Below are 576716 nucleotides of genomic sequence, written 5' to 3'. Positions count from 1 at the left end.
CAGCCTTAATAAATAGGTGGTTTTCAGGTGGCACAGGGTTTAGGATGAATGGATGTGGCCTCTGTGCTTTCTTTCATTTATTATTTTTCTGCATCTAGTCTTATAAAACTCTGTCACTGAGAGTTATTTGTTACGTTTGGACGGAGATTAGTTTACCTTATATACTATTTTTTGGTGTGAATTGTTGTTTGTTGGTACTTGTTAATCTGAAAACAAAATAGCAATGTTTATGTGTTAAAATGATCCTTATGCAAAACATTTCTACCAGGGAGGAAGAAGTCATCACTGAACCTTCTTTGGGAAGTCATTTCAATCTATTAGCAAAATGGGCTGTAATTTGTGATATTGTGATTATTTTTTATTTTTCTGTAGCACCAGGACTCCTGCTTGCAGAGCCCAGCTTAATTTTGCTAAATAATGTATAAATTCAGATCAAAAAAACCTGATCTTGTCCCAGAGCACTTACGATCTCTGTGTAGGGAGGAAGACCAGACAGGCAGAGAGACGGGAAGCAAGAAGAAATAATGAGGTATTATCGGTCATCTTGATAGTGGTGTCCTCAACCCATCAGCAGGCTAATATTAGATACCTCTTGTCAAGCTTTGGTAGGTGTTGTAGAAGAGGAGATTATTAAAATCTTTGAAGGGGGAGTAATAAGTTACACGGCAGATGCTTCTGAGGAGCCCTTTCCAAGTGTGTAGGGCAGGGTAGGAAGCAGCACAGAGAGGGGCTTTGAGAGTCTAGTGAGTGAGCGAGAGACGCAGGAGCTGGTCTCCTGGCAGGGGCTGAGCACGGAGCCTGGCTGGGAAGGGCAGTGAATGGGAGCTGAGCCATGGCCAAATGCCAGGAATGCCTGCAAAATGCTGGTGGGAGATCGGCGGTGTGATAGGCACTCCTGAGTCATACACCTTTCTCCTAAGGATCTGTGTCACATACTAAAGAAGGTTCATTCAAAATAATTTTTCAGTGCCTGGCTGTAAGAATTTCATCTTCCATTAAAGCATAATATTTGATTGAAATAAACCTAAAATCTACTATTCACTTTACATTAGTCTGAAGCTTATCTTTTCCTCTTACTGATTTTCATAAAACTCTATCTGGAAGCATCAGAAAGATTTTGTCTGACCTGAAAGTGCCTCCATCAAAACAGTGGAGGATTTTCAGAGGCACTCAGCTGTGTCATTCCTTTGACTTTTTGTGAATGTTACTGGGAACTGGTACTCACTTCTCCGAGCCCCACTGAAGGTTCCCACCCTAAAGGCTAGCTGGTGAGCATCTTGTTCAGTGAAGGAGAACACATTTGAGTGGGGAGAAGTGTGATACTCCTTGCCTCTTTGGAGGCAGGAGGTCCACAAAGGCAGAGTACCACTGATGATTAACAGGCAGAGTCTTATGTTTTTGGTCTAAAAAAGGCAGCGGTAGTATCATTGTTAAAAATCAGAAGATGGTCTTATGTCATACAAGCCCACTTTGTATATTGATCATATAACATACTACTATCCTTTTGATTCAAGTGGTTAGTCAAGATGCAGTGCTTTGCAGATTTTTTCCAGATAGGGGAAGATATTATGAAGGGAATGAATCAGGTATTATTGGTACAATTCAGTTCCTTTGCAAGGAAATACAAATTCGAGTGCTGACAGAGAGAAGCAATCAAAGGCAATTTTTCTTCTTACTCCACCAGGTCCTTTCAGGTAGGACTTCAATGTCTCATTCCTTCCTTGGTTTCAGGACATTTCTTTGTCCTACAGTACCAATGTTTGTTCAAGTTTTTCTTCTCTGTTGTTCTTTCTGTCCCTGCTTCTCCACTTGTGCTGTTTCTTGTTTATATGTATCCCCGCCAAAAGTAACAGTGAAGAAAGCCCTCCTGCCCAAGCAGTTCAGGTTTCTGAGTAGATTCAGAACTGTCTTTTGGGGGAGACAGAAGTGTATGCCAATGCTTTAGGTTTGCAAACTGCTAGTATTTCAGCTATCCACTACCTTAAAATAGTTTATTGGACTTTTCATGAAGTAGGGCAACCGTTACTGCACTGGCCTTGGCATGCTTTAATCTAAGCTATAACAGTGCAATACGTGTGTTAATAATGAGTAAGTATTCTACTGGTTATACCCTGTATGAATCATGATTTGAATGGTCTTTGTCAAAAGATGTTTTCAATAGCTGTGTCAATTCTTTGTATCAGTGCAGTGGAAAGTAAAGAGACATTCTTAGACTTATGTGATTTGCAAAGTTGATTTGAAGGGAACAAAATTGATGCACATCTTGATTAAGTCCAAAAGTTATAGGAAACCTTTCCTACTATCGGAGTTTGCATTTTGACTAGCTGCTTGGTGGATATGAGGATTTTTTTGGCAACATTATGATATACATTAAGCAGGTGTTTATGAAAACCTGTGTTAAGGTCAGCAAAAAATGAAGCACAACTTGAAAAATATGTTCTACATTTCACTTCACTTCCATTCATCTTGAAAGTTTTTCAGGGACAAGTGGAAGAGGTTCTCTTTCCTTTGCAAAGCAGAGGTTCTTTCTCCTTCATCACTCAGGTGTATAGGGAGAAAAAGTTAACAGTTAGATGACAAATGCGATTTTAAACCCTTTATCAAAGAAAACAATTTCTGAGGTGAAACCTGGTTTTGCCCAAAGTTACCGTGGTTACTGAAATGGGGGAAAAAAAAAAGGTAAGCCCTTGAGGCATTTAAAGGAGACATATGTATTCATCTTTGTTGTCAACATGCTTGTTGTATAAATTAAATAGTTAGTTCCACTTGGAATGAAATCCAGGCGGCCTTTTGCCCTTGAGACAGAGCTGCTCAGAACTGGGATTTTCCTCACCAAATATACTGTTTGGACCTGGCAGAGGCTTTCATACTCTTTGGCTAGATTCCCGCTAGGCGGGCTTTTCTGAGAGGAGTTTTAATACCTCAAGCTGCTTTAAGAAAAAGGTGAAATTAATAGAAGTTGGAAGAATTGCCATGAACAATAATCTCTTACCTCCCTCAATCATATTTTCTATGCACACTTAGTTTGCCATCTTTCTCTAATGTAAAGTTTATCACGGATGTGGAAGTACCAACCCAGGCATGCCAGGAGTCTGACAGATTGCATTTTGGTTGGCTGTGAGGTTTAAAGAAAGATGTATTTTAAAGACATTTCTATGCAGTCGTGTTTCCACAATTTAGAGAATGGCCATAATGGCTGTTCCTTCTCTTTGTGAAACGCAGAAGCTGCTACTTCATGGGAGCTAGGAGCACATATCAACCAAGCCTGGTAAGGGAAAACCTGGCCCGTTGCCTAAACTTTACACCATGCAAGAGAGAATTCCTGCGTGGAGAAGCAGGAATGTATTTCTGCCATATAATCTAGCCAGCCCCTTTAGGAGGGGAAGATTAGGTCTCACCCCTACCTATTAATAAGCCAGTTTAAGGGCAGTGAGTCCATTTTGGCCCACCTGCAAGCTGTTGAAAGCTTAGGAAGCAGCTCCACAGTTCCTGGCCTGACAAGCTGTCATTCCTGATAATGGGATTCCTAAGGTCTGTTGGCAAGGAGCGGACCCCAGAGAGAGGAGCTTGTGGCAAGTGGATGCAGATGCAGGCAGGTAAACGGAGTTGAAACCCAAGGAATAGGCTTACATCTGAAATGGGAAAATCGAAGGCAGAATACTGTTGCTGTCCTTACATCTGACTCCAGAAAGTGGAGCAGTTCTGCTGTATGGCATCAGGAGTGCTCCACCAACCTGGGCACTGTGTGGTCAAGCATGATTTTAAGGTATCTTTCTCTTTCATTACTCCCTTCACCTCTGCTGATTTTCCATAAAATAAAGGCATCATTCAAACTAGTAGACATCTCCCTTTTCACTGTGGGGGGTGAAAATAGCAACACAGAAAGTGAGGTTTTTCTAGAAAGTAACTTACAGTCCTTAAATGGAAATCTTGGCTTTGGAAAAAAAGTATCTCTTTCCATATTTTATAGAGGAAGACTAGTACCCTAATCTGAGTACCAACTATTGGTGATAGCAAATGTGGATAACAGACTGTTGCTCAGTAAATTCCTTTTTGCGTCAAAGAATACCAAAAACGGTGTTCCTTCCTTCAGTGACATCTTCCTATGTATATTCAGAAATCGTACTGATGGGTGAGCTTGTGAACACAAGAGGTGGATGGAGGAGGTTTCCACGTGGAATGGAACTGGACAGACAAAATATGAAAAAGTCTGTGCCTCACTTTGATAACATTTATTGTTTCTGTGTTAGAAGAATCAATCCTTTCTGTGATTCTTTTATAGTACATTTCACCCAGGGAAAGAGCAGTAAAACCTAGTTTTGTATTGTTTACCTTCGTCTGTTTTGATGAATTTTCCTGTAAACATTGCGTATCAAAAGAAAATTAGCTTGCTCAAATCACTTCAGGCTGGTGCTACTAGGTTTTGTACGTTCGTAAGTGACTTTACTTATACAGCGCCTTCTGCACTGTCATAGATGTATGATTTTATGCCCAGCAATCTATGTCTTTTAGGTCGGTTGACTTTTTTCTTGATTGAAGTCACTTAGTGGCATGAATGACCATAATTTGTAGACATCTAGTTGACTAGAAGCCTTATACACAATCATATGGGTCAATTAATTTGGTTGTTTCAATGTTGTTAACCTAATGAATGTACAGAAATCTTTAATATTGGTCACCTGCTAAGTATACTTTAAACATATTCTTACGTTGTTGAAATAGTATGACAGTACAGTGGCCGCATTTTAAAATCTCTTAAACACTGGAGGTTAGGCAATTTGAATGAAAATTACTGGATTTTTCTAGAATATAAAAACTTGCTGGTTTTAACACTTTGATTTCCTCAAAGTTTTTCTGAGCTATTGTATTTTCATTTCCTTTGCGTTTCAATTTAAGTTGTACTGCTGGTTGATATTTTGGGGCATTATGATAGTTCTAGTTAATCACTTCCACTTCATTTCTAAGACTTTCAGTAGTACTTTTTGAAATGTTCCCTTCTTCCCTGCCCTCTCCCCCACACCTCTCACCCCATTAAATTAATTTTTAAATCCATGAAGAAGAGGTTAATATAAATCAGGAAAGTCAAGATGAAAGAAACTGAAAATTACAAGGGTGTTTCTCAGACAATGCTGAGGAAGGAATTTAAATGCTGAATAGTTTGCTAAACCTGGGATCATGGTAACTCTTCTTAGATCTTATGCAAATTGCAGGCACTGTACTTCAAGCACTCAGCTGTAGGCCTTATTACAATTTTTTTTTTTCTTTAAAACTTCCTAAAGCTCTTCTCCTCCCAGCCTCTTCCTTTTGTGTTTGACTCCTCTCAGCATGTGTCCGAGAGCAGTGCTCAGTGGTGAAGGCGGGATGGTGACACTGCAGGAGACTCCGCTCTAGCACTGCTGTAACATCATGGGCTCATGATTTGGCTGAGCCTCTTGGCTCAGCTGCAAGGTTATTCTGCTTTCCATTATCCTAAAGGTCTGGGCTTTACCTCATTTCTGTGGCACAACATTGACTTAAATAGATAACCAGCTCAGCTGAGGAAAAGCCTAGCGTGAACTGTATTTTAATACTGAGAATACCATTAGATATATCTCTTGTCATTCACTGTCTCCCCCTTTTTTGCCTTTTCCTTTAGGAATCAAACCCATTTTGGGGAATATCTCTCTGGAGACATTTATCCAGTTTTTGTGCTTTTATGAGAGGTCTGTATCTCCATGCTCCAAGTCATTGTCTCTCTCTCTTTTTCCTCACTCTTTAGTGCCACCATTATTGCACTCCCTTAGGCTGCGATTCATGTTGCTAGCTTAAGTGAACTGATCACTATCCTTCTGATCTAGGCTGGTCATATGAATTTCTCCCATGGAGGAATGGAGAGAAGTGCTATCTATATTAGGATGGGCTGACTTGCCTACCAGATGTTCCTTTCTTTTTTAGTTGATTACAGAGGCAACCTAGACAGCTGGCTTAGAATGAGATACCTGTGTTTTGGCTGGCTCAGGTAAGGTGAAATGAATCTCTCCCTGAGTAGGAACACAGTCACTTCTTGTGTTCTGCTCTGAACCTTTAACAGAAAACCAGCTACTGGGAGAAACAGTAACAAGATGCTTGCAGAAAGTTCTAGATACTTGCATCTCTTCTCCAGATGGAAGTCTGCATCCTCTGCTTTCCAGTCTAAGAAACATTGGAGGCTCACCGTGTGGCACCCAGGTCTGGTTGAGCAGACCTGCATGCGACTGAGCAGGTTGCATAAAGCAACCAGACCTTCAAGGAATAGGACTAAGCAGCCTTTTGCACATTTGGCCTTATGCAAACCAAAGGAAAGTGGAATTGATATTTATTGATTTAAGGACTGGAGATGTTCAGCTGTACTTCTGCCAGGATGGATCTGTAAAGCTGGTCACAATGTGCAGACCCATTAGATTAGAGCCTCTGGCCCTCAGATGCCCAGATTCTTACTGCTCTGTAATGTGACCTGTGAATCGCTTCCAGCGAGGACTCCTTCCCAGAAGGGTAGCCAGTGTGGCTTGGGGTTTGGAAACATTTCATTAGTGGATCTGGATTCCTGATACCCAAATGTCATTTCATTTTCCAAATGTAAATACACTTTTTCTTCTATATTGCTGCTAAAGTGATTAGCAGTTAAAAGATCTTTCATTAGATAGTGAGATATGAAATGCCAGGTATGAAAAGCAATACTTTAATGTTCCCATTTTTCTTTATGAAAGAATCTTTCTATATAGTAAATGTAAAAACAAAGTTTGAAATCATTGACCTGTTTGATCTTAAAAAATCAGGATGTAGGTTAATAAATTTTTAAGGCCTGTGACCCTCAATACTTCTCTCGTAGCACTCAGAAGTGAGAAACAGAGTGGGGGCATGGGTGGATGGGTAGGTATATGTGTAATACACACTATACATACGATGTGTACATTTGAATCTAAAAACATATATATATATGTATAAACATATTCATCTCCCCCTCCCCACCAATACAGTGGGAATATATAGCAAAAAGCTATATATGGAGTTTCTGAGCAAGTTATATGAAAAAATTGAGAGGCTAACTAGCTATAGAGTTGCTTTTATTTATAAACTATCAGATTTTTTTTTTTTTTTTAAGAGCGAGAACTCAACATTCCCTGTAGATCCCAGTTGGTCTCATCCATATTAATTGCTGCTGGATTTTTCCACAGGTCTGCTCAATTTACTGAGGGGAGGCGCTTAGTTAGAAAAAGATGTGGTGTCAAAATGTGGTGTGTATTAAAATGCCAGGAAGAAAGCTGTACAAGAACCTTTACAGCAGCTCATACTCCATTACAGAAACATAGATGTGGGAAAACTTAAAAACTGTTGATCCTTTCTTCCCTGCCTCCTTTTCCCACAGAAATTATGACATATGTATTTCAAACTGTACAGTGTGAACTTAATTATCTTTGCTTTAATGTCTTGCCCCATTCTTTCCACCATTCTGTATTGCTCGAAGTTTATCCAAATACAAATCTTGATTTGTAATAGAAATCTGTTCTTGACTAGCTCGGCTGCAGCACCTGAGCCCCGATTCTGGAAGCAGTGTGACTAGAAAAGCTGCCCTCCCTTTCCCCCGCGCCCCCCCCCCCCCCCCCCCCCCCCCCCAAGAAAATACCTTAAACATTGCCTTTTTGTCAGCTATGAGGAGCAGTGCTAAGGTATGTGCTGGCATGAGATCTGACAGAGGCACTAGGGATACATATTGCCTGGCCACACAGAAGGAGAAGGCATGCACCCTGATTGATAACAGCGTGTGCAGATGTGATAAACATGAGGAGGCCCAGGCTGCTTTTGGGAAATGGAATAGCAAGCAGAGGAGGAAACGGGATTCCCCCAGGGCCTCATACTCCATGAGCAGTGGGAATCATGAATCTCCTCAGATGGGAGGGAGTTATTCATCATAAAGACTATTATGCCATGTGAGGCATTGCTGAAACAGAACACTACCAAGCTATTTCCTATCTTATCAGGGTGTATTAATAATGCAGCAGTAATAATAGAAGTACAAATTAAAAATAACTGGATGGGCAGATAAGCAGAGTTCTTGAGATTAAGGGGATTGGGAATTGCTTCAAACAGTTAATTGCAGAGCAGCACATAGGGGGAAATCTGCTTTTGCTGTTTTGCCTTTATTATTTTCTTACTCTTCATCTTATCTCTGTAAGCATTATTTCTAGCGCTTTTACATAGACACTAACAGGCACAATATTTCGTCAAGATTTCAGACTATTCTTTTTTATCTCCAAAGAAATGAAGTATCTTTTGCTGATCCATCTAATTCAATAGGGATTAATAATGCTGAATACAAAAAGTATTCTGATTATTAGCCGCCTTCTATATAAACCTCTTATCATTTTCTCCTCCCACTCCCAGCCCACAATACAAAGGCAGACAAGACATTATAAGTGTCAAATATTCGGTCTTCAGGACAAATTGATGCAGACTGTTCCCTGGAGGTTTGTAAGCTCCTTCTGGATTGCAGTGGCATGGAATCCCCAGTGTCCCCAGGTCTCTTGAGGTGTAATAGCCGGGCTGGTCAAAGAGAAACTTGAGTATCTGGTTCTCTGGCACTGGATGATTGTGCTCCCCCCAGTCCTCTCTCGCACAGCCTATGTCTGTCAGTCACTGACCTGACAGGGCTTTACCTGATTTGGGGCCTCTGCATGGTTCCTTTCAATAGAATTAAAATAATGACTCAGAACTATTCTTTGGTTCCCTGCTGGGTACCAAAACGTGCCTTACTTAGGGCATGAGACAGCTGTCACTTTGATTCAAGTCAGGACATTCAAATTCTTCTCTGAGTGAAATAAGTATTGGAGCTAGTGCAATGTGCAGCCATTTCACACAGCTCCATCCAAGCCAACACTGGCCCACTGAGAGATAAGGCTATCAAGGGAAGCCCATTTGATTGAACGCCCGATACACTGATGGAGCAGAAGCTTAGCAAAGAACTGCAGCACAACTATTACTCCACCTTTTTTTTGGAAAGCAACATTGTTTGTGAAACTAGCAATATGGGAGCTCGGTGTCAAAGACTGTAAATCATATGTCATCCTGATTTTAACATGGTTTTAGTGGTCCAAAAAGCTTCTGCATGTAATATTGTTATTACTGAAGAATTCAATCTACTGTACAGAATAGTTCATCACAGTTGGTTGTCACAGGAATATCCTCCATGATTTGTCAGATTAAAAGGGTGGACAAAGCTGTTTAAATATAGGTTTCTTCGGTAACAGAAGATAGAAGAAAGTAAGTCCTTTGGAGGGGAGGGGAGAGAGAGAGAACTTGGAGGGAGGTGTTCGGGGGCAAGGACAAAGGGATGTATTATTTGCGCACTGATCCTGAACTTTCTGTGCATGCCATTAGTATTGTAAGTGCTCAGCACAGTTTGATGGTTACCTTCTGAAATAGTACACTGTTGGCTGGTCATTCTTCATCATTCATGTTGTACTTCCACTAAGGTAAATTATGTAGATTAGAGCTGCAGGGATGAACATAGCAGTAAGTGAATTCACCAGCTTCGTGCTCAAGGTGAAGCAATGAATGTAGGTAAACTATACTGGCCAAATGAGAAGTGGGCAGACTCCATTTACCTGTGCTTACTCTTGACAAAAACAGAGTACATGAATTAATGGTTGGACTTGATGATCTTACAGGTCTTTTCCATCCTTAGTGATTTTGTGATTCTGTAATATGGATGGTGAAACTTTCAGGGGTCATAGGCATTTTTACAGAAACTGCCAACAAACTGAGTATCCATGATACTCATATCCATGATACTCATTACCCATGATAATAGCTGCTGTCATTCTATTAAGGCCTATCAATCCAAATCCAGATTCTCTTCCTTTTGTTTCCTCCCTGGAAATGATTCACAAATGTTTTCCACCCACCTATCCATGTCTCTGATGTGCATCTTATTGTCCCTAACTGCCACTGACGTCTCCTATTTATCTCAGTTTTGCTGTTGCACCTCCATTGGCTGGGATGCTCTTCTCACCATCACTGCACCCTCAGGTGGCCTCTCTCCTGAACCTGCAATCCTTCTACCTGTGCCTGTTCTGGTCTGAGCGCTGCATCTTAAATGTCAACATTTCTTCTCATTCAGGAAGGTGTTTTTTTTTCCCTGATGTGATTTACATATTCATCAGTAAATGGTTTGCTTTTTTGTTGCATCTAAAGGGAGGAAAAGGGGAAAAAGGAAAGACATGCAATCAGTTACCAAAAACTAGAGTTAAAGTATAAAAATTAAAACTGCTTTTCTCATATGTCTGGGTCTCCTTTCACTAAATTCTCGGGCAATATTCACAAAACAATGATTAATGAGACAATCCTTGTTTTCAGGCATTGTTGGCATCCACTGTCTCTCAAGACTAGACTGTGGAGGTTTGGTCAGGGGACTAAACAGATCTGCAAAGAGTACCACAGAGGCAAGCTATTATTTTCTTACAGATTTCTCAGTTACTGTCTAGACAGAAAATATACACTGTGGGTGCCTACCCTGCATTTATTTTTTTTCCTCCTCACTTTTTCAAGGAAGGTTTGTAAGAGCTGAAAACACCTTCTAGGCTCTAGGAGTTTTCATAGGAAGCCTTTGCATCTCAGTGGGTTTTTTGTGATTTTCTGGGGTTTTTTGTGTGTTACACAATGATTTATATCAATCTGTCTCCCCTACAGGATAGTTCTAGATCATATGGAAACACAGATAGAGAGGATATGTTCTAGCTAACAAGTGAGTTTAAAATACCACTGTGGACAAAGCTCAGCTTTCCTTTCCCTGCAAGTTACACTTATTTTTACCACTCTCAACCACTCTTCCACTTCTGTTTAACTTGCTCCCTCATGTTCCAATTCTTTTTTTCCTCTATTTTTAGGTTCTTTTACTACTGTGGCCCCCTTGGAAATCTTTTAAAAATACACTATTAAGTAAACATGTCCATTACTTAGTCCAGGATCAAATGACCTGACAAGACAGATAAAGCAAACCTGTGGTAACATGCTTTCTCCCTCCCTTGTTCCCGACAACTTAATCCTACAGCACTGCCGCCCACCCATACCCCTTGGTCATCTCCTTGGAGGAGTGTTAGCATCATCCTCCTAATTGGCAAAGACAAAATGCGCACAGTCTTACATTACAACGTGCTTACTTTTTTTGAGGTAAATTATTCAAGTCCAAATTTGTAATGGTTGTTCAAAGTCCAGCTGATAAGAAACTCAAACTGTGAATAGTTAAAGGCTGGTAATTGATTTTGATGCTTTCTGGAGACTGACCTTTCATACCTCATAACGAGCTATGTTTTAGCAAACTGTGGAAATACAACAAATAACTAAGATCTGAATCAGAAGCTGAACTGAGTATTTGTCATGTAAATGTTATCATCTGAAGTGAATTTCTTTAGGAGTTAATATCAAAACAGGCTTCTGAATGGAAGGCAAGAGGATGTAAGGCTGGGTAAGAATGACTGCTTTCTGAAACAATATGAATGAAATTCAGTTATGACTCTCAGAATCAAAAGGCAAATGCTGAGTTAAAATAGTTGTTTCACAAATACTGTGTGTTCCTGCTGCTGGGATTTTAAGAACAGAAAGATAAATTGCACCTTGCTTTTGCCTGGCTGTGCAAGCCTAGGAGAACGTTTGCAGATCTGCTGCCCTTGTACCCACTCAGGCCAACACACCAGTAACACAGCAACACATGCGGTAACTGGAGTTCAAGGATTATTTAGGACAGCAGTCACCCCACAGTGTGTGGGGGGCCCTCCGGCAACTGCCTTTTCCTGTGTGGGGATGTGCAGGAATTCGGTTGTTTGGGTCCCCAGAGAGATGTTATGCTGGAGAAATCAATTTTTCAAAGATACCATAGGGGCCTGTATCATTTTAATAGTTTGTATTATATCCCAAAATGGAAGTAGAATGGAAAGATACTCTCTTAAAAGGAGAGTTTTAGGACCTGATATTTTCAAAATCCAGACAGCTAGAGATTCAGAGCAGTGGAAGGAAGGCTGTTGGTGGTCTCTCAGTGAATAGACAAACAGATCAGGAAAACCAGTATGTGAATTAGCAGTCTTGACTGAGAGCCCAAGATTAAGCAGGCACAGACACTAAACAACCCTCTTGCCCCTTGCAATGGCCCTAGTCAAATAGAAGAGGTATGTTAATAGGTAAACTGATCTGGATACAGTTTATGCAGTACCTGGTCTGTTTAGAGAAAGATTTTGGCCTCCAAAATTGTCAGCATGGCATCTTCCGTAGTTTTTAATTCACTTCATTAAAAATAAAAAATAAAAAAAAATAATCTTGATTTATGCATGTTGGGCAGGCTGTCCTAGCAATCATGCCTTCAGTTCACATCCCAGCCTGTGCATGCAGAAGTCAAACAAAAACACCTCTGTCATGCAGTGGTGCCTTTTAATTGACACAAACCAAATAGCTGCCAGAGACTCCATCAAGTTCAAGAGTGCAGGGGAGGAGGAGGAAGGATGAGGAGGATTATAGACTGGCAAGAAGAGCTTCATATTAAGTGAGACATTAATTTGCATTTGCTGATATTTAGTTGAGCTTGAAAGTAAAGGCTGTTGCAACCCCATAGGATAAAATAGCTTTTGTTTGTGCTTTTTGCCTCCATTAAGAAGCCAATTTGTCTGTGTTTTACTGATCTTAGAGATAAGACAGATAGGGAAAGAAGTGAACTTTCCTTTCAATTCAGACTGAAAAAAACCCCAGTGTTACTTCTAGCTCCATCTAGACATGCCTTTGTCATCATGGTTCAGATCTGGTCCCTTTGAAGAATTTCTTTTGAGTAGATGTTAAAAATGTCACAAAAGAATGAAGGAAGGAAAGTAAAAATGAACTGAAAATTCTTAGACCTTGCCTGGCTCAGAACTTTGCCTCACAGAAAGTACACAAGGTGATACATAACTCATTATCACAGATTAAGCAATAATTTTTATGTTGTTGTGTAAATTGCTTTATTTTATCAGTTATGTTCATCAGATCCTTATATTTGTGGGTCTGTAAGGATGTCACCTGCAATTCATGAGTTTTCTTTCCTTTGAATTACCAGGGAGCATGAGCAGATGAGACGATACTAAAAAAACTTAACTGATAATAGAAGGTGGTGTAATTTAGTATAGATCAGATACAGAATACAGTTCAGAGATTAAAGCAGTATATTGTGATTATGAAGAGTTCCTTGGAAATAATTCTTCCTTTTCTTTTGACCGTGTGGTTTATTTTCCTCTTTGAAAATAATTGTAGTTAATACAGCTGATGAGGTGCAGAGGGAATACAGGCTAAGTGAAGGAGATTGACAGGAGCAGTACAAAAAGTGTAAATGGAGATGCACAAGGACTGGTGTGCAGTGTTCATCTTTTTTTGTCGTTGTTTTTAGTTATTCCATATTACAAATATCCAAATTTTTTTTTTTGTTTGGTCGTAGAGAAGTTACAAGGATGCTTCTGTTGTATGTGCATTGATTCTACTTTAAGCCACTGAATATTGTTCCCAGAGGATATTCACTGCTATGTGCTTCTGACAGACAAAGAAAAATAATTTCCAACTGAGAAATCAGGTGCTTCCGAGGACTAGCCTTTTAGAATAGTGGCTGCAGTCAGAAAGGCTACTCGTCCAAATGATAGACATGCATGGTTGACTTTCCTCTTTATGCAGCCTTGACTGAGACACGATGAGCATGCTGCTGGCCTTTGCAGTGGATAATTTTGTTAGAACAATGTCCTCTGGGAAAGGCTTTTATACAGCACGGATGACAAGTGTGGCAAATTGCTTACACACCCCAGTCCTAGAGGCTTCTCTTTCTGAATGCTGCCAGCCCACAGTACAGCAGTGCTACAAAGCTAGAATTCAATAGCTGTTTCTGCTGCTGTAAAAAGCATCACTTTTTTCTTAAACTCCTTGCTTATTTTCTCAGAAGGCTTGTTTTCACAGGACCAACAGGTTTGGGAGGCCCAGAGAACATGAAAACAGAACAGAACCAAATGTTCACAGCAAGGACTGCTTGTTGTTATACCAATAACAAGAGAAGCATTCACCTCCTGATGAAGCGAAATAGGGCACTATCTTCCTTCCATTTCTGGTACAGAAATTTTTGTCTGTGGCAACTGCAACCTCTTGCCCTCTAGTTTTCTTGCTTTTTATCTTTCCTATTTCTGTTGTTAACCGACAGCAGCTGCCAAAAATATTATATCCCATTGCATTTCTCACATACTTTATAATAGCTGCACCGCAAGTATATAGTTTGTGATGTGCTGGTCTTCTGATCTGTGCATCTTCTGATATATTTCATGGTGACAAGGGGCTCTCATTCTATTTGCTTACAGTCTCATAAGCAGAAATGGTCTCTGCAGTGAAATGAAGAGGCAGGGCATCATTACCACAATGGGTGACAGATTCGAAAGGATTTATAATCTAATTTGAGTTCATTAATGACTGTGATATTTAACTCTTCCAGCCTGCCCTTTTACTAGCTGTGTCTAGTTTTCTGGACTGCAATACCGCTATTACTCTGCAGAATGCAGCCCCTGACTACAGCTTGCCCCTCATTGCCTTATGTCTTTGCTTCCAGGTATATGGTCCTTCCACGTCGTCTTCCTTAGTGCCATTTTTTCACCCTCCCACGCTCGTCTCAGGGCTGCCTTCCGCGTTGTCTCCCTTTTTTGGAATCTGTCTTTTCCTCTTATACCAGTCTGTGTCTTTACTCCTATCCAGCTTCCCCCACCTGTCCTGCTGACCTTACTCTGTTATAAAAGGGGAGGCAGATGCCTGAGCTGCAGCAGAAGACAATGATTGAGCAGAGCTCTGTGAGAGCAGCTCCACTGATCGGTGCTTATTTACATCTGCTAAAGATCTGGTGCCTAAAATCTTAGGAACTTGTACCTAATTCATCATGTCTTATTTTCTTTATAGAGAGGAGAAGTAGACAAGTACTTGGTTTCACTCTGGTTATGTGAAAAGAGGCATACAAAGGAACTGTAATTGGTCCAGATGCCATTACTGCAATATCAAATGTCTGTATTAGCTGATGTTTGAGATATTGCTTGCTAGAAACAGCGTTTTAACAGACAGAGACAGAAGCTTCACATTCTCTTCCCTCCTGCTCAGCTAATACTGCTGCTCACTCTGTGTGGGCCAGAGTGAGGCTACCAGCTCCCCCTTTCCCTCCCATCCTGACCTCTCTCTGCTGCCTTCTAATGTGAGGATCTTCTACTATTTCTCCCATAATGCTTTTTATTTCTGCTGATGCAATGATCTTTATTGTACCTTTAGGAAGTGTTTATATGTTATGAAACATATTTTACTCCCACACTGGTTTCTCTTCTCATAAACAAGCTTTACAAAAATCTCTGCATTGAGCAGTTACATATAAATTTGATCCTTTTGTTTTGTTCATAGAGAGGATAAGGTAAATGATGGATTGCATTAATAATAAAAAAAGTGTATTGCTGTATGTAAACTGGTCCCTTATGGTATAATATACCTCTCTTCAGCCCTGTATCAACAGTGTGTTGAACAAGGCATTCCTTTAGAAAAGGGGAAAAAAATCACCTAGCCTGAAAGTTCAAGCCTAGAGTTAGTACAACATGAGGGTTAGTGAAGCGTACAGACGCTTCTTTGTCTAAACAGTGTGCCAAGGAGAAAAAGGCCAGAAACGACCCACCTGGAATGTGGAAACTTTGGGACCATAAATGAAGAACCCCATTTTCACTTTAACAAAGAGTGTCTTTAGAGGTATGCTTATTATTTATTAATATGTTAACTCAGAAAGCAACGCAAAAGCTGAATAGGCTGTTCTGGCTTATGCACGCAGTAGGACATGACAGAGTTCTCATGCTTTGCTTTTGACCATAACTATAGATGATGTGTCAGGATGCATGCTAGAAATTCTGGAGAATAATCCAGGCAAATCCTGGCCTCTCCCAGCCCACCCCTCCATCAAGAGAACTGTTGTCATGTGGAATTAAAGTACTCCTGAAATGACTTACCACGGCTGTTACATCATGTTCTGATTTGCAACTCTCTGGAGGTTATCAGCACAGTTAATTAATGTGTCATGGATATTGTTGAAGTTAACATCACAAATCATAGTATATTTATAATATTGGTTTAGAAGTCAGATAGTTAGAAATGTGTACATATTAAAAAAAGAAAACCCTCATCATTCAGCCAAAAAAATAACACTGGATTTTCTGTCATTAAATTGACAGGATGTTATAGCTGCTGTAAATAATAGTGACTGCTAAAATCTTTTGGCCTCCCCAGTGTACAAATCAACCAAACATGGATTAACTAGTTTCCTCTGATGTGGTTTTCACTAATCCAATATCCTCTGATAACAGAAGAAGGCCTTTAATTAGAACATTTTGATTTCTCTTCTGTGTATCCTATGGCTTCTCAGAAAACACTCTTTAGCTTTATGGAGTTCAAAGTCAAGTAAACTTTAAAAATCTATTACCTGTATGATGTCTGGGGACATCTGTACAGAGCTTTTGCTGGGACACTGGGTCTGGATGCATGTGCCTTATGGCTTGGGTGAGAAGTGGTTTGAACATTACCAGAAACAAGATGGACAGATTGCTCCTTCCCCTTCCTTAGACTGGAAAGTCTGCAGATGTGTGGTACTGTGCCACATTCTCAGTTCCCCATGTGCTTCACTTCATACAGGAATGATGTGAGGCATAACAGGGGCTCTAGGCAGCTCCTGACCTTCCTTGTGTGTTTGCATTAACTTTTGTTCTCAGTTGCAAGAGTTGAACAGCTGCAGGGCTGCTCTAGTGTGCTTTCAGTGGCTCTGCTGGCAGCCGTTGCTTTTGCCTGAGAGTTTTTGGAGTGGTGCACGCTCCTGCAGCATTTCCTTTGCTCATGGAATGTCCTTGACACAGTGATCTCACCTGGGGCTGTCCAGTGGGAATACAGATCTCCCAGATATGCTGCTGTACCTTGGGAGCCCCTTACACTGTGGGTATTGCATGAATATTGGATTCGGCAGCTCAGTGACTTTGTTGTGTTGCTGCAGAGAAATACAGAAACCAAATTGCTCTCCGAGGCTGACAGGCAGACAGACCAGCAGCAGCCATCTGAGTTGAATGGTTTCATTTTTTAACAAAAAATAAGATGAAAGGTATTAAAGGTGACAGTAGCAGAAGACAGGTTCTTTGGCAGTCTCTGCACTTTCACCCTTCTCTAGATGTCATTATGTTCTTCAACCAGTAACCACTTTACTTTCTGGTAATGTCACCTTTGCTCTCTTCTTCCCCTTTTGGTCATCAAACTCATAGCAAAATGATAAGGGGTTGGAGGGAAAGAGGTGGAGAGAGAGAGAAGGAGAGGCTGAACAGGAGAAGCAGTAGTAATTTGTGTTACTGGAGTACAGGCAGGCTGGTGGCTGAACAGCTTCACTGAAATTTTCTTATAACAAAGCAGAAAACTGCCCATCAACATGGATGCCTGAAATACCTCTAAGTTCTTGCTGAGGATGGGGATATTTTTAGTGTCTAATAGCTAATATATTCTCAAGAACCTCAGAAGATGACTCTTACGTAGCTTGTGTTTAGGTTTGTTAGGATTTTCAGCGTGCGTGATTACCCGAACCCTTCAAAGGTTGGTGTTCTTCCCAGAAAACCAGGCTTGCTGCTATTTAGCAATTCTACAGACTTTCCCCACTTTGAGGGAATCAACAGCTGGTCAGGGAGCACCTTAACATGGTTGCAGTGCCAGAGATGTGCCAAACAATTTTAATGGGGTTTAAGATTTAAGCAAGGTTGTCAAGTCTCATGTGACCCATACGAGACTGATTGCAGCTGAGCCTCATCTCAAGCTCCCCTATGGCCAGGACTACATCTCCTAGTTTTGAAGCCTGGTGAAGACTCCTTCCTGCTTTCTGACCTGCTGACTGATGTGCTAACTAGCTGTTCCTGGTGTTTTGGGCTAAGGAGGAGGAGGGGTGCGGCTGGAGCAGTACATGTTTCATGGACTAGCTCTGGGGCTCTAGCACCACAGGAGTCGATGTGCAGCTGTCCCATGTGCACAACATGCTGGTGTGTGACTCGGCACATGGAGTTTCATGCACTGGAACAGGAGAATGATGAATCTAACCAGACATTTGTTTTTGACTCCCTCAACAGACATTTTACACCCTCAAGAGGTACATTATACCCATGTGGGTTTTCTCTTGACCACCTAAGCATGTCCTTTACTGCATAAACCAGTCTTCCGTATCAGTTGTGAATTTGGCTCTGTTGCAGAACAGTAATGATTTGAGCAGCTGGGAATCAGAGAAAGGAGGAAGAGTGAGGAGAGGAAAGGAAGTTATAGCTCTGTCTTAATGAACACATATTTAAAGACTTAACTGGGGACCAAAATCTTTATTTGATAAACAGCAATTTTGCAGTGTAAATGGTCATCTCAGATGAACTCATGCTAAAAAATGACCTCTCCATTTCTTCCTTGTATTTTTTTTCTTCCTTTTTGAAATACATTTGCAACCTTTTGAGAAGGCTGTGTATAAACGTATTGAAATTCACAGCTTGGGGGAGAGAACATTGATTTTGTTATTTTGTGTAGACACATACATGCACAAACAGAAGCCAAGTCACTAAAACAGTCTGTAACAAATGGATCTGATCCAGAAAAGTCTATGTAATTAGATTAGCCTTTGTCCTGGAAAACACTTCATAAAGTTCCATTAATACAATGCGAGAGGAATTTATTGTGGGCTGAAATCGGAAAAAAACCCCTCTACTTTTTTGATTTCATAGCAATTAATTCACTGGATAAATATATTTATCATCTGGTCACAGTAACAGTGTTAAACTAGGAATACTCAACCAACACTCTCCATATTTTTTAGAGCAGTATTTTAAAAATCTTGAGAGCTCTCAGATGAGACAGATTTCCCTTCCATCATGTGCTGAAAAATTGATCTTTAGTGGCAGTTATTTTTTGTTGGTTTTATCTTTGCCATCAGTTTGTTCAGTGTTGTTTCAATGATCTTCTCTTCTAAATCAGACTGGAAAAACAGATGACATATAGTACCAGGTTATGGACCAGGTCCAAATGACCGGAGGAAAAGAGAGTCTGAGCTGTGGCATAACACATGGGTGAGAGAGCAGAAGCTTTGGCAGAGCACAGCAAGGGCCCACCTCTGCTCCTATTCCTCTAAAGGCAATAGGAATTTTATCAGTGGCTTCAGTGGCAGCCTAATTAGGTCTCTGAAGGTCTTTGAAAAATCCCCTTGACATCTGATGGCTATTCCCTGCGGTGTCAATGGAAAAGGATGCACCTTCTCTTAGTGCAAAAGGTGGCTCCAAATGGATCTTTTTTTTTTTACTACAAATTAATATTATAGCACTTCTTTCGTCACCATGTGGCTGAAGAGAAGTGCAGCCTTGTCCATGAAATACAGTGTGAGTTTGTTATGAACGCAGACAAATGGCACAGCAGGTTAATGCAATAGTCTATCTCTAGACATCTGGGTTCACACCCTTGCTCAGACCTCGTGTAAAAATGTGTTTGTAGTCCCAGAGGACTCTTTAGCACACCTCATTCACAGTACTCCTGCATGTTTTGGCAGGTTTCCGTCTCTGGCCAGAAGAGGCTTAGGACTGGAATAGCAGTAGAGCTTTTCCAGGTGAGAAATGAAGAGTGCTGATAGAGAACTGCAAGAAAATTGTTCAGACTGTGTCTATGGTGGATGAATAGAAATACCACCAATCCCATGCAGCATTTTTGGTGCTTGTTTGGACACTTCCACAGTGCCATTTGTTCCAGGCAGTTACAGTTCTGCACATTTATGCCTTCCCTGTGTGCCTGAATAATACTGTAAGGAAGGTGAGATCCTGCAAGTTCTGAACTACTTAATACTTACTCTGTCAGTAATTTAAGGAGTAACTTTGAAATTTAAGGCTATGTTGAGCAATGGCTTACTTGTAAAACATTCATTCCATAGAATTTATCAGGATAGAGTAGTATTTAGCCTGATTAAGTGTTGGATTCATTGATTGTCAGATGCAAAGGGATGATCTTTTCTCCTCAAGATACTAGAGTATCTTGCAAAGTAATTAATAGCATACACCTAATGAGTCACAATAGTAAGGCCCAGAGAATTGACTTTTATATGAATGTATGATGAAATGCGGGGAAGGAGGAGAAATCCTGCTCTTGAAGGCATTGAGCACAGGTGGAGATGCAAGGACATCAAATAGATCCATACAAACTCATGAACATGCTACATATATTGGCCAAAGATTAGGTCAGTGGCCTATACAGTCCAGTCTCCTGCTGCCTCTATCAAAGGCCTTTGCCTGGTGATTTAAAGGACATCTTAAACTAAGTTGCAAACTGTGCAGCAGCATTGGCTGGGGAAAAGGAGAGGAAGGATTCCTTCCTAACACCTGTGGACAATCAGGTGACATGGTGTGGTAGGAGGTTTGATTATTCCTAGCATCCCCTTGGGACCATAACTGCAGAACAACTCCTGTTAAGGTCACACCATCATCCAGACACTGAAAAAAAAAAATCCAGTTACAGTGTTTACCTTAATAGCCTTACGTAGTAGGGAGTACTGCATATTGAAGGGAAGTGCTTGGTGTTGTCATTCCTAGAGTTACTTTTCCTGCTTGAGAATTCAAAGTGAATTTTTTATTTAAGCATTTATCATGGGATGTTAGAACTAGAAAAGCCAGCTTCATCTTTCGATCATTTATAAACCTTTCCCTTACTATAGTCCCCAGTATTTAAACAGCAAAATTCCTAATGTACGGAGGGTAGCTGAAACTCAACATAGGGATGATGTCCCATTTTGGGGAATGATATTACTGGCCATACTGATGCAGAAAGTGTTTTAAGTGTTTGGCCATGCATAGGCTTTCTTCTTTCTCTTCACCAAAGGCATCAGCAGAGTTAAAGTAATTGGCTGTGTTCAAGCCCTGGGGAAGATATTCAGCCCTTGGGGCAATGGTGGTCTCCAGCCAGCCCTTCTCTTTCTCTTCTGAGGAAAAAAGTGGTGAATGAGGCAGGGGAGACCTGAAGGCTACGTCCAGCCCCTGATCCCCAGTCCCAGATATGCTCCTCTTTCCAAAGAGTTTGACTATTGTTCTTAATAGTTTCCTCTTTTTGGGGTTACTCTGACCATGATCTCCCTTTCTTACTTTTGTTCATTCCTTCTAGTGAAACCTTTTCCTTCCAGCCTGAAAAGATCCTGTTAATCTTCAAAAGTTGAATTGACTTAAACAAGTCAAGGTCCTATGGTTACCTAATCTGTTTGGAAGATAGTTTGTGGATAAAATAAGTGGGCCAGGACTTCATCTTGTATATTTTGGCTTGTCTGTGCACAAATATTGACAAATATTTAAAAAACATTTTAAATATCTACCCATCATTTTTCTTTAGAGCAGTTCTGTATACTCCTCCTCTACATTTTTATTCTTATGCGAGAACTATTTGCAAAGGGTTTATGATATAGATTTCTACAAGCTTTTCTAGGTTTATACGTGAAAAGCATTCCTGCTTTTCCTTTGCAGACTCTCTGGAAAATACAGATTCAGGATAGTATGCCATGTATGCCTACAGAAACTGCAAAGTTTTCTGCACAAAAAAGTGTTGGCTTTTAGGCTGGATTTTGGGGGTATCTTTTTTTTTAACTCATCTTGTTTCATATTAAGGTAATGAATCATTTTTATTAATGGGGAAATGTGGTGAATGTATGTAGACTTTGCTCTGAGTGTGTATCCCTAGCGAGAGAAACAAATTGTAGATCAGCTCTACAAAATACATGTTACACTACTTCAAAAAGATAATATAATTGTGTGATTAGAACTCTTTATAGATATAAATTTGGTCATTCTTATTTTCCTCAATTTTACAGAGTCTAATGTAAAGGTTTTAAAAAATAATTATTTTTTCTACTGGGATTTTCTTAACTCTTTCAGTACTCAAGTGTTTAATACATGCCCAGTTAGTAGGTCTAGTTCTACTAAAGCCAACAACTTAATTATCTAATGTAATTTTTTGTATTAGTAGCTACATTTCAGGATAGCCGTTCCCTGTCAGGTCATGCTAGTTCCCAATATTCATCTAAGTGGATTATTTTAAAACTAATGGAATTGATTGAAAGTTGAACTATCGCTTGAGGTAAAAATAGCTGAAAATTTTTCAATCAGTGTTTGTTCCGGTTTTTGCTTTTTTCGGTTTTTGCTTGTTCTGTTTTTTTGTTTGTTTGTGGGGTTTTTTCCCCAAAAAACAAATTTGGGTTGACAGTACTCTGTAAGTATGGAGTCTTTTCATTTCAAAATTACTTTTTATTTGTATAATGCATCATATAAACTACATTATCAAAGTATTTTTAAAGTTAATGAGAGGAAAACGCTTTGTTTTATCAACACAGGCTTTAAAAAATAATCCAAAATAATTTCAGCATCTCTCAGAAAATTTCAGTCTTGCAGGTTTTTATTTCTATTCAAAACAAAATTATGTTTTGAAATATCAAAGTTTCTGTCCTGACAAAATAGTAATTTTGAGTGTTGCATCTTTAAAGATGTAATTGAAAGTTGTCAAGTTAAAATGTATTTGTGATTTCTTGTGAGCAAAAGAGCTTCAACTGTATATGTTGCAACAAGATACAAATTTTCAGTTTAAATGTGTGTGAGAGACCTTCTCTTACCAAGGGAAAAAGAAGGCATTTTGCAAGGTATGCTGGGTGATCTAAGTTTGGAACTTGAACTTCAGAAAAATAAATGCTGCATTGCAAAGGTTTGGCAAGACAGGCTTTGAGTTAATCCCTGCCCTTTGGGGCATATCGTGAGTGTCAGTTGCTTGAACTGAGTGGCTTGATCCAGTTGCATCTGTACAGTCTATAGGGGCGGAGCTCCATAGGATCCAGAATGCCTTCTTTGCCTGCAGCGTCTAAGATTTCCTATCTATCTGATGAGCTGAGTTTTGCTACGGTCTTCAGAGGTAATTAAAGGTGATTAAAATATATCCAGATAAGAATTTTGGCATTCAAGTGTTTTTTTGAGGCTCACATTAATATAGCAGTCTAGATGTAATCTGCGAGGTATTAGAAATATCTCTCCTGTGTTAGAGTTATAGAAAATAATGGCATCCTGAAACAGCAAACAAACCACCTTTTTCTAATGAAAATCACTGGAGAGCCAAGGTAGATGATGCATAAAGTAGATTCCATGTAACATATTCAGGCATTAGAGTACCTTGTTAATGGTAGAAACTTTCCTGCCAGGTGAGCTAGTAGGAGGGATTCTGAGTTATTTTTATCCAGAAGTCATTATAGATTAATGACATTTTCTTCCTCGTGCCTTTGTCCATCGGGTCACTTGCAATATTTCAGAATACATTTTAGAGGATGTTGCAGCCTGTGGATGTTCATGCAGTAAGAGACATAGTAAATTAGACATACCGTGCATGTCAGTGAGCTATACAGAAAAGATCTGAACCATAGACCAGAATAGGTTGGAAAGAGTTATTATGATCTGTCAAGTCAATAATTCACATTTTCGAAAAGCCCTCAGTATAAATTTACAGTTTGGATTCATTTTACAACCTATCAGGCCATTAATCAGGGCTTTGTAAAGTCCCCTAATGCAGTTTTATATAATCTGTATTTTTATGTTTTGACATGATGGACTGTAACAGCTTAATTAAAATAGTATTAAGAGGTTTACTGAATCCCACACTATCCAAAGACATCCAGAGATAGTCACTCGATTGAAAATGTACCCTGTTCTGTCTTGTTATTATACAGTGAATGGGATATATACTGAAGCATCTTGACAGAGACCACATTTCTTGCAACATCTATGCAAATTGGTAGAAATTAATGACAGAATGCATTTCATTCACTTTGGCGAGTTCATATGCAATATTCACCTTACCAAAACCTGGATTGAATATTAGCTTCCACGCATTCACATGCAGTCAGGTAAGATGTGCAGCATTTAACAGAAATACAGTAAGAGCAGTGGTATAGACAAAGCTGTTTGTGAACCGTGGCATATTACCATTTCTTAGGCTTTATGTTATTAAATAATCTGAATCAAAAGCCAGATGTAAATATACCCAAAGCTGAGATGCACACTGTCCAAAGTAAGATCTATATCCCAGTTTTTTCTTTGTATAGCAAAAATACTGTGTAAGAATAAAAGATACTTGGCTATTAAAGTAAGCACAGAGCTGCATGGTTTGCAGCACTCACAGATGAGTGTTGCTGTGAGGATGGTTCTTAAAAAAATAAAGGGCTAATGCACAGCTATAGTACTGGACAACAAGTGATAAAAGCAGCTTTAGAAGTGCAATTAAAAACCTGCATTTTTAATTTTTTACCGTAATAGTTGTCATAATGCCGGTGACTGTACCTGAGGCTTCTCAGCCGAACAGATTTGTGGTCCATTCTATCTAAACATGGTACTGCCAATTCCAGGAACAATTTGGAAGGATTTTATGTACTGAAAGAAGTGAGGAAAAACCAAGTTGATCCAAGTTAGGGCTTTGGCTCCATCAGTGAAAATCTGAATATTGTTGTGGTTGGCATGACTCTCATTTGGATCCTGGCCCAACCCTGGCCACACTCTCTGTGCTTTTCACATTTCATACTGATGCATACGATCAGTCTGTACTCAGGCAGTCCCACTTACTTCAAGACATACCTTTTTCAGGTTTTGTGGTATAAAACCATCCTTCACCAGATGGATAGGCAGTAGAGCTGTCTCCTTCCCTAACACACAGTGCTGATTTAGGATCATGTTTAGATTTGAAGTTTGAATATTTCATCAAGCTTCATTCTGTGCTACATGTTAACAAATCACTCTGTGTTATTTGTTATGGTATCTTCTCCCTTTTATCTTTCTGATATATTTTACCTTGCTTATTTGTTCTGCCTATGCTCTAATCTATTGTGGGAAGATGCTTCTTAAAAAAAAAAACCTCCCCCCCCCCCCTTTTTTTCCTTCATTAATCGCTCTTTTTTGTGATGAGTGACAAAATGTTACAAGGCATCAAAGATCATTTCTTCCCTGATATTAAGCTACAGTAGTGACAAGCATGGAGGATGAATTATCTTAAAATGAAAGATCCTGATATTGCTCAAGAGAAGGCTAGTTGCTTCAATCATTTGTGAAACCTGTGCACTAACTGCTACTTTCATAGCCATTGTCTGGCATGCAGTGCCACCCATGGCAAATAGCAGTGTTACGATAGAAATTTTCGTAGTAGATGGAAAAGGATTGTTTAAAGAAATGGATTTCAAAACAAATTCATTGGTGTAATAGCTAGGATATCTCCAGTAGTATCAACAGAGATGCAGTGTCTCTGTAGGAATTGTTACCCACCAAAGGCACCAAGGCCTTTGCTGAGCCTTCTCAGTTTTGAGAATGCTGGATCTCATTGTTGACTCATGGTGACATCATTGTGACCAAACTGGAAATCATTTTAGAGGCGATGAAGCAGCCAGCTCTGTCTCTGAGAGAGAGGGGATAGAGCCATAGTAGAATTGTTGCCTTCCCAACCTCACCAAGATCATCCACTTTTTCTTCTCCACCACCAGATCACTCTGTCTGCATCAGAAAAGAGAGAATCAAATTGTCAGTGTAGTTCAGGCTAGCTAAAGGCGAAGTTGTCTTGAACAGCTCCTAAGTGATCAAGAGCTTGATCTTTAGAAAGTAAACTTACATGGCTGATGCAGTCCCCATCCTGGTGATAGGTGCAATGTAAAGAGCCTTGCTTGCATATGTAGTGTCCAGAATGAGATTATTCTTAGCTATTTAAATAACATGCCTAGAAAACTGATCACACAAGACTTAGGATTTGACAAGGAGGGATCACTTTGGCACTTAAATCAATGTTTTTTAAGCCATGCAGGACTAAAGCAAACTTCATTAAACCTATTTTCATTATCTTGCTCATATTTGTCAATGGTGATTGTAGCCCATAACTATTGCTACTCTCTATTTACTGCCAGATGCGAATTATTGGCAAAGGAGCTGGAGGTTCCCTGTGCTTCTCTGTTAGATCATTTATTACAAAATGTAAAAGCTTTCCAAAACAGTTAAAACTACTTGCTCCTTTGATACATGCTTCACCTAGATATCAGGAAGAGTTAAAGTGCTTACCATTGTCTTGGTTTGTAATGTTTGTCCAATTGCCTTGTTAATCTGAGATTTTGAAACTGAAATACAAATGCATTTTTTGCATTTGTATTAAGCAGCTCAGCCTGTCTAGAGTTACAATGAGGATTGTTTTAAAGATGCACCTGGAAACCAAGATAAAATAATCCTATATAACTAGCAGTTTAGGGACAAAGTACTGTTATGGCAAAGTTTTACTTTAAAAAAGCTCTGGTAATGACCATTGCACTCCTACTCAATAAGTCCTTATTTTGTATTTTGGTCATGGAAAAAACTAGTTATATACAATACAAAAAATATATTTGCAGGACTCAGCAAAGTTCGTTTTTATAGTTCTTGTGGACAGCAGCTGCAGGCTATCAGTCTGGACCCTTGATAAATGGTTTTGACATTTCCTGTAGATATACCCCTACTCATGAAAAAGGGGTATTTAGTCTCAGATGTTGAATTCTGCATTATTGATCAGGTGCCATTCATTAAAGGTTGCTACTTGCTAGAAAGAATTACGGAATCCCTAAGCTACACACAACGTAATGAATTAATCCATTGACGAACAGCAATTAAAGGAATGTTAAGGTTGCATGGTTTAAGCGCTCAAAAGTCAGGAAATGGCAGTTGAGGTTGAAGACAATGGGAATTTTGCATGAGTTAAGATTGCAGAATTACAGCTGAGGGCATGTACAAAGACTACTAACAAGCATTGGAGATTCATTCTAGGGCAAGTGGTTAGTTACCTGGTCTATTCACAAACACTGCCATTATTTATTACAGCATTTAACAAGGCAGCAAGCAGTGGATGAAATCAGTAGTAGGGGCCACTAGGCAGATGGGCACTTTGTTGGCTGTTTCTCATTGCTATAGAGTTGCATTCACCAAGGAAGAGGGTCAGTAGCAATGTTATGCTGTATACTACAGCTGAGGGTTAAAGAAGTTAGTGACTCCCTGTTACGCGAGACAAGTTTCATTTGTCAAAGTACTGTTTCCATTTAGTTCTCACCTGGGGGCTCCTGTTTAGTTTTCTCTCTTTTTTGCTTGTCTGCCTTTCTGATTTGGTATCATTTTGCTTCTGTTATTTAGCTAGTTATGTTCAGTACAAAAACCACAGGAAGGCATTACAGTCCTGATACAGTTCTGTGGTCAGACAGACCAGGATCAGTGCTAAGCATACCGTACCATCCTTCTTGCTTGCATAGCTGGATTTCTTCCCATGGGAGCACAGGATGCAGTAGAGATGAGCTGCACTGTACCTGGAGTCAGATGCATGCTCAGGAACCAATATCGCAGAGTACAACACAGAGATCATTTGCACCAGCAGTGTAGACTTCAATAATATGTCTTTGGATTTTTCTAACTAAGCAAGAGCATCCTTGTACCACCAGATGCTGTGTTTGCTGATCCACAGCTTTTAGGAACAAATTTGCCCAGACATATGACTTCTTTGGGTTTACTTTCCTTTGGGGTAAGAGTCAGGTTGTAGTGTCTTCTAGAGGCTACTAAAAATCCCAACACAATGTTCACTACTGGTCAGAAAGCAATCGAATGTTAGGACTGGGGAAGGCATTAAAAAAAAAAAAAATTAAAAAAAATTCTGAGGAAGGACAAGCAACCAGAACCTCAGCAACAGGTTCTAGAGGAGCTGGGAGAGGCAGCTTCATGTACTGTGTGTACCCAGGGGAGACCTTTCTGGGGCACTCCTCTCCCCACTCCCAAAAGGAGTGACAACATCCCACGAATGGCACTATGAATACGGCCAAGGCCAATAGTGTCCCCAACAGGCTATAGATTTGATTCACACTGCAAGATGGCTTATTGGAGCCTGTGTCTCTATTGATAGTATAAGTTCCTCCCAGTTTGTGTCTTGGTAGGATGCAAGTGGCACATTAACCATGCAGGTATTGGCAAAGCACAGCTTGGAGGGGACCAGTGGGACGTCAGTGCAGCCCACTGCAGTGGGAGGCTCACAAGGCAGACTGTTGGGTCGCTGTTGGAGATGGGATATTATGGAGTCATGTGAATCTTTAGATACATCTTGTATGGTCTTGTCTTCTATTCTCTTGTCCCAGGCACAATAAATAGTTCTGTTTGTTTCAGAGCTATGCAGAATCAAGCCCACCATAAAAATCTGTTCCACAGATTTCTGTTATCGCTCAACAAATGCATTTTTAGTCAGAGATAATATATAGCGTTACAAATGGATCTCATTAAGTCTAAGTGACTGGCTGCTTGGGCTCTGTAGTTATTGTGCCTCCCTGTACCACTGACAAAGATAGAAGCATGCAGGTAGTATTAAATAGGATACAACATAAAAGAAAAAATAAATTTAATATCAGATTTATTCCCTTGTAAACAATACAGCCTACAGTTATGGGATAAGAAAGGGAAGAAGTAGAGTTCAGGTAGTCTGTTAAGGTAAAGCAAACCTTTCCTGGGATCTTAGATGATTCATTTATTCTTATGCCTTACTTCTGCAGTTGAAAAAATGAGCATAATTGTAAATATATGTCTTAATCCTGTCAGAAGCCTTTGTGAAGCCCTGTAGGATCTTCAGGTGAAAGGTTCACTAACAATATAAATCATATCATTGCTTGGATCCAGGTTTTATTATTTCCTCTTTTTTCAAGTTTCCTTTTGTTGCTGGTTGTTCTTAACTAAGGTCAAATTCTCATCTCATATACTTGCAGGTAAATAAGGAATTATTGATGAATTCAATGACGTTATAATGTATTAAATTTCTCACTAAAGCATCTAGCTCTAATCCTTGAAGTCTCTGCTGATTGTTTCATGAAACATATGGCACCGGAGACTGCTTATACTCTCCTTCTGGATACTGGATTTCTCCTCTGAAAACCCAAGCATATATTGAGTATCTCACCTATATTGCCTAATATGATAATTGTATCTCCTTCCATTTATATAGACTCTCTTTAGCAATGTGGTCCCTTGCTTTCTTTGGAATTCTTTTCCTCCCCATGAATTCTCAAACCTTTTTCCTAGTCAGTACCATGAACCATCCCTTTTATTTACTGGCTGTTATTACCAACTGCCACTCCAAAGCTTTACACATCTTTTTCCACACTTATCTGCATTAAACTGCAATTTGTCACTTCTTCTGGCTTGGCTTAAATAATGTAAACCCTTCTTATCTGATTGCATTGCTACTCATTATTTATGGTGCTATGCCATACACTGTTATGTGCAGACTGGGGAATCTTCTTTTGTATGCAGTCATGGAGATCATCTTTATAAATAATGGAAAAGCTTACAATTGTGATTATACATCTTCTGTGCAATACCTGTATATCCTTTGTTTCTCTAGCACTGAAAAGACATCTCAAAGACATGCGTAAAGGAAACTTTTCTTTTATCTGCATTCTTTCCATAGAAATTCTTGTTTCCTTAGACAAAAAAACAGGGAGCCTTGTTCATCTGGGAGTTCCTGTTCTCCTGAGAACGTGTAATATGAAGCCCTCGGTGCCACCCTTTCTCTAATTAGGGGTGAGATCACCTGCCTGCTTAAACTTACCAAGCCACATCCTGTGCACCTTTTCACAGCTTCACAGAAAGGGAAACTGGGCGTTTTAGAAGTAATATAGCAGACATAATTATCAATGAGCGTGCTTGAAGGCTAAGAAGGTCAATGGCATCCTGGGGCGCATCAAGAAGAGTGTGGCTAGCAGGTCGAGGGAGGTTATCCTGCCCCTCTATTCTGCCCTGGTGAGGCCGCATCTGGAGTACTGTCTCCAGTTCTGGGCTTCCCGGTCCAAGAAGGACAGGGAGCTGCTGGAGAGGGTACAGCAAAGGGCTACGAAGATGATTAGGGGACTGGAACATCTTTCTTGTGAGGAAAGACTAAGGGACTTGTGTCTTTTTAGTCTGGAGAAGAGAAGACTGAGGGGACATCTTATTAATGCTTATAAATACTGAAGGGGTGGGTGCCAGGAGGATGGGGCCAGTCTTTTTTCCGTGGTGCCCAGTGACAGGATGAGAGGTAATGGGCACAAACTTGGTCATAGGAAATTCCATCTAAACATGAGGAGGAACTTCTTTACTTTGAAGGTGGTAGAGCACTGGAACAAGCTGCCCAGAGAGGCTGTGGAGTCTCCTTCTCCGGAGATACTCAAAACTCGCCTGGACGCATTCCTGTGCAATCTGCTCTCGGTGAACGTGCTCTGGTGCGGGAGTTGGACTAGATGGTCTCCAGAGGTCCCTTCCAACCCCTGTCATTCTGTGATTCTGTGATTGAGATACTGCTACTGTTGATATTGCTACTGCTTTCTATCAACCTCAGTCCTTGTGGCAGCTGAGGCATTATGGTCACGTTTTGCTGGAAGGGCAGGTTTCTGAGAGGAAACTTTGAATGAGTGAAGCAAAGTTCTCTTCAGTCTTTCTGCACTGCAGCAGGATATGAGCATGGCCTATGAGAAAGAGCCAAGTGACTCGCCACTGCCGGCTCTGTCCCCCTGGGGGCTGATGGCAACCCTATGTAGGCAGCAAGAACAACAGCAGCCTTGTCATCAATCATGAGAGCAGAGAAGTTCCTTTAGGGAGGCTTGCCTTGGTGGTGCCACAAATGTTTTTGCTGGGTTTTGTGGATCTGTCTGTAGGATCTGTAGATACCAAGCCAGGCTGGAATATGAACAGAGCAACATATGGCACACCACATGATTGGGAGACCACGACTGCACCACCTGAGTTTCTTGTATTTAACTTAAAGAATGGAAAATATGGCCAAGCTGTGCAGTACTCTGTGGCTGGGACTATGTAGTGGTTTAACCCTGGTAGGCAGCTCAGCCCCACACAACTGTTTGCTCACTCCCCCACAGTGGGATGTGGGAGAGAATTGGAAGAGTAGAAGTGAAAACCTGTGGGTTGAGATAAAGCCAGTTTAATAGGTAAAGCAAAAGCTGTGTGCAAAAGTAAAGCAAAATAAGGAATTCATTCATTACTTCCCATCAGCAGGCAGGTGTTCAGCCATCTTCAGGAAAGCAGGGCCCCATCACAGGTAATGATTATTTCGGAAGACAAGTGCCATAACTCCAAATGTCCCCCTTTCCTTCTTCTTCCCCCAGCTTTTATTGCTGAGCATGACATCATATGGCATGGGGTATCCCCTTGGCCCATTGGGGTCAGCTGTCCCAGCTGTGTCCCCTCCCGACTTCTTGTGCACCCCCAGCCTACTCACTGGTGGGGTGGTGTAAGAAGCAGAAAAGGCCTTGATGCTGTGTAAGCACTGCTCAGCAAAGACTAAAACATCCCTGTGTCATCAGCACTGTTTTCATCATAAATCCAAAACATAGCACCATAGAAGCTACTATGAAGGAAATTAACTCTCCCAGCTAAAACCAGTACAGACTATAAAGTAAACTAAACAGGAACAGGAGATGTTCCTGGGCACTGGCACTCAATCATCCATACTCCTGCATGGTTAACAAGATCCCTGGCATGGTTTTGGGCCACTAGACTGCCCTTGCAAACAATTCCAGGCATGGTTTTTAAATTAGCATGGGCAAAGGACCATCTTGGCAGACCACTGGATATTGCCACACCATAGCAGAGGATGAAAATTACAGGGAAGGATGCTGTCAATTTTGTGCCAGGGAAGCATTTTTTGCCTTGTTTAATTTACTAGTTAGACACTTTCTATCTAAAGACCCTTTTGAAAAAGTTGTATTAAGTAGAAAAAAGGAAGGGGGGGAAACCTCTACTCTAAAAGGTCGCTGAAGTGAAGCAAAATGCCTGTTTGATTTTGAAAGGTAAAGAGATCTGATGCCAAGGAAATGAGGAGATCCTGAAATTCGTGGCAGCCAACTGTTCTTGCTAGTCAGCACAGAAAAATAAATTCTTACCAGAGTGAGAGAAGCAGAGCAAATTTTTGTAGTAGTGTGTTAGAGGCTTAAGTAAGGCATCTGCTGACTATACCAGTAGGTGCATGCTTACATATCTGCAGATCCACTGCAGGGAAGGCAAGATTTGCCAGCTGATCCCATGTTGTTCATGCTGGGATTGTTGAAGGCTGTTTTGGTTTCTTCAGTTCTTACGAAAATGCCACTAACAGTGATATTTAAAGATATTCTCAAAAAAAAAAAAGCTGAAATTTCATCCCCACACATGAGCTGAGTTAGGCTTTGTTGGCCCCATCATAGATGCACGTACACTTCTGTGGATGCATGTGCAGTTATGTGGAGAGTGTCAGAAGCCGGAAAAAATCCTCCTTCTGCTTGAGGCAACACATAGACTGCCCCAGCTCTATGCAGATCTGAAATGCAGACTTCCCTCAAAGAGATCAGAAGGAAGCAAAAGGAAAACCAGGAACACACAGTCTGTTTGTTGCGTGTGGGGAAACTTAGGGAAAGATTGTTTCCATGAAGAATGAGCCTCATGTCTTTTTTATTTTTTATTTTTCTAAAGAACAGAAGCAAGCTGCCGTGCTCTATGTTAATCTAGTAAATGCTGAAGTAGCAATGCGACAGTTGAGGGATTCGGCTGATGTACGTGCTGGTTTCAGACAGCGTCAGTGCTCAGCACTGTCTTTCGACCGTACCAAATTACAGTGACAAAACTCAAAGCTACTGCTGACACAAACAAAACAAGAGATCACCAAGCCATGCCCTGTGACCTGAGCATATTTCACACCAGATTTTACTGAATTTACTAATAAAGTTACGTCATCCAATTGAAAAAGGGTACAATCCTGATAAGGGCAAGTTCTTCAAACAATATGATTGGTGTTTCCGTACAGTATACTTGCACTACTTCCCGTTATTGCTATAAATGCAAATTAGTTTAACTGCTGTACTGGGTGGAGCTGACGAGCTGGTAAAGTTTTAGCAATTACACAAGAAAGAAACAGAGGCATAGTCATAAAAAAGAGGAGACCTGCGAGCCCTAATGGTATTGCTTTTCCAATTGTTTTCACTGCTTTTCCAAAGCAGCAGTAGCAGTAACAGCCATTTCCACAAAGAACATGAGTGATCAGGCCTGAGCATTTTCTAATTTGTGCTAAAGTGAAGCACTGAAGCCTACAAGAGTTACCTTTGTGAAAACAGAAAGATGGGGAATGAGGCCTGTTTACACGTTTCCTGACCTGCTTACATGGGCATAATTTACCAGAGTTTTTTGTTGGGTTTCTTTTTTGTCAAATGTGACCAGGAGACTTCCATTAAAACAAGGTCCACTCATACAATTCTGTATGTCTCATTTGGGCACAGTCTGTTTATCTTGACCTCCTAGATTTCACTGTAGCATGATCAGTTAATTGTCTCATGAGCTGTAAGAAAGATCCTTTAAAATGCTTAACAGACTGTTTCCACATTCTCTGGGCACTATACAAAGGCTTCTAGCTTTACATCCATCATGCAAAAGCATGTATGTGCATGGGATGTCATAGATTTTCTTGTGCTGTACTATTTTGTGGTTGGCTACAGCAAAAATGCGTGCCTGCCACTATTATTTACAACTGTAACAGTGAGAAATTACAAAACCCACTCTTCATTAACCTCCAGTAAGGCTGTTCCTGCAGCCAGTGATTGCCATTACATTGATGGAGTGCTAATACAGCTCAATAGCCCCGGCCGGCCTGTCTCGCCCGTGAGTGCGTCACAGCTCCTGCCTCCCACCACTACCCAGCACACGTCCAGCAGAAGCTGCTCAAGTGATTGATGAGAAAAGCAGCTCATAAAGGCAAGCACAGTGCCCAAAGCAACAGCTGTCTATCCCTGTCCCTGCAGTAATTAGATAAATGAACCCCAAACGAAATCCTACAGGCAAGAGTAGAAGGAAGTGATAATATCCCCAGTGTCAGTCTCTGATTGCCTGTGTTGCCTCATTCCAGCCTCTGTTTGTAGTTATTCATGATTGATACAGATTTGACACAGCTTACCTCTCCCACCTTCCATGCTCTTTTCACTGCCAATCCTCCAGACAGACCCCTGCAGGCACAGGAGACATGCAAGTGTCAGTGGCTGGGGCTGGACTCTTGTTTTCTTTTTTTTCCTATAGCACCAGTTCTACTTTGCAGAGCGTGCTGAACCTTTGTCCTTCTCCACAGAGTAAGAACATAACAAAAGGTCCATGATAGGTCACAAACTGAGTTTAGCTGGGAAAAAATCCTGCAATTAGAAAAATTCCTTCTTCAAGAAATAGTTGATGTGTGTACATAGGGATGCACTAGATAAAAAAAGAGAAGGTGAAGGAACATGGTTCAGGCAGCTGAAATTGTAATAGAGCTGATTAAAAGGTCTGTGCTTATTTTTACAGTACAGAAGCACAGTGATATTACAGCAATTCCCCTATATCTCCCCTTGATGCTACTGAATGGTACCCATGAAGGCACTCTTCAGTGCCAATAATTACAATTTAGAGAGAAATTTATGAAAAATGTATATATGAAATTTTTATATATATTCAGAAATTGTATATGCATTTTTTAAAAAATAGTGTATATAATTTAAACACACACACATATATATGTCTAAAATAAATACATATACAAAAATACAAGGAAACCTTGTTGAGGAAATCTAAACAGTGCAGCTCTGATTGTCCTTTCATTTGTGGCATTGCACATCAGGAGTAATATTGTGAAATTCAATGACTGTACAAACTCATTCAAGAACAGAACAAATCTTTGTAGGCAGGAACTGAAATCCAGAGAAGTAAATGGGGGTCCTGTTGGACTGAATAGTTGTCAAATGCAATCTTGTGACCTGACAGGAGAAATCACATTAAAAAATGTTTCCAGCATGAGCAGAATCAAGAGGTGAAGTTATGTCCTAGAAGAGGCACAATAATGATGCAGAGCAAGTGACCTTTTCTTTTATTCTCTCTCTCCACTCTTAAGCTAGGGTAATTCTTGCTGAGTTCAGCCAGATTTGCATGAATATAAAATTAGATCAAAAATAGGCCCAGGTTGTTTGTTTTACCAACAGCGTATGTCTCAAGATATTGCTTTCATGTTTCCCTGTGGATCAGTCAGAGGTGCATCTAAGGCTGGGTGTTGCCAAGACCTGATCGCTGGGTTTCAAATAAGAATTTCTGGCAGACTCAGTGGTCACATTAATCACAAGTGGTATCTCTTAAACCCTTCAATTACAAGAGATTAGTGGGAAACTGTAGCATTGGACTAAAGGAGTAATGACACATAGGAAGTGAAGCTGGAAAACCTGCTTTCTTCTTTTTAAGAAGTTCAATTTACAGTTTATTTAAATATAAATTGCAAGCATAAAGTATTAGAGTTCTTAAACTTCACTGTTCAGTTAGTTTCAAATTAACTACTGTATTTCTGCCTTCCCCAGAGCAGCACCGTGATCTTCAGCCTGTCTGTTCCTTAAATTGAACCGAAGCCTTTTAAGTCCATTAAGTTCCTCTGCTATCCCCATAGCTGTCTGAGTTATATTTGCCTGTCCTCGCCCTGCCTCCCCCATGGCCAGCAGGGACTCTGAGCCTCCCCCTGCTACCCCCAGCTATAAATTGCATGAAGGACTGTGAAACAGCAGAGCAGGAGGCTGTGGTATCCCATCGTTTCTACTGCTGTAGCTTCGTTGATTTACTCTTGTCATAACCACTATTGAGAAATGCTTTGCATGAATCCTTGAGTTTAGGTTACATGCATAATAATGTTTAATAACAGAGCGCCTACCTAACGGCAACTGCCAGTCCTTTGAGCCCAGTAACAACTGAAGGTATCTGTATGCTTGCAGTGAAGTAAGCTGCGACTCAACCCATTTTACAGGTGGGGAGTGTGAAACAGAGATTGCATCACCAGTTCACAATCACACTGCATCTGAGGCACAGCCATTAGGGGGGCTCCTAGCTCCCCAGTCTCAGCCTGATTCCCAGATCACAAGCCTGCCTGTCTCCTCAGAAGGTACATCTAGCTTAGATGTTTTAAAATCTGTTTTGGTCTGCCTAGCTTATTGTGCCACAGTTATGTATGCAGTTCTGAATCCCGATATGTGTTTCTCAGGACTGAAGTTTGCCTGTATCTTGCCTGCTTGTTTGGTTTTTGCTATAGTCGCAGCTCCCATGACATATAGTAGACATGTATTTTGCACAGCCAGGATCTAATTGTCTTCTCAATTAATGTAATTTGAAAGAGCTACACTGGTGTGAAACTCGTCTGAGAGAATACACTAGGGTCTACAAATTACCAGATGAGTTCAAATAATCTATTGCTACTACTTGTGCCCAGTGTCCATCACACTCATGCGCCCATCTTTTTTTTGTTAGCATGTGATTTTTTCCTGAAGACTGTCACACAGATTGTGTGTGCTACTGAATTTGGATCAGGGGCTGTGCTGCCCAGGAAAAGCATTTTTATTATGCTTACAGCAAAAAGAGTAACTTTAGACAGCCTACAATGTAGGCACCTACATCTCAGGTAATCATTTAAGATGCTTGTTGTGGTATAGAGAAAGCACGAAGCACTTGTGGAGTGCAACTCATCTTATCTGGAAGGCAATTCTATAAAAGAGACCATGTGAATTAAGTGCTAGAAGTGCCTGTTTCTCTCTATTGTCTACAAAGGGGTCAGACAGCTGGCTCGGATGGAGGCAGCTCCTGTAAGCTGATCTAAATTGAGGTGAGAGGAATCACCTATGATAATTTGTGCCAAGGTGCACAGACATCTTCATGCCAGCTGCAAATAAACTAGCTTCAGAGTAAGAAGTGGTCCAGCTATCGGGATACCCACATGTGATCAATATGATACTCCTCTTCCCTAACAAACATGAACATGGTCTTTTCCAGCCTAAATGATTCTATGATTCTATGTAGATGTGGTGCTTAGGGACGTGGTTTAGTGGTGAACTTCGTAGTGTTAGGTTAACAGTTGGACTCGATGATCTTATGGGTCTTTTCCAACCTAAGTGATTCTATGATTCTATGATTCTATGAACCTTTAAGTCTCAAAACAAAAATCCCCAATGCACAGGAAATACAAAGGTTCATGGCAATAGCAGTACTTTTCTTGAGAAACGTCTATATTTGCCAGAGTTGAGGAGCCAAATGGTCAGAAAATGTATGCCATTAGACAAGTCCCGGGACTTCTGAGATGAGCTTTTTTTTTATAGTAGTTCGTTCAGTTTATCTGATGCTAGTAAATTTTTAGGATTTCAGTTAAATTGGTCTTTTGCTTCAAGGAAAGAGAAACCTGCTGCTTCTGCTTCTATCACCGTAACTGTTGGAAGTTAGGAGGATTTGCAGTATTACTTCAGTAAGAAGTGACAGGTATTAATCTGATTTTGTGTGAACAGGTTTAAATCAGGACCCAAAACAGTGATTTTATACTGTAATGAAAGTGGCGTCGCTGAAGTTAAAACTGAATGCCCATACAATTTGAGTCCAGAAAGGACTCTTAGACTGCCTGTATATGAAGGGTTGTTAAATTTCATGCACTATCCATTCTCCAAAACCCAAAAAAACTTACCTCCAAGATATTCAGTTATCTCTCCTTTGCACACAAGGATCAAGGATATGGAGAACATGGATTCATAGCAGCCAAAAATACACATAAACTTATAGGGGAATAGTTTTCTAAATCAGAGCAAGTATTTTATTTAAAGTAGTTGAAGAATAGCATTTATTTTGGTTTCTAGCAGATCAGTCTGGTGCTCTTGATATTGACATCTGTTAAAAAGCCAAAGGCATCCAAAGTTGAAAATAGGAAAACAGATCAAGACTGATACTGCTTTTTGTTTTCTTGCTCCTTTAGAATTCATTGTTGTAATCCCTCCCTTCCCTGCTAACTTAACTAGTGCCTCCCTTCTGAGCTGCCAGGAGTCCTAGGGCTGGAATAAACATTCAAACCTTGCCTAGTTCATGTGGACTGACCAAGGGTGTTGGCTGCCTTTGTCCTCAGTAGACATCAGGTCTGCTTAGGGTTGGATTTAGAAGAATGCCTTTGGCAAAATATTGGAAGTGGCTTTTTCCAGTTAGAGGTTAGGTTTCATAAACAGCTCAGCTGAGCAGTTGAGAAGAGAAGCCATTCACACCGAAGCTGTATTTTTCCCCTTTCCCTCAACTAATGGTGTAAAACTGAAATCATGTGCACAGATTTGTGACCATTTCACCATCTACTGACAACTTGTTTTCTCAGGTTAAAATATGTGCAGTCAAATTACCGCTTTGACTCACGGACACGTAGGGAAGACATCACAAGCATACTGAATAATCCCAATTTATCTCTGGTTTCATTCTGTTGTCTTCAAAGGAGTTGTGTCAAAAATGAATTTGCCCAGATTTTACCTCTCAAAGCAGCTGATTTACTTCCATGTGGGATGAGCTTAGGCCAGCATGAAATGACATCTACATACAAAGAGCACCAGTCTCAGTGAGGCCAACAGAAACTGCAGCCTTGTCTAACTTTGAGGGCTACAACCTCCTTTCAGGGTGCATCTGCTATTCCAACAGCAGATGTGCCCCCACCCTGTGCTAAGGTGACCCTTTGTGGCCACTTGCATACTAACCGTGCATGGGTTTGATACCCGGGACATACAGTTAAGGAGCATTAAGATAAAAGTTCTGTCTGGTTGGTGTGAAAGTCAGTCTGCTCTAGGACAAAGTGTGTCCAGGTGTGGCTAGAGGCAAGAGCTGGCAGAGAGGTGATGTTTGCCCTGTAAAGTTCAGCTGGGGAGAACCAAAGCCAGACGGATTGTCATCAGTTTTACTTACATCTAAATTGCTTACTAACTGGGCTAAGGATGCAGTATAACCTCATGAATCCCATGAAGATGTATTTTTGTCTTAGGAATAATGTCGTATTATGTAGCCATTTAATGAGTTGTGAGCTAACATGTTTTAACAAATCTTTTATCACTTATTACATTCCACTCCCTTGATGATAATTTCAAAATCTGGCCATTAAAACAGGGCTCTTTTCACAACTCTTTGATGATGACACAGAACTGAGCACTTCATCTTTTTGCATTTGGATTAGAATCGCAAAGGTGTAAATTACAGGTCTGACTTTTATGTGCTTTTACTGATCAGACTGCTTCGTAGAAACCGCACCAGTTCTGGTAGCTTAGCAGTCTAGATTACCTTTCAGCTTTCTTAATTGGGCCACTGGGGTACAGTTAATTTTCAATTTATATTGAAAGTAAGACAAGGTGATGTAATACCTCATCGTTGTACTTGACTAATATTGACACTAAAACACCATGATGTACCTTGTAATTCTAAATACACAAGTTGCTTGTTGAAGTAGATGGAGATGAGTACTGGCTTTAGTCACTGGGTATTTTAGGCCATATTCTGCCTGTAATAATTCCTGTGTTATCACTGACTTCCACTGAGACACTAGCTACAGCAAGCAAGTATGATTTGGTCAAGTGTATTTAGAAAGTTCATTCAACATACCAGTCTAGAGCATCCAACAGACTAATCAAATGCAGCCATCTTTTTGTGTGTTTGCTGACAGGTCAAAGTCATGGTGCGCATTGCTTCCACGCTTGCCAGAGACACGTCTGAGTCCAGCTCTTTCTTAAAAGTTGACCCCCGTAAGAAGCAAATCACGCTGTATGACCCGTTGGCCTGTGGAGGTCAGAATGCTTTCCAGAAAAGGGGCAACCAGGTTCCACCCAAGATGTTTGCTTTCGATGCAGTTTTCCCCCAAGATGCATCACAGGTAGGCAACGTATGATCAGAATAGTTATATAAACAATAGCATGCACCAGAGCCAAATTAGTTTCTGCTGCAACAGTAGTACTTTCAATAGAGTTAGACCAGGGCTGAATTTGGTCTGCCAATGTCAACAATAATGAAATCAGTTTATTAAATTGTATCTTGATAATTGTGTGCTTTCTTTATACTTTACTGTAAATAATCGCTCCTAAAATTACACATGCAATAAATGTGCTAAATGATTCCCAGTAGACAATCCTCAATATCAACAAGTTATTGTCTTTTATAAAATCTTATTATTTGGTGTATACAGAGATCTGATTGGAACTGCAGTTCTCTAATGCTGTCCTCTATTCATTAAGAAGTCAAGGATTATTTGTACAGTGTTCTATTGTACAGTTTACAATAGGAGGATAGGGATTTTAGTCCACAAATCTTTATTCATATGTATATATTCAGAGTTCTTATTTTTATTAGACTTCTTTGGTTTGATGAACTATGTTACCCCAATATCATGAGGAGGACAGAAGAAGAGTAAAGTAACATTGCAAAATATAATTAGAAGACAGTACTGTAAGGCTGCTTCTAAGAGAGCTAGGATGCAGGGCCAGCTAAAGCACTGTTGTATGGTCATATCATTAGGTCAATCCCTGACCTAGTCCTGGTCCAGGCAGCTAGCACCTCCCAGACTAATGCCTGGATGCATTTCATCTAGAAATACCCATGAACTAGGTGAATTTACATGATTTATTATCAAATGCGAAGTGCTTCACATAAAAGCCTAAACTACAAATTATGATTTAGTTTAGCAGTTGCTGCAGAAGCATTGTAGACCATTCAGCCTGCTTGAACCTTAAATCCGAGAATGCCCAGGGTAAATTTGTGTGTTGTACTTCTTAAAATACTGCTACAGGCTTCAGGATGGAACCTACTGCTGCTAAAAGCTAAGACGACTTATAATAACGTAGAGAAAAATTAAGAAATGTCACCTAGTTAATACCAAAGAGGCTGTTTGTTCCCCTTACATTCCTTACCCACCTGCTAGTGGAATCAAACTAAGTCCATAATTGAGCAAATAATAGAGCCTGTAAAAAATCCCGAGCATTTGATTGTTTTTAATCAAAAATGTGTTTTTAAAGTCTCCTAAATAGGCAGTTCTAACAAACCAACCACATCCCCTTACAGTATGTGTATTTTGTTTAACTCCACAAAAGATGTTGATGCTTCAGCAAATGAAACTTACTTGACACAGAGCAAAAGTCCTGCTTCGTGTGCTTACACAAGTAATGTCATTCCCATCAACAGCATAGGTCACATGAATGAGACAAGCAGGATTAGACTTTTTGATGCTTCAACATGCTATCTGGAGCACTGATGACATTATGATCATTTTCCAGTGAAAACACTCTATTGATTTTCCTTATTATTCTTAATGGTTTTCTTTTCTTTCTTTTTTTTCTTCTTTTTTCCTTTTTTTTTTAAAAATACCTGTGACAGGCTGAAGTATGTGCTGGGACTGTGGCTGAGGTGATCCAGTCTGTGGTCAATGGGGCAGATGGCTGCGTGTTCTGCTTTGGTCATGCCAAGCTTGGTTGGTATTGTTAAATTTCCCTACTCAAGCAGCAAAGTGAATATTTTTAACCCAAGATTGGTAGTACATTAGATTAGGGAAAACAAACTTTCATTGGTCTCTGCATAGTAATTGTATTTGAAAGTGGTACACTGTGTATGACCTTGTACTATACATTCACCTCTCGCTTACACATATATTCACTTTGTATATTGTCTAAATGTTGGACAGCATGCTCTTTGAGACAAAAGTTATCTTTCAGTTGTTGCTTCATTCTGTCCCCTGAGTACTATAGCAATTTTTAGCACTGTCTTCAGTTGTTAATGAATGATCCAACAGTGAATTGTTAATGAATGATCCAACAGTGATCTACAGTTTTACAAATGTGTTTGTTATTGGAGACTGTTTGCCAAAACACCACTTTTATCAAGCTGTGTAGAGGCTGTGAGTATCCACTCAAGTACTTGATGTTTGTGATGGCACTATTCAAGTGCTGTAACTGGGCACTCAAATAGTTTGATTTATATTCTATTCCCTGATTATACAATTCACTCATTACTAACCTCTTGCTATTCTGTCTCCAAAAACTCCTATTCTAGTGGTTAACTGAATGTTGCCAATGGATCAAAACTCGCTCTTTGCAAATACATCAACAGCATTTCAGGTATTCATGGAAAGACAATAAAAAGAAGAATCATCATCATTAACACACTATTCTTTTGAAATTTCAAGAGTAATCATATATTTTGTTTATGCTTATCTAATAGTATTTTGAAAACACTTTCTCTTTAATGAAGAGGGTTGTATTGTATGTGTGTAATGATCTCCATTCTTTACTGTCTCAAAGAAACACAGATATATTCAGACAACTTAAAAGGATAATTCAGTTTTTCAAGTGATAAAAAAGATCAAGCTGTATCAGGACATGATTATCCCAAATTATAGGCAACAAAAAGTGGAGCGTACTGAATGCTGCAATGCCACCAGCTCTGGTACAATGAATGGAGCAGGGCCACTGGTCCAGCTAACCACAAGGCCCCTCTGGGCCAGGCAGGAGTAACACTAGGATGAGCACTTTGATATTTAACCCCCTGTGACCTGTCAAATATGAAATGGCAAATGAGATGGAAAAGAAAGCCACTAGATAATGGTGTCTCACAAGTGCTACATATCCTTCATAGAGGTGGCCTAGCTAGGGCTTTCCTGAAGCATAAGTTGAGTCTCTGCAGTTCCTTTGTTAACGGCACCACCACCATTCCACCAATTGTGGACATACCCAGACCCTGCCACAGACACATGCATAGAAATATTTTCTTCGCTGATCTTTTTCCACATAGATTCAACATAAGAAATGAAACAAGGTAAAGAAACCACAAGTACTTGCCTGGAAGGATGTATAACTTACCATTTGGCTTATAAATTTAGGAGCTTTAGAAAGCTTGTCTAAGAGCATTACATGTAGTGACACCTAAAGCAGTATAAGATAGTATAGTGTCTGTTCTTAATCAACAAACTTTTACAGCAGAGACAAACCAGAGCTATAACCGCAGAGTCAAATAACAGCAAAGCAGGGGAAGGTTTTGACCCAGGTAAAATAATTCTTGCTGTGGACCCACTTATGCACCAAATGACCACAGGTACCTGTTTGGGTTTTTTTCTGTATGAGGTCACATCTTCATGATCCTGGGACCAGGTTTATGTCGATCCCAACCACAGTATATGAACCATAATATAGTGCTTTGAAGTAAAATGGTATTCAAAGAATACCACACTCACAGTATCTAAAGTAGGGATTTTGAGAGACCATGGCACTCCTGCAGTGCTCAATTCCCCCCACTATTCACCCACATTAGAGGCTGCAATGTTGTGTGGTAGGGACCTGCAGCACCCTGCCTGGGGAATGGGGGATGTCAGGGGAATGCATGAGGTAATGATATTTGAAAGCAGCTCAAGATTTCATCTGTTGGTTTTAAATGTTCTCCATTTTCCATGTACTATTTGTCTGCCTGCCTATCTTTCTCCCTTGCTGACTGTCCTTATTGTAGCAAAGAAGTTGTTTTCATGAGGCTGTGCAGGATAATCTCTCTTGGCAGAAGGCTGTAAAGGTTCTGGGAGTGATGTTGTTATCTTTTCTCCATCCCACCATTCCTGACAGGGAAGTCATACACCATGATTGGGAAGGATGATTCCATGCAAAACCTCGGCATAATCCCTTGTGCCATCTCTTGGCTCTTCAAGTTGATTAATGAACGCAAAGAGAAGACAGGAGCCCGCTTCTCAGTCCGCATTTCTGCAGTGGAAGTATGGGGGAAGGAGGAAAACCTGAGAGACTTGTTGTCGGAAGTGGCTACAGGCAGCCTGCAAGATGGCCAGTCCCCAGGTGTCTACCTTTGTGAAGACCCCATTTGTGGCATGCAGGTGAATCCAAGGTTCATTTTATACCGAAACAAGCAATCTGACTTTTTTTTTTTTTTAGCTATTGAGATGGTTCAAATTCAAGAACTACCCAGAGCATAAAGTTTATAGAGTCAAAAGTGTTTACTTTAACACATACAAGAACTTTATGACCTGCAGCTGCAGGGCCATCTGCTCTCCTGGCCTAAATATTTGTACCTCTGGTATAACTGATGTTGAGCAGGGGCTTGTGTTTGCAATAGAATGTGAAAACATTCAGTGCAAACAAAAGTTCACCTCATTCTTAAAAAAAAAATAAAAAGAAAGTGTGATTTCTCTTTTGTAAAACAACAAGCTAAAATATTTACAGTACTGCACAAATAGCTGGAGGCCATTAATATGGCTGTTTATCTCTTTATAAACGACGTTATTTATAGCCCTTGAATTACCAATGTTGTAGGAAGCATTAATCGCTACTTATTAATTGCTGCCAAGAAATAAATTCCTGAGCTGGGCAAGCCAAGAATAACTCAAACTCTTCTCAGGTTTGGAGGTTTAGCAGGAATGAGTATCTGGCTTATGTATTTCCTGGGTAACCACTAGAAAGTCGCAGCAGCCCTACCTTTTTTTCCTCTCTTGGTTTGAGGGGAAAAAAGGCCTATTCTTTCATTTTGCTGTCTGTGAGGGAGAAAATCTGATTTTTGTACGAGTAGATGAAGAGGGAGCAAACCAGCATGATGGAGCTTGAATACGTTCTTTCAACCTTAAAGGCAAAGGCTGCTTCCATCCAGAACCTGCAGAGCACTGCCTATCCAAGGATGGGGAAGGGAAGGAGCAGGGAACAGACTTACAGGGTCACGTACCCTATTTCCAACTCCAACCATCTAGAAATCGTAATTCACATCCACAAAAGTCATGAATCATGAGATTTTAAACAGCAAGTTACAAATTTTGTGTTTTATCTCTTTCTGGTTTAAGCATTTTGGACATACTTGGGTCATATTTTCCATTCTTTTCCATTCTACTCAAGGACTACAAAATTGCATCTTGATTTTAAATAACAGTTAGGGTTCTCATTCTCACTTGACTCCTAGATTTAGTGCTTTATGAAACACTTACAGTATCACAAGAGATGTCACCCTCTGGTATCCAGTAATGGGTGCAGTCTAGTGAATGTAAGATGGGAGACTTGAGTCTTCACAGTTCCCATTGGGATGATAGATGGACCAGTAAAGATCTGAATTACTATATGTATGTTACATATGTTACATAACTGTGTAAGAACTAGCCTCTCCTTAGAGCTTAATTCTTTATTAAGGTATTTAAGCACAATAGCAATAATAATAAATATCCCATTATTGTTGCTTATTTTCATATAGATACAGACAGTACAGCCATATACAAAATGAATTATTTTAGGTCAGTGGAGAAGAGGTAGCTCCATGAGACATCTGTGTATCTCTGCACTGTACAATGCTGAATTAAATTACAAGAAAAAAAGCCTTTTTATGTGTGTTTACAAGACATAGAGACATTCTGGAGTCATATGTCCTACACCTGAATTCCCAAAATCCTCAGATGAAGGGAGGATATTATACTATAGCCATACAGATATGCAAAATCAGCAGTGTGTATAGCAAATGAATAATCACCATATGTCATACTGTCTGTCATTGGGTCTTTCCAAGTATGCACATTTTCTTGTTGCTTACATTAGTGAGATCAGCCCACAGACTGGCCTGCCTTCTGCTTGCCTTGTTAACTCCTTCCTGTACCCCTCCCTCTTTCTAGAGAGAGCTTAGCCTTCAGCCGTGTGACCCCATCCCATGCAGAGCCTTGGCTTTATCCCTTCTCAGGCTGATTAATGGACATGAAGAGAAGACAGGAGCACTGTCTTCTTTAGGAGAACTTCTAGCTGTATTACATAGCAGGGGAACAAACCCTGAGAACGGGAGGTTGTTGCTGTTTTTACACCAGACAAAACAAGCCTATCCTGTGGGCTGTGGGCCAGCTCTGCATACTGCCAAAACAAATGCCATCAGATTGCAGTCACATGTCCCTTCCACAGACAAACTAATCTTAGGTGACATGAAACATGCATGCATTCCTAACGTTATGGGAGGTTAATAATATCTGCCCTCCTATGCTGTCTATCACTTTGGAGAGATAAGAACAGACTGGTGACTGCCATTGAGGTCCAGCAAATGGGAATGTATGTACATTACCTGCGTTGTTCCATTTAATTGCCCTGACTCATGAGCAGGTGCATAAGGTTGTGGTATGATGGGGCAAGAAAATGGCTTCTCTTCTGTGCTGCTCCCCACATGCTATGGGGCTGAACACAAGCTTCAGTCCTGTTATTTCCCAGATTTATCTGTTGACTGCTCCCTTCTAATGCTTTCTGAAAGGTAACACGTAGTCCTGTCCCTGCCAGTTTCCACCAACTGTTGAGTTTGGGATTGACGTGTCTTCTACAATTTTTTTTTTCATTTCTAACCATCAGAAGGGCACAGAGATTGCCAGGCCCAGCAATGCAGGGAAAAAGAAGGCAGTAAAAATAATAAAAATAATGAATCATTAATAGGCATAAATAGCTTAAAATTCTGGGAAAGTGAAGGAACAAATGGGTGCATCTGTCCAGCCCATAGGATGGTTTCCAGTTGCTGGGTTTTATGCATAACAACTGCCACCAGAGGTACCCCAAGTGAGAACCCTCAAAAGCCTGGATTCAATCGTGGGGCTCCTGGAGGGCATTGTATTGCCACTGCTGGTGTCAGAAGGGTCTCATTCCATTGGGCATCTCCTCCTTTTCAGTCCCATCAGAAGCCAGGGTATCCACAGTGTGTGTTGACTGCTGGAAGTTGTCTGGTAGCGTTGACTTGTGTGGGAGTTTCTAGGTAATTTCTCCCTTGTGTTAACTGCAGCTTCAGAATCAGAGCGAGCTCCGCGCCCCTACGGCGGAGAAGGCTGCCTTCTTCCTTGATGCTGCCATCGCCTCACGTCGCAGCAGCCAGCGGGACTGCGACGAGGAGGATCACCGCAACTCCCACATGCTCTTCACTCTGCACATCTACCAGTACCGCATGGAGAAGAGCGGCAAAGGCGGAAGTAAGCTGTCCCTTTGCTCCCTTCTGTCTCCTCCAAGCCTGCCTGGAAACTGGCTTTAAACAGGCCTTTAAACAATATTCTTTAGTGGTGAAAATTAGCAGAGTTCTCCATTCAGCATAGGGTGGGGCCATTCATACCAGCAGACTGTCCACCTGCCTGGTAAAGACCCACCGAAGGCCGTCAAAGGCCACTAGGGATTATTACCATCACTTGTCAATTCAGTTGCCATTGTGGAGATACTAACAGTTAGTCCTCAGCACTTTGTGGGCCTCTGTATCTAAAAAATCAAAAATGCTTTTCAGATTGGCTTTTAGTACTATCTTTACTGATAGTGTTGAGGACATGGATTAAAATATTGTGGCAAGGGGAATTCCCTGCTACCCTTAGGTTAGCTATTCCCCTTTGGCACCTAAATAGGGCATCGTGTGGGTAAGATGATGTTGCCAATGCATAAATTGTAGCTTTTCTTGGAGAGACACAATATTGTAGTTACTGGCCCAACTATATGTGCACAAAGCACTCTCATGGTTCTTTGTAAAGGCTCTGGGTTGTGGGTTTGCTCCCTGTCTTTTCCATAGATGCTTTCACTTGCTTGTGTCTTTACTTCCATCTCCCATTTGTATATGACGAAAAGATGCTTCCATTGTCTGCCACATCTGCTTATACGTTTCTGTAATTTTCAAAGGTTTCATTTGACTTGCACCATTCATATTTTTTTATTATATTTATCTTCTGTTTCAAGTCTCCCAAATTGTTTATAACTGGAGAAGTACAGAGAGGTTTTTTTTAGTAAGTTCCAGTGATAAAAGATTTGTATAATATAAGGAGCACCCCCACCTAAAAAGAACACGTTCACATTAAAATTCTTTTTTTTTTAAACAGCCATTTTTTACAGGAGAAAAATGTTTGTTTGAAAGACACCAGAGACGTCTGCTTCTTTAAATTTGTTGGCTTAAGCAATTCTGCAGAAATAGCATATGTTTCAGCTCCTGGCTCTGCATGGGTTATTTGTAATAAGGAATAGATTGCAAGATATGATGTGTAGTGCGTGAACACCACTGCAGTATTAATGTCTAATGTTTGAAGGCAGAAAATTTACACTGACAGAGAGAAAACCAGAAAGTTGCTCTAAATGGAAATGCAGTTTGCATGTGTTTAAGTAATAACCCCTGTGGAATTGGCAGGCAGAAATCTCAATTAACTAAAGGTTTATTAATTAACCACCCTGCGGTGGAAAGGAAGACTGTGAATGCTCAAATGGACTGGTTCATAGGAATAAAGATGGCAATTTTGAGGGAATTATTATTACAATTATTTAATGCTCCATGCTTTTTACTGCATGCAAGTACATGTACACACAGTCCTTTTCTACTATTTTCAAATGCAACTAATAAAAGGGAAAAAAAAAAAATTCCTGAGACTATAATGACTAATTTAAAAAAAGAAGACATGATCCTATTGGATTATAATATGGCATGCTTTGCCCACTGCCTTTGGTTATATCATTATCTTGTGGCTGTACCACCTCCTGTCTCCAAGTTTCCATATCTGAGTGGCCTCACAAGCCAGGCAGGGTCAGATCTCGCTGATAATTGAATGAGGGGGGAATTCCAGCTGCTCAGAAAAGGCGCCTAGTGATTATCACTGTCTCCTGTTGTAATGAAGGACTTTTCAGAAAACAACGTGAAGATAGTAGAGATATATAGATTCCAGTAACAGGATTTAAAAAGAATAAAAAGAAGAAGAAAAAAAAAAGAAACCCAGCTTCTAAAGGGTAAGAGATTAAAGGGCTGGCTAACATGATTTTGGTAAAAAATGACTGTTAGAATAATGCATTGGTACTGTACTTACCTTCTTGTTAGATTCATTACCAGGAATGTCATGAAGCAGGCTTAGCACCATTGAAATAAATGGCATTGTGGCAGAACTGGCACAGTCATTTTTCAGCTGTCAACTCTGCAAATCTCTATGTTCATAGACAAAAACAAGTGTTTAGGATGTTCCATTCTTTTCTCTGTAGTTGCCAGACACATTAGTGGAGAACTTACCTAAGAAGTAACTTCATTTTCAGATCAAGCAAGTGGATTTCCTCAGCCTGTGTAATAGGGATATGTGTGGAAACAAGATGACTGAGATTTTGAAGGGTAGTGATTACTTTAAATTTCTTTTGTTTCCCTGGTGATCTTAGCAACAGAAATATTTATTATATATAATTCAGTAAAGTCACTTGCAGTCATTTTCAGTAGCAACTAAACACATTTCTTTGTTTCCTAAGGAAATCATTGGGGGATACTCAGAAAAGGTAATTTCAGCCTTCTGAGGGTAGCAGTCTTAGACGACTCAGATGCTCTTAAGAGTTTTGATGACTCTTAGAGGAGAGGTAAAGGTCCTCCATGAGCAATTCAGAGGAGGTGAAGGTGCAGCTGCCTGTATGTTTTCCCAGGGAAGCCTGACTTACTGCAGTGAGTGCAGGAGCCCATAGTGTGTGTGGATACTTCCCCATGAGAAGTATCCCACCACTTCCCACCACTGAAAGCGCACTGGTGAAACTTCCATGGACGTGTTTAATGGGTTGTCGTATAATCTGAGGACTGTTACAGCATTTTGAATGTCTAGCCACCAACATTAGTTTTAATCAGACATTTATTCTTCACTTCTGTTTTGTGATACTCAGCATGATTTAACCAATATCACAGTATAATTTAATACATGGAAGTCCTGTGTTGCCTAATACCTGATGTAGCTGAAGAACTAACAGAGCTTATAAGAAGCAGAAGTTACTGTATTTTAACAATCATTGACAGAGATGCTGGCTACATTTTTTGAATATTATTCTCAAATCCCACAGATAAACCACTTTCACAGAAAAAGTCTTCTCTCTTCTTTCTTCTTCTCTCTTCTTTCTTCTTTCTTTTTTCTCTCTTCTTTCTTTTTTTCTCTCTGCTTTGCTTTTCCTTCATTTTCTTCTTTCTTCTTTCTCTTTATTCATGTTTCTTTTTTCTTTTATGATAATTATACTTATATATTTATTATATACTTGTAGTATATTTATTGTAGATACTAATTATATAATAATTATTATATACACTAATATACTTGTAGTTTTATTGTTCATTTTAATTAGCTATCACCTACAACTGAAACAGGATTATAGAATTATATGTAACACGTTCTACAGAAAGGCTTTATATTTTTACACAGAAGTTTTGTGTCATGAAAGACACCAGCTAGTAGCAATAAGCAGTGAGCCCTGTGTTTTGCAGTGCTTGAAAAATTAAATCTCTCTCTCCTTATTTTTTCAGTGTAGGTTAACATGTTTTAAGTTACAGCTAATAGTTATACATGCCTTTAGTATCTGTATGTTTTCTTTATTTATATAGATTTTGACAGTAGACTTTCTGTGAGCAAATCTGCAGAATGATATGATCATGTATCACCTTTTTGCCAATATGTAGAAGTTTTAAAGGTGTTGTCTTCACATATCTATGTGAACTTATTTCCTTTTACCTCTTATGGCACCTACATGCCTGTATACCATGGCATGGCTGCTGAATGCAGGGTCATTGACAAAACATGCTTGTAGTTGATAAGATATTTCCAAAGCTATTAAATGTATCTGGAAAATTCTTTTCTAAAGTTCCCATCATGTAGTTGCTCCCATCACCATCTTTTCTTGTGAACTGGTCTCTCCCCTCCCCGCCCCCTGCTAATAGTTTTTTTTGCCAGATGTGTAAGTTGAGATGCTCTGTCAAAATGGCTGTGAATTTATTTGCATAGAAGTAAACTCAGATGTGAAAGTATTTCCACTCCTGTTGAAGTTATATTTGTGTCCTTAAATAGTGCTCTTAACTTTTGAGTTAAGATCCTACAAATGAAACTGCCTTTTCCTACAGATTGCTTGTAAACTAACTCTTGAGAATAGGGAGCAGTGGTCAAAGATCAGGTGCAAAAAAACCCAGCTAGGAAATGGTCTTGAGATACTAAAGAATTAGAAGCACTTCTGTAAAGTCTAGATAGTCCCCATCCTGGGTTCACAAGGAACCACAGGTTTTTAAAGAGAGTAAATGTCTTTTAATCTTGGTGTTTCAATGGTAGCATCTTTTCACTTTAAAGGTTGATACAGAGTAAACAAGAAAAAAATATAGGGATCCACTGCCAGTTTTACAGAAACTATTTTCAGAACAGAGCAGCTTATCCACAATCCATTACCCATGGCATGGCAAACCTTTTCTTAGCCCAAATGATAATGTAAAAGTATACAGACTTAAAGCAAAGTTGAATGTCCCACAGATGCCACAGGTTCTTCTGAAGATCCAGTATCCAAGACAGGAAAGAGAAGAGAAACCACAGGATCACTGCTCACGAAGCAGCAATTCCCAGCCTGTAGTTTTCTGGACAGAGGATCTGTAATGACAGAGGCAGAAACAGAGCCAACTCAGGTACAGGCTAATAGAGCTATATTAAAAAAAAAAAAAAAACAGAAAAACCACAGTGGTGACTCCCACAAATTTAAACCTGTGGGAGCGGGTGAGTACTGAAAGCCTTGGCAATTTTTAAGCAAGTCCAGAGTGGACAGCAATGTACAGCAGTAAAGGCTGGCAGTGAGTTAACAGGACTCTTACAGTTTGTTGCTGCTAACATGAATTAGGAAAGGTTTCTGGATTGTTTCCTCTTCCCAAGTCACCGCGAGTCTTTTGCTTTCTGGGGAAGCTGCTTTTGGAGGTACATGCTAACTGTTTGCTTTCTTTGTTTATGGCAGTGTCTGGAGGTCGCAGCCGCTTGCACCTTATTGACCTGGGTAGCTGCGTGAAAGTGCTCAGCAAAAACCGGGAGGGAAGTCCTGGCCTTTGTCTCTCATTGTCAGCACTGGGCAATGTCATCCTCGCCCTTGTCAATGGCAGCAAACACATCCCGTACAAGTAAGTGGTATTCTATGTTGCACCTAATGAGAAGGTGCTTGCAAGCAATGTGCTTGTCTGGGCCTGAGGCAGACTTGGGGTAAGCAGGGAGACAGTCTGCTGGAGTCAGTGCAGCCTTCCTGAGGTACGGCAAAACCTGCCTAAAGTTCAGTGACACCTGATCTAACCTTATATCTGGTAGCCACACTGTATTTGACATTCAGGTTTCAAAGGAAGAAGCCTGCTGAAATAGGACCCAGGTATCTTAAGGATCTTAAGGCTCAAATTCAGCACATTACAGTTTTGTTTTCTAGGACTGTTCAAAGATTTCTTTAATGTTTCAAAATATCTGAGAGCCGGTTTCAGATTTGCTCCACAGAGACAAACGTTGTTGCCATAATGGAGCACTATAGGGAAAACTATTTTGCTGTCCACTGTGTGGAATTTAGTTTCTTGAAAACATGTCACAATGAGCATGCATGTTGGTCATGAGATTCTTTCTGTGATCCAAGGTTACTTTGCTTTTTATTTTTGTGTGATCTGAATCTCAGTGTCAGCCTTTCACTTGCAAAAAAGAAGTAGGCCCTATTTGTCACACTAGACAAGTGGCCTTTGCTACTGCAGGTAGCTTCTAGGAAATTAGAGGAATTGCTTACCTAGTGGGTATGTTTTGTACTCATTTCTTTTCATGGTTGTCTCATCCCATTTGTCATGTGTGCAGGTCTGAAAGCAAGTTTGGATCCATTACCCAACCCAGACAGTCATACAGCTTTCCTATTGAGAAGTTTCTGATTTTGTGGACAGTATTGCTTTTCTCTAGCCTAAAGCCTAGGGAGTAGCAACTAGCATCACAGGAATGGCTTCTTGTAATGGAACTGCTAATGAATGTCACCATTCGTGAAGGACATGTATGTGAGATCTGGAGTTAGGAACAACAGGATGGTGTGAAAAATGAACCAAGTCATTCAGAGAGCATATTTCAGTCCATACATTTTACCCTTTTTATCGTTTTAAAGGCTGCAAACATGATTATTTTCTCATGTTCATTCAAGATTGCAAGGTATTGACAAGTTTTACTTATTTGGTTTTGACTTAATTTTGGAAAATAAAGTTGAATTGAGTTTGTTTATAATATTATTTTTCTTTTAACATTAATTTTCCAAAATTATTTGGCAGTCTGGGCTTAAAACATGCTCTCTGGAAATACTCCTGTTCCTGGAGCTCAGTCAGACTGGAATTCCGTTAAGGGCCAACCAAATTTGTACTTATAAAAGTTCATGAAATGTTTTGTGGATCATGCACCTAGTCATAGTGTTAAAATAGTTTGAACTCTGCACTTCACAAAGTGTAGCTCAAATTACGCTTATCAAAAACCTGTCTTCCTTCCTGTTGGATTTTATGGATTGAAGGGAAGGCCAACTGTAGGAATAGAAAAAATGATGTTAATGATGATCCCTAGGCTAGAACTAAAACATACAAGGAATAGTTACCAAATATAACAGCTGTCTTTCCTGGCAATGCCTGACTGGGAGAAAAGCATTACCAAACATGTCTTCTCCTTACTGCACTACCAATCTTTTTCTGCTGTGATTCCCAGCTGTTGCACTTCTGAGCTTACACAGCCAGCGGTGCCACACTTGCTCATCAATGTTTCTGTACTGCTGAAAGAAGATAAAAGCTCTCTTCAGGCCAGCATCTCCTCTTGAATTTGCTCCTGTAAGAGCAGATAGTATGGAGTATAAGTATATAGAAGTGGTTTGTCATCTGTAAATCAGAGGCAATGTCTCTGTTTCTAAGGAGTTTTAAAATGTAATTTGAAAAACATATTGGCATATTTTGGAGCAAATTTTGTCCACTTCTTGCTGAGAAGAGTGCAGAAAGCATTTTTTCCCAAATGTGATCTATTCACAAGCAATGGAAATAAGAGTCTTGGTGTCTGGGTGAGCTCAAACACTATTTGCTCAGTGATCGGGCAGTACAGGTGTGTGCTGCTCCTCGATGGAGAAGACAGGAAGGAGGGTGTGTGTGTGTGTGCTGCATTGTAGAAGAGGCTGAGCATCCTATAGACTGATGTGATATGTGTTCAGTAGCACCTCTTGTTTAGAGCAACAGCTAGTCTATCCAGCTGAGATCATTTCCCTTTCTTTAGGGCTGTTCTCTTTCATTGTTAAGGATAAAATTAAAATTTTGTTAACTGCCTTTTTTGAGTGGAGCCAAAGGAAAACAAGAGAAGTGTTTTCTTATGTGACAGTACTGTGCAGTGTGTGTGTGGTCTCAGCAAATTTCCATAGAGTAGCAGACAAAATGGAGCATCTTTTCTTTATCTGAGCTATTAAACAGCCATGAAGTATTTTATGGCAGCCTGTCAGTAGGCACTGCATGGCTTTCTGGGAGCCTGAAAACTCAAAATTTCATAGACATCAGGTTTTCTCTTACTGCAGAAATTTAGTTCTCTAACCTCTGAGAGGCTGCAGGCTCTTAAACTCCCTTCAGTGCTGTATCCAGCTTTATCTCCGCAGGTAGTAGTTGTAGGGAAAAGCTTGTTCAGATTCATAGCTGGTATAAGCAGATGCTACTGCATTGCCTTCAGTGGGCTGTGTGTTTACGCCAGGGATGAATTTGCCTCTCTGCCTGCAGTCTCTATGAAAAACACATGCTGGTGTTCAGCACATTTTGCATTTTTTTTCTTACCTTGGAAGCCTTTAAGTTGGAATCTCTCTCTTGCGAACACCCTCACACCCCTCCACATTTTGGGAATAATAACACAGATTGGCGCTAGCTTTAGCAGGAACTTGTCTGCTAAGGTTCTAAGAAAGTGATGTAGAACTTCTCAGACATCAAACAACACAGGTTGATACGGTTTGGGATCTTGTCCTGCATTCAAGTTAAATTCCACGAGTCTGAAGAATGGGCAAGAATCCCTGTAATGGGCCACAGCATGCAGCTAATGAGGACCAGGCTGTGATTTCTGGGAGTTTGTATCTTTCATAGATGTACTTCTAATCTCTCTCTAGTATCTCAGTGGGTTATCTCTTTGTCACTATTAATGTCCAGACCTACTTTGAACATTACTAAGCACATAATTCTGTCATGATATGAACCAATGAGTTCTTCAAGCTCAGTATGTTATATAAAAACAGAATTTAATTTGACTTAAATACATTGCCATTGAATGTCACAAGTTTCTTTTGCTCTTGAGTTACAAGCAAATCCCTCAAAAGACTGGGCAAGGATTATTTTCTCTGCAGCAATGTCAAATATCTTCATAAAAATTGGAAAGGGGCACTTGCAAGCCCAAGGAAGAGCAAGGGAGTCAGCTCCTGCCCTGACCAAGTTTGACAGGGCTCAGATCAGCTACAGGAGGAGGGTTTTGCTAAGCTGCAGTAATTGTTAGTGCCATTTTATTTTTTTAAGAGCATTTCAGCTTTACATTAGTGCTGCATTATCTGCCTCTGATTTCCAAGATGAATGTGTTTTAAACCCTCAAATGAACACCCATTTGCACAAACTCCAGATACTGGTTTATATAGCTCACTATTCAAAAATTACTCCAGTTGCTAGGCAACAGGGGTGGTGATAATTCATGGTAATGCTGTTTTGGAAATAATCATTTTTATACATTTTAATGACTATGAGAATGTAAGAAAACTGTTTAGAAAACTGCAAGGTTGTATGAATTTCTCTTTCAGAAATTGTTGCTTGTTTTATTTAATAGGCTTCTCTCTTAATGTGCTATGCCAATGTGCTAGTGTTTCTGGAGGCATCCTGTATTTTGGACTATATGCTTATGCTTATCCAAGGAGGAAATCGTGTCCGTAAAGTAGATGAGCGTGAGTCAAAAGCACGAATTTTATTTTTGGCACTTCTGCTTCTCTGTCATATGATTGCAGTTCCTCACAGAACTTACATGCTGGTATTGTTTTTTTATCCTATCTGTAGAAAAAAAATAATATTAAGTGATTGGTTCAAGGTTGCACAAGAGGCTTAGTGGCAGAGCCACCATGTTTTAAGATCTAATCTGGTGCTTAAACCATGGGCTAATCCATTATTTCTTTCTGCATGACCTTTGGAAAATAATTTATTTCTGTATTTATTTATTTATTCCCATTTATAAAACTGAGCTAGAAAAGAAATTAAGTAGGACTTTGTAAAGGGCATTCAGACTTGGCAAAAAGCACTACTTAAATTTTAACTGTTGCTAGGACTCTCTTACCTTATTTATTCACTTTTTTTAGAGTTAAGGACTGACATAGATGGTCCTGATGGGGTGCAAAATCGTTCTTTTTTGGTCAAGAGTAGACTATTTTAAGTGAAGATGAGAAAAGAGAAAGTGTTGGATTATAGTATTGTGGTATAAAAGATGAGCCTAAAGAATATGCTGTATATCAGATATTTTCTTTAAATTGTTAGTTAATCATTGGAGTAAAAATGGGAATGAGGTTTGGGTGGATCCAGTAACTCAGATTCCTTACTTGGTTAAATGGGTGTATCTATCTGCAGTTGTTTCATCTGCATAAAAAAACTGCGTGTGCAGAGAACTGGGATCCCAGGTATTTTTTGTTTATACGTCGTGCCTCTGCATTTATAGCGTGAGTTAGATTATTTTTCTCAGAAGAAATGTCAGCAAAAACTTTTCAGGAAGAGATAAGGCAAGCTAAAAACCAGTTCACAATACAATTCTTGTACAATAACTAGTATTAGTACTGGAGATTTTATCCTTATTTACGGGCGCGTTTTAAGTCTTAGTTTTGTGGGTTTCACACAACCATGTCTCCTTACTAGACCTAAAAATTTAATGCCAAAATTGAACTATATGCCCAATGAGCAACCTGTTTACTGGTTACTTCATCAGTGCCTAAACCTAAAATAATTAATTTTTTTAACTGGGAGATTTCAATCACTTTTGCTTTTCACTGCTACATCTACTAGTCTTCTGTTCCTTGCTTTTGCTTCTCCTTAATGAGAACATGGTACAAAGACCACAGAAAGCCTCAGAAAAAATCTAGTGCTGCCTTTGGAATCTGTAATCTTTCTGTGTTAATTTAGTATTTAATGTATTAGAAGTGGGTGAAGCACTATTTTGCTTTTTTACTTGTGGAAATGTAAGAGCAGATGAAGGGGAAATAAGGAATGAAAATGAGGACATGAGTGACAGCTGAAACAGAATCACATGACTGAGAAATGGCCCAAAATGAATGGGAGAGCTCCAAGAGACATCGAGATAATGTTCAGAGGAGACAACAATCCACAGAGAAGAACCAGGAAGCAAAAGAGAAAAAGAAATGAGCCTATTCAAAAAGAGGAATAAGCCTAAGAAATACCCCTGAATGATCCAATTGTAGGAGAGCAGTCAATAGATTTTGTTGAACGTTAAATAGTTCCTAATTAGCTATCAAAAACATGAGCTGCTCAGGAACAAAAGAATTTTTCCATTATGTTGGCAGCGAGGTCATATGGACCAGAGCCTTGGCTAACAGACAGTGAAACCACTGGAGCAACGCCATATTACACCAGCTGAGGACCTGGACTTAGGTGCATGCTCTTTGACACTAGCCAGAGTGCTTTGGCAACATGGAAGAGCAATGTGGTTGCCAGCAAGAGATGAGCACTGAAACCCTGTCAGCACAGATATAATGAGGACTTGGAGCATCTGGCAATTACTTCCACCTTTGGGGTTTTTCTGTAGCTAACAGTTTTATTAGGTTGAATTCCACAAAATTGACAATTTTCTTCTTTATTCCAGAGAACTACATAAAATAGATGGAATCAGGGATGCACAGTGTGTGAATGTAGGAAAACTTCTTATATTTTATTAAAGTAATTTAATCTGCAACTCAAGAGCATGAGGATAACAGATTTTCCATGCTCCAGCAATCACTGTTGTAGTGTTCATCAACAATGCACTTTATTGTAGAACAGTTTGTACAGCTGATAGTGCAGATTTGAGCTTTATCTGCACATGTCTTACAGTACTGTGTTTCATCATCAAGTTAATGAGAGATAGTAGACAAAATCCTCAAGGAAAGCTTCAGTGGAACTGCCATTCCCCAGCTTTGGGTTTTCAACTTGGTCCTGCCAGATTGGCGACATGATAATTTTTGGAGCAGAGGTGTCTGTGTGCATGTGTAGCGGATGTGAATATGTTGCATTCGCTGAGCCTGATCCCCTGTTACACCAGTTTTACAACAGCCCTCAGGTGACATGGCTCTATTCTGCACAAGTGTTCAAGTGGGAAGAATCAGGCCTCCTGAGCTAGCTCTTTTAATGCTCTTTGAACCACTCAATGAATTACCGCTTTACAGATATTCTAACAAGCGAATAATGATGGACTGCAAAATGAAATGAGAAGGGAAGTGCTTGTAGTTTATAGTCAAATTTAATAGCAATTACTAATTGCATTTAAATAGCCATTCCTATCAGCAGCAGATAGCTGCATCATGGAAGGACACTACTTTGGTCCTGGGCCAGCACAGACATGACTGATAATGAACAAGCAATCCAGTAGCGTGCAGATATTGCTGAAATATAACTTGAGTGGGACCCAAAGAGGCTGTTGTTGTGATTTCTTATACAAATGAATCTGTACTTAATTCATTAAAATGCCCTTTTGAACCTTCAGTTAGGGTATCCAGCAGTTTATTCTCACCTGTTCCACCACTGGTTCAGGCTCAGTTGAACATTAATACATTTTCTCCCACAGAAATGTGATAATTCATTTCATGTATAATTGGACAATTTTTAAACAGTCATATTCTTGGAATAACTAGCTCTTGTGCAATGCAGCAAATTATCACAAAGCATGTAGTAGTACTTACTAGCCTTATTTCATGGTTTTTATTATCTCCAGTTTCTTGAACAGTTGCATATGGATATGATCTGTGAAATCAACTTTCATTTCCCTACTGATCCTTCTTTCCCTGCACAAAACCAGTGTGACTCAGGGCAAGAGAGCAGAGACATGCCACTTCAGACAACCAAAGAAAATATGCTTTTCTTTGTATAGTGCCAGTATGGAGCCCCTTGTTCAGAGTTGGGCATCTCATCGCTAAGAAAAGGTTACAGGCTGCAGAGAATTTAAAAGAGAAGCAAGAAGAATTATGAATGGTCTGAGATGAAAGGTTACTCACCTGGAAGAACACTGTGACAGAAATAAACCTTCATAGCTTGCAGGGAAAAGGAGACCTCAGAGAGGGGAGATGGCAACTACTCTGTAGTATTTCAAGGATGTGAATACACACAGGAGGAGAGAACTGTTTCTGGTGAGACAAAGTAGCAGAATGATTTCTTATCCTTAAGCAAGGAGACAGAGGAATATAAACTTGAAAGCATGCTAACAGCAATTCCTGTTCGTCAATGGAATAACTTTCCAAGAGCTGGGCATGGAGCTGTGTGGTGTTGGGTGGGTTGGTTTTTGGTGTGTTGTGGTTTGTTGTTGTTGTGTGGTGTGGTTTGTTTGGGTTTTTTTTTTTGTTTTTTTTTTTTTTTTTGTGGGTTTTTTTTTTTTTTTTGGTTGGACTTGATGATCTTACAGGTCTTTTCCAACCTTAGTGATTCTGTGATTCTGTGATTCTGTGATTCTGAGCTGAAGTGAACACTTCATTGGTAGAATGATTTAAAAGCAAAATAAACATGAAACTAACAAATATTAATTAACAATTATATAATAAACAGTTCCAGATTGGTTAGGGGCTAGGCTTATGCAATTTCAGTGCAGAGTTCTGGGACCAAATCTTTAACAATTTTCAATAGCTCTACTTCCATTTTGATAATTTATCTTCGTCCTTGTTTGGAAAGTGTTTGCACATGGCAGGCAGTTATACAAATAAACAATAAAACATGTGCTAGTGTGTCTACTACAATCTCCTCTGCTTTTAGGAGTCTGAAAACTAGCAGTCGGCTGCATTGGTACGCTTGCATGGCATCAAAGAAATCCGGAAAGACTCAGTGATGTCTTTCTCAAGACTGTACCCTAGCAGGGGTACAGGATGTCCAGTCCATTTCTGGGCCAGATGATTTAACTCAGTTAAGCACTTTTCCTCCTTTATCATTTAGTTACACTCTTTTTTTAAGGTCTCTTTTTGAATTGCAAAATCAAGTTCTCCCAGTGCTTCATCCAAAACTCAGTGTAATTCATTGGAAATATTTTTATTGGGTTTTGGCTTAAGCCCACAGATTAGAAAACATGCTTATATCTAATTAGATGAGATAATCCTCAAATCCTTGCTAAGGGATATTGTAGACCATAGTTCATGTTCAGTATTTGATGATTAACAGCTTATTTGTTGAAAGAGGCAGTATGTGGTTAAGTGTTACCTAGTGATGAGTTTGTTTGGGACGGCAAGGGATGTGATTGGTGAAATTGGTGAATGTGAAAACTGGAAATGTACAATCATCTATGGACTGGTTGCAAATGGGTCTGTGATGATGAATACAGAGCTCAAGAAGGTTATACAGGAACTTGCCACATAAATAGGGATTTTTGGCTACTGAAGTGGCAGAAGCAGGACTGTTTGGTTTTCTTCTTCAAGGTATATAAATATTATTTGTCACCTTAACTTAAAAATAAACAAAAACTTGGTTTACATTTTCTGGGTAAATAGTTGAACAATTTTTCTTCATACTCTTTCTTTTCTTGGACTCTGTTTAACACCACCCACTCAATGGAGTGACAGGCCCTAGAAGTTTTGAAGAGAATTGCGTGGTTGTAAATGGAGAATATTTCAGCCAGTTTGTCTTACTGCTTCAAGAGCCTTTGAATGGCATTGAAACTGCAAGATGTCTTTTTCCACACAAACTTCTATTGAAGTTCTTATTTTCATAACATGTTTGAGAGGAAAGCAATGAAGACAATCCTTTTGTGCTCTTCAGATACCAGCTAGCTTTTGCTGGATGATCAAAGTTTTCTGGCTGGTGGTTGCCTCCAGGCCTGTACACAATGAACAGATGTGAAGTGAATTTTTTTAAATATGCATTGACTTTTTAGAGTCAAGAAGGCTGGTTAGAACTATCTTCTGAAATATTAAAAGTAGCGCGCTCTCCTGCTACAGAATGAACTTGTTAGGTTATTCTAATTTTAAAAATTTTGTTTGTTTATAAATGCCAGCAGGAGACATGCTTTCTAGCAATATGCGATAAGACATAAAATTAAAAGTAAAATTAATTAATTAATTAATTAATTAATTTTTATCAGTAGAATTAATTTCAGACAGCAGGTTTAACAGTTTTAGCTGTATTTTGTCACATCTACTCCATCAGCAAAACTGTTGTACCTGCCATATTTAAAATTATTTTCTAATGGATTACTTTTGAGGGGTGGGGGGAGTTACTAAATTGTTTCCCTATTCCTTAGTTTGTGCTCTTGGGCAGAAATAAAGCTTCACTCATTTTGAAACTCAATGACAAAACGTATGCCCATACTGTCAGAAGTACCAGCCCTTCTGGCTCCTTTTGGTACAGCTGGTTCTGAAGAGCAGAGAGATGGGTAGCAGAATGTTGGTGGCGGCTGTTTTGGGTGCTGTTGCAAACCTGGGAGCTATGGAGATACAGTCTTCAGTCTCTATGAATAGAACAAAAGGAGAAAGTCGGGAGCTGTCATAGATGTGAAGGGATTTTTGGGCTTGGAAAAGGACACAGAACGTATTACACTCTTTGCAGGAGTGGGTGCTCTCACTGAAGTCTCTGTCCTGCTGCCCTCACTGTAGGCAGCTTGCACAACCTGCAGCTTTCCCAGGTGCCCTGCCTGCCTTCAGCGGGAGCTCCAGAGGGCAGGGCTCTCACATAGGTCCCGTGTCGTGCGTGCCAGTCCCTTTGGGCAGCTCAAACTGCACTAGGCGCCCGTGCTGCGTGACTCAGAGACAGCTGGAGAGCAAACGAAGGGAGACACTTACAAGGTGAGCTGTTAAAAGCACCTTATCATCTCTGTCCAAGTGGGACCTGAATCTCCTTGGAGCAGTCTTATAAGGATTGAACACAATTTTCATGTCTCCCTCCAGCTATAAACAGAGTAGCAGAATCTTTTGTGCTCCTGGACTGTGTTTCCTCTCTTTTGCAACCAACAGTTTTCACAGGCTCTGTGTGATGTGCTTCGAAGTTACACGCCTGTGCAAAAGGACAGGAATTAGATGCAGTATTCAGATCTGCTACCCAGTTGGCATGCAGTGCATAACAAAAAAAAGTTTCCAAAGGTATGGTGTTAGAGAAATAACTGCACTTTTTCAGAGAGGGAGAGAGAGTATTCTAGGAGCTCTGTGTACTCAGTCAGACCATGCTGACACGCACCTCCTGAATCCTGCTCATCTCTCTCATGTGTGGACATTGCTGGAGTGATGGAGGATACTTCTTCTCATGTCAAAGGGAATTGAGGGTAACTGCTGTGGTTACAACACTTTATACTGATGTGAAAGAGAGGCTGATGGAGGACCAAAGCTGAATAAGATTTGACTCTGAAAATACATGTCTATGAAAGAGAACTAGTTGGTACCCTACCGCATTGTGCTCCAGTGAGATTTGTGAAATGCTCCCATGTTTTTTTCAGCCAAGGGTTGAGGCTGCTTACTGTGGAGTGTGTTTTACAGAAAAACTGAGGGTGTGCTTTGGTAACCTTTAGGATCTTTGTATCATACAGAATATAAAATAAGCCTGTTAAGCTGGTAACAGATTTTCTTTTCTCTTGTTAGGTGACTACTGCCATTTTGGATGGCTGTGTGCTGTGTAATGGCATTATAATCAGTGGCTTTTGTTGGTTTTGAGCTACTCTTGATTGCAGTCCTCTGTGAGCTCCTTCACCTAGAATCATTGATGTGTGTGTCAGACATACGAACTTCAAGTAGGTTACACAACTGGCAAAGTCCTTTGCGTCTATTTGTAGGTGCTGTGTCAGCTCCCCTCATGCTCACCTCAGCGCAACGAGCCCCATGGCAATGAGGGTATTGTTTGGGGGAAGGCTCTGGCTGCTGTGAATCTGAATGTGATGCTTTGGGTCTCTCACACACTCCCAGGGGCTGTCACCTGTTTTCCCAGCAGGGTCAGGGCTTGTCCAGGCAGGGACATGATGCTTCTGCGGTGCGGTAGCAGAATTCCTCTGGTCTCTACTGGTATCACCAACACATCTGTTAGGTGTACTCTGAAAATTGAAATAGAATTTTTCATCCTCCCAAGAAAATTCACAGTTTTTCTTAAACTTTTCTACCAAACATCTTTTTTTCACAGAGAGATAAGACAATGAAAGCAAAGAATTACAAGCAAATCAGTATATATTTGACAGTAAACTGGTTATTGGAAACAGATACCACAATAAGGTTTTCTTTACAAATTGGCTTATTTGATTAGAGAATAATTTACATTAATACGTAAGATTTTGAATTTTCTCTGATTACGCTATTATATCACACCCATGAAAAAGATAGTATAACCCTTAACAATATATTTTTAATTCCATTGGCCAGGTTCCATCCATAAATGGTACTTCTCTTTGGAGCAATATCTGATTCTTTTAAGGAATCTCAGCTTCACACTAATAACTGTTCAGATGCCTAATCAGAGAGCAAACTCTGCTGTTGCTAAAGGTGTCCCTCCCACTGAAGATCAGAGATAGGTAACTGAAGAGAGTAACAACAAAACACCACATCTTTTCAACAGGGAACATTGAGTTGTGGGCTATGAATAAAGAATGTTGCAGGCTGTGTATGAAATTGCAGTAAGATAATATTAAACTCTAGCGGTAATAGTGTGGGTAATAATTTTGATAATAATAGTAATGTGTTAATAATTTTGACTAGCAATTACACATCTATTTTATGCATTAAACAGCTGCGTTATCTCTCTATTGAAATCAACCTTAAATTCAGAACACAAATAACTTTCTTAATAATTTTATGTTCATATCCTTATAGATATAAAACCAATAACTATGCTTCATAAGTATTATCAGTGTGTTGCTTCACCTTAATTTATCTCATCTCCCAGAAATATAAAAATCCAAATGTTTCCTACTAATATCTAATCTGTAATCCATATTAAACCTAATGAATTCTGTATTCTTCTTCATGTATTATCCTTTAATTGTGCCAGTAACTGGAGCTTTGTATATGTTCCTTTTTAAGACTGCACAATTTGGAAGTACAATTCTATTGTGCCAGAAGCCAACTAACAAAATTTACCAATGATTATTGCTGACATTATAAATTATATGCTGTCCATATGACCTTTCACTGTATTTTGCAATACCTGAATATGAGAGTAAATTCTCCTTGGTTAATCTCATAATATGCAATAGGAATATGTACGGTGCTTTTTCCTTCCAGCTTCTTTCTCATAGTAAATGAACATCTCACAGCCCTGTGGTCTGATTACGTTCATATTGAAACATTTCTGGCAGTTAAATCTGCAAGCCTTTGCATATTTAAGTAGAGAACATTCTTTTGGGAGATCTAGAAAGATGGGCAGAGAGCAGCAAGTCTTCATTGTTCTTGCTGTGCAGATTCCAAGAAGGGAAGTCCTGAGGGATTCTTGCTCCTTTCGCCCATAGTAGGAAGGAAACATTCTCTACCACCATATTTAGGAAAAAAGGTCCAGCTTCTTGCACTTCAAAGGCTATGCACTTATTGTCTTAAGGTCAGGGCTAGATGAGTGCTGAGAACTTGCTCAGGGTACTGTGCTCTACCATTATCCAAGTTTTGAATTGCACAAGTATGGACCAGCAATAGATGTGTTTGAGTGGTTGACTTAGAGACATAATTTGTTTTTCAAGGCATTAATGTGCATTTTGACCATCTCTATTTTTGACTCCTTCAGAGTAGGAACCAGTAAACGCAGGGCACAATATTGGTATTGTTGGGTGAATCTCGTAGTCTTCAGAAAAGAAAGTCCAGCGTGGTTAGGTTCCAGGAAATGAGATAGCCCCTAAATGTGATCTTGTGCTGCTTCTCAAATATTTCTGTCATTGCTCTCAATCTGTTTATATTAACTCTTAAATGTAGAACTTTTATATCCCATGATGCCCTTAATTTACACAAGCTTTACAGACTGTGGATCAGATATATTTTCCTACCTGTTCCTACCTACATTTTACCATCTTTAATCCTTTGCACTCATTAACAAGTGATAACATTAAGAAACATCCTGTTCTTTTCCTTCTTTATCTCCAGTATATTTCAGAAGTAATTTTTATTTATCGTATAGTTCTGGCAAATAACTGTGAAGCACTCATTGTCACTGCTGCAGTATCTTTAGTCTATAGTTATTTAGAATCTAAATTCTGGCTGCAGTTTCTCAAATACTTTCATAATCTCAAGCAGGTGGGGCAGAAGGAGGCAGACATAATTGGAAGCCACATTTCTGATTCTGGGGCATTCTGGGGGCCCAGCACCCCATGTTAAACCTTCTGGAGGCTTAACTGGCAGCAGGCACCCCAGGATGCCTGTTGGGCCACCCTGCTGCCTGACATCTCCACAGGACACAGTGCACAGTGCTATGTCCCTGACTGTGACGTGTCCCCTCTAGTAGCAGCAGTCACATCTGTGGCAATCCCCTATGGTAGACTTGTAGGAGACCCACAGGATATAGAGACTTGACTGCTGTCTCAGTGACTGTGCTAAACATTCCCTGATGCTCTATATGATGCTCTTTTACATGGTGGAGAAGGTCTAGAGATGTGCGAAGCTCTCGCCCTTTTCTATTTTCTTTTATATTTGCGAGGTCTGAAATGGAATGGTATGTTCTTCTGTGTTAATTGATTAAATGGCGTTTATCATAACATAAAGAGATCAAACAGAATTATTTTTTCTCCCACGTTACCGTTTAAAGCTCTCAATTCTGCTCAGATCATTAGTGTATAATTTTCAGATGAGCTAGCCAGAAGGTCCCTAAATAAAAATTAGTAGAAAGGATTAGCTAGGAAAGCTAGACTGGTAATGAGCTGTTGCACTATGGTAATGTGCTAGGTTTATAGTTCATATCTAGCCCTAATCAGTGATAAATGCAAGTTGTCAGCACTTGATAGCTAATTGGTGTTTCTCGGAATTACACTGCAACAAAAAAACTGAAATGAAAATAAAGCTTTTCTTTATATATGACAAGTTAAGAGTTAATTATAAATGCTTGGGTCAAATACACCCCTTAGCTACACTATATGCAAATGTGCTGTGCTTAGGGAAGATTCATGGGTTGTCAAAACTTCTTTGGTCCCTTTTGGGTCATTATTACTTTTTTTGAAACTGGTATAGTAGCGGCTTTGAAAACAGAACAGGACCTTTAAACCATTTGTTATGTATTTAATATGTCATACATCACAGAAAAAAAATAACTGAACCCAAACTACTGGAAAATATTAACAATGCAATAATGACTTGAACTCTCGTAACAGTCTGTTTGTTATTGATTATGTTTTCTCCATGTTCGTTTGAGAACTGCTGTCCTCCCACAGAATTAATTGGACATAAAATCGTAACAGGGATCTGAAAAATTGTAAAGCAAGAATAATCTAAGCCACAGGACATGAAAGACTTAAAATCCTGGCTAACTTGACATCTGTGAGCTGAGATTTTTATCATTGCACAGCTATAATTAGGTGGCTCTAATCACTCTCACAATGCTAATATGGGAAATGTCCTGCCTGTCCTCAGTAGCTGGTGGTGGGAATGACTGTTACACACAATGTTATGCTTCAAAACTGTGGAGCCTGACAAGCTCCGTGAGCAGGACTGGCTCTGACATGCATGCTCCAAGGGATATTTAGCCACCTCCTGAGAGGCCGAAGCATACATGATCACACCATCTCACTGCAAGTCATCCAAATACCTTTTTTAATTGGCCATTTAATTGACCATTTCCAGTCAGATTTAACACAGGGACAGGCCTTCAGATATCTGAGGCCTGTGCAAGACTCCTGGAACTGGGAGAGGAACGGGCAGAAGCAGGCTGAGCCGTGAAGGTGTGAAGCCAGCAGTTACCTGCTCCATTGCGTGCTGGGTCACCAACCAGCTGAGCCAGCCAGCACGCACAAGCCAACGGGGAGAGAGAAAGGACCTGCAGCTGGAGGAGATGAGTTACGTGGGAAGTATCAAGGTGAGGTCATAGGGACTATGCAGAAGAGGGGACAGCAGAAATGTAGGAAATGGAGGAACACAGGACACAAACCCACAAGAAACCAGTCTTCATTAATTCCTCTATTCGTAGAACAACTTGTTCATTTATTCAGATGCTCACCACTTGAAATGCAATTAGATGAATGTATTTTCCTGCTGAGTAAAATTCATAGTCAGCAGAGAAACCCCTCTTTAAATGATTTGCTCATCAGGATGTATGGAGGAGGAGGAGGGATGGAGAGAAGAGAGGAGCTTAAATGACTTCACTGCTAGATTGTCTGAATTAAGTGATCAATTTTTGTTACTGCAATAGCTGCAAAAGTTAACACTGAAATATTAAGAAAGTCCCGCTACAACAAAAAATCAGTATTAGCATTCAGATGTTAGAGGAACAAATCCTGAAGGCCTGAGTTAAAACTCACTTTAGAGTAAATTCAGACAACAGCTATTGCCTTCTCAGTGGGTGAGCCTTGAAATAACTTGACTGATCCCAAGACAGGGAAATCTGGAACAGCTGCCTGTGCATTTAAATTCAACACTCCTCCCAAAATGGGGATACATTTGGATACAACCCTCCAGATACAACCCTCATCCTCTGTTTTATGCAGACATAGTGCCTAATGTCTGAATTTCTATGTGAAAGAACAGTGGTAAATGTAATCCGTCTAGACCTGAGTAAATAACTGAATTGGTGTCCCCTAAGAAATTATTAGTTAAGCTGAAGAAGACAAGGAGCTGTAAGATGCATCAGATAGTGAGGACTGATGAGACAACAGTAGCACGTGTTTAAGTGGGAGTATCAGAGTAAGGGAAGGCTACCAGGGAAGTTCTTCAAGGACCAGTTTTGGGAGAGATTTTATTTAGGGTTATTATCAGCAGCCTTGACACACAAAGCAGGCGCATGCTAATCATAATGGCTGGTTACACAAAGCTGAGAGCCATCATCTGTACAAAGGAAGATCAGAACGTCAGATGGGAGCAGCTGTGAAACCTCAAGGGATAGAGTAATAGAAATGGCATTAATGCAAGGGCTTGCCCTGATGGACTGCTAACAATTTCTACCAAAATCTGGGAGCTTATCAGGTAGAAAGGGGGTAGGGTGTGTGTGCCGATTTAGGCATATTGGTTAATGATCACTGGTGTCCACAGGTGATCTAGCAGTGAGAAGGTAATGAAGTCTGAGGGGGCATTAGGAATTACAGTAGAAAAATAGTAATGCCCTTATGTAAGGGACTAGCAATTGCTCTCCTGGATGCAGCTCTGGTCACCCATCTAGATGAAGGATAAATTCAGACTGAAACAAGTACAACAAAGGCTGGCATAGCTTTTCATGTGAGAGAAGATTAAATGAATTTGGCTTGCATACCCAAATAGAGTTAGGGAATAGCGAGAGCATGAGAAGGAGTGTAAGTGTTGTCTGTACATGTGGCAGGAGCATTCCCTTCTCTGGCGAGTGAGAGCAATGGAAACAAAAGGGCCAGGGGCAAATAGGGGAGTCGATGGCTTCCAGCGTGCCACTCTGAAATGGAAGTGTCTGTGGCCAGTGCTAGGAAGCCCTAATGTTTTTAAGGATGGGTCTTCTAAATGCTTAAGGAGGATTATATGATTCTCTGTATTGGGTAGGGGCAGGAGCTGATAATTCAGTTTCTTCTTACCCCAAGCATCACTTTTGCACTGATGACATCCCACAGGGATCAGGCTCACATGACCAAACAATGCATTTCTCTTTCCTCCTTCTCCTTCTGTGGTTGTTGTCCACGTGCTCTCCTTAACAGAATGACTGTCTTTCCTCTTGGCCTCTCTTGTGCCTCCAGACACATCGACCAGGGCTGGGCTGATTGGATGCTGAGGAACACTTTTCCCCCATCCTTAGGAGATCACAGCAGGCATGCAGAGGGGATGGAGGAAGGAGGCTGCAGAACCTTGCTGTAAAACACTATAACTAAGAACGTTAAGCACAGCCATACTGATTCAGGCCAAATGTCCTTCTAGTATCCTGTCTCTGTCTAAATTCAACAACAGATGCCAAGGAGAGTATAAGACTAGAATGAGTACTTTGCCAAAATATTCTTGCAGCCTCAACTATTTTCAGCTGCAGGAAATCCTGAGCTTCAGCAGTGGTTTTGTAAACAGACGAGGGACCTTCCAGGCACAGTGTAAATGAGTCCAATTTAAGGCTTTTTGAAGGCGGTTGAAGGTTGAAAGGAGCTTTTTATGAAAGACTGGCTCAGCCTGTCTTTGAAATTTTGTTTTAGTGCTTCTGGGATTTTGAACAGCTAACTCTTTAATAGACATCTTTTTATCATTTCAAACTAAATACATACAAACATTAGTAGTTGTGTATTGCTTTCTGGCACTCACAACTCTGTTCTGACTACCAACCTTGTGGAGAGGCAGCTATTAACATGGAAATACTTGAATTTACAGTTGATTTTCTGGGCATAATAGATACCCGTTGAACTCTAAAGCATGCTCTGTTTACCTCAGGTAAAACTGCAAGCTATGTAACAATTACTAAACAGCAAGTGCAATAGAGTTCCTTCCCTTTGCTGTCACAGGCTAGTAAGAGATCTCTGAAGTGTCAGAGATAGAAGAGCCTATTGAGGAGCTTGTCTAATTAATGGTATTATGGTGGGCAAAATAAAGAGAAGAAGCCATTTAAAGGGGGAGCAAAACTTCAGATAACATGAAAAATGCATGTGCATCATTAATATTTTAAATTGTTGCATAGATGAAGATAAATGTATTTAATACAGCCTATCTCCAAATTGTTTAAATAGCAAATATATATACATTAAAAATCATTATATATTGATTTGTCCACTTTTACTTACAGTACATAGTACTTGCAAGGATGCTGGAGTCCCTCAGGTTTTATTTGGAGTCCTTTGTGAATAAAGTATGATGGAGTGTGAGAGGAGTAAAAGAACCAAACATTTAATTTTCTTGTGCCTGTGTTTATAGATGACAAAATTCCCACTGCCCTGCAGCAGCTGCTAGATTTGGCCCTTTGCTGCCAAAAATGTCATCATAAAACTGCCTGTGGTTCCACGGTTTAAGTTCATTGCCATGTATTTGACTTCAGAAGGGATTATTTTATTCATTATCTCATGTACCTAGTCACTAAATCTGTAAAAGCCCAATTCAGACCCTGCTCAAGCTTATGGGAGCTTTTCTGTAGGTTTCAGTGACAGCTGGGTTCTGACCACAATGCCACGGGTTTCAGTTCATAAAATCTCAGTTTTGGGGCTTGTTTTTGGACATCACCAAAACCGGGCATGGGTAGAGATTTTTTCAGCTATGATCTTTAATTGCCATTCAGGATAACATCATCACCATTGTCACTCAGTCTGTCTCATCACATCTCTAAATCAGCCCATTGTGCGAGTAGCTCAGCCCATCTGTGGATGAAAGTTGTTGCTGTCTGATGGCCATTCATTTTTATATGAAAGGAGTTTTTGGTCTCTCTCCAGTTCCCAACAAGCTCACCCTGCCCCTATTGATTCTTGGCAGTACAAATATAGAGGCCAAAGACTTACAAGCCAGAGAACTCGGTGTTCATCAGATTCTGCAAACATTGTTGCAGGTGTCTGAGAAACTTATTTTGACCCTGAAACTGTATATTGAATAATAAGGCAAACGGAGTCTGTGAAATGAAACCAGCTTTCTAGTCCATTTTGCTTTTCAAAGAAGATAGGTGTAAAGGAGAAGTTCAGCTTTCTTACTCTTCTCAAAAGAGAAAGTATGTATAAACTTAGACAGCTAAGTCCATACTTAGCCATCTTATTACTTACCAAGATTTTTGGAAGGAGATGGACATGCACATTGTACAGGTACGTATTATCTGTACATGCCAATACAGTATTCCTAAGTAACAGTCATTGTTTTTTAACTTGTAGATGGTTTGAAGCAGAGCAACTGAGGCCAATGATGGTTTGAAGCAGAGCAAATGAGGCCAACTGGTAAATGGGAGATAACACATAAAAAATTCCCCTGTTTTGGAACTTGCTTCACCTGCTTGATTCCCATCCTAGGTTAGCACATCACTTAACTGCTGCAAAGTCCATCTTCCTTGCCAATGGATAGGGATTGCTTCTTTTAGCAGCTTTTAGCAGTTTCATGCTTCTCTGTGAAGCAGAGTTTGGAGCTGTATGTGAAGAGGAACTTTAAAAGGTAATCAATTGGTTAACAAAGATGGAAGCATGACTTGAGGCTTCTGTTTATTTTGCTTTAATGCTGCTAGTTTAATACTTTCACTGCTTTACTTTGTGTTTTGACAGCTTATAGTCAGGACCCACTTTCATATGAGTGCATATTTTTTTGGTCTATTGATCTAAATGACCAGTTCTGAGAGCACGAGCACTGAGAAAATAATGTTTCTAACAGTTTGACTCTTAATTTTGATATCCAAAAGGGTATAAATACTGGCTGAAAGTTCCCCTGTGGCTGGGAATGTCTCTCATCTGTGTGCTTTCTCTGGTGTGTTCAAGAGTGTAGTTTAAGGAGTTTCAGTCTTGATTCCATGGGAGCACAAATAAGATTTCTCTCCATCCACCCAGCCATCAATTCTCACAGCATTTACAGAGACTTACTGTCTTTGAGGCTTTTGTATTATTTTCTCAATGTTTCATCAAACTGGCCAACAGGCTAGAAGTTTATTGCTGGAGGTGGTAAGGCAACCTTGCATGCAGGTGCATAGGCAGCATGAACTCTTCAGCCTAACTTTCTTTGGGAATATGTCTAGTGAGTGGCATAGATGAATTGTATAATTTTCATAATATTAATGACAGCCAAAGTCTGCCTTCTTTTTTCTTTTATTCCTTTCCGCACAGGAGCGTGTGCGCTTTCACTGCCCCCTGCTATAATGCTGTGGGCTGAAGGCTATAGGAGATTGGCATATAAAATCTTACTTATCAAAATGCGAAGTATTTTGCTGAATGACCTTCCCAGTTTCCTGGAGATGTCATCTATTTACGCTAGTAGCAGTGCCAAGTGGAGTGGTTTCTAAAACTGAACAGCAGTCAATTTATTTTCAGGTACCACTCCATTTGGGATTGCAATTAGGATAACTAGAGCTGCTCTCCACCACAGGAAACTGGGAAGGTCATGCTGCCAAATTGTTGGCATCTTGATGAAGGAGTGTAAACTACTGCTGTTGCTACTGCAGATCAAATGAGCCTAACCAGAATGAAGTAATTATGAAAACCTCCCAAAAGATCATGAATATTCATGGATCAATTACAAACATTTGAAGTTAATTTTCATTTGAGGAAATAACCCTAATATTCCACTCTCAGTACATATGAATCATAACACTCCTTGCAAGCAAAGGGCAAAGCACTGTTGCTTGCTGCTCGGGCTCACGGGTGCCACTGTGTGCGCAGGAGTGAGCTGCCTGCGGCCGGACAGCACGGGAATGCTCGGTGTGGCAGTGAGCAGCCTTTCTGTCCCCCCGTAAATCGCCATGCTGTATTCACCAGGGAGGCAGCCAAAATGGTCACCTAGCTGCCTAGGATGTGAGTAACACAAGAGTCATGCCAGTCTGGTAGGCAAGCGCTTGTTTATGCTGAAAGGGGAGTTGAGGTGGCCGCTGCCCTGCCCTCTCTGCAGGGGCTGTCACTGGTGGTGGTGGCTCTTCAGCATGTGTGACCCCAGCCAATGACACTGGCAGCAGCTGAGCTGCAGGGAGCTGAAGCCTTCTGAAAAACAACCCCTTTACTTAGCCTCTTAAATGCAGAGTGGAGAGCCTCGCTTTAATCAGCCATGCTCAAAAATAGCAGGGCGTCCCAAAGGGCTCAATCCTGCGAACTACTGCTTGACCCTGTGAAGGCAGTGGGAGCTGGGGGCAGCAGTGCTGCAAGCAGAGATGCTGAGCAACCGGAGCGGATCTGGCTCTTCATGCTGATGGAGGGGTGTTGGAAATGCCCTTGCTGGGTGTCTCTTTGCTGTGCTCGTGCCAATGTTAGCCACCAGAGGGGCTGGTGTGAAGGTGGTTTCTAGAATGTGTCCTTAGCAGATTGTCAGGGGATGTTTCCTCATGTTTCTGTCTTGCTATGTGTTTTCCCCTATCGCTGCCCTATAGGCACAGGCATTGGCTGGCCACTCTCCACCCCTTCCCTTCCCTGCCCTGCCCTGCCCTGCTCCTGCTGTGCTGCCCGGAGGAGAGGCCGGCAGGCTCCTAAGCTACTCCAGTTGCTATTCAGCAGCAGACACAACTATTGCCTTCTCATATACAGCAACCAAATGGCTTCACAGAGATAAGCTGAGCCAAACTTGTGGTTGCCCTGATGCGTCCAAGTAAGGGAGCCAAACAAGGAGGGGTATGGGGGGAGGGAAGGCTTTTTCCTTCCCTTTGTGAGTGTACCTTGGTAGAAGTTAGCACAGAGCTTGGCAACATGCAGAGTCCTTAAATTATTTAAAATCTGGATCATTATTGGTTTTAACTGTGGGCATTTTTTTTCTCCTGTAAATGACATTCTATTTATTGTGCAGGTTTTCTTAACCAGTGGCATTGCTGGTTTTGGAGAATCTGGCTTTAACTCCAACACATAGTTGCTGAGCCTAATTAGCTCCCTGAATTAATCGAGTTTCTGTTTTTCAGCTAGAATTTATTAGGAGCTGGCACTGTAATGAGACAGACCACTAGGATCCTTTTCCTTTTTGATTATCTTTGAGCTTTGTTTGTGTGTTTTTAATGGTTGCTTGTGAATGATGTTTGGCTCTGTGCTGCGAGTTGGAGTGCAGAGGATAGAGGGATCATTTTGTCCATTTTCAGTGCAGTCCTCTATCTGAAACTGTCAGTGGTCTCCAGCAGAGCTGCCCTCCCAACAACCTCCTCCCTCTCACCCCAACACTTGCTCTTGCTGTGACTTTAAAGTACATCTGGATCTCTGAGTTCTCATTTCTGAGTAACACATTGACCTGTAAATAAGGGTTTATATCTTCACTTTGATATTGCCAAAATGTGAAGTGCACCTGAACCAAACCATGTAAATTCATGTAGCTAGGGCAAAGACTGCAAGGAACCTTTTTTTCTCATTGGTTGAATTATTTAAATGAAGCCTGTGCTGCTTTAGCTCCACTGGTGGCACAAGGCAGAAATGAGAAGATGGAGGGGCCATATTTCTCTGTGCTTCCCCAGGGCCAGCATAGCAGTGTGCAGCTCAGACCTGGTCTGGCAACGTCAGAAACCAAGTGCTCTTTAATATGTGGAGCTGGGGTGTGATAGCGACTGCTTTATTGTGAGATAGTTCTACTATGGATAAGCTTGAACTGGTAAGATCAGTCAGCAGGACCTCGAAAGAGTGGGGCATTTTATGTCATTTTTGGATAACATATTCTTGGTTGTTTTGCAGGCTATTTAAGTTTCATCAGCTTTGGGAGCAACTTTTATACAAAAGCTACGGCTCTTGAATGAACCCCTTTTATGGTGTGCGGGATAGTCTGTTTCAAGGAGTCAGAGTAGCTGGAGCTATTGGGACTCTGTCCTTCTGCCATTAATTTTCTTTTCTCTTTGGTGAAAAGAAACAAAAGATGCTATTTTGTGCATCTGCCACATGCTCATGTATTGTCACAGGCACAAGGATTGTTCTGCAATATGAAATTTGCAAGGCTCTTAAAAGACAAGAATTATAGGGGGCAACCCCCTACATTTTATATACATTTTGTAATACTAGTATTTGTAATACTAGAATTAGTATTCTGAATACTAGAATTCAAGTATAAGTCCCTGTTATCCCATACTTGGCTGCAACACCACCTTTCTTCTGCTCTTGACTGCTGCAGTGTCACATCCCTTCCAGATGTGATTGTAATTTTCCCAGTACATGAACCTGAGCACAGTATCCCCTCAGTCTAGTCCCTTCAGCTGGCTCCCCCTTTCCCTGTGCAGTGAGCACAGGTTTCTGGGTTGTTCCCGTGCACCTCGTACAAGATAACTAACTGCAGTGGCAGTGGAGATTTCCACTTTGCTTAATTTTCCCTTTCAGCCTATTCAGCTTCCACCTGGAACAAGTTCATTATTTCCCCAATGCCTCATTTCACCAGGTGAAGGATTCCCCAGGTCAAAGGTTCAATACGTTACCCATCTTTCTTCAACTGCCTTGCTTTGTTCTGCTAACAAAGCCAGGCTTACATGGCTCAACCACTGAGGGCTTTATCACTCCACCTGGCCTCATTTTGCCTGTGCCTACACACATTACTTCCATTTCCTCTCTCCCTCTATCAAAGTTATTAACAGAAAGGAAAGACATAACTAAGCAAACTGTACTGGTTCATCATGAACTCAGCTGTTATACACCTGTAACATCTGCTATTGGGTTTGTGCCTTTTAAGCTATAAACTGTCCTCTGTAGAGATTACTTCCATGCAATAAGAGCCAAAACCAAATGGAGTATTTATGTGGTCCTGTTGTTATGCAAGCATTTATTACTATGAATAAAGCAGTGCATCAGCACAAAGGAGCAGAGTTAAGACTTCATGATCAAAAATAACTGCCATAGTTACTGACATTTTGCTTTTGACATACCTCTATAAATAATGAGATTACAAGACACCTCAGGGCATACATCATCTGGTCGTGTAACAATAGCACCTTGAGGGAGTTGTCAACTTTCTCCTTTTGGCCAAGTGCCTCGGAAGACACTAAGGTATATAATTAATAGAGAGCACAAACACACACCCTTACACGTCCTAAAGCTTAGTTATAATACTGTATTGTATCCCTCGTGGGGATACAATTATTTCTATTCCTGGTGGTGCTGCTGTTGTCACTGAATAGCCAAAATCCTCATAGCAGTAGGGTGAGAGGAAAGGGAAGACAAAGACAATATTTGTTATTAAGGTGGGGGGAAAAAAAAACCCAAACAAAGCATATAATATAATTGGTTAAATAATTCCACAGAAAAATAATTATTCCAAGACTTAAGCTGGAGCTTCCTGTCCAGTATTCCCTCCTTTTGTGGAACAGTCCTGTGCTTGCATCTCTCATACAGAGAATGACATGCTGGGTAATGAAAACTCCTGTGAATTTCCTGAGCCTAATATTTATTCTTATTGCTTCATTTTCTATTCATGAATTCTATTTTGCAGCCCTAAACAAAAGCAATTACCGTTTGCCTCTTTTTTGCGTAGCTCACTTCAAACACATTGCTCACACAGATTCTCATAAAGCTGAAGGACCTGACAGAGGAAGATCCGGGAAGGCACTGCCTCACTCTGGCCTGCTCCTCACCTATGCAGTGTGATGCAGTCAGCCACGCGAAATTACAGCGGGGTTCCTCTACCGGTTATCAGTGAGCAGTCAGGGGGACTTGAGTGGGGAGAGGGGCCTTGAGTAAGAAGGTCATATGAGGAAAGCCCAGGATAGACACTGATAGAAGAGAACAGGATTGTCTGGTGAGAGAAGACCATGGCAAAAAGGACGTGAACACACCAGAGCACAGCTCTTCTGCAGCACAGCAGTGCTCCTGAGTCTCACTGTTTCTCTACAGGCAGCTAATAGTAGCAAAACCTCATGGTAAATTGTGAGTCATGTCCTCCTTCTCTATTGCTTGTCCATACAAAAGGTGGCAGCTGGCTGCTGCTGCCAGCTGGTCGGCTCCTTCAGCAAATGAGGCTTTTTAATATATAGGAGGTTTCCAGGCTTACTGGTGTCTCATTGAAGTGTAAACACAAATCCACATGAAATTACATAAAAATATATAATAAGAGCATTCAGATTGTGAAATCAGTCACTACAGGGGCAGGAAATGCCAGAATTAAGGTTGTCCTGGCCAACTTACTCTGACCCCATGGGCTATATATGGTGTTGCCTCTGCAGGATTTCCCCCACACCCCTAAAATGATCTTTTTCAAGGCTGAGAAAGGATCTGCTTTGGAGATGAATCAGGACTGTACAGCAATGTGGTCATTGATAAATTCCTTCCCTAATTTGTAGCAGAAGTTGGAAGGCATGTGGAAAATGGGACTGAGGGCTGTGGAAGAGAAGGGAAGTATTCTGAAGGGAGCTGGTACCACATTCAGAAATGGCTCTGCCAATGCATTCCTAAAATTTTTAGATGGGCTATTAATTGTATGTTCCTGTTTTTCTGGGTACCCAGACTCAGAACCAGCTGCCCCATTTTTCCTGCAACAGAAGTCAAAGTTAGCAGTACTTTGAATATAAAAGACTATATAATGCTCAGTACTCTGAAAGATCAGTGCTTCACACCAAACACCTATACTTAGTGAAGTCTTCAGTGCTGCAGGTATTATCAGGGGATTATATAGCTCACCTCAGAGGCATTCATCAGATAGATAGATACTGCATTGATGAGCTCCACAGAAAAAAAGGCCCTTTGAAGAAATCAGTAAGTCTGGATTCTGAGCTGAGTTTGTATAGTCCTAACAGTAGATAAGGCACAAGTCTGCACATTAAAAGGCAAGGATTAAATGAAAGACTGAATAACTTCTCGTTCAGTGAGCACTGTTTATCCTGTGCAGTGATTGAGGCAGGGGTCTAGTGGAGAAATAGTATGCAGTCATGAAGTTAAAGACTTTAAATTAATGCACATAGGCAAGGGGGATTTAGGCAGTGTCCAAGGAAACATATCATGATCTTCATTCTTCTAATGAAAGATCCTGTATTGTTTGAATCTGAGTATAATTAATCATTCATGAAGAAGGAGGATACAGATATGTATAAGAGGAGCATAAAGATGTATGTTTTTCCTTCTTACTGAGCAAGTGAAAGGATTAATTTACACTGATCCCTGTTTGTATGGTGAAGTCTCAGAAGAGAAGAAATAGAGAATACTGTGCTCACTGCAGGACTGCCACATCTCTCGTTTGGGGAGTTTTAATACCTGCTAGAGTTCCTTAGTGGTAGCTATTGAGAGACTCAGCGAATAACTTTATGAGTCCTCCAGTAGCTGCTGTAATGTGAGATGGTGGAAATACAGAGGAGGTAAGGGAGCAGCATGGAGAAGAGATTGCTCCTCTCCACATGGAGGGCTGCTACTCCATGGAATGAACCAGAGCTTTCTGCCTAGCAATCTTCACAGTTCTTCCTTTCTGGATCCTCTGTACCTTACCTGCTGACATACTTCCTAGAGACATCTAAGTTTACTCTCCCGCCCCCAGGGCTTCTGCGTCTGGACTTTTCCAGAGACAGAGCTTTGCATACTTTATTTTGGCATTTTACCTGTGTGGGATGTATGAATAGTATTTAGTAGTATTTTGCTGTAGCCATGATGATTTAAGGAGTTAGGCAAGAAAAGGCTTACAAGTAAGAGTAATGTATTTTATTACACCAAGTGATCCCGTTAGAAAAATTAGGTACCTTTAAGTATTGAAAAGGCTGCAGAATGGACTTAATAATATAAAGGCTTTGGAGTGCATGTGCCATAAGAAGAGCTGGAGGGGGAAGATGACTGACCTGGCTGAACAGGGAGCTTTTGCTGGGACTCAGGAAAAAAAGGAGAGTTTATCACCTTTGGAAGAAGGGGCAGGCAAGTGAAGAAGAGTACAAGGATCTCGTTAGGTCATGCAGAGAGGGAATTAGAAAGGCAAAAGCCCAGATAGAGCTCAATCTGGCCATGGTTGTAAGGGATAACAAAAAATGTTTTTACAAATATATTAACAACAAAAAGAGAGACAAGGAGAATCTCCATCCTTTACTGGATGCTGGGGAGAACATTGTCACGAAGGATGAGGAAAAGGCAGAGGTACTTAATGCCTTCTTTGCCTCAGTCTTTAATAGCCAGACCAGGTATCCTCAGGGAATCCAGCTCCCTGAACTGGAAGACAAGGATGGAGAGCAAAATAAACTCCTCATGATCCAGGAGGAAGCAGTTAATGACCTGCTATGCCACCTGGACACTCACAAGTCTATGGGGCCTGATGGGATCCACCCAAGAGTACTGAGGGAGCTGGTGGAGGAGCTTGCCAAGCTACTCTCCATCATCTATCAACAGTCCTGGTTAACAGGAGAGGTCCCGGACGACTGGAGGCTTGCCAATGTGACGCCCATCTACAAGAAGGGCTGGAAGGAGGATCCGAGGAACTACAGGCCTGTCAGCCTGACCTCGGTGCCGGGGAAGATTATGGAGAGGTTCATCCTGAGGGCGCTCACAGGGCACGTGCAGGAAAACGAAGGGATCAGGCCCAGCCAGCACGGGTTCATGAGAGGCAGGTCCTGCTTGACCAACCTGATCTTCTTCTATGACCAGGTGACCCGCCTAGTGGGTGAGGGGAAGGCTGTGGATGTTGTCTACCTGGACTTCAGTAAAGCCTTTGACACTGTCCCCCACAGTATTCTCCTGGAGAAGCTGGCAGCTTGTGGCTCAGACAGGTGCACTCTTTGCTGGGTGAAAAACTGGCTGGATGGCCGAGCCCAGAGAGTGATAGTGAATGGAATAAAATCCAGTCGGCAGCCAGTCACAAGCGGAGTCCCCCAGGGCTCAGTTTTGGGGCCGGTCTTGTTTAATATCTTTATCAATGATATAGACCAGGGGATTGAGTGCTCCCTCAGCAAGTTTGCAGACGACACCAAGTTGGGAGGGAGTGTTGATCTGCTTGAGGGTAGGAAGGCTCTGCAGAGGGATCTGGACAGGCTGGATCGATGGGCCGAGGCCAATTGTATGAGGTTCAACAAGGCCAAGTGCCGGGTCCTGCACGTTGGCCACAACAACCCCATGCAATGCTACAGGCTGGGGGAAGAGTGGCTGGAAAGCTGCCCTGCAGAAAAGGACCTGGGGGTGTTGGTTGACAGCCAACTGAAGATGAGCCAGCAGTGTGCCCAGGTGGCCAAGAAGGCCAATGGCATCCTGGCCTGTATCAGAAACAGTATGGCCAGCAGGACCAGGGAAGTGATTGTGCCCCTCTACTCAGTGCTGGTGAGGCCACATCTCGAATACTGTGTTCAGTTTTGGGCCCCTCACTACAAGAAGGACATTGAGGTGCTGGAGTGTGTCCAGAGAAGGGCAATGAAGCTGGTGAGGGGTCTGGAGCACAAGTCTTATGAGGAGCGGCTGAGGGAGCTGGGGTTGTTCAGCCTGGAGAAGAGGAGGCTGAGGGGAGACCTCATCGTTCTCTACAACTACCTGAAAGGAGGTTGCAGAGAGGTGGGTGCTGGTCTCTTCTCCCAAGTGACAAGTGACAGGACAAGAGGACATGGCCTCAAGTTGCGCCAGGGGAGGTTCAGGCTGGATATTAGGAAAAATTTCTTTACTGAGGGAGTGGTGAAGCATTGGAACAGGCTGCCCAGGGAAGTGCTGGAGTCACCTTCACTGGAGGTGTTCAAGGAACGTGTGGACGTGACATTGCGGGACATGGTTTAGTGGGCATGGTGGTGTTGGGTTGATGATCTTACAGGTCTTTTCCAACCTTAATGATTCTGTGGTTCTGTGAGTCTGAAGTACGGTATCCTCCTGACCCCACCTTCATTGTTCTCTGTGTATTATATCCCCATATTTATGATGTGTTATGGTAAATTTTCTAAACTATAAAAACATTAGTGGATGGCATAGAAGTGCATTTAAAATGAAGACAGGTATATAAAATGGAGTCACTGTGCTGCTCTGGCATATCATCTTATTGCTCATGGAGCAGAATAGAAATGGACCATTAACATTCCTGAAGATCTCCCCTTTGCTATAAAGACATTGGTGCAATTCACTATGCTGCTGTGAGAAATCTGGGACCTTCTACAAACCAGCCTCTGCTTAATACAGGGAGCAACATGCACCCAGGAGCAGCAGCCCTTCTGTGAACTTCTTCAAAATTTCCTGTCTTAGTTTAGTTTGCACAGCCAGAAGATCAACAAAGGTCTTCCTTCTCAAAGCTCTTCCAGTGCAGAAGTGCAGATGTTCTTCTTGTAAAACTTCTGCTTTCACGGGAAATTTTCCTTTTGCAAATATCAGCTCATGAATGACCTAATGAAACAATTCAGAGCCTTTCTTTTTTTCAGGCAGAAATTCCATCTCAGCGTTCAGAAGAACAAAGCATCTACTTTGTGTCTCACACTGTCTGTCAAGCAAATTTCAGTGAGACATCTAAAATATTTTACCAATATTTTACTTGATGAGAATAGGGTGAGTTAAAAATTAAGCCACACATTTTTGTGTTGTTATGTTCTCTTTGATTTTCTTTCTTTCCTTTAGAAGTTAGTAGGTGCTATTGTGAGAGATCAGTGAAGCTTGAACAGGTGAACTTGTCTTATGGCAATGACGAGAATTGACAAAAATCTGTGTTTAGCAAATTTCTTCCTCTTTATTTTATTTTTCAGCCTACAATATTGACATGAGGCTAGTTATTTTGTCTGGGTGCAAAGTGAAGTTGATAGTCAAGATGCAGACTGTGCTGAATGAGCAAACTGAAATTAGAAATCAGTGTTGGCTGGGCTTTTTTGCTGGTAGGTTTCAGGCTTTAATCCTAAACAAACCTGCCTTTTAGTTCCTATCTGGTATATGTCAGAGGATCATTTGAATTACAGTATAAGTATTTTCCCTGTATCATCACTCTTCTTACAAGGGTGTATTTCAGTACAAGGCAGATGGCAGAGATTATTTTATATTCATAATGCATATACCTTTAGGAGAGCCACGCCGCAGTGTGCTGATGCTGGCTGCATGGGTTATGTATTCTCAGGAGACCGACATGTTCAGAATCTATTCTTTTGCCCTTTCCCCTGTCATCTCATGTTTTGCTATGATAGAAGTACTAGCAAATGAAAGTCTTGTTATTGATTTCTGTGCAGATGTTAATAATTTCCAAGTGGCAATAACTGATGTACAAAATTTGACATCTTAATTATTCCTTGATGGAAAGGAGGGCCACTAACCTGAGATACAGTAGTCTATTAACTCTGGATCTGTGGATTCAAAGCAGCCTTAGGTCACAAGTGAAATCAGTGAGGCTGTCTCGGTATAGTCTTTATGGATGTTTGTTTGCTTCTCAAAGACACCAGCTTGTCTTCAATGTGTCTGGAGCAGATGGAAGCAGAAGTCCTGAAACAAAAAATGTTTTACTTCCAGTATTGCTAGCCTCGCTGAAATCGCAAGTACTGGAAATCTCAGGAGAAGCACAATTTATGAGCTCCCCAGACTTATTGGTAGATGCATCAAAATATGCATCCCAAATGCTGTTGTTTCCTCAACCATAAAGAGAGGTTCAAGAATTTTGGTGTTCATCTGTCAGTCAGTTATGAAGCATCTTCTTTACATTCTTCTTACTTGCTTTTAACCCTTGTTTTTCAAGATGTCCTGTAACACCATGCAGTAGGCATAGCTTCAGTTCCCAGCAGTTGCAACTTCATGCAGAACTCCTGTGAGCCAGGAATGTTAAGTGGACGACCAAAGGCACACATGCACCATAGGCCATTAGCAGATATTGAGCAGTGAGCCCCAAAAATCTGATCCCCAGCCACTGAAGGTATTGCTATCATTACAACAGTGAAACTGCTATCATTACAATGGTGAAAGCAATTCTTTTAGCAATAGGTAAATATCAGGCTGTTGCTGCCTTTGCTTTCAGCCATATGTATCATCCACAACCTTTAGTGTAGGAGAGGCTCTCTTCAAGAGGATGCCATTTCCCAACTAACCATCCAGTTGACCTGTACACCTTGTAACTAACACTCTCTTTAAAAATTATATCATGTATTTCTGACTACACGATTAGATGACCACCACAGAAGTGTTATATATACATCATTATGCTGTTAAAATTCATATTCTTAGTCCAGTCACAGACAGCCCCACAATAAGGCATCAGCATTTCAAAAGCTATACTATGCTGAAGAATAGAGTAAATGGTAAGAACAGAAAATTTGATTTCCGCCTCAGTGGAAGAAAGATTTAATATGAAAGAACAATTGTGTGAAGTCTTAAAGCTTGATTGTTTTGTATTTCACTGGCATCATCCAAAATTATTTTAAGTGATTTAACTATTATAATTATTGAGTTGCCTAGTGCCCTAGAAGAAAAGAAAAAATTTGGGTCCTCTAATCTAATCCAATCCACTACCCTCTTGTCCTCCAGAGCTGGGCCAGAGTTTGCTTGCACACTGCGCACTGGAAAAGGGCAGCAGTTTGATGTTTCATGCAGTGGCTCCTTGACAGTTAGTCTCCAACGCTGGTCTGCATCTCTGTACTGGCAGTGGTAAGAGTGCAGAAGGATTGAGGCCAGGAGAAGACAGAAAAGGGGAATCTGGAAGAGGAAAGAAGTTTAAATTTTATTCCAGAGTCTTTCAGCGTGCTCAGCTGCAGACACAACATAGTGCAAACCTGAGGAAGGAAACTAATTAGGATTCCATTAAAAAGAGGAGAAAAAATCTTGCTGAGACCCAAGTCACATCACGATGGCCAAAGTGAAACCTTGCTCGCTAATGTAGCTTTAATTCATTTTATTTTGCAGAGACAGCAAGCTTACCATGTTGCTTCGGGAGTCCTTGGGGAATATGAACTGCCGCACCACAATGATAGCTCACATTTCAGCTGCTGCGGGGAACTACGCTGAGACACTGTCCACCATCCAGATTGCATCAAGGGTCCTAAGGATGAAGAAAAAGAAAACTAAGGTAAGACAATGTATAACTCCCTTCTTGTAATGGTGGAGGAGGGAGGAAGAAGGTCCCTAAAGGATCCTTGATGGGGTAGAGCAGCATATAACAAAACCAGTAATCAATTCCAAAGTGTATGGGTTGTACGTACCCTGTCCTAGGCGAGTGGCTTAGAGCACACAGCAAAGACTAGGGGGGGTAAACGCTTCAGCTTCAGATACAGAGGAGTGAGTTCAGATGTATCTGCTATAGCAGGTTTGTAAGCTGGCCTCATTTAATGATATAGCTGTCAGAGAGCATTTATTTTCAGTTATGCTTTTAGTGCTAATGACATAATAAGGAAAGAAACTGCTGTAGAGTTAAAGGAAATTGGGCTTAATGAAGAATTAGTCTCTATGCTTCTCAGAGAGAGCAGGAGCAAAATAAATGCAAAGCAGTGTATCCGTTGCCAGCGTTGATGCACCTTTTATTCCCACTGCTTCTAAATATGGGTGATATATTTTCCAAGTAGAGTGAGGATGGGTTGTATCCACTTCCATATTTTAGAGTCCTGGTTCGTTCTGTACAGTTTACAATGTGAATTGGGCACAACAAATGAATTTCATGCGTTTCATTTAAATTGATGGTCTATGGGCTGACAAAACCTTTTTTGTCAATGGACTGAAGGGATTCAGACCACACGCTATCACAGCAGTGTGTCCCCAGGGACCTCTGAGTGCACGTTATACAATTCCACACACTGGTAGTATGACCAAACAGGAATTGTCTTTACTTTTTGTGCCTTATTTGTGTAATGAGTTTTCTTACACACACACAGAGCAAAGCCTTTACCAAATACCTGATTTCTTTGGCCAGGCTCAATTAAGAGAGGGATCCTAATCCATTTGTTCAGTACTCTTTTTTTTGGAAGTCTCATGACTCTTAGAGTGGGACACAGAGTTGGGGCATTGGGTTGTCCATAGAACACTGTTGTGTGCTTGCTGTAAGACTGTGGATAAGAAGTTTCAGAGCTCTGTGCCTTAGTTTAGAGATCTCCGAGTTTAGATGTGACTGTGGCCTTTTGGTGTATGCTCTTCGTGCAAGGAGTTGTTTGCAATGCTGAAATGTTGTGGTCTCTGTCTCTCTCACATTGCAGTACACATCAAGTTCTTCTGGAGGAGAGAGCTCTTGTGAGGAGGGCAGGATGCGGAGACCAACCCAGCTGAGACCTTTCCATTCTAGAAACACCGTTGACCCAGACTTCCCTATTTTGCATTTATCAAGTGATCCTGATTATTCGTCCAGCAGTGAGCAGTCATGTGACACGGTGATTTACGTTGGGCCCAATGGCACTGCCCTTTCTGATAAGGAACTGACAGATAATGAGGGTCCCCCTGACTTTGTTCCCATAGTTCCTGCTCTGCAAAAGACCAAAAATGAGGGCAGGTTGGAGGAAGTTAGTGAATCAGGGCCCAGCACATCTGAAAGAGACTGCCTGAAGTGCAACACCTTTGCAGAGCTCCAGGAGAGGCTGGATTGCATAGATGGCAGCGAAGAGACCGACAAATTTCCCTTTGAAGAGATGCCTGCTCAATTTAGCTCAGACCAGATGTCTAAGTGCTCTGTCTCAAGCCAGCTGGCAGAGCTTAGCCACTTACCAGAGTCAGATAAGGAAGATACAATGCCAGAATGTCAGCATTCTGATCAAGAAGCCAAGGAAAATATAAATGCAACACCCAGCAAAACTAAGAGAAATCACTCCCCTGTTCCTTCTGGAGCTCTTACTAATGTTTCAACTCCTTCTTCTCCCAGGAGTGTAACAGGCAGCTCTAGTAGAGAGCTTAGCTCTTGCCAGTTAGCACACAGCACCAGCTTGCAGAGCAGCAGAGAAGGTCTCAACACCTGTGGATTTGTGGAAGGCAAACCTAGGCCAATGGGTTCACCCCGCCTTGGCATTGCGAGCCTCTCGAAGACATCCGAGTACAAGCCACCAACTTCTCCTTCCCAGAGGTGCAAGGTGTATACACAGAAAGGAGTCCTGCCCAGCTCTACTCCCCCACCAGCTCCCCTGAGTAAGCATACTGGGATGACATCTAGTGAATCTTTACTGCAGCCAGAAATCCGGACCCCACCTGTAGGCATGAGCCCTCAGATCATGAAGAAGTCGGTGTCCTCCAGCAATGGGGATTTTGAAGAGACCGTTCTCGATGAAGATCGGCAACAAAGCATTTCTCCAGAATCCAAGAAGGAGATTCTGAGCACCACCATGGTGACTGTGCAGCAGCCATTAGAGCTGAATGGAGAGGACGAGTTGGTGTTCACCCTTGTAGAAGAGCTAACCATTAGTGGGGTCCTTGACAATGGGCGCCCAACCAGTATCATCAGTTTTAACAGTGACTGCTCTGTGCAGGCTTTGGCCTCTGGGTCTAGGCCAGTCAGTATTATCAGCAGCATATCTGAAGATCTTGAATGTTACTCAAATGCAGCTCCTGTGTCTGAAGTCAGCATCACACAGTTCCTTCCACTTCCAAAGTTGGGCCTGGATGACAAATCCCAGGATGATGGCAGCAGGCGCTCATCCATCAGCTCGTGGTTGAGTGAAATGAGCACAGGGAGTGATGGTGAACAGTCATGCCACAGCTTCATAGCACAGGCATGCTATGGGCATGGGGAAGCAATGGCAGAACCCCCTGTCTCTGAGTTTGCGAGCACCATACAAAGTGCCAGCATGATTTGTGTAAGTGACAAACAGAAGCCAGTGACTGACAACGTGCTTATACTGTCAGAAATGGGGGAGGAAGCTTTCGGCAAAGTGCCACCCATCAAAGGCTGTAAAATATCAGCTCTAGGGAAAACTACTGTCACAATCAAAAACACCGCAAGCCTCAGCAGCTGTGAAGGCTACATCCCAATGAAGACAAACATTACTGTTTACCCATGTATTGCCGTTAATACCTTCAAAGCACAAGACACTGATGATGCTGTACCGGCAGTAACTGCAGACCCAAAGCTTGCTCATCCCCATGATGGGAAAGAATCCAATGCTAAGAAGGATATCAAATTTGAAGACCCTTGGCTCAAGAGAGAAGAAGATGTAAAAAAGGATAGCACTGGGAGCAGTGATGGGCCAAGGCCTGACACTGCCGCAGTTTCAGCCAAGCCTGAGCACAGCACAAAGCAGTCGTCAGCGGACAGGTTTAGCAGCAGCAGCAGCAGTGGGGATGCATCTGTCTCCCCAGGATCTGAGAGTCTAAAGAGGATTGTGGATGGGTGTGAGGTGGCAGTGTCCAGCTCTGCAACCCAAAGCCCTGTTCATTCCAGTGACAGCTTGAAAAGCAGCAGCCTCCCTCGAGGGCTCCCGAAGGCAAGCAAGCTGGAGGAGCCCGACAGTCACCTCCATCCTACTGCCACTGACAGCAGTGGAGTCGGCTCTCCTGCCCTCCCCCAGTTTTCTAAGGTTAGCCTTGACAAGAAAATGGCCTCTCCCAAACACTGCGTCCTCACTCGACCCAAAGGGACCCCTCCTCTGCCACCGGTGAGAAAGTCAAGCTTGGATCAGAAGAACAGAGCCAGCCCCCAGCACAGCGCAGCCAGCAGCACCACGAGCAGTCCCTCCAGCCAGCCTGGGTCCTTCCTGGCCAGCTTTCCTGAGGAGCTGAATGCCAAACAGAAGGGCCCTGGCATCGACAGCAGTGGCAACAACAGCAGCAGCAAACTCTTCAGTGCCAAACTGGAGCAGCTCGCCAGCAGGACCAACTCCCTCGGGAGGTCCACAGGAAGCCACTATGAGTGTTTGTCGCTGGAAAGAGCGGAAAGCCTGTCCTCTGTGAGCTCCAAAATGAGCCCTGGCAAAGACACCACCATGCCTAGGGCCGGAAGAAGCCTCAGCCGCAGTGTCATGTCCTCACCCACCAACTCGGGCCTCTCCCAGTCAGCAGGTGCCTCCCCGAAAGCCAGCCAGTCAAAGATCTCTGCAGTCAGCAAGCTCCTGCTGGCGAGTCCCAAGGCCCGCAGCCTGTCTGCCTCTGCCACCAAAACACTCAGCTTCTCGACCAAGTCTCTGCCTCAGTCCGTGGGGCAGAGCTCCAGCTTGCCTCCGAGTGGGAAGAACATGTCCTGGTCAACGCAGTCCCTCAGCAGAAACCGGGGCTCCAGCCTTGCTTCCAAATTGCCCCTTCGGGCCGTCAACGGGAGGATTTCGGAGCTGCTCCAAGGGAGTGCCAGTGCCAGAGGCTTACAGCTGCGGGGAAGCTCAGAGGCAGATGAGCGTGGGGGCCTTCCCGGAGATGAGAAGCCAGCTATTCACATGCTGCCTTCACCTTACAGCAAGATCACCCCTCCTCGGAAACCTCACCGCTGCAGCAGTGGTCACGGGAGCGACAACAGCAGTGTCCTGAGCGGGGAGCTGCCCCCCGCCATGGGAAAAACAGCCCTTTTCTACCACAGCGGGGGGAGCAGTGGCTATGAGAGCATGATGAGGGACAGTGAGGCAACGGGGAGCGCCTCTTCAGCACAAGACTCCATGAGCGAGAACAGCAGCTCTGCGAGTGGCAGGTGCCGAAGTCTCAAAAATCCAAAGAAACGATCAAATGCAGGTAAGCTTGCAGTGGTGTGAATGATGGACACAGACCAAAGCAGGTAACTAGTACATGGTGGAGAGGCTAGCCATAAAGGTGAGCTAATTCAGTACCAGCTATATCTCTTAACAGAGAAGCGAGACCAGGGTAAGTGTCCTAGGCTCCAAGTTTCTTCATTTTGCAACATGCACAAATCCTGTGTGGTTGCATTGTGTTTACAGTGGAGTCTTCCCTTCACCCATTTCACTTAGGTTTACTTCACATGAACAGAATAACATTATGCCTAAAACTGGTTAGTATTGCCAATGGCAGACACATTCAAGTATTTATTTATACAAATATTCTTCTGATTTGATTCCAGAAGGATGCCTTTGTGAGGTGGTGAAATGTAACTGTTGTTCTTATCCACTTTGGGCGCAGACTCCCCTCTTGGTATGCACATTTCACCAGCACAAGACCAGAGTCTTATTGAATAGCAGTATCTGTTATGAGTCCACTTCTGCTCGTATGCTCTGGTTGCCCAAAGGTACAAGATGCCCTGCAGCTGAAACCACCGCTGAGTTCCTTCTTCCCACCTAGAAGATGGAACAAAGTTGTGCCCATGCCCCTTGAAAGTTGTTATTCTGCCTCTGAGACTCTTGGTTTTTAACTTTTGAGTTATGAGTCCTTTTCCCATTAATTTATTGATAAAAATAATAAATTATATTAATAATAATATATGGGAACTACTGACTGAAGCACTTGCAGATCTGAAACCTTTTTAGTGATCATAGAAAGGATCAGAAAGACTTAATCTTTGTTCAGCTATAATCCCCAGTAGCTTTCACACTACATCAGGACGTTTTAATTAGATGGCAAGAGCCTCCTGGGTCATACCAAGAGTCTTTGCAGTTGCAACTGTTGCATCTTCCCACCAGAACGAGTTTCAGAAAATTGCAGGACAGGGATGAGGAGCAATGATCAGCTGGTCACCTTTTTCCTCGGTGCTGTTTTCCCAAGCTGAAGTCCTGCAAGTCCTGCTTAACCTACTTTTGAAAAAAATGCACATTGGCATTGGAAGTGGTGTGCACAGATGTGTGAAATATCAGTGGCTACTTATTCTACAGTAGCACTGGCTGTCCAAAATGTGTTATTCTCGTGGAGTTCCTAATACACCAGCCATTCCCACTTGCTGGGATTCTCACCTCTGGGATTCATTTGCAGTGAACTAACTGAGTAATGCATAACTCTCCCTTTCTTTATGCTCTTGACTGTGGTAGCAGGAAGAACATGTGCAGAACAGATGTGAATACCATAGATAACGTTATTAAAACTATATACATAAGTGCATGGGTGATTGTACCTGTTCAGAGGATGCATCTGAAAGTGATCACTCTACACAGTGCAAACACGGACCAAGTGATGAAATAATCTTTCTGAAGTTAACTTTGCATCCTATGAGAAAACCTCTTTCCTATCCCTTCAGTTTACATGGGAATAAATTGATTTTCCTCTTTCTGAGGAGCTGTTCCTTTAATAGCTCTTTTCAAACATAAACTTCTTAATGGTTACTTGCAAGAAAAAGAAGGATGATTTGTACGTTGTAGAAAAGGAAAACAAAGCTGTCCACAGAGATTGCGTATCTGGGTGTATACTGTCAACTGGATTGTATCTTGTGGAGAAGCTGCTCATATGATATGGACTTTTTCCACAGGACATTTAGATGAAAAAAATTATCAAGTTCTGTGAAAACAGGCAGCTGTGCAGATGAGGGGACAGACAGAAAATTGCAGTGTAGCTTTATCCTTATTAGACACTACAGAACACACACCCCATTCCCTGGGGGAGATACTTTAAAAAAAGACACTCTGAGAAGAGCTTCAGGCAGAGCCTGCAGATTCTTTAGACTCCACAGTTCATCCCAAACCTAAATCAGTAGGAGACCAGGATCGGTTTACTCTGATGCTCATAAAACTAGTTGTTTCATTTCACTTCTCTCTGCTTACATAGCACCTTGGAGGCTGGAGGAGGCTGGAGATATGAGCGAGGTAAACATTGCCTTTGTATTCTAATTACAGAAGAGTTTCAGATCTGTGTGTTGTACTTTATATCAGGGTTATATTTTGGCTTACAACACTGGCTTTCGATAACCCCTGTGTAGGACTGAACATTGTGTCAGTGGCTGTGAAAAGGGACTTAAGAAGAGAGGATTGTTTGAGACTCAGGTTTCAGGTTGCTCTTGTAGAAGTCTGGAAGACACACTTGGAGAGAAGAGGCTTTTCCATGGTCTAGCCAGACTTGGCCTACCTGGCAGAGCAGTGACTGGTGTGTTGTGCTGTGCAGATATGCAAAGGCAGTGAGTGAGGGGGTGAGCAGGAACCTTTCCTTCGTGGGAAACGTGGAGAATCTAAGCTTTGCTGCTTTTTTACTGCTGTCTAATATCTGACCTGTGTTTTTCACCAATACAGCTTTTTTGCTGGCTGACAGATTAATCTCTCTATTCTAATTGCTTGTGTGGTTTAGTTCTTCTCTCCCTGGTCAGCAACATTGCAGATATCTACCTGTTGCTGGACCTGAGTCTCTGGGGTAGAGGGTTTTCTGTGGAGGGCCTGTGTCCCTGGAAGTTGCCTGCCCCAGTGGGCTCAGCATAGACTGGCATGTTGACCTCCCTCAAAGTACTTTGCAAAGCTTCTCTCTGAATTCAGCATGTCATCTGACATGGAGAAATTCTAAGTGTGTTATTTCTGATACTTTTGATAGTGGTTTCCTATATTTGCAAGTAATTCCTTTATTGTTTTGAATGAGTTGTACTTGTATTTATGTATAAGTACAACGAGGGGTTTTATGCAGATTAAAAAAAAAATATAATCTTTACTACCTTCCATATCTCTAGCAGCAAACCACTGCCCAGAAATTAATAAGGCTTCACTTTCTTATAACCTAGCTCCTGTTCGCGTTTGGTCCTGCAGCAGAGAAATCATAATTCTGCTTTGATGTGTCTGATAATAGTATAATTTTTCACATGTCAGCAGATTTATGATGGCATAAAACCAGGATTATGACTTCATTGCAGGAGAACATGAAGGAGGAGCTGAGATATAAGGGAGAATAGAGCTGTTCACAAATACATTTTTATTGCATAATAAACAAAAGAATGCAAAGGTTTGCAATCTTTCATCCTCTGTAACATCTCCTTTCTATAGGTCTATTCTAGTGTGAATGTCCTCTCTTAAGGAACACTTTTTAATGAAAAAGACAGCAGACAAAGGTTCTGAGATCTTAAAAGATAGATATTATTTTAATACATAGAGTCAAGAGCATTGGACCTTTCCTGATTTGCGGTCACAGATCTGCTGTGCTGTAATGGATATGGCACTATAGATATGCTCATTTCAGGTCAGGCAACCTTGTCCACTTTATTTATGATTATTATTAACAGAAATGCTAGCTGTCAGACACGATCAACATGAATCAGCCCAAGGCCCCTGTAAGAGGAGCTATAAAGAGTCTTTAAGAGAATCACCAGCAGCCCTGTCAGATCTCACAATTACTTTTGAAGTTCTGACACATTGGAGAGACATAATTTTTTTCTTGAGATTAAGATCTTGTCTTTCAATGCTCTTAAGTGCATTATTTGTATGTGTAGGTGCTTCTGCCCTGGATGTCATACATGAAGCATCAGACCTACATTGACAGCTTTTGAAAGATAAAGCTAGTGTTAGCCTTAGGTTAAATTTTGGGCTCTGTCTGGGTACCTGTACTTTTCACAGACAGGCCAGTGTTGTGTGTACAAAATTAAAAGAAAATAAAAAATATTTGCCCCTTGCATTCTGGAACCTATTGAAAAATCATGTGTTTACATCATGAAGCTCATAAGCCTTTCCCCTGAAGCTAATCTATCCATTTAATAAACATTCCCATCTTTCTAGCATTTAACATTGGTCCTATAACATCATGTCAGCATATATTGCCCCAAAGTGACTGCTTATGGCAGAAACAGAGCTATTTAGCCCTGATCTATGGCTGTGCATTTCAAAGCTTTGTACAGCTGTTCTTTAATCCACCCTGTGGTGTAAGTATTATTCCAGGCCCCATTTTACAGGTGGAGAAATGAAGGCAAGGAACTTTACTGACTTGCCCAATGCCTATAACTAAGTGAGAGCCAGATCCAGGGTTAAATTGCAGGCACCCTTGACTCTCAACCTCAACTGACCTGGCCACACATCCCCCGCTGCCCTTGCTGAGTGGTGGAGAGGAGGGTTTCATTTGTTGCTTTCTTTTAGTGGCAGGCCCTTCCTCCTTCTCCACCCACAAGCATCTGTGCAGCTATGTTTTCTCTGATTTCTTTGCTCACTCCATTAGCCTTTCACCTGTAAGAAACAATTGGCATCTGGCTCTGGCTCTAGTCTCCTCTTTCTTGGGTAGGCAGTGTGGTCCTAAGCAGGGCACTGAAGTGTTAGGGCATCATTTGTACAGTCATCACTAGCATGAACTATATATTATTTTTTAATTCCTCAGAAATTTCAAGTGCAATGGCCCAGTGCTGCTCCCATGAAAGGCAATGATAAGGGTGCTTTTATAATATGTACTCCTGTATGTGATCAGGAAATGTATTCCGGCTGAACTCTGTTTTACCAAAGCCATATTTGTATCCTGGGAACACAACAGGTATGAGAGGGAGGCAGGCAGGGTGGCAGATTAGGACTTGCAAGATCTATGTTGTATTCTCTGGTGTGCTGCTGGTTTGCTGTATCACCTTAGGCAACTCGTGTAATTTCTGTGTTCCCTGGTTACCAGCTCATAAAACTAGATAATGGTGGTGTGAAAAAAGGAACAGCAGGGTCCTTAGATCAGAAGCATTACCTACCTGCTTTCTGCTCTTCTGCTTTGGTTGTTGGCATCTTTTCTCCAGTTTAGTTTGGGTGTACGTGGGCATTACTCTAAAACGATTCTCAATGCAAAATGTGACTGGATGATTTCAGAGATGCAGCTTTGGTGCTAGCTCCACGTCCTGCCCGCTGTGAGCTAACAGCAAGCAAGAGCCCAGGCTCTATTGAGGTTTACCCAGTACAGGCAGGCCCTGTTTGCATTCCCATGTAATATGCACGAATGCCTTGTTTCTGCCTTTTACCCCCCTCTCCTACAGATATTATTTACTGGTTCCTGCCCCTTAAAATATTTCAGAGCTGCCAGACATGTAAGGAGACCTTCCCTAGGGACAGCGGAACGGGAGGGACTCTGAGAAGAGGCTTTTGGTGGAGACCACAGAGACCTTCTTGAGGTTTTCTTTCCTGTGCCCTGTGGGAATAGGGTTGCATGCCTAAGAGAGTCTCCATGCCACATGACATCCAGGTAGACCTAAGGGCTGTGGTCTATCACTGCTTGCAGTGCCCTGTGGAGATGGGATGGACCTCTGCCAAGGAGTGTGTCTCCTTCGATTTCTCTAGTTGAAGTCTTTTGCAGCCGAGTCTGAGCCTGGAGCTTTACTGGTGCTGGGGCTGGTCCCACCAGGGTGAGACATTCAGGGCAGTGCTCTGTGGCCCACGCAGGCTTGGGGGAGCAGCAGGTGTGCAGCAGCCAGTGTAATGCACCAGTGGGGACAGCTGCCTGCTGGTTGGTGTGCACAGACCTGCTCACAGGGGCAAAGACACAAGGCTCGGGCATGGGAGGAAGGTGTGACCCCTGTGGGAAGGAAGACGACTGCTGAAGAGGTGAGGCTTAGGGGAGAAAGTCCTTACATGTAAAGTGCTTTCAAGTTGGGTCAGTCTGGGCCAGTTCAGCCTTCCTGAACGTTGAGCATCAGAAAACAAAAATCTAAGGGATGCTATTGGTAGTAAGCCAAGTCTGGACAAGACTGGAGGAAAATCAAAGTTCCCAAATGCTGACTTCCTGAAATTTAGACCTGTGGCCTGAGTTGCAGTTGTGTATCTCAGCATTTGCAGGACCCTGCTCTTGTCAGTATAGAATTGGCGTGCGTGTATGTGTGTGTGTGTTTGTGCACACGCTTTAATCTTCTTTGCATGAGGAACCTGTCTGACTATAGATAATTAAAGATTCCTGCTGCAGCATTTTATGGCTTTTGCAGTAAAGCTTCATGACTCCTTACGGCTCTTTCTCAGTACTAAGTTTCAACACCAAAGCAGAGCAAATTGCTACATGATTTTAAACAGTTTAATAAAAAGACAGACTGTGAAGACATGACAATAACTATCTACAATTAGAGTCCCTTTTTCTCTCTTACTTGTGTGCTCTGGGTTTCACTGGTGGGATGGTTTTAAAGATGGAGATTTAGAGGTTCCTGGAAAGCCCTGAAAACTGTGTATTTGAACACATTTACTCTCTGGAAGCACTTATCCCTGCCTATGAAAGCTGCAGAAAAAGCCAGAGGCTGAATCTGTGGGCTGTAAATTATGAAAGTCCATCTCCAACCAATATTGCAAAGCATCACATTTTGAAACATGGCCAAAATGATAATGATGAAACAAAGCAGGAACAAAAAGAGTTGGAGCTTTCCGTGTTGAATCCAAGTGAAAAGGAATTTGGTTCCTGTTTAGACTGCCTAAGGCACAGTGTGGGGAGCTGAAAATTGCCCTTTGTGTCACAAAGCCTTAGGGCATATCCAGTGTTTCTACTTTAACTTCCTTACAAGTGATGGTAGCTAATTAATATCCTGCATTATACCTTTACCATGACAAAGGATTTTTAGAATTATACAGCAAAAAGCTGTTTGCATGCAGGTGACCACTTTATGCATGTGACTGCTGGCTGGACAGCCCTGGGGGGAGCAGAGGGAGGGGAAGTGGGGGCTTCGGCTCCAATTTTTTTTTTGTTCATTAAAACAACAGCATTGATTTTCCCAGGTCAAAGCCAGGCCATTTCACGCAGCAAATCTGTGTTGAAAGGGATCAGAGTAATCATTTTTTACACGCTTGACTACTGCATGCCAGCACTGAGCTTTCAGCCACATGAACATAGGAATGATTTAATAGAGGAAATGGCAGCAGGCTATTGTGCATGGTGAAGGCTCCATGTAACATGCATGACTGAGTCGCACATCATTAGGCTGGGTGTAAATAAAACCTGCTCCTGACACTGCCACAGAATTAGCTCACTGGAATGCCTCCATACTGTCCTGTTGGGAGCTAACGCTCTGGCTGCAGAGCCCCTTCCCCCTCCAGCCTCTGCCTTTGCTGCCCAAGCGACTGGGACGGCTATTTAGTGCAGTACCCTAGTAACAATAACCAGCTCCTTAAATAATGCCACAATGCTGACAAATACGTGTTAAACCAAAAGCCAGCCCAAAGTGTGATAAATATTTAGTAGAGACCCTGCTTGTTTTTTGCTAGGGATTGTGGGTACTGAAAACTCGCTGCCTGTGAGGTGCATCTTCCCTGGAGCATCTCCCAGATTACTTGTCAACCTGCCACACTGCAGGAGGGCTGCTTCCTGATCTGGTTTCACGAGTCCTCATTCATCAGCTCTAAACTGCCCTGAAAAGCTTCTTTTAAAGTGAGACAGTAATTCAGGAAGCAAGGTTAAGAAATGAACTGGGTGGGTAGAAAAAAATTAGAAGTAGGCTGTACCTCAGCATGTTCCTTATACCAACACAGAAGCAACATATCTGCTATAGGTATGGACAGAAGATTATAAACAAGGATTGCTTTATTCCTATGTACAGCAAACAGTGATTTCTCACCTCAAGTATCCTTGTACTTTGATTCACAGTAGCAGGATGGAATATAACTTGACACAGAATACAGCCTGAATTATTTTACAGTAAGTTTGCAGATGACACCAAGTTGGGTGGGAGTGTTGGTCTGCTCGAGGGTAGGAAGGCTCTGCAGAGGGATCTGGACAGGCTGGATCGATGGGCCCAGGCCAATTGTATGAGGTTCAACAAGGCCAAGTGCCGGGTCCTGCACTTTGGCCACAACAACCCCATGCAATGCTACAGGCTGGGGGAAGAGTGGCTGGAAAGCTGCCCTGCAGAAAAGGACCTGGGGGTGTTGATTGACAGCCGGCTGAAGATAAGCCAGCAGTGTGCCCAGGTGGCCAAGAAGGCCAACGGCATCCTGGCCTGTATCAGAAACAGTGTGGCCAGCAGGACCAGGGAAGTGATGGTGCCCCTGTACTCGGCGCTGGTGAGGCCGCACCTCGAATACTGTGTTCAGTTTTGGGCCCCTCACTACAAGAAGGACATTGAGGTGCTGGAGCGTGTCCAGAGAAGGGCGACGAAGCTGGTGAGGGGTCTGGAGCACAAGTCTTATGAGGAGCGGCTGAGGGAACTGGGGTTGTTCAGTCTGGAGAAGAGGAGGCTGAGGGGAGACCTTATCGCTCTCTACAATTACCTGAAAGGGGGTTGCAGAGAGGTGGGTGTTGGTCTCGTCTCCCAAGTGACAAGTGACAGGACAAGAGGAAATGGCCTCAAGTTGCACCAGGGGAGGTTCAGGCTGGATATTAGGAAAAATTTCTTTACTGAGAGAGTGGTCAGGCATTGGAACGGGCTGCCCAGGGAGATGGTGGAGTCACCCTTACTGGAGGTGTTCAAGGAACGTGTGGACGTGACATTGCGGGACATGGTTTAGTGGGCATGGTGGTGTTGGGCTGATGGTTGGACTTGATGATCTTACAGGTCTTTTCCAACCTTAATGATTCTGTGATTCTGTGACACAGAAGATTTTCTTCTGAATGATGGATCCTGTCAGTGTTTCCTATTCCAGGTGTTCAGGTGCAACATGGTCCTTCATATCTAATCTGAGTTGCCAGGATGACTGAATGCTTTTTAGATTTTCCAGCAATAAATGCCTGGATTCTTTGGTGTTTGGAGTACTGACCTCAAGATGTGCGCCCGGAATACTTCTGGTGAATTCTCCACATCATCAGAGGGGCCTTCCACTTGAAAGCATTGGCAATGTCTTCAGTAATTGGGAGGAGAACTGTGCAAACCGTATGAAAATCCAAGGAGTGAATAGCTATGTGCTCTGCACTTGGGAAACTACTCTATAAAATAAAGTAGGAGAAAGGAGGTCAAAGGAATGGGGAGACATTGGTTCAGTCATGGACAATTGCCCATGAGGGCAGATCCCATTAGGAGATGGGAATGAAAGGAGAATTCTGCACTGTGTTTTCAACTCAAATAAAGCAGGAGCCCCATTGTCAGACAGTGAGAAGCAGCAGGAGGAACAGGACAGATAATCTTTGCCAGTAAGCAAAGAGTTTGATGCTACATTTGAGGTTGATGCTATTGGTACTGGAAGCACAATATTTCTTGGAAATGAAGCTACAGAAGGAACTGTGGGATCTTAGGGGTACTGCTCTGCTTAGCCAGGATTGCTTTTTGTAATCGTCTTGAGTTTGGATGAACTGTCTATTGAGAAAAAACAAAATGCTGAACAACAGGTTCTGTACAGAAAGGCAATTTTACCTCCCATAACATTAAGTGCTGTGGGAATAGCTTTTGCTCCACATCCTGCCTTTGAGCACACACTATAAACTTCCAAAATTATGATATATCAAGTTACCGTTTCATTTTCTGTTTGAAACACCTTGAAATTTCATGGACAGCAATTTTTTTGCATCCCATTCAGAAGTATCCTGCTTTGAAGAGATATGCATCGCACTTCTTTTCATGAAGATTTTGCATTTATAGTTTTTGCCTTTATTTTTTTCACAGAAAAGATGCTCAGTCTGGAATGTGTGCTCGGAAAGCAGTCTAAGGCGAACACTCCAAAATATACAGTACTTAAGCAAAACCAGACCTCTCAGGGTTTCTGCCCTGGTCAACTGTCGTGGTTTAAGCCCAGCCGGCAACCAAGCACCACACAGCCGCTCGCTCACTCCCCCCAGGTGGGATGGGGGAGAGAATTGGAAGAGTAAAAGTGAGAAAGCTCGTGGGTTGAGATAAAGACAGTTTAATAGGTAAAGCAAAAGCCGCACACGCAAGCAAAGCAAAACAAGGAATTCATTCACCACTTCCCATCGGCAGGCAGGTGTTCAGCCATCTCCAGGAAAGCAGGGCTCCATCACGCGTAACGGTTACTTGGGAAGACAAACGCCGTCACTCCGAATGTCCCCCCCTTCCTTCTTTCCCCAGCTTTATATGCTGAGCATGACGTCATATGGTATGGAATATCCCTTTGGTCAGTTGGGGTCAGCTGTCCCGGCTGTGTCCCCTCCCAACTTCCCGTGCACCCCCAGCCTACTCGCTGGTGGTGAGAAGCAGAAAAGGCCTTGACTCTGTGTAAGCACTGCTCAGCAGTAACTAAAACATCCCTGCTTTATCAACACTGTTTCCAGCACAAATCCAAAACACAGCCCCATACTAGCTTCTATGAAGAAAGTTAACTCTACCCCAGCCAAAACCAGCACATCAACACATACTTTTATGAGCACACATCCTTATGCAGTTGGGCAATTTTGCTGAGGTCAGTGAGTCTTCTTATCCTTAAAGTTACCCTTACATACCTAGCTGACTTGGTCTGTGTTTCTAATACCTTAGGGCTTCTGTGGGTTTATCTTTGCTGAAGTATGTTGTAGCTTCAGCGCTACTCTTCAGTCAGATCTATTTTCACACTGCACACCTTCACTGCTGTGTTACTCCCTTTATCTTAATTTTAATCTGGCCAAACCTTAACCTATAGCTCAAAGAAGAGCAACAGATCTGTCGCGAAAGCAAATCTTGTATTCTGTGCATTTGCAGGGTTATTTCATAGTCTGGTTATTCATACTCAAGCTAGGCTCAAGATGGGTTATTCTGAGTGTGGATTAAATTCAAACTGACTGAAAAACATATCTTCCAAGACATTTAGCAAATGGCATGTTGCTTGACATGCTGTATGGTCATAAATGAAAGTGTTGTTATTCCATCTTGGGTTCAGCTTGCAGGTTTTCTTTCAGATCAATTTTTGGTATAAATTTCTTTTTTTAATGGAGGAATGAATCCCATTTACACAGCGGGAGGGTCAACCGGTTTGCCAAGGTGCTGGGCACGGTGCACTTTCCCTCAGTCCCAGGAGGTGGGCCAGAGGCAGGAGGGACCTGTCGAGAGCTGCTCCTGCTGAGCTCCCGGGATGCCCGCTGCCTTCATAAGATGTGTGTAGGGAAGTAGAGGAGTGGTGTGCTGTAATTCCTACAAAGCATTTTATTTATTATACAATCAAAATTTATGAGATCCTAACTCCATCAAGTGCTACCAATAAATTCAGGACTTCAAAAGGGTATTTGCTATGTAAGTGGAAAACTGTATTCATTTTAACAATTTAATTATTGTGTCTGTGTGTTGATATGGATGAGCAAGCTGTCAGCTGCTTTGTGACACTCATCCTGAAGCTCTGCTTTGCCTGTATCTCCTTACTGATCCCAATTAAGGTGAAATCAGAAAAAACAGAGGCTCAATGGAGAGGTCAGTGGCAGGAGTCTCCAGTCAAAAGACACTGTTGTTGTCTGTACCTGGACTAATAAACAGCCTATTAATCAGTGCATGTTTAGAATGAACTAGATTCGGTTCTGCCTCAGTGCAAAGATGCAGGAGATCTTTCATTTCATTTCTCCCCAAAGTGCTCTAAACCTCAGATAAATCATCCTGAGTCAGCATTCAAGGCTCAGATAAAAAGACATCCCTCTGTCTCTTTCTTCTCTGCCTTGCACGCAGACATACCCACTGTGATGGGGCAAGGAGACCTGCGCAGGTGGCCCCTGCATCCCGAAGGAGCCCATAGGTGGATGGTGGCAAGTCTGCTCGCCTCAGGCAGCTCTGTCCTGCCGCGTTGCCCTGGTGTGCCGAGAGCCTTTGTTTTGATAACCCACGGACTATCCAAGCATGAGGTCTGTCTAGAAAAACGTGAAGAGCTCATGTTAGCATGTCTCCTGCTGCCTCTCCACCAAGGGGTAAGCACTATTAGTTGGAGCCTCAGGTTGGAGCCCTCCTTCTAGACCACAGGCTTCTGTTTCTCCTTGAGCCAAATGGATATGAATGGGAATGAAATGCAAAAACATTTACCATCATCCCTGTAATTCATACTCTGGTGACATCTGTTTTGCTTCGCTCCAAGTAAGAGCCTGACATTGTTCTTGTGGCAAGGTGAATCGGAGCCATCCAACTGCACTCCCAGAGTCTCAGACCTGGACTTTGGCTCTGGTCGGAGATGCAGTTTTTCCAGTGGGGATGGTTTAAAAGTGCCCCATTACACAAGGAGGTGGTGTTAACAGCCACAGTGAGGAAAAAAGAGAGAGGGAAGAATAAAGAAAGAAAATCAAACATCACAGAAAAAGGCACTGCCTTAGTCATAGTTCAGCCATGCATGGGAGAGCTGGACAGAAGGAATTTCCAGTCTGCTCAGCTGCTTCGTTGAAATGCTAGAGCTAGTCTGTAGGCATGGCATGAAAGAAGATGTGTGACCATCAATGCGGGGCACAAAGTAAAAAGAATTATCAGCACTTGGCTGTATTACACAAGAGGTCATATCTGATGCTTGTAAATGTTGCTGGCTGTAAAAGTTGATGAGCAGCAAAGATAGGAAAGAGATTGCTTTTACACTCAGACAAAATTTGAAAGACTGCTCCTGTGAGACACCGTGGCCAAAAGCCTAAAAAGTATTTTAAGAAGTATTTAATGCCTAAATCTTTTTGGTCCTGAGTGACACTATGGATGTACTCAGTGTCATTCACATCTAAGCAAGTGGAGGGCTCGTTTTCCAGGAGGGCCTGAACCCGTTGCAGGATCTCTCCCTGCATGTAACAAAATTTAATAGTCCACCACCCTGTCTCACCTCCCTTCAAGTACGCAGCTGCTCTCACCATTTGGTTGCCTTTCTCTAGCATCGCTGACAAGAGTCACCCTTAGCACTGCAGTTTGTTGGGGTCTTCCCAAACTGTGTCTCTCTCGTTGTTGTCACTTTTTAGCTGTGGTAGTGGGTCAGGTCTTGCTTTTCCTTCTATCTTCTGATTCTTCTCTTGATCGGCCATTTTAATCTAGAGCTTGACTGAAATGCATTCAAGGTAAGTGAATACTGACATTGACTTCCAGTTGCTGGTACAACAGGTCTAAAATAACTCCTACTCGCTGGTATTTGTAAGGCTTCAATTTTTCTAGCACGGGCTCCTTTGTTGGGCTGCAGTTTGAGTAGTAACACAAGTATGATAGGTGTCACAGGATGGGCAGTCCAGATCTCAGGCCATTACCAAATGGGGTAACCAGGGGGCCTTGTAGAGCTCCCTGTCTATCCACTTTGGCTGTGCTCTCCTTTTCTTGCATAGAGTTATCTCAGATGCATTCAGATAAAAGCTCTGTAGACTAGGCTTTCCAGCTAGACAGCAAGATAGACCATCCTCATCCATTTTAGAGCTAGCATTTACAGGTTAGCTACTGGTTACTAACTGCTGGTTTCTAGCATAGACTGCTGCACTCAGAAATCAATGGGATAAGATGTGATAGTTTGCAAAGTCAGCAGAGAAACAGACTCCCATGAATGACACTAGACAATGCTTTGTTACTTGCAAATCCAAAAACTAAGCAATCAATAGATATTTTGGGATTGTTTTTTTTTTTTTATCTTTCATTGAAGCGCCAAGCTGGCAGACATGTTGACGCTATTTACCTTCAAGTTTCAATAAATGTAGTGCTGGAGATTCCTCTAAATGATTTTATCTTGTTTTTAAATCTTGTTTTTAAAATAAAATCTGCATGATCATTCTGCATGCCTTCCCTGCTGGCATCAGTTTTGTTCTTGCAGCCAAGAGAGTCAGTTAATAGTTTCATTCAAACTTGCTGGCTCCAGCTTTTGTTTTACATTTCTCCCATCCCTTCTATTCCTGCAGTCTTCTAGGGGAGACCCTGCAGGATTTGTCAGCTACAAAGGTTTTTTTTTTTAAACCCAGCCATTGCTCTGATTGTACTAAACCAAGCAAGGAAATGTAACCAGTTGTTTTTCTTTTGTGTGTGTATATCTATCTGTTCTTTCTCATATGCTCAAATTCCTTACCGCTGCCATCAGACCAGTGACATACGTTTTCTCCCTTGCTTTACCTTAGGCTCTGACTTGGCAAGTCGCATGCCAGATGCTTTCCATATGGCATAGGCTTTATCAACCACGGTAAATTTTCAGCTATTGCAGTGCTCCCATCCACTGTGTTGGTATTATAAAGCAGAGCGGGTGTGCATGAGCACTGGTATTGAAGCAGACACAGTGACTAACCCTTCTGTCAGTCTGTCATTCTTGCTGCTTACTTGCCTGTCACCAGTGCTGCAGTAAGTGCATAAATGGGAAATGGTTTAGAAGAATATTCTACTGAACAGAGACAAGGCTGATGCAACTCTGGTGGCAACCACAAAGCTCCGGTGTACTTACTGCCTCTCTAGTGTTTTTACTGTTCTAGCCAGCCTACAGTGGTGTTAGGCAAAGGTCTAGGTTGTGGTATACTGGCACTCAACTCCAACATAGTAAAAGAACTTGGGTGTTGGTGCTCTTTGTGCTGTGATTAAAAAAAACCAAAACCACACCTTCCCTGGAGATGGTCTATGCAGAGGCTGGCTAATGCTTGTCCTTAGGCTGTAAGAGCCAGCACAGTGAAGAGATAAGAAAGCAAAGCTAGACCGATTCCAGCCTGCTGCTCTGGCCCTTCATTGGTATATCTGTACACACTGAGACCTGAGCAAAGGGAAGCAGACACAAGCTCTGGAAACTTTACGATACATATGCCCTTTGAGGATCAAATCCTGGAGTCAGGCACCAAAGAACATGTGAGGATCTGACTCATGGTGAGTGGGTCCAGCAGATCACAGCTACAGCTCATCCCAACTTCCATGGCCTCCCTGGGTTTTTGCTCCATTTCCTTCTGTGTGTAAGAAGGTTGAATATATGTAGTTTGTAAACATCTCTGCAGATGGAGCAGAAAGGAGATGCAATAACTGTGCTAACATGAAATGGCAATTTCTGCATTTGCAGGTTCACAGAGACGGAGGCTTATTCCAGCTTTATCACTTGATACCACTTCCCCAGCAAGGAAACCTGCCAACAGCCCCGGGGTCCGCTGGGTGGATGGGCCCCTGCGAAGTGGGCAGAGGGGGCTGGGTGAGCCCTTTGAAATCAAAGTCTACGAGATAGATGATGTGGAGAGGCTCCAACGGCGACGAGGTGGGGACAGCAAGGTGAGTACAATCCATGTAATCTGTCTCCTTCCTCCTAGCGGGTGTAAGAGGGGGAATTCAGATTATGCAGTCAGAAATGTGTAGTATTGTATATGGTTAATTCAACAGGCAGCAAAACCTATTATCTCATTTAAAAGCAGTTATGGCTCAAGTTATGCCTTCTTCTGTAGCAGCTAATGGACATTGGTACCTTGCATTTTTGTCCCTTGCTTATAGTCTTGGTGGTTCCTGTGCTCCAGCGTCTAGTCACATCTGTCTTTCAAGGCAGCAATGGTGCCTCAAGTGCTTTGATGGTATTGTTTTCAGGATAGCTAATGTCTTCTCTCTAACAAAGTTGTTCCTGCCAACCTCAGGCCTCCAAATTTACAAAAAGATCAGGGAATTCTAAAGGTCAGCTCTTGAGAGGTATGATTGGGAAGAATATCTGAAGTTGGTGGAATAGCACCAATTTTAGAGTGGATATAGACTTTCTTATTATTTTAAGGCATTTTTTCTTCCTAGCTCCTGTCACTTGGTTAGGCTGTTTGCGATGTTGTTCTCTGATACAATTTTGTATGGAGAAAAACATCACTTATTGGGGTGGGATTTGCACTGCACTTTACCTACAAAGCAGATTTGTCTACAGAGCAGAAGGCAGAATAGGGTTGGGACCTTCACACAGTGTTGGAGGAGGATAGTTCTTGTATTGCGAATGCTCCTATGCTAGTGAGGGTAGCACAGGCCTCACCATGGGCTCACTTACTGCACGTCTTCATGGCTGCCACCCCTCAGAAGTCATGCAAGGCCAGGATGAGTGTCTCCAGACAGCACTGAACCCTGTGCTCTTACTGTGCCTCATATCTTTACAGAAAATATATCTTCTTTATTAACGATTATGAATTGCTAGAGCTTTTCATAACATATTGCCTTTGTTAAAGATGTTTTAAATTTGATATTGCTACCAGTTCTCTTATTTTATAATATAACTACTGCATTTCTTATGCACCAAGCACAGAGATGTATTTAAAATTTTAATACAGCAAGCAATGGATTTTCTTCTCCCAAGAGCTTAGATTTTCTTAGCCAAACTTCTGGTGACAAAAACCAGAAATGTTTTGCTACAGTTAATCTGATCTCAAGATGCTGCCTGTTATTAATTATTATGGTTTATTATTAACTATCATTGCAAAGTCTCCAAAGCTCACTGATGGAAAACATCAAAACCAAACAAAAGCAATAAAACCAAAACAGATGATAGATGATTTCATGCAGTGGTTCATATGCTTCCAGAGTAAATGGCTCATTGTCAGTATTATTGATTGGAAGATCATTTGACTGAATGGATCTGGGTATTACTTCTCTTCGCCTATCTTCACCTATTCCTTCCCTGCTCCTTTTTCCTGGTTGGCAGGAAGTTATATGTTTCAATGCCAAGCTGAAAATCCTGGAGCATCGCCAGCAGAGAATTGCTGAGGTCAAGGCCAAGTACGAGTGGTTAATGAGAGAACTGGAGGTGACCAAACAGTACCTGATGCTGGATCCTAATAAATGGCTCAGTGAATGTAAGGATGTTTTTTTATTGCCTGGACTCATAGATGTCCTTTGGTTTATTTCATGGCGGGGGGACAGAGGGGAGCAGAAATGTTTGCTAAGAATAAGATGTGAGCTACTGTGTTTGTAAACTAAAATGAACTGACATATAACCTAAGGGCAAGTTTTAGATTGACTGTATTTCTAGAACTAGTCCCTATAATTCTTATTAAATGTTGCCAGTAGAACTGAACAATGCTTTTTGCCTGAGAGCTGAATGTTGAAATGGTACAACATTGTAGTGGTGAATATTGCCATTGGTAGATTAGCGTTTCAGTCCACAGCTCCTGAAAATGAGATTTTTTTTTGGGGGGGGGCCTCAAATCACTCAGACATATGAGCAATATTATAAATCTGCTCTTCTACCACAAAATAACACTGTAGAGCAAACTTGTCCCTTGGCACCAGTGGGCTTACATGAAAAATTAATTTGGCCCATTTTTTGTAACTATAGATGTGTAAAGTTCAGAGAGCTTAAAGGGCATTCACATTCAAGTGAAGAAGGACTTAACACCTCAAAGGAAAAAAGATAAAGAGTACTGCAGTAGTTGTACAACAATTTTTACTATTAGCAAGCAGACAAGTTCATGTCAAAAAGTTCTAGAAAAAAAATTAGTTTCAATTTATTTGGGATAATTGCAGGTGGCAAAAGGAGGTCGGCTGCTGTGTTCTCTAAAAGCATCCTAACTCTTCCTTTGACAGCTGCCATAAGTTAACACTAGATTCATACATCCTGCAAAACAATCACAGTATATATTTCAGGAACTCTATTAATGAAGAGAGGTAAAAAGGACAGATTTAAAGGGAGAATTTGCCATACATTGCTATCCACTTACTTTGTGATGCCTTTGCTTCTGATTCCAGTGTGATAAATACAGAAAGCCTCAAGGATTGCACAGACCTCAGGGACCAGATAAGATGGGAAGTGCTGGCTCAGACAACGTATCTCACACTTGGCTTCCATGGAAGCCACTGCCAGCTGGTCTCTGGCAGCATACGGGCATCTACAGTGCAGTGATTGATGTGTACGCCTTCCCTTGCCACTCCTGAGTGGCCTAGTGAGAATCACATGGAATAGGGAGAGGTGTGAGGAGCAAGGAGGTTGGAGGTTGGTTTCTAACTCCGAGTTCTGAGTTCAGCAAAGGACTTGTCCTCCCAGGGCAGAGCAGCTATTTAAGTCCCTTTCTGATCAGCAGAATGTGTGAGAGAGTCAGTACATCTCACATACATGCCCTGAATAGGGATGACTTTAAGTATGTGCTTAGCATTCAAAATTTGCTTAAGCACGGTGCTGAAGCAGACCCTGAATGCAAACAATCAAAATCCTTGTAAACAGATTTAATTTGGCCTGCATTACAACTTATTGCTGAATTTCCCCATCACGTTCAACCTGTGTGTTCCTTATGGGCGTGAAGGTTAACCTGAAGCTTACAGGTGTTTTGTGCTAGCCGGTTTCTTTGCAGTGAGCCATGTGGTTGCTGGAAGAATAGTTCTGGTGGCTTTTCTTGGGGAAAGATGTTGGAGTTTGACAAAAGGCATCTGCAGTTCTGGAGATGATGGCAGAGCATATCACTCAAGAAAGCATTCAATGCAATCTTAACAGTATTCTTCACTATCAGCAAGCTGCTGTGACATTTTAGTAGGCATTAAACAGAAAAGGCAACTTTTGATAACAATGGCAAGCCAGAGATAATGTTCTATACAATACTGATGGCTTTAAAGACTTGAATTAGCTCTGTCTCTCCCACCAACCAGCAGTGGGTTTTGTCTGCTTTGCCTATCTGTGTGTTTTCTTTCCCACAGTTGATCTGGAGCAGGTATTTGAGCTGGATTCTCTGGAATACCTGGAGGCCCTGGAATGTGTGACTGAGCGTTTGGAAAACCGTGTCAACTTCTGCAAGGCCCATCTCATGATGATCACCTGTTTTGACATCACCTCTAGACGCCGATAAAGAACGAACCTCAAGAGAATTTCAATGCGCATCTCTACCATCCTCCTTTTCCCTTCTGAGTAGCATCCCAAAGACAACAGAATGAGGATGAAGGTTGGAGTCAAGTCTCAACTGCGTGTATGAGAGATTTGCTTTATTATACAGAGGAGTAGTATTAAAAAAAACAGGACAAGCATGAAAAATGGAGATAGAAGGTTGTTGATTCTTTTAGCCTAAAAGAGCACTTTGAGGAACCTTTAAGGACATGTCTGTAAATAAGAACTGCTGGCAGAAGACACTTCTTTCCCTGTGTTAGCTGAGGGAGGGGGAAAGGTGGTTGACTTCCATTGAGAGGTTCATTAAAAGAAAACCTATCTAGAAAAACTGTTTAAGTGCCTTGCAAATCTTTATTATCCAAACATTTATGTTCATACTTTATTGTGTACAGATGGTGCTAGTCAAGAAATGAAAAAGGAAAAAAACAAACACATTTTTGAAATGTATTTACAGCTTGTTTTTCTCTTGGTGTTTTCTCCTATTTCAGACTTGCTGTTTCTAAGTAACTTGTGTTTGTAGAGATATTTCCTAATCAGTACAACATATGAATAAATGTTAATTGTCTTTTCTTGTTACCAGAGTAAGGCCACTCAAAGAGAAATTCAGCTTCCCCAGATGACACAAAAAATATTTCTAGCAGTGAGTGAGGTTTGCTTAGGTGTTCTTCTGTGCTATCTTATATGCTGGAGGACACAGTAATTGTCCCAGCCTGTAGGTTCTGCAATGTATGAGAGAGGAGAGGTGACATTACCATGAAGTAAATATCTTTTCCATTTGAACCAACCCCCATAACTTGTTTTCTTTTTTGTGTATTTTTAGCTTTGTACTGGTTAGAGTTATGGATGAGGAGGCATTTTTATCCTAACCCCTTTTTCTGGTGCTAATAACTTGCTGGAAAACTACTCTTTAGGCTGAGGGCTTCCATGCTTATCAGTCCAAAAATGAATGATTTATTCTGTCTTTCTTTCTTGAAACTATGACTGATAAAATTTAGCTTCGCCTCTTTTTGACTATACCACTGCAAAACATGTGTTGGCAGCTTTTGGTCCCTGGCCCAGTCTGTCCATAGTCACAGACGTGCCTGAGAAGTGCAGGCTCTGTTCAGCTCAGCTAGTCTGGAAATAAACAGGAGTCATGAGTGAGTGGATATAGCACTTCAGGCATGTTGGCTATGGCATTTTCCTTATCAACACTCCAATATTGAAGCGATGGCAAAATTCACATTGACATCAAAAAGACAAGGGTCTGCACCTCAAAGCACATCCAAATGTTCTACTTGTTTGCGTCTTTATTTACAAAACAGTATGTGGGAAGGAACATCCTTTGTGTTTCTTAGATAAATGTGCGAAATCTGCATTTTAATTACATATAAGCATAAAGAATTATTTTGCTGAATTAGGTTTCTTCTTCTTTTATACTGAAATAAGCCCATTCACAAAAATTCCTCTCTCACATACACTTCTGCTACTCCCCTGTTGCTTATGAGAAAATAAGAATGTCATTTAACATATACTCAATATGCATCAATTTACTATTGTGCTTAGATGCAACTCTTCTTTTACCTGCACCATCATATTAATGCCATCTTACAATATCCCAAGCAGCAAGTCCCAATGGAAAAATAACCCTACAAAAATACTGATAGGTTTTTCTAGTGTTTACCTGAAAAAAATTTTTAAAAAAATAAAATACAGAAATAACATTTATATAGTTTTATTTTCTTTTCATACTCTACAACTTGTAATAACAAATCTTATTCATTCTATTAGCCTTGTCACTGGATTTTGTAGAAGATCCTTCTTACATTCTATAGGATTATTTGGAGGGAAAAAAAGGTCCTATATGAAAGTAGGTTTTTAGTCTATTCCACAGCATTTTCCTATCATGAAACTCATATTCCAGGTAAGTATTAAAGACATAGGTCTGATCTCTCTCCCCTTCTCTCTCAAGGCAAAGAAAACCTCTGAAAAAACCCCCAAACAATGCAATTTCCTTAGCTTTGTTTCCCTTTGTAATTATTTCAGTAGCACTTGTTTTGTATGGGTTCTGTTGAGACCATCTCTTCTCCGCAGAGCCCCATGAATTCAATTCAGCTCCACAGAGCAATGGGAATTGTACCTGTGGTTTTGTGCTGGATGAAGACCTAGTGCCCTTGGGATATGGAGTGCATCTTTCTTCATGGGCGTAGTCCCATGGAGCCCCAGCTACACGCTGCCAGGTCACATATATGCAGGAGAGAGACTTTCACAGCTGGCTCCCATCTCTCACTCTTTTGCCTCCCCAGGTAGACCTGTACTGTGCTGTGCCTGTCTCCCAGGCCATGCCCCCATATTCAAGGTAGACCCTCCCTAGTCATGCACATGAGATTAAGTGTTGCCTTCTTTAAGCTTAAGCATTTCTGAAAATTTCTCTGTTTGCTGGAAGGTGGTCAATGGGTTAATTGGGACGCATTGTCTTTCTTCTGCTGAAGACAAGCAGCCCAAAATGGGCATTTTGGTCTCCCTGGGGACCTGTGGTGAGATGGTAAATGGCAAGCAGTACAGTAAAAGTAAACATACACTTAATAGAAACAAGTGAATTCCTAGCAAATGGTGCATGCACAGAATGCATTATTATCAAGAGATGCCCTCTCACATAGTCTGGGACTTATGCAGAAGTGGTGATATTTCTATAAATCAAATGGACACATTTCAAAGCTATTGTAAAATATCTATTTTGTAATACTCCTCAGCATCATTAACTCAATTATTCATTGTCACTAGATCTGGTACTTCTGTAGATCAGGAAGCATAGCAAAAAGCGTCTCTATCTAGCCTTTACCTTAAAAAGTAAGAGCATATGCTTGCCCTGTTTATCACGATGGACCAAAATTGATTCCTGAAACCACATGGATTATGCCAAGGATGAATTCGGCATACCGAAAATACAAACTGAGCAGAATCACAGTCCTTACAAATATTTTATTTCTGAGGACTTAATGAGAGTGGCCATTAACACTCCCATCATACACTAGTATTTATATCCTAAAATCCATACTCTTCTCTTTTTTGACTTTCTGTCTGTGTATTTCAGAATTTGCCACTGTATTTTTGGGAATTGTTGTCCTTAATGCATAAAAGGCAATGAAAATTTATGGAGATTTGACATCTGTGAGAAGTTTTCTCATTGAAAATAGCTTTTTACTTCAGAATTTATATTATTACACTTCAAATATCTGCAAAATGGATAATTTAAAGCATCAGGGCCTTATTATGAAATTGATCTCAGTCTACAATAGCCAGTGGTTTACAGAAAACCCATACACTTCTGCAAGTCATCCAGGAAATCTAATTCTTTAAGCAATTGCCAGTGTAATGCTTTTTTGATCCTGTTTTTTTCAAAAGCCATCAAGTTGTGCAAAATACACAAGAGCATCGTGAATGGACTCTTTAATTGTTTGCATATTCAGAAATCAATCTTATTTCCCTGGGACAGCTTTAGTAGGAAACAGCAATGTTAATGTAATTAGGCTTGAAGGTTAATTCTTTGTTCGCATGTGTATTCGGAGATCATAGTTCTACATTGTCAGGTCATGTAATGGCTGCACAATAGCAGCCACTGCTCTGCATGCCCACCAGTGCACTCAGGCATGGGCAGCTGGGGCAGTTTGGGCCTCATTCTGAGAACTGCTCATCTTGACGTATGCGAACCTTATTTATACGAGGGACAGAACTTGCTTTATAGCCACAAATTCAAGTGAAGCCTTAGACTGGAGAGTTTGGCTGTGATCTGGATTCAGACATCCCACTGGTCTGCATGAGCTCTTGCAGTGGGCATAAAACCATGGGTCACACACCTGCCAGCTCTGGGAGCTGGGTCACTTCGTACCCTAGAGAGTATCGAAGAGCCCTAATTTCTTGTGCGTTTGTCTTAATGACAAGCGTCTTTTCTCCTACCATGCATGCCTTGTATTTGCCTCAAAATGATTTCTTATCAATTCATTCAGATCTAAGCAATCAGAAGTATTATTTCACAGAAAGGCGAGGAAGCAAACCAATATCCAGGCTTCCCTTTCTTAGCTCTTTACTGGGCCTGTTCTCATCTCACTTGTGCGGGTGTAACTGAGGCACAATTGCTTTAAGGGTCAGGAGAGTTACAGCAGAATAAAGCCAGTTGCGAGGAAAAGGAAAATGAATCCACCTGCTGTTTCTTTGGGTATTTACTGTGCTGCTAGTTATATAGTTCAAGAATATGCTCCTCTTACCTATTTGTTACCTCCTCATTTTGCTAAGGGCTATCACTAAACATCTGCTGTCTTCAATCCAGTCTTGGAAGACTCCCACTGCCATACAAAGTAACTTCTGAGACTTTCAGCTACGTAAATTAATAACTGGTAAAGAGCAATGGCATGATCCTCTGACACGAAGCAAGCTAAGTGAGAGCTGTAGATAATGCACAGAAAAGGCTGAAAAGTACACACTGGTATTTTTTTCTTTCATCTCTGAACATGGCAATTATAGAGGCAGAAAGCTGAGAGTGATGCTAGGAATAATGCACATCAAGTCTCAAGCTTGCTCACAGGATAGACTCAGTCCCTCTTGAAGTGTTTTGGTTTTTTCATTTATCTCAATAATATGGTTTGTCTTCAAATAGCAACTATTATCTGTGTAGACTCTTCTACAAACATCGCCTTTTACAAATGTTTGTGATTTTGTTCCACCTTTTTTTCTGAGCTAAAAATAATCGTTAAAATAAAGTGTTGTATATACATACAGACAAAGGTATATGTACACAGCCTGAGAGAGACAGTCCCCCCACATTATTGTGGGGAGGTGCCATAGCTGTTCAGAAACAGCCACAACATCGCTCCCCTTCCTCCTCCAAGGAGTACCTATAAAACGTTTCTCCTAGCACGCACCAAGATGAAGCTGACATGACACATTGTAAGGCAAATTTATGCTTGAAACACTTTTGAAGGCTTCTTTTAAAGCTCCTTTCTTCCCCATGTTCTTCAGCCTACAAAGCCAAGTTGCTGCAGTTCCCATGTAAAGCCCGTCATTGAAACATTAAAGCCTGTAAAAGTAATCCAAATGAACTACTCTATATTTCAGGGTGTCATGAATTTAAGGCAAGATATTTTACAATCATGGCTGTTAAATGCAACAACTTCTGCATATGCATGAGGTATACAGCATAGTTACATGAATTGAAAACCTGGACTTTTAGCTTCCCATGAGATAAAACTTTCTGTCTAGTCCTTACAGTTTTAAAATTGTAACTTGAAGCTTCTGCATTGCAGAAGCAAATACTATTCTCATCAACCAGGGGTTGAGCGACCCTCTGAGGCCAGTTCTTATGGGAGGATGGCTGCACAGCATCAGGGATGCACCAGCTCACTGCAGATCAAAGCATTCGTATCACTAAGTACTGATAGGAGTGGATGATGACCATACAGAGGCGCTGTTTCTCAAATCCACTGATGGGTGACATACCTTGCTTAATCCTGATGTCCTCACGGTCTTTGTTTTGTTACTCCATAGGCTTTTGTGTTGGTGACACACAGCAGTTTTTGGAGACACAAGGCTGGCCATTGCTAGCTTTCACAAGATCTGAAACAGGTTTCCAAATAACTATGGCAAACAAAACTGTGAATGATTTGTCAGTGCAAAGTTAATAATCTCTATCTCTTGCATTTATTGTGCGCTCATCCCAGGGTTATCTGAGCTTCCATACCTGCTTTTGGAAATAATAAACCATTTTATTATTGTCTTTATCTTTTCTTCTTTCTCCTTCTCAAGCAAGCTTTCAAAAAAAAAAAAAAAAAGAAAAGAAAAATCAGTTTCCCTTGAAAATTTAGCACCCTTATCCTAACCCCATTGAAGTCAATATGGATTTTGCCACCAGCTTCACTGACAGCAGACTCGTGCTCACTTGTGCAACGTTTTGAAGCTCACAAAGGGCGTGATGATTCTGCAAAGAATGGTGGGGCTGAAAGTGAAATAGTAACATTCATCTAGAATATTTAAAACCACCTTCAAAACCCTCCTGGACAGGAAATAAAACACAACCATCTTACTTTGAGTGGTCCTACTTAAAAGTATTGAGCAAACTTTATAATAATGGTAATAAAATGGTGCTTGAGGCAGTTTCAGCTATATTACGTATTCTCTATATGCTATAGATATGGATGTATTCACCCTCTATATTGTATATGTATGTGTGTGAGTATTTACATATAGCACACATACATATATGTTTTATGTATGCATAGAGGCTAACTTTTCTAAGTTTTACTTCTTTCCCTCCCATAGCTGAAACTGCTGGTTACTAACATCCACATCATATTCTATGTATGAAGGATATAATTTATTTGTAAACTCAGGATGTTCTTGTTTTATAGAGTTGCTTGTATTTTATAATTTATTTACACATCATGGTTGGAAATGCTTATCTAAGTGCTATGCATTGAAGTGTATGTTTGCTAAATCCGTTTCACTCTGTCCGTGGCTATGTTCTTTCTCATTATAACAGTGGTATAAAATAGGGCTAAGGAGGAGACAAACTGATGGATATAGAACTTATGCTGGTTCCACCAGTGGGTAATTCCAGAAGAGGATGTATCAGTGCTAGATATATATATTTTGTCAACTAAATTTTATGGGAAAAAAAAAAGAAAAAGAAAGAACAGCATGAGGATAAGTTCAAAATGTGGAAAGTCACAGCCATTCCCAAGTTGGTCAACAAATGCATTGAGCCTTTTGCCATTAAAATTGTAAAGTTTATTGTTTGCTGGCTAAAAAATATCCCTTTTGTGGTATCTGAGGTGTGAAACATTGTCAAAAATATGATGTCTCGAAAAAAAAATCAAACTATAGTGGCATTAAATGTTTACTTTTATCTTACCAATATATCTGCCTCCCCCTCCTGACTATTTCACTTTGGATGAGAGCATTTATGAAATGACAGAGAAGAAGGAGCTTTTGACCCACAAGAGGATGTGCTATTCTAAGAGTGGAGTGAGCAAGATCAAACCTGAAAATAAAACAAACGGTTTCTACCAAGCAAGTATTGCTGAGAAGGAAATTCACCAGAAAATAATAATAAGGAACTGCAGGGTTTAATAGCAATGACGGGAGGAGGAACTTCTTTACTTTGAGGGTTGTAGAGCAGTGGAACAAGCTGCCCAGAGAGGCTGTGGCATCTCCTTCTCTAGAGATATTCAAAACTCGCCTGGACGCATTCCTGTGCAATCTGCTCTAGGTGAACCTGCTCTGGCAGGGGGGTCGGAGTAGATGATCTCCAAACGTCCCTTCCAACCCCCATCATTCTGTGATTCTGTGTTTCTGTGTGATGGAAACATTACAACCAAGCATAACACCATTAACTTCTCCCCTGCTGCTGTCCAGAAACAGAAAGAACACACAGTCACGGGGCCTGAATTGGTGAGGCTTTTACATAAGCTGGTTATGAATACATGCTCTCCGTATTAGCAGGGATTGCTCCGTCTGCATCTGTGAGCACAGGAAAAAAATCTGAGACCAAACAAATGATAAAAATATGTTCATAAGTATAATTTTTTTGTCATCTTTAGCAATTGCATCAGATTTCAGCCACCATGAAGGTAAGAATAATGAAAAGAGTTTGTGTCCATTACTCAAGACATGCTTCTCCCTCAGAGAGGCGATGGTGGCAGGTTCAGCTGACCCCTGAACTTCTGCTAAGGTGTGTGCAGTATCTGCTTGCCTTTTGCTCACATTTCTGGTGTGTCCTGTTGATAATTGAGAGAGCACCTCACTTGCAGGGCAAGATGTGAATTAGCTCTCTGGGCAAATCTCAAATGCTCATTGACACTCGGGTAAGCCCTGATAAGGACACTGTGCTCTTCCCATTGGAAGAAAACAACAAGTCTTATTTCTTGTGGGGAAGATAAAAAAGGAAATGATTTAAAATGTCCTTGAAGACTCATCATATGCTGGCAGATGACTCCCTCATATGCCCTACTTTAGGAGGGACATGTTAGTGTGATAGGCATCTAAATATTTGGTTGAAAGTTTGGCGAGCATTTAAAATAGTCCTTTCTTCTATCTTGTTATTATACCAGCTCGGTGGCAGAGCTAGCAGTCACAGTGGCAGGGGATGCAGTCATCTATGGTGATCAGCTCTTCTAAACGAAAAATATCAAGGTGGCTACAGAAGCAAAGGTTGATACATAATGAGACAGTGTGGCAGAGGGGAGGAGGGAGTTTCTCCTCCTTTCTCCTCTCCCAGCAGCAAACCCTATGACTCCAGTACAACCTTAGCTGTTGCCCCTGGGCCAGTGAATCTGCATGCTGGTGCCTCTCTACAGTAGCTGTAAATGAAGATAAACGGTCATTTCTTTCGTCTGTGGGCTGTTCAGAATAGGTCTGATTTGCTCTAAAGAGCTAAAAGGCTTATTGCCTGTTTTTGAGGTAATTTATCTTCATTGCTGTTATCATGCAGCCACATCAGCATTAAAGAGCCCAAAGTGTCTTACAGTGACAAAAACAGATAAAAGTGGATTAGCGCAGGTCCTAGACTTTGTCTAAGGCAAAATTGATGGTGAGGAGCTCTATATGAGCTGAAAACAAAATCAATTCACTCTTGGTCAGTTCTGAAGCCTTACAGATCTCCATGCTACACACCTCCGGTTTGGGGCAAGACTACCAGGAAAGGTTTTGGGCATGGAGTGAGAGCAGGGGTTCACACTTGGCAAAAGGCTGGTGTCCTTATGAGGCCTGCTTGAAATTTTTGGCACCTCTTGTAAACTAATGCCCCAGACATGACCAAGTCTTACCTTGTCTTTGATGCCACTAACTTGCCAGGCTACAAATCAAGAGAGGGTTTAGCATGAAAGCCTGACAGGCCCCATCTCCTTATGGGGTCCTGAACAAGCTCCCCAGCTACTGGAAAACCAGGAGAAGGAGAAGCAGTTGCTAAAGCTGGTTCCTCTCCCATGCCTGCCTGCAAAGCACTGGGGCTCCTGGGACCTCACCCTCATTTTGGTTGGCAGCACAAGCTGCCTGGAAGCCACTGAGGGACGGAGGGGAGGGAATAAAATTCAGCTCACAGTCTCTCAGATGAACACAAAATTAATGTTTAGTTCCTCTAGAAAAAGGCCATCTGTGAGTGGATTTTCTGTTTTATGACATCCGTTAGTATTCTTGACAGTTGCCAATCTGGCAGTTTTGGAGGCTGACATCTGCTATTTAACCTCTGAGCAACACTATGCTGGCTGTGACCACACGAATGCTCTACATTGCTCAAAGACCACTTTCATAATCTCCAAAAGCGAGTAGGTAGCTTGGAGGTCCTATCCACTCTCCCTTCAAGAACAACCCTGGCAAATGCTGGCCTGGGAAAAGCTATAAGATGACCAAAAGTGGTCCATTCCCAATGGACGCTTGTCTAGGGAAGAGACCTGCATTCATTTTCATATATGTTTACATGCGTCTCTTCTGTGGACACTTACCGCACAGGTTTGGCACCCATGCTTTGCGTCAGATTGCGGGTTTCATGCCAACCAACTGTCAGCTAAATGTATGCAGCTGTGTGCCTTTGGCACACATATGTATTTCCATTTCTATCTATCTCCTCCAGACCCACATGCAGCTGGAAGCGTGGGTGCGGTGTGCGGGACTCGGAGCTTGCTGCAGAGAGGAAGTCTCACACCTCCAGTGATGGAGGACCTTTCTCACTTGTTTTAGAAGGAGCAGGGGCTCTCCTTGTCCCTGTCTCATCCCTGCTCAGCTTCGTTCTCTGAATGACTAGAAACCAGGGAGATGGGGAAGAAAACTGACATTTTCCTATATTTAGTTTGTGAAAAGATGAACTGCTTATTGTAGTTACAATAAAGCGGGGTGGGGGAGCACACAAGCCAGCCTGCTCGCTGGGCTGTGCTCTGCAGATTCCTCCACACCGGTGCCATTGGAAGCTCTGTGCCACTCAGCACGGCCTCTTGCAAACTGCAACTCTTGCAAATTCTTGTAAAAAGCAAGAGTGCCCAGTGGCACTGAAGGAGTAGCAGTGCTTTTACCCACCTTGTCTTTCAGTGCCCGTCCATGCACAGTGGCCCAGCTCACTCCTGTCTCTGTGCTTTAGCTGGATGCCCAGGGACACAGCTATGAAGAGAGTCATGGCAGCTGTGGGAAGATTCACAGTCCTGTTTTTATTAAATATCAAGCTGCCTGCTCCTAAACCATAATTGATGGAAACCTCACAATATCCAGCAAGTGGCACCACGGGGATCCAAGCAAGACACTGTAAACATCATTTTCTCCTAATTGCCAAGGACAATGGAAGACATCACAATTATGCGAATAATGAGAAAGCCAGTGTGGCTCCTGGTCCTGCGGCTGGTGACTCCTCCTGCCCTGGGGGCTGGGGTAGCTGGCTTTCACGCCTGCCTTGAGTTTCCAGAGGCTCAACAAACATTTCTGAAGGTTATATGTAAAGCCATTAAGATGCTGTGAAATCCACAAAAAAGCTTCTGGACAGCCTCTAAGCGTTGCAGACTTTACATCCATTGGGCTCTATTCTTTCTGCAGGCAAGGTCAAAACAATGGGAGCACCAAGTCTAGTCTGCTTGACAATTAGCATTGCAGTGGCATGAAGTGGTCTGCAGAGTGGGTCAATCACAGGAACAAACACTAAGTGCATACTAAATAAAACCTAGCCTAGCAAGAGGGCTTCACACCTGAAGCCTTTGATGGAGATGCAGTTACTGTGAGACTACCCAGGCACTGAAATGCTTCCACAATGAAAAAATTGTTCTGGGACTGATTTCTCCACCCAGTAACATCACCTAGGCACTGGTGACTCATTCAGTGAAATGTTTATTTATTGCCCTGCTGAATAGTTCCTGGCTTGCGGTTATGTCCTGTTAACAGTTTGCTTTCCAATTTTTTCCATACGTTTGCAATATACACTGGTCCAAGAGGCAGGTTTCCCAGGTCTCTGTGGCAGGTTAATGTAGACATCAAAGTCAAAGCTTGTGAGCCTCCCTAGGAGGTCATTGCAAAGCTATGCTTAGTTTCTTCTTAAGGTGCTTTTAAGGCCAATATCTGAGCTGACCATTTTCACTGCTGTACACCACACTAGGTGTGGCACTAGGGCCGTGATGCTGCTGGCACACAGCCCCCACAGCTGCAGAAAGGGAGGACCAAGTCCAGGTCCATGGAGGCGGGTGGACATTCATAGACTTGTTAGCAATTTAAAAACAGAGTGATACCAGGTGAGTTGAAGAGAGGATGAATGTGATGGTGCCTTGCTTGCCCCTACAAAGGTGCAGGACACGCAGTGGTACCACCCAGCTGGAGGCCTGTGGCAGAGACACCATCTCATTTTGGGATTCATTTCATTTTCACACTGGAAGCAGAAAACCCACCAGGGCTAGGGGAAAAAACCCCAAATAACCCAAACGCCTATAATCTAATATAGCTGTCAAAGCTAGCTGTGAAGATTTGGGATGTTTTTTCCCTTCCTCAAACAGGAACTTTGAGTAAAATTGACCCTCATGCTAAGCCATTTTGACCTCTTCATAAGCTAGCACCGTAAAGCGTGGAGGCTGTTATACTGCCTTATCTTGCTGGGATTGTAAACCTTTGAGCTTTGAATTCCCCCTGTGGCCCTAGAAATTCTTCCCTGGCAAGACAGAGTAGGTCTGTCTTTTTTTTCGAGCACACTCTGAGGTAACTTACAGTTAAACCCAAAATAATCAAAGTGTTTCAGATGGGAAAGCTGCAAACCCATTTCTCTAAGAAATCATACACCTGACCACATCCTAGACACTTCGCGTGGCTGCAAGGTCTCTCCGGCTGGCCAGTAGCCGACCACTCGCCAGCCCACTTGCCGTTGGCCACTTCACGCCGTGAGTTTTTGCTGTGAGAAAATTCATACGGTGCCTGAGGTGTATGGCAGGGCTGGGTGAAGGCTGGCGCAGGGGTACTTGTGCCAAGCCTGGGCTTCTCTGCCTGGGACCATCTGCTGGCTTGAGGCAATTCAGGGTTTCCACCGTTCTCATCTGGCAGCCTGCATAAGATTTTTCATGGGAGTTGCAGATGGTAGAGGGACTTCAAGCCTAATGACAGCAAGGTTCGCTTTCCTCAGGCGCCGTTTGCAAATCCCCCCTCTGTGGGCATCCACAGGCTCCAGGCTGCAAAGCCCTGCTCCACAAGCAGCAGTGACAGCTGAGCCTGGCTCACCGCAACGTCCATTGCAGGGCTTTAGGGAAGGCAAACGGTGCCAGATCTGGCCTGGCTCAGCCGGCACCAGGCAGTGATGGGCACAAAAAAGCTGCCGTGGTCCAAAACCAGCGTAGTAGTTGAAGACTTGTCCTGCTTAACTGTTGTTCTATGACACTCGCCAAGAGTGGAGCAGCAAGCTAAACATTTCCGTGCCACTTCAGAAATTATTATTTTGGGGGTTTTTTAATAGAGCTTTTTCCTCTCTGTTGTGTCTCTCCTCCCCCCTGTCAACAGAAGCTGGACACTTGACATCTTTCAACAAGGGTAAAACCTCAACAGCTTCAAGGGCAATGGCCCCTGATGAGAGGCTGTGTCACTGGCAGAGCAGGACACGAAGAGGGCGGTGAGGAAGGCACCGGTTTCCCTGCGGTGCAGAGCGGGGAAGCGGGAAGTGGCCTGCAGCTCATGAAATGCTTATTGTGGCATGAGGTGGAGGGCCTCAAGAAGTGCCCCAAGGCACCTTTGTCCTGTGCTGTGAAAAATGCAGTATGGTCTAGAGTTGGCTTTGGCACATTGCTGCATTCTCCACACGTAAAGGAAAGGTGTTTGCTGAAGGCATCACATCAGGCAGGAGGAACAAAATCCCTGCCCTTGCCTCCCTCAGCTCCTCATTTGGCTCTGGTCTGAACTGCAATACCTGCCAGCTAAATGATTGTCTGACAGGGCTCAGTCAAGGGGAAAGAGGCCCAGGTTAAAGCCTGTCTGGGTCATGGGCTGGATTTGGGTGAGTCTGTGCCACTACAGAGCTCTAAACATACATCGTTTCTGCAGCTCTGCAAATGCCAACCAGGGGCTCGCCAGCAAGCTGGCCTTTTTCCAGCTCACAAGCAGGACAAGCTCCTCACTCAACAGCACCCAATAACCATCATTTCTTGTGACTTAGCAGCACATTTCAAAGGAGTGTTCCACAGCAGAGATGTTAGTCTCTTGATGAGATTTCCACCACCTTGGAAGGACACATTTTGCCAAGACTTTAGATTTGAAGGGTAAAACGAGCAGCTTTGGGGCTTGGGTGTATCACAGTCACATTACATGGATTGCACAAAGAACTTTGGGGCTCTGATGAAATGAACTTGGACAATGCCCATCTAAAGGATTTTTATCCATCTCCCCTCTACCAGCCATAAAGCAAGGAGTCATTCTTGCCCAGTGGCTGGCAGGCTACCCCATCCCAGACCTGGGATCAGTATTCCTCAGGTCTTTCTGGTTTTCAGAGGCCTTCCATTGGCAGTTTAATGCATCTTTGCCAATTCCCTTGTTTTCATGTTGGGTTGCAGTTTGACTTGAGTAAACTATAAACAAAAAAACCCCCTACAGTAATATACACAGACCTATTTGCAGAAAATACAAAATCAGATTTTTGTCTATTTTTCACAAATTATGTAGCAGTCCCCACAGAAAACATTTGGTAAGGGAAAAAAAAAATTCTTTCTATACCCTCATTACATTGACCTTTTAAAATACCGTTATTTACTGGTGTCTTCAGCCACAGATGTTCAGAAATTAACATTTCCAACTTGTGATAGAGAATTGCCCTCATCCAGCATTCCTGTTAGCATGATGGGGACATCATTCCCCAGTAATGGCATTTTGATCATGGTCCTATACAGGGTATAAGCTGGGTACAAGACATTCATGACATTAAAGAGAATGGAAAACAGACGCTGCCAGTACCTCACTGAGGAATTTCTCCCCAGAGCTTGATGTGACTTTGAAAAGGAGACTGAAGTACAACACAGGTCCTTGCATCCAAATGGGTGAAATGGGATTTCCCAGGAGAAGCAGAAGCAAACCCCCAGCAGTCAGTGACTGTTCCCTTTCACGCAGTCCCCATCATCTCTACTACTCCAGTTCCCAGACCTCTGGCTGTCCCTCAGCTGTGTGGCTACCGCTATAGGTACGGAGGACAGTTCCTCTCTGCAGCGGTGTGATGCTGCGACTCTCTCCCAAGACCACAACAGCTTTTTCATCCCTCACTGTGGGATCCTGCGGTGTGTTGCTGCTAGTGGGAGGGATGGCATCTCCGTGACTTCACAACACATCACTTGGGTGTCCCCAGCTCAGCAAGGGACAGCACAAGGAGGATCAGGCCAGACCTCTCTTCTACCTGTTCCATCATGGGATGCTCAGCACCACACCTGGCACCTACCACAACAGGAAGGCAACACTAAAAAGGCTTCATTAAGAGGAGCTTCATTAAAAGTAAACAGGCAAGTACAGCACAGAGCAGAGCACAGAGCCTGGGGGAGGGGAGGAGTGGAGCTCTGCTAATTTTCTCATCAGACGCCCTTCTCTTTTACCGTCTCCTGGCTCCTGCTCTGGAAGTCAAGTGGAATTGTCAAGAGGAATCACCTGTGATTTAAAGTGCAGCTTTCCTCTGAGAGGTATGTAAAATTGCCACCTTCCTATTTGGAGCCTCTGGGGACTGGGAATCAGAGCTGCTGAATTGGAGGGGCGGGAGAAGAAAACATTGCTCTTTCCTCCAGTCTCGTCAGCTCCAGTAGACCAGCCCTTAGCTGAAACAGAGGCAGAGGAGCGGACTCCATAGCTCCAGGTAAGAAGACCAGCAAGTGCTGCCTGCCTGAGCCCAGGAGATGGAGGGGAACTTTAAGCAAAGAAGAGGCTGCGTGATTATCCCCTTCCTCTTGTCATGGGTCAGTTGGAAGCAGAGATTGTGCTCCATCCTCATTAAGGCATCTTTGGAGTTAAAAAGGACTCAGGCAGGATGCATCAGCCCTGCCTGCTTGCTGTGAGCCCCATCAGAATTCGGTTAACAAGGAGCTGGAGCGTCTGAGACTACTGAAAACCTTGTGTGTATGTGCCTTTCTGTGCAAGCCTGTCTCTATAGCTATATAGAGATCTATTTAAAAGAAGGTTAATTGGTCCCCTGGGAACTATAAATAACTTGTTAGGTTCCTCTGTGTGAGCAGTGACTGTATGAAACCTAATTACTAAGCCCGAGTTATTCTTTTTTTTTGGGGGGGAAGGAATCTCTAAGGTCCTTATTAAAACCTACAAAAAGTCTAAAGAATGATGGAATTAGAATTGATTTGTCCATGTTGATCACAAGTGCAGAGCAAATAAAAATGTTGAACTTTCCCCATGAAATACTAATGGGGGTCATAAAGCCACAGCTTATACATCGCTTTTGGGGGGGGATAAACAGAAACCACCGAGCTGAATGGCAGGAATAGCAGACTGCGAACTTTCAGGTAAGGTGCACTCTTTATGCTTAGGGCAGGAAAAACACACACTTAGATGTTGTTGTGGGGAGCATTTTACAAAACAGCCATCTCAAATGTATTTTCAGGCTGATTAACTTTGCAAAATCAGAGATAGAAAAGAAAAGGACTTTTGTATAGGAAAATGTATATTGATAGGAAAGAGAAAATAGCCATTTAAAAAGAAGGAAAAAAAAAAAAAAAGAGAAGCTCTAATGTGGCTTTGGTCTGAAATGCCCAAAAACATTTGCTTGGGATTTTTTGACTGTGCTTTAGAGTTTGCTGAAGTACTGTGGGTGGAGACCAAAGCTTTCTCTACGCAGAGGAGGTACAGCTTAGGCAGGGGCAGCTCACAGCACTCTGTCTGTGTGTGGTAATAGTTTTGGAGGAACTCTCAGGCAATGCTGTAATCACAAGAAAATATGATGATGCCATTCCATCCTGTGCATCCCACAATGACAAAGCCCAACTATGGATGTCAGTCTGACCCTGGATGATTTGCCCAAGGTCAGACACAGTTTCTGGTGCAGCGGAGAAGCCAAGCCAGAAGTCTACATCCATAACTGTAAGACTTTCCTTCTTCTCCTTGTCTTATGGGAGATTTAATTCTGAATCAGGGAAGAAAAAAAAAAAAAAATCCTTGTAATTGGCACAACCTCTGTGAAAACCAGAACTCTGTTCATTAAGAGTCTTGCAGTGGCCAGGGACTATTTGGAATATGCTGTGCTGGGAAATAGCCACTGTATTTCATAAATATGCTGTGTTAAAAAATAAAAAGTCTAAGAAAAGCTAGCTTAAAAAACCTAGCCATCAGAGAACAGGGTTACAGTTAGAAGCAGAGAGAGGGCTGAGTAGGAGGAGAGCTTTGCTGGCATAAACCCATGCATGACTCTGCTAACATGTTGATAGACTCAAGGAGGTTACAGGTCTAAAAACTGGTTCACTGCCTTTTCTTAAGAGTGTCTTTACTTCCTGCTACCTCTGCTGTGCACTGCAAGTTCTGTTTGCCAAGGGCCCAGAGAATTTTTACTTCCAACATCAGGTCAGCACACCTTGAGGGTATGGATACAGAAATTACACCATGCTTAAAGAAACAGCACAGTTTAGGGAATGAATTTTTATTTTATTTTTCTTTAAGACAGATGTTTTGTTCAACTGCTATTAATTATTCTCAGCAAAACTATATAATCTCCCATTTTTTTTCCTGTGTGTTGGTACTGCTTTTCTTCCAAACGCATACAACAATGCAATGCTGGCTCTAAGTCCAATCTACCATTGTTGCCCCTGGACTAATTTAAGGGATAATGACAAAACAAAAGTAACTCAAAATGTATTTCTAAACTTTGTGGTGTACCCAAATTACCATTACTTTCCAAAATGTACTGGAAAAGTCTCTGACCTGCTGGAAGCAAGCAGCGAGCCTGCCAGCATTACAGATAATGTTGCAGTCTGCCTCTCTCTGACTTCAGCATCTTTATCTTAGCAAGCTGATACCACCTGAAAAATTTAACAGATATTATTACCGAAGGCCGAAACACAATGTCTGTGCAAAGACAACTTCAGCTACTTTGAGTCCGAGCTGAAAAAATAAGATTGCCTGATTTGAAATGAGTGCTTATCTAATGTTCCTTTCTCGCTGGCACGCTTGCTTGCTGCTGCACTTTCAAATGATGCATTTAGCTAAATCTCTCCGCAGCCACCGGCCAGCCTTCTTTGCAGAAAATAGGCTGGAGTGGGAACACTGGGAGGCAAAAATCTGCCCGCAACAACCTCCCCTGCAGCATCAGCAGCCCTGCTGGTGGGTTAGTACTTGTGAAACTCCAAGGGAAACCTCTCAGTAAATGACTGAAACCAACCAGAAAACTTGACTCTTTCCTTGACCAAGCTGAAAGAAATGCAAGTTTTGCATCAACAGTAATGAATATAAAGCATGAATTACGCCCCCGTACTAAGCAATCTCCGCAGCCCAGCCCATTGAAGAAGTCCAGGCAGGGCAGGCGACAACAGGCGGTGCCCTCAGGACACTGATCTGGAAACCTGAGCCACAGACCAACGTGGGGCCAATTTGGTTTCTTGCATTGCTCAGTGAGCTGTGGATCAATTTCCTACAGCCCTATGCACATGGCAGCACACTTGCTGTTGCGATGCTCTGCAGCCAACATAGCACATTCTTTCTCTCTTTCCCAACAGACGGTCGTTGTACTGTTTTGGTTGTACGTTTTCCCTAAGTATCTGCTATAGACCACTGCTGGAGAGAAAATATCAGTGTATGTAGATCCTTCAGCTTGATGTAAACTGGCCTTTCTCATCTGACATCAAGTAACTCTGTCCCTCCCCTAGTGCCCACCTTTCCCTGCTATTGTGCTTGGAGAATTGAGGTGTCCGTGTACCACAAGCCCCAGAAAACAGTGCTGCAGTTCATACATACAGATGTGTCTGCAGCCATGAGATCTGGCGGACCGTCTCCCAGAATATGCTGCATAAACTAATTCACTGTCTTACCTTTCATTCTGAAGTTCCTTCCATTCACAAATCTTAGTATTCGATACGTAATCATGAAATAACACAAGCAGCATCTTTATGCAAAAGCACATAATTTCTAATATGCATGTGCCCCTTTAACACCAGAAAATAGCTCTTGAAGACTGAGTACCCCTCACATTTTCTGATTGTCCATCAGTGATGCCATTACTTTGTCAGAAATCCCAATAAATGCAAAGGTCTGACCTTTTCCCCCAGATTATTTTCTTTTCATAATAGCAAGAAGACCCAACCAAGGATTGAAATTTTGCGAGGATTATTACATTTCTTGGGTGGCTGATATGACTTGGCCTCTGGCATCAAGCCATGCTACATACTCCAGAAATGCACTGCATTTCATAGGTTATTGCTTGCGTATTACCGCTGGGCAAGTGAATGCTCCATACGCTGGAACAAATTCAAACGCCTTGAAAGGAGATATCTTCCTCAGCGTTGGCATTCATGTGCTGTGGCTGTAAATTACGCCCAGAGTGTTAATTTTCCTTTTAAATGTGTTCTCATCTTGTAATAATTAACGGTGTCAAGTTACTGGTGTGAAAAAAGCCTGACTTTACAACACCGATGGATTAATGAAATAACAGTCATGGCTGGAGTAGCAGCAATAAATTGTTAGAGAGGAGTGACACACCTGAAGTGATACTTTCAAAGGCCTTAAATTATATTTAGGTTTCAATGTTCCTCATAAATATTTGGCTTTCGTTAACATTTGTTTCTGTGTTAAAAATGAAAGTCAGCAGCTCTGGCCATAACAACTGCCTCGCTGATGAGCATGGGGAAATGAAGCGCATGTGCTTTCCAAGACATCCTTCTCTCCTCCAGGGATGACCTCCTAGTTCAGTGGTCACCTGTAGGTCTCAGAGCTTCACCACAGAGTCGTGTCCTAGCACACCCCTGTCCTTGGTGGGAGGGAGGTGTGGAAAGAGGGAAAGGAATATAGTTGGCCTGACAGAAACATGAAAGTGAATTTGCTTAGAAATACCATTAACCGGTGTGTTGGACTGCTCACATGCAAAAGCCCCGCTCTCCACCCCATTGCCTGCCCTGACTAGTGAAGAGCTGACCATACCTGCCTGCAGTGACCAGGGTCAGTGTTTCTCTGGTTGGGAAGAAACTCCTAGTTGATGCTTAACTACAGGATCAAACCACTATGGCATCTCCTGCTGCTCCATACTCTGGAGTGTACTAAATACTATTTTGGGAAGTGAAATCCAAACCCCACAGGCTCAGAAAGGTCTAGAAACCACATCGCCGAGCTCATAGGTCCAAATCTCTCCCTTTTTAAAACTGGTATGAAGTAAGAAACTCTTGAAGCAGTCAAAATGGGGAGAAAAGAGAGTAAGCAGTTTCCACACAGATACACTTTTGATTAAAGTTTTTGTTCAATCCATTTTAATATTCAATATTATAACATATGAAATGCAAGAAGAATAGCCCTGCAGATATATTTGGAGGGAGGAAAATCTCATTTAGAACATTGGGAAACTTTTATTTGATTTCAAAGAGTACTGAATCAGGCTTTTGGAAACCACACCTAAGGGCAAGGCAAAGGGAAAAATACATTATAATGTGTCTGACACTAGATCCTCAATTGCTCCATAAACTGGTATAATAAATTGACTGCTGATATGAATGGAATTTTATTACTCTGCAACAGATTAAGACTCTGTATGCATTTCCCAGTACTTCTTATCAATTAAATTAGGTGTTGTAAATTGATAATTACGTATTGTCAATTAGATTGTTTTGTAGGAAAAAAAATCCTTCTGAAAATTGCATATATTCCTCCAAAAATTAACACAATTCAGATCATACAGAAAAACTAATACTAAGCATTATTGTAAAGCAAGTAGGACCTTATGAAAAGACACCAAAATCATTGAGAAGCTTCCCAATGCAATAAAAAGCATTTGATTTCCTTTCTCCTTGAATATTTTGTTTTCCAGACTGGGTGTTTTCTTCACTGTGTTCTCATGATGGCCTCACACTGTTCCTTTATCTCCATCAAGGCTTGCATCAGACTGTGATCTGTCCCATGGGTCACCTTCATAATATTATAGGCCTTGAGGAGAGAACAGAAAGGGTCATGTTAGTCGTTGTGCAGACCATATGAAGGGGTTGGTCGCTGCAGTGGGGCAGGGATGTAAATACTGGTCCTCAAGTGGTTGGCAGCTGGGGGCTTGAATGCATGGTATACTAGAAATAGGAGTGAAATATCCCAAAGCATTTAATGATTTGTCCTTGACCTTATTCTTAGGTGTTAAAGCCCACTAATATGTTGCACAGATGGATGTTTGGAATAGTAGAGGAAGATACTTTTGCACTGACTGAGGCATGAAGGCCATTTTAAGATTGGTCAACTACAGCACCTGAGGTTCTGATATATTATTTGGAAGACGACTGTGACATTCAGTATGTTAGTGGCCTCAAAGTCCTGTAAATAGAAACAATGTTTAAACAATGGAATAAAGGGCCTTAACTTTATCAGGAGAAACTACGCATAGCATCAAACAAATGCGTACATTAATAGTTTCACTCTAAGGCATGCAGGGGAATGGGCCTTTGCTGCTTTTGCCACGGATTATTTTCCCTGTGCGTTGGTCATCTTCTATTGCTAGGCCAATTTACGCTTGCTGATACTGCCTGTAGTATTGCTGATTCCCTGCCACAGATATGTCTGAAATGCTCTTTGCCCAGCTCATGTTTAGATCATCACTGTCCATATGACATGCCTGCTTCTTCCTTCTATTAAGTTCCTCCTGCAAGGAAAAAAGTACCAGATGGAAATGGATTCAGCACTTCTGAAGAAAGAACAAGGGAGCTAGAAGTGTACTGGTAGAAGAAAAGACATCAGAGATTTTTTTCCCTCATCCCACACGGAGGAATTGTCAAAAACTAAATGCAGCCTGTGTTTCAATGGGTTCCTGGTCCAGTCAGCTGACAAAATTCAGCTAAATCAGCTTTGCATTGCAGAAAAAGGATCTTTTTGGAAAAAAATGTTGAGGAAGTGGCTTCATTTAAATCAGAAAAATAAAAATAAATATATTTTTTGGTGGAATGAATGAAAGCCTATTTCCAAATTCTAGAGACTGGCAAGCATATGGAAATTCTAGCGCAGTTTATTTTTGCTTCAAATTAGCTAATTCTTAAAAGAAGAGGGAGGCAGCAAAAGACTGAAAGAACAAATTGAAATAGCAGTCAAAACAAATCAGAATGTGCAAGGAGCTCTAAAAAGAGTCAAATATGTTCTGAGCTACCACGATGCCCTACTACTAAATGATAAAATACTCAGTTGAACAGAAGAATGGAAATGCTTTCATCACCTTCAGAAATGCCTAAGAAATGTGAAATAAAATCAGAAATCCTCAAATTTTGCATATTTCTGTTTTAGCAGAAATAGAAAGCTGGTCCTGTTTTTGCAAAATGTTTGCAAGTAAGTCATAACTATACTCCCTGAAAAGACTACCTAAATTGTTCTTAGTGTTCTGCTTGTCCTAATTTAACATATTGGGGAAATGTAAAGAATAGACCATAGAAGTATTTCAACATAGTGGAGTGTGACGTATTAAGCTGTACAAAAGCTTTTTTTTTTTTAAATAAATAACTGAAAAAGTAGTGTAAAATGCAAGAATAAGAGCCAGTCCTTCCTTGGCAGAGACAGTGGGATGGAGAAAGATGAACGCTTGCATAGTGTAAGAATCCCTGGATAGTGTAGAGCAGGATAGTTGCAGGTGGGATCCCGTGCATGTTGCAGTGCAGCAACACATAGCTGTGCCCAGGCTAACTAGGAAGGGACAGGATCACCCTACAGTGAAGTGGCCAGGCGAATTGGCCATGGATGCAGACACACTTGGTGCACAGTGTTCGCATGCCCTGGCCAAGAAAACTGTTGGATTTATTGTGAATGACCTGTGCTAAGAGCTGTGCATTTGGATACATCTGAGTCGCAGTCCCGGAGCAGCTGACCTTGATCTTCAGCCCACCTACAGGACAGAGGTCAGGCTGGTAGTGATGGACTGGACACCCTGATGCACAGCCAGAGATGTTCATACAGATATGCCTCTGTTAAAAGGAAAAAATCCTTAATATCAAACCTAATCTTGAGATAATGCTACCATTGCTGACTTCTCTCTCACCTTCAACATCTCCTTTCCATTTCCTTTCTTTCCTCAGTATGGCAGAGAAATGCACCCAGTCTGTATCCTTTTGTTTCCTCAGGGAGAAAATCATTCTCATGCAATGTACTGTCTCACATGCTGCAGTACGAGTCAGAACCAGCTGCACTGAAGTCAGAATAGCAATGATTTCTGTAATCCCCAAATTAAACTGTCATTAAGTTATGTAGATGTTTTTGCAAAGGTCAGTGCAAAACTGGGGATAATTTCCCCTCCAAAGCAAGGAATTGTTTCACTGGGCAGAAGCAGGAACATGCAGGCTCTCTGAACAGTCCCCTGCTCTCCTAAATCACACAGCTAACCAGCAGAGTCAGGGCTGAGCTGAGTCTTGTGGTCTGCGTGGTCCTCCTCTCAGCTAAAAGAGCAAATCTAATTATGAAAAACTATAGTAATCGCAAGACAGCAACACAGGCCACAGTGTCATCAACCACATACTGCCTCCCTGAAGAATATAAAACCCATTAGATTAGTGGTATGGCTGTTGTTCCATGAATGCAAATGAAATGCAGCGCAGTCATTTGTGCCTGATTTGCATGGGGATGGGATGGGATGCCCATCACCACAGCTGTGTGGAACTGTGAGCAGATGCAGGACAGCACTGCTCCATCACAGGGAAAGCAGAAAGCAAATGGCTACACGCCAGAATGGCATGAAGTGAAGGCTAGAATTTCAGAGGGAGTGTCTGTGTTTTTCCATCGCTCTTCATTGAAGGGGACACTTACTAAAGCAGGCACAGGAAAACCACAAACTATCACCGTTACTATCAACCACACTGGTAAACAATTCAGAGTTGAAGCGAACACCTACAGAAAGGGGATTTCTTCAGTGTTGCTGTGAAACCTGGGAGGGATTTTACCCCAGTTCCTTCGCTTTTTGCCTCCACATCAGGGATTACAGTAACAAGGGAAATGATATTGTACGTATTGCAGGCCTTCATGAGACAACACAGCCATGCCCATCAGGTCATGGGAGGACAAAGGTGCTCCTGCGACCGTGCCAGCCAAGTGCAGGGTCTGCAGGGGAAACTGGCTGGTCAGTGTCGTACATGTGTGCATCCTCCTGCCTGCCTGCCCCCATCCCCACCAGCCATTGCTCAGCAGCTGGGCACCACTGCCCTGCTCAGGAAAGTGCATGGGTACAGGCAGCCACCACCACCGCCACCGCAGCCCAGAGTATGGAGCAGCAGCCAAGAATATGCGCTGCAGCACTCATCGGCTCGCTTCGAGGAGATGACGCTCAGAAATGAAGTCATCTCCTTGAATCCAAGCCTTCCCCTCTGCACCCTGCCTGTCCTCCCAAACCAAGTCCGGCTCTGCTCAGGTTATGGGCGACAAAACAGGTGAGCTTACGGTACTGTGAAGGTAACAAATGACACCTAACAAATATTTATGCTAATGAGTGCACCTCAGGACAAATCTATACACTTGCTAGGGGATCCTGTGAGCTCCAGAGATGCAGACCTGTCCTGAGCTCCTGTAGGAGTGCTGCTTCCTGGTCGAGAAGCTTTTCTCTTCTCACGACAGCTTGTTGCAACTTTTGTTATTGCCGCTTTTTACAGTCATTCCAGGCTCTTTAAATTAGGTTTGTCAGCCTGGGGTCCAGCTCTAGTCTTTTGCTGACAAAGGTTTTCGTGATCTATAATTCCTTTTGTCCTTCCACCATTACATCTTTCATATATATATGTGTATATAAATTTAAAAATAATATGTTGGTTGTACAATAAACCAAGGGCTACCGTCAGGTTTTATTCCAGAAGTGGAGTATTGCCTCTCTAAAACACTTCTATTTCCAAAACCTGGCAAATTAGATTCTGCAGGGCCTAATATACTTTTAGGGGTGATTTCATTTTAATGGGTAACATAACGCCCTCCAAATTATTTAAGCCTTCTTTGGGGGTGCAGGGCAGCGAGCTAAACCCAAAGGACACTAAGAGTAAGGTGGTTATGATAGTGATTCATTTTCGGGTGGCACAGAGATCAGCAGTAAGGGCTGGGCTGCAGAACTGTGTATGAAGATCTACTGGTCTTAACAGACTGCACATCTGATGCAGAGAGGCTGTCAATCCCCAGCAGCTCTGAGGCTGTGCCTGATTAAACAGGATTTATATGAGTGAGGTGAATTTCACTCAGATCTCAATTCCTCTGCACCTTCCACATCCTTCTCCTTAATGCCACACTGAAATTAGTCTGACGAGGGCTCCAACAGGGTGCTAGTCACTGTCAGAGTGTATTAAGAAGAGTAATGAAGCAGAGAAGGTAATCAAGTTTCTGCTCTGAGCATGTGGCATGCTCTGTTGACACATCTAATCACAAAGGGCCAAACTGTGTTCTCACATAACTCTAGGACATTATCTGAGTTATATTAGGAATCACATCCTTTACTTGCAACAAACTGGGAATTATATCTTGCTCTAATTTTTTCCAGTGTAGATAGTAATGAAGGGAATCAGTTTAAGGTCTCATTCAAAGAAGCGTTGTGTCCTATGCTTACAAGTTGCATGGAGAAACAGGATGACAAGAAGCTTTTTCTCCTCTCAGCTGTGCTCCCACAGAGTGGGAGTTCAGTCTTTCCCTGTCTCACATACGTGGGTGAAAAGGGGGGGGCTGAACAGGGAATAGGCAAAACCACAACAGGATTAGTTTGTAAATGGTTCTGCATCTCAGCTGTAAAGCTCTTACTGTGTCCTTGTGGACCTCTAATGGCTTGGAGACCACAGTCAGAGATGCACTGAGGTATGGCATAGAATGGTGAGTAGCTCCTTATTGTCCCTTTTCAGGGAAACAAGAGATCACAGCTTGAAAAAAGGTTTCTGTGTTAGGCATTGCTCAATATTCAAAGGATAATACATTAGCAATCTGGCTTGCAATGGGCAACTTCTTCACTAAAAACTTACAAAACCCCATCACAACTTCCACCTTCACTGATGAGCAGCATTCAGTTGTCTCTAGGGGAATTCACTCCAGTTTAATTTAATGCAGTATCATATTAGAAAAGCAATTAGAAGAATGCCTGTTGATGTATTGCGGCAGTATCAATGAAAATAGAAGCTCCTCTGACTGAGGTCTCACTCCACCTGCTAAAAAGGAAAGTCTGAATGTTTGGAAATGGTAAATATTATGGGGGAAATAACAGAGCAGATTACCTGGTACATGACCGACATATGACTTCTGAATAATGCATGGAAAATAGAATTGATTACTCTTCCATCTGCTTTTTAATTATCAGAATTGGCCATAACTAAAGTTAAATGTATATCAAGTGAAGATTTAAGTTACCAAGACTTAGTAAGATTGGCATTGTATTAAATACTAATTTAATATTTCAATATGTGGAAATGATCAGTTGTTCAGCTTGCATAATTCAACAGATGTTAAAACCAAATAGATATCGTGGTTGAAAAAAGTAAGTACAAAATTCTAAGTTATCCAGAGAGTCATGACTGATATTAACTTCATAGGGGAGCCAGGCAGGAATAAAAACCACTTGTCCCCCCACCCCCAGTGCAGACACCCATCCCCTTCTATTCCAAGCAGCTGCCCTAACTCTTTGCCACCAGACTAGCTCTTCCTATAGTACAGACGTTAAACAAAGGGGACATACAGCCAACTTCTGCACTTCTTTCCAACACTGCTGCCAGCACTGGGGCCCGCTCCAGCCCAGCAGCAACAGGCAAGTAGCTGGGCCAAGTGGCTTTCTGTAGCACCCAGCAAAGGCAATGAGGAGGCTGTGTCAGGCACTGGAGGTGGGCTGAGAGATGAGAGGAGGAACTGCACAGAGCATGTACTGTCTGCAGGCCAAGCTGACCACAGGATAATCAATAATACAAGGGAATAAGCGTAAGACCTCTTTGAGGGGAACTGGAGGCAGTACATCTTCCAGCGGGAGAAAAACACCCTAGCAGCAATTGAGGGCTTGAGATGGAAAGCGAGTGAGAGCCTACGTCCTGAGGACATGTTGCACATGGAAGGGGATTATTCAATATATTTAAGATTATTCTAACAGCAATATAACAGCAGGACAAATAAGAGCCTGGGGTAGGAAGAAATTAATATAAAAGTCAGCTTGGGTACAAGAGGGATGGCTTAAAGCTGAAATGTAACTAGCAAAGCACCAGCTAGAAAACCAGATCAAAGAAGAGAAAGATGATGAACAATATAGAAATAGGAGGGATCAAGAAGATGCCTGTTGATTTGAGTGTGGCTCACAATAAAATACAAGCATTAAAGGCAAGGTTCTCCAATCTGAAATCACAGATCCCTGACATGGAATAAGGAGGATAGAAACTGCAGCTCTGCTCCTGTTCTTGTACTTTCAGTGCTCCCAGATTCACTTTGCTATGGTAAAAAGGAGAGTATGAGGCACTGAGGTATTTTTATCTCTTCGGATCTAACAGTAATTTTTCATCCAGGCACCTCTGAGCTATTGAACTGTAATTAGCAGTGACTGGTACTGGAGGAAGTCAGTGCCTGAAACACTGAGCAACAGTGACCCATCACCACCACACACAGCTGCAGCCTGGGGAAACACCACTGAAGGAAAAAGTGGTGAGGAGTATCCAAAGGCATGAGGTACGGTCAGAGCAGGTTCGGGGGAAGTGAGGGAGGGGGACAGAGAAGGAACAGTTCACAATACTGGCCTGTTTCAAGGTCTCCAGTGCTTGAGGAAACATATCTTGACTGTACTGCAGTTTGCCCACTCGCATCAGCTGGACAGCCCTCAGTGGATGGAAACCAGGATAATACAGTCTGCAGAGAAAAAGGAGGAAAATGTGTCACTGTCAGCTCTCACCTTCACAGTCACTGCCTCTGCGGAGAGCTATTAGGGTGGGACTGCAAAGTCATTGTGAATGTTAATAAGGTACTCAGAGAAAATTAGCTGCACTACTGAGAAGCATGAAACACTAAGGGGAATTAGCAAATTATTACTCTCCATCTCAGAGGAATGTCTTTAATGTTATCCTGTTAGAAAGTGACGAGAGTGGGATTGTTTAATTTGCTACTGTTGGATAATACAATAGCATTTTCTGTACTTAGTGTTGCAAACAGAGGTCGTTCACAATCCCAGGTCTCTGGAGAGGTATAATTTTAAGACGTAGCTTCAGCAGAGTATCCAGTCCTGGATCCTCCAGGGTGAAGGAGGACTGCAAGTGAAAGCAGGTATGTAACATCGAGGCCACCATTTCCAAGGGTTTGCTTGCTCCTCCCTGTTGCAGAAAGAACTGGTGCTGAACGTTCAAGGAAACATCTCAGACTTGGCTTGTGCATCTAGACAAGGTATCTGCTAGTGTGAGGATACACTCCCATTCTTACTCAATTAATTTCACAGAAGCAGAGGTTTTTCCATCAATCTCACAGAACTATGGTCTCTTTTTCTAGGAAGTAGATGGAGAGCAATGTCATCATTAATTCCTCTGAAAATGCTCTTGAAATGTCCATGCTTTCATGGTGACCACTCCACATTTCCAAAGCCCGCTGGGCCTTGGCTCACAACACCTGGATCCCACCTCAGCCCTGTATCCTGGATGTGGAGGGCATGGCATCTCAGAAGAGCAACCTGGGGGCTGCAGAAAGCCATGGATATGACTTGCCTGGAACTGGCCAGCAGGAAACACGAGGTGAAGGGACACACCTGGAAGTTAAGTCACCCGCAAAAGATCTTAGATCTTTTTTGACTAACTACATAAATGAAAGAATAAAAGCCTTAAGCACGACTCACTGAAGACAGATGTCCTATTTGATCAAACAGCATTCTATTTCCTCAAGTACACCAGTGGTGTGCTTGAGGAGTGTCTAAAAAAATACAAAATTTGTTACAACTGCAGGAAGAAGAGCCAATAATCTTCCCAAAATCTACTCTTTGAAGAATTTTTTTTTGTGTGTTTACACCAAACCTATGAGCATCGGACTGCAGGAGAATTACTAATGATTGATACCACTGCAGTTAGAAAGACACTTAAATCTGAATGGGTATGATGAAATCCATGCTAAGACATTAAACAATGTAGATTTGTACAATGCATAGGAATCTTCTGATAAGTCTGCATGCAAATGAATGAGTTTTCTTTCTCTATTATTTTTCACTAATGAAAATGCAAACACAGTTAAATACAGGTAATTGTTTAAATGGCAGTGTATCTGGCTGTCCTTACAGATCTCAAATGAAGATGTGTAAACATAATGGAAAATGTTTTCACACCCAAAACCCCCTTTTCTGCTGATCCCATTCAGTTTCAGTGAAGACATACGGAAACACATGGGAAGCATGCCTGGTGGGATCTCAGGAGCAACAGCTCTTGATCTGCCAAAGCCTCTCACGAAGCAGCAGAAACCAACTCCTCAATGAGAATAAGCCACCGAAATGCCAGGATACCTGGGGCAAGGATCATGGCCACAGGACAAGGAGCCAGGGAGGCAAAGACTTTTGCACGAGGTGATAACTCATCTTTGCAGTCCCCACTAGACTGTCTCTGCTGTATCCTGACAGCTATGATTCTTTTCCCACTGCTCCTTCATGGCCTCTTCACATCTCCTTCATTCCACACCTTTACCTTTCATCCGTAAAACAATCTTCTTTAATGTCTCTCCTTTTCCTTTCCATCCTGAATAACCAGCCCTATCCGAAATACCAACACAAACAGGGAACTTGGGTCCTGCCTCGCCTGCAGCCACTACAGGGATGGCAGCTCACGTAGACAAATCCAGGCTATGCTTTAGTTCAGCAACATGGTGCCTGCTAAACTTCATGTGGGTCCATCAGAATTCAGAATCTGCCCCTCCATGCAAACAGGTTTCTTTCTATAGATCATACATTCACCTGCAGTCAATAAAGATTTAGGATTGTGGTATAGGCAACACCAGAGAAAACAGGCGGCAATTTAGCAATGTCAGATACTCAGCCCAGACTACCAGCCATAAACTAAAGCAAGTGAAAATTTAAGATGAGGACACAGAAGGAGTAAGCGTGAAACAAAGAGCCCTGTGCTCATAAATATTTACAAAGCTGTTTTACTGAGCTGATTTATGCTCTGATCTTATGCATGTACATAGTTACATTTTGCAACCCTTAAAATTGACATTTGAAGCAACTGTTTATTATCATATTCTGGAATAAATCTATTAAACTATTGGAACACCTTTTGTGGAAGCACATCCGTTGAGTGAGTTTACTAGAGAAATCCAGGCAGCTTGCAGCTCTTCTGGGAGACATGTAAGTCGGAAAAATGCTGCTGGCTTCTTCCAGGCATCCCTAGGATTCAGTATTACGAAAAACTGGCATGGTAGAAAGAACTAAGAAGCAGTGTCAGGTACATGTGAGCCAATTTATTATCCCCAAGCATTGCTCTGAACAAAACAAAGTGGATAAATTTAAGAATAAGGAAGACATTTACCAGCCAAGGAACTGGTACCTAAAGACTGTCAACAAGAGACTAAGACAACTATAGAGAAATGCTGTAAAACACGTTACAGCTTGGGAAGAGCAGGGTTTCAATCTGAAAAGGATTTTATGAGATTTACCATGGCCTGGGGGACAGGAAAGGGAACAGTAACATACTGAAAGCTGAAATAAAGATAGTTCTGTGGAGTGATGTTTCCTCGCCCTTGGCACTGGTCAATGCCAAGTAGTCCACTTGCAAAGAGAGATTAAACAGAATACAACAACTAACAAGTAAGGCTGTGCTGTAAATAAGAGAACTGGAGGATGCTGAGAAAGGTCTTTACATTTTGTATCACATCCTCCACTTATATAAGACAGCACATGTTCCCACCTGTGACCAACAGCATCCATGCTGGCCTGTCCCTCCAGCCTCCCTACCTGCCTACCGTCTGGTCCCCCCCTCAGTCTGGTGGCATCTGCAAACGCTGCAGAAGTACCTTCTGTTGCCTCTTCCAGGTCGTTGATAAAGATGTGAAACAGGACGAGTCCCAGGACCGAACCCTGTGGTACCCCACTGTTACTGTCATCCAAACAGGGTATGAACCAACAATTATTACCCTCTCACCCTGCCCCCCCAACCAATTTTTTACCTATCTATCTAGCTTTCTGCTCACCTGGACCATAATATCCTAACTCGGATGTTAACTCCCTGATCTTCTACACCTTGCAAAGATAATAGTGAGCATGGTGGCCAGCTCTCTCAATGCCTTTGCTGGAGGTAACCCTTGGGTCTGATGGGTTGGTAGGGGTCACACTCTCTCAGGTAATCCCTGGCTCATCCCTTATTCTGGGATGTGCCTGGGAGACTTCATAGGTGAAGAGTGAGGCAAAGAAGGCACTGTCTGTCTAGCTTACTATTCAAAACCTCAGATGAAAGCTATTTCCTAGTCTCCAGGTAGCTTGCATTTCATTCACAAAATACAAGGATACCAATTTTCACTAGGTAAAGATATGGCCCATACTTTATAAAGCAACAGCTGCTTCTAATACATCATGAGATCGATAGCTCCTATTTGTAATTCAGCCACAAGGTTTGCCTTGATTAACCCCAGAGCAGTCACTGATCATACATTTTATAAAGAAAAAAATATTTTTCTTCGTTCTATATATTAGCTCTGTATGTCTCCAAGCAATCCCTTGTGTTCTCATGTAAAGGACAATGTAAAAAAGACAAGCCTTGACATTTTAGCCAGTTCCTTATATTTCTTAATACTGTAGTTCCATTAATTCCCCTCAACTTATCTCCCCATACGGGGGAAATAATCAGAGATTTTGTGTTCTCTTGTGAATTAAAGCCTAGTATTAAAAAAGGGACTATGCAAAATCACTGTCTTTTCTGATGCCTCATATTTTAAAATAAATAGGCACCTACCATTCCCTGTGAATCAGTCTGGGGGGTTAACTTTTACACTGTTGTCTTCAGCCTGATGTAATTAGAAGCAGGCAGGATTTATAAAACATGAAATAAGGGTTTAAAGTGGAAATGTTACAAGGCTCTTTAATATGGTGACATGTAAAAAGTGATGCTGTACATACCTGTAAATTGGTTTGCAGTACCTTTTAGTGCAAGTAAATACAACAGCATAAGGGACATAAAGCAGTTTTAGGAGCCCCAGCAACAGAGGAGGAATTAAGAAGAGGCTGCTGGGCTTCAGGAAAGGTGGTGAGCAGAATGCAAAGGGGACAGTGTCAGCCTCATGACACAAATGTACTAGCTATGGCTAGTGGAAATGTTCACCACAAATATAGCACCCGGTAAGTTCAATCTTCTCTTCTCTCTCTGAGTCATTCTTGATTTCTGAACTGCTCAGTATTTGAGTACATTCATTAAAGCTGTTCACTGAACTGCAGCCTAGGAATTATTTTTATGTTGTCCAGTTTTTTTGTTTTTTCATTATTCAGTGATGTGAGACTGGTCATCTAATTCACATGATATAATTTCTACTCCTTGGCTGGGAAGATCAATGGATTCTAAACACAGGAATTATGAGAAACATTTTTAGGAGAAATTTAAGGACAAATTATTATTTGTGCTAAAAAGTATGAAATATTTGTTATCTATCAAAATTTCCAGGGAAGAACCAGTTATTTTATGAGCATAAGACAGGTAAACTAACTGTGCTCATTTAGGACCTCACAGATCTTAATGCCAAAGGTGCTGCAGCTGTTCACTCTGATCTCCTACACAGAATTTCTCCTAGCAGTTCCTGCTCCAAAACCATTTGGGGCTGAAATAGTGCTTAACAAGCAATACTCCATTTATAGAAAATAATCTTAAACAGCTTTATACATAATTTACTCAATATTAGTATTTTTTAATAAGCACGAGCCCTGTACAAGAGTTTTGCCTGGGATGGAACGAGGCTACAGGGTTATTTTTGGAGGAAGTGGGAATGTGTTATTGATGCTGGACTAATTGACTCTGTTTTGCATACTAAGCATTAGAAGTCTAGTTGGAACTGTAAAATTTCTAAGAGCAATATATCTCTATTAACCTGTGTATAATCTTTAGAGGTCCCTGTGAAAGCCTTCCAAAAGAACACTCCCTGGGTCTCATGTTAATAATGTGTTTTTTCTTGGAATAATAATGGTGTTAACCTGTTATTCTTTCTGGCTTCTCTTTCTCTTTCTCCATGCCCTTCTCTTCTTCTCTTAACAACTTCCTATTTATCATGGATGACCAGGTAAGTTTAAATCAGTTAAGTACCTTACAACTCCCCTTATACCTTCTGCAGCAGCCATGTCATTTTTGGAGTAGCAGACTAAATCCTTCATCTGTGGCAGATCTGATGCACTCCAGCTGCCCTGAAATCTTTATTGTCCATTTTATCTCCCCATCACAGTGTCTCACGGAGACGATCAAAGCATCAGTGAACAGTTTAATGCTGGCATCACTCTTTTCTGGTTTTGCCTAGATTTGACCTCTCTCACTTGGATTTTGGGATTGGCTTCTCAGCACTAGCAGGGAGGATTTTTCTGGAGGTAACCACTAGTACACATCCCTAAAGGATTATAATAAAGCTTTGCCAGTGACGAGAAGACATTATCATTAGTAGAAGCTTTGTGCTGGAAAAATCTCTTAGAAATTAAAGCAGGAAAAGTTACTTTCTGTTACTATTACATAAAACTATTAATTACCCCTAAGAGACTTACTCTTCTGGTTTCAAGAAATAACAGCAGAAAGTCAGCATCATTTTCTGAGCCAGCTGGGGTCTGATATCAGTAGAGATGTGTAAACCTAACATCTCTGATCAGAGGTCACTTGGAAGTCTCCATACTCTTATCATATATCATGGCTGTACATTTTTGCAGTCTAACTTACATGTGCTCTCTATCTGTATTATTGCTGTATTGGCAAAACTCTCAATATCCCCAATATTGAAATTTTCATCAATGAGCACAACTCATGTACAAGCCTCATCATACTAAGCACATGACAGCCTTTGCTGTGAACAGGTAGGACATGGAGGCCCAGGCAAATGAAGTGGTTTGTCAAATGTTAAAAGAGAAAATCTCTGGGAAAGCCAAGAGTTGAACCTAGATCTCATTGTGACTTTAGGATGTTTTTTGGTTCATACAGAGCCTGGTTCTTGTGTCTATGCTGTCTTGTCTATCTGTCTGGCTCTGCCAATCCAAATGAAAATAAATGGAGTTTTATAGGCTTAACAGGCTTGCTGTATTTTGCAAATGAAATGTAGAGACAGTAACCTTAGTTTAGAAACTTTTGTGTCAGACTGTCAATTTATTTTTCTGTTTTTTTTTATTCTGTCCTTACTCAAGAAATGTCCTGTTATTTCAGTAAAACAACTGCCTCTGGAAACAGTTCAGGATTTAGATCTGTGAAATTATGGCTCAAAATATTTTTCATCACATCTGCATCTCATACTGTTCCATTACTATTTGTTTCAGTAATTTAACTGATGTGATCAAATAAGCAATCACACTTCTTAATCGACTCAATTCTCAAGAAATGTTAGCTATCCATCTCAGAAATCATTTCTCTCTGGCTGCTGATCATTCTGCCGTATTCCTTATGGTGATAATTTATGTCACATTAAAATGGATATTGTTCCAGATGTTGGCTCTGCCAAGATTTGAATGATAACTTTAATAAAATGACGAAGTGGTATAAACCGCATTTTTTCAACTCGATCTGCCTCACTCATTCACTTAAAATGCTGACACTGTCTGTTTGAACTGTCCACTTCAAATGTTCCGTCTTCTTCTGGTGTTAAGAGATGTTAAGGAAAGAAAGAATGCTCAATCTGGAATGGAAGTAGGAAAAGATTTTATATAGATTGTCCCTGTGTCCTGGCTGACCTTCAAAACATCTTGTAGCTCTTGGTTTTTTTGTCATGAGTTCACCATCATTACAGATAAAGATGGTAGGATGGACTTTCACTGCAGGTAGATAGGAATATACCATCTTAGTCCTTGCATAACCAGAAGAGTAAGAGATTAAGGTCAGCAGTTTAGTTCAAAGGGTTTATCAAACAATTTTAAAAGTCATATAGAGTATGTTGGAAGAATGCCAGAAAACACAAGAAGTGTAGGAAAGACAGCAAAGGAAGAATGGGAAAGCTAGTTAAAGAGAACATGCATGGGAAGAGAGGTAAAATATGGAAGGAAAATGTGCACTAGAGACACTGTAATTTGTGACAAAGACCTTGGTGTCACCTTTGCCTCCAGCAGTGAACCTATGAGTAGCTGTTGATGTTAAGAAAAATGGCCCACCCTCAGTATCTTGTATAGCTGAGAATACGACTGCAAGACAGGCTGCAGATACAAGCAATGCAAGTTTTCTTAGAGCACATCACGAATCTACAGGTTTGCATGATCTCTCTTCTTCAGCCAAAGAACCAGAGAGTGACAGGAAAATGAAAAGCACTGCTGGATCCCTTATGTGAATTGCAGATAACTTTAATTGATTCCCTCTGCTATGATATGAGTCCCCCCAGTATCAAAGCCACACATCTAATTGCTAACAGTGCCAGTAAAATTCAGAGAGGTCATGCAAGTGTGTGTGTGTGTGTGTGCAAGCACAAACTGCACAAGGAAGGATGCAGCTGGTAGTACTGACATCTTCAGTGTTCAGTGCAAAATGTATTCTCTCCACTCACCAGTATCTCAGATCACCTCAGAAGTCCATTGTAATACAAAAGACTGATAACATGTGAGTTAGATCACTTGTTTAAGCAATAGTATCAAACTTGTTTCCTTTTCTATCACATCTCCAGATAATTCTCCAGAGAGATTGTCAGGTGCAGTGCAACGACTCTCTCTCTTTAGAAAGATGATTACAAATACAAATTTCAGATAGGATGGCTGAAATCTGGAGAGACACAGACATTTTTCTCATGACAGCTGTGGGTCAGGAAAGAATCAAAGCAGCATGTTCTTTGGCTGGATTTCTGTCACCTTCCACTTCTGGGGACTAGAAAGCTATCGTTATTTTTATTTGTACACATAGATCAGTGTTTTAGTAGGCATTTACATAAACAGTGATGGGTTCTGAAGTAACCTGTATAATTTGGGAAATAGATCTTGGAGTTATAATGGATATTTCTGTGAAAACATTAGCTCTGTGAATATCATGGTCAAAACAGCAAAACAAATATTAGGATATTTTTAGGGAAAGAAAAAAGAGAAGTGCATAAAAATACATCATGTCCCTACATCTTGGGTATTGCAGGCAATTCTGATTCTGTCTTCTCAGAAGAGTTCAGTGGAAAGGTATAGACAGGGGTGATGATGACAGTAAGAGGCAGTGCAGCGAAGGAATAAAAAAACATACCAGGACAAGCCTGCAAAAGAAATGATTGTGGAAGGACTTGACAATGGATCTATGAAATCACAGGCTGCATGGGAAAGGCAAATGAGGAATGATCACTGTCTCTCATAATACCCAGAAGATATCAGGTGAGACTAACAACTGGCAGGTTTAGAACAAATAAAAAGATGTTGTCTCACGCAGACACTAGTTGAATCACGAACCCAGTACCTCTAGATGCAGTTGGTTTTTTATCAAAAAGCAAACAGATAACCAAGTCCAGGTTCATATTTTCTTCTTCCATGACTACATCATTTGGCATGTTACAGTCATCCTGTGATCACCAAATCTTCTTCTCTGTCTGCTATGTCCAAACAATAAGCTTCTAGCTTAGAACAGGTGAAAGACTCTGAAAGGACTCATAGGAATCTCCCTCTTTTTTGGATATCTCCCCAATTCTGCCTCTCTCTTAGGTAGTTCCTTATCCACCTTACCATTTTTGTGCAAATGACCAACCAGAATGACAGCAACTCTGTAATACTCCATTACATTCTTCACTGAAGTTTTGCTCTGTGGTATTTTCCTTCATTTAGATTATATTGTCTCATAAAAATACAGTCTTGCATGATCCATTTTTAGCAAATCTACACTGTTTTTTTTACAGCATTTTCCATTCCTTTAATTTTTTTCTCTCTTCAGATTTTGACCTATATCTCTGAGGTGATGGCCCTCTAGTTCCCTCTTCTAAAGTACTATGGTTCTTATTCTTCAATTGTTTAGTGTCATCTGTGATGTAAGGATGGTCTTTGAGCACCACTTTTACTTTGGAAGTGCAGTGTACCATGTCCATAGCTAATAGTGAAGCTAAGCAAATACAAAAAGGGATTTACTCTGCATCCATTTAGGAAGATGGTCCTTTTTGTTTTGTGGTATCTTGTGCCATTGTTGTTCCCTAAGTAAACACCTTCTTGTTTGCAGTAGCTACCACTGTGGCATTGTGTTTACCAACAGGGTTTCATGTTAATAGCAATATGGGGGTTATGGAAAAAAGTCAGACCAAGGATCTCTCCTTTCCCCGCATTGTCTTCAAACCAGAGACATGCTGGTTCACTGTCAACCCAACAGCAGACATCTGATGCAGCTCAATGTGTACAGGCTTCTGATTTGGTTGGGTAGCTGTTGAATGTAGTAAAATCAATCTCAATGTCCTGCCAATGTCTGGATGGCTCACCCCCTCATTTTTGACCACTCAGCTGCCTTCCAGACTCACCTCTCCTACAACTTTTTACTTTCACCCACAGTGTTGTCACCTTTCAAAATTTTTCAGGTCTGCGCTTTACCAGCTGCCATTTCAGTTTTCCTTGCTTCTTGGATACTTACCATCAATAATAATAGCAACAATAACAGCTGAAGTAGCATTTACAAAATTTAGTGAGATTCTTATGCATAAGTTATTACCAGCGCGTCTGAACAGGAACTCCGTTGCCTAATGTCAGATATCTCATTTAGATATCTGACCTTACTCATGTCTCAGCTTTTCCATCTTGAGGATGAGAATAGTGATCTACTCAGTGGAGCCGATATGAGGCTGAATTCAGTCATGTTTGTGAAGAACTTTCAGAGTTCAATAGGAAGATTCTATAGAAGTTCAATATATTAGCACTAGTTCTGAAGAGAATTACAAATCCTTCGTAAGCTACACAGTTAAAATGTGGCAGTTAAACAAGACCATCTGTCTGAACTGGAGAACACTTAACTTCCATCCAGTTGCTCAGCTGGCTAGAAAATTTCTTGCATGACCCAAAAGGCATGTAAATTGCTCCACAGTTTCCTACAAAATAAAACAATCTGGAAGAAACGGGAGAGGGGAAATAGCATTCTTTACAGAAAAAAAGGAGACCTGCTATGAACTTTATGAACAGCAATCATAAGCAATAATCTCTCCCAGGCTCTAAAGTGCTCCCTGAAATGCTGGCTGAATATAAAGGAGAGATTTTTTCAGGTAACACCACTATGCCTCTTCATGGCATGGAAAGTGGTGTGCAATACTTCAAAAGACCAAGGCATGCTTGAACTCTCTGTAATTGAAAGTAGCATGTTCACTGAGCAAGCATTTTTCAAGCAATGCCATGTTTGCTGTACACCTTGATTAATGAGTACATTTGTACCTTGGCAGAACAGGTAGGGGGTAAAAAATTTTTAAGAGAAGATTGCTTGAGGAGGAAATACATCCATGAAATGAATATTTCAGTTCATATAAAGTAAAGGAATTCTCAAGATTTCATGCTTTACATGGTATCTCGTATCACTAGCTAGTTTAGACTGTGAGCTACTGTCTCCAATGGCTAAATCCAACATGTATGTTACAGATAACAACATCTCAAGGCACTTTCCACTGACGTGAACCAGTACAATGGCACCAATTTTAATGCTTGATGCATAGACTGCCATGGTTATATCAGCTTTTGCTAGCACATGGAACACTATGCTTCTACGAGCTATAAAACAATGTTAATGTTAGCATCACAGAATCAAAACCAAATTTCCAGAACATCTCTCAGAATACATAGTATTCTGGATTAAAAGATTTTTTTCTCAGTTTTTGTTCAAATGTTTCTTTCTTCCTACAGTGCTCTCTGGGACAGAGAGCAAAGTTTTATGCCTAGATTTTGGCTCAAGAATATTTGTGATCTCAATCTACCATTTTATAATCATATGTTGTTGTTCTAAAAGATTCTCAAGTTTTGCGAAGTTATACCTACCTATAGTTATGTGGCCCAGCCACTCGGAGCTTGTTTAGAGATGTGTGAGACAGGAGGATAAAAGACTCTCCAGTTGGTGTTTTGCATCAAATTTCTGCAGTATGAAGTTTTGGATTGCATTTGTAGATTAGGTCATTAGAGGTTTGTGTCTTGACATGACAAGGATATATTTCTATAGGCAAGATAAAGGATGAACAATTCGTTTAAGCTGAAGTGCAATGCATTCAGGGACCTACTGAATAAACCTGTTTAGTAAAAACAGAAACCAAGAGTCCCCAGGCTGAAAATACAGGGCATGGTAAACAGGAACCCAGTTCCCAAAGAATTAGCTGTTTTTTCTCCCACTTAGTGGCTACTACATAGAAATATATGATGGGTCTCTTGGAAGGATAACATTTTCTCCAACCATGGGAACTCCAGCCCTTGTGAGCAGAGTCATGGAACAGTGGCTACCTCTCCGGGCCAGACCACAAGTGCAGTGGCTGAATGTGACACTGAAGAATATGGCCATGAGCCCACCAGAAAAAAAAAGAAAAAAGAAAACAAACAAACAAACCAACCCCTGGAAGCTACACAGGAAATCCTGTGGAGTTACTTGACAGGGGCCTGATCAATCCGGACCTTACAATGGTACTTGCACAGGCACCACTGGAGGCACAGACATTTCATGTCCAACCTCCTTTGCTTTCAGGCTGTGGGTAGACATCCCCTCAGTGCAGCACACTTCTGACAGGAATCCTCCAAAATGATCTGATAAATGTTTACCTTGCACCCTGTTCACCGAGAGCAGCAGGCACAAAGGAAGAGCTACAACTCCACTATCATGCCTAAAGCACATGAATAAATGGCTTGTTACAGTCTAAAATTACGAAACAGTGAGCAACCACATTTCTCTCTCAGCCAATTGTGTGGAGGCAATTGGCACATTGATTTATGGATGAATGGAGGAGGGGAAATGAGCAAAAGAAACACATGTGGACTCTATCAAGTACTATTTTTTCTATCAAATGTTAGTTGTGCCCCACTAAGCTAAAGAAAGACTGTAATACTTGGCCCACAGTTCCCAGTAGACAATTTCTGCACAGTGAGACAAGGTTCACAATTCTAGCTCAGAAATAATAACTAGCACGTTGGGAAGAGCTCCAGCGAGCTGTTGTGCAAGTGTAGCAGAGCTGCCAGGGTAACTGATCTATGAGTCCTGGACTACTATATCATCCTGTGTCCCAGGTTATACCCCTTTGTCGGCTAAAACTCTTTGGCATAATATTTATTATTGGTTTCCCATTACACATACCAGCTGTGTCTGAGGCAGAACCTCCGGTCTATCTCACAAGTCATCACTTCTAACAGTAAGAAGAAATTCCCTTTTCTTGCTCTTCCCAGATACTTGTCTCCTATTTTCTTCTCTGTTTTCCTCTTCTCGTTTTTGTATCTTTCTTTCCTAGTTTCTCTATCCTTACCCCTGCATTTTCTTCTTTCACTATTCTCTATCCCACTAAGTTGCTTTTTTCCCTTTAACCTCCTTTCACCATCTTTCTATTCATCATTTTATATTTTTTCCACTCCTGGGTCCTGTCTACCTACACATAACCAAAGTGGTATGTCCTGTGGAGGCTGATTGCTCATTTGGATGGGCTACATGCAAGATACACACCTTTGAAGCAACTGTTAGACCACTAACAGCTGTTTCAAAGTAAACTCCCTATACACACTGAAAGTTAAATGTTAAGACATGCAATGGTGTACTGTGCATAAAGCCTCAGGTAAATACCTATTGATCTATGATACGTCCATTAATCTCTGCAGCCTAAAGGGCATCATTCTAAATTGGTACACGAGGCAGCCAAGAAAAGAAATCTTTCAATACTCCTTTGTGAGGCACAGGAAAAACCACGTACTGAGTCTTTGCTATTAAATATGAATCCATGGCATGAGGCAGGCATCAAAATCTAAAATGGCATTTACTTGCCTCAAGCAAAAACAAAATGTCATGGCTCCATATGATTTTGCAAAGTAGCACAATGGGAGTTCACCATTTGTTAATTTGTGATTTCTCTGAAATATGGCCTAGATATCTCTTGGTTTTCATGGCATCCATTCTGAGGATTTTTGTATCACTTCCAGTTTCTATTTTGTGCTGGACCAGATGTATCTCAATAGAGTGCAGAAAAAGGTCTCTGCTAGGTGACAGCTTCTCTCCCAGAAAAATGGAGGTCTTTCCTGGAGTCACCTTGCAGATGCATACCATGGCCCTGCAAGCTTTTGTAATAAAAAGGACTTCATGCTCTTCCTTGGAGTTGTATCTTCTTTCTTTCTCTGCTCATGGTGTAATGTTCTTGGCCCACTTCCTCCCCTTTTTAATAACACTCTGTCAAAGGATCAGCAACTTTGACTCACATGAAAGACCAGTTCTTAGAAAGGTCTCTGCTAATTGCTTACTGGCTTTCTGCAGACTTTTTTGGGCAAAAACTATGACATACCTTATCACAGTCATTGATGTTTAGGGCAGTTCTTCACATTGTCTCTTATCAGATGAACAGCTGATGAGAGCTGTACCTTCATGTAAGAAGGTATATCGCTCAGTTCTAGCCTTTACTTGGTTGGTGCTACCATCAACTGCCATCCTTAGCCTTGAATCATCAGATCTGCTCTCATCTAGATCTGCTATGGATAGGCAACAGGGTGGACATGTTGGTGGTTGAGCTCCTGTTTCGAGTTTTCCAAGCATCTTTGCCATGTGTGAATTTTACCTCTCCTAGTCATGTTCTAGATACCATCCTAAAGCTGAATGACCACTGCTTTGGTGTTTAGGCCATGGTTTTGAGATCTAACATCCCTCCCCCTCAGAAAGCACCTGTATTACTGTTGCATTTTTTTGGTATAAATTTGATTTTAAGTTAAAAGATAATAATTACATGAAAAGGAAACCCAAACATGCATTTCTAGATGCTATCAGTCTTTTTAACAGTGCACTTCCAGAATAGAGGTAAGAATTAAGTCCATTTCTGAACACAGAATTATTTAGCTACAACACATCAGAAGGCCTGGATAGTTGACCCATGTAAATGATGATTCTTATATGTTGCTGTAAAGTACAAATAATGCTAACCATGCAAGTAAGTTTTGCAAAATACGTATGTTTTTTCATTGCTGGTTTGAGACATGATACAGTAGATTAAACTGCAGAGTATTAACTTCTTCATGACATTTGTTTATGAATAGAGATGAGCCAAGAGGGAAATTTTGCTGTGCACGGAAGTACACTGACAGCATGAACACTACTGTGTAGTAAAAGTATTTTCACCATGACATAAGTAGATTTAAAATCAATGCGTGCAGATATGCAGATTGCCTTAACATTTAAAAATATGAGCCCAGACAGATTAAATATAACCATACTACAATATTTTGGATTCCTACTTGATAGAACATAGATCAAGCCATTTCATACAATATGTCATACAATATTATACAACACACAAGACATAACATTATAAGCCAGTTTCATGTGGAGAAATATTTATATCAGAAAACAACCATTGAAAAACGCTATCTTCCCCTCAACAGAGAAGCAATGAATGGAGAGATTACTGGGTTACAGAGTACAGGAATGCTCTGTTTTGTCTCCATTCCAGAGCACATACACTCATCTCTTTTTCTCTCTTTTCTTTTGGCAGTCTTGTCCTCTTGTTTTGGGAACAGCCAAACCTCTTCTGAACCCTCCACCACCAAGTCTCCTTTAGCTTTTAACATGGCTTGCCCATGCCCAAGGCTCCTTCACTGAACATCTTTCCTGTGTCATTGCCTGCAAAGGGCTCCTGACAAGATCGGTAACCTCCATAGTCATCAGACTTGTTAATTGCATCACAAGCCTCATGCACAGAGTAGGGTATCAAACCTGAGACATAAGCTAGGTACACTGTGCTGAACTACTGCCATCACATACTCTCATTGTCAGCGCTTTTGTACCATGACTCTACAAGCAAAACCTTTATTGCTAAAAGCAGCGAATGACCATTCACATGAAGAATAGATTCCATAAATCAGAGTAGTGAACAAACCGACGGCAATTTGGGCTTTTAATACCTGTAGAGCAGCTTACCCAGTGTGTCTTTGTCACCCAGTAACCATCCCACAACATTGCTATTGATTACCTCACTGTATGTGTATTACTGTATCACATTTAATTTTAACACTTTATTTAAAACTCCATAAATTCCAACAAATCTCTCTACCTTACAGATAAGGTGAACAACTCAAAATAAATTAAAGACAATTTACACATACTTTAAAGAAAGGGTGTTTGGTCAAATCTCAGTTCTACACTTGCCAGTGTACATGGGACTATCCCAATGAGCCCTGAGTTGACTTGATTAGAAATTATGAGTGCAATATAAAACACTTTTTGGATTACAATTTCAAATTTTCAGCATTTATAATATGTGGGCAAGCACACTGATTTTCAGGAGGACTTTGGAAATAACTGTAATTCTTGGGTAGACATAATTCTTCTGCATAACACCAGAGTTAGACAGCTTGTCTACCTATAGTCTTTCAAGGTTAATTTGAATTTGCGAATGGTGTGAATTTAAAGTAATCACTTCAGCCGTGTTGTAGATGCTGTCATTGAAAACTAACACAGAGTTATTTCATATTTAGTTTGATTCACTTCCAAAGTAAATTGGGCCATACTGCATTAAATTGAGAAGAACACAGGTATTTGAAAAGAGTAATTAAAGCACTGTAAAATCTAATAGGGTTATTTACCCTTGAGGCAAAGCATTGGTCAAACAAAATTATATGCTTAAAAAACCAAAAGCCCATGTTTCTTCAGAACATTGGACCAAAATGTATGTAAAGATAAAATCCTACAATGAAGATCGTGTAACTCTCCTCTCTTCAGAATAATATTTGATATTTTCTGTATGACTTGCTCTAAGTGGACAGGAGGTAGCTAGAAAATTGGCTAATGTGGAGAAAAAAAAAGATTTGTCCTTTCAGATACTAGACAAAATGGGGCATGGTGCAAACTAGATACAAGAATATATTTTGCATTATTAGGTTAATAAGTTGGTTCTGCTACATTTTGATCCAAAATTGATGGCACAATAAATATAAATGATGAAGTATTAATCAGAAATGGCATATTGTGCTCAATGTACTAGCAAATACTAAACTACCAACAAACACATAATCAGTTGCTATAGTAATTCTAGTCTCAACCTATGTCTTAAGAATTGTTAAGAGCTATGATGAATTTTGTCCTTTACAAAATGTGTGCTTTCCCATAATCGTGTTTAGTGGATTTTCTGCACAATCCCCATGTGCATACTGCACAGATCACACAGTATCTAATCAGATCCAAATATCTGATTTGAATTTTTATTGAATGCTGACCTTTCCAATACACATTTCATTTGTGTTTGTATTTAATATATATATCCTGATCTCAAATATTCCACTCTGCTTTGCTTAAACAGAAAGCAGCGTGAAAGCAGTTCACTAGGAAAAATGGAAGCAGATCAAAAAGAATAAAAGATTTTTAAAGCAAGGTACAATAGTTAATTATTGCAAGCCTAAAAACTGGGAGCAATTCTCCCCTGTGTATAAGGGCCAGTACAGGTCTTGTACATCAATTAGGCCCACTTAAAACACATTCTAAAGGCTTAGACAGGATTTATGTGGTACATAAGCCTGGGGCTGTCTGTCTGCATGTGAATTTCATCCTCCATGAATATACCTGTCAAGATAGCTGAAATCTGAACATTAAGGAGGTTGTTAGCAAATCAAAATCAAAATTCTCAGACATTGTCACTCTTCCCTTTCTCATAGCAAAACAAAGTGGTTACATGCACAAAGCAAGTGCAAGCAACTGCGGCTACAGCACTAAATTTTCTCATTTAAGCTGCCCTGAAGAGGAAAATGGATGATACCCTCTGAAGAAAAAGATTGTTTCTCTCTCTTGCTCTCTTTAAAGGAAGAGGTTTTAGTGGTACTGAATAAAATTCATTTCTGTCAGGAAACGCAGAGCAGGACAACTGTACTAAGCTCCCAAGACATACAAGCCTTCGATTATCTGTTTTGTTCAGATAAATATAGACGACTTTAAATGCATGATTAAATTGCATTATAAAAGGAGTTGGAATTTGATCCCTGATGAGCAATTATTTAGGATTCATGGATTCTTAGTAATTACAGGTTTCTCCATTCCTTTACATGTCTGCATTAGTCATCATTTCTAAGGAAGGTAGACTCCTGAAATCCATAACCTCTACTTATCCCCAGAATTCAACAGAAAACAATTTTTTTTATTTGAGACATGAAACATTTTGACAAGTATTCAATTACTTGGATCCATGCTAAATTATGAAATAAAGGAAAAACTACTGGAATAATTTTCCTCGTAATTCCTGGAGGAAAGCCATAGATACTTCAGGTGGGGAATTTGCACTGAAAGCACTACAGAATTCCGGCTTTGCATTCTACTGCACTTTCTCTTATCAGATCCTATTTGATCTATTAATGATATCAGATCTGAGGAAACTTTTTTCTTCGGTTTTATTTCTGGCCATTTTTCTCTGTATCTCCCTATGTTTCCTCTCATGCCAAATTGCCAAAATATCACCGTTGCCTCGTTTAAATCCCTCTTAGGAAATTACATATTCTGCAGTACCTGAAGAAAGCAGAATTTGAACCTTTTCCCACCCTAGGAATCCTCTAGTAACCCCTGCCACTGGATTTTTTTGGGAAACATTGTATTCTGTCCATCTATCTTTCAGTCTGTGCTCTGAGGTCATTTCACGTCTTTGTACTGTACACTGCACTGCACCTTCTAAGCATTTGAGCACTAATTCCATCTCTATTCAGGAAAGCATTTAAAGTAAGTCCTTAAGCATCTGTTTAGTTGACTTCTGTGGACCTTATGCACATGTCTAAATCCTTTCCAGAGCTACCTGCAGTTGGTTCTCAATAGTTAACAAATAATCAGTTCTGCTACTGTACTTGAACGTGACTTTAGCAAACTCTTACACGACAGTAAGAGTAGGATTTATCCCAACAGTATACTCACACTGTCAGCTCACAGGCATCTAACTTTAGATGCCTGGATGGGAAGCTTAATCTTCTCAGATTCCCACTATAGGCAGTGCAGAGTCTAGAGCTCCTTGAGAAGGAAATTCAGAATACCTAACTCACTTTGCTGAATATTCCCCAGCATTAATAATTCAAGATCACCTTATGAGCTCAGTTTTCTGTCATGTTGACTCAGACTCCTAACTGTGGGGAAATTTGTGCCACGCTTTGATTCTCCAAATTAAAATGGGGATACAGAATTATTGATTTTGCTTGTAATTTACTAATCTTTGACACATATGGGAAGCTTCAGGACAGTGCATTTCTTTAGGAACAACACACTTCCAAAAAGAGAAGCCACTTAACTGCAAACGTCCTCCTATAAGTATGTTGGATGTGCAAACTTCATCAATGATCACATTTAATAAATGCTGTAGCAGTATATGTCTAGAGACTAAAAGCACAATTCTCACAGGGCACCAGTTTCTAATTTCTTTGGAAAACAGACACAATCTACAGCATGAACAATTTAATTGCACTTAAATTACCAGTCAGCTGAATAGCATGAGGTATGTATGCCTTCATTTTTTAATAGCTTCTGCCACTTCCAGCAAATTCTGGAAAGAAATAATGGATGCCTTGAGTATTCTTTCTGTCTGCTTCTACCAAAATTAAAAAAAAAAAGTAAGAAATTAAAAATGAAGATTCAAGTACTTCTGGATCAGTCATAATCCAGGAGGAACACTAGTGATAATGAATATGGATACACAAACGCAGCTGCAGCGTTCATATCAGTGGCAAGGTAATGCAAAAATTTGACCCTTTGGTCGAGTTCTGCTACATTAAACTGATAAAAAGCTCTTTGCTGGCTGACTCAAGGTTGCTTCTTTGTTTTATAAGGTCAGAGCTTTAGCATTTCAAAAATATTTTCTATATGGCAATTTTTACCTCATTTCATGCTGACCTCAAGCACAGGAGAGCTTCCGAAAATATAAAAGTATGGCTGAATTATTTAATTCAATACATGCTATTGTATTCAATACATACCACCGGGCAATTAGCAAGAACAGGAAGCATGTGATAGGGAGAAATTATTTATCCATCCATGCTCATAGAAAGAGGATGGAAGGAAAATGTATGTGAGAAGCTTTGTGCTCCTTACCATAATAGATTTATTTGACCACAGGACACATGCATTAGCTACAAATGAACATTAGTTAGAAATGTAAATATCCCTCTGCGGATGAGGAAATTTTATCTTTGGGAAATCTGTATCAGGAACAGTAACGTGGACTGTTGTTGTTGTTGTTGTTATTATTATTACTATGTTTTTTAAGGGAGGAGTTAAATAGTGATATGAATTATTTGGAGAACCAGTGCTGCTCACTGTGATAAACCCTCACTGCTGCTTTGCTGAAAAGATACATCACACAAGAAAACATTTGGCCTCTAAAGATACAGTACTGTCAAAACTGAAATATCAAAAAATGCTCCCACTTTGTTATCACATCAGGAATCAATATTACACTGAAAGTGTAAATGAGGCAGAACCAGGTATTTTCATCAGCAAATTACAGAGGAGAGTAAAGATCTTGGAAGGAACACCATATTTTCTCCATATTCCTTATGCCATATTATCCTATGTAGCATTTTAAATGTCCTGTTGTGATGAAGAGTAATAATGAAAATCAGGAAAATACCCCAAATGCTTAACTATGAATAAAGCACCTATTAAAGCATAGTTATCCAACTTGACAATTCAGTAGATAAGGAACATTCACTGGAAGCAAGTAATTTTGAGCTGTATCTTGCATGTTTAGATATGTTTAAAGCACTCAAGTTTCTCCTGCAATTATTATCATGAAGAGAGAGTATAAAAAAAAAGAAATCTGCTATCATATCTTTTTTTTTCCTGACAGGTATGAACTGTGGGCTTCTTAATATCAGAATATTATTTTTTAAAATAAGAACCTGGAAAGCTTTGATGTTTCAGTGGCATTTTAAAAATCTGACTAAAGGTTACAGGAAGGTTAATATTAGTCATCACTGTCTTACTGTTGTGCTCCTTTATTCCCACAGGTTTTCCATAAAGAGCATGAATTTGCATAGGCAATACAGCATTGAAGGAAGATATTAGAACATGGATAGCTGAACTCTTACATGAACAGTCAGAAACATTAGCTGGTGTAGCACAAGTGTTTCTTAGAGGATTTGCATCAGAGAATAATATTCTTCCTGAGCACTTGCTCTATTTCCCCTGTCCAAGATGACTAATCACAAAAGCACTGGTATTAAATCAGTTAGCAGAGCTGAAACCCAGCAAAATGTGTCAAAAGTAGATGAATTTAACCTTGCAGTATTCAAGGAATGGAAACTATACCCTGGGGCACATTAGAGAAGTACACAGATAGTAATTATCTGAAAGGAGATAACCAACCTGGATTTAGAAAGCCAAGAACCTCCCTAACTAATCTACTTGACCTTTATCATGAGGCTAAAGACAAGGCTGATAATGGCCTCTGCAAATAAAAGAGTGTGTTTGTATTTTCAGGAGGTCGTGTAGGCATGCACAACAAATAGATGAAAGGGGTGAGAAGAAAATAAATTTATAAAAACCTCTGAAAACTCTTAAGAAAGCACATACTGCAAGGCAATGCATGTAACCCGCCATTGTCCACTGAAGCACATGCACACAGAATTGCTGCGACCCAATAGCAACACTGTGGGAGCATTTGTCACATCATCCATATGGTAAGTTTGCACGGTAATGTAAACAGTAACAAGGGACTGTAGCTCCATGGGAGCTGATGGTCCATTTAAATATAGGTAAAGGGGAAATTTATATATAATCTACAGGGACCTCATACAGGTCAAAATTTGATTTAATGGACTAAGCAGGTATAGTACATGAAATCCCTTTCTACACTCAGCTTTTCTTTTGTAGTTTCTTTTTTTTTTTAATTTTTGTCAAGACAACAGGTGAACCTGGGGAAGGCAATGCTGGAGAAGGGTAACAAAGATAAAGCTACTCTCCAATAAAATGTCTTTCTTGAAACTGCTCTTCTAGCTTATGACAGTCTGCAGATGCTTTGGGTGGGGAATGCTTGGGCCATAGTGGAAGTCTACCTTCTGATAACCACATCCAAACCCCACAGAAATTAATGAGGTTTGGATGATGTCTTTGCAGTTTCACTTCCCTCTAACCAGGTGCTCCATTTGGAATGGAGCAGCCAAGCTCTAGCGAGCTGATTATTTTCCTCATTCCTGCACTGCCTGAGCAGAGGAGGTGGCTGCCCTCACTGTTCTTGGAAGATGGAAAAGATCCTCTGCTACTTTGGTTGGAGAAATGACAGTTTATGAAAGGAGGACTTTGTGTGACAGGAACAACCTCTTCCTTGGAGAAAAGAGAAGTCAAGTTATAGGGTCTTCATCCTTTTTCCATAGGAGCTACTGGAAGGAGGACTGGCTTTGTCTCCTGTAGTAAAAGGAGAGGCCACCAGTGTTGATACACATTTGTACTCTCAACTTGCTGAGCTAATGGGGGATAAAGGAGAAGAAATTACAGAAATACACACACACTCTCACACACACCCCAACTCATTCTTCACCAAGGAACAGAGAGAAGAGTCAAAGAAATGAAGATAAAAAGGCTGGAGTCAAAGAAGCAGTAAGGAATGTAAGAAGAATTTGGGAGAGGAAGGAACCTGATCCAAAACACCTCCCTGAGGTTAGCTACTGAGAGAAAGAGAAAAAGAAGTACCTGAACCGAGGGATCCTACAAGATCCATAGTGCCTCTAACACCAAACATTCACAGATCTTTAAACCCCAGAATGAAAATGCATCATGCTCCTTCCTGGAACATTTTCTACATCTCCCTGCCTTCTTTACTGAGCAGACAAGTGGCCATCGTCAACTCTCCTCCACAGGGTCATGAATATCCTTGCGTGTTGCCAGTTCCCCCTTCCTAGGCAGATAGGTTAACAAAATATACCCAAGTCAGCAATCTTCCATGGTAGTGGGTGCAACTGGTGGATCAATACAACTTTCTCAGGTCTAATATCAGGTTTTGCAGCCTTGAGAGGAGGCTGTCCTGACCTCACCCACAAGTTAACTTAGAAATTTTGAACAGCTGGATTTTGACTTTAATCACTGTTGCTAGTGGTACTGCTGGATCCAGCATAAACATATCACATTACTATCTTGTTTTTGTTTCAGAATAAATTGCTTAGATGCAGTGTTTTAGGTAGCTCAGGGAAGTCAGGAACCACTTGGAAAGTGTGAAGTACCAGGGCTGGGAACACAGAAGAGAGGTAAACTAGATCTGTAAACTAGACCATATAGTAAGCTAGACCATACAGGTTAAAAAAAAAAAAAAAATCTTCTACAGATAGCATTCATTTTTTGTCACAAAAAAAAATCGTTTTGCAAACATTTGACGTATTTGACCATCTAAACAGCATCTGGAAATGTACACATTGCTTCTTTTTTGTCCTTATTTCAGAAGTGTGATAGAAGCAGCACAAAATATTCTGTTCTTTGCTATGAAGTGGAACATACTTGCCTGCATTTTAAATGAATTTATCAGGTCCCTGATTTTGTTTCACAGTCAATGACAACTTGAATTCTACTGAAATAAATATTCATAGCATACATATTCCAGTCATATGTCTGAATTTGTAAAGTTAAACTTGGTTCCCATAATTAAAGCCGTAAGTAAGGATTCCAAGATGGCTTCGTGCTTGTGCAGAAACTTGCAGAAGAATTATCTCCATTTTTTAATACCAGCACTTGGCTGGAAGTGCCTTAATGCTCAGCTAGTATGGAAGCAAGCATTTTTAACTGAGAGATAAAAACTGGGCTTTGCATTTTAAAGGTTTGCAATACAGTCACAAAGTAAAATATTCTAAAATATTCTAAACCAGATTCATTTAAAGAAGTCCACTAAAAAAAAATCTGAGAAAACTGCAAATATGCTCATGACTGTTCTGAAGACAAAGGAGAAATGAATTTTGGGAAACAAATTAATTGTTATTCATTGCTTTCTCAGCTCTAGTCATAATTTGCTCTCTTCAGGCCCAATACTAATATCAGTGACAGAGGCCTGAAACATCTAGCTGAGTTGAGTCATGTTGTGTGGGATTGGCACATGCTCAGCTGCTGAAAAATTGTTACTGGGAACTACAAAATGCAGGAGAGTGATATAGCCTAATTTAGCAATTCCCAGGATGTGGTTCCTGGAGCATTGCTTTTGGTTACGCAAGGGTCTCCCCTTAAATCAAATATCTCAATTTTCAATGTTGGGAAAGCATCCAAAGGTTAATATTGTCTGCAGCAGGGGCACCATCCGGGTAGTGGAAGTGGAGATAGTATTTGTGGGTAAACACCGAGGCAGGAAGGAAAATCCTGTGCTGCTGCTTGTCATTTGTAGCTTGTCTTCTAAGAGACAATGGTTGGCATTTGGAAAAGAAACTACATGTCTGTAGTTGAGTGGGCAGGGGCGGGAAGGTGTCCTGAGATGGGTAGGAATGTGGGAAAATACAAAGATAGTGTTTGGTGTTACATGAGATAGGGAAATGAGAGTCCAATGGCAGGTGGGAAAGAAAGTAACTCCTGGAGATTTGGCAGCTGCCAAAACTGTCTTTGCAAAAAGAAGTTGATGCTCCACTGCAATCAGTAACAAACTGAGATGTTCAATTGCCATTGCTTAGTTACACTAATAGGAGAAACATCCCTCCCAAAGTTTAAACTTTCCATTTTTCCCTGCTATACTTTCTCTTAAGCTGCCCTTCACACCTGGAAGAAGCTTCCTATAAGCATCCATAAAACTACTTCATTAGCTTTCAGCAAATGCCTCATTAAAACTCCTCCTTGTCACAGTTCCTGGATAATGTCTAGATTATGTGGGAACTGGTAACATGTCACTCATGCCCACCAGTAGTCAGACTGTCTAAGGCTGGAAAGGACTGATGCCCTGGTCATACTCTATCTTGTTATCCTGTCCTTCCCTGACCTGCTGGCTTTATCTTTTTCTGTGACAGCTCAGGAACAGAATCCCTTTTTTAGCCTGATAACAAGATTTATGGAGCCATCATCTGTCTGCCAGTTCTTCTCTAGTAACTTCTGAATCCATGGGCCAATTTTAGCTAAATCTGGCAGTCAAGTAGAAATCTCAAAGACGTTTAGTACTCTAAAAAAACAAGGTAACAGAAGATAAAGATACCAATACTACGTTCCCCAAGGTAAAGAACACAGTGTGAGCTTGCCTCTAGATATGTATGATGGAATGCATGCAGGAAAAATGTTATAAATTTTCCACTCGTGGGAAACTCTGGCTTGTGCACTATAAAACCCATAATATGCTGTTTCTGTAGTGAATTCTCTGATGTATAATGAGTAGTGCATGAACACTGCAGCATAGCTATCATTCAGTCAATCAGCATAAAAAGTCAGTCAATCAGAGACAAAAATCTAATGGAAAAATAGCTCCCTTAGTTCTGGAGACCAGTGAACAACTCGCTTGTTGGGCATTGCATGGTGGTATTTTTCCTTTAGAGCTGACATACCACGGCCTGGAGCTTCTTACAACCAGAAGTTGTCCTGGTGTTGCTCACAGCTATCATGAAGGACTTGTGCGTTAACAAGCAGTGAAAGGCTACAAAGAACATTTTGAGCTAGGCTCTGAAATCCTGTGATTTGAGGAGTCCACAGACTGCAAGTTTCCAATATGCTCATTGCACATGTCTGCAGCCAACTTTTCCATATGCTTGTACATTTATGGATAGCACTTCAGGGAAATCTGTGGCTTACAAAAGGCAAACATTTAAATGTAAAGAAGAAAAACAGATCTCCTGAGTGACTGTTGTTAGCAAGCTGTCTTCAGGAGGAGAATAAACCAGACAACATTCTATAAAGTATGTCTATTTAATAATTTTTTTTTCTGAAATAATGTGGTCTTTTATTAGACACAGAGGGCTGGATATATCTTACACAAATATCCCTTGACTCTGGTCACTGGTGTGATTTGTATCAGCGGAATGTTAAAGGTCAGTGATAGCTTGGTCAAAGGACATGCATAGGTTGGTGTCAGGGATAAAACAGGGCAACATGCAGTGACACAGAAGGCAGATCATGTACAAAATTGGAGAAATTTTCACACTGAAGAAGGAACAATGGTGGCAGCTTTTAAAAACAAGGCGGTACACAAATCAGGACTCGCTCCTTCAGACTGTGATGAGCCATCCCCAACACTTCCGCTACCGAATATATTGCCAGTGTCAGCCAGAGGCTGGATTTATCCTCACTAACTATTTAGACTTACACTTACACTACACACTGACTTAATTTTTCTATCACTTCAAGTTAGATAGTATCATTACCTCTGGTCCCTCTGATCCACCAGCCTCTCTTTGATTCCTTTTAAAAAATATTTTGAAATCAAAAGTCACCATACTGAAATCACTAAAACCCAAAAGCTGTGAAAGATTAAAAAGAGGGCAACAGTCATGCAAGTACCAATCATCACAAAATTGGATGCAAAATCTTATGATGTTTTTGGCCCCACATAATCTCCATGTAAAAATAGTTTCTGAGAAATGTTAAGTACATAAATATCAGTTTATTAAGGACTGTCATTCAAAAAAAGACCATAATTTATGACAAACTCCTACACTGCACAGTGTGCTCCCTTTTCATTTCCCTGAACTCTCACTCAGTAGTTTTCTTCACTGATGTTAAGTTAAAGAGTGATAATTAAAAAAAAGACTTGATACTGTTTTTTCTTTGCATTATCCAAAACTCTCTTGCTTAGCAGAAGAGGGTGCGTTATACAGTGAAGAGAATTCTATTGATGCCTCACGAAATCTTTGCTTTCTAAATCACTGCTTTGTCTGGATTACATGATAAAATAATTTTTAATCTCCATCAGACTGTGAAAACCAGGTATCTTCAACTATTGAGAATAAAGTAAAATTGCAAAACGTGGCTACGCTAAAATTAAAGAGCAGACAGTGCTTCATTGAACTCAGGGAGAATTAGAAACATCTGTCAACATAAGTAACAAAAACTCCTACAGTGAACAAAAGTCATGAGCGCAGCTCTCTTGCTTCCAGAGAAGTTTGCTAATTTAGAAGTTATGTACATGAAAGAGAATCAGGTCTTGAGTTTATGAAAGTGTCCTTACCCATAAAGAACTGAGGAAAAGAAACACGCTACAGGATCCGCGGACGCAAGATTCATGCATTGGATGACGAGTGTATGAGTGTGTGACTGTCTGCACTTCCAGGCATGTGAGAGGAGGACCTGTCACTGCAATGCTCCTGGATAATGAATCATCTAGCAATAAATTATTCCAGCTGACTTCTCCCATGGATCCTCTTTGTCAGATGTGACAGACACTGAAGATGGAGACAAGCAACACCCACAGCACTGGGGGTGGGGAGTACAAGGGAGAGGTCAGAAGAGCAAGTTTCCTACCCAGCGTGTGAGACTTGACAGCTCTGAAGATAGTGGGGACACTTCCATATGACTCATCCACAAGCCGTCTAGAGCTGACTGATCTACAACCAGCACAACAGATGAAACTCTAGCCCTAATGAAGGCAAGAGAATTTTGCCAATAACTACAACAGCACCAAGTATTCCACCTGATGGCTTTGAATTTTTTCCAAACACATTAACCAAAGATTATGTTTACTTTGATATAGAAAAGAATGCAGACTTGACAAACCCTCTCAACTTCATCCAGGCAGTGTAGTAAGAACTGCTGTGTATACAATGACTTCTTTTTCCACATAATGTTCAAGTAACATCTAAGTTGCAGCCAGGATTCAAGATTTTCCTTGTTTTTAAAATCTTCACCCCATTTTTACATGGTAATTTTTTTGCTCCATACATTAAAAATAAAACAAAATAATCAAAACAAACCAAACCAACAATTCTGTAGCACAAAAGGCTGTCAGGAAAGCAAATTATACTGTGCAAATTTTGTAGATCTAAAGCATTAATTGAGATGCAATATCATGGAGTGCTATGCCTGTAAAATGCAGATGTTGAGCTCTGATGACATCATTTCTAAGAGAAATATGGGCCTCGGAATAAACAAATATATTGGCTGCTATTTATGGCTCTTTCACCTTCTTTGCACCTTCTCCCTTTTCCCAATGGGAGTGACAAAGGGCTTAGCTTCTGCCCATTGCTGTGCCACTGAGGTGAGCAGCAGAATGACAGAGTTCAATTAGTTGTGGGAGCATCAAAATTTACCAAAATCCTTGTGGCTTGTGGTTGTTTTATGCTACCATACTAAGATAAGTGTGAAGCTTTTACCCCACCACAGGGACATTAAAAACTGCTTTTTGCTATGTGGACATTTTGGTGTCTATTAATACATTAGAACATGAAGTTAAACAACTTCTCTCTTTATAGGCACTCTATACACGGCCTTTTATTTTCTACAAACTTGTAGGAACATCATATGTTTGACATCTCTGACTTTATGCAAGTTGCTAGGTAGCACTAACAAGCAAAGGCACAGACAACACAATCATAAAACCTCATTAAAACCAAAATGTCTTTAATTTCTTAGTGGTTGCTGTAAGACCAAGCACTTACCAGGAAAATGTATGGCATTCTTTCAGCATGTCCCTGACCCTTGCCATTCTGCTCTCCTGTGCTCTGGGCAGAAAGAATATGCATGGTACACTATTGCTGGGAAAAAATGGAGGGGTTTGTTCTGGGTTTTTTTGCGGCTATACAGGTTTTGCCATAGTTTGCATAGTCAAGATTCACTTAGGTTTGAAGAGGTATGACCTTTATTGAGCCTTTCAAAAGCACGCTAAGGATGTGTCCTCCTACCAACAGCACATGCAAACAAGCTCAATAGAATATTATATACTATATCCTGAAGAACATATAAAAACGTAGTTTTAAAGTTAAGTGGGGACTGCAGCACGCGTAAGTCACAAGAGTAGAATTATATTTCCAGAGACACATTTTTAATATTATTTCTTATTCCGCAAATCCCAGGCAAATTTCTCACAATCAGCTGAAACAAGATCTCTGCCACAGGTACAGAAATTCTGCACTATACAGAAAGCAAGGTGTTAGAAATCTACACCCTCTTTTTTTATTTTGGGAGATATATTGATTTGATTGTTTTCAAAAAATGAAAAAAACCCAAGCTTCTGAAAATTTAACCTTTCTTTTGATTCAGTTATTAAGCTGATTTAGTTCAGTATAAAACAATAGGATAACGTCAATGTAGGCTGTCTGCAAATTCCATCCCAAGGTTCAACTTGGTGCAAATTTTGGAACGCAAAAACTAAATTGTTACCGCCACAATGGCACACAACTCAAAAATCCATAAAGTAGTGACTGTGGTGAAGATTTGCACAAATATAAGAGTCTTCCAGTTCTTGATATGGGGTTTATTATTTCTTCAGATTAGCAAGTGGTGGAGCTCAGAAAGTCACCATTAAGGATGCAAATGTAATGTCTCACTCACCTACATACTCTAGTGGAATTCAACTTGCAACTATATCCATTGTCTGTAGAGTTTTACAGTATGCTTCAACAGATCTGTAGGATGCTTAACATTTTTCTATTAAATGTTACAGATTTGTATGTCATTTCCATACAACTCTACCTCATTTTTATATATACATTTTATAGATGCTATTGATTTATACTAGAATTTTAAGACATGCCTGCTATGGACTTAATTTTCCATTGAATTGTAATGAGACTCCAGCATCTTATTGTTTATGTTGTTGTAGAATCCTTAACCTTTTTTCAGTTTCTTAGGATATATCCACAATGATACTGTACTTTTTACCCATCTCTTTATTTTAGTAGAGAAGCATGCCTTTCAAGTAAAAGTCCCTTCCTGATGAATTTCTGTGCACCTATTAATGTTGGGTTCCCCACCTGCAGCTACTGGCACCTTACTGAAAATTCAAGCATATGTGGCCTGTGTTTATTTAGGTTAAAACAAGGAAGCATCCAACAAATCTGATAGAAGCTGCACACTTTCATGAATCAGTCTATTTTACAGGTTCCATCTGCTCTTAAGTGCTTCCCAGAGAACAAACACTGTGTCACTATACCACATATTTCCATTGCACTATTGCAAACACACTTAAGCTGCTGACAGATTAATGCTTAGTTCACTTGTGGCATACATTCTTCAGTTCTTACACATGTTCTTATAAGGAAATGGAACTCACTAAGCACTTAATCACAAGTTGGGGTAGTGTTATTGTATTGAATACAACACGCTGACTTTGTTTCAGGAACAGGCTAAGGTATCTCTATATAAGCCATTGCTGTCACTAGCACTGCCAGAGACCCTGGAAATCGAATCACTTTTGTCAAATTCAGTTAAACAAAAGCAAGGAGAAATTTGCCAAAGGGTAGCCCTGGGGACTAGGGATGAGCCACCCGATGAGCGTGCAGAAATGGCCAAAGGGTTGCGCTGTTTACTGGAATGCAACTTGTATGGCTTAAGCATGCATATATTTGCTTGAAGCCATTACAAATAGCTCTTGATAAAATGACTGCAAAGACAGGGAATAATAGGCAGATATAAAAAACAGTAGCAACAAAACTGAAGTAAAATAAAACCCGACTTGCTAAAGACATCAGCAATCCAGTTAATTGTGAATTTACCCAGCTAGGAAGCAGTAACAGCAAGAGAAACTGGTATGAGTATATGCAAAACGTGAATATACACCATGAAAATCTGCATTTGTGCCTGGGAGGAAGGTAGAGTTTCATGAAGAATCCTTTACATCCTTACCTGGTGTAAAACAAGTTCGATTAGTTCAGAGCAGCCAAGAACCTCACCTTGTTTTATGTTTAAATATAGGGTACAAAAAGGAAGGGATAGCGTTCTAGGGTGAGTATCACAGAAATTGTAAGTAAATTTTCTTCCGCATTCAACCTGGTAAATATTTGTCTGGTTCTGACCTTTGAAATAGATTTTATAGAAGAAAACTTAGTGCTTGTTTCCCTAAGCAGACTGACCCCACCAGTTGTATACACCATACCATTATCACCAACAGCGAAGGCCTTTTGCCACTGAATTGTATGTTGCTGGGACCTTCAGTGAAATCAGGATCCACAAACCACCACTGATTTCTATGGAGCTGTGTCCTTTTCATTTATCAGCAAATTTGTTATCACTCTTCCCTTGATTAACTTAGCAGGGTCTGAGTACAATTCGCTGTGGGTTTTTATTAGTGTCACTGGATGCAGTAAATGCTGTATCCCTGGTGTTTTTCAGATGCAAAGATCAGGCACAGTGAAAGTCCTCGCCACTGCAAATGGGAGGGGAAAAGTCATGTCCCACTGCAATATCTGGAGTTGGTTGTTCATCGATGGACACAGTTTAACACATCAGAGGTGTATAACCACTGTACTTTCTTGTTCTTCTCAAGCTATCAGAAGACAGGAGTACTTCCCTGGGACAATGCTGCTCTCAGAGCAAAGCAGGGGGGTGAAAGAATGGAGTACTTAATAAAATTAACAATTTTAGTGAAAGTGAACATAGTTTTATTTGTGTCAGAGCTTAATGTTGATGCTGTGACATGAAAAAGACCTTTTTTTCCCCTCCGTCTCTTTCTTTCTACTGGCACAAGCAACCTTGCACAATTTGATAGCATCTCTTGATAAATATCCAGCATTGGTAGAGCTCACCTGCACTGCAAACATGCCAGCAAGACAATACACAGATGAACTAAATCCAGATGGGTAGCAATAGATAAAGCTTGAGTATGCATTCAGGATGTTATCTCACTGCAAGCATGTAAACCTGCTTTTCATCTCAAAATTCTGAGATGTTGAATTGGTAAAGGTAATATTACCCAACTTGGTTACACATTTTGAAATCCCTTGAAAAATAAAAGACCTTATGCTGGTGCAGTACTGAGACAAATATCTGAGATAACTTATCTCTAGCTATTGTCATGAGAGCAAGCAACTAACTAGTAGGACATTCCCCTGGTCATAAGTTGCTTTGTGTGATTTTTTGCAAGATTTGAGAAGTTACACTATGTTTTATAGGACACAATGTCTGTGATTCAGAACACCTCAAACAGTACAACACACAGCAATTTCCCATTCTTCCCAAGCAAGATCTCCAGCCGTTACAAAAATGCTACATAAACATTTTTAAAACATGTATTTTATGCCACTGTCTAAAGTGAAGTTCTCCACAAAATGCTGTAGTAAATCTTGCAAATTCCCTCTATGACAAGAAAACTAATCTCCTAATGTTTTTCCTTTTTATGACTGTATATACTGAGGCTTTTGTTTTGTAGCAATGTAGGTTCTAATTCAATTTTTCAAAGTCTGCCAAGGACACTATTGCAGGAAAAGATTTTCTTTTCTCTTTCTCTTTTCTATTTCATCAACAATGAATTGAGTAGAAAGACCTGGTTTAGGATGCTTCTACTTTTTGGCTCTCACTTTTGCCAGTTTTCAGAAGACTTCTGAAATGCTGGCCAGCCTTAAAAGTACATTAAATCTTTGGTGTGCATCATTCAACATACCTGAATTAGTATGGAAATATATTCATGATGTGACTATAATGAACACACTTTGATTCCAGAAGTTTATCTTCACTTCTGGCAGCCCATTAACCATATCTTCCAAGAGTGCACTGCACGGCTAGAGAAAGCTGATTTTCCTCTTAGGAAAGTGTTTGCAACTGTGGCAGTATCAGTTTTCTTTGCCCTCTCTCTTATCTTTTGTGATGATAGGGAGAAGGTAAAAGAAAGGCTTTTCCTCCCTAATTTTGATATTTCTGGGCTTCTTGTAATTGTTCTTTAGTTGCTTATACTCTTCCCTCTCCTTTACTGATTGATTACTAGACTTGCATCATTTTCTGAAGGTGAATTTCTTCTCTCCGATATATTTATCTTGCTCTCACTTTTGTCAGCTTTCATGGCTCTTTGGGCAGCCTACTTTCTGTTTCTCAGAGCCTTTTTCCTTAGCAGTGCTATAGCCTGTCTTTTCTTAGCCTTCCAACATTTGTAATCAGTTACCATCTTTGTTCAGCTCTCTACCCACAGTCATTTGCTTTTTGTTTCTTCCTTTTTACTTTCATCTTAAAAATTACACTACTAAAGGTGATTCAGGCTTCTGTGTCTTGCCTGCTGAACCTGAGAAAAGAGGTTCCAGCAAACTCAAGGGAAGAGAAGGGCATCTGGGAGAGGTAAGGGGGTGGGAAAGGAGAAGCACTGAATCACCTGCCTAACCATGGAACTGGATTATCTGGGGTTCGGCAGACATCTCAGGGTTAGATACCAGCAGACAGTGTTTGGGGTTCTGGCCTAAAGCAGATTGGTTTTCTGCTAGAAAACCAGAGCGGAAAGGAAGGAAGAAGCACTTTTGGAGGGAATACATGCAGGAGGGTTTTGCAGGTGAGCATAAGGTCACATCACACCGTCAATCCTTTCACTCTAAATTGCATAATCCAACATTTAGATGTTGTACAGAGGAGTAAGGAGAAGATTAGCCATTGACTAAATTTCTGAAGGCCAGGAAATGTTGTATTTATGAGGTAGTGCAAATAGTGTTTGTGTAGCAGTCAATATTCTCAGCATTTCCTTGAGTAGTCCCCTATGGCACAATTCTATTCCTAATTATATGAGGCAGAGTGCTGTCCTAATGTGACTGTGTCGTTTCTTATACCATGATTAGATAATTTAGAACTAGTTCTGATACGTCTAAATGTTCCCTGTATAGAAGGACTGGATTTTCTGGTTTTACAGGGTTAAAGAAAACTGACTAACAGACCTGAACCAGGTCAAGAGAAATATAGCTTACAGAGATTTGATATGGTGGTCAGGAGTATGCATGAACCTGTTAACGAAGGGAGCATTATGCACAAGCTTAGTAAACACAGGACCTGAAAATAAGGATATTTCTGGTTTTCAGGGACATCTGAGTAATACATTCCTAATAAGATCTTCCATTACATTTTAGCCCTTTTACTCAATAACTGGTAAATTTAAGAGCCGGTGAGCTTGTAGTCTACCATCATACCAGTAACTATGTGGTCTCTAGGATTTGCTCACTGCAGTAATGTACCTTTTCCTCTCACCTGCATGTTCAGTTTTTTCCTCTTCCTTTCCTGTCAACATCAATTTGGGAAACACCAGCTTTACGCAGCATCACCTATTTTGCTGCAGAAACTCTCTGACGTTCATTTTCTGGTTTCCCTGTTAGACGGATCATCTCACTAGGAATTTGGTCATTCATTGGCATGGTTCTTGTTTGACAATACTTCCTCCAATTTTCTAGTTCTGCATGCCCCTCTTCCAAGCACCATCTTTCCATCACTCACTCTCCCTGACCAATCTCATTGATTCACCCTTTAAACAGACTCTACATTCTTCAGTTTCTTTGCTCTCCTTATCTGCTGCTCCTTTCCTCTTCCCTCCCTCACAACTGTGTTTTTCCTTTTCAGTAACTTTTCCACTTCTTCCAACAGAAAAAATTATTGCTTTTTCATCTTTTTCAGCCTTTATCTCTAAGGTTGCTTAGACTGTTTTCTTGCTTAAATACCACAATTTTCCTTTTTCACCACTGTTCCTATCTCCACCACTAGGAACTCTTAATTGATTTCCTCCTTAGAAGTACTGCCAAGTCTCTACTCTCTGCCTCCTCAACTCAAATTGACAATTTATTCAAACAAAGAAATAGATATTTTCTGACTAAAATCAGACTCTTCCTAATTCTCCCCCCAGAGAATGCATTGTTCCTTACAACTTCTCTGCTGCTATTTTCCGCGTGTCCTCTCTCTTTTTTCTCTTTAATCAGAGATAGTATTGTAAGTTTATCTTTCTTTTTTAATGATTCTCCTCCCCTTTGTCTCCCTTTTCACCGTGACTTCTGCCTCTGAAATAGCTTTTTCAAAGCAATGTTCAGTTACTGTCAAACAAATCCAAAACTCCACATATGCTTCATACGTATCTATTTTTAACTGTTAATTGTTCCCTTGATATCACTTTACAATCCCATTTTAGCTCAGGTTCTAACCAAACCTTTGTTTAGAATCTGTATGCCATCAACTGCCCTTTTTTTCTCTTAGCAAAATTCACACAGACACTGTGAATTCCCAAAAATCATTCTCAAAATCGTTCCAGGTGAACAACTATGCTGCATTTTTCTTACAGCACACAGGTCTTTGTAATATCTACTCATGCATTTGTAGGTTAATATATGAGAGCTTTGTATTTCCTTAGTACATGATTAATACACACTTCTATTTTATTCATGTGTGTCCTTTAATTGGTGTGTAATAGCAAGCAGACTAATGAAAAGAGCTCAGGTAAGGGCTGCATAAGTCCTTTGTAAATTGTGAGTATACATGTACAAAAAAAAAGGATCCCCTGATTACAAGACAAAGAAACCAACTATTACTGCTTAAGCAAAAAAACCCAAAAACAAACTGAATCTTTCAGTTCTGTTAGGCAGGTAGACTAGGAGTGAAATCCTTTTTCTAGACAAAGCCTGAAGCCCTGAATGGTCTAACATCTTAATCTGAAAGAGATCCTACAGTGCAAAAAACCCAATCTCTACAGATAAAGTTATCACTGACAGAGAACACAGCTCTTTCAAGAAGTGTCTTAAAACACCTTGGAAATGCTATGTGAGAGATGGAGAAACCAACACCTGTGTCAGAGAAAAATGAAACTCTGGGAAACTTGGTGATTTAGTTCACTGACATCACTAGGAGATCACTATCTGTAAAATTCAGATTCAAATAGTTCTTGGCATAAGTGAAAGGTGAAACTAGAAGCTAAAACTGAAACTAGAAGCTAAAACTGAAACTAGAAGCTAAAACTGAAACTAGTAAGCACCAGCATACAAATATAGAGCTACTGGATGAACACTGTCAGAAGAATTTGCAGCAGTGAAGCTATTTGAGAAAGTCTTAGCTTACCTAAGAAATGTGGTATATACTGAATGAGGTACTGCAAATCAACACTGATGTTGCTGAACTTCTACTTATGTATGATAAAGTATATTGGACAACCTAGAGACGTCAAAATTATGCCTGAAAAACAGCTGGCGTGACTGGAGAGAACAGTAAGAAGTTTTACCCATATGCACAAAATGTAAAAATGAGGAAAGGTAGGTGGTGGAACACTTACGGGAATGTGAGCTTACAGAATTCATTGAGGATTACACAGCTCAGTATCACTTTTGGGGACAACATGTGGTTGTAATGGAAGGCTACAATAAAAACAGCTAGGAAAGAACCAAAGAATCGAAGGCACTGGTGTTATGCAGACGTATGTAGCAAGCAAGCAGCAAACCAGAAAATCCATTTCCTATGTGGGAAATGGATTGATCAGGACACAGATAACTTAGGCACCAGACTTCAGACATAAAACATTTCTTTTTCTTTTTTGGAAAAGGCTGTTGGGATTGGACAGGTAGGGAGGAATGGAAGATAGGAGTGGGCTGCTGAAGTGCTTTAAGTGATTCCTAAAGATATCAGGCCAGGGACAGGCATGCTCCCTGTTTATCTATGAAATAGGTACACCAAAGCCAGAAATTGTCCAAATATTGCTACAAACAGCTGTCTTTTGGAAGAATTACCTACAATTAACTAGAGACAATACACTCTCCAATTTATACTGGGTTTTCCTACCCAGAGGGCCAACAAAAAAGAACCAGTTTTCATGGTTTTGTGAGGTATATTTTTGTCCTTTCAGATCTGCACAAGAGATATCCAAACTTCTCCAGAACAAAAACCATCTTTAAGTTTCTGATTAAAATAACAAATATGCAACAAAAAATTTTACCGTGAGGCCTGTGTTATCTCACATAAAGGATATATGAGATAAAGTGGGATAAAGTAGGAACAAAGACAGTTATCGTACAAATAATACAAATGTTCATATATATCCTAATTTTTTGAAAAGCTGTATAGCATGACAATATACAGAGTACAGTGCATGAGAAGGTCTGACTTACGCTAGGACACATATGTTCAAGTGAAGAATTAGACTACAAATATAACATCAACAATCTCTCAAGAGGATTTCTAACTGCTTCGTAAGCTGTGGTGGTTTGTAAAGATGGTCTGGCCTCCACTGATTTATGCTAATAGTGCCAGCTAAATTCATATAACGCACTAAACACAAGCAGTGAAGAGTGATCTGCTCTCAATAACCTGGGAGGAAAGCAGAGAGGTGATATTGGTGCTGTCCACTGTTTCTACCTGCTTTAGCAGTTTGTCACTATCAAGCTCTCGTCCCTCTATTGATTTCCTTACATTGAAAGTGCACCAAGGCTGCTTAGTGCTCTTCACTCAGTTTATAGCAACAGCTCCCTGAGGTTCCAATGAGCTGTGATGGCCCCAGCCTTGCACATTTGCACAGACACAACCTATTCTTTTAGCAAATGTACCTCGTTCTTCCTTTCACAAACCTCTGATGTTTGCTTGGGACTACTATCTTACCATCTCTAGGTGACAAATCAATGGAACCATTCATGAATCAAAAATCAATTCCAAAATCTTAATTCACACCTTTTTGTTTAGATAATGGAAAGAAAGGATACCTCAGCTATTCAGATTTTCCCATGAGCTGTATTTTTTTTTTTTTGTCTTCTTCCCACATATTTTTCTCTAAACATTAGAGATAAATGCCCGTGGCCATTTTCTAAAATCCCATTTCTAAACCCCTACCTAAGCAAGGTAGATTTTATTCTTTCTGTTCTTTGTTTCATCCTTTCTTTGAATTGCTTTCTCCACCTTCACATTTTTGTCTCCCTCTCAGGTGATCCCAGAGGTAATATTTATGTTTACTACTGATGTTTTATGATTAAGACACTGAACTTTGGTCACGGAATTACTACTATCTGTAGGTTCAGAAATCTGCCAGCCACGCACCAGTCCCCAGGGGACCTCCCACAACCAGGGTGCCGATTGGCGCTGAATCCAGACTTTAACCCTTAAGCACTAGCATCCCCCAGTGGTCTTATTTATCACTGCAGTTCACTTTTTTTGAGTTTTCTAGGTACTCTGACTTTCAATGTAAATGTAAATTCAAGTCAAGTGCCTCAGAACTAGCCAGTACTCAGGAGTCTGCAGAACTCAGTAAACAACCATATATATTTGATCATAGGTAAAGATGAAAAAAATTTATTTCCAGTCATTGCATATATCATGTGTGTATTACAAAACACAAAAAAATCCTCCTCTTACAGGTAAAACACATTTGAAAATGGGGGCAAATCAGACCAAAAGAAAACCAGTCTCATTATTGGAGAGCCTTTTTGATGAGGAGAAAAGAGATTCAGAGTCTTTTCCAAGAATATTAGATTCTACAGCTATTTTTGGCTTTTTTACAAGATCATGACTCATTGAAAAGATACTATAGCAACCATCCATTTTTAATCTGCTTTTGATTGAAGCTCACATACTTAGAAACTACAGTCCATCATATCTATTGAATTAGAATTCTAAATCAAAAATTCCTGACTGACATTTCATTCACACAATGAAAATTCAATCATGTTCTCAGAAAATACTCAACAAGAAGCACATACCAGCCACTGCTCTTAAACCCAGCCCTTTGCAAAACAATCTGAAATTGTGTTGATTGGGATTGTTTTCCCTGTTTCCTAAGAGATCTGAGTCACTGAGGAAAGGTGAAGTAATGGGATACTGCAAAACATCACTGGAAGTGATAGAGAATAGGAGGAGTGAGAAAAGCAGACAAATGATGCACGTCTAGCACAAAGATGGGATGCTCACACCTACCCAGCTCCCTCCCACTCCAGAAGCAGAACAGTCACATCAGCACAAGCCCTGTATCAGTGCTGACTCAGCAGAGGGAGGACGGAGGGGGAAGGTTGTGCAAGGCTGCCAGGGGAAGAGACAGAACAGCACTTCTGCACAACACTTCTGTATGGGATGGAAAGAAGGAATCTCCTCTCGTTAATGTTGGAGCCCTCCAGTAACTCCTAATGCTGCAGCACTGGAGATGAAGGGTTGTTAATTAAAACAGCCCATCTGAAAAGCAGTGGGACTTACACATTAGCTTTAAGCAGTGCAGAACAGAAACAGACAAACATGTTTGTCCTCTCTGTATCAGAATCTCTCCAAACCTCTCACCCCATGTCACAGAAGCCCAAAGAGGCAACACGGTTTTACCCAGTCCCTTCTGCTTCCTAAATCCAGTAGGCCTACAGTATCACTTAGCTGCTACTTTTCCTCCTAGTACTCGTGTTGCAATAGCTGAGGACATCTAGCAGAGTTTTATAACAGACGCGTACTTCCACTCTGCAGTGTAAGCACTGAATACTTGAGACAAGGGGAAAAAAACCCACAACAAACCCAATCCCCAGAACTTATGTGCCTTCTCTGCAATTTAAGGGCTAAATGCTGGCATCCTTCCTCAGAGGTAACCTAAGGGAAGTCTGCCTTACTCAGTATCTCTGAATCCAATCCTTCAGGAGCAACAGTCAGCCCAGAGTGTGAATGTGCTAACTGAGACATGACAATCCCATGTAACACTCCTTACTGATATTCTGTTATCCTGTGGTTAAGGCTCATGAGGATTTTTGAAGGAAGTTTATTTTTGCAAGCTGCTGAGTGCTGATTATGATGTGGGACAGCTTTCACTTAGGCAAATGGCTTAACTTTTGTTAAGGTTCTTAGACAGACTATGACTGTGACATTTACAAGAAAAGCTGTGTAGATACATTTGCTTAGGCTATGCAGTGAAAGTACATGTTGTAAGTTTTAATAAATAATGGATAGTTATGGGTCAGCACTAGAAGAGAAGGCAGCTTTTCATCTTGACAGCTGCCATCTCTCCCTGTCTTTTGGAAGTTCTAAAAATATTTGAGAGGTCCTAAACAATGTTCCTCATAGGTTATCGTTACTATCTAAAACTTAGAGGTTGGTATTCAGTATGACAAATCAGTTTCATGTAGTTTAACCATCTGTCTCTGCCAGTTACATGAAGTGGATGATTCTGAAAAAGTCAGCAACCATCATAATGAAAACATACATTATGATACAATGTGTCACACAGCACTGAAAATTAATCCTGCTGCTAAAGAAATGGAAAATGCACAATAAACACATTACCTGAAATTAAAATTGTTTTTGACCAAATCTCCAGAGCCTTTAAAGTTGTAACAATGATTTCCTATTTATATGGACTGCTCAAATTCTCAGGTGATTCCCTGTGGAGAGCTGTATGAATACTTTTTCCAGAGCTGAGGAAAGGAAAATAGATAGCTATAATGGAACTGCAGGAGCAGCCAAGCAGTAGATTGATTCAACAGGAGAAATTCAATGCATCCCAAAAGATTTCCTAGGATTTTCTCTCCTGCTGCTTAGGGCACAATTTGTTGTAATGAGAAACTAAGGATTTTGTTTCAGGTGTGTCAAAGCTTGTAGTGATGACTTGAAGGTATAAAGAAAAAAACAACAACTGAAAATCTCTCTTAAATAATTCTTTGGGATGAGGAAAGAACAAGGACAAGCTCTTCAAGATGCAAAAAAGGTCAAATATCTCACGTAAATAGCATTCCTTAAGAGATACTAATTGAATGCACAGTCAAACCCTTTCCTTCATCTCCAAACTCCTGCATTAAACAACCTGAAAACTACAGTGCACTCCAGTAAGCAGAGAAAGCTTTATTAAATTATCTGGTAAAATTGCACTTGGTCTCACTGTAATCTCTGCTCTCGGAAATGTCTGTAGAACAATCCTCAGTTTTCAGTTGTGAAGAACTGAGTTAACAAGTTATAAAATAAAAAACAAGTGAGGGTTTTTTTTTTTATTTAATAAGGGAACATTTAAACAGGCACATGGTGTGTGCCACACGGTAGAAGGCTGGCAGGAAACATGTACTGCTGCAGTACTACATGAACCCTGTTTGAAAGGTTAAGTGGGACATACATGACGTGAATTTCATCCTGAAGAAATGTGAGAATTTGTAGGCACTCATACCCTCCTCTATAAGAAGTAATAGTCATTATGAACACCGAGCTTCTCTACAGGTCTGGTGTACCACAGCCTAAGCAGATTTCTTGCTAATTACTTTATAGTGAAAGCTCTGAAATGCTGTGCTGTTTCTCAAGTAAAGCCCAGAGTTTTATTCAGAAATAGGCTGCCAGATGAAATTTCCTCAGGTAAAATGCCGAATGCTGATGGCATCCTGATTTGATGAGGGAAGACATGTAAAACCTGAGATGTTCATATTCACAGCAGCACATACTGTTCAGCACTAGCATGCCCCTCACACTTCTCAAAAACACACTATGTACTGGGACATCACATGGTGTAGAAGAACCAACAGGGAAGAAATGGATGACCTTACCAAGAATCAACATTCATGCATGAATGACATTATACCTGGATATTCAGCACAGGTTTACATTTAGTTACAAAAAACGTAAATATCCAGAACCCAAAGATTTCAGTCTTAGAGCTTTTAGAACACAGACCAAAGCAGACAGCACTCGTCCTTTCTCCACTAGATGACCAAAGCTGCATTACAGCTCCAGGCTCCAATCAATTTCAAGACCTACCACATGAAGTAGGATCTCCTAGAGCATCCTTCCTTATTGATAAAAGGCCATCAGACTTAGAAACTCTCCCAGCACATAGCATAGGATCAAGTACTGATCAGGAGAGAAGAACAGCAGGTGCTTCACCAACTCGGCCCCTTCCCAAAATAAGGACCAGGGGCTTTTTAGTATCCAGTTGAAACAACATTTTGCAAGATATTTTTTTATTCTTTCTGTAAACTCTATGTATACAGTATACAGAGAATATACATTATTTCAGCCAGCTACCTGTGTCTCAAGCTTGACCTAGCTCAGCATAACACACTGATACCCTCATGGCAATGGAGTCTGAACCAGAAATTCAGCTTCTGATCAGGGATGGGGCAGCATCTGAACACATGAAACAGTGAGGAGCTAATAATCAGTTATTATTATAGTTCCTATTACCATTTTATTTGCTCTCAGTCCGACTGTGAAAGCAGAATGGGAGTTCTGCCTCATCCATTAACCTGGAGAGCAAGGCAAAATGTACAGCAAGAAAAAATCGTAAGAAGCATCTAGATGAAACACAATCTTTGCTTTTAATGAGGCAGCCCCCTCCCCCCACATCTTTGGAAACAGTTTGAACCAATTACATCTCTTACCTGTATGGTCCCAGAGTCCTGCTGCCATAATACAAAGCTTCTTCCCAGGATTCAAGATTAATACAGGCATCCATGGCACAGTCAAGCATTTTCAGCTGATAGATATTTGTGTCTGGAACACGACCCATATTGCTGCTCAAGAGATTCTGGCATCTTGCCAGAACCTGCTCCCACTCTGTTATTAGCCTTAGTTAAAGAAATATCTTTAATCAAACAAAAATACAAATACCAAATCTTGTTAGCAAGGAGTAAGAGCATTAAGATAAAAAAGCTGCCATCATTCCAGACTCTGCTTCAATTCTTGAAAACATACTTAAACTCAGAAGTGGTAGCTTAGGTAACTGTGCTTTGTTTACATTTAGCAAAACAATTTCTGAAGAAGGCAGTATTTCAGCAATAAAACATAAAAGAAAGATGACAAAATTAATGGATACTTTAATACATAACAAACTAAAATTCAAATAATTTTTGTTTAGCTTCTGAAACATTATTTTTTACTTAAGATACTCCTGCAAATCTTACACCCAAGGGCAAGAATCCATGGAAATGTGTCTTAATGAAATGTCTCAGCAGCTAAAAAAAAGAAATAAATGTTTTTATATACTAAAATAATGACACATATTTTTTAAGCTGCCCAAGATTTGGTTTCGAACTCTCATGAAATTAGAACCTTTTCTTGCAATTAATTAATTTTCTACTCCTTGAAACAGTATAAAGAGCATTGTTGTTTTTTTTTTTCAAGTACAGCTGCATGTTTCATGCATGAGAAAGAAACGCATCACAGTTCTGATGTCTGATTGTAGTTCAGGATTAAGGATCTTGGCAGTAAAGAAGATTTTTATGCCCAATGCTGCAAGAGGATTTTTTGTGTATTTGGAAGACAGGAAAAGTAAGCTGGGGCTTGCATTCACTTTAATTGTATATTCCTTACCACAAATCACTTATTTTCATTACTTTCTACATTGGTTTGACTTCTCTGTGGACTAGATTCTTCTCTCTCTGACCACATCTAAGCTGAATACCAATACACCCAGATTTTAAATGAGTACTGTCATCTGGGACTTCATGGGAGTCCCAGAATGCAAGCAGTCTAAACACCAAAAAGATACCATACATACCAGTAAGAACAAATAAAATTAAAAATAAATTAGACTTATAGTAAGAGAAGTAATAACATTGTTTGTATCACAGTCCTTTCCACACAATCAGCTCAAGGAAGTTCAGCAGTTATCTTCAGGACATTACTGACAATACTATTCACCCCAATCCAGCAATGGATTTACGTGTACAATGGTAACCCTGTGATGAGGTAATTAGTCCTTCCTGAACATGGGAATATTTACTTACTTAAATTTAAGAATGTGACCACTATGTGGCGGGGCCAGGATTTATAGCATGGTTGTTACAAGGCTAAACTAATTATTTGTGAATTGCTCTCATGCCCTTGGATTGAAAGAACCATATAAGGGAAGGAATGTGTTATTATAAAATTGCACCTTAACCTTTATATCTCTGGCAAACATCCATGTATTCTTTACAACTGATTAAGGACAGACAAACAGAAGAATGAGGGATATTATTTCCACTTGATACAATTTTTGTAGAAAGTACAAAGCACTGACATTCTTAAAAGCTTACCATTTTAGCTGATGCATAGTATTAGTCTGTCTGCTTTTACTTCTCATTATACTGCTTTGTTCAGTATAGATGATTGCAACTGCATGTTGCATATCTATAATTCAGGTTAAAACATGGGCCCTGAAGTATAACTGAATGCCTGAAGATCCATTTCAGTATTATGTCTCAATCCAGTGACTACAGAGGAACTTCAGACAGACTAGAAACTATATGAAAATTAAAATTAGATGAGATGAGTGTTTCCCTTTTGCTAACAAATGAATCTCTCTGGATTAGAAAGAAACAAACTCAGTTGTTTGGGTTTTTCTGTTACAATAAAAATCGTGATCACTTGTTTCCATCCTGGAAGATCACTATGCAAACATTTTTTTTAATGCCACTGAAAAGGGGTACTGGAAGATTTAATACTCTCTAGCTCCAGAGAAAGCCCATGTTTCCGAAATTGGTAAGGCATCTTGCTACAATAGGCCAAATTCACAGTTAATGAAATTCCACTGAATAGACTAAGATGAGAGAGGGATCAATACCCTCAGTCTTCTAGTAAAAATCTCCACCTCTCTCCTGCTCATCTTTTCTTGGTTATTACTGTTTGCTAATTTTTAATTGGATTTAATATTTACATGATGGCCATTAGGCTCCAGTTCTGTTTATTAGTGAAAGGTCATCTCATTCAATTTGCTTAATTATCAATTATTATTATATATTATTATTATAACTTATTATAAAAATTCTATAATGTTTGCAGTGAACCTGACTGTGATTATGTCCTTGTTATTGTCATTGCTGTGTAAAGAATAAGAACCTGCAAATGTTCACAATGGGAGTAATGGGACAAATAATTTAACAATGTTTCAGATTAAGCTTTATTTCCTTTGGAAGTGAATTTATATGAAGTGGTGGGCTGTCATGGCAAAAGTCTAAACCTAAGCCAAAATATCCCTTCACATCCTAGGTGCCTACTATCCCTGCCATGAAGCAATTCCAGTCCAAGTAATTATTATTAATACAATTAAGAGTATTACATGGTTTAAACATCAAATGAATTAAAAATACATTTTAAAAGAACACAAAAATGTAAACCTTTAGGAAATAAATCTCAAAACATGAACTGCCTACTAAGGGGCTCTCTGGATTTTTTTCACAACTGAATGACAGACTGTAGCCTGCCCCTGAAAGGATACCTTCCTTTGATTTTGGATATCTCACTTCATTTACGGCATCTTTGACTTCTTTCCAGGCATGCTCTTCACCGGCCAATTTCTCAGCATCCTGGTTAATGGAAACAAAAGCATTTGATGAGAAAAACAGTAAACTGAGAATATGCAGTGATGATGAAAAACAGGGTAAAAAGATTACACTGACAAAAGCTACTTGTGGGGATTGTATCACTATTTTTTTTAAATACACACAAAAAAAAATCATTTCACCTGGCATTCATACTCACCCTGTGTTTGTAAGTAAATGAGATGATATCAAGAAAAATGAATGCAAACTTGGAGACATTAAATACTCAAAACAGATATTAGGTTTGCAACAAGAACTATGATCAACCATAGAAGAGATATAATAGCATGTGATTTTCATTATCAAAATGCATTGAGCAGATCAAATTCTCTCAAAGACCTGCTACCTAATACTTCACAGATACTGAACCACACTGTAGAAAGGATTTAGCAAATAATTTTGATTAACCATGTGATTATAGAGACTTTACAAACAGTGAGAGGCTACCTTCATCCATTACTGTTATAAGCATGAGCTTACAGAAGTCTACTATTCAGAAAAAGCTGAACTTTGGTTTCCTTTTATAACTCATTGCTATTTCTTTCCTATTCCATTGGATTCTATAAACAGCTATATTTTCCCATTGCTTTGTCATAAAAAAGGAAAAAATGATTAATGGCTACAGCAGTAAGAGAAAGTTTCCCTTTTCAACACTCTAGCAGTGACTAACAGCACCTTAGGCAAACCACTTGGAACAAATTTATTAAAGCATCTACAGACACAGTTAAGCATCTTGAGGGATTTCCAAAAGCATCTAGATATTCAATTTCCATCGCTATAAGCACTTAAATACCTTTAAAAATCTGGCCTTTAAGACACTGCAGTTCATTATCTCTCTCTTCTTATAAAAGGCCCTGCTACTCACAAAGAGTTTTGTAAGTGCAAATTCTTGAAGCAATATTTTAAATACAGCTCTGAAAAGATCAGCCTTCAGCAGGGGTGGAGGCCTGGAAATGAACAGAGAAAGTGTCTGAAAATCTAACCAAGCACTTTGTAACCAAAAGATGCCCACTGGGCATCACAGGAGTGCCTCTATTAAAAAGCCCGTAATCTGTATCTGTCTAGAATCACATAATTTTCTTATTCCACTGCTCCTTATTTACTATAAATTCAGAACAGAAAATATTTACAGTGAGAATCAGCACTCACTTTAACATTTAATTTACAGTTTTGTCTTTTCATCTTCTCCATGAAACAGCAGACCTCTGTGTATTCCTGGAATGATTAAATCGAGATTAAATCAAGATTGGTCTCAGCTGCCCCACCGTTCTGTAGGGCCTTACAAAGAGGGCAGACTGACCCCACTGCATTTTGCACATGTACTTCCCCTACAATCAATTCTCTGATCAAAAAGATCACCTGGAAATAATTTTGTGCATAGCTGAATTTGCCACCAGAAGGCATATGGTGAATGTTAGTACAAACAAGCTCATACTGTAGAAATTTTATCAGCACAGTTAATGAACATAGCCAGGCCTCTTACAGCTTTGTGACAGACTTACACAATCTGTTAGCTTTCATGTAACCTCTACCAGTTTTTATGGTACTACATCAATTTCTGAACTCAGCCTGTTAACCTGTAACAATCTTTCTCTAAAACATCTTTATAGATCAAGCGCTGCTCACCGATTGATCTAAAAAATAAATCTGGCCTTTAAGATAGTAATAATGATGGCTGTGAAGTTTTAGGTTTAAGAAGGTACCGAAAAAGAAAAATTCTTTTAAGCTATCTACCTTTTCCCACTGGCCCAAGTATAATTCTCAGTATTTCTGTAACATGCTGTAAGCCTTATAACTAAAACCTCAGAAACATGGGAATTGGGACAGATTTGTAAGTGAAAGAAAAAGACCAACTATACACCAAGTTACAGGCCAATGACTGATGCATCATTAGGGCTCACTTCACACACACTGGGACTGAACGATGAAGGTTGAAGTATTCATTGACACAGGATTAAGCTTTCTCTTTCTTGTACTGTCTTTTGATTTGCTTTTCATTGTCTTCTAGCATTTCATTAATAACACAAAGCCGTGCAAGGTTGGGGTTTCCTCTAACCTTTACACTAGTGCATAGGGTTAAGTCAACACTGGCTTCATATCCAGGTAGAGAATAGGGAGTGTCTGTTGGACCAATAATCTCCAAGCCCTCTCTGGATTTATGGTCTTTATCCCTTTTGTAAGAGACTTTAGGATGGAGGGAACTGGGCACGATGCCCAGCTCTGGGAAGGATTTAAGCCATAGGTCTCAATGAGATGTTTTCTGTGCTTTCAAGAAGAGGCATTTTGGGGACTGGCTGACATAAGAACAAGCAAAGACCTGGCCAGCTGGCCCTTTTACACCTCTATTGTTCTTCATCAGATTTCCATACACCAAAGAAGTCCTGTCCTTTCCTAAACACTCTAGCTCAAGGCATGGAGGCTGCTTCCAAACAGGCAGCCAAGCAGGGGCTGCAAAACAACCAGGAGGGCTTATCACTGAGAACACTTCTGCCTTCTAGCCTAATAAGCTCTTTCCAAGTAAGTTGTTTCTCTTCCTTGGACAATGCCTTGAAAGTCATGGCCATGTGATACGACTAAGCCAGCTAAAAATATAAAGCTGCCTTGGAGTTGGAATTATGGAAATAATTGAAGTGATTAATAGTTACACTGAACTGTTTAATTTAATCTAAGAGCATGGCAGTAACAGCTATGGGAGATTTAGCTTTCCACAGAGTAACACCCATTCAATGCATTTCTTTTCAGAACATGTTCCCAGTCAAACCTCCAGGTGTGCAGAGCTGCCAACAATAAAGGAAGACAGGCTTTTTTCATCTGTGGAAAAGGAGAACCCTAGGCTGAAGAAAAGGAAGCGGCTTTTGAAAAAGAAGAAAGAGTTAGCAACTTGTGCCTCATTATTTTCCTTATTTCTAACATTGACACTAAACATAAGAGTTTGATCTTCAGAACAATAAAATATTTGTGTCTTGGTCTAAAAAATAATTAGACTAGATAATCTCGTCACAAAAATGTATGACAACCTTATCATGGCTGAAACTGACGTGCTTTACAATTCAGCTTTCGCACATAGAGACATGCTGGAGAAAACCGAGAGCGAAAGTGTTGAAAGCTCATGGGGAGAGCAGAAGAGACAGCTGCAATACACGCTTTTCAGTGGCAAGAACACAACCTCGCAATACTCTTAATAACACAGGTACAAACCATTGGAGGCAGAAGCGTCACTGGATGTACTAGCTGAACCCACAGTCTAGGATGCAAGGAAAGATAAAATTGATCTTGTGACTTATTTTGAGCAATTATTGCAGATGGAAGATGGTTCCAGCACCTGCTTTCCACTTACTCCAAGCATGTGAGGGGAAACTTGTTCATTAAAAGGTGAGTTAAGATGCAACAGCAACATTTTAATTCCATCTCTCCATTCTTCCAATACCATGGCAGGTGCTGCTACAGCTTTCTTGATAAAACACACCTGGGGATTTGTAATCTTAACACTGAAGCTTTCTAGAAATCTCCATGGACTACTTATCCTTTGGACTACCTATCCCTGACTGCTTAGACCTGTGCTTCTAATCCTTTAGATGGAACAATTTCCAGTTATATTCGATTCTTCTAGGAAAACAAGCTATAAATGCTTCACACCTGACACCTCTCAAAAGAAGGACACTGTGTACCTTCACATCTTCTTGAATTTAGGGTACATAAAACAAGAAGGCTCGCCTACATAAGTCAACCAGACAAAATTCTACCCCTGAAATCTATTTGGCTCATCAAAATGGGCAAAAGCAAAATATTCTGTAAAGCAAAATTTTCCTGCCATAATGAACCATCTTTCCTCCCCTAAATTTCACAATAATTTTGCTGTATAGAGGATTCAAGAACAAGATTTTTTTAAAAAAATTTGCTAAAACAGCATAATTTCTATAGATTGTAGATCAGAACAACATTAGTTATTGTTTTTCTTTCAGAATACTTCTAGATTTTATATCCAGTTATTCTCCAGACTTTTAAATTTGTAGCTACTCACTGCAATCTATGTTTCAGGAGCCTGAGAATGGACATGATCAGCTCTGCCCAGCACATCCTGTAAATGCTCAAAAAATAGTCTGTGGTACACAATACACCACTAAATATCAATATTTGCTTTAAATATTACACAGTTTTCCACAGTTTAGGTTCCATTAGTGACACTTGTAAAAATGAAGCTATAACCATTTATAACAAAGCTATAACAAAAGAGAAATAAGATGACCAGACGGTATCTGATGAGGATTATAATCTGTTTGAATAGTGATAAAATGTAAAATGTTCTGCAGTTCTGGCTTTAAGTGATAGGAAGATGTATTATAAAAGCACCTTCTCCTGAAACAATTACAGACATCACTCACCACAGAAATAAGCATTTTCAAAATGTTCACTTGTTCCATTCCCTCTTACCCCTTTGCTCCCACGCTGTTTCTAAAAATTAGTTCTCCCCCATCTCTTCTGCTATTCTAGTGTCCTGAACACATCCTATCCTTAACTGAAGTCTCCGTAGAAAGGAGTATAATCTTCAAAGTACAGATACATGTTTCTCTTTCCTTCCCATTGCTTTACAGCAGTCTTCTTTCCCTGACTACCCTTCTGTTTCTTATACTTCCTAAAAGTGCCCCCTACCTATTCATTTCAAGTGCTACTGCTTTTACACGCAATGTTAGCAGTTCTTTGCTATGCTATGCCAACATTTAAAATCCTGAATGTTAAAAGATTCCCACATGGACAGCATGTCCTCTGGGAGAAGGTATCCCTCTTACCAAAACACGCATATGCCAACCAGTCAGCGCCATTGCCTCCTCTGCCCAAATGCACTCCCACAGCCCCAGTGCTGCTCATCTGTAATGCACTGCACCTCCAAAAATCTCCTGAACATCGAAAAGGTTGATGAAGGGCTAGTCCTCCTTTCATAGTTAGGCTACAGGATAGAAACAGGACATGGATTTTCTGTCCTCTCTACAAAGTTCATCTTTCTCCTTCTCACAGATGGAGGTAGAGAAACAAGCCAGAGATTTGCCATGGAGAGGAACTGTGAAGCACTCCCCACCTCCCTCCACAGAAGAGAGAAGTGGGGACAGGAAACTCCAAACAATAAGTAACTCCTACACTTCTTTTTCTCCTTCCCAACCTCTGTCCTACAAGAAGTAGGCCCAAAGGCATTTCCAATGTTCAGGTATCCAGCCCCACAGAGGCAGAAACAAGCAAAGCTTTGTAGGGGATATTGGAGTGCCAGGCTACCCTGAGAGGAGTCAAAAACAAGGTCTAAAGTTTTCCATGACCAGTATCTTCTCTTCTAAATACACAAATGGAATACAAGAGTGTGATGTAAGCACCAGCAAATGTCAGTTTTACAGTAGTAAAAGACTATAAACCATAGTTCAAACAGAAATAAGGGGTTCCATATGAAATATTATTGGGCATTATATTTTTGCAAGACAGAAAAATCACACAAAATAATCATAATAGTTCCTTCTGGACACAAAACCTATGACTACATAATGATAATCCTGTAAGACAGCAGCATATAATTCTGTTCTTGTTCTCTTTTTGTGCAAGCTTTAAAAATTACTTTTAAAAAATATTTTTATGGACTGTAATATTTTAACACTTTAAAAGCTATGGATACCTCAAATATCTGAACATTTCATATAAATTGCTGACCATGGCTTAACTTTTTAGAAATGAAGCAAATTGTAAGTGGCAACTACAGATGTGCATCTGACAGAACAATTCTGACCAACTTGATGGGTTCCAATCAAAAGAGTTTTTCTTAGATTTTGTTTGAAGGTGTCAGAAGAGCTCAGACACATTTAAATTAGGGCATGACATTTTAAAACAGATCTCTGATACATTATGCTCTGAAAGCATAAATAATAATTTACTATTTCTGATTCTATTGAAAAGTGCAGCAACTACTGAACGTATGTTTCTAGTAAACTCAGTAACTCATTGTTTTATACTTGGTGGCAAAAGGAAAGCGTTAAACAAGTAGAAGATATTGCAGATCTTCTGAAGCTTCACTTTCAGTAAGATGAAGAAAAATGTCCGTGAGAAAATGTGATATGGAAGCTGTTATATTGCGGCTAAACTGAATTTGTGACTTGAATGCTTCAGAGCAAACAGGGTATGAGGGCCTGCTGGGCAATCACAGGTGCATGCAGCTACAGGCACAGCAAGACAAAGCACACTTGAGCTATTCCCCGAAATATCTGAGGTCATCTCTTCTAAAACATTTTCAGTCTTTCTCATTTCCATACAGAATTTGTGCTCAACTTTGAAGCCGCAGTTTTGTGATGGGACAGCAGTTTGTGATAGAGGACTGTATAGCTGAAGAAAAATATATACTTGCTGGGAAGCACAGGCTATTGTGAAACAAACTGCGGTGCTAGAGTTTGACCGGAACCTGGGCTGGATTTACGTTTGTATACTGGATGAAGTTTAAAGTCAGAATAGAAGACCCCTCATCTCTTATTATGAAGTCTACAGCTTCAGTTGAGGATTTCACTCATCTTCACTCTTGCGAACGTACTTTGTTAAGAACTACGAGTATGTGACATGATCAGTGCACAGAGGACTGTCATGATTCAAGATTTACATGTGATTTCTGAAGTTTCAAAAGCTCCCCTGCCCTGCCCCAAGAAAAATAATGCCAGGTCCATAAATGCTAGTTCAACTATCCTTTCCAACCCACATAAGGTTGTCCTCACCAGAAGTTGAGCTGTCAGAAGATAAGACCTTGTGTTTTCTGTCATATGGCTCTGAAGAGGGCAGATGGGACACATGGCAATTCCAAAGCTACTCTGCCTGCAGACAAAAAGAATGTTGTGTTTTCTGTGAGACGGTTGGGAGGGGGTGAACCTGACTTCTGAACAAACTGAATTTGTGCTTTTTATTTTTGAATTCTGAAAGTAAAATAAGACACACTACAGTTGGATGCCATATTGCAGCAGTGCAGTGCATTGCTCAGTATTGGGCAGGCTGCATTACCTCATATAATCGATATCAGCTCTTCATGGATTACTGACTCTGGTGTCTGGAAGTGCATAAGAACTGCACAGGTTAGTAATACTCTAAATTGTATAGGTATTGGAAAATTTAACAGTTGTTCACGCCATTCATGTTTAAGTGCTCTACATTCAAATCAAGATGAAGGTTTCCCCAGACCCTGTGTATAATTAGTGCAAAAAAACCAAGCACCTTCACATGGTAGTATGAATAACCTCCCCTTAACGTTATCCAACTTAGTTACAACATTACAATATTTACTCAGAAATTTAAAAAGAGGCATCAGAAAAACCTGTGGGAAATTTATTAAAATGAGATGCTTTTAATAAAGAGAAAATTAAGATCAGCAAGTCCATTTTAAGAAGTCAGTTTAATTTAATAATATTAAATAGGACCAAGATAAGTTTCTCCCAATTACATCTTAGATTTAATTAAGTCTTGAAGTATAAGGTAAGAAAGGAGCAAATAGAGCAACAGTTCTCAATCTCTCCAGTTGCAAGTCCACTATCTGCCAAGCTCACAATTCACCAACACCAGTAATTGCATTTCTGTCAAGAGTCATACTCCGCTCTTATCCACTGCAATCCCACTTCAGCTACTAATTTCTGTGAATTTTTTAGACACACACATTTTTAAACAATCTTTTCAAAGATTACTGCATCTGTATATTGTATGTTACAGAGGCAATCTCATAAATGTTTTAGAGTGAAGCAAACTGACATCCCTCTCCCTACTGACTCCCCTGCTTCTAGATTCCAGGGTCACATTAGCCTTCTTTGCCAGAGGAGAACACAATGTTTTCCATTTCTGTTCAGATACACATGCTGAGATTCATCTGACCAAATGTAGACATTTGGGCTACCCTTCTATCTGACAGAGAAAAAGAGGCACTCTCAGAGTGTAATTTGTATTATCCTAAAGCAGGCTTCTAAAATACGTCAGATGAATAACAGTCAAAGTGTGTCCATTTTTCTCCATTTTGTTCATAAAGGAAGTCTAGAGTAACTAGCTCAGACACTGACATTTACACTGTAGCTGTCTGAGATCTGGTGAAATAAATCATAGCTGTAGGTCCCCATTTCAGATGTGGAACACGTGTTCTACATTCGCAGTGATGGTGCATCTTATTTCAGTAGGTCTAATTTACTAAGCAATTCCAGTTCCTCTGTATTATTTACCTGTCCTCATAAATGTTTATTATTCTCTCAGTCTTTGTCATCCACGAATTTTACTGGCAATGATTTTGCAATTTCTTCCAATTAATTCATGAAAATGCTGGGTACTGTAGAAACACGGTTATTATGGACACACTCTGAAACTATTTGGTAAGCATTATACATAAACATTAAATCACCATAATCATTGGTTAAGTGTGTTGTCCGAACAATCTTTAGAGTGTATGTATATTGAGTGTATATGTATAAATTCCTCTAGTAAGAGAAAAGGCACCAAAAAAGCTCAAAGCTTTCATTAGTCTCGAACATCACAGCCCAACTGAACTATTTAAAGACCAATAATGCTCACAGATCAAGTGTTATTATTAAAGCTTTTCTGTTTTACACGCACTCTTTGTGATAAAAACCTAAAGCAAATAACATTACAGACAGTATTTCCCCTCTCAAAAAGCAGCATACAAGGATGCTAGGCTACTTAGCAAGAAAGCAAGAAAGTATCTGAAGAGATCTGTCAAATATAAGGAATACATAGGGCTAAGCAGCTAAACTTCACCATAGCATCTTACCTGGACCTGGATATTCCTCAAATAAAATGCACATGTATTTAACACATTCTGAAGTCATTTTAGTTAAGTGTTTGTCATTCTGGTTGCTAACCAAAACATTTCCCATTTTTAACTAGGTCCCTTAAATACTACTACTACTCCTTTTGGTGAAAAAGGAGTCATAATTACACAAGGGCTATCCTAGTACCTTTTATTGACCTTTCTCCATACTCTTTTACAAAATCCTTGTGCCGCACACAGCTTGGGCCCCTGGGGATGATCAGCACTTTGCAGGCCCAAGACCCCAGTGCCTACTCCCAGTCAAGATGATGGAACTTGCGGTTTATTCCATGAGCAACAGGACCAAGTTTTGTGTCTGTGACAGTACTGCCTTTATAAACCTCCTAATTTCAGCAGCTTAGAGCTGACTGCAAAATTCCCATCCAAGCTGCATAGGTTACAAGCTGAAATAAAAGTCGATTGGATCATGTGAAGAGCAATAAATAGAAGTTCACTATTTATCAACTCATAAAAGCCAGGGGATGCGAGGAAGGGAGGAAAAGCAAAGGAAAGTACTAACCGCTTAGCTTCAGAGAAATAGGTCCTTATGCCAGACCACCCAGAAATTCTTGGCACGTTTGTAATTCCATTGTAATTTCCCGCATCAGTCCAAAAAAACCCCTGTGGGTAATTCGGTTACCTGAGGAAGGATACTGTTCAGCCTAATCCCTAGCAACTGTGAAGCTGGTATTTCAGACTCTTTCAGGCATTACACATTTGTTAAGGCAATCTCTAGATCTATCTTACCAAACAAACTGACAGCTATAAGGCAAATCTGCTTTATTTCTTAATTCTGCAACCTGTGGAGACAAAGAGTGCTACTGAGGACATTTAATGGCTCAAAAGAGATATGTAGGTCCAAAATCCTCAGAATATTTAGGCATTCACAATGCATAATCCAATCCACATTCATCAGTGCATTGAAATATGTACTTAAGTTTAAATGCATGCATAAATCCCATTAAAGTTAATATTTATGCGAATGACTAAACACTTCACTAAGTAGAGGTGTAGTTATTTGTGTATCAAAGTTCAATTTACGCGTCAGTGATTTGAAGAATTTGTGCCCATTGAATTATTGGTTCTAACTGAAGATATACTGACATGAAGTTAGATATTTATTCTAAACACTAATATCAAAACAATTTTATATCTTAATGCATGATATATCACATGATAAAATGGTAGCTATAATAATTATGTTTTTTTAATGTATATTGCAATGTAAAATAACAATATTTAACACAGCATACATTTTCTGAATGAATGGGTATGAAATACAGGGAGTTTAGGGTTTAGAAAAGCACTTGCAACATGGTTAAGATCGTATACAGTTGGTCAATCTACTCTATACCTTAAAAATATTTGTCAGATCTCAAAAGTGAAAGTGGCAATTCCTCGAGCGCTGATAAAAATTGACTGCCTAATTCACTAGCATGTTGCTTAAATATTCAGTGTCAATGCTCAAATCCACACTGACCAGTCTCCAAGTTTTTTTAAAGTCATGAATAAAAAAAAGGTTGAATTAATTTTGTACAGCTGCAGCTCTTAAGAGAGCACAGTATCTGGACTTTCCTCCTCTAGAATTTTGCCAACAAATTTGATCATCCCCTAGATGAATATTAGTTTCATATAATCAAAGGAGAAGTATGCAAATACTTTTAAAAGATGTTTTACACTATTTTAGTAATTTCAAGAACTTCTACTTTGGAGAATTATTATTGACCATCATCTAACTAATACCTATTTAAACCAGCAGAGGTTCTTCCAGTCTTTAAGGGAAGCATCTAGAAACACTCCATAAGGCAAATGAGTGCTTGAAACAAACTGTTTCCAGTCCCTTTCTAGTACTCTATTATTCTGACTCAATAATACGGACATTTTAGTCATTGTCACAAAAAAATAGGAAAATGGCCACATCCCAGAGAGTGAAAAGGACATTCTCTAAAATGTCATAATGCCATGGAAACTATTATAAGACCCTTGAATATTTCTCAGGGCCTTTAATTACTGTTTGAATAGCTATCATGCAGCTGGTTCTTGTTGACTGCCATTGTTACAAGTTTTTACATGCCTCAGCAATCAATGGTGATTGGCCAAGGTGATTCAAAGCAAAGAGAGGTAGCCTAGATCACAAAACATGTACTGAAAGTTAGACATCTTGACCCACATGGAAGCAACTGTTTATGGGACCTGCTGGAACAACATAATCTGGTGATACATACTCAATATTGGATTTCCAATTTTCCAAAACAGTTCATGGTACTAGTAATCTGTTTCTCTGTGTCCTGATAAGTACTCTCCACTAAGTACTTCACTCATCGGTTAAAAACAGACATATTGTTCTCATAAATTTCTTTTCCCAGTCAGGTGGATGAGTGTTGCCCCTCTGAAAAGCATGCTATCTCAACCCCTCCTTTTTTAAATTTCTTTTGCAGGTGAGGGTTTGGGGTAGGGGAGAAGCAGCTCACTTTGCATGGATCCCTACCTCCATCAACCAAATACAATGTACTGGTAAACAACTTCACAGTATCTTTCTGCCCTATACCAAATGTCTATAGATTCAAACTACTGTATTATTAGGCAGTAGCTGGAATCACACCAAAAGCTTTCAAAGCTCAGAAGGACTTCTTTTACACATTGGAATAATGCAAATTTAATGTAAAGTTGTACACTAGAAATATTTTGAGAGTAAAAATTTAGTTGTCTAGGTATTGTCAAAGGAATTGCAGAAACTTTAGTTTATATTCAACACTTGTCAGCACTAAGACAAAGACTCATGCATTAACTTTTCTGAAGCAATATGATGCAGCAACATACTTTTCTTAATGATTGTGGTCAGATAAATCTTGGGCAGAGTTGTGATACACTGTTTTACCATGCTCCCCAATTCAATTCACTGTTTGCAGTGTAATCAATGGCTTTCATACAATTCATGGAGCAATCCTGTGGAAAATAACAGGACATCCTGCAATGGGTCAACAAATTACACAGTCCTCTGCTGTAACTCACATAGCTGGAGTAAATTCAGCCTTTTCAAGCCTGCTGCCTTTTACACAACAAAAAGTTCCTATTCATGTCTAAAAATAAAACTCACAAATGCAAAATTTATAACTACAACTTTAGTTACTGCATTGTTGTGATATTAATTAAATTACTGGCAAGAAATTGATATCACACATTACTTACCATAGCTATTTTTCAATCCAATGCATTCAGTCTGCAGTTTTACAGTCTCAAAAGTTATAGACTTCCTTGCTATTTAGATGAGCTCATTCTTACTTTAATAGACCTCAGAGGATATTAGTTAAGAACTGGAATTGATTTAGGCACTGAAGAGCCTGATTTTGCCTTTCTCAATCTATGGTGCTTCCTACAAATTCAGCCAAAGCCCCAAACTTTGAAGAATTACACTGTTAAAAAGAAATTAGAATGAAGTCATGACACCTGATGACCTTGCCACAGGAGCCTAAATCAATCAATCAATCAATCAATCAATCAGTCTTTGAAAAATAAAATGAAAAATAAAATTTGGCTTGCAAAGAGTGTTTGAAAGTTTAGAGGCAGCTGACAGGAAAGCCATTTTTCTTCATTTAAATAAGAAGACTAGAGTGAAAGATGCACTTCCACAATGCGGCATGGGAAATAACAACAATGTGAGTCTTTGTAGTACATTTCATACTGAGATATTCTAAGGAATAAATAATCTTTTTAATGTTACTTGTATAATGGGCATTTCTATGTCTATTTTATGGAGGGAGATATGAAACAGGGCTGTACATTACTTACCAAAGATCACAAAACAAATAGAAGCAAAAGACAACAACCACCACCATGTACTGCATGTATAATACATTGCTCACTAAAAAAGGCATAATATCTTTAAAATTGTCCCTGTGTGTTCCATGTACATACCTATGTACATACATATATGCATACAATATTGCTTTTCCCATTAAGACCTGTTTTTGTCCAGTGTAGATACGCTTCCACTTCACCACAAAAAGTAATTACAGTGAAATGGATCACAAAATATACTGTTCCTCCTAGCAAGTAGACAGGCTAAGGAGATTGTTTAGTTCATAGATTTAACAATGGGGCAGATTACCAGATTAAAATATGGACTACTAGATTAATTTTTTTTCCAGACTTCTTTTAACCCATTCTTGACCCTTATAAGGTAAAACCATGATCTTACTTCAGGCCCCACTGTACACAAGTCTGTTTTATAAAACCACTCATTATTCCTCTCCTCTGATTGGAATTATCAGAAAACTAGGACAATAGACATAGCAATGAAGCTAATCTTTTGTTTTACCAAGCATTTACACCTACTGTATACGTAGTACTTCATTCTAGTGATTTCCAGGCATTGTATGGACAGTAATTGATCTCAGAAAAAATATACTGCAAGAAAGGTAAGATTTATTAGCACAATTTTTCAGCTAAGGAAAATGAAAGAAAAAGATGACAAACCGCCAAACGTTATAAAGGAAGTATGTAGTATAAAATCAGGATGGCATTAGGAACCAGAAATTTGAAGTATGAAGAAAGTATATTCAGAATCTGAAGAGAAATACACAGGATGCACTGATATGAAGCAGCATCACAGGAACCACAGCTGAAAAAAGTTTTTTTTCCAGAATGAAAAAGGTTCCTCTGGACTAGTTTTGGGTGATGTCTTCAACAGGGAATGAGTTCAGAGATGACAAAAGCTTTTGTTGAAATTACTTGAAGATGGCCTATTGCAAAAAAATTCAGTGAACCAATAAAATTGTGTGCTATTTCGAGTTACAAATTTGCTGATAAAGAGTAAAGAGTCCTTTTCCATCTTGTTTTCTTCCTCCAAGTTGGTGTGACTCAGAATGTTTGTAGACTTTACTGTTGCTATTATTTATAAAACTGGCAGTATCAGAATCACAGCTACACTGTTTTGCAGGTTTTTAGACTGTACAGAGTAAAAAGAGTACTCACCCCAAAAAGCTGACAGTCTAGCAGGAGAGAAAACAGTGAAATGGAGGGAGCAAAATATACACTATGCCAGCAAAGGTTGAAGTTATAATCAGCCCATATACTATTGGGCCTTTAAAGGTAAATGGTAAAATTCATTCCTTGTCAGAAAGGGATTTAGCTTACATCCACAGAACTGAGGAGAAAAAGGTATTTCCACTCACTTTCTTTTCCTTTTTCTTTAAAATTCATAGCCCATTAGATACAATATACACTTGGGAAGACACAGATCCAAGCTCCTATTTCTGCTTGATTTGTAGCAGGAATCTAGAACAAAGATACAGTGAACTGTCTGTATCCTGGACTCACCTGAACTTCACCCATTGCCTGAAGCACTGACAGAATTGTGGGGTCCCCTTACACCATAGGGAGTGCTCTGACACCTAGGATAAAACGTCATTCTTGCTCTGATGCAGGTATTATTTTGTCCGAAGTGGAAGACCTTCAACAGGAGAGATTTTTGAACCCAGAAAATTGAATCCCAGTCAGTCCAGAAAACTCTGCAGTTTAAAAGTTGTGACACCTTTTTTTCTGACTGAAATGGGATTTGAATTAAAATCTGTCATATTTCAAGTAAATTACCTAATTCATGGAATTTAAAAAGACCGAACATCCTGCAGAGTAGAAGAAAGTGACTGATAAACAGATCAAGAAAAGGCATCCAAAATCAAGATTTTTCCTTTAGGTACAACTGATATTAGAAACCACGTTGACATGCTGAAACACAAAAGTCATTATAGCAACCTCAATGAAAAAGAATTCAGAGATCAAGATCAGATAAAGCAATGACTGGCTTCAATATATATTTAGAAAAAATTTGTGAACTAGTGTCCCCAAAATCACTGCAGGAAAAGGTGTTTGGAAAATTATTTGTCTGATCTAGTCTTATGTTTTACATTACTCCTGTTTCTCTCAGCATATTCTATCTTCTATATGTTTGGTTTAGATTGCTAACCCAGAATGTGACTTTTGTTATTTCTGTCTATCATTCAGCAGAGACCAAATAGTGACTGCTATACAAATGACACCATGTGAAAAAAAGAAATCATAACAGTAATAACTAGTTCTAACGACAGTCCCAAGGAAGCTGGACATCCAGAAAGGGGGAATGCTGCTCGCCAGGCACTTAAATGTAGCTGCTACAGCCTGAAACAGCAATGAGAGCAGACTCCCATCCCTGGGCAAAAAAGTTTTTCTGCTTAAAACATCTAAAAGAAGATTTACATTTCCTCTCAGATGGCTGGGTCTGAAAGGAATGAGATTCTGCTCCCCTCAGATGAGCAGAAAGCCAGACTCCCAGGAGAATGCCACACTTAAACTCCTACCTTGTCTCCAAATATGAACTTGTTGGACCAAATTGATACAGGTTTCCCTACTAAGGATCCCCTGAACAAGCAAGGAGTCTGCATACAGCTCTGTACTCATGTCTGTTTATAAGAAGAGCAGTATATTTTCTGTGACCTTTGACAACCCAAGTGAGCTCCAGCTGACTGCTGTCAAGTTGTGACCAGAGCACAGTGAGGCAGTCCTGAAGCAACTGGGAGAGGTAAGTCGTCATGGAAAAATGATCACAGTCCATTTGTCACTGTCTGTGGGATTGCCCTTTCATGGAAAAAAATTACAATGTTGAAAGACAAAAGAAGCCTCAGAAGTCATGTAAAGAAGTGCTAAGAAGCTGAAGAGATTATGCCTTTGTTAATGAACAAGAGAGCCCAGAAATTAGAAGCGGTTGCCTTGTTTTTTAGTGTCATTTTTGGCACTAGAAAAAAAAAAAAAGCCCTCTGTCCTTGGCTGTTTGGAAATACATCCCAAGAGGGTAAGATCCTCTGAAAGGGAACAGATTAGTGTTAGACTGACTGCTGGATTTCAGGAACTGATCCAGGGTTTATGTCACTACCAAATGTCTTGCCAGAAGGAAGGAACTGTTAATCAGCCAACCACCTATGGAAAAAATCAGCATTGTGTCCCTGTGGGCTGCTAATTACTGCCACTGATTTTTGTAGGCACTGGTTATACTAACGTTGGGCTGAAAGGGTAGGTGGGTGAAATATGACTGAGCTCTGCCTTAACTTTCTTCTGTAGTTTGCTTCAAAGGCAGTTCTAGTGGCAAAACAGTAAAAAGAAGATGAGGAATGAACAGATGATTTCTAAAATAAACTATTGCAAACTCTATCTTTCAATAGGAAATGGATTAAACCAGCATTTTATCGGAACAAAGTCCTGATTTATTTTTTTTAACACACCCTTAGTACCTTAGTACTTAGCAAGTACCTTAGACACATGACTAGAGATACTGATACTCCTACTTTATTCTTTGCTTTGATCAAAGGCTTTTATATTCAGTTAGCTGTATTAACAGACTTGTTTTCAACAATGCTGTTTAATCCTTACGTGCCAGGCTTCATCTTTTGAATTAATTTGGAGATCTCATCTTTCATATTGTACTTGGAAAACTTAGTGAAACTTTAAATGCCTGAAAATAAATAAATATTGGGGAAACTGGGACACAAACTTCTGGAACTTGACAATTCAGCAATTTAAAAAGGTGGTACTTAACATATAATTTTGTATTTCCTGTGTCCTAAATACATGCTCCCTGAGGGAGGGGTGATAACTTTGTACTAACACCCGTACAGTGATCTTAGATGAAGCCTTTACATGCTAATTCAGAACAGTCAATAATAATATTTTTTCATGTAACAATGCCTCTGTGATTTAAGCACATGTTCTTCAATGGTATTGCTGAATTTGCATGAAGAACAAAGATGAAAATGTTGTGTAAATTCTATCCTTGGCCATATTCAAGGATCTCTCAGAAACCTCAGTTAGGCAAATCAACCACAGACATATGCTCTAGCAATAAATTTGATCAACTTACGTAGAGGACCATTTACATTCGATGAAATTCCTAAACTACAGTTGTGTTGTTTCCTAGGATAGGAAATAAATGTCAAAACTTCTAGCTGGTTCAGGAACTTATTCAGTGTTTTTTTTTATAAAAGAGCTGGTGGATGTATGAAAGTGCAATACCAGCTAAAGAATTGCAGGTGACATTTTTATGTAGATGTAGATGGCTTGGCTGCTGTTCAGGTAACTTAATTTTGTGAGTCCTTGAGTTGGAAACTGGACTTGTGAGGTTCTCTACCAAAACTCAGGATGCAATATAAATAAGTACTAAGCAAAGCAATAAACTGATTAAAGGAATAATGTACTTACTAGCATTATGTTATTATTAGCTTTGGCAACTATCAAATACTGGCCAAATATAAAAATTATTCGGAGTCAAACCCATTGATTTTGACCTTGTAATAAATAAAAGCCTTCCAAAAAACAAGCTAGACTAAAATATCAAATCCTGGCTCCAAAGGACAAAGACGACTCATAACAAAGTGATTCTATAAGCACAAATCTCCCTGAAATCCTTGGCTGAAAATGTAGAACATGAACAATACTCTGGCACAGGACTGTGGAAAAAACTGTTCTCCATTTAAAATGTTTGTCATCAATGTAATCCCATCTTTAATTTTAATTAATGTAAGGGGCTTTTATGTGCTGGAATGATAATACATTGCCAAGAGTTCAGCTTTTAGGAAGGCACACATTCCAAATTATAGTGGAGATTGATCTTAAAATGGAGCAAATAATAATGTATAAAGCTGTCAGAGATACAATGAACTGAACACATTACAGTAGCAATAACTTAACGTACTGACAGTCACGAAATTTTCTATGAATGACTTTTAGAAAGACATGTTTTTTTCCCCTCTTTTAGTTACTGATTTATTTTTTTTTTCAACTTGGGCCAAAATCAATTAAAAGTATTGTTTAGATTTGTAGCTAGTGCCATTTAATTTGGCAGTAACTGTACTGCCAAAAGGTTCACCTTAATCTTGTCTTCACCAGTTTACACTGATGTGTTAGCACTTGCTACTCTTCCCTTGTCAAATCAGCAGCCAGGCTTCTTGACCAATTGCTAAAAGAGACTGGCCAGCATTATGGTATGACCTCTTAGAATCAAAATGCAGCTGACATTGAGACCCAGGCACCAAAAATTATTTAGGAACCACAGGTCCAGCTAGTTGCCACTGTTTGCCTCCATAGTTTTTCATCCTTGATGACAGCTATGCGCCTGGATTATTCCACGGCTGTGCTCACAGTTGGAGAGGCAGATAAAAACCTAGTACTGTAGAGCAAGCAGAGATTCACTTTGAAGTCCTTTCATCAGCAGTGACCAGTGAGGAACGTTTGCTCTCATGATATGCAATGCAATTGTGACTGCACAGCCATGGACCTCTCCATTTGATCTAGGGCTGTGTCTGCTCTCACTGAGTGTGTATCAGTTGAAGTTGATGCTCAACTTCAACAACTTCAACAGGGTCCCTGCGGTTGGCCTGCAGCCTGTTTCAGTATGCTTGAAAATGCAGCCTTTGCCATGTTACAGTCTCAGATCTAGACAACTGTGCAAGTGACCTGTGTATACTTAAGCAGTGGTTAGAGAAGATTCTTATGCTGTATGAAGTTGCCATATCTAGCTAAAAAGACCAAGTGACTGTGAATTTTAAAGTCATTGCTCATGTCAGAGTGAATTTTGCTGTTTTATATAGCTGTGACATGAAATATTACAGTAAATGAGAAATAAAGAATATGTCTTCATAGATAAGTTGCCTCTTAAATCATAGTTCATCAGAGACCTGAAATTTTAGAAAAAGCCCTCTCAGAATCATGTAACCTAGAATGGCAAAAGAGCACTCTGACACACTACTCCCGTTTGTATGCATAGCTAAACTGTGTGATTGTAGCATGATGTAACCACTCTCTGAGTTTAATCAATTTTAGCACAAATAACAGTGAAGAAGCAGTGACACTGGCTGTAAGATATATTTGTCTACAGCAGCAGCCAGAGACAAATGCTTGAAGTGATCTGCATAAACAAAGTTTACACACAATCTGGAAGTTGGTGTGCTGAAACCTACGTAGTTGCAACTGCACTCCGCTATCCATGTCAGCTAGCACAGAAACATAATCATGTGATTCTTGATTTTGTGTTTATATATACTTCATGGAGCAGCATAATTTATCTCACCCAACTTTATCTGTCTAAAGTGTGGGTATTTACTTGAAGGCATTCCTTTAACTTCTTATATCCATTCCAGTTTTCATAGATTTCTACAGCAAGACAGTATGAACAAGCTGCTTGTCTTTTCTTTGGGTATGGTGGGAGGTTAAAAACTGGCTTAGATTAGATGCCTAGCTAAAGTTAGGAGAAATTAGTAGCATTTTGTAGGCTAAATCTGTTATTTGCTCATGTAGATGTCTCACAGAGCATTCACAAAAATGGTCCCCAATTTAGACAGACTGATCTGGTTTCTGGTCAAAAATCTGTTCAGCTCCAATTGAAACAGTAGCTTCTCACTAACTATGAAAAATAAGGGCAGGGTCTTAGAAAACATGAAGGTTGCTTTTGAACAAAATGAATTATCCAAGGTCACTTACGAAGTCAGTAACTGACTTGAGAACAGAAACTTGATACCATGTTCCTTCTTCACTTGGGCATGTAAGACTAAATGAACAAGCCTTTAGAAAATATAGGAGTTATGAATTTCATTGATAAGAAACTTGCAAAGTATTTTTATAAATATGAATAAATAAGCATACATGTAACTAAGTACTAATACATACAAGGTTTGTATGCCCTTCATATAAACTTTAATGTATATTTCCCACAGGATTGCTTTTAAAACATTACAAAAGATGTAGAATAAAAGCTACAATGGAAATGACTTGACTTATAATTTTCCTTTAAATTGATGTGTGCATCTCAGGAGTGATTCCTCTGCTTTCACTGGTCCCTAGTTTGTGCTCAGCAGCTGGCATGCACACTCAGCAAGACTGGAATTTGGGAGTAACAAGAAGCTACAAACTCTATAAAGTGTTTGTTAGAAAAAGGATTCTACCTTTTTTGACAAGATGACTACAACTGAAAAAATCCCCAACACCCAAGAACTTACTTGAAGGTATAAAGCGTTTCTTAGCCAAACTGGAATTTGCATTTTTACCTATAACAAAGATTTATGAGATGGATTGCTGTTGAATAAACCATCATATTTGCAAAGCAATGCTGTAATATGGGAATTTACTGCTAGCTGATTATATTTATTGAATCACGTTAAATCTGCCACCCTTGATGACCGTTGCAGCCATTTCCTATTCTGTTCATAAAGACTTTGTGTTCAAAAAATTTTCCAAGATGTATTCGAAATTTGTCTCAGTATCAGGGATATTTCAGCAGGGATATTATTGAATAATTTTGCCAACTGATGACTTTTAAGCATCTAAATCCAGCCATTCTGCAATTTTAAACCCCCCAGAATTTCTGAAAATATTATCTCCCACTGTAGCTGCAGTGTTACATGCCTCTCAGCTTACCAAGAGTGACTGAGATCAATGGAAAAAAAACCCCTATGTTTACAAGTTAGTCATGTAAACAGTTATATTTATAAAATCTCTGTCACAGAGAAATGAAATGCAGTACTACGAGGACTGCTGCAGACTATATCTAATCATTCTAGACTGAAGCTGAGAATAAAGATGTCTTCTTCGTAGATATCAACAAAGTTGACATGAGGTTCCTAGCCCTTCACAGACCTCTTTACATGGTAACAATAAGGAAACTACAAAATTCCAGAATGCAGTCACAAAGAGCTTTCTGGACATTTTGCAATATCATCCCCACAGGGAATTTTGCCAATGGGCAAAAAAGATCTATAGAATAGGAACTCAAACCACAGTTAAAAATTTCAAAGAGAAAAAATCATTAATTGATTTTGACCTATGTATGAGATTATTGTTTTCATCAATATATGCCCATATAATTTCACTACAGTATTTTTTGATCTATGTTGACTCTTACAGTGAAGTGTACTGCAGCCTGTGGGTCTTGTTTCTTAAAATATTCCATATGCTGAATGGTCTTTACACCACTTGTCTATCCTTTCACAAACTCTTAAGTGATCCTTAAAGACTCTTTAGCCTGCTTATATTTCTTAATCATCACTGCAGATGTGGGGATGCCATTCCCCAAAACTAATCTAAGATTTCACGGCACTTGAGTGAGCATCTTTAAAAGAAAGACAAAAAAAGAGGTCTTCCCTTCACTGCCTCCAACTAGCATTGCAGCAATCTTTATCAGTCACAGAATGCCAACAACTTTTGCCCATGGACAGGAAGTAATTTAGCATTATGTCATAAGCCTGAAACTTTTCTGTATCCTCTTTTTTGAACTGCTTACTGATGAATCAAAGGATACATTATGTATTCAATGGGTGTACTTTGGCTTGAACACAACTACACACACAGACATCTGTCCTACTCAGCACAGAGTTTAAACTTAGCGGTTTTTATTTTCTTTTTTGTTGTACAGAAATTATTTCATGAATCATACCATGCTCCTTGGAATCACATTTTCATCAATACCTTTCTTACCATTTCTAATCTGCTGGGAACACATTTAGCTATGGCATGTGACTCACCCAAAACAGGCATTTATGAAAATAAGAACAAGTGTACATATGACTAGAGAGACAAAGTGCATAAACTGCAATGAAGCCAGCCTCATTTTGCATATTCCATTTGATCTCTCATCAGGCTTGGAGCCAAAATTATTCTGGCCAGGCTGTATAAATATGAAGCAATCCAGAATATAATTAAACCAGGCTAGGCTGAACCCTAGTAAAAGGTCATGCTGAATAAAATTTTATCTACTACAACTACTGAACTGCTACTCCAAGAACTCATGAAAGAGAGCATAAAAACTACAAATAGTCATCCAAGGAGGTTCACCGCTCTCTCTAACAAGTGCTGAATATATCTGGTAGTTCTTGAAAATTATTGATGCAGGTGCTTGTCAGAATTAATTTAACATTATTATGAGGATAAGCACAGCCTTCCTGTAGTATCAGACAAGTGGCTTCAGTTAAAGCTCCAAGATTATTCTTTTGAACAGAAAAAAAAAATCCTTTCCTTTTAACTTAAAGTCATGTTAACGCTCATGTTCAGAGGTCCTTGAATCTCAAAACTATCTGAACCACATCTTGGAACTGAAAGTGGTCCCTAGCTTTATGAACAATGCATGTTTTAGCAAGAAATTCTTCTTATTACGTTGTCAACATTTCCTGCTTTTCTTTCCTTCACGGTTGTCTTTCATAGCAGCATAAACAGCACTGACGGCAGAGGTAATTTTCTTCTCTATTCTGGCTATTCAATTAGTAGCAAAAGATAAGTATTACATAAAGAAAGGAAAGCTGCTGACAGGCCTTGGAAAATTGTTTCATTGGCAAGGAATTTCTTCACTCAACCTACCTTTTCTTGATTCTGGCAGAGAAGACAGTCACATTCAAAGCAATACTGGCGCATCAGTTGCTTTTGGCGTTCACTGGTGGGCATCAGTGATTCAATATAGCTGATGGTGAGCTGTGTGCAGCACATACAAAACCAGAGTTGGTATCTATAACAAAAATTCTGTATTTGGTGTATGTATAGCTAAGGTAACATTTTTTGGATACAACATTTTTCCAGCATAAAATAAAATTTTATCTTAACAGATGATTTCCTAGAAGAAATTGACTACTTTTACAGAGGGCAGAAAAAAAGGCCCAAAATAATTTCCATGGAGGAACACTTTTTCACATTTCCAGACCAATATGGTTTGAAAATATTAATCCCCCCCAAATTATCACTATTTCAACTTTTCATCCAAAGGAGAGAGAGAGAAAGGAAGGAGAGAGAGAGAGAGAAAGGAAGAAGGAGAGAGAGAGAGAATGGAGAAGCTCAGTATCTGAATTCCCTGTGCATGAAATCTCATTTTCTGTCTAGCTCCAAAGCTTAAGTGTGTATTTAGCACTGGTGTTATACAACATCCAACTGTGTCCAAAAACTTCATCTCAGGGAAGCACCTACTTTCTTGCAAATGTATGTTTGAGCCTGAGGAAAGCTCCTCTTATGTCATACCCATGTTCAGGATGTCTGTGGTGTTTCCTTTGTGACCAAGGAAGCACAAAAGCATTGCAGTCAAAATTGTTGAAACTATTGACAAGAAAATTTATTAAAATTATAAAAGAAAATGCCTACATTTGTGCCATTTTCAACTCCTCATGCTGTATAGAGTGAATTCCAATGAACTACAGAGAAGTCTGTAGTTTGTTCATTTTGACGCCTGCCAGAAGGAATTTTACAGGGCTAACCATTTGTAGAGTTCTTCAAATGTTTAAAGTGCTGCACAAGCACAAACTAATGATAAGGGAAAGAATATAACAAAATAACAGCCCAGCTCAGAGCAGCATTCAGTCATACATGCTATTGAATGATTACACTATACACCCAACACACTTTGAAACACTCCAGAGAGGTCAGAGCTAAAAAAATCTGGTCACATTATTTCATCCTGAGCCTAGACACTTCAAATAATTGGGAGAATTTTCACATGAGTCTCAGTTAAATCATGAGAGTCCACTCAAAGAAATTACAGGAAAACCTGACCAATTTGTAGTAATGACGGTGAAATCCATTGTCAGAACCTGCATTTTGCAAATTAGTGAGCATTCTAATTAAACAAGCAATTACAAGCAACTAAAACAATGCCTGCATTTTTTTCATTTATTATTACAGCATAATTTGATTACATATTGAAGGAGAACTATATTAAAAGAAGACTACTGAGATGGCAAATTCAAGCATTTAAAATGATCATAAGCAGAAAGCCTGTGGAAAAAATAAATATGGTCTCATAATTGAAGATTAATAGTATAATTAATGAAAGACACAGATTAAAGTTCCACAGATAATCAAAAGTTAGAAAGTGTGAGAACTTTGTTAGGTTTTGCATTCTGTATGATGTTCTGTCCCAGCCTGTGCATGTCTGAGTCAAGAGGGGATTAGTTTCACCACTGTTGCTTTACAGAAGAACAGTCTGTACTAATTATTTACACAAAAGCTGTAGGCTTCCCTCTGAGCTTTCTGTGGTGAATGGATGGAAATTGTTTTGCCTATTTCTTTTCCACTCTTTTCTCCCAAGCTTGGTCTCTTCTGCCCCATTCTCTCGAATCTGTCCCTCTTCTGATTCTCTCTTTCTCTGCCCCTTGACACAAGTATCATTTTCCAGTCTTATTGTCCACACCTGGTTATCTAAACCTGGTTTTCAGCCCTCAGTTCTAGCTCCTTATATAGCCATTCTCGGTACAAGGCGCTGATTTTATCACCCTGCCAGTCCCAGATCTGCCCTTCTGCCTCCCCTGCGTGCCTCAAATTACACCTTTTTCCCATATTTGATCACCAACACTCTTACTCTCCCAAGTTAACAGTCCTTGTTGCCTACTTTGGTTTCTCAATGATCTTCAGTGACCCCACCAACTTCGTCCTCCTTTCTTTCCCCAGCTGGTCTTACTCTGCATCCTCCCTGGTGTGGTAAGAAAGATCTGTCTCCTTTCCTCCCACAAAGCAGTTTCCAGTCAGGCTGTACTCCTAACCTCATCCTTCAGCCATTCCAACCCCAATTTCCCCCTCCCATCGCAAGTCTCTGATCTTCATGTCTCCCTGCAACTCACAAGTGTTTTCTGTCAAAATCATTCCGCACACTGGCTTGTTCCCTATCTCTTATCCTCTGCATAACCATTACTGGTTCTGACCCATGTCCTACTGGGCTTTAAGTTCAGGTGGCATCCAGCAGTAAAAGGGATTTAATCAAATTCCAGCACAGTGCAAGGCAGAAGGAATCTTCTAGGAAAAATCATTCATGTGAGATTAGTCTATTCTTTGGCAAAATACATAAGACAATGGTTTAAACCCTACCATTACTGTTGAACCCATCATTTTGAAGGGTTCAGTTCTAATACTGCAAAACAAACACATAGCCAGCATTGAACATTTTTGAAGATACTTTATCTATCTTCAGCCTGCAGGCTTCATCCCTTTCTCTCTTTTCATTTTTGACCTTTTTTTTTTTTTTTTAATCGCTCATGTTGCAGAAACCTTGGAAGTAGGAACAAGTTTGAAACCAGTAATTTCTTTTTTCAGAGAAAAAAAAAAAAACCTGTTACCAAACAGTTGTGGATATGAACAGTCATGTACCAACCTGCTCTGGATTAGAGCATACGACTGGGCAGAAGGAGGAGGGCAAGAGGCTTCGTCACACTGATACCTCCTTTTAGCATTTTAACAACTTAGGTTTTCTCTTACTGTCAGAGGCCCAAGTCCAAATTCCCAGTCCTGCCAGCAGAAATCCACAAGTGAAAAAATGTTTGTAGCTGGCAGACTGAGTGGGAAAATATAATTAGAATATTTAGAAACACGACCAACCTAACGGTGACTAAGTCTATACTAATCATTTAACCATTTAAACATATAAATTGCGTGTTCAAGTCTCTCTCTTACACTTGTTTTAATTTTGGATCCCTTCATTAGATGTAAGGCTCATTTAACTTGTACATATTTAGGAAATACGCCCATTTATCAAAGGTTGTCTTAATGGTATTTGCATGTGGGCTGTATGGTATTAATTAAAACATTATTTCAGCTGACCAAAGCTTGCCTCTTTATTGCATCGTTTATAAAGAATGCAGTAAATCTTTTCCACCAAACTGGAGAATATATATTAAATAACATTTATGAAGGCAGGGAATTATTTAACAGCCATGAGACTTATTGACTCTCAAGACTTTCTCTTTAGAAATGCAGCACTGTCTGAGTCCTGCTTCTCGCTCTGACACAGAAATTCTTTAACCATGGGTATGGTGGTTAGTTTCTCATGTTCGTCATCTGCCAAATGAGGTGGACACAATTTTCCAGTACTGCCATGCTGCAGTGGACTTAATTTATGTTTTTTGTAACAGACTATAAGACAGTGGATTCTGTAGAAACTTAAAATAAATTCTTTTAATGCAAACGGCAGGGAAAAAAGTGAGTCCTCTTGTTTTTGCAATCACGGGTCTCAGGGTTTTAGGGAGGGTTGTGTACAAAAATCTGTTCCTGAGATAGAGTCATATAAGCGATGAACAATCTGCGCTTTTTCTGTTTTGGCATATATGTTCAAAATGCCTTCTAACTCAAGGAAAAATTTGGTTTTCAAAAATGTAATGTGACAAATTCTAATATGTCAAACATACACAGATATAAAACTCCTCCTCATAGAATTATAACAGAAATGTTACATATCTTGGTTCAAAGCTATCATGAAGATAGATTTAATTGCTGGTCATCTGAAATTATGATTTGTATTTAGTATTAATTTTAAAAATTAGTTGCTCTGTAAAAGCACGGTCTGTTATGTGACTTTCTGCAGAAAGATACAAATTTGCTCTAACTGAACTCTGAAGCTGATGAGAAGCCATGCACCCATCTTGGAGCGGAACTGGACCTCAGCTAATACCTCCTGCCTCTCAGCAGGACTAATTGATTTGAGCTATGCACTGAACTAACCATAACTATACAACTTCTGATGGGAGAATAGGCAAAATGAGCTTGTGTCTGCCTGCAAAACACCAGGTAGACACAGTAATTAATAAAAATTATAGCACGCATCTTGATGCTGTTTAAAGTGGTTACTTAAGGGTAGGGAAATGATGAAGACCTCTTCAGAGCAGGCTGCTTGTCTTTTTGAGAAAGTAAATTAGCTGATATGTTACCTAGTCACTGAAGGAGCCCTGGTGATCTCTAGGTGAATAATTTTTGCTTCCTTATAATCCATCCCCATATCTCACCTTTCTTTGCAATACTTAAATTTCCTTTTTGCAAAGAAGAAAGTGCAAGAAAAAGAAATCTTTGTACACTGTCAAAGTAACATCAGCTAAAGTTACAAAAGCTGTGATAGTCAGCACTGCAACTAACATTATCTTGAGGAGCAAAAAGGTGTTATTAGTAATTAGTTTTGAGCTGCTGGAAGCAAGTTTCATAAAGTCCTGTAGTCTTTTAAGTAGGGACATATAGAATAAAATCCCCATAAAAATCTATTATTTCTTTCTTCCTGCTATTAGATCCAATTATGCTCAAAAATCTGGTACACACTAGAGTCTACAGTGTTAGGAGACCCCTTCTAGTCATCTTGACCCTTAATCTATGCATGGAGATCAATAGTTGCTCCCAAGCCTTGTCCTCCTTTCACTCCTTTCATTCTTTCCTCTGCTCCCTATTTATTTCATTCCCTTTATGCCAGTTACAGGACAAAATTCACTTAAATTTAGTGGTGATCATTACCAGCTGGTCAAGCACTAGAATTTGGGGTATTAGCATAGACCCATACCACCTTATATGAATTAGAGTCAGAGCAAGGATGGGGAAGAAAAAAAAAAGAAAGTCTACCAAGCTTGAAGGAAGTTTCCTATCAAAGCCAAATTTTCACTTTAAAAATTCTACATTTAATGAGGATTATAAATGTCATTTAAACAGACAAATAAGTTATATATTGATAGAAATGAAAGCTGTTATTCTGAACATCAACTAAAGCATTCACTGGCAAAAGCCAATGGGAACATAGTGTGTTTTTGTTTAAAATAGTAACTTTCTGTCCTCAAAGTGCATGCAATTCCGTAGAACTGCATTAGTATAAAACCCAAATAATATACCTAAAGATAAATCTGAACTTTTGGTTTCTGAAGCAAAGTTTAAGGACAAGACACTTCTCCCTCTTGCCAGCTTTCAGTATTTTACTATGATTCCTTCAATACACTTTGTTTTCTTAAAGGTTCAACTTGGGAAACCATGCAATTATACATGAATCCCTTCTTTCAATGCCTACAAAAAAGTAACATTCATGATTTCTTAGTGCTTCAGGACTGGCAACACTGTCTTTGCCACAAAAAAGGCCCAGATGGCTAGTATTTTTGTGTATGATTTTAGGAGTGATTAGTTTTCCAAATATACAGTGCCATCAAATTTAGCACTTTCATTCCATAAGGATTCAGGCAAACATTTTCTGGCTCAGGAGTCCAAATTTTCTACTGCCTGAGATACATTTTGGCCTTAGGATTTGAACAAATTTTAAAGCCCAAACCAAAATTCAATTAAAAACCACTAAATGCCATATGCCTTTCTGTCAAAAACATGCAACGCCAAAAAAAAATCTGCCTAGACACAAAACTAAAACTGAACTGAAACAACTTCCATCAGGACATAAAAACTTTCTGAGGTTCTCATAATCTTGAATGCTTTTCATCACTGTTTTGATAAATACAATTACTGTGTATTACATGAGCACCCTAAAGTGTGGTTGGGACATAAATATTATTCCCGAATAAATCTGCATCACACTGCAGCACCTACATCCAATGTAATAATATCTCTTCTGATTTACAACCAAGATCAGGTCTACTGGTCCCTCCCTCTTTATCCAATTGTGAGATGACTACAATGGTCAGGCACCTCAACTCCCTGTGTCTTTGTTTTCCCTGTGACTATAGGTGGTCAACAACTCCTTAACATGAGTAAATTATTGTAGTGTCCTCTGATAGAAAGCACTATTTTTACTTCTCACTGGCTTAGTGAACACATCATATTGCAGTGGTTGATACTTTCCTGGCAAGGGTCCAGAAGCCCTATCAAGTTTAGTCCTGTATGGATAGTAAAGCCATAGCCCTCTTCTACTAATCTGAGCTTGACTTGCTACTTAGCTTCTTATTTCTAATAAATCTTAGTGCTTATTTGCTTTCTATTAATTATGACATAGGGGATCTCATTCAGTCTAAATCTAGTGTAAGTTTGAACAGGATAAGGCAAGTTTTCTACTGCTTATAATTATTTAGTTTTCTTGTTGTCTCATGACTTGAAACAATGTTCATCATACCACCTCAGAGCACTCGATTTATTCAGAAAACCCAATCAGATTCCTCCCTAACATGTATTTTCTCTCCCATCAGCTCAGATCATGACCTCAGTAATGTAAGTAAAAACTCAGCTCAAAACAGGTAATACAGTTTCACATACATAGGTGTGTAAATTCAATATATGGCTATTAAGAAAACTGAGCTCACTCTGCTGCAGGCAAGTAGTAAAGCAGTGTGGAAAGAAGTTGTACCAAAGTTACCATGCAGAACACAAAATGAAAAGTGGTAGCAGTTGTGTAAGAGGAAAAGTAATTGGGAGTTGAAAATAATATTAAACTGTTGACTTGTACATACCCTCATAATAATTTTCTTTTCCTTCCTCTTTCCATTAAAGATACAAAGTGAATATTAGTTTAGATCTGTTCTTTCTCACTTATGTCCATTTTCTTCCTTAGACACATCCTTATTCAAAGAAGCATGTACCTCAGACTGAGACTTTTATTTCCAGGTAAGTCAAGAGGGCACCTGCTTTAACACAGCATATATATATGTGTGTGTGTGGGTGTATATATATATATATATAAAAAAAATCTTACATATTCCTCAAGGCAAGTTTTCCTTTCAGTACAAAACCCAGCAGCAATAGTCACAACAAAGACACCAGAACCTGAGCTCTTTGGAAAATTCTGACTTTATTTTACTGCCTTATTGGATGTAAAGATTTTTAGAAAATACAATATGGACACATAAGGTGCAGTCATTTTAAAGCCTGTATTCACACAACTACCAAAGCCACTGCAAACAAAATGGTCTTAGCTGCCCTGCCCTATAACTTATATTTATTTCCTGAATGTCTTACAAATGACTTGCTTTATGAAATTTACCTAGAAAAATATATCCATGTACACAAAAATCAGATAGCTTCAGAATTTAGAACTCTAATAATTAACCCAAAGACATCCTGGGAAGACATTAAAATCTACAGTATTTTTTAATAAGCAACCCATTTTGGTATATTGGGAAGCCAAGAAGAAAATTATGGTATATGGATAAAATGGAAGAAAAGTGTCTATAATTTGGCTTGACCAAGAAAGTTGTCTACACTTAATAGCTCACAAAAGTATATTGCATCCTAAAAGTTTTCTCTCAGCAAAAAGATAAGTATGCAAAAGCATTTATGTTGGTTCTCCACATTATTTTGCCTAAAAAAATATTTTACCATTTACTTGTCAAAAAGTAAAACACTTCAGAGGGAGAAAAAGAGATACTACTTAGAAAACGTATGCCCTTGACCTTCCCAGAGTTTGAAGCGCAGGCATGAACCATATTTACATTAGAACATGATTTTGAAATGACCAGCAGCTAGGACTGCATAGGTCATTGGTATATGTAAAATTACATATATACACATCTTTGCAGGCCTTACTAAGCAAGTCCAATATTGCATTGCTGCAAAAGACACTTGCTTTGAAGTGTTTACCTAGCCACAAATTATTATTTTCAAAGTAATAAAATGCTGTTGTAAAAACAAAGCTGAAAATACCTTAGATCAAATAAGAAATCTCTTGAAAGGGATATTTTGAAGTGTTTTCTAGTGAAATGGACAAGAAAACAAACCTAGTCTTGCTACTTTCACTGTCAATGAAAGGTTTACTACAACAGTATGGTTGCAGCCTGACAAATGCTTATTGTTGCAATGACTTAGTGAACACTGCATTCCACCCAGAAATATTGTAAGTGTTTCCATCAGGGTAAAGACATTCAAATACAAACAAAATGAAGTGCCTAGAGGAGGAAAGGAGGAACAAGAATTTATCAAGACTACTAGTGATTTATGAGAAGTAATGATTATGGGGCCCAGGCAGTGTGAAGAGATGATTCTATTTATCATATTCCCCTGATAGCTATGTGCTACAAAGGGGCATCAATATATCATCAAAATATTAAGCTGGTGGCCCTGCAGTCTGGAATTTATTTAGGGAGATGTCATTGTTGCAGGTGTCTGTGATGGAAGGGAGGACAAGTTAATTACCTCTTCACCAATCTGGATCTCTCGGACAGAGCGAAGTAAAAGCTGGTATCCTTCAAAAACGATCACACAGTTTGGGTCACAGCTGTGGTTCAGCAAAGACATGCTGTGAGGGGTGGTAGAGGGGGAGAAAGAGAGGGAAAGAACTTTACAGAGGAGCCTCCACTGCTATTCCCCTTTGATCATTTAAAACATGATTACATCTGAAGTATCAAGCAATTAAGTTACGAAACAAATAAAATCCCTGGTAAATCAGCTGCTCTTGGTTAGGGGAGGAAAATTAATGCTTAGAAGATATATATTCATTGCTAATAGGAGCCATGCCTGTATCTCTTCATGTGTTTCTGCCTTCTGTGTACTCAGGGCAGGAGGGAGGCGATAGCGTCCCAGTGACTCCGAGAGGCCTGACTCAGGGGAGGGAGCAAAGCAGGTAAGTGAGGAACAAGGCAACCTGGACATTTCAGAGCAAAAGGTTAGTATATTGGGACTGTATTTTATTTCTGCTGCTTCTGCTCAGTTTCAGGGCACTAACCTTACTGGTTACCCTGACAGTTAGTGGAACCACAGCTCAAAGGGGCCAGCAATCAACCTGTATTTCATATCAGGTAGAAAATGGAGTATACTATGTCCCAAAACCAAAGTACTTGGTGTACAGAGTTGAAAGAAGAGATACAGCCGTTGCCTCTGTTTTATGTATATTTTGATTCAGCCTCTGTTCTTGTGGCATGTGACAGCTGAAGCAGCACAGCTCATTGGGGAGCTGCTGCCACCCCCAGGAGACACAAACGCTGGTGGATCTCCTGATACAGATATGCCCTTCCCTCTTTTTTGAAGGAGACTGTTAAGAACAACGTGAACAACATCCACTATATACTTTTGAGTCCCATGTTTCATTAGCTGAGAAACAACTGACTTTGCCAGGCCAGCATCACTCCCATAGCAGACGTGGGGCTGATGGTTCTTCCTCTATGGGAATGACCCATTGAAAGAATAATTCTGGCATCATCAGGCTGGAAGAACAATTTTTGGCTTATCCAGCTCCTGGCTGCCTTTATTTGCTTTCCTTGTCTGCCTGCTTCAGCAACTCAAAATCTCAACTGTTGTTGGCAAAACAGAGGATGTTGCCGAGGGTCAGAGCCTTGCACTAAACCATGTTTATTCAGTTCTTGACTCTTAAAGGAGCTATCAACAGGAGCCTGACTCTTGATATTCCTTCTGGTCTAATAAAACATCTGTGGTTAATCTCCACATGGACCCTGTAATGTACACTGGGAGAGAGTATACATTTCACTTACTGTGAGATCACTGGGCATACTCCCAAAGCTGCTGGCAAGGTGATGCAGAGAAGGACCACAGGATTTTATCTATTTTAAAATATATTGGGATGCTGAAGCTATCAAGCCATGCAACAATATACAACCTCTTAATGAGACTAAGCAAATCACTTTTAATCAAATTTCATATCATGGAAACACTAGCGGGTTTGATGACAATTTCATCTGGAAGCATATTAATTCATCTGGAAGGGCATTTGCCTAGGATTTGGGAAACACAGATTTAAGTTCACAATTTTCCCAGCTCAGAGTGATTTGTTACAGCAAAACTCAAACTACTCTGAACTGACTGGGAAAGTGTCTTTCGTATACTTGGCAGTGCACTATCACAGAACATAGATAGACACTTTCTTCACAGTCAGGGGCTTTTTTAAACCAAAAGAAAACATTTCACTAATAATAATGCTCCAAAATAATGTTCCATTTTTCCCAAGTATGTGAAACGATTTGTTTCCATTCCACTATGAAATCAAATGACTGTTCTGTACTTTTCATAACATTAATTGCCATGTCTTCCTAACCACCTTTCCCTTATCTTTACCACCAGGCAGGCCTCAAGATATTGTGTCCTTAGTCAAATCTTACACGTGTGACATTAGTAGAAAAAGAAACAACCGTGGCAGGCCCACTGAGGTATTGACAACATAGTTCAACCATGCATTAACAAAAAATTGAGATGGTAAAATATAATTTTAAGCTATACATACTAATTTTCCACATTAATAATTAATAATTACAGGTAACTAATTCTATGAAGGCAAAACCTTCCCTGGTATGTACTTCTTACCTAATACAAATAAGAAATAATAATAATAAATTAAAATATTAACATGCATCTCTCTTTTCACCTTACTGGTTTCTTAGTTATGGAAATTTACTAATAAACGTGTTCAATCTTTTTCTTTTAACTGCCAGTTCAGAAGGCTGTCGGCTGCAAAATATCTGTATTCTAAAGCAACGCTGAACAGGTTTCCTTTTACTAGTCCCAGTCACACATTTTTGATGTCAGCGTTTGTTCTTACTTAGAAAAGACTACTACCTCCATAAAAATAAAATATAAAGATTAATCTTATTTAAACTGTTTTAACTCTGTAATCAGGACTATTAAGAATGTTTTCGACTTGATCATATTTTTTATTCTCCTTTAATTTATTTGCATTTCCCAGTTTCTCATTTAGACATGTTACCTGCTGCTTTGATGGCCCTTACAGCTAACAAGGGAAAAAGAAAAAAAAAAAAAAAACCCTAACATAGATTTTGCCTGTGAATGAAACAGTGTCCACAGTACCTGGGATACAGGCCAACACCAACATCCTGCATCTCTCCATTACTGATGGTGAAACAGTTACAGGTCACCTGTAAAAACAAGGGAAAAAATCCAGGATTACCAGAATCATTTGGAAACTCCACACTCAAGCGAAAAAAACTTTCAAAATAAAATGAAGGGGCAATTGGTAATTGGATGGGAAACATTCAAGCCCAACACTGGTGCTCTTTCATTTTAGAGCAATCGCATCTGGGACACACTCTCCTGTAAAACTGCAGTCAATTAAAAGCAGAAATATTAGTATCCTGCAAAAATGTGGGGTTAAACACATGCAGAGGCCCTACTTTCCTGTCCAGAGGGGAAAAAAAAAAAGCCACCCTACACAGAGCCTGAGAAGCTCAACCCAGAAACAACACAGCAGATGACAGTGACTGCTGATGAAAAGAGTAGCTGTTTGCATACAGGAACTCTGCTGATGCCAGGCTGTCACAGTACCTTTTAATGAGTACCAGTGGAGCCCAAAGAATGTATACTGGACAGTTTTGAAGCAAATAGCAGCCTTGACTGTGGCAGCCTGATATGGGCATAAATAAATAAATACAAAGACTATGCAACAGTGTATCTTTCACATTATGGGTATTTTGGTTTGCATGTAAAAGATCCCACAAGAAAGCATGTTCAAATTGCCATTCAGGAGAAATATAACCTTTCATTTAATCTCAAATATTCAGCTTGAGAGTGTATTCTTCCCTCACACAATCATACAAAGCTAAAGTGGTTTTAGAAAAGAGTGGAGAAGAATGGAAGTTGCTTGCAAGCAGATATAGCCTTACCCCAAACTATCAGACTGAAGTTTCTTGGTGTTCAACTCCAAGATAGATCAGCACTTTGTAAATGATTAGCAAGTATCATCTTCATAGGCTTAAACAAGAACCAGAATCCATTTCATAATGGATTTTTTTAACAGCTGGTTTTGGGGTTTTTTTATTTTTTAGATAATCTGTTGGTCAGTTATCAATGACAGACTAATAAAATATTTTATGTAGAAAAACACTGCATGATACTGCATATACAAGAAAAGTCCCAGGTCTCTTCTGCATAACATTAAATCATTAATATCATTAATTCTCATTAGAATAGAAAATGAGTTAGAGTAGGACTTGGCAGATGTGAAAATGAGATTTGAAAGTTGCAGTTTCATCCACATAATAATTGCCTGGAACAGTAAATGCACACCTCTATTTTAAAGAGGTACACTGAACAATTTAATATTATATCTTAGCCTATAAATTGACAAATTGTTATTTATGAGATCATTAACCATAACGTGAAAATGAAATCCTCTCAAAATTTCTCATAAATTCTGACAGCAACATTAATTTAAATAAATGTACATGCAGTAGCACATGTGTTTTTTTTAAATGGTTAGACAATACTTTGATTGGTCTATTATTTATGTAACCCATTCAGATGTTCCTGATCAATTACCAAAAGCATACAACTTATTTATTTATTTTCTGCTGGCATTGGATATAAAGCGTCGGACAACTTCTGAGCAAATATTAGTCCATTTAAAGTGGCAGTTATACTGGTTCTAAAAATATTGACTTGATTTTGGTATTTATTGAAAACATAATGCCTTCCAGGTAAAAGAGAAAGAAAGCCAGCTTATGTGGACCTTCACTCTCTCTAATGGGTTATGAAGTAGCAGAGGTCAAAACATCTCTTAGAACTTAATGAATCCTTCTTCCTTGCAAATCTCCTATTATTATCATAAACCTGTTTATATTAACAACATTGAATTTTCATCACTGTAGAGTTATAGAGACTGTTTTATCATTTTCTATTAAAGGTATGTATTCTACTATGTGAAAAGTTTTACACACAGAAGTCACAATAGTTTTACTTTTTCCTTTTCATGAACATGCATTAGCTTTTTGTACCAGGATATATGCGAAGAAAAACGTGAGATGCATGGACAGTCTGAGATTCAGACATCAAGAGCTTCTTTCAAGAGTAGTTTGCCATGAAGCACTTTTTAACCTCTCTGGTTTAGATATTTCCACAGTATGCAGTTGCATCTCAATATCCTAGTGAGGTGGTGAAATACCATCTAATTTCTAATAATTTGCAGTGTCAAATATGACACTGGGAATCTGGAGTATACAGAGCCAGATCTAAAAAAGTATTTAAGTACATAAACACAGGCAGAAGTCTAACTGGTCCCATGAATTTTGAGGTACATGATTTTGCGCACAATCCTACCAGAGGCATAAGAAGTTTCAGGTGCTCTGAGGTTTGAGTAACTCCCTAGGAGACAATCTTTCCCCCCTTTTAAACTCAGGTGTGAAAAAAAAACAGTGATGCACATATAAAGTGTACTAGAGATAGCAACCTTCGTTATGTCTGCTTTCTGTCCTCAGTAAGTGGAGAGAGAGGAATTGAGATGGTGGTGGCAGGAGGAAGAGCTCATCATATATGGTGTAAGAAATTCTGACATAAAAACAATCCTTCATGGACAGTTAACAGCTGGTAACAGGTATCAAATATGATATCTCCATAGTCTGTCAACTGACGATGGAGTTGTTTGTATGTTTTCTTTTAGAGACTTTGTAATAAATATAAAAATTTACTGAGTCTCCTCTACATTTCTATTTACATAAGCTTTTAAGAGGTTTTAAATCTCAAAGTTAAAGATCAGTCCTACCAAGGGGAGTTCTGAGATTTCAATCTGAAAGTCCACCACAAGAGTTGATGTTGTAGACCACACCTCCCAAGAAACAAAAGGAAGAAGGCATTTCTTTTACAGAACGCCTGAAGAAAAATCCATTTTCCTAGCTTACCAGGATTCACAGATGTAGCTCAAGTAACAGCTAAATCTGGAGTATCTAACACTGCTGCAGGAGAGCACAGGTAAGCTGCTTGTTCCTGAGGCAACTGTTTATGGATCAAAACCTACTGGGACTGGAAGTTAACTAACTCAATTTCTAAGGAAAAAAAAAACAAGGAAAACCAAATGTCTTTCTCATGCATCACAGTATTTCTTTCAGGTTTCATGGTCACCTTGCATTGTCTTTTTTTCTGCCTTAACTGACCCACCTTATTCCTTGTACTACCATCAGGTTCTGATTCTATGTGATCCCAGATTTTAAAATAAGAAAGAAAAACAATTCTCGGCAATGTGGCACTTCCAGAAATGGGTTCTTCCTTACAAAGGGGCCCTTGTCATCTTAACCCCTGCAGAATCATTTATCTCAGTTATTTAATCTGTGCTGTTGTTTAGCTTGTCCCTTCCGATTCCTCTAAAAATTGTTCTTATCCAGCTACACAGCACTAAAACTGCATACCACATACGGAGACAGAACAGAGTCCTCACAGAGTTTGTTACACCCAGAAATAAGGAAAAATGCCCAAATATTTCAGAACTTCAAAGTTGCAAAGTCGAATTGCTTGCCATTTCTAAAATTTCTGAAATAACAACTCCCAGCATGAGAACCAAGGGAAAATTCTCAGGGGAGAGTCACAGACTTTTCAAACATCCGCAATGCAAAACATACTCAGGAGTATCCTAGAGCTCTCGAGGCTTATCATCATAGCCTGATTGGCCATACAGTTCACTAACAATTTAAGGAATCAATTCTCAGTGTTTGAGTTGGCTCCATGGCAATAAATCCTGCAAGTTTATTTAAAAGGGACTGCTATTTCAAACAACAAATGATATTATATAAACTGACTGAATTAAATAAAAAGATTTGTTCTTTTGAGAGACTGCACATGTTTTAGAGAGGTATTCTGTACTCAGTAAGGTAACCCAAGTAGAAGACATAAGCTTTCCCAGACTGGTAAACAAACAGAGAGTCAACCAACTTTACTGACTGACCATTATTCTCAGGCATACTTTATCAGCAAACAAAAATTACTGCAATCTGTTAAATTTTATTTCCTCTCTGAGTGACCTATGAAAACTCTGCAAATTTACCCCGTAAGGAGGTCTCTGTTCTCAAGATGTCTGGAGCTACTGTCTGAGCAATCTCTGTCTGTGCCAGACCCACAGTCTATCTGACAGCCATGAAGATTTATTTCAGTGTTTGCGTTTGACAGTGTATGAAGGCTTCAGTTTGGCAATATACTGAACAGAATTTGCTTTCAGCTCAGACATAATTCAGATTGCTTTATACTATGGATTTGCATTTGGGTTAAATAAAGCAGACTCAGACTTGATAGCAGGACATTCCAGATTTGGAATTTCAGATACTAAGACAGTGAAAAATGTCAATAAGACAGTAAGGGAAAGAAAACAAATAATTCTTGACTAACACTTGCTGCACAGATCAAATTACAAACAGCAGGACTAATAGTCATTTTGTCTTCACATGTTACTGCAACACAGTGAGGCAGCTCTTATACCATGCGTAAGAAACCCTCACAAGAAGGACTACCAAAGGATGTATTTCACTGATAGGTCAGTATAATTTTCAGCTTTGATATACAATGACTCCAGCCATTTCTGTAAATGCTGTGTCACAGCTGGCATATTCTAACCCACCACCAGGAAGAAAGCCATAACTAACACTTTCTTCCCTAATTTATGAACGCAGTGTAATGTAAATTAAAGATATTAAAATACCCTTCATGGATTATTAAGTTTCTCATTCACACCAAAGCTGGCTGGGTAGTCCTGGTCATTGGCAAATATTTTACAAAAGATGCTCTAACCAGTTCTCATGTTAACAGGTTTCTCAAGAGACTTAAACATTATCCAGGAGGAAGGGGTGGGCAGTAAATGCTATGCGAGGGGCACACTAATTCAAATGACCAAGACACACCCCAGAGACCTTTTAGCCCCACTACATCCCACTATAGCTCTGCACCGATAGCTCTTTCCCACTCGAGGGTGAACAGATACCAGGCACGGGTGGTTGACAGGTCTCAAATCTGTTAATGACTTTATTTGATACATGGAGAGCTAGAGCAACAGTGCTAAACTATAAATGCACAGTATGCCACGGAAATGACAGACCTGACAAGCCCCTGTTTTGAGTGTATTTCACTCAGCTGCTCATGGCCACAGACCATGACATCCAGGCTTCCCATGCAAGCAAAGCTTCTCGCTCTGAAACCTCACCTCTGTCCACTGGACAGGGCATTGGAGAGGGAGAGAGGAGATGGGACAAGGTGGGAAGGTGTCTGCTACCAGAATGCTGTGCTGAAAGGAGCCCTGTTACAAGGCACCTTTGCAAACTAGACCTTTGTGGCTCATATATACATGTTTGAATGTTTTACTAAATCAGGAACTTTGAATCCAATTCTACGTTGCATTGTACTCGGGACCTACCTACTGGCTTCCATGGGAGCCACAGAACCAAAACTAGATGAAGGAGACATCAGAAGCATCAAAATAAACTGAGAAAAGAAAAGATTCTTTGGTGTTCTATTGCAGACAGAAATCAAAACATATTAGAATGGATTTGGGAAAGCTTTATCTTATTTAGATTTTCAGACTAAGGAAAGGGGAGAAGAAGTTAACTGTTTGTGATACTTGCTCAGAAGCCAAATTTTGATGCAATACCATGAAATTTGGAGAAGTTACTTTTCTTTCACACCATGACTGAATTTGCAAATATTCCATTTTACTTCAAGCACGATTCATCCTATTATTCTCTTGTGCCAAAACATCAATGTTTTGGCTGAATTAGAGACTACCATTACTTCAGAGCTAGTTACAGCACAGATGTGTATTTCCAACTGTTTTCTTAGTTCTTCAGCTTATGTCTTTGGAGATCTTTCTTCACATCAACTATCAATATTTCAGGCCTTTTTTGCTATCCTAGCACATAAAAGTTTCTGGTGAGTGTGCAGAACACAGGTATCCCTTTCAGAGGGCTGTCACCACCTACAAGGCAGTAGACCAGAAATTTGGCCTAACATTAACAGATGATTTAATGCAACTGTGCTTCAGGCATCCCTTTTTAGTACTCAGCTAAGTGGTGCAATTTTGATTGGAATGGAATGAAAATAGGTCATGGCAAATTACCTCCTCTCTTCTTAACCCCACACATACTTTTTGAATTTTTCAAATAAAAATATTTAGCTATGCAGCTAAATATATTTGATTACTAAGAATTTCAAAGCCATCATTTCTAGGACAAATGTTATGTTTGCTATGGACATTTTTTCTTTTTTTTTAAGTGTGTGCAAGATGTAGTTACAAACCTGAGACTTGAAAAGGTAAATCCTGAAACATACAAAAATATTGCACTCTTTGGGAAAAATTAAGTATCTTGAAGTTTTTTAGATCTCTCATTAAAAGTTTTGTGCAACCTGTCCTAACCTTTTCACAAATTTCTCCTCTGACAACAGTCAGCAAGTCTGATGCTCCCTTGGGTGAAAATCTAGCTTTTACCCAGCTCTGCAAATATTATTATTCCTGCTTTTTGGAACAGAACCGAAATGCATCTATTTCTGGAGCAGAACTGGAGAGAGGGACCTGCAAAGCCACTAATGGATCGTATTACAGTATGCTTGCAGCATTTGGTGTTATTAATTGGAGTGGAGTAGACGCATGACATCCTTCTCTTCATCCTCATTTTCCTACTGGTAACTCCACTCCTCTGAAATGGGGCAGAGTTATTAACTTGATTTCAACAGCCACTGCATGCCTGCCTATTGAAAGTAAACTGCTTGTTTATTGAATGGGATCAAACTTCATGGGCATCCATCCAGGAGTGGTTAACTGGCTTTGTATTTGTCTTGCTTATATTGTTACAGATAGCTGTTTCTCTGCTTTGCAATGGTATATTCAAAAAACAAATGTTGGACTTAATATGAAAAATAAGGTTGAGGTTCAGCAATGGTTGCTGGTATGAAAATTACATAGGCAAAAGCAAAACATTAATGAATTAATTTTGTATAACTTCAGCTAATAATACAGGTGGAATAAATTACTATCTGTCATCTCCTTCCATTATCCAGATGATTTCCTCATACCAGACTCATAGCTGCTAGGCAGCCTAAGTTAAGTGAGGTGAAACCTAGCTTAAATGTTTCAGGGTTTGCCTAATATTCTCACAGATGCAACATAATTGTTATTCCTTCTGGAAGAGCTTGTTGAGCTAGACCTTCAAGTAGATTTACCTCTTGAAGTTCATTGACCAATCTTTGGATTTGGTCTGTTGGGCTTAGTGGATTTTTGTCTCTCTTTCCTCTCCTCTTTTTCACTCTTTAACTATTGCCCAACAATATGTTTTCTACTGGGGAGGGGGGGAAGATAAAAATCTGGGGAAAACTTTTTTCATACCATTTCTCTAAAATTGTTTCCACCAGGAAATTTCTGAATGCACAAAAGCTGAGAATATTTGAAGAGGAGGAAATTTCAAAAAGAGTAGGAAAAAAAAAAAAGAAATGTCTCTTCCAAAAAGTGATGGCATAAAATGAGTATTTTTAAATCTTAAAAACTTAAACACACATAAATAAAAGGTTTAATTTTGAAAATTTTTCTGAGAAGGGCAACGAAAACATTAATCTTGATTAATTTAGAAATGTGGAAAGCAATATTTTGAGAAAAAACCCACTTTTTTCTAATAAGCAGCATGTGGTTTTTGAACCATCTCTAGTCTCACTTTGCTACTTGAGTTACAACCTAAAACAGAGATGACCGAGGAGTTTTAGAACTGAACCTAAGACCTTTTTTTTTCTTAGTATGTTGAAATAAATACACAGAAAACACTCATGCCAGCATAGGACACTTTAAACCTGTATATGTCCATGATCACTGCAAAGCAAGGCTAACTACAGCCTGCTTTGTTTTGTATTAACCAGACAAAATCTCAGGCTCTTGTAACGTTTGCACATCGAGTCCCAAAAGAATACTGATATCACTGCTAGTTCCTTCAATTTTTCTTGTGCTCTTTCCCTATAGATAAACTACTACTACTTTTCTTTTGACACACAGTTTTATAAAAAGGAACAAGTACTGTTCTTTTTATCCAATCATTAAAGCAAAAAAAAAAAAAAAAAAAAAGGATTTAAGTTATTTAGATATCATTTATTTTTCAACTTATCCCAATCATTCAAACTGGGTGACATTACTACTTCTAGAAATAAGTAAATAGGCCAGACATACCCTTTTGTAAATCCACCACTGTCAGTGGTCTAGACCACTTTCTCTCCATTAAGGGCCTTTGGAAATCAGTAAGTATGGCAACAGGAAACATGCACTATGTTCTTCCAGATAGTTGGCAGATCAAACATCTGCTGAGAGCAGGTCATTTAAATTACATGCAAAAGTATAATTTAAAAATTGTATGAGCTGTTCACAAAATGCCAATGTAGAATTTAATAAATAAAATACTGTCCTTTTAAAGTTTTTTGGCGCTTGATTAGCATATGCCTGCAAAATGCTTCTGAACTTACCCTTACTCCTTCCTTCCACAAACAGCATATGAGCAGTGTTGTTAGATACTATGACTGATGCTATACCATAGTTCTGCAGGAGACAGGCTAAAGCTGCCTGTGGCCAGTGAAAAGGAGTAGAGTACCGGCTGATATTCATCAAATATATTAAGTCCAGGTGGCAATTAGAAGTTTAACAGGACAAAGTAAAACTGTGAATCAAAAAGCCCACTATGTATTTAATCCTGAAACACTGAAATATCCAGCTGATTGCCTTAATGTGGGGGAAAAAAAGGATAACTGCTTATTAAAGGCACTGAAGAGATGGTTAAATCCAGACCACAGTTCTAGACCCCTTTCTGACTGAAAGGGAATGCTGATTGCACTGTGAGCACGTGCACTGGCACAGAAGGGTGAATATGACCATATCAGAAAATAGCAGGATACGATAAGACAGAAAATATGTCAAACTCCATTTCCTTCTCAGGACAAAATAGAACAGTATTACATTTAAGGTAAAGATGTAATGATGCATAGAATAAATTAAAGCTAAAGCAGTAATTTTAAGGCCTGTACATCTCAAGTACTCAGTATTCAAGGAGTTCTTGGATTTCCATAGGTTGTGTGCATTCTTAGTATCTCTGAAAAATCAACTCCGCAAGGGTTTCCAGCCAGCATTTTTTTTTCCGACATCTCTATTTTTTGGGCTATTTCAAACATTGCTCTCATCAGGAAACAGTTGAAATAATTTAATTTTCAGAATTCCATAACATTGGACATGTTTAGTCTCAACACAGTACATATGCTTCTAGTTAATGTGATGCATAGCTTTCAGGCTGATGCCACTTGTTTTCTCATTCCCATAATGCTAGTCCAACATTCTTGGACAATCCTATTTTATGATAAACCACAGTCAGTCAATGACTTCTAACAATACCAAAGACAATATTCTAGCATTGTGTGCTATATTTGACCATATTGGGAAGTGACAGAGAATTAAGTCAGGAAAAAATAAATAAATCCTGCTCCTCTACTTTGGATCCACAGACAGCATTTGGCATTTGGCACTCAGGATCTAAACCAGAGCATCTCAGAGCTGTATTTCCCATTGGTAGGCCAGAGTGGGGGATTTTGCTTGAAGAGGCTCTGGATGCTACAACCTGCTCCATTCAGAAATACCTGGATAGTTGGTACCGAGTAAAAGGAACATCGCTTTCACATTTGGTTTGGATTCCTTTGTGACTTTTGAAAGTACTAGCAGAAAATAACTGTTTTGTTTCCCCAAGAGAAGGAAGCATGGACATATTTTGGGCGGTTACATGGGAACAAGGCTTACAGCACCCACAATGCCTGTACCCCAGAAACTAGTAGGGAGAAGGTCACCATCCCATTCAGATTCCTTAGCAGAAGTGCCATTACTTCAACAGAACAGATAACAACTCTCAGTATATTTTTCTACCTACAACTGAACAGAATAGATTTTCCTTTGAAATAGCATTTTTCTTTATTGTACCAGATTAGTAGTAGCCATTATACAGATCTTCTGTATTGTTACTATATGCTATTACTAGTTAGGAAAAAACTCACAATACTTGAAGGCAGCATTAAGCTACACTTTCATTTGAGTAAGAGCCACAGAGTAAAGAAAATACAATTATTTACTCCAAAATAAGCTCATAAATTAAGCTCAAACAGAGAACTACTAGTCAATGTGACATCAAATGATAAGTTGACAAAAGAACTGTAAAATAGCTACATATAGAGTAGCTTTTAACAGCACAGCTAGAGTCATAGGTTGCAGAAAATGTCAGGAGAAAGCTGAACTCCTATGTATGGTTCCTATTTAACGAACTCTCTTACGGTGTACAGACTGTAGATCAGTGAGAAAACGGTCAAATAATTGCATTATTTGATCTTTCACTCGTAAAGAAAAAAAAAGTATTTCATTTTGAAAAGTCTCTACCAGGTATCTTGGAAATACAGAAATAAAGGAAGGTTAGACAAACACTACATTGAGTTCACAGTTCAAATGCTTGTGGGTAGCTAAGTAAAGTTCACAGACCTGTATGTAATTGCTGTCTACAGGAAATATTTGCGTTAGCAAAAGAATTTTCTCCTCACTCCTTCACCTTTGCCCTTCCACAAACTCACCAGCAAAGAAACCTCCTAAAGCATTTCTGTGATGAACACGACTTTCCTCACCTCTGAGATGAACTAAATCTAACAGCCAGGAACAGAATCTGTCAACCTCTCAGAAACATGGTTTTAGCAAGTATTAATTGATAAAGGGTATACTTTTTTACAAATAAGCTGGGAAAAAACCCGATTCACTCCCTGTTCATTTGTCCTTGTTTAGACTCTGTATAATTTTTTGAAGCTTGTAACACAAAGAAGAGCACAAAATTTGCACTTTTATTAATGTAAATTGGCAGCAACTTCAGCAGCATCAAATGAGTTATACAAAACAATAATTAGGTAAGAAGAAAGTTCACAAGTTGAACTAGAATTAAAATTTCTGTGAGCACTGAAATTGGGTGATCTAATCCCATGTGGTTAAAATTCTGTACGTTTCAGACAAAACAAATCCTTGCCATTAAACATCTGCAAACTTTGGGTTGCTTAATGCATTAAATACTAAAATAAAAAGGCAGAGTTTTTAAAAAACCAAACAGTAGATGTGATATCATTAAATAGCCTGACTAGTCAAACTTGAAACCTGAGCAAACATTTTAAAAAATAACATGCAATTTTGTTTCACTCTTTTTTTTTCCCCCAGCTTGAGATAGCTTGAAAGGCACTGAAACTTCGCATTTATGAAAAATGTCTGTGTTTTCCCAGCATTCAAATAATATACTGTCTTCTACAAAGTGACTGCCAGAACCGTGTATTCTTTCATGTGAAAGTGACACTTTTGCCTACCAACAAGTATCAAAATTTCTTTATAGGAAAAGCTGTATCATCTTCCCTCGTATATGCAAGACCAGGAAAATAAATACCAGTAGTATACCCTGGAAAGCTGATACGTACCAATATGCTTTACTTTCATTTTCTTTACCTTACAATTTTTAAGCCAATTCAATTGTTTTCATAACCCAGATTCATGATTTCAGAAACTTAAAGAACAGACACGATCTCTACGTTTCAAAGTCCTGACATTCACTACAGTCTGAGAAAATTACAATGGTGTTGTGTTATATATTTCAAGCAAGAAAGGTGGTGAGATGGCTGTGCTGGCTATACAAAACCAAGTACAGACTTAGAAAATACCCCTTTGATTCACAACACTCTCCTAGTGCTTCATGCTATTTTTTTCTGATACGCAGATTCACTCAGCAAATCTTTATCTGCAGATTTCAGACTCCTTACTTTGAACTTTTTTTTCATTTTGTGCAAACCAGATCTTTACATATATCCAAGACAAGCAAATCAGCTAGATAAACAGTGATTTCAGCAAGCAACAAGGAGCAGCTGGCATTTCTATTACACCTGACAAAACCTAGGTTGACAGGAAAGAACATACTAATTTTTGGTCACAACAATATTAGTGGATCCTAGCAAATTCCTCACCTCTACTTCCAATGAAAACTCTAAGTTTATACCTTTGAAGCTGTCTTAAAAACATCACGAAACTAAAGAAAGTGCAAAATTGGATCAGAAATATGAACAACAAGGCATGAGGCTATTAAAATCTACTGTTGCATTTCTCCTCACAGTTTGCATTTTGACACTCACTCTCCGTCTTATGTTCATACTGTTTTTACCCAAGCATAATGCCAAAAACCTACATGCCAAAATACATTCTTCTGATTATTTAAGAGCACATTTTCCTTTCATCTAGGACTTGTCTCTCATCTGATTTGACTGCCTATGAAAATTTTACCTTTGAATTGTTATATTTTCATTAATAGAATGAGGTAAAACTATAAAGTAATTCCTAAAACCAAGACATTTTACCCTAAGGATCCATTCATGATACAGTAAGAATTTAAAACAAAAATTACAAAATCACACTAGGTAAGGTTTCATTGTTAGCTCTTGTTATGAAAGCCATATGAGAACAAACAAAGTAAACTCATAACTTTTTTTCACCAACAAATGTGGAAATAATTCTCTTCTTTACATGTTAGGACAGAAAAGAGTAATTTATTCCATTAATTCCTATTTAAGCTATAATTATAATGTATTTTTAAAGTATTTTACATACTGTGCTAATCTTGGCCATTCACCTCAAAAATAAATCAGCTGTGTGCAATTACAAAATTGTAATGTTTAGGTCATCTAACAAGAATTTCAAGTCTCAAGCTTTCAAGTACCAAATACTTCCACATTTTTTGTTTTTTACTATTGAGCTCATCCTACTGAAAATGCAAAACATTTTGAAAGTTTGAATCATGATCTAGCCTTTGTGACCAGTCTTTCCAGACTGAGTCCAAGTGTTTTCCCATAAACAGTCAGTAACATCACCTCCTCAGTGAAGCTGAAACAGGTGCCCCTTTTTATTAGCAAGGCTCTTCCTTGAATGAATGAATGAATGGCACGATGAATGAAGCGCCTACTTCTCTTAAACTTCATTGTTACTTTTTTGACATTTTATACTCACTGTGAGAGCACCGCATCAGTCTATTGGGCTATTATCACTTGATGGATCATTTAAATCAATCATTCAATTTGTGTAAGATATTAAAAACAAATACATGAAAATTATCCCTTAGGACAAAATTTAGACTTCTAAATCTGTTTCTCCAAACTACACTATCAACCCTCCAGTTACACATCCATGATTTTGAACAAAGAAGATAAGAAGCAGGAGAAGGAAAAGTAACAAAAAGTATAAAATCACTGAATTAAGTAAAGAGAAACAAAATAGAAGCCAAAATTACAGGAGATAATGTATTCAAAAAACAAGTTCAAACAGATAACTAGCTTCTTAATGAGCATTTATTAACGGTTTGTTGTAGAAAGAGTATGGAGGAGAGGACCTGGCAAAATACCAGTCAAGGCCAATAGTGCTTAATTTCCACCACCTGTTGCTCAAAGGTGTTACAATACGCAGGCCCCAATAGAATATAGGTAAAGATAGAGTTTTGTTTTAAGAATTATTACTTAATTCACTCAGCAGTTCTAAGCAGCAATCCAGCTCTGACACAGTACTTGCCCGTAAGGACCAGCTAGCATGCTCTCAAAGGTGCCAGTGTGGCAAATGACAGCCAGCAGCAGTTTTTGTCTCTGCATGCAAGTGCAGGGCTGAATTCAGCCCTGTGAAGCTGAAGCTTCACCTGCCTGTGGATCTCAAGGTCCCTGACTCCAAGCCACACTCAGCAATTCACAAAAACTGCCTCATATTAAGTAAGGACGCCTTTATCTGTGGGACAACTGAGGCTACGTAAATCACACGTGTTGCCTTGCAAAGGGGGCTGCATAAATACCGGGTCCACCCACTCACACCTTCTCACCCGGTCAGTACCTACACATGGAGTTTGCACTTTTAGCTCTCACATTGTAGGAATGGCTGAATGAACGAGTAGTGATACCTTCACTGAATAATGATTCTCTTCTGCTGCTTAGTGAGTAAAAAGTTTGTTTGATTGTCACCTAACTTTGTACAAACTAGTCAGACATCTGAAGATCGTGAAATAAATCTTCTTGCTTTGCTCTTGTTTGGAAAGAGGCCCTGCTTATGCAAGCACTTACAGAGACGTTTTGTTTTCAGCTGAGCTTTCTCACTAACCTCAAAAGGGTGGCTCACAGGTTACCGCTGCTGTTTCTTACCTGCTTCAGTAAGACACCTTGCAACCCACGCCCCACAAATGGTTCATCCATTTGCTTGAGTATCGCTATTCTAGTTACAACTAGTTTTGTCTTACTATGTCTACAGACCCTGCAATGCAATTCCTGTAGAAAAGGTAATTTTAACTTTAAACTTATTTTTTATTGAATAGACATGTGATTTTCATGCAGAATCTGGCCATTAGGAGGACTCCCAAAGCAGAAGAGTCAGTGACAGCCCCAGGACCAGTGCATGAGATGGGAACATGACAGTAACAACTGCGTGGGGCGGCTTTTTTACATGTTGCTTATTGGTAAATGTGTCACTGACTAATACTTGACAATATTTCATGAAATGAATGCACAAGTCTTTTACCAGAGGAAAGACATTAAAGTGAGAAACTAAGTTAAGCACACTCAGTCTTGATAACTAACGGATGATCTGTTTGTACCACAATACTTCCATGAGTCTGAGCAACAACAGCAAAGGGCAGGAAAGCTGACTGGGCTTTAGGAAAGCTGCATTAGTACTGGCATGTGGGGAGATAGAAGCAGGGATGTTTTTGTCAAAACAAAAATAATGATTGAACTTCTACATAAAAAGCCATTGTTTAAAAAGCCCTATTTATACAAATCTGACAAATCTGCTCCAAGACATACAAAGAGATGATTGCAAAATAAAGCTCACTGATATTTACTCAGACTTCTCTCTGCTAGATCTGTGTGCATGCCTATGAACATACTCTCATGCCACTTTATGTGTTTGTCTAAAAAAAGACATGTTATTTAACAATATGCTCTTTGGCACAAATTTAGCCATAAAGCCACACATTTTGCGCACCAAGTATTCATAGTAACTCACCGCACAATAATTGAACTTGGGTATTATCAGTTGCAAAATTATTCACAAACAAAAGTGCTACATATTTGAATTAATAAACATCTGAGCCTGTACATTCCCTTCATTTCCATGAGTAAAAATGTTTATCTGAATTAGAGCTGAGCAAATAATTTTCAACAAATCATTTACCCTCCAAAAGCAGTTTCTGTCTTTACTTTTCGAATCCCTGAAAATAGATTATAAATCTGTCAAAATTAATTCAAAATCAGCTCAAATCTTTCTTTCTTGTTCCTGCTATTTTTGAACTCAATGAACCAACCATGAACTAGGTAGTAAAAATTCATACTCAAATACTAAAATTGTGACAGTCGCTGAGTCTGCAGAGACATTGGACTTAAAAACTGAAAATACTGTAGCTTAGTGTGATTGCATTGCAGCATAGATGCTAAATGTAAATCACAATCCCAAAGACAAGCTGGAAGAAGCCCTGCCCTAGAATAGTAGCAAAATTCAAAAATGAAACTTTGAAAATATTAATTCTTTTTTTTTAGCCCATACACAAATTGTCACCCAGACCATCCTGAGAATTATGATTTTGGGGAGAAATTTTTTTTTCTTCTGCCATTATCATCTTGTTATTGGAGTAACAACTACTTAAATGCTTTCTGAAAAGAAGTGGGATCAAAAAATAATAATGCTTCAAACTCAGGAAGTAAAATAATGGAGCATTTCAACAGTAGGGAGAAAAAAAAGGTAATGCTTTTGGAGATCCTTTCCTCATTGCGGCTTCTCACAGAGCTTCTGTCCTGCTTCTCACTTTGGCAATGCAGTTACTGAACCTGTAACTACAGATTGAAACCAGAGTTCAGCAGGCCTGAAATACTATTATTTGTCTATATATCTGTAGCTTTATATTTCTATTTGCTCAAGTACATCAAACAATGTATAGACATTAATTAGTTAAGCGTTATAACAGCCCTGTGAAGAATGGAAATGCAGAACTGAATCATAAAGAGGTTGAATGTAACACCAAGGCCATGGAGCACATCAGCAGCAGTTTGGCATGCAAAGGAATCTTTTTTAGAGTCTTTGACTGTATCCAAAAGGTTTACAGTTAAAAAGAAAAAAACCCTTAATGTTCTTTGGAAAATAACAGAAGCGTAAAATCCGCACTTGAAATGGGATTCCTGGCTTTACACTTCCCTGTGGCACACGTTGATGGTGCCATGCTGCAAAACAGCTGCAGGCACAACATTGATCATGTTACGCCAGTTAAGGGGCCATGTATTATTTCATGTCTTCTGTCTTGGCTGTGTGATGCTGTGAAATCGGCTGGTAGTTCCAGTGCACTTCTCTGGCGCATTTTCAGTCTGCATTTGCCTTTCTCCATTTATGCAGATTACTGCATGCCTGTTAACTGCCATTACAGAGCAAACTCATCGCATAGAAAACAACAAAGTGAGCAACAGAAAGAGGAGGGAAAGAAATCTTCCTAGCAGCCAAAACCTATAAAGCATCCGAGCACTTTTAAAAGCTCAACCATGAATCAGGAAGGGAAACCCCTGAAGAATTGGGGACAAGAGCAACAAACTAGAACAGAGGGTCCATGCAGCCCACCTTGTCCACTTGCTGTAGGACATTCGCTACCCTGATGCTGCAGCCCGCCTTGGCAGGGGTGATTTTGCCTCTTGGCACCTGCAGTGCTGATGGTGAAGGGGTGCACGCTGCAGGCAATGACTCGCCTGGGCCCTGCAGGTGAGGGGAGGAAGCGCCGGCAGTGGGGGGCTGCCATGTCTACACCCTCAAACACAGGTGACTGTGTCAGGCCAGGAAGGCACCTTGGAAGGTATCCAGCACTAAACTTCTCCGGCCCCAAATTTAATACTAAACCCAACACAGCTGGTGTGCTTTTTGCATGCCCTGTTAGAGTTCATGTTCTCAAACACTCGTACTGGGAGCTGAAAAGCTCTGAGTCAGCTCCTGCCTCCCAGTGAGCTGAGACAGGCACTTGCCCCCCTGCCCCCAAGTGAGGGCTTCCTGGGAAGGGCCCTCCCCATGAGAGTCACCTGGAAGCCCTGAGGCTGTCACAGGTCTCCCTGTAGCGGAGTATGAATGTGGTAGAGCTTCCTGTCAGGGCCCTAAGGGCACCACCAGGCCTCTCCCAGGGCCTCCCCCCACCTGCCCACAGCCCTGGAACCCCATTTCAGCACGCTCCTCCTGAGGCTGTCAGTCCCTGCCACAGCAACATAGCAGCAGAGCCGCTTGCCAGCTCCCCATAGCCCTGCCCAGCCACAGGCCCACATGGCGGCCTTGCCTCAGCCTGACCCCGTCCCCAGGTAGGTGCCCGATACCCAGGGCTGGGGCTGCCCCGGTGCCCCTCAGCTGCCCTGCTCCTGGCTGGGGCGGTGGGACGGGCCCTGGCTGCCCGGCCCTGCCCTGAGATCCCAGGGGAACCCCTACCGCCCCCAGTGCCCGGTTATGAACAGGCTACAGTACTTAAGACATAATCACAACAGAAACATAATTACGCCAGCCTGACAGCAAATACTTTCTGTTCTTCCTCCCCACCCTTCATGACGGAGGAATACTCCCAACAAAATACTGCAGAAAGCAGGTTTAGTAGAAAACTAGTGCGTAAACAGATGTCTCCAAAACAGGTGTCAGAAGAAAACCACAGCAATTCTGGAAGAATTTAAACAAATTCTTTTCACTGAAAGAAGAAATGTGACAAGATCTAAAAGGCTGTCTTCCTCCTTCCCCTTCTTCCATGAGGAAATAGCCCTCAATAGCCAAACTTTTGCTGTGACAGAAGAAAAACAACTCGTCATCAACTGTGCATTTTCCAAAATTATACTCTTCTCCGTATAGCAAATGCATGTGCAGCTTCTGGCTCCTATACAAGTTATCTATAATGAATTTTAGAAAAAAATAAAGTATTTTTTAGTCTGAAAAGTGAGACAACTAATACATGTAGGGCATATATAAATGTATGTAGGAAAACAATGCACGTGGGAAAATAATTTATGTAGGAAAACACTCACTGCTATTCATTTTCAGTGGACAAATAATATGACCCTTTTTTCTTGGAGTCATTGCAAGTGCACAATTTGCCACTCTAGGAGGAGCAGGTTGGAATGAATGGCAACTTATTTCCATGAGTTGTTTTCACAATAGGCCCCAACTGGAGTTTCTTAATTCAAAACCATACGCAACTTTTTTAAAAACCATGAGAAAAATACATGGTCTGTTTTGGTTTCAGATCACACACTCATTTGCTCAATTTTACACTGTATCTCAAAAATAATTTCAAGAAATTTCTGGTGCTCTGAAACCTTCATAGATGCTTTTACAGGTATGCAGACTGCTGTCAAAGCATGCTATATAGCCTTCTCTGAATAATGCCAAAAGTACAAGTCTTTTTCAGGAAAATAAGGTAATTCTTGTATAGTCACGTTGCATTGTGCTTCACACAAATCATAGTCTCACTGGAAATATGAGTTTTCCCTTCTAGGTATGGTCCCTAAGCCTCGATAACAACACCAAGTAAAAGAAAACCACAAATTCTTGCATGACTCATGCTGCTTTCAGGAGCTGTCGCTGTCTTCATGCAAGGCATAGTTGAAAACAACTCTGTAGATGCCATGAACTTAAAGCATTTACATTAGCAGGTCAGAGACTTTCTTCTCAAGCAAGTAAGATTTTAACAAAAGTATAGTGGTTTTAGATGGCACAGAGTACCTGACCATATGTTTTACCCAGACAGTATCTCTTCCGGAGATTATAACCGAAAGCAGCTGTGGCTTAGACAAATCAGAGGACAATATCCTCCATGGGAAGAAGAAAATGGGTTTGACATTGAACACTTTAAGGATAATCTGTAAACTAGATTCAACTGATGGTTTGTCAGAAAATGCCATGTTGCAGAATCCAAGTATTTTACAGAAATGCCAGTCTCATACAACTGTTGCTGTGATACTGGAGAGCACATTTAACTTGAGCAATAACCTGTATGAGGTTTGGGGAGTTTTCTGATTTTTTTTTCCAGGAATTTCCTATTTGTAAGAAAATTTTTAGAATGAAGTCTCATTCTAAATTGGCATGAGTCAGGCACTTGGAGCTCAACCAGCTACATCACTACAAACCGCATCCAATATCACAAATAAAGACATTATCATAAAACTACAATAAATGCTTCTAACAGTGTTGCTAAACAGACTGCATATCATACCATTGGACTAATTTGATTCTCAATAACCAGAAGATCCCTGCACTAATGTAGCCATGCTTGTAATGATTAGGCCCATCCAACTTCTGAGACACAGTAGGTGCTTGCAGTACTGGACCAGTTCCTCACCTGTGCATATCAGCACAGTTCAAGCAGATTTCACATGGTACTGTTACAATTTATAACCGTGAAGGACCCATCAGATAGTGATGAAAATGTAACATAATTAGGGAGGAAGTTGGTTGCTTTCTTTGTAATGTTAAATATTCTACCTAGGCCCAACTCATTTGCTGAATTCTTTTCATCTGAGATTCGTTTCTTTTTAACAGGAATCTTTGTTAAGGTTAGAATGAATTAAACATTATCACAAGAAAGAAAATGGTAATAAGAACATTAATTGGTAATGACAGCAGTTTCATGATAGCATCCTTTTTTAATGTCAAAATGTGAATTCTCTGCTCTGAGAACATTAAAACATAAAACCAACCAACTCTTATATGGACTTAAAGAAACATCATCAAATTGATCAAATAAAAATGTAGAAGATTTATCGCAGAAGCCCTCGACCTCCAAGACAGCTTTTCAAACCAGTTATCTTTCCATCTTGAAGTAGAACAATTTTCTTATGCTTATCTCAGACTGTGTGGGTGGATGAATGAAATCAAGTGTCTATAAATCTCTCACAAAGATACGATGTCTCTGTTCTCAGGCTCTAACAGCATCTCTTGGTTTTTTAGACCAACATGCCTTATGAATGATACAGTTTTCACCATCATTTTAAATATTCAAAAGAATGTGCATTATTATTTTCTAAAAATACACCAGATACAATCTCTGTCTAGGTTTTTAAACTGTCTAGCTGGAGTCCTACTTTGGCAGCACTCACTGTAGGATGTGAGCACTTCCCAACTATCAGCCTGCACTCTATTCTGGAAGCCCATCTTGTCCCAAAATCTCCCCCAACAGCACATGTCTGTTTATGGTCCCATTCTGAAAATCTGTTTCTTGTGAGGGTAACTCTGTGGCTATGCAGAGCTTCACTATGTCCAAGAAAACACTGTGCCTGCATCAATCTATGTGTCTAACACCAGCTAAAGGAATCTTAAGTGAGCATTCTGGCTCATGCCTTGCCCTTCCTTCTAAAATGTGCCAAAATTACATGTATATACAGCCATTTAGTAGGGAATAGCAACACTTCTGAGACTGCCAAGAAAATTCCCCTGTCCTTTGGTTGCTTCCCCATGTATTTTATCATGTTAGTTATTGAATATAAAGATGTCAACATCTAAAACTGTTTACTTCAGTAAACACAGAAAATTCAAAGGCAGTAGAGAGGGTACAGAGGCCACACTGTTCCCAAGGACAGTGTTCAATGGCTGTGCCAGAGCAACCATGCTGGCTGGTGTGCTGTCATGCACCTGCACTGGAAACAGAATCTAAAACCAGCAGCAGCCTCCAGTGCCATACACACATCCCTGAACAAAATTAATTTTCCGAAACATCTAAAAGCCAGGTGGGTGACCTTGTATTGACACTATCAGATGAATCAGAGTTTTACATAGCTTGTAAGTAACTTCAGACTTCTTTGTGAAAAAATAAAATTGCCTAGGTATTTAAAAGACTAGATTGTAAGGTACGGTCAGACAATCATGCACTGCATAGTGACTTAAATTAGCATTAAATTAGCCAGAGTTTACCTGTCATGAAATAGAAACATGCAACAATCAGTTACTGCATCTCAGCTCAAGGGTGGTAACTTCTTAAGACACACTAACTTAATCATTTACAATCATCTGCTCACAATTCTAATTTACATGACATTGCTTCAGCAAATAGATTACGCAGGTTGCAAATGACCTGCAGGGATATTATTGTATTAGTTAAAATTTTAACAATGCAAATTAGGACAGGCCCTCGGCTATACACTCAGTCACAAATCATTATTCTAGTGGTGCAGAATGTAGAATACATAACATACAAATAGGGCTTCCAGAAACTGTGGCACATCAGTAAAAATATACCAGCTACTGCCTTCCTGAATATTTTTTTGCAGTGTCACATAAGAAAATAAAAAAAAAAGGTAGCAAATACAGAAAGAGAGTGATAAAGACAGTCAGTGAGAGAAAAGACATGGTGTTTTTTGGCTGCAATGCTCACTAATTCTTGCAGTAAAGGAAGAGTAACTGAAAATCTAAGCACCAATTTTCAAACCTTTGGCTAGCAACATACTTCCTCTGTGGCTTTGGGCAAATCACTTACCCTCTCTGTGACCCAGAGCTCTGTGTTTAATAGAAATACTCTGATCCAATTCTACAGCCCTGTAACCCAGTTTTCTTTGTTTTCTCCCTGTCCTGTAAGGATTACAACACCATTTCATAAGAATGTGATGCAACAACAAAAATCTCAGCCCCTTTGTTCTTGATTCCTACAACTTGCCCTAATGTCACACCCTGTTTTCTGCAGTAAATAAGCCCAGGGTCAAGCTACAGCCAAACCTCTTGGAATGTAAAATCTGTTCATCTGATATAAACCCAAACAAGCTAAATGTCAGTGTTTCAAACATACCTGAACTGTTAATCAGAATTAACTCACTTTGATTAGACTGTGTCATATGGCTGACAGACAGATGACAATTTCTGAAACACTGTTTTGTAAAAACGTACTTCTATGTGAAAAAGATACCCAGAGGTCTTTCTTCAAATATTTTGGATAATTCTATCATCTTCTATTTTTTATTTGTAAGAACAATGACCTTCTGTAATGTTGCTTAACCAACTGTGATTTCCAATTAGTCTAGGGAAGAAAACAGCAGGTCTTCTTAAATGTAGCTTTACAAGGTAGCAGCATCCTGAGTGACAGATAAAATTACTACAGTTATGTTTATTGTAAATGAAGTATTCGTCAGTGAAAGATTGTCTTAACTCAATTATACTTCCATCCAAGAGGAAAAAAAAAGTATAAACATCAAACATTAAGTGCTTAAAGAAACTCTCGGTGATTTATGGGAAGAATGGTACAAGAGAAAGTTCTCTCGAAAGAGGCCCTGAACACTTGCTGCAATTTTACTTGCTTGAAACCAACTGAAATGAGGAGTTCCCTTGCCCTTAATAAGATCACAGAAATGTAAATGTGTAACAATGCAATCAGTGAGCAAACAGATCTATTTTTTTTTTTACTACGTGTGGTAATGTGTGGGTAAGAAGTGACGAATTTGTATTCCTTCAAGAAGTTGCTTACTAATGTGTCTCAAATGTCCCCCAACAAAACTAATTCATGTATTGAGAAGTTCTGTCTTTAAGGATCATTTTGTCCTTGGTCTTTAATGCCACCAGAAGTTAGGAAGAGGACAGCAACATCTGCTATCATAGGCAGATGCCCAGTACTGCCATGACTAAAGTCATTCTGTCCCTAGCATCTGGGCTGTAATATTCAAAATCATCATGTTTTTGGTTTTAGAAGGACATTAGAAGGACAAACATTGTGCTCGATCTTTGCACAGGCTGAAAGGAGTCACAAAAACCTCCTGGTTTGCTCATCAGCACAGAAGTAGGTAAAACCTATCGGCTGTCCTGCAACCTGTAATGCAGAAAAACAACACTACTTCTCCATTTTCAGTATTAGAACAGTGGAGAAACACATTCCTCACGTCCAGCACGTTAGTTATAAGCCACAAGCATCTGACACAAAGCTCATGACACTCGATGGAAAAACTCCTGCTGACTTCAAAGTGTTTTCATCCAGTGTTTTCATATACAAGCTTGAGAGTCAATGATTTGCAGAAAATGAAGAAAGAGAAAACATTTTCATAATACTATTTTGTCAGTTCTTTGGCAGAATAACATCTGCTCTCTAAAAAAGAGATATTCTCCCTCCCATTCCTAAGGACTTTTCCTCTAATTTTTGTTTATAATCATTTTATTTTAATAGGAATCACCTTTGTAAAAAACAGATTATAATCCGTGCAATATGTGCTATGTTATTAAACAGCATTTCCACTACTGCTGGTAGAAGACTGTTTTCTTAACAAACAATCATATATACACCAAAAAATCACTAGGAAAAAAAAATTCTGGGTTAAAATAATCTTCAGCAGTACTCTAGAGCAGTATTAAAACTGTGTACTGAACTGAGCAAAAAAATACTCAGTTACCTGCATATTCATCATTACCACCCTTACTGTAGACCATTTTATTCTAGTCCAGAAAGTCATTCAAAGGCATTTATCACTACAAAAAAGCAGCACTAGGATGATCATCAGTGTTTCCAAGACAACTGTCTATGTTTTGATAGGAGAGATATAAGACCCATCTCTGCCATCACTTTCTACTTACTACAGTATCACCTACTGAGACTAGCACAACCATACATCATACATTTGCTCTCCACAAAAGTTGCAAGCAGAGTGGTGCCAGGTGATGCTACTTGTTCAGCATCATAGAAAAATGCTAGTTTTAGTAATGTTCATGACTGATGAAGTTCAAACCTACCTTTTTTTATTACAGTGTTGACTTCAAGTTTTAGACTCTTTTTAATTGACTGCGCATGGCAAGATAGTCACCCAGGAAAGACAAGAATACTCAATCAATAAAGGAAAGTTTAAAAATTGCAACTCGGAGATAAAATCACGCTGATCTTCTGAATGATGCTGCAACATTCTCTCACTCTTTCTCTATTTACCTTCCATCTCATTTTTAACTGATTGGCTATTGTGCTAGCCTCATCTCTACACTAGGAATAATCCTACCAGCTTGCAGACTGTCCTTCGCCAGTCACCTCAGCTAACTGGCTGTGGCACAAAGTGCCCTTGCTTTTCCTGTTCTACCTCAGGGCACACATTTATGACCATTTCCTCCTGTGAAGAATAATTCCTCAAAGACTAAATTGTACTTTATGGTGGCATGGATACGTTGAGAGAAATAATGTGAGGGATAGGTGTTCAGTTGTGACATCACCTTGATAGGAAATTCTAAGTGCTGCAGGCAGTTAAAAATGCAAGTATGTACTTATTTATTGGATGGTTATGAAATCAGTCTATCTGATAAAAGCACCTGTTCTGGAAAAATTTCTGTCTGTGTTTCATTCAACTCCATAGAAAGAATATAGGATGTTAATTGGATGACTCATCCATGCAAATGTATATCCTGAAGCATTAGGCACTGACATTTAACTGCACAGTATTTTTCCTGGTGTTCTGGTTGATTGAAAATGGCCCTCAGTGACTCAGTGTTTAAGGATACCTAACTGCTAAATGGCTCTATACTTATTAAGGAAATCGGATCGCAGGCATCAGAGAGCACAGAACTGCATAGTCCATTAACCTGTGCAGTAAAGGCCATGCGGTGGGTTGACCCTGGCCAGCCATGAAGCACCCACTCAGCACTCACTCCCCACCACCACCTCAGTGGGATGAGGAAGAGAATAGGAAGAGCAAAAGCAAGAAAACTTGTGGGTTGACATCAAGACAGTTTAATAAGTGAAGGGAAGAGAAGAAAACCCAAGTGATGCAAAGGCAATCACTTGCCACCTCACCCAAGCAAACCAATGCCCAGCCAGGCTCCAAGCAACTGCTACCTTGGAAGGCACACCGCACCCTCACCCCTACCCCCACCCCAGGGTTTGGGGGTTTTTTGAGAAAGATGTTATATGGCGTGGAATATCCCTTTGGCTGATTCACGTCAGCTGTCCCAGCTGTGTCCCCTCCCCAGTCTACTCACTAGGAGAGGGCAGAGGTCAAAAAAGAGAAAGCCTTGGGGCTGTGCAAGCACTGTTCAGTGATAGCCAAAACACTGGTGTGTTATCAACACTGTTTTAGTCACAAATCCGAAACACAGCACCATATGGGCTGCTATGAAGGAAGTTAACTCCACCTCAGCCAAACCCAGTATGGTCCAGTAAATCTGTAACTATTCTGTGTGCTGACAAACTAAGAAAAATTGCTGTCCTCTGTGCTCCCTAGTGCTCACTGCTCTTCTCTTCCAAAGTTACTTTTACTCAAGCTAAAACGGATCACAGCTACACTCTACAAACCTGACATCTCTGTTGCTCTCTCATGCCATTCCTGACTGCTCAGTAAAGCAAGGACATACCATTGCCATAATTATTTTCCCTTCCCATATGAGCTGCAGCTCACACCTACAGTGTTACAAATAATCCTCCACATCTGTGGGAGCTGAGGTACACCAAGGGTGTATGACTGAAGCAAATGAAGCTTCTTCATTTTTGCACCACTGCTAAGGTAACAACCATATCATGCATAAACAGCTTATTCCTTGGAGCTTGATAGCTTCTTTAAATATAACTTCAACAGACTCATACTGGATTCATTAAATGATTTGGTTCTAACTGGTTATATCCAACCACAGACATTTATTAAATATCTATTTTTGCACATACAGATACTTAAAACCAAAATAATTTTATTTAATTTTTGCTTTTATAAAGTGAGTTTTAGCAGAGGAATGTATTAGCAAAATCAATCCTGGATATAATCCCACTGAAATCAGAAGAGTTATAGAAGGCAAGTTTGGTCCAGTATATTATATTAAGGGATAAATCAAGGCAATAGATGATTACTAGTTTCTTCTGTATTCTCTGCACAGCATTAGCTATTTTCTTCTGTTATTGCCTGTCTCTTTTGTAGAATATGAAAGACTTTCTCTTTTCCCTTGACTGTGTCCGCCTCCTACCCCACACAAAACCTTTCTGTTTCCTATCTTTCCTTCTGGCAGGATTGAAAACATATCTTCAACTTTCAAAATCCAGAGCAAATCTTCTTTGCAGATTTTTCTGGTTTTGTTATATTTTTCTGTCATTCTTCCCAACTGGCAGGGACCACATGATCATTTCCTACTTCAGTTGCCTCACTGACACATTTCTTCCTCAAAGCTTTCAATAATGATCTGTTATTCTTATTTCTTAGAACTTTTGATCTGTTAGCTATGGTTAAGGTCTCAAATTAATTTTGTTAGGAAATTGTTAGGAGGTGAATCTGTCTGACTCTCATTCACTCAGCAAGCAACTACAACATTTAGCTGAGCTGTGAAAGCTTCAGATTTCAGATCCTTCATTCTGTCCATAAAAGACCAAAAACTCATATGATGATAACATTTTTCAGTTAACATTTTATGCATTAGAAAGCACCAAAATTAACAGGAGTCCAGCCAGTGATCCGTCTCAAGCTACAATATGCACAGCATGCTTGAAATCCAACTTCTTCAGACATTTCTGTCTCCCGTTTAGTTGGCACTGCATGAAGACCTGGCTGCTCAAAGCATGTATGGCACAGCAAGACTAACATCTGGAGTATACAAGTACGTTGGTTAGAGTTTAGAGCTGGAATTGCAAGTGCAGGTTGAAACTATTAAAAATCATTGTGCTAAAAATTCTAGCTACATGAAGAACACAAAGTTTAAATCAATTGGTCGCAATCTATGTTATCAAAAAAATTTTGGTTTTGGGCACCTCTCAACCTTCAGGGAAAAGATATAGAGAGATCTACTGATTGGGTGGTCAAGTTAGCAGAGGCACTTTTGGAAAAATTTTGAGGGACATGGATAAATTCTCCTGCATTTGCACTCATAGATCCAAAGCATATATCTTTCCAAAAGATGATAATGTTTTAATTCAGCCTTAAATCACTGGTGTTAATGAAAGAATTGGGATTGAAATGTTGCAGTCTGTGTTTCACAAAAAGAAAGACTGGAGTATCACACTGAGTATTCTGATTTTCAGAATGAGAAAAACAAAACCTTAACCTCATTTCAAGCTTTGGCAATTGCCTCAAAATTAAATCTGTAAACTTCACTTTAAACCTTTTAGTATGAAGCTTCATGCCACTGTATAGTACAGTTCTAGCCACTTCACTGCAATCTCTGCACATCAGAGATCTGTGCTTTATAATAAACACAGCCTGGAAAGTATGCTTGGGTTAAACTCTGCTATACGTTCATCAAAGCTCTTTTCTTTTTTTCCTTTACCTTTGTCACATACAATGTCTCAAGTAATCAATATTAAAAAGTGCACATTTGACATAAGAATATATGTCCTCTACACTTAGAAAGATAAATATAACAGCAAAGGTTTGTAGGAAAAAAGAAGTATCTTTCATAAAAGTGATTGATATTAGAGGAAAAAAGAGATAAACTTTTGATAATTTTTCCAATTATAGCATATGTTCTAACAAAAGACTACCTCAGCCTACAAGCCTCAATTCTTTCTTTTGACATTCATGGCTACAACACAGTTCCTAAACCCCGGATCTCTCATAGCACTGTATGGTAATCACAGCTCAACACTGCAGTGGTGGTCTCATATTCTTATATGTGGGACATGGTTTAGTGGGCATGGTGGTGTTGGGTTGATGGTTGGACTTGATGATCTTACAGGTCTTTTCCAATCTTAATGATTCTGTGATTCTGTGATTCTCCGACTGATATTGATATATATATACAAGCTCTTGCTTAGGACACGTGCCTAGCTTTTAATCACTTTGCTGTGATTTGTGCAATACTATTATAGAGTGGAAAGGCACCTCATATTTTGAATGTATTTCTGGATATCTTACATAAGTAATGTGTTTATCAACTTACATAATCACAGATCAAATTTACTTTCAAAAGTATTCCACCATTGTGAGACATAATTTAGTTTTCTGATTTGCTAGCTCATACATAAAGACTTTAGAGACTTTATTAGGACCGCTCCACAATTTTGATATAACATTTAAGAAGTATAAAACCATCTACCATTTGTACATAACCTTCCATCCAAAAGTATTTTAAAATTCACTACACAAGGTATTTCATGTGTCCATTGCTTGATGCTGACATTTGTTAAGTGAGAACTTATTGGAGCAGCACATCAACTAATGTTGCACAGGCTTCTTTATCACAAAGAACTGTCACACTGCACATCTGGCCTTGTGGACACACTGCCCTCAAGGGGAAAGCATTACCCTATTCCTGTTCCTTCCTTCCATCTCTCCATTATACTATTATTTGCAGACTTTTAATGGGTTACACCACAATCCCTCTGCTCTTCCTCATGAGAAGTAACATGAGCCAAATTCTGCCTTTAGGAAGCAGTGTCCTCACACTCTGCCACTTCTCTTTACAAAATGATTAGCTGCATTTTCAATACAGTTGATATATTTGGGCATTACCCTCTTTCTTGGAAATACCCACTCAGGTCTGACAACACCCCCAAACACAGTAAAAAGGAAGGCCATTTAGGAAGTCACTTTCAGTACTAAGTTGCTATTTGCATTATTAATATGTAATACAGAATTTATACTCAAAGTTCCCAGTGAACTAGAATTAATGAGTCTAGTAACACGCGTATTTACAATGAGTACTTCTGATGAAGTGTATGATTTATACAGTTGAGTACAATTGTGGAGATGCTGTAAACAGGAAAAAGCCAGCCAAGCTAGAAGGAATGTGCTAATTAAAGAACACGAGTGAAATGCAAGTTAAAAGCAGCCAGATAAGGAGAAGGGAAAATCCTGGCCCCAAACAGGAAGGAAGGAGGGAGCGTACCCCTTGCTAGATTTGCATATCATATCCCAGGGCCCAGCCAGAGCTAGCAGGGGAGGGAATCACTGATCTTTCGCATCTCTATTTAGTGCAGGTCCCCAGGTAGCCTTCCTATTGAAAAAGATCTAGGAAGGAAGTTGAAAAGAAGGATGGCAAAAGGAACAAAAGAGAAAGTGAGGGAGCGGAGCTCAGAGCAGAAGCTGCTCCAAGGGAAGGGCGGTTTCTCGGCAGCTCGCTCTGCAGATGCAATCCAAGGACAGCCAAAGCCATTCCAGCCAAAACTAAGACACGGTGACTAAGGAAGAGGGTAAGTTCAGAGGCCCAGTAGTGGCATCACTGTATTCGCGATGGGTTAAGTATTTAAGCAAGGCAAAGTTTGTAAGTAAAGCTAATGCTTTTCATCAGAACAACTGATACAGTGGGAACGGGGAAAAAAACGACAAGTTTTTGGCTATACAAGCCCTTCTTCAGGTGAGGTGCTGAAGTGCGACACTTTGGGGCAGTGTGTGAGGAAGGACAGTGCCCTCAGCTCTGGCACCCGAGTGAGATGTTCCAAAAAAGACACAGAATTAAATCACAGGTATACCTGACCACATGCTTTCTTTTTTTCTCTTTTGTGTAACATTTTTCCTCATTCTGTAATTCAAAACCTAACCTAAACTTGACTCATTATTTTCTTTCACTTTTTCTAGGAATATGAGTAACTTCCAAATAACCTTACAGATCGGGAACTCTCTGTTCCTGAGGAAATAACCATCCTGCTTACCCTAATTGCAGGTATACTCATTATTCCCAACACCTGTTTTATGGTTGTGAGGATGTGAAGTATGTCCTTCCCTCAAGCTGTAAATGGCACAACAGGGAATGGCAGGGACATGTGTGGGTATGGAAGGCAGCTTTGACAAAAATTCATGTGCCTTCTACAAGCAACAGGTTCTGGGAAGATGGCCTCTACCCATAGCAATATCCATAGATGTGAAAACAGGTCTAGAGTTCGGTGGCGTAGTCCAAACTCCCCCCAAAGTCCGTGGTGAACCTGCTGACTTAGGGGACTTTGAGTCAGGTCCTTAAATCAGATCCCGTGTAGGAAGCCACAGACAAATCCATGAAGCAAAACAGACTGACATTGCTTGCAGTTTAGATCTGAAATAACTCTGCTAATTTCCCTGGTTTTAAGTTGCAAGTGTTCCTTGGTATTCAGATCACTGGCTTTTCTCAAACCCAGTCTGCCAATAGTGGAAATGAAGCCTAAAGAGGAAGCACTTGAAATAATTAGTAATTGTTATGGGCTGTGTTTAATTTAACATGGTCTTAAACATTATCTGTGGTCTTGTCTATTTCTCTGAGGTTTACTGGAAATTTATGAACCATGGGAAAAACCATTTTGATAACGGGAGTAACAGACGAAAGCAAGAGTGTTTTAAAACTGCAGAATCTTAAGGAGTTTTTTGGTTTTGTTTTATTTTAAAAAACTTAATCAGAGTTTTTTCTTATTTTGTCCAAACTCCGAAGCCTAAACAGAATAACAGACAGGAAAAATATAAATAAATAATGCTTTTGGATTCTTATAGCTCTGTAAAGATCTAAATTAGTGAAGAGCTTAAAAGCCAGTTCTTCAGGAAAGGGAGTAAACAAATTAAATAACCATTCTGCTATTCTTTCATGATATCTGTATTGTTAAATGGTCTCCAAATGACATAAAAGAAAAAAATTGCAACTGTTGAGGATCAGAAGAGTTTTCCAGAGTTTCACTTAAATTAGCTTAAAGCTAAGAATATGTGCTATAAACTAATACCAAGTTCTTAGTCAATCTTTTCACATTTTGGCCATTAATTATTTCTGTTATGCCAGTGGAAAAACAAAGATACAGGCCCTAATCAGTGCTTCCAAGTGTTTGTTAATGAACTCTGAGGGGACCAAACAGCCATAATTGTCTTTCATAACTGGAAACCTTCCTTCTAAAGTGGTTCTTTGTCTGCATATCACATCTTTGTACAGCTTAATGTTGCTTTTATCACTTCATTGCTTTTGTTACTTTTTCGTGTGGGAAATGTTTTGATTAGATCGAATATACCTTCAGAGAATCTTCCTTATCTTTGACAATAGCTGTTTCTGCATTTACAGCAATAATGCAATCCCCATAATCCTGAATTTGTAGAATTTGCTCATTATTTTATCATAGTACCTTCACTAACAGTTCTCATCCTCCAAATACATAGACAGTTTAGCAATGATAATGACTGTATTATTACCATCTAACAGTGAGTTGTAAAGTTTATGCCTAAAATAGAAAACTTGACCAGAACCCCAATTTCAATAACAGAATGCATTGTTATGGCAACACTAAGGACACTCTTTAGTGACCTTCAGTATGTCATCCAGATCTGTGACTACCACGGTGCTTCTGGACCAAGATTTTGATTTAAATGTTTCCCAAGAATGCTCTAAGCAAGCAAGGAGGCAGACTCTTTCTAACAGTTGCCTAACATAGCCCACTTCGGGTTCTTTCATGGTATAGTTACAAAGCAATTGGGTTGCAGCTCACACAGGTGCATCTAAGCAAGTCAGATTAATTTCAACAATTAATATTCAATTCAATCCCAATAGCAGTCAAAGCAGCTGCGCTGTGATACTGGCCAGCTGGCTGTGTGCAGATGAGCTTGTACAGCCTATACTAGGGTACGTCTTATGACAGTTACTTTGCCTGAGTCCACTTGGGCAACTTTACAGGTGCAAGGCACATGTCTCAGCTAAGTGTAAATACATTATAAAGACAACTTTATGTTATACATGCACAGGGTGGGTCAAGGATGCTTACTCAACAACCTCAAATGACAGGAAGGGGCATGTAGGATTCTCTCAAGGCAGGAGGACCCCCAGACAGAATATAAATGCGATCTGGTAAAACACTTACGTTTCTCTTTTCTGAAAAGAAGTACCTGCCTAGCATATATTGTAGCTGTCAGCTGGATCTAAACACCTGTACAGACCTGTCCATCACATAAAAACATTCTTTTGCTTGCATACTATTTCCCAAATGACATATTATGCTTGTTCTTTGCTAAACTGGGTGTGAATGAATTACATTGCTTTGACTTTTCACCAATGCAACCCTCTGCTAAGAATGCTACAAACAACAGCCATCACAATGAATTCAGTCCCACTTATATCTTATGTAGTGTTTTTACAAATGCAAACATTATCTGTAAGTTTACTGAGAAATGATGCAGAATAGACACAGGTCAAAAAACTGAAGTAGAAGTAACTGAACTCTACCAGAGGAAATTAACTTCAGAGATCAAGCAAGTGATCCAAAATATTCCAAGAAAGGACTAAACAGCTTAGATTCTTCCTGTTAAAGCTCATGCCAAATTGTAATCACTAATCTGCACCTCAGTATAATCTAGAAAATTTATAGCATACCATGCAGTTCTTAAGATTTCAATTTAATTTTAAACAGAAAGCAAATAAGCACATACATAAAGATCTGTTTTGATATCTTGAGATGAAATTGTGGCTCCATTTAATTCCATGGAAGATTTGTCATTGACTTATGTATTCAATAATGTCAGCAGGCACTTCTTTCACATAAAAGACTGAACTTTCAGAATAAGGGTGAAGGGACTGGCTTTGAAACTAAATTCAGGACTTCTCATTACTGTCATTCCTCTCCCTCCAAAAGAAAAGAGAAATCAATATTGGTTAACACATTGTTTATATTTCTGTCATCCTGTTTTAAATCTGAAGGGAAAGGGGTTGTTTTAACATTGCAAGCGCTTCTTCCATCCATAGAACTGTAGATCAAGGTTTGACATAAGAAAAGCATAACTCTATAGGAAAACTGAAAAATATTTAAATTATTTTTTCATCATCTTTGAACACATGTAGTTCATTGCACAGATTTATTACTATTAATTCATGATGTATGCACTCACACATTTTTTATTTTTGTGTCCTGTTCCTTATTATTGCATCTGTGCCAACCTCCTCCTTTTTCTAGTGAACTCCACCTCATGTCAACTCTCTAGTTTATCAACATGTGCATCAGTCCAGAAGGCAGGGCAATGATGAGGACTGCAGGAAACACTGCTAGGTGTAACTGGCTTTCATGCAGTTAATGATATCTTTCTCTGCTGGATAACATCCTTTGTTGAGATAATTCATTGAGTCTGTTGCCAAGAAATGTTTCTTGGTAGTGGTCTGAGGAATGAGACATTAGAAAGGAGGCAGGTGTAACCTTGTTTTGCCTGCACACAATATTCCCTGAATAAACCCTCACAACTCCCCACCTGTTCCTGGGAAGAATGAAGAGGACTGAATTGAGACTAATCCTAAAGAGCACACTGAATAATAAGTGAAAGTGACAACAGTTCCTTCTCCCCTTCTTTTGGTTTTAATGCTTTCTCTAAGTTTCTTTGTGCAAATGCAGGAGCATCCAGGTACTGAATTTATGCACTGCAGAAATAATACTAGGCAATATGACAGAAACTAGGCAATATGACCAGAGAGGATTTTGATCACATAAAGCAGCAGTATGATTCAGTCATAAAAAGAGATACAAGTTACCCTTAGATAAATTAAGCCCAAAACTAACATACACAAAAGTTTGAATTAAATTACAGAATGAGTCATATATAAAATAAAATAACAGGTTTGCACTTCCAATGGCAGCTGTGCACAACCATGTATTAATCCTCTTGTATTAATTAATTAATCCTTTTGTATTAATCCTCTTTTTATTTTCAAATTTATTTTACTTTGTTGTGGGTTAACCTTGGCTGGATGCCAGGTGCCACCAAGCCACTCTATCAATTTCCTCCTCAGCAGGACATAGGGGGAGAAAATAAGAAAAAAACCTCATGGGTCAAGATAAAGCAGTTTAATACAGCAAAAGCAAAGGCCGCATGTGGAAGCAAAGGGAAACAAAAGATTTATTCTCTAATTCCCATCAGCAGGCGATGTCCAGCCACTTTCCAGGAAGCAGGGCTTCAGTACGCGTAAATACGCGTTATTTACGTCGTAAATAATGAATGCTCCCCCCTTCCTCCTTCTTCTCTTAGCTTTTATTGCTGACCAGACATCATATAGTATGGAATATCCCTTTGGTCAGTTTGGTTCAGCTGTCCTGGCTATGTCCCCTCTCAGGATCTTGCCCACCCCCAGCCTACTGGTGAGGGGGGAATATTGGAGAGACAGCCTGGATGCTGTGTGAGCACTGCTCAGCAGTAGCCAAAACACTGGAGTGTTATCAACATCTTTCTAGCTACCACTACAAAGCACAGCACTATGAGGGCTGCTATGGGGAAAATAAACTCCATCTCAGCCAGACCCAATACATACCTTTAAAATTAATTCTATTTTAAGATTTATCAATATGTATCCCCTGGAGCCACTCGCATTATATTACTGATAATTACCACTCATACCCATAGTAAGTAATACCCGCATGCACATAAGCTTCCTTTTCCTAACGTGCACTTTCTCCCAGCTTGTCTGCTGGTGTAAAGCAAAAGTGCATAGCTCTACTGATTCAGTAAAACAAGGCTGATTTATACCAGCCGGGGATTTAGCCTTTCTTGTTTCCATGAAGTCAAACAGTATCTCATAGAGCTGTACAGAACTTTTATACAGCTATGTAACAGAAAACGTAGAAAGCTCTAAGACGGCTGAACATTTCCTCAGAGTGCTGATACTTCCTTCTTGCTCATTTCACTTGTAAGACAGAAATAACTCTCCAGTGACTTGACCTCTTCAGAAAGAAAAACTTTTCTGTACTAAGAGCTGCTAATCAGGTCAAATTGCAGAAGCAAATTTATTGTTATGGTCCTCTGAAAACTGAAAACGATGAGTAACTCCTTACCCAAAGGCCTGAGGATAAATTCTGAAACAAATGCTCCCTGTTTGACATCAGAAAATCACTTTAGCCTTTGATTTAAAGTTGCTGGACACACATCACTGTCTAGTGAAGAACTAGTATGTGGTTCCTTATGTTACATCTACAAATTGTGGTACAATTGTGTTAGGATATAAATCATCAGTCTTTATTGTGTTTCTGCCAATGGTGTGTCTAGGCTCCGGGTCATCTGTATCACCACAAAGATAAGTACGTAAAAACAGTCAGTATTTAACAAACTTATATAAAATCAATTTCTTGCTAAATAAGATTAGCCATTGCATGGACATGCAGGTATACAGAGTCCTGATGAGACAATGTCAATACTTTGGGCATGTTGCCAATTATTATTCAAACACCATCCCTGAAATGGATTTTCTTCTTGCGAAACAATGGAGTGTTTCCAGAAATGAAGCAAAGTGCACAGTGCTGTATTGGTTGGGGAGCAGGAAGAAAATACTAAATTCTCTTATTTTGTCCATTAAAAAGGAAATATGTGTCATAAAAAGGTACTTTACAAGATGGAGCAAATCATGTCATCTTCAAACACTGACTCTTGCAGAGGCCTCAGCTATGATAAGTGGATAGTTTTGCCCCTTGAAATGTGTTTTATAAGAAATACTGGGTTTGGCACGCTGTTATAACATCATGGTGCTACTAAATGCAAGTCAGAAGTTCTGTATAACTCATTAGCATTCTTTCTTGATTGGAAACTACGCAGCCACCTGTCCTTGCTGTTATTAAAAAAAAGAAGACAAGGTAGTAATTCAAAAAGCACTGGACTGACAAGCATTTGGCGGGGATGAATATCAGTGTACCAAAAGACACCAAGTTGTGTAGCAATCCTGCACAGGCAACATTATTGCTGCATTAGCTGTTACAACTCTCACACAAATTACATAAGTACAAGAGCTACTAGAGAAAAATCTTTAGCATTAAAAGGAAAACACTACCTAGAGTAACTTATACTTTGAATATTTCACAATTCACACCATTGGATGCACTATTAGCTTGCAAGGGTTCCCCTTCTACATTTCTCAGTCTTAATTCTATCAAGAAATACAAGGAGTCTGACTTTACTAATCATGCATTTTACTTGCACCAAACATCTATTTCTAACACCAAGAAACAACGAAAATTGTTCTTTTATACAGACATCTGCATAAAGTTGATGAAAATATAATCACTCATTTCTTTCCCATCTCAGTTCATGCTGTAGACAGGTTGGATGTGACCATTTCCCCCTTTTTAATTTCTTTACTTTTGAAACTATATATCTGAACACTGAAATGCGGATTCTATACAAAGTGTTACAATACTGATGTTTGTTTAAGACTGGACATTTTTCATGGACAACAAACCGCCAAAGATTATCATTGTGATCGCTGACATTTCACATACTTATCCAGGTCCAAAGGCAGGTTGTGATAGTCAGATTAGACCATTTGCTCTGCGGTGTTCTTTAGACGTATAAAAACCATACATATCCTTAAATGTGTAGCTAGCTTAGCCATAATACAGTTTACCTTCAAGTAATGTAAAACTTTAAAGAGATAGAGAATTACTATTTACTTCCAGCACGCTCAGTTACTAGCCTATAAGGAGACCTGTTTTCACTGAGCTACTTATATGCTTAAAATCTGAGCTTTTAAAAGGTGGATTTGTTGACAGAAAGCCAGTCTGTGAGCAAAGAAAAGTATTGCAAAGCTGTTTTCTAATGTACATTATGACACACGTGTGGCAGGCCAGTTTTCTATGCAGAGTTTGTACAAGCAGCTGAAAAAATGTGAAAGAGAACCTCGCTCTGGAGTTCTTCTCTTTTGAAAACCAATAACTAAGTTTTCAGAATCTGTACACATCCTTTTAAGCCTTAAAATGATTACACGCTGAGTTCACAGCAATAGCTTCTTTTTTCCTGAAAATAGAACACAGGAAGAGTAAATCTAGTGGACTTTTAGCTGAAACTTGAACTATGAAACATTTCTATAATATCTGTAGAGTTTACCTGAAATTCATTCCCCCTATCACTTGCATAACACTGTTACACTGCGCTTACTTGTGTACATGTAATGTACGAACACATACCTTAAACAGATTGACTTATTAGTTACAATTTCAAAGTTCACAGTTGTTGTTCTTTGATCTCATTATAGAGGGTTGGTAAAAAGGAGACTGAGAAGAATCCTACATCAGGAAAGCAAAAAGGAAATACCAGTGAACAGGGCCTCCTGGTATTACAGAGAAGACCAGATAAGCTGGAGGATAGCTAGGATTGCAATTCTGTAGCCTGCAAAAAGCCCAGCATCATCACTATGTACCCAACTATTTCAGTCTTCAGAGAATGATTTAATGGCCTTCATCGGGAGGTTTAGACTGGACATTAGGAAGCATTTCTTTACCGAGAGGGTGGTCAAACACTGGAACAGGCTTCCTAGAGAGGTGGTCGATGCCCCAAGCCTGTCAGTGTTTAAGAGGCATTTGGACAATGCCCTTAATAACATGCTTTAACTTTTGGCCAGCCCTGAATTGGTCAGGCAGTTGGACTAGATGATCATTGTAGGTCCTTTCCAACTGAAATTACTCTAGTCTAGTCTAGTGTAGTCTAGTCTGTTGCATCTCCCCTCTAACAAGCAGTAAGAAAGTAGGGGATCTAGCTCAGCTTCTAGCTCTTTTTGTGATTTACTTGTGCTAAAATCTTTTGAGGACGTCACAACTGAGGAAATTCTGTCAATATCACACTGAAAACGTCAGGCTTCATAGTATGAAGCCTGGTGCAGTGAGAATCCTCTGAAGACGAGTATTTAAAAATAACAGAGAGTGTTGAATGAAATTTTCAGTGTCCTCTCTTTCATCAGCAGTTATGCAGATCACCTTCTGCTCTACCTCAAATACTGATTTAGATTAATCATGGAAACTTCATGGCTTGCAGGTATGAAAGAAAATCAATGCAGTAATGTTCTTGTTGGTTTTCTGCTAGCCAGCACATTTGCGTGATGGGAGAGGGCACACAATGAAGCTCTTTGGTGAGTCTGTAGGTAAACAGATGAGAAATGTGAGAGCAAAAATGCTGGTAGTAAATGGAAAGTAAATCTTTTAACAACCCTGACACAAATATGCTTTGAATGCTGACTTTATTCTTCCATCTCAGAAGACTATATTTAGCATTCAGTATAAGAGAACAGCTCCAGACCACATTTCTACTAGGCATTTGGTATATTTCAGGAATATTATTTAGTTGATACAGAAAGACAGATCTGCTCTCACACTCTCCATACATAAAAATTGCCATAGTGAAGCTTACTTATTCAATACTAACAGTGCATTTCATTTATACATACTTCTCCATAAAAGAATAGACGCAGTACTGTTGTGTGACTTCATGACTAATGTAACAATGTGCTCTTTAAAACGAAACCCTCCATGGCCACATATATACCTGTGACAGAAAAGTCAGGATACTGGATGAACTGGTACTTAAGTGTCACTGGAACAGATACAATAGCATCTGTAACATGAAAACCAAAGCGCAGATGCAAACTGAATCATATATCTAATATAATGAGACTAAGGGAAGTATGCATTCATTTGTGCTGTGTGAGGTACTGACTCCTTAGACTGCTCTGTCTCCTGAAATGCACAATGCCACTGGAGCCAAAGGAGTTATTCCTATTTACGTTTGCAATGAATTTTCATGCAGAACTTTTTCTACTGAATTCTGGTTTGCTGCTCTACAAGTTTAACCTACTTCTGCCTAAAAAAAGTATTATTATTCTGTGTAATTCTGTAATGGAGTGTGTAATAAAGAAGATTATAAAAAGCCACTGAATTCACTCTCTTAGAGTATCCCAAAATTCCCTTTGCGTATAAGAAATTTTCTGGGAAGTCAGATTTCTTTTTGTATTGCACCAGGAAGGCAAAACTAGATGCCACAACTTAACTGCAGTTTTACATGCTAGGAAATGAACTACACGGTCAGTAGTTTGCATTTGTAATAAATGAAAGCAGAATCTAATTCTTACTACCAGAAGAGAACATAACAAAAGTAATAATATACATTAGTAGCATTTCAAGACATCATAATATGGCTGAAGTTTTTCAAAACTAACTTCCAATATTAATGAAAGAACATGAATTTCAGATGTAATAGTTTATATTTTGTTTTCAAGGTTGTCAGATTGTCTTTAAACACAGCAATCCAAAAGGGGAACCAAAATTAACGTCACATAATGAATACCTGTTTAAATGTTTCTCTGCTGTAGAACCTACTCCACAAATTAACTATTTTCAGTAGTGCATTCCTCTCTCAATAAAATTTTAAGATTTGTAAGGACAGGAACAGATACAATTTTCTAGTTCTCTTCCAGAAACCCAGGAAAGAACTGTTATATTGTGTTTGCCCTGTCTTAATGAAGCTGGAACAACTCTCCAGAGCATGTAAGCCTTATAAAAATTGTAAATTTGGAGAAATGTTGTCCTTGACAAGTTGGTTGATGTTCTTTCTATTGAGGTCAGGTTTTCTCCTGTGAAGTTACTGACTGCACTGCAGGTGAATAACAATCAACCAGAAACAGGTAACAAAAGTGTAACTGATTACTGCTCCAATGATTTCTGTGATTTCATTTTAAATCATAATTTTCTATTAATTTCTGCTATATATTTAAAGGCCAAACTATCCCAAAATCTTATTGGAATTTAAACAATTGGTAAGAGTCCTAAAGTAGTAATGCTAATACAGGCTTTAGAGGGGAAAAAAAGGCAACAAGGAGGATTTAACAAAATATTTGGAAATTTAAAAAATAATTTTAAGCTACTCTGCAAGTTCAAAGAAGGTGAGTATGCATTTTATGGAATTCAATAAGTGGCAAAATTTATCTGCTAACATTATTTCTCCTTCTGTGCATACAGAAGCCCCATATCATGTGGGAAATCACTGAAAAATATTTTACCGTGTAAAAACAAGACCAATGTAACATCATGCACCCTAAGGAAAAATAGGGGTTTTTTAAAATCAAAATGCTTTACAGAATGAAATGTTCTGAATTTTTTTATTTGAAAATTTCAGCGTTTTTTCTCATACATTCAATTCAAACAAAAGTATTTTGACATTTAATGTCAGCGGTGGAATATATTTCCCTGAGTCCCTATGTAATGCTGCTTTTCAAGAAGAATAACACAAATTCAGTGTAAAACCTGCCATCCTCAAGCATTGGAGCCTGATGGGAGCTGTAGTTCCAGTGTTTGTCACCTCACCTTCTCCTGTCACCTACAAAGTCTGTGGTCAGACTCTCACTGTCTTGACAAATTCAGAAATACCTCTGTGTGCCAGGAGAACTGGGGAGCAGGCAGCACAGGAGGAGTGAAGGATGAGAGAAGAAAACGCCTGCACACAGCTCCCACTAGTCACCAGAGTGGCACACGCCACCCACACAGACCTCAAACTCGCCTGAAATGAGACTGCAATTCAGCAAACTGAAATGTTTTCCTTGTGCTTTATTCAAACCCAAGACAGAAGGTTTCCTTTCGATTTCCATGGCAGAATATTTGCACCTGAAGACACTGAGAGGGAGCAGAGGGTACTGCACTTGATGACCAGAGGATACATGAAACCAGGCTTTCCAGCGTACTGCATCTCATGGAATTCATCAGTCATGTGTTTCCTACCATGCAAGGCCAATCCTGCAAGAACTTCAGCTCCACACAGCAGCAATAAATCCTTCTTCACAACTAAATGCTATGCCTATCTAATTCGATCCAGTTCTACTGAAGTTAATAAAGCTGCGGAAATTTACAGCAGCAGACACTTTGGCCCAGGAAGAATGAACCGCTAATTAGTAAGAGCAAGGGTTGGCATGACAATCTCAGCCAGATTCAACCCTGATATTAAGTACAGAATAACTCCATTTATCTCATTTGTTCCTGTCGTAAATGTATTTAGAAGATTTCTACCTGACGCATAAGAATTTCTTTCCTCAAATTAGTACATTGTGCATCAGAGTAATTTCAACACTTATTTCCTTTCAACAATTCAGGTGATTATGTTTAAGAACTTAGAACAAGCTTACATAAAGTCGCTTTACTCTATTTATTATGTGACAGATACTGTATTACTCATGAGTAACCAGAGCCTGTCACATTGGAAAATTTCATGAATAATGTCATATATTATGCATGCATGTATAGTTCAGCATAGTCAAATATAACCAAACAATTAATAAAACAAATGAAGAATGCATGATTGAAGTGCTAAATCTGAGAACTCAAAACTGAATTGACTAGCAGAGAATTATTCATCTGCCAGAAAAATATCCATTGTAAAGTAATCTGAGTGCACTCAAGCAACCTACAGCCTTTTTAAAAAATTAAGTATTGCTATTAGGAATTGATTATACTTTTTAATAGCAATAAATCCCCATGAAATTAGTTATTGCTTACCATAGCTATAGCATTAACCTTTTGAAGTAAACTTAGCAAATTGCTAGCTAATGCTAATGACCAATTTTGAAAGGGATTACTCCTTAATTAAATTATATCATATATAATAGTAGTCATAAGATAGGATCATTTTGATGCCAACTGCATCTTAACGTGAACAGCCTGCATTGGAATGAACCACGTTAATCCAAAATCAGTAGTTAGTGTAATTAGGAGGAGCATGAGACTATTCAGATGTGTTATTTTTGAATGACCAGGAAAAAAACCTTTGGTTTACACTGAAAAGATTATGCTATCTTAAAAATATGTTAAACCATGAACAACTCCTCAAGAACCTATATATTGTCAGACTTCTGCAGTGTGTTTGCTCAATTGTCTACTTAATGTGACCTAACCACCAGGACATAAGGGAGCACAGGACAGTCTTATTTTCAAGACAGACATTTGCCATTTAGGAGTCTCCCTGAGTTAGTTACTGAGTTTTTACAAAGGGCCACTAGCTCCTTTTGTTACAAAAACAACAACAACAAAGCAAATCATATCTTCAAAATCTGTCCATTCTATATAATATGTCATGAATCACTGTACCTATAGTATTAAATGCAAATTACAGAGTCTGATCAACACAATCAAGATTGTTTAAATAGATCTGTGGTGGTCTTATCTGTGGTTCAAATGGAATGAAATGAAAAGTGATTGACATAATTTCAGTCTCTCTCATTCCAAAGGAGCTGCTGGACATGCTTTGGACCCCAGATCAGGCAGAACTCCAGTGTGCAGAGGAACTGCCTTTTAGGATTTCAGGTAGTGAAGCTCTAGCAAAAGAGGGTCTCTTACAACAAGCAGGGTCTCCCTAGCACCTCCAGGAACTAAGCAGCTCCTACCACAACGTAAGTGCAAAAGAAAAGGCAGAAGGTTATAGCCAGCTGCCACACCAGCTCCAGCAACCAAAGCCATTCCCTTAAGTTCAAATTAATTAAGCAGTCTCCAGCATCTTCTGTGTACTCTACCTCATGCAATTAGGTCAGGGAAATGAGCACAGGATGACTATATTTATGCTTATAGCAGTAGAGTCCCCAGAAATGGGGTGGAAATCGGATCTCCCAGGCAGAAAGGAGGGCGGGTTAGCAGAAGGCAGTGGTGGCCTACGACATGCTGCATCTCAATGCAGCCATTTCAGCTCACAGCAGGACCCACAGTTTGGTGACACTGGCCAGTGGCTGCCACACCACTGCCAGCACAGTGGCTCCCAGCCAGTCTCTTCTTCCTTAGTAGGGTTGAAGAGCTGGTTTTAGAGCAGGACAGGAGCTCACTCTCTCCTGCAGATAACCAGGTACTCTCTAAAGCACAAGATCTAATGCAGAAGCACAAGTGGCATTTACTCCAAACCTAATTCAGGCTCATTTGAGATTGAAACGCAATACAAATGACAAAGTATTTGTCATATATGAAGTAAATTTGTTAAAATAAAATAAAATAAAACCCACAACAAAATCTTGTGTAATCCCCTGGTTAATCAAAAGTGCTAAGGTCTTGCAGTATTACAGCTGCAACTTGAAAATCATCTTTGTTCAAGTTTCTTACTTATTTTTGTGCATAGTTAAGATGAATAAAATCTCAAACCAGAGGGCTAACTATTCCCAAACATGCAGAAATTTGAATCCAGATCTGAACTTTGTTGTTGGCCTTGCCTCCCTACTGGCTGGAGCCCAAGCCTCCATTACCAAGCACCCCAAACTGTGATACGGATGAGAACACGTGTGGGAAACTTTGCTCTTACGCATGTATAACTCCGCAGTTGTCATCACTTCCCTCTTCACAGTCTTGGCTGCAAATTTGAATGAAGCCCAGTGGTGCCGCGGTCCTTTCCTCCCCCTCTTTATATTTGTCTTTTTCTCCCCACTTTGAAATATTTTTGCATACAATGCCAACTGAAACCCCTCAAAGCTGGAATGCTTACTGTCACAGACTATGCAAGAGAGGCAGACTTTTATTGGAAACATTCCTTCCCTTCCTTTTCATTTTTGCTGCTCCCACGCTGCTGTTGGCAGCTTTAGATCCGTATCAGAAGGAAAGCATGTAAAATGTATGCAGTTAGGCAGTGGTCCTGTAAGGCACTTCATGTGCACAAATATCTGCAGCTGTGCACAGCTTCTGATCTGTAGGAAACTACATATGGGCACTAAGATCAGAACACATCAAATCCCTGTTATTAAATGCATGTGTCTTTAAAGCAATGAGTCTTAATTCCTGTTAAGAGACTCCAATAATAATAAGAAAAATAAATTACAGTCACCCCCAGCAGAAGGGAAATTATGATTTCATTCTCTTTGTTCAGGTCATACCAGCACAGAAATGCAACAACATAAAAGACTTATAAGGCCTATAGTGAGATGTCTTAAAAATACTAAAGCACAATTAGCATTCAAATCATATTTACGTTTTTCTTCCTCTCTATAGCCAAAGTTGTTGTATGGCTTCACACTCTTGGTAGGCAGCAAGAACTGGCAGCCAGAAGCCAAAACCAGGTACATTCAGATTCCTACATGTTGTACATTTTTAACAGCAAAGATGAGGAGCTGGGAAAAAATTAACAGGCGGGTTTTTCATCTCCCAGCACATTCATGTTGAGTTTAGCTGTCTTACTGAAGGCAATTGTTATAAACTAAAGAGCACAATAAAGGAGAAGCTAAGTGATAAGGAATTGCTTTATACAAGTGGGACTAGCTGATGCAAAGGTCCACTTTGGCTTCATGCCCTGAAATCTTATGCTGTAAATGAAGTAAAAATAAGAAGTAGATATATGGAAAAGCCAATGGAAAGCAACAACACTTTCTTGCAATTATTATTTTTCGTACTTATACATGAATTGAGACAGAACTCCATGCTGACCTTTGAAATAGATGCCTAAAAAGTACAGCAGTTTTGCCATGAATTTAGGAAACGTAATGTAAGACAAGAGACTTAGGAAGGCTTACACTAATAATTCACAGGAAATACTGCATTTCAGTCAAGAAATTTTACAACCAACATAAATTTTTAAGGGTACATAATTCAGCTGGCTTATGGAGAGCTACCATCAGTACAAATCCCCACAGAATGAAGCAGTGATACACCTCAAAATGTACAGGCATTAGTAGAACTGTATCTTGCAGTCCTTGCTCATGCAGAAATTTCTACCGACAACTGGAGAAATTTTACTGGTACATATATTTTAGGACGTAACAGCAATATGCTGAACAAAGCTGGCAATATGCTGAACAAAGGCCACTTTCTTTTTTTGGACTCTGCTTACCAGGATACTGACACAACCAAGTCTTTATACGTGTTTGTGTTTTTGTCCTGCTTTGATTTTCAGATTTGCATTGTATGTGCAAATTTAGTACATTAGGTCGTTTATCCACAGTTCTGCATAAGGTGTTTCAGTTCATCTCTCCAGTTTGAGCACCACCCCTAGAGGAGCAGGTTGTGCTTATGGTCGTTGTGACCCACAAAAGAGTCCCCTGGAAGGGGCAGGCCTTTTGACTGACATTTTGAGAAGAAGCAGATTCAATCTGATAAAGTTTCATCATACTCTGACCTGAGGCAAGTCACCCGTGACTGCCCCTCTTCCACGCTCCTCCTGGGCTGTTTATGTACAAGCACCCATGACCTCAGTGTCCACCTCAATCTGGGCAAAGGGCAGATTCACCTCTAATTAAATTGTTCTGGTCTTTTGAGAGTAGCAGACCTTTGACCAATACTTTTCTGGGATATTGACTCCAATCCAATCTACTGACATATGTACTCAGGGATTCCTTTTATAAAGCCTAGACATGTTTTTCTCTCCTTCTGCTGTGCAGGAACCAAAAGCACTGTCCTTATCAAGGAGGTAACTGGAGATGTCTGGAAGTTTTTCCTGCCTTCTGTCCACTGAAGGAAATCAGCTATTTCTTTGAACCAGTCTTTCAACAACATCAGCTTTTTCAATAATTTTAAAAACTTACTCTACCAAGTTTCATTAAAATGGATAATCACAAGGATGGCTTATTTTGGCCAGAAGATACCCTACTTTATTTTATAAGTATTGTTGGTATTACAGAGTATGAAAGCGAACAGGCACCAAGACACTGCCCTCAATTTTAATATTATAGCTAGCTGTGTATAATTAACTGCTAGGAGGTTTTTTTCTTTCCTTTAGCAGCTGAATGGCTCCATCAGTTGGTGAAATTCATGAGAATCTTTTACATCATGTCAATGATCTCATGTAGATAAACTGATGCAAGGTAAAAGGTTTTCAACAGAATTACACTCAAGTCAATAATGTCAGTCAAACAGCTATCATCTGCAAGGAATATTCAATTATATGCATGGAATAGGTTGGTGATCCCTACCCTAGCTGATCCCTGTGCTTCTAGTGAACATATAGATCCAAGAGGACACACATCCTGGCACAAGTTTATATATTTGTGATTTTACTTACAGAAGGAACAAATGACTATAAGATTTAGCAGGGAAATAAAAGAATAGCTGCTTTTTAATTATTTTTAAATACTTAATTCTACATACATAATATGCAATTGATTTAGCCTAGGCAACAGTAAGTTTGAAAAGATGAGAGATTTTTCTGGGGTCTTTTTGTTTCGTTTTATTTCCCAGTGTAGTAAGATCTTAAATTACAGATATGGGTATCTGACATAACATCATGCCAAGCCCAACACTTCACACTTTCATTTATATTTTTCCAGTCAGCAGATGGCGACTTATTGGGTGCAAACTCAATCTTCTGCACTGGGGTGTATAAGAGCTGACCTTAAAACCTTTACCTTTGGAGTGAGGTGGGCTTGGCACACTTTAGTTACTTTCCTGCAATATGAGTCTATCACCGAGATTTCCATGTTCTTGTGCATGCTATGAAATGCTGAGTCTTGGTGAGTTTGTATCAATAATACTGCAATTCTCCTATGAGTCTGATGAAAATTTCAGCTAATGATATATCAACAGGTTCTCCACACAAGGAAGTCTCCAACCAATTCACAGGTGACATAATACAAGTGTCTTTCCTAACACTCATGCCAGGAACATTTTGTCACCTGAAGTGAGACTGAGACAGGCTTCAAAATCACATTGATCACCCCCCTCCAAAACAGTGACATTTTAATTCCTATATCCCTCTGGTGTGCAACTGATAGGCCTGGGCAATTCATCTGTGCTTTCCTGCATTCCCAATCTGTTGTTACCAGCTGTTCTTACACTGAAAACCAACTCTTGTTTCCAACTAGTAATGTAAAATACGACTTAAAAAAACATATCAGTAACAGTGAAGATGGTAATATGAAAATGTTAAATGCCAGACTGTTGTTGATTTTGGTATTTCATGTTTGATGAACAAGCTGGAATTCCCAAATTGAAGAAGCATTAATTAGCATGCTGGCTACCTCAAAAACACATCCATCCCTGTTAACAGGTTGGCCATGCTATCTGTTAAGAGGTAGTAATAGACTGCATTCTTCATTCTTATGACATGTAAAGCCATATTGTGAAGATAAAATATGTGCAACTTGTGACAAATCTGCAAACCTCAAGGTTCTCTTGGTGGAAAGAGCCCCATTCACATCAAATGGACATTTATTTTTCTTAAATACAGAAATCAGATGATGACTCACCAAGTATTAGAAAAGCTATCTGCAGGCAATAAGAGAGTGGTGAATGGAACAGAGACGTGGCGGATGTCTTGAAAATGCCACAATGAACAACGTGGAACCATTTCTATTTGGCATATATGACTATATTTTCTAATACGAAGTGAGATGGTAATGCCATATCCCCTCAGCAGTTCTATCAAGGAATAGAAATATGAAATAATGTTTACAAATCTCTCGTGTTGCTCCTGTACCTTCTCATAAAGCACGAATACTCTGCTTTTACCTTAACGTTTAACAATCAGTGATGTTACAATGATATTCACTACATTTTTACCTTACAGCAGTAAAAATAACTTCACTGAGGAATTATGAAGCCAACTTGAATGGCCAAATTGAGGATTTGGTTTCAGTTTCAAACAAACTTTTCTTGGGACCTGTTTATTCAGTCATTACATTTACAAAAAGAACCCAAACAAAAACCTCTTAATCTTACTGGACCTGTATAGTTCCTCCCAATCTTTATTAAAACACTTTTTTGAGCAGTAGAGTCAGTAGACTAAAGAAATTCTGCATTTGGATATTATGGTGATTTTGCCTGGGCAGTAAAGATCAGACTGTGCTCACATATGTTGTTTAATATGAATTTCCCAACCTTTTAAAAAGGACGAGGGAAAAGGAAAATAAAATTTATACAAGAAAGAAAAGTAGGAAAAAATGATAAAACAAAGGATTTATGTATGTCACACAGCTCTTATTTAAGTCTTATTTCTGATAATTTTCTGATGCACCTTTGTATGCAAAATCCATCATCATACACTCCTTTTCCCTCCTTTTGCTGAAACAATTGAAAAAAAAAATTGTGCCTGCCTTGTCTGAGAAAGCCACTGCACATTAAAAGAAAATGTATGGGTCACTGAAAATGGAGTTTTACAGTAGAACACATTAGTATGCCAAGTACATTAAAATAACAGAAGCAAAACTTGCTAAAAGCAAACTTCATACTGTGGTGCATCTGTATAAAACAGAAGCCGGAACAACTTTGCAGGCTTTATAACCTTCCTATTAGTGGTTCTCAACATGCTGACTTACTGGCGATACATGTGCACAAACAGAAACTGCAACATCATTATCAGACAGGGAGGCGAATGCATTATCTTCTCACTTTTCTCCTATCCCTAGCTAATGTCTCATCATAACAAACTCATCAGCTATCACTGATAATCTGCCTTACTTCTCTCCTTCATCTCAAACGCAACCTCAAAAAATACTGTAAGGAAATAACCACGGTCAGCCTGGCTGCGAGCTGAAGGTAGACAGAAAAACTGGCAAAAGTGGTATGCGCAAATGGCTGACCTTCAAAACAGCAGTTTGCGAAACATATGTCCTCCCACAAAATAATATTAAGTAACCTTTCCACCGCTGCCACTCTTAGATTCACACTGGGGCTAATCAATATTGCCCTGCAGCACTGGAGAGACATTCCCACATCCTCATGGAGGTTCCTGGTTTAATTTGATTCAGCATAATAATATCACTAGCCTCAAAATAGATCAGCGTACCCCATGGAGGTGGTAAGAAAGCAAAAGCCAAACCCGGCCAGACACCCTAGCGTGTCCCCCAGCAGGGCACCCCACTGTCTGCCTGGGACAGAGAGCACGGCCCCCTTCCTGCAGGAACCCTAGAAGGAAGAAGCACTTTCAGGGCCAACGAGCTAGACGGTAGGAAATGAAGTTGATGGGGTCAGAAAATTTGCTACTTCTGTGAAATAAGTGAGCCTTCCCTCAACCTAGCCTGTCTATAGCTTTGTGGGGAAAAGGTTTTATTTCATCAATAAGGTTCAGCCTATGTCCATGAGGCATTGTGGGCTCACGGTAACTGCCCTGGTGCTGAGGGATTCTTTTCCTAACATGCATCTGGAAATTAGACTGCAGCATCCTGTGCTCCTTCAGTCTGCAGAAAAACCTCTGCGGTATTACCAAGATCAAAGGGGCTTGGGTAACCAGCACGGCTTCAGCCGCAGCCTTATTCCCTTCACCTCTAATGGGCTAATGACTGCAGCTCAGAGCATGAAGTGTACACAATAAAGAGCGAGCTCGAAGACAACTTCTTCCTTCCACACCGCTCATTAGCCCTCCCTGGTGGTGCTCAGGCCTTGCAGCTCCCGGGCTCACAGCAGGAACTTCCGCTCTCGTGAGTCCAGTGTGTTAGGACAGACACACTCCAGCTGCTAAGGCCGCCCCTCTAACAGACCGTCAGTCTCATTCATAAACTTTTGTTCCAGCATTATAAAAATTAAAAACTCAGCTGATTTGGCATGCATCTGATATACATCTTCCACACAAAGCCCATCTGCAAATATATCTATTTTAAACGTTCCTTTTTCCATTACTTAATCCCTCCATAATTTGTGCTTATACTTTGTGAAGCACAGAAAGATCTGTTGTTCGTTTAAGAGCTTAAAATCCATACCAGTTTCTCGTAACTAAAACCAACATGCTGCTGTACTCAAGTGAGATCTACTGCACAAAACACAATTACCCTATCAATTGACTACACATCAATAGGACAGCACATGATTAGGCAACAGTGGGGAATCCTAATGATCCCCTGTGAGAATTGGGGTAGTGCAAGCATCTCATTTTCTGCTCCATGATGTGTAGATGAAAAGTACACTGGAAAGAATACAAAATGAACGGCAGTATTTCTGTGCACATCCTAACTTCATTTTCATGGGAATGTGGACATCTAAGGAAAGAGCAAGACCATGATTATCAGATGTAAGACAAAAAAACACCGATTGTAATGTCTTACTTAAGAGCACAATGACTCATCCACTTCTTTAGCCCTGATATTTTCAAAGGACTGATAAAGCGACTGTTAGACACACACACTCACCCCCCAAGAATTTGGGGGTTCACCAACATCCACATGTAGGTGGCAAATACACTGTGCCACAGCTCTAGGCACACTTCACCTGACTGTACATGGAGGCTTACTCTGCAGCAATGCTGTTCCTCTCACAGGGCACTACGGTCAAATTAATATGGCCCTCCCAGGACCAGACATTTGCAAGGATGCTGACCAATTTTTATTTGTGTTTATTCCATTCCTCATCACCTGCGTGGTGGAGAGTTCAAACCATGCATAGGGGTTTTTTTAATCTTCTTCGGAAGAAAATTATTTTAAAATGAGCTATAAACCATGCTTACACACTCTATTCATGTCAGACCAGGACATATTAACGTCCCAAGAGAGATCTGAATGTTACTGGAGGCTGTCAAATTAACAGAAATACATTGACAAAGAGAGTTTGTTCAGGGAATGTTAATGCAGCAATAATGGAGCTAAGTGATGGCAAAGAATCATTTTGCTTACAGCAAAATTTCATTTTTGCCTGTTCACAAAAATAAATGCAATTTCTGCCACCTGATTTTTGTCCTTGCTCAAACTGTTTGGCATCTTTTAAAGGGATTCTGTGGCTTTCTCTTTCATGTTCTTTTCTGGCAGTTTCTAAGAATAAGAATCAGTACTTTACAATCTGCTACACTTAGAAACTCTCCAACAGATCTGATCAGATTGCTTTGCAGTTTTAGGAAATTTAGTGATGCATACACCATGGTACAAATCCAGCCATTATACAGGGAAATTAGGGAAGTCCTTTGTCAAGCACATGCTATTTTAGCGAATAACTGCTATCCAGTTGTGTACTGTCTTTCAGTAATTGGATTTTTTGACTGGTCCGGGTCTCTTGCGTCACACACTAAAGTAAACAGAGCTGTGCTTCCCTTGTTCTTTGGCAGCCGATTTTGTGGGGCACACACCAACATTATCAATGGCATTTTCCATACTAGTTTAACCTAATAATTTGCTTTGTCCAATACCAAGTGACTAATGTTATCCGTATGGTATTTTCCAATATTACTTATTTTGCCAGTCAATACAACCTAGTTTGGTTTCCTTTCTTGGCAACAGATGTGCATTGAACAGGACTATCTCAACTTCGTGAGCAAGTGCTCTCTAAAATGTAGCTGAGTTTTCTCTTGTTAACTTCATCTTCTCCCAAAGCTTTGCTATCTCACTGCTCAATTGCTACGCAGTTTGTAAGCTCCCTTCTTTCCTTAGTTTTTTCTGTCAATACAATTCAGCAGAAATTAGTACATTTTGCACACTCTTTGAAGGAATTAAGTGGTTGATTTAGCCTGAAACTTATTTAATGCCATGTCTGGTGATGATCTACATCGAAGGAGTTACAGTAAGGCACTTTCTATACTGCTCTAAGCTATAGTCAGTGAGGGACTGGGAGGGAAAAGATTGGGACATTTCTATATTCCTAGCGTGCGTGAACATCTACTGTTGCAAGCATGTGAAACCTGCAGGTCTGGCTCAAAGCCATCTTTCCTTCCATTGCTTTGATTTTGTGGTGAAAAGGCTCAGGTAATCCGAAGGATCTGACAGCATAGCTATCCTTCTAGTGTTTGCACTCACCAATGTAGTACTTGAGCAGTTAATGATAATGAGCAGTGTAGCAAAACCAATGTGCTTTGGCAAACATCACTTAGGACGCTTCTGTTGCAAGCTTTACACGTGTAAAGTGAATATTTCACTTTTACCTTGAGGAAGTAATGAAGCCTTTGGATCACAGACATTAAAATTACTCATATATTCAGATATTTATAAGCTAAAATACAAAGGCTGCTGTCCCATATTTTGGATGGCCTTCTCAATCCTAAAGTGTCCATGATTATGTAATGTTGTTTGCTCCCTGTCCCAAGTCATACCCCTGTAAATTTAATTAGCAAAAATAATTGCTTCACTATGAACTAACGAAAAATGCCAAGGCCCATTTAGAGACAACAGCAATCATTAAACAAAACCCATTTGCAGGAGAGCTGAAGGCATTTCCAATACTCACATGAGATTTAAAAATAGAAGACACTTCAGAATGCTTAAACTGCAGACAAAACCCTGTTTAATTTCAAAGGTGGCAGGGTTACTAATGCATCAGCTACTTCAAAGGCGGCAAAATAAATTGCTTTTTTAAAACACTGGCAGCTCTATCCAGCATGATGGGAAATACATAAGGTTTACCAAATATGAAATTTAATGTGCACAGGTTGTTCAAAAGTTGGCTTAATTTGCATCAGTGAGCATAGCAAAAGGCATAACTTATCATCTCACTTAGTCTCAGCTTTGGAAATTACTGTTCAGTCATGAACCTCAAATAGTCAACTGACAAGGCCACCTCTCCCTATTTTGTTCCATAATGCTGGAAAAATAAAGTGTTGTTTATATAGCTGGTGGGCTTTGCTTTATTATAAAACACAACAGGAGAGTAATCTATTTAATATCATTATTTAGCATGTGCATGACCATAGATAAATAGCAATCCACTCAAGAATTTAAGGCTTCCCCTGAAATACTTTTACAATCCTCTCAAAAACAATGAACTTTTGACTCAAGACTGGGTTCTCTTTTCCATAATTATTTTTCCTAAATCTGTTAGCAAGCTCTGATTACCTTTACACTTAAATGCAATTAAAAACCCAATACTATGCACACAGGAAGGGCATGCCTGGTTACTGCGATCCTCATTCTCAGGCTTAGCTGGCAAGAAGTGTCCCTCCACATCAAAATTATGTTTGGTTTTTGTTTGCAAAAGTTTCCCTTAAAAAAGTTCCTTCCCTTTATGTTTGAAAAGCTTCCCTTGCATTAGGAGTTCATATAAACACAGCACTGCATGGTTAACACTGACTAAGTCCCTAGACATCTAAGGTGTGCTATGCTGAGTCCTTTGGAAAGATATCTTGATGAGAAAATGGTCACCTAAAGAGATTGAAGCCCACCCATTTTTATGTAACTATAGCTTACTCTAATAGCAAAATGAGAAATGTATCAGGTGAGCCTATAAGATGTTTTCAGAAGAGAAGCATAAGGAAATACATCATGAAAACATTCAAGTTTACAAAAAAAAAAAAAAAAGAAAAAATGAAAAATCACTACCAGGAGAGAAGAAACTGGAGGCTAACTGCACAGTTCTTTGCAAATAGTGGCTGTGTAAATAAATTCAGGCACAGGAGCACGTACGCAGTTTGTGACAAGGGGACTAGTTTCCTGCCAAGTCTGAATTTTCATGAGGGCATGCAGATCTACATGGGATGCAGAGGGCCAAAACAAAAGCTCAAGCTCCACAACCTGTCTGAAATTGGGATGAATTGCTGCCAGGACATGGAGTAATAGGGCAAACCTTGTAAAAGAATGGTTCTTAATGCTTCATGTTCAATATATGTTGGCTATTGATCCAGTTATTGAATGTGTTTTAGAGGGAATTGGAGTATTCCTGAAAAAAACCTGACAATATTTAGGAACAAATGGAACTCTTACAGCTTTTTTCTACCACTTTCACATATGTGTCTGCGTGTATATACAAGGTATAATACTTAGATAAGTGTCTCCAGCTTTTGTCAAACAAAAGAAATGTCAAATTAGTAATATAATTTTTTTCCTATTAATAGAACAGGAGGATGCTATCAACTTTCAGGAGAGTGAAGGCCTCATCATGTTCCCCCTTCCTCTCCAAACTCACTGAACAGTAAATATTTCAAAGGGTTCAAGCTTGCTCATTCACTTTCTTTTCCCAGCTTTGCATAGTCGCTTTGAAGCAGCTGTCCTCAAAGGATCAGATACTGAGATTTCTAATCCTGTTTCAACTTCTCAGCAAGACTTCTGAGTTCTGTTAAGGATTAGGCAACATTTTTTCGTGCTGAGGCCTTCTAGGCATCTGAACAAGGAAAGAGCCTCCAAATATACTAAATGAAGGTGACATTGCTGCTGGCCATGAAACCCCTTAAAGGAGATAATTTCCATTAACAAGAAAATTACAAAAAAATAAATTATTTAAACCAGCCCTTATTATTCCATCTGAGTCAAAAACCATATGTGCATAACAAACGTCCATAACACAGTAAATAGGAAACAACTGGGATTTTAGGAATTGTGCTATATACGAAAAATGTTCCGAAAAAGGGTCAAAGTGTATCGTGTTCAGTCCTGCACATTCCTTCCCTAAAATGCTGTTATGTTTAGCAAAGGTTGCAAACAGCCCACTCTCAGGTAGGAAGTTTAGGGAGTGACTACTACTACAGTAGTCCTGCAAGCAGATATTTGCTGCATATGTGTACTGTGCCAGGCAGGTATGTGCGTGTGCGTGCACGCACAGGTGCTGACACAATTACAAAAGCCAGAACACAACATTATGAAACACTGCATCTCACAGGTTCAGTGTTTTAAATTTCAGCTGGACTGGCAGTGCTTGTTAGTTAGATTATCCTTCACCTGTTTCTGTGGAATATTTGGTGACACACAAGACTGAGATTTTATTGTCTGAAATTAAGTGGAATGAATCCTCAGGAGGCTGAGGGGAGACCTTATCTCTCTCTACAATTACCTGAAATGGGGTGCAGAGAGGTGGGTGTTGGTCTCTTCTCCCAAGTGACTAGCGACAGGACAAAGAGGAAATGGCCTCAAGTTGCGCCAGGGGAGGTTTAGGCTGGATAGTAGGAAAAAATTTCTTTACTGAGAGAGTGGTGAAACACTGGAATAAGCTGCCCAGGGAAGTGGTGGAGTCACCCTCACTGGAGGCGTTCAAGGAACGTGTGGATGTGGCATTGTGGGACATGGTTTAGTGGGCATGGTGGTGTTGGGTCGATGGTTGGACTTGATGATCTTACAGGTCTTTTCCAACCTTAGTGATTCTGTGATTCTGTGATTGATTCTGTGAACTGTAACAGGAGAAAAGGTTGCAAATATACACACTAATGGCACATTTCAAAGTAGAAGAGATACCAGCAAGTATCCCACCCTTCTCCTTTGAGTGTCTGTATGTATAGTCATTCTGTGAATGGCTCCAGCCAGGAGCCTGTGACTAAAGTCAGGGGGGCTGTGGGGATTCACAAAGCCATGACGTGAACAAAAACCGAAGCATGGCCCCTGCCAAGTGCAGCATTGCTCCTAAAACACCAATAGTGACACCCACGGCAAAACTGTGACTGGCATTCCAGGCAGCTGCCCTGCCAATTACTTGGACATTGTGCAATGAAGAAACCACGAGTCTTGCTTGCTGGCCTTCAAGGGAAGAGGGGAATCCCTCAGATCCCAAACTGTGATCTGAGAATGTTCCTTTACACAGTAAGAAATTCACTGTGGTCGGGTTTTTTGAGGAGAATAGGGGCCTGCTTGCCACTTCCGTTGTAGACACACAAAGGTGAGTGGTCCTCCCAAGGGTTGTGCTCTGTCAATACAGAAACACACACCAGCAGTTCTGGTGCTGACAAGTTTCTCTTGAAGACCCATTTTGTCTGGTTTTGGAGCCCAGCTGACAAGAGCACAATTTCCTGTGTCCCAAGGAACCTGTGCCAGAGAGCAGACCTGGAACCAAGGGTGTTTTTAATCAGGTTTATTTTTCTTTATAGCTGATTCCAGGAGTGCTGAAGAGGGGAAATGTAGTGTAATCCTTTGTAGACAAACCTAGCGGGCAGCTGGGGATACCCCTCTTCATTTCTTTTGAGCTCTGGATTTAAGTGCCATACAGGATATTTAATTGTGATGTTTTCTTCTTCCAGACAGGAAAGCCAACTGGGTAGGCCCACTAGAGACCAAAAATTCTCTACCGCAGCCCTTGATGCCCGGGGAGATCATAACCACATATTTTCTGGGTCAAAGCCAGAAGCTACAGTATGAGATTAAAGAACGAGATGGGTAAACCTAGGACCAAAGTTATAAAGCAAAAGAATGAAATAGTACAAGTCCTCAAAAGCATTAAAAGAGAAATTAAAGCAAAGGAAAATTAAAATTTTAAAGGGTTGTGATGCATTTAAACAGTGGGAAAAAACCAGAAAGTGTAACACAGACAATAAATGGGAGGAAACTGAAGTAGGAATGAGCTCCAACGCTCTTACTATCATGTGAACCACATAGGGTGGAGAGTCCATATTATGTGCTACAGGCACTACAGAGGCAAAAAAAAAAGATCTGAACAGCAACGCTTGAATGTATATGTCCAAGGTGTGAACAAGCACATACATGAACCAGCTGGATCAGTGATTCAATCACTAGAAGGAAAACCAGGACTTCTGAACACTTGGTAATGATAATATTGTCTTGTTTCTTACTTCTCATTGCCTGTTTGCAAGTTACAAACCATGGAACTGCCAAAAAATGTAACATCAAAAGTTTCATAGATGATGAGATGGTTTTATAGTATTTACAGTCTGGCTGGGAGACACGAGGAGGTCAAAGATAGAGTTACAGATCAAAGACACAAGAAAACCTCTAACCAGGGCTTTTTTCATCAGAAAGTTACACACTCACACAGAATTAGCATGAGTAACTAATAACCCAGGCTAGGATTAGTCAATCTAGACACACATCCCAGAGAGCTGTCCAACCCCTCTTTAGAATCACTAAAGATAAATAGCCTTTTCTAGATCATGAGTCATCTCATTTTAAAGTTGCTGTCTGGTTTAGATTTGATGAATTGCATCCCAGCTTACTTTTTAACTTCTGACTGCAAAAAGAGTCCAAACAACCTGCTTTGAAATATGTATCTTTTAAACATCTAAAATGACACAGAATAGATTCTGCCTCTAAGGCAACGCACAGGTGAACAGGAGAAGTTTATTCTAAATGTTGAGCAGTGCCATTAACACATTTGACAGCTTTTGCTATTTGCCTACAATTGTTTCCTAACAGCAGTGGTGCCTCATAGAATCACAGAATCACTATGGTTGGAAAAGACCTGTAAGATCATCAAGTCCAAACATCAACCAACACCACCATGCCCATTAAACCCTGTCCCACAGTGCCACGTCCACACGTTCCTTGAACACCTGAAAAGCTCATAGTACCATGAAAGCTCATAGCTCATCCAAGACTTTGGTAGACTTTCATGAAGTTTCTTTTAATCCAGAGCAGCTCAGTTCTGGAACCAAGCTCTGTAACAGTTATGCAACAGTGCCTCTGCATTTACCCCTTGAAAAATAAGGGATGTGACAGTCATAAACACATGATGCTCTTCTCTTAGTCGTCTTTTCTCTAACAGGGTTTGGGTATTCTGGCACAGCTTAGCCTTATACAGGCAGATCCACCACACCTTAGGACAAATCCATCATATACATCCAATGATTTGATGTGGTAGAATTTATGATATACATTGTGGGTAAACATTTTCCCCTCTACTTTCTGGTTACTTACTCTCTTTTAGCAGGGATGAGTATCCTAGTATGCCCTCATTTTGGAAGTTTATCTTCTTAAAAGCTGTAACTGTACACTTCTCATCATGGATAATGGTCAGAAATATCTGACTGAAACATCTGAAATGTGTCCTCCTGTGAAAGAAACATTTGACTACATATCTAAACAACATATTTGGACCCTAAGGTTTATTAATGGTTCTGAATTAAAGTGAAGAGTTTTGAAGTAGTATGTTTGTAGTATGCCTACAGATATAATTTGCAATGCCAATAATAAGGAAGCTTAACTTCAAAATGTGAAAATAATTCCTATCCAAGTTTTACACCAAATCCTTCCCCTGTCCTTCCTGCAAAAGTACTATTTAATGCAGGAGACTGCATACTTGCTACATATGTGGTATTCCCAGTATCCTCAAAATCTTTCTCTAATCCTATAATTTAGAGCTCTTCCAGTGAACAAATGGCGTTAACTTCCAAGTGACATGAGAGTAGATCTTCTGTGACCTAAGTGTGAACATGCGACTGTAATTCTGCAGTCTCAGACTATGTACCATAATTAAGACGAGGTTTCAGAAAGGAAAAATTGGAGGAAGATATACCATGAAACACCTCTCAAAGAGCACTGATTACATACTTCATCCTGTATGTAACAAAGATTTACTGTTCCTGGAAGAGAACAACACCTTTTGACCAGATAGTGTTCAAGACTCTGTCTAGCCCTTTGGAAGAGCCCAAGGAGGAGTTCAGTTCTGAAATTGCTAATTCCTGATCTATCCAGCCTGCTCCCTTTTCCCAGTTGAAGCTGAGAGAGCAGAATATTGATCTGGAGCAAATCCAGCTGATCCGTTTTAAAGAACAATAAATGATATACCAAAATATCACAATAGTATGAGAAACAAATCTGAGATCCTAGGTGAAAGAAGTGTTCTTACAAATAGCCGAACATACTGGAAACAAAATATTTCTTCCACACCCTAAGTTGCCAGAGAAAAGCAAAAGCACAGGATTCCAAATTCATAGAGATTAGACAAGTATTTCAAATAAATATGAATAACATCTCAAGTAAGCCTGAGCAAATACAGTGCCAGGTACCTGAAGACAGTCTGGCACTTGATCCATTATAAGCCCCTCTTTTCCAGTACTAAAGGTCAGGATTTATAAGCCTTTATCTACTTTTAGTAGTGCATGCTATTGCATTATTGTGGGAGGTGGAAGGAGAGACGAGGAACAAGGGAGGGACCAGCAGGGGAATTCCACACCCGTACTTTATTGTGAAAAAATACTGTAAGAGAAGGCCCTATACAACTTTGCTTGACAGACAACATAGCAGCTGGATTTATTTGTTGAAATAAAAAGTTTCACTAATGTTGCATCTGATTTAGAATTTAAAGAGGCTAAAGATTTTCCAGTATTATGCTTTTATTCTGCTGAATGTTTTGATAAGCAAAACAAGGAGCTACTTCAAAGAATTTACTCACTGTCCACTCAATGTTTTAGAAAAGGAAGATCTAAAAGCATATCTGGCTGCCTCTTTGTCCGCAGGAACACTCAAGTACTTGTCATCTGGCATCAGCAAGCAAAATAATGCTGACTCCCTTCTACTTTTCATTCCTTCAAAGGATTTAGTTCAGAGATTAACCATAACATCTTTCAACTACAGGCTCACATACTCAGGAATAACAAAAAAAACATTTAAATCAGTACTTAACATGTAATTTTATGCTGCATTTTCAAGAGAAGCATGCTAGCAACTATAATAGCACAGAGACAGGAATCATTCTATAAGCTGATACTGAAATACTGCATGCACAATACCAGCACAATAGTTCTAGGGGTTTTTTTAAGAGTTCTATCACTTAGGTTTGGGAAAATAAGGTCAGACAGGGTTGTAGATCATTATTTCAAAAGATAATTAAGAATGCATGCAATTTCAATCTTTTTCATAGTAAGCCATATACTACAAAGATATGTTAAGACAAATATTTCAAGTATTTGTAATATCAAGAAGCAATACAAGATCATTTGAAAATAAGGTATTAAACAAAGATTATTTAGGTATATTGGTATTACAGGTGTATGCTGGAACTCTACCTGTGCTCAGCTTTGATTGGCATCCAAACCTGACAAAGACTTGTAAGCACCCAGGAATAGGCTTTGGATAGACGATGGAGCACAGCAGAAGAGCAAATGAGACTTGCTACAGTCCTACCTTTTCGGTGCAGTGCTCAGAAGCCAGACCCACTCCATGTGAGTCCACCACCCTCTATGACCCAATTCCTTCCTGCTGTGTCCTGGGAAACCTTTGCAATGTACAAGTCACCTTGCATCCCAGAGAGGCTCACACTGGCTGCAACAAGATGTTCTGTGATATATAGAGTGTATATCTTGGTTTGGCAAAGTGGGCACAGATCATCATTCAGGTCATGATTCATTTTTTTACCTTTTCTTGCACATAAGTTTCATAGAACTGATAGAAACAGCTTGTGAGCCTCATGATTGTCAGTAGCCACCCTGTAATCTGAATTCTAACAGTGACAGTAGGGGCCACAGCGCTGGGTCTTCAGTGGCCTCTCATAATAAGCACAACTATCTAAATGTCTAAGAAACACAGATTTAATGGGTTATTTTAGCCAGTATTAAGGAAGCCAAATACCAGAAGTACCAAACTCTAAGCAAAATAGCCTAATGATTCACGTCCTGGCCTCTTTTATATGAACCTTATCAAAAAAATCTGTTAAAGACTAGAAATCTTTCTTTCCTAAAATTGAGAAGAGTAACTAAAAAATAAAATTGGTGCTAAATACGCAGTTAAATTTTTGAGCTTTATTCATATATCCTAAATACAAATATTATATATATATCTGCAAATATTTTAGGAAATGAAACATGCATTTGAATTTTTAAGCTGTTATTCACTGTAGACAAATTCTGAATTCATCACTGCAAGCATTGACATGTGAAAACGGAACTATTCTAAACACTCATAAAATATTCTGAAATATTTCTTTTTCAATCTTTTCTTTTTGTTCCTTCTTAAGCAATTAGGACAGATTGGAGAGCTAAACATTATTTTTCACAGATTCATTTCAACTTTTTATTTTATCTATCTATTATGATACAAAACCAGAATAATTTTATTTTAACATTACATAAATTACAATATAAAACTCAAAAATGTTTTCAATAGTAGAAAAAATGAAATACACACATTCCTACTAACATTCTGATTCTGAAGAATCTGCATATCTCAATGTAATGTGTGCTGGCTGGGAAGAAAAGCAGACCTGGTTTTGAATGAGAACTATTGAAAGTAGGGCATGGGCAATATAAATTCTTCCAAATCATTCATCCAGCTATTTCAAACCAAAGTAGAGACACATGAAAACTCAAAACTTTTCAGATCATATTCACACAGAAAAAAAGGAATAAATGCACTTACTCCTTTTATGATGCCCTGGACGTGGATGAAAAAAATCAATGGTCTGATTGGAAAGAACTTACATATACTCACCAAAAAGACACAAACAGTATCTATTGGCTTCAAACACTTACAATGCTGTAGAATTTGAGGAAATTTAATAAAAATGTTTTCCAGTGACTGTAAAGGTGCTTTTTATATGCAGCTGTCTCTGTCAGAACCTAATATATATTGAGGTAATACATATTTGAGCAAATTATCATTGGCTAAACTGAAATGTAAGCCCCTCAGCTGAACTGCTGTTCCTGTCTTAAGTTTTGAATGCCCACAGTGAAGCCATCAAATTATTTTAAAGCTTTTCTAAACTTAGGGTCTAAGTTCTTCATCTTAATTTAAGCAGACATCAAAATTCTTGTAATAAACACTGAACTCCCAGAAGAAACAGCAGGAATGAGAGCAGATGCAGTATGCTAACAGACTGAGCATTGAATCACAGTTATAAAACTGGATTCACCTCCCAGCGTTACCTCTGTTCTTGGATTACCTTCAGCAAGGTTTCTTCACCTTCCTGCACACCTCTTCCTTTTTCTTTTCCCCATTATTTGCCCTGGCTGTTTCCATTGTATCTTCCAGGCTGAGACCACCTCACATAATGTATTTGGGCAGTTCTATCACAGGGTGGTACTACTTCAAATTCAAGGCCTTTGGATGCTACTGTAGAATTAATTAGAATGTAAAAATAAAAGCTTACGACATTTTCTGAGTGTCACCGTTTCCATCCTGAAGTGCCCAGTACTTTGACTACTACTATCCAATACATCACTGTTGCAAAGACTAAATACTGTTAATCCCTTAATCAAATTATTTTTTCAATTTATTAACATGCAATTTACATGAAAAGCAATTTTAATATCTCTAAATATTTGCTTGATTACTTACTACGATCTTATGAACTATTACGAGAAATGAATGGTGTGGGTTGAACCAATATTAAAAAAAGTTTTAAAGACATTTCTGCTTTCTTTCTTCTTTTTTGTTTTTAATGTCTTCATAAGCATCAGTGACTTTTTTGAGGGAAGCGGGGAGAAAATTGCATTTGCTTAAGTAAATCTGCTCATATAGTTGTCCCTTCTGAATCACTTGTCTTGGCATAATATTTCAAACAAGAAAGCAGTCCTTTCTTAAAAAGAAACATTCTCCTCAAAGTGAGAGCTGAGATCTGGGTCTCTCATCTCATTCCCTGTCTTTCTGTTTTTTAATCAAAATATATGAAGTCATTGCTTAAAAAGGGTATTCAGTCATGTGAATATTGTGGAACTGGGAGAATGTAGATGTTTTGTGGTAGAAGAGAAGCATGTCAGAGGTTAAATCCCACTGATGTCATTCCTTATCAGAGCCAATGGATCAGATTCATATGATCTTCATGGGGTCTCACATAAAGACCATGAACCACATGTAGTCCCCTATACCGTTCCCAACAGCATGTACTTGCTATCCTATTATATAAAAATTTAGCTTTATATAATACTCCTAGACATCTAAAAAAAAATAAATCTTTATTCTGTAAAGTGTTGAATGTTCTTGCTATAATCCCAGCAAAAACTCAAGCACATAGTTCAGGGCTCAGCTGAAACAGCATTAGAGTGCTCTGTACCTGCCTGATCAAGTCTTAAGGCCACTGAATTGCAAACATCCTCCTATACATACATACACACACAGAGAAGAGCAGGAGAGATATTTCCCTCTTTTGATTAAAAATATTTCTGATACTTTTGTATAATACAATCTCCAAAGCACCGTTAAATGACAAATAACAAGCGCTTAATGTGAGCACTCCTAATTAAAACCAAGTAATTGCAACTCCCAAAGTGATAAGTTAGTATTTATCTCTTTAACCAATTTGAAATGTTTTATCTCAGGTCAGTTGTAATGTTCCTTGTTATCCTGCTTCTTCGAGGATAGGAAAGAAATATGATGCTCAGGAGGCAGACACACTTTTACCTGTTGTAGGAGACAACCTGGCACCACAGCACTCTCAGGGAAGACTACCAGCGTTCTTTCAACCTGTCTTCCTTTCACAAGCTCTCATGTTTGCTGATTTACATATTATATTAAAGTTACAAGAGTTGACACAATCTTCCCATTAACTACTACCTGAGAATACTGCACAAGTATCAACCTGCTCTTTCCTGTAGTGATGCACCAGCTTTACAGCAGTGATAGTCTGAGAACATGGCATTCTCGTTTTTCCAAAAAAGCTGGGCTTCCCAGCAAGACTGCACATTTCCTACATCAGAAGGCCTCCAGGGAACCCCCTAGGCATGTGGTTCCCATAACACCCTCGGAAAGGTATGCCACATTGCATTACAAAAGTTGTTCTCTACCAGAGAGAATGTCATAACACCTCATCAAGCAAAAGAACACAACTTCAGTTTTTTTAAATTGATATGAAATAGATTATTCTGAGTCAGTCACATTCTCATTTTCCTACAATGTTTCATGAACAGATAAATCTTCACATAAAGAAAATATAAATATAAATATTTCTTCTGCATGGAACCACCCACTCAAATGATAAGTGAAAACATGCCTTTCTTTAGTAATATAACATGTAAACATAAAAATCACCAGCAGTACTCAATGATGTAATTAATGTATAATACATATATTATGAATGAGTTTGTATTGCCTTTTCCAACTTGTTTTTCTACTTGCAATCATAACATTGCATGAGTTTAACTTTTTGTATTTAACATTTCCTTAGCATCCAGTACTCTGGCTCTGATTTCCTATAAACTGTCTTGTAAACCCAAGGCCAAGCAAGGTCAGTATATTCAGATATTGGGCAGCTGCCACCTGAAGATTTTCCAGCTGTGAGGGTTAGATAGTTTTCCTACCACAAGCATCTCCTTCAATTATTGGATAGCTTTTGCCACCTTTCCATTTTCACTCAGTAAATGAAAATTATATGCACATCTATTTTAATGAGAAAAAAAATACAAATTGAAGATCTTGTATCAGAAACCCAGTCGTTCAAGAACGACTGTTTTCTTTTCCTTCCACCTTCCTACTGTTTTAATACTTATTTCTCTCTTCCTTGTGTTCATTAAACTGTCCTGTCTTTGGTAATATGGATCAAAGTCCACTCTGAAATACACAACCCTAATGCAAAATGATCTACAAAGAACTTCATAATGCTGCTTAATTTGCCCATCTTTAGGGTAAGTTGCCCAAGATACAGAGATACCATTCGTGTCTCAGCTTTCCTAATGACTGAAGCTCAGTTCTTGGATTAGCCCATCAGAAAGAATACTCATCAAGGCTAATTTAATCACGTGTGGCTAATGTGTCTAAACAGCCTCCAGTCAATGGAGAGAAAAATATTCATGACTGAAGCCTGATTTAACTGTTCTGAGTCCCTCTCTGGAGGAGAAATGCCCTGTCCTCCCCTGAGTACAGATGGAGAATCATCCTAGTGTCAGCATTCACAGAGAGCTCCTTCAAGTTTATCTGCTCATCTCTGTTTTCCTACATTCAGGCTAGTCTGTCAGAGGACAAAACTGCTGCCAAAATTCAGACTCCAGAGGTCTTAAGAAATTGCTAAATAGTCTCCAAACATCCAAAACTTATACATTTAGCCAGTTCTATCTGAAATTGAGAATCTTGCATAGAAATGTCATATTCCAGACATCAAAATCTCACTGCAGTGGAGCGGCCCAGGAGATCACAATAAAACTATAACAAAAAGCTCAGCTATAAACACAGAATTTACAAAATAAACTAAAATCTGAGCATCTGGAAAAAAAATCTTCATATGCACATTTTTTCCTGTGCAGATGACAAGCGCAGAACTTTATGGGATATAAACAGCGGTCAAAACTGTTGGGCACTTACTTATGTGTATGTATGCCAGTAAAAATGAAGATGTGCATATGTGCATTGACACATATTTGCATATGTAAGTGAGCTCAGAAACACAGTTCGATGACATGACAACAGCGTCTACATTTATTTACAAGTGTAAGGTGGATTCCTGCATTTTATAAATTTCCAAAGTGACCAAATTGCCAGGAAAGGGAGCTGATGCTGTGATGTTGATCATAGCATCATCCTGGGTGTCTGCACTGTGTGGGAAGAGGCATGGCCTCGGTAACGAGCAGCAATGTGACCAGCTGCTTGTTTACAAGCTACTTGTTACAAGCACACAGTCTTTAGGAGCAGGCATAGGGAACGCATCAAGAAGACAGGCAAGACATGTCCAGAGAAAAAAATAAAATTTCTGTAGGGAACATGAGGAATGGACACCAACATTCCTATAATAAAAGATTACCGATTGCTCTTCATTACTTCCTTGGTCCATGTTACTCCCATATCTGAGGGCACCACAGTCCTGCAAAGCATTGACCTTCACAGCAACCCCATGTCGGTGAGAAGTACTCCACTTCTTACGCAGGTGGAATATGAGGTATGAGTGGAAAAGAGTAAAGGAGAGGGTCTGACGCAGTCTGGGAAGTGGCACTGAGAAGCTCGGCCAGCTGACCGACCTGAGACGAAAACCGAGGAGCCAGAGCATGTCTCTTGACTCGGCCCCTGAAGAGAGAACCAGGAACTCACTCAAGTAAGACAAGGCGCAAGGCCCAAACCTTCATTTGCCTTGTGAAGGCAGAACACAAGCTATGGGAAATACAGGATGATTTTAATCCCACTTAGCTCTTCAAAACAGGATGAAAGCACTGCCTGCACCTGGCTGACCCTCCACAAACAAGCAATGGCCCTGTTATCCCACAGGCATCGGGGTTGGACTCTGCTTTTCCACAGACAAAGGTACAAGAGAGGTCTCATCCGTTTCTAGACAAAGTCTCTGGTTAAAAGCAGAGATACTTTATGGCCATCCCTGCATTGCTTCTATATCTACTGAGATGATACAGTGCCATGGAGATGGTGAAGAGAGGTGACCTGCTTGCTCTAAATGTGATAATATCCTTTAGGTGGACAGAGGTTGAGGCCTGGAAGCACAGAGGGAAAGGATTGCAGATCACTGTAAACCCTAAGTGAATCACAACCTGATTTTATGAATATTTATTTTCACAAAGATAATAATCACCTGAACTAGATTTTCCTATGGCACATGGAGAAGGTATTCTCCACAATTAGGAATAATACATAAAATATAGTTTCCTTATTTAAAAGTATATAACATCTAATGTTCTTATTGCAATACATCATACAACTATGTTCAGAAACACCAAAATAGGAAAACACACTGGCCATAAACTGTTCTTATCAAAACATATCACCAGCCAAAGCACTGATATTAAAGTTAACTTTAACGTAATCTGAAATAGGATCAGAATAAGGTTCACATTTACCATGTTGTGTCTATTTTCAGCTTTAAAATTTTCAAAACTATAATGTTTACTTTTTCCTAAATTTAAAAGCAGCACGCATGGAAAATTACATTCTGGCCAACACTGCTCATCCATCAAACATTTCAGGGTTTTCCTGGACATACAGGGCTCTCACTGCAATGATTCAGACAGATCTGAATATAAAATTTTACCCTGAATCAAACAGAGGACTTAATACTAACTAGTGAAGGATTACTTTCAAATTCTTCTTTTAACTCATTCCTCATTTTCAGTCACGTCTTCTCTGAGCTTTAAGAATGAATGTAGGCTATTCAGTTTCCCTGAAACTGGCTGGATAAATCAACTGCATCACACATTTTGCATCAGACCAAATATTGATCCATGAAGAGTTATTTTGAAGGTTATTAGAAATGGCAAACTGTCATGTGTTCTTTTTTGAAGATCATTCACCTATTCCTTTACAAACTGAAGTTACATTTATGATTTTTACAATTTGGTCTATACTTAATCTGGAAGATTATTCAGAAGAAGCACACAAAAGTTACGATGCATTTAGGAATTTTAAAATATAAATCTGCACTTTTAAACTACAAATAAACACTTCAATACTTACAGATAAAACAATATACTATTTTATGAATTGCATTTAACCTGTTTTTCAGAGAAACCAAAGTAAAAAATTCAAAAATTTGGGAATAACAATGCCATTGCAAATTTAAGGATCTGATCTTCCAAGAAAATCCAGACTCAGCTGAAAACATGATCTTTAATGTCCATTCCTGATATCAGGGAGAATTAAAAGCACACCAAACTTGTTACAGGATTCCTCATCACATTGTGTACTCTGCTGTGCTTTGTGAGAAGTCAGTAAAATTAACTATTTTCAGTTTAGAAAGACATGACATTATGTACCTGAACTGGAAGCTATCTTCTTTGTATATCATTTAAACATGTTCAAAAGGATGTAACCCAGAGTTTAGATTCTGGCCTGGCAGCATTTCTCAGCTGCTTTATATGAAGTTTTCTGCTAATAACTAGACAGAATGCAAAGCACTAAGGAACATCAAAAGATGGTTCTAGGATAAAAATGGTTATATTAAAATCTTATTGGACATTTGGATGTGTGTGGGCTCTTTGCAGCTTTCAACATTACCCCTTATTTTCTTCCTCTGAGAAAAACAGGCCCATCAGCAGTGTGTTCATTTTCATTAATCTGGGTAGAAGAGCTGCTGCTTTTTTTAATGAAGAACTGATTCTGCAAAGATCCTTTACCCCTCTCTTCCCCGCAAAATAAACAAAACAATTCAATTAGGCTTGGGAAACACCATGGTCTTGAACAGAGACTCCATGCTCATTCATTGCCAACACAAGAACAGAGAGCTTGTGCAAACCTAAGACTGTTTTTTGTTTAAGAACTGATGCTTTGTCAATGCTTTTAAACACAAGTGGTTTCCATAATGCAGTTTGTATATTAAATTACCAGTTTAGCTTTCAAGCAAAGTCTACTGTCACAAGACTGTTCTTCCTCCCATATGTTCCAAACTTCAAAGATTTTTCAAATCTCTGTTTTGGTTCCGATGCTATTCTATTGAGAACAGGCACAAACAGAATTTGTGGAACACAAAGGTAATGAAATTACAGAATCTGTCACTTTGATCTGTTTTCTTCAGTGTGCCACACAAACCAGACACAGAAATGCAAATCTGAAGATAAACAGCTTGTACACTGTTGAAGCACTGTGCATTTCCAGCATTTCCTTTGCTGAGACCCAGCCTTAAGTGTGCTACATAGAGAGATGGACACCATGAAAAGCACAGATAGATCTGCTTGCAAGATACTTAACACTGTCTGTGGGATAAATATTCATACAAATCAAGCCTCTACTGAGTACATATAAATGAAATATATCATTTGGAAATACAATAAACAAAGATGTTTCACAAACTTACAGCTGATCTGAGCAAGTGCAGATCAAGAAGAGTACAGTCTTCTTAAATTACAGACTTTATTGACACTGCAGCATTATCAGCAGACACCTGATTTCACCAGATGTGCCCCAGCTTCCATGCCACATACATTATTCTACACATTCTACAGGAAAATCAGGATACCACTCAGTGAACTTAACTGCATGAAAATACAGATGAAGGCACAGGTCGATGCTGACTTCTGCTGAAGTGGTGTGCAGTGACAGTCTACCTGGATGAACTAACACTGAAGAGCCACTTCCCTTTCACGCAACTGGCAGCAGTGAAGTGATACAGCCCAAAAGCACAGGTACACTAATCTATCCAAAGAGAGGGCACTTGGGCCACTAAAAGGATCTGCAAGAAAAACGGACAGCTACTTGTCCTCCCTCAAGCTAACTGGTTAGTGCGAGGGAACATCATTCATCCCCAATATTTGTACCCTTCATGTCAGCTTCAGCAGATTGTTTTCTCTTCTTCCTCATGCCAGGAGAGACTAAAGAAACTTACCAGCAATTCTGTGATACACATGAAAGATGATTCAGATTGAATCACTGTGACCCCCAAATCAGTCACACCCCAAAAGTTCAAAACCAGAATGCTCTTTCACAGATCCAGAAATGTGATTGTGACCTATTGCACTTTCAATATGAACAGTAGTATTTACTGGCAAATTGGCAGTATTTTTTTCAAACAACAAACGGAAATTGAAAAATCTCTTTCTTGGTCTCTAGCAAGACCAAGGCCAAACCAAAACTGCCTGGACTGCTTCTCAGTCACAGATCAAACCTACTGTCCCTAAAGGTGATGTGAAGAGCCATCCCTCAAAGTTAGCTACACTAGATAATGACTATAAACAAGTAGATAACAATAGCTAAATAGCCATTATGGTTGGACTTGATGATCTTACAGGTCTTTTCCAACCTTAGTGATTCTGTGATTCTGATTCTGTGATTTCCTTTTTTCAGCGTGTTCTCACTGATGTCAGTAGATCTGCTTATGGGAGCAGATGTAACTCTCTAGGATGTGAGCTAGGACTGCAGAAGATGCATCACCCACTGGATGCATCATTGTACTAGAAGTATACAGCGGCAAAGGCATAGGATTCACCTTGCATAAGGGAAATTCACAGTTGTTGCAGAAACAGCACAGCTGTTGTCAGCCCTGATTGCAGAAATCCTATGAGGCACCTTCTTCAATCTGTTCCTAGGACAAGATGGATATGAGGACTAAGCATATGGATTGCAAAAGTAATGTTTTTACCTTTTCTGCTCAGCTGCACTGTCACCATGCAGACTATGAGCACAGTCAGTTAGGTCTGGATGAGCACTGCAAAAAGAATTAGATCAGCTGAGAAACTGAAAAATAAGCAGATCACACAGGAGGTCCATGGAGAGCAATATCGACTTTGGGCAACATCCAGGGAGAAAATTTTCACATGGCTTTCAGTCTCACAATTTCATAGTGGCAAAAGACTGAGTCCCGCAGTATGACCATCCCCTACTTCGCTGAAAACAGCTGCTGATAGCATTTTGTAGAAAATCTATAGGAAAACTTTTGACTACAGGTCTTGGGCACCATTAATTCACACTTGCAACTTTGAGGGCATTCTTTAGCCATGGAAATGTCTAACAAAATGGGACTCAAGTTATACATATTTTCCAGTCACCATCAGGAAAGCACTGACTTACACACCAGTGAGGTGTGTATCTTTTCCCTGCAGCAAGCTCCAATGATCTTAATCCGACTGCTCATGTTGGAAGCATCAACTTCAAACAGTCTATTTAGTTTATTTAAGATATGATAAGGAGGCAATTAGTGCATAGTCTCAGTCTGGATGAGATTCTTTGCTTTTTCCTCTGACAAACTCATAACAATTCACATCAGTGGAAGCTGAAGCTAACGAAATTCAGGCTAGAAGTTTAATAGCTGCAACACCACACTGAAATGCAGAGGCTTTACCATTGCCTGATGCCTTTAAATCACAGCTAGTTATCTTTTCAAAGATGTGTTATAACTCAGACACACATCCATGGGCCTGACATAGCAATCATTATTGTGGTTTGTTGTTCGATGTTATAAAGGATAGCACTGAAGTTCTTGGCTCTACCTCTGGCCATAGAACATTTTAATCTACAGTGCTATTCATTTTACCTTCACTGTGTCAGAAGAAAACGTAAAATGAATCAGTCTGGATGTCAACTTAAGTCACCAGCCTAAACACATAATGAAGACTAAAAAGATGCAAACTCTCTTCATTAAGAGATTTTTGCTAGGATAGTTTTACATCTATTTTTACAAGGTGAGGGGGGGGGGGGTGAGGAGAATGACTCACTTGTTATAATCCAATTGTATTATTAATAAGCAAATTATTCAAATAAAACAAGTGACTGGAGTAACAAGCATTACTAGAGAGTGGTTGTCTTGCATGTTTACCACAAGCTGGGGAAAACCTGGATTGTTTGGGAAGGAAAAGTGGGAAGTAACCGTCAAAATGCTTTTAAAATTATTCCAGCTAAGTCATAGAGGGTGTGTCCCTTTGGATAGCTCAGTTCACAAGATGTGAATAGAAAGCAATGAGAACTTTCTCCTCAAAAACATTTAACATAAACTAATAAGCATAAGTGAAATTGATGGAAATGATTGATAAATTATATAAAATATCATTACAATAAACTCCCCATAGAATTGAGGCATGTGAAATTAATAGTTAGCTGGCCACAGAGGGTAACAATTTTTGTTTTTTCCTTGCAACTATTTCTGACATAATTCTATGATAATATAGACTGAAATTAAGGCCTATTTTTAAGTGATGGAGCATGGCCAAAGTATCTTTGAAAATACTTAGAATACTTCAGAAATACTTTCTAGTTTGATCGTCATTTGCAAATTCTCTTCGGTTTTATATTGAGGGTAAGATTGTTGCAAGTGTACAAGCAAGAATTGCATAAGAGCATTTGTGGAAGGAAAGGAGTGTCAAGAGCCCTTGAGCCCTCTCTGTCCCAGCTTTCCTCTTCCAATCGGCACCTGAAAAAAAAATTGGTGCTTTCATGTTCTCCTAATATTATTTTTCTCCTCTAGAACAGTTGCTGATAGCAGGTCTCCCGAACTCTTTAGTTTCTGCAATAGTTTATCTGGAAATGACTTTCTGAAATTATCCTACTTAAAACAAACAAATAAAAACCAGCCATCTGCTCAGGGCTAGAAACCATTGGATACACAGATACACAACACTATAAGCAAATAACTATGGAAGAAAGTTTGTGAGCAATCCAGCAGGCAAGGCATTCAACAAAACCACAAGAATATAGCCACGAGAAATGTGGCTAAGTGAAAGCCTCAGGAAAGAGCATATGAAGAGGACAAACTACACTTCCTCCTAGTACTCTCCTATTCTCAAAACAGTTATAGCCAGAGCTTTTATTAAGCCAAGCATGCTTTCATGCATTTATTACTTCTTAAGAGAATATTCTCAAGAATTTGTGTAACCTTTTAATATCCACAATGTTTTCTGACAAGGATTTCCACTGATTAACAACATATCATGCAGAGAACTGGCTTTTTTGTTTTGTTTTGAATTTACCACCTGTGAATTTCATCATGTATCCTTTACCAACATCCAACAGCTATAACACTCTTAAGAAGGATAAATACTGCTGAAGTCTAACTTGCTCCTCTTTCTTACACCAGTTTGGGCTGAATTAGACAACTAGTAGCAAAACAATCCAAATCAACCACTCATCCCAAGTTTGCTTCCTGCAGGATCCCTGAGGCAGCATCCCCCTGCCCACGGTTTCCCACCTTCCCCCAGAACAGGTATCATGAGCTCCACCAGCCACAGGGAGTTAGCAGGACTCAGACAGCTCTTTCAGGGATGCTTCTGGCACCTATCAAGGCAGTGGCACCCTTCCTGTGGCAACCGTAATCTCTTTCTCAGAGCCAAATTCAGAGAATGACTGTTCGGAGTAGTTTGCCTTGCTCTAATACAACAGCTGTACCATTGAGTACATAAAGGGTGGTGGCCACCTTTACTCCGTTCTCACATTGATCAGGAAGGCAAAATTTGCTCCCACTGACAGACCTTGCTTTGGCTTTTGCCAAGTTTGAATACTATGTTGTTAATTATTTAACTTTGGTACTTGCAATGTACACAGATAGAGAACTTTGGTTATATATATCTTTTACTGGGTTAGAGAAAATTAGAAGCAGATGGTAGCAATACTAAGTGTACCTGTAAAAAACAAGCACCCTCTGTTCTGAGGTTCTAGTTCAGAGCTATCTGAAATCAAGAGAGTAGTTTTCACCAGTCAACGGGTACCACACCATGCTGTGAGCTCTTGGTGATAGTGTTCAAAGCAGCAGGCCATGGATGAATGGCCTGGTCCTTCCCTTAGCATACACAGCAAGCACGCTCCTGGGTGATGCACCCTGTGCACTTGCACAGGAGGCAGGGAGAGAGGGGACACATCTGTACCTGCGCCTCTCTGGTGTCCGAGGTGGTTTTGTCCCTCAGGAGGGAGCTTGCTGATGAGATGGGCAAGTGCAAACTCTAGACAGGACTCTTCACCCTTCTCAGAAATCAGCATCACCTGAAGTTTGGAGCTGGATGACAATTTTGCAAATACAGTGAGAAGAAAGCACAGGAGCTGGCTCCCCACCTCTGAGTGCTACTGACAAACTTCCACATCTACATAGCCCAAAACAAACAGACTTCAGTAACTACCCTGGTAACACTTCAGTGGGAGCCTCCATTAGGTTTGTAATGATCCCACTAACAAAAATCAATTCGGCAGCCTTCCTCCATTCCCCAGTTATACCCAACTCCTCACTTTCCATCAGCAAAGAAGTGAGATGGACGTTTACAAAATAGGGATATTCGCAAAGTGCTACATTTGCATCCATCAGAAAGCAAAAGCACAGATAAGGTGTGAGTCCCGCTAAATCAAAACCTACAATTAAAGAAACTGTTGTCTGCACTCCATAGTCAAGTTTTGTTTATACAGCAATTTTGTCCAGGTTGTCATCTCATCAGATTTCAGACCTTCGTATATTTCAGAGAATTCATTGCATACCTACATTATGCTGTCTCCTCAATTATTTCTATTAGATATCATTAATAGGTCATATTATAAAGATCTCATTGCTTTAGAATTGTTTTTCTGGCTAATGAGTAAATAAAAAATTTTTATCTGAGCCAACATTTCAATGTTTTAAAACATTTTAATTGCATCTAGAAAGATTCCAGAAATTAATTTGGAAACATTCGCTGAGTTGCATACTACCTTTATGATTTTGCTAGAATTTACAATCACTTTGAATTAGCATTTACACTTAAAATTAAATGTGTCATAATCCAGTCTCATTCTCTTAAAAAACATTAAAAGTATTGAGAGAAGACAAGCTATTTTTTCTTCATTTAGGAGGGGTTTTTTCTGTTCATAATAGTATAGATACATATACCATCCATTCAAAGAATGGGAAAATTGATGGAAAGTAATTAACAGCACAAATTAAGCTTTCCTATCACCCTGAAACAAAATGACTATCACAAGATGCTAATTAGCTGACAAAGTATCAGGAAAGAGTGTCTGGCAAGGGCATTCAGAAAAAAAGAAAAGTACCAACTTTTATTTATTACAATCATCCAATTTTTATGTGCTGCATGCCTCTGGCTCCCCTATTCAAGATCTCTGTTTAAGGACAGAGTGGCTGTTTCTTTCCTCCTCAGCAGAAGGTAACGAAGGGCAAAAGAGTACATGCAATATCAATCAGATTTCTAAGGCCCATATTCCCATATTCCCAAAACTCTGAGGATACAAATGCAGCCAGCGCAGCTGCGAGGACACAACTGAGGGGTAATGGTATCTGCTGTGGACTTCAAGAGCAAAAAGCAAGAGCAAACACAGGCAAGGCACTCTCAAAATCTCCTACTGGCAGAAGGGGAAAAGCCATGTTTCCTACAGGGTCCTTCCTTGTTTATGTCTAGGAGATTGTTTGATTACTACCTTCCCTGTCACTTTTAGAATGTACTGTATCTCTCTCGTCTCCCACCCATCTATTTTTTCAATAAATTACATATGTTGGTAATAGAAAACACAAGCTGCACAATGTGGATTCCGAAATCCTTAGAGTTAATTAGTACTTCACTGATGGGCCATTTAAGAAAAATGGACTTTTATTACTATGACTAATCAGAGCAATGCTGTTTGCAGTAAGGGTATACTGTGGATGCATCTAGGCTGCTTTTGCAATATAGAAGAAAAATTGGCAGCAAATGGCATATATTGGCTTGCATCCACGCTGTTCCAGGTTGGTTATATTTACACTGCTCTGTAGAAAGCAGGCCCCAGTAGATATGTGGAAACTGTGTCAATATATCTGTGTTCAGCAGCCAGGGTTTCCTCTAAGAGGGAATAAGTTGGTTTTGTGCCAAGAGGAGGCCAGAAGACAACTGACACTGGGCAATCAGAGAGCTGAGACTGTGGCGCCAAACAGAGAGTAAGCCAAAATGACAGCGTAAACATATCTGTGAGATGTGTGCCACACACTCACACATGTAAATCACTTTAAAAGATTTTGAAAGGACACCAATAACTTCAAAAATCATTTGTAATCTAATCACTGTGTGGGCATTTACCGCCACAGCACGCAGTACCCAGGGTCATCGTAAGGGAAGTAGAGAGATATGAAGCTTTTCCTTTTGCTTTCATTTTGCTTACTTTCTATGCCAATAATATTTTGTGCACACTGAGTTTTGCTGTCCTCTCTCCACATGTGCTCCTACGGTTCTGTGGGTTTTTCATCCAGAGAGAGAAAAGAAAAACAACAGAAATTATTGATACAATGATATACAGCAGGAATATGAATGGCATCACATTACGCAAAGCTATTACTTCTTGTTTGGTTGGTTTTAAATCGGCAGCATTTCACCGTGTCTCTTTCTAAATTAGTTTTTTCCCTGACAGGCTTTATTTGTTGTGATTCAAATAATTTACTTCTTCACAATATTTAAGGTATTTCATACCAACACAAATGTAATGTTAATCATTTTCCTTTCCTTTTTCTCTCTGAGTCACTGCACTCTGTTTACGTTTGACCAAAAAGTCAGTCTAGCAGTTGACACGACTGCACTTACCAAGTAAAACAGCAAGAACCTGTTCTCACTGGACCACTATTCAAACTGATGTTTATTTTGGCACCAGTAATTATGGTATGTCTCTGCTAACATAAACTAGTAACTGCAATCAATAAATGGACAACAAAGTGCTCTCGCAGAAGCCATCCATCTGTTACATGCTGTTGAGATATTGATTTGTATTCTGCACATGTAGTCACATTATCACACAATATACATAATACAACGATGCAATTACTGAAACTAAGAGCTAAATTTGTCTCATAGGTTGGGCAAATAAAAATAATAGATTCGTGATATTCATACCCAAGCAATATTATCACTTCTAGTTCCCCCTTTTGAGGCCAAGGAAAACACATCCACATCAAACATACCTAGCAGTATCTTGAGAACAACAAATGGTTTCAAAAATTATGGTATTGTAATAACTGTTCTTTCAGAAAGCTGATTAGACAGTCTTAATGGGAGGTTCAGAGTTTCAACAACAAAAAATCCTCTGCCTTGTTTAATGAGATCATTTAATGAAGAGCACTCAATTACAGTTTTATGAAGACTTCCTCATGTCCCTTTAATTGCTCTTTCCCATTCTAATTAACCTCTTGAATGCCAATCTAGCTTTCTTTCTGGTATGCCCATTACTATGCCTTTTAAGTGTGATCCAGTTACCCACAGTAATGGCACAACGTACAGTACACATCCACCACATCATGCATGATCCCTCCGAGGAACATATTGCAAATGGTATGTCACAGTCACCTTCCTGGTACAGCCTGGTGTCTGATGAGCTATCACATGCACACATTGCTTTGTGAAGAACAATATGCTTTACTCTATGGTCTTAGCAGACTTTTTTTTCTTTAATCAAATTATTAAATGGAAAGGTGTCAAATTCATCACTTTAATTAATGTATTTCACAGATCAGCTAGTAATAGGAAGATCCACCAAAGATTGTGCACTTTTCTCTCTCCCAGAATGAACTGAAAGTCCTCTCTGATTGACTGAATGCAGATAAATTCTGCCGCTACAAAGATGGCCTTTATTCCAAGCTGCCTTTCAGGGACAAGCTTTTGGCTAATATTTCTGAGGATTCTGTGATTTCATGGCGGGGAGACAAGATGTATTTTGAAAACAAGCCAAAGATTTTATTCTAGTTAGGATGCAAATAGTAACGTTGAGAAAGATGCCAGCAAATCTAGATCACCTACAGAATAACGTTAAGAATAAAGCTTTTGTTAGTCTTTGCTTTCCTCTTTCCAAGATAAACTACTACAAGATTAAGCTACTACTCCAAGACACTGAGTTTCTCTGCAATGTAACAGAAAAATATTGCAGGGAGACATGAAAAGTATATATAGTATATTTGTTCCTTTAGTTCCCACCTGAGGCAGGGCAAAGTTTGCACAGAGGTAAGAAAATAATTCAGTAGGGGAAACTTGTCTCATAGCAAACAGAGTCTAAAACATTTGCACTGTAAAGAGACAGTAAATTACCATAAGCAATCCTGGATTAAGCTACCTAAAATCAAGGGGAAGAATAAAGACTGAACATTCAGAGATTTCTGCATAGGCAGAGGAGAGAAGTAGTGACGGAGATACAACCAATCTTGCCCTATCCTTCGTTCTTCACATGCCTTCTCTGGTTCTTGTCAAGTGCCCCAGTAGCAGGAAGATCTCTGTACTCATAAATACACCCCTGACCATGACTTATCTTGTTTTCATTCAGACTTCCTTGAACTCAGAGTTAAATTTCTCTGAAAGAAAGTTTTGTAGGCAACTATATCTCCCTTACGTTATCTACCATCTGTGGACAGCTATTTTTTGGAAGAGCATATTAATAGATTACAAAAACAAAGAAAGTGAAAAGGATGGCTGCAAAACACATTAACTTCCTGAAATCTCATTAAAAACTCAATATGCTTTAAAGAGAAAGTACAAAATAGGGTGAAATTTCAGCTGTAAGTCAACCAGGTACAAGCATCACACCTTAACCCCATGTGTCAGTCGCCCCTGGGAAGAACAGCTTTCTCAAATACTGCTTTTGGCCCAGCACAGTTTTACTGCATTTAGAGTATTAATTGCCATTATTAATCAATAAACCAGTTTCCTGAAACAATATCAGCCTGGCTGCTTATTTTGTTATGTTCTTATTTTCCCCCAAGATGGCCATTTCTTAAATGGGAAGCCTGACTGAGCACCTCCTCATTGAGCAAGGGTGTTTTGAAAGTAGCCTCCATCAAATAATGTTCTTGCAGCTCTTATGCCTAAATGAAGATGTCAACAGTGTCTGTGTCCAATGTCCACCTCCATTATCTGCTTATAAATAAACCATTTTCAGACCACACATCTGACAGTCACTAACGCTTCCAAGCACGGCTGTCAGTGAAAGTGGCACTGGCCAGCATTGATAAGCAATGCACCAGGGACACGAATGGTGGGCTGGAATGAAGGGTAGGTTTTTGACATCCCCCAGGTATCTGGGTGGTTTGAGGGCCAGAGCCAGGCAAAAAGCAGTCCTAAGAGCAGTGCAGAGCCTACAGGGAACTGCACAACAAAAGGATAGAGGCGGAGCAAATGCAACTGTACAAAGACAGTACCTGTTTGAACATATCTGCATCTCTTAGACTTCAAAGTTTAAAGGAAAAGTATGTCTAAAAGTACTGCTGCCCCTAAGATTGGGAGGAACTGCATATGAGAGAGCTTGGGAGCCCTGAGCAATATGATCAGTCTCTTCCAGTTGAATTAAAGTTCACCAGGACACATAGTTCAAGATAAATTGTAAAGAACAGTACTCCCTCTCCCCCCAGCTTTTGTTTTTTAAGCCACACAGAATGCTATAGACAAATACAATCAAATTAAAAGTCCAGAAATGCCTTCCAAGTCTCTACGTTAGACTTTACAGAAGCAGTTTTTAGTTTTCTTCCCCGAAAATATAAACTAACAGTATATGGGCATTTTGTGATATGTAATGCGACAGACTTAAAAATAAACTAACTGCATAGATCACACACAAACAAATTACAACTGCTATCAGAAAGAAGGTATGTTGTGTAACTAAGAAATTTTTTCATCTCACAATATTTTCAGTATAATGTCTGTAATATTCCAGTGTTTCTGTTATAAATTGATCCTATTAAAGTCCTAACCAAATCACTATTTAAGAGAACAAGTCCCTCTTTCCCAAGATGACTCCTATTTCAAACAGTTCATTATTTGCTTCTTTAAACATATTTATTTTTAAAGTTTTATGAATTTCATAGAATCACTGTATATCATATAATATCAAATAACTGGCTTCTGTGGCATATATTTACTCCCAGGTGATGAATCAAGGCTTTCTCCCCTTTAAGAAGAGAGGGCTTAGGTCAATCATAGATTTATTGTAACAGGTTATTATGCTAATGCTTTTAATACTCTGAGATTCTTAATAATAGATGCGTGTTACAGCAGAGCTTCTGCTTTATTTCTTCTACCATAATTAAAGAATTCTATATGTAAACATGATTTATTTTTCTGACACACAGAAATAAACAGGCTGACCACACTACATTGAAAAAGCATCTGCAATTAGTGCTGTGATTAAGGAGTCAATATGTCATGACTACTGTTTTTAAAACTTGCTGTCACTTGAGTGAGAAACAAACCATAATAACTCTAAACACCCAAAGGAAATGGCTTTTGGAGCCTGTTTTTAAAGTGCAGAAGCTATCTATACATTCACACATACATTCACAAATAACAAACCAAATATTTTCAGAGACTTCAGAGCAAGCTTCTACTTTATTTTTTCATGCAGAGTTTGGATAGAAAAATCTGAATCTTGTCCAAAGTTTAATACTGTATATGTTTAACTTCAGTTCAGGTACAGCTCCACATAAATGCAGCACTTGATTTTAAGTATTCCATTTTATAGCACTGCAAGATTATTTGGCTCTTAGCAGTGACAGTGGAGAACAATGGGTAAGCTGTCACACTGTACCAAAACTTTCAGTTTTCAGTTTTAAGTTAGTGATCTGCCAACTTCTAAATTATTTTGGAACAATCCACATAGAGGTTTGAAGAAGGAAATAAGAAAAACCAGAATTAAAATGGGCAACTAGCACATAAACCCAAAAATGGTTATGCCAAACCATTAAGATAATAAACTTCTGCTACCTCTTCTGTACTGCAGAGGTAGACCAGAATCAAAATACATTGCCAACTTCTATAAAGTTGAGAGTATGTTTCTGAAAACATAGCCAAAACCCCATCTATGCTGATATGATAAAATACATACGTATTTTCTTCTGGGGAAATTATTGCTATTATACCAAAAAAAAAAAAAAAAAAAAACCCCAAACCAGCATCGGAAGCAGTCTTCAGGTAAAAAAGTTTCTTTCTGTAGGTTTTTAAATTTTAAGAACTACTCACAAACCCTGAAATTTAAAGAAATTACACAGTTGAGTGCAAATGAACGTTCATCCATATACTATGTTACACAATCATGAACTTGGGTACAGGCCACAGGAAAAATTAAGGAAGTTTCAGCAGAACCTCAAAAAATGTCCTTCAAGACATTGTATAAACCCTCCCAGTATAAGCCCAGATGCCTGTCACCAGCTGTCCCAGTGTAAAAGACTCACTGGAGGGCATGCAAACCTCACCAGAAAGTCTGGGTGCTCAGTCCCAGTATCCTTCTAAGATCAGAAGGAAGTCTCACTGAAATCTGTTTTTCTCCTTTTTTTTCCTCCAATCCTAAAAATGTCAGCAGAGTTTCTGAAGGAAACTTTACTTAATAAAGAAAGACTTGCTTCTTTTCAAATACTTATGGAAATGAGATTGCAAAACATATTTAGCATCCAACCATGAACAATGAGTTCAAAGTCAAGTAACAATAGTGCATGGCATGATTTACACTTACAAAGCCTTCAAGTTCTTCCAGACCAACAGCATTGCAGGAAAGATCCTAATCTGATACAGTTACTGTAATTTCAGAAACTAATCCAAGTTCTGAAAGCAGTTCACTGGCATTCGGATACGATCCGAGTTACTTTGGTGTAAACTTCTACCAGCCCATTGAACCCCTAGCAAAAGGACTGATGGTAGGACAGCAGTTTCCCCAAGGCACACAGGTAGCCGTGCCCTCTGCAGAAAAGGTGCTAGCAAACACCACCGCCACCACCTCCAGTAACCTCCTGTTGTCCTTAGGTCTCTCTCAAAATCGCAGGACTTCAATGACAGACGCAGCAGAGACTCAAGCAAGGATGCTGCTGCATTTCTCCCCTTGAGACTCTGCTCTGTTTCCAGAAAAGGCAGTTTACATTTTGCCCAGATGTGGGCTGAGCTTCTGACTGAGTTAAAGCTCCCATTTCTGGGAAGATCAGCATTGTCTAAGTGTATCTGCCACAACTTTGACGTGACTGGGATGCATCAAACCTATATCACTGACCCCTTTAAAAGACGCTGTTAACAAACTGAGATGTTTGCTTTTAAAGTGACCTGCCTGAAATTGAAGTATTTTGTTTAGATTTTCCTAAAGTAAATCAAAATATTCCAGCAAAAGTGGATAGGTCCCCATGTGAAAATTTGATTTTAATGGAATTTACCTTTTCATTGTAGATACACTGACAGAAGGTTCCCAATAAAATATAAACTCCACAACGACTGGCAACGAAAAAGCTCTCTGGATAATCCACTTTGTTAATCTTATTTTAAGAAACAATACTGAGAAATGGGAACTCAAGTCTAAAAATTAACAATGCATGTAAGAAAACAACAAAAATACTGCTCTTTTCACTGATGCAAACATGAAATAATGAATACACACAACTAAAAAGACTAGAAACTGCTACATCAGCAATCCATGTTGCATATGGGAGGGAGGGCTACCTTAAGCTTGGTTCCAAAAGTCTGGTCTATCTTGGCCCCACATGAGGAACAAAAGCAAGATATCAATGGGCAACACCACTTCTCCTAACTTACCCACAAGAAGCGGAGAAGCGGGGCAGAAGCCCTGACTCTGATCTTCCCAAGATATATCCAAAGGGCTCTTGGGGAAGTTGAGGGTTTCCCTGATTCTCCCAAGAAAAAAAAAAAAAAAAAAAGAAAAAGCTGTGGCATGGCTAGTGTCTATTCAAGAGTTAGTCATCTTCAAGCCTGCAACAGAGGCACTAATATTTTGCGTAAAGCTGGTATTTTAGTACCCTGGCTGTCTTCTGGCACATCCCCTTTTTCACTATTTATTTCTGAGGTAAACCCCATTTAATCTTGTCATAGAAGTAACAGCACTTTTAAGCAAAAGATTTATTTGCTGAGTATTTTAGATAGTACTAGCTTCCAGAGGCTTTTCTTTGGGAGATGACTTTTCTTTGAGGCACCTGTTGGCAGGAGGGAAAGCAAATGGCAAGCACACCTGCAGGCACTTCATGCGTGGTGCTAGCAGGCATTCTGCCACCCGTCCAGTCGATTACAGTAACTCCTAAGACCAGATGCATCTTCTTCTGCAACACTTGCTTGAAATTTTGTTCCCCTGCCAACTTGTTTAAAAACATCCAGAGCTAATCAAACTTTTTTGTTTGTTTTTGGCTGCTTCCTTATCAAAACTTTACAAAACTTTAATTTCAGCCTCATGAACCCTGCAGCTGTAAATTAATTGAATAAAATTTACAAACATTATGCACTGATAAAGCACTTTCAAGGCTTTTCCCTATTCAGTTGACTTAGCTGCTTGGCATGACAGTTTTGCTTGACATGAGTTCAGAGCCTCTGGAAACCTTCCTAATCCCACTCTCCAGGCCTTGTGCCTATTCATGGAACCATGTTAACCCAAATCCAGAAAATTAATAAATCTCAAATGGTTTTAAGCCCTCAGAAACATCCCTTGGTACACATTCCAGCTTCTTTATATTGCAGGCATCTTGTTGCACAAAGTAACTCTTACTTGAAAGACCTAAGTAGAAACCAATGTAGTCCCCAAAGTTATTAACATTTAATAAAATATCTCATTTAAGATTATTGTGGGTTGAAGCATAATTGCCTTTAACGCAGTCATTCTGAAGTCATCTGTTTATGTTCCAGTACAATATCTCTGTGTCAGTGTTCAAACTAAATCTTTTCAACAGAGTCACTGGATGACTTCTTTTATACTAAAGGGCAAAAAATCCCTTCTGCCGATATACTAATCCATGAAACCCCTGATCCTCACCATTTCTGTTAATATTTCTGGTTAGACCAGGAAGCACTACTTCTCTGAGACACATCACGCTGGTGCTCGTAGCAATCTAAAGTTGATTTCTTACATTCTGTGCTGAAGTAGAAGTACAACCATATTTCATGAAATATTTGACTGCATGGTAAAGGGGTGTTCTTATACCTTTTATCTGTTTAGTGTTTTGAAAAACAACTGTTAAACAATAATTTTAGGGACTATTCCTACAATAGTCTTTAGGTACTACTTGTAAAATGAAATCCAAGGAATTTTGAGTCGGTCCTATTAGAGCTCACAGGAGAAGCACATGGAAGTAAATACCCAGGATGTAAAGAAATTATTCATTACATGTAGGCTTGAAGAAAAGTGGAGGGCTATATTGACCTATAATATACATGTATATAGGTCAATGAAGTTTCAACAGGGATGAACTCATCCCAATAACTTTATCTCATCCCAAGGTTCCTTTCATTTCTATTTGTATGGGTGATTAACTACAAATCACACAACACTAAAAAGATGTCAAACAACAGAAACACTTCTCTTTAAAATGAACAAAACATTTTCCAAAAGTATCAGGTGCTTGATGAAGGGAGGACCAGATGTTCCCAATAGTGATATACCAGAAGAAAGTTTCATAAAACCTCATGCAAGCAGCAAAAGAACATAATTCAAAACAAAGTTCATAACATAAATAAAATACTGGAATGTATTTGGGCATATAGCAGATGGGGAGAATACAAAATGTTGTTAATGTTTTGGCAGTCTAATAATTTTAACACAATCAGATCATCATTTGCATCAGACCACTAAATCTACAGATGTGATGATGTCATGAAACTCCAAGAAGAATTTGTAAATATATTTCAAAAAATCAGATCAGAGCTATTGAATGACACAAAGAAACATAAAAGAACAATGCTTTTTTAGCTCGTCTTATTCATAATTCAATCAAGGACTATAACTGTCAAATACTTCATGGGCAATATTTAAGCAAACAAAATCAAAATAAATTGGGAACCTAAAGGAAAAGCATTTTCAAAGTCCTTTCAGTGCCCTATTTCCACAGAAGGAAAACAGAATTTGGGCATATTACTACCATTTTTGCTTTGAAAAGCTCCCACATGAATCAGCTGTGCCCTTGAGACAAAGTATTTGAAATGCCTTAGAAAAAATTTAGGAAGAAGAAAAATAATCTATATAAACTTAGAGCAACTGGTACAATAACACCCTTGGTGAGACTGACCACATGGGACACACAATGTCACTGAACAATGGACACCAGTGCCGGAGCTTCCATGGGGAATACTGCACCAATGTTACTTAGCTGATCCCTGGTAAAATAAAGCAAGTCTTACCAAACAAGGAGAAAAGAACAACAAAAAGATGATTGAATGTGGGCCAAGTTTCAAAATCCAGTCTTATTTAAGTCAATTTGATGTATAAACCCCAACTTTTTAGCTGTTCCTTCTAATTAGTATAAACTGCCTTGCTGATTCCTGGAAAAACATTAATCATGTGCCTAGTATTTAATTCATACAGTTCTAATCTTTATCTATCATGACACAGTCAAGTAGCTAAATCCACCTTAGCCAACACTTACTGCACGAAGGAAGCTAAAATACATGTTTCTTCCTATTGATATTCATAGGGGAAAAATTGTAGGAAATGCCAGAAATTTTTACCTTTAATATTATCTACTTAATATTATTGCCATTTCTAGAAGTATAACTTTGAGTGGCTCTAGGCATCTCATACAAAGACTGTCTGTATTGTAGGCATGGCACTGATGGGGGCCAGGGTAGTCTAGGTAACGATAATTCCTAAAACCTTGATATGAATTATATCTGAAGCACAATGAGGAGTCACAAGGTTTTAGAAAAAAACAAAACCTTCAGGCAAGCAGCAAACGATATTTTTAAAAGCTAATGGTTTTGAGCTTGTTTTTAGCTTTTGGTTTTGAGCTTGTTTTTAGCTTTAACCCAATCCTTTAACAAGGGTTATGCTCCATTGCATACCATCTCAGCATCATTTGAAGAGCAATCCTTTTCACGCTCACATCACACAGGCACCCAATCTGAATTCCTCGTGCCAACATTTTGATAGCAAGAAGGTAGGCAAGTTAATAAAACACCTGAACTAAAGAGCAGGAACTCTATTGTCACTTCCATGTGAGTACTGGGGAAAATACTGAGGCAGGCTATATATTTTGTGTACCATCTGCTTACATGTCACTTGATTTATGCTGAAAAATCCTGCCAAACCAGCTTTTTACACCTAACATAACAGACTGTATATCATGTAATATTAGCTGGTTGGCAGGTTCTGCTGTTCATTTGTAAACATGGTATAGAAAATAAAGGCTGAATTTCTTTCTGCCTTTCTACTAGTGATGCTGGTAAGCTCTGAGGATGCTGGAAGAAAGGAGCTCCTGACCAGATAAATGCATAAATATATCAATTATATCGTCGCTTCAATACACATGAGAGAAAAAAAGAGTGCAAGCCTAAAAATTCGTAAAGTCTGCCAGAGAGATGCAGAAGACCTTTGCTAAGTACAGTGAAGAGCCAGTAAAGTTTGTGCTTTTTTTTGAAATGGAGACTGTCTTTTAAATATAATGGTGGCATTGCATAACAATCTAACATGAAACTCAGTGCAACACTCAAGCTCACAAAATAGACTGATATGTGTTATAAGCAGTAGATACATCCCTTCATCAGAATAAATCAACTTTTAATGAAATGTGATGGAAAAAATTGAATACTAAAAATTATGAAGTACATGGTTTTGCACACTATGAAAACTCTCAGACCTTAATAATTGTATTTTTTCAATATATGGTTCTTATCTAAGTTTTCTTTGATGTTTTATCATTACTGCTTGTTATTTACAACATATGGTTACCCCTTTACAAAAGAGTAATGGTTTGGAGGAATCGGCCAAGTTTTTCTGGAAAAGAAGATACTCCTTATTTTCTCCTAGTTTATTTTTATTCACAACATGTGCACAAACTGAAATAACTTAAAGCGGATGCTGCAAACAGTTGCCAAACCACGCAGAGACAATTCCAACAGTAGAAAGCCTGGATGAAATCACTTTGTCCAGGCAGGTGATCAGAAACCATGCTTTCAGCTTGTGATCTCTCTTTCCGAACTCAGCAAAGTGCCTTCCTGCACTACTTGCACTACCTTCACGTGACCCCGTGTCAAAAACTTGTCCCAGCAGGGACAAACATTAACTCAAAACATGACAGTCATTTTCCTTTCTCCCTGTTCAAGTTTAGCTCCCTTGTTCTGAGGACAGAATGCATAATATAGTACTAAAATGGCATATTTTTTAAATATTTCAGAAGATAATGATGCAGATGTAAAGCTGTGACCTTGCTCTCCAAGTAGAGTTTTATATGTGGTAACCCAAATGAGTTAGAAAGATAATCACCCTGTGTTGCTCTGAGGGAAGACTGAGGGGAGCTGGTGAGCAAAGAGCAGGCTGGCAGGCAGCACACATAGACCTGAGGATGCTGCTAGAAATTGAGCACTGATGACTGCATAACTCACGGGTGAGAGTCTGAAGGCTTTTCAGGTGATCAGAAAGTGAGCCACTGCACTGATAAGCATGCACAAATTTCATCTAACGATGGATAGTTTCGCTCTAAATTGTTCAGAGACCAATGCACTGAAATTGTTATATTTAAATGAATGTCTTTGGAGGCATTTCCCACATGAAATACAGACATAAAGCATTTAACTCACATGAGTATTAAAGAAGAGGTAAAATTATGCTAAAACTGAAGACCAGGTAAAAAAAAGATGACATAAAATATACTAGGATGGCTTATTTTTCTCTCTGTCTAAAGGAAAGAACAAATAAAAGAGAAAACAGGTAAATGTACTCAGAGCATCACTGTAAGACCTGAGCACTTCCGGACATGCAACTCAGACTGTGCTCTGACCTGCAGAGGATGAGCACCAATTCCCCAGCTTCACCTCTGTACCTTTAGAAATTATGCTGCAGGTACTTAATATGTGTTATATTCACCATTTTTGGTCACTCAAGCATCACAAAGAGAACTGGCCTTCAAACAGTGAAAAATAACATTCATTTCAGATTTTAAAATTATTTATTAGTAAAATAAAAACACTGACAGTTTCAAATAACTATAACAGAAATGAGATCTGTCTTTGGAATGACCAGGGAGCAAGAGGACAGTTTCCCTATATCCGCCCCAAAGCATCTTCATCCATTCCATGATAGACCATTTGTGAAGATAATATGAGCAACAGCATCTAACATTCAGTTAAAAATCAAGTAAGAAAGGCAACATACTATTAAATAACTGTAAATACTGCCAGCGGGATTGCATATTTAAGGATCAAGGTCTTTTGCAATTCTGCTGACAGATTATCACCTATTTAATTATTGAGGACTGTACAAATTATGGAAAGACATGCAAATGTAATTAGGAAGACTAGCCTTTTACTGAATTAACAAGAAGTGCTATAGGTAGTTAGACACTCATTGCTACTAGCAACACTAGAAGCTTTATCATAAAAAAGTTAGTTTGCAAAGACAATTTTTTTCAGGTGATGAAAAATGCATGTAGAAACCTAATACAAGTTCAGTTACGATTTCTGCTCATTTTAAGCCCTCCCTTTATTCCAGAAAAACAATGAGTAGTGTTCTGCTTCGTTAGTCTCTTGAACGTGAAGGTAGCGTAAAGTCATGGCTCCACATCTACATATCAGCAACAGGGAGAGTAGAGTATTACGTGTTAACTCAAAGGGCCAGGCAAAACGCCACACTAAGGTCCATTAAAAAAGAAAAAAGAAAAGCCCACATGTGACGAGACCACTGTCCAGCTCCCAAAGTTTAGGCTGTAGCCAAACAGACCGGAATGTTACTTTCCACATAGCCCAATCATGAACTGGAATATTCACAGTGTTAAACCTATCTTGAGCAGATAAAATTAAATGAATTGGACTGTAGAGGTACTGTCACAATTCTTTGGGACTTTACGCACTCAAGGCTGCACACACATGTTCACTTCAGAGTCTTAGAAAGGATGCCCCAATTCCTCTCCTGGGTTTCTGCATCACAAAAAAATCTGGGAGAAAACTTTCTTGAGAGTAAGGGTTTAATGGCAGGTGTATGATAGAAATTAAGTTGCTTCCATCAGATCGCAGCAGAAGTTAACAAGAACCAAGAAACCATACCAGAAATGACTGAATTATTTTCTTCCTCCTCTCAACCAGGGCAAAAGCCAAAGGGGAAGAATTTCTTCTCTTCAGCTCATGTGTCACTCAGTTGCTCTCACAGCCTGTTCACTCAGGGTGTGACAGGGAAAGGAGTTTGTTACAGGCCGTATAATTACACTAGTTTCATGCAACTCTTTGAACAATCATTCTGGAACATTTTTGAAATCATCAAATCATTCTGCAACAATGTTATTGAAGGAAACATGACTTTGCCTCAGCACATTAATAGGCTCAAATAAACAGAACTGAATGATATTTCTGAAACATAATTAACACAAATGTGGAATCTCTGTGGTTGAAGATATCTCACGTGGGCAAGTCCCTGGGAAACCTGATCTCCCTGCCCCTGCTTTGAGAGGGGATAGGACCAGATGACCTCTGGTCCAGAGGTCTACTCCTCTGATCCAGAGGTCTACTCCTCTGATCCAGAGGTCCTCTTCAATTCTGAAGTACTCTATGATTCTCTGATTTATTCTGTCAAATGTATGTATAAAGTCAATGCTTTTCACGGCAATAGCAGCAGAACACACTCTGGCATATATAATATTTCTCTACACAAAATGAAACACACAATACAGCTTGTATTATCATAATAGAGGAAGTAGATAGAAAAATGTTCAATGGAATCGTTTTGTTACGAGGTTTAACATGGTACAAACCTTATGTGAATGACATTTTCATAAAGGTTCTTGAGTTTATAAATTTCAGAATATCTTTTCCATAGCATTTTGACTTCATCATGGATAAAGAATACCAAGGTTGAATTTTGCAAGACAAGGATGTTCCATTCTCCAGTTAGACCCAGTTAAGAGTTACAAGCAATATTGACAACTTTTGTTTTTCGGTACCATCAGTGGCTGCTAATACCAGCATCTTTTCACAGGAGGATCAATTCTAATTGTGTTAAGCATCAAGTTAAAAAAAACCCTGATGCATGGAAATGAAAAAAAAAAACAAAACCAAAACAAACTCTGCTACCTGAATTTGAATTAATTATAAGGGGCAAATAGGTGATTATTGATTCAGTTCCATAATACTAAGAACTTGCCAGAGCTACCAGTGACCCAGAGACATAAGCATAAATGCTCATAGTAGAAGCAAATCAATAATCAGCCTCCTGGTTGCCTAGCAAATCTTGGCTTTTATTTTGATGTTGCAAATTTTATGCTGTGAAGGTAACTATGCAATTGCACAATATATTATGTGCAATTTACCTCAGCATCCTTAAAACCCATTCCACTCCCCACATACCCTGTTTTTTAAATATTATTTTAGCAGCCACCTAGTATTCACTGTACAAGTCCTGGACCTGACAAACCAGTAAAGGCAGGTAGCTTTTTGCTGCTGCTTTGATGTAAAGGATGTCTCTCTCATTCACAGATGCAACCACTGCTGGATGAGTAAAGCTTTGCTACCTTAAGAGCTCCAACAGCAACACTCAGAACCTTCAGAATGAGCATCTGAATAGGAAAAATGCATTAAATCTGGAATCTCTATTAGTCTCTTGGCCCTCACTGAGCCAATGTAAAATATGACCTTGAACAGGGTAAGGCTGGAGGATTACAATCATCTTCACACTCCCAACCTCTCAGCCGCACCGCATAGTCTTCAGGAACAGCAAACAGCTTGAGCTCGTACACAAAGCCTTCTAACAAATATGGAATAACCCTGTGACCCTCACCTGACTGAAGCTGATGAGGACACTTCTGTGGGTAAAGATTACTCACAGAAGAAAGGGTTGCAAATTTCTTTCAGCTATTGGCAATTTCCAATCATTTATCTTAAAATGTATAGGGTCAAATCTTAAAACTCACCAGTATCTCTCAAAGAGATACCTGGAAATACAAAACCAGTATTTCTAGTGAGTATGTAACTTGGCTAAATCTATAGAACAAGCACTGACATAATTTCTGTGATGAATGGGATTTAGATGGAGGCAGACAAAACAATTCTAGATCCATATATATTGACATTTGCTGATAACATATCTCTCCCTTATTCATCTGTGTCCTAAAATTTTCTTCGTGCAAATGATTCACAAAAAGCAGCAACAAAACACTGCTTTTATGTCAAGTATGACGAACCATCAAGAAGCAGAAACTGTGAAATTCCTCTGCTCCTGCTCTCACCAACATGTGTGATGTTGTCCCCAGATATAAATAACCAACTGCGCCTGTAAGTGGGAATCAGTTCAGCAATTTAAGAACATCATCACTTAAGTCCCTGCAAACTCTTTCTGACAAATGTAATGTTTGCTAATTGTTTGGAGTCACTCAGTTAGTATAATCTCAATAGTAGGAATTAAATAGTAAATGTTCTGGGGATCTGATCATTTAATTGCCATTTGTAGCTCACTGTATTGATTTGTTATTTGTACAGTTTGCTAAGTTATGGATGAATGAAAGGCCACTGTGAATGCTGATGCTGTTAAGATCTCGCATACTGCAGAACAAATGGTTGTTTGAATTTAGACATCTTAACCGTCTTCTAGAGGATCTTAGTTTAATCTTCTATCTATCTTCTGAAATAAAAAAAACCATCTATATTATTTGTATAATAACTTATGGAGTTCTCAGTAAAATCATAATTGGAACTAAAATTTGAACTTCAGGTGAAACAAAAGAGAGAAAAGACAGCTCTTAAAATAGTTAACAGAAAAATCCTGAAGTATCCTTTTTCTACTAATGTTGTATATACTTGTAGGAGATGACAGGTATTAAAAATACATTTTAAAACTACATCATGTCTAACAGAATTTGAAATTTATAAGTTGTTAAATCAAGTAATTTTATTTGCTAATAATCCATAAATTAACTATGGCTAAAAAACGTCTTTGAGTAATCACAAGTAGGTGCTAATGAAAATCCCTAAACGTTACATAATTTTCAATAAAAACCCTGCATTATCATGAACTTATTAATCTACTCAAAAATAAATGCGTAAATCCTAGCATTGTTAAAGTCAATGGCAAAATGCCTATTGAATTTAAAAGCATCAAGGTCTGAGCCAGTTTTTTTCTAGATCTAGAAATGCTGAACATCATATAAATTCTGAGGCTCTGGAGGACTCTAAACCCATCTTGAAAACAGTAAAAGACCATTTTCAGTGACAAATTCAAATGAGGCTATCTTAGGAAAACTAAAGAGAAAGAAGAAAAGCATATCTTTGTCATTTTTTAATATAGTTAAAACCTATAAAACACACTGAATTGAAAATGAGAGCAGAAGATAAAGGCAATGATTAAATATTCACTGCATGCAGACAGCAGCCCTTTTAATAAAGCTTTCATAGTCCAGCTGAGCTGATTTCCTCCACTAAATTATGTTGTTGTTATTTGGAAATGGTTCTGGCAGGAGCCAAATAGATGCAAGAAAATAAAGTAACATAATGAAATAATAAAAAATAATAAAAAAGAAATTTAATTTGGTAATTAATATAGCTCCACAGAAAGAAAAAAACCCCAAATAATAGTTGAAAAAAATTCTAGTATAGCTGTGAAGAAATTTGAAACCACAATATACTGAACTTCCCACACTGACACACAGATCCAATTACTATACCTAAGTACTGTATTATTCTTAAGTATTATACATAGCAGCAGCCACCAGCTCACATGTCTGGCAAAGTAAGACAAATGTAGCCTGAGCAAAGAGATTCCCAGTCTGAGCCTGGGACAATGTAATCGCCCACAGAGAATCCAAAGGGCGACTATATCTTGGAAGTTGTGTAAATTACACCAAATACATGGGTAAACCTAAACCAGAAGACAAGCTTTCTTTCCACCAGGGACCCTTCACACTGCAATGAGGACACGGGAAACTTGCCTGCATGCCTCTAAGCAAAATGCCAGGTTTCTAGCTTCTTGGTCAACTGTAATACTTTTCTTTTGCAGACTCATGAAGTATTCACTCGAACTATTTCCATTACTGAGCCGTAACTGATGTCCAGCAAATACATCAGATACCTCTAATCAACTGATGCAATCGTTACGTCTATACTACTAATGGTGCCTCAGATCAAACTCTTATAGCACCTCAGAAAGATAAGGAAAGAAAAGGGAAGTTGTTGCCAGGGAACACAGGATTAATTCAGAGTGGTTCGAACATACACTTAGACAGCAGTACTGGCGGCATTAGTCCTCACATAAGGAAAAAGAGCATGTTCAAACTGAAAATATCCTTTGAAAGAGGAATCAGAACAATTACCCTATAAAAAAGGATTCAACCTACACAGGGAAAAAAACTGGATTCACTTCCCTATAATAATTACAGTAATATACATATACCCCTTGCTAGTATTCTATATAATTTTAAAAAAAGAAAAAATCACTTCCATTTCCAAGGGGAAAAAGGAAGTCCTTTGGATCTCTCCTGATAAAGAGATATAGAAATACTACCTCAGGATCAAACAGAAAGATCTTTTCCAGTTGCATAAAGAAGCAACTTGAGCTATCATGAAGATTGCTTTTTATGGTTAGTTTCCAAGCAGTGAAATCTGTGGCTAATGTGGCTGCTATGCAATAGCTGCTAATACTCGAGAGACAGTTTTTGCTATTCTTATTTGCAGTGCTGCATCGCGATACTGAAGGAAGCACGGATAAAAGCAGGACACCACCAGGCAAATACACTTAGCTGCAAAACCCCTATAAACTATCGAGTGCAGGCACACATTAAGGACATTTACTTTTGAAGTTAATAAAACTTGTCTTATAGGACACTACAGTCAGTAAAGCAAATGACTACCAATGACATTAGAAATGGACTGCCTTTTGTACTTAGTAATACTTTTTACAGCTTTGTCCAGGAACAGTATGCATGACATAAAGTCATACGATTTTAATAGACCTTGAAGTGCCTTTTAATAGTCTTTATAATCCGTCCTGTGCCAGCAGGAAAGATGCAAATTGTAAAGGGCACACAGTGTCGGGCACGTGCATTCATAAATGTGTTTTACCATATTTTGTTTTCTTCAGTTCCTCAAGATTCGAAAAGCTTAAGCACTGGATTCAGAATCGAAAATATTAGGAAGTTTAATAGTTGTCCCTTAATATTCCTTTACCTTGCCAGAGCCACAAGGAGGTTGGGAAGTTACGAAGCAAAAGAAGTTGCGGAAGAAGTACCATGAAGAAGCACAGAGGTGCTCCCGTAATGCTCCAGGAAGGCTAAGGCAAGCTTTGGATTTAAAGTAGTCTATACATGCAGGGGCAGAAGAGCAGGGCAGATTTTTTCCATGCTTCAAATCCATTATGCTGCTATCGTGCACCCTAAATAATCATTGAAACAAGCTCTGCATCTTTAGGTCTTTAAACCTTTCCTCACAGGTCAGACCCACCAGTGCCCATGGAGGCAGAGCTGCCCTGAGGAAAGCCTTTTCTCTCTTGCCAAGGGGTTGATCTGGGTCTCGGTGCCGGGTGTTATGTTCAAACCAATGCGGCGATGTAGCAGATGATAACCGGTCAGCTCTGATGCTTTCTGGTGAGCACTGATGACTTCAGAGCACACGCTACTGCTGGGTCACCAGCAGGATGCAGAGCTTGTGCTCCCTGTCCGCGTGCAGGCTGGGCCCAGATGGAGCTGGCAGAGGCTGTGGCTGCCGTGGTTATTTTGCAGCACTGTGACAGCAGCACTGGCCATCACAAGGTTCGCTACTGCGGCTGTGACAAGGTTCCCTGCGGCCGTGACAAGGATCACTGCAGTGTCCTGCTGCAGGGCTGCTGGCAGAAACTGCAGTGGAGCTCAGTGGTATTTGCTCTGCAATCCCTAAAACAGAGAGGTTTACCCAGAAGGAGTTTTTCTAGCAAATCTAGAAATCTCAGAGAATCAGGTATGTCCCCTTAAGGTCTCGTGACTAACACCCCTAAGTTGGGTTACAGCCCCATCATGCTTGGACTGCCAAGGTAAATGCGGAGCAACACATCAACAAAAATATTGAGGTCAAAGTTATACTGATGGAAGAAAAGAAGGGCAGCAGGATTTATTTTTTTATTTCAGGAGGACTTGTTTCCATCAGCTCAAGATGGCTCTAGGGCTATTGCCATTGACCAAGCTCAGTAGCAGACAAATTTTCCGGTGGTTCTACCAGCGTTTCAACTTTGAACAATTTTAATGCCCTAAAAAAGCAGTCAATGAAGAAGCAGGTGCTTCTCAGTCATGGTGAGAACTGTGTGATATATACAGATAGAGGCTGGTAAGACAGATGTCATCCTGAGAGAAGGAATCACTCCAAGGGAAATGGATGACTTGGTCCTGACCAGCATTGTGAAGGATGGAGTCATCTGCTGCCAATCACCCCACCGACCCCTGGAAAAAGAAACAGCCCCCGGACACAAAAGTTCACTGCAAAGGTTTGACTACTTCCTCTGTATGAATGTCAGGTAAATCTGTACATGTTTCTACAACACGGTGAATATCAGCTCCTGCTCAGCACTACGTCTGCAGCCTTTTTCCATAACGAGAGACAATGGAAAGGAGTAACCTACAACCTCAAAGCTAAAGGTGTTACTTGAAGAGACCAAAAATACCCAATTTATATAGTACGCTATTTAAACTTATGTCCTTCTCCACATATACTTGAGAACAACATTGACAGCCCATCACCAAATAAGAGATCTTTGAGAGAGTAAAGGAAGACTTTTTCATGGCCCATTGAAAAAAAGCCTTCACCCCCTGCCCCCCAACACAATGATATACATTTTTCTAGTGTTGCCTGTGAGACTACACATGTGTAACTGAGAAGAAAATTAAACCCATTTATGCTATGGGTTGTTATGAAAGGGCATTTTAAAGGGAAGCTTCATTCTGCTATGTTTGGAAACAGTATTGTTAATACTGTTTTAGGTTCAGTGGGATGGAAAAATCTGAGGATAGGATCTGACCTTATGAAAGGATATGTATGTATTTATCCAAAAGAAATGGTTCACTCTAAGGTATCTCAATATTTTCCATGGGGTATCAAGACAGTCTTTTTTAAGACCAATGTCTTGCCCCCCTTATACCAGTATAAAGCTAAACTAGTCACTGATCTTTTGTGGAGAGTCTTTAACAGAGACTACAGATCTGCTCTTTACTTAAAAATGTGGCCTCCATTATAAACATCTATTTTCAGAGGCTTATAAGTGGCTAGTATTTGAAAATACTGGTATTTGGAACACAAGAGATGAATATGCATTTTTGGATCATAGGGAATCAACAAACTTTTAGCTGAATGCAGTTTGCCTGTGTTGAATTAGAAATGCATAAACCAAAATAGAAGTTACCAAACTCGAACATTATATTAACGTCATGTAACTATACATGTTTTCAATTTATCAATCTAACTAGCAAATCCACAAAGTAAGTCCTTTCAGCATCCTAAAATAAAAAGAAAATGCTGTGATGCTGCCAGCAGTGTCACAAGGCTGTGAGTATGAAAACAGCCCATCATGGACTGCCAGCAAGCAGCCAGCAGCCAACATGCTGTCTTCATGGTCAGGAATACCCTTGAGCTGCCCATGCAAGCAAAGGGAAGCCACCTGTATTTTCACCTTAGCACTCAAGGCAGCAGCTGTGACTGCAAAGGCTTTCAGGTGAAGGAACGCTGAGCTCCAGCCGTCTATCTGTTGCCCATGCAAGGTTAACAGAGCAAATTTTTTCCTGGTATTACAGCTCTTCCTGCCTGCTCCCCTTCTCTTCATTTGAAGCTTTACTTTCAAAAATCTGTTACCATCAGAGTGCACTTGCCGTGATTTTCTCAATGATTTTGTGTAGCTCTAAGAAGCCGTAGGCAACAGGATCACTGCAAGAAATTGTCTAAACTGAATGCTGCTTTTCTGATCAAATACTGACCCATTCTACTTCCTTCTCTAAAGCAAGGGTGGGAGGTTACATTTTCTGGAAGAAAACAATGTACAATCTATGCTAACACAATAATGGTTGTGTCTGTTGATTTCAGTAGCCAGGCAAGACATAGTATGTTCTTTGGGTTCTTACAACTTTGCCATGTACGATGAAACCAGACTCTCTTAAGGATAATTAGAGCCACCTGCTTCAACTTGCAGTCCTCCACCATAATAAAATTCTCACATTAGGTTTTTCTTTAACAAAGCATACAAACAAAATGCATAAAGTACTGGACAGCAACCACACTGAGTATTTAAATCATATAGGTATAAATTATAATCCAGTTTCCTGTAGGACCAGCCATGAATTTTTAGTTATAGGATGTAAACTGAGTTGTAATTTTCTTCATTTTCTTTAACATTATTGTAGAGCCTTATAAACAGTCTCCATTATTGTGGCTTGATACACTGGCAGCAAACAATTGCTTACACAGTATGCTATATTTCTTGGAGAGTCTTTGAGAAAAGCATTCCCTGCTTAGCCTTGTATTTATGGTAATTTGCGTAATTTGCATGAGGAAATCTAGATGAATTTAAGGGTAAAGTGATCCAGATTTGTTCGTTCTTATGGTAAGGTTAAGGGAAGACCATGATCTTTAACTGAAATAAAAGTAGACTCACATCACAAAATTCACCCCTGCACAAAAGCTTTTCTTCAGCCAAGTTTACTGGACTCAGTTAATAATCTGAGTCAAATACATGTCTTCCACATGAGACCAAAAGCTTCCTTAGCTGTCCAGGTGGACCCAGCGATCATCGGGAAGAGTGAACATGGGGCTCTCACTGGGCTCAGTTCCATGAGCTCCTACAGAAAGGCTTAAAGGGCCTCCTCTCAATTTCTGTAGACCTTCCCTTTCCCTCTGGCTCTATTAACACACTCATGATGTACAACCATATTTCAGTTACAAAGCACCAGTTCTTAACTTGTAAAAAATAACACTTTATTTCAGAATAATGGCTATACTACTGCAGCATCCATCATCTAGCTCATAAACTGAGAGTTGGAAACACTTGATCGTTTAGTTAATGGGTTCAAATAATGAGAGTTAAACAACAAAAAACACACCATAACAACAAATACATTAGATTAAAGCAGCTTTTCATGTTTTGCCAGGGTTTTCTTCCCCGACTTAAATTAAAATTTGCAAATATAAAGAGCTTAATAAATGCATGTCTGGCTTGGGGCTAGCATGTAAGACAAATAATATCTGAAAAAAAAAAAAAATAAATCAAAGATTCATTCTTTTGCCCCAGTACAAAATCCTACTATACCACATTTTTAACATGGTACAGAAATTCAGCCAGCGTCCCTCACTTAGACTAAAATTGTCAAATAGTACCTGAAGTAATACAAACTCACACAAATAAATGGAAACTAGTTAAGATGTCTGATAAAGTTTTTGGAAGGCCAAATGTGATGCTGGCATTTCTCCCCTAGAAAAGACTTAGAGTCCAACCTGAAAATACTTTCTTAACAGATATCACATTGCTTTGTCAAAAACCAAACATTTCTTGTTCAAAACCACAATAAATTATATCTAAATCTAGAGACAGTAGAGTGTTCATATTAGCCAGTGAAATAAAGACAACAGGAAACGTGCTTGGAAAAAAAAAAAAAAAGACAAGGATTATAAAATTTCATACACTAACCTAAATATATCTACATCATCTCTGCATAAGAAATAAAATACCAAATTCTGCTTTACTACTAATTGAGTCCTTCCTTTTCTTTAGAAAAGTAGGAGTATAATGTTACATATAATGGAGATTTTTTCCTCCTAAAAGCATTACTGAAAATCTTAGAAGGCTAACAAAATAAAAATAACAGGATGGATTTTATCAGTAGGCTTTTATAGAATGACCTCTACTCAGAAATGAGGTTAATAGACTTAGCAAACTTTCAGATGGCACTGAACTAGGGAGAGCAGTTGACATGGTGAATGCTAGAGCCTCAGTCCAGAAGGACTTCAATAAATTTGAGGATTGAGGATTGACCAACAGAACTGTTGTGACCTTTAATACGGAAAATTGCAGAATTCTGCAACTGGAGTGGAATAACCCTATAAATTGATACAGGCTGGCAAATACTTCATCAAGCAGCAGCCCTCAAGAAAATGCCTGTGATGTTGCAGTAGACACCAGGCTGCAACAGTGAGCCCTCACTATGAACAAAATAAATTGCACACTGAACTGCATTCAGACTATGGCAGCAAACCAAGGGAAGCAAGTGGTGAGGCAGTTATGGGAGACCCTCAGTTCTAGAGGGATGTAGAGAAAGTGGCAAAGGTCCAACAAAGGGCCAGGTAGGTATGGTACCTAACACACATACACTATCCAGAGGCTGAGGGAACTGGGCATGCTAAGTTTGGTGAAGAGGAGACCACAGGGTGATTTAATAACTGCTTACAACTATTTGAAGGGCAATTATTAGGACACCACCACCAAACTCCTCTTGGATAGCACAACAAGGCGAACAACCACACATCGAGCTTCAGAGGTTGGACAGTTGGAAAAATATGTTCCCTGCTCTGGAATAGGTTGTCAAACAGGCTGAGAGTTTCTGTCCTTCAAAAGGCTCATCCAGACAAAGCAATGGCTGATCTGGTCCTGTGTTGCAACAGCCCTCTTCTAGCAGAAGCTTGGATTAGGTGACCTCTGGAGGGCCTTCAAAACAGCAATTTTACAATTCCTTGAAATAGTAGAGTTCAAAACTATCCCTTCATTCATTCTTAATCTACTATTTCACTGATCAGGTATTGTAAATATTTCACTGATCAGATATTGTAAATATTGATTTTTTTTTTTTTTATTTCTACTATATATTTCAATGCAATACAAGTATTCACAGAACCCAACATATCAGTACTTCTTTGAGCAAAGGCTGTTCTTGAACATGATTGTATGTGCATCTGCCTAATCTGGAATCATCTCCCAGACCCATGGCACAATGTTAATTCTTCTCTTTCTTGCTTAATTAAGTGCTATTTCTACCTCTGCAGAAAGATTTTGATGCTATGTTGTTATACATTCACTGGCATCACAAACTTAACATTAAGCACAACTGAGTGAAATTTGCAAGAGCACCGAAAATGCTGTTGCCAGGCAGCATCACCTCCAAAAATAATGTCATAATTGTCACCGTAATCTCTGTATTTGTTCAGAAGGCACTGGTGAATTTGCACCAAACTGTTACATACAAAAAAGGGGGCATATCATCTGGGAAATATAGGACACTAAACATCACTTTGTTCAATGAAATGCAAATGTTCTCATCACTGACAAAGTTTCTTTCTTAAAAGGTGGCTTCTTCCTTAAATCTCTAACCAGGTAATGATGTGTGTCAGTATTCAAAAGAGACACAAACGGCAGCCTTCATCTCTAAAACAGAACATATGTGCCAGTTACAGACTATTTTTGTATGGCTTTGTAAAGATGAAAGGGAGAAGCTTGGGGAAAAGCAGCAGAAAGCCCATCACTGAGTAACCTTAACACATAATGACTTACTGAAATCCTCACTGACTCAGAGCTGGGAGGAGGCTGGGCAATGGGGAATGAGCACTCACCCCGGCGCTGCTGAGCTGCTGGCAACCTCAGCCAGCTCCCCAGCCCCAAGGGTGCCTGCTCTCCAGCCTTGCCCTTTCCTCCCCACACAACTCCTCGTGCATTTCTCTGGAGTAGGAGTCACCACTGCCTGGTTAGCCTGCTTCTGGTTAACAGCCTGGTATGGTTTGCAAATAAGCGTAAGGTATTGTTTAAAGATGCAACCTTCAGTACCTTGGACATTGCGCTACTCAGTCTATCCGAGTTCTTCCTGAGGGGAGAATGTGGCCAATGTGGCCAGCAAACTTGCTGTCGGGTGCTACAGCTAGGCGAAGGGAGGAGATCCTAATTGAACTTGTCCAGGAAAAAACATTTATATCTGTTCAGTGGATCAGCACACACCCTAACTTTGAAGTGAGAAATAACAAATGGAGAAATCAACCAGTGCTTATTTAGAAATCATTGCAGTGCAGGAAGTGAAGAAAACCAACAGCAACAACAACAAAACCCCACCCTGGAGAGGAAAGCTGAAAGGCTGAGGATGTCCTGGATTCTGTCCGACAGGCAGGCACACTTCATACTGCTGTAACTACGTAAAGGCGCTTGCTTGCAAATTCAGCAAGTGTGTTGTCACCAGTAAACCAAAGTCTGAATAACAAGCTTTGCTGCAAATGCTTTCCTCCGATCCTTACTTAGTGAAAGGAAAAAGTGTCTTACAGCAGCAAAGAAAATCTCTCTACAGCATATCACAGGTATGTGTCTTACGCAATACACAAATGTTTATCCTTTACCCACTTTCAATATTTCTTTGCCATTTTGAACTCTTACTATTTGATCTAACCCAAACATTAGTAGGCACAAAACCAGTCCTGCCTTGAGATCAAAATAAACATCTGATTTCACATGCAACGCATTTCATAAAATCTTTTTTTGGGGGTAGAATTTAATCATAATGGTTAATTTAAATTAAATTGCTACTGTCTAGCTAGAAGTATTAATGGAAAACTATTCAAAAATGGTTTAACATTTGACTATAAATACTTGAAATACTGCCCTGAGTTAGCCTTTGGTTTTTTGGAGACAGCAAGGAGCAATGAAAGGAAATGTTCTTTTGATGGTAGAGAAGTTTCAAGGTGTTTCATTTTTAAATATGTTACATTAGAAATTGACTGAGTTCTACAACTCATTTTAAAAGTTCAGCCCAAATCCACTCCCTGTAGTAACAATCAGAGTTTCTGAAAGAAGAATTAAAAATCTTGAACTGCTGATTCACTGAGTTTAAAAGCTTTGGGAACACTAAAGGCAGACAACAATGTGAATGAAGGAAAAACAAAACGGGGGAAAAGAAGTTTTTTGCTCTTTAGCCCCTTGAAAGAATTTCCTTTGAAATCATTGAGCCTCACAGCAATGATCCATTTGATGGCTGTCTTTTAAAAAACGTTCATTTACAGTATTAATAAGAATAGCTCTATATAAGTAATTAAGCATGTCCAAAGATGAGGCTCCAGGGGCATCAGGTGCTCAGCGTGAACCACACTACTTTAAAATGCCCAGGAAGGTCCTTGGTATTTTCTAGGGCTCCAGGGCTTGTGTTCAGGTGCATTGTGGAGAAAGTGCCAGCTCCTTGGTCCTTGTGCCAATGGGGACCCCCTAAGGAAGAGAAACTTAAATGCTCTGGGACAAAATGTTGCCAGTGCAGAGCAGAGGAAAATGGGGGGCTCGCCCCCAAAGCACCCCAGAAAGCCCTCACGGCCCCGACAGGGGGCAGAAACACATTAAGGCATTAGTTGCCCAAAATATCCATTTCTTTGCTCATCAAACTACAGCTGGAAGATTTGTTGGGAGTGCAGAGGGAGCAGATTAGACTGAGACTTGATTCATTTCCTAGCTGATGCAGATGTGCTCATAACTCATCCTGCAGGGATGGAGTCATTTCTACCAAACAGGTAGAGGTGAGACAGGAATCCTATAAATGCCACCCGAAATTGTCAGCTCAGAAATAGAGAATGAAAACAGATGCATGAAACAAGTCTTTCCTAATGATCAAATCCCAAACAGCGGCTTGTGAAGAACACAATACGTTTCATTCTCACATGCAGTACTATCAAACTGCAGTACATGTTACTGCAGCGGTTTCCCCCATTATCTTACGATCGCCACGGGAATCAAGATCCATTTGGAGGGTTACAGGGAAATGTTGAGGTTTGTGCGAACAAGCAAGCCCAAGCATTACCATAAATGCCCAACAATACATACACCCAACTACAGTTTGGAAGTTAAAGAACTGAATTAAGAGTGCTATCTGGTCAGAGAAACCTGATTAAAGACAATGGAGACAGAAAATGAGATTAGATCCAATTAGTTCACCAAAAAAGAAGGAACTCCTCCAATTCTAAGGCTGAAAAATCATTAAAATTAGAAAAAAATGTTTGCTATTTAAATTTAAATCACTATATTTAAATTAAGTGTCAGTTACCTTTGGGAAAGGCCCATACATTGTTAGGTACAGAAAAATATCTTACCTAGCTTGAGACACAGGTCTTTGCATTTCTTTTCTCCATCACACATGTCCTGTGTATTTAATAATGAAGTAACAGGTCTGGCTTCTTTTCATTTCATACAGGCGCTATATTTTTGAAAGAATCAGAAAATGTCTTAGCTCCTCTAAGATAGTCCTTAGACAAAAGAACTTTATGGAAAAAAAAAAGGAAAAAAGAAAATAACCTTTCTAAACGAAGTTTAAAAATTGCTTGCCTTCAAAAATCACATCTTTCCTTTTTCGAAAGAAACATGAGTAATGGAGGAAGTTAAAATGGGGAATAGTTTTTAAAAAATCTCACACTGGAGTTATCTGAAGTACGTAATATCTGAGACTTATCTTAAATCTGAAGCACTATGGCAAACTACAGCATCTTGAGGCTATAATTTTACATAGGAAGCAAACAACAATATACATACATTTTACAGGGGTCCTGGGACACTTCAAAGAGATCAGATGAATGAATCAGGATCAGCTGGCAAGATCATCAGGACAGAGTCCAGAACCAGCATCTCCCAAACTCCAAGTCAGAGCTGGGTTCCCAAGCCGAGTTATGCACATTTTTGCACATTTGGAAATTCAGGCAAATTTACTGCTCAGGTATGCTGAATTCACGTCTCTGAAAACCCAAGACCTTTTTTTAACCACAGAATTAATTTGGGCAAGGAATAGCTCAAAATTCCCCTGGAATTAATTATTGAACTCAGTTATTTTACAGTCTATTGGCAGCTGTAGGTAATGCTTCAGAATTAAAGAGTAACAATTATAAAAAAAATTATTCAGAAAAGTTAGTATATGAGACGTGCAGACCCTGATCCCACAAACACAGTATCAAATATAACCATTGGTAACATTAGAAAAGTTTATGAGATTGTTTATTTTGTTAAATTTAACAGTTGGTGGAAATAATTGGGAAGCTCCAGCTTCTTCTTGATGTAGACTCATAAAGAATATCTCCATACTATCATGGAAAGACCAGTCAATGCCATTTTCCTCAGGCCAGAATAGCAACTTCAGTGGGATTAGAAAAAAAATAAATTAAAGAAGCCTTTCCATTTTCAAAAGCAGAATTGCTACAATCATAGCTTTCAGTTTTCTCAAAAGTTCCATATTTTTTCTTACTGTTTTACTGAAGATTCTTATTCACCATCAAGCATGATTTACTTACTAAGAAGTATATTTTTGGCCAACAAGCACATCTGAGACATTATTTCAAGGACATTTCTGTAAAAAACATCATAGGAAGTGTTATACAAAAAGAAAACAAGTCTATTTTAAATCCAATGAAACAACAACTTTCAAGTTTTTAAAAAATTCACAAAACCTGTTCCTCATTTTTTAACCACCCTAAAGAACATAATTTATAAGGATACTTCTCAGTAACAGTCAAATTAGCAGAAGCTGCACCTAGGCCAAAAATTAATAGCATCACACAGACCTTTACTTTATATCTCCGTTGTCTTTCACTGGGTTTCTCTGGCCAGATAGCACTCTAATCAGCTTTAGGTCACTGCTGCCATAGCTGTAGTTGTGTTTGCAGCAAACCACACAGAGACCCCACCTGTGAAGTTTTAACATGCCCCAGCTCTGCAAGCTGGGCGTCGGTGTTTGTTTGGGGTTTTTTTTTCAAACTTCTTGTTTGAAAATAAAAAATATCTTCATCCCCTTTATATTCTTGATGGTTAGATATTGTATAAATATCACAAGAAGAATTGTGAATATTCATTCACGATTTGAAGTCATTCAGACCCACATTCTTATACATAAATAGACTAGAAGGTCAGATATAGGTATACATACATACGCGTACTTATATATACATACACATACATCCCTGGCTACGTGCCAATCATCTGCACACTTACAAAATGGATATGCAATGCAAATGTGAAACTGCAAATGCACATATTATTTCTTAATACTCATCCTTCCACCAATTAACTTAAATAGAAATTAATACTAAGTATTTAAAATATTTGGTACACACACTGACAGTCTCTAGGATTAACCCCAAATTCGAATGGATAAATAGTAGTCATAACAACTTTCACCAGCAGTAGCCTCTTTCTGTCATTTTTAACATCTGAAGTGTAAGAAAAAACTAATCTGAGCCTGGTTTTCTTTCTGTATTCTATAGTCATCTCTGGCATCAGCAGACTGAGTCTGAGCTTCACATTGATTTTCTTTTTTCCTGATGTAGACAGTGAAATTGAAGTCCTATGCATTTCTGCTAAATAAGGTTCTGCCTTAGCTAATAGCAAACTATGACAATGGTCTGCAAAGAATTGGGGAAAGGGAAGCAGTCTTTTAAAAAAATTCACCAGCAGCAGCTGTGAATTTATAACTGTCAATAAAATTGCTGAGGTTTTTATATGCACATTAACAGCATGCTTCAGTGTAAAATGGCATTCTTATTTCTTTTCACAGAGCATTAAATCATATTTAAGATTTAAAAAAAAATCCTTGATCAGCTACTGACAGGTTCTCTCCCTATCAAAACCACTCTGCTTCCCGTGTTCGTACTTCGTAGACTTCAACAACAAGCTAATTGCAAAAGATTCTTCTCAAAGTAAAATATAAAATAATAGGGTGCAACTACACAACATACGTTGTTCTTCATTTACTCCAAGCATGATTCCAGGAAACTGATGTGTTTTCTTGTAATGCCCGTGAGATGTATTTCAAAAGGAAGGTAAGTCACAAGTATAAGATAGTGCAGGACAGTGCATCAGGTCCCTTCAGCTGCATGGGAAAATGTCTTTCATTTACTGCACACTTCATGAGAGGCCACCTTACGCACCATGAGGATGCAATGATTAACTTGTGAAGCGGTTCCCAACCTTCTGCTAGGAATCACTCAGGAAACCAGCAATACCTGGGCCTCCCAAGAACTGTGCATTGCCGAAATGTTTCTCAGTTCCCAAATCTCGGTGGGCACCAAGGGCACCTTCCTACCCTTGCTTACATTTCATCCTATCCTTCAGAAGTAATATGAAATGTATTAGGCGAAATCTGGCCCCCTGAGTTTATCTTGAGAGATTAATAAAACTAAGCAACAATCAGAGCATCTCCAATACCTTGTCTACCTATTTTTCTCTTAACTTCACTGTCAGTGCAAACTAGCTAGGGCACTAGGGCAGCACAGGAGCTATGAGTATCTAACCCATGACTGTTGCTAAAAAAAAAATTGTTTCAGCCAAAAAGCTGTCATTAGGGCAATATATTACTTGCATTTATTTTATATTATTAATGAAAAATTTCTACATAACCGTGGGACTTCCTTTTGGTAGGAATTTGACTGTGACCCGCAGTCTCTTTATCAGAAGTTTATGAGAGGCAAGACCACAATAATTTTGTGGAACAGCCAATGCTAGCAGTATGTAAATCTGCTGGCCTAACAGTATTCTGGCCTAAGGACTTAATCTAATTTGGCATCCAGTCACACAATAAGAACAAATAAACATCCCCCAACAGCTCCAGCGGTGGCACTCCCACTTCCCCATGACCACAGGGCCACCAGCACATCCACTACCAGATGAAAAATACAAACAGATCATGCGCTGACACATGAGGATTAGACTGGTATCAGCGTGCACCTGGTATCCCATGCTGGCCACGGGCAGATGCTCCAGCAGCAGCGGCACCCACCAGGAACACTGTCCCCCGTGCTGCCCGAGGGGAATGTTGGGGTCCTGGCAGGAGGGTGAGGGAGCCTGGGACAGCCTGGCCGTAGGACTTGCTGGCACCCTGTCCACCTGCCGTCACGTTGCGTGTTTGCCAGCATGCTGCCCTACGCCTGTCCTTCCACTCCTGGGGCTCACAAGGGCTTTTGCACCCAGACCGAGGGGGTTCTGAAACGCGACCCCCAGGTGCTCAGCTTGCACCACGCTCCCCCTACCCGACTCAGCATACTGGCACAGCAGACGAGAGCTGAAGCAGCACACATTCAGCTTCCCAAGCTTCTCCAGAGAAAATGACAGCTTGAGTGACCCGTTACTACTGAACTGATTTTTAATGAAATGCTAGTACTGTACACCACTACACAATAAACATATGTGGCTGCAAGTGATTAATTACATTCTCAAAGGACCTAATAAGAGACTCACTTATTTTAAATACTTTATGGCAACTATTAATTTTTTCTCTCTAATTATCAGAGTAGCGATGGAGTAACGCGCCCTTCACCTCAAATTTACTTATTTTTCTTTTTCCTTCCCTCCATCCTCTAGCACTGTTAATGCTAATTGTTGGTTCTGTGCAACAACCAACCTTATTTCTCTTTAATTTATAAAAGATAAAATACATCAAGGATGAAATCAAACAAAAAAAAATCAATTTAATAAAAAATAAATATTTCAATCTTATTTTTTTCAGAAATGGCTGCCTTAGGAAATTCACATTATTTTATTTTCACCACAATTCCAAAAAGAATGAATTCTACTATCGTGACTGTCTCAGAGGTCCATCTTCAGATGTGGAAAATGCTAAGCAGAAATACATCACCTTTGAGAAGTGCTGAGCATCTACCGCTGAGCACTGAAAATCAGTGGTAGTGTACATACACAGAAGTACTGAAAATTCAGACCTACATACACTAACTTCAGGAAGATACATTCTGATATCATCCAAAACAGAAATACGATTTTTCACCCTGACAACCTGTTTGACAGTTACGGACAGCCCTGTGTTTTAAATGGGACTCTACACAAAAATCAATGGAATTGGTATTTGAGAAACGGCTTTGCTTTTCTGTGCTGGACAGTGAGCAAGTCTGAAACTACAGTTATCGACCTTCTGTGGTCGCCTGACCTAAAAACACTGACCAGCAGCAGAATTTCAGTACCAGCTCCTACCTGCTTAAGGAATATCACTCACAGGGATGCAAAGTTTCATATTGATCAAATGTAACAAAAAAAATTTCATCTTTCACTAATTTTAATACACTACAAAAGACTTGAAGGAACATTGCATCTTCCTGTTACTGTAGAACAAACAGAGTTATTGTGCGAAGAAATGAAGGCGGCACCCACACACTGAGCTGACCTTTCTGAATACTCCTTTGTGGTCTGTGTTAACATTATTTTCCAAAGCCAAACTATTCTCAAACCTTTATTTTATACAAATGAAAACTGACCAAAGCAGGAACAGAAAAAAGAAACTTTGAGGATACTAATCCATATGCCCCTAAATGTATTTATACCTTTCCCAAGTGAGAGAAAAACAATCACACTCTGTGAGTACATATAATTAATATCTATACTATAAAATGTAACCAATTCCAGGAAAAGGCAATTATTTCAGGCATTCTTAAAATTATTTCCAATTTTACAGTAAGGCCACGGGTCTCTGCTTTTAGCTGCTGAAGCACAGTCGTGACACCTGGCGTAGCAGACAGTTATGTATGCATTGCAGAGCTATAGGCACCGGCTTGTCTTGTTAATTTGCATGTGAGGGTGCTGCTGGTTGGAAGAGGACAGTCTGCTCAAGAACAATTACTTTGTCTTTTACCACTCGTGTTGCTGGTAGCTGCAGCCAAAGCACTTAAAATGCCATCTATTAGCTGCATCTACAACTGTATGTCAGGATAAAACTAGATAAGCACAGACACCTATGGTAAATAGGCTTGCCTTTGCAAGCCTGATGGGAGGATGCAAGCCTCATTTTGGGGGAAAATTAACAGGCAAGTTCTGCTGTTTCATCCCTGGAAACATGATTCGCACGTGAAATAGTATGTCCTCAAGAATGAGGAGTGTAATGATGCTTTATTGCTTGGGAAAGCCCCATGCCCCCAGAGAATTTGTGTCATCATGAGCCATGAGTAAGGCCAGTGGAGCCGGCTTTAGGCTCTAATAAGAGGTGGAAAAGAGGAGCTGAAAAAACACTGTGACAAAAGATGCTTTTGTTACGTATTGAGATGAATCTGAATCATAACGTGTTCACAGTTATAATTTCTTCTAGAACTGGGAAAACTGCCAGTAGGAATAGCATGATTTTACTTTCCAGTGCCACTATAATTCTTATTCCTATCAAAGGAGGCTGAAAAAAATTTCCAAGTTATTTCATTAGGAAATGCAGTTAATTTACAGGCACGGTAATTTTCCCCCTACAAAATTGTATAATGAGCTTTAAACTCGCTAAATAAAGGGTCTCTTCTCTGAGTGATTATGCTTAATTTACACAGGAATTAATGGTGACTGGACCTCCTTTCAGAATAGCTTTAAAAGAGCTGCATTACAAAAACAACGTCAACAGCTTTGAAAAAAATCCTAACAGCCGATGGAGTAAAAATTACTTATCTTTATAACAGTGCATACATATAGGTGTCTTCATAAATATCTTTTACAGGATAAGCACATAACTGTTAAATCAGGTATCAGAATCCAGCGAACCTATAATGCTGATTTTATATTAAATTACTTGCTTAGGCATTATAGAATCATAGAATGTATAGAAAAGCCTAAATAAACAGATGGACAGAAATGCCAGTGAGCAATACTTTCATCTTTAAAAATTGCTCTCACTGTATTCAATGCTAACTATTTATCTATTTAATAGGTCTACTTCTATTGTGTTTTTTTACTGGTTAGTCTGTCTAAAGTATGGAAACTTTGGTTTATAGACAAGCCTTGTGAAATGTAACCCGATTTTCACATAGTTAAGTAGTACCTAGAAAACCCCAGCATTTCTAAAATTCAGGTATTTTTGGATACTTACATAGACACTAGATATTAGAAGCCATTCCCAATAGCAGCTTGTTTATGGTCTCACTAAGGTAGTAGATGTGCCACATAAATAGAGAGCATTTGTCTCTAGCAAGTTATTAAATGAAACTAAAATACTTATTCCAGTTACCAAAAGCAGTTGCCCCTGAGGTTGTGGAAGCAGGAGAAATGCATTTGGAAGTTTTAGACCAAAAAACCTCCCTTTCTTCCTTTGTAGTATAGGAAGTCCTAGCAATTTTTTCAATATACCGTAGAAGGGAGATTCATAAAATTTCAGGTCCGGAAAGTGCCATTAAATCATGTAGCCCATCCTCCTTTATCATAGTATTTCATAAGAGCTCTGCAGATAATACAGAATCAGTGACATCTGTGAAAGTGATTAACAAAATCTAAGCCAAAATATTATGATTGAGCAACACAGACCAAGACCTTGCTAACACAACAGCTTGATTAACTTACAAGAAATGAAAATATAATAATAATAATTAATAATAATAATAACAACAACAACAACAACAACAACAAGAAGTAGTAGTAGTAGTAGTAGTAGTAGTAGTAGTAGTAGTAGTAGTAGTAGTAAAAATGAGTCGTTGGTATATGATCCTTGGGAACCTAGCACATCCATCATGATTGTGGCACCAGCATTTCCTCCGATCAAAATAGGGATGAAGCAGCGTTTTTAACACATCATTACCATCTACTGGACACGAAGGAGAATGCAGCTCAGAAACGAGACGGAGCAAATGGACACCCAGGCAGCAAAAGGGGCTGCCAGGTCTATCAGGAAATCCTATAAAGCCGCCTTCCCTACATCCTTGTTTCACCTTCACTCACCACACACCCATCATAACACAGTCTGACTTCCCTCTGAAGTTTAGAAAATAACCAGTCCAAAGGTGTGCAAGTGGATCTGGTAACTAATGTACAACCCAGCACCAAGCCAGGAATACATTCTGAGTCTGAAGTCTACCAGGAGCACGGTGAACCAGAGCCTGAGGCTTCTCTGACAAGTGACACACATGCTATCTAGTTTCCAGCAGCTTTGGCAGAAGGAAACCCTTGGATCATGTTCCTGATGCAAAGTTACAAAGGCTTTCCGGAGATGTTTTATCACCTCTCCCCCTGTCTGGAAGTCATTTGCACACTTTGGAACCAAATTTAACGCTTAGGGAAGATGCAGGAGAGCAACAAGACCAAAGAATTTGACAGTGACAATGGTTTTCTCCGATAGAGACATCTCTACTTCATCTTATAGAAATCTGTCTGTACGTGGGTGAAAACATCTGCTTCTGAAAGTAGCTGTACATCCGTATGATGTATGTGTGTGATTAGATCCAATGGATTCAAAAGGAGCACGTGTCTCTTGAATACAAATGTAGTAAAGCACCTGTGAAAAAGCTTTTTAAATCACAACCAGTATTTACTGAACTGACACAAACCATTTAAAATAAATTAGATAATAAGCACTATGAAAGAACACAAAATGAACTTACTAATACCTACAAAATGATGAGGGACAACTTATTGACAATATTGCCACTCAACAAAATTTGGACATGACGGTAGCTCATATAAACTGTTCAAACTAGAGAGTTAGATTACATATGAACTTTGCAGGATTGCACATAACTTTCGGTAGCAACTGGATGCCACTGGCCACCTCTGGGAGAAGGAGGAGGAGGACTCCACCCCCAGTCTTCCTCCTCCCCGTCCCAGATCAGGTACTATGCAGGCTGAGGAGGCCACCAGAGCGATGGCAGGTCCCAAAGGCTGGGTGACCACCCACCTGCAGAGCCCATCCTATGCCACAGAGCCACAAACTGGTGTTTGTTGGCTTATAAATACTATGCACACTGAGCACTGATCTGAGACTTCAGGGAGATCTGGGAACAGCTGCTCAATCTGTTTGGATCTGCTGAGTGACTTCAAACAAGTAATTTCACCCCTCCATAATTACATTTCCCCATACACAGAAATGGGGTAATAACAGCAACCTCCTTTGTGTAGCAGTTTGAGATTGTTATTTTTAAGAGGAAATTACTACTGCTGCAATTAAATCCTTATGAACTTCATCACAAATGTGAATAATAATGGCCAGGGAGCAATTTTTTAACCCATCTTCAGCATTACTAATTGAAAAAAACTTTGTTGGAATTTGTTATGGACTATGAATGTTTTTTACAGGGCACTCATCTCCTCCACTTCCTTAGCCTTGTCTTTTCCAGTCAGTGTTTCTCTCTCATTCGCCAGCAGCCTCCCTGCTCCCCCGACACTGGCTTATAATTGTCGCACTAGCAACTTCATGACATCTTCCCTCAGCCATCAGTAACACTGAACTTCATTCAGCAATTTCATGAGCTGAATCATTATGCTGTTACTCAGACATACTCAGCTGGTATATGGTGCCTGGAACAGGATATTGTCAAAATGCATAGCAACCTTACATCATTCTCCAAAGTATTCAGAAGACTAAGACACAGCAACAATACCCCAACACGACTAGTCGCTCTGATTTTTCTGGAAATTAATGACCACCTGTAAGGGAAGGGGGGCAAAGGTTTGACCCCAAAGAGACATTTTTGCTTTGGACTCATTCTTCAGGGTATGTGGAAAAGGCGCAGCACATCAGTACATGGGTCTGTACAGTCTTCAATACATGGCACTCATCCTGTGACTGAAGGAAGAGGTTCATGCATTTTTAATGTTCCAGCAAGGATCCTGACTCATCTTTTTAGATACAATCAGGAATTGGCTTTGTCAAAGGAAGAAATGCTAAATATGCATGAATGCATTTAAAAACTGGTCAGAAGCACCCATTTCATAATTCTCAGCTTTGCCACTCTTCACGTGCTAACACTTGTCTTTCCAATCTGCAGAACGACACACATTTCTGTGGTATTTTATCAGTACTAAGCACTATGAAAAGAGTAAGATTTTATGCAGGAGTTGTGTTAGTTTAAATTATAAAAGTGGACACAGTACCTTTGTCCAAAATGGAGATGTTTTAACTCATGAGGCAGTAATCACCCAAAAGGCATATGGTAGCAGTGGCTAGGTATATGTTAGCAGGTATTAAAGGCACACAGGAACTGGTCTATAGAGCAAAATTTAGTGCTGAGGATCTTTCATCCCTACTGTACATATTTCAGTCTTTTCTGTTTCTTTGTTTAAACTTCAGACTAGCTCTGCTTCGGTGCCTTGTCCTGAAGCTCACTCGCACCTGGAGTGCATTCAGGACTCCCTGAACACATCGTCCAGTTTAATCAAAAAAGCATCAAGTTCATGCACTCCAGGACTGCTGCTCAACCAAAACCAACCAAAGGGGATTGATTGGGAAATTTACTTCAGAAAAGCACTCCTGGTCTGAATTAAAACATGAATATAAATGCACTTGTTGAGACACTCATTTTTTGTGGTCCATTGACTTTTGACAAAAGAGCATATCTCAGTAATAATCACATGGAAGCTCATCACAGGAATAGGATTTGTATTTTTGTTGTAGCTACAAAAGACAGCAACTAAAACCCCCCAGGACTTTAAGCATTTATATGCTGAATTGTTTCCTTCCACAAGAAGCAAAATGATTTTCAGCCTTAGTTTAATCACAGCTTACCATCTCAGCAGGTGCACCTCCACTGCAACTGGCTTATCCCCTCTTTCCAAGATCCTGTGATTTCTGTTGTCAAAAAGTATGCCAAATTGCGCTTCAGTTACTCACAGGCCTGGGGTACAGGGCATGGGATCCTGGGCATGGCCAGCTTACCAGGGATGCCAGCATCCCTACCCACAACCAGCCTGCACTGCTTGGCTGAAGGATGAGGTTCTGCTCTCACCACGTTCCAGGACACTCTGGCTGCAGAGGAGAGGACCCGAGCAGCAGCAGCGCCAGGGCTCAGGCAGCCCCCTTGCTCTAAGTGGGGCATAGGCATCACATAAGTTGGTTCTAGTTTGTAACTTCACATTTTCAGCTTCAAAGTCAAGTTAGCAAAATGGCTGTTGTTCTTGAAGCATTACAAAGCATACAGAAAAAATAAAGCCCTCAAAAAAATTACAACAGGGAACAGAAATTCTTCCATAAGCTATTAGTATGAATTCGGCCCAACAAACTGTTTTGATCCCCACTAAGATTTAGCAGCACGTGACTGCTCAGTGACATTATCTTAGCAGTATCAACCTGTGCTGGTTTTGGTTGGGGTAGAGTTAATTTTCTTCATAGGAGCTCGTATGGGGCTGTGTTTTGGATTTGTGCTGAAAACAGTGTTGATGACACAGGGATGTTTTAGTTACTGCTGAGCAGTGCTTACACAGAGTCAAGGCCTTTTCTGCTTCTCACACCGCCCCACCAGCGAGTAGGCTGGGGGTGCACAAGGAGTTGGGAGGGGACACAGCCGGGACAGCTGACCCCAACTGACCAAAGGGATATTCCATACCATATGACATCAGCTCAGCATATAAAGCTGGGGGAAGAAGAAGGAAGGGGGGGGGACGTTCAGAGTGATGGCGTTTGTCTTCCCAAGAAACGGTTACGTGCAACGGAGCCCTGCTTTCCTGGAGATGGCTGAACACCTGCCTGCCCATGGGAAGTAGTGAACGAATTCCTTATGTTGCTTTGCTTGCATGCGCGGCTTTTACTTTACCCATTAAACTGTCTTTATCTCAACCCATGAGTTTTCTCACTTTTACTCCTCTGATTCTCTCCCCCATCCTACTGTGGGGGAGTGAGCAAGTGACTGTGTGGTGCTTAGTTGCTGGCTGGGGTTAAACCACGACACAACCCAGCCTGTAGACAAGTACCCAAGATCATCGAAGTCACCACTGAAGTTAACATTAATTCGCAATATTGTGAAAAGAGTCTGCAGACAGGAAAAAGGATGAAAGTCACAAAAAGAGGGACATCCTCTCATACACCCAGATGTCGCCCCTCAGATCTCCCTCCTGAGCCATACTGACAAAACTGTGCAGAGAAATTGCCACTTGTGCTGTTCTATAAATGGTGTACGCTCCTCCAACCGGGAATTGGGAACTTTAAACAATATCAGATTGAGATCCTTCCACTCTCAGGAAGCCAATCGATGTATCTCTGCTTGACACAAGTTTTAACATCTACACAAGTTAAAATGGGATTTGTTTTAAAGCGTGCTAAAGGAAATAGTAGGAAGCAACCAAAAAAATGTTAGTTACCTGTTACGTTTCAACAACTACTGAACTCCAAAATCTTCAATCAAACCCTTCAATTTTTTACAAGAAAAAACTCCCAAATAGTTATCCTCTGATATGAAAGTGTGATTTTAAATTTTTGGGTGGAAAAAATTAGTGCCTTGTCCTCTTGCTACATGAAATATCCCTTTTGCTCTCATCCCTTTTCCCAAGCTTTTTAGAAAGCCTAGTGAAAGTGAAAGCACACCTTTCACACTTCCAAGATAGCACCTGAATTTTCACTTTACATATTGCAACAAGGCAGCTAGCAAAAAATTTTGAGAAGAACCACAAGACATAAATGTATCAGGGGAATTCATTGAGGACAGAAAGTCACAGATACATCTCTCAGGTAGCCGCTGTTTTTATTCTTTCCTTCACTGATGAAACTACAGTAATGAAAGAGTTATACAATAGTGAATGTGAGAGTTGCATGTTAAAATGGAATCACACAGAGATGAACTGGTAATTTATTATAATTTTAATAAATACATAATCTAGCTGCTTTACTTAGATAAGACATGAAATGGGATGTGCTGGATTCAGTGTAATTATTTCTATTGACACAACCTGCTTATGGTTTTTGGTGCTATATGAGAGTAAATCCCTGCCATCTAAAGCCAATAGGAGATCTAATCTTGACTGCCTATAAAAGGGAGGTACTATAAAACTACTGAGACAAAGGAAACACGACCATTATTTCCATTGATGTTCAGTATTTTACATATCTTGTTATAGTGCTGATGATACTCTTGGGAAAATGTAAAGCCTAACTTCTGACCAGAATTTATATTATTATATATAGAGAGTAAAGTGTACAACAGCAAAACAGGTACCAAAAGAAAAACAGCAAAAATAAAGAGTGCATGAAATTTTATGGTGAAAGGACAAGTGATCATGGCTGCTTCTTCCTGCAAGTGGAAATGAGGACAGACTTTCCTTTCCCACATTGTCACAGAGTCAGGAAGCCTGTCTGGGGAAGGTGCGTAGCTGTGCCCATCCCAAACCACAGTCAACAGTTTCATAGAGGGTCATCTTTCTTTTAAGGCTATCTTTAATTAATAGGCTCATCCAGAATAGGAGGTAAAAAACAGTTTTAGAGAGGACAAATCTTCATTAGTTTCTTTGAAGAATTAATTTATTTTCAACTGATTCAGCATAGAAACTCCCAGGTAAAAGCAAAAAACCCCTACCTCTAGAAATATTTTCATAAACTACATAGGTGTACTCACTAGTCACTTTTCTCGGAACTTTCATGCATGTAAGGTATTGCCTTGGCTGAGATCATTTGCAACAATAACAATAAACATAGTTCAAGATACAAGAAATTTCTTACATACAAGAAAATTTTAAAACATTAATTTTATCTCAGTCTAAATGACCCGTCTGTTGGAAAAATTGCACAAAATGTATTCAGCACTTCAAGAATAAGGGATATTGTTTTGAAATAATGCATCATATTTTTCATACATAATCTTGTGATACATTTCAGTCCTTAATTCAACTATAAAACTCATTGTAATTATAGAGGCAAAATGGGTATCTTTTTAATAAGGATGATTCTTTCACCCTTTATTTTTTTTCTGCTTATTACACTCAAAAAAGTGTCCCATGCTACTATTTCCAACGTATTCATGGAACAGAATTTTAATTGAACTGTTGTTAAGTCTCCATATTTCTACAATCTTCTTGAAAACATTGCCTCAGAAACAATATGCAGAACTTCATGCTACAAATTTCTGAAACCATAACATCCTAAGATTTGTTTTTGCAGTATGACCTGCATATATGATATACTCTGTTTCTGCTGGAAGGTGGAAAAATATGCTAGGAAATATGTTCAATCTTAGGAAAACATATTGAAAGTAAGTTATGTAAAAAGTATAACACCCCCCCAATTAAAATATGTCCGATTCAATTAGCACCAGGGTTAGGTTTTTTTATCTCTGCTGTTCAGAGGTAACCTTTTCAGCTAAAAAGACTGCTTTGAACTGGAATAGCCAAAGCATGGTCAGCAGGGTCCATCTAGATTTTCTTAATTCCAGGCCTAACATAAGGCACTAGAGCTAGAAAATCACCTCTTGAAACCCTTCCCTGCAGCTAGACTGTGAGCCAAGTTTCTGCCAGGAAAAGCTGTAAGTCCAAGACCCACCTCCCCACCCCTGACCAGACAGAACAAGTAAAAAAAGCGAATGAAAAGCAATCCATTCATCCTTCTTATTTAACCATACCATCCCTGTAACCTGCCCTCAAAAATTAAATTATGGAAACACAGCGATGTAACCAACTTAGCACACAACAGATAAAATGGGGATGCAAAGTGATAATGCTGTCTCAAAGGGCAGAAGGAATTCAAAGTTGACCTCTACAGAGAATATGCAACTCCATGTCCAGATTTGGGTCTAGACAGTTTTAGCAGACACATCTTATCTGTCAGCCTGTGTTTAAATGTGACTTCACATCTACCTCACTTTTGCATGTGCATGCACAAATACGTATTAGAAAAATCTTTGTGAAGAAAATGATAGTTGACATAGAGCAATAATCCTCTGGCAAAATATTTTACAAAAGATGACAGAAAGCAGGCAGCACAAGCAAACCTCTGGAGAAGATGCCATGGGAAAATGAGAAAATATAGTCAAAGAAAATCAGCTAATTAAGGCACTGGTATAACAAACACATTTGAATGACCAGAGTTTAAAATAAACATAGACTAGATCATAAACTTACAGATGTTGTCAAGGTACGGTAAGGATGAAAGAAAAAGCCTCTGTGACTAAGGACGACCGAGTTGTGTGATCAGTTGAAGAGGACAATATGAATTCAAAATAAAAATGCTCCAGGACATAAAACAGGACCTATGAAGAGAAGAAAGGAGAAAATGTTAAAAAAAACCCAGAAACAAAACACAAAAAAAAACCAAGGTAAGAATTGTATGTGGTGTAGCAATAACAAAAAATCTTCTACAAAGTTAAAACTACGAGGAGGAAAAACACAGCGACTTTCTAAGAGGATCAACGCTCAAACAGCATCTGTGTCAAGTGCTGAGAGTCTATCAGTCTTACCACAAGAAAAATGTACCATGTACACTTACTGAATTCCAAACACTGCAGTGCAAAGCTGTAACACCTTTCACAGTATATCAGTAGTATAACAGCTGTCTCTGGAGAGGCTCGTAAGTAAAAAAAGCTAAAAATGAACAATCATATTTTAAAGTTTGCTTGGAGAGCAACTAAGTAGCATATTAAGACTTTAAACTAATGAGATGAGTGATGTATACCAGAAAAATTGGGTTTATTTTAGAACACCTGTGCACCCACAGAGCCCTGTGAGAGCCCTGTCAGAGCCCTGATAGTGACCCAGGACACATTTTTTCATCATACTCTGCAAGTATGGTCTCTTCACCATCCGTTTTCCCCCGCTGAACAATAAGGATGATGACACTGGCATCTTTTAGGAACTGAGATCTATTAATTAAACTAAATAAATAAGAACTAAGCATTGACAGTATTTTCATCAAGCCAAAACCAGGATAAGCAGAAGAGTCTAAGAAATACCCTGTAGAAAAAAATGTTAAAGGGACACCAATGTTTACATACTGCATTTGTGTGTGAGATTTTCATTTAGTTACAAACAACTTCCAAGATTACTATAGCTGAAATGAGTTGAGAGTAAAAAAGAAACCCTCATTTGTTTATTTGGTTTAAAGTAAACATTGTTTGCTCAACTTCCTTGAAATACTGCCTTGAGTAATTATATTTATTTCTTCCTGCAACAGATGAATAATACTTTGAGGAGAAAAAACATTGTAAACCCATAACATCTGCAAAGATTCTGGGCACAGACTAGCATCTGAAACAAATTTTATTGTATGACTAACTTCCTAGTTTGTATATTCCCTTTAAAGAACAAAACACGAGTTTAACTTTGGTTTTTATAAGTACAAAATATACTTACCGTAAATTTTTGACTAACAGGTGCTAAGTGCTACTTACCTGCAAAACAAACCAAACAAACAGAGAGTTACTTAACAGCATAATAAACTGCATAGGAGAGTGGATATAATTTAGGTGGCTTGCTGGTTAATAATTGCTATTTTTAATACTAGAGTTAGATGGAAGAATGGAGTGAACCAAGGATTTAGTAAAAAAAAAATATAAATTACAAACTCCAGGTTGAATACTGTGATGGGCTGTGCATAGCTCAGTCTCAGCAAAAACGCGTTATGACGTGAACTTCACTGTCCCCAAGGTGATGGTGAGACTGCTGAGACAAAGGTCTCGCACAGAGACCTGTTTGCTCTGACTCTCAGAATTGCTTCCATCCCACCTAAGATGAGCCTCTGTAACATGGGATACAAGCTCCTTATGAGGTACACTCTCCAGCATGCTCCTTTTCCAGACTAACTTCACAGGAACCATGAACCAATATTGTTTATATTACACAGAATTTCACAACTTAAATAAATTCATTAGCAAACTCCACTAAGGTGCTGTACACGCTCACCAAGAGTTGTGTAAGAGTACTCCCATTACTGGATCTCACATTGCCATGTCTTGGCCTCATTTTTCTTTCAAAACTTTTTTCCTTCTGAAAAGTGCAAATGTAGCATCCGTTACTATTTTTGTTTCTATCAAAGGTGACAAATTCACAAGGTTGTGAGTCATTAAGCAGTGTCTTTAGTCAAGCAATGACAGAAGTGTTGATTGGAAGGAGCCTCTGGACATCATCTACTCCAACTTCCTCTATCAGGAGATCATTTGCGTAAAATTAGATAAAACCTTGAGTTTAGTGTTCTTTGAAATAGAAATGTCAAACAAGGAGTTAAATAAAGGAACAACCCATATTTCTTTCGTGAAATATTATAATTAAACAGTACTAAATATGTACTACAGTCGGACACTGCATCTTTTTACAGCAGACACTCTATTATTGTGGTACTTGGAGATACAAAGGATAGAGGTTAATGGCGTTAACAGGTTGTTCATTTAAACCCAAAGTTTGCAGAAAATTGTTTGAATACTCTTTGGCATCCAGCAACTTTGGCACTGCTATACCAAATGTTGTGTTATTTATCCCTTAAATCACAAAATGTATATGAAGATGCCACAATTTTTTTTAATATATCTACAGTCCACACACATACCAAATTCACATTTTTACAACATATACACAATGTCCAAATCCTAAATTCATAAACCTACCCTGCATTCGTATTGGGGTCCTGACAGCTTCCATAGCAGAGAAGACTGACAAGTGGACCAGAAGATCATTTAGTAATATCATCTATTACAATCCACCATGGCAATGATGTCTTTTGCTTTCAAGATTTCAAATAGAATAAAAATTTGAACAATAAAACTTGGCAAAAACGAAGGTATATTTTGGGAAGAAAAATAAATAAAGATCACTGGGATAAAGATAGAAGCAGCATTGCAGCCTTAAGAATGGTAAGACATTCGCCCTGATAGCTTTGCCATTGATTATGCCAGAATTCTTATTAAATGTATTTCATCTCAGCTCAAAATTTAAAACTGGTCTCATATGCAGTCTAAATAAATCTAGAAAAGGCTCATAGGTACGTTCTTTTAAGCCAAGTTTGTTAATCCATCATGCTAAAAGGTACAGAAGAACAGCAATCTTTAGATTCCTGACTATAAGCCCAACAGTTATTTTTCATATCTAGAATTGCCCTGGTGATGTAAAGAGATTAATGCAATACACTATTCATAACATTATGACACACTATAATTATCTCCATGGATGCCAGAAACAATTTTGACCGCTGTAATAGACTGGGTACTATTCAAAAGAAACAAAACCAGTATAGATTTTAAAATATATGGGTACAAGTGCACTATACTTTGATCGCACTGACAAGAACTTCAAGGAAGCCAAGGACAGCTGGGGCTGGGGAAAGGATGATGCCAATTTAATCTTTAAGATTGACAGCTGTGTTTGGGACAAGGAAAGCTGAGCGGATGTTATTCAGCAAGGGAAAATCACTGTGGAGGAAGAGAAGCTGTAGAAGTAATATATTAAAAATAAATACAGAACTTGAGGGCATGTTTAATGTAAAGCAAGCCAAACGCTTTGCGAAGAAATGAGGCCTTTGTACTCTTTTGAAACTATTATATGCTAAAAATGTGACCTTTGTACTCTTTTGAAACTATTACCATAATTTTTTTTTCTCCCCTCAAGCTAAGTCCCTCAGCAGACATTAAAATAGTTGTAAATGGTAATTAGTATTCAGAAATACATTTTACCACAAGAAACAGAAACGTGCTCTCAGGTCAGCCTCGCTGCTCTGGGACAAACTCTGCCCCCAACACCTACCCTGGGCAAACAGCTTCCCGAGGTCTGGCACCACCCTGGCTAGAGGGGCACACGCGATGCCAGTGCCCACTCCTGCATGAGTGCACTCCTGGTTAAGCCCGGGAAGACCGAGAAAGTTGTCAGCAAGTGACAGCAAAGTTTCCAAGTGGCACAGACACACAGGTCTGCAGCCCTTGTCACAGGGAATGATGAGCACTGCCGAGTCTTCAGGGAACCGGAAAGATGTGAATTCTTCATTGAACTCACAAACCAGTTGGAGGAAAGAAAAAGCTGATAGGAAAAGCTGGGAGTGCCCTTTTTCTGCCTTAACCTCTTGAATTAAAATGAAATCTGGAAACAACTGTGATTTCCCAGGAGATCGAGCTCTGGTGTTTGCACAGGGCCATTACTTATATGCTGTTTGTAAACAATCCTGCCCCAAGGCACACCGCTTTAAGGAAGAACCAAGACTCTTCAAATCTTACACGTCTTCTCCAAAAGAAAGTTGACTGGCAGTTCTGCATCTGCTCCTACTCAACACAAGCAACCAAGTAGACTTGACTTGGCTTCATAACCTTCCCAGACCTGCCTTTTCATAGCATCTCATGTCCTCCTCTTCCCTCCTGGACACTGGACAAGTTCTGTTTCAAGCTGGCTACAGAAATATGGCTAGGATTTGTCCTCAAGAATTTATTAATACAAAAATTCCATTTATGCAACAGTTGCTGCCTTCATACGACGACAATAAAAAGTCACCAACAGTGCTATCTGATGCCATGTCCCTGAGGATCACTTAAATGACTGGCTTGAATCCTACCATGTACATTTCCCTCCAGGAAGCAGAAATATAATACTCTTAATGATTTATAAAGGGTTGTTGAAAAGCCTTTACCAACCTCAGGAAATCAGCAAAAGTTGTATTTTTACTGGTTTTAGAAACAGGGGAAAACAATGCAGAGACTGTAGGCGTTCTCTTGGTTTGCTCTTTGAAGCCATCAATTCGTCAGTTCATTGACATAGCTGAATGAGGCTACAAGATGCAAGGATGTGCTTTTGGTCAACAGGCTATAATGCATTTGTCACCTACAAGAAATGAGAGTGTTTCCCTATGTTTTGAATAAGCATGGCAAACCGGCATTGCTACGGATTTCTAAACTCACAAAGGAGGGTCTCCAGCATCCAGGTTTTTATATATACATGTTAATCACATTAATAACGTCAACATCCACTGAGGTAAAAAGGAAAAGAGAAGTTTCTGTTTGCACAATAACATATATCTGCAGAACAGTTTTCCCTATAAAGGATAAGAAGCATCCCTGTAGCTGTCCCTCAAAATTCTCATTGTCTTCCACTGTAATCCCAATAGAAATCTATTTGGGCTTTACCAAAAATCTCTTATTAAAACTAACACCCTTCTTTGAGCCCAGAAGAAATTCTATCAGCTGGTTTCTCCCCCCTATGCCCAGAGAGAAGGCTGTATTCCTTTAGACAGCAAATATAAATACTTTAAGGTTAAATTCTGTTTTGGTATATATTTATGTAATGTGTATATGTTATTTCTCTGATAGGATATTGTATTTCTGCCTCACACCCCCACCCCCCCCACATATACAATAACTGATCTAATTGGCTACACCTAAGTTTCATACACAATAATAAGAGTTATTGCCTAAAAAATTTGCTTTTGTTCACTTCCTAAACATAGTGTTCCAGTTTTCAAAGGTATTTAAGATGCATCTAACTTCAAACATGTTACACACTGTGGCCTAATCAAAAGCATATTGAAATCAAACTTTCACTGATTTTTAAATGGCATTTGGATCAAGATTCTGGTGCTCAAAGAAAGCATTTTTTTTTCAGCACATTTCATTGCACTCAAAAACATTTAATCCAGTTCTGACACTATGTCTTAAACGTAATTTTCCACTATAAACAATAAAAAAATCAGGATTTAAGTGGTCCCTAAAAAACCAAGCATCAATGAACTTGCATCTACTGAGTCAGTGTTTTAGTATGAGTCAGAACTTTATTTATTACCAAAGAACAACAATCACGTTCTCTCCATTCATAAGCTGTGAACAGCAACTGTTATCCAGGTACTGGTAACAGGTAAAAAGGCTTATATCAAACCTAATGACTTTTGTGATCAATAGTACTAAAAATCAAAAATCATTTGTAAATTAAATGTAGATCCCTGTGTACTCTCAAGACACCTGAACAGTTACTATAACAATGCACTTCAGTTCTTTTCTAAAAATCCTCACATCTTTTAAAGTTACGGGGCAAAATTCTATAATTTTTACTCAAACAGATCATGAACTAAGTTTTCCTGGACCAAGGACTGTAGATCTTGGCCTCAAATTCAGAAGGAAACCTGGACAGGGAAATTCTTCCTGCCAATAGATCTTTAAGTAATACCACAATTTCTGTTACAGGTTGGACTTAATCTGGGTAAGCTCTCATATGTATTGCAACAATTATTTCTGATGATACAAACTCAGCTGATTAGCTTTAGACAATCTACATCTCTTCCCTATAAACAAGTGCCCCTCCTTCACTCTGAAAGTCATCAGTGTCGAGATGAAAGCAGGTACATGAAAGTTGCAGCACGGTTGATCCCCTTGCTTTCAGCTTTTCCCAGTATGGCAATGCAACAGCTCCAGATTTCATTTTCAAAAGCATTCCTTTCTTCAAACATCAAACACTTGTTCATGTAACCAGCACAAAAACCACTTAGAAACAGTTACAATAATAGCTATGATCATATGCACAATTACATTACAGGAAACTGATGGAAGTTTTATTCCAGAAGCTGGCAAATTTGTATGGATTTATCCAATGTATGTTTTGGATAAAGTCATTCATCCCAACAAATAATTTCAGAAGCTCAGTGGTTGGTGGGGTCGAAAGTCTGTGCTTGTGCTAAAAGGTGACATTTGAAATGCAGCAAATATGCCATTATTTTTAGCTTTACACTTTTACATTAATAAAAACTCCCAATGACAAAAAATACAATAATGCTGAGCCTTGCTAGGCAAAAGCTGATCTAAACCAAAACAATCGGGGCTCATACAACCCAGTCTGCAGTTCCATTAATTCCGTGTAAATATTCCTATGGATCAATCTAGTTCAAAGATTTTTTTAATCTAAAAACTTAGAGACACTGCAGTCACTGCCAGTGACTGACCTTGATGCAAATATCAGCTGATTATGTCAGGCATCCCCTTTTTGAGCAGGCAGCTTCTGTTTCTTTTTCAGCAGCATATGCTTTTTCAAACCAGTGTTCATTCCATCTCTCACCATCACTCTTATTTTCTACTGTCTGCTTTTGATTTTTAAACACTGGAAAACAAACTATTCTATTGATAACCTTCTTAATACTCTCCTGTTCCAAAAAAAATCCCTTAAATGCCCTTTAATATTTCCATGCTTTTCCTTAATTTAAACTCTCATCTATTTGTTTATTGGTATTTCTCTATTCTTTCTAAGCCCTTTCTTTGTTACTCCTGATACACTTAACACTAACCTACTTTACACTAAAATATCTTTCCATTTCATCAATGTCCTCGCATTGCTCTCTCCCATTTATGGTTACAAAATACATAACAGTTTTAAAATTAAATGTGAAATACAGAAATGCTGTAACAACTGAGAACTTCAAATCCTGACTTCAGAAACACAAGTACCAGAATCAGCTCTCAGCTGGAATTCACTTTAATTTAGTTCGCTTCAGAACCAGTCTGTCCAAAATGAAACTCTTAACAGGATTAACAAGCACTAACTCAACTTTCAGTTTCATGATTTGGCTTAAATTGCTTGTAAGGGCATATAATGCTGCCAAATTAAACATATAATTGCAAAAAAATTTAGTCAACATTCTAAGAAGATGGTTATTTTTATTTAGTCATGGAAAAATACTGTGACTGCTCAAGGATAAGAAAGACCTGGGTTTGAAAGCACAGGGACCCAGGGTACACATTGAGTACATGTTATACAATCTCTTTCACAAATGTTTCTTCCTATGGGGTGCTGTATTTTTATCTTGGATTTCCTCAGCAGAAATGCACACGCCAATCTCATGCCCAGTCAGCAGACACATTGTCAAAGCCCCTCACCTAACGTAGGCTCCCTGCACTGAGGGTTCACACACATGCAGAGTAAGCCTGACCTTTCCAAGATGTGTCAAGTCTTACCTCAGGTACACAAGCCAAGGCCAGAACACACGTGCAGGCACCGGGGAGCACCTGGGATTTGTCAAGCCAAATGCGCACACGCTGCTTATCCTGTCCATGTGCTCGGGAATTACCGGGGCACGACAGGAGCAACCAAAATGAAAGCTTGCCTGCACTACCATGTGTATTGAAATGCCAGGCAAATTCCTCCTGAAAACAATGTCTACCCTGAAAAAACAAATGGTATATTCAGCAAAAGGCTGCCCCTGCAGACCCCCATGTCAAAGTCAGTTTGGTTTTGTTTCTGTATTGCGTAAGTTTACAAATGCTCTTTCTGAAGACTGCTCTAAAGCCTCACTGCTTTCATGTTTAAAACCTTTTTTTAATTAACAGTCTTCATCTATCCCTTCCCATTTATACTTATTAGTGCTAATGCACTTAGCAAGAGCAGTAAGATGCCTTTCAAAGTCTTCATTTGACCTGTCTGAACAAATCAAACTCTCTTACTCCTCCCTATTCCCCATAATCAACAATTTTCATAGCCCTGCTTTGTACCTGCTCCATTTTGATTTCATCCATCTCTAACAGGACTTGAGCTACATTTAAAAACCATCCCTGGAAATTCCTGAGCTGATTTTCAAGACTGCATTTACTTTTTTGTGGCAGCATCTCACCAGCGGTTGGTGTTGGTCGTTCATGGTATGGCCGAGCAGTATATGCTGGTACCTGGTCAGTCATTTCCAGACTGGTGGAAATCACTAGAGCTGGTGACTCCCACTCCATAAACACTTCTTGTTATCTGTCCCCAGCCACTGCAACTCAAGTTGATCTGGTTTCCTTTCCTGAGCTACCTGACTGGAGGATACAGAGAAGCCAGAGCCAGATTCTTCTCGGCAGTGCACAGCAGTAGGATAAGAGGCAACAGACATATGTTGGAAAGTGGAAAATTCTGGTTAGATATAAGAATTTATTTTTTCTTTACCACAAGGTGGTCAAATACTGAAACAGGTGGCCCAGAGCAGTTGTAGATCTCCCTCCCTGGAGGTATTGACTGGACACAGCCCAGAGCAACCTGATCTAATTAGACTTGCTTTGAACAGGGGGCTGCACTAGATGAACCCCTGGAAGTCCCTTTCAACCTATATTATTCCAAGGTTCTTTTATTCCAGTTTCTCTTGACTGATGAACAACATGACCTTGTTTTTAATTTCTATTGCTGATGACTTCCAATTTTGCCACCAACACATCAGCATCATTCTACCTTTTGCTGAAGTCACTGCTAATTAAGAACATACAAACAAATCAGCATTTTATGAAACATATTTGCTACCAATAATCAGGTGCTAATTTGTTCAGAATGAAGGGATGGATATCATCCACTTCTTTTCTATTAGAATGAATTAAATTTTGTTACATGCTTTGACCTCTGATGTTACTGTGGTCATTCCCACTCTGGGAGGTGTCCTGTCTTTATCCCCATGTTCAGCATCACAGTCCTTACACAGAGTTCAATATTAGCCTTCATTATCTTGATTATTAGCTTAAACTAATCCTAACCCACTTCTCATCTCAGCTAAATGTCTTCTTTAGTTGTTCATTCACTGTTGTTATTGTTATACATAAGGTACTCTTTACATTTCTTTTGCAAGATTTAAACCAGTTTGGCAATTTCGTTTTATCCTTGTGTTTCCTGACTGTGACAACAAAGCTGTGTTTTCCATTTGCTGTAGGCTTTTTGTCAACTTCTTAATGTCTGTTTTGGAGGTGGTTATTCATCCATGTAGATCCGGAGTCTTTCACCTTTCTTCCCAAGCAAGACAAAAGGAATTCAGTTTTTTGTACAGGTTTTGCACCTCTGACCTGTGGAATTCTAGTCCTGCTCCATATTCAGCTCTTGAGAGCATCACTGTAGCTATCAGCATGAATGAGACTCCTTAAAGTTTATGCTTTCAAAGTTAGACAATAAAACAAATTACAGACCTACTTTTGTTCATTTGATCATTTAACTTAAGTAGCATTACAGTGAGGCTCTTCTTCTCAGACATTCTGGCATGCCTAAGTCCAGCCTAAAAGAGCACAATCCCCTGCTGGCACAGGGGCTATTAAGTAAAGAAATCTCTTATACACAGGCATAATTGGGTTCAACCATCATTCTCCAATATATATCTAACAAGTAATAGGGCATGGCTTTTGTGCACGTCATTGTGTGGCTGTGAATCCATATTCAAGGAATATAAAATTACATATTCATTTTGCAGTATTTGATGCAATGTATGAACACAGGTGCTTGCTGAGCAATGATGAATGATGAGGCTAAAAGCCAGACATCTGCACTGAATAACGTAAATAATTCAACTCCCGTTTGCTCTTCAGAAGCTCTGAGGATCTACACCTTTAAGCTGCAAATGCTTAACTCTATCAACTGTCAGGTGCATGTCTCCCCTCAACAAACTGCAGGACAGAGGCTTGAATTATTTCTGCTCAATTCATCACATTTTAGCCAGCATGGAAGTCTGTAGTCCACGCACAGCATCGTAAAATTAACACCCCCCCTCAACTTTAACCTTAAATTTTCAGTTAAGAAGCTAATCATCCATGAAGGCAAAGGAGCCTAGTCTTGCAATGGAGTCAATAAACCCTCTGGTTTCACAAGATGCAGCCAGTTTGGCTACAAAGGCCATTCCCTGAGTGCAGGTGGGTATCACACAGAGCTACCCCCAATAAGGATTACTCCAGCTTGTAATAGGTGCTGTGGGAGTCCCGACTAGCACAGGCTGGTAGGAGGCAAAGTATCTACTGGTATCTTCTACTCTCAGCTCTCTCCAAGTACACTTTCAACAACTGGGAGAGCTGGCCCCCATATTATGCTTTCTGCTGTGACCCTAAACTGACTTGGGCCCTTCAGTACTTTACTTGACTTCATTCTACTCTGCTAATTTCACTTGCTCCCGGCTCTTGCAAGTCCTGAGAGTGCACACTTCTTAATATTTAAAATACAGCTATTTGAAATCATGCTGCCAAAATAGATGAACATACTTCTAACTTGAAGCAAAAGGATAACTAGCATTTTAAAAGTAAAACAAGAATAAGACAGGCAGTGTTTTCCTGCTGCCAAGTGGGTAAGACAATATAGCAGACATGCACTTCTGAAATGCAGGTGAGCTTTTATCCCTGTCAGTGCAATGCCACTGGTAGTTCCAGATGTGAGGAAATTGACACCCCCAAATAAAAACAAAAAGGGATTTGCAATGATACAGCACAGAGGAAGCCTGGAGCAAACTGGCATCATCTAGAAAACTGGAAGAGAGCCAGACAAATTACAGGCCAAGCTCTTCGGAACCCTGTCTGAAATCAAAGCTGCTCCCTCCATTGCTGGGAACTGCACAGGAAAAGGATGAATGGGAGAGGGTAGATGATGGGTATAGCCTTCATTGCACATGCAGAAGGGTACAAATTACAATCCCTTGAGCATACAGAGGTGAAGCAAGGTTCACAATGCCTTATTATATTAAGCCACATTATGAAAATGACTGTTTACATTGGTTCATTAATGTTTGTACAAGGCTGTGAACATGCAAAGTGGTATCAGCACAGGCATCAGCATGGTTTCTCAACTTTGACATGTTTATGAATGTTGTAACAAAAAACCCCCACACTTTAATCATAACAATTATTGTCTGCAAAAGGTGGTGTTTAGCATATTGTCTCTGTACACAATTTCTGACCATTGAAACTAAGTCAGAAATTGATATCATCAGTGGATATTGTTATCCTGAGCAATTTATTTCTTCCAAAAGACAAAATGTTTGTGATCATCAATAAATTAACAAATTAAACCCACTAAACTAGCACATTTGGCACTGCAAGGCTATGTAGGTGCTGTGTTGTTAAAATACCTTTAGTCAGATTTGGTACAATGCCTTACATTGTACTGCCTGGTGAAATGGAGGTTATTTCTCAGCTTTTGTAATTCTTTCATAACTGTAGCAGACCTCAAATCAACACAAGGTTTTAGGAGGAAGTGCCAAGATTTATTGCCTAAAGCGAGTATCCCAACATCTCAGAAAGTCAGTTTTGTTTGAAAGCCAGCTAGAGCAGTAAACACTATAAACAGAAGAAATACATATCCTCAGCTCTGCTGCATGAAAGACTGAAAGCAAGGGGGACTGCAAATAAGTCTCTCCCCTAACGTCCATGCCCTTGCAGGGCAGGTCCTTTTCTCCAGATGGGCTCTTGGCTGAGCAATACCTGCTCATTTCCTGGATCAAAGCAAATTCTGCAAAGTCTTTCTTGATGCACTTTCATATATCTCTCTCTGCTATCCCGAAAGGCTTCTTGTGTCTCTCTGCCTCTCCCGACAGAGGTCTGGCTGCAGAAGCAGTACTCACTGTGTGTGCTTGTCAGCCCTGCTCCACACCAGCCTCTCCTCCACAGGCTTCACCAGTGGAGCCTGCACTGCACCCTAAAGGCATCCACTGAAAGGGGGGTGCAGGGGCCAGGGCAAGCTTCCCTTCTGCTTCTCAGCTACAGCCTGTTAAAGGAGCATATGGCCTGCAGCAGGACGGAAACTGTTAAACCTCAGGCAGGTTAATAATGAAAACCCTCGAAGACTCGTGTTGGGACCAATCTCACTTAATACTAGTACTAATGACATTGGCACAAAATTATAAAAGAAAACAAATAAATTTCCTGAGACCTAAATGTCTGGAAGCCTTGTCATTAGAAGGAGGATTGGGGGCTCACACAGCAAGAGCTGGATTATCTGGAGGGGTAATAGAAATTGGATGAAATTTAATAGCGGTGTGCAAGGTCAGAAGCTTTGGAACTAACAACAAGACTTTCTGCTGTAAACTATGAGGTTGTCAGCTAGAGGAGCTACGTAGGGAGAAGTATATTTGTAGAATATGGGATGTCTGCAAATCATCAGCCATGAAAAGAGTAAACCCATCAGGTGATGTATCCTCAGAAGAGCGAAGGAAGATTAATTCCCATGGTAAAGGCCCCTATGAGAGCTCCTCCTTTGAAATACTATGTACAATGCCAACCATGTTCCAGAAAGAGTCCTTCCAACCAAAGCAGACCCAGAAATAGGCTTCATATTTATAAAGATAACGGTCTGATGCAACAGGACTAAACAACCTCATCTTTTACCCTAGCAAGACCAGGACAGGAAGGACAGTATTCCTGTCTGGTCATTTATCAGACAAATTAAACACTCCGGAGGGGACATTAAGCTAAAGACACACAGGTATAAATTTTAGAAGAAAGTAAGAAAAGACATGTCTAACAGCAAAGTTCTGGAAGTGCCTCCCCATTAGAGTCCCATCATCTTAGATGGGGTTTGGAAAGTTCATAGGAAGGTGAAGGTCTGGGGAATAAACTTGATGAAACAGAACCAGATTTACAATAGGAAAACTACTACCTATATGCTACATATTAGCACCAGACTGTTATCCAAGACTTTGCTCTGTGTTTCTCTGCAGCAAACATCCACAAAATTTATTTTTTCAGCATTTCTGAATATGAGTGGCAAGTTTTTTTCCCCTCCATTTCTCGCAAAATTGCCAATAGCTTTTTTGCTTTTCACACTAACACTGTAATGGTGCATCTTTCAAATACCTGAAGCCTGACAGCTTGTCTCCTGCTGTGCCCCACAGACACTCTCTGCAACACAGAAAAGTAGGATGTGCCCATTCCGCCTGGCTCCAGCTGCCTCCTCTCAGCTGACCGTTATTATTTTTATAATTTCTAAAACAGTATGGTGTATTTCTTCGAATCTGTGCTGTCTGTCACACTTCCCTAGCCTACAAATAATCCAATGTGCCACCTGAAAGAAACACATTATTTGCACTGCTCCCTCCACCTAGATGCCACTGCAGACACATCCCTTCCCATTAAACAAGACCACTTGTTGTAGAGCAACCCTGTCCTTAGCCTCGCACCACAATCATTGTTGAAGGATTATGCTTCACAGTCAGAGAGAAAAAGCATACAAAATACAAATCAGGCTATTAAAAAAACTCAACCCATGAAAGACAAAATTGGCAACAAGAAAAGGAGGCTTGACAAGTTGTGTATATATAAGGCAGCAGCAAGTTTTTTGAGGGAAGAGTTAAAACAAGTAAAGAAAAAGTAGAGTGGAAGAGAAGAACATTCCTGATCTCAAGTTCTAAGAGCTCCATAGACAGACACAGCTCCTCAGAGCTCTGCCAGTGCCTGAAAGTAATTTCAGGAAGCTAGAAACATCTGATCAATGGTCCGAAGGGAAGTGGAAATTTATTCCATGTTTTCCTTGACAAGACCCACACACTACAGAAACAGCTGCTGAAGAAGGACTTCCAAAGGCTCAGAGCTCCAGCTTGGACAGCTAGTAGAAAGAGCAGAAAAAGTTAAATTACATGGGCAGAAAATGAAGGCCTTTCCTCAGAGGGACATGTCCTCAAGTCCCCAGATAATCAAACAGCAAAGGCATTTCTCAACAGCTGTTTGCTGTTGAAAATTTTAATTTAATTAGATTAAGTTTGGTAAACATTTAAATAGAAAAAACAAGAGCATTCTCATTTCTTTGGACAATACTAAACCTGAAATATTTCTATGCACCTAAACCACAATATCATAGAATGCTGATTTTTCCAGACTTTGCCTCAAATTAGGACAGAAAATTTCAAAATGTCCAGCTCTCCTGGGGAATGGAAATTCCAGTTCCCAGTCAGCTCTCTCAGGTGTCACTGACAAAATTAGACTTTGGATTGTGCCCACACCTAAGTTTTCTTTAAGCAGGCTCACAGCAGGCTGGAAACAAATGGTCCCTTCTTAAATGTTAGGTACCATCTGCTAAGCCTTCAATGTAAATGAACAAAAAGACATTTGCAGAACACAACCCACAAGCAGGATCAATTCCTCCTGACACTGTATCTACTACCCAGACTTCCCTTCAATTTTCTAACAGCGTCAGACTCAAGCCCAGTGCGCAAAGCTGCATCTAGTTTGTAATTAAAACAAGCAAAGGTTTGATTTCTCTTGTTCCCTCTGATAAAGCAGCAAAGGCCTTTTTCACCTACTCTAGGAGAATGACTAAAAATTCCAAAGGCCTTAAAAATGTCAATATAAAAGAGCTCCAAAAAAAGTTCAAGAGAAACAATTTCCCTACTTCTTTAAGGCTTTTGTGTTAAAATCAGTCTTTCACAATGACTGCACATTAGAAAACTGAAATTGTTGCCAACATGAGCACTACACTTAGATCACAACAGGAATTAATGAGCTTGCTTTTCACCTTCATCTCCCCCTTCTTCAACACTTTTCTCCCCTCCCAAATAAATGAGCCGTGTTGCTAATAAAGTGCTTGAAAGGAAGGCTGGGAAATTTAATAATAAAAAGCTCTCTGAAATTAAGTTTCTGGCAGTGCTTTAAAAAGAAAATGTTATTACTTGGTCCTTTGCTTTTCCCCAAAGCAAATTTCAGTCCTTTGAGGACAGCACAAATATAAAGCAGATAATTTACAAACCTTTTATTCGGCAATTTGCCTGGTCCAAATAAGCAACTATAATAGGAATTGCCAACTGAATATTTTAAAGATTCTAGTATAGGAAGAGAAACTCCACATTGCAGAAGAAAGTCTCTGTCTAAACTATCAAATAATAGACTTTCAATAGGGAGCAAATTGTTGAACATGTTAATTTTCATAGGAAATAGAAGGAAGCATTAAGAACTGAAAACCCAACGATAATTGTTGGAGTTCTTATCATATAATAACTTTCCTAATCTCAGCTCTTTTGCATTTGCTGTACTGAAGATGACAAAAGAGAAAATACCAAGAGTTTGCCTTAAACTATTCAAGTCCAGAACCACAAATGAGAAGATACTTGGCAAAGTGAACCCAGACTTTTGCCTCTGCTCATGTCTTACCAAAAAGAGTTATCAAAATACTCTTGACAATTTAGAAAACTAAAAAAATGTCAATTAAATTGTGAAAATTTAATGAGGAAAACAAAAGCAAGGCTAATTCTCTAATTTTGCAACAAGTACAGTGTCTTAGACTGTTTCTTACACAGCTCTCAAAGAACAGTGTACAAAAATCAGGCTCCATTGAATTCTCTAGGAATTTTCCTGTTGCATTCATTGGGTCAGGATTGTGCTATAATGCAATACTTAATTCTGTAGAATTATTTATCAAGGGACCTACAGGCTAGATTTTCACGTCCTCTCTCGTAGTTAATAGTCATACCATTTTGCATCATCATAAATGTGTATCATTTTGCAAGATTCACGCTTTATTCCTTAATCACTTCCACCAGTGACTATTTTGGACTACTTACCACTCACCACCAAAAAGAAACATGATTTTGTGCTCTGTCCCTCTACACTTCACATGCCTCAGAGAGATAGTTGGTTCCACTAGCTGAGTCAAAAGAAATAAAAGTGTGTGGGAAAGCATCTTGCTGTGTAAAAATGCTAGGATTTTAAAGCTGGTTTGTTTTGAATAGCACTGTAAAATACCTTTGCAGGAAGAAAGTTTTTTATTTTGGATTACTTTGTAACTCAAGGTGCATTGGTCACCTGAGGCATGCCTACTCATCCTTCCAGAAACACTGCCATTTGTAGCCGTGTGCATACATTGATTTCAGTATTTGTATTATACCCAATCTTCCTCCTCTCCTTTCATTGTAACCATCTTCCTTCTTCTAAAATATAGCATGTTACTGCAGAAAAATATACCAGAAAAGATGTATTAACAAAGCTTAAAAACAAATGCAAAACAAAAAGCCCACTTGGAGAAAGGACCCTCAATTCAGAGATATTCAGAACTGGAGGTTTGGCTCATGGCAGCCTACATCGCATGGCTCCAGAAAGATTTGAAATATTTGGACACTGGTCTTCGACTAGGATAAAAATTGTGTAAACATATGCTCTGGTTTGATGAGTGAAACAGAACTACTGTTAGTCAAAAGAGTACCTTACATACACCCGTAGCAACCTGTTCTAGGTTCAAGGTCCACAAGCTTTGTTGAACTTGGCTGTTCCTACCCTTTAGTCTAAAAAGGCTCCCCAGTCATCAACCCAACACCTTCAACAAACAATGAGCTTCTTCCTAACCAGAACCTGTGAAACAGGATGTCAGCTCAACCGTGCACAAGTATGTGCAATCCAGTCAGATAACATGTTCAAAGTACAAAGCCTCACGTGGACCATGCATAAACGGATGCAAGCAGGTGACTGTGCGAGTTGAACATCAAATACAGGATTATCCTTCTTTGTAAAAAAAATAATTCCACCAAACCAATGATTTCTATATCAAAAAAGGCAGTACATGATTCCTCTGAACTTGAAATCCTTTGGGTTTTTTTGTCAGTAGTAGCCTCCCATGAGACTGAAGGATGGTTGTAGGATGCATAAAAAGTTAGTGACTCCCTAGCTTCTGTCACACTCTGAAAGGTTGGCTACAAGGTTGGCTACTTTTTTTTTAGTCTGCAGAAGAGGAGGCTGAGGGGAGACCTTATCACTCTCTACAACTACCTGAAAGGAGGTTGCAGAGAGGTGGGTATTGGTCTCTTCTCCCAAGTGACTAGCAACAGGACAAGAGGAAATGGCCTCAAGTTGCGCCAGGGGAAGTTTAGGCTGGATATTAGGAAAAATTTCTTCACTGAGAGAGTGGTCAGGCATTGGAACAGGCTGCCCAGGGAAGTGGTGGAGTCACCCTTACTGGAGGTGTTCAAGGAACGTGTGGACGTGGCATCGTGGGACATGGTTTAGGGGCATGGTGGTGTTCGTTGATGGTTGGACTTGATGATCTCGCAGGTCTTTTCCAACCTTAGTGATTCTGTGATAAATCATACTATAATTTCTAGCAGGAACATGCAAAAAACATGTAGCACGGCATTTACTATAAGTAAAAATTCAACCCTTTTCCAGCAGAGTTGCATAGTGCAGTCAACAAGTCACTTATAGCCTGCAAAACCTCTATATGTGGTTTTCAACAGAATTCATCACCCACAGCGGTCGTCAGCAGGACCAGCTGATTGCCTGGGCAGCAGTCGATACAGAGATGGCTTCAGCTGTTGACAGAGCCAGAATGAGCATCCAGGACCCAAAGACACGAGACATCCAGAACCGCCTGCCCCAGTTCTTCCCATCACTCCGTCCAGCAGCAGGAGGCCACTGCAAGATCTGACATACCTGGGCCTAAACAGAAGAATGATACAGCTATGTGCACACCAGCCAAGTATAAATTCAGGAAAAGGAGAACCTAAATCTCCTTTCACGACTTGGTAAAAACTGTTTCCCCCCTTCTGACCAGGGGACTCGGGGACTTAAAAGACCCTCTCCTCCATATCATCCTGTGGTGGCACGATGCACAGCTCTGCCACCCTCCTACGTAAATCAGAGCTGTGTAATCACACCTAAAGCAGGAGGTTGGTCCACTGTACTACCGCAAGACTCATTTCACAACACTTCTACTGTTAATTAACCAGTTTATGTATACAGTTAATTTAATCCAACAGTCACATAGCAGAGATTTCTATAACCCAACTAAGCCACAGAATATTCATAAAGTCATACAGATATGTCCAGAGATTATGTGCACCAGAGCACAGGACTGGTTCAGGAAAATGCTTTCAATCGACAGTGAATGTATGGGGCAACATCTTCAGCTTCAGGGTAAGTTAGTGTTCCTCACCTAATGCCGATAGCAAAATTCTTCAGTGCATAGTAACTGAGCATTTGGGCCTCTCAATTTTGCATGGGGTTATGATATTAACATACATAACATGGTCAGCTTCCTTGTAAAATAAAAATGGGCTGAGAAATTTCAGGATTGGATTTGGAGTTTCAGGTTGAAAATCCACTAGGTCTTGTGTAAGTTTAGATTTATACAGATCAAAATTTTCAAATCTATGCTAACGACATGTTGACGTTTACAGGGATTTTTGACTGAGAAAAGTTGGGAAGATGTATACATGTATCAGAACCAGAAAGCTGGCTCTGACATCCATTTTGCAATTTGTATGTTGCCTATCCAACAACAGCAAAGCATTCAGATGGATCAAAGGTACAAATTCTAACCCATTTTTCACATGCTGAGAAAATTCTATTGGAAATTGTGTTTTTAAAGTGGCCAGGATTTTCCAAAGTCTACGAATAATTTCTAAACAGCTTCTTCCAAATTTAGAAGAAGAAATGATGGATGAATAGTTATTCTTCAACCACTACTTTAAATAAAATTCAAGGTTGAGACTATACAAGTGAAACTTTGAAATACAGATTTTGAAAATAAGTTATATATGCCAGAATTTAGGATTTAAATTCAAGCATCACTTCAACCTTAACTACCGGATCACTTATTTGATGTAATCATTAATGCAAAACTATACGTGTTTTATTCTGTTACTTTAAATGTAAATCTTTTAATCACATTCTGTGATTAAACACATTAATACAAAGGTTAGCAATGAAATATGTATAACTAATGTTACTGAAATATTCCATATAATCAATTTCTATCTTGATTTATCTCTCACATACAGAGTTGTGAAAAATACACATAAAAGATTTTATCTGTGAAGCCATCTCCAATAGTAAAGCTAAATGAAGAAATGTATGAAGGCTTATAGAAACCTCCTTTCCCCCTGCAGGAAATGTCAGAGATCTGCCAGACAACCCCTAAGAATAAGGTTTTTGCATGTAGATTTCTGATTCAGCTGCAAATAAATTGCTACAATAAATAGTCTGTTGCCAGACAACTCCCTATGCTCTGAGGACTAGAGGAGGCTTAGAAACAAAGCCACATCTCCATGCTAAGTATGTAAGTTAGCTAAGTATGTAGAATGGTTAAAAAGCATCATCTTCTCCATCACGAGAGCAATAAGGCAAGGCCCTTCCATGCCAGCGCTTCTGGCATATTTAAGGCTGCGGTGGGGCTGGAGGTATCCAGGCCTCACGTGCTCCTACAAATGCCTCTTTCAGCAAGATCTGTTAACATCGGCTGTTAGCTATCTCCTATCCCGCAAGCAACGTAAAGCATTTTCAAAATCTTGTGCCTCTTAAACAGAATGGAAGACACAGACTTTTCTGGTTTAGCTTAATTACAGCAGCGCTCTGATAAAAACATAGGTTATGCCTTTAAAGGGTTAAATTATGCCACATAATAAAATTAGGTTTTGCCTTGGATAGACAGACCTAAAGCTGTTTTTTTTCTCATGAATGGGAATTGTATGTTTACACCGAGAGCAAAAAGAGCTCAGTGAAAACTGACAAAGTGTGTATAATCCTTGGATGAATTAGAAAAGCCAGAATCCATAAGCAACTTTGTGTAAGAAGGATTCCCAAGTGGAGAATCTCATCCTGAATGATGCTACTTATGAGAGAAGAAAGGGGACTAGAGAGAGATTATCCCTCTACATCTTACTCATGCCTGATGTACAATAAAGTGGGCTTTAAAAAAAAAACAAACCAAAATATGTAGTTTATGGATTCACTACTGAGCTGAGCAGACTATGCTGGGAGGAGAGCTGCTCTGTTTCTGAGAAGGAATCATTCACAGCTTTTAGCACCAAGAGGAAATACACAATTTTTATGCCACCTTTCTGCGAGGTAATTAACAGGGACCTTCAGGTTTACTCAGCTGGTTTTCCTCTCCTTAAAATGCCAGAAAATGGCCTTTAGATTCAGAGTGAATGCTGAAGTCAATAACCAAATACAAATTCAGACATCGTACAGTAGACTCCATCTTTCTGGAGCCTGCTTCCAGTGTGCTTTGCAGGACTGACAGGAAGGCTTTGGCTGAGGAAGAAGAGCCAGATCAGGCTGCATTTCACCAGAGAAGACATGCTGCTCTACCATACATCACCTGCTTTGACCACAGCAAAGAAGTCTGGGAGAAGTGATACTTGATCTTACAGGATCATTTGAGGACTCGTCAACAGAAGGCAAGCAAGGCAATGCACTGAGGGCATGGAAACAACCACCGGGATACAGATTTGACACTAGTATGTCTGAAGCGGGAGGCACACCACACAGCAGGCTGTACGTCCAAGTGCCAAGGAGAACAGCTACCTCCTGGGTCTTTGTGTGTACTAGTGCCACTGTGAGGGGCAACTCTCCGCAGCTCAGCACTCCTCCAACCACTGCACCCATCCTTTCAGTATTATTGTTTTACAGGATTACATTTAAATTACAGACCACAAACTAACCTGGAAAGTTAAATCCTCTGAAGAGTAAGTGTAAATAGGATTACCCGTAACTCCCAGTTCTCATCCAGCTGCACCACCACAGCTCCTCTGACCTTCTGAGAAACAGAATCATAGAATGGTTTGGGTTGGAAGGGACCTTAAAGATCATCTGCCGAATCATGGCTCAGACAGGTGCACTATTCACTGGGTAAAAAACTGGCTGGACGGCCGAGCCCAGAGAGTCGTGGTGAAGGGAGTCAAATCCAGTTGGCCGCCGGTCACAAGCGGAGTCCCCCAGGGCTCAGTTTTGGGGCCGGTCTTGTTTAATATATTTATCAATGATCTGGATGAGGGGGTTGAGTGCTCCCTCAGCAAGTTTGCAGATGACACCAAGTTGGGTGGGTATGTTGATCTGCTTGAGGGTAGGAAGGCTCTGCAGAGGGATCTGGACAGGCTGGATCGATGGGCCGAGGCCAATTGTATGAGGTTCAACAAGGCCAAGTGCTGGGTCCTGCACTTGGGTCACAACAACCCCATGCAACGCTACAGGCTGGAAAGCTGCCCCCGCAGAAAAGGACCTGGGGGTGTTGGTTGACAGCCGGCTGAAGATGAGCCAGCAGTGTGCCCAGGTGGCCAAGAAGGCCAAGGGCATCCTGGCCTGTATCAGAAATAGTGTGGCCAGCAGGAGCAGGGAAGTGATCGTGCCCCTGTACTCAGCACTTGTGAGGCCGCAACTCGAATACTGTGTTCAGTTTTGGGCCCCTCACTACAAGAAAGACATTGAGGTGCTGGAGTGTGTCCAGAGAAGGGTGACGAAGCTGGTGAGGGGTCTGGAGCACAAGTCTTATGAGGAGCGGCTGAGGGGACTGGGGTTGTTCAGTCTGGAGAAGAGGAGGCTGAGGGGAGACCTCATCGCTCTCTACAGCTACCTGAAAGGAGGTGGCAGAGAGGTGGGTGTTGGTCTCTTCTCCCAAATGACTAGCGACAGGACAAGAAGAAATGGCCTCAAGTTGCGCCAGGGGAGGTTCAGGCTGGATATTAGGAAAAATTTCTTTACTGAGAGAGTGGTCAGACATTGGAACAAGCTGCCCAGGGAAGTGGTGGAGTCACCCTCACTGGAGGCGTTCAAGGAACGTGTGGATGAGGCATTGTGGGACATGGTTTAATGGGCATGGTGCTGTTCGTTGATGGTTGGACTTGATGATCTTACAGGTCTTTTCCAACCTTAGTGATTCTGTGATAGTTCCAACCCCCCCTGCCATGGGCAGGGACACCTTCCACCAGACCATGTTGCTCAAAGCCCCATCCAACCTGGCCTTGAACACTTCCAGGGTTGAGGCATCCACAACTTCTCTGGGCAACCTGTACCAGTGCTTCAGCACCCTCATAGTGAAGAAATGACACAGGCAGAACAACAAAGGGCTTGAGGGCATTATTTTGTTTTTTCCTCCCAGGAGGAAAGGAAGACAGAAGTAAGAGACACTATTTGTTAACATATTTATTTTGCCTGTTCACTTCTCCCTGTTCTGGCTTGTGGCATTTCACTGCTGCTGCCGACTGAGGTCTCCCACGTTTCCCCACAGAGGGGACAGCACATGTGAGACACTCCGGCAAAGACCGCCCTCCCCCTTGGACACTCATGGCCCTCACTCAGCACCCGTTTTCATTCTCGTCCTCATCCTGTGGCAGCAGCAGTCCAGCCCAAGCCCTTCATCTGTGGTGCAATAAAAATCAGTGCTGCTCATACTGCTGCTAAGTCACCAGGCAGCTCTACCTGGGAGTTTTCATACCATACTGATTGGAGTTTTCATTGCCTTTCTGGCCCTTCAGACACCAGCACCTCAGAGGATTATACTTCTGCTAATTCAAGCAATAATGTGAGTTTCTGGATAAGCAGAACTGTAATACTTCAGGGTGAAAGAGGAGATTTTTAAACAGAAAGTGACTTCACCTGACTGCTTTGAGATGAATGGTATAGCCTTATGTTGTCAATTCCTATACTGATGTTTATGGGGAAAAATACCTCTTACAGTCCTTTGAGAGAGACCTGCAGTGACCACCAGAGAATGGCTGAAGTTAAACACTCCTAATTCCACTGTGGTTCTGCATTTCAGACTTCAGAAATGTCTTGGCTGGCCAGTTCAAGAGATGCACCTTAATCCAAAGTCCGGACCAAGTCCAAGCCCAGAGTAAAGGTAGTAAAAAAACCTCTGGGGTCCTTGGAGTTTAGTGTTCAAACCATCCTAAAACACCCTAGTTGTGGTACTGGCACTGACAGACACACAATCCTCAGAAATTGTGCTCTCTTCATTAGATGCAATCCTACAGCAACTGAAGCTTTTCTCATCTGCATTTCAGTCAATATTTCTTTAAAATCTTTACACTCACATATGAAGTGGGGCTACCATTTCAGAACTGCATCTATCTTGTACACTAACCAGCACTAAAGACTTTTGCCCTTAGACTTTGCTTATTATTGCCCTGAATCTCCTGACAATTCCCATATTACACTAAATGGCTATATACTTGCCTTCATATATCTCTTGGCTCCTATTGTATATGTAGAAACTTGCCTGTACTTTCCTGTAAATAATCCTTGTAGATGAAACAAAACAAAAAAAAAAAAATAGAAAAGTAGCAGTAAAAATATTTTTCTGTCAATACAAACAGCTTAGGTAATGGGCTAGATTCATTTCTCCCAGACAATGGGAGATGCCCCTGTGATTCAGTGTAGTAGGAAGTAGACAATTAGATGATGGGACAGCATCTCCCACTCTGGGCAGACTGTTTGAAATGTTTTAACTGGTTTTTAAACATAGTTTAATGATAAAGATACTTGATTTTAATTTTTTAAAAGAATCTAGTTAATTTAAATTTTAAGTGCAACTGAATTCACCATTCATTCCAGCACTTAGAAAACTTGCTTTGCCTTAATACAGCCCATCACACAGTGATAAGCACAATTTCCCATTTATTAGTGTTTATTTATATTTAATGCATGTTTACCTTAAACTCCTCCCTCCCTTTCAAGGAGTAATTTTTCTTTATAATTATGTGAACATCTTCTATATTATGGAGCATCTACACATAAATTATTTTTTTCTCAAAACATAAATGAGAGTAATAACCTTGTTTTTGCAAAGATCACTACAAAGATCTTGAATCTGTTGAAGGGTGAAGCATGAGCCATAGTGTGTATCCCTCTTAAATCCTATATAAGCTGTCAAAACTCTGATTCTTTAGCTCAGTTGGCTTAAAAAAAAAACAAAAAACCCCCCAAAAGCCCACATTTTTTTTATTCATTCTCTTCTGTACATATAACCCAAGATGGCATTCTGTCAGACAGAGACAGCTGGCAGCAAGGTTGCCTGTCTCTGTTTTGCAGATATTTGTAGTTACCAGCTATTTGGAACAGTCCCCAATCTTGTCTCACAGCAAGTCAGGTTATGTAGCCGTCTGGCATCAAGCCACAGCCATCATGGCAAACTGTAAAAGACTTTGAAGAAGCAACAGATTTTCACAGAAAGAAAAAAATAAAAGAAGAAGAAACTGGACTGTGAAGTGTAAAAAAAAAAAAAAAAAAATTAAGGTACTCAGAATGAAAACCTCTTCAAGAAGTTCTTTCTTTACCTCTGGATTTCAGAATATCATCTGGTTTGGGATCATCTGTCCTTTCAGTGCAAGCATTACCAGCCTGCAGCTGGGAAAGCTGTCTAATCCCATCCTCCTGATTACATTAAGCGAATTTATAGGAGGCCCTTGAGTTTTTACCTGATTCTAGACAGATGACTTAAATAATAACTTCTTTAGGTCACTCAAAACTGCACAGGACTCTGAATGAGTGAAAATAATTTCTAAGTACTGCACTTCCGAGGGAACAGTTTCAACTAATCTTACACTCTGCTGAACTCCTAATTAGCTTTTACTGTGTTAACACACAGTAAAGAGATGCAGAAATTACTACAGGCATATTGATTAATCAGCCTATTTGGCAACAGTTGGGGTGATGAAAATGTAAGCTGATGAAAATGTAAGTTCTGCCCCCAGAGAGCATGCCCAGCAGCAAGCTCAAAGGGAGCCCTGGCCCCGCCGTGCCACCGAGGGAGGGACTTGGGCGCACCAGGCAGCACGTGCCTTACCACCACCAAGCAAAACCGCAGAGACTCTTCACGGGGACTGCAGAGAAATTTATAGTGGGTCTACAGCACCAGCTGCACCAATGTGTGTGCACGGAAAAATTCAGTAGGAACAGGGAAAGAACCTGTACTAGAGCATCATGGATTTAATAACCACTTTATGCGTTAGTGGCAACACCGCAAACAACTTGAGCAGGCCTTCACCAAAATGGTATTATCAAAGCAGAGGCAGGAATTACGCAGCCATCAAAGGGGCAGGAGTCATTCAGAAATCACAGGAAACAGAGGGCAGAGAGCCATGAGAACTGCAGTGCTGACGGGTAATGAAGAACTCAAAGTGAAAAAAAAATTCAAATTCCGGTCCTCATATTTGGCCATGTTTTGAGCAGCAACTGCTGACACTCACTTGCAACACAGGGGAAGGTCATTTTTAAACAAGAAACTTCCAAGACTATGCAACGGTTCCTAGGAACTTTAACTATTTTGCAACATATAAATCAGAATTACAAATCAGATTTGCCATTGCTACTCTGGATTGTTGTTTCCATGGGCTGTCAAACTGTCTGCATCTGTACCTTTACTTACTGATTCACTTGTCACCTGTCTGAAAAGAAAACAGCTTAAAAACTTCGATTTAATACAGAGAGTAAAAGGAAACATAAAACAGTACGTTATGAAAATTCCTTATAAAGCATCTCTTATAAACCCCTTCTTTCATTTATTGCTTAAGGGATGGAAGCAGGTGTCACATGCTCTGAAGCTGTTGAAGAATCACTTCTTTACTACAAAGCTCATCAGCAATGTCAGACTCCAAACACGAGCATGGTTCATTAGTTATTTAGTCAGTCTAAAATCCCCAAATTTGGACTTAGTCTAAGAATAAAAGTAGAGGGCAGAAACATGACAAAGACAGTAACACTCATTTGAGAAAATGCTTTGAACTGGAGGCAGTATCTCAAAGCTAGATCATGCCTTTGGTACCTAATAACTGCTCTAACATTAAAGTGTTAGTTGACATGGTTTGTTAGCTGTTTTTGGTTGGGCTCCACTTATGTCTTTTTACTGACCCTTTCTCTTCTGTCATGAGATTAGGGTGAGATAGGGACATAATTTGTACGGGACGCTGTTCTGCCCCACTTTGGGGATGCTGTAGAATGAATATTTCTGGATTCTGAAAGCATCAGCTGAAAGTCTGAGTGGCAGAATTAGTGTGGAAGTCCCCCTCAGTTTGCTTTTGTAGGATTTTCACTACCACACCGTCAGCTTCAGTCTGCAGATATTAGCTCCTTTGCTACAGGTAGTAATAGTAAATTTCAAGTCTCCTCAATAATCTTTTCAGCCAGCACACTTCCAATATAATTCTTGAAATTGTCCCTCTGTAGATGCCCATTTTTGGAGACCATGGGGCAGGGAGCATTTCTTCTAACCAGAGAGACCTATTCCATAAATCTCCCTTTGCCCACCAGTCTCAAACAGAGCTGCACACCCACCTGGCCTTTCCCTTCTTCCCCATCTCCTCCCCTTCCACCCAACAAAAAGTCCAAACTGCACTATGAGAACTAATTTTGGTAACTGACCTTTAAGGCTTTTGAAGCACTAAAGCCAGACTATCCAGTGTGCCCCACAAAACTTTTCCAGAATCATTTCTTCCATTCCCTCATCCAAGCTGTAGACAGGAGTCTAAGATGGATTGTAGGTATTTTGGGTTTTTACATTAATTACTACCAATGTTTAAATTGCACATCATGTTCTCTCTACCACAGGCAATGTTTTAGCTGCTCTAATTGTTTCCTGGTTATGCTTTTTCAGAACATAATGCCCCTGTGGTACTTCACAAGTGGCTCTGCAGTTTCAGCTGAATTTTGCACGTGTATCCTGCAAAGACAATCGCAGGCGGTGCGTACAGGATGCCCAAAACAAAACTGCACTGCAACACTGCCACACAGCAAGTCAAAAAGGCCAGATGCATCTGTAACTTCCAATATGCAACTGAAGTATCTTGTTTAACTTTGAGCTTTTACATCATTTTCACTACATTGTGCATCTTTAAACTTTATGGGATCCTAACACCATTCTGGCTACAGAAACATTAAAGGATTACTAAATGCTGCTGTGGTACTACCTTGCCTAAATTGAAGAGAGTGCTGTTTTTCAAGTTTTCTAACTGATCACAGTCAGGAAAGATTTAATCATAGTTACCGAAAGATATAAAATGACACAAAATGAGTCATTCCTTAGTCCCAGACTTGACATTTACAAAACTGGCCTGATTTAAAAGGAAAAAAAAATGACCTTGAAGATAACTAAGCTCACAGAGTTATTAGCCTGGGGCTTACTGAAGAATGGTAATACACTCATTAATTCCTAACATGGCAAAATAGTCAAGGTGCAGAACGCAGTCCCAAAATCCTCTGTACCCCATTTCTATTTAAACTGCTCAATGTTTATTAGCTGCCTAACTGCTCAGCATTCAACACACTGCTTGCTTCAAAACCCAAAAGGGGACTGGGGCATTACACAGCTTCACCTTAACCTGGCCTGGCTGGAAGCTGTACCAGGAGCAATTTTGCCACTGGAATTTTTTGAAAAATTCCCAGAAAGCTCCAGGAAACATCGTGGATTCATTTAGAAGAGCAGACAGCATATAGTAGGACTGCCCCAGTGGAGGACTTCTCTGCTGTTGTATGTCTGTCTGCACTTTTGATGCCAAAACAGGATCTAATTTGCCTGCTTCCCAAAAGGTTGTGGAGAAACAGCAGCTGCAGTAACACCAAGCTTAAGCAATCAAAAAAAAAAAAAAAAAAAAAAAAAAAAAATCTCACAGATTTTTGCCATTTTCCTTGAAAAGGAAACAAGTGAAGAAAGCTATTAAAAATTGCAAGGATTTTTCTATGCGTAACAAAGCCGAGATTCCTGTTCTTTGGCTATTGATTCATAATGGTTCACTTGGACAACATTTTCAAGCTGTCCTCTGAATCATAAAGGCCAAAAATTTGCATCAAGCAAAAAACATAAATAAAGCTAGCTGAACTTGCCTGTCAGTGGGCAGGAGACGATCCTTAGCTCTATATTTTATTACTACCCTGCAGGGATCAGCTACACACATTTCTCTCACAGCTCTTGAGCACGTGTCCCACATGGCTCACCCAAGACACAGGTCCAAGATACTGGGCACTAAATATCTGAGATCTCTCAATAAACACAGAATTGGCAAAAATGACACTTTATTGCAGCTGACTGACACTTGTAACCCCAGAGACGGAGCACAAATTGCTGAAAAGACCAGAGTGGCGAGCAGGGCACGAAGAAAACATTTTATTTGGCCAGTCTCTGTGGAAGGGCAAAAATAAACCAGTAAATGGAAAGATCTCCACTCGATGACAAGTTACCTCCTGGCCCTGAACCAGTCCACAAGCTAGTCTAGCTTTATTGCATAATCACAGAAAATGTATCAGACTGGTTAACAAAAGTTTGTTTCCTGTTTTGGTACAGTGCTTAAAATGGTATCAGCTCATGTTTTCTTCCCAATATTCATTAATGTTCTACCGGTCTTAAAAACTGAATAGGCAAACATGGAAATGATCCCTGGAGACTGTACAAGACTGTATTAGGTGTGTCTGTCACAAAATTAATGGATCTGTAGTAGTACTTATACTCTAAATTAAAAAATGCCTTAATTACCTACATATTTTCAAGTACATTCAACAGTATGCTTTAAAAAAAATAAACTGAATTCAAACTAAACTTGCTGTTATAGCCTTTGTTTAAAAAAGAAAAAAAGCAATTAAGTAAAAAGATTGAAAATTAAATATAATATACTGCAATTGTTCATCTTATGATCAGATGTTGCCTATTAGGAATACACTCATTTAAGAGGGCGGCACTTTTTCAGCTGCCAAGAATATGCATGCACAAAAGGGAGCACTGAATGCTGCCACGAATTTAATGATTCATCTCTACTCTCAGATAGCGACAATCTCCAAGAGCACCCACCTCAGTTGTTTCCATGCTGTTAAGAATGGTAATTAGAGAGGAGTCCAACCTGAACTCTAAATCCACATTTTCTTTATTTGGACGTGGGAGCAAGTTCCCAGTTATAGCTTTGCTTGTTTTCTTTGAGAATTAAAATTCCAACACTAGAAGCTATAGTTTCTCTAGTGGAGAACAGCTTGAAAGCCGTTTCCACACTCTGCCCCAGGTATTTTGCCAGACACCCTTACCTACCTGCCATTCAGAGCTACCATGCAACTTCCACTGAAATGCCAAATCAGAATGATTCAAAATTAGCTGAATGCCTTCTTTTTCTAGATTAGGACTATGTCCCCCAAAAGAGTATGTGATCTCATTACGGGAGTCCCATGCCTACAAGATTTTCTGAATTAATTATCACTGATTAAGGTGTGATTTAGCATGCAAACTGCCAGAGGCATCTGAAAAGCCCTGCTGTCACATGATGCATAATTTCCTTCAATATTCAAAACAAAATTAAACTTAAGTTCAGATGAGCAGCAAAGATGCTTTCTTCAAATGCAGAAAAGTTTTGTTACATCTTTTCTCTCTGTTGTATTACTGCTTCCTAGAGTAGTTCATAACTCGTTTTTCACAAAGCTGTCTGTAGTTTGATAGTCTAAGTATACCCAAAGGTTCCCCTCATCCTCCTCCTACCCCTTTCATTTTCCTCCCCCTGCATTTCCTGAGCATTCGTCTTTCAGAGACTATCACAGCACATCGCCTCTACTCTCTTTTCACCTAAAAATCACTGTTTCACAATTTCTCGGAAATCGGTTCCAGTGCTCCGTCTCACTTTCCTGACCTTTCTGCACCGTACACGCAGACCAAAACCACATGACGCTGTGCAGCTCCAAGGCTGCATAGTGCGTGTGTGTGTGAAGGGGGAGGGAGAGGAATTAAGGTAGTTTATTGCCTTTTTCAGATACTTAGCCTTTTATGTCTAAACATGGATTTTTTCCTAGTATGAATCACACTAAAACAAAGCATTCTGTCTAATCTAATGAGATTAATGAACAGCAAATTCCAGTAATTCTTACTGAGTAAGAATTATTAAAGAAAAACCCTTTCTTGAATCAGACATTTGCTTTAGCACTAGGAATTCAAGTTTTCCCTGCTTACGCAGATGTTCTTTGCCTGAATTTCCATCCTAGCATGGCAGCAGCCAGCAGCTGGTCTCCTGTCTGGAGTATGTTGCTTTGAATGCAGCCACTAGTGAATTACACACCCTAAATCTGATGCAAATAGAGTTTTGAGATATAAGGAGTCATAAAGGAGATTTGATGGACTTTAACTGCAGCCGAATGCTACACAAGGAACATACGCGGCAATAACATGTACATTGTAAGGATCCTATTTGCTTCCTCATGATAAAGTGGCAACTTAAGCTGCAAAAATTACTGTCATCCATCTCACCCCATGCATTCACATGCTTGGGAACTGTAAGTGAATATGCAGCTACGTGTTTTGCAAACAAAATATTTCTCCTAACTTAAAAAAGAGAATACTCTAATGCATTTCACAAGAAAAGATCAGGCAACTCATGGAGGCCTGGCATGAGTCCAGCCCATCAAAACCCATCAAATGTGCTTCACAGACATTGAACGCTCCTGCCTTGCAGGCCAGAATCAGATCCACGGTACAAAGGTCCAACACCTCTGAAGTCAAAAGAACAGAATTTATTCCTTAACTCAAAATTTTCTTTATTATATGCTACAAAGGCACCTCCTTTTTGCTGTTTTTATGTGCGCCGACAGTATTTGTTCTCGGTCCTCCCACCAGATCTCACTGATCTCACAATGTGTTTATACGAAGCTTGATGTGTGAGGAGCACGTGGGCATATGTTCTGTAATACAGATTTCTAAATATAGACACTTAGCTTATTTGAACTTAAATAAACTCCACTCCCTCAGAAGCAGTGCATACCATGAGAAAATTGTGTGTTCTGCAAAACAGTGCTCGTGACTTTTAAAGACTGTTTTGTTAAAATTTTCTTTTGATTTCAAGGAATATTTCTGCATTTTGCTTTGTAAAACAGAATTGAGTTACTGAGACATCATATGACTTCAGAGGTCTGGGGACTGGCAGCAATGTTTTCATGTGTCACATGGGATAGAAATTTAAAGATGGCTTTGCCTAGAACAACTGACAAGACATTTACAAAATTAAAGAAATAAAAGAAGGCTTCAAGCAAGACAAAATTTCTCATTCTAATGGCCTGCCTGAACTAGCTTTGCTTACAAAATGAAAAGCATGCAGCACAGCACCTACTTTTTAATTAGTCTCCACTGATTTTTTTCTTGTATTACATGAACAATTCCTATAGAAGTTTTCACCAAAGTTTCTCAAACAGTAACCATATGAGGAAGCTTATTATTCCCATTTTACAAATGAGAAGACTGAGGAAATAAGATTACACGTGATCCCATGTCTCAAGAAAACTTTGATATATTTGCCTGTCACGTGGGCACTGCCCAGAGCCCAGGGTGTGCACCCTCAGCCGCCCCCAGCTCCGGGCTCTGCGGGCGCCTGGCCAGTTCAGGGAGAGTGGGACGACAGCAGCCCTGCCCAAATGGTAAGGGGAAGGCTGGCTCGTGTGATCCTACAACCACACACAGACCTATGAATATTTCAGTTAAAAGAAAGAAGCATCTGTTTCATCAATAGAGAAACTGCACAAGAAAGTAGCAAAAGTGAATGAATGGAGGGTAAGGAAATGATCCATTTCACATCTAAATACTCTTTTGGTAGAACGCCCAGAGGAGGGAGAAACCACAGGGAAACTGTGGAGAAATGTTAAGTCAAGAGACCAAAGCATCAGCACGAGCAAGACCTGAAGCAGTGCATGTAACAACTTTTAAAAGGTTCAGGGCCTGGGCATAGTACCACAAATTAGAAAATCAAATAAAAGCAGTGAAGGAGAAATTATTTACTGCTTTTTATCCTCTGTGGATGCAGAGACACACGAAGCAAAGAAAACTACATTAAAAATAAGGCTAAGTGATCTATGAGAGGAGAGAAAAGAAAAAAAAAAATCAGACTTCAGTACCCTGCCAGCTTATACACTGATATACGTAGAAAAAACTTGGCAGACAGAGCTACTATGGTTTCCTCAGGACCTCTGAGGGACCTGGCAAACCAGCAGGAATATCACCAGGACAGGTTGTCTCTGCCAGCTAGCAGGCATAGTGATTCAGCACAGGCTGTCAATTAAAAGCTTTATATCACATTTTCTATGATCATATCAGCAGGCCACAATTGATATCCAACAGTTAAGACAAAAAAAAAGTTTTTAATTAGTCTGAATTAACTGAGAGGTACTATTTATAAAAGATTTATTAAAAGTCTTTGAACAGAAAACTGAGGGAGGAGAAGGGAGGGAAAAGGCACTGTTCACCTTTAACTTGCCCACTACCTTTTTTTGGTTTTGGAAATATATACCGTATAATATAATTATATGAAAATATTTCAGTGAGCTGTTCTTGTATGTAGAGACTACATGTAACACATTTTGGGAACTATTTAGTGTAAATAATTAGTAGTAATATTTCTCTTCGAGGATACCAGAAAGTATCTTCAGATACCGGAGGGGCCAAGAGACTTTGAACTCTATACTCATCATCCCCTCTCAGACCTCAAAGCCTGTTGCCCAGTAGCCAGGGTACAGGAGCACAAGGGATGTCCCCAAGGCCCTGTGCCTGGGAAAAGAAAAAGGTAGTTCCCAAAAAGCGAGACTACACTGAAAAGGATGTCTCCCAAAGATGGCAATATCTGCAAGATCAGGCTCAGCAAGCACAGACAAGCCTCCCAAGGCCAAAGTGACAAGGATCCCCACTCCTGGTCCCTGATTATTTGGGCAGGACTGACCCAAAACCAGGCAAAGGCAACAGGAAAAGGCATTTTCCGCCCAGGGATGACAGGGAACATTCAAAAGCAGCTTTGGATAATTGAGGGTGTGCTGAACAAGATATTTTGTCCTCATAGGACTCAAGAAGGGTATGAACACTGGTATGATCCTTGTGAGGAAGGAAAGAGAGGATGATGGAAGTGGAAAAGAGAAAATAATTGCAAAAAAAAAAAGTCTCCTGGCTCCTCATCTCCCCAGGTATACTTAGGTGTATTGCAGGGTCACAGAAGCTAGAAAATGAACATTGTTGAAAATTTACATTTAATAACTAGAGGAAAGAAATAGCAGAGTGACTGCCAGCCCTCACTGGGTAGGGTTGTTTTAAATTGCTTTTCACCAGCACTAGCAGCTGAATAGACCTGTGCCAACACACCAGGAAAAGCTATTAGTGTAACAGCCTGTTTTCGCACTTCATAGTGGTAATGGAAGGTATTGCAACAGGGATTGACATTAATATGAAGAAACTCAGAAGAAAGGAAGGAAAAAGGCATGTGGATGGATTCAGAAGACTAAATGGAAATACAAAGTTCAGGAAGAAAGAGTTTTACAGCAGACAACTGAACAGATTAGCAAGTTAGATCATACCCAAACAAAATATCCAGCATTGAAACTAATGACCAGTAACAATATCCCAAAAGACAGACACAGATTCATTGAAACATAACACATATTGTAAATAATAAGTAGCAACACATATTGTAAACAATCAGTAGCAAAGTTACTCTTTGAGGATACCAAAAAGTATCCAAGGATACTTGGATCCAAGGAGCCAAGAAACTTTGAAGTCTTTCCAATTTTTATCTTATAATTCACATCTTTTAGACTGTCATGCAACTGCAAAGTTTCCAGGAAGCATCAGTGATAAATCTTTAAAGCCACAATAGGATGAACAGAAAATATATGGTAAAAAGGAAGGAACATTCTTCATTCCTTTTCTTAACTTCATCTTTGCTTTTGACTGACATCGCTCAAGTGTGAACTAAGAATCAGCTTTTATATATATATATAAAAAATATATATATAAAAGCATGTAAACTGAAATATCTCAAATTTCAAAGAGCTTGGATTTTAAACTAAACAGTATTTTAACAAACTAGTAGTGTTCAATTGCAACACTCTACCTCTTTTGAGAAGCACAATTCAGTTGAAAAAAGGTTATATTTCTTTTTGTTATTCAAATGACTTCCAGTGGAACAAGAAAACAATAGGAAGAGCTATAGAAGAATATGTTCAGAAATTAGTAAAGTGATATGTAAACAAAGTTTGTGGAGTTCAAGGACCTGCTCTAACTACTCCTGAAAAAAGAAGCCAAAAAGCAGCCATTCTTCAATAAAAAATTCATAGTTTCTGCAAATTTTACCTTCTTGTTGCTTTCTCTATTAATAAAGGAAACAATATGAAGAAAATTAGTTGGCACTTCCCATGCACACCAGACTGAGTTCAGAAAGCAAACTGAATTAAAGCTGTAACAAAAATTGAGACCAAATGAGATGAACTGTTCAAAAATTCAGTTTTGCGACACTGACACCTCTCTAGTGCTAAGTTTAAGGCTCTAGAGAGGAAACAGTATCTGACCTTACAAAAGCCACCCAACTTACTGCACTAAATGTTAAATAAAATATTTAATAGAAATGTTAAATAGAAGCAGGAAGAAATATGAGTAGAGAGTATTAGATAATAACCAATTTAACCCACGGTGAAATAATGTACTGCAACAAGTTATTGGTAATCAGTTACAGAAGTGTAATAAATCTAGTTCATTTCTATTGACACCTCATTATAGAATTACTTTCTAGAAAACTGATGGTACACAATACAGTGTACAAAAATGTAAATAAAGTCCCAACTGACACACAAAAAAGGATGCAGAAAGACATAATACCTCAAGTTTCTTAAGCCCTTAAAACATATTTGTGAAGATTTCCAGCCTATTCAGAATTTTATTCGGCTTTTAAACAGACCTTTAACATTCAGGTCTTTGTTAGCACATATGTTTTTTAGTATGTATCAGCACCTTTGGTATGTAAAAATCACTCTGCATTGTGTTTTACCATGTATTTCACAGTTCTTTGTTCCTTGCACCACAAATAGAACTGTGTTTTTGAAAACTCTCTAGATACATGCTGTACTTTTTGCAATCTATTTTCTGCAAAGAGTTGCTCTCAAGCTAGGCAGCACTCTCTCTTGACCATGTAATAAATATGAGAATGTTAGGACACACTCAGAAGTTATTTATGCCCAATACCATTTTTTTGTCTGGTATGTAAATCATTCTTCACCTGTAAGTACATAAAGGCAATTATACTGGCTTGTGCTGAAAGCAGAAATAGAGCACATAAAATAATAAATAGCAGAAAGAGGGTATTTAAATAGGCATGCAAAGTATGCTATACACATTAAAGAACACAATAAGAGAAATATGATCCCATTTTAGCAGAACCTACAGAACAGTAGGACTGCAGTAATGTGGTCTGCCCAGAGACCTAGAACCTTACATTTGCCAAACAACAAAACAAAATAATAAATTTTGGCCAAAATAATAAATTTTCAACAATAAGGTGAAACAAAGAGATGACAGTCAAGATAATACCAGAAACTGCATCTCAACAGCTGTAGCAGTTCTTTAAAGAAGAAAAGGAAGATGATTAAACACAGAGCTATGACCAAACAATGTCCTTCTTCATTAAGCTGGCATCATTTCAGATGAACTTTACCGACCACAGAACATTACTCAATAGGGATATTCCAGTTTTAGTACATCATAAATGATTTCTGAATTAGTATTTTAACCATGTAACTTACAGCTGGCCTCTGCAATCCATGGGAAAATCAGACTTGCACAACAAATATACAATATTTTCTTCTTTTTCCTGATCCCCAAACTGCCCCTAAATACTTCTTGGGCTGCCCCCCTCCCAAATGTCAGTGAAATACGAAGAGCAAAACCAATTTCATCGCTGTGGGCCCACACCTCTGTGAAACGGTTTCTGTTGGGAAAGAGACCAGAATGGAGTCTGTGGTCTGTGCTGCTGGACCACAACCTCGCTTCGCAAACTGAGGAGCTGCCTCCGGACTCATGATGTTTGTCCTGACCCTCCCCCAGAAAAGTCCATGTAAAACCGGGATATCCTAAGCAGGGCCTGCTCAGGTTCCCAGGGCTGCACCCAGGACAGGAATCTCTTGGCCAGACCATGGGGCTGAGCAGATCCAGGCACAGCAAAGCAGCAGGTTCAACACACCGTGTGGCAGCCCCTGCAGAAAGGCACCCTGTGCTGGGGGCAGCGCCTCGCAGCACTGCTTGGACCTCATACCATGCAAACACTTTACATGACTTCGTCTATGACTAACAGCTTTGGCTTGCCGTGGATAGGTCTGGCATCTTTTCACCAATGCAGCACTTGTATCTCTGCCTCTCTTCCACTGTGGTTAACTAGGATTTCCTAGAAATAATTTTCTCTTTTTCTACCTATACTGTTTTGCTCCCGGAGTGAATATTAGGAAGCAAGCACAGCATAGTATTTGATAGACAGTCTGTCAGGCCGACCTGCACCAGTTCTTTCAAAAACACATAGAAAATCAGGTTTATAATAGGAGTGCTAAGACAATTATAACTACAGCAGCTCAGACTATGATGTTGTAACGTAAAGGTAACTGTGCCATTGCAGTAATTTTACAGTAATTTGAAAGATACCAAGAGAGAAAAGAAGGGGCTGGGGGGGGAGGGCGGAGCTTTCAGGATTTATTAGGTGTTGGCACTGTAATACCCTTTCTTTGAACAGCACACAGTACCATTCCCTGCTGACTCTAAAGCACAGTGACTGCGAGCATGGCTCACAATTACGGTGAACTCCAAAACCTGTCAGTCAAGGAATGGAGCTGCTAATGCCAAACAAAACAGCAGATTTACACCTGGGAAAAGAAGCTATAATGTAAGAAATAAATTTTCTTTGCTCTCATTTATAATGGTAGTGGGGCAACTAACTACAGGGGGTGCTTAGCATATTTACAAGACACTACAGGAGGGTTTTAGCATATTTACAAGCAACAATGGCATAATTTTACATGCAGAAGTTTAAATATTGTAAAATCTGCTCTGTCTTCAGTTTCTGTGATTTAAGGCATCTGCATCTATACCTCAAGTTGAAACTTTCAAACTGAGTAATTTCTATAATGAAAACTCGATGCTCTACTGACTTGTCACGCTCACAGAGATGTTGCTATGAATTCTCTAATAGCAATAGGGCACTTTGGTTTAGAGTTTTATTTTATTTTATTTTATTTTATGCTTTATTTTAAAAGGGGAAAGAAAAAAGCTTTGTTAATGCTTCAAAATAACGTGTGATTTTATTTTTAGACTTTGTTTTTGTTTGCAATGGTAAAATGTGCTGACACTAAAGATGCATGCAGTATCTTCAGACAGTTGTATCCTTTTAAGCACCACTAAACACTGGCGTGCTGGGCCCTCCCTCTTTTACAGGGTAAGAATAAGTAATCAGTATATTTTCTCTTCTGCTCTTTGGTCCTGGGAAAGGATACCTGGAGGTAGATAGAAGGAACAGGGTACATGCCAGGAATGGTTTGTGTCTGGTACAAACTAGGTTGGGTGCAAACACCAGACTGGGCCTGGCCCAAACAGGAATTTGTTTTATTTCCATTCTCCAGCACTGGAGGAGCCCAGGGGAAGCAAGCGCACACAGTGCGGGCTCACTGGAAACACTGCTCTGCGTCATTTGCTTGACAGCTGAACAGAGGTGGGGCTGAGGGGTGCTCAGCTGGTGAGACCGGTGAAAGCTGCCTCTTCAGCCACATTCATCTTATATTTTACTATTTGAAAAATAAAACCTAGATTACGTAAATACAGATCACCCCACTCCTGACCTTGTGCTTGTTTTAAGAAATCTAAGGATCTAAGTAAGGATCGTGTGCTTCATTTAAGGAAGGGGCATTCTGTAATGTGTGAGCACACTCACACAGAAGACATCTTTCAGACAGATTGAAGGACCAAGTCTGATACTTTCCCTCATAGGAACAGTACCTACAGGAGCCACGGCAGTCAGCAGCATATGCTCACTGCCATATTGCAGACTACAATCTTTTACAACCTTGATCTATGACATGTGACTACAGCCCATGAATAAAAATCTGTTTCATTCCTCCTCTCTCACTGTATTTTAACACATTTACTAGCAGCAAGACTTGCAATAAGCATAAAAGGAAAGATAAGACAGAGGACAGATTCATCCCCACGTGGATTTAGGAGTGCAACTGAGGCACTTAATATAGAAACATCACCCAAAGCTCTCCCGGGACAGATACTCATGTCCCAAGAGTAATTCAGCGCACCCAAAATCAGCTTCAATAAGAAAAAACAAAGCCAGAATTACCAATTGTTTGAATTTGACAGTAATTAACACTAACTAAAACATAAGATTGTAATAGACGTTTTGTAGACATTATTGGCTTGTACTACTTTGTAATGCATTCACATTTTTTATAAAATTCTGGATCCCAATCTATACCTAAAATTTCCCTCAATTTTTCCATTAAGTCTAACAAAAATTCATTATATATTCATGCAACTCAGGGAAATGTCCCAATTAAGTATGGTTGGACATAGACTGCAATTTAAAATACAAAATATGTTCATTCAGGCTCTTTGGTAAAAAATAATGTCAAAAGAAAACCCAAATTTTCCATATTTGGGTTTCTTTCATAAAAGTGATGATTTAACATCTTAGATGCAGCAAGACACCACAGAAGATAAAACCAGAAGTAGCTTTGTAATTTTTAGCTTAATTAAGGCTGCCCTCTGAAGGAAGGTGATGAAGAAGAAAGGAGCGGTTCAGAGGTTAGAAACACTGGAGCTTACCATAGACCCATTTTTTGGTCTTCTTTGAAAACCTATTTGAACAAGACACTGCTTGTGACAAAACCAAGGGGCAATGCATACTGGATCACCCCCTCACACAAGCTGGAAGCAGCCTGTGTGACTGCTCACAGCCCTCCAGCTGCCTCCTGCCATCCTCCCAAGCATCTTTCACATGAAACCCAACACTCCTCTGAAGGACAGGCTTTTGTTAATTCCCACCTTACATTACTCATAACAATACTGTATAAAAGATGGGCCAAACTCTGCCATCACTTAATTTTGATTACACCCATTTCATTAAATTAAGGCAGAATCAAGTCATGGCACCGTATGTGTCGATTATCTAACTGTTTGAGTTTTTAGCTATATATAGGAAGGAGGGTTTTAGTATCTAATGTTAACACACTAAATTAGATGCTTGGGTTACCTGACATCATAAAGTCAATAAAAAGAGGCAGGTATCTAACACAGATGCTCTAATTTCTCTGTGGAAGTCCCAATTAAAGAAGCTAAGCTAACTTAGACCTGAGCTTCCATGGCGTGTGGGACCCCTGGCCCAACACACAGATGCACCCACATGCACACTCCTACTGAGAGTAGTTGTGGTTGCAAAATAGGAGTTTGACTCAAGATGCTGATATTTTTTTGTGTCTGATGCAATTGCTGCTGCTGTTGCATCATGGTGGGAGCTGCACTTCTTAGTGCAGCTATTTCTTTGTCTCTGCTCTGCTTTCCTTTTTTCTTCTTATATATGTGACTGAGTGTGTGCTGATCCACAAACCTGAATATCTCAGAGCTCATGAAAACTGATCACTTCCAGTACCTGAACTACCATCATAAATAACTTGGATTTAGACCCTGTTGCGAAGTAACAAGACTGCCAAATATCAAGCCAATAATTAATTCGCTAAGTTTAAAAGTAGTCACTCTTCGGCATAATAAATTGTAATTGGTGGAAACTGAGTCAAAGACCACCTCTAATGAGAGACATATTATACTGCCATAACTGTAACTGTTCGATACAACTCAAAGTGTGACAGTTAAGTATCTCTGAGCAGATAAATTCAGCTATCTGGATTATTTACTACCATAGTATGTATCACTTCGGTACTGTCCACATTACTTGCCTTTGCTGTGCCTACATTTCATATTCAATGAAAACCCGTATTTACAAAGTGATTAAGTGATACAGGATCTTTAAGACACCTTACACAGTATAATACTTTGATAGCATATGGTGTGACACATAATTATTTTACTCTATGATTTATTTATATGCTGTAAACTGAAAATATTTAGAAAGCTGTCTTCTGAATTGTGACTAACGGACTATTATGTTATACACTGCCTTGTCTCAGTTGTCTTGCTCCACTTCTATGGCTTTACCATTTTGTATGACTACATCTGGGGCAGTATAGAGTCCAATGAAAAGGGATTCATTCTGTTCTATTTCATTTCATTATTTTTGTTTGGTGTATAAACCAGCCTGACTCAATTTCCATTCTTATTGCCAATTTTACAGTGCAAAGTTAGATGCCTACTCTATCAATCTTCATGCAGATAGGTAATCTTTGCTCAGAATTTTGTGTTGCCTGTATTTGAAAAGGCTGCACAAGATCTACTTGGACATACACGGTATGCCAGCCTGAGCCTCAAGGGAGGATCTTCTTACTTCAAAAATTCTACGGTTTCGAGAAAACTGCCTATAGAACAACGTACACAGCCATGGGATGCACAGCACCCCTCAGTTCATCCCTTTGGAAAACAGAGAAGCTGGCAGAGGTAATGTGTTGGGTTTTCAGACCCAGCAGTACATTGGAAACCAGCCCAGACTGACGCTGCCTCCTTGCAGTCCCCAGGAAGTAATTTCTTAATGTATGCTGCAGCACTGGAGACAGTGCGTTTACTTGCAAAATGATATCAAGAATTGCATTTGCAACAAGTACTCCTTTAGTTATACTAATATTCTAATACATTGTAAAATTAATTCTGAAAGTCATTTTTTGAGTTTTCTTTATGACTGTTGAAAAATAACAGTGAACTACTAGGACATAAAAAATACTTTCTTGTTGCAAAATGCCTATTGATACCTTTCCGCAAAACCTGCTACCTTTTGAGATTAATTTTAATGCATTCAAATTATATTCAAATTTCTGTAGGACAGAGGATTGAATTACTAACAGTTTTCCTGTCCTGGGGGAATATGTCCAAAATCTTTTTTATTTTACAGCAGGAAGACCATATAAATAAGAAAGATAATAGAAAACAATAGACTGAATACTGAATAGGGGCATAGCACATAGGCATTATTTACAAGGCGGAAGGTTATGCATTACAAAAGTTGAAACCAGCTCCCATATTAAAGAAAGGGATATTTGAGATAAGATATTACATGACTCCAATACTAATCTTTTAGGATGTTTTGAATTCAAATTCTCTTTAGTAAGAAACACTGTAGATTGCAGTACATTTATGAAAAGTTGTCAAAAACATCTCTTCAATTTTATCTTTAATATAGTTGGAACAGGGGAAAAATCCACTTAAATTAACAGGACTGAATAAAAGAGTAAAGGCTTGCAGAATCAAATCCTTTTGTTTCTAAAACCTTATTATCAAAATATGTAACAAAAAATTACCACAAAATGAAAAATATCTTGTGAAAAAGACCATCACTGGTTTACAACATTTGGACCTGTCACATTGGTTTCTGAGCAGGCACTCTCAAACCCACGTGAAATCTCCAGTGTACAGGAGCCAATTACAGTTTTCACACAGTCTGATTTATCATGTTGTTGCAGCACAAGAGCATTGCTTTAGTCCCTCAAAATGTTTGACCAACTCTGTCTCTTACAGAATTGCAGAGCAGAAGGGATTCCCAGCACCTCAGAGAATGAGGCAAAACCTTTCCTTTATTAAGCTGCTAAAAATGAGATAACGTAATATTACTGAAGGCGAAGAGGGGCGCTGGGTTTCTATTATGAAAACAATGCAAAGTGCTTTCTCGACTCTTCGTAGCAGCACACCAGGGAAAACAGAAGCAAACCAAGAACGTTGAGAAGGAACTACCAAAGGTCACGTTAACGCCTCTCCCCTCTGGCTTTGTGAGGCAGCCCAGGTGCCCTCCCTCTGCTGATGGATGCTCCCTTCAAAGCACTCAGCCCACTGCCCGTATGAGGAGTTGCACTTCCTCTTCCAAATTTCACCAAATGAAGCTTTTTCAAAAACAGACCAACACAAATCAATAGTATTTGAATAGCTAACACTGAAACATTCACTCTCTTTCCTGTTGAACTAATTATTGTCCTTTGATATGCTTGTTTCAGGCAAAGAATACTTTTCTAAAGGTAGGGGAATAGACAACTCTCTATTTTCAAATGTTACCATTCCTAAATGCTTATGGTATAAAAGACCCAACATGCAATCTATCCTGGGAAAGTGTCAGACAACAACCTTCAATATGGTAAAATTTGATTCATTATTGCATAAATCATCAAATACCAGGTAGCTCTGTTTAAAGAAAACAAATAAGTAAAATAAAAATCCATTCCAGCTTCCTAGTCCTCCCAAAGCCTGCTTAACATAACCATAACATGCCTTCACAAGAGAGAAGCTGCAGATGGCTTCAGGCTACAGAGCTTGCTCACACCCTTATCATCTGCTACTACAAAATCGTTGTGCCTTTTTCTGCCTCTCCACGCAATGTCCCAGCCTCATGAACATCAGGTTACAGAGATCAACAAAAGCTAGAACAGTGCTAGTGGTGATACTATATGTTATTTACTCATTAAAAAAAACCCAAATACCACAAAGCTTACACCAAATAACACACTGCTGACCATCTGCACCAGTAAGTAGAACCTCTGAGGTACCATGGGACAGTACAGGGCAGCAGAGTCCTGGAAAGAGCACAGTGCAAGGGAGCAGCACCAAGACAGTGGCCTCCCTCTATTCCTCCCCAGGGCCACAGGTAACAACACAGATTGAAGGATTTTCCATGTGCCTTGAAAGTAACCAGCAGACTCTGAAGAGATTTTTTTGATGATGAAACTCTTCAGCTAAATGCATTCAGGGGCAGGAGCCCTGTTTCCATGCCAGAGCTGGGCAGCCCCCCAGGAGAGCTCAGGCTGAGCCATATGGTGCTAACAGCCTCAGCTCTGCAGAGGTTCGCGTACCATGATGTTTTCTCTAACACATACAGCAACTTCAAAAGAATTTCTGTTTTAGGAAGTAGGTTTTTCATTCTGCAATGAATAAAAATAACTTACACCACTGTCTCAACACAATAGAAACTATAAAATAAATTGTTACTTTTGGCTGCCATGATATTGTATTTACAAATATAATTTTACATGTTCTTACCAATTCTCTTAAAACACCATTTCATAATGTATTCCTAGCAGTGTGAGAATGCCTCCTAGCAAATGAATTTTCAGATTTTGGATTTTTACTGTTCAAAATGGGGAGAATCCTGCTTGTTCAAAGTGAATTTAAAACATGCTAAATAAAATGAAAAATCAATATTCCAAATTAAAAAAGAAAACCAAACCAGAATCGACATAGTATTACCTAGGTTTTTTTATGAAGACATGATGAGAATCAGTAGCCCTACTAAAAAGATGTCTATGCTTCATGCATATGTAGACTTCAAAAAATGTATGACATTCTTTGCTACATGCATATACAGTAACATACTGGTAGGAGAGAACACTCATATTTGCGTATGAAATCCGTAAATGACTAGAGAGAAATAAAGGCTATTTATACTGTGTTACATACAAGTTGTGTAACAGCTAGCTACTTAGATGAAAAATATTCTGGTCTCTTTTCAGTCCACAGGATTAAAAAGATTTTCCTAATTAGTAAGTAGAATTATAACACTTTTGAGGAAATTTCTGCTGTACTAATATGAAAATCTTTCACTCCCTAAAGAGGAAAATTTTAAATAGTAAATAAATGTATAACTTCTAGTCATATTAATGCAGTAAGTGAAAATGCCTAAGATGCAAGGAGACTTGTCCTAGCGTGCACATTAGCCATTTGCTTGAAGGCTGTAAAGCATTTCACGCTTCCCTCCCCTTTTAATGCATATTGCTAAATGTAAGTATTGCTCCATATCAAAAGGCTGGTAGTTTTGGGTTGTTGTTATGTTGTTGGTTTTTTTTAAATCAAACCCTTCTGGAAGCTTCTTTTCTTTTCTCAAAATCCTGCTCCATTTTGAAAAACAAGCAGCATGATATGATACAAGAACATTTACAAAAACCTTACTACCATTTTCTCTGTATTGTTTCTATTTCTCTTCTGTCAAGTTCTCTTTCTTTCTCATCATTGCCTCCCACCACCACCTCATTTCAATCAATGGAGATAAACAAATAGCCTTTCCCTCTTAAAAAACATAGCACTGTTAACATGTGCTCTAATGGACAATTTAGAGATACTGTGTGAACAATGATTACTGACCTTCCTCTTCTCATGCAACTTGTTAATGAAAACGAGCTGTGTGGAGAAACCTTTTCTGGGGTATCAAGACCATTTATGATGATGTATGTATAGCACATTATATTTAATTGACACTCCTAGATTTTAAGTTTGCTGTAGAATGGCTATTTTTTCAAAGCATTCATTATTCATACAGAATACTGCACACTGCATCACAGAACCTGAAAATCTAGATTAATTGCCATATTAGAAATCCTGCCTAGCATGACACAAGGGTTGCTGTTCTGGAGGAACAAAAAGCCATTCCTCACGCTTTTGGCATGTGTTTTCAGTATTAGAGCATCTCCCTCAGTGGAGTACATTCTTTTCCTAGGCTTGCCCTGAAAATCCTGTATTCTTTAGCCAATGTAGGAACAATCTCAAAAATAATAAAATTTGCTTCCTCAGCATCATGACACTTCACCGGAAACTCCAAGATCACCATCTGATGTCAGCAATACAAGCTTTAATGATAGCCGAGTACACTGCCTCTGGTTTCATGAGACAAATGAAAAGATTGTAGGCAAACACTTCTCAGCCAGACCTACCTCATCTGGCTGTGTTGCACATCAAATGTAAAAAAACATACAAAAACCTTGTTACCATTCCAGTTAATCAAATTCTGTGGCTTGCTGGGCTGTATATGTGCACACTGACCTCTACAATGTCATGACTTTCAGGTTACTCATTGATTTCTGGGAATCACAAATGCGATGCAAATAAGCAATTCCTAGTCAATTAGTTCTTATCATGAGCTTGCAGTCTGTGGTAATGGTACGACATGCAGGTCTGAATAACAATTGGAAACAAGCCTTTTCTAGCCAGGTAACTGTCCTCAAAGGCAAGACGTGGCCCCTTTCCCCAAGAACAGATGTAGTCAGTAACATGATTAATGCCTTCGCGCATGGTACAAGACTGATTTTAACAGCTGTCAGCAATTTCATATGATATGGGCAGTCCCTTCCCACTTAGCCTATACACGTGATACCAATGTAATCATGGTTTTAGTCTGTACACAGAAGGAAAGCTTTTCTTTTTCTCCTTATTATTGTTATTCTCCTTATTCCATCACTGCCAGCTAACTGTAATGAAACTATTTGGAGCTTTTTTAAAATGCTCATTGTTTACCATATGTTCATTTAATTTTTAAGAGACAGTTATATCGTGCAAGTTGCAATTCTTTGCCTACCGATATATGTCATTAAAATGAATATTCATGTGGCACTTTCAGTGGCTTTGCTTAAACCTACCAGAGTCATTAAAAGGCTTGTCATCACAGGCCACCAGTGCCTCTGGCACTTGTAAATTATGAACTTTAACTCTCTGTCTGCAAGTGCTAATCTCAGTGTAAAATAGAAAAATAAATTACTGGCATCAATTATCAAAGTATATCATTTTCATGAGTAAATTGGGATTTTAATAGTACCTCCAGCACGCGCTTAGTTTTGTTAGAAGTGACTAGGCAGTTATTCTTGACCAGTCCAAACAAACAGAAAATCACTTTAAATACATTATCATTTCTGTTTCTAGATTTCATGGAATTGCCATTATCAGCAAGCAGATATTCTTACTAATTCCAGAAATATTACCATTTATTACCTTAAATCAGGCGAGGTGCTGCAGAAGAACTTGTGTGAAATAAGGGCTCAGTTGCCTTCCCCTCTGTGGAAATCCCCCAGTGCAAAAGCCAAGCAAACACCAGTTTGTGTGTGGGAAAAGTGAGAATCAATGGCTAATTAAAGGTCTCTTGATCCAGAGCAGTCCCCACCCCCAGGGAGTCCTTACACGATCAGTATACAGGGTAGCGCTACTTAAGATTGTGTGGGATGAAAAGCTGCTGTCATTCCACACCCACCACGTCTGGGGTGTCAGGGTCACCACGGAGGGTGACAGGGGAGGGAGGGATGCTGTTTTGCTTGCCTAATATGAGCAGCCTCATAGGGGAAAACTACTGAACAAAAGAAAATGTCTGCTGAAAAATACTGACAGAGAAAATGCCTGCCAGCCTGGGAGCTGTGAGCGTTGAAAACATCCTTGAAAAGTACACCTGGCCTCCTTGGAGTACAGCTGGGTACCTAGAAACCAGAGACATCCTCAGATAACACCATAGGTGCAAAAACAAGGAACCACAACTGCAACTTCTTGTCTGAAAAGGTGAAAAACAGTCTGGCAAAGTGGGAAAGAAGTTCTCTCCACAAACTTCTTGCACCTTTCCTTTTCCTAAACAGGTTGAATTTTGCTCAAGTTTTCTACAAGCTCTTGGACTCTCACTTGGGACACCTGGCTGACTGCAAACCCTGTGACACAGATCATCTTTCATAAAATAGTTTGGGTTGGAAGGGACCTTTAAAGGTCATCTAGTCCAACCCCCCGTGCAATGAGCAGGGACATCTTCAACTAGGTCAGGTTGCTCAGAGGCCCATCCAACCTGACTTTGAATGTTTCCAGAGATGGGGCATCTACCACCTATCTGGGCAATCTGTTCCAGTGTTTCACCACCATCATTTTAAAAAATTTATTCCTTATATCTAGTCTGAATCTACCCTCTTTTAGTTTAAAACCGTTATCCCTTGCCCTATCACAACAAGCCCTACTAAAAAGTCTGTCCCCATCTTTCTTATAAGCCCCCTTTAAGTACTGAAAGGCCGCAAAAAGGTCTCCCCAGAGCCTTCTCTTCTCCAGGCTGAACAACCCCAACTCTCTAAGCCTTCCCTCATAGAAGAGGTGTTCCATTCCTCTGATAATTTTTGTGGCCCTCCTCTGGACCCGCTCCAACAGGTCCATGTCTTTCCTGTACTGAGGACTCCAGAACCGGATGCAGTACTCCAGGTGGGCTCTCACCAGAGTGGAGCAGAGGGGCAGAATCACCTCCCTTGACCTGCTGATCACGCTTCTTTTTATGCAGCCCAGGACACGGTTGGCTTTCTGGGCTGTGTCGCACATTGTTGACTTATGTCCAGCTTTTCATCCACCAGTACTCCTAAGTACAGGGGCTACTCGCAATCCCTTCATCCCCCAGCCTGTGTTGATGCCGGGGGTTGCACCAACCCAGGGGCAAGACCTTACACTTGGCCTCGCTGAAACTCATGATGTTCACATGGGTCCACTTCTCGAGCTTGACCAGGTCCCTCTGAACGGCATCCCATTCCTCAGGTGTGTCAGCCGCACCACTCAGCTTGGTGTCGTCTGCAAACTTGCTGAGGGTGCACTCGATCAAAGCGAGACTCTGTCTTTTGCTTTATTGGTCCCCCTCTGCGCCTGCTTTTGGGGTTGGTTGAGTTTGTCCTCCCCTCTGGGATGGTTTGGCCCCTTCTGAAATCTGTCTAACTTGCTTGATACCAGTATTATAGATCCATATAAGTAACTGATCATAAGAATATCCACGATTACATTGTTGATAAGTTTGCTTCACTAATGTGAAATAGTTTGTAGTAACCTGAAACAGTATATACCTGCTTGGTTGGTGCTATAATATTGATTGATACTATATTACTGATTGCTGATAGCAATTTGTAATAGTTTGAGATATATGTATTTGTTTTATTAATCTTAGCTGTACTTGCTAGTGGTGACTTTTTGTAGCATTTGTGGTAATCTGTACTAAAGTAGAGAAATTTAGAGGATAAAGCCTCCATGTATTACCAAATTCTATCCATAGTTGCCATCTCTATACACCCACAGACCGGCTAACCCTTTAGGTTGTGCCACTGCCACGCTCCAGTGCCCACATACAGTGGGGAGGATGGAAGTGGCGCAAATGACCATGGAGCTCCCACCTCTGCTCAAAGTCTCCCCCTTGCAATAGGACTTTATTAGCACAATGCTACTGAAAAGCACAGGATGGCTGTCTGATGTCAAACTGAAAACCTACGGACCCAGTCTCCAAAAGGAGTCATAGGCAGGCACTCAGGCAAGGGTAAGAATTTGGAAGTGCAGAGGATGTTTCCTCCTAACTCCTGAGCAGTTCTTCCTCCTCCTAAAACAATGTCTTATGCACACTTTCAGGACCTTCTGCTGCCATCCCTTAACTCAGCATATACAGAAAGCTTCTGTGAAGATTTGTGAAAAGCTGGGGGATGCCTTCATTAGTGCTGATGACCTCTAATGCCTCTCTGTTACATCTGTCTGAACTGGAAGAGTAGAACAAATAATCCAGTGTCAAAGGCCAACTGGTTTTGACTTAAGCCAGACAAAGTTGAGATAACGTCACAGTTGTGACTGCCAAATCTGTCATTCCTGGGTGAGGTTTTCTTAAAAGCACTGCTTGGGGAGCAGAACGAAGATCCAACATGTAAACTTAACTTCATCATTTGCTGACACTTCAGCGGACATCTGAATGACAGCTTTCTCTTAACACAGTGTTTTGCATAAAATCTCCTGGTTTTTAGAGGGGTAGTGGTTTTCGCTGAATATACTTCAAGAAAGACAATCTCTGCATTTGTCTAAACAATACAAAGAATATGTATTATTTGACACATCCTTAAAAACATGAGGTTTGTGCTGGTTCTTTTTTCCAAACATGCCAGATTCCCTTCACTCTATGTGTAAGAGTTTGCTTTAGGAGGTCATTGCTCCTGAAAAGACTTAGGCTCTCTCTGAGTGCTCACACTTTAAAAGAGCAACGAAAGAGAAACACAGCTATCTGTCACTACCCACCCTGGCCAGAATTTTCCCATGCTCTGCAGATGCTGCGAAGGAGCACATTCTCGCTTCGTTTCATTTTAGGCAGCAAAATAATTCATTCTGAGCAGCCAGACTTTTAAAAATATGAGTTCTTGCTGATACTCAGTTTTTTGGAAATGCAGCCTTAGTGTAACCCTTGTGTGAAAGCCAAGGACTTCTTAAAATCTGGCCCTAGTGCACACCAGTGCCAGATACACAACTTGTTTGTGTACGTGTGTCTGCTGAATGTTCAGCACCTAAAAATCTGGGCATGCAATCTTCCAAAAGTCTGGCAGTAACCGTCCAGGACAGTCATTTAGCAGAATAAACAAGGGATTTAACTCAAAGTAGGCAGCTAGGAAGTGCTCTGGATTTCCAGCAGTCTATTTTACACAATGCCAGTGCGAATGTCTTTGCTTTTAATTTTGGTCATTGTATCACTGAACAACTAAATGGATGGTACATGAGCAGTGTGCAAAACGTTTAATCATGCCAGACAAGGTACCGTAATACCAGCTGTTCTGGTCTGCTGACCTTGGTGGAGTTTACATAACATCGAAAGAAAGATGCATGTCATTTTACTCTCTTTTTTTGCTCCTGAGTCCTCCTTTGGTCTCACCTCTACAAAATATAAGCTAAAACTAGGAAATTAGACTAATATGCTATACATGCAAGAAGCATTCCACACATTTTACCCCACCCACATATGAATTTAGTACTTAAAGATAGCAAAATAATGTAACCTGTAGATGTCTGTCTCCACAGCCGCCTTATCCTTCCCAGCTCTATGGCCAAATCTCTGTATATCACATTAATTTTGACCAGAATTTGGCTACAGATAATTATATAAGCTGAAGCTACCAGTAAATTACCACTAGTGCTCTTCCTCAGTTGAACTATGGATGATGGACTGGTAGGAGAACAGGGATACCCACCTCACCTTCCTTACATGCCACCTTTAAAGTCAAGAAAAGAGCTACAGCCCCTGAATAAGGATTGATAAGATACATGCTTTGCCACCTGTAAGCATCCCTCGCTGGACAAAGAGGAGAGGCCAGGAGCAGACAGAGCCCTTGGGCCAGGTTTTCCAGCCAAAAGCACATGGCAGATGATGATATACAAATAAAGGGGATTTAGAAATACTCTACCTCCTACACCAATATAAACCTTTCGATTTTGTCCTTGTCCCAAAGACATGCATTTTTCCTAATATCTTAACTCCTGGAAAGTAAAACAAATTAAAAGTCAGAAACAACAAAAAGCTCATAAGCATTAACAGCTGATAAGAGCAGTACAAAATTAAAAAATAAGCCAAAGCTTAAAATTAAATTAACCCAAAATTTGGGGTAAGGTTATTTCAATCTACATTTCTTAAGCAAGCCTCATGACTTTTTCATACTTCAGATTGACTTTAGCATACACAGGTCACTCCTGTTTCTCTGCATGGGTTGAAGCTGAACTACTTGCATTTTAGGTTGAGAGCTAGCTGCACAGATTCTAGTTTTATGGTTTGAAAACTCTCGCAAAAACAACGATCTTAAAAAATATTTGAGAACTTCAAGTTAGTTGGGAGCTCTTTGCAATAAGCACACACTGCACCACAAAGCTGGATTTAGCAAAGTCTTCTCAGTAAATATAGGAAAAAATCTTGCAAGGCCACATGACCATTACCAGACAATATTTCCCCCATATTTCAAGAAATCTCCGATTTGAGGTTAGGGGTTTTTTTTACAAGAACCAACAAAAGGTGCTTCTAACACCCCCCTTAGCTCAGGCTCTCCCTTACTGAGCCAATAAGCCTTCATTAAGCTATCTGAATTACTTTTTAAATTAAGAGAGCAGCACATGTTCCTGCATACGAGAACAATAAGAGGCTTTTGGCAATGATCCTGTTCGAGTAATTATAATATTTTACATTTTTTACACTGCCTTTCATCTCTCTGGGCCCCAGAGTGCTTCACTAAACAGAGGGCTGTGTTGTCCAAAACTGCTGCCTCCCAGTCATGTCACACTTCCTCGCAGGACTTGCGACGTCCGACCGACTTTGCAGGTGCTTGCCTCAAACACAGGCAAAAATGCCACCATTGACAGTATACTGAATTAATTTCATTAACATAGAAAGCATAGGAGTAATAAGTTCAGATCAAGGAAACTGTCCTGATCCAATAAAAACAGGTTGAAACCAGGAAAATGTTTCCACCATGGAAACATATGGAACCTTAAAAGCAATGCCACTGGCATTGTTTTTAATATCCTTTTGAAAGCAGGAAAGGGTGAGAACAAATGCAGTGCCATGCTAATATTTAAATTGCAGGGGTAGCTCCTAAACAGCATTTTCAAAAATGTCCAAAAGTTACTTAAGTTGGTGTATAACAAAAAAAAGCTTCAAAACCAAAACTGCTCTTTAGCAGTGATTTTTCCTTTTCCCCATGTTTACAGTTAAAGCACTAAAAATCCTGCATAGGTGAGGACACTCACGTTGCATAGCTTATTACAGCTACATTTGACTATGAAATTGTTACTCAGAACGAAGGACCACATGCCAGTTCTCCTGATGGTTGTATGGTCTCCTCTCTCCACAAGCTGATCATATTATAAAAAGTGCACCACTGTCACCACGCTGCCTTTCAAGGGTAAAAACCTGGTCTCCCAACCAGGAAAACCATCGATACCCTATGTATGGGTACCACCTGTTAACAACAGCAGTAACAAGTGAGCTCAAATACATCAGCTGAAGCAAAAACACTCCCAACCAAAACATCTCTAGCTGAGAAAGCCCCCACTGCATAACCATGCAGACCTCGCACAATCCCCTGTGGGTCTTCATTTCTGATCGACAAAAGCTGGGAAGACGGGGCGACTCCCACAGTGGAGGTCTCGGCAGAAAAACAGTGACTGCCCCCCCCACGCTCCCCCGGCATCCCAGTAGCACACAAATCACAGCTGGGCTCAGCGTGGGCCCATTTTCTCACGGGTTTTTTACTATTAAACAGAAGGGATTGTTATTTTGCTTTGTGTTAACAACTGCAAAGTGCTTTTTTTTTCCCTGCAAAGCACTGCCGTCCCTTAGCCCCTGAGCCTTTCTGTGAGTGCGGAGCAGTACGATCCATCAGGGAAACGTGTGATTTTGTCCATTGTGTTGGTCAGGTTGTGAGCAGGGCTATAATGGGAGCCCTGATGATGGTAATTCATAAGGAGCCACTCAACTGAAGTCACTGCATTGTTTTGTCCTTTTCAAATAGAAAGAAAGGAAAAATGTCAGCAGTGCTTCAGTGGCTGCTTCAGCTCCTTTTAGTCGTTTGGTAAGTGAATGTGTACATAATTACATGCCAAAAAGGAAATGGCACTTCGGTGGCAAGGGAGATACAGCAATCGTCTGCATGCAGGTCGTGGCTCCGGCGCTGGCCACAGCTGCTCAGGCCACAGGTCCACCAGCACAAGCATCTGCTCCTCACACACCGCTTATAGAAACAACAGGAGTTCAAGTCTCATCAGAGTTGCACTGGTTTTCACCCCAGCCCAACTTCAAAGTTTTTCTTGATTTACACACATATGAGATCAAAATAACACCCACCATCTTCAGCTCGTTGTAAACAAAAAACCCTTGAAAGCCTGGCCCAAAATCAAAATCCCTAAGCCTTTGGCAATAAATCTGAACCCTTCACAGAATCTTTTTCTTCAAATAATTACCAGTTGGGTTTGCATTTCTCATTTAGAAGCCTTCCTCCCAAGTAACTACAAGATTAAAAGAAACATTGTAAAAAGTGTGACGAGACAGAACAAATTTAATTTCTGCAAGTGAAGAGCATGAAACAATTACAAAAAAGAGGACTCACACTCTGCCGAGAGACACCTCACATCTAGTACTCATTGAGCTAACTGGGAAAGAATATGATTTGCATAGTGTTAAATTAGCAGCATAAATGTATGTTAATCATATCCAGCTGCAAGTATCTCTCTTCTTCTCAGGGGTTTAGCACAATGAAGCGGTGTTGTAAAATATTAAAGGTAAACTTCCGTTGCAAAATTTAAAGGCAAACTTCCTCGAACTTGAAGCTTGTTCTCAGCTTGGGATCTTTATTTGGAGGGTTTCAAGCAGAGTAGTCCCTGGAGTCTCTTTCTCTCTAGCTTTCCCCATACCGACCCACTGCCAGCCTACCTCTGCAAAGACCTGCTGACTTACTGTTCTCAATACACTGGTTTCAACCTGCAGACCTTCCACCAGCTTTCGTTAAGCTTCAGATCAAACATAAGTGGCTTTAAAATTGTTTAAAGCCTAAGACGCCCGCATCAGCTGCTGAGTGCAGTTAAGCACAGCAGAGCACCTAACCTGACTGCAGCTGATAGGCCCCTCAAAGTAAGGGTTTTCTAAATGAATTTCCCCAAAAGGCAGGGTAACTCATGGCTACAGTTTGGGTTACAGCAAGTCTACATATTATATGAATATAAATATATTAACTGCTGACCTGAACAGATGCTTTCTGGTTAGTTGCTTCACAGGTATTTAGGAAATACTTCTAAGTGCAGGTAGAACAGACATTTTACATTAATTTCTGGTATTTTGTTGAGGGAAAATAAGATATCTATAAATCTCTCAGATCATTTGTAGAGGAATATACAACTCCAGACTTAGCATGAAGAAAGCAAATCAAACATAAATAAAAGCAGAAGTGGAGATTCAGACTTTAAGCCAAAAGAATATTACTTAAGTAACAGACTCAGCAAAATCTAACATGTGATTTTAGAGTCTGGTAATGGCAACAAAAGTGATAATGACTTTAAAAGAATGCTTTACGGTTTTCTATGTCAAATTAAATGAGGATTTAACGCAAAATATTTGCAAGTGAGGGAAGTTAGATCTTCATATATTTTGTGCACATATATATAAATATGTAAGAAAGTTCATACGGAAAAGAAGCTTTTTTTTGGTATGGGTATTGCATGTGTATGCATTGGCTGTTGATAAAAACACAAAACAGATTAGGAAAATCAATACTCAATTCTTTTTCTAGATTTTTATCCACTGTAGTACACAAAAGCAATTTAGGTCCCAGCTGCACTGAATCCTTACTTCAGCATTTCTTAGACAAGTATATTTGTCATTCCCTCTGACAAACAATAGATAACAGGTGGCAAATCAAGATTGTTTTATATTTAGTACATTTTTAAAATGTAAGCAAAACACAAAGTTAACAGATAACTTTTTTTGATAAAAATACATTTAGTCTCTGACGCTAAAAAGAGCAAGAGTCAGAAAGAGCATCAGCCATTATCAACCATGACCAAACCCACCTGTATTCCAGGAGTCCAAAGGCTTTCTAGAACCTTGTCACTAGAAAATGAGAAAGAAAGGCTGGCAACATGATTAGCTTCCTGTTCCACAACTTTGAATAACCACTGCATGTTCCAGATCACTCTGTATGGACAATATCATTGCTCCTCTGACAGTGGTGTTGACTAGTTTGTAGAATAAAGCTACAGAAACAAGAAAGATAGTGAGTTTTATGCTAGTCTGCAGAAGAGAAATGAAAATGAAAACCACAAAGTTCATCAAAAGATTCTGGTCACCTCACAGGGTGAGACAGTTTGGGTGCTGAAATTTGGCTGCAGTCAAGTATACTGTCTAGCTTAAAAAAAATTCAAAATGTGACTTTCAAGAGCTAAATTACAAACTTACACTGCTAATGCTGAGGGTATCTCCATCTATTGTGTCAGTTCACCCTTATTTCTACTTACATGCTTAAACAGAAATGAATTCACATGACAAAATACATTTGAACTTCCAAAACCATAAACGCAAGCCTTAGTCTCCAGCTCTCTGGACTTCTGCACTTCCAGGGGGAGTCTGAAAGCATTTAGCAGCAAGACCCAAGCACAGAGGAATGTGCTGCAAGATTATTGTAATACCAAGCTTAGACGTGAAATGTTCAGCTTTCTCCCTTTGGCCGTGGCCAGCAAATACACTCTGCCGGCAGCAGATCCAGGCTAGGATGCAACTGTTTCCAGTTACTCTTTCCTATAATTTTTGTTTTTCTTCTCTGGTAACAGTGCTTGCTTAGCGTGGGAATAGCAGCCTCTCATGCAGGTCTGTCACGGCAAGGAAGATTATCTGACCAGGCCTTAGGTCAACTAAGAGTATTTTTTTCCTAAAAAAGATTTTTTTTAATTGTTTTCACTTGAAATTGTGTTTCCCTTCTATCTTTAGAACAGTGTCAACTACACCAATTGGGCATGTTATATCCAAATAACCAAGCATTCGTCTCTTGCCTGTATTGTGGACCCTGATTTTTCATTCTTGTCCTGCATGTATGTGCTCCTGTCCTCCTCTGTTTTCAGTATTCAGTAGAACGTGTAAGAAATTCATGTATTACTGTCTGTTTTTCAGAAGCAGCTGAAATTGCAGCACAATGTAAAGAAAATGAGTCACAGCTCCAGGAGAAGGAATCCCCATTGAACAGCAAGGGCAAGCACACAAATTGGCTGGTACTGAAAATAAATAGCAAGTTGAAACACATGACTAGAAAGTCAGGGGGACCATTTTTGCCTTGAATAGGAAGCAAAAACAAGCAGGTGTACTGTAGTATCTGCCTAGTGTGTTTTCACACACAGATTCAGATGAGAAGAAACAACAAAAGGGAGGAACTTGCATCAGAATCAGTGAAAAGTAAAACCAGAAGGAAGTTATATAGGAGGTGCTTTATAGTCACAAATTCAGGATCCAGGAAAACAAAGATGACAAGGTGTTTTGTACAGCATTTAGGAGACACACAGATACCTCTAAAACCATGTTGCCATGTCCTTTGTCTTGAGGCATTCTGAATGCAGCATACAGTATTTATTGTTCAGGACCTTGAGCAACATAAGGATGGCTCACGCTGCTGAGGACTGACACCCAGCTCTAGCTGGATGCATTATTCCTATCCCTTATCAGTTTTGGCACACACACACACCAAAATCTGACAAAATTTTACTTGTAGTTGGAGGCAACTTTAGGTCTGTCTTGTTTCCCAATAGTGCAATGGTAATGAATTTACGGGCAAGGATCTGGCCAGTATTTCTGAACTTTAAACAAAACATATGAAAATTACAGCACCTAGTAAAAAACCAGAATGTTACCAAAACAGCTTTTCTTAATGGATGGGGAACTGAATAAAAGCAATCTGGAGATGACTACAGATTTTTTCAACATAAAATATCACAGACCAATGAGAATATTTTGCATTAAGAATAAGGCTAATTAAACAAAGCTAACAGTCACAAAAGTTATGATTTCAACAATGTTCATTCAGCCAAGCAAAAAATGAGAAATTTCAGGGACAGAAATACATGCACCCACTCCTGTCACATGAAATAGTACATTAGCACAGCAGCTAATGTCCAAAACTTAAGTATCACCATCTTCTATTATTATTCCTAAACAACATCCCCCACTCCCTATGCTCTGTTTTGAACTGGATGATTGCAATTGCTGCCTCAGCACTTTTTCCTTTCTCCTTCAAATCCCAGAATATCATGTATGCTGCTTATTGGACAAAAGACATGCCCTGTTTAGAAAAATTATTCAACTTCCCTCTCCATATCCGTAATAAGTAGGTCTTATGCTCCAAACACAAGAAAAGAGCTACAACACCATTATTTCTGTAGTGTTTGTGGTGCTTTAAAGACATCTATTCTCTAGAAACTGAACTGAGACCTCTAACGTATTTCATGCAAGTCCTCCAACAGCTGTCAAGTGGTAAGGACTTTTACAGACTGGAAAAGATTAGCTTTTGTCTTTTTAATATATTATCTGATTCTCAACTGAAATAAGGAACTGAAAACAGCCAATTTCTGCAGAATTCCTTTCCTTTTCTCATGGTTGAAGTCATCTGTACCTTTCAACACATTTTAAACACTAAATAAGAATTCACCTTAGAAATTATTGAATGTCTTTTCAAAATATCCTGACCATAATCCACATGTGTGATACTCATTATTATTAATGTAAAGTAGATGTATGAAGGAAGGGAGACTACACACCTTGAGACCAAGTATTGCACTGCTCCATGAAACTGAAAAGGAAGCTATTGCCATTCATACCAAGCAATTCTTTTGTGTCATACCAATGCTACATTAAAGCATGCTTCAGGGCTGCTGGTTTTCTTGAGGGCAGTAAGCCCGCTCATTTCATGAGGTTTTAATAGTTGGGATGATGGAAAATGAGCTCTGAAAGGTCCTCCTAGACATAATGGAGTTACTCCCTTAAGCTTCATGACTGAAATATATTCAATGCCAATTTAAAGAAAAGATACCTCATAAATATAAATGTGTATTTTTATTTTTTTTTTAAATACACAGTAATTTCTCTGGCCTACCTCACAGGCTCTTTCCTACCTTTCTTCTGGGGAGGAAAAAAGAAAAAAATGTACAACATGTAGAAGTAGTATAAGTCACCTTCTTTATAGAGAACATTGTTCTTGATTAGTACAACACTTAAACCCCACCTGATGAACTGATTAACTGGAAACAAAGAAAAGATATTATGCTACACAAAAGAAACTAAAAGAACTCTTGTAAGGGACAAACAATGAGGTCAAGATTGTTAGCAGAAGTACATTGCAAAGCCTGCTTCATAAATATTTATGTATTTAAGTTTATAAAACATGTGCACTGTTAGTTTTGATGAAAGCATAATAATGACTAGATGGGCAAGTTATTTTCTTTCTAAGCACTGATACAATCCTTTGAATAGGTATGATGTTTCCTTTACAAGAAATACCACAAAATCAGCCTACATAGCTGGTTGGACTGTAGTACTCTGAGGACCAATATGTCTTGCAAATGCTACACAGGCCACTGACCATGCGACTGAGAAGACCTGGGCTCTGCTTTCAACCCTGTCACTGCCTAACTACAGCAGCTTTTCATAGGAAAGTCTAACCTTTATGTGCCCCATTTCCACATCAGCAGAGTGGGAATAATGACATTTTTCTTTACAAAGCACTTTGTGATCAACAGGTGAAAACATAGTAATACAAGCTTATTCTCTCCAACATGTCAAGCTTTCTCCATGCAACCTCATTTGTATTCATGCCTGAAGGATGCAAGAGAAAGATACTTTAGTACCGCGATGCTAAAATTGTTCTTCTTTGCTATTCCCTGCTGCTGCAGAAGCATATTTTGTTGACAGACCCCAGTACGGCTGGCGTTAAACAAACAGGAATGGTACCTACATCTGCTCGGAGAAGGGTTGCCTAGCAACTGCAATCAAAGGGTGTTTTACCCTCACCAATCTACTGTAAATTAATAGAAATCTCTCTACAATATTCTAACACCTTATGCTTTAGTGGCTATATAAATGTTTTATTATTATTATTATTTCGTAGCTAATGTGTTTCATTTCGTGATCTGCTTCAGTCAAAAAACAGAGCAGCCAGAAAAGGTCAGATTATGAAGCACGAAAAGGTTCAGAGACTTGTTTGATGTAGAAATATTCTTTGACAGCTCATTGCGTTTATTTACTATACCCTTTTCTTCTGCCATTTGAGAATCTATTTCAGCTGCCCCACAGGAGCCTGAAGCCATTAGCCTGAATTATCATTCTGAATACAAATTTCACAAGGTAACACCAAATTGTAAAGGTTTTGATTCCTTTAGTTACTGAGATGCTTTCCCTTTAGAGAGGTTACAGGTCTGTTATTTGTTTGCATATTAACAGCAATGATTTTCAGTATGCCTGACATTACAATGTTCATTTATCATATGTGTAATAGCTGAATACCAGAAGACGTGCTGCAGAGTGCATGTCAACACACAAAAAAAATATTAGTATCTGAGATATTAAACAGGCTATGCAAGCGAGGGAACAAATTAATCAAACATGGAGTAAAGAAAGCTAGTAGAGCCTATTCATGAGGTTTTAGCAAGTTCTATTTCAAACCATATTGAAACAGGAGCAGAATTTTGGTTTAAAAGGCTTTTACTGAAGATCCGTAACGAAAAAGGCTGGAACTTATTGGTGAGCGTTAAAGGTCCCATACTCTCCTCATCACAAAAACAACTAACTGGTAGCAGGAAGGATCAAACAGTTGGTAAAACCCAGATGTGCCTATATACTTCCTTTGCTTCCACTATGTCCAGACATACTTTTACCAGGTCCGCATCTGAGCCTGAAAACACCCCGGTCTACAGCCAGCCCCAAAACAGGATTTCCTCCATTTGATGCAGCTGCCCTTAACTCTCCATCTTCCACACCACAGGCACTGTGCATGTGTATTTACATGGTATGCAATTTTTTAAGTCCCTCCAACCACCCCCACCCCCTCAACCTTCCATATATTAATTCTTAAAGGGAAAATGGCTTTGCTATCTGCTAGCCTCAGGTGTTTCAACAGAGAGCAGCTAGTAGAGCAAGATGTTAAACAAATGGTGACGGAACAACAAAACCAAGCATGAAGAAGCAACAGACAGAAGAATATACTTGTACTCAAACAAAAGCTTACACATTTTGTTATTTCCTGGCTCTGCCTGGACCATTATGGGAGATTGATGTTTGTTTTGTCCATAACTATAAAAAGATGAGGAAGTTGAAGTGCTTTGCTTAGCAGAACCCTCCACACCTCCCCTTCACTCCACATATCAGTGCCCTGTGCTTCATGCAGTCCAAGATCAAATACAAGTCTAGCAAAAATCAGCTCTTTCTGCTGGGCTTATCTCTGCTTAAAGGGTGACTTCAATGTAAACAGCATTTTATCCCAGGTCGGGAATTCACACAAAACCAGGAACACTGTAGGATGCAAGACGGACTTTTGATTCTTCCAGAAAGTACTGGAGGCTTGAGCCATGCAGCAACTTCAGATTAGCACTGTCTGTGCTTATACCGGTTTTCATCCTCTTAAAATATGCACTATATTTGTGCAGCTCCCTCAGCAGAAGAACCGGGGCATATTCTATGAGAATAACAGCTAATAGACATGGCCATAATTAGAAACTACAGATCACAGAAGTCTGATGTAAGATTGTTTATTAATTGCACAACGCTTTTGAAAATTTACTTTGAAATCATATATAAATTCTTTACAGCTGGGGGCTTGTTTGTTTGTTTAAAGAGGTACATTAAATTACTATATATTCAATCCAGGAAAAGTATCTGTGGTAATAGCTGACAAAACTCAGCTTGAAAATACATTTATTCACAGTCAACTTTTCCAACCTGGAGAGTCCCAAGCTGGTGATTCTCTGGAATGGAAACTCCTCCGCAATTTTGATCGTTCTTCTAAGTACCTAATTCAGATCTACCACACCTTTATGAATGGAGAGGGAAGAAGGGTCCAAATGTGAGATCACCACTGACCGACAAACTGGCACTGATGTTCCCTGCTCTGTTTTCCATTTCTTTTCCAATAATTTCTACTTCTCATTTTGAGATTTCGATTTTTCCCCCTCTCTTGTGCATCATTTAAGATTTCTCTACACTGAATTTGATCCACCATTAATCACCACAGTACGCGAGCTCTTTCCTGTATCACTTATGAATACGCTGTGCTGCATGCACCCATATGGGACTTCACTGATGCCTTCTCTCCTTCAACCAATGGATTATTCTCTTACTTCATGGGAACTTAATTTCTTTGAGAGCCTTTAATGAGAGACTTGCCTTGTCCACATGCTTGCTGAGACGATCAGGCAATTCCACTGATTTCTGAAGCACGACCTCTTTACAAATTGTGGTGGGTGACCCTGGCTGGACGACAGGTGCCCACCAAAGCCGCTCTATCCCTCCCCTCCTCAGCTGGACAGGGGAGAGAAAATATAACGAAAGGCTCGTGGGTCGAGATAAGGACAGGGAGAGATCATTCACCAATTACCCTCACGGGCAAAACAGACTCGACCAGGGGAAATTAGTTTCATTTATTACCAATCAAATCAGAGTAGGGTAACAAAAGAGAAATAAAAACTAAATCTTAAAACACCTTCCCCCCACCCCTCCCTTCTTCCCGGGCTTCACTTCGCTCCCAAGTTCTCTACCTCCTCCCCTCCATCCTCCCCCTCCAGGGGGATGGGGAATGGGGGTTGCGGTCAGTTCACTGCACCTTGTCTCTGCTGCTCCTTCCTCCTCAGGGGGAGGCCTCCTCACACTCTTCCCCTGCTCCAGTGTGGGGTCCCCCCCACGGGAGGCAGCTCTCCACAAACTTCTCCAACGCGAGTCCTTCCCACGGGCTGCAGTTCTTCACAAACTGCTCCAGCGTGGCTGCCTTCCACGGGGTGCAGTCCTTCAGGAGCAGACGGCTCCAGCGTGGGTCCCCCGTGGGGTCGCAAGTCCTGCCAGCAAACCTGCTCCAGCGTGGGCTCCTCTCTCCACGGGTCCACAGGTCCTGCCAGGAGCCTGCTCCAGCGCGGGCTTCCCATGGGATCACAGCCTCCTTCGGGCATCCACCTGCTCCTGCCTGGGGTCCTCCACGGGCTGCAGGTGGATATCTGCTCCGCCGTGGACCTCCGTGGGCTGCAGGGGCACAGCCTGCCTCACCGTGGTCTTCATCACGGGCTGCTGGGGAACCTCTGCTCAGCACCTGCAGCACCTCCTCCCCCTCCTTCTTCACTGACCTTGGTGTCTGCAGAGCTGTTTCTCTCACATACTCTCGCTCATCTCTTCCCCGGCTGCCGTTGTGCAGTTGTTTTCCCCCTTCTTCAATCTGTTATCCCAGAGGCGCTACCACCGTCGCTGACTGGCTCGGCCTTGGCCTTGGCCAGCGGCGGGTCTGTCTTGGAGCCGGCTGCATTGGCTCTGTCGGACACAGGGGAAGCTTCTAGCAGCTTCTCACAGAAGCCACCCCTGTAGCGCCCTCCCCGCTACCAAAACCTTGCCACGCAAACCCAATACACAAATGCTGTGTTGGCTCTTCTTCCATATGGCCTATAAATTCCCATAAATCATGGGCCACATGCCCATAAATTTCACTCTTCACTACAGTTCCTAACCTCTTCCTCTGAAATACTGATTTGTGATTTACCTTGGAACTACTTTTTTATTTTATTATTTTTTTAACTAGCATGCCATTAGCCTCTTGAAGTCACAAGGTAACAAAGTGGTTTTAAACAAGTGGTTGCACACTGAATGGTTTGGCTGTTTCTTCATGTTGCTAGTAATGAGGTCCTGCTAATTTTTCCTATTGGATCCACACCTTTGTCAGTTCAAATTGAATCAGGTCTTTCCTGTAAGTGAGAATGAGTTGAAGCTAATGCCTTCTAGCATGTTTTTCAAAATGCTAAAGAGAATTTTGCACAGAACAGCCCCACAGAAGCTAAATTTATCTTATTTATGTAGTTCTTTTACAAAGACATATGCATAAACATGAGAGTCATAAAAGCTCAGAACTGGTGAAGAGTCTTCTACTGAGATAAAAACTAGTAAATTAATTATTGCAAAGACACAAGGTAGCACTAATATCTTGGAAAGATGCTTTTTGTTCTTTGGTCTAATGTAAAAGACTAACAGAAACACTTCTACAGCACGCAAACCAGCTGAAACAGAATACGACAAGTTATTCATCCCCCAAAAAAGTTAGCAAATATATACTTGTCTCTGTAGCCAACCCTAAGAGACTCTGTCTCCTCCCATGAGGCAGGACTGGGACTTGGAGTAAGTCCCTCAGGCACTGAGGCTTCACCCTGTGAGCAGATGAGTAAGGACAGATAGATGCTGGGTTTTACTCCTCCAAAGCAGTCATCCATCACAGCTGGGATGGTCAGAGAGAGATCATTATGTGAGACTGGTATAGGCCAAGGGCAAACTACTACACACACAGACAGCAAGAGAAAATGGGACAAAGTCATACCTTGGAGGGTGTCTCAGTGGCAATACGGCTTCCGAAGGCTTTTACTGGTCTAGTAACACTTGGTAGCTGTACTGACTCAGAGCTGCACTCAGAAACGAAATCTAGCCCTTCCCCTTGCAAGATATACATTCAGAGACCTAAGTCTGTTTAATGAGTACTAATCTGTTCATGAAGCTGACAGCTGAATTTCCTCTTCAATCTACATTATATTGCATGTCACTTCTGTTGGTTTCTGGGGAAAACAGCAAAACAGAGCAGCCCTTATTTAAAAACAAAAAACAATTCATGATGAGATTGACATGAAAGTAAGTTGTTTCTCATCAGTAATTGCTTCCCCCTAGGCTTGACAATGTTTACAAATGAAAGCTTTTTTCTTCATATATGACTTGACCTATCATGAATTATAGTTGCTGCTACCAATTCCACTCCTCCCTGCACATAGAAAAAAAGGATTGCTATCTCAATTTTGTACTGTAATTAAATATTTTCTGATGGCACATTATTTATTCTTCCTCACCTGCAGCTCTCCTGGCATTTATACATCTCCACATATTAGCAGGCAATTAAAAAGCTGTTATTAACAATATTAATATCCTAAGAGCTTGTTTGATGTGAGTGAGACACAGGACTGAACTGCTTGACTGCAAAGATTTATTTATTTATTTGTTTATTAATTTGTCCATTTTCTAGCACCTTGCCATTTTTGTCCACAACCAAAACTCTTAAGCAGTCCAGAAGGAAATACGAAAAAATGAATGATAAGCCAAATTTATCACTAATCTCAATTGACCACTATAAAACTACCAAAGAGTGAAGCAAAGTATTAAAAACAGAAGAATAGGTGTAATTTTGTTATTTCACATTTTTATTAATGTTTTGCTCTTAAAAAAATTAAATTCAAAATAAGCTAGTTTTCCACCCAAACCAACTTCAAAGATAAGTAGGATCTGTTGCACTAAAACGAAAGCCAAGATCAAACAAAACAGGATCTCCATATTTCAGACATTCAAATCTAATTGTCTGTACAATTCTTTCAAAACCTCAAGGTTTTTTTTCTTACTCCTCTATATAACATATATCCTGATTGTACCACAGCATAATTCAGTGCAGCCCTTGGAAATCACTGTGTGTTGGTACCAACTGAGAACTTGGTGGAGGAACTAAAAAAAGGTATTCATTCACAGACTCAACTCGGTGTGCTTCAGAGCTGCTCAGTAAACATCGCTCAACCGCAATCCTAACTTGCCACGCTCATACGCTTGACAACTTTATGACAGTCAGCTTGCCATTTTGCATCTTGCTCTGTATTTCACACGATCTCCTGCAGGAGATGGGCCCACAGTTAGCACCCCCATCTCCCTCCTCTGCTCCCCCAAACAGCAATGAGGGTGAGGGGAACTGCCTGTCCCTTCATGAGCTCAGAAGCCAAGGATCAGGCAACCCTCTAGTATTTGTCAGTCAGGAAGGGCAGCAGGGTGTGAGAAATGCAGAGGAAACGGGTGAGGAGCAGACCCGACAGGCACGGGAACAGGAAAAGCAGGCAGAACTGAAAGGGGATCCATTTTGTTTAGTATTTTGCTTAAATAACATTGATGAGTAAAAGCATCTGCTAAAAGGGATTTGGGTGCGACCAGGATTTCTTTTTACAGAGGTGATTGCCTGCCACGATCACCCTGTGCTGCATGGGTGCTCGCAGCCCTGTTGCAGCAGGTGCAGCACAGGAGGGCAGCAGGAGTGCGTGGTCCCTGGTACGTCTCGGCAGGGACAGACCAAGCCATGCACAAAGCTTTGCAACGGCTTCAGGTATGCATGGCGGGACGTGTCAGCAACTGTTGTTCCCAAGAATCACTTGCTGATGTAACAAACCAAGTTTAAAAAGACATTAATATATAGATCAACAACAAACTCTTTAGAGGTTCCACGAGCAAAGTGCCTGGAACCATCAACAAAACTGGTTTGCTTCATTATAGACAATACGATTTGACCATATGTGCCCAGTGTACTAATGAAAAATAAATTGTATGCTGCGTAACAATCAGTGCACACTAACATACTCACATTTGAATGCTAAAGGTTTTTTTATCCAACAAGTTAGAGGTTTTCCCATTTTGTTAACCTATGAGAAAAAGGAATTGTCTTGGCAAAGGTAACTAACTTGGGCTTGAAATGCATCTGAAAGCCAGGATCTGCAAAACACCTTCTTTCTCATTTAATGTTAATTTAAACCTAATTTATATGTCTTTAAGGACTTGATCCAGGCCCTCTGATACATGCTGGACTATAAATATATTGAAGATAACAAATTTTGCAAAGGACATTTTATAGGCATCCCATAGCAGAGCAAATATCATCAACTTCAGTTAAAATATATAAATGAAAATGTGCATTTTGTGTCCAACATTTAAACTAATGTAGTTCATGTAGTATAATGTAGTTAAGACACTAATTAGTACTCCAGACAAATGGTGAATTTTCAGCAATTTAAGATACTGAAAATATTTTCATTTATTCTCTACACTTACTAATCTCTTCTTCAGAAATAAAGTTAAATACATTTATGTCTATTTTTTCCCTCAACAGAAGAAATAAATTAACAGCATCAGGAAAATGGGTTTTTACAATGAGTTAGTATTTATCACACTAAACCACTAAGACTTTTTGCTCAGCTGGAACTGGGCACATTCCCAGATGGTGTATTGGATTATAACAGTTTCTCTTGCAATTTCCTCTGAAAAGTCATCTAAATACTTCCACAGTCACTGTTCCTACTCCCTGTGGAGTCTCCCATATCTTTTCTGTACAGCATTATTTTATTTTGCTATCATGGAATAATTAAATATAGGAAATATGCTACTGAGCTACTTCTATAGGATTTTTAAATTTTATTATTTCATTATAATATTTATATTAAGCTCTTTACATGTCTTTTTCTTTTTATCCAATACCTTTCACATCATTCATTTTCCCTGTACCTGATATCTTTAATAACCAAACCATGACTTGCCATGTTTTTTCATGGTCCTTTCTGAAGGACAATGAAAAGTAAAAATTTTTTTATGTTGACACCTAGGTCATCCAAGATTTAATCAATATTAGCAAAATATTATATCTCAGGTTATTCAACACCTATAAATACCCCAGCTGTGAAGGAGACAAAACCCCTCCCCTGCAGAAGAGCTGCACAAAGCCTAGAAAGACAACTGCATTTCTGCTGTAAGGAGAGAGCAACTCGTTGACCTGCAGCACAGCATCAGGTACCAACCCTGGACCTGTTGGATTTTGGTGCTGAGTGCCAGTCCTGAGCTGCAGTCTCTCCGGCTACAGAAATGGGAGACGGTGGCAGACCCACTTTGCTTTCATCATGGTACATGCTGCCCATGGCCATTTGAGGTGCCAACAGGCAGGGAGGAGGGCTGGCCAAGCATCTGTCCCTGGAGCAGATGCTCTCACCTCTAACTGACTCGTCTAGAGAGAAATGGGGCATTAAAGAAGTTTGTCACTCAGTGGCCCCATCACAAGCCTGGCACCCACGACCACCACCTCTAGGTTAGGCAGAACAACAGCAATGACTGCAATGTAGCAGCAGGGCAGGCGCCTTCCTACCCAAGGTGCTCCTCAGCAACTTAAAAAGAGGAAGATAACCTGCCTTCCTGGGCACAGATGGTGTCCCAGGACACTGGCGAGTTAGAGGAACGGCACTGTGCTTAGAAAGGTTTGGGTTTTTTTCCTAGCCATTCCATAGTATCTTGTGTTTACCTTTTAACTGCACCAGAAATGTGTTTGGAAACCCCTGCACAGCTTGCCCATTGCCAGCTGTGCTCCCTGGCGGAGGTGCAGAAGTGAACGCAGACAACTGCAGCACCCCACCCTGAGGACACGCAGAAACTGGATAGTGAACCACCATTTCTGAAGCTGGAGGAGAGGCCTGGTTCAGGCAGTATTGCAGAGGAAGCCAAGGGAGAAATGGTGTTGCAATGTCCAGGGGTGCAGGAGAGCCCCACCAGCGGAGGGCTAGGTGCATGGCCATGCCGCGGCAGCACCCCACGACCGAACTGCACGGCACCTGAGCACCAGACTTACTGCAGCACCTGCAATGCTTCTGGAAGTCAATAACAGTGAGAGGCCAGAGACGATTCATGTTTACCCCCAATCACATGAGAAACCTGGCATCAACCTGGCATATTATTATATATCGTTAGGTCAACATCTCCTGGTAAATTGGAATGTGGCTTGTTTTGCTAAAACCTGATACTTTTTGCACATTTAAAAAGTTTAAAAAATGGCATTGTTTACTGCGAACATATGGTTTGACATATCTCAAATAACAGCTGATCAGTTAACATGATTAACACAGCAGTTACAGTGCTGCATTGACACCTTTGCTACTGTAGACCTCTTAAAATAATCCATTTTTGTAATTTGCATAGATGGTGAAATGAACCACAGTTTCTGAGAAACATCACTCTTGTTCCCAAGAGATAAGTAATGAAGTGAACACAGCCTTATACTCTCAGAATAATTCTGCTAACTGAATGCAAGCAAATTTGATATCAAGCTAAGCCTCTCGTGGTTATAATCACTGTGAGGATGCCTACTGCTTCTAGCCACATATGGAATGTCTAAGTTGCTCAGTCAAACATCATTACTGGTTAATGACAGAATGACTCATACTTACAAGTTTGCTTGGCTTTTACTGTCAAACTTCTGCAGCACCTCAAATGGTTTAGTATGCACTACATACATATTAGAGAATAAGAAAAAAAATAATTTAAGAATCTACAATCTTAACAAAAGTGAACTAGTAACCAATAATTACTGTTCCACTGTAATCTCTATTGTCCACAGCACACCTTGCTGGACATGGAAATGAGAAAATAAGGTAGCAATATTTAAATTAATACACTATATACACATTCACTATGTGCTGCTCTTGCAAAATCCTGCACACAGCCGAGATATTTAAGCTGTCATTGGAATTGACACACTGATCAAAGCACCTGGAATGCAAGGATGTTTTCAAGAGGAGCTGTGCTTGCTTTCTTTCTGCTTTACCACAGCTCTGGTGACTCATCTGTGAGTATTCATGCGTTTCTCCGTTATTTAGGCTTTTCAACATTTTACTCTGTTTACTTAACGCAACATAAAAAGTCTAATGAAGAAAAAAATTAAAAGCTGTTTGAAATGCAGAGATTTGGTCTTTAGGAAAAATATGTAAATTTACAAATCAGTAAACAGATAAAGCTACTTTATAGTTAATAAGTGGAGCTCTTCGGATTTTTGTTTTTCCTCATGCGTTTCATGTGTCCTAGATGACAGATTTTACTAGCAATGGTTCAACCCATGAAGGCTGCATATTAGAACCTGTATGTATGTATACATTTATACACCTATATGTACATATAAGACACATATATATGCCCATACACACATGTATGTATGCACACATATCCTATATATACACAAATATATGTATATTTATATATACATATAGACACACAACCCTTCAGAGACCCAAATGTACTACAGCATTTAATCAAAGCACAGGAGGAGACAGGATATATATATGGATTAGTGTATCTGAAGATCAGTCACTGACCTGGCAAGTAACTTCTTTTTCTTTGGCTGTTTGTGAACATATGCTTTCCTTGGATGTGAGTCATATGTGGGATGATATCACAAACACACACGCACAAAGTAATGCATCATTCACAAATTACAGACATTTCATATCTAAGCTTTTCTGCAACAGGTCTGAATCCAAAACATTAATACTACAGGAAAGGCAATTTAACAGACTAGAAGATAGCTTTCCTAAGATACTTTCCCAAATTATCCTGTGTTATTTGCTAAATGGACAAAACAATATCGCTCGTGCTCCCAGCATATTTCCCATTAGGACACAGAGGTGAGAAGGGCAAACGTTCAGGCTGTGCTCATATAGTCATCTCAGACACAGACACGGCTTTACCCAGGCTGTTCAAGCCCCACCCTTTCATTTCAGAGATGTATAGCAGAGCTGATTGGAAAAACGTATTTTTCAAATACAGTGGAAACAATTTTGACATAGCTGGAATTTCTGGTGAAGCCAAAGGTCTTTCAATCACCTCAAAGTACTCCATAACCTGTACCTTGGAAATACAGCTGGGGCTTCAAAGACCAAAACATAAAGGCCTGCTCTGCTTGATTCGGCTCTGGGACTTCAGGCCACATCTTCCAAATAATGATGTTTCTCCTATAACAAGTTGGTTATTAGCTATTCTGTAATAGGGAGAGGTCTGTCTCTCTCCTCATCTCTTTCTCACTGTATCTGGCTTTTCCCTCCAAAAGCCATGCAAGTTTTATGGGTTGAGAAAACTGCATGGCCGCACATTTAGTACCAACAAAGCTGCAGGCAGAGCAGTCAGAAGGGCTAACATAAGGGTCTTGCCAAAAACACAGCTCATACAAGCGCTTTGTCATCCACTTCTATGCAAAGTCAACCAGGATTGCTCACACAACTGCTGTGAGGTGTTTAGGCTAAGCCACCCAGGCACCGTGAAGCAAATACAGAGAAGCCGCACCCTGGACGTGGCCAGCGGTGGTGGGGTGAGAATGGCAGGCAGGCAGGGACACGTAGCCAGTCACACCTTACCCTGCTACTCTATCTTTAGCCATGCCAATTTCTCCAATGATGGTCTTACCTCAGCCCGTGTAGAAACACCAGGTTATAATGGGGCGGGGGGGATCATTAAGGATAGAATAGTTTTGGTTTCTGTAAGACAGAAATTTCTGTTTAGTCTATCCACTTCAAGCGCGGGTGGATGCCACACACAGCACTGACTGCTCCACCAGAGGCAAGTTATTTTTTTTCAGTTCACCCTGAATGGAGTAGAGCAAACAGATAACTTTGAGACGTGCAGCTGCAGAAGAAACCTGTATCAGCATATTAATCAAAGTAAAGAGGTAAGAGAGTTAAGAGTTCTGAGAAAGAGCGTTTTCTGGTATTATCTTCCCTTAATCACTGATCAGAAACAATAGTTGTTTATCAGAAAGCTGACTCACAGAACTTTGGCTGCCCACAGACAGCAAGCACACTTTTTCTCTCACTGTTTCTCTCAAATAAATACTACTTTTTCTCCCACCCCCCAAGATTTTGCATTCCTCCCTATATGGTTCTTTTCAGGAACACTTGATTACAAGTTTCTACTTTCCTAGTGTTTCTAGGAAACCCTTGATTACATCTTCCTTTGGTGTTCAGAGTTTTCTTTAAATTGTGCCTGCATTTTTTTGGCTCTTGATTCTTAAATTTGCCATTTCCATGAATCATGAATTCAGAGATGCATGAACAACCTTACTCGATAGACTGTGTATTATGTTACCTCTCACTTTCCTCTGTTATCTTACATGTTGTCAAATCAGACTTCACATTATGTCACAGCTACTCTTTCTGAATGGTTAATTTTTCACTGAAAGTTACACAGATGGGCAATTATTTTAAAGCTTGAATACCTGCCAACAATTGTAGTGGCATAAAGCTGATTCCCAAAGCCCACACAACCACAGAGGACACCAAAAACAGAAGACAACACTGAATGTAAATTATACCAATTTTTATGGATGGCAGAGTTAAAATGAAAATTTTTCACACTATTAAAAAGCCTTCAATCGCTACAAGTATATACTTCTGTATATAAGAACATGCAAAATAGGACATTTTAAATCCCCAAAGAGTAACTAGAGAAAGCCAAACCAACTTAAAGAATAAAGGTTTTTTATTTATTTATGTATTTTAAGATAAGCATACTACTCATGGAAGAAGTAGGGTAACCATCCTTTAAAGTCCTACATGTATTTATCTATAAAAATGAATGAAACATAAGCACTACTTTTGAAAAAGAACTGTCACCTAGAGAAGTGGGAAGTGGCTCAATTTCCATGTCCTCTAGGTTGACAGCAGAACAGCCAGTGACTAATAATTCCTCTGTTAACTGTTACCCATACACAGAAACTGGGACATGAAATACGGAGCATTTCACATAAGCTACCAGAAAACTGTCCACGCACTGTGACCGCCTCCTCTTGCTAGCACACATTGATTCTGCATCCTGACACTGTTACTGCTGCTGTAAGGGTGCACCATGGTTGCACCTACAGAATAGCCCGAGGCAGAACTGAGATCAAAAGAAATCACCAAATTTACATCTACATCCACTGTGAACAAATATAACAATACACATACAAGAGCTTACCTAACCATACAAAGTCGTACACCACCCAGCCAAGCCTGGCACTGGTAAAATCGCCTGCTGCCTTCCCCTTTCTCCCTCTAAATGCCCCACAAAGTTTTTATCAATTTTCCAAAATTCTTAAACAACCAGAGGCCCTGAAAAATGTATGTCAAGAATTATGACTCATTGGTTTGCACAGGATGAAATAAACCAGTGATAATAAGGATAAAAGAAGACAGCAATCTAAATCAGGCTTTCAACAGAAAGTGTAGCCATAAAGTGGTCCATGCTTTAAGGTCCTCAGGGAGAAGTCTTTGATTTCCTGAAGAGTCATTTACAGAGAGACAAGAACATTTGGTTCCAAATCCATAAATAATTAAAGAAGTTAATAATTAAATACATAGGCCAGTCTTGTCTGAAAAGAAAATTTAGAAACTGTTGCAAGCACTTCTTCAATGACATTGACTTTCTTAAGCATAGTACAGACTTCCCTCCTCTTCTTGTATTCCTTCTCCAAATGGAGTGATTCTAACCAGTGAAAAATGGAGCACGTGATGTTTCACAGCAGACCTAGAAAAGCCTGGGTGCTGAGCCACAGATTTCTGAGGGACTGTTCACATTACCAGGACTTTCATGCACACTCTAGTAGTCACTACCACCAAGTGCCATCTCCATAAAATACATACCAGTAGACTAAAAGGGAACAAGAGTTCAGGCAAACTGTAAGTATTTCTGAACAGAATAAACCCTGCTATTATTTGAATCACATGAAATAAATAATTTTCCTGATTTTAAAATAATTTTATGTTTATTTTTTTCCACATATGATTCTCCACTTCTTTTCTACAAATTTAGAGAATGCATGGCCTTACCTACAGTCTCTCTCTGCTACATGTTTCCTTACAAAACCCAAATTCAGTCACAGACTTCTCAGTAATACATAAGTGTTCAAAATGGGCTGCTCAGAACAAAGAGAAAAATTCTATGAGAAACTTTATTTTCATTCATTTAAAAGCTTCTTCTGTCATTCAGGTAAAAAAAGAGATAGTAAGTAGTCATCTAATGTTTTACTTCAGTATCAAGCAGGTCATGTTTGCAGAATGTCTACTACAGAATTTTGAGGAAATCCTGACATTGATTTCAGGCACATGAAATTGTGTGTTCATAAATGGACCCATGACCAGCCCTGTCAAGATCCTCCTTGGCATGAGCATCCTAGTAACCCATTATGGTCCATGAGAAAAGAAGAGAGGAATGAGAAAGTGAAGGGACACACTGGAACACGTCAGTTAGCCATTTATGATTAACAAGGCCAACCGTAACAATACGCTCCAGTGCTACGTTTTAAAATTTCATTTCAATAAACTAATTAAAATAGATGCTGCTGAAAATAGCTGACTTCATAAACCACACACGGTTCTGATTTCAGAGCATGCAATAATTAAAGATACATTTGGTAGCTGCTGCGGAGATTTTTATTTCTAACAAACAGGAGTGGAGTTAGTTAACCTCTGGCTTTCCAAAAACATTGAGGAACAGTCTTCCAGACTGTGGTGATTTGGCTACATGCTAAAACTGGTTTATTAAAGCAGCTTATCTATTTCCCATCACATGAAGTACCATAAGGACGTACGATACTTGACAGGGGAAGGACAGACTGTTCCTCTTGTTCGCGGCTACTTCGCCCAAACATAGTCCCCAGACTTGAGCGGAGATATTAATGGTGGTGTCAGTCAGCCCACAAAGGGAGGGAAGACTAAACATCTCACAGAACCATGAGTTCTGTGAATGAATTTACAAAACAGATGATAGCAAAATGAATAGTAGCCAGCGCAGAGATAGGTGGCATGAGAAAAAGCAGCATACTACAGGGGAAATCAGGCACACGATGAAGAACTTAAAAAATTTCATCAGGAATTAATGGGAACTCTTTTTCTACTGCTCCCATTCAAATAATTGCAGAAGGGATCCCTAAGCAGATTGCCAACAGCGCCAGCCTTACAACTAGGTGACTGCTAATTGCTACCTGGACTGAGAAAGATTCTCCATTATTTTAGTACTTGAAAGAGAACTGGGTTAGCAACCTCCATATAATTAGTTTCCAGACAGAAAGGATTTCAAATGTAGGATGCCTGAGGAGGAGGGAGAGAGGAGGGCTCACTTTTTTTTTTTATTATTATTCATCTGTTTGTTCTCTTCTCTCTGGTGACCTCCCCCTTATTTTCCTACACTGTAAGGGAGAAATGATCATTAATGGCATAATGCATGTTATTATTCATTAGCATTGTTCTTCTTATGTTAACCTATCTTATCTTCTTGACTTCCACAGTTCTGTCAGAGAGACTCACTAAATATAAATACATATGTATATAAATCGCCATGACAGCTTTCCTGCAAAAGAAAACTGCTAATACAGCTGACCGAAAAATCTCCATTAAAACAATTTTCACCTACAATATGTCTTTGAAGGCACTGTGTTTTTGCTGAGTATTATCAACTAAGTTAAAATAACACCCAAATGTTTCTTCTTAAATCAAAATATTTTATTTCACAGCAACATCTGTTGTAAAGCATATTTTACTTTGCTCACTCATGAGTGTTCCCAATATTCATTCACACCATCACTGATAGTAGACTTCCACTGATAGCCCAGAATGACAAGATACCACAATCACTTGAGTATTTCAACTGAATATTTAGACTGTAAGACAGCATCAGGCACATCATGAACTGCTACTACTTTCATGAGACTAATAATTTAAAAATTAAATAAATGTGAAAATTAATTTCGTGTTGAAGCAAAAGTTAAATTTTCTCAAGTTAAATCTTACATATTATTTTATGTCCAGTTTGCAGTGGGTTTTGGAAATATTTCAGTTTTGCAAACATGAAATCGATGCAAAGTGCCTTCTCCCTCTCCTCTTCTTATGCTGCTTCAGCTTCTCCCATTCACCAGAGCAGAACCCTCCATGACTCCACCAGCAGCTTATCCCATTTCATATATACCTGTCCATCCCTATAGAAAAAACAAAGCCCCACAGCAATTGTTCTCTCTTTTTCACAACAAGGGCCTACATAAGAGAATTGTCCTCTGCATCTATGTACAGACACGCAAGACACATGTGGAAGTAACTTCAGTCCTCACTTCTCAGGCTTCTCCAACACAATGGCAAAAATATTTTACCACATACTCTAAATGACTAATGCCAGTCAACCATGAAAGTCCTCTTGGTGAATGGTGGAGAGGTAAGAATAAGAATAAGGTTGGGGATAAACAGCTATTATCATAATTTATAGCTAAATATTTATAAACTTCTCTGATCTACTGAACATTTCAGTGTTTTTCAAATCTCAGAAATATTCCAAGACTTCATTTCATAATCCCTAAAGTATATTCCAGGAGTTGTTAATGCTTACTAGCACTGAAGAAAAAAGAAAAAAAAAAAAAAAAAAGGACAGAGAGAGAAGAAAATAAAGATTCATAGAAAAAGCAAAATAATAATAAGAAAAAATTCATTTCATTCAGATAAATGTCAGTACTACATTTCCAAGCAGCCTGAAATTTCTGAAAGAATCACAGGACAATGAAACCTGAATGACAATGGGAAAAACTGCTGGCCTACCAACATTTTGCTGTCCCCTATTTCACCTCCCTGCATGGCAAGAAGCCTTTAGCCTACTGTGCAGAGATTTGAATGGAAAATTTTTTTCTGCCAAATCCCAACATCTGTAAAATCAAAGACAAAATTGCAGAACCAGGATCTAATTCTGTACTGATCGGCAATGGTTTTAGACACAGATAGCATATACTTCCAAGCTCTTTGTTCTGAGAAAGTTACTATTGTAGCATTTCTCCATATGGAGAGTTTATGAGAGTTTCCGGTAAGCTTTAGCAAGTTTTTCCTGTATAACATATGTGGGCTCATCTATCACATAAAAGTTTTGAACTAATGACACAACAACATTTTATAAAGGAGACAAAATCCATTTCATTTTCTACCTTTCCTGGCAAAAGTTGTCTTTTCTAATTTAAGTCCTTTATTCAGTGATCAGGAACTACATTTCCATTAGCTAAGTTTCACATAAGTGCAGACAGCTCAGTGATGCAGTTATCTCATCTTTTACTATTATTGTCTGAAGTTCCCACTAATGCATACTCTTTCTCCAGTCCAGTTAACAACACAGAAAAAAAACAAACCCAAAAGCCCTGATTGTTTTTTTCCTTTTTTTTGTCTCATAAGAAGACAAAGTTGCTACAAATCATACTGTCCTGCAATGAATGAAACAGTGAATGCAGAAAGACACTGCAAAGCTAAAGTGCACGTGTGAAAAAACCAGCATTTCTTTCCCTTTCTAAGAGCGTAACACTGCTTCTAAATACTGTCTAAAAGTGCAGCTTTTAGGGTCATTGCATTTTTTAAGGAAAATATTCTGTGAAAATGTGATCCTGTAAGCAGGAATTCTAATTTATATAGCAGAAGACTTTAAATGCCTGTCTATATTTAAAGCCATCTTCATTTAATGGCCAGTCAGCTCACTCCTGCTTTGGCTATCTCTAGAGGGGAAAATGGATTCCCGTTAACAATTCTCAGGCTGGGAAAAACCTCTGACCCCTGCACAGGGTTTAGCAAGGTCTGCTTTCTCTGCAACAGCTACAGATGGGGGCAAGCCTCAAGGGACTTGTTCCTGCTGTTCTGTTCTGATGAAGGAACCCTTTGCATCTCTTCTGCTTTTTATCACTCAAAATACAGCTCTCATCAATAACCACAGGAAAGAGACATCTAACATTTTTTAATGTTTGGGTTTTTTTCTCCAGACACAAGGCCAGAATATGCGGATTGAATCCAGTAAAGTTTAACGGTGAAGACGACACCACCATGTAATGCCTCTTGGTAAAAGTTAGTGACGCACTAGGAAAAAAAGAGAAAAGAAAATTCTTGGGGGGTGTGTGGAAGTGATCTCTTTATACAGAGGCACTCCATGATCTTCAAAATACAATCTGAACCATGAAGATGAACAGAGACCTTCAATAATATACATATTCCACATCACCGCCATCACCACTTACTCACATGAAGGCTAAACGTGTGTACAGTTCTGATCCAGTATCAGCCCAACATAACATTCATGTTAATGGTGCTCCTCTGATTACATTTGTATTATGGAAATAAAGGGTGCAAATTTTGCCTTAAAGAAGTACTAGAGATGATGTTGTTTCTGTAACCCATATGGTTTATTTGGGGCATGTCTTTTTTTCCCTTTTTATCTCCTTAAAAGAACAACAATCTTTCCTTCTCATGGGGTAGAATCTGGAAAGGCTTCCTTTTAATAGAAGAGATTGAATTGTCTCGTATAAATATTGTTTCTACTAGATCTACATGAGCTAAGGTAATGGCTATAATAGAAAAGACAATGAAAAATAATGGATGAGCTTATTTTAAATACAGGAGGGTTTATCTTACCGGTTATAGCCAGAGGATGCCATAAAATAAAATAATCCCTTAAAAATGCCAGTCCACAAAAGTAGTCAATAGACATCACGATGAGCACTTGCTAATCAATAGTGATAAGTCAGCACAATTTAGCTAACAGATGTTTCTTCAACAACTGTTTTTGTAATACCTAACTCAGTAGTATAAACATATCAGACCAATACTGTAAATAAGCAAGCTGCTTAGTGGATTACAAGGCAGTGGGATGAAGAAATGGGACAGCACCATACTACCCCTTATTGCTCATGTCAAAATGTTTTGCTGTAATTCTGGAGCATACAATTATTTTTAAAAGGTACAAAAATACAATGTTTAGAAAAATCCATTTATTTTAGAAGAATTATACCTGCTCACCCTCCCTGGAGGTATTCAAGGAGCGTGTGGACGTGGCATTGTGGGACGTGGCTTGATAGGCATGGTGGTGTGTGGTGTGGGGTTTTTTTTGTTTGTGTGATGTGGTGGGTTTTTTGTTGTTGTTGTTGTTGTTGTTTTGGTTTTGGGGGTTTTTTTGTAATGGTTGGACTTGATGATCTTACAGGTCTTTTCCAACCTTAGTGATTCTGTGATTCAATAAAAACAAGCCTGTCCTAACTGGAAAGAAAGTGGTAGGGGAAAAAAAGTATAAAATTGAAAATTATGGTTATTAAAGACAAAACATGAAATGTATACAGTCATGAGACTGCTATACTGTACACTGTGCAAAAAAGATTAATTACAGGCAATCATCTGGAGTACCTGGAAAACTAACAATATATCCTATGTGTATTTTATTGCACACATTTAACCATTACATGAAGTCTTCAAGATTTATTCAACGTATACTGCAGATAATGAGCACTTTACCTGGACAAGACCTCCCTAGGGACAGTCCTGACTACCAAAGCCTTATTTTCATATGAGGGGGGAAGACATGTGCAGAACTGACACTCCTTATCAAAAGCAGGTGAACACTGCAGCACTCTGATGTACTTTCAGAGAGTGCAGATGAACCTCAGCTCCTGGAGAAAGGGGACATCTGAGTAACCACAGCTTTGATGTCTCTAACAAAGAGGAAGAGAAAAAAAAATAAGAAAGGAAAAGTTATTTACCAGACATTTCCTTCAAATAAATTGAACTGAAATGGAAACACACTCAGGTTGATTGGTTTTTTTAAGCGTATTCAAATACTTTCACAGCAGAAACCTTATCTGTGTGTGCAGACTTCAGCAACAAAAAACTTCTTTGTTAGGTACAAAATCAGGCTGCAAGAACAAGCTGCCTTCTTTGCCTTTGACAAATGCAGTTGTTCCTTAGTCCTATCCATTCCCACATGGTGCTGTAGAGGATCCTAGCCCCATCACTGTGTCCATGCCACCTGTCTCTGTGGGCTTACGTTGGTTTCCCCTTTCCTCTCCACTCAGACACAGGCTCCTTGACTGCCAAGGTGCTCTCTGGCCTGTTCTCGTGTCTCTCTAAATCCCTGATGTTTTTCTTCCCAGTTTGCCAATGATAGTGAGGTCCTCTGCCTATTTGTTAAATTTTCAAATCTGTACTTTCGTACGTACCTCAAGGAGCAGCAGTTCCCTTTCTAGGGCTTTGCTGTCACCGTGTAACACACTGACCACTTCTGTGTCTCACTGCATTCTCTGAAGAACAGTGTGGGCCACAAGCATCTTCAGCTGTTCCCGTTCTCCTAGGCCCACTTCAAATAATATTTTTATTTCTTTTATTCCTTGTTTCTCATCTTTTAGGTGGATTCTAAGCTTCTAACACAAGGAATCTAACCTGTTTTTAAAGCCTGCTCCCTCTAAAGCATCAAATCAAATTCTTGAATTTGGGGCCAGTTGAAGGCAGGGATTTAGGCTTGTTGCTGCTGATTTAAGATACTTAGTTCCATCACAAAAACAGCAGGTTTTAATACCTGCATAAATTCACTGCCAAAACAGCAAATACCTGTGATTTCTCTGACCCCTAATAAGTTAGGAAGGGGTTTGCCAGAGTGCTTATTTTAAAAAATTTAATTAGCCACCTATTTTCAACCTCGACATTTGGGACCTAGAACCCATTTGGGTTCTAGGCATGGAAGGTATCAGCTGCTCTCCAAAATGAAGGCCATGGTCAATCCTCCTGACACGGCCAAGCCTTCAGCAGTTATGGAGAAGCCTGTCTGTGCCATACAGCTATGAGGGAGATGGTTCCTTGACAAATTTATGAGCAACATCAGCCTCCCTGCGTTCAGTGGGCAAGAAACACCCGATTTGCCTTCCCCCCTAAAGTCACAGCACAAGATAAACACATGAAGTCCCTTCAAATAAAATAAAGCCCCTCAAAGTACACCTGCCTCTCTGGAAAAGTTGAAAGAACAAATCACATTAGTAAGGTATTAGTTGCCTGAAGCAAGATTAGTTAACTAAATTGAGACCCACATGAGATGCTCTGTGCATCTAAAACAACCTCGGAGGCTGGCAGAGATGACACAGACACAGAACCTGACAGAAACCAGCAACTGGAGGCCAGGTGGGACACTCAAGACCATCTCAAGTGGCAGTGGATGCTTAGGCTCACACTGCAGCATCCAGCCCCTAACATGTTACTCAAAAGTTTTCAAATGCTGCAACAAGAGGAAATTAGGAACCTCTGAGGTAAAAGAAGAGCTCTGTAATAAGGCTGTCATCCCTCACCTCCTGTGCAGCAGGAGGGCAACGTTTGAAAGAGATCTTAACATGGAAGGGCCTCTCCACTTTGTGTCTGGCTGCTCTGGTCACAAGAATTCAGGTTTGTTAGATTTTTTTTAATGGCTTTTAACAGTGTAGCAACACTTCAGATAGTGACTCCACTATGTACTTTTAACAGAACTCCTGAACCATGCAAATATGAACACTAACACAAAAGTTATTTTTTCTTTTATTTCATTGCCACACCCTCCTAGATGTCTCCCTAAAATTAGATGCTGAGGAGCAGAGACCAGAACATGTGATGTTTCCCGGTCTCTCAGTCCCTGCAGGTATGTGTATGTTGGGTACAGAGGAGAGGGAGATCAGGCAATTCTTCAGATGCATTATAAATTACTCCGGAGTAACAAAGCAAAAGCAGGTAAGGATGAAAGTAAATTCCTCCAAAACTTAAACAGATGTGTAAAGATAACATTTATAATATTCTAGTGATAATATCTTCTGCATTTTAATACTCCCCCAGTTGATTGAGAAGATGACTCTTTTATCACACAGTTGACAACTGAAAGTGCTTCATGAATGACAATTTTTAGAAAAAACATGAATTGTATCTGAAACACAATATACCACAAATCCCGAAAATACTCACTGACTTTTCACTGCTGGCAATTATATATTTTAAAGAGAGTTCTAAAATCAGTTCCTCTAATTCCCTATTATAGGAGGGAAAACAAAATCAACTGAGGAGTGTTTATCCTTCTGGTTTGTTTGCTTGGGGGTGGGGCAGCTTGCACAGTGGTGTTGACTGGCTTTTAGTCAATTCAATATAACTTTACTATGGCAACAGTTCCATTACTTCATATCACGCAGTCTTAGATAAAAAAATAAAATCAGCACCTTTTCCTCCTATCCCTCCACTTTGATCTTCTTGGAGGTGGACTTAAAAGCCTCTGCTTCCCAGATTTCCATGCCAGTGAGCCTATGCGTATAAGACTTCTACCTGATGGAGAAGATTTTTCCTATTTACAATTAATCTAAAAGCATTTTGCTTTGAAAGATCCTTTGTGCTACATGGTACGTTCAGTAGTTAGGGGGTTAATGCATGAAGTGGATCACTGGGCTGAAAATAAAAATCACTGTTAAAAAAATGTGATACCAGGAGAATTAGGCACAACATAATATTGTAACCACTGAGAATTCTCAACAGTAAAATAAAGCCTTGTACTCCCAGCATTTTCATTAGTTTTCCAGTAGTGCCGGACGCAGTGTGAATTACAATGAGCTAGAAAGCAGTGGTTGCTCTCTTTAAAGAACATGCACTGTATAGCAGGAAGTCATTTCTTCAAATCATACTGTGCTGGTTATTGGTTTGTATATGCTGGTATGCATTTTAGCACTTAGAATTTATATTTCTCTCCATTACTGAATGCTGCATATAGCCTGCAAAACAATAAGTGTTTAGCAGCTCTCAAAATGAATCTGATTGTAAGGTAAATATTTGTTTAGAGGTATGCACAGTGATACAAATATGTAGAAAGAGCATTCTGCACCAAATCTTTCCCTGGGAGGATGTTTTTAAGTCTGGACAGGAGGTACTGTGTTTTCTTTATAACAACTGCAGAAGCTAACATTAAGATGACGACTAAAAGCCAAAATAGGACAAAAATTCAGGTTGATATAAGCTTCTAATACAGAATGTTGTTCTGCTGCTAGTTAGCTATTCATCAGAAGAAAAAAAAAAGCCAACCCTAAAATAAACTGATTTGGGCAAGTAGAGCATGCATCAGTTGTGGTTTAATCCCAGCCCAGCCCAAACCAGTACAGTATCATAACAACACCAATCATCTTGGAAAAGAGACAAACAAGTTTATGTGTGCAGAACTACTAATTTCTCTGAAACCACTACTTGTATAGCTCTTTAATAATTAGCACTTCATCCACATTTGAAGGAAAATTTGAGTTGATCCAGGTCCCAGCCTGAACTTCCCGAAGACTCATTTGGGGAATCTATAGGTATGGGTCAAAAATCCCAAAAGAGATGTGCTCTCTGACCATTTGCTGTACATCGACCTTTATTTTCAGCTGTCTGATATTATCTACAAGCCCAGACCAACCTGCACAAACACTGGAAAAACTGAGCCTCTCATTCTTAAGAAACCTAACCAGCCTAGACAAAATTGTATAGAGCCTGCAATACGCCACTGGGAGGACTCTGGTATGAATTCAGTGACGTGTGTCACACGCAGAACAGTTTGTAGCAAGTATCCTTTCTCAGAGCCTAACTTGATTCAAGCCCCCAGATCTCTGAAAGCCTGAAAAAGTGCTGAAAATCAACTGCTTACCTCCTAAACAATTACTTATACTACGCTGTATGGACATTTCGACATCTTCCACATAAGGTGAATTTCAATGTAATTCACAGAAACACTGAGGTTGGAAAGGACCACTAGAGATCTTCTAGTCCATTTCCTCCTGCTCAGACAGGGTCACCTACAGCAGGCTGCCCAGGACCATGCCCCATTAGGTTTTGAATATCTCCACAGATGGAGACTTCACAACATCTACAGGCAATCTCTTCCAGTATGTGATCACCCTCACAGTGAAAAAGTTTTTTCTTGTGTTCAGATGGAATTTCATGTTTTCTTTATTTGTACCTGTTGCCTCTTGTACCATCAGTGGGCACTGCTGAGAAGAGTATGGCTCCCTCTTCTTCATTCCCTCCCATCAGGTATTTATACATATTGATAAGATCCTCCCCCGAGCTTTCTCCTCTCCAGGCTCAACAATACCAGCTCTGTCAGCCTCTCCTCCTCTGACTGATGCTCAGGTCCCTTAATTATCTTTGTGGCCCTACACTGGACCTGCTCCAGTAAGCCCATATCCTTCATTGACAGGGGAGCCCAGATCTGGACAAAATACTGCACATGTGGCCTCACCAGTGCTGCACAGGGAGGAAGGATTACCTCCTGCAATCTGCCGGCAACACTCTTCCTAATGAAGCCCAGCATGCTGTCAGCTTCCTTTGCCACGAGGGTGCATTGGTGGTTCATGGTCAGTTTGTTGTCCACCAGGATCTCAAGGTCCATTTCTGCAGGACTGCTTTCCAGCCAATCAGTCCCCATCATATATCGGTACTTGAGGTTGTTCAACCCCAAGGACCAGACTGCGCATTTGCCTTTGTTGAACTTCATGCAATTCCTGTTGGCCCATTTCTCCAGCCTGTCAAGGTCCCTCTGAATGGCAGCACGACCATCCGATATATCAGCCTCTCCTCCCAGTTCTGTATCATCTGCAGACTTGCTCTCTCCACCTTTTCCTTCCATCATGTACATTAAAACAAGTAGTAGAGATTTCTACATGTGCAGTGCCAGCCTGGCTCTGGATGTGGATGCAGCGCCGTGTCTGAGCTGCTCAGCTCCAGGGCACGGCCTCCCTTCTCAGACAAGGCACTGCACCAACTGGCTGTCTGGCTCCTGGGCCCCAAGCTAACGCCCCTGCATGAAACCTCACAGCTCACCGCGCCACATGCGTGCATGTGCAGCGTCTTGACTTGCAACATGAGACATAATCTACTGACATTTTAACATTTTGCCTCACTGTTCATATGCACTCTAGTCAGCTGTACTCGAGGGTAAGTAGAGGCACAACATTTTTTGGATTGTTTTTTTCAAATTTTAACATTACCTCCAACACTGTCTCATTACCCACCTTCTTTTGATATGGCACTGCCTCGTTCTCAGTAAAAGTGAGGGGGTTTTTTTGCTTGTTTGTTCATTTTTTATTTTTAAGAAAAGGAAGTAAAACCATATGATATTTTTCTTGCCATGCTTAAAGGGAAAGACTTGTCTTTAACCAGCTATGCTAATAACAGAAGACTCTAAAGTACACAATTAACAAGCATTAGAGCTTTTTTCCCTAACAAACAATCTGATATCGTTCTCTTGAGGATTCTTTGTTCTTTTTTCCCCCAAATGCAAACAGCAAGCTGTTTACAAAATCATTAAGATTAAATATTTACTGAAGACAAATAAATAAATTTCAACAAGTAATAATCAGATTTGGTGCTGTTTTCTGTTTTAGAGCATGTACTTTTAGATACCAGAACTTTGTTGGATTTCAATGGCAACGAAAGGACAGGAATGCAAAGTGTAGAACATGCCTACATCGGCTGTTTTCACAGGGATCACCAAAGTCATGTAGACCCTCTGAGCAAGGGACAAGTGGGGATGGGTGAGGCAGGGAACAGATACCATACAATCTATCGTGTCTACACCTGCTACAGTTTACTCCCATTTCAGAATAGCAAAGGACAAGACCAGCACAGTTAAACCACCTGTGTTTTCACATCATGAAATAAAGATCTACTGCAGTTAAACCACAGACTCATGTGAATGAAGCTATTGCTCATACACAGACTGGCTGGACTGAACAAGGAGGAGATGACCCATCCAAGAGGTTTGTCCCACCTCTCAGAGGCCAGAAAGCCCAAGGCACTCCCTGGTCTGCTGTCGGTACAAAGCCTGGTTCTCAGGCCCCTGCTCACATGGATGCACTGGCATCTCTGGTGTTATAGGCAGTCCACACCACAGCCTTTTCCTCTGCTGGGCACTCCCCAGCCAAGCTATCACTTTTGAGGAAGCTCATGCAAATATGGTAGCTGTGAGACATCCATCCTCCTGACAAAGTCATTCAGAACTCACTGGTGGGTTTAAAACACTCCTGGAGAAGGATCCAGCAACACGGAGAGATTAAAAAAAGTTTTGTCTCCCTAAAAAATCTGGCTAAAATCAACCAAACAACTATGGCAAAATAAGGACAGAGGAGGTACCCATAGCTGACATGCTAATAACAGATTCTCTTTGAGATTACAGAAATCCAGCATACGTAAAAAAGCAATCCTGATGAATTAATGATCCACTGTATTTTACTTCAGTTGCTCTCCACACCTCAGAGAAATAATTTTAAGACCCTATCCTACAACTCTCTTCGTGGAAGTAAGGCAGTGTCACGGTACCACTGAACTCCAGCACAGACGGCCAAGTGAGGATCACTTTTTCCTTGAAACACCCGAGGACTGCAGGGCAGAAACACAACAGTATCACAACTGCCATGTTTCAAATGCGCGTTTAAAAGTTTGCTTTCCCTGGAGTGAGGCATGGCAGGAGGGCAGAGCTACACTGAATTTTTCAGGACAGGCAGCCAAACATGCTGCCTTCCCACAGAGAATCACAGCAGGAATTTGTAACACGGGTACCAGTTGTGCGTTATGTCCCCAACAGCAACACCTCCAGACTCCAAGACAGTCCACAGCATTACTGGTCATCACTAACAATCAGCAGCTAGGGTCTCTATCTTTGTCCCACCTGAAAGTCGAGTCAGTTCAAGACTTGTAAATCAAACTCGAGCCCAGCCTTAAGTAGCGAAGAACCTATGGATTGACTTTTTTGTGTGTTACCATTGCCTATTATGGAAAAAAGTAATAAGCAATAGATGAATATGTTGCATTTAGTGAACAGCTCAAAAAGGTTGTTCTGTCAATTACAAAAGATGCCACATTTATTACCTGCCTAATACACAGAAAACTTCTCATTTCCAATTAAAAAACACTGCCTAGGACTTCATGAGTTTTTCAACAAATGTTAGGAATAAAAAAAGCGTGTATTATGGTAATCTGTTAAGAGTACTTATGTTTTTCCAGGTGTTTAGTGTGATTGGAGTACTACACATTTGCATAGCTTTTGGATTTTCTAGACATTAAGAGAGAAGCAAACATAAAGAGAAGCCTGTGATTTATCAAGTGGTTTTTCAGGAAGGAAGAGTAATTTTCCTTTACAAACCATCTGTACAGTTCACCATGTAAATAAGTCTCTGTTCAAGACAACAGAATCATATTTTACTTGTGGGTTTAACATACACAGCACATTCCCACCTCAATTCTGTTCTACCACCAGAGGACTCATTAAGAACGATCAATTAACACAACAGCTACACTAGCAGGCAGAATAATGAAAGGAGATTTATACCTAAAAAGTTTTTTTTCCCTCCTTTAATTTTTATTTAATTTCGGGGCGGGGGGGCAGGAGTGGTGGTGGACAACATATTAGTATATAGTTTATGGATGTTTCTAACACAAGGCTTCTAGTAAAGACAAATTGTGATCACCTTCCTGTGGCACCTTACTAAATCTCCTGAGTCTTTATTTATTTATACGGAATCCATCACTGCAAAGTCTAGGAGCACAAACAGATTAAATATGCTCCCTGCATGCACCCAAGCTACTGTCGTTGACATTGCCCAGGAAAGCAACTGTAGATTCTATTTTCTCTTTTATCCCTTCAAACCTCAGCACAGCAGGGAAACTGTGAACTGACTTTTCATTCCTGAGACTAAGCCACACTATTTACTGAGCATCAATCACAGACCAACTGATGGATGCTTGAGCTGTGGAGAACACACCTAAGCTTCAAGCCTTTCATTTTCTTAACACCTTGATACACAGTGGCAGAAAGACAGAAAACCCCCAAAAAGCTGCTTAGAAAAGAAAATATTAGCTAAAAACTGTTTACTTTTTGTAAAGTGCAAATATATCCTTTTTTTTCCAAATATAAGCATCTGCTTTCTCCTGTAATTTCCTTGGCATGGGTGCCCTCTACCAAAGCACTTGCAATTGATGCATTTCTTTTTAATGGCTTGTAACTCGGAGCAGTGCAGTTTCAACACTGCCAACCCAGCATCACTGTGACACAAACAGAGCAGTCCAGGAGATCATGAATCCATGGAAGAAAATAGAAGAAAAGATGACTTTCCATGGAATTCTTCTGCCTAAGGTATGAATTAGTATATTGATAAAGCAGTGAGGTCACAGACTCCTCTCCATCATGTTTTTCTGTTACAGAGAAATTCAGTGATACATTTTTCCATGTATGATAAATTGTCGTCTTGGGCATTTGTTTTTCACAGATAAACACTAAAACCTTCATCCCTTTCAATAACCAGGCAAGAAATTGCCTAATAATTAGGTAGTGCAATTTATAGTTTAATAGCCTGGGGGATTTAGGGCTTCCACCTTCTCTGAGACTGTCACACCTGTGCCCTTTTAGCATTACATAGTAGCTTAGTGTTCTCATTAGAGTTTGGAGATTAATATTAATGAGACAGATTCTTACTCGAGGCATGCTAACTTACATGACTTTAATTTAAATTTTTGAGTGCAACTTATAATGAGAATTTACCTTTATTACTATTATTTTTAAGAGCTTTCAGTTTTTTTCTCATATCAAATGACATCAGAAATAATTCTACCTCAATTAAAGCCAGGAAAACAGTATTCGGTTCCATACAACAGAACTGATATTAAAACGAGATTTCAGAGCCTGTAATCCTTTTCTCTTTGAGGACAGATAAGCTGGTTTTGACTCAGGTAGGCAAGCCTTGAATAAGTAAATTATTTGTAAATACAGGGCTTGAGGAAGCATACTACATAAGATTATAAGAATTGCTAATTCAGGCAGCCTTGTAAAAGGATTGCGATTACACAGTAAAAATAATTTTTCCTATTATCTATAGAAAGGAGATAGAATCTAGCTTTGCAGAATGGGTTTTCTGACTGTCTCAGAAGGAAGGAATTATGATACAATTCAAGATTTAAAATTTCAGTCACCTTTCAGGGATTCTCCAGGAACTCAATATAATACAGCAAAATTTGTTCTGCTGAGAAGAAAAATCCATTGCAGAGTACCAGTGTATTAATGATATAGATACTGCTATGTACAGTAATACTTTGATTGCTGAATCCAAACACGCAGATCAAACACATAGGAACATTTGGGTACGGCCTCTGTAGCAAAATTAAGGGGTTCTTTTTCTTGGTGGTTGGGGTGGTTTTTTAGTCACAGGGTACTTGAAAGCAGGCTTATACAATCACAGAGCCTATCAGACCTCCAAGTAACTCCCAAATTTTCTGGCCAATTTCAGTTTAAATTGGCAACAGAACAGCATTCTGGAAGACATTACATTTCAGCAAGTTACAGGAAAATTAGAGGCTAGGTAAAACAAGAGAAATATAAAAAATTGTCCCTCTGAGGGAGCATCAGCAGAATGATCATATCAGCACTCTGGCTGGACAACAGGGCATGCTGCCTCTTACTTAGGTGACCTGGAAGAGACACAAAATGCAATACATGAAACCCAGAGCAGTTTAGGACCTAATTTTCAAAAAATAAAAAAATAATAATTTTTTTAAAAAACTTTTAAGCTTTTTTGCAGCTGAAAGTTGAGTTTCCAGACAACAGAACAGAATTCATGGGGCAGCGTAATTCTGCAGATGTACACCGACACTTCTGAAATACAGCAGCTTACTGTCCTATTGAAAGTTGTTCCAAGCTGGGTTTTTCTCAAAGCCAATACATCACAGGGTGCTGCCAGCCCAAAAGCGCTGGCATTTCCCAGCTCCTTCACATGCACTACAATTTAGAAAAAAAAAGAACTCAGAAAATTGCCTAAGCTGGCTCTGAAAACATTTCTCTTTCTATCTGGTTCACCAAATTAGCTCTTTAATGTAATTAAGGCTCCTAGATTTGGGGAAGATGTCAGTTAACTATAATTTGCATTTTTTTTTATTTTTTTTATAACGGCCCAAGCTCAGTTTTTTCCTCCTGCACAGGCTTCTATACTTTGCGAAAAGTGGAATATGTCAAATATATTTAAAAGCCTACAGTAATTTTGCAAATAGCTTCATTATTGGCCAAAGGTGACAGGATACAGCAACTGACATGGTACCTGCTCTGAATTCAGGTTATTGCACTACCACTGTAGCTATACTGGATTGTTTTGCACTATGCCCCGGTGGAACCACAATGAAAAATTAGCTGTTCCACATTACAAATTACCTTGTTCTCAGCTACAGCAGGTAATGGCATTTCAAGGTGCACTTAAAGCATAGGAGGGCAGGGAGGAAGAAAAAAAAAATAGGTGCTTAGCCTGTATGCCTCACAAACTCGCTCTTTCTCTAGATTCTATGATAGCGTTTGTAAATAATTCAGATTTGCTCTCTTACTTTGCGAAATAATAAAACAGCTTAAGATCTAACGAGCAGTTTAATTTTAAAATTTTGTTTCCTACATATTTTACCACACACATCAGAGAGGCTCAGGGAGAGCACAGCAGCTAGGGCAGGCTCCCCTTTGGGGATGCATGCGAGTGAAATGGGACACCAGAGCAGGCTGATCCCACGCTGCCTGCAGGAAGGGGTTTTGAAGAAGAGCCCTCCAAAGAGCTATCCACAGCCAAATGAGTGTCTGTGCCTTCCCAGGACAGACCCGGGTCTGACGGCATCAGCTCCATGCTCCCTTCTGCGGTCTGCCTCCGTCCCATGGAGCAGCAGCCTAAGAGCAACCTGTAGCTGTCACTGAGGGCTAAGTTTAATCCCTTTAACTCTTCCCTTGTAACCAACCATTATTTGTTGTATATCACTTTTATTATGACTGCTATTAACTGCATTCTTCCGTCTGCTTTGCTTCAGGCCATTTGCATTTGAAATCCCCTTCAAGAGAAGAAGCCAAACAGGGAGACACAACTCCAGGAGCATCCCTACTCACGCACTCACCACACTCCTCCACCTTGCAAGACAAATAAACAGAAAATCCTCCCAAAACCCAAGTGGTGAGCTTTTATCCAAAGTTCATTGTGCTGAACATTCACATTCCAGCCGTACTCCTATGTTACCTCCACTCCTTTTCTTCATAAATATTCTTAAATAGGATTTATACCTACACTAATAAGTACTTATCACTGGTTACATAGAGAACTGCAAAATTAACATTAATCCTCATAGCATTATCTATGCTTTGTTTATCAATATGACATCTGGCAGTTTAACATTCAGTCCTCACCTATCTCACAATACACAGCAGCCTGGAAGTATTATTTTGTGTCCGAGACACTATAAAATCAGGCACCGTAAATCATATTTACAGAAGGTTTCCCTATTAGAAAAAAAAAACCCAAAAAACTTTCCCAGCCATTTCGGTTTCATTTTGATTCTGTCACAGAAAAAGCATTTGGCCACTTGAACATACAATAATTACTTATTCTTCAATCTCATTTACAATTTGATTGTGATGGCTCTAAGGAAACTTGGGAGATGAAATAAAAATACAAAGCTTGTATGCAAGCATAAGTTAAGGGTTTAGTTTTCCCACTATCAAGAAATAAGCATTTGCATAGTCAGGGAGAGTAATCCTAGATTCATTTTTTGTTTTGTCTAACCAACTCTCAGTTAGAAAGCGCTTCAAACAAAACAAAAAACACGAAACGAACAAAAAGATCAGTATGATTTTGGTACTCCAGTAAGTAAACTATGAAGTGCATCCTCCTCTCAGGGTTGTTACACCCAAACTCCTGTACCATCCTCTCCTTGAAGACAAGGGGCAGACAGCTATCCTCTTCTCTAGCACACTTGTCTCATACCATGACACGCAGTTGCTAAAGTTGTCCAAATTCACTAGACACAGCCACTGTGGGCTGAGGGCTTGGCTGAGGGCTTTGCTCCCTCTCCCCCATCACCTGAAGGCGCAGCACCAATGCAGCTCAGCACAGGAGTGGCATGGTGAGAATACAACTGGGAAAGCATGGTGCAGTTGTTTGGAATGGGAGCAGAGAGGGAAGGAAAGGAATGGTCAGGATAACGAGGACAGTCAGCGTTATGGAACAAGCTTTGACAGGACATGAATGATTCAAAAGAGGAAAGAAACAGAACTGTACAAGCAGAAAAAAAATTAATAAGATCCCAAAGACAGAATTAGGGGATCATAAAATAGCAGGAGCCTGAAAACAGAGAATGAGAAGGGAAAGTATACATAGCCTGCAATATTTTAATGTTGCATTTACACGTGAAAAGGGAAATGTGAGAGCACAAAAGATAAGAGACATGAAGATGCAGAGAGACGGGGCAAAGGAGGAAAGGGAAAAGCACTGCAGCAGTGAGAAAAAAACAGCTTCTAATGGTCATAGGTAGCAAGGTTTAGAAATTTCCTCATTTAAAGAAAATACCCAGCCATCAAAACCTCTTTGCTTTGTATGCTGACAGTAGTTCGGCACCAACGTGGTTTAAAACTACCAACTCACAAAATATGCTGCAGTATCACACGGGAAGTTTTCTGCACTTGAGTTTGATTCTTAAAGACACATGTGTTAACAGAAGCAGTCTTGGATAAGTCTCAGAAATGTTTGTGGCATGTCTGGTAGCATTAAAAATGCACAAAGAGGCAGAGTCGGCAGCTTCCTTCCTGAAGCCAGTGGAAAAAACCTTTCCGTCCCAGGTGTCTAAAACCCTGCAGCAGCTCCCTGGTCCTGCAGAGCTCCAGCTGGCACCTGGAAGCCAGGAAATACAAGTTTCTGTGAGCACGGACCTAGCACCTCCACAACCAACAAGTCAATTAGAAAAACTAGAGAAACCACCCAGGAAGTGACTTCTACAAGCAGAAGAACTGGCCGGATGACAATGTGGCAAACACACTGTGGCACCAGCAAGCAGTAGCAGCTGATGTTTGTGCTACAGCACCTTGGGCACTACACACGTGTTGTGTGGTAAGCAGAAAGTTGTAATTATTAAATAAGAAGAAAATATATGTATTTCACCCTAAAACCTTGATACTTGGAAGACTCATGTTCAGAGTTGTAGAAAAGTAGTTCTCTGTAACTACCTTAGAACAAATCTTTTTCATAATATTTTTTTTAATTTTTTTTTTTAAAATGTCTCCTCCTCCACTCTGCTTTTTCCTCACAGAATGCAGTATTTGGTTAATACAGGAAATACAAATCTTTTCATTCCAAGATTCTGGCAGTTGGGTAGGAATGAAGGCACTCAATGTTTGAAATAGGAAAAAGGAGTCGGTAGGACTGGCCAAGTATAAATCAGGGAAGGCTAACCCAGGGTGAGCTGCAATTTTGCTTGGGTGTCTCACACTTAGCAGACAGCATGCTAATGTGCAAAGGGTGAACTTTCTTAATGTTGCTAGGCAGATCCATCCTACCTCTGACTCTGCTGTGGATGGGGCCAGGAGATTAGTACTGCACTAGGACAGTGCAGCACTAACCACGATTTCTGCCATTCCAAGACAAATACTTTTAGGCTACCTCCTAGCCATTAAATAGACCATAAAGCAGCATGCTTTTAAGTTGCTGGCTTAGTGTCACTGTGTACATTTCACATAAACTACACTACCTGTAAAAGCAAAACTTCTCAATCAAATCTTAGTGGTAATAACAAATATAAGGAGTTATAATTATTAAAAGCCCAGGGAATTGCAACTGCTAGAAAGTCAGACTTACGGTTACAATTATTATATTTTAAATATATATATGCGCTATTTAAGAAACACAGACCTAACTCTGACTGGAAGTGAGGCTAGAAGGAGACAAATAGAATTAAAAAAAAATATGTATAGCATTGTTAAAAAAGTCATCGTAACCTAACCTGCATTCAAGAAACACTAAAATTTACTTTATCACAGTCATTTTTTTATTCCATAAAATCCACTGGAAATTAAATTGAAGGTATTCAGATGCTTTTATCTACCTAGTTTTTCTAATTTAATAATTTCTGTAACTAACTCCAAAATTCCTAATTTCCTAATTTCCAATTATGATTCTCACTTATAGAACAACTGCACTAATACCATTTTTTGTTCTTGGTTTTTACCCTCAGCTTCAATGACATTCTAAAGTGATTTTTCTAGGGGATTTCAAAGACTTTGTTTTTCTTTAAATAAACAAACCACATAAATAAAGCATCTTCTCTTAAATTTACAAAGGAAGAAATGCTAGGAGCTTCTTGCAGGCAAGGAAGTACTCAGTTCCTTTTTTTGATCCATCATATCTGTAAGTCTAATTTATATGAAAAATTAAATGTAGCCATATTATTTAGCACTGATGTTTGTCTGAAACCATCAATTAACATTAACCTTGTTCAGCTACTCTACAGAGGATCAATCCTTAAACTTCATTTCAATTTAACTTTGTAAAAGAGTAGAGTTCAGGCTCACAACAGAACTACACAAGATACTATATTTACGGCAAAGAGATACTAAGGGCTAGAAATACAACCCACAACTCACAAAGGCTGATAAATGTCTTTTGGCATCATTGAAAATGTTAAGCTTTCTTCACTTCTGACTTTTATTGCCCAGCCATAATTAAGAATGATGTTAATAGAGCTTTATTAAAACATATAGGAGCTCACAAATGCACAGCATCTGGTGCAGCATAATACTAACTAAATTTAAACAACAGTCCTGTAATAAAAAAGAAAATAAAAGAGTTGCTGAAACATTTGCATTGGCAGCCTCACTTGGGATTATAGATTATAGAACAGGCTGCTCAGCGAGGCTGCGCAGTCTTCGCCATCCTTAGAGGGCCTGAGCATCCTGGTCTGACCTCAGAGCAGACCCTGCTTTCAGCACTGACTTGGGCATCTTTTTTTTAACTTTATCTTTATCTGTGATGCTATTTTATCTTTTCTAATTTATCTAGGATAACGGTTCAACTGGTTCTGATGTTTGTCTTCCACCGGTGATGGTCTCAAAACCCCACCAAAAAAAAAAAAGCAACAAAAAAACACTGAGAAAAAACCCAAACCCTACCAACAACACAGCACCACAAAAACTTTCAAAGCTTTGGAATACTTTTCAGCTTTTCTGTATGACATTAGTTGTTAATGAATAAATGATATTTTCTAGTATACAAGCAGAATATTTCTTTAAGCCAACTCTTCAACCACAAAACCAAAAGACTTCTATATAAGGACTTGTATTTGTTTCTGAACAACAGTCCCTGCACAACAGCCCAGAAGGAAAAAACCTTCCCCAAAATAAATCAATAAAAGTGAGTAACAAATAAAAATAAAATCATCTACACAGAATGATTGGAGTGTACTGGTATGGATACATTTTCTTTTCCAAGCAAAGAGGGCCCTCACCAATCAACTTAAGATGACACTCCTCTATCATGGTGCTCATGCCCATGTCACTACACAGTGAAAGACAGAGCTTTTCAGATGTTATAGAAATACCGTACTCAGACCTCGCTATTTTTAGTAGGATCCATAGCATAGTGAATTAGCAATCAAATTCAGTAATCAAAAATGCTGTCAAGCAGGAGTAGATGACAAAATATCAAGTATCATCCTTACGCATTAGCAATGCCACTTTGCCACCAGCCTTGAACAAATAGTGATGGAGATCTTGTTACAACACAGCAAAGAATAAATAGGACTCTAACAACATACCAGTACAAGGGATTAGTGAGTATACTCTGCCAGAAAGCATGAAAAGTCTCTTTTTGATTGTCTCTCTCTCACGTACTGCTCTGGTCCTTGTTCTAAAGAAACCAGGAGTCTCCTGAGAACGGCTTGCCTCCTCCAAACCCTATAGCCTAAGCCCAAATTTCCAGGTGTGTGATATAAGATCTTGACACTGTGGTACAAGTGCACACAAATTTGGACATCGAAGGGAAAGAAGGAAGTGAAATACTGTTTCCGACTTAACTGCTCCTATTTTATGCAGAGACATGAAACCATCAACCAGCTGATCAATGGATTTTTGCTGCTGTTGCAGAATGAGAGCCCCACTGAGCTGCAGTGCTGTGAGCCTCTGCTTCTCAAGAAAAATCTATCAGGTCTAAGACAGCTTCTACTGTCTCCTTAGTACCTTCTGAAGTTAAACCTGACCCCCATGTCCCCTCCACCTATTTTCTATTCTGAATGTGCATCCAAAAGCAGCAGAATTACCATGCACAAGAGCTCTTGAATGCAATGAGAACAGTAAGCCAGAAGCCAGTGCCCCACCAGGGGAAGCAGCTGATTTCAAAACCTGGATGGAGCCTTTGCTTCCCTTTAAATCACAGCCCTTCCCGACTCCTACCTCCTGATAGCACGTGCAATTTCCCACCTCCAAGGTGGCTGTGAGCCCCAGCCATAGCCCTCCAGGCCAGCCAGCCCCACAGTGCTCAGAAGAGCTCTGTAGCAGCCACAGTTCCTAAAGCCATTCTCAGGGGGACCTCCTTCCCCTGCAAGCCACACAGTATAGTGACATTAACAATAAATAAATAAATGAAAAGAGAGGGTGATGCAACACATCACGCCTCGCTCCGAGTCCTCCTTTCATACCTGAAAGCAAATCCTTCCCTTCATTTCAAAGCCAAACTATAATCCGATCTGAAGCTAAACCCCAAACCCATGTTCCTTCAACTCATTTTCTACCCTGAGTAAGTAGTGGAAGCCAGAAAAAGTACCACACACAAGAAAACACACATGTAGTTTAAAACCCAGTGTACACCTAGAAACTGTTTTAAAGATGTTTATTAAGAAGTACTACAAACACTGCAGATGTACCAAAGCTCAGAGATGTACCAAAGCTCACCTCTGCAGGCAGAACAGACCATGTGCTTTTGGAAGCGTGCTGCTCACCACCAAACCTGCAGGCTTTTTAGTCAGCTATTATGGTTTCTTCTAACAACTGTTCTCTTCTAAGTCTAATCAGTTACCACTATAGTGGGAGATGATGTATCCAGGGAGCATTTACCTTTTAGTTGTCAATCACATTTGGTACCCCTCCTAAAAACTGCTCTGTGTTTTACAGCGGGCTGCGTGTTGCGCAGGTGGTTAGTACACAGCCTGAACTTCAGGCCCTGTACAGTACAATAACAACTAGCTTTATAGCATCTAGCTTTGCACAAATACTACACTGTAGCTATGGGAAATCTATCACCACCCAGGGAATCTGAAAGTAAGTAATATTGATCCTCAGCCAACTTAGTGGTCAACTCTTGAATGAGCAACATCTATCAGGAAGGTTTTATGGACAAAAAGGCAGACAGTCACTACATCCACAACCACCTTAGAATTTGACCTAGAGATCTTACAGCCACATGATTTTCTGTGGTTTGCCAGATACTAGAGCTCACCAGAGTATTTTATGTCATTCTTAGAGACTCATAACTTTTTATAACCCTGACACTGAATATTCAGGCTATTGTTACAATGAAACACATAGTAAGTTATAAACTATATAATTTATTGGTAACTATAATTTATTAGTCACTGTAGCTTTTAATAGTGTATTTTGGTTAGGTGTAAAAAGCATTGTTTATCACTATGCTCTATCATAAACCAATTCCTTTTCCAACCAAGCACTCCTTGTGACCGCAGCTCATACAAGCTGTCATTTGACAATACAAGGACTTTGATAGAAATAGCATTTTATGGACTTTTTACCCTTCTCCCCTGTTCCCAGCCATAATCTTTGGTCATACAGCACAGGATGTTAATCATTATGGACAGAAAAGAAAGATACCTAGGTTAAAAATAATTCAGGGGAGAAGGAATTTTGAACTGGAACACTTTCTTGAACAATTTGTAGCACAGTTGCTGTAAGCAGTGTGACAAAGTCTGCCCCAGTACAGCAGGTACAGATAGACAGGGACAAAGCAACAGAAAGCTTTGTGATGGCAAAGCCATTGCATCACTGACCTACAACCACCACAGCATCCTGGGAGAAGGGTGATCTGTGGCCAAGGTGTTTCTCATGGTAACAGATGCTGCTCAGGAAACACACAGCAAGTCACTTCCGCTTACTGAAATGACATTCACACACAAAACAGCAAATGTGTCCAAGCAACAAATCCAGTTTTTGTTTTAACATCAGAAAATTGACAAATGAAATTAATGGTGAAAAATATTACTTCAAACTTCAAACCAGGTTCAGAGGGCGCCTATGAAATTAACACCTCCAAGTTCAACTTCTACGCTATGCAAAATAGTAGAAATAACAAAAAAGAGAACAGAATTAACATAGACGAAGATTAATATGATGAGTCTATATAGCTCTCTTGGAAGAAATGACACCTCACAAATCTACCAGACTTCTTCAAAGAAATCATCTAACTTACGGAGTGGATGACTGTGATTTAGCTGACACCCTACCTGAATTTCCAAGAAAGGTTTTTACAAAATTCTTCACCGAAATCTCACCCTCACAGAAGCTGAGCCTTCATCAAGTAGGAGGAAAAACCTTCCTGCAAATTATTAAGTGGATAAAGGATACAAAATTACTGTAGAAATGGTCAGTTTTCATAATGGGGAAAGGGTCTGTGGAGTCTCCCATGCATCTGTGCCAAAAACCTACACTGTACAAAAGGAGGTGAGCTGACAAAGTCTGTTGACAATATAAAATTATTCAGGATAATCAAGTCCTAAACTGACCATGAAGACCTCTAATGAGTGACTGGAAAATAAACTAGCAGATGAAATTCAACTTTGATAGACACAGAGTAACATATGAAAAATAATCATGACAAGGCACACTCCATAGTGGGCTTTAGAGTACAAATCCCAACACCAATCAGAACAGAGATTCTGAGACAGCAGAGATTCTCAGAGAACAGAGATTTTTGTGTCTTTGTTTAAAGTTCTCTGAAAATATCAGTTGAAAGCCAAGCAGCAGTGAAAATGACAAATTAAATGGTAGGTGCTATTAGAAATGGAACAGAGAACAAAACAGAAAAAGGTCAGTGTGACAATAAGTAACTCCATAAAGCATCCAGTTCTCTAGCACAGCATGTGGCTGTGGTCACCCTATTTCGAACGGAATGTAATAGAACTGGAAACGTTACAGAGAAGAGCAACACCGTGCATGGAAGTTATGGAGTGACATCTATATTGAGAGAAGCTCAACAGACTCACCTTGGAAAAAGACATCTTAGATATGAGGCAAAATTACACATGGAAGGGAGATGACTAACAAACACTCATTTTCTCACATATGAGAATATGAAGCAGAATAGAAATATCATGCAGAATACTGACAACAAATTAAACTCCACATAAAATATAATCACATTACAGACTGTACTGCTGTAGGATGCTGTAGAAAACAAAGATAGAAACAAAAAGCAATTAAATTAAGTGGGGAAAAGTAAATGTAGGCCTCTTGAACAAATCCAGATTCAAGTCTGCTTGGAAAGACTCAAACTACAGCGTACTGCATTCTGGAAAGCTACACTGGAGGGAAGATACTTTTGTATTTGTCTTGAAGTATTTATTTCCGGTCACTATCAGACAAGCGAGTGGCCTAAGTGCATTTTGGCTTGACCTAGCACAGCCGTTCTTACGTTCTGATTGCCCCATCCTCGCCCCAGCGAATCCCACCCTGCTGACATCCTCCTTCAGGGCACAGAAAAAGAAAGCTCATCAGCTTACTTATCCTGACCTCTACTCCTTCATCTCGCCAGCAGTTTCCTAAAGGGCACAGGGAAATCCCTGTGTAAATCACAGAGGTGAACCCTAAGGAAGAAGAGTAAATCCCCACACTATCCTCTGACATGTTTCGTATATCAGTAAACTGCTGCTTTCAGTTTCCTTTGTAATACAACCGCTACCGGCATTAACTACCACCCTTTGCTGACATTTGAAGACAGGCCCCACAATTCATGACCACAAACAGTAATCTCCATGAACAAGTTCAGAAAATTGGGTTCATCTCTCTCCATACATCAAGAGCCACAACACAGACACATGTATGTTGGCAACTTAAAATGTCGGAGGACTGATTCTCTCAATGAAAGCAGCACTCCTCTCGTCTCATTTTCGTGATTCAGTGTGGTGTAAATAATCTCAAACAGTTAAATAATTGGATACCAACTCCTCTTTGAAAAAAGGTAAAGTGGCCGTAAAATGACAGGACGTTCGAAAATTATGCCAGCCCTGCCGCTGTCAATGGCGTACATAGCTAGCATTTCCACTGCAGAACTGGTACACGATCACAAAGTAAAAAATGTAAAAGAAAGGTTACAAAATACAAACAAGGAGAAACTCCACTCATATTTGCCTGCATTTTCTAGAGCTTGTCATGATGTGTGAGGAAAGTAGGGACTTCACAATAACATCTACCAAAGTACAAGCAACGAGCGAAGTGATAGAAGCAGATGAGAGTGGAAAAGCTCTTTTTGATATCTTGTGGCATGCTCTGTCTAGCACACACAACCAAGCTCTTTGCCTTTTGTTTCTAACCAAGTTTCCTTCTGTGCCACTCTGGAGAATGCCATCGTTATCCTGATTACTTGAATTTGTAATCTGAGCATAACCTCCTGTTACAACATCCTTCAGATTACATATCGAAATTGTCACTTATACTGACATAATATTTCAAAGACTTAAATCTTGCATAAAGAACAGAAATGAAAAAATTTTTAAGTCATTTTGTAGTTTCATAGTATCCATGCAAGATTTACATAATAACTTACAAAAACTATACAGGGCATGGCAGTATCAAGAGAAGCCATGCATTTGAATCATCCTCTAGAATGTGGCTATCTTTCCATACCACAGTGTGATTCACTGTAGTCGCTAAGATGGCAGAGAAAAAACAGGACTGTAACAAGGGCATCAGGGAAAGCAGTAAGACAAAGAGAAAGTTTAAGATGAAGATAAAGTTCCCTTAACATCAACAGTAAAAACTCCAGTAGAAACCATATCAGTGAATATAACTGGAGTTGGAGAACTTCTATACTTGAAGATCTTTAGAACAAGGATCATAAGTGATTTACCAATGAAGCTTAAATCAGCCACATGAAAAAGCAATTATTTGATAAGTACCCTGAAATAGCTAACATACAGTCAACAATATCACATTAAAAATAAGCGAAATTTCAAAATACTAGATCAATTTGACAGAGACTGTATTAAATCAATTAATTTTTTATATTGAATATCATTGCGATCTTTAGAGCAAACTGATAATATTTTCATCTTCTGTGTGTCATAGCATTAATGTTTTAATTTATAACTAATTCTAAAATGCATAGACTAAAGCAGTAGCTCTAATACAATAAATGTTTTAAACCACGTTCTGTTAGTAATCCATCATTTGATCTTGATATGGCCAATAAAGCTACTTACAGAAATAGAGTTTCTATTTTCTCCCATCAAAGCTACATAATCTTCAAAGAAAGACATTCACTAAATTGAGGAAGGTCAATCTACAAGTTTTAATGAATGTGTATCAAACAATCTAGGAAGCAATGAAAATTAGAAAAAATCCCAGGAAAAATTAATAATGCTGAAGAGAAGAGATAGTAAAAAATGAGTTAGTAACGTACAAGTTGACCTTAGGAAATATAAGTATAACCTCTTCACAGGTTATATACCAGTTTTCTTTGGAAACTGTAGCAGAGGTTAAATCTATAAAAGAATATAATTAACAATACAAACAGCAGCAATATTTTTCACAGCTGTCACTTAAAAGAAAACTTACCAGATGTGGATACCTGCCTCCAATCTAGAAAGTTAACAGGGCAACGCACACATATAGCATAGAGTTGTGCTTTGAATAACTGCAAATACACCTGTGCATTTGTGCTTATCTGCTTTGTCCTTGGATGGAGACTGATCTATGATTTGCAAACAATATTTTCTGGGCACACCAAATAGTAGAAAAAGGAGGTGAAACATGCAAACAAAACTATAAAAGGGCTACTGATGCCATCCAGAAAATTTGGAAAAACATCCCACTTTCAGATAGTTGTGCTGAGAGATCTTTTTTTATTCTTTCTTTTTTTTAACTACCAGAAGTATCAACAGCAAAGCAGGATCTTAACTGCTGCTTCACAGTTCTTCTGTCCCTGCAGCTTATTCTTCATCCAAATTCACAGCTGTAGTTTGGGATATCACCGTTAATTGCTTCAGAGACTGTGAAACGTCAAAAAGTAGGTGGTTTTGAATTGATGCAGGAAATTAAGCATGGGAAACAGAGCAATTCCTCAAGTCCAAATTCATTAACAGACATTGTTTAAAGCAATTCCATCTCTCCTGTTTTCTGAGCTTTAAAAAATTATTATGCAACACAGTAATTACATATGTGGAATTATAATCTTTAGGCTAAAATTTTCAATTTTAGTTACGTACTTCATGCTTTGGAAGCTGGAAGGAGGAAGCTAATATCTTTATTCTCTTCCATATGTTTTAGCCCTCCCACACATTTCACCACTGAAACAAGCCAACAGATTTGGTGCATGGTGAATTCCGTCAGTTTTTAAATTTTGACGTGGTGTAGGTAATACTATGCCCACATGAAAGAAACACTGGCTGTAGGAAGAGGCACAGTGGTACCTTTTCAGCTCAGATGACACACACTTTAGATCTCCCATCATTAGCATACTTATCAAGAACAGGAAAGAAAGTGGAAACGGATAAAGTAAAAATGGCAGTAATTGTTGCAGATGAGAAAGTTATTACAGTGAGTAGGACCAGAGAAAACAATGAGGCACTGCAGAGCACACTAAATGAACTAATAAAGCAACAGCAAAATATAGTCCATGGTGATGAATGCAAAATAAGGGAGAAAAATGACCATCCACATTATCAACTCCAAAAAGTTGGCACCACAGAGAGCAATGGCATAGGGAAAAAAAAAAAATATCTCTGCTCATCAGCAGTTGTGGTTAAAAACCAACAATGATGTGTATGGAATACTATGGCAAAGTATGTGGATTAAAGTTCGAAGGATATTACTGAATTAGTGGATGAAAGAGGAGAGTGAAGAAAATCACTTTAAATCATAGGTATGAAAAAAAAATTGTGACTGTTACCTTCAAAAGGAAAACCTGAAACACAGCACATGACATTGTGAATGGTCTAGAAACCAGTCATGAGCTTCTGATAATGTAAGAACAAAGGAATTCTCAATTGAAAAGAACACTCAAAAGAGAGTAAATTCAAAATACTGTCCCCAAATTATGTGATTAAAACTCAGTTCTACCAAAAATAAATTAAAAGAAGAACTTAATGGATTTCAAGGCAGGAATGGATATTCAGGCATTTGTCAGTAATATCCGTAGGATTTCAAATTAATTTATAGGAGATATGTTAAACCTCCTTAAATCAATTGCTTGTGAAAATAAGTCCAAACATCTGTCTATTAAAACTTCATCCATTCTTCTAACAATGTAGCTAGAGTTGATTTCTTTTGGAATTTGGTGACTGCTATAGATGGCCACCAGATCTAAATTAATTGGCTCTTGCTATGATTCAAATAGCCATCCATTTGCATGCTCCCTGCAGGATCTCGATGATCTTAAAGGTCTTTTCTAACCTAAATGATTCTATGATTCTATGATTCTATGATCTCCAACAGCTCAGAGGTAGAAAGGGAAGGAAAAGATGCCAAAAATCCAACTTCTTACCTTCAGCAGAAGTAACAGAAAACGTTTCTTCAAACTGCCTTCATAAATTTCAGAACAGCTAGGTTTTTTATCTGTTTCATGCTTTCAAAACACAAACACTTTTAAAAAATGTTTATTAGAGATGGCATTACAAAGATAAATGATCATAGATGAAGTTGAAAATGCATCAGTTCGTAGTGGAGAAACCAGTCTGCACACCCTCAGTATACAGTTTAGGAATAGGAGCTCATTAACAATCTTTTACCTTGAAGTGCCAGAGAGTATGTTTATGGACAGCTACCGTGGGGCAGTTAACAACACATACGTTGCTCATGTGTCTAAATCCTTACACTCTCACAGTTTGAAATGGCTCAGTGGGGTTTCAGATTTGTTGTTGGTTGTTTTTTCCTTTCCTTTCTTTTTAAGATGAAACTCAATTTGATATTTCAACTTCAAAAATATTATGAGAAAAATGAAGATAATTTCATTACTTGACATACCTCTCTACTGAATTAAACTGCAATAGAAGAGTTGAATCCAGGCTACTGTACATCATCAGCATCCAAATGCACCAGTTTGAAATTAGTTTCAAAACTATTTGTTAAGCTGAAGAAAAATAATTTGGTCCAAATAAAAGCAGTACAATGTAGTTCATACTGATTTAGCTCATGCCAACCATAAACAAATCTAGATGTGTTAAGTAAGATTTTTCACTAGTTTAACTAAACCAATTTTTAGCTAAATTGAACAACTCCTGTGATGTTGTTTTTCCTATAAAATGGCTAGATGGGGAGAAATTGGCACCTTCAGATTTGTCAGAATGACAACAACTATCTTAATGTAATAGCTCATTCCTGCTCTGAAAGAATTCAAAAGGAAAAAAAGGTCAACATTTTCTAGTGCTTACACTTGGAAAACCTGTGAACAGGCATAAAGCAGAGAGAGATAAGAATGAACTAAAAAGCCTTCAGTTTACTGGATCAATAATGCTTTAGTGTGTTCTTTTATTAACCAGCATACAGGTCATTCTTTCTAGCAAACCCTTTGATTCATCTCTGGTCTGCAAACGCTGCTGCATAGAGAATGCTAGATTATGTTTATATTCTTTATGAGTTTGTATCTCTTCTCTCCTTACATATTTGTTTGTATAGCTGAGTAAACTATGGACCAAACCAGTGGATTTCTGCTATGAATTTAATCCAATACTGGAATTAACTAATTTATATAATCAACATAGTGACACTGCCGTAAGACAGACTTGTCTTTGCTTTGTTTAGTTTGGTGGAAAATACAGGCAAATGCTGAAAAACACAAGGTCATCCAAATTATTGCTAGTAACAAAGCAGTGTCCTATTGATTTTCTTCTGAAGACCTCCTCTAATGCAATTTAGAATATTCCTCCAGCACACAGAAATTTCATCTTTTTCCATAAAGACTGTACCTTTTTCAGCATCACACAACACATCTTTTACATACACAGAAAAATTGAGAACACTTTGTTCTTGCCTTATAAATAAAACTATTATAAAACTAATTGTTTAATGACATTAAGGGCAAAATGAGAAACTAAAGCCAAGAAGAAGACATCACATGTACAGCTTCATATTAATAAGTCTTTCTTCTTACCAGTTTAGGGAAAAAAAAAAATCTACTCTTCAGAGGGCAAAAAGCAATTCAAAGCACAGATTTCTATAAAGGCTTTTTCTTTTAATAAGGAATTTACCCCAAAGGTTGTAGAGTCTGTCAGCATCTCTTTTGTAGCTGCTACACAAGATAGTTTTGGATACTATCACCTCTGCCTCACTTCAAGCTACGCTTCTGAAGGATGTGGGCTGGCAGGTAGGATATCTGGATAGTAACTTTTTATTTGATTTTAAAAAGGCTAAATTTAAATCATTAGTTTAGCCATCATCTTAAAGCGGAGAGGAAAACCAAGTCTAATCATTTGCCTTTCAGATATTTTACTAAGATTGCTTAAAGAGCATCAGAAGTCATAATAAAGGACTGTACTACAGACAATACAGATAGATAGATCTAATTCTGCATAGCAGGGGCCAAAACATATAGCTGCTTAAAACATTAGGTCCAAAAGTGTCTTAAATACAGTGTCAAAAATGCATGCTAAAGGTCTCCAGCCATTAGACAATCTTCCTAAGCAATCATTTTTGCTCCCACCTTTCGCTTGACCTTAGTGAAAATATGAGCTTCTCCAACTCAGATCACAGCTGAAAATCCCAGGACCTCACTTAATTCCTGGCTCCTCTGAAGACCATACCTTCTCTGAAATGAAGGGTGAACTTCTCACTGGAAGTTATGTCAAGCACAATACAGTTAACCAATTACTTCTGAATGCTGAAGGTCAATATATGTTGCTTTGTTTTAGAGAAGATGAATTAAAAACTCAGGATGCTTTCTTAACAATATCTGTCAGTCACAGAGCAGAATAACTGCAGAAAATCCTACCTGAAACCCACTGTTTGTCAGCACCTATCTTAATTGCTTCTAGATGCTTTCCTACCCAGCATGTCTCCTTATTCTCTTTCTGTTGTCCTCTCCTTGAAGTTTATTTGATGGGAGGGGCTATGGACATAATTGAATGCTAATATCCAGCACCATTGCTCTTCCCCCACACAGGGGGTCGTTTCTCAAGTATGTTATCCTATTCCAGTCTGAAGGACCATTTGGCAATATCCAGCAATGCAACAGCAAATACCTTCAGCATTCTGGTCTACTAGTTTTCCTGTAGCCCATTTCATTTCATATTTTCACAGCATAAATCTTCCTTGCATTTCTGAGGGAAGCTCACACTGCATAAGTTCAGCATAAAAACAAGACAAGCATTTTCTGTGTACCAAGAATCTTCTTACCCACCTCAGATCACTGCTTACTTGCTTTCTGGCTCCCTATTAAGATGAATTCCCTGGCTATTGGCCCAAATATAACTGGTGAAGACTGAGAAATGACGTTTTAATAGCCACAAAAATCACACATTGTGACTTCTGCCTTGTAGGTCCTCTGATTTACACAAGCACAGACCAGCTCCTGCCTCAGTCATTGGAAGATACTGAAATCAGTCACTTGAAATAAGCTGTGTTTCAGTTGCAAAGGTGTAAGCGTGTGTACTGGTTGTTGGGGACATGGGGCTTTTGTGTTTTTAATGTGCGTAGTTGTTTATTCTGTTTTCTTGTGCAACACTTCTTTTACCCAGCAGTATAAATTTGGGGACGCTATCACTATCCTAAGTACTTTCATACAGAAATGCTTCCTTGTCAAGGTTTGCACTGAAACGCCAAAACTCCTGAGAATCTTTTGACTTTCAGAGTCCTTTGCAAATTGTTTCTCAGACCACCTACCTTATTAGAGCTGATTTCAAAACAAATAGAAAAAGAAATTCCCACATACCACCTCCCATCCTGTGGGGCATTTTATGCACTGGGGGCTTATATACATTTTAAAGCAACATTTCCACTTACAGACATAGTGGTTTCCTGCCCTTTGTTACTATATGTTATTAGCCTCAAAGTATGCAATTATCAAGTGATTGCATCAGAAAACCTGGTGATTATAGCAAATTACTTCCATATCATTGAGAGTTTTGCCAATTTTGCAACATATTTTCCTCTTGAACCATTTCCCACATCTTGCAGGCACCACACTATATGCCTGACATATGTTCTGCAAAGCAAAAACCTCTGCAACAGAGCACTGCTTGGGGCACTTTAGGTTATGCACCACTTGACGAGACATTGAAGGTAACAGCAGAGGTTGGAACAGGAATTCAAGAGTCTTAGCAGTTTTGGTGCTCCTTCCCACTTCCCCTCTGCAGAATTTATAGCACTCTTCCTCTAACCCCCTAGCACACAACACTGGCAGAGCCTGGCCCATTTTGGGTCTGTAAATAGAAGCACAAGAGACATTTGTCCAGAAGTCTTGTTGCTGGAACTATTGAAACAAAGCCACGTGAGTTCAAGACTCTGCTAAATAAGGAGCTGAAATCTAAATACTCCTTATGGGGCAAACCTTACCCACTCAAAGGGAGACTAGCAGTCAAGAAAAGAAAGTTTTTGTCCTTTGCAGAAGATAAAATAGAGAGCCACAAACAGTTCTGAGCAAGCAACCCTGTTGCTAAGACTTGAGCAAAGATGAATACTCAGCATGTGAGCACAGACCTTGAAAGGCTGGCTCCTGGTAAGCTTAATACAGTGCAAGAGCATAACAGAGGAAGGAACCGATTAAATATTGGGGGAGAGGGGGAGTCATCTCTAATTTTTTTGTTCAAGGGTACTACTGACTAGAAAGAAAAATGGTTTAGGACCTGTGTCCATGACTTGTAGATCCATCCCAGGGTAACTAGGTTGGCAAGAAAAGTATTCTTTTGTTGTCTATCCAGGAAAAAAATCACAAGTGCCAATGCAGACACATAAACACATGGAAGGAGGCACAGAGCTTTGAATTGTGGCAGCTCAAAAGGGACAAGTGAGAGAGGCAGCAGCTCCCAGCTGCTTTTTGAACTAAGATTTAGCAACACACCTACTCTCTAAATTCAGGAAGGAAAATGGGACTCAACAGTTGTAACATACTGCAAGCATTAGCAGTCCTTCAACCAGCAATTTTTCATAAGCTTGCCAAAGCTAACTTTATAATGGAAAGTCAAGTCAAGAGATGCAGAATCAACAATATAGTTTTAAAAAGCAATACAGTTTGTCTCAAAATGGTAAAAATTAATTTATTCCATTATGTATCAAACAAAACTTCACGCAAGATCATTTTAAGGAATTATATTCTCATGGGAAGATGTTTCCCTTCAAAGTATTTAAAAGGTAGCAGTGAATTAAGCTGTATTCTAATTCATGACCTCTTTCCAGAGAAACATGGCCAAGTCCCTAAGTCCTGCTATATCTTTTAGAAACGTACGCATGGATGGAGGTATCTAACGGTTGTACCTGAAGTCTCAAAGTTTGGGGAACCTTGCACTAGCTTTAGATGCCAGACAAGGTCAAAATCATCACAACAAATCTCTGAGAAACGATGACAACTAGAAACAGAAGTTAGGTCCTCACCCTGAATTTCTGTGTAATCTAATTAGATATGTTTTAGTAATGCAGAAAGTCATATCTGCTTCAGTTACATAATATGCAGAGGGTGATAGAATGGAAACAGAAGTGCAGAGAAAAGCAGGAGGAGAATACAGCTTCCAAAGAAAAGGAGATTTTAAAAGGGGAAAGAAAAAAAAAAATCAAGGCAAATTCAAAGCTGTTATATTTGCTGCTGCTGCAAACACAGTCGTAAAACTTTCCAACAATGCGATATTATTCCAGTCTTTCAATCTTGAAATATATTATGTTATATCAGTCTTGACTGGGCAACAAGTTTGAATCAAAAAACAATTCTGAATATTCTTAATATTATGTTTCCCCCTATACTTTCACTAAAACACAGCTCATTGTAATCCTGGCCTCTGTTACATCGTTACATTGCATCAATGATATTACTAAAACTAGTATCGGATCTAATTTGAACTATGATGACTAGGAATCAGAACAAAAAAGCAGAGAAAAAAATAAAAGGTGATTACTCCTTTTCAAAATACTTCTGTAAATATAATCATTTTAACATTCTTATTGTTAATATTAGTTAACAGTATCAACCAATATAGAACAAGCTAAGTTTAGTAACTGCTGAGCTCAAATGTCTCACATGACTCTCAATATCCACTCAAGGTTTTTAAAATTCCTGGGGGGAAAAGCCATCTACATACTTCTTGTGAAAGAGTGATCAAATGCAAACTAAGAATCCCTACAGGTGTCACTATTGAACTAACAAGAAACTTAAACCTTTCTAAAAGATATATGCTGCCATTTATTTTTCCCTGGAAGGCAAGAATCTAAAAATGGATGCACTTAGGTAGCTATACCATACATGCAGCATGCATCAAAGTGGCAAGGAATGCAAACAGAAGACAAAGCCAGTTATCTGCAGAAAAAGCAACTGCATGAAAAACATAAAGTTAACAGGGACTATCCTCATCTTATCGGACACCTATTTATTGGTTTTCCCTATTTCATCCTCCTCCTGCCTTCCGATTTTGTATGTTAGACATGCTTTACCTTAATGAATGAATACAGCCATTCGTGATCTCAGGCAAACACTAGAAATTCAAAAGCACACCAGTGGTCCTAACGAATTCAATGCAGATTTCTTTATAGGAAGAAGGAAGGGGGGAGGGATACGAAGCTTCAGTTGGTGGGTAACCTCTATACATGTACCAGCACTTGTACCTTTGAAGAATGTGACCTGAAGACTTTCATGTACCTACATCAGGTTCAAATTTTTCAGTTTAAATGTCAGTCATCACAGAAATTAGTCTTTTTCCTATCCTACTGTTCCTATGCTTTTTGTAATGAATATGCAGTTCTTTTGCAAAGTATCATCTACACCATTCACATACTCTTTGAGGATAAAATACTGAAAAGTATTGTGGGAAATTAACAAAACTCCAGAAAAGGTTATTTGTTCCTTTATTTTTAAGAAAAGGACTCAAATCCCAGATCCAGTAGGAATAGCAGAGATGGTTTTAGTGGCTGTCTACCAAGTTATATACACAGTTTATTTGTAGTCTGATTATACAAGCTTCACATTTGTTCTAGCTCAAGTGTACAGTCCTGCAGTTTCAATTTCCATTGGTACTAAACTGACCCCTGCTGGCATGATTTGTAGTTGTTGAGAACATCTGGATTTTTAAAAAGGTTTATAAGGATGGAAACAATTTTTTTTAATGGCACCCAAAAGTGTGCTCATCTACCTCCTTGTACAAATCTCTGTAACTCAAGGAACTCACAAAATTAGTTTCTGACATGACCCAGAAAGGAGCAATGAGACTATAGGCAGGAAAAATGAAGGCAGACATATAAGATTATGTGGCTATTCAGCAAGTCTGTGCATAGCAGATAACACTTTCTCCCCAAACTTAAAACCAGATAAACTCTTCGTAAGAAAATGATGTCACTTAAAAAAAAAAAAATAATATAGACACACATTTTTGAAGTTGTATTATGTGAGGGTTAAGACAGTCAACATTTTGGGGGGTTTAGTATAACGTTAACAGCAAGTGTTGAAACTGATGGTTTTTCTTGGAGATTTTTTCCTTTGTTAGGTTAGTTTTTCCCAGAGAATGCTCACATAAGGATGCTGTAGAGTAATAAAATTCCACCACATGGATCCCATCACAAAATTTTCTCAGAAATTTTAACTCAAAGGGAAAGCTGATTTTGTGGGCTTCAGCATCTCATGCAAATAAAACTATTCATCAGGAGAAAGGTCACGCGAAAGTTCAGGAGATGCTGTCATATTTTCCTACAGGTCTTGAAAATCCTTCTTAATAGGTCTGATTGCACTTCTCTCCCATTTCTTTTTCTGCCAAATTTCCTTTGTCACTATTCCCTGTCTGCTAAATGGCAGCCTCTGGGATGCACAGAAAAGGCAATCTGAGCTAACACAAGGTCTCTTCTCATGCATACACGTACACATGTAAATAGGTCGGTCCATGAATCTTTTTTTAAAAGATATCAAAATTAATGGTGCCTAATTCTTTCCATAAATCCATAATGGACATGGTCACTGTGATGAAACAAACTTGAAGATACATGTGTGCTTCATACGTGTTTTGACACTGAAAAATGTTAGACAAGGAAACTGAATTCACAAACAGCAGAACTCACAAAGCCCAGTCTCCTTGGCTTTCATTCACAACATCTCTCTCTGCTTCAATTATCTTGTGTCTATTACTAGATTGTGGTGGCCGTTTCCTTAGTGAAAACACTAAGGGGTCTCTTTCCTTCTCACCTACGTGTGTATTTTCACAAAACTGTTAGAAATAGCTTTGAAAACTCTGTCCCTCTATTAAATGTGGTGGTGATGAGTTGGCCGTTCTAAAAGTTATTGGGGAAAGAAGAAATGATTGTCAGACAGACGAGACAGCGCACAATCAACTAAGTCTCATATTTCCTTAGGAAACCAAGCCAAAAATGGATATGAATTGAAAATGGAGAGAGCAAAAGAAGGAAAAAGGAAGTAAGTTACAGAAGAAAAGAGCTAGAAAGTAATTATTTGTTTTGGGTTTTTTTCTTAGGGCAGAATAATTAAAGAGAGTGGCAACAACAACACAAAGCAACTGAGAACAGTGAAATAACAGCATTGGGAAAATAGGGTCCAAAACAACCCCAGTTTTCAGAGTACCTGTTTTTTTCTGCATTCTATCAAAAAGAACTCATTTAGTCATTTTACTCATACAACATTTTAGTCCTTTCAAACAATTGCAATTGTAGCATGCAAAGCTATATATGCTTAGCAAGAAAATACCGAGAACAGCAATATGGGGGACGAAATTTAATTTAATAGACAATGCAGACTAACACTCTCCAAAGACACTCTTGGGAAAACTAGAAAAAGAAGCAACTTTGCGAAGTAGGCTTTTACTCTGTTCTGATTTATCCCACCAGGCTCAGGGTAGATTATTATAGACACGTGCACACATCTCCCCAGTAACCTATAGGCAAGCTGTTGTATACGCATTTGAGTGTCACATGCAAATGTGTGCAAAGTATAATTACAAAAAGCTTCGAGAATATATCTGAAACATTTGGATAGCTGGGATTGATGAAGTGTCATTTGTGGACATGCACATATTTTAGATAATGCGAAGCAGGTACTAAGTCCTGATAACCAACAATTGCTCAGGCGTTTATAACACTCCCAGATACAGGCTTCAAGATATGACCACAACCCTGGAGATGAGTTTTAAAAAGACTTTTTAGCCAGGCTTTGTATTTGTTGCCATTGTTATCTTTAGGTTATCACATGTGTGTTTGGATATTCTGATACATTACCTACTTTTATTTAGCATTTAAGAATATTAAGGTTGACAACAGACAATCAATACACACTCACACAAGAAAATGTTATGATGAAATTACTAGGATGATCTAGAATCTTAACGTTGAATGAGGATTTTTTTTGTTTATTTATTTAAAGATGGATACAAACACTAGCAAGGCTGTGTATTAGTGCATACACATGAAAAACAATCTATGCTTTTTAGTCAGAAGAGAAACACCTTAAAAAGTGAGGAAAAATATTACTTCAGGGATGGAATTAAGGTGCTCCCTATGCCCGTGGGACATTTTTCCCTCCACAGTTGGCACTGGTTATGTACATTCATTCCCTCCCTTCCTACAGTATTGAAATCAAAACAAAGCTTCAAATGTAACTCTTTAAAGAAAAAAACCCCAAAAAAATGTTTTCTGGCTAAACAACTATTCCCATCCACCATTTTGCAAGCTGCCCCAGCATACACACTTAAACGTAGTTATTTAATTATTTCTTGGCTTCTCCAATTGATAACAGATTTTTGCTGGTTCTTGAAGACTGAAAGTCACTCCTGCAGATCAAAAATGCTTTAGCAGAAAAAGAGAACAGATCATACTTCTTTGGGAAAGCATGATTTCAAGCATTCATTTACTTTAAAGATACAGTATTCAGTTTTACCTCCACAGTTCAGTAATTAACAGATTAACTCACTTTTATTCACTGAGGTTATCAGCCAGCCAATGATAAATTATACATGCTTCTTCATTCAACAGATGTATTTTCTATTCCACATTTTGAAATTAATACTACTGGACATACATATATCCAGTTTCATATACAATTAGAACAAACATATACTACAGCAAATCACAGTGTCCTGCAGGATTCTGATTTTCCTGGGTAAATGCTGAAGTAATTCAGCACATAAAATTTGTCATTTCTTTGCAAAGTGTGCAGAAGTACTGAAAAGATCAGAGGGGTTCAGATTTACATTCTGTTTTGATGAAGTGACACTACCTGCGAACTGCCCCTTTACTTGACCAGGCTGTCTAAAAAACTTCTTCCAGAGATTATATAAAGAAGCAAATGCCTTTTGTGCATACTCTGGGTTTTGTGCAATACCACAGTCCAAACTAATGGAAGACAGTGACAAAACCTATGAACCTCCTTAAATTGTACAATACAAGCTTGCTGCTGTCACTTACCAGCTGTAAATTTCTTCCAGCCATGTGTCAACCTCATTTCTACAAGGCAAATATTTTATATTTCTAAGCATTCAAGTGGAACTGTATGTAGTGTGCTACAAGGAAATGAGTTAAAAACACCCTAAAGTAAACCACTGTAGCTCAAGGAAAAAGCCAAAGCAGAAGGAAAGCATAGTGCAAAATAAACTATTAAAAAAAAAAAAAAAAAACCCCACACCACAAAACCCAGAACTTAATTCCATGTTAAAATTTTGAACAAGCAAAGAATTAAAGACAGAGTAACCCAACAAGAGATGGGTCAGCAATAATTCTAGCTTGCATTATTGATTTTTCAATATAGTCTGCAAATACATTTCTGCCTCAGTTTCTTCATCTGATCAATATGAGTAAAATACTGAAAAACTCAATAACAAATTAAACAGGAACATTCTAAAGATACAAATAACATCTCAAATAATTCCACAGAAAAACAAAAGTTTAATATCTTTTGTCCCTGCTTTGTCATCTTTATTTATTACACACTAATTAAAGAAGTTGAAGACTACATACATAAGAACCTAGGCTCATTTAATAGGGTGCTGACCTGAATTATAGAAACAGAATAATTCTGCTTACGATATGAAATGCTATTTCAGCTAGTTAGTTGAGAAAGCACAACCTCTTGCCTATTCACTCAGTTGCATTAGAGCTTAAGCACCTTGCTGGAAAAGATAAGCCTTATTCCTCAAAAGGATAAATGGTGTTCTGAAAGCAAACGCAAGCTTAGGTTGCCCATACTCCAACTCAGAAGCCAGGACTGCCTTGGCACTGGGTTCCAGCTAACCAACCCTACGCAGGGAACCACTTGAGTTTACTTCCATGCTAATGGTGCTGGTCACAGTCTCCTATTTGGGTAGCTGAGAGCTTTACAGGAGTACATTCAAAACTGCCTGCAAAACACTGTACCAAAATGCTCAAAGTCATCTCTTCAGAAAGGTTACTTTTGCTCATGGTATCAAGCAAACTTGAGTCAATTAGGGTTATTTAAAAAAAAAAAAAAAGCAGCACACAGATCAAATCCGACAAGTACCTGGTCAAATCATTTTTAAACATTCAAGAATAAGATACTTTTAATTGGAGAAATTTAAAGACTGGATTAGATACTTCTCAGAAAAAAAAATCAGAAGTAAAACTATACTTCCAAAGCTTCCACCCTTGTGCCCTAAGGAAGTAGAGCAGTCTTCAGCATACATTTGGAATAGCACTATTTGCAAACTGCATACCTTAAACGTAGTTCCTTAACAAACTATGTCTCTTTGTCTCTACTTTTGAATACATATAAAATACAGTATCATACAGAATTGGTAACTGAAATTCAATGGTTTGTTCTGTAAATTGTATTTACATGTTCAGAGCAGTGGTATATAATGGCAGAACTTGTACTGAAAGCCTAATTTGTGACTTGCGTTTAGTCGGAAGTGCTAGACCGCACATTTGGAGGTCATTAGGAGTGTAAAAGGCCAACTGCATCTGGTTCTCTTTATGATCTAGGTCTTGCTGCTTATTTATATGTGGACTTCAGCTCAGATTCAGATAAGGCAATTTCCTAAATTAAGATGAATAAATAATGATTCTTCAAAAAAATGCAGCTATCTTCTTTACAGATGGTAAGAAAGGTAAATGAACGCTGAGAAACTTGGAATTCTACCACATAAAAATATGGAAACTTTTTGCTGACAGAGTTGATAAGAGTTGTCAAGATAGCTTAGTCAACACAAATACCCATATGTCTAGACCACTGAGTACAACCACAATTTGCACGTACAGCATGAGTAATCGATCTTACTCCAAACTGAGAAGGCACAAAAACATTTTTGACCAGAAATAATCCATCTTACCCACATAAATATGCCACACTCTTTAAAAGTCAACACAGCTACTCAACTGAATAAGGCAGCAGGATTTATGATTTTTATAGATGCCTACAGATTCTGTTTTAAAAAGTCTTTTTCAGCTTTCTCAGAATTAGAGTTTCCAGCATTGATCTGGCATGATGACTCCCACATCTCCTTTCAATACCAAAGATTAAGTCTTCAACGGACCAAATCCAATAAGGGGATCAGGTTTTAGTGGGGTTCCTTTTGTTTTCTTTCCAACAGAAAAGGCTGATCTGTGAATTCACAGTTGCTGCCTGTGGAGGTTTCTTTAGCTTCCACAAGTACATCAGTTTGTTATTCACAAGACTATCAGCAGAAAGAATGCAAAAGAGACATTACTATATGCAAATTTGAGGACAACCTTTCAAAATATTCAGTCAACTGACACATATAAATAGCTAATGTAGATTTTTAAACTGCATGCAATGCGTAAATAGCTGCTTCCTTGCAGTTCAAACAGCGTATCAACAAGAAGACTATCTAAGAAATTTTTAAGAAATCTGTAGGTTTGCTTTGAAGAATGGGTTTGGTAATAGATAAATGAAAAAGTTCTCAGCAACTACAGATTTGAGGCCACTGAAGTTATGAGCTGTTCTCAGAGGCTCAATTCTTCCATATCAGTCATTTGTTTTGGCTGAAGTTTTCCAAGCAGACTGTCTGATTCAGGCTCTCTTTTTTGGGGAAAGAATGAGGCGATAGGGGAGGTCGGGGGAGAAGTGAAAGATTTAGGCAATAATATCTCAAACATTTTTGAGGCTGACAGAAATACTTTCTTTTGCCCATCACAAGAAAAAAAAAAATCATTTTGTTGGGTTACTGTAACACTTCTACACCTTAAAGCAATGATAAAAATCTGTTAGAGGTGTCTAAAAAGAATTCACGAGAAACCAAATTTGTAAGACTTGGAAAAAATGCCAGTATAAAAAATTTCGGTACCAGCTTGTTAGAGCTGAACTATCTTCTAGTTCTGCTCCAAATATGCATTAGCCTCTCAACTCCTATGTGCAGCTGAAGATGTATTTGCGACTTTTGGGGAGCCAACAAGTAACTGGCTTTTCATGTGACCTTCCTTGATTTACTTACCTTGTAGTTTTTGAGAACATATCAGTATGTTGACTAAATTAGTGCAAAAGAGCTATTGCTATTGAACCTGTTGTAGTGAATTCATACCAATTGTGATCATTGTTAACATTCAAGCAACACTGAAAATGCAGAAGAGATCATGTGTTTCGGCTTACATTCCTACTGCACCTTGTTGAAGTTCCACTCATTGCTCAAAGATGGGCAAGTCCAATCACAAAGTCTAGGTATTTAGGCTCTGTACTGGTAAAAACTAACTAAAAGAAATCTCCATCTCTTGCTAAAATCCCACACCCTGTAGACACAACAAAAGGTATTTAAAATTCTCCCTTTTTGCAATGACTTTTCAAAGAATGGAAGTACATACAAAACATCCTTAGCATAACTAATGTTTCCAACATTGATTAAAGGTGCAGAAAACTGTAGAAACTTTGATGCAGAAACTGTAGAAAAGCAAACTAATCCGTTACATTGCCAAAACTGTTGGTTTTACTTTCTGTAAACACACTTTTCAGTTTAACAACGGCAATAAGAATGTTGTTAAGCTCTTTTTCCTCAGCTGAAAGTTTTTAATGCCATAGGCTTTTTATATTAACAAGAAAATATTAATGTTCTATTTTTGCCAAGAGGAATTAGACAAAATACCACCAAAGAGCTCAATAATAAAGCTGAGAGACAAAAATCCAAGACATTGTCAGTCTGAGAGCACTGACAGGATTTAGATATACAGCAGCAGACCCTGGGGTCACAATACCCACTCTACCTGCAAAATTAAAAGATTTTGACCTTGACACCAAGGCAGGATGAAGGCACCAGCCCCAGACAGTTGGATTCCCTGGGCAGCAAAGATAAATTGTGAAACAATCGAGAGGCACGCCAAAGAAGGGGAGGAGGAAAGGACACCAGGGATCTGAATTAATAAAGGCAGAACAAAGATGAAGCTCAGAGGAAGCACAGAGATTTAAAAAATGGCTCTTCTCACAAATTTTACAAGCAAAGTTCATTTTTGCACTCAAAGATGTGCTTTTTAGCTTTAGGCTTTTCCCAGCTTTCAGACTTTTTAAATGATTTGTAATGGCATTTCTAAATGCATCAAGGCATTTGAGTTTTTATAACTCAAACCACGCTGACAGAATACACACTATACAGCATGAAAATTAAGTGGTTTGGAAAAGGATGGCCTAACACGTAAATCTGGTAAGCAAACCTACCACTTCCATGTGAAACCAGCAAGGAGCATCTCTCCTATTTTTACCACCTCTATAGTTACAGCTATGTCGTATTTCTCCTCAGGTCTTACCACCTTCCCGGTTTCATCACTTCATCTAGCATCTTTTCTTGTTTTCTGCCTTTTTTTGTATTACCCTCAATCATAACCTGTAACCTATATATCAGCTCTTCTTGTTTCCCATTTCTTGCACCCCATGCTCTGCTTTTTCTTTTCTCTCCCTAGCCCACTTGCTACTTTTCCCCTACAATAGCCACCTATATTTCACATGGTCTCTTTTTTTCCTGGGAAGAAACCTCTTCAAATACTTGCTCAAATCCCACTCTCTTTGGACAGGTCTCTGTTACTGGCCTCCACTTCACTGTGATCTCCTCTTGCTTTGCTGTCTGACCTTCAAAAAAAATTCTTGCAACTAAACACAAGATGTACTACAAATATTGTACCTCATACAATCTGTTCAAAGATCATTCCGGGCTGCAGCACCTTGGCAAATATGACACCTGTGATCTTCCTTTGTACTGAAAGTGTTTCGCTGTGCAAATTCTAGTTGCCATTTATAACAAAGCAGCCATTCCTTATTTTCTTCCACATCTTATCCTGACACAAAGTGTGGACACAAGCCTTGTGGCATGCCAAGCACACAGACTCATTTTCAACCCCTAAGATATGGGATGGGAAGGAAAAAGGGAAGAGGTGGGAAAAGGAACTGAGGAAGGTCGGCTAAAGCCCACCGTGGTCAGATTCCTAAAAAAATACCTGAAGAGCAAAAGGCAAGTTAAATAAAAAGCCAAGTTATTGTTGCATTTCTTTCCCAAATTTAAATTAGTTCATTTCTAAGCCTATGCTATAATATTTTTCACTTGGGTTTTGCAAAATACACAGGGGAGCATCTAGTTCTGTGCCACTGTGGACTCCTTTGAATGAGAAGAAATTACAGTTATACTGATGTTACTAATCTGCATTCCTTTTACATGATGATAGCTGTAAAATCAACAGTTAGCAAAAGAAGCCATGCTCCTGCTTTCCTTAGAAGCAGAGCTCCTGATTGCTTTCTCTTTCCTACACTTAAGGAAGTGGAATATCATAATAGGGCATGCAGGAGCAAATGTTAACTCAGCCTACAGTGTTAGAGGAAACAGAAGCAGCACTCGCATCATCAACCCTGAGGCTTTCAAATCTGTCAAACAAATGGGTCAGGAAAAAAGGATACACATGGAAGTGTGCTCTATTCCTCAAAAGTTGGAAGCGTAAAAGCATTCCCATTTGCAGATTCACACAAAGCCTGCACACGGGCACATGCACAAACATACACAGCCCTTCTTTAGCTAGACATATTTTTGTATTTGGAAGGAAATCGTTAGGCTAAATGCTTGTTCCACTGTCTTCTCTTTATCTTTTTCTTCACAACATGTTTATTATACAAGATTATGCAAATGTACTAACATCAATTTTGATGAAATCCTATGATGGTCTACTTAAACTGTCCAGGCTTTGCAACCTCTTACACTTTCGACATTGTCCAAAACCCAAGAACGATGAACTATTGACTTAACCACACTATAGCTTCGTTTCTTGTAAATGGTTATATGCTGTAAATAGCAATTGAGGAGTCTACAATAATTTCAGCTAACACAATCCACAGAGAGCATCCATGATTTTCAATACAAAATTATGCTTGGACACAGAATAAAAGTTTTAAATGCAAAAACTCAGAACAACCACTAAGAAAATCCTGAAAATAGGGGACACTGAAGAGAAATGCAATTTTTGTTGACCTAAAAAGCTTAGAATAATTCCTTTGAGCTGGAAGAGCACATAGCACCACGCGGGGGAAGAGAAGGGACTATCCAGTTCTACCAGTTCATGGCCCACAAGAAACTTCTCCTTTCCTTAGTCAGTACAGACATTCACCCTCTCAGTGCTGGGAACTCAGGCTTAATCCTCAGGACCTGATAAGAGCTGATGTTACTGTGGAATCACAGTAACAAGTTAAAGATGCTGAGCCAGAAACCACTCTAGGAATCTGGCTGTTCATATAGTCCTGGTAACTTACTCAAGCCAGTCTTGATAACCATCAATGTCTGTTGCTAGTTTCAAGATAATTGGTGCTTTTTTGAGGAATCAGGGTGCCACATTAGAAATTGAAAAAACAACTTTTTACCATCCATTACAGCAGAGGAAAGTATGTAAATGCCACCCCTAAAAAGGTACAGACTACAAAACATATGAGCACCATCCCAGTTTTGCTAATTGTGATTTCAGTATTCCTGCATCTGAGAAATTCACAGAATCACAGAATCACTAAGGTTGGAAAAGACCTGTAAGATCATCAAGTCCAACCAAAATTCAGGAAGTAAAATTCATTACATCTCAGGATGCCTATGTATTCAAATAAGCCATCAGTGTCTCAGGCTGCTGGTCCAGTAATTTTATGATAGATACATAAATTGCTGTCATTCTAGCAAGACAGAAGTGATAAACAGCACTTTCATAAAAGATGACCTCTTGCTATCAGACCAATTACAAGAAATGCTGAACCAGTAGCGTGACAGTAGCTAAAGTGTTAAGCCATGTGAAACAGCAAACCCCTTCTCTTTTCTCAGCTGGAGAAGTACAGTTGAGGCTCGTTAACAGTTGATAAAATGAAGCTTCATCAAGCAGAAGAATTCTCACTTCATCATAGGCAATTGTTTCCGTTAAAATAGAGTTAACTATATTATATTGTTCAGCTGGTTCTCAAAAAAAGCAAGGCAGTATAATAATGCAAACATTATTTTGTTACATTCTTAATGTATCATTTTGGTTTAAAATGTATGCTCAATGCCTTAGCTTTTAGAATCATATGCTTAATGCCTTAGTTTTTATGAACACTGGAACATACTGCCATTTATAAATATTGTAGCATGTAACACTCTACTATGGAAAATCCTTGAGGCAGAACTTACTAGAAGTGAGCGTGGGGAAAAAAAAAGCTGATTTTATCATTATCTTTTCATTGTAAGAGGTAGAAGTTTGCATTGCCTATTTTATATATGCCAGCAAATTGACATTTAATATTTTGCTAATTCTTTGTCCATCAGATAAGTTTCTTGGCAAGAAAGTGATACCTTCTCATCTTTATATGTCAAAATTTCATTTACTTCTTTGGCTTGCAAACAGTACAGGTCCATAAAATCCAACTGTAGAGGGTTTACAGAATCTCTCTAGGATTAATTATGCTTTTAATTAAATTAAAAGATTCCTCCTTACGTGACCTCCATATCAGTCCCATACGCATATTGTCTCTTCTCAGGCTTGTCTCAGAGGACAATGGACTCCCTATTACAGAATTAGACCATTTTCCCTTTTGTCGCATCTGCCAAGAGGCTGTTTGGAATTTAATTACTGCCCTTATTTATGAATTACAACTGCAGGAACAGTTGTTTGTGTGACAAATGTTCTATGAATTTGAATCTTTATTGCAATGGTTATTGTAGGAAAAGAAAAGAAACACAGTAGGTTTTTGTTTTGTACTCTGTTTTTAAAGACAAGTACAATCTGCCTTATCATTAGTTTTTACATGTCCAAAACCAACTATTGTATCCAAATACTAAATTCTCTACACATCTAATTTAAAATATAAAAAAAACATCTGCATATGTATTTTATGTATGTATAGACCCATGCACACGCACAAACTTTCTGAGAGGCTAAATATTCCTGGGATATATATCAGTAAGCCTAAATGGATTTATATTGGGGGGGGGGGGAGGAAAAAATAGCAGCAGTTATCCAGAGGATACAAACTGCAGTGGCATGCAGCACTGCATACACAGCAGGTAAAAAAAAACCAAAACCAACCCACAAATATTGTTCATTAATCTTCTTCTCCAGTACAGGCTGAATAAAATGAACAAACCCCCAAAACTGAATTAGACACGCAAAGCACATGGTGGAAGATAAAAGCTGTAAACAACATAATGGTGTCCTCACGTGAAAGCATGTTTGCAATACAATTCTAGATAACATCCCTTTTCCTTTTTCTTTCTGAGCAGTCATAGCAGCAGCATTAGTTTCTTACAAGCCTGTCACAAAACATGAGGGACTAGAAGTCAAACAGCTGCACGCTGATGAAACAGGAGATAGATTCATGACAAGTAGCAACATTTCAGACCCTAGCAGTGTTTCTTAAAAGAAAAAAAATGGGAATAGGTCAGCTGTCTCCCCCACACACCACCTTTTCTTAACGCAGCTTGAGTCACATTTAGTTTTGGCTTGGCACACTTAGCTTTATCATAGGCAACTGAATGGGAAAGATGGGAAGTGGCATCCATCTCTCACTAAAATCCACATATTGGTTAAAAATAAGGCTGGTACAAGACACAGGGATGGATGAAATCCCTCATCAGTTTTTAACTTATCCAAGCAATTTCTGTTTGTAGCAGGAATGTCAGAGTAGCAGTAAGGTCAAGCAAGTTATTATTAATGAAGCCTCATCATAGAAAGACTGCTCTGAATACCTCTTAATATACTTCTCAGCTGAAAAGTCTGTAGAGCAATGTCTAATCAGAAAGGGGGAAAAAAAAAAGGGCGGAGAAAACCCCAACACATGAAATCCAGCCCTCTCCAGACAAGCCCCTCTCCAGACTGTTCAGGGAACCGCAGGTACCACCTCGGGCACTGACAAGCTAGTGTCCACCTCAAGATCAACTAACAGATGGTATAAATGGAACAGACGATTATCAAAAATTATGCTCTACAGACAAAGGAATAACATATGGAAAACTAATGAGTTTAAGAGGATTCATTCTGAAAAGCAAAAGATAAAGTTTACTTCTTGTACATAAGATTTCTTCATTTTAAAATTAATTTTAAGATGGGATGTAAAGCACCTCTTCCTGGAAAGAAGATTCTTGGCAATATATTCAATATTCCTCACTTCAAATTCTTACTCGTGACTTTTAACAACCTTCCTCATCCAAGCTGTCAAAGCTCAACAGCTTCCTCTGTAATGGCTATTCCTGTCCTACCAGATGACTCATGTTTTAATCTAATGTGCTGAACAATTGTCTAATGGAGTGGCATTTGCTCCTTATGCCATTAATTACCTCTGCATTTTGACTGAAATGGGGCAAAATCCCATTTGTGTTTTTTCTACTATATCTATCACTCCAGCATGCAGATGCCACCTGCATTATTGAAAATCAACTTGACTAAGCACCAAAAGGCCAAACGTCTCCTCCCTCCTCCTAATTGATTTGTTCTACTCTGCAAGAGCAAGCATTTAATCAGGTGTCTTCCAGGAGGATGACACTAACTATTCTGCAATTCTTTTACTGGAAAAGCTTATCTGTTAGAAATGAGACTGTGATGTGTCCTAGAAACACTGGGACTTCAGTCATTCTTGAACTCAATGTCCAAGGACATTATCCTCCTCGCACTAGGAGGTGTTCGTGCTAGATCCTGCCCATATTTACCATAGGTATCACACAAATTGGTAGAAAGGAAAATAAGACTTCAGGAAATGGGATTTCATCCTGTTACACATTTTCAGTTCAGGATTACTGCCTTAAATCAGATCTTTTCATGGACCAGTACTCAGTGCAAACTCTGGTGTAACAGACTCTCTTATTAGTCCCATTTTCAAAGCTAAGAGGAAGCCAGAAAGTTCTTGTATAAAAATTTCTTTTTCAATACAAAGGTCATGTCAATACTGAAGTGCCATCTGTTCATGCTGTAATGAAATTTTTTTTTATGATTGCATATTTTAAAATTAATGTCATTATGGGGAAAATAACAAATACATGAAAAAAAGTTGAAAATATAATTTTTAAATGCTGAGATAAATTTTCAAAAATAATTTTAAAGAGCTGTTTTCTAGAAAAATGTAAACTATTTTTAAATTGGATTGAAAACTGTTTTTATTTCAGTTTCTGAAAATTCAGAAATTTGACCATTTCTAAATTTGAGGGACAAAGTTCAGCTTCCTGTTGTGCCTGATGAGTTAATCTCAGATTGCAGTAGCACACTGTGGAAAGGACAAACATGGATTACTCCAGCAGAATCTTAAATAAATGCATATATGGATGGATGGAAGGAAGCATATAACTTTTTAGGCGAGGAAAAAAAGGAAAAAAAACCCAAACCTCTGTGACTTCTTACAGCCATCTGGATATCTGATAGCAGTAACTGAAACCCACAGATCACAAGATATAGCTTGGCAACCAGAGGAGGGTGCTTTCAACATGGGGGAAAAAAAACCCACATACCTCCTATTATTCATCCAAGTGATATCCCATCCCAATGGTACTTCCTGCCAATTTTCAAAAATATAGCTTGTCTTTGGACAAACCTCTGATTTCTGAAAGCAATGGCATAATTTGGAAAGCAAAGCAAAAACTACGACATAGACAATTCCCTGCTGGACCATCATCGCCACGCAAAAGTCATTTAATTCTGATCTATTTTGGTACAACGATAAAAATACTTTCTTGGAAGTCATTCTAACCTTATCAGAATGCAGTGGTCATGTACTACTACACTAGAATTTCTTAAAGCAAAGGAAAGGTCTAAAACTATTGTCAAAAAGAAGACTTTCCAGCCCAGATCTGAGGGTTTTTTTCATTTGATATCGAAAGAACAGCCCTTTTTTATTTTGCAATATCTCAGGCTATAATAAAGTTTCACATTATATCTACAAGAAGACCAAATAAACACATCACTTTCTAACATAAGGGAGGCATAAAGAAGCAGCACCAGAAAAAGTAGACATATTAAGGGGTTGTTTTTCTTTCTTTCTTCTTTTTTAACATCTCCCACAGAATGAATTATTCCAATAACCTGCAATATAAACCTCACCAGTTTCTCATAATTTGCCTGTGAATACTTTTCTTAACCTCTTCATTTATAGATTTTTCCCTTAAATCTATCTGACAAGGAAATGACAGTTCAAAAACACTACATAAAAGGGGGAAACAAATGGCTGAAGTGAAATGCATACAGTTATTCTCATGTGCTTATTCAGCTACAGTTTGCTGTTCAACCAAGTTTTATTTCTAGGGCAACTATGACTATTTTTGAAATTACCTCTGTCTGCTAAGACAGAAGAGGCTGAAAAGGCCTGGTCTCACTTTTAACATGCTCATGAAATTTCACCCAGAAGCGGCATTCAACCATAGCAGAACCAAATTACTGAAGTTCTCATTACATTCAAGCTGGTGTAGAGTCATGGCTGATATATGAGTCCATCACTCTCAGCATTGATTTGAAGAGCTCTCTGAATGTCTCTCAGCAGTACAGTCCCCTTGAAGCATTTTTTCCTTCTCTCTGCTATACATCATAACTCAAATTGTCAAGTCTTATTTAAATTTCTTTGTTACATTAACAAAAATCATCAAGTAAATCATTACATTTTAGTTATACATCTTCTTTCCCTTTAAAAAAAAATTAAATCACAGTAACTAAAAGAATAGAAAAACTGCTGATGCAGCAATATAAAGCTCTCATGACTGTCATAATGAGTAATGTTAAAGAAAAATATTACAGATATATTCTGCTGAACTGTATTGGTTAAGAAAAGGCTTTCTTGTGTCCCATTGCAGACATTGTTCATGTAAGCAGTATGGGAATCAAGGTCAACAAATCTTTCACTAAACTTTTCATGGTCTCTACCTCTCTTCTCTATGTAGACTTACAGAGTAATTGCATCATCTGCGGGTAAAATACACACAAAATCTAAAATCCTCGTATTTCTTTTAAGATCCAGCATCTTAGAAAACACTGCTTTATTGTATATATTCATAAACAAAACATATTAAACCATAAAATCATTTTTCAGCAAAAGTAGAGCATGTAAATTCACATAAATAATTAATGACTTAGTAAAAGTTCCTCACTGAGAGAAACTACATCAGTTTAATTCTACACAAAATAAGTTGTTATGAAGTGTACTCTTCATGGGAGGTAAGGAAACTGCCCACTCAGCATGTTTACCAAACTTGTATGCCTGCACTACATCTTCAGTAGGTAATCAAATACAAGTACGCCTTGTCAAAGGCCAGATGTATTCAGGTGACAAACTGCTCAAGAAGGAAGACAAAGCTAGTGTTTTCATTTTCTTTTGCCTATATAATACTGAAATTAAAAAAAAAAAAAAATCAGAATAAACTATCAGTATAATTTTTTGCCAGCACTGATTACTATAGCTGGTATATGATGGTGCTCTAGCAACAAAGGCCCTAGGCAAACACAGAAATTAAACTATAGGGTCTCCACATGTATTATTGTTTATAATCATTCCCACACATGGCTTTGCTTACAAGACTTTTTTTTTTCCCTTACAATTTTTGTTTACTGTCAAAGATGGAGCATGGGGAACATAAAGAGAAATTTACCTACAATTGTTACCGCTTCATGAGAAGAACTGGCCCAATGGTAATATGAAAGTATCTTACCTAAAGAATATTTATACTAATTTGAATATAACTAAATCTAAATTTAACGTCTTTTTATAAGTGGAAGTATCTGCAGTTCAAATTCTCTCTAAAGCAAGTTCAGGATAGGACCGAAGTCTTGCTCAAACAACCTTCTACTTCATCAATCCCACCTTAAATAGCTCCGTGAATAGTCCCCTCAATAAAGCACCATAAAGCTTAACATTTTCTCCCTTTCTTTCAAAAACTCCCTTAGCTTTCCCCAGACAAAAACCATCTCAAATCCTAGTTCCTCTATAGCAAGCATCAGTTTTGTCCCACCACTTCACAATTGCTGATTAATATGTTTTATTTAAAGATTCAGATTTTATTTAAAGGATCAGATTTAACACGAATGAATTCTCAATACCTAGGTCGCTATACTTTACTCAGAAATATCATTACGGACTTTTACCAAGAGACATTTAGTATCAGATCTTGAAATCACTTTGTTTTTCATAATGTAGGATTCCTCTATTCGCTCTATTATATGAACCAAAGGCAAACATATGAGATCAGTTAACTTACTGAACGGTCACCCACAAATTAATTATAGCAGAAAGCACTGAAAAAGAAATGCGCTAAAAACAAATGCAACAGTAATTCTGAACCATCAAGATACAGCCATGCTTGAACTTATAATTATAATTATGATGACTTATAATTATGATGTCACCTTCATGCCTACTTTTTGCCTAGTTTACTTTCACAGACTTTGAGACTGCTAAATTCTATGACTTGCTTTTCTACCTCACACAAATGAGGCTTTCTTTTTCTGGATTAGTTTTAGCAGGTTCAGACCCTGAACCATCCTTCTCTTTTTGGTCAGTTGAGTGCCAATGCTGCAACAAAGATGCAACTACATGGTTAAGGATGCCAAGAAAGGGAAACCCCAAGTATCCCCACTTCAGTTTGACTTACATAGTCCTGGAGTCATGCTCTCAGGTATAGTTTGCCCCTACAGATAAGCTTTATCACCAGAAGAGGTGAACGCCTCCAGCTCAGTCCTCCAGCCTATTCTTGGCTGTGTTCCTGCTCCCCCTTTACTCTCTCTAGGATCTCACAGTCCCATAAGAGGAGGATAAGACATTTCCGCTGGCTGACAATAGCAACACGCCCCACCACCACCCTTCGGAGAATTAGCTTTCCCTGTCAGCAGTGCTTTACAGCTAGATCAATTCAGCATTAAGGATGCTAGCACCACCATACTTCTGCTCATTTCCGATTCTGGCTTAGGTACCTTGAGGTCCAGCCACATAAAATTCACCAAGTAACATCTTCTTGCTCATCAGCCTGCCCTACTAAAACTATGACTCAAAAATTCAAGAGTAATAAGAATTCAGATACAAAGATACTGCACAGCTAATTTAGGGTCAGCCACGCAACATCAACAGCCAGGTCAGAAGCTTTGTTTACACAGCACAAATCCAGTACCAGGCAATAATCTGATACGTGTGGGGGTCCTGAAGAGTCAAGATTACCAGCAGAATAAAGATTAAGTAGTTTTTTCTTGACAGACTTCATCAATCTTTCAGTGCTTCATGATTTTACAGTCATCTATGAAAAAATCAGACTTAAACCCAAAGTCTTGAAGTGACACCACAATGGTGATTTGAGTACAGGCTCATGTGGAAACATACACTGATAATTAATCCCTTGTGAGCAAAAGTTGGTTTAGTCCTATAACAAGATAATTGAAAACTGTCAATTCCACTCTGATATAATTAAACAACACTGGATCAGTATCCAAAAATAATATTCATTTGGTAGCTGACTGGCACTTTTTATAATATCTGCCTTCACCTGAAACCTCTTGAGATTCTTTCATTATAGTGAATGCATTAGAAATCTAATTGAAAACTGTGCTTTTCGACATGGTTTCGCTTCATTCTTTGAGATTTAGAAATAAGATTGTGAGAGCAGACTATAATTTTCTGTCTCTGCTATATCAAAATCATTGATCGTGTTTGCTAGAAACACAGAAATCAATACAGCATATATAGATTGTAATAGACTAGAAATATTGAAGTCTACTTTTTATCCGTGTCATGGTTTAAGCCCAGCTGGCAACTAACCACCACACAGCCACTCGCTCACTCCCCCCCTTGCCCCAGCAGGATGGGGGAGAGAATCAGAAAAGTAAAAGCAAGAAAGCTTGTGGGTTGAGATAAGAACAGTTTAATAAGTGAAATGAAATAAAATAAAATAATAACAACAATGATAATAATAATAATAATAATAATAATAATTGTAATTAAAAGGAAAACAACAACAACAAACAAGAAAGGCAAGTGATGCAAATGAAAACAATTGCTCTCCACCCTCCAACCAATGCCCAGCCCAAGCAGCGGTCCCTCGGCCAGCTTTTCCCCTGGTTTATACACTGATCATGACATCATATGGTATGGACTATCCCTTTGGTCAGTTGGGGTCAGCTGTCCCGGCTGTGTCCCCTCCCAACTCCTTGTGCACCCCCAGCCTACTCGCTGGTGGGGTGGTGTGAGAAGTGGAAAAAGCCTTGACTCTGTGTAAGCACTGCTCAGCAATAATGAAAACATCTCTGTGTTATAAACACTGTTTTCAGCGCAAATCTAAAACACAGCCCCACACTAGCTACTATGAAGAAAATTAACTCTATCCCAGCCACAACCAGCACAATCCATAACAGGAAATAAACCTAATTCATGTAGCTCAAGAATTACTTTCTCTTTTTTTTTTTTTTCTCCTATAAATGTCACTTTTTCTGCTGTTTTTGTATGGCAGGCTGCATTGCATGCTTCAGAATATCCAAGTTAGTGAACAACACATTTTCTGAAGCACCAACAAGAAAAGGAATGAGAATATGGGAAGATAAATAATTGGAAATAAAATAATAAGATCTATGAAGAAGCTGGCATGGGTTCATTCTGGAGCCTCTTATGGAGAATGAAATGAAAATGCTAGACGGTAAGGTGATAAAAAAGGAAGACTGAAGCAACAGCCAGGGGGAAAGAGTCTTATTTTACCTCTTCCTCTCTTTAAGGAGTCAAATGCAGATGAAAGAGGTCTGTGTCCAGAGGGGTGAAGTGGTAAAGATAAGGAAGTTATTTCAGTTCTTAGAATGAGTTTTGAATAGTTTGGAAAATGCACAAAACCTCCAGTTTCTCCTTTTTTAACCAAAAAGCTCACCCATCCTGATCACAAATATAGTTTCCCATAAGAAACCAGTAAGGAATTCAAATACGGTGTCACAGTGGCATCTACTTTACTTTCAAATTTCCTTTTCCATCTTCACTTGTTTGATTTAAATGTATCACCCAATGAACTCAGAAAGTTACAGAACAAGCTTACGATGCTGAGGACTCAAACCATGAGGTAATGTAAAATTCAAGGTATTATATCATTCTAATTGTTTGCTTTACAGAAATCATATACTGCTTCTCAACTATATCAAATATTTCCTACATGCCTTTTCATAAAATGCATTTACATTGAATCATACATAGTAACATTTACATGATTGTTTCTAAGTGATGTTGACTGGATGCAAACAGTAGTACTAAAAGATAGTTCTGCATTTTATTTACATTGAATCATACATAGTAACATTTACATGATTGTTTCTAAGTGATGTTGACTGGATGCAAACAGTAGTACTAAAAGATAGTTCTGCATTTTATTTATGACTAAAAGCATCAGATAAAATATTTAATACAATATGTGACCTGTGGTTAAATACACATTTCCTTGCTTCATAAACAAATATACACAGAAGTTGAAAGGACTGAAGTCAAAAGTATTTAATCAGGCAACGTTTAATGAGAAATCCAAACATTATTGGGGGAGAAGTGTCTTTGTTACTGTTATCTTTAAGTGTGCTTTTTTCATGGTCACATTTGTACCACTTTCTGATGGGGGGGGTGGGGGGGTGGGGTGGGCGTGGCACAGGGAAGAGAGTTGTTTATACTATGGTAAAAGTTCCCAAAGGTAATCTTTTCTAGAAAAGTTAAGAAATGTCATTTTATCATTGTGTTTACACCAATGGTTTCATTTTGCCTTTTGTTTCCCCTGTTTGCGAGTGTTTGGGAAGGGTGTTATGTATACATAGTATATATACAGCACTTGGACAAAAACTCTGCGTCCTTTACAGGCAGTACCTTTACAGATGTAAAGATTATGAAGCTATTACCACATATGCTTTACAATAAAGCTGTTATATAGGATTTTCCTCAAAATTTAAATTAAACATAATACAACAAAAAATATTAAACATTAGCATTCCCGTGTGGCAAGATCAACTAGGCAGAAATGTCATGGTTTAGACAAGTTGTAAATTCATAACTGCTAAGACTTTACTTCCAACAGCTACAATATTATAATTTGGTTAGGTTTTTTTTAAAATGAAGTATCTGCACATTTCATTATAGAAGTTCACAAGTTCACTTCACATGACTACGAAGAGCAAACTGTTTACTTCCTCACTTGCTACAAATTAGTGTTGAATCTGGTAACACAGGGCAGGAAATAGCTGGAATTGCTATTTCATAAAATATCGGAGATACCTGGGACTCCATGCCATGCCTGCCAGTGCTCTACTCTGCACTGGCCTAAAGGAATAGTACCACTGAGGAGTAAGGCTAATTCCGTATTTTCCACTTTCAGGCATCAAGTTTTATCTCTACAATCTATATCAAGCAGTGCTTGAAAAAACATTAGTAAGCACGTGATCAGCACAGTAGAACCCTGTTGCAACTCAAAACTTGAAATACTTGGCCAAATCCCACAGCAAGTATAAACTGACATGTTAAGCCTTTTCGTTCTCCCTGCTCTTTTAGATTTTCTGTGATTTCTGACCGCATTTTATGCATCCACCATTCTACACACCCTACCTCTTAAAACATAATTTATTAGAGCATTTTTTCCACCACAAATTATGAGGTGGGGGAGGGGTTCCCCTCTGTAGTTTAAGAGACAAAAAGCAAACCCGTGTCTTATATCACCATAAAACGCACCAAACACAGATTCATAATATACACTCAACCGGTTGTGTCTTACAGGGATCTGATGAATTTAAGACAGAATATAAGTACTGGAGCATTTGCAATCACTTGTTCAGGACAAATTGAATTGACCTGCATCCATAATGCACCAACACTTTAGAAGAAGTGTTAAGTAGTGGCAAACCATAAAAGAATAAATTGTTGATGTACAAGAAGTTCCCAGCAGGGGATGAATGTATTTGCTCTTGGAAATTCTCATGAGGTAGCTACAGAAATTGCAGCCCTCTCTCCCCAAAAGGGCAGTGTGAAGTTTTTATGCCACTCTTCAGTTCAATAAAAAGGCATAACTGGTATGTTTGAAAGGAATCGTGGTCAGGCACAGTTTTACTATGCTGATATCATATAATCCTTTGTTCTGTCATACTGTCTTGTGGAAGAACAGAGGGTTGCAATAGTTTCTTCAGGCTTGAAGCACATGAACCTGACCTATGTCTTTCACTGGAGCTCCTGACCTCGTGCATGAATATGGCCAGAAGTTGGACCAGATGCAGTTGGCTAAGGCTGCTGAGGCAAAACTGAAATATCACCAGAAACTTGTGGAAATCAATCAGTGCTTTTGTTTGCTGGCACTAATAAAATGTAGTAAGAGCACGGAACCTTGCTGAGGTAGAGCTATCAAGACACAGTGCTGTGGCTTCTACCAAAGCAAACTTAATAGAAGCAGTGGTCAGGCGAAAATGATGCAGAGACTATCATCCCTTTATTGAGCTGGTGTAATGGAGTCCCAACAGGACAGAAGGAAACCTTCCCCTACCTGGAGTACATACATGATTAGTCTTTTACAACAACTCGTAAATGGATAATAAAGAGAAATCCCAAAAAAGCCTGAGTTTCAACCAAGTGATACATATTCATGTGACTCTTCTGGGGAAGAACTAAACTCCATTTCTTTTCACACAGGATCACACTTAAGGGTTTCATTAATTCTTGAGACACTCCTATTCAAATGGATAGCCAGAAGTTGTCAGCACCGTATTTTTTGCCTCTTCTATTCCTACAAAGAAATCTGTAAGAAAGGACAGTTCCATTTATGCTCATTGCTACATTTACCCGAGGCTGTCACATCAGGAACAGATTACTGTAACATAATCCAGCCAGACCACATGAGGCCAGCTAAAAGCTGAAGCCAGTGCAGAAAACAGCTGCTTATTTAATTTTCCTATATGCTGGCAACACAATAAATCTTCTCTGTAGATTGGCCTCTAGCCATACATTGCTTCTTAGACGGCATTTACTCTTTAAAGCTCTACACGGGTTACCATATTTTAACGACAAATATCCAGGTAATACTCTAGTTAATATCACCCCTCTTTAAAGAAAAGGCATTAATGATCAGATGTTTTCCATGAGACATCCTTGACTCCAGGGCTCACTCCTCAGCAGAAGGCAGAGCCTGCCAACTTTACTGGCACCAAAACTGCATTTTCGTCCTTACAGGGGAAGGAGTGGTGGACACAAGACTTATTATGAAAATTGGGTAAGCATCCTTGCATGAGACTGTCCAGGTTTTCCTTGGGATGTGATGTGAAGATGTAGCATATTTTTTTTCAAAAAGCATCTGGAATCTTTCCCTGTTAGATTTTGAAAATGAATAATCTCAAACATATATTCCTTACTGATGCTCCCTTCTCGCGTCTAAAAGGTATTTCCATTTCTATCAGGTCAAAAAGCTACTTTTTCAAATTGCCTGCATAAAATGACTGTACAGACATGGATTTATGATAACACAGAGAATTTTTCCCAGACAATTTGATTATCAGGAAGAACATCAAATGATTACTTATCTCCACATATGACCTCAGCATAAATTTAGTCAGTCAACCACAAAAAATGAGGATACTGTATTTTTTTTAACTTGCTCTATCTCCCTCTGACAGTCCCAAGTCTACCAAGAATTTGTGCAAATTCTTCATATTTAATCCATTCTATGACACCAAGATTTGCAAGTTTAGCAAAAAGCTTTTGTATAATTATTAAATATCCCTTTATTAAGCAGTTTTGTGACTTACTAATATAGAAGGCTTACATTTGCACAACTCCATGCTTTGCTATCACCATAACTGGAAAAGAAATTACTTAAATATTCTGGAGAGTCTTAGCTCTTTTAATTTACTGGAAGTGAACATTTGACTTCATTCCAAGTAAAACATTGTAGACAATGTCTTTAGTTACGCAAGTAAATAGCTGCTAGTCTTATCTGAAGAGTTACAAATAAATTGTTTTGGAGAAAAATATTATTATTAAAATGTTAATGTAATTTTAAAAACAATGTCTGGATCAAGACCATTCATAGTATTCCTATGACTATAATCCCCACAGAAATGTTGGTTTGCAGCTCTCCACTGTAAGACACCACCATCTCCATGCTCTGCCCCCAAGTGTACGTACCATGATGTGAAAAAAGCTGGACAAAAGGACACACACACACACAAAATACCCTTGCTCTTCATCAATACCCACCATTGGTCCTCTCACCAGTACCCAAAATGAAATCTTTAAATCCTAGAAAACACCTTAGGAAGGGAAGTGTCCCAGCTACTTTATTATGGCACACATGACATTTTTAACTTCCTAAAGGCTTTCAAACACTTCTGCAACTTCATGAGAGAGCAACAAGAATGTTTTTATCTTGCCTATAACAACACTTCTGGCAGCGAGCAAATCAAAAGTTTGCCCAAGTTTGCTAGGATTGCTCATGGCAAATCCATTGTATCATAACCTCTTTTGCTGGTACTGTCTACTGAAACTCCAGAATTTCAGTTATTTGTCTGCATTAGAGGGAAAAGAGAAAGTAAACCAAAATGTTTTCAGGGGAATTTGGAATGCACACTGAATATTAAGATACCTCAGACCAGCTATGGGAATAATAACTTCTTTAACTCTGCAGTTTTCAATTTACCTGTCACTCTATCATTACCTCAGTTTCCCAAAGAGAGTTTTAATGCTGAGTCTAACCTGTCTCCTGTGTTAATCTACTGTCAATTCTGTATTGTCTAAAAAAAACCGAAAAAACCCAAAAAAAACCCCAAAAAATCCACACTAAAAAACCTAAACCAACCCACAACATAATGGCCATGCATTTCAAAGGAAGAACACAAGAAAATGACCTCAGAGAAGACAGAGTACAAATTTGAACAGAGAAAGGAAATTATTATTTTCTGTTTCCTCCTTAGTCTACGTGGTTCTAGAAGTACAGTGAACAGAAATGGAATTTCTGCTGAATGGAGGCTTTAGAAGAATCATGACTTTCACAGACTTATTTAAAAAATAAAGAATCGTTGAAAAAGAGTAACATTCCTATTCTTTCTCAGGAAGGTATTAAGTTCAAACTTTAGCTTCAGAGTGAGTGACATACAGCTCCATGCCTATGTTACAAAGAAGAGTAACAATAATACTGTCAAACTCAAATAAAGACAGTAGCATGAAAGGTCTTCCAAGCATTATGAAAACACTCAACTGTAATAAGATACAGTGCTGTGGTAATCTGTTAGCTGGGGTGAGGAAATATTCTCTGCCATACTAGCTTATAAAACAGAAGACAAGATTTTCTACATACTACCTGGTTTAAGTAATTCCTTTTGTTACAAGTCTTTTGCTTTCTTCAGCTTTTTGTTTACAAGAAACTAAGGAAATGGAAACCTTTAAACAAATGAAAAATGTATCATCTTCTGTCTCTACTTCACCACAGAAACAGATTAATAAAGATTTCAGTCCTTACTCTATAAAAATCCCTGTAAGATTGTCACTTTAAGCCCATAAGCAATTTCTGTTACAATAAGAATATGTGGTTTTGGTAAACTGAGGATGCATTTTACTGGATAACAACATGATACAATAGATATTGGCTGTATTGTAATACAAAGTTTGGTTCTACCCTCTTTAGCAAGCAATACAGGTCATTCCAAATAGCTGACCACTCCCTAGTCTTTAGTCAGTGTTTGCAGACAATGATCACTTTATTCATTTTTCCAAGCACTGACAAAAGTATTGAATAGCACAGGGTCAAGAATCTATCCCTGTGAGACAGACAAAAAAGCATGACTGTACTCATTTTAAATGAATGCTGAGATACCTGTAAAATTCTACAAGGCTTTGAGCTGGTATGTGATTTATTTTTTCTTAATTTAGATGGCAAAAAAAATTAAAATTAGCTTAATATCAATATTATCTTTCTCCATCAAACATGTGAACTCATCAAAAAAACCCGTATCATTAGTTTAACTGATTTGATGAGATCTCATTTTTATCCATATGTTGTCTTTATTGAGAGCATTTTGTATTTGATAGTGACATTATTATCAGGACAAACTAGAAAATAACTGATGCATGCTGAACTACTTTTTTTTAGATACTGATAGAACGTCATCTTTTGTCCAGTTTTCAAAAAAAATCACCACTCAAAGGCCTGGCAACCAGCATTAACACCCCTGACACTGTTTTGTCCTGTTAAATCCAAGTTGTCAGCTTATGGTGATAAGAAGGTACTGTGGCATAAAAATAAAGGAAACACAGAAAATGTGGTTTGTTCTTTTTTTAAGATCACACTGTTTTTATGTAATATTCCCTTACTTATAACAATAACTGCTAATATTATAGCTATCAGCTCTGTATTCTCATTCAGAGATCAGCTTACTGCAACAGGCATGTACATGATTCCTGTGAAACAACAAAAGTAGAGTAATTTATGTGTTCACTTTCCCACATAAAAATCAAATGCAGGTAATTTCCACCCATTGACCATAAAATCCATGTGTTGTTCATCAGCTGACCCCTTGCTAGTGACCATTATACTTTGTTTCTGGGAAAAAAGTGTACAACTGCAGTTCCTAATGCAAATTATTACAGCTATCCACTGAAATCAGCAAAGCTATCTGAATTTATATCAGTTAAAGATTTTTCACATGGTATGGAGATAGCATATTAGAGTACAAAAATGGCCACTGCACATTGTAAGGATAAAGATTTACAGTGATCACTATAATTTCATCCCTCCATTAAATATCCACCCTGTGTCATAATGTGACCTATTTAAAAGATTTTTAAAGCATTTGAAATGCATAAAATTTAATTTCACTGTGTCAGGGAGTTTTAATTCTTCTTCCTATGAACGTGAGTTCCAATACAAGTAGGTATATCAGAATTCTCACCTTAAGTTAATTTTCCCCCCTAAATCCACTGCCAGAGGTTAATCATTTGAGTCCTGTTCACCTTTTTCCAGCACACTAATAAAATGCAACTTCAGGAATCTTATACAGAAATGATCTTATAAAAGAAAGAGATTTGTGAAAACCCCTGACATGAGAATAAGGAGAACTATTGGTTATTTTACTTGCAGGCATTTTTGTAACTATACTCAGTAGGTCTCAATCAATTTTGATTTCAAATCAAGATAAGAAATTAAATATGTAACATTCTGCACCAAAAGACACTAATGGAAGAGAGAAAAAAAAGCAAGTAGCCCAAACTAGGTGTGCCAATATAGTCAGAAGATGGTGTTAAGGTTGTGTTTTGTAAGCAAAGCAGGGTTTGGATCAGGAATCAGTGGAACAGAGTAACCATTTCAAGTCAGATCTCATTGCTTTGCTCACTAATATGGAGAAAAAAATCACTCTTCCCTTCTTTTAAAGCATGTTTGAAAAGACATGAGGCATTCTAGAGGTAGGCAGACAGATTATCGGGTTTCTATTTTGTTAGAATAGGATTAACAAATCATCATTTAAGGAGGGCTCTTCCACGTCAAACCAAAGGTCGATGTGCAGCACAGTATCATATTTCTGACTGGCCCACACCAGATTTCTTGTGAAAAAGCATAGTAACAGCACAGATATAGAAGGATCTTTCCACTGATATATCCATCCCAGCACCCACCAACCTCTGCCTTAGGAACCTCCTGGGCCAAACACTGTATTCATCTTAAAAATGACAGTGACTTCTTTTTCAAATCAGCAGACCAGCAGTCACGCCAGTCTAAGACATGGCAAATCTGATGTTATCTTCTTCCCTCAGGCCTTACCTTTCGATCTCCCAACTTCTTACGCACAACAAACAGTACAACAGCAACACAGCATTAGAAACATAGGATGAAATGGCTCCCACAGCTCCACTCAACTAACAGAGACTGATGAAGTAGAGAGATCAGATCACACCAGCCAGATGGTATCTCTGATGAGGGAAAATACTCCAAAGTCCAAGATAACAGCTGTCAGGGCAGACCTGCCAGCCCATAACTTGTCTGTAGCTACCCTGCATCTTGGATCCTGTGCATATGGACCAAAAATAAATGAATGAAAAATCACCAAATTAAAAACTTTACTCCCTCTCTTTTCCTTTTTCTGTCTCTTTTGTCCATAGAGGGGAAAGTGAGGATCAGGGTTCAGACACACGAATGAGTTGGCGTATTTCAACATAGCTCAACCACAGCAGCTCTATGCAATTCCTCCCCATCCCAAAGGTCAGGTGAAACTCGGCTGCTTAATGGTCTTCAGAGGGTGCTCACAGTAGCTGTAGAGCATGGCCACCACCTGGCCCACACCTTGAGACTCACTTGGGTGTCTGCACCCTTACCCTGAACTGGAAGCCGGACAGCAGAGCTACCCTTCACCTAACAGAAGCTGCTCAGCACCCTGAGAGACCTTCAAGACAACCCATGTCTCTACCAGTGCAGACTCAAAGTCCATCAAGCCTTTTAGCCTGTCTCCAGAAGTGGCCAGCAGCAGGAGTCAAGGCAAGAATACATGAACAAAGACAAGCACTACTTTAGGCGAAACATTTTTATATGCTTTCCAAGGCTTCGCTGATTTGCTTCTCAAGGACATTGCAAGCTAGAAGTGGTATCTTTATATTATCAATGTTTTTTTTCTTCCATAGTTTTAACCAATGTAAATTATCACAGATCTAACAATTCCACTGTTCAAGGAACACAGAAACAAGAAATTCAGTTTTGATTAGTTTTATTCTGTACCATGCAATCCAAAATATTTCTAAGTAAAAATAATTAAAAATATTCTATAGCGTTTCAGAACCTCATAAACCTCTTGGTCTCTTTGGTATAGTAACCAAGCAAGGGAATACCTCCACATTCAAAACACTAAACTTTCTAAGTGTAAAATTTTACTCCTTTTTTAAAGGACTTTGTTAAAACCATTGCAATAAGATCCAAAGCTCGTTTACTGTGAAATGCTAGATAAAATGCACCTGTGACCAGAACTCAGGCCCTTCTCATTAATCTGCAATATCTCTACCTGAAGCTAATTGGAGAATAGGAAAAGGCCACCTACCCCTTAGTTCTGACTTTCTTGCTCCTTTTCCCCAAGTATTTTAAACTGTTTCTTGGTTTTCTACTCTCACCTTAAGAACAGTTAGCATTTTCCTAATTGAAATAGAGAAAAAGGGTTTGAGTCAAACGCACAAGAGTTTATTTTTTCAAGTTGAAGGTTCAGGAAACACCAGTCTTTTAAATGGTAAGAGCATTTAAAAAAAAGTAAATCATGGCATTAACATGATTAGATCACAATATACTGACCCAGTTCATCTTAATTTATATGATGTTAACAGGCCATTAGAGACACCAGAGCTTTGATGTGAACTAGTCTTACCGCTTTCAAATTGTTTAGTAACAGCACAAGAACAAACAGAGCGTCCCTTAACAAAGCAGTTTCTGCAGGCAGCATTTAAACACAGTCATGCTACTCAAAACAATCCAAATTGGCCTGCAAGAAGATGACATAGTCCCTTTTTAATAAAGACAAATGAGCTTGAAAACTAATCTATCAAAACGGATTGTGTTTAATCAAAAAAGGAAAAGTCACCATCAACAATAACATCCCTTTAAAGAAAGCCAAAAAAGTCCGCCAGCTTTTAAGTCATGCACAGTAATCTACTGTATCCAGATTTCCAAGGGCAGTTCCAACCCTATGATTCCCAGTAGTCACAACTAGTTTTCCTGACAAAGCCGAGCCTACACAGAAATACCAATTACAATAATTTTGTATTGAGATTATTCTTCACTGTGTTTTCTAATGCTAAAAAAGGCAAATTTCAGAGAAAAACTGCATGCCAAAAGGGATAAAAACATGAACAATTCAATCTAGATCATGTCACACATGATCAACATTTCCTGTTTTCCAGCTCAGCTTCCACTGAAAGTCAATGAAACGTTTTAAATAAGAAAGAAAAGACCCATTAAGACTTATGTCACTTCTGTGACAACCTATGTTTTAAAGGGCAGAAATAACTCCACTGCACCCATAAAATTCATGAAGGATTTTGCTGAAAATTTCTACATTGTGTCCTGTCTGGACTTAGCTGCTAACGCTGTCTTCACAAAAGCAGTTTGCTGATACCAAACCATGGTAAAAATAAATTGATCATTTTTTATATCTTGTTTTATCTCCATGTACTGGTTTCTTGACATACATAGAGTAGCATTTACCCGAAGAGTAGAAAGCAGTCACAAATAATGCTAATATTATTTACACGATGGATTTTCTGGTAATCCAGTAACACTGCAAGAAGGTAAAATAAATGCTGTAGTGAAATGTCTATTTTATTTTGAACGATATAAAAAGTCCCCCTTTTTAACCATGCTCAAATAACCTTTGCCTCTTCTGCTCTTTTCAATGCTTTCTAGCTCATAGGAGATACACCTGCCTACAGATCTGTTCTGCTTGCAACAATGCTTTCCTGCAGCCAGCAATTCCCACAGGACACATTTCTGTAAGTGTCATATTACCAGGCTCATTCAGACAGACCCAAGAGAAAGTCATTTAGATCCAAAGAGAGAGCCAGATCTTTCTTATAAGAGCAGCAATACTAAAGCTGTTTATGAAGTTTTAAGTATCACAACGGCCCTCTTCTGTGAAGAAGATGGTGCATTTCAGCTGAAAAAAAACCCATCGATTTAAAGTCCTTGGGAATTCTTCTGTAATAAACTCACCACTCAAAGAATATCAGTATCATCATCCCAGCTTTGACTCTACATGTGTATAAGACAGAACAGCTGGAAAATTAAGAAAATTACTTTAAAAAGCTAATTATTTATTTCACTTCCATTGACCTATTAAAATTTCAACTCTCCATTTGCCTGGAAATAAGTAAAAAAACCAAATACTTTTTCTATTTAATTCCAATAATGTTTTCAAATTAGGCACTGCCAGATCCTTATATTCAAGTGAGTTTCAGAAATCCCAAAAAGCACTCATATATTAAAAGAATTTTATTTGAAGTATTTTGATGTGATCCAAAAGCTATTTAGCTTAGACATACAGGCTGTTGGCAACAACTGCTGAAGCTTAAAATATGAGATATCAGGCAAGGAGTTTGTCTCACATTAGAAGACATAAAAGCTAATTGCTTCTTTTAACTTATAAACTACTAGAAATAAATCTGAAATAATTTTTCATGGGTAAAGTCCATTAATGCAAATAACTGCATAACCAAATTCTGTTTACAGGGTGTTTTTTATACCACATGATAGTTATAAATAGATGAAGTCTAGCTCAACTTTTTTAAACAGTGTATTTTCTATCCTTTATGCTTTTGCATAGAAGTCTTCAAACTTATTTCCCAATTATTCAGTCACAGAACCACAAAGCAGACAAAAAATGAAATGCGTAAGAGTTAATTTGGGCAATGTTTCAACCTCAGAATGAAGCAGTAAATGAGCACATTTTCTTCTGCTGCTTTTTCTTTCTCAAAAGCAGCTATCAATGATAGCTTCCTTGGCAACAAGACACAAACACATAACATCACTGATTCAAACAGCTAATCAAGGACAGACGTCTCAAGAGTATCAGAGCAGCCTTCTGCATTTCCAAACACATCTTGCTTTTCTACAAATAAAAATATCCCCATAGCTAGGAAATCCAGTGGCATTCTGAAAGTAAAGACACAATTTGTTTTCCGGTGCATCTTTCTATATTTTAATTACACGTTCCCTCCCAGTTTGAAAAAAAGAGCAGAAGCATTTGTCACAGCCATATGGAAGCATCAGAGAGCAAAAGTGTTTTCATGGGAGATACTTATAAAGCAGTTTTCATCCTTACTTCCAAATTACACTTGCACTTCTGTAAGATGTTGAGTGCCTTAACTTAAAACGAACACATCAATAATATTGTCAAAGTGATTTCAGAATGTACTGGCATAAGATCAAGCTTCATGACAGTTATAAAGGTCTTCTCTTAGTGATTCAAAATTCACAGGTTCACATATACTCTTCTGTATAACCCACACATACAGAAGTCTTGTGTGATGTATAAGATTCCAGTTTCATTTCACCTAGAAAATGCATCCTACATGAAGTAAAAAACCCAAGCAATTCTAATTTCACTCACCTTTCTTTTGCATAACACCACATTCCAGTTACAGATGTGAAACTGTTTATCGAAAAATTTTTATAGCATAAGACTACAGTGTAAGATTAATTAGTAACACTATAATAGCAGCAGTGCTAATTAATTCATCCTAACCTATAGCAAAACAATATGAACAATGCTGCTAGCGTTAACAATTATTCCATGGTGTATGTCTCACACTGAACATACTTGCTTTGTGCTGAACATAATTCAAATATAACATCTCCCAGAACACAGAAGAGCTAAGACAGATATGTGGAGGTACACTGACTTACCAAGATAGAATGACATGTGAGAGAAGGCAGGCAGCTTCTGGCAACAAATCAGTGTGGGAAAAATTCAGGTTTAGTTCCTCATTTGTTACTAAGCAGCAATGAGCACCTTCAGATCTTGTCCCCCATCCCATGAAATCATGGGACTCCCGATAATTGAATCTCAAGTTACCGGAATCTCAACACACAAGGTTCAACACAAGACTGCATGATGGGAATGAATACCCAAGTCAAACAGCACATATGTGCCTGGGCACATGGTCCCAGGGCAGACTGGTGCCTCAGCACATGGGAGCACATAGCAGGGCAAGGTCTCTGGAGGCCAGATGCAGCTCAAAGTTATGCCTTCCGACAAGACAGCCCTCCAGATGCACAGCAGCAGCTCCTCCAGGACCCCACACAGGAGGCATCAGTGGACTCCTTAACCATGTCTGTATCTAGCACCAGGGGTATGAGAAGATGAATATTACACTGTAAATGCAGGAAATGAATGAGCCTCATTGGTGAAGCACGGCACAGACAGTGGAACAGCATGCCCTGGCACATGAGACTTGAGGACCCGCCTCAGGAAGGTCAGATTCTGAACCCTCTTTTCTGGGGTTTGGAGACCTCCTGAACGCATATCATCCATTACCCTTGGTGGCAGCCCCTGTTCTTTGCCTTTTGTCAAGAAAAGGCTACGCTCAGTCCTGAGGAGGAGAAAGCCTGTACAGGTATAATCCAGTCTGCCAAGGCCAATCTTCCTAGACTAAAATTTTTGAATGCATGGGCAAAAACAGAAGTTGCAGAAATCACCCCTGCCTCTCAAAACTCAGAGTAAGTCAAGTGGAATTGCAAGCTAATCTGCAACCTGGGCCAGAATGGTAGATAAACATCACTATGCAAAATTATCTTTGAGTTTTAAAAATCTTTCAGGCATTCTGGATATAAAAACACATTGTTTTTCTTTCCATTTAGACTTAGCTATAAAATCAGCATTACTGGGAAAAGAGCAAAGCTGACTATTTAAACAAAGCTAGTTACAGTTTTTAAAAAGACCAAATGAACTTTGTATGATCCTATGGTCAGATCTTTTACTGTACCTTTTTTTTGAGAACTCAGCTTTACTTGGAACAATAAATCAAAGCCACTGTGCCTCATTATTATTCTAAATTCCACTATTTATCATTACATTAATTTAATCAACATCATTTGCTTGCATAAGCTAGAACAGCCACCTGCCCTCCCTCTTGAACATCCTCCAAATGCTCTGTGCAGTTTTGATTCTAAAGAGTGGCAACAGCATTCATATACTCAGGGCTTCTCCTTTGCTGAGTGATGAGTACGTTTGTTAGTAGCACTGTAATGACAGGTTAAGGTGGATGGAGAAAATTTTATTGGTCTAAGAGTTGTTCCTTTTTCTGCCGTAAAGAGCTAAGACAATTAACATCTCCCCACTGAAATGGTGAGAGATGTGCAACAAATACCCACTGAAAAGATTGGACACCAGGAGAAAACTTGACAAACTGCAGCTACACACCTTATTTGATATTACTACATGAAAATATATCATTAAATGAGACCCAAGTAGATTCCTAATCACTAACAATACTAATTACAGAATTATCATCAGACAACCGAGCATTCCCCACTTAATCCTAGCTGAACTAAATATCAATTACTACAGAAAGACAGAATGTGACACACTCTTACCTTCACACCTTGGAAAGCTGACTGTGAGAACAGTGGAGTTAAACAGTTCAGGAGGAGGCAGCAGATAAATACAAATCACTGTTATTATACATTTGCTTGATCCAACAAGCTTGGTGCAACAAGCTTCATCTTATTTCTGCCTATGCACCATCCCTCCCCTCTGCCCCAGCAATGCAAAAATGTAGTCCAGGGAAATCCTCCTCAAACTGCACACTGACAATAAAACTCCAATCAAGTATGTATCAGCAAGACAGAGTGATTAAAAGCATATTATGACATGTATTCACAACTTCCCACTTGCCCTTATGTATGCAGGTTAACACTAGTAAAATAACTATTACAAAATATGAACTACACAAATGAGTAGGAAACCCACCAGCCCACTCTCCCCTCATCAGTCCCATTGCTCACGCTTAGGCACATTCACTTAAATTTCTACAAATGTCTGTATCCTCATCCCAAACAATCAAGAGTTGCTCTGGCAGCAAACAACGGAGCTCAAATGTTGTCTCAAAGTTAACTGGAAAACACCATGTTCTCCCCTAATAACAGGGCTCGTTCTTCTCTTTCTGTGCCTTTCTCATAAGACCCCACATTTCCCTCATCCCTCTCATCTAGAAATGGAGTGACCAGAAAATTTAATTTTCAAATTTAATTTCTTGTGAATCTACAACAATTACATAGTAGTAAAAAGAGTTACTAGAATTCATACAACTGTGGACCTACTAAACCAGGTTGGATGGTTTCTTTATATCATGGGCAGGTTTGCCAGCATAATTTATATTAATTTTGTTGTTTGTGGGGCAATTCCTTGATTAGCAGATAAAGACTTTCAAAGAAATATAGCTGGCAGCAACATGCTTGGAAAGCAGATGTGCACATGCTTACTTCTGCTCCCAAACAGTAGGCTACTTCATGGTCAAAAAACCCTCGCTGAAAACATACTGTGCACAGCTCTGGATACTCCCAGCTCTTTCGATTCACTCTTCCAGCAGAGCCATACCAATGGATCAGTTTCTTCCAGAATACACAAGCTACCAGACACATCTCTATTTATTTGGCAGGGTTTCTCTATATTTACACAATTTGTATGGTTATGGAGATATGTTATCTCTCTGGTCTCGTACCCACATGAAGATTTGCTTTTGTCTTTCTGACACAAGAACATGCACAAGGGTTCATTATCCACTGATACCACCTGGAGCAGTAGGGGCCATTGTGAGACATCAGCAAATCTACCTAAATTCAGCTGCTTCCAAGAAGATGCAAGTATTGCAAATAAGAACCATTAATGTTGTACAAGATCCTGCTGTTACAGAATACTTTTTGTTTCCAGGTTCTTATATTCTCTAATTTTGTGCCATGACAAGATATTACAAGGACAGTGAAATAAATAAAAGATAGGAAGTATATCCATTAAGTTCTTCATTAAGTCAAGAAGTCTTTTAGAGAACTGTGTAAAGTTACGGTTAACCAGGAAAACACATTTGTCAAAATTACAGTTAACACAATTACCCACGATTGCTTCTATTTTTTATACCCTGTGGTTCATGTATGCTGAAGATGATGGTACAAATCTTGCTGTCATTCTCAGAAGCCACTGTTAATTCATCTCAAGTATACTCTTTTTACAGGAGATGGTTAAATACACTTATTCCTGTTTTAACTGACACGTACAAGGGTATTAAGAAAACAAGCTGAATTCTTCTCTTGGTCATTCCTGCCATCAGTCAGACAGCAAACAATTTGTGCATCTCCCTCCCTTCTTTACTACCTTCCTAGGCTGGAGGCCCAAATAGGTAAAGTATTTTTCACCCATAACACCAAATGAACATTGACAAACCAGTAGGCTGACACTTCACCACTTCTACCTATACTAGTAGCAACACATAATCACACCCTGTCTATTTTTATACAATGAGTGCAGACAACTCTGACTTCAGTGATCTTGTGATGCATAGAAATATCCATCAATGAGTGGGTGTCCAATCCAGTTTCCTCTGAAAGTTGAGTGAAACCTTGGCCTTGATGGTAATGGAAGAAGAAAGCAGATGAATTTTATACTTGCGAGTACAGACAAAGCACAGTGTTCATTGACAGATTGAAAAATGTTCTTGTGGAATGGGAGATGGAAGGGAGCTTTAATCCTGCAGTTTTTCTATTTTAAACAAGAAAAATACCCCCAAATTTCCAAAAGCGATTATAAAAGCCTTAGTAACAGCCCACAGTTACTTTAAATTCAGAAGGGAGATATGTTCAAATCCATCATCTGTAGTATCTATGACATTAGGGACACATCTGAGTGCACACATTTAAAATTTCAAAAAGCCCACAACCAGCACAGGAAGTTTCAAAGGATCTGTAAGAAGAAATGCAATTAATTGATGGTTATAGGTATGAAAAGCTGGTCAATATTTACACAATCAAGAGGAAAGGTGTGGGTACGGGGGGGGGGGGGCGGGTCTGATCACTAAGGCAAATCAGATGAGCTCCTAAAGGAAATATTCCTGAACCTGACTCTGCCAGTCAATCCACATCTAACTACCTGAGGACAGCATGGGAACTTCCAGGGCAAGTGTGTAGGGAGATGCAAGCAAGAAAGCTATAACAAATCATCATGCCTGTCGATTGCAGAGTTCTTGCGCCTTGCTCTGCAGTATCTGCTGCCAGCCGCTATTACAGAATAGCTATACCCACTGCCATGCCAAGAAACGGTCTAAATCAGACTTCGTCAGCTTCAGGTTGCTATCGTACAAGCTAAGTGATCTCAAGCCAGCCCACAGCGTATCAGTGCTACAACCACTTTGTGACTGCTGCTGTCCCATACTAAAATACAGGATAGTGGATCAATAAGACTGTGATCCTGAGCCAGTACGACTATTGTTTCTTTCTCCACCTTATTACCACAAAAAACGTAGGAGTAGTTTTAATGAAATAGGACATGCCAACAAAATTTTAACATCACAACTACAGTATTAATAAACCAAAAATATATACACTCACATATTGGAGAATAGGTAGAGAACACACTTTTAAGGACTAAATTTCATGTAGGTAGGTATCATTTGACACCCACTGAAATTGAAATAATTGACACCCACTGAAATTCCTACATGTGTCAAAAGTTGTCTCACCTTTTGTTGATATTTAGACTGTAACAGCTATTTAGCTCTATAGGATACCTTAGACAAAGTTACCCCCATTTTCAGAAAGGCTCTGAAGCAGCTGAGATAACAGCAAGTCAACAGTAACACCACAAATACACGGTTCCCCATCCTATATTCAAAGAGCATGGTATTTTTCAACAGACTATCAATCTACTCCAACACCATTCTGGAAGGAAAAAAAAATTTTAGCCTTTTCATCTATTAAACATGTTAAACAAGTCTCAGAGCTGATTAATAATCCTGCCACACAGAATTCTAGCTGTGCTCACAGCCAAAACAAACAAACAAAAATGCTTTATGCAACCCCACTGCAGGTCATCCTAAAGACAAGGATAGAACAGTTTGCTGCCAACAGCATTACAAGCAGTTATCAGGCTTATCCTCCTCAATTAAAGGCTTTTAAAATTGCTGATAGAGGATGTGTTTTTCATTTACTATTCAGATCTTTACTAATTGTGTCCATGACCTTGTTTCATGCTGGCTTTTCCTAAACACAGAAGATGCCTCACCCCACATATTTTTGTGCAAGTAGTCCCATTGCCACAACCACTAAAGCTTTTTATCATTACTGTTTCCAGTTCACTTCCATAAGTGTGCCAGAAAAGAGACTGATGTGTATCACATGTCAGAGACCATTAGCTTTTCAAGCACTGTGTTTTGTGGATATGCTCTGAGCAGCATTAGGCAAAGTAATGGTAATTAAGTCCCTGGCCACCTGGATCCTTTTCAGTTCTGCACAGCACTATCACAGCTCTAGACCTAAACCAGAGGGAAAAGAAAAAAAAATTTAAAAAAATGTGAGAGTTGCAAAATAGCCTACACTACCCTGCCATTTATTTCTCCAGACTCTTTCCTGTCTTCTTATCACTTTCAACTTAGCATGACAGAAAAAGGGTCAACTGAACAAGAAGTATACACACTTTTCTCCCCCCACCCCCTCCGGGCCCACTCAAGGCAGTAACTTTGAAAAACATAAGCTTCTAGAAATCACGACTGAATTAACCTCCTTAAAAAAAAGTCTTTTATCTTCCCTACCCCTTGCCCTCCAAGAACAAAGCTTTCTTTCCCACCACACATGACCAAATTATTACAAATTCTACCCAACCATTCCATTTTTTTAGAACTCTTCTACCTTGTTTTCTACACCTGGTGTTTGGTATACTACAGACAGTTTGCAAAACAGATGGTGCACACAACAACTAAATAAGGGGACTCGAATTATACCATAAGCTCAGTTTGAAGTATTGTAGTCTTATGGTCTTACTTTCACTGCATCAAGCTTTGTTAGCAAAAGCTTATATTTTAATTGTAACCACATTGCTCTAATTTAAAATCAGATAGGATGGTTAAAGCCTTGTTTTATGGTCTGGTATAATATCCTATTGCTCTTGAAGGTAACTAGTGTGACTAAAAATTAAGATAATTGCTGTGGAAAATTATCTACCCATATTATAATTCAATGGGGAAATAACAGGAAATAACTAAACCTGAAAAAAATCACATTAGACAAAAATAACTTCCTGTAAAGACTCAACTTTCATTTACTGAAGTAGAGAGAGGAATCTTCTCAGACTGTTTATCACCCTCATTCTAGAGTAATGCTGCAACATTTCTTCCCATTTTGTAAAAATTGTTACTATTTTTTCCTTTGGTTTCTATTTACACCATTGCTTCCAAAGCTGATGCACAGTGTTTACCACTTCCTCTGCAGTCTTGACTTTAAGAAAGAACACCTAGTTAACCAAATATAGTGAGAATCTTAGTAGTATAGAACTATTTCTACAAAATTAAAAAGATATAACCTAAGACATAAGCTGTTACTCACAACTGTTCCTATTCCAATTGTCTTTACACTTACTCATTACCACATTGTGGAAACAAGCAGCAGAGTGTGACCGCTGCACTGTGCAGTAGGAGAGATGCGATTTAGTTCTGATTGCCCTATATACCTCTTATGAAAAGACAGCTATATGACCATTCTCTATTAGCCTTAATTTTCTTCCTTAGAAATAACATTAGTCTGCTACACAAGAAAACTATAATCATTGCTAAATCTTCTTTTAAGTTTTTCTTGAGCCTTAACAGAAGCAGTATGCAAATGAAAAGCATTATTGCCATTTAATAAACATGCCGAAATCATAGGCAGAGATAAATGAAAAACAAGAAGGTCAACTTCAGATTTCCTACTTACTCCTACTCTTTCAAGAGCAGCAGATTTGATGGGAGAACAAGGGATACCAGGCAGACAATGCTGTGGTCCCAGACCAAGCAAATGAATTGTTAAATAGCCCCAAGACCTTCCCTAGCTTTCCTCACTACAAAACAACCTCCTGACTTTTTTTCCCCTCCCTGTACTTATGAAATATCACCTTTCCTCAAAAGAGCCAAGATACAGAATGAAAGTTGTGCCAGAAATTAGTCTGCATCATGGACTTTTTCTAGTGCTGTACTCAACTCCAGGGGTCAGACAGCTCTGCCCATTAGCTGACACTGGCTCATCCAGGCTTCTGCAAGGCTGTCTAACAAACCAAAGGGAGCCATTTTGGCAGGAAGCACATGCTGGCACCTCAATCTTTCTAACGTCTCAGTTACTGGATCATCACAAAGAAAGTGAGTTTAAAATGCTGAAGTCAAAGTATGTAAACAATAAAATCCAATATTCAAATAAATCTTGGCTATTTGCTATACTGCATAAACAAAGTGCTTAGTTTTCTCCTAATACATTTAGCTTTTCCTATTTCCTTTGGTTTTATGTACTGCAAAAGCAGAGGCTGACCTTAGCTTATTCCCCTCTTGCTGAATAAGACAGCTCCTCAAAATCAACAATAAATGTTAGGAAAGTGATCATTCATGTCCTCTGAAACCAAGTATGAAGGTCTACCAGAATGAGTTTTGTTATGCTCCTGTGGAATACACTGCAAAAAGAGAGTACTGAAAAATTCTCCTGAAATTATTTATGCAGTAAGTGAGCACAATATTTCTGATAATCAAAAGTCAGGTCTTAACAGCTGTTAAGTGTGAAGCTTTCAATGGCTTAAAACTACACACAAAGAGAACAGGAGAGAGGACACACCAGGTCCATATTCCCACCAAACAAAAAACTTTATCAACAGAAATACTAAATCAATAGCTCTGTAGATAAAAAGATAATCACAAATCTCAGATGGCAATAGTGAGAGAAAAAGGTTCTCATATAATTTGATGAGCAGGAACATGCCCCTCCAACTCTAAAATAGAAGACTCAAGAAGATTGATATAAACACAATTGTATGTTGAGCACCTAAGCTTAACCACAGTTGTTTCAGGTGTAATGATTTCTGGAAATTACAAGACTTTGGAAATTATAAGAAAAAAGAACTATCAAAATGAAAAGGTTTTTACAAAATAGTTTCCTGGGACATGACTAAAAATAAATTTGTCAGTACCGGCCTGGTCTTCAATTTACCATAAATGCATAAGTTTGCATGAGACAGGGTAGCAATGTACATTAGGTTTGAATTCCACAAAGAGCAATGATGGATAAACATGCACTTGCTTTTGTCATCTCCAGAAAAAAAGAACTTCATGGCCTCCTAATCATAGCGAAACTGAATAAATGCATCCAGAGTTAATTAGCTTAGCAAACCTGGCATCAGAAAGCAACCTTCACCTGTATACCTCTAACAACTCTTAACTTGCTCATAACTTTACTCTTAATTTTATCCTAATATTTCTTTTGACTTTCTTGATGCAAATCACTTTCATTTCCCTGCTAACATGGATTACTAAGTTAACTAGTGAATCCTAAGTAAGAATAACCTACTGAAAGTGCTGCTAAAGAATATCTTGACCAGGCAGACATTTCTTGTTTTCAAAGGTCTTCTCAGAGAACATATGCTACCTGATGCTTATAAGATCTGAGGGAGCAATGTGAAGATCAAACATACTTTTTCCAGTTATGTCATTAACGAGACTATTTCCTTCAACTTGCACTTAAAAAGATACCCAAATAGATTGCCATAATTTAGTACTCAGACTTTACAAATGCCAAGTGACACTGCTCAACTCCCAGTTCTCTTCTGCCTATGCGGATACATACCAAAACCCCTTTAAAAAGAAGATTTTTTTTAATTGGTCCTAATACCCTTTATGTTGAAAAGAAACTCTTTCAAAGCATTGAGTGGAATTAAAAGTAAGTACTGAAAACTTAGAAGAACAAGTAAAATATAATTTAAACTTTGATAGGAGGAATAAACAAAGGATTTTAAAGAGACCAGGGCACTTTGTCTCTTGAGGGATGTACATCTGCACTTTACAGTACCCTCCTTGCTTCTCCTTAAGTTAAAAATAAAATCATAGAATCGTTCAGGTTGGGAAAGACCTTTAAGATCATCAAGTCCAACCGTAAACCTAACACGGCCAAGTCCACCACTAAACCATGTCCCTAAGTGCCATGTCTCCATGTCTTTGAAATACCTCCAGGGATGGCGACTCAACCACTTCCCTGGGCAGCCTCTTCCAATGCCTGACAACCCTTTCAGCGAAGAAATTTTTCCTAATATCCAATCTAAACCTCCCTTGGTGCCACGTGAGGCTATTTCCTCTTGTCCTATCACTAGTCACTTGGGAGAAGAGACCAACACCCACCTCTTTGCAAGCCCCTTTCAGGTAGTTGTAGAGAGCGATGAGGTCTCCCCTCAGCCTCTTCTTCTCCAGACTGAACAACCCCAGTTTCCTCAGCCGCTCCTCACAAGACTTGTTCTCTAGACCCCTCACCAGCTTTGTTGCCCTTCTCTGGACACACTCCAGCACCTCAATGTCCTTCTTGTGGTGAGGGGCCCAAAACTGAACACAGTATTCGAGGTGCAGCCCCGCCAGTGTCGAGTACAGGGAGGGGCACGATCACCTCCCTGGTCCTGCTGGCCACACTGTTTCTGATACAGGCCAGGATGCCATTGGCCTTCTTGGCCACCTGGGCACACTGCTGGCTCATCTTCAGCCGGCTGTCAACCAGCACCCCCAGGTCCTTTTCAGCCAGGCAGCTTTCCAGCCACTCATCCCTAAGCCTGTAGCGTTGCATGGGGTTGTTGTGACCTAAGTGCAGGACCCGGCACTTGGCCTTGTTGAACCTCATACAATTGGCCTCGGCACATTGATCCAGCCTGTCCAGATTCCTCTGCAGAGCCTTCCTACCCTCGAGCAGATCAACACTCCCACCCAACTTGGTGTCATCTGCAAACTAACTGAGGGTGCATTCAATCCCCTCATCCAGATCATTGATAAAGATATTAAACAGCACTGGCCCCAGTACTGAGCCCTGGGGAACACCACTTGTGATTGTCCGCCAACTGGATTTAACTCCATCCACCACAACCCTCTGGGCCTGACCATCCAGCCAGTTTTTTACCCAGCGAAGAGTGCACCCGTCCAAGCCATGAGCAGCGAGTTTCTCCAGGAAAATGCTGTGGGAAACAACATCGAAGGCTTTACTGAAGTCTAAGTAGACTACATCCACAGCCTTTCCCTCGTCCACTTGTCACATTGTCATAGGAGGAGATCATGTTAGTCAAGCAGGATGTGCCTTTCATAAACCCATGCTGACTGGACCTGATCACCTCGTTGTTCTGAACGTGCCGTGTGATGGCTCTCAAGATGATCTGCTCCATAATCTTCCCCGGCACCGAGGTCAGACTGACAGGCCTGAATTCCCTGGATCCTCCTTCCGGCCCTTCTTGTAGATGGGCGCCACATTTGCTAACCTCCAGTCAACTGGGACCTCCCTGGTTAACCAGGACTGCTGGTAGATGATGGAAAGTGGCTTGGTGAGCACTTCTGCCAGCTCCCTCAGTACGCTTGGGTGCATCCCATCTGGTCCCATGAACTTGTGGGTGTCTAAGTGGTGTAACAGGTCACTAACCATTTTCCCTCAATTATACCAACAGCCTAAATGGACAACCGGTCTTTTGGTCAAAACTGTCTGTGGATACACAGAGACTGGCATACAGCATCAAACTTGTATCTCTTCTTCACATTAATTTCAACTTCACAAACCTCAAAAAAAATAAGGTAGAAGAAACCCTAGTCTGACACATACAAGATGCACATATGTTTCCAATGTATATGGATACTGACTTTCTTTTTCATCCTGTCTTAGACTTATAGCTCTACGCTCACTTAGACCTGTTTTTACTCTGTCATTGATCTGTGTCAATTCTAAACTGACCTGAAAAGGAAAGAGTAGGACAGGACTTGAGAAGAGGGTGGTGGGCAGCAGATCACCTGCATAAAGAGGCATATTCAGCTCACACATATACAGGTGTGTGACCTATCCAGCAAGCTGAATGAAAGCAGCACATCTGCTTTCAAAGTAGAATCTGCTCATAAGAAAAAAAATGGCAAGATTGGAACTGTAGGAAACATTAAAAATTTCAGAAAACAAAAAATTCTCTCTCTAATTCCTATCACCCCAAGTGCAGTTAAGATACTGTCCAGATAGTGAAATTTTGCACAACAGAAAAATTAGGGAAATGGCTATTTCAGGAGTAAAGTATCATCTCTGTTCTATGGGGTTCCCAAGAATCTTCAATCCAGCATCCTTTTTCCTAAAGTTTGTTATCAACTGTTTCATCAAAACATCCTTTAGAAACCCCTTCTTTTCCAACAAAATTCTGTTTTAAAATTACTAAACTGCTCTAGAAGTCTATCATGTTACAGTTCGTTAACTGTCACTGGATTTCACCTTACTGTTATTTAATGACAGAGGTTGCATATATGTTACTATTTTTACAAATGTGAGGATCTAAAATTAGGAGATCTTTAAAATGGCAACCATTTTATCTAACACCAGAATCTCTTCTTCTTCTTAATTGCAAAAAAAGTTTTCAGACAATTTCAAAATGCTCAAAAAGTCAATTCTGATACAGAATTGCAACTACTCATACTATGTAAGATATCAAGTCTATATTTGGTCTAAAAAAAGGAGTCGTCTCAGGCCTGATTCCAGTCAGTGGAGTCACTCACAGTTTTACAGTCAACAGGGTAGGTACAGATTTCACTCAATGTCAAGTAGTTTACGTGGTTCTGTCTGCTATTATGAAAAGAACCATAAATGTATACAAAACATTTTTATTCTTTATCCTGCATCTATTAAATGTCTCACAGGATTCCAAGCCACCTCCCCACACATGTAAGTAAAAGCTGAAGAACAAAAAGCAAGGACTGATTTTATCTCAAGGTTATGGAAACATCATTAAACCATAAAACCGTGGTGTCAAAAATTTATCTTGACATTAGAAAATGTCTCAGTGGAGTTAAAGCTTTATCACGTAATTAACTGCAGATAATTCTGTTTAATACTGAGGATCAGAATTTAAAAACAGTCACAACCTTGATAAATGGCATGTTAAATAAACTGGAGCTTCCAAAGAGTGATCAGATAGCAAGAATGAAAAAATCTAACTCCAGCTCTAAGGACAGTTGATACAAAAGCAAATTGTCTAGTAAGGACAGGGCAACACTGTCAGAAAGGGAGGTACCTTACCCTTCTGAAAAACCTCCTCATCCAGTACAGCTGATATTTTCCACAGGTCTTATGCAAACTAAAAATACATTGGGGTGAAATTCTGTTCCCATGACAAGAAATGGCAAAATTTTCTTTAATTTTCAATGGGAAGTTGCCACAAGCTTGCACTCAAGGGGACTCTCTGTCCATTAAGTGTCACAAGCAAGTGAATAAAACTGTAATTTTCACAAAGACAAGAGCAGTGGCCAGCAGAGAAGGAGGACTGTTTAAAAGAGCTTCCAAGAAGCTCTCTTGACCTAAACCAGGTTGGAGATTTTCCAAGAACTATCTGGAATTTAGTCATCTTGCTGCAGGACCATTTTTCTCTTTTGTCTGGCTGGCTGCTTATTTTCCTTCTGAGGATTCAGCATCAAACAGAATAAAAAATGACCTTTGACTGGATCTTTTTGTGGCATGCAATGAAAGAACTGATCCAAAAAAGTTCAGTGTTAGAATAAGCACCTACTGAACTTGAAAGGAATGTTGGAAGAGGTTGGGAAAACAAGATTACATCTTGAAGTCATGTATCTATCTATAGTATTTCTTTATTCTATGACCACACAGAGAAGTCACCACAGCTGGTTTTTTTTAGAGTTACACTACAGACAAGAGACCACATAAGTCTTTTATCAGAGACTTTATGGTTCCAAAGCCTTAAATTTTACCTGCTGGGAATAAGCATCCCTATTCAGCTTAAGGAAAAAAAACAGTATTTTTTGCATTGACATTCAGCTTAACTTCCAAAAAACATTGTATTGGACTGGCAGAAAATGCCTGCTGCTACCTCACTAGGGATGGGGGCATATTAAAATCATATTTTAATAGAATGCCATACTTCATAACACACTCATTGACAAGCAAATTGGGAAGGCTATAAACTACCACATGGACAATTAGAGAGTGACAATATAGCTTTCCAAAAAGCATTGTGCTTGACAGAACTCTGAATGAGATACTAATTTTATTCACATGTAAAGCATATGGGTACATTTAGTTGGCAGCTCCTTTCTCCCAACCAACTCACCTATTCAGACAGATTCTTCTGTCCTTTCTGTCAATTAATTTTATTATTAGTGATACGAAGTACCTGTACCCATGATAGGTCTATGTCATTTGCTCTCCTCTTTCCTAGGGCAGACTCAGCAAAATGAGCAAAAGAAGGAAATGAGATCTACTTTAATGGTCTGAGAGCCTCTGAATTTCCAGAAGAAAAAAAAAAAAAAAAGGCAACAACTTAAAAACTCGGTACTTTGCAGAACATTAAAGAGGGTAGGGACAAGTTCACAGTCAACATAAGGAATAGGTTGAGTTAAAAATATCTTTGTGATCTATAGTGGGACAAATGTTGTTATTAACAGAAGCATTCCTAGTTCTCCAGTTAACAGGATATGGAGCTGGGAAGTCTTGACTTTCACTCTGCCTTTGATGCCCTCTTGCATCACCTTGGTAAAATACATGGGAGAGAATAGGAGGTGCAGATATGTGTAGATGCTTGTGCATGCATGTACATAAAAAAAATTTTAAAAGCTTCCTTATTTTCTTCACCAGTGCTCCAATATATTGAGCAACCATCACGCTGCTCCTGTAAAGCCACCATGACCAACCCCCACCTTAAGCTTATTACATAGAAGACAACAACATTTGTAAAGAATTTCTTACAAGCTGCTACTCAGTTCAAACTGGTTAGGCAGCAATCATGTTCTGATACTCAGCCTTATCTTCAGCTGTACAAATTCTTTAAACCAGATAACACAGCATGCATATTTCACATGAAATGCATCTGACAAAGTTCAGGCCAAACCAGCATGCCAACACAAGACAGTCAAAGTTTGAGAGGAGACTAGGTAGTGCATAAGGTTTTTATCTATGAGCCCTTTTGACTGGGTCTATTTCAGCCTGCGTGGTTTTTCAGGGAAAATTGCAACTTTATATTACAGCAGTCTAATCACCAATTAAAAAAAAAAAACCCACACCACAGAAACACCACAGTTGATTATATTATTCTTACTCCTTCTGTCCATAGCAAAAGAGATTCCACAACTGTGCAAACAGATTAAAAAATGTAAAAAACTGTGTATTGCATTTTTATTTAAATTCTTTAAGAGGCTCTTCCTTTTGTTTATATCAGAAGGAAAACATCTAAGAGTTTGACTTCATAAGAAAACACTTATTAAAACAACTAAAACATGCATGAGGATAAATCTTATGGTAGAATTTATCAATCAATTAGAAATCAAAAAAATTAAATCAAGTTAAAACTATGAGCATTCTCCATATGAAGTACTTCTACTAGCATTGTTCAAATAAAGCTTTCTGAATTGCGAGCAATAAAATATGTACAGCAAAAGCCAACAATATTTACTTAGTAACATAACAAACATCTTGCATATTGTGGAAATTAATTTCAAGTACTTTACACGCAGTCTTTTAGAACAGATGATCCACATGGCCCCTGAGAAAGTAGTTTGTGGGATACAGTACTGTCAGGAACACCCATTAGCACATACTACTAAATGACAAAATGGAATGGGAGTATATCTGCAAATATAAGATATTGCACTTTGCAGAAAAATTCTAGGCTGAAGAGTGATGCTATATGCTTTTTATCACTGTGGAAAAATTACTTAGGTTGATGGACTCAATTGTTTTTGAACTTGTTTAGTTTTTAATGCAACTTTTTTTTTTTTTCCCCCCAAGAGCTTTACCATGATAATTTAAAAAAGGAAAAGAAACAATATCCTCTGGCTGCTGCTTTAATTTGAAGTGTTATAATAATATAAAAGCTATACTTCTGCTTAAATACTGACTGAATAGAAAAAATAGTTTGATTTCACTTTGTCATATATCACACTCTGGATGTATCTACTGAACTCCCACTCAAAAATAAATCAAGAACACAAGGAATGGATAATTTATGAGTTGTCAAGCAATCACATTTTAACACTTACTTTTGTGAAGATCTGAAAAAAGTCAATTGCAGGTGGCAAGTGAGACAAATCCTGGAGCTCTGTTTTCAAATACAGTTGCAATGTCTGTGCAAGGTGCCTGAGGCCATCTTTCATTTCTTCACTTAACTGTTCAATATCTTAAAGGGAAGGAAAAAAAAGTATATCATGTCATAAACAGAACCTTTCACCAACATTTTAAAAATGTCCAGTGGCAGCCATACAGTCTAGACATTTCCAGTCCCAGAATTAATCTTGTCAGAGGGCAATTTTGACAGAGGGTGGACATTTGTCATTTTTTGTGACAGCTACCTATCAACACACAGAACAGTTTATCAGGTTGCTACTGCCAAAACATATGAATACAATGGTGAGTTAAGATCAAAAGCCAATAGATAAAGCAGATGAGTAAGCAGATGTAAGACATTACAGACGAAAATTAGGCATCTGGGTTTGTAACATTAAAAATGCATTTTAAAGTTTATGCAGTAGTACCTTCCTCCTTGCAGCAGTGCATATTTTTATACTGTATTCTCCATAGACGTGTCAGAAACACTTTATGCTGGCAGATCAAAAGGGAAAGTATTTTAGAGACAAAGGTTATTTCATACACAGCAGCTGGTAAACGGAATGGATATGGAAGAATATTAAGCAAATATCACTTTATTAAATACTAAAACACCATTATTCATGCTTTATGGCTAGGAATCCTGGAGCAGAAAGAAACACAGTGCCTTATTTTCTAAGGAAGTGATCGTGCATGCATCAGGTCACTGGTAACGTGGAAACTCAGCTGCCCTAGTAGGTTCAGTGCCTGATTACCTGCTTCACATTTTCTTTTTCCTGCCAGTTAGCACAAAATGAGTAAGGCCTAAATGGAGAATGTGAAGGTGAACAAATTCAAGCATCAGTCTATAACAAAAGGCAAAGAGGATTGTTAGGCACTATAAATCAATTTCATCTCTGCATAATGGTGAATTGTTATTTTATTTTAAACATCTATACTTAATGGGAATGGAAGTAATCTTTTACCAAGAAAGATTCTTCTCTGTACTTTAGATCCAAGCTTGCTGGCTTCCTGGAAGGACAATTCAAGATCTGCGTTCCTCTTTAAAGCTAACTCCTAGTCACTCACTTAAAAAGAGGATGCAGTTAAAGCAAATGTCACTGGGTTTGGTTAAACCGATGTCTAGTGCGTACGATACTCTATCCCACCCGGCATCCCTCTGCTTTAAGGCTACTGTCTATTTTGTAGGTTGTACATTGGCTATCATGGAGTTTCCATTTCACACACACAACACAAGTGAGCTGCTTTAATAATTTCCTATGAACTACTTCTGGCAGAGCACTAAATGCTGGGTTACTAAAATGGCCAGTACCCATGGACAGCTATCAGTCAGAAGTCTTCCAGTGGAACCAGCTACAATTTACTTCTAGTCTGATATGGGTTTCCTTATTTGCAAACTCTTCGGTTCTGTTTAGAGTTTCTCTGGAGCCACTAAAGGCCACCCTGCTAAGCTGAATGATGCAATCCTACCACTACAGCATATTATGGCAAATTTACCCCTCTTCATGCTACATACAGAGTCTGAGAAGCATCTATATTATCTACTGTATATTGTTTCCATTTCAGCATAAAGTAACACTTTCCAAGATCTGAGCAATCTATGACTCCAGAGGAATCTTAAGGGTGGTATGCCCCGACTTCGGTTAGGGAATGAGAGACATTCTCTCCCAGAGCAAATCAGATTCATCTCCTCACAAAGATCAAATCAGTTGGTATTAAGAATGCTGAGATATGCCCCTCTGTACCTGGCACAAAGCCTATTTAACCAAAATATTTGCCTTTTTATAGCTACCAACAGCACTACCCATGTGCATCTTAACAGTGTGGACATTCGAGGGTGATCTTGCAAGCCTGAATGAATTTACATGTTAGAAATCCAGACATATGTGCTCTTCACATGTATGGAAATGTCTGATATAGAAAAGTATCATATCTATGAGGACTGTGTCTTCAAGAAAAACAGCAAACTTTTAGATGACTGGAAAACTCAAGTTTAAAAAACTTAAAAACAATCATAAACATACACTTGCATTTCTTATATAATATTCCTTTGAGACTAAAGATACTTTTTCCTTCAAATGTAATTTTTCAAGACATCACGTCATTCATCTTAAACTACCTGACATACATTGCAAAATGTATTATGACAAAGAAAGGAAGGCATGATTTGCTTCACTATCATTAGCAAATAAAACACCTCTAGAATGGAGAAGACAAATCATGTAAGCAGCACGGTATAAATGGACACTGCAGTTTAGGACAGATGTGAACAAGAATACCGAATCCAGCTGGAACTTCAGGGAGAATTGACAGAGACGGGAGCAGAATGCAATTATCCACATTGGAATCTGTCCAGGACATCAGAGCTAATGATCCCAGCAAAAAGTCCCACAGGGTCTTTAATTGCAAATGATCAAGACCTGGCTTTCACAGCATATCAAGAAGCCAAGGCCAAAAGCAAAGTGAAATGAAATTTGTGAGTGTTTTGATTTTGTGTTTTTAAGAAACTTTTTTCAATTGTGTAAGAACCCTGGTGTGGGAGAGAATATGCTACAAAAGGCCTGTGAAAGTTTTCTAAATAAGGCATGGGGATTTAATTATGCAGCTCTGATACTGATACAAGTGAAGTAGCAAAAAGTCTGCCCATAGTACAGTGCACAAACTCTTTTCTGCATACTGAATCTTGGTAAGTGAAAGCAAAGTTGATTTCTGAATGATCATAACAGATAGTGAGCCTGTAGAACCACATAAGTAGGGAATTGTCTTATAACAAATGAGAACTAGCAAATGTAAAAATGCACACAGACACTCCTCCTACTGAATCTGAGTTTCGGGGTATACAATGAATTTGAAGGAACTATGGAGCTGGGAATAGAATTTTTTAAAGAGCTAGATACCTCCGTGTGTTTGTGTTTTTTAATATATGTATTACATATTTTATGAGATAATTATTTGATAAGTGTATAAAACTTCATATGCTTTTATTCAGTTTATATAAGTCACCCACACTGAAAATCACCCAACCATATGAAGTAACATTGAAAAGTAACAGTGTAAAGGAGACTGGGATAGCATAGTGACAATAATAATTTTCAAATATTTTAGACTTCCAGGAAAAAAAAAAAAAAAAGAAAGGAAAAAAAGAGTATAAATTAGAATTCTATCTGTCAAATTTCTGATTAGTGTTGAAACACTATCTTCTATTAGAGATGCTTCCTGAGAAGCTTTTTGCTTCAGAAGATCACAATCTGTATTTCTAGTTCATGTGATTCTCTCCAATGAAAACTTTTCCCCTAGATACATAGACTTCTAATGAAAATGCTTTTCTGAATTTCCTATGGATTCTACCAAGTATCAAAGGAAAGTAAAACTTTATCAACACCATCTGTAATTTCTGAGGTAAATGGGAGAAGTGTTATGAAGTAACAGTAGCTTTTTGAGGATACAGAGGCAGCAAAAAGCATCAGAGCTACTACAAGTTGTCACACCATCCCAAAACACTCTTTTGGACTATTCTAACTGCAAAACCATATAGACCATCTATTCGTTCTAGCAAGGAAGCTGTGAAAACAACAAAAGGAAAGAGTTAGCCAAAACCTTTACATAAGATTATGCAAGCGTCATAAGCCATTTGTACTGTATTCCATAAAGTATCAACTTCGTTAATGTCTAGAAGTCCTGAACACCTTGTGTTTTGGAGTTAAGAAGATTACACAGGAATTGTTATTAAAGCTCCTAGAGTAAATACAGATGAAACAGTAGATGTGGATCTCTCATTTGCCTCCTCCTAAACTAACTTGCTATGGACCAGCTGTTTCTGTATCAGTGAGAGGACAGTCATCCAACCTGTATCACAGGCCATATCAGCATTTCCTTCAGAATGAGAATTTTAGTAGAAGCTTCCAGCCATTTTACAGATTTTTGTACCATTTATCCATTGCAGCTCAGGCCTGTTCAATAACAAGCTTCTCTCCAATTTATCACACTATTCCCCTTGTCTCCACTCAAGTTAAGGTAAACTGAGATAATCTCCTGAGTGCTACTCCGAAACCTCAGTTTGTATGGAATTATCAGTTACACAAAAATCTTTGCCTACATTAGAGAAAATTGCTGTACAAGTGATCAATATTTAACTTCTAAAGGAAAAGTCTTCCATTCCCTCCGGTTCCTCCTGTGCCACTGTGCAACCAGCCACTGGTACAATAGAGCACCATAAAGAATTTTTTCCCTGGATCCCAGCAGTGCCATGAAGCATAGAAGGCCGTAGTCTTCATCACTTTACCTTCATTTGAAGCATCCGGAAATGCTGCTCTTAATTCAGATACTCATCTAATTCCCCACAAACCTTTGTTACACGATTTGAGAATATCCATGGCAGAAAACCTGAACGTTTTAAATTATTGAAATGCAATGCCTCTATCCCTTTTAATTTATTGCCTTATCTTTTTATTGCCTAGTCTTTTGCCCTTGCAGTTTGGGAGAAGGTAGCAGAATGTCAAGATGTATCGAAATAAAATGTAATACTAGTTACTGTGGTTTTTTTATGTTTATGGGGTTTTTATTTGTACCTAACTATATCAACCGATCAAGCTGGTTTATAGCTAAAGCTCTGAATAACACTAAAAAAAAAAGTTAAGGTAATCAAAATATTCACATTAGTCTCTAGAAAATCCCTTTGAGCAAGACACAAGAATGAACTAAGGATGTATTTCTTCCCTTATAAGTATTTAACCTTTAAGCTACTGCAAAATCTGGAAAAAATGTTTTCTATTTCAACATGAGCTCTGCTGAGAGATTATAAAAAGCGCCCTTTCCTACCCAAGCAGTTGAAACTTGTGAAACCACAAAAATAATATCTGAGTAATTTTGTCTTTTTTTCTCCATTGAAAAGTCATGTAGAAGACAGACATACAGATATCCCTTGCGAATTTTAGATATCTTTCCTTTTTCTGGAAGTTATTTTGAAGCTTTATGCAATAGCACATAAATATTAAAAAAGTAAAACTTCAGTGTAAAAATATATGTATTCTTGTATATGTATATAAAAATATTGGCACTGTATGTAATAAGGCAGACATTGGGTAAATTAAAAATGGAACAGGCAAGATGTACACTGTAAAATGAGAAAAAATATTAAAGCCAAAAAATCAGGTGGAAGTTTTGCTTGAACAAAACACACATGTTTTTTCCTTGATCTTTGAAAAAAAAAAAAAAAATGTTCTGCACAGAGGTTTTAAGCAGGTTCTGTCTTTAATTTTGTTATTCTACAGCGCAGACCTTCAGAAGACAAGCTGCAAGAAAATCAGATGGCCATTCTGTAAAGCAGAACTTGGAAGCATTTCCTGAAATATGGTTGGCAATTACTTACTTGACTGAAGATCAGAAAAAGAGTAGAGTCTCTCAGAAAGGCACACTGATTGTCTAAGCTATAGAGAAAAACAGATAATTAACACTTACATAGCACGCTTTATCTAGAAAACACTCTAGAAGATTGATTATTCAATGTGATATGCCTGTAAGATAATTAGGTAAGGCTAACAGCATCAACATAAATCTGGTCATTCCATACTTTCTGTAAACTATCATAAAAATACTAAATTTTTCTTGGTGTTATAACACTCTCTACTAATTTTTTTTTTTTTTTTTACTTCAGCAGCTTACCCTTAGTAATTTACTTTGGCCCTTCACACTATAATTGAAAGCAATTTATGAGGTTAGCAGTCTCAGATTTCATGTGACTATAATTAATGCACAGTATAGCTAGGTACATATTTGCCCTTTAAAAACAATCATGCACACACTCTTCCCAACAATGTATAAATTAAGATATTAAATCATATTTTATCACCTCAGACCACAACAAATGCACATGTTTTTATCCAAGACAAACAGCATCACAGCAGGGTCAGCAAATCAGCAAAAAAATGGGCAAATCCTTCCTGACTTACAATCCCACACAGTCATAAGCTGCTTAACCTAACAGAAAATTTAATCCACACAAATTAATCAAACCGTGGGAATGTCAAACACCCAGGACTTCCAAGAGAGTTTAGAAAAAGGAAAAAAAATTCTAATTGAGATTAAGAGAACCCAACATTGAAAGCATGGCATTGTGCCCTCTAAAAGAAGGGCTAGCTAACAGTGTTTCTGTCCTTAGCACTCATCCAAATAAGGTTGAATGAGGTTACCAGTGAAGTTAATGGAAAAGCACCAATAATTTCAATAGTATCGAAGAAAAAACAGTGTCGCTCTGTGCTTTCCTTCTAGGCAGAAATAAGTTTAGAATGCTACCACATAGTCATAGGAAGAGAAAGTCGATAAACAGGTCCCTTGAGCTTAATTATGTCCATTTTAGTATCTCTTGATCCTTTCAGCATTTCTGCAAATTAATCAGTAATCTTGTAATGCAACATGCAGTCCAATTTCGTTCAGCAATCCCAGTCACTTCAGCTTTCTAGCTCTTAATTACATTAAAAATGTAGAGTGAAAAAGTATTTATCTGAACCTGCTACACTGAATAAATCTAAAAGAGTGTCACTTACTAGTTTAAAAACAATCCTGCCAGCAAGTCTGACAGAGTCTGGAGGAAAAGTAGGCTCGACGCTCTTAAGACACCTACATTCCTGCTTGTGGTCCAGCCAAGCTTCTTTCTATTAGAATTTTTTAAAAAGGAAGAGAAATAAAAAACTGCATGTTATTTTACATAATATATAACCTATTTTTATATATATATACACATGAATTTTATATGTATTTATTTATATTTATATATGCACACAAACAAACATGCCTAGCCTCGCCATGGGCTGGACCCAGGGATCCAGAACCACAACAACATCACAGCCATTGAGCCGGGCTGGGAGGAACGGCTGCAGAGCCGAAAGTCAGCTCCAAGGGACCAGGAAGGGCACCTTCCTTGGGTACTGATGTCCACTGACACCGGCAGCCTCTAACACAGGCAACCTCAGATGCTGACTGCCAAAGAACAGGCAGCACACACGCTTTACCAGCATAGTTTAAGACTGCAGCTATAACATGAATGTTGTGGAAAGGAACAGGCTGGGTTACCCACTCAAACCAACCCCATCATGCCATTCCCTCCTCTAATGTAATTAATTGTGTAACTGATGCTGTGGACATTGGAGCTACAGCAGTGCAGGTTCAGGACACAACAATATCACCATTATGCTACCCCAGAATTTAACTCTACCTTTACAAAAACCTAAGAGAAACACAAACAAAAAAACTGTACGGTCAAGTTCCCAGTCCAGTTCCTTGCCAATGCAAACCTTACTTCAGTCTGCTTCATGCTACTGGCTCACAACATAGTTTGTACCATACTTTTTCGAACCTTGTATCTGACACCTCTAATGCACAAAAGGAACATGTAAATATAGAATGAAAACTGCATAGAAACCTAGAAGAAACACCTTCATTTTTTGTCCCATGTTCCTGCTATACAAACAATTTTCCTTACCTTTATGCAACATGCTATATATAGCATCATCAGCTTAGTTCAAATTTGTATCGCCATTCCAGCTAGCTGAAAATTTTATTAGATAAATAAATGGTCTCTTATTCTCATCTCATTGTGGCAAGAAAAGATGGAGCTGCATACTTCACAAGATCAGACAGAACTAGAAGGGATGCTAAAATTTCCTCAACTATCTTAAGTCTGCCAACAGACAACACTAGGCAAGCATTCACTCAGCAATCAAGAACACAGAGGCCTTCAGAGTCTATCCACTTCACCAAAATGCAGCTGCTCTAAAGCAATGGTCAAGTTTTTCACACTGCAAAAACTGTCCCCAAAGGTCCCTGAGCTGATGAGGCATTAATGCCCACAGCTGGGAGGACTGGTGATGATATTTTCATGGTTCAGACCAGGAATGGTCGCTGTAATCAAGATTTACCAAAATAGAAGATGGAACCAAAAATATTTTAGTTGCATGTACAACCTGAACCTGCAATTTTTTTTTCATGGGCCACTTTTATTAGAGTAGCAGACAAAGACTAACACTTCCATAGCAGAGAAGAGACAGGATGACAAAGTGAGAGAAAGCTACTATATATTGAAATATGTAATTTCTTTTTTTTCCCCTTCCTTGTCCCCCCCCATCAGTGTGGAAGAGCAATAAGAATGAGTCTTCAGCTAAAGAAACATGTTGAAACAGACAGTCAGTTTCTGATCACCTTTTTTTTTTTGCCTTCTGTCTTTAGAAGCTGAAAATTCTGTTTATAATTTACAAAAACTCCAAGCTCATCTCATTAACATAGTACATATTTACACTTTTTTTTTTTACATATTCACAGTATATCTTTGAAGCCACCCAGCTGTTTCAAATATTTTTAAAATGCAATTTGAAAAAACAGGGCACAACAAAAAATTGCTATAATGACAAGAACTCAGAATAACCAAGGGCTTATGAAGGTGACATTTTCTCATAGATATGCAGTAAAGAAAAAAAAAAAACAAACTCAGGAAAACAGCTTCTGTTAGGTAACTGCCACACAGAAAATGATAAAACACCTAACAAAGAAATTACATGTTCAGCAATAAAAAAAAAAACAGGGAATGGCAGTGATATGTGCAAGTGCACATCGCACCTGTAGAAGTTGACATGCTAGTTATAAAGATTACAAAGGCTATCACACAATTTTTTCTTAACTGCATTTAAGAGGGGGAATTGTTTCAGGTAATGAGGTTTCAGCACCAGTAGCATTTATTCTATTTCGTTCAGGTTTTTTTCCCCTTTGGCTTACACATAATAAATAAATTGGACTTTTTATTTGTTTCAGATACATGGGAGACTTGTAATTTCATTTCCTTTACCCATAACTCTACAAGGGGAAAAAATAACACCAACAAGGCATTAATCAAATACAGTTAGTGTCACATGCTGTCTGACAAATAAAAGTTAAGTATCTAGTGCTGAACAGAATTATTCTTGTCTAGAAGAAACAAGGTCATGCTTGTAAATGTCCAGACCTCATTCTGTGTAATATAATTACATTGGCATTTTTATCCCACTTAAACTAAAATAGTTCTTTGGAGTAAGCCTTTATCTGTCAAAATTTTTCCCTACATAAATGTTGCACAGAATTTTAAATATGCTAGAGGTGACATCAAAATGATTAATAGCTTACCCAACCAATAAAGCCCTAATGAGATGAAATATGCAGTACCACATAGCATCATATGCCGCTTTTCTTTGAGATGCGTTCCCACATGAGAACAGTTCAAACACACGCCTTCTGCAAAACAGTGCTTTGGCTGAAATCGATGCCAAAAAGGAATTAGTCTGACTCTTCTGCAGAGGGAGTGCTGGAACAGGGACTGCCATTCGCTTCCTCCCAACTGTCCGGGGAGAGGGGGAAATGCTCCAAATGCATTAAGTATAATGAAATTCAGCAGTATTTCTTCCCACTACCAATACAACAAGGATATAAATTACAGAACAATATGAAACCATGAAGATTTGTGACCCTGGAGAGACCTACTTTTAAAGTCGGTCTCTAACAATACTTATTGGGGAGCTTATATTAGTCCCACAGTTCTCTGTGGGAGGTTTTCTTAACTTTGCGAGTCCTAGTTTTCAATCAAGGTTTTTATATCACATATCCAGCATGAGTATAGATACTACAGTGCAGAGGTACACCGACCTGATACGACCATTCTCTCTCCCCACCAGGGAAGGTCTTCCAATTTTGCAACAGTTTTTTTTCCCCTGTTAGAAATTAACACTGTCAGACGGATGTAAAGACAGACAAGTAAACAGTGCAGGGCAGTATCCAGCCCTCCTCCTCCGGGCTTCACTACGCTTAGTAACTCAGAAAGAATATCCCTCCTTTTATCTCCTCCCAAAACATTGTCTCTCATTCAAGCTCAACGTATCCCAAGTGCAATTCCTCAGGCTTTACCCAAGTGAAAAGGGTCAGAACCCACATGGCTTAGGAGATAGTGCGGCATATAGCTGTTTACCGGTGGCAGACTGAGCGTCTGTCCCCCTGAACCAATGCAGCACTGGGTTTCACTGGACAGCCCAGGCTCAGGATCACCTCCTGCTGGCTCAGGGCATGGGCAAAGACCCCTCACATCTGCTTGCAAGGTCTTGCATATTTTTAGCTGAGTTGTTTTGCCAATCTGCACCTATTCTTGCACGGAGATATGCTATCCCTGTCTCGCAACGGTCCCTAACCCTATGAAAGTTCCTAAACCAATGTTTATGAAATGAGGGTTTCCCTTGTCTCCTATGCAGGATCAAAAGAATGAATCCTTCCTGCAGATTAACATGCTAATGAAAAGCAGTTTAAGACTAGAGCTCAAAAAAAAAAAAAAAAATTTCAAAGTGGGATATTTTTCCATTGAAAGGTTTTGATTTGTTAAAAAGACATAATTTGTAATTTCCAAAGGATCATTCAATTTTTTTTTTTTTTAAATTAAGCCATTTCAATAATGTTTGATAATGGCACATTCTGAATTCTGCCTGAAATGACTCTGCTATTTATCAGGGATTATCATCTATATCACTGGTCTCCAATCTATGGGATGCACCAAATTAATAAACATTGCCAGGGGACATCACAGCAGTGATTACAAGGAGCAGCAGATGTGGTAACTCTACATTTGGAGGGACACCCAGCCAACATAACACTGCTAGAAGGCAGCTCCAGGAAATTAGGCATCAACAAGTGGGAAAGGGGCTACAGCAGAGAAGTGTCAAGGAGGGGCAAAAGTCAATGGGGTCCAACTGAAAAAATTTTTTAAAAGCAAAAGGTCTACATATACTTGATCCTGAAATCAGAATTCAGTTGAAAAAGGTCAGCCCAAAGGATGTCTTGTGATAACTTCCAGTCCCATATTTCTAATATTTTTGAAGTAAATTAAAGTGTTAAAAGTGAAAGCAAACTGCTTCAACTGTCCTGAAAAAAAAAAAAAAAAAGGGAAATTTTGAAATTTGGCACAACTCACTTGAAATTTTAAATATGGACATTATGAAGATCACAACAAACTGGAAATTCTAGTTCCCACATAGTTTTGTTCAGGATTCCTGGCTCTGTCCAAATAACTCCTTAAACGATAACAATTCTCACAGTAAGTTCCAAAAAGGGAAACATCTTTCAAAAGACTATTTCTTGTCCTATAGGTTAGCCCAAAGACAGCTTTTCTTAACCACCTGACATTTTAAATAAAAGGAAGATTTTTACAAGACATTTGCAGCTTTAAAAATGGCTCATTTTTGTACATCCTAACAGAATTCCCCTGCTGCATTTACTTTGAAGTTTCCTTCACAAAGTCCACCTTTATACTAAACCTAGTTCAGCTACTCAGATTAATCTCTCTTTTCTTTTGTGTCAGATTTTTACATTAATTCTAATTTCATTTAATGTATTAACCAGAAAACTGGCAGTTTTTAAGCCTAAGCTAAGTGTTTTGAGTTGTAGGATTCATTTAACACATCAAAAAATAATCAAATCATTCTGCAACTAAGTGTAAATCTTAAATCCAACTGCACCATTTGCATTTTTAAGTTATCTGTATTTCTAAAACTAAAATAGTCCTGTTCTGCCAATATTCACTTTAAATGTGCTAACTGCAATTTCATTCAATACCCTGCTGTTTATTTTGTTCAGCAGTTAGTTCAATTAGAAGTGCATTTATTAATGAATTGCACTAAAGCTACAGAGGCTAAGCAGAGCACAAAGCCTTTGGCTTGGCCAAGGAGAGCTTTGCTAACAGCTGGTATAAAACCAGAGCTTCACAGTAGTTCAGCTAGCTTATCAAAAGAAATACTAAATTAGAGGACAGTCCTCAAAAGCAAACAGATCTGGCTTGTCTCAGTTTTATCTGGATCATCTGCCCTGAGTCGTCAATCCCAATAAATTCAGTTTTTTGACTAGAAAACAACATTTTTTCAGTTATTCTCAATTGCTACCTAATATCACAAGATGTGACATAATATTAATTCAATATTAATTTGTTTATATTAAATTTTAATTCATTTATATTAACAGTTCAACATATTATGTAACAGTAAATACACAGCATTTTAAGTGCAGATTACTTTTAGCAGCAGTAGCCTGTTTCACTGAAATCAATACCTACAACTGTGTATGGCTTCAAGCACATGAACCCTAGAGCTGGAAGCACAAAGCAAGGATACTCAAGATGGTTTCAAGCAATCCAGTGTGAATCCTTGAAGCACATTCACATAGTTGTTTTCCCCAAGGAGAAAGCCCCGTTTCCTTCCTTCATTGCTACTACACCTAAGCTGGAACAGGGTATTGCATTACACCTTGCAGATTTGCCAGCACAGTCTATTTTCACCAATAGAAGCTTTACCAATGACTCTCCTGGCAGATATTTGTTTTAAACTTATCTTGCAAATACTCTGGTCTTTTATATTCTTCACAGTCATATTTTCCTTATGATCTTCCACAATAAATCTACCTGTGGCATTATTATTGATGCTACAGTAAGCACCTAATGTACGTTGCACACATTTGCCATACAATGAATCAAAATGACATATCTTCCTCCTTTCCCCCTCCATATGCTTTAATCCCAAAAAGGAGGGGTTTCTGGCATGTTGAGAACACTGCAGATTATGCTAAGGCAGAATTGTTTATAGAAGTACATGATTGAATATCAAGGACTTAACTTTAAAAGTTAAATTCATATACATTTAATAGAGTATCACTACTAGCCCGTTTTGGCCATTAGTTGGTTTTCTTAATTTTCCTCTATTTAGAAAAACAAACAAACAGAAATCACAATGCAAAGCAAAGAGGAATAATTTAAAAATTCAAGGGTTCTGTAAAGTGACCCTCATAGTTTGAATCTCAGGTGCCTGGTTCTCTGCTGTGTTAGTCCTTACACAGTCATTTACCCTTGCGTGTTCACTCAGTACCACATCCTGCCAACTTCTGCTCACACGCTTAAGTGACAATACAAGCCAAATATAAAAGCTAAGGTTTTAGGTTTTAACACCTTTAAGAACTGTTTTGTAGGCTAGAATCACAGGATAATTCAGGTTGGAAGGGATCTACGGAGATCTCAAGTTGCAGAGCATGCTCAGCTCTGGGGAAAGACCCAGCTCAGAGCTTTATCCAGTAGGGTCTTGAAACCCTCCAAGCACACAGATGACACAAACACCCTGGCCAGCCTGCTCCACCTCTTGGCTGTCCTCAGAGTGAAACAGCTTTTCCTTATATCCCATGTGAACCTCTCTTCTTTCAACTTAAGCCTGTTGTCCCTTGTCCTCCTGCCATCCCTTGTCCTCCTGCTCTGTGAAAAGCCTGGTTCCATCTTCTTGATTCCCTCCTCCAAGACGCAGTTTTGCCCAAGGCCTTCTTTTCTCTGCACATTCTTGACTCTTATTTCCTCTTAAAAAAATGGAATATATACTTTGCCACGATAAAAATTAATCTTGAAATACAAACTGGTTTACTGCAAAATTGACTTAGAGCCCTCAGTCTACAGCCAGCAAAGCTGAAGAATTATTCCTCTCCCTCTAGCCAGCACAGCCAAACACCACAGGTTTCAGCTTAGTTTTTTCTGTTGCACTGATTGTAATCTTATATTTGTAACTATAAAAATACTCAAATAAAATAAGGCAGCATGTTTACACACTCTGTCCATAACTACAAGTAAGAAATTGCAGTGTGGAGGTATGACAATGCGCAAAATGCATGGAGACCCTGTAAATAAAGTATTCAAATGCCTGTTTTCTTCAACCCTTTATAGCAGTTATTTTTCATCTTACCTGACAAGATTTACCACAGTATTTAGCAACCTTGCACTGAGAGCATCTGTGCAGATGTTCATTCCTGTTTAGAAAAAAAAACATCAGTTATAAATACAAATAGAGCTTTGTATTTATTCTTCTTACATAACTAGCAATTTTCAAATATTCCAAGGCAAGAAAAATATCTGAAAAACAAGAGTAGTCTAAAATGCACAAGAAAAAATGGTGCACAGTTCTGTTCAAAGCTATATTCACAATACTTCACTCGTGCCTCAGCACCTCTGGGACCACTTTGGATCAACAGTAAAGATATCAAATGTGCTTTTTTTTTTTTTCTCCATATAACTATAACCCCAAGGAGTTTGATTTTGTAAATAACATCATAATTAGAGCTGTGCAATACAGCTAGTTAATCTATTTATTATCTGTCTTGAGTCTTGTCTTAAGCAAGCATCATTATCTGTCTTAAGCAAGACCTTGCTGTGAACCTGCAGTTGTGACATCAAATTATAACTTTATAACAGAGTCTGAGGTTGATACATCAGCAGAAATTCCTGTCTTAAGAAAATACTTCTGACTGTTGGACAGTGAGACCAAAATAAAAATGCATTTGGGGCGGGGGGCGGAGGGAGGGGGGGAAGATAGTGAAATCTAGAAGGATAACTACCAGAGCCATATGTCACAGTCTGAGGTTAAAAGCACTTCCTGACTCTACTACCATTTCCTGATGCTGTCTTAGTTTACAGCTATGAGTTAAGAAAACATTGCTGAAGTTCTGTAAATTTTTAGACACTAAGGAAATATTAAATGTAAAAGCACACACAGAGCAAATCTTACACCTCAAATACGCAAGTTCAAGAGGCTTACTTCAGATAAGTAGAAACAAGACAAAGATTTTGATGCTCCCCTCCCCTCTTATTTTCCTGTAGAAAATACTGAAGATGTTGCATTGTTCTGGTAACACTGGGTTGTTTTCACTTTGATCTCTTAACATGCAAAGTTACTTACATGCTTTGTGGGCATTCATTAGCCTGGGAAAACAGTATATACTTTTGGTTTTGTTGTTAAAACTGAAGGTAGGAGAGTTACATTACAGACACAATTAACTGGGCTGTATGGACTGCATAATCCTTATTACGTCCCCTCAGACTTACTCCTGGCCATCCCTCTGACCTTAACCACGGACAGCACCTGACCGGGCACCACTGTTACCTTGTGAGCTGCACGCAGCTGAATGCAGCTCAGTTACACCCAAGAAACTGTCACCATGAGCTACTCCTCGTACTCCTTGGTACCGCCTTCTCCATCCTTCTGCAAGGCAAGGAAGGAGGTATGTGTCTGTCACGCCACTCTTCCCCTCAAAAGGCAATTTTAGTAATGCAATCTTTGCATTGCTATAGCGTTTTACATTTAGCTGCCTCGAATCTTATTAGACAGATTATTTCAGCCTTCCAATTTAATTGGGAGATAACTAAGCATCTAACACAGCCCATTTTGAAAGGGCAAATTCAAATGATCAGATGAAGGACCTTTCTCTGCAAGATTCCCAGTGTCTGCACATTGGTACTAGGTGTGCTCTTTTCACTCACACACCCAACTGATGCAACTAAACCAAGCTGTAATTCTCTGTCTCTGCTGACACCAAAAAAAACCAACCCTCCACTGTTGTCAGTAATCTAGAGGCTGCATAACATATACTCAGACTCCCAGCTCAACTGCTTTATGACATGACCTTTACTTACACAACTCAGTTGCCCCCAAAATTTTAATTTCTATGGGTGACTTCAGAATGGTAAAACACTCTCTAAAGGCCACATCCAAAAAAGACAGCACCAATGTGCCCACAAACCTCGATTTAGAACTTCTGGATTTCAGCTGTGACACCAAAACTATCAGGAGTGAGGCAGAACACCAGAAACACCATGGAACATCCTCTAGCACAAACCAACCCCTCCTTTTCCTCAAGTCCCACAAGTGGAAAAGGTATTTGCTAATATATCAAAGTATTGCTTGTTTGAATTATTAAAAATAACAGCTTATGTGCTATCTTAGGACTCATAAGCATTTGGGGAGTTTAGATAGCTGCACTGGTCAAAGATTAAGAGGAGCATTGTGTACAAATCATTGCAATCAATTAACAATCTTTCCATTTCTACTGCATAAAAATCACTATTTTGTTGCACAATATTTTGTAAGCATTTCTACTAACTACCAGGAGAAAAATAAATTAGAAATATTTCAGATGTAAGTGCATGTTTTGCTAGTTCCTTCTTTACCTTCCTACCTGCAGAGCCAGCCCTGGAGACTGAAAAAACTAGCAACTGTTCCATTCCTGTAAACAGAATCTAAAATCTTGTACATGCATAATAGGTTTTTGATTTTAAGGTGTAATGCCTGAGGACAATTCAGAGTTAGAAACAAGTGTGAAATCTTCATTTTGCCAGCCAGGGAGAGCTGCTTCATTTTCAAGGTTGAGCAACGACACAACTTAACCAGCCTATGACAGAGGAGCACGTATTTCTCATTCTAGATTAGAAGCTCTTGTCAGAGTAATTTTGGGAAGAAATACACTTCAGTGGAATAAATACTGTAGACAACAAAAAAGAAACAGAAATGCTGTTTGGACCTGCTCATTGATTTGGATATCAGAAGCAGTCCAGGTATAAATACATGCTCATAAACTACGCATACAAATTCTTCCCCAAAGAGACAAGTTTTAACACATCTTTTAATATATTGTGCGAAGGACATAAAAGAATCACTTATAAAAAATCCACACCTTCTTTCTAGACATTTCACAATTAACAGAAGAGATTAAAACTGAAAGAAGACACTGCAAGAACTTTAACTTGTTTGGCTATCGCTTTATTACTTTTCGAGTCTGTCAGTGAACCATTCACAACATCGCAGGCAACGTTACCACTAAAAATCTGCCTACTGACCTAGAACAAAAAAAAAAAAAGAAAGCCAAGCACCCAGAACTTTGGTTTGCTGTTCAGGTCCCCACACGTACGGCCCGAGCCCTCGAGACTGTCACTCTGCAACGTGTCCCTGTTGCTCTTTATAGGTCTGTTTCACATGGCTGTACAGAACCACAGGGAGGTCATGAAGGAGCTTTGGGCCTCTTTTTCTGGATAACTCCTTTGCATTCAATATTCTACATCCATGCTAGAAGTCTCTATCAAACTTCTCTTCATCATTATATAGTATTATCTGAATGACTAAGTGCTCACCCTACTGCAGAATGAGAAAACTGTTTTGAAAGCAGACTTTTTTTTGTTCTAAATGCTATTCATCAAAACACAGTAATTACTTAGGACTTTGATAACAGAGCATTTGTAACTTTAGTCCCATAAACAATAAAGTGCCAAAAAGTCTCAGCAGCAACAAGTAAAACAGATTCCCAAAGCAGAGTAAATATAACTTTCAGGAGCCAGAAATTAAATGAATGAATACAACTATGAGACAAGTCTCTCCTACAGATTTCACATTCTTCCATCAGAAGGCTAGATCCATCAACCTTAATATACTGCAAGCATACCTTGCCTTGGTATACCTCTTGGTATTTTTCCAAGAGATGCCAAGTTTTAGTGGAATCATTGGTGTTAAGTTGCCAACACTTATTCATTCTTTCTTTTGTAAAACAATTAGCGAACCTGTCAACACAAAGCACACCAAACTCCTTCAGCATCCACCAAAGTTTCAGTACTTTACAGGATTATCTCCTTGTATCCTTTGTCCCTAAGGATTAATGATGCTGCAGTAAGAAACACATACACACACAAAAATCTAAGGGCCATCACTCAAAACTTGGATTTTTGCCAAACTGACACTACCAGACAGATTATTTGAATAAAGTGACTCCCTGCTGGCACCGTATAATGAATGAACTATCCATTCATCTTTTGGGGTTTCTTTGAACGACAAGCAGATGTAGAATGCCTGAGAGCTGAGCAGTAAACTACTGATGAAATTGTTGCTTTTGCTTCCAATCCTCTCCTCCCTCTTGGACTAAAAAAATTCCTTCAGGTTTATAGCATCTATGAAACTTGCTACATGCCATTTTAAACGTAAAACAGCATGATGTAAAACACTTAATCTGAATACAAAGAATTCAAGAATAAGATTCATGTATTCATATATACAGGATTCATGTATTTTAGAATATTTTAAAAAGTGAGACAATTTTCCTGGTTTATTCCTGTCCTTCTCAATATTTTATTAATGTTACATGCTTTATTGAAACAATTTTAAAGTCACTGCCAAATACTCCCATGCATTTCTCATTACCAGTAAACATTATCTGGAGATAGTATCAGGTTACTCACAAGGTATCTACTGCATCTCGCCTAATGTGACTAATTTCATGGATGAGAAAATGCACAGAATTTGATCTAATGCATTCAGTAATACTTTAATCTCTGAAAATGTTGCAATAGAAAAGGAAAGAAAGATGCAGCAATTGAAAATAAATTATTAATTTTCCAATACAGCTTCAGCAAGATTTTCCAAATGACCACAACCCCTTATGAAACAGCAAGCACGAGTGAGGATCTTACCCTATGCTAAAAAAAAAAAAATCCACAAGAATAAAGTAAGCAGGGGTTGTCAGTTGTCCTCTAGCATGGTGTTACAGTCAGGTGAAGAATCTTTACCCTGAGGAATTTGGATATCACTAATTCTTTTTGTCATTATTGTCTACAAACACCATTCATAGAATAAGCTCTCCCAGTGTGTACTGAGAAGGCAAAAAAATGAACCCAAATATATAGGTGGGTGGGGGAAGTCCCAAGGGACTGATATGGACAGGAGACAAAAGAAAACCTATGAGATAGGGAAAAAACTGGTAAGACAGTTCAACTGGAACTGGAACACACCCCCTCCCCAGCAAAATAACTTTTTTTTCTTTTGGCTTTTTTAAAATTCCTTTTTGTTAAAGGTATGAGAAGACCAGAGCACTGTAAGGAGGGGCTGACAAAAAGCAGTGAAGCAGTCAGGTCTATGGGAAGCTGCTCCCAAATATGAGTGGCAGCATGGGAGACAGCCTGAAAACGCATGGCTAAAATCCTAAGAAGAACATGCCAAGTCTGAACCACAGAGTGAAAAGGTTGACAAGCATTTGCCTGGGCTGTCAGGTCCTATCAGAGCCACACCTGCACTCTCACAACGTACAAAACGTGCCCTTTTACAAACATCACAAAATATTTCTGTTTGCCAGGAAAAGGCCTAATATAATTTAAAAAACCACAACAAAACCCAACCAAATACAATTAGACTACTTAATTTACAATGAAAATGCATCTACACTTCTCTGCTGATTGCAGGCACTTGACTTTCAGCCCTGCTCACAAGATAAGTGTCAGGTATTACAGAACGTTTGATTAGCAGACTGAGCTCAACACTCTTTCCTATGCAGTTTATTCACACTTCTGCTTCTGCCACAGCTTGCAGGACAGAAGGGCAATCTCACACAAATCCCCTACTGCATTTTTGTTGTTGATACCGTTTTTCAGTTAATAATCCAGCCCTATAATACATGTAACAAAAGAGCGGCTCTTTCAGACACGTCATGTTGAACTAATTTTCTAAACAAATTCTTAGACCTTTGCGATTCAGTCAAACATGTCAAGTACATGAAGTCTACTTGGATTTTCTCAAGCATGTGCATTTCAGACCTGCCACAAAGTGAAAGCAATCAATACACACAATAAACAAACATGTCATTCATCATTTTACTAATATACCTCTGTCTTCTAATAATAAAAATAAACATACAAATAACAAACAGCCATTTTAAATTTAGTAGATCTGAGAGCAGAGAGTTAAATGCAAGTACAACTTTCTTTCCTAACCTCTCTCCCAACAGAAGAGTAATTCAGTGTAGCTGCACAGTTGGTCCCCAGCTGTTACCCCGCTGCTGACCCATGTGGGCACCAGGCACTGGGGGCGGGGGGGGGAGCATCTCAGCATACCAAAAGCCACAGCATGGCTCTAGGAATAAGGACGGAGGGTGCTGGGTGCCAGGCAGCAACCACCCCACAGCATATATATATACCTCTGCAACATCCCAAATCCAATCCAAGCAGTAACCCTCTGCAGCCACTGAGCCATGCCCACAGCAGGGGTTCCCAGCCCCTTCAGTGTCCTCCCTGCTGACTTGGGGCAGCTTGGCAGGTTCAGGGCTTCCCCACTTCTCCCCTGTCAGGCCCCTGGACCCGCTCTGCAATTGCGGATCAGCTGGCAGAGGAGAAGCCATCCTCCATGAGCCCCATGGCCCACAGCCTCTGAAATCAGGCTGCTGGGTTTTTCTGCCTGAAGGTTATTCTGCACACTGCTCTTCGGTCCCACATAACCCATTGGGTCTGAGCAAACAAGAGTACAACAGGTAAGAAGCCTTTGAAACCTATATCCCTGAAAGTCATGCAAAAATCTCACGTGTTCTCCACTTGCACACTTCATTGTTGAATTAATCTTTTTTAACCTAACAGCAGCACTGGGGAGAAGTAGCTTTCTGAGAGGTAGCAAGAATGACAAATATTTAGAGTTAAAGGGTAGTAACTACAGCTAACCATTAATGATCAAAGTCACTTATTCAAGCGAGAACTAAGACCTTTTATAAGGAGAAAAGGTGAATAACCAAAGCACCTGACGAAAGTTTAGTTAAGGCATTTGCACTCCCAAGCACACCACCTACTAACACAAATAAAAATATAGGTTATTCAGGATGACTTCCCACAGCTAAGTCTTGGCTTCTGAAGTCTCATGTGCCACCCTGAATGCCCACATTTGCTGCTGTTTTCTGTAGTTCTTGTTACACCTAGCCATATATTTAATACCCTGAAACATTTCTGGATACATTCCTATAAGGAAAAAACAGAATTCAAATAAATGAGGGGAGAGAGAGGATCCTTCTGCTTGGAACGGGCGTCAATTCTGTTCAGATTTTACAAGTATTGTTTTTTTACAAGTATTGTTTTTTTACATATGTATTATTTTTATTTGGGTTTAAAATATACGCTGAATGGGTAATGAACATGCTGAGTCATATGACTTCAGCTGACAGGAGGTTCTGGATGGTATTTTTTGTCTGGTTTGGTGTGGTAGGTATTCTCTCCGGAGCATAATTTTTTCCTACATCTTGATTTTTCTTCTGAAGAATACCTGGTCTGAAAATTGTGAAAAACATTTTCTAAGTAAAACTGTGTGGTGGTCTACAGTCATTTCGTCATTCTAGTATCATCTTTTCTGGCAATTTATGTTGGATTTTTAGCTTTTTCTTCTTTTGGGGGTTCCAGGAGCCAGAACCAAGGGTGGAAAAATAATAAGAAGACATCTAAAGGGAAGATTTTCGTTTACTCCTATGTAGGAGCTAGTCTTTGTGTTCATGCAATGATAGCAGCATTGCTAAACTCTGATAAGAAAACGTCTATTTTTCAAAACTTCTTTGCACTATTTTGAAAGAGACTGGATTTTTGACAATATCCAACGCCCACAGAATGGTGCAAGATTCTTCGCTGAAACTGAAAAGTTATCTAGAGCCAAAGACATGGTTCTCTTTCGGTTCAACTGAAAAAAAAACCCACGTTAATTTTTTTTAAAATAGAGCCACTAGAAGTGCAGTATTTATTCTGATACAACCAAGAACAGAATTATACACCTCTCCATTAAGCTGGTAACAGATAAAAAGCTTCAGATGCAGTGCTTTCCAATAAAACTAGTGAAGGAACTTAAAAGAAGAAATACCTAACAATATAGCCCTCAAACAGGCAAGAAATTTAATCTTACCTTTGAATTCTACTTCTTCCTTCAATATTTACCTCTGATCCTAACCTATGCAAGGAAATAAAAGAAAATCTCTCTACTGAAAATGAAGAAAAGTCTTCAGAAGTAATTTCAGCAGTACATGGACTGAAAATGTTGAACAACTGAAAATGTTGTTCAGGAGAAGCACTCAGCATCTCCCAAAACAGTCCCTTTTTGTTCTAGAAGACAGACTAGCTTTAGAATAAAATACCTTTTACATTTATATATGTGTATATATGTACACACACACACACACACAGTGTGTATATATACACACGCACACTTTATCAACATGCACAATGAATAAAACAAAGGCCATCACAACAGAAATCAATAGTTGTGTGAAAATACTGTAATTATCCTCCCAGCAAAACTCACAGCTATCCTCCACTGAGAGCACTGAAGCAGAAACATAGCAAAATTTGGCTCTGAGAGCACGAGGTGATACTACAAATTGTCTCCTACACCTACTTGCCCTGCAAATCTACTTTGACACAATTTCTCCCAAATCAAGGCCATCTCCAGTGTTTGCCTGCCATTGGCACACCAACATGCCTCCAGCAATTTCAGGCTTAAACAGATTAATTTCAGTCACAGAGCACATTCATTCCACTTGGGATTTTAGTCAAAGAAGAAAGCCAAATACTGAGGAAGAATAAGATAATATTTCACAATATGAAAAGGTCTTATCTATAACTTAGAAACATGTAAAAAAAGCTACTTGCAATATTTTTAAACGCTCATTTTTGGAACATGTGGTTACAATCCAATGAAGCCAAGTATAACAAAACACCCCATGTTTCACTTTTCCCCTATAAAAATGATAAATGCATTGTTCATTAATCTGCTGTATGTCCAAGTATTTTTTTCTTTGATCCGTAAGTCAACATTCCACAAAAAGAAAGTTGTTATTCTAAAATATCATACTGCTGTAAATATTTACAGCCTGCTAGTGTTACCTCCTGAATCATATGGATCTACAATTTTCAGTGAAATTAACCCCTCTGACCCTCTCAGCAAGGAATATCTTCATCAGCTTTTTTCTTTCTTAGCTTCTTTCCCTTCTTGACCATATTTATATTTTTAGGATACCCATGTTTTAGAGGTCCTGCAATGCTTATTTACTTGCTCTTCTGCTTCCAAATATGAAGACTTACACCCAAAAGTCCTTTCATTCCCTGTGGAACATATCTGAAATGTGCTGAACAAAAAACAAAATATTTCATGCAACAAACTTGGACAGACATAGCAATACAGCTGGGCTCAAAATAAATTGTAGTGCATTTTGTCTCATAGATTTAGAATTGGGTAAGGATGTACATCAAGTTAACCCCTCATTTTCATATGCTTAGTCCTTGTGTTCAAATCACACCCAAGTTAAGAAACAAATGCAGGTGACAAGAACAGGATAGTCAGTTCTGCTTACTTATAAGCTGAAGAACCCACAAAGCTAGAAAACAGGAGTGAAATGCAGGAAAAAATGTATTTCTATCAGATAGCAGAGAGGGCTGACGACACAAGAGAAACAGATTCACGCATATACTGGCACAGAGCCCAGAGAAACAGCTTATTTCCCCTTTGCTCAGGTGTAATCTGATATTGTGAGGTCTTGCAAGATATAAGTGTTCTTGTCATGAACTAGATGCTCATAAAATCGCACTGAAGACTTTTGCATTAGAAGAACGTGAAAATTTTCTTGACATCTGTAACTCCGCTTCCCACCTCCAGCCAGCCCTTCAGAGCAGGATGGCTTTCTTCTGTACTTGTTCCTCTTGGGATACACTTTAAATGCATATAAGTTTCCCTCAGACAAAAGCATTTCTGATAGAGAGTCTAATATTCACCTTTTAGAAACGCACATTATTCCTAACAGTACCAATGTTTACTCTCCTAAACTATTCTACACAATTGCGAGGCATTGCGGAAACCTGAAGAAAGATCACTTTTAGCAGATCTGCAAACACCTGTAATAAGTTTACAAATAGCTGCCTAACCAGTTCTCTCTCGGTCTAGCTGGATGGACAGTCTTTTAAAATTACTGTTAACATACACATTCCAACTTTTTTTAAACATCTATTTTTCTTCCAATTTTCTATATCAGTTCTTTTTCCATCATTTCTTTATCTCCAGCCTTGGGGGCATTTTGGTTTTCTTGACACTGTTCATATATTTTCCATAATTTTCCCAAACAGGAAAGTTGTTGAAACATGGAGAAACTCTTTCCCCTTTTCTGGATTACAAAGACCTTGATTTTTCTCTCAGAGAAGTCTCACTTTGTTCCCCATCAGCCCCAAAAGGTTTTTATCCGCCAATAATTTCTGTCCAAGAACGAAATAAAACATGTCTTGGAAGTACCTGAAGACAGTAGCCTTTATAATAAAGCACAGTGCCAAATACCCTTACTGAATGATGATTTTTCATTTTACACTACTTATGGCAATATTCATTCTACATCAGGGTGATCGCATTCAAGCAACTGGATCTAAGACCACTTCACAAATTTTCTTCCTATCAAGTGCTTAAATAAAATCCATTATGTCACATCTCTCACTTCTCTCTCCAACAGATTCTGGATGTCAATACAGAAGGGATGTCCTCCCTTCTGTCTCCCTCCTTTACATGTCACCAAAAGGTGGATTTTGTGGGTCCCACTCTAAAGCTTAATTTTGGAGATGTTCACCAATAAGAATGAAGGTATTTCATATTAGCACTGGGACGGCAATGCTACATAGAAATTATTCAGAAAATGCAGAATAGATATATTTTTTCAATATTTACTATTGACTTCTAAAAGGCAGTTAAAGTCAAATTGTTGTTCTTACTACAGCTGCTTTGCACCATTAGTGATGGAAAGCAAGATCTTCAAGCAGGACTAAGCATATAATAGCTAAAAGTCAAAGTTAAACCTTAAAACTGCCCTAAAGTCCATTTATAATGCGAGATTGACTGAAAGAAATCTTTCTATAAAAAAAATGTAGTCACTAAACTTCTTGCATCCCAAACCATGAAGTCCTAAAGCCGAAAGATTCATTGGAGCCTCCATCTTGTTCTCAAAGATCTTTGTAAAGTTATTCTGCGCTTCAGTTAACCTGTTTGTACTGAAACTCCTGCAAACGTCCCCAAACTCAGGCTCAACGACTGCAGGCAGAGTGCCTACGGGAAAGCATGGTGCTGCCCAAGAAAGCAGTAAGCACCTGCACTTCTAACAGAGCAAAGGTCCACACTGCTATGTGGCTAGCAGAATACCACCCAAATGGTGGAAAGCAAATGAGGGTACGCGAGCTAATAAGCGCTCCTGTAGCTACATGTGCCATGACGACACAAATTGCTTTCAAGGCCTCTGCTAAATATTCCACTGTAACGAGTACAGAAATACCAAGGCTGAACTATGTGGTGACATTTGTTCACCTCTTGCTTGCCTTCGCCCCCACTTCATTTGGTGTCAATGACCCTGCAGAAGCAGGACAAGGTCCCAAACCTGTTTCTTGCTCAATACTCTAAATTTAAGAGAGTCACAACCATCCTGGAGCTGGCCAGAATGCTGTGACTACTGATCTGAGAAAGCCTCTGCAGGACTGGAGTCTTCCCACTCCAAAATAAACAGCCAAGGAAAGACATAAATCAGTTCCACATCACCTAATACTTACTCTCTGTACTCTGGTGACATCTGATGGCTAAAAGCGTAATAGATGTTTCTTCAATTTCAAAGATTAGTCATCCAAGTCTCCCTTTTCCATTTAGCAGCAAAGCAAAAAAGGTCAAAAGAAATGCCTCTATAACGATAGTGACACCTGTATATTTTCAGAAAAAAGGTAATTTTAATTTAACAGCTGAGAGCACTAGGGTTAATTTGCCTCAGTCCACTTCCCACCCATTCTACATATCAATTAGTAAGTAAGCAAAACCTATACACCCCTTCATGGTTTCCAAATGTGTCCGTTTCCAACAGAAAGGTCTGTAAAAAGAAATTGGCCCAATTCAGAAGTGTATTTTAGAACCCTATGGCATCACCAGCTTCAGAACAAGCTTTTCGGCTGAAGAATTAACAGTTTGACCAAGAAGGCATCTAACCCTGGGAGTAACCCTGAAAATTTCAGTAGCGCTAAATGACATGCTTGAAGATACGCACATGCTTAGGCATGCCTGCAAGTGGCAGCCCTCTCTCACAAACCAGTTCTGTTATTAGTAGGGCTGTGTTTCTAACTGTAGTCAATACCTTCATAAAAGGTACTTATTCCAACTAAGGAAGCGTCCGAATAATTTAGTGTCTCCCAGAAACTACTCCTTATTTTAGAGAGGGAGCACAGATAATACTTGCAAAGAAATTTTTGAATAAATTCTGTTGGAAATGTAAAAATGGAGATAAAATGTGGGTAGCTTTCAGAATTCAAATAACTCTTGAACTAATCTTGTTCGATCTTAAATTTTTAATGAAAGATCCAAGTATTTTTACGTGAAGCCTTCTCCATTTCTAGCTCAGTTTATTATGCAATATAATAATGAAGTTGCATTAATATGAGAAACAACAAAGTACTTAAAAATCTGAAGGTATTATTTTCATTAATAGAATCAATTTCTTATTTAAGTAATTGGAATTCCAACATACAACGTGCTTCCTCACACTTAGCTACTAGCTCTCATTGTTTTCTTACAATAGCATTCCATAGTAAATGTTGAAAGAAGGAGGAGCTGCCAAGCCATAATATCTGTCATAATATGAGAGATTGCTGTCTATGTTCCTGCTGACTTGTCCCAATAACAACGCATCAGTGCACACATTTCCATTTCAAAAATTGCCACTGGTATTGAAGAAGCTTCAATGAGGCATAGACACTGCAAAGAGGTTTGAACTTACATGGAGAATCACAAATTGATATGGATTGGCCATGGATTTTGCACAATTATCCAGTTAAAAATTGTTTTTTATGTTCCAGAAAATACTATTTTTACATCACTGTAAGTCTTCAGTTAAATCTCATTTTCTCCACGGCCAAGAAACATGGGCCTTTAATCATCATACTGTAGCTTCAGCAATGGGTCATGAGTGAAATCAGATTATTTGTTTCAGTTCAACAGCCATGGAATGAGACTTTGCAGAGCACAGTACAAGAAAATGAGAAATATGTTATTCTTTATTTGCAAAGGAAGAAAGCGAAGGTTTATTGTGATGAGCAAATGCTGGGAGAGAGCTAGAAGTTTTGTTAACGTATGTCAGTGCTGATATGGCTTCCAGGTCTCAGTAGAAGTTAAATAATCAACAGCAATGCTCTGCTTTGCAGAATAAAAGAAATGCGAGCAGTACATATTTGAAAAACATGAGCCTCTGGTAATTTCTAAAGTCAACCATGCCGCAAATCAATGAACTGAAAAAGCATGTGGGAAGGAATGATCCATCACAATCACACTGTTTTGTAAAAAATTCACTTTCATTGAGATTGCAAAATAAAAAGATTTTTTCCAAGTGTCTGCATATACATGTATATATTTTTATCCATATATACAACCTCTCTTGGCTTTCATATTCCTATTCTGAATTTTTCATCTCATATTTACTACTTCCTCCTATGTCTCAAGAAAATGTTACATGCTAATTCATCACCTTTTCTGAATATTCACCACTACCCCTGCAGTAACATAATGAAACTCAGAGGAAGTTCCTCATCAGCTCAGGCACCTGCCCCCTTCGACAGCTCTGCTGGAACACACATGAGTGGCTCATGCATATTAGAAAGGCTGGTACAGTGTCAGAATCATCTACATAAACCCTACATTTAGTTTATTTTACTGCCTGAATGCTGGTTTCCAGTTAAACTTTACATCCAAATCAGAACACAGCTCTATAATCTACAAAAACGAGTTCTACCACTAAAATATCTGTCTGAAAAAAATCAAAAACTCTTTTGCATTTTTACGTTCTGCTTGTGGAAATCACCTCTGCTAACGCAAAATAAAAATTATAAAAACATTTCAACACAGGAGGGCAAAAAATAATGACAAAAAGTTGAAGAATACCTTTAATCCACCACAATGGAGCTACCTATTACCATGGCAAAATTCAGCCTTGGAGGAGACGAAATTTCTTGACAGCTGGCAGCTCCAGACCATGGAACAAAATTCCCATCAGCCAAGGAACACCTCAGATTTGAAATCTGAAATCTAACCTCTAGACGATCCATATTATTTGGGGTTATTCATTTAAAAGTAAATTATACTTCAGAAATGACATGTAGTGCATTTTCTACTGGTATGATGGCTTCCACATTGAACAGGTTATGTTTAAAGAACATATGCTTGTTCAGGGCTGTCAATTAGATAAATTACATATTTCCATTAACCTCAAACGACTTGACTTAGAAATAATTCTCGTTTTCTTCTTAAAAGCAGGTTGAATTGACAATCTGCTACTACACAGGTATTTCAGTTGTTCTAAAACAACCTCACTCGGGGGGCTGAGTAGTGGCATCCCCTCTGCTGTGCACTAGTGTTAGCAAAGTCAGATTAAGTACATTCTGGTTACATGACAATTAACCAAAATTTGGTTAACGTCACATCAGTAACCCCAGGATTTTGTAGAAATTCTTCACAACAGAGAGAAACTTTCATAAAAACTGAAAAGCTTGCATTTATGCTATATTTTGTGCTGTGATCCTGCCAGATGTTTTCAAACTAAGCCACTTTAAATAGGGTGAGTATACAGAAGACACTAACACAGAATAATTTGCTGATTCAGGACCATGTGTTTGCACTTCATATAAAGCTACTTTTTCATCCAATTTGATTAAAAGTTCCCAGCATGATACTAGGTCGTTGCGCTGCTGAAGTTGAGGCCTTCTGCAGGAGATAGAAAACCAAGGCTCTGACCACTGCATTCATTTAAATAAATAAATAAACCTACCTACAACTTCAGTTTTTTGTTTGTGTTTTTTAGTAAAAAAACAAAAACAAAACCCAAACATGGTAGGCCAAGGACTGATGGATCAATCCCACACACAGACAAACACAATCTTTTAAAATTATTTTCCTGCATTCCTCATCCTAAACTATGGGTTAGGTGAACAGCAGCAGTGTCTCACCCTGTAACAGACAGCAGAAACTCCTCAACCTACCTGACTGGGAAACTGCAAAGTTCATATTTGTAAAGACTTTTAAAAACCTTGGGTGGAAATGCAGATTAGTGCATGTTTGGTATTAATTGTTCTTGTAAAAGTCATGAAACTTGAAAGTGTCTGTGAACGTTTTAAGCTGAAATATGGACTGAGCTTCCAAGACTAATTTGTGTTGGCAATGTTCAAGACAGAATTACAAACAGATGTTCTAGGTCTGTCTGAAAAACTAAGGGATTGTGGGATAAAAGTATTCTGAACAATTAACGATATTGCCAAAATAAATAAATATGCAGTCATCTGCCAAAACTAAATATATATAAACACATAACCCCAAAACAAAGTATATATGCTAGGAAAATACCAAACAGATTAACATGAGCTAGGCAATGCCAAGACAGTTGGTTTAGGACACTAAAAGAACATGCTACAACTCTCTCTTAGAGTGAAAATATGATATACTTGATAGTACTGTCACTTATTAAAAAAAAAAATACACACGGGAAAAAAAGAACCACTAAGACTTGGACTCTGTAAAATAATTAAGAATGAATAACTCAAAATCAGAGCCTTAGCTAAGGATAAAAACAGATAACAGATTACCAAATTTATTAACACTTTTACATGGCCTTAGAAGGTGCTTTTATTTTCCCAGGCACACTGACTTTGAAAAAGAAAATTCTAGTTTTTGAAAAAATAAATAAGAGGAAGTGCAAATATTTTAGAATGCTGGTAAGAGAGAATAAATCCTGAATGCAATACATCATTACATTTAATTTGTGAAGTACTAAAATAGCATACTAAGTGTACCCTAAACTAATTGCAAACAGACAAATCGGCAGGATAGAGTGTCCTACCATTCTATAACACTTATAATGTTTAATTGGAATTCTTATAATGACATAAACCAAAATGCGGCTGAAGTCCATTTTTGTAGTGGATTTGTGTGTTTTAAGAGTTACTCATTATTCTTCTTCTACTCTTACAATTTGCTCATTCTGTGCAATTACTAAGAAATACCACAACTCTCATAACTATGACTTGAAGAAACCACTTAAGTTCCCAAATACTTATTTGATTCAGAGTTAAAACTGTTCAAGCACATTTTCTAAGATGACCAAAATTCTGTTTATGAAAACATACTTAGGATGTATGCATCGAAAACATTTACACATTAGCATTTTCTAGTGGAAAACTTGTTTGTTGAATGAATGGACAGCTGCAGGTAAAAATACTGGATAAAGTCAACTATGTAAATGAAAGGAGGAACACCACAGATTTCTGGGAACGAGAACTGGTGTTTTCTCCAGTGCTGAATTCCAAGTCCTGAAGACAAAAATTATATAGCAGAGTACCATCACCTTGCTCAGCGATGGACTTCTCTTGCACCACTGAAGTCTTTGACAAAATTTTCACTAGTGCAGGATGAAGACAGTAGTAGAAAAACAAGTTACACAATTGAGTCAGTTTCTTCCAGCAAAGATTGCTCTCCTCTGACCAGTGAAAAAGTAAATTAGCATTGACATAAAAATCATCATCTCCAGGTTTCAGGTCAGACCAGAGTAGATCAACTGTGCACTAATGCACTGCAAAAAACAGTCTGATGACATTAGTTGGGGCAAACAGGGGGCATTTATGAGCTGCAGCCCCTTGTGCTATTGTGGTGAGTTGACCTTAAGTGGACACCAGCTGCCCACCAAAGCCGCTCTATCCCTCCCCTCCTCAGCTGGACAGGGGAGAGAAAATATAACGAAAGGCTCGTGGGTCGAGATAAGGACAGGGAGAGATCATTCACCAATTACCCTCACGGGCAAAACAGACTCGACCTGGGGAAATTAGTTTCATTTATTACCAATCAAATCAGAGTAGGGTAACAAAAGAGAAATAAAAACTAAATCTTAAAACACCTTCCCCCCACCCCTCCCTTCTTCCCGGGCTTCACTTCACTCCCAAGTTCTCTACCTCCTCCCCTCCGGCAGCACAGGGGGACGAGGAACGGGGGTTGTGGTCAGTTCATTGCACCTTGTCTCTGCCACACCTTCCTCCTCAGGGGGAGGCCTCCTCACACTCTTCCCCTGCTCCAGCGTGGGGTCCCCCCCACGGGAGGCAGCTCTCCACGAACTTCTCCAACGCGAGTCCTTCCCATGGGCTGCAGTTCTTCACAAACTGCTCCAGCGTGGCTGCCTTCCATGGGGTGCAGTCCTTCAGGAGCAGACGGCTCCAGCGTGGGTCCCCCGTGGGGTCACAAGTCCTGCCAGCAAACCTGCTCCAGCGTGGGCTCCTCTCTCCACGGGTCCACAGGTCCTGCCAGGAGCCTGCTCCTGCTCCATGGGCTGCAGGTGGATATCTGCTCCGCCGTGGACCTCCGTGGGCTGCAGGGGCACAGCCTGCCTCACCGTGGTCTTCATCACAGGCTGCCGGGGAACCTCTGCTCAGCACCTGCAGCACCTCCTCCCCCTCCTTCTTCACTGACCTTAGTGTCTGCAGAGCTGTTTCTCTCACATATTCTCACTCCTCTCTTCCCCGGCTGCCGTTTCCCAGTTTTTCCCCCCCTTCTTCAATCTGTTATCCCAGAGGCACTACCACCGTCGCTGACTGGCTCGGCCTTGGCCTTGGCCAGCGGCGGGTCTGTCTTGGAGCCGGCTGCATTGGCTCTGTCGGACACAGGGGAAGCTTCTAGCAGCTTCTCACAGAAGCCACCCCTGTAGTCCCCCCACTACCAAAACCTTAGCTATGACCCAACTGAAACCAGCAGTCAACCCAGCAAGTCTAAAGATTCAGGCAGCTGCAGTAGTCTCCTGTCAGTCATTCTGCAGCACAGACACACATTCAGATATATATTTTGTAACAAAAACAACCCAAAACTTTAATTTGGGAAAAAAGTCTTCTACAAAAAGTTCAGCACTAATGGAAAGCTTTTTTAGTGATCACTATTCATAAATAAACCATCTACACAATGATAGCCAGGAAGTAGTCCATTGTCCAAATTTAAGTCTCGCTAACATGTTTGTCAGTAACTACTAATGCTACAAGCATGTCTTTGATTCAGGGACTGGGAAAACAAAAGAAAAGAGAAAAAGCAGGTACAGGTTAGACCAGCCTAAGAAGGGGAGCTTTCTGAAGATTTTCAATTCAAATTAACAGACAAGTTTTGTGGGGACCATTCTTGGGACCCCTCATAACTCAGAGGGGAAAGCAGCATGCAGCTGTAGGAAGATGCTTACACTGCAACTCAGCACAGGAGATCCCAGAACCATAAAACCAGTTAGGTTGTGCGAAACCTCTGGAAGTCACCAGCGGAGTCACATCCCACCTCCTGCCCAAAGCAGGGCTGACATCAGAGGCTCATCAGCTGTAACACAATGAGATGTCTGCTTAAATATAAGTGCCACTGAAAATCCCACAATCATCAACTCCGCTGGTCTTGCTATACATCTATGTATCCATCCCTCTGTAACGAGTCCAAGCCATTTATTTGTACTGGTAAGCAGCTACCAACATGAGTTAGGTCACCAGTTCCTTTTGGTGACATCCAGGAGCCACTGACACTCAAATTGCCATCACTGGGATCCAGCAGTGAGTATAGAGAATCAAGGGTGAGTATAGAGGAACACAGCAGATCACGCTTGTGAGAGCTACGGGAAGAGGTCATTATTTATCATCGATAAGCATAGGTCATATACGTCACCTGAAAATCCAGTTCTTTCAAACTGTCTGAAGACTCAATAAAGGAACACTGTATCAAGTACACACTACATATTTTCACTGTCTCTTTCCACACAACAAAAGAAAGAAATCTTTTGCTAAAAAAAAACCAAACCAAAACAAAACAAGAAAAACCCAAAAAAACCCCAACAAAAAAGCAGCAGAAGAAAAAAACCCTTTATATATCCACACATTCAAGAATTGTATTGTCGGGGAGGAACAGATAGAAAAAGCGGTAACTAACAGCACATATAGCCCTCGTTATAAAAAAAAACCATAAAAATCAATGAATATATTTACTCGAAAAATAACTCGGTATCTATATATAGCAGAGATTATGTAATTTTTTGTTATATAGCCAGGAAGGTTTCTACGTTTAGAACACAAATGCAAAATGCTTGCAATAACTCCCTGGGTACAAAACTTAATAAATGTTAACAACAGATCCGCTACCTGGCATTCAATAACTACACAAATACTGTTGAAAAATAAAGTAGTCTTCATCTGCTGAAACAATTTAGAAAGTCCATCTGAAAGAGGATGGGATATCCATATACGATAACCTTGTGAGTTTGTTTCAGAGATTCCTCTATCCGTCATACCAAAAGAAAAGGAAAGGTTATGCAGATTAATAGATAGAGAATATCCATAATTGACTTCTGTATTTTACTACACACACAATATCTTCTAATGACCACTGAGCTGTAGGAAATTTTGTATGAATCAATGCTTTCTTCATGTTCATATAAAACTATGAAGACAAATTATAATTATACAAATTATACAAATCCTTACTACAGTACATAATGCTAAGACAGTATCTGTTTACAATAACAAGCAGAGGGCAAGCATATCCTTAATTAGAGAGGCTCAAATGTCAGTGACAGCTCCAACACAAGATACAACCTCAAAACCTACATTCTCACGTTAAAAGTTATGTTTTTCTATACATTATTTCCAATTATGCAAGACAGCTTTCTGCCCAAATCCTCCTCCTCCCCTCACTTTAAGCAGGGCAGGGGGGGTGTTCTTTATTTTCTCCCCTGCACCTCATCGCTTCCAGGTTTGATTCTTCTACTGGTCAGGGTTTCCACACACTGAGCAAATGAACCTCTAAACAGGTATAAATGAATTTCACTCATTTCATTGTTTTGAGTTCTGTGCAACTGGTTATTTTCCACAAGCCTGGAAGAGACATTGTATCAGTGTCATGAATACTTGAAAAGTTTTAAGTACTGTGGTACCGGTGTCAATTCTGAACTCACATTAACAGTAGTTTAACTTTTGTTTGTTTGGACAGCAACAAAACAGAGAATGAAATAAGAAACAAGGTAAAAATGCCAAGCAGACTGCAAGGAATGAGGCAAAGCAGACAGGAAAACCATGCAACCTTTGAAAATCGAAGCTCAAAAGAGCCCGGGGGCACTGATTTAAGGGAAGAGCCACAGTAGCCTGTTGCCCACCCTGGCAGCAGACCAGCATTCATAGAGAAAGGAGACCTGACTGGCCCTGGAGCAATGGTACCTGCAACCCTCTACTTTTCCACCACTGTTTAGTGTGCAAATACCAGAAGAAAAGCATGCAACAGCACACGTGGACGCATGCACTCTGCTCGCTGAGGCCATGCTGCCTCTCCCATTTCCACAGGAGCAATCCAGTGCCCCCCAAATTTCTCTTGCAACCACTCCTGCTGCAAAATCCTTTTATGTGCCTAAGGTTTCAATGAGCTCAAACACCAACAGTATCACAAAGCCCTACCAGCAGCTAGACTAAGTTTAGTGCTACACAGAGAATTGCTTTAAAGGAAGAAAAATGTAGCTAACCTGGGAAGATTTGAAAATTAATGGAAGACTAACTCTAGAATAAACACAGTAGTAAAGCAGATTCGCAGACAGTCTTTTTAGGCATTCTATCTCATCTCATTTGTATGTTATCCCATGATGTACTTTAATAAAATTTGGCAAGAAAATCTTCCAGCAAAATAACCATTGAGCTGTGTTTGCATGCCCCACAGGAGTCACAGAAAGACTGATGCTCTCACTAATGTGTATAAATGACTGCCTGAAGGTCGCACAGATGCTCCACTGTGCATCTGCACTGATGATGTGGTCATTTTGTAAAGCCCTTTCCCAATCTGTTACAGATACCTGTTTCTAGTTTCCTGACTTGGGGAATAAGCTTCACCATCAAATGGCTTACTGATAATTGCCTCATGTTCAATCTGTTATGAATAAAATGCATGATACTCCTGCCTCACTTTGAGGAACAGTTGCACATAAAGCAGTTGGAGAACTGACAGTAGCATTTAGGTAGATGATAAACATGGCAATTTAATACACTTTAGAGCTTGCATTTTGGTTCTTCTACGCAAGTCATGTGGCTTTTAACAGCTGATAAATTTTCCCCTCCAACATGGCTCCAAACATACTGCCTATGAGCACTAATTATGGAGTAATCAATGTTATCCCATACTCCTTGCTAAATCATTTACAAAGAATGAATAATAAAAGCCTACTGCAAATGGAAACAGATTACCTTATTATCATAGATTCTGGTTTTGTGTTCAACCATTTGCTATCAAAGATAGAAAGAATTAATCCACGGTAAAATTTCTTTGCTCTCTTTAGTCAGATAGAAGAGGGAACTGAGCATTTACTGCTTATGCGTATGGGGTTGAATGCAAGAGTTGGCAAAGATAACCTTGATCTAGCAGCCAGATGACGAATAATCATAAACAATATAAAGACAACTTAAAATTTAAGATCATAGGGACAGAGAATTGTTGTACATATCACTCCTATTTCTACATTATTCCATTTTCGTACAATGATTTACCATAAGCCAGGAGCCAAAAATGTCCCCTATAACACACAAAGCTGCAACAGTACAGAAGAATGTTACAGCAAACCATAGTACCGACCATGTCCAGACAAGTATCCAATACTTTGTTTTTTAAAGCATCTTTTTGCTTAGTCTCAAAATCATAAAAGCTGTTAAAAATATACCGGATACTGTAAGCAGCAGAGAAAAATTTGATACAGTTTTATGGGAAGAAAAAGGAAAATTATAATTAAAAAACTATTTTAATATACAGTACTTCTGGAAAACACTAAACACGTTCTATGGTGTATTCTGGAGATGGGAAATAGTATTTATGGTGGCAGAATTCAGTCCTATGACTGCATTCATATTATTGAATAATCTTTCCTGGTTTGCTTCTGTGCTTTTTTGAAAATCTTCATTATAACTCTCCCAGCTTCACACACTCAGGAGTTTGAGAACAAAAATCCATCTGCAACAAACCTTTTTCAGAAAATTTCATTATTTAATTAATGATGAATAGGGAAAAAAAAAAGTTGTTCATGCTTTAATAATTATCAGTTCATTCAGCTTGGAAAAGTCAAAAATTTCATTAGTATAATCACTGCAAAAGGAGGAAATGGTACAAAGGATAAAATGACATTACAGTTGCTTCTGGTCATTTTGAAACTGCCCCTGCTGTACGCACACTAAGTTGTAACGTTGACTGTGAGTGCCATATGCAGATCCCACATTACAGCAGGTGGGCAACTTATGATGCGAGTAGGGCTACTGAAAGTCAAAAAAAAGTGTCTAATCCCATATGCTGAATACCACAGGGAAGCGGAAATACCAGCACGTGCTTTAACAGGATTTGCCCAAGTAACAGGAGGAGCATCGCTGCTACAACCAGCACCACAGCCCAGGCTGATGTGCTTTGTCAGCAGCTTGGCTGCCACAGGGACATTGACTTGCCAGGAAACCCCCAGCACTAGCAATCCCAGGCTCATTGGCTTTGCTCAACAGTGGCAGTGGCTCGGTGAGGCAGGGCTCCATGGGTTCAGTCCCTTCCGTTGCCCTGTGTGCCTTGTGACTGTGCTTGAAAGGTGACCACTCTTGGGGGTTACTGATAGCAATAACCCCTTGGCCTGGGCCCTCAGGTCTGGAAGCCTGGACCTCACCTGTCTTTGTGCTTCAGGAGCCACAAACCTTAACCCAAGGCCAGGAACAGATTTTTAAGCCTCTTTAAGCTAGGCAAACTTGTTTCAAAGAAAAACAAGAAAGATTAGGCCATGGATTTCACACACTGTTGCACTACGAAAAAGGGGGGGGGGGGGGGGCAGGGTAAAGCAATAAGGAGTCTCTTCAAACAACCCTCGTAGACACAAATGTAACTTTTACTGCCTCCTACGCTGCTCATTCCAATGCTGTGTTCATTACCGTGTCTGGCAATACCATTTAAGTAGCATTAGGTATCAAAAAGCTTTAAGGGAGGTGCCATGAAACAGGCAAGCTCAAAGATGTCCCACAGCCCACGGCAAGTCAGTGCAAAGGAGACCGATGTGAAGGGGCACCAGCTGGCACAGAAGTCACAGCTCAGAGCTACAGGCATCTTCATAACGAAGGGGACAGACACGCAGAAAGGAAAGAGAAAGGGAGGAGAGCAGCATCATCCTGGTGCAGCAAAATACTGCCAGCCCTCCTGTGTCCACTCAATGAACAAGCAGAAACTGGTCTCAGGCAGAAGCACTGAACTCCACCAGTGTGGTTTTGAAAGGGCGGCTGGCTTTCTATTGTGCCCACAATTCCGACAACTTTCCCTTCTGTCTGTCTGTCTATGCACTCACACACACCTCAGTGTTTGCAGGCAAGGTCCTCCTCAGGAGCAGGATTCAGAAGTTATGCTCCCAGGTGGGAGAGGGATAGTTCAGCTGCCTTAACTATGAAACAGGTTTTCTTGACAGTCTATTTTTATTCTGCAGAGGTTTGGTTTCGTGTTCATCATCTTTTATTATTTTTTTTCCCTGTACAGTTTCCTTCAAATGTATGTGTGGATTTCACAGAAGCTGATGATGAGTCAATAACTGCAGGTGATAAAGCCCAAACTTCTTTCAGAAAAAAAGATGTTGATAACATGACTATCTTGTAGAGGATAGGAATGATTTGCAACTAAACTGAGCTTTGAATGCAATGAAATTAAGTACCCAACTGCTATATAAAAAACTGTCTCAGAACGATTACATTCCTACTCCAAAAAGAAGAGAAAATTATTATTTGAACATATATCCGGATGTGGAAGTGACTGAAGTTACTTTGTGTCATTGAATACTTTTTAATAATCAATATTTTAATGTATACGCATACCAGAATCTCTCAAATATTTACCATCCAACCATTCTTGGCCAGAAATACTTTACATATGTAAAAGCTATGAAAACAATTTAAAAGGCAACCTATTAAAGTTTCCATTAAAAATGGTGCACAATTTCTAGTTTTCCTGCCTATTTACCCATCTAAACATGAGACAGACAAGATAACATTGGCTCAAAACCACAAACACTGAATGAGATAAGACACATTATCATCACACTTGTAAATTTAGAGTGAGTGGGTTCAACATGAGTTACACTATACAGAATAAAAGCTATGTGTTATATTCCCTTTTTGCTATAAGGACTGTTACTACAGTAATGTTCTAGCCATGAACATATTATAATTTGTAAACATTAATTGGAGGCATAAATAGCTAAGGCAAATAGCCCCAAAATAAATTGGCAATTATTTTTTATCCCTATAAAAAATTTTCAAGGGATATTATTTAATGCTGTGCCTGTTGATTATAACCAGATTTTTTTTCCTCTGTTTACCAAAAAATGGGTAAGTCATAGGGTAATTATTGTTCAGAGATAAACACACCAACACAGACATGAATATGCATGTTCTATTTCTTCTCAAAGATTTTTCCTCCTTTTTCTAGGGGCCATGTGGCAGCAGCCCAGCCAACCAGTTAAAACAAAGATTTAAAATGGCATTTGGCAAACACATAACTTTTGTATTTTATAAAACAGTGATAATATTAAGAACAAACACATTGACTATGAGCTACACCCTAGAAAGCAAAAGTAGTGCTTCTGATAATCGATACCTAACTAGCTTTTTGGAAGAATTACATGTGAACTCAAAATCACCTTGAAGCTTATAAACGTCTTGTAAGATTGTTTGTACTCTCAAACCTATCTAATAAGGGCAAAGTGCATAGTGACCAATGTCAAATTAATTGTTCAATCAAGAATCAGTAAGTAAAAGGCATTAGCTCTGTTATGCTCCATTGCATATAGTTACATCTTTGATAACTACCCCCTGGGAGTTTATGGATTCTACATGACCCCTGTCTAAACTCAATTGACTTCTTCCCTGCAAATTCTATTAGAATTGGTGCCTGCATCACTGCCCACAATAATCAAGAGCAGAGAGCCTGATTTATGTATAAGTATTTTGTTTTAGTCTAACTCAATAGAATATAACATAGATGAGGTTATGAGATGGCTGTTTAAAAAAAAAAGTCAACTGCATTCCATTCTATACCACAAATTAGAAACGAAGTTTTAAACCTCTAATTTAAAAAACTGGAAATGCTTCATGAACAAGGGGGAGGGGAAAGGAAAAAGAGTTTTGTCTAAATATTGGCCTTTCAAAAAAGTACCAGGATCCACAAAAAAAAAAATTCATAAACAACTAATACAGTGTGCAAATGTAATTGTCCAAGATGCAAGAAACATTACTTTTATGGAATTTAAAAGTTCCTAATAGGAGGAAAACTGATTAATTTATTGAGAACATATGCTACTTACTAGCAAGTTTAAAGACCTGAGTTACCCCTTTTTCCGAGACTTGGAAATCCCAAAAAGCCATAATTCCTTCTTCATTTTCTTAAAGTTATTGACATTCCTCAGCTATAAATATTTAGCACTGTTAACTATTCAGCTCAGCTCATAATTTTAAGACATTAAAACTGACCAACAACCTAAAATCTTCATAACATAAGACATCTCATAACATAAGAGACATCTCATAACATAAGAGACATCTCATAACATAAGAGACATCTCATAACATAAGAGACATCTCATAACATAAGAGACATCTCATAACATAAGAGACATCTCATAACATAAGACACTGGTACAACAAAGGCACTAATTGTACTTCAGGTATTTCTTTTCCATTATTATAATCTTACTCCTGAATTTCTACAGTTTAGATCCTCCTACAAAGGATCCAAGTAGCTTTATGTATAGAAATTACTTTAATAATTATGAAAGTTTGAATAAAATCTGCTGGAAATAATTATCAAATGATAAGCAGTACATGCTTACAGAAAAGAAGCAGATAAATTTATTTAGCCAAATATACTTGTGATACATGGGACAATGAAAGCAAGAAACACATCAGCTATCAATTTTTTCATGGAAATAAGAGAGTGACTGAAAATAACGTATCACCATACTAGAAGTTCAGGAGGTTACGATGAAGACTGCAGATGTCAGAATGGGCCCATTCTCAGGAATGTTTACACTTATGGAAAACAGAAGGGCAATATAATACAAAGCACAAGAGATAAGCAGACTACATCAAAAATGTAAAAACATTTAACCTTTGTTAGTTTAAATGCACTTTGGAAACTATTTGAAGCCATGCAAAGATATTCAGATTTCAAAGAGTAAGATACTTTAAACACTGGAACTAGATACCAACATAGAAGCTCTGGAAGAGTTAACCAGCCAATGTAGAACCTGAAGGGAACACTTTGAAAAGTCCCAATCACAGGAATGATGTATCTGCAATGCATGGGTTAGAAAACTTGCAAATACAACTGAACTGACATTGAGAGCAGAGCCTTGCATAGGCCGACTTCACTATCCTGACAGCAGAACCCCTCTGCTGGTTTGTTTTAAACAAATAAATCCTTCCAGTACATCCATTAACTACATCGTAACTGTAACCAGAGAGCAACCAATCTCCCCAAGATTATAGAAAAATCCACAGAGTTCATTAACCATGTAATTATCTTTACTGCCATCATCCTGACCACTAAAAGTCAATATGCATCCCTCAACTAGGCTTGCTTCACTGTAGCTTTATGAATCCAAGACTCATGTCTCTAAATCAAATAGGTCTAAAACTTGGTTTAAAAAGACAGCAAAAGTCAGATTCAGATAAACACACACTGGTTGTCAGAAAGCCACATATTCACAGCGAGTTTTTCTTTAAGAAGAAATCTTACAGGTTTGTAGCCAAAATTTGCAGTACCTATAAAAATGTAAGCATACCCATCTGAAGAATTTGACATTTAGCCTTCCTTCAGTGGTGCACAGGTGCTTAACTGCAAAAAATATCTTGGAAGATCTGACCAGATCGGCAAGTTACCATTCTGTGGCTACCTACATAGAAAATGCTCTTCTTGAAATACTTTCTTGGACAATAAACTTCTCTTCCCTTGCTCTCTCTCATGATAAGAGGTCTGTACAGGCATTCTCACTGCACCCATCCAAGCTACACGCACCATTCATCACATCAAAGCTGCAGCACACTTGGTCAATTAATTAGGCCATTGGCCAACATGCTGTGCCACCCCACTCAAAGTAAAGCACACACATGCCTCCAGGCAAATTTCTCTACCTAATGCTTCATCTCAGCAATTTCAAATTGTGCATCTTAACAGCTCTGCGGGACACAGAGGGGCTTAGCACACCCTGAGCCTGGCAGAATATGCCTTCACATGATAGATCACTGTATTTCCTTCTGTAAACTTAATTAACAAAGCACACATTTGTGTTCCAAAATGCAAGTCATATTCTAAGAAGAAAAATACACAGAAAAAAAAATACCTTTCAAAAATCTAAATAAAAGTATAAGGGCCCTAAAGTAAGGAAGGATTTATGAAAGCCCCTATACTGGCATGAATTTCAATCCATTTAAGGTACAGTTACTGAGACCACTTAGGAGTAAGGTTAGAACAGGAAAAAGAAAAAAACTTGCGTATTTGGACATCTTCAAATTGCTTTAAGTATCATGAATAGACCATTCTTTAAAAATACCTGCAACAGACACCTGCCATAGATGGAAAACAAAACAAAAAAAAAAAAACTTGAATTTTTATTTTAAATCTGCCTCACAGAGAATATTTATGTGGGCTTAGTAATTGCACTTATAAAATACACTGCTACCAAGTCCGTGGCACACAAAATAATTGATATATACGCAAAACTTACTACTTTAATCAAAATAAAAAATAAAATACATCTCCTAAAAATAAGCTAAGATCTTATGGCAGAAAAACTACCCAGTGTCTACATATGGCCATCATTACAATCTTTAAAAGAATATAGAAATATTTCAGACTGTCTATGAAAATTAGAATTATATCCATTTACTCGGAAGAGCTTACACAATGATGATAGTGGTTGCAGAATGCCTAGAGAAAGTCTGTCAAATTTTCTCACTTACAGTCCCTACTATATTTTAAATACTCTAAAGACTGATTACAAGTTTAAACCTGCCTTTTGAGGAAAAAAATCCTGCTTCAGTGCAAGAACTCTAGATACTTCACATCAATTAGAAAGTCAATCATTATGTTCTCACAAAGACAGTTTTCTTAATGAAAGAAATTAAAGGAATACTCAATCTGAATAAATTTATTACCCAGGACTAAATACATTTCCAAAGATTAACGCACTTAACTTGAAACAGAATTAACTTTTTTTCCTACTATTATAAGTACATCCTTGAAAATGTCTCCGTTTGTAATAACAGATGGCTTTTCATCAGAAGCCACAGACAGTCTCAAGTCTGTTTTTTAATGCAGAGCTATATTTGAAATAGGAATTGCATAGCAAAAGAAATTCTAATCTTTGGATAGCAAAGTTTGCCCTTGCAAACTAAAGCCATCCTTTCTAAACCAAAAAATACTCAAGGGACAACAAACCTTGTCAGCCATCACTCAGTGGATCAGGGCCACAGATACCCAACACGGTGATTAGCACCATGTGCTAATACCAGAGAGGCTGCATCATTGTATGAATACCTGACAAACAGCTTGGCAGCTGAGTGATGAAAACCCCGCAATTTAACGATTAGAAGTGAACCTACTAGCAGAATCAAAAGATTAATTGTGACTTTAAAAGAAATGTTGTTCTTAGCATAGTACACAATTTCAGTCAGTCTACACTATTTGAAATTTGAGCTTTATTCTACCAAAACTACTTCACCCTTTGTCTTCTGCCCCTCCTGGAACAAAACCAATCCAGTTTTCAAGTTCAAGATGCATACCTTAGGCAGTAATGTAATAGTAATAGGCCTTAAGTTTATTTCTACCAGTTATTCTTATCTTCAGTTTCCAAAACATCTGAATTTTGAGCAAACTTGAAAATGCACTCCTATATTTGTATGCATTTAAAAGTTATTGCTTATGCTCAGAAGCAGACTTCTAACATAAATACCTAACTCAAATTTATAAGCTAACAAAGTTTGAAACCTAATCTTTATCTTTTATTGTGTTTGCTACATAAACACAATACGAAAGAGTAATTGGAAAACATAGTCCAGCTATTTATCACTATTCTGCACCCTGCAGAAGCACTTGAGGGCCCCATTAAGTGCTGTAGTACAGACACCCGGTGAACAGTGTAGCCCCATCGCTGAACCCTTACCAAAACAGTAACCCACTGGTTTCTTGTGAGGAAGTCCACATATTCGTAAAAGGAACACAAGGAAGAAAGAGCTTACTCCTCACATGGTTTTGAAGAAATCGTAGTTGTCTCCTTTAGTGGGACAGTGCCCATAGTCAGACTAGTAAAATCACTGCATGTGACAGACTATGAATACAGATGACTTGCAGCTATAAACATGTTTGGAGAATAAATTTGCATATATTCTCATTGATTTGGATTGTTTTACAGGAGAGGACAACCATAGCATCATCTTGGATAATAATTCTAATAGGTTTAAAATAAAACACGTAAGAACTACCACAAAAATTCATATTAAAAAAAACATAAAAATTCATAACTGACTCTTGGGGAAAAAAGGTTCCATGCAACATCAGATACAGCTAAGGAAGCTGTAAAATAAACACAAATTAACAAACAGACCCAGGACAATTTGCATATCATGAAGCCCAGATCCAGCATCTAACTGAATTAAACTCCAAGGTTTATACCCTAATTAAGAAGAAACAAAGCAGGGTTTGCTCTGTTTCTTGTTTAGTATTAGCTATACATACAGTTTCTGGATAAAAGGGGAAAGCTTTGGGCTTTTAATCACACTGCGCCTGATGGGAACAGGCAGTAGAACAAGCAGAACAAAGCCATCAATCTCACCCCGCCTTTGGGCCACCAGCTGCTGCTGGGGTGCAAAGCCATAGCCATGATGCATATCCTGGTTCTTTAGCTCTGGTTAGTTACAGCCCAGTCAACAAAATAGGTCTCCTTAGACCTCCCTGCAACCATTTCCTTTGTGTCTTTTCTCCATTACTCTACTGCAATGCATTTTTTTCCAGTGTTATCCTTGAAGGCCAGCTGAAACTTCCTGTTATTTCAGGATATTGCAGCCAGGCTGCTGAGGGGAACAGGTTGGTATGTGCAGTCTACCTTCACTTCATCAACTGCTCTGGTTCCCAAACGTTTCTGGATGCAATTACAGGCAACTGGAAATCAGTGCAGTGAGCCAAAGCAGATGCAATGTTCACACTGTTCTTCTGAAAGACAAGTGGCCGAATTAGCCTTCCTCTGTCAGTCCCCCAATCCTGAAATAACAACACTGTGGAACGGCACAAGGCTGAAGTGTATGCTGCAGTCCTGCAACTTCCAATTAAGATATTAGTGGGGTGGGGAGGGGAGGTTTGTGCATCTTTAAGGCACACCTTTAAAGGACACAGGAAACAAGGGTGCATAGAATAGCAGGAGGTCAGTAACGTCTTCTGCCTTTTTCTTTTGGGGTGGGTTTTTTGGGGTTTTTTTTTTGGGGGGGGGGGGGGGGTTTAACAGAATATGAACTGGGGTGCCACTAACCAGCGTTTTAGAGGGGACATTCTGACAGCTCCACATAGGGTAGCATCCCATTGCTTAATAAAATCGGTCCATTCTCTTGGTAATCAGAAAACAAGCTCACCTGCCCTATACAGCGGCAAACAGTGACAGCAGTACCCATCACATGGTGCCCTTAGCTTTCAGTTCTTGAGCTCATCTTTCTGTGGACCCCTGCCCCACAAAAAAAAAAAAAAAAATGTTACCTTAAGAAGCCAGGCAGATTCCCTTTTAAAAACATATTTCATTTTGTTCACAAACAAGATTGCTTTTGCATTATTTTAACCTAGTTCCTCCTACACTTACAGAATGCAATTAGTAACAGCTGAGCAATACTCTCCCCCTTAGAACTTACTAGTTAGCAACACACGTCGCTCACCAGAATTGTTACTGGGTTTTTTGTCATTTGTTTTTTCAGCAGAATAGGATTTGTTTCTTGTTACCACAGAACAGCTGAAGAATATGTGATGTCAAGTTGTCTCTTGTTTCATGACGCAAACTAGTCTGAGGAAAATGTCACTGCAGGATTAAAAATAGTCCTGAATTGCAAAACTAAAGCTAAATAAAAGCTCTGTCCCTCTCTGTGGCATACTAGCAATTTTTTTTTTTCATCTGGTATGTATGACAACCATGAAGAAAGAACATCTTTTAACTAGAAATGACACTGAATTGACTCTGGCAGAAGTTAAGACATAATTCTTATAAAGTTCAACTCCCTTAAAATCCATACACACATAAAAGATACACGTCAGCAAAAAAACAACTGGCAAAGTCTTCTTTTATCAAATAAATATCTCTTCCTGCTAGTGTGTGTCACATGATCAGATAACTGTTCCCCTATACTCTGTATGCTTTAAATTAATTGAGCCACCAAAACCATTTCATGGAAAATTCTATGATCACAGAAATGATCACACAGAGATGAATGATATAAAACATACTGTTATTCATAGCAACCGCAGCTGATATATATAGATTTAGTGCACAGCCTGTTACAACTGAACAGGGAAGACTGCAATACCACCTAATATTTTCCTAATAAAATCCACAATTCAGATTTTTTTTTTTTCAGGTCATGAGTACCTTTGTTATTCATTCCATATAACAGCATATGTAAATTTTATATTCTGTATCAAAGATTCAAAATGGAAGTGTTTTTTTTTAAAGCACAATCTGCACAGCTTTTTCAGAGCCTGACTCAACCTTCATGTTTTGAGTTCTTCATAGTCATTTTGTTTCTCATTAGGAATTTCATCTCTTGGCTGGCAGAGTAATCACCAAATGCATCAAGCATCAATAGCCAGACCAAAGAAATAATTATTACTTAGACACGTACAGAGCTTTAGATTATAGCTAGCGTCTACAGAATTAGTTTAAACACTTCAGCACTATAAATAAGAGACTGGTTCCCAATTTAAGATTTCTAAAACTGAGCATCTTCTAGCCACATAGTGGCCCATATTCATTGTTCACACTCTGCTAGACAATTCCCAATAAAACAAATCTGTCATTTGAAGATAACTTTGCATTTCAATGTTGAATATGCTTCCTCATCTGCCAGAAAGATAACCCCAAGCACTGACTCTATGTCTACACCTGGGGGAGAACCTACAGATTAAAGCCATTGAGTGTCTGAACACAAGGAACCAACCCCAGCTTACATGATCGATGTGACTGGACTCCCTCCTCATGTTTGTTTTGAAATTTTTGTTCCTTCCCCAGCTGGGTTCGGTTTTTTGAGTAATCCTGCAGAGCTGATCTCCAGAAGAGTGTCAGCCATCCAGTGTCATAGGATGGGATCAATTATGAGGAAGGAACAAAGAGATTTAAACACAACTGCATCAACAGTAACAAAGGTAACATCAAAATCTTCCCTTCCTATTAGAAAAAAAAAGAAGGGGGGGCATCTGAAGATATAAATAGATAATCCTTTCCATTACTGAAAACCTCTCAGTATTTGGCTATTTAATATACAAACATTCAGAGAAACAGTCTAATGTCTTTTGGTATCAAGAGTGATCCACATCTTGTATCACAAAATGTTATACAGAATAGTTCACAAGAGCAGGAAAAAGAACTCAAAACACGTAGACCTTCCTTGTACCTACACTGTACATAAATCAGGCTTTAAAATTAAAACTTGATTTCCTAAGCATCAGAATCCAAATCCAGAGTCCAAGTTTTAACCAGAAGTAACTTTAGCTAATGAATTGTTTAATAATCCTATGGTTTTGAAAAATGCTACAGGCTTACTGTTTCAGGTCTTCTGCAAATAATAGAGGAAGAATTTACGAGGGAAAAGCAAAATGTTGAAGGGGTTAAATAAAAATGCAATACCAAAATACATGGAGATCTGAAGGATTTATTTTGCTTGTGCCAGGCATGCGAAATGCACATTTGCACATTTCACCAGTGCTGTTAACAGATGTTCTGAGTTCTCACGTGCTCTTGAAGTATAATTTTCTAATTCACTGCAGCATCTTATGGAAATGAAATAGCAAGAGTAAGGATTCATTTCCTGAAATTTGAGTTCAAATCCTGATTAGGTCACAAATTAAGTGAAACAGCTCAGTCCTACAAGATGATGCATCTCCCGCGCCTTATGTCCAACGTCTATTCACTTCAACAGGAAAGGATACACCTACACACCTCCTAAGGTCAGACCTTGTGTTCACAGGGAAAAGAGAGCTACAAACTTAACACTCACTGAAAAATCTGTTTGCAACTGCAAAAACATCTCCAAAATAGAGTATAACTTCAACGTTCAGATTAGCTGAGGCATGTGGAAGGCATCAATCAAAATTACTGTTATAGAGCACCAGCTCCTATTCTCTTGGAAAGAGGTACACAACTGCACTCTGGCTGCCTAGAAAACAAAACCAAAGTATCACCAAGTTGGAGTTAATTTAATTTTGGTGGGTTTCACTTGCTTTTCTTGCTGCTGGCCATTTTGCAAGTGGATAGACAGACTTAATTTGTTATTTCAGCTTTTTTTTTTTTTTAATTTTAACTTACCTATCTATATACATACACAGCGAAATTCAACACCTGTCAAGAAAGATGGAGTTGTCTAAGTCTTAGGTCCTACAGCCCTAAGTAACAGATCAGTCACCAGCACAACTGAGTAAAGAAAAATCCCACAGAATTATTGAAATAATCTTACTTCTTATCTAGAGAAACTGTAATTGAGATAAGAGATTAATATATTTGCAATTAGGAAAACATTAGGCTTTACCTCAAGAGCAGTGCGCTACCATAACAGTAACAGCTTTTCCTTAAACCCTCATAGTGCCTAAAAATCTATCTGCTAATGGGACAGGTTGCTTTACTATATGCACAATATACTAAGCATATCCAATATGTACTAACAACATACTGACATTTGTGGAATGCTTTTCTGTTCCCAAGCACAGTCCATTTGCAGTCTGCATTTCTGATGTCATCAAAAACACTCAAATAGTTCACAACCACAAATGTGAGTACCATATGCAAATATTCAGTCTCCCCTGCACAAAGGGAAAAGGGTGACTTCCATGTCACTATTTCCTACAGATTAGACTCATGCACACTTCTAAACCACAAATTAAGCAAAATTAAACCTGGTGACTTCCATGTTGGTTCAGCAGAAAAATGAGAACTACGTAAAAGAGTGGTTTTTATCAATTTGCCATTCATATCCTTGAGAGTTAGTTTCTAATTCATTATGCATGTTTATAGCATGATGTTACATCCCACCTAAATACTGTTTCTGCGTCTGGCATTGATCTTTTCAATGAGCATCTTCTCAGTGAAACTGAACATGCAATTAAAAAAACTGAGGACAACTACAGGGACAAGAGGAAATGGCCGCAAGTTGCACCAGGGGAGGTTTAGACTGGATATTAGGAAAAACTTCTTCACTGAAAGGGTTGTCAGACACTTGAACAGGCTGCCCAGGGAGGTGGTTGAGTCACCATCCCTGGAGGTATTTAAAAGATGTGTGGGTGAGGGGCTTAGGAACATGGTTTAGTGGTGGACTTAGCCGGGTTAAGTTTACAGTTGGACTTGATGATCTTAAAGGTCTTTCCCAACCTAAACGATTCTATGATTCTATACTAAGCCTTTTTAGACCCATTAACTTTTTAATGTTGAGTATTTAAAGTGAGTTTAGGGGAAAAGTAAGACAAATGCAACTAAAAATTGTTGCTTAGGAAAAAAAAGCAAACAGAATAGTGTTTTTGTCTGACATAGAAAAGTTATTTTTTTCCTGGATAATGCTTGTGTTAGGCTAATTCTAGAAACAAACAAAAGTTATTCTAAGTCAGGCTTTCTCCAGATGTATTAACTTAAGAAAAAAAAAAAAAAAAAAAACTACCACACTAACTAGGCATTTTCTTGTTTATATGAGCAATGATGCCTTTTATTAAGGCTTTTTTTTTTTTTTTTACATTTCAACTTCATTTCCAGTTCTAAAAATCAGTTTTTCCCATTCTTTGTGGTTTTCTTATTTTAGTCATGTTAAGTTTTTGTTTACTATATTCCAGGATAAAAAAAACAAAAAACCACCTCTCCTCACATATAAAACATTTAAGTGTTGGAAACCAATCATACAAAAAAGCCAATCTTGAAATAAAAGCATGACTCCTCCTACCCTCACACCAGCATATGAATCAGCAAACACTACCATATTTCATGTGGTGAAATTTCTTTTTTCCTTCCACTAATCTAATGTAGTTTCAGGTGAGTGTATTGTAAAGCAGTACACAAAAGAACGTTTTTAATCATGTCTATCACAATCATGTCAATTTACTTCCTCTTCAAACTGCATTGATCTTCTCGAATGTTTGTTCCCTGAGCTGCTGCTACCCCTGTTCACCAGGAATAGCTTCTCCTCACTACAGCAACATGTCCTGGAAAAATTCTTCATCTTACTGGGAAACAGCTTTGTTTATATGACAAACAGGGCACCATCAGCCCTCCCTAAGCAAGATCTTCGGCCCTGGAGCACCCCAAAAAACCAAGCCCCAGAGGGTCTTGGTCACCGGTGAAGCCCCAGCAGCTGTTGCAGGGTGCAAGGGCTGAAAGGAAACCATAGTTCCTGAAGACACTCAGGGCCAGGCTCTACTTGTAGCATGTAATCCAGAAACAAAGCATGGAGTACCTGACCTCCACACGGAGCACCCAGAAACACCTACCTTAGCATCACCTAAATACCACTCTTTGGGTGTTTAAAGCAAAGCACAAGAAGAGCAACTGCACTGACATCCCCCTATCCCTTGGCATAATTAAGCAGCTTACAATCTTCCAAAATGAGGAGGAGGGACATTTGCTTTCATGTAAGTCTACTGCTGAAATAGGCTAGGGAATTAAACTGCATAACTGGAAAACATCACTCCACATGGACAGCACTATAGGTACTACAATCACATCAACATACAATGTTTATGCTTACCGTAGACATAAAATGAGAGTCAACTTTCTGTCAGTGAGGCTTTGTCAACACAGTTATGCAAAGTAGATGAAAAGCCTAATGTGAAGCAAGAAAAAATAGTTCAAGTGGTGTAAATTTTTTTCCAGTAACTGCTATGACATTTTTAAAATAGAATAAAACGGAATTTTTGTATGAAGGATTCCTCCAAAAGCCTGATACTGAAGCTATTACTGTACAAAGCTTTGTGGTAAATCTCATTAAGTAACAAATAGACTTGATGGCCTACCACCATATTACCTTGTGGTACACAGTGCCAGCAGTAACCTTACTGCTGTAATAAAACTTGTTTCCCCAAATATTTATTTGTTACATAAACTGTAACTGTAAAATAAAAATCAAGAAGGATTTAATGGATTTTTTTTTAATTAATTTAATCTAAAGTTGGTTTTGAGAAGTTATTTCCCAACCAAGAACTAAATTGTTTAGGCTGTTAAAACATAATTTTTCCATTTATTTCAGCTACAAGATAAGTTTAAGAGACCATACTGTTCTTCCAATTAAAATTAATCCAGCTTTTTTTATTGCATAAGGAGCATACATATGCATAAAAACAAGACACACATGAACAAAAAAATGCACTTTTGGAAATTACTAATTCTAGAAGACCTAGGAGTCCAAAAAAATTAAAATCTTTTTCTCTTTTTATTAGAAATTATGATAGAAGATAATTGCAGGATTGAGTCCACAGAGATTTTGTTGTTCCTGATTGTGAACCCACATCCCCAGCAGCAGTAAACAAGACATACACACGTCAAGGACAGACTTTACTTCACAGGCACAAGCCTGGGAAAAACTAGAGGTCATTTATTTCCACCAGTTAAAACGAATACGAAGAACTCATCACAAAATAAAGCCAAAACACCTGCTCTACTAAAAGCTACTAAAAGTTTGTGGCAAAATTGGAAGTACTTCAAAGCTGGGTAAAGTTTCTAACCTCGTCTGCTCGCAGAATGGGGCAGGATGGCAGGGAAAGAGGAGGTTTCTGTTGCAGAGACCTGGGGGAAAGCACAGCCTGGGATGACATTACTAAACCTACCACCACCGATTAATCATTGTCTTAAGGCAAAAATTCTACACGATGAGCTTATGCATGCATTACGGTTTGTAGCCAAGTTATTATCTGCAATAAACTGATAACCATTCATTAACTTCTGAGCATAAGAGATAACTGGCAAGCTATTTCATGCCTCAAAGAATTTACAGCAAAAGGGAGAGAGGTAAACACACAGTGCAGGTGACTTTGTATCTGGAAAATAAAATGAATATTTAAAAATGCTGTTACCTTCCAGCTGTAAAATGGATCGACATTGAGATGTCCCAACAAATACAGTTTTTGAAACTGATACTGAATCCTTATGTGCTATCGAGCAGAAAAGCAAGCATAATCTTTCAATTAATAACAAACAGCTATTAGTAAAGTACTTCTTAGTAGAAATGAATTTTGTAATTAAAGCCTATATGAACATATGAGAATAAGTACCAAATACATGTTTCAAAAGCAGCCCTAACTACAAGGGTCATAAAATAGTACGTGTACAGACAGTTACAGCTTATAAAGACTCCATGGGGGGAGGTTTAAAAGAAGATATGAAAATTTAAAATTAATAAGTCTACAGCACAGTTGTTCTGAACAGACATATTCCCGAAGTCACAACTCCCAAGGCAATCTCTAAGGACAAGGAATTTAGCTCCATAATTATTTCTGAAGTACTTGGGAGTTCTGTAAATTATTTCATCTGCCTCAAAGCAGATTAATAAGGGAAGGAACGCTGCAGAAGTGTCCAGAGCCCTACACCAGCTCCCCCAACATAAAGCCATATATCACTGTATCCTGTGCACACGAAACACTGACATTGCTGAGAGCTACCTGTTCAAAGGCAGAATGTGTCCTTTAATAATTCAATTCCTCCTGAGATTCAGGAACAAGGGAAGAGGCTAAAAACAACTTTGAAACAGGATATTCAAAATTGCACATAACGTTCACATTCATTGGTACGGACCATGATAACTATGTGCTCTTCCACCACCAGGCAGCATAACCACCCCGATGCCACCATGCAAACAGTCCCAGGCTCTCCAGCTACACGTTTAGCGTTAGTGCTTCCAGCCCACAGCTCTCCCGGCCAAATACAAAGACACAACTTTCTACTGCCCAGCCCAAAATCCAGTTCCCTCCACACCAGTTTGCATACAAGTTCTTAGAGATCTTTTCCACTAAGAAATCCTGTTTGTTTAAAACACTTTTATCCTCTCCTTAAGATGCTTCTTGACTTCAGAAAATTAAAATCTTGTATAGAAATTATGAACCTCTTCCCAGACTTAAATTTGCTCATATTTTCTTTAAATGTTCCCATGAGTCACACAGAGGGGCCACAGCCTTGTAACTTTCCGGGGGAAAATAAGGGCTGTAGGTCTCACCTTTCAAAATCTCTCTGAGATTTTTTACACATACATGCAAAAAATCAGAAAGCATGTTTCCATAACCCTTCATACCATACATACATTGTTACTTTAGCTTCCATCTGCTAAATTGTCTTTGATTTGGTAAGTGGTTTATATCACAATATCATCCACGGCAGACCAGTACTTTAAAAAACTGACATGTTCTTCCTTTATGCTCTGTTTTTTCCAGAAATATTAACTATCCCTTCTGCTTAGAGCAGCTCTCTAGGTTATGTCTCCTGAGCCCATCTCAGGTAAACAATTTTTCACACTGATGTTTTCTTTAGTCTGTTGTAATTCAGATTCCACTGGACCCTTTTCTGTTCTTCTATGGAATCATTTAAGCTGCTTTTTTCCCCCCACACGTACACTTTTTTCTTGGCCCAAGGACAAGCAAGTTTCACAGCTTCTGAAGCTGGAAGGAACCATCATATGATCTAGCACCATAATCAGATATCCTGATCCGGCAAATTACATGGGCCATAAAGTTTCGTAAGGCAAAGCTTTCCGCTCTGGCAGAATTAGGACATATTTTAGCAATTTTAAAAAGACCTGTTAATTCTAAATATACATATAGGCCTGTTAGTGTTGGACTTTTTCCTAGTGGTACTATTAAATTTATAGCAGCTATGCCTTCTGCTGCCTATAATGACTTTTTAAGATGTTCAAGTGGTCTAAGGTCAAATATTGCCCTTAAGGTGATACACAAACATATAATTAAAATATTTTCAACTTCTAAGTATAAGGGTGAATGCAATAAACTTCAAATCTTTCTCCAATAGGTAAGCAATGAAAGACGTTATTCAATTTCACAGATGAAGCCAGCAACAAAACAAGGACTCTAATCTTCCAATTATGTATCTGAACTACAAGGTCATCCTTCATCTATTGTGTTCCTCTACATACATTAAAATATACCCATCAGCAGAGAGTATCTTCAGTTTTATACATGAGCAAGACAAATTAAAAAGGAGGTAAGTGCTGCCATTCTTTGCTTTGATTGACCACCCATCCCAAGTTGTGCTCGAAGATTGTCTACAAAGGCTTAGTCTGGTAGCCGAAAGGGAGGAAAATGACAACCATCCTTTACAAGTGAGAAATCTTAAATAGCCTCTTCAGATAACAACATAAGTAAAGTGACATGTATTATTGCAAAGGGAATTTCTATAAAGGCAATGAACAGGAACAGAAGGCTAAACCTTTCCTGAAAGGATAAAATAAAAATAAAACAAACACCATAAAAATAACACTACTTAAGTCTTGATAAATCCAGTAACTTCCTAATCAATGAGAAGGTAGTTGAATATGTCTTTCAGCACAAACACACACACCACCTCCCACACATTTATTTATTTTTAATCCTAAATCCTGTAAGGGGCATTAACTCAGCACAAGTGAATCCAGCCTGTGTTATATTTTTACATATATGCAAAAGGATTCTCCAGTCAGCACACTTTTCAGTAGAAAGGCGAGCCCAGTAAAACAACCCCACCCCAAATTTTCACAAATTCTTTAGAGCTGTCTGATTGTTTTGCATACAACACTCAGCATGCCTGCACTCCATACGGAGTTTCATTAAAAATCTAATTTAAGTAGTTTCAGCTTATCAGAACACAAAATAAGGCACTAACCACAGAAAATAGTTAGTGTAATTCAATCAAAATGACTGCCAAAGCAGCAAAGGCTATTAAGCAGCAGCAAAACCCACATATGAGCAATATACAGACTGACTGCATGTCTCATAAAATACTAGGTATCTATTACAAGTGGCAAGATTAACTTGTTTCAGTAACTGGGCTTTATAACTCTCTTGCTATTATTATGCCTGACCTGTCATTCTTTTTAGTGCTCATCAGCATAATTCATCTACTGTCTCAGCCACAGAAAGGGATATTCTTGAAGTAAGAGATACTAGTTGTTACAGGACATCTTGAAAAACAAGTGTTAAAAACAAGTAAGAACATCTTGAAAAATAAGTGTTAAAAGCAAGTAAGAAGAATTAGAAGAATGTAAAGAAGATGCTTCATAACAACTGCACCTGGCACTCAGACATATTAGAGATAAAGACTCTCCACTAACTCTCTGCTAACTAGCAATAACGATTAACACACGGACGAATCTTAGAAAAATAGAATGGAATGCCAAAATAGTGCCCTAGAGTTAACCTGTCTCATTATAATCTCATTATAATGCTAAGGAACACACCTCCTAGCTAGAAAAACCCCCAACCCAGTTAAGCCCCTACTCTCTGAGCATCCGTGGTGAATTAAAAGAGAACTATAACTTTAAGATGAAGTAAGAAAAGTATTAACCAATAGTTAATTAAGGGGTAGCACCAGTAGGCATAACTAGCTTTGTTAATCGTTTAAATACTTGTCATGATTTTAACCCAGTGTGCATGTTAGGAGGAGAAATCCCCCATGCACCCAGTGCTGCAATAAACCAATGTCGGCTTTCTAAACTAGCATTTGGTTTGGAGAGTTTTCTTCATTACAATTTTCGGTAACATAGTCTGTGTTTATTTTGGGGAATAAAACCAAAACTACAGACTTTTCAAAAAAAGAACATAATTCTCTAATAGATTTTATTAAAGATAAAACATATTTCATTGCTATATCTGTTTTACCTCTTATGTCATCTATATCTTGTGTGGATTACTGCACGGCCTCTTTTTCCTGAGGCAAAAACTTCAGATAAATCTATCATCACCTGTTGAGTGTCATACAGTATTTAAAGAAATTGTTTCCACAGCTATTCCATCTGTTGTGCAGCAATATCAACTAATAAGATGGTTTTACTAATATGACAAGTGGATAAAATTTGTAAATAGCTGAGTAGCCAGTCTCATTTGCTAAAACAACATAGACACTTATGAACCCAAAATCTCTGAAGTGGTTTTCTGTGCCACTTCAATTTTTCTTTTAATCTTTCAGTCTGGTTTTGCTCCTTCAGAAATCTGGACTAAGATATTTTCAACAGCTAGAGGACTCGGAGTCAATGCACCCAAGACATCAATGCGAGCTACACAAAGTACAGACCCACATCAATACTCACCCAATGCTTAGAATACCTGGATCCAGAGTTTGGTCAAAAAAATATCAATTTTTTTCAGAGGAAATTAAACAGCAGTGCTTGGCACAAACCTTTCTCATCCAAGACAATATTCAATAAAGTTTCCTAGCAGAATGACCTGCAAAGTGGTACTTGAATTTACTCCTCACACACAGACAAGTTGCATAGAAATGGAGGAGGTAAAATTTGTGAGATATACTTTTATACATAGCAACTGTTCCTTAGTACACCACATCTCAGAAGGAGCTGCAAGCTCTATTTCTGTGATGGAAAACAGCAGCCAGGCCACAGCAAGAAGAGGAGGTGCTATAGTTTGTCTTATCAAAGGAAGAAGTAGTACTTAAAAGAAAAAAAACAACACCCAAACCAAAACCAAGATGGCACTCTAGTTCGAACCTTTATATTAAAACGAGCTGCTTTCAAGCTTTTCTTGACAAATAAATAAAAACAAGTTTCTGGCCTTTGAAAAGAATGAAATACACTGAACAAAGATTTTACATAAGAAACATACACAGTCTATTTCATGCTCAACACTTCGAGACAAATCTTTCCTCTTTGAAGGCAACGCTTTACCAAATATCTTGTCTCAATTTTTCTCCCCCTATTCTACCATGATCCTTCTCACTACCAAGAATGCCGCCACCACAGAAATCATCTTTTCAGGTCACTAGCACACACTCCTAGCAGTTGAATGAGCCATTTGAATTAAATTGTATGAACGAGCCATATTCATTTGAATTGTAAGAAAGGGCTTATAGTTGATAAGAGTGTTTTTATTCCCACTTCTTTCTCAATGATGATCTTTTTTTTTCTTTCCTGCATCAGAATTACTCCTAATCACACCCTCCTAAGAAGTCCTTCTCAACATACTTACTGGCTTTTTTCCTTTGAATGCTGAAACCTGATTACGCAGGCAGCGCGCAAACCCTACATGAATGCCCAGGCACACTCTCCCCAGTGAAGCCAAAAGTTGTATTTCCTGCCTATTGACTGCAGGATCGGGTGCTCTGACACTCAGAGGCCAGGAAGATAATTTAGTTTAAAAAAACATTCAGTCTTTAATTTCACTTAAGCTTGAGCAATCAAGCTAATAGGAGAACAATCCCTGAGCTGAAGGCAGCTAGTAGCCAAGATGATAAACAGGAAAGCTAAATATTGCATAAACAGGGGATTACAGCTTGAGATAGCATAGGAATTACTCACTGATGTTCAACCAGTTGTGCCACCTGGCGCCGACCCTACAGTAATCGGGACGCCCTTGGGAATGAATCAAAACTTTACCTTGGCCCCTGAATACAATCTCGCATTCGGCCACAGAGGCGCGCTGTGACAATTACCATTGCAGGAATTAAGCACAGATCCTGAAATAAGTAAAATCAGTGACAAAAATAAAGTCAGAAAAGTCAAGACACTGCTATGTAACCAAGGCATCAACCAAAAGGAAAGTGTTTTCTTTGTGGTAAGAAACAACTGAAAATGTCCACAGTGTTTCTTCTACTAAACTGAAGTTAATGGTAGGATACGCTTCTAGGGAAGTAAAATATGGCAGAAACACAACTGGGCAAAGGAATGAAGGTGGGACTTGATTGCCCAGGACTGATCTGGGCTACAAGGCGGAAAAAATCCTCCTCCACACTAACAAGCCAGTCGGCCCTGCATTCCTGAAAGCCCGGCCCTGCATTCCTGAAAGTCCTGCGTCTCCTGAAGACGCCCATAGGAGCTTGGAAATCCCCCTAATTGCCCTTTTTAAGGTTTCGTTTTTAGTTACAGCAGACTAAAGGCTAGCTACTACGAGAAGGCACAGCCCTGCCTGTCCGACCTTGACCCATCCCTTCAATGGCCACTTCAGCTCCTCTATCCCTCCAGCAATAATTTGATTCAAGGACACTAAAAGATTTCTATATTCTGGTGAAGTATGTTTTCTGCCAGTTTGTCTCTCTGCACTAGTATATCATAGGTCAGATAAAAAGCAAAGCTGCCAAATGAGAAGCAGAAGCAGCATGCAGGAAAGAGAGCAAGGAGTCGGGGGAGCAGTAATGATACCAAAGACTTAAACGATTTAGGTAGCATACAAAGAACAGACCCCTTTTGTGCAAACTTTGTACAGATGAGTTAAGAAGATACTGCATCACATAAACTGAAATATGCATTAGTTTTTGTGGAAACGGGCTGGCTGTGGTGACTGGCTGTATTGGGTTTTGTTGATGTTGTTTACCTTGAGATAAACAGTATAATGAGATATAGCACCTTGGAGGAGCTTCTGGGTCTCCTGATAATGACTGATATACAACCTTGAGACTTGGTATTGTCTACATACCAAACAACAAAGTCAGTGAAATGCCCCAAATGTGTTTTCTAAGGCTGACCTACCTCATTACAATGTTAAAAACCACACCTCCTAGCTAGAAAAGCCCCCAACCCAAATAAGCTCCCTACTCTCTGGGCATGTGTAGTGAATTAAAAGAGAACTGTATCTTTAAGATGAAGAAAGAAAGATACTAACCAATAGTTAGCTAAGGGGGTGGGACCAGTAGGCCTAACTAACTTTGTTAACTGTTTAAATACTTGTCATGATTTTAACCCGGTGTACATGCTAGGAGGAAGGATCCCCCATGCACCCAGCACTGCAATAAACCGATGTCGGCTTTCTAAACTGTCATTTGGTTTGGAGAGTTTTCTTGGTTATGATTTTCGGTAACAGTAAGAATACCTGCCCTTTCAGCAGCTCTTAGCCAGCACATCAGGTAGGTTGTCACATGGATCCATATCCCACTTCAAAACATGAATAGGTGGAGTGGAGAGACATACCAAAAATTCTGTAAGCCTCACCTATATAATTTTGAATAATTCAAAACAGCTGTTGTGACTGTTTTTGAAGAAGACTGTAGATGCTTCAAGAGAAAACAGCATCATCCCATACACCATATAGCTAAAAATCACGTAGTGGCTTTTGAGTACAGCCACAATGGAAGTAACCACTAACCGTTAATGAATTCCAATGCCTATGGACAAGATATCATTAATAGTGCTTAAAGAATTTAAACAATAAATTCCCTAATGCAATGCAAAACTTTCAGCAACTTATGCAAAATTTAAAACTTTCTCAGGAGATATCTGAAACTAATCGTGCCATTACATATTGCATTAGCTAGAAGTTACCCATATTTTAATCACTTATGTTTTCCCTTATGTTTTCCCTCATAGCGCTAATTTTAATTTTGTACTTGCACAATTACAATTCACCCTAAGAAAACAAATACCAAAGATAATCCAATTCACAAACTTATTTTCGTGGCTTTATCATTTACCACAAGCAAAGACTGTTCATGCAGAACATATTAATATTTTAAAACATTAATATTATGGACTGTACTATGCAGAGAAGAAATATAATGTCAGGTGTGGATTGCAGATACGTAGTAAAGCCTAAATTCAGAAGAATTTACAAGATGACTGCAACTTAAATTGTCAGTCACGGCTTGACAACAGAACAATTTTGATAGAATACTTTTCAAATTACAGAGCATGGAAATTGTAAACACAAAATCACAACACAGTGACTTTAGGGACTTTTAAAGCATGGCTAAACTTAAATTTTTATTTTCCATAAATGACAGACATGACAATAAACACTTGACTTGGGAGAATTTATTTTTAACAATGCCTCTCCCTTTTCTATTTCTTCTATTATTAACAGGGGCAAAGCCAGGTTGGCAGCAGAAGGCATTAACAGCAGCCTCAAAACCTGTGGCAAGGACCCACACCTTGCCTAAAGCAAGCCCAGAGCATCCAAAGCAGTAAGGAGGCATGGAGCGAGGACCGAAATGCTGCGCAATGGAGAGGAGATGGTTTACCACAAATAGAACCTGAATTACATTCCCAAAACGAATCTCCAAGAGAAAGAAACAGTCGGTCGAAGAAAACACCTACCAAGGGATATTCCTGATGGGAACACAGGAAACTCCTGACCACCCTGAAGGGTGCTGTGAGGGAGGCAAACCAAATCAACAAGGACAACTTCGTATGAATGCTATCCTGAATGTCAGAGCTTCCTCCTTCCTCATCTTCAACCTGACTCTGAGCAGAAGGAAAGGGAGATGGAATCTGTAAGTGTAATTTCTGCTACAGGCTTTATTGCTCTAGACAAGAAAGTTCAGGGCCTTCTCTGGAGGAGATACTGTGGGAAAGCACAGTCAATAGTCTATTCTCTCCACTCTGTCTTGCAGAAGATTTTCCTGGCAGCATGGGACAGTAGCCTGGAAGCCACTTCTCCTATGGCTCCAGCTGGCATGAGGACAGAAAAAAGCATTTCTGTCCTGCTCTTTGTAAGGTTGCTTCAACCTCCACTATTGTGGTAAGATGACATGGGGAAGGGAGAGTATCTTCTTAGGAAAATGCTACTTAAAATAGGCTATTAGTCATTCAGCTACAGATAGAAACATTTCTGTTGGTGGTGGTGTGTGACTTCTCAGGTCTTGGGAAACATTGTCACACATCTATCATTCTGTGATTCTGTGATCTACACGGAACCTGAAATTCTGATACTTTGTATAGCTCATGTCTCACCTACAATTTTGTCTCACATCCTTTACCCTTACTTCACACAGAACCAGATATATCAAGAGACAAGAGCACTTCAATTGCACTCTTAACTGATTAGTCAAGTTATAGCATAAAATTCCCAGGATTATCCTACCTTGGAAGCACAAAAACATACCTGCTCCTAATAGTCACACTGTTTCCACACCGTGATTACCGCTAATTCTTCTACTTCATATGAGGTTATGCATCTTAAAAACTACTGGAAATCTGTCTGGAACCTTGACTGTCACTGAAGGGACATGAAACACACCATACTTCTCACATCTTAAAAATGTTATTGCCAACAAACTCATAGCACCAAGTCATGCTAACCAACTTTAATTCATTTATGTGGTAAGTCTAAGAATTATTTTTTTATATATATGTTTAAGGAATTTTAAAAACTTTGTTATTCCAGTCTATTATCAATCATGGAAATACAATAGTCTACAAAAGAAAAAAAAGCTTTTTATATAAGCAAACTATAAAATGGGGGTATTGTTTTATATCTAAAAAGTATAACAATAATGCTTAACTATCTTCATTTGATGCGAATTCATTGAAAGCAGCAGAACTCAGACACTGTGCTAACAGAGACACTCTTTTTGCTGCTTAAGGAAGTGTCTCACGTTTGTTGGTGAATGACAGCACCTTCATGGAGAAATCGCCATTGCTACAGAGCGAACATAACCAGCTCCTCTCCTCTCTCAACCTCCCAATTGCCAGTGAAAGGGGTACACTTGGAGGGTTAAGGGCTAGCTGTCCTCAGGCAGAGCTGTGCTAGTCCAAGCCAGGGACACAGCGGTATGAAGAGTTATACAATTACAACTATCCCCCTCATCACTCTCTTTCTGAATCAAACCCTGCTTCTATCTATTTAAAATATTCCACACTGTGGTTATAACATAATGGTATTTTTGTACCTTCAGGACGCCATTAACCGAGGCACTCCCTGCTTTATCGATGCTATGCCAACTTTCACGACGATGATAATAATAATAATATAATGTAATAATAATTAATGATAATAATAATATAAACCAGCAGCTAATTTAAGAGCGTGTTTATGCTTAAGGCACAGTACTGAATGCACAGTCCTGAATGTAAAGGTGTGTCCATTTGGACCTTTTTAAGCCAGATGAAATAGAGCAAGGAGCATACACTTGCTGGCCTGTGTTTAGCACTTCATAATTGCCCAAATATTTACCAAATTCTTGGTTATATTTCCCAAACTGCCGTAGTGTCTGCTGCCATAGCTAGTTTACCATACTAACTTAGATGTTTTTCCTCTCTCTGGATATGTTTACAAAAGCTGCAGTCATACAAAAACAAATTTATACTTCCCCTTATTCCATTACCCGAGTCTGAACCTCTGATCTTATGCAAACTAGAAACACTTAGGTCTTTTATTGCATAGTCTATATGTAATATTATACATTACCTGTTCTCAAATACTCACTTTTCTTAAGTGTCTCTATCCTTTAAAGGCATAAGTGGTATAACATTTGGAAATAGGCTAGTGTTACCTCTTTTTCCTACTTTCTCTGAGACACAGATTCTAAAAAGTTTGTTTGCTTGCTCCCAGGTGTCAACCAGGACTTAAGTTTTCTTGCAGTGGATTGTTGTAAATACAACGCATCACATAAGTGTTCTGTAAAAAGCAAACAAATACCAAAGGCGTAATTGACTTTCACCCTCATTTTGACTCCCATTCTATAACAGACTGGGTATATTTTCAATTCAAAATCTGAAAGTCAGACTAAGCAGTGCCATCACTACCACGTACCTTGCAGGAGACTCAATCAGGATAGATTAACGGCCGATAGAACATTGAATACACAGAGGAAGAGAACTGCCAAGCACTGAGATGCCACTTCTGCATTCACTTATCAGACAAAGAACATTTTTAAAAGCCATGTAAAGATTTAACAAGCTGAGCAGACTGAGCAACACCACCAGATAAAATGGACAGCCTGATAAATCAGCATGTGCAAACAAACTTTGCAATGTTAAATTGTCCTACATTCAAAGTCAGTACTGATTTAGGATTATTTTATTAAATTGAGAAGTAACTGGCTATATCCAGATTTTAACAGAACTTCTAATCTGATCAGCTACATAAAAGCAAATTCTAATAAACCATAAAATTAAACAAAAAGAAATATTAAAAATCACACCAATTAATGGCAGGAAAAGAGGTCAAACAAGTATTTTCCTTTGAAGTTAAAATTTTGCATAGAAAGCTGAGAATATCAGTATTTTCTGATCTATTCTAATATCATCTGTAATCTCATGTAACATTAACAGCAGAACTCTAAACATATAAGCAACTCAAGTATTCCAGTGTTTGCAGCACTTTGCTTTTTTAAGGAAATAAAAAAATTCAATCATCACACCCACTTGACTAAACAAACTGCAAGCCTGGCTTCTGACCCTGGAAAGAAAATAGAGACTATAATCAAGAGTAAGATCATTAATCACCTGGATGAATAACATCTACAAGGAAAGAGCAAGAATGGCTCCCATGAAAGGACAGCCTCTTTTTCTAACTTGCCCGAGTTCTGTGAAGGTGTCAACACACATATGAATAAAGGGGACCCACTGAACATAACATAATTATGGAAAGGCTAAATTAAGTTAAATTGCCAGGGACTGGAAGAAAGGTCATTTTTTAGACTCATAGCCAGGTAAAGGATAGAGAAGAAGAAAAAAATAAGGTGTAATAGTCACTTTCCAGAGTGGAGGAAGGTGATGGAAGCCTCTGGGGCTCACTGGCAATCAAATTTATTCACCATCCTTATCAATGTCCAGCAGAATGGAAAATAGAGTGAAATCCCCTAAATTAGTAAATGAAACAGTTTTCTTTACCCCCTCAATCCTGCAAATTAAACCTGTACTGAACTGTACTGCCACTGACCCCACCTTAAAGAGGTATTAAAGTATGGAAGAAGCCATACAGAAAATCTTTAGTTAATGAGAGAGGAAGAATATTTTCTGTTGACTTCCCCAGTAAGTTGTTGGAAGAAGATGCTGGCCAAGATCCAAATCTTGTCAGGACTTCCATAAAAGCACAAACAGCATGTTTTCAGCCAGGCATTGACCCTAACACTACAGATACTCTTTCACAAAGAAGGTACCATCTTGTAACACAACGTCATGCATTCTCTCAAGACATTGCTTCCATAAAAATACATACTGTCAACAAACACTTTTTTTCTTTATCAAAATGTTTATTTCCAAGCAAATCTTTAATATGTACCCTACTTCAGGACAGTATTTTTTTTAATTGCTAATGGAATATAAATCAAACCAGATATGCTATCAAATTAAATCAGTTATAGCAGAATAGTTTTAGCTCAGCCTTCTATAAAAAAACAACATGAACCTATTCATTAGAAAATACACAATTATCTCTGAAGTAAGAAGAAATTACAAAAGGGGACACAGTTACCAAAATCTGCCATCTGCTCTACATACAACGTAAACCTAGTAACACTGACCAAAAATTTTAACTTCACTATACAAATAGTACTAACAGCCCAATAAGGTGAGAAAGGGATGTCAGATGCACTAACTATGTATTTTTTTCATATATATAAATATATATATAAACACTTCAGTATTTTAAATTCACAATAATATTCAATTTAATTGAGATAAGACTAAGAAGAACTACTGCACTAGCCAAGCTTTCCTCTTTGAATCAGTACAGCAAATTCTGCCCCCAACAGACATCCTTACCCTGCTTGGGTACCTCAGACCCTCGCTGTAAGGACTCAGCCAAGATCACAGAGTAAGTCAGCACTACAACAAGTCTGTGACCCCAAATCCTAGTGAGACCATGCTGCCTCTCAGCAGACAGTCCAGAAATAAAATATTCTGCACATCATTACCCATCTTCTGGCTCACCCAGCGCTTCTCACACAACCAAAAGCTGCATCCAAACAACATTTACTACTAGAAGTTGTGAGACAAAATTATAGAATTACAGTTCACAGTAAAAAGCCTCAAACAATTTTATGTATAATACAATTGCTAAAATGCTAAGTTAATTTCAAGCACAAGACTTTTTTTTTTTAATTTGCGTTCCTGTACTGCCACCTAAAGATCAGAGTGAAAAACAGGAACAGTACTAGACTGTGACTTTTATCTGTAGTCTTGGAAATGAGCAGTAATGGTTTCTCTCATACCTGGCTTTGAACAAAGATCACACTGCATATTAAATGAAAAACAGATTCATGAAATAGTTCGATTCCACATCCCACTTCAGCAGCACTTCACCGTTTTTCTAATTTCCATACATAAAAAAAGAAAAAAAAGAGACCTATGTATGGATATATGTATCACTCACTAATTTAACAAAGTGTGTTGAATAAGGAGACACTGCCTTTAATTAGATGAATAAGAAGAAAGTCAGCTTGCGCAGTCTTGATCTATAATCTGTCTAGCCACGGTATATTTTGCAAGGGAAGCTAGATGGGCAGAAAATTATTTTTAACTTCCTTATTTAACTTTTTAATTTAATTGATATCATTATTTAGAAAAAAGACAGACTTTCACAAATGCGTAACCTTTTGTGATGGTTGGTAACACCACTGTTTCTCCCAACAAACCTTGACCTGGTTATACTTCTATATCCAAACACTTCTGATTTATTTTCATTCCACCTGTTGCTGCACTTAGCCTGTCTTCTGAAGTCTGCAGCCTCTCACAACTTGAAGTTGAAAAGGTACAGGCAGTCACCACCTCAAAGGACTCTGATGTCACAAGTCGGACTTCACAAATATATTAGCTAAAAATCTTTTCTGGTTTTGTTTGTTTAATATGGTGAGGTTAGACGCAAGTGTGACCTGGAACACACTGTCAAACTTTCCTGTGGGAAAATGAACATCACATTGTTACACAATGTGATCAACGTCAAATATTGCTAATTTTGCCGAAAAAGTTCAGAATTTGGGACCTAAAAGTCCGCAATATACACCAGAAGATAATCAATTGGCTAACCTACTGAAGGCAACCAAAAATCAAGAAGGATGGTGGGTGACTCCTTCACACCAAGTAATAGTTACACAAGAGATCATGCGTGAAATAGCCAATAGAAAACACCAAGAAACTCACTGAGGAATTGAAACAATGATCAAAGCATTAAAAACACAAGTGCTAAGTGTTCGAATGACTGGAATAATTAAGAGCATTGTAAAGAAATGTGAGTTATGCCTAAAGAATAATCCTCACCTACCCCGAAGGCCTTTACCAGGGGTGACGAAAAGAGGAAACAGTCCAGGAGACTATTGGCAAATAGACTTTTCTGAACTACCGCGGCAAAATGAGTACCGCTATCTTTTAGTAATGTTGGATACTTTTTCAGGTTGGCCAGAAGCTTTCCCTTGTCGCACCAAAAAGGCAAAAGAAGTAGCAAAAGTACTACTTAAGGAAATAATACCAAGATTTAGGGTACCCATAGGACTATCTTCAGATACGGGCCCACACTTCATAGCAGAAGCTGTTCAAAGTCTGACTAAAGCATTAGGGATAAAATGGGATCTCTATACCCCATGGAGACCTCAATCAAGTGGAAAAGTAGAAAGAATGAACCAAAGTCTAAAAAGACAAATAAGTAAAATTTGTCAGCAGGCTCAGATGAAATGGCTGGATGCTTTACCCTTAGCTTTGCTACGGATACGCATCCAACCTAGATCTAAAGAAAAGGTTAGCCCTTTTGAGATCATATATGGTAAACCTTATCAAATGACTGAAACAGGAGTTAATCCTGACATTGCAGGAAGACATTATCTAAAAGAATACGTGTGCTGGTTTTGGCTGGGGTAGAGTTAATTTTCTTCATAGTAGCTAGTATGGGGCTGTGTTTTGGATTTGTGCTGAAAACAGCGTTGATAAAGCAGGGATGTTTTAGTTACTGCTGAGCAGTGCTTACACAGAGTCAAGGCCTTTTCTGCTTCTCACACCGCCCCACCAGCGAGTAGGCTGGGGGTGCACAAGGAGTTGGGAGGGGACACAGCTGGGACAGCTGACCCCAACTGACCAAAGGGATATTCCATACCATATGATGTCATGCTCCGCATATAAAGCTGGGGGAGGAAGAAGGAAAGGGGGGACATTCGGAGAGATGGCGTTTATCTTCCCAAGTAACCGTTACGCGTGATGGAGCCCTGCTTTCCTGGAGATGGCTGAACACCTGCCTGCTGATGGGAAGTAGTAAATTAATTCCTTGCTTTGCTTTGCTTGCCTGCGCGGCTTTTGCTTTAACTATTAAACTGTCTTTATCTCAACCCATGAGCTTTCTCACTTTTACTCTTCCGATTCTCTCCCCCATCCCACCTGGGGGAAGTGAGCGAGCGGCTATGTGGTGCTCAGTTGCCAGCTGGGCTTAAACCACAACAATATGTTATCTCTCTGGGAAAGGTTCTGTCCTCTCTTCACAGATATGTCACTGTGAGCACGCCATCTTTGGACATACCTGTGCATCACTACCAACCAGGGTACTGGGTGTATCTGAAGACATGGTCAGACGAGCCATTGAAAGAGAACTGGAAAGGACCTCTTCAAGTTTTACTCACCACCTACACTGCTGTCAAGCTTGAGGGAGTCGCTCCGTGGATACATCACAGCAAGATAAAGCCAGCTGCGTCACCACAATGGACAGTCAAACAAAAGGGACCTTTACATTTAAAATTAACACAGGAATCCTGAAGTTCTGGGTTATATCTCTTGAAGCAATGTCAGGAAGTGGCGAGGTCGATATAGATGAAGAGGTCAACACAGATTTGGATGAAAACCTAATTCTAACTTTGATACAAGGGTTTGGCAAAACGCGTAATCTTACCAGTATTGCAGCATCACATACAAGCAATTACTGACCCTGGCTGCATCGCTGAACTGATATAATGATAATACCAGAAATTGAAACTGAGTTAATATCTGAATCACTGAAAAATTCCATATCGACTGTGTATAAAAGAACTGATTTTTTTCTTTGAAAGTATTATTAACAATATTGATAGCAATCGTATTAATGGTATTATTGCATGAATATTGATAGTATTATAATATTATTGTAGACGTAATTAGGTTAAAATTGAAATATTTCATATTCTATTTCTTTTTCTAGATTATAAGAGGACAAGATAAATTTAAGAATGTGTGACAAGGTTAATCATCTTCTGTCTAATCGATGAAATCCAAGTAAAATAGTTGAGACTTATGGAGATTATGAAATATATCCACAAGTCTCAAAGGGGGCAATGTTACAGGACATCTTGCAAAACAAGTGTTAAAAGCAAGTAAGAAGAATTAGAAGAATGTAAAGAAGATGCTTCATAACAACTGCACCTGGCACTCAGACATATTAGAGATAAAGACTGTCTCCACTAACTCTCTGCTAACTAGCAATAACGATTAACACACGGACGAATCTTAGAAAAATAGAATGGAATGCCAAAATAGTGCCCTAGAGTTAACCTGTCTCATTATAATCTCATTATAATGCTAAGGAACACACCTCCTAGCTAGAAAAGCCCCAACCCAGTTAAGCCCCTACTCTCTGAGCATCCGTGGTGAATTAAAAGAGAACTGCAACTTTAAGATGAAGTAAGGAAAGTATTAACCAATAGTTAATTAAGGGGTAGCACCAGTAGGCGTAACTAACTGTTAATCGTTTAAATACCTGTCATGATTTTAACCCAGTGTGCATGTTAGGAGGAGAAATCCCCCATGCACCCAGCGCTGCAATAAACCAATGTCGGCTTTCTAAACTAGCATTTGGTTTGGAGAGTTTTCTTCATTACAGTTTTCGCTAACAACATCATCATTTCTTTAAACAGAAACTGAAATGCCCTGTAAGGACATGAAGCAAAACACTGGGAATGTTTCAATAAACAAAACATCAAATACTTTCAAGAAGAAAAAAAAAAAAAGGAAAAGGCTAGCAGTACTGAATTGTTTCTCTTCTTCAAGTCTTGGTAATTATACAAGAGTTTGGGATTACCTACCAATGTTTCAGGTATTAATATATAGATCTCCTACAAACAGGTCTATCACAATCTGTCTTGCTGGAAAATTGCTAAAGGGTAGAAAACAGTTATGGGTTTGTTTTAAACAAACACAGGCAGGTACTGTGGGTTTGTCAGTTTTCACTTGTAGGGATTTGGGGGAAGAAGGCAGGCATTTATTCAACGCATGACTCAAAACCACGTGCTCCTTACACAGGATAAACTTGCCCAGGTGATAGGAAACTCAACCACCTCACGCTGCCTTATTTCCTGAAGGCCAGTGCCTAACCGCTGTCATCGCCTCTCCGAATGCCCAGGGCAGAGCAGGGAAGGGCATCACGCCCGCAGTCATGCGGATGGTTGCCTTGCGAGGCTACAGCCGAGGAGAACTTTATCCTCACCACAAGAGGTAGTTTTGAGCAGGACGGGGCCAGTCACACAGGGCCCCCAGCGATGGGGGCTTCTCACCACGGCCCGTTACCCCCACCACCGCCGCCGGCCAGGTCAGGCCTTCGCCCCCAGAAGCGCCAAGGCACCCAGAAGCGCCAAGGCACCCAGAAGCGCCAAGGCACCCAGAAGCGCCAAGGCACCCAGCAGCGTTTTGCCGCTCCTGCCCCCGCAGGGTGAGGAAGGCCTCCGAGGGGAACGTGGCGCCTCCAGCCACCGCCAGCCCGGCGCGAAAACGCCGCCGAGCACCCGCCCAGCGCCGAGCCACGGCTGGCACTGCCGACTCCTGCCGCCCGCCCTCCCGCAGCGGGCAGCTAGCCCAGGAAACCTCCGCCCAAACCTCCCGCGCCCGGGAAGAGACGCCCGGTCAGAAAAGCCTTTAAAAGAAGCCCTCACTAAAAAGAGCGGGAGGAAGCGGCAAGTCGCGCACCTCAGCCCCAACGGCAGCTACCCGCCCGCCTCCGCGCCACACGGCTGCCGAAAGCCGGCACAGCCGGCCCACCCGCGAATGAGACACCCCCGCCCGCCACAGCCCCAGGCTGGCGCCGCGGCACAGCCCCTCCTCAGCGGAAGAGGCGGCACTGGCCGGGCGGGGCCGGCGGGCGAGGCGGCTGCGGCGTCCTCCCGCCCGCCGGTACCTGCGCAGGCAGCGCTCGCACACGCCGCCCAGCTGCTCCTTGGTGACGACGTAGGCGAAGGGCTCGGCGCGGTAGAGCAGCTCGCCTGGCCGCAGCCGCCGGCGGGAGCGGAGGCCGCTGCCTTTGCCCGGGCTGGGGAACCGCTCCAGCGCCGCCGGCTCCATCCTGCCGCCCGCGCCACCACAGAGAGAGCGCCGGGCCCCCCGGCCCACCCACCGCCACGTGACGCGGCGCTGTTGCCGCCATCTTAACTCAGGGCCCGCGGCGGGCGGGTAGTCGCCCTCCCTTGTTCGTCAGGGGTTGAGCGGACGTTTTCAGCACACGTTTTTCGTGGCCCACATCAGATCTCTCGCCTGTACTGAGAGGCCGCGGGGCAGAGGGCAGCCCTTTGCCTGAAGGGAGGGTTAATAATACGTTTCCGTTAACACATCACCCTGTGGTGCTAAACGAGGTGGTTATCAATGTTTCTAAAGCCAATTAAAATTAGGAGTATGTTGGAGTTTTTTCAGTTACTTTGTAACTTTGTGCGTTGGTTGATTGGTTTGTTTCTAAAGGGAATGAGGCAGTGAGAAAATGTCTAATGATAAATCTTGTTAACCAGAAGACTGAGGACCCTCCTGACACGCGCCTCGCAGCTGCTGCAGTCCGGCCTCAGAAGAAACCTGAAGCGACATGGAGTTCCAGCTGCCACATTAGCCTTGTCCAGCACCATTACTGCTTCATTTCCGTACCGTCCCAGCCTCAACACTGACACGGAAATGGAAAAAAACACATACGGAAATAAAAGCAGTGCAAGGACACGTGGAGGTTGCATACCCACAGCTTTGTATGTAGAGAAGTGAACTTCCCCAGGCCCTCCGCTGCGCAGAGGTGGGTGGCCCTCCTCAGCCCCAGCCCAGGGCTGCATCCTCCAAGGGGCTACAGGAAGCCAGAAAGCCCCTCCAGCCGGGTGGCTGATGCACGTGGACGCAGCAAGTCCGCTGCATCCTTCAACATACCACGAAGGGAAAATCATACTCCTTTTGTACTGATGCCCAAGGGTTTGTCAGTGACTTTTCTTCACTGATGCAACACTGAAACCAGCGTAGAGAAGTCAGATCTCAGGCAGGGGCTTCACCGTATGTAAACCCACTAGTTGTAGAAGATGATATACCTTTCAATTCATTGTCTTGATCAAAATATTAAACAGTTTGGTTCACAAAGGAAGAGATATGATAATGATTCTGTCAAAAAACATCCCAAACCAGGACATTTTACTTATGAGCTAGCATCTGGACCTATTTCTGGACCTCATTGTGATCTGAATACAAAGAAGTATGGCTGGGCCGTGAGCTGTTCCGCACCTGAGCTCTGGCAGTGTGTATCACTGGGAATGCACCCCGTACACCAGCTGCGTTTTGTTAGTCAGTCAGAGCCATCAGTTAGGGGCACCAGTTAAATGACAGGGGAAAAGCAAAACACTTGCACAATTAACTAAGAGCACCACTCTGAAATGGTGATGCTCAAACCCCAAGAGATGGTAAGTGCTTTCCATATGGGTCTACGTAGCTTTCATTCATTTATGGGATTACACACATGATGCAGGCTAAATGTGCTAGATTGCAGATAGTCTGTTTCTCCTTATTATGCCTATAGGGGGAGTTAGGGCTTGCATTTTGGAAAGGAGTGTTGAGTCGTCCTGTCAAAGAACACTGAGAGACAGACCTAACAGTTCTGCAAAGCAGCTTTTCATTTCTAAAACACAGTCAGTTTTGTTCTCAGTAATGATTATTTCAGTCTGCAACTGTTTTCATCCAAGTTGCAACAGGGTAATCAGAAATGGCAATATGCACATCCAAAATACTGGAAGAACCAAGGTACATCAAGCCTCAGCATTCCCACAGAAAAATGTATTTTGACATTCACTTAAATGCTCCAGTGATGTAATTCATTACCAAAAGAATGGACAGCAATCTGGCTGTCAGTTAAATAGTTATGCACATTACTATGCTTATCTTTAGTTCTCCTACCAAATTTTAAGTGTTCAATTACAGTGATATTGTGAGATAGTCAAGAATTATCCTTAACTTATTAAAACATTAAATTACTACCTCTGTATTTGGCTTGTATGCTTTTCTCCTTCACCTATTTCATCTTCTGTGTTTCCCTGTCTATGCTGTTAATTATTGAGTTTCTAAGCAGCCATTGCCCAAAACATACAACATAAACAAACCCAGTTATAACAGATGTTAATGCTAATCTCTTCGGTGGATAAACTTGAGCGACGAATGGTCAAACAATATGCAAAAAGCATGAACTTAAAGTCCTACCCATGAACTGCAGAAAGTGCACTCAGGGAAGAGCTAATATGAATGTACAATACCAGATGTAGCTTTCATTATTTTCTGCATTTTCCAAGTCAGGTTTTCTCACTCACGTGTCCCATAACACAACAAAAATCTCACTAAGTACAAAAATATATCTGAGGGAACGACAGTCGTCTTTCACACACACACAAAATTCACCACCTTAGAGAGCCCAGCTGCTCTAGCAAAACCCCAAGTATGAATGCCTGAAGAAGGGGGCTTTCATCAGCTTGGCATAAGTCATACAGTGAAATAAGCCACAGAAGCCCAAGAACAACTTTTGGCTGACATTGCATTTCAATTGATATGACAACATAATTGTAGTAATAGAGGCTGTTCTAGTATAGATAAGCTTTTAAACACAGCGTAAACACTTTCATTGATGCAGTGTTGAATATTTCAACATCTGTAAGAAAAGCCTGGAAAGCTGATTCTGGATATCTACATCTACATTTTATAGACTAGTCTGCCTAGGAGGGCCATTCAACAGTCTGAGCAACGGTGATCAACTGAACGCCCAGCTCAGATGTTTTTGGAAACATCAGTCTGAATTTTCTGAAAAGCATAACGATATTATGGCTATATATTCCAATAAGTGGTCATTTAACCCTTGATTATATTTAGTTGAATTAATCCCTGTTATTAGTATGGGGTTTTTATATGATGAAGTCATCCACTGACCTAGACAGGTCAGACTTCCCAACAGCTATTTGAAATGCACGACACATTCTGGACAGAAGCAGCTGTCAAGGCATGTATTGGAAGCACTTTTGTGGGAAACATCACTTAATTGTGGCTGATGCTGCTGAATTAGTCACACTTCCTCACTGCCAGTAGATGAGACACCATAGTAGAAGTTTAACTCTTCTATCTCGAGACAGCACATTTTACAACATGAATTTAGAGAAAGAATTGCAATAATGAAATCATCCAAATTCTGCTCTTTAGTCATAAATGTGCAATACCCATTCCAACCAACACAGCACAAAACTGAATTTTTCTGGGAGCAAAATATGTCTCAAAACACAAAATGTTAAAATTTGGATTAGTACAAAATCTGTGTCACTACCAGCATAAAATAGCTATCAAGTAATTAGTTGAAAGCTTGTAAGCACAGACAGATCTTTTACAAACACATAGAAATCTCTTGATGAGGTCTCTTCACTTTTAATGTTGGTGTGCTAGTTAAAAATTGATTCCAGAATGCAAAATTAAAAAAACTCACTGCAGTAGCATTTTAAGCACAAATCCCTAATAAATTTCACTCACAATTACACAGATTTTTACCTGTTGATTTTCTACTACAAACTTTACAAAAAGTTTCTACTTTTATTTGAGTCTTCCCTGCCTCAAACACATTAATTTCCTTCTGATGGCAGAAACAAGCTTCTGAAGTTCATCAGCATAATTTCTTAGCTCTATTTGGTGTCTTATCAATAGGATCAACTACATCAAGTGTTAAAGTCTTGCTTACGTTATGAGTAACAGACTGTTCCATCTGGTGTATCTTAACTACCCCTAATTTCCCTTGGGCTTCGTATGCTTGCTGCGTGTTGTGTTCCATCAGCTGGGGACAGCCAGTGTGTCTATTTTTAGCAGTGACATGTTAAACTGTTGAGCAAGGATACAATGTGAGTGAATAAACATCTCACACTGACTTGTCCTTTCTGGAAAAGTTACTTGTTATTTCCTTTTTCTCAATGTTTACAGAAGAAACACACAGCTTTGCTAATTAAAGGCTTGCAAAGCTTAGATTGGAGTTTTCAGTCTACAGCCCCATAGATTGCATTTAGCCTGCCAGAACAATTAATTCAACATGTTTCTCAGGAAGCCTCAGGTTCTTCCTATCACACCTACACATCTTAAACTACACCACACAATCTGTTTCTCGAGTTTTACATTGATATTTCTATCAACATTATAATTATTACCTGCAAGGCTAAGCTGTAATTATTAAAATGTCCAATGCTGAACAAGCCTAGTAGCCAGCACATACACATTCCACCTTAACAACCCCTTATCACACCATCCATGGTGTTAATTACTACAAGGTCACAAACCTTTCTTCCAGATCAAAAGCGAACTACTAACTATAGAATTCAACTTGACTGATCTCCTAATTCCAAGTGGCAAATTTCTCATTAGCTGTGCGTCATAAGGACCAAGTTTCTTTCTGTTTGTATGTGTTTGCTATGATTTTAGAGTTAAGTAGTGAAACTTTAGGCAATTGCCATCAGAGTCGCGTAATTTTATTTCACAGGCAGATGGATGGCACAAATTTTGAGGGTCATTAGAAAAGACTTAGCAACTCTGAAGTTACAATCAATATACCAACTATGATATATTGGTGCTTTAATATGGCATGCCAAAAGCCATTTTCTTGCCAACTCCTCTAAAAAACAGTATTTGAAGAGTGGGAGCAATACTTAAAGAGTTCTACTTGATAGATGTATCATGTGTGGTTCATGTTTTAGAGTTTCATGAATTAAATCAGTCTTAGGAAAAAAAAAAGAAACCACAACCCCACAGTCTGGAAATAATTGAAAGGAATATGCTATACTGTGGACCTTCTATTAAGTACGTTGTATGCATGTCGTAACCTTCATCTCATCCAAGATCACAAAGACAGGAAAACATAGAAGAAATAAATCTGCCCAAAAGCTTGCAGCTAATTCATGTAATTTTAAAAAAAATCTATTAATTTATATCTTACATATAGTGTCATTAACACAAAACTATGTAAAAAACAACTGAATTGTGCAACATTTTCAAATGTTGGTGCTAATTTCAAAATACTTTTCATTACTTACTATATCTGGCACAGTAACTCACTCAGAAGTTAATGCACTTTCAGAAATGGGAAACTTTGCTATCCCACCACAATAGAAAACTAGTTCCTGTAAACCTTTTGGTCTCAATGTTAGCATGAAGATCTTATCTTCCGAGAAGGTTTTAGCATTTTAAATTTTGAGTAAATCCACAGTTTGTTTTCTCTTTGAACAGCATTTTTGAGGGTAAATATTAACCTACATTTATATACTGTTTTCCTAGTTGCAAGTTCTGCCTTTGCATTTACATGAATCAAAAATAACTGAAGATGCATTGGCTCAATTTTCCATCAACACATCAAGGAATATGGCAAAGGTAGATATGCAAAGGAAAGGAACACAAGTAGTACAGGGCTGGTTAAAAATCCTGACAAAAACGCATGAGAAGCCTTTATATACAATTAAAATTTCAGTAAAAGTTTGCATTCAACATTATCCTACCAAAGCTGTAAACCTGCAACAGTAGGAAGTACTGAGTGGATAGCATCAATTAATCAAAACCATAGGCCTACTTCAATTTCACTCCCCCGTATTTATTTACGTACACCAGTAATTTTAACTTTTTTTCCATCTCTTCCATCAAAACCAAAACCATTTTTACAGTAACAAATTCAGTGGTTGTAAAGACCTATGTATTTTGGGAATCTGTGAAAGGGCATTCAAATCACTGAGCACTAAAATACAAACCACACAAATAACAATATATGGTCTGTTATTTTTTTCAAATGTTGTAAGTATACAGCAGTGTAACAAAAAGTTCCATTTAAATGGTACATCCAAAAGCAGCAGGTCACTAACATGCTCCTGGAAAAAATGCAAAGTTTGTCCATTCTAGATAGGATTGTGATCAAATAACTGTGAATCCGTTACTTTCATCCTGTGTAGAAGGGCTCTTGTTACTTGCTAAATTTATTTTCCTGTTTGGACAGGAAATCATCTAGCTAACAGTATCTCTGATTTTATTTAAATCATTTCTTATCAAAGTAATCTTCCAGAAGCAAAGGTGATCTTCCAAAAGACAGCAGCTTTAGATTTATAAGTTTATGTTCCTTATACTTTCCAAGACTTCATCGTGGAACCAGGTTTCACTAAACACATTAGAGTTTTGCAAAGCCTCAAAAAGACGCCTGTAGTCTTCTGGGTATAAGTGACGTGATTCAGCATTTTTTGGAATTTCTAGCTCTCTCAGTAATTTGCCAGTATTGTCCAAGCTCCATGAACTGAAACAAACAAACAAAATCATAATGGAGCATTTATTTCTGTGAAAAATTAAAGAGCAAGAAACAGTATCTAAAGGTCCATTTCACTCTTTTGCAGCTTCTAGAAGTTGTTAACATCTTCCTACAACACAAGTTATTTTCAACCCATAGTGCAGAAAGGAAGAAACCTCTGCTAATAAAACATATAAATACCAAATAAAGCCCCCAGCAGACACAGACAATACCAAACCACATAAGCCTCCTCGTTAGAGGGTGGGTGCCCTCTCTCCCTCCTCTGCCCCAACTGCATAAGTCAGTAACAGACATTACAGCATAAAAAGGGGTTATTCTTCAATGCCTGGGAAACTAAAGCCAAGGTCACCTTCAAGAAGATGATTCAGTATAGCAGGAGTTAGCATGACTTACACCTCCCAGGTATTTTCTTCTAGATAGATGTATCCACTGTCTACCCATCTACATCATCGCTATGGAAATGAAACCTTTTATAAACGTGCATATACATCAGCTATTTCCCAGACAAGAAAAGGGTGTATAAACACACAGAAGCAGCACATTAGAAGCCTTCAAGGTTAGTTCCACTTCCTGGCTGAAGGACCAAGTGGAGATTAGGTACACCACTGAGCTTTAAGAAAGAAATCCATGAAGGCTCTTCACACTTGCCTTTGCTAAATGAGTTACTGGAATTTATTAGGTTGTCTTGGTTTTTTTTCCTTTCTGGAAATTAACTTCCATAAATTACTACCAGCAAATGAGAAATACATTAATTATTTTCATTAACAAGTTGAAGTCAATGCTTTTCAGACTGCAAACACTTCCCATTTACGGGAAATGGAAATCAACTGATCATAAAGCAAAGTGAATAGCTCCAATGTAATACCAAAAAGAATAATTAAAGACAGTTGCATAATTGGTAAATAAGTCTAAAGCCTAATTTTTAATTAGATAACAGAAAGCCATTTGAGGACATTCCCACTCCACCTTCAATAACCTTCAGCTGTTTTCACTAGCGTTACTTTAATGTCTGTTATAAACTGAAACTCTTTTTCAGCTTTTAATTTCTATACCTGCAAAACTCTTGATGACTTTATTATTATGCCTGTAAAGTGAGTGAAAATTCCTTGCAGATACATGACCTCACCTCCATTGGAGGAACAGACTATTACTGCACATCTACATTCTAAATACTTGTCGACCCTCCTGTCAAACTTCAAGTTTTTATCGTCTGTGAATACAGGCCAGGAACAGCCCCCAAAATATTGTACTGTGGGTTGCAAAAATTAAAACTTCTATTTTACATGTAAATAATTAATTAAAAAAGCGGTATTTCAGCTGCAAATAAATACTGCATTGAGAACACATTTTAATATTTTCCTCTATTTCTCTGAAGAAAAAGTATAAAACTGTAATTATTTCTTACTTACTTTAATCTATCAGTAAGTCTAGACCTGGGTTTAGCAAGACACTGTTTCACCATGAAAATAAAGGTAGCTGAATTTGTGGGCTTCAAGCCTCCTATAAACAGATTTTGCTGAGGAGTCAGTCGTACCAAACATAAATGGTCATTTGGCAGCCACTGCAAGAAAAATAAAACAAGCCACTGAAAAGTCATTTTTAAGACAGTATCTGTCTTTAGCTAAGAGTAAGCATTTAATCTGTCCCACCAGTAACATTTCTTAAAGAGTTTTAGAAGTCTTAACATGATGATTTCACTGGAAGCTGAGGCTTTAAAATTTTGTTCTAGAACAAAGATGCTTTACCTCCCCCCACTCCCCAAACAGGAAAGGAAATAGGAAACCAAAGAGACATCTATCACTTTGGTGTTATTTTTAAGACTCAACTTTCTGAGCTGAAATAGACAATACAGTTTTCGAAGAGATTATATGGCCTATAGTATTCCTATACTATGCAGGTATCAGATCTACCTGACTTTTGTAAAGACTGAATTACTTGAGTGTAACGCTAAGACAACATTGCAACTTGAGGATTTTATGAAATTGAGGGGGGGTGGAGTCTTTAACTGAAATAAATGTACTTCTGTATTGGCAGCAATGGATATATCATCCACTAGATCTCACATTTGTACTTCTCCTAAGGCTGTCACAATACATCTTACATAATCCACCTGATATGCCTCTCTACATGGCTTTACAGCAACACACTTAAGTGTGTAAGGCACACCCAGTCACTTATATTCATTTATAGTCACTTACATTGTACAGTAACATTTCAAACAACACTCAACATACTACCATAGCAGCTTTCTGCAGAGGGTAAAACCACATATTAAGTAAACATGCTTTTATATTACTGGTATTAAATAGAAATATTCTTATATTATACAAAGTAACATCATTACTTCTCTAAAAGAGAAAAGTAAAGAACTTTACACAGGATTTTCTCCCACTTCTCAAATTTAAGTTTTGAGACTCACACTTTTCAGCAATTAACTAGCAGAAGGAATCTACACTGGACATGTGAATAACCATTTTAATCAAAACCAGCAGCATACTGATTGTGCTATTAATTGTGGTAACACTTGCTTTGTTCAAGCAGGTAGATGTGACCCTGTCAGTAACATCTTTTGAAAAGACTTTACCTGTTCACATCCCTTTATGCTGTTTATTCACTACACATTTTCCATCATAGACAATAAAGGTACAAGTTTATTTCAGTTTCTAAGCTAACTGCAATTCTTCACCCCACTTCTGATGCATCTACATGCTGCATTTAAGTTTTAATTAGAAGAACACTTCTTAAAAAATACACTATTCACAGCCAAAAAAAATATATGTGCAAATGCTGTTATAAAGTTATTTTAACCTTTTAATTAAAAGTGGTTTAGTTGCATCTCCAAAAGGAGAAATGTGCACACAACGATCTTACCGTGCTTTTTGGTACTGCCAGTCCCCCATTTTTCAAATTAGTTACAAATGATGACCAAGGTTCCTATGGGAGGGAGCAAATATATCACAGAATTAAAGTCCTTTGTTAGAATTTGGAAAAACATTTACCATAAATCCTGTCAAATTAGAAGTTTATCCCCATTCTAAAATTTACTTTAAAATCAAGTAAATTTATTAGAACTAGGAAAAAAAGAAAAAGTCAAGTAATAGGCACACAAAGGCCAGACTGAAAATGTTATTGAATCATATTCCTGACAAAGTATCTGACTAGCACTGGTAAATTACTTATTATCAAATAACTTGTATATATTCATAGAATCATCAGATGGTTTGGGTTGGAAGGGACCTTAAAGATCACCTAGTTCCAACCCCCCTGCCATGGGCAGGGACACCTTCCACTAGACCAGGTTGCTCAAAGCCCCCTCCAACCTGGCCTTGAACACTTCCAGGGTTGGGGCACGCACAACTTCTCCGGGCAACCTGTTCCAGTGCCTTGCCACCCTCATGGTGAAGAATTTCTTCCTTATATGTAATCCAAATCTACCCTCTCAGCTTAAAGCCATGACCCCTTGCCCTATCACTACATGCTCTTGTAAAAAGTCCCTCTCCAGCTTTCTTGTAGACTCCCTTCAGGTACTGGAAGGCTGCTATAAGGTCTCCCTGGAGCCTTCTCTTCTCCAGGCTGAACAACCCCAACTCTCTCAGCCTGTCTTCATAGGAGAGGTGCTCCAGCCCTCTGATCATCTTCGTGGCCCTCCTCTAGACTTGCTCCAACACGTCCATGTCCTTCTTATGTTGGGGGCCCCAGAGCTGAATGCAGTACTCCAGGTGGGGTGTCATGAGAGCAGAGCAGAGAGGGAGAATCACCTCCCTCGACCTGCTGATCACGCTTCTTTTGATTCAGCCCAGAATACAGTTGGCTTTCTGGGCTGCAAGCACGTGCTGCCGGCTCATGTTGAGCTTCTCGTCAACCAACACCCCCAAGTCCTCCTCCTCAGAGGTGCTCTCAATCTATTCTCTGCCCAGCCTGTATTTGTGCTTGGGATTGCCCCAACCCACGTGCAGGACCTTGCACTTGGCCTTGTTGAACAGGCCCACCTATCAACCCTGTCAATGTCCCTCTGGATGGCATCCCTTCCCTCCAGCGTGTCGACCACACCACATAGCTTGGTGTCGTTGGCAAACTTGCTGTGGGTGCACTCAATCCCACCGTCCATGTCGCCAACAAAGATGTTAAACAGCACTGGTCCCAATACCGATCCCTGAGGAATGCCACTCGTCACTGGTCACCACTTGGACATCAAGCTGCTGACCGCAACTCTTTTTAGTGCTACCATCCAGCCAATTCCTTATCCACTGAGTGGTCCATCCATGAAATCTGTGTCTCTCCAATTTAGAGACAAGGATGTTGTGCAAAGCATTTGACACTGTCCTGCACAAGTCCAGGTAGATGATGTCAGTTGCTCTTCCCTTATCTGCCAACACTGCAACCCTGTTGTAGAAGGCCACCAAATTTGTCAGGCACGATTTGCCCTTAGTGAAGCCATGTTGGCTGTCACCAGCCATCTCCTTGTTTTCCACGTGCTTTAGCATAGTTTGCAGGAGGACCTGCTCCATGATCTTGCCAGGCACAGAGGTGAGACTGACTGGCCTGTAGTTCCCCTTGTCTTCCTTTTTTCCCCTTTATGAAAATGGGGGTTATGTTTCCCCTTTTCCAGTCAGTGGGAACTTCACTGGACTGCCACTACTTCTCAAATATGATGGATAGTTTTTTAGCAGCTTCATCCACCAGTTCCCTCAGGACCTGCAGATGCATCTCATCAGGTCCCATGGACTTGTGCATCTTCAGGTTCCTTAGATGGTCTTGAACCCGATCTTCCCCTATAGCGGGCAGTTCTTCATTCTCCCAGTCCCTGCCTTTGCCTTCAGTGACTTGGGTGATGTGGCTTGAGTACTTGCCGGTGAAGACTGAGGCAAAAAAGTCATTGAGTACCTCAGCCTTCTCCATGTCCCAGGTAACTAGGTCTCCTGTTTCCTTCTGGAGAGGACCCACATTTTCCCTAGTCTTCCTTTTATCACTGACGTACCTATAAAAGCTTTTCTTTTTGCCCTTGATGTCCCTAGCCAGATTCAATTTTTTCAGGGCTTTAGCTTTCCTAACCCGATCCCTGGCTGCATGGACAATTTCTCTGTATTCCTCCCAGGCTAGCTGTCCTTGCTTCCACCTTCTGTAGGCTTCCTATACTAATGTATTACCATACATTAGTGGGGCTGCCTATTGGTTTCAAGTTCAAAATTTGAACCAAATCCAAAAACTGACAGCTGACCATAAGAGCGGCTATACTGAGTCCAAACAAAAGTCCCACCAGCTCAATAACTTGCCTCCTGAAGTAGCTACAAGCAGATGTATAGCAAGCACTGCACAACTAGGGCATGCATATATAATAGGTCCCCTGAGAATCATCTTATTCTTCAACTCCTTAAATATTTACCTTAATATATCCCTTGTGGTATAAGGTATTTGGAAGACAATAGATAGCGAAACTTTTAATTTTAGATTAGCAAAACATTTAAACTATGAAGGTAGGTTCCTAGAAAAACAGAGCACAAACAAAGATAAATCTAAAAAGCATAAAGTAAGTGAAAGTTGATGGCCATGTGCTCATGGGGAGGTGGGGGAACAACATAAAACTTTTTAAAAATAAACCATAGTATGTTTGACAAGATGAGATAGTTATTGACTAGCGGGAGAAGCAGGCCTGCTTGGAACATAAAGGCAGCAAGACTGAAAAACATATTTCTACTGAACATAGCTCAAGAAGTCAAAAGCGTACATGATGACAAAATGCGGAGGACGTAACAAAGAGCAGACTGCGACAGATTGGAAGAGCAGTCTTCTAGTTTCACACAACCCCTAGCAAGATGGCAAAGACTTATCTGTTACGCAAACAACTCTTTCTTATCTACCAGCTTCTAAGAATAAATGTTTTTGAGTACAGTGGCTTGTAATGAAAATACTGACATCACAGTTAATAATGATGCTGCTTAAGTGAAAGAGTTTGACACAAAACATGACTGTATCAGGTTTACATCCCAAAGTTTTCAACAGTTCTCCAACTAATTTAAACATCAAATTAGCTTCCAATTAGTTTACAATAGCAAAACACTACAAACCCTTTTCTAAAAACACATCCATAGCATTAGACCATGTCAACTGGTACAAGAAAACTTACCATGTGCAGTAGCTGAATTTCACATCCTATTTGCCAAAGTACAGTAAGTGCTTGGTAAGCCCTCGTTTCCCCAGGCTTTGCTGTTAATACCTAAGAAAATGGCAAAGAAAGAGCATTTTTGTTGCAAAAACTAAGATTGCTTCTTTATCTAAGCAAAATCCTTATATATATATATATATATAAAACAAGTGGTAAGAAATAGTTACGTCTAAAATTCCAAGGCAAAGTTACATTAGGTCTCAAATACATACTTTGTGCTAATTTAGTACATCTTGTCAGAACACACGATTAGAAGGCATTATGGCAGTCTAAGTATTTCTTCGCAGCAGTTATTTGGATAACTGAACTGTAAAGCAATTTCCAGCTTATACTTTCTGGTCCCTTTTAAGGCAGAGAAGTTTCACACAGAAAAGAAACAGGGATCATGTTTTGTATAAAAACCATAACATGGGCAGAGTTATCAGCTCACACTGATAAGATAATAATCCCAATAAGACACAGAATCAGAGTAAGCCAAACATCAGGTGACCTCATTGAACATTAAGCAGCTCGTGCCGTCATCATCGTGATCAAAATTACAGGTCAGACAACTCTTAGGGCAGGAAAAAAAGAAAAACTTGTGGTTATTCTCAAACAGGACAAAGTAAATTGTAGCAGGGAGATTTAATTTCTCATAATAGATTTAGAGAGCTTCATCATATGATCAACCAAAAAAAAACAAAAAGAAGGTTCGAATTGCTTTTATTTAGGTATACAACTCTCATTTAACAGGGTTCACAATAAAACCAGAAAACTTAAAGAGACAGTGACTGCATTAAATGAATAGGCTGCCCCCTATTTGCTCAAAAATTTGGCAACTGAAAACATACCATTTAAGTGGATATTTCAGTGGTGTCCAACCTGTCATTTCGCAGAAGAATATACTTAAGACTTTTAATTTTTTCCAGTAGGTTGTTAGACACAACACAGGTTGTGTAAGCACACCTGGAAGCCTTTGCTTAATTCAAGTAATTAAAGGTTTGTAGCTCTGTATGAACCTCACAGTGTCACAGAAAGAAAAGGTACCCCTGAACTATAATCACAGTTCTAGAGGTTTGGGACAGTGTTAATTAGGAACACATAACCCAGAAAGCTGCTCAGCACCTTAGTGTATAGAACCTTAATAAAAAGGTATGTAAATTACCCATATTTTGCCTCAGTTTTCTCAGTATGGCATAAAAAAGTCGCTCAACAGGGCAAGTGCATCTCACCGAGTATGGTATTTAGTAACTCAGAAACCTCTTCATGAGGCATTTTGAATTCAGTCTTCATTGACTATTACCTGCAACTAATAAACAATTTTGTTGCAAAAGCACGTTACAGAATTTAAGCACCTCACAAGTTACAATGGAAAGCAGCTAATCTGCTGCTGCATATCCTTCTCAAGGTCCACCCTTCACATTTGTAAGATTTGTAAGGTTTGTGGTTATGTGACAACAGAACATTTCTTGACAATGCTACTACTGCATAAAGAGAACAAGTAGGAAACAGACAAGACTTAAAAATTCTGGCGGAAAAAGAAATTCACTAGCAAAAACATTAACTATACAATATAAATGTTTTTGTGTTGTGTGAAGCACTACTTATTCTTTACTACCTGTAAAATCTCTTACACATACCTTGTACTCTTTTTCACTTATAAAGATGTTGAGTTCTACTCTTCCATATCTGTATATGGAACTGCATTCATACAGGGCAAAAAGAAGCCTCCAAAGTGTGTTCCTTTCCTTTCTTTGTGGTAAGATTCCAAAAATTTTCACAGGTACATCTGTTCCAACAGTGTGCAAAAGTATCTTTTAAATTTTGCAATACATACTAGACAATCTCATTAATGCCAATGTCTAAACTATAAACAATTAAGAAAAGAAACTCCTGTCAGTTCATGTTGTTTAAGAATGAATACAATTCAAGATTTAGTCAAAGCTAAGTCCAGTTTTCATTAGGCTAAACCTTTAATAAAGACAAGCAAATAGCTGAGATTTCATATTGCCACAAGGGGTTTTTAAAGCTATCAAAAACCTAAACAAGCTTAAATGTAGGAAATAATATCCATTAATCCAGCATATATATTAAATAGAACATATACCTCAAGCAAATCCCAAAGATTTTGCCAAACTGCCTATGCACCCTTCAAATGTATTTGTAATGTGTGATCATATACCTGCCCTCCAAGGAACTGCTGCTACACCCATGGTTTCAAAAAGTTTGTCAGAACACATAGCAGGTGGTTTCACTGTTCCAGACACCAAAGGATCCAGTCTGAAGAAGTCACCATAAATTACCTTTAATTGTCCATCTAGGCTATTCTCTAGGGACTGAATAAAATTAGTTTCAGTTAAAGAAATCTGGATGCAGTAACCTGTCTTGCAAAACACCCAACCCAAACAAAAAAAATGTTCAAGCACTACCTAAAATTGTTACCCAGTCATCAAGAGTCAAATCTCAGAGCTGCTTCTTACAGCTGATAAAAATAGCTTCCTTCATAGTGCAGGGCATTTTGACATTTTTTGTGCTGTTCAGCTGGAGCTTTGAAACACACTCTTAAATTAGTACGATGTTCCACAATGTTTTGCAAAAAAAGCTATACTCAACTAAGCAAACGACTGCATTTAATGATTTTCAACTGGGATTCTTCACATATGCAGAGAGAATGCCTTTCATACACATTTTAAGTCAGGTGAGAGTCTTTGGTTCCAAACCTCTAGTTTACAGCATTGTAACACAACCCTTCTAGTGCAACTTCTGCAGCTCTGTGTCTGACCACTTTTAAATCCATGCAAAGCCAAGGTGAACAGGAGAAGACAACACACGTAAGTGTCTTAATATTACCAGTCAATTGCAGGACAACAGATTAAATAATACCATAAGATAATCAGAATAACCAAGACTATTTTTACAGATTTCTGAAAGCTACATACAGACATCTTGCTTAAACATACACAACTACAATGACTGATTAGTATTAGCCTCAAATTTATGCATTAAACTATTCATAGGAAGACTATGAACCTGCATTCCTACATACACAAAATGTCAAATTAGTCACTTACAAAACAGTCTGCTGCTGAATGTGCAATGTAAAATCAAACAGTACTTCCTATTATTAAGCATTATTTCAGATGTTACAAGTAACGATCACTGGCTAATTCCTTTTTAATCCAACAGTTATTACATAATTGTAAAAGTTAATTTCTTATTTTCCCTTTAATTAAGTTTTAGAAATGTGCTACCAAATCAGAAGTGTACCTGTAAGTTTGGAAGAAAAGCCGAGTTACTTTCTAGAGCTACCACTCTAACACCTGCATTGAGCAGAGTTCGGGTCAAGATTCCAGGACCTGAAGGGGGAAAATAAAAAAAAAATTAAAAAAAAATTAAGTGCATTTTTTTTCTAAGTGATTTCCTTTAGTGATTTTCCCAACACAACACATGGGAAATACCACTTTCAACAGGAGATAACTTGTCTTTGTTTAAACACACTTCAAAACAAGAGTTAGAAAAAAGATTTACACAGAGACTGCCTGAGATTGCTCACTGAATTACACTAAGCACAGCATTACAATTAGATACTGAGGAACATTAGATATAATGTTTCAAATATTTCTACTACTTTTTCTCCTGCCAACTGAAATATACTTTGAAACCGTAACCATATTATGTCTACAGGTAAAATACCCTCTGCAGAAATCTAAAAAAACCCAACCATTTAAGTAACTGCAGAGGGCTATCTATGTAATGGCCCAAAGTCTCAGGCGTGCTTTTACTGACAGAGTTTGCCTACAAAACCAAAAATATTACCTAGACAGAAATTTACATCTCTACTTACTCTATAGCAAAGTTTTAAGGCCAGTGACTCAAGTCTCCAGACTCAACTCACCCCCCCCAAGCTCTGTATAAACGGACCCCGCCGCCGCCTGCCCCAGGCATACCGCACTGCCGCGACACCCAGACAGACTTGCCGGTCGCCAACGCCCGCCCTGGGAGGACACACCAGGGCGGCGGCCGGCGGGCCGGGGCAGCCCCCAGCAGAGATCCCGCCCCGGCGGGCCCGAGCAGCGCCGTCACGCAACGGAGCCACCACCCTCGCCCGAAAGCCCGGGAGAGACAGGGCCTTGTTGTCCCCTTCTCCCAGCACCACCTCTCCGCGGTCCTGGGAGAGCAGGGCCGGGGGCCCGTTACGGCCGGTGGCGAGAGCGCCAGCTCACGCTGACCCCGCAAGGTCACTGGGGCACGCCGAGCAGCGCCGCGTGCCGGCAGCCCCGGGGACGGCCGAGTGCCGGAGGGGCGCACCGCCGGCGTGCAGCGGGAAGGCGAGTGGAGGACAGCAGGAGCCTCGGGGCAGCTTACCGGCTGCGCACTCGAGCAGGACAGGCTGGGGGCCAGGGCTGGCTCCGACCTGCAGGCAGCGCTGCACGGTGCGCGCCAGCTGCGGGCAGGCGATGAAGCGGCGGAGTGGCACGCCAGGCCGCTGCATCTGCTGCACCAGCCGTTCCGCCTCTGCCGCCTCCGGCACCCGTAGGCCCGGGCTCGGCCACTGCCCCGCCGCCCGTCTCGCCGTCGCCCAGCACGGCGGCAGCCCGCACAGCAGCGGCCGCAGCCCCGCCACCAGAGCCGCCGCCAGGAAGCGGCGGCAGCAATCCACAGTGCTCGGCGGGGCCCGGCCTGCAAGCATCCCTACGCCGCCGCCACCGGCCCCACGCGAGCAAGCGCCAGGTGCGTGATCGCCGCGGCAACGGGCGCGTCACTTCCGCCTCTCCCCGGACTCTCTAGCGCCCTTCCGCTCTATCGTTGGAGGTCTCTCGTCCCGCCGACGTCTCTATGGTGCCAGCCCTGCACCGCCGGGAGCCTGCGGCAGCGGCGGCGCGGCAGGGCCATCCCCCTCACCTCCACGCCATGCCGGCTGGCGGGTCCCGGCCGCCCGAGCCGCAGCAGAGCTGAGGTGAGCTGACCGGTCTTGTCCCTGAGAGGAGGAGGGGAAGGGGCGATGTTTCCCCTGGTGCCGCGTGCCGCCGCCGCCTTCCGCTCGCCCCGGTCGCGACCGGGAGCTACGATGGGGTGAGGGCCGCCGGGCGGGCGGCGGAAAGATGCCGTCCCCGCCGCCCCTCCTTAAGGCGAGGCGGCGGGGACGGCACCTTCCCGCCGCCCGCCCGGCGGCGGCGGAGCTCCTCCGTGAGGCGAGGGAGCGCGCGCGCGCGGGTGGCGAGAAAACGGCCGCGGTGCGCGGCGGGGGGAATGCCGGTACCGGGCGGGCTGAGCTCGCTGTCCGCCTCAGCCGGCATGGCAGGCGCCGGCGCTGCGGCTCCTTCACCGGGAGCGGTACCCCTGGAGCAAAACGGAGGGAATAAGACGTGTGGCGGCGGTTGGCCGTTCAGGAGGGGGGAGGCTTCGGCCGGCAAGAAACGCTCTGCCGGGCGCTGATGGAGCGATGTCTGCTCGGTTTGTTAGTGGAAGTCCCAGGAGCTACGTATTTAGTTTGAGGTTTGCCTGAGTGTTTCACGGGAGTCTTTGATCTCCGCGTCCGCAGCTAAATAGTCACTTCGGGACTCGGTTCTTTGTATCACCCTGCCGCCCTCAGCAGGTGCAGGATCCTGCTCCAGCATATCTCCGACATCACTCCTTGTCGGCTTCTTTCTGCTCAATACCATCTTGCAATTACGTTTTAGGTAAAACCAGCAATTCAGTAGGAGCGACATTGTCCTTTCAACCGTTTCCCACATGCCTTAATGAGACATAGCTTTAGGTCCATCTTCAAAACGTATTCAAGTTCTGCAAAACTGGAGTTCATCCTTCAGGGATACTGTGCTAAAACCTGTCGGTGGCAGGTGAGTGGCCGCACTGTGATGGAGTTCTGGGGAACTCCAAATGTGTTTCCCTGCCCCTGCCGAGTTTGTGCAGAAGGCAAGAGTGATCTGGTAATCACAAAGTAGACTGGTCTTCAAATTAACGGCTCAAAAGTAGACTTTCTGTATTATTTTGTACAAATTGCTTAATTTCTTACATCTTGTTTCTTTGTTTGTAAAGTGTGAAACTAACACGTGCCTACTTACTAAACAAAGTCATTTTGTTTGACATATATTAAACAGAACGCGGGACAGAAAATTGTGGCTTTGCTATTCTGTTTGGCGGATCTGCATGTGGCATGAAGAGGGGCTGGGCTGATTTTAGGAAATATTGCGAATGCCTTGTCGAATGTAGCAGTTCTTCATATCCGCAATTTATTTGTAAATACTCTGCTCTTTTACACTTAGTGCTCTAATAGTCTTCCCTGTGCCTTAAGGGAAATGGACATACTGTTCATGGTGGTGTTGGGTTGATGGTTGGACTTGATGATCTTGCAGGTCTTTTCCAATTTTAGTGATTCTGTGATTCTATGATTCAGCTGGATGATGGGATAGACCTCAATCCATTTTTAAACTGGACTGTATGTTTTTAATAGCTTTTTTCCCTCTCTTACTAATTAGTCTGATAATTCAGTAATTCATAGAACTTTTAGAACATCGAGCAGAACTTGGTTTTCTTAGAGCAAGTGTTTAATAATGTCCTAATTCAGTATTCCTTATAAAAGTTTATTGAAAGCTATGGCCACAGAAAGGTTAGGTATAGTTACTATATTACCATGTTGTATTCCATATATTTTAAGGTTAATTAAAGAATTTTGGATTTTTTTGTTGCCACTCAGAGCACTCAGGAGTGCTAGGGTCATCTTTGAATGGGCTGTTCGGAGTAACTGAGATTATTCAGAGGAGTGTTTGCTAAGTAAAGCCAAAATGCCCCTGACATTCTTCATATACTAGAAATGGTACACTTTTCTTCATATTTTTATTTACTTTAGCTTAGCACTTGCCTGCATTGAACCATAGATCTCTATAGGAACCATAGATCTCTATAGGATAAATTTGTGATTCTGCCAGATATCTACTGAATCTTGCATGCATAAAGGACTACCTCTTTCTGACCTGGTCATTATCCTTGAGAAACTGTTGAAACATTAGGAAAATGGTAAGTTCTGTACATTTTTGTTTAGAAATTACAATGCAGAAAGTTGTTTAATATGTTAAAGTGTATCCCAAGGATATTTGAACAGTTTTTTTAAGTTAATGGCTGATTGTGGCATATATTTTCTAGTTTAATCCAACTATTGCCACATGCAGATATTTGAATTTACAGTCTTACCTCATAAACCTTTATGTCTTTGTAATTTAAGTGCATTGTTGGGTGCTCTGAAATTACTGTTTCCTCCTAATTATTGTTTTTTGAAATAAATCGGAGAAGGAATCAGAAGGGTTACCTGTTTGATTGGATTCCAGCCTATGCTTGAACCAAAAGAGCTCTTTAGTTGTATGGGTCAAAAAGATCAATAAGGACATATTTTTCTTCTCAATGGTTCTAAATGTCTTTTGCATTTACTTTTATTTGGCTCCATTTAAAGTTTATTTTTACGTTAATATTAAAGCATTAGTCTTTTAGTATTATTTTGCTATGTATTAGCTACTTAGCCGTAGTAAATATTGACAAGCATTTCTAAGTAAGGAGGAAAATTGCAGTAATACATACATTTTGATCTCAGTTTTTCAAACTCTTATGCCCATACTTCATTTTCAGTACAAATTCGGTAGAATTCCTCTCTTGCACAAAAAACCCCAAGAAGTATGTGAATGGAAATTTGCAGGATCATAATTTTTCTTGTCCTGGTAGCGGTACTTATCATTAGAGTCTCCTATTTGGCTCAGAATACAGATTAAGTTTGTTAGCATATAATTGTTTCAGAAACTCTTTATCTTTCTATTTTATTCACCATATCCCATTTTATCATTAACTCATTGTAAAATTTAAGATTTACTCTTAATATATTGAAAGGCTTACCTGTTACCAAACACCACCTCTAATGTGAATTTTAAAAAAAGCTTACAACAGAACTGATGTTCAGAAAAAGAGCTGAAAGAATCACTTAAGCATATTAGCTTCAGTAATGTGAAAATAAAATAACCTGCTACATGCTTGAATTGGCAGAAACATCTCTGTGCCTTGCTGAGATGCAGGATGTCACAGAATTATAATTTTCACTTACTTTATTCAGCATAGTTCAATAATTTTGTTGTAGTAATTTGGATGGTAACCAAGGAAAATAGTAGAAGGGGAGTGATAAGAGAGTTCTTTAAAAGTGCTGTAAGCGCTGTGCACTCAGGAAAATGGTCTTCTAGGAAGAATTATTTTTTAAAAATCAATCAGAGAGTAACCTCATTCTTTTGTCCCATTCCCTTGTCATTGCTGTTTCCCACTCCAAGCCCATACATGCACAAAGGAAACATTCCAAGGACTGAAGTAGCATTTAATCCTATGCCACAATCTGGTTTGAGATGTAGTAAGTTTGCAACATGTGGGTTGTATTGGACATCTTCCTTTGAAATGAAAATTGGTCTTTATAATGAGGTCAGCAATTTTGTATTTAGAGCCACTATGCTCTATAAACCTTAATTTACTGCTTTTCTATGTGTAATCTGTTAACAATGAAAAATGGCTGGACACTTGGATTTTGGGGGTGGGGTGGGTGGGTGGAGTTTTTTTGCTGTTTGGCCAAGCTATTAGTAGTAAGGGAAATAAGAATCCAAGGTTCCTTGGAGGCCCGCCAGCTCCATGTGACAATGTAGCTTCCAGTCCAGCACTCAAAACCTGATTAATAGGGAATTACTGCCCATTAAAAGTGGGCTAGATCAATTGCACAGATCACTGGAGAGTGAGTGCTCAGGTACCAATTAAGTGAAACTATCAAGTTAGTTCTCCTTTGAGATTGTTTCTGAGCACTAGATGTATGGTCATGTATGCTAATATAAGCATATTTGGAAAAAAATTATGTTAAACCACTCCTCCTTTGCTATTTTTCTGTTGTGATAATAGACTGTTTAACAGGAAAGCATTTTCACACCAGGTGCAGATTGACTTTGCAGCCTTACAAACACTGCAGCAAAGTTCACAGCTGACAAAAGAGCCATTCAGAACAAAAATAAACATTTTTAAATGAGCTGATGCGTTGAATTCTGTCCCTACTGATGCTAATAAGTGTCTACATCTTATTTTCCGTTATAATGAACACTAAGCAGCAATATTTTTGACGTTTTCAGTGGAGAGGCAAAGGGTTCTGTACTGTGAAGACTGTTGCATAAGCTGTGTATTGTAAGGTATTTTGGCAGGGGTACAAACTTTCTCACTCTGTGCTATATCTGTTCTGTGTATACAGAGAAACTCAGTCCCTAGGGCTATCAATCTGGCATCTTTAATCAGCACTAAATTTACTGTAAATATTTTTCGTGTGCATGCAAAAAAAAGTGTTATTAAACCTTTGTGGGCAGGAGTAAAAACATTCAAATAGGTGCATCTTCTGTTTACTTCTCTCAGAATTCCTATTCATTGAATTCTGATGGGCACATTCTGCTGACTCTCAAATTCACTTAGCCCGTGTTTGTGTGTATATCTTGTCATAAGTCTATTTTGAACGCTTTGGCAGTGTTATCTTGCTCAAAAGCTTGTCACACTAAAGATTTTTTTACTCTTTTTTACCTATCTACTTACTGTATAACTGTGAGGTCTTTGAAAATGTGTTGCTAACTTATAAGGAAAGTGTAGAGGAGAAATGATGTTTCAAATATTTCCGTAGACAAATTTTGTTGTGTTGCATACTTGCTTTTTAGGAACAGAGTTGCTTAGGAGTGTGAAGTTTTTTCTGCTGTTGTTCCAATACACTGCTCCATCTGTCCAAACTGAATTGCTAACTTGTGGCCTTATAATGTGAGCTTTAACACTGCTTTTCTCCATCCATGGGATTAATTTAATTTTCTTGTTTTATTTCATTTGGAAAAATAATATTACACTGCAGGGCAAATAGAGATTAATTCAAAATACCTTTGGGATTTAAAAAAACCTAACCAACTAATCCTAGTTATTTGTTTTATCTTTGTAATGTGAACATGTTAGGAAGATTTTTAGGTTCACTTGATGAATATGTCATTGAAATAATATGGAAAATAGTAGTATACATTTTGGAGGTTCTTTCCTAATGGTTAAATCTTGGAATTTTGTGTGCTTTTAGCCTCAAAGTGAGGGCATGATGATTTTACCGCCTTAGACCAACATTTCAGCTGGACCTACATTACATTATTAGTACAGAGAGAAATAGTAATCATTCAGTGTCTCTATAGGCTGTAATTCTCCTCCTGTTTTGGTATCATTTAAACTATCTCTGTTTGGGTTTTAAGTGAAATTAGTTTTTACCCTCTTACAGCACTGATGCTAAATTTTATTAAAGTTTGTGATATTTGGGACTTTCTAATGGAAAGATGCTTTTTTAATGGAAACTACTACTTAAAGTGGCCTTGTTTTCTGAAAAATTGATCTAAAACAAATTAGATCTGTTTACAGGCTCAGTTATTACAAACATACATTCAAATTCTAATAGAAAAACTGATAACTGTGTGCTTCAGAAAACCTCTCCAAGATCTATTAATCGAAAGTATGTGTAAGTTATTAGAGACTGCTCATATAGCCAGCATCTATTTACACAATTAGGGCTGAAATGAATTACCTTAATAACTTCCTGTTGGAAAGGAGGGAGTTGAAACAGCGCTCAAGGCTAAATTCACCATTGGTTTTAAGTGGTCGCAGCTTCATTAACTTCTATCAAGTTACACCAGTGATTGAATTTGGAGGGATTGTGATTCGTTTAACATAGGCCTTCTGGTTTATAAGTGATTGAGTTCTCACTCATGCATTAAAGGGCAAAAAAACTTGACCAAATTTAAGTGTCTGTTTTATACCTCTTTACAGTCCTTGTATGGTCCCCTTTACCAAAATCTCTATTTCACAGTCTTTTTCGTGTATTCATCTTTGTTACGTCCCTGTGAAATAAAGCAGTATTTTGTAATTAAGAAATGCATTAAAGATGATGAAACAGTTTGACCAACTTCATGGAGGAGGTTCAGAGCAAAGAAAGGATTTGATCTCAGTCATTTGTATCTGACACTGAATAATGTAGAAACTAGACCATCCTTCCCTTCTGAAATATAAGACCAACTAATGCAACATTTTGGTAGAACTGCTGGATATTCTAATTTTCTAATGATGACAATTATTGAAGCTCTGACAGTTAGCTCTGTTCTTAATTAACCTTCCGGTTGGATCTGCAGGTCTGATAACAAAGGGACTGCAAGTATGTAATACTTGGGGACAAGAATTGTTTCATAAATTTTATGGACAGATTTCCATTCTATTTGTGGTTGCTTCTGGTCTTGATATGATTTAAGACCTAACTGAATATTTTGACCATGCTAATTTTCTTTGTATTGATGAGGGCTATAAAACTTGCTCATCCCTCAGGTGTAAATTTATGGAATTCAATCTCACTATGAAATTCAACTGTCAGAAAGTCTTGAACACTCTTGTTTCTTCAGATGGGCAATTTTTAGATAATTGCCTTGTTCTTCTTGCATCTCCATTTCAAGGGACTGTATTCTGTCATTTCTGCCTTTTCATATATGTTTAAAGTTATTACCTGAGATCTTGAGGGATTTTAGATCATTGTGCATTTTTTAGCTACTTCTTATGAGGTAGGATATATCAGCTTTCTCAGGTCCTGGTAGAGATTTGGATAAGAATGAACTGAGCTGTTTAGTTCTCATAAGAATAGTCTGTACTGATTTGCAGGACTGTTTGGGTGTTGGGGTTTTTTTCCCATAAGAAAAAAGTACCCATCCTAGAAAAGATGCATAAATTTGTCTAGTAGGAAGTTTTTCATTTTCATTATACTTTGTAATCAAACTTGTGCATATGTTCTGAAGTGTGACAACAATCTGGGAGTTGTTCAATTAGAAGGAAAATATAAAAATCGAAAAGGTAAATTAATTCTCCTCCTAAGACTTAAAAGGAGATTCGTACATCCCAAGGCAGGACCCATTACTCAAAGGTTATTCCTGACCCGTGTTTGTCTAGACTGCTTATAAAAGTGCTGCAGTGATGGGAGTTCTCCATCCTCCTAAAACAGTCTATTCTACTGCCTTTCTACCCTTACCTGAGATATGTTCTGGTGTTTTGCTGCAGACAAGAACAAAAAGTGAAGATGTCAAATGTTGAGGTTCCCTTTTATTCTTCTACCATTCAGTGAAATTTGTCCTAGTGAAGCTTGAAACTCAAAACTTTTCAGATGCTTGGGGGACTGATCATTGTGTATTTTGAGTGATGAAAAAGAGCTTGTTTGTGTGAAATTTTCATCTGAACTCTGTCATATGTTCTAATAAAATATACTATTTATTCCCAGAGAAACATCTTGTATTTGGCTGTTGACTGAAACATATTTTTATAGTAATGTGGAAGAGTGGATTATGCCTGGCAGTATATGTTTATCATTGCTTATTAAAGCTGTGAATAAGCAGTATGACTAGGAAGCTTAGAAGTTGAAAATAGCATGTGGAATTTCCTCTCAAAACCTCGCTATTCCTGCTGTTTATAGATGTAAAGATCATTATGCCTTTGAATGCCGCTGCCACTTGAGAAATGCCACTTCAATGTCAGAAAGTGCCAAACCACCAAAGTGTTCATGCTCAGACATTTTTGTAAATTCAGTGAAATGAGATAAACCACTCCTGCATCTGAATATTTCTTGGAGATCGGCAGACTTAACACATTTGAAGAGATAGACCTCCGAAACCATGTATCTGACACAGAAGCAGAAAACACATATAAAGATATTTTTACCCCTACTTTCAAAGCCGAACATAGGGCAAACTGAATAGTCAGGAGAATGTTAATGAGATTCTCTCATAGTGAGGCTGTCCAGTAATGGGATTGTACGTAAGACTATTTTGTGAAATGATAAATACTAACGAGTCCATGCTATAAGACAGCACAACAGCATGGTAATTTTTTTCTGCAGAGATGTCAGGTTGGATAATGGAAGTATAGACATAAATATTTTTATTTCCCTTTCTTTAGAAACAGCAGCAT

The 576716-nt window shown here is 39.4% G+C and overlaps 3 protein-coding genes across 4 annotated transcripts in view; 1 reads left to right on the top strand and 2 right to left on the bottom strand.

Moving 5' to 3' along the window:
• The window catches only part of KIF26B (kinesin family member 26B), a 300351-nt gene extending 193646 nt beyond the window's left edge, over window positions 1-106705 (top strand). The window contains exons 6-15 of the mRNA XM_059834163.1: window positions 39592-39798; window positions 41292-41385; window positions 43520-43782; window positions 46683-46866; window positions 51626-51785; window positions 83242-83404; window positions 84522-87960; window positions 102864-103066; window positions 104457-104607; window positions 106439-106705. Of these exons, the coding sequence (XP_059690146.1) occupies window positions 39592-39798; window positions 41292-41385; window positions 43520-43782; window positions 46683-46866; window positions 51626-51785; window positions 83242-83404; window positions 84522-87960; window positions 102864-103066; window positions 104457-104607; window positions 106439-106587 (5013 nt within the window). The 3' untranslated portion in view covers window positions 106588-106705. The remainder of the gene's footprint in view (window positions 1-39591; window positions 39799-41291; window positions 41386-43519; window positions 43783-46682; window positions 46867-51625; window positions 51786-83241; window positions 83405-84521; window positions 87961-102863; window positions 103067-104456; window positions 104608-106438) is intronic.
• A 19757-nt stretch (window positions 106706-126462) lies between these two features.
• Window positions 126463-551325, bottom strand: SMYD3 (SET and MYND domain containing 3). Of its 2 annotated transcripts, XM_059835327.1 has the most exons (12): window positions 551162-551325; window positions 496028-496091; window positions 488804-488911; window positions 487630-487687; window positions 482198-482334; window positions 211226-211293; window positions 208607-208709; window positions 200126-200236; window positions 177843-177930; window positions 175024-175198; window positions 133436-133544; window positions 126463-126686 (listed from the first exon to the last, which is right to left on the bottom strand). In XM_059835327.1, exons 1-12 carry the CDS (start codon window positions 551323-551325, stop codon window positions 126585-126587), a joined length of 1287 nt encoding a protein of 428 aa, XP_059691310.1. In that variant the 3' UTR covers window positions 126463-126584. The 2 variants fall into 2 exon arrangements, with proteins under 2 accessions (XP_059691310.1, XP_059691312.1); XM_059835329.1 differs by lacking the exon at window positions 200126-200236.
• Window positions 551326-555936: 4611 nt separating this feature from the next.
• TFB2M (transcription factor B2, mitochondrial) lies at window positions 555937-568398 on the bottom strand. The gene is made up of 8 exons (XM_059827784.1): window positions 568074-568398; window positions 566976-567064; window positions 565891-566044; window positions 565349-565497; window positions 563691-563780; window positions 560438-560500; window positions 558976-559127; window positions 555937-557554 (listed from the first exon to the last, which is right to left on the bottom strand). Exons 1-8 carry the CDS (start codon window positions 568396-568398, stop codon window positions 557368-557370), a joined length of 1209 nt encoding a protein of 402 aa, XP_059683767.1. The 3' UTR covers window positions 555937-557367.
• Between the last annotated feature and the right edge of the window lie 8318 nt (window positions 568399-576716).

Source organism: Gavia stellata, chromosome 2, assembly GCF_030936135.1.
Source record: "Gavia stellata isolate bGavSte3 chromosome 2, bGavSte3.hap2, whole genome shotgun sequence".
Taxonomy (NCBI): Eukaryota; Metazoa; Chordata; class Aves; order Gaviiformes; family Gaviidae; genus Gavia; species Gavia stellata.
The sequence above is the reverse complement of the archived record's forward strand: the minus strand, read 5'-3'. Positions and strand labels throughout refer to the sequence as shown.

Bases quoted from the DNA above. Each gene is read 5' to 3' on its own strand.
- SMYD3 (XM_059835327.1), bottom strand. From the start codon at position 551,325: ATGGAGCCGGCGGCGCTGGAGCGGTTCCCCAGCCCGGGCAAAGGCAGC. The intron at 487,688-488,803 runs GTAAGTGACACT...TTTTCTCTATAG, and splicing joins GCAGGATTGTTTTTAAACTA to CTTAGACAATCAGTGTGCCT. The intron at 200,237-208,606 runs GTAATTAACTTG...TGCTGCACACAG, and splicing joins AGATCCAGATTGGTGAAGAG to CTCACCATCAGCTATATTGA.
- TFB2M (XM_059827784.1), bottom strand. From the start codon at position 568,398: ATGCTTGCAGGCCGGGCCCCGCCGAGCACTGTGGATTGCTGCCGCCGC. The intron at 566,045-566,975 runs GTACACTTCTGA...AATTTTATTCAG, and splicing joins CTTTTCTTCCAAACTTACAG to TCCCTAGAGAATAGCCTAGA. The intron at 565,498-565,890 runs GTATATGATCAC...CTGTTGGAACAG, and splicing joins AGCAGTTCCTTGGAGGGCAG to ATGTACCTGTGAAAATTTTT.